The sequence below is a fragment of the Rhamphochromis sp. 'chilingali' genome, assembly GCF_963969265.1.
Source record: "Rhamphochromis sp. 'chilingali' genome assembly, chromosome: 6".
NCBI classification, from domain to species: Eukaryota; Metazoa; Chordata; class Actinopteri; order Cichliformes; family Cichlidae; genus Rhamphochromis; species Rhamphochromis sp. 'chilingali'.
In genome coordinates this window covers 8,923,482-9,363,040 of record NC_137933.1, presented here as the reverse complement: position 1 = coordinate 9,363,040, position 439,559 = coordinate 8,923,482, and the positions used below count along the sequence as shown (strand labels likewise).

The window sequence follows — 439,559 nt, the reverse complement described above, 5'->3', positions numbered from 1 at the left end:
ACCAACGCACCGACACCTGAGGGAGTCCGCCACTGGCAGGGGAAGTGGTGGTGGGTGGAGATAGGCCTCCAAACCTTGGCGGGCCTGAGATGTCCCCAGAGAGGTGGCGTCTGATACCCAACCTGACATATAGACACAGACATACAGGTACACACAGACACAAACATCCATTCCCACCCTCATGCTCTCATATGCACTTACTCCACACTCAACCAACGTGGAGACAGACATAAAGAGACGCTGTACACACGATCACACTCCCCAAGCGTACTCTACGAACCGGGTCTAGGTACCCTTGCCCCTGGAGGGGGGAACTGCACCCAGACCCAGGTGGTGTTACCCTTTTCCCTGCGGTGGGAAGAGGCAGACCGCCCCGACTCCGCAGCAGCAGGGAGGCCCCACACTCCAGACCGCAGTCGGACGGCCAACTCCTCCTCCTAGCCCCCCCGCTCCAGCAGGCCACAGAGAACGGGGGTGAGAGAAGACTCCAAACCTCCCTCCACCCGCTCATTGTAGTGTTGATGCATGTGTGTTCTAAGGTGCAATTAAAACCCAGGAGGGCATGGAGCTACCTGCCAGAGAGCAGCAGGTAAGCGCATAGTCCCTCCTGCTAGCCCTCAATGTCTACGTGTATTCAAAATTGAGAGGTGGGCAACGACGCCAGGGGTGAGGTGTACACCCTGATGGTAATTTGGACTCCGTGTATCGTGCCCACCCCCAAGATCCTATATGTATGTGTAATGAGAGTGTGAGTAATGTGAATGTCAAAGTTGTGGGATAAAATTGAGGCAGAGGCAGCCAGAAGCCTCCTCTGCACCCTGGTGACATACCCCTACTCCAAGGCCCTGCATGTGTGGGTGGTTGTGGTGGAGTGGGAAGAGGGAGGCCGTGGACGGTCTTGACACCATCCTCACCTTTGTAGGTTTTCAAAGGCGGTGCACCTGGTCGCTCTGGCCGGTCTCCCTTCCGCCAAACAGACGGCCGAGCTCCTCTTGGACCATGTCGTCCGGCTTCACGGGTTCCCCAAGGACATAGTCTCCGACAGGGGGCCCCAGTTCACCGCCAGGTTCTGGAAAGCCTTTTGCCGCCTGATTGGAGCGTCTCCCAGCCTCTCATCCGGCTATCACTCTCAGACCAATGGGCAGGTTGAACGGACCAATCAACAGCTGGGGCGCTTCTTGAGGTGCTTCGTCTCCGCCCAACCGTCGCTTTAGCCTCGTTACCTGTTGTGGGCTGAGCTGTCTGATAACCTTCACGTCTCTTCTGCCACCGGTCTCTCGCCCTTTGAAGTCTGTCATGGTTTTCATCCTCCTATCTTCAGCCATCAGGAGGCGGAGGTTGATGTGCCTGCTGCTGAACGGATGGTCCGCCGCTGTCGTCAGGCCTGGATCAAGGCACGGGCTGCCATTTCCCGAGCCAACGCTCTGTATACCAAGCAGCATCGTCGCCGCCACCGCCCGGGTCATCCTTTTCAGCCGGGGGATCGTGTCTGACTCTCCACAAGGCACCTGCGGCTCCGCACCGAGTCCAAAAAGCTCACTCCCAGGTTCGTTGGCCCGTACGAGATCACTGCCCAGGTCAACCCCGTGATTTATCGTCTCCGGCTTCCATCCGCCCCCCTCCCCGGCCCCGCGGATCTTGGACTCCCGTCCCCCGGGGTCGAGGGGTCCAGTATTTGGTGGACTGGGCTGGCTACGGTCCTGAGGAGCGCTCCTGGGTGCTGTCCCGCTTCGTCTTGGATCCTTCCCTCATCTCGGATTTCCGTCGCTGCCGTCCTGGACCGCCGGGTGCCGGTCTTCGGGGGGTGGGGGGTGGGGGTTTAAAAGAGAGATGCCACCCACCTGTTCGCCACTCAGACATCGTTCTCTTCATGTCAGGAGCTCCGAAACTTTGCTGACGTCAGTCTCCGCCTGATTCAGCAACTGTGAGTGTTTTTCCCTTCGATTCTTTTTCTCATCCCGGCTCCGCTCGCTCTCCGTCTGTAACGCCAGTTCCGAAGCCACGCTTCGTGCACTGATCGTTACTAGAATAACTGCGTGTCTGTTCCAACCCACCGCTAGCCTTTGCCGCGTTTGGGTCTAGCAGCACGCCACATGGGCACGCCGAATTACGGTGTGTAATTCGCCCGATCGTGACAATAGACAATTGCCTTCAGATGACCCTAAAGATAAAAGTCTAAGGGGGTCAGATCGGGAGACCTTGGGGGCCATACAACTGGCCCACGACGACCAATCTACTTTCCAGGAAACTGTTCATCTAGGAATGCTCGGACCTGGCACCGATAATGTGGTGGTGCACCATCTTGCTGGAAAAACTCAGGGAACGTGCCAGCTTCAGTGCATAAAGAGGGAAACACATCATCATGTAGCAATTTCAAATATCCAGTGGCCTTGAGGTTTCCATTGATGAAGAATGGACCCACTATTGTTGTACCCCATATACCACACCAAACCATCACTTCTGTTGGTCCAACAGTCTTGGAGGGATCCATCCAATGTGTCAGACCAATAGCGGTGGTTTTGTTTGTTAACTTCGCCATTCACATAAAAATTTGCCTCATCACTGAACAAAATCTTCTGCGTGAACTGAGGGTCCTGTTCCAATTTTTTTTTTTGCCCATTCTGCAAATTCTCTGCGCCAATCTGGGTAATCCTCGTTGAGATGCTGCAGTAGCTGGAGATTGTAAGGGTGCCATTTATGAGTAGCTAATATCCGCTGAAGGGATGTTCGACTAATGCCACTCTCCAGTGACATGCGGCGAGTGCTATGCTGTGGGCTCTTGCTGAATGAAGCTAGGACAGCCACTGATGTTTCTTCATTAGTGACAGTTTTCTTGCGTAGACATTTTGGCAAATGCAACACTGAACCAGTTTCACGAAACTTAGCAAGCAGTTTGCTAACTGTAGCATGGGAGATGGGTGGTCTCGTAGGGTGTCTTGCATTGAAATCTGCTGCAATGATCCGGTTACTGCGTTCACCAGATATCAACACAATTTCGATCCGCTTCTCACGTGTTAACCTCTTCGACATGTCAATGGCTATGAACAAAAAGAAACTTGTAAATAACTCATGAAAGAATAAAGTTATGTTGAAACCAAGCACACCATTGTTTTTCTTGTGACATTACCAATAAGTTTGATGTGTCACATGGCCCTCTTCCTATTGAAATATACTAATGTGCCACAAACAGGACTTTAATATCACCAACCATTCCCGTTTTATTACGGTGTATCCATATAAATGGCCCACCCTGTAGTTGACAAGCTATTTTCAAACATGGAGCCCTGAACTTTTCTATCTGAAGCATATTAGAATGCAAATGTCCGAATCATTGGACATTACCCTGTTTATAACCTGCCAGCTCCGTACAACAAAGTCCATATGGTGTGGGATTGTGCCGATGTGCTAATAGCGAGTCGTTAGCTAGCGAGTGGTCATGTGCTGCCTCCAGGCAGCTACTTCAGCTAAACCACATTAAGTAGTGAAAAACAACCTGGACAAAGACAATTTCCTGGTGTGTGCATGTGAAAAAGAATAATTGTGGAAAATATGCCCACTGGATTTCCTTGAAATTGTAGCCTTGGGGCTATGCTAACCAGTGAGTAGAGGGCAACACGAGGTCACTTTCTTTCTTTTTAAATGTAACATGGGGACACGTAACAAATTTTTATTTTGGAGATGTATTTGAATAATTCGGTGTAGATATAAAATTCTATTTTCTACTACTTTCTTTTTGGTGTGTTCTTTTTAAGGGAAATATAATGCAGAATGTTGTATGTCTACCACATGTTGCGCCTCAACTCAAGTGTATGAAAATGCTCTTTTAAATGTGTGTGTGGGATTTCTGGCAGGTTCTTTCTTCAGTGGTTTCTCCTGCAGAGTGCCTGATAATGCAGCCAAAGGCCAGTAAATGTCAAATACTGTGGTCTCACTCCCTCTTCTCTTTCTTCCCATATCCTTCACTGCTGCACTGGCCTCTCTGAAGTTTTTATACTGACTGAAGTCATGCACTCATCCTGCTACATCCAACCAGTGTTACAGAGTGATAGGGTAAAACAATCTTTAGGTAAACACACGAAACCCAGAGTGGGACAAAATACCGAGCAGCAACAGTGTCTTAGCCCTTCTCGCTTCTGTAGATGGAGATTTCGGCTTACATCTACCCAGGTTTATCGAGACAACATTTCATGGATTTGGTGGTAGGCAGTATTTTTCTTTTCTTTTTTTTTAACAGGGAAATATCGGAGTAAATAAAGGACAGAATACCATCAAATTTGGTTATATGAGAGGATGAATCCTGATGATTATTGATTTTTGTCTGGCACCATCAGTAGATTAAACTGACTCTTGGAAAACAAGTCTTACCCCACTTTTTCTAACTGCGACAGCCATGTATGATATGAGAGTGGACTAGAAGTCAGTCTAAAGAGTGAAGAAAGTTAGTTCCCCGTATGTGAGCCTCTGAGGGATTCTGCCGTGCTCTTTACACTGTCTCCTGCTGGGCAGTAGATTGTCTGTGAACCAGGCCACGGCATTTGCCATGGGCTTGAGGGGGGCATTCACAGGCTGTGATGGGTTTGCACGATTGATGCCAGAAATATCGATGCAGATGGGTTGCTGAACAGTGTGGGGCTGACTGAAAAGATTCAAGTATCGAGTTACATGTCTCATTAGGAATAGAAGACAGCTGGGAAACAGGAAGAATAACATGACACAAAGGTGAGTCCTGCATAGTTTGTGAGAAACAACGCAGGCGTGAGTTTGAGCTGAAGAGTCTCTTTCAAATGGAACAGGTTATTTGTTGAGGGTAAAGCTGTCAGCTGTAAATAGGCTGAAATGCATCATGCATGTGCTATTCTTTTCCTCCTGCTGTATCTACCCGTCCATATCCAGGACACATTTTTAATTTAAAATATTCATGCTTGTTTCATATAATTGAAATTATCTCGGGGAAAATGGATTCCAACCTTTTTATAATGGAAAGCCGACATTATTCCTCAGGCTTCCCTTGCATGAGATCCAAAATTCAAGACCAGTTGATGTCTGGAAGCAAGTGCATTGCAGCCCTCATCTATACAAGGTTAATTGACTCTTAGAATCCATTTTCAGTATTCGAATTTCTCTGTTGCCTGAGCCGTATAAATATCATTTCATTATTCCAGCAAACAAAACAGCCGTTCCAACATAACAAACCGTATAATAATTTTTGAACTCTCGCTGCTTGCAAAAACTTTGTCGAGACTGCATTGAGGTGTCATCGAGTGTACGGCATGTGTTCATTCAGATAAAGTATTGACTTTCATTTGTTTTGCAAGTAACACTTCCATCTTGCAATTCTGATATAATCTAAAGAAAAGGAAAGGAAAGGAAAGACTAGGTTGTTGGAAACAAAAGTCCAAGGACAGTTTCACCAGTCAGCCTTTGCTAAACCACTTGCATCTAGTGCATCTCTGCATAGAGGTAAAGTGATTGCACTGTGGCATATATTCATGAGGGGGTTGTTAATCTTTCAGCAAACAAAAGTCAGATCAGAGGATAATGAAAAGGAAGAGAAATCACTCAGGCCTCTCAGCATTTCTGCCATGGGAGCTTTTATAAGCTACCATAACTTTCTTTCTAGAAGCCGTCCATATTTTGGAGCTCCCACTGTGGTATGCTGGCTCTCCTTTTATGAAAATGTGTCTTTTAATTAAAGTGGCTAGTGGAACAAATTGGAAGCAGGGGTTAATGCTGGCGATGATCAATGTTGGCCAAGAAGTAGAGCTAAGCCACAACGAGGAGTAGCAGAGTGTTATTTTCAGACCTTTTTTCCACTTCCTGAGTCCTTGTTATCTATCATCCTGACTATCAGGTACATCTATCTATCGTTGTGTGTGTGTGTGTGTTTGTTGGGAAGATGATGGTACAGTTGGGTGCAGACAGGGTGGTTCCATTTCTACGGCCCATTGTCCTCCATCAGGCACGACGGGATGTTATCAGCCTCAGCCAGGCTCATGCTCCTACAATGCTTCATTACCTGTGTGTGTGCGAATGCATTTTCATCCTGCAAACAATGCTTCATTACATGTCTCTCTCAGGGCTCCCTGAACATTTCTTCCTGTCTCATTACCCAGTGTGAGCCACGTTATCTGTTCCAGTCATATTTACAGAGCAGACCTTTGCCTTCTAAGAAAGCATTGCACACAAAGCTGTCGTGTTTGTTAGCAACATAATTGTGAAATACTTGTTTAGTTCTGTGTGCAACATGACACAATATAGAAATACAGCACTAAGAAAAGGTTATTCACTAAATTTAAACTGAAGATCTGGACAGAGGTACTGGGCAGCCAACACATTACACCAACAGAAGCTGATCTGCCACAGTAACCCATTTTTGAAGCTCCCCGTGCAGTTTTTCAGCTGATGTTAATGCCAGAGGAGGTTTGGAAAGCTGCAGTTTGTGAGTCAACAGCACATTGGCTCACTTCAGCACTATGCACCTCAGCACTTGGTGATCCTGCTCTTACAGTTACAGTACCATGCTCCTTTGACCATTCTGTCAGAGACAGTAAAGTTTTCAAGGGACTTAGGTACATAGTAATTAGAAAGGGTTAGTACCCAAGTGCTCCTAATCAAATGCACTTGATTTACTGATCATCTATAAATGTAACTGCTTCTATAAAAGCAGATATTCTGGCCAGTATCACATTAGCCAAAATCAAACATAGCATATCAACACAAAACCCCCACACCAACTGCCAAGCACGGTAGTGGTGTGATTATTGGACCTATTTTGCAGCATTGTGAAAGAAAATCATGAAATTCCAAATTTTTTGGATCCACACTTGTTGCATTTTGTGACAAATTTATCATCAACAAACGCATTGTGGAAAAAAAATGGGCATCATGAATGTCAACATCAAACAATTATGAGCTGCTCCTGATGTCTGTAAACAAGAGAACTAGGAAACTAAGAAACTGACATTCTGGGTTCATCCAATTCTGATGAAAAAGCAGCAGCAGGGCGGATTTCATGGTTTGATCCAGGAGTTGAAGCTGTGTCAGGATACATCCTGACACATACATCCTGTATCCTGACACTCTTTGTGGAGTTGGAATCACATCCGAAGGGGTAGCGAAATAATTTCAGAGCTGATTGACCCGAGTCAAAGTTTCCTAGTTACTTTGTTAAGTATTATATCAGCTGCCTGTTGCAGGTAGTGTCAAAACTACATGTGAGTGAAATTCTTGTGTGCGAGCTTCACAAGCAACAGAGTTGTGCAAAATACAATAACGTAAACAAGAAAAATACAAGAATGGCTACATCTGAAACTAATAAATATATGTACAATATATAATAGTATATGCATTTTTGGATGTGTATACTAAATATTTTTCTACGTGTGTGTGTTTGTATACACATATTTTACAAATTAAATAGAGTAAACAATAAAATAAAATATATAAAAATATACAGAGTTGAGACATGTGCAAAACAGTGGCATTACTGTAAAGTATGGAGTGCATAATGTTGAAGTTCCAGTAGTGAAGGTGAGGTGTCTATGACGTGTTCAGCAGTCTGATGGCCTGGTGGAAGAAGCTGTCTCTCAGTCTGCTGGTTCGGGACCGGATGCTGCAGAACCTCCTTCCTGATGGAAGCAGTCTGAACAGTTTATGGCTGGGGTGACTGGAGTCCTTGATGATCCTCCCCGCTTTCCTCAGGCAGCGCTTCCTGTAGATGTCTTGGAGGGAGGGAAGCTCACCTCCAATTATCCGTTCAGAGCACCGCACTACTCGCTGGAGAGCTTTGCAGTTGTAGGCGGTGCTGTTGCCATACCAGGTGGTGATGCATCCAGTGAGGATGCTCTCAATGGCTCAGTGATAGAAGGTCCTGAGGATGCGGGGGCTCATGCCGAATCTTTTCAGTCTCCTGAGAAAGAAGAGGCGCCGCTGCGCCTTCTTCACTGTTTTGTTTATGTGTACTGACCACTAAGATCCTCAGCCAGATGTACACCAAGGAACCGGAAGCTGCTCACTCTCTCCACAGCAGCGCCGTTGATGGTGATGGGGGTGCGTACTTCTCTGCACCTCCGGAAGTCCACTATCAACTCCTTTGTCTTTGCGACGTTGAGGGTGAGATGGTTGTCTTGACACCAGTGGGTCAGGGCGCTGACCTCCTCCCTGTAGGCCGTCTCATCACCGTTGGTGATAAGACCCACCACTGTAGTGTCGTCCGCAAACTTCACAATGATGTTGGAGTTGTTAGTGGCCGTGCAGTCGTAGGTGTAGAGTGAGTACAGGAGAGGGCTCAGTACACACCCCTGTGGAGCACCAGTGTTCAGTGTGATGGGGGATGAGGTGATGCTGCCCAGTCTGACCACCTGGCGTCTGTCAGACAGGAAGCTAAGGATCCAGCTGCAGAGGGAGCTGCTCAGTCCTAGATCCTGCAGTTTCCTGTCCAGCTTCGAGGGAACGATGATATTGAATGCTGAGCTGTAATCTACAAACAGCATCCTCACATACGTGTCTCTCTTCTCCAGGTGTGACAGGGCAGTGTGTAGTGTCAGGGCTATGGCATCATCAGTGGACCTGTTGTGGCGGTATGCAAACTGTAGAGGGTCCAGTGAGTCGGGTAGTGCAGAGCAGATGAAGTCCCTGACCAGCTTCTCGAAGCATTTGCTTACGATGGGGGTCAGGGCTACAGGTCGCCAGTCGTTCAATGAGGAGATGGTGGAGGATTTGGGTACAGGGACGATGGTGGCCATTTTGAAGCAGGCTGGGACTACAGACAGAGAGAGGGAAAGGTTGAAGATGTGTGTGAACACTCCAGCCAGCTGAGCCGCGCATGACTTGAGGACGCGGCCGGGAATCCCGTCCGGACCAGTAGCTTTGCGCGCGTTCACCTATTACATATTACATATTGGTCGCTGATTTGTTTTTGTTTTGTTTTTGAATGTCAGAAATGTATATTTGTGAATGTGGAGATGTTATATTGGTTTCACTGGTAAAAATAAATAATTGAAATGGGTATATATTTGTTTTTCGTTAAGTTGCCTAATAATTATGCACAGTAATAGTCACCTGCACACACAGATATCCCCCTAAAATAGCTAAAACTAAAAACAAACTAAAAACTACTTCCAAAAACATTCAGCTTTGATATTAATGAGTTTTTTGGGTTCATTGAGAACATGGTTGTTGTTCAATAATAAAATTATTCCTCAAAAATACAACTTGCCTAATAATTCTGCACTCCCTGTATCCTTGGGCACCCTTAATTGCTCTCCGATGCATCCATCGGAGTGTGAATGTTACTTAGAAAGCGCTTAGAACAATGTGAATGGGTGAATGCACAAGTTGTGTAAAGCACTTTGAGTCCTCAGAAGAGTAACAAAGCGCTATATAAGAACCAGTCCATTTACCATGTCATGGTAATTTTCTTTTTTTTTTTTCTTTTTTTGTGTCCCGTTTGGATCTATAGCCATCAGAATTGTTGTCTTAAGGCCAAGAAAGATGCCAAGCGGATTTATTTTACCAAGTGGATCATCATGGCCTTGCCATATTGGTCCATTTGATTGACCTTTATTATAATTATGAATTTATTTTATTTTCAGTTGCTACAAAACACCTGGGTCACCTGTATGGAGAAAAAAAACAGAAGAGAAAGCAAACAACAAAGAGCAACATAATAAAAAAAACGGCACCATCACAATAAACTAGCTAGCAGTAGATATCAGTAGATACTAAATAATAAACGATATTGTGCAGCACGCAAGATAGACGGCGCACAATGTGCTTTGAGGCAGCAGCCAAGAAAGCTGTAGTCCGCGTCTGTGAATACCCGTGTGTACACCTGTGTGCATACCTGTGTGGATCAGCATGCTTGCATTCCAAAGGTTTCTCCATGTAACGATCTGCTAGGGAGTGTGGGGAGCCACAGCCCCGTCCTCCAGGGTATGAAGCAGGTATGGAGGAGATCAAAACTCCAGACATCCAGAGGCCCCCAGAACACAAGAGACCAAGGAGGACCAACAGAGGGGCAGCCGTGCCACTGTCCCAGTAAGAGCTGAGGAGAGTCCCAGATGAGGGCTCACTCAGCAGCCGCGGAGCAGAAGCCAGGGGGTGTTGCAGTGACGCGCCCGTGAGCTCCGCCGGCAGCCAGCTGTGCCTGAGTGACCGAGCCCCAGGCCGAGAGGCCGGGGGCACCCCACCTCCGAAGTGGCCCCAGGCTCCAGGCCCCGATAAGCGGCCGCCAAGGAGTGAGCCGGTGTGTACCCGGACGCCCATCCCCAGACACAAAGAACCACCAACGCACCTGAGGGAGTCCACCACTGGCATGGTAATTTTCATGATCTCTATCAAATGTTTTTCTAGATGGAACGGTGTTACAGTATATGTTACCCCCTGGTGTGACAGGTGCCTGGGAGGGGTGCGATCCTAGATCCTGCAGCTGTGTATTGAAATAAAGAGGCACAGATCATGAACTTGTTTACGATTCAACTGCAGGATTTATTCTGCAGATTTGCCTCCCAGGGGGGGTTTACGCTCCTCCTGAGTGCTATGCGCCACCTAGTGTTATTTTTTTTAAATAATGGCATGGAAGATGTAAAGTGTAATTAGAAAATACTGAATCAACACTTAAAGATATAACAAAGACCAAAATATAACTGGGGTGTTCCCTTTTTTCTTGTATGAAGACATAAACTGAACTAACATCCCCATAACTCTTTTTATCTCTTAACTTTTTAACTATTAGTTTAATCCAGATTTATCAGCCACACATTGATTGATTGATTGATTGAATCTTTATTTTGAACATGTTGAAAAAGTACAACAAAATAGAATTAAAAGAAACAAATTAACAAAGCAAAACAAAAGGAAAACGAGCAACCACATTTCAACAAACAAACACATTTCAACTTAAACACATATGTTAACCTTTTACATATACATCTTTTATAGAAAAAACAACAACAACAACAACAACAATTGGGCACAAAAGTGTGAAGAAACAGATATATCCATATCAGCTATATCTGCCTTTAAAGTGATTTAAATACCCCGGCGCAATGGGAAAATGGAATTTTCTCAAGGAAAGCAGGCCATTGTGAGCTGTAAGCGCCTCAAATGACATGTTATCCACCCTCTACATCTAGCTGGTGGTTGAAGTGAGTGGAACTACAAATGCATCTGGTCTCAGTATGACTCGATGCATTTAATAGAAGTTACTCTTACCACTACTGACACATTCAGGAAATGAAGATTTCAGCAGAAAGGTGGTTTAGCCTGGATTCTGTCACAGTCTGCTTTCTTCAAACACAAATATTCAAAGTAAGTCAGAGCGAGCGCAGATGAATATGAAGGCAGGCCTGGAGGCTACATCCCATCATGTCTAATAAGACTCAGTCAGGTTATCATAGAAGGTGTATTGATCATCCATATTTGGCCCAGTTTCTCGCTTCAACCCACATTAAGGAATTCACTGCACACTCGATGGAAGACGAACAAAAACACAGAGAAATGGTGGGATGCAGAGAGTTGGGGGAACGTATAATTAGATGTAAATATTCAGCCTTATGTAATCAGGGTTTTTTTGGGTCATTTCAAGGAGCTGTGTGTCATGCTGGTGTAAAATACGCTTAATGTTTAAACGAGAAACAGCATCAGTTTAGCATCATTATGCAATTATATAATGCTGAATATTTTAACTATTGATTTTCACTCAGATATGAACTTCAGGTCAGTATCCAGAAATGTAAACATTCCTACTTTCTACACAGTAAATATGGTGGATGTGCTGTTACCCACAGTAACTGGTATTGTTTCCACCTTTCGACTCTGTGTGTACGTGTGTGTGTGTCTGAGTGTGTGTGGCTTTATGGTAAAATGTAGTCCTGGAGAAACCTTGTTAGATTTGTATTGTTGATTGTCATTTATGCTTAGAAATATTTACTTATATATGCTTAGAGTTTTGTAATTAGTTGTAGATTGGTAGAGGTTTTGATCCTTGATAGTCTGCAAACTTTGTGTGTATTAGACAGCACTTTGGGAGCATGAGAGGTCATACCGTGTCTTATTATTTTATGGTAGGATTAACGTAGTTGCGTCTGTTCTAGTCTAAGTGCTCTTTGTTTAGATGAACTGCAGGACTTCCTCACCGTGTTATCTAGGATGAACCATCTAGGGTGAGGGGGAGGCTACCCTCTTCCTGACCAAGGATGTTTGACCCTTTGATCAGCACCACACACACACACACACACACACACACACACACACACACACACACACACACACACACACACACACACACACACACACACACACACACACACACACAGGCAAGGTACTCTTTGTGTGTATGTAGACGTCATATGTTAATGAACTTATGCATATTCATGTAACCTCAATAAAAGAACAGTGGTACGGGAGAACGGACGAGAGCTACTGGGGTCAAGCGAAGGAACGGCGTTTGTCTGGTTCTCTCCCGTGCACGAGTACCATGAAGAAGTTTGCCTACTTGCGTCTTGCTTGCAGTGTAATTATATTGTCTTAACGTTCCAGCGAATAGGTTCAAGCTACAAACCTATCAAACCTACTATAGTGGGAAGTATCACATGATTCTGAGTCAGAGGATCACTATGAGTGTTCAAATTACTTCTCTCTTTTTTTTGGGCCTATTTGTAACGTCATGTTAATGTTAAGGTGAATGACAACTTGTCTATTTAAATCAAACTATTTGGCCACTATTTTTCTTATTTACTTTTAAACATTGTGTAAATATTGAACAGTGAAAGATTTCACACTATCTCTCAACTCTGAGGGACTTCTGGTTGGGCAACCAGGGAGGAAGGTCTGATGGTCTTGCACTACCAGAGCAAGACCATGATAGTTCCTTGGGGATGAGGAATTAAAGCCCAGGGGTCTTAATTATTCATTTCCTGTTTTCAGAATAGCTTTCAAGGCTTTTGTTCTCCTCTTCTTCCTCATTGTAATCCAACTCACTGATCAGACTGTAGCTCCTCGGATGATCTGATATCGTCATGTTGGTGTTGTTCCCAGATCATCATGAAAATGTTGTTCCGGGTTCAACCAAGTGATTCTTTTGCGCGCCAAAACATTCATGCATTTATGAAATCCCAATGTTGCAAGGACAATATCAATTCTGCTTACCGTTTATTAAAGGGTTACGGTTAGGGTTAGGGTCAGGGTACGTTGATCGGCGGACAGAGGCGGTTTCTCGCAGCTTAAGTACAGTTTTTGGTTTTATGGCGGTTTTTCCCGAAGTCGCAAAAGTATGACATCACAACATTCTGATTGGTCACTTGCAATGTTCATCCTGGAACAACATTTAGTATGATGATCTGGGAACAACACCAACATGACGATATCAGATCGTGCGTGATCCTCTCCACTCTCGCAGCTAGTCTCAATATTTATGCAGCTTGTCCAGGAATACTCCTGCCCTTGTCGTGTAGTTCACCAGAACACACTTGATCCCAGTCTCTTGCCACCATATTTATTAGTACAGTGGTACTTATCAGAGTGGTCACCAGCCCCTCTGTCCATACTTCCAAGACTGTGCTCCACCACTTTATCCACCGTTAAATACCACTTTTACTCTTCACCACTGTAGGACTCGCCAATCCCTTGAGGTTGTCCTTGGAGCAATATATTTGGCCATTTCCAATTACATCAGTCACCTCATCCCTGTGGTGACCTTAATCCTTCCCTGGACTGACCTGTAGGAGATGATTAAAAAAAATTGCTGCCGTGCCTTTAACACTGTGGTTTGTTAGCTTTACTTTTCAGACCAACTCTGCAGCGATGAATGCACTATCACAGTGAACCAGTCTTTCATTTATTTCCTAACGGGATAGTATACAAAAGATTTCTCCCTTGAAAGGGAAATCTTATTCTCAAGAGACTTCCTGGTTAGAAAGACATCTATACTAGCCCCAGGCCCAGGGCACTATTTTACATTCTTCATCCGGTATTTAGTGGTGAGTCAAACAAAATTCCTTTGAGGATAGAAATTTTGTGACTCTTAAGAACATGACATGTGAAATCAGCGTAAGAGAATGTAACAGTGCATTCACAGGGGGCATGTGCACGCATAATGCCTCAATCATTTATTTACTGGTGTCTTTTTGATATTAAAATGAAGACCAAGTTTGAAGGTGATGTTACTCACGAGCCCCAAGGGGCCATAATTATTATGCTGCAACTGGTATTATATTCACCTTGTCTGTTTTTGTGTTCCTCAAGATGCACGCTGTTGTGGAAAGCACCACTGAGTTGGTTGTTGTGTCCAGTGGTAGGTTTATATGTCTGGAAAGATATGCCAACACAGTATCACAGCCATGCAAAAATCAATCAGCTTTACAGGTGTGTAGTAGATGTTATGAAAGTAAAGGCCAAATTGGAACATACATGTGGTATACAAGTATTCATGTAGGTAATGGATTGGAGCAATGAGGCAACTCTTTCTGTTTGCTTGTGATAAAGTACAACGAGACCGACTGAGGGGGTACTTCTCTCTTGGAATCTGTCTTTTCTCAAAACCTGCCACTGAGCGGTTAATGGAGCGGTTGAACAGCTGATTGTGAATTCGTGTTTTTTTTAATAAGGACCAGCTGCTTGCTTGATATATTATCTGCATTTTCTAAACACAGTGATAAACAAGCACATTAGAGATGAGCACATCTGCTGTCACCTCCTGATATACAAGGTCTTTTCAAGAAATCGTTTATGTTGAGTTTTTTTCTAAACAGACTTGGCACATTTAGACGGCGGTGCTTCTGGGCTCTGTGCCCTCTCCGATTTAAATTTGTTTGCGTAATTGATGAATGTTATCACTTAATAAATTGTGACAGAAAATTAATGTGGCTGGTTGGGGCAGGTGTGTGAAGGTCGTAGTGAAAGCTGACGGTTGATGGTTTAATTGGGTTTTACTCAGCTCTCAAGTTGTTTCTAGTCACACATTGACCCTGCAGACAATTTTTTATGGTTTCAATGGACCAAATTAGTCAACGGACTGATGTGACTTCAGATTTACTTTGTTAAAAGAGAAAGCCTTCCCTGGATGTCCTTGTAGTGTAATACAGGATCAGTAATCTGATGTGTTGGTCACGGTTTTAAAGTGATAGAAAGTGCTGCAATTTCAATATTACACATAATGTCTTTTAGCTAAAGGTAGAGAAGAGCATTGAATTCTTATTTTTGACATGTAGAGGGCACACAGGGAGAGTGAAAGCAATGTTGTGGCAAACATGAGACACATGTAACCACCAGAAGAAAGATTTAGCAGCTGAACAATCAGACACTTGATTTAGTCAGCAGTCAGGGATGAAATGCAAACTATAAAGGGACTGAGGGAAACTCTGAGGAAAAACTTGTCAAGTGAACCTTGAACCTAAATACTAATGCTGCTGTGTAAGGGGCCAAATCTTTGGTGACATGGCCAACAATAACAATTGCATTCTCATATCCTGTTAACCAGTAAGCTTAGTTAAACTTACTTCAAGTGCTCTATTATTATCACAGAAATACTCCATCCATCCATCTTCTTCTTATCCAATTCAGGGTCACGGGGCTGGATCTTATCCCAGCTACCAAAGATCGAGAGGCAGGGAACATCCTGAACAGGTTGCCAGACAAAACTACCATTCACATTCACATTGACCCAAATAACTGAATTACTTCATCTTTTAATAATCATATTGGCATTTGTTGTGAAAAACCTAAATTCTTCAGTATAATCAATTAGTTAAAGCATTTAACTAGAGATCATTTATCTGATTTCAAGTGCAGGACCGCACCTGCATACAGTCTACACCTGATCTCTGCCTATAGAGTATATAACCCCCTGATACTACAAGCTGTTTGTTCTCATTTCCACCCCACCCTCCTTCCCTTTTTTCATTCATTCACTTCTCACTAGTACATGGGGATCTGCCTGGCCTCGGAGCTATCTCCAGATCCCTCTGAGGCCTTCCTCAAACTGCAGCCTTGTGCCGTTAACTGCTAGAAGTGCTGTCAAACCTAAACGAGGATGTGGTCCAAGCTAGTGAAAGGAGCAGTTAAATGTTTAGCTGCACATGCTTCTCTATTTATAATCACCAAATTTTAACAAGTTGAATATAAAAAAAGCTCTAGTAACTTGTTACAATATTTATATTTTGTTTTATTTGCAGAAGAAGCTACGTGTAATAAACAAAACAAAGCACCTCTACTGTAGGTGAGTTGCCAGGTAGCAAGTAAGTGGGAAGGTATGTGAAAACCCCCAGAGACCAGAAACAGAGTGTATCTTAAAAATAAGCAGCAACACACTTAAATAATGTGCATCCATCATGCTAAACATAACCTCTCAAAACACATTGCAATGTAAATGTGTATGCATGTTTCCTTGCAATATCATCATTTCGTGCTTTTACAGTTAAGTCCATAACTTTTTGAGGCAATGACTGATTTTAAATAATTTGTCTCTATACACCGACACCATCGGAGTGGATTTAAATCAGGCAATCATGATGTAGCTGAAGCTCAGACTTTCAGCTTTACCTCAAGAGTTTGAAAAAAGAATTGCATTAATTGCTATGTTTCTATACACAGCCCCCTGTCACTGACATACACACAAACAAGCAGGACTGAATATCCATCTTATACAAGACGGACGAACAAAGAGGTGATGCATGACGCGCTCAAGACGTCCTCACAGCCTCTGCTTTACAATTCTCCGTATCTTTATTAGATCTTTCGCAGCTCCGTCTCATTTTTCCCCCAACTTATTCATCCTTTCAGAAGCACTATGAAAAATTCATACTTGGGGATGGTGAACTGCCCGCTCTTATTTAAAAGAAACGATTCATTTTCACATCTGTTGGTATACTCAGGCTACCTCTTTAGATCAAAATCTGCACTGCATAAAGAGGAGAAAAAGTTCTCTCAGTGAGGGAATAAATGACTCAAGGAGGCATTTCATTTGTATGCCGGTGCAGGTGTCTCCTACAGCGGGCTGTGGACGCTAATACATTTGAAGCTCTTCGTTATGCTAACGAGCCTCTTGCTACAAGTAGAAAAAACTTCTGGTTTCTAAAGATCACTCTGGCTTGGACACAGAAAATTTGTATTTCTAATAATTAATATTGATCCCGTGCTGTGTTGTTGCGCTTTAAAAAAATTTATGCATGGTTTTTGTAAAACTGCAAAACAGACGAGCAGGTAGGGTCAACAGGTCCTATACATAATACATTACATATGCAAACACATATGCGCCGTGATGGTGGTTTAAATAAACACTTAACTCTAGATCCATGCATGGGTCAGTAGTGACAGTGTGGCTCCACTTGTCACTAGCCCAGCTGCACTCTTTAATTATACACACATTGATTGGTCGGGATGTCGATAAGGCATTTAAGCGGCTTAATCCTCGTTGTTGTATTAACATGAGCAACATGCACATAGTTTATGTATTAATTCTCAGCCTGAGGTGGTGTACTTGTATTTTTTCTTCTTCTTTTTTGCCTCTTGCATTACAATTCAGCTGCCCCAGGTTTTCGTGAAATGTCAATAGAAAGAGGAGAAACTCATCGATTTGACTGCCGGTGGCAGGAAGGGGAGGCGGTGGTGGTGTTGTCGTGGCTGCTGAAGTTGCTAAACTGAAGCCAAACTCCGATGTTGTTCTCTCATGCTTAAAACCAACAAATCTATCAGAAAGAGCAACACATTAAAGACTTAGAGTTAGATTAGAGCCTATTGAAAAAGCAATTTTCAGTTCTGCACTGTTAAGTCAGTCCATTCATGGGTAAATACCTGCTCTAGCTATACAGTAGACTGTTGCAGCCCTCATGTACTGTATAGGCCCTCCATCCTCTCTGTGGTTACTTCCAGGTCTAAATCCCATTGGGTGGAGCTGTCCTCTGCCGAGGTGACCCGGGGCTGGGACAGGTAGGCCCACCATTGTTACCACTCACACTCGGCACAACACATAACATAGAAAACAAAGCGCTTACTTTAGTGCTGACAGACAGCAGGCTAATTCGCTGAATCTGCTCTAGTTCCCCACCAAGAGGCAACATTTAATATAAAGATGCTCAGACTGAACAGAGGCAAATGGAAATGTGCAGGGACTAATGATGGGATATTACTTTATTATATTAAGAGTGTCTATGTGATAAGATTCTTTTCATTATCTCAGTGACAAACAACCTGTAGCAGACATGTTTGTCGCTTCTGTCGTATGTTATATATTTTAGGAATAACTTTGTTGGTCTAACGCGCGCTTCTTTATCCACACATACACACACACACACAGTCACAGTCCTGGGTTTGAATCCACCAGCCAGCTGGCTTTTTATGTGCAGTTTGCGTATTCTCCCCGTGTCTGTTTGAGTTCTCTCTGGGTTTCGGCCTCCTCCCACATGCCAAATATGGAAGTGTTCAATATATTTTGCTTCCAAAGAGCCAGAATTTCTTGTAACTTTTTGAACCAGTCCTGAGTAACACTTCTTTAGGCTCTCTGAAAGTCTTTCAAATGTTCTCTTTGGACATTAACTGCTTTTTCACTCATTTTCAGTGCAATCTTTGTACTCAACCATTACTGGGGATACCATTTTTTTTTATTTCTTAAGCCACTTAACACTGACCTATGAACCATCCAAGCATAAAAAAGACACAGGAAAACCCCCCAGCAAAGGACCTGGATGTTAGAGACACAGGATCTGAGAGAAGCATCTGTCTTAATTTCTCAATTGGATAAATGGAAGAAACTGGATGGAAAATACTGTCAGAAATATTTCCTTTGTACACACACAGGAGAATGGAATTTTCAGCCATGCTATAGAAACACATAATCGACACTCTGTTGTAAAGTTGACACAGAAAGAAATGGAATTTTTCAGTGGTGTTCCCATTCATGTAATGGTGTTTTGAAAGTGTACAAGATAGATTGCCCACAAAACATCCTGTTGCTAGAAGTGAATGCACTAGACAGTTACCAGCTCTGTGTCCACAAAGTGAATTTCAGCGACACCTGGACTTTGCAGTTGGGAATTGGCAGGTTACAGAACCAAATCAGACATTAATATTCTCCTAAGCACCTCTGTTGGATGATGTCTAAGTTTAGGGCTCTGTAAAAACAGCATAAGGTGGCAAATCCTCGAATGTTAAGACTGAAGCAAAGGTGGCTTTAAAAGAAGGATAATAATCAGGTTCTTTCTAAAACTGGCAGAGTAACCAAAATCTTGGCAGAAAACCGTATTTTATGTTGAAAGAAATGTGTTTGGGGAATAGTTGCCTTTTAGGGACTTTGTGAATTTTGTACACTTTGTACACCTTGTGCCTGTGTTCTGTATTGATTGTGGTGTTGTAGCAAAAATATAAAACATTAGGTACGTTGTTCAACTTTAAGACTTTTTTTCCCCCACAGCGTTGCTTCAAAAGCATCGCTGTACCGGCTCCTAGTGGCACAGCAGCGCTCCATTAAAGCATCAAAAGGATGTACTTATCTTTACTGCCACGCAGCCTTTCATACCTTTCCTGAAGGAAATAGAAAACAGCAGTGCTGATAAAAGTAGAAACATGAAAGACTTTAACAGGACTGTATCCTGATGCTGGGTTTGCTTTCATTATTGAAAGCTCTGAAATCTTGCTTTCATTTACGGCGCCGGTGAATGACGTGGCAGGTGAGCTGTTTGGCCATCTGTCGCGATTGCCCCAAATATGAAATATATATTTATTTTTTAAAAACTTTGGCTCATCTACCTGAGATTGGAACGATCGGCCGTCATCACACTTTAAAGGCAAATACACAGAAGTAATAATGTAAACAACTAAAATGTTTATTAACCGAACTGAATTTTTTTTCTTTTACAGCAAATTCTTATCACAACACAGTCTTCAAATGACACTTAACCCTTTGAGTACAGTTAGGTTGGCCACTCTGATCTGAAGAGTAAGCAGTGAACAGACCAGGGGATTCCTCTGCCATAGTCCACTATAAAACATGAAGTGGCACATCAGGAGCTCGAAAGTCCTAAACTTGTGTTATTTTTTTAAAAAGTCAGACATAAAAGGATAAAACACAATGCCCCCCCCCCAATTCCTTCCTTCCTTCCTTCTTTCTTTCTTTCCTTCTTTTTTTTTTTTAGCAGAAACTGAAACAAGAACATTTTCAAGATTTTCGATTTTCTTTACATGTGTACATGGTTCTATGTTGTCTGATTTCCATGAAGTCATGTTTCACTTCAGATCATACAAACATGTTGGAGAAAAAAAAAAAGCTCATGAATGCAGTGAGCAGCCTGTCCTGGCGCTTAGAAAAGACGCTTATCTATGCAGGTTCTGATTTCCGAGTCTGATTTCCACCTCTGCCGACTCTTAGTAAGGGACACCGATTAGAGATCAGAATATATACACACAGGCTAATCAAAACTGTGTTATCCTAAAACAGTGAAAAGACATGAATCTATGACGGATACAATACTAAACAGGTTAGAGCAAGAATAGAAAAATAAATAGTAAAAACAATAGAAATGTTGCTTCTCTCATATTCAGCTTGCAACGCTCAGTTCCAAAGAAGCTGTGGTAGTGAAAATTATCCTCATAGTCTTACTTTCTTTACAGTGACCTTCCCCTTTACACAGTATTTACAAGCAAAAACAGAGCCTATCCCACGAGATAAGAAATGTAGTCCACTAAAATGAATACATTTTTCATGAACACAATGGGAATTTTTAAAAAACTGCAGAGTTGTATCACATTGTCAGTATGTAAAAGCACTTACACACAGTTTGCAAACAGTGGTTTTTAGTAGACGTAGTTCATATCAAATCAGTCAACAGAGCAATCTGAAACTTTGTACAATTATCTGCTTTTGTTTCCTTTGATTTTTTTTTGCTTTTGATGGGTACAGAAAACATTTACATCATCTTTTTTTCCCCTTCTGTATGTGTACTTTGTCCACAGTTGACAATTTCGGTATTAGAGTGTTTAGAGTGTAAGGAGAGGTGATACAAGGACATCGTGGCTAAGGAGGACATGCTGTAATAATTGCTCTCAACTCCAAAAAGCGAGGTCATACCTAAAACTGTTTTAAATACCAGTTAAATTACATAAAATGTTTTTTTGATATATATATATTAAAGCCAGTGCAGACTATAACAATTGTAACATGTCCCAATTTTACCATGAGTTGTCCTATTGCTATGCAAATGGGTTGCAGCTTCTGCATTCTTTTTTTAATGGCAAACAAGGGGTGGGTCATCTTGTTGCAACACGCCTGATGGTTGTACAGAAGTCTCTTTGAAAACAGCCTTCAGCTCAGTGAACATTTTATTGATGAGTTCATGGTTTTAATTGCTGGGTTTTGGTACAATACCTTGTCACTGAAAAGATTCCATATGAACTTATTGTATAGTATCTTTCGATTACAGGCAGATCCACTCCTCACTGATAGTTTAAAGAAAGCCAAGATGGCAAAGGTGGAAGAACTCACCAACAAAACTAATGACCTAGACCCTGAACCATCCCTTAGTTATGCTGCAGTAGGTTTAGACTTCTAGGGGTCAGGGCAGATGGCTGCCTCTCCCTGAGCCTGGTTCTTCTCGAGGTTTATTGCTGTTATGGGTGTTTTTCCTTCCCACTGTTGCCAAGTGTTTGCTCATTGGGGGTCACCTGATTGTTGAGGTTCCTCTGCATTATTGTAGGATCTTTATCTTATAGTATAAAGTGCCTTGTTGTGACTTGGAGCAATATAAATAAAACTGAATCCCTCTGGTATTCTTTATAGTCTAGGATTTCTACAGAAAAATACTTTTTTTTTTTTTAAAACTTGCCTAGAGAAGATCCTATGGATTGCAGTGAAGCCTTTTCCAGGATCTCTTGCATTTGCAGCACTTGCAGTCATTTGCTCTTATCCTAAAGTTGTACAAATGAAAATGACAAGGCTGTTTTCTTTGGGTACAAGAGCCAATTTCATTATTATAGACTATGTACCTCTCCAATTTCTTGCCTTGGTGCCCTTTAGCCTCATTGGATTTTGTTCATCTCAGTCTCAGACCTGTTTACAACCTGCTCCTCGATACCATCTTGTTTGCCGCTATGACAGAAATATGGTACAGCAAGCGGATTACTCATGACGATGGATTATTGTCTTGATAAGACAACTGCAGTAAAAGTTATGTATTTTGGACTAGGCTTTTTTGCAGCTCACCAACTGATTTCCATGTCTTCACAATTAAAAAAAATGAAAGTTTCATTTCCACTGTGAAGGATTATCTCAACCTGAAAGCTGTTTTTCATCCTGACACGACGAATGGATTCTTCTGAAGGAGGAAAATGAGTCCTGATATCTGCACTGACTGAGTGCAGAAGATTCAAACACGAAGGAGAAATCGAGAGAGAGAAGGCCCTAACTGTTGAAACTTTGAAAGGAAACCCCAGTTATTATTACAGCTGCCAAAAATTAACTGAGTGGTAAGTTGATGCGCAACAAAGGATTACCTAATAACAATTTTTTTGCTTATTTGATCAGAGGGTGAACATTTCACATCAGATTTCTGCAGTTATATAACAATCATGTTATATAACTGCAGCATAAGTCGTGGCCTTGAAACCTAATTTGCTTTTAGTACTCATTTAAAGAAAAAAGAAAAGAAAATAGTGTTGAAAATTTCCTCGGGGGGGGGGGGGGGGGGGGGGGGGGGGGATACTGACCGACATAGGCTGATGGCAGTGACACTCGAGGGTCAACATTAACACTCTTGAGAAAAGCTTAAGGACAGTGCAGACAAATGTGGATGAGGGCTGAGGGACAGGGTAGGGGAACAGGAGACAAGAGCATCCGCGTAACTATGAACGTGTGAACTGTAGCAGTAAAGACTCTCCTGCCTTAATAATCCTGGCTGTCTGTAAACAGATTCAACACTTGGTGACCTTCTGGCATAATCAAATCCAGGGCTGCGTGACAATGCTTTAATTATCCGCATCCCTCTCCAGCGCTCACTTTTTGTGTCCCTGCCACCCTGGGTGTGCCATATGGTGCAGAGCCGAGGAGCCCGGAGAGACGCCGCAGAAGTCCAACCCTCCACGAGCTCAGATTTAATCAATGACTATGGCTGGCACTCATTCTGGCCTGCAGGAATCCACTGTGCATCGCCACACACCTTTCAGATGCTTTTCATACCCTGACTGCCGTTGTTAAGTGTAGGCATCTGGCAGTCATCCTCATTTGAAGACGAGATGCTGTGGTTGAGGGAGTGTTAGAAAACTGAAGTGGCTCAGAAGGACAGACATGTTGTCTGTCCCAGTTCAGAGCCTCAGGGATGCGGTTTAATATAGATGTGGCATTTATAGGGTTTGATGACTGAAAGCAGGACTGTTTTCCAGCTACATCTACCAGCAGTAATAAATACCTGTTCCAAGCAGCCACGCTCAAAAGCGAGTCAACGTTATTGTGGTACACTGCATGTCATGGCTATTTCTGGAAAATCCTTTAAAATGGGACTGATGGTGTCAGAGAATAATAAATTAATACATAATCTCTGTAAACAGATACCTGCCTATCAGAGTCCGTAGGCAAGGGACAGTTTTTCTGGCTTCAGCTTGTAGTAGGTTGTACTTGCATCTGAGTTAAGAATCAGAATTACTGGCTATCATCTGAAAATTTATTTATTGATTTTTTTGACGTATTTTAAGTATTCATAAATGATGTCTGGCAAATAGGCACAGGAAGTTTTATCTGTTGGGTGTTACGCCCCAAATCTACGTCACCTGATTAGCTGACAGGTTTCTAGATTGTCAAATTATCAGTCTGCTCTAGACTCTCAAATATTGCAGATTTCAGTTTCTGGGTCCAGGGCCAGCTAGATGTTTTGATGAAACATTAACGATGTATGCAAAGCTAATGTGCACCACTGACATGGTTTATACTTCTACCTGTTTTGCCAGAGAACCACTCAAAAAATGTAAAGATGGAAGTTTGTATATTACGATGTGTTCAAGATGTGACTTTTGTAATGTCAAAGAAGAATGTAGTCCACAACTATTTGGGAAATATCAGTGATGGAAATCATGCTGACACCAGGACGTGAGGTCAACATGTTGTAAATTCATTTGGATTTCACACAAATCAGGACATCCAAAAGCTATTGCTAAGTTTTTAGCACAATATGGACAATATCAGTGACAGAAACAAAAAAACGCTACTCACAAAAATTCTGGTACTGAAATGAAAACTGACCCCATTTCATCATAACATTGTAATATGACACTGAACTACCTCCTGATTCAGTAACACAAAACACAGTAAAGTGGATGCATTCCTTTTGGTTACCAAAGTAATGGATGTTTAGTTTCCTGTAGGCGACCAAGCATTAAAGAGCCCGTGTTTGAGCAAATGTAGACAGACGGAGCCCCTCAGCATCCGTCTGGCTGTTTGTCTCTGGTTTCGGGTTTGAGACATTTAAAAAGGTTTCAAGACGTTTCGTGAAAGGATGGAATTGAACACAGAGACACAAACACAACACAGCGACTGTGGTGAGAGCAACTCGGGCCTCTGTCTCCTCCTGAGTCACGCACGCACACTCAGTCGCTGTTTGTCGACAGAGGTACAGCATAAAAGCACAGCCGCGACACCCCAGTCTGTCCAGTGTGTGTTTGCAAATTTTCTTTTTTTGTGCACACACTGGCATGCACATGTGCATGCGAGAGTCTGTCCGTCTGTCTGAGGGGAAGGGTCGTCAGATGGTTGAGAGGATGTGGCAGTCCCATAGTGAAAGGAGAAGAAGAGGACGGCACGTGGAGGAGGAGGAGGGAGGGCTTTAGTTGTTCTGAAGGCAGTCGAGATCCACCGAGCAGCAAACACTTCCATTCTGAACAGAAAGGCATGACAAGATAGGAAAGAAGAGAGAGCATTAAATAAGGTGAAATGTAATATACAGTTCCACACTGTGCATGGTAAAGCTAATAACTCACTTCACAGCCTAAATCACTTTTATCCACCTGACTTACAGAAGGATTTGGGGTGGTTAACCTCATGTCTCTAGTGTCATTACAGTGGTACCTAGTTATACAGTGTCAGCATTATCCCATATACATTTGAGATATCAGACTGATATCATGAGATTTATGCTTTCACTCTAGTGCATAGGGATTATGAATTTGTGGTGGTAAGCAGTGGCACATCTGAGAAACTGAAGCACAATATATCTTTCCCAAAAGAAGTTTCCAGTTCCGCTCGATAGTCAGCAGCTCTCACTGTCATACGGACTGTGATCTGGAGTGAACAGTCGCTATGAAAAGGTTAATATCTCAAAAATATGTATCAAGGGTAACGGGCCCTCTGTATTTATGGCCGTGAAGAACACAAGGTCCTGTCTGGTCAGACGTAAAAACTGTCTCCAACAGTGGCACATTGTCTCAGATTGTGTCCCGGAGCTGCAGAGTGACACTAGGTTGGTGATTCAAGAAAGCACAGGCACGATGTGGCCACGTCCAAAAATCACATCAACGCAAAGACTGCTGCAAATATGTATCTAGTCTACTGATTCAGTTTATGTAACAACTATGGAAAAGTACAATGTAGATTTAGGTCTATGTATTTGATGTGCTCATTTTGCTCTTTTATGTATTCTGACTGCAAAGAAAACAAGCAAAACCAAAAAAGCTAAAGTGAGGGGGCAGCAGCCTATCTTCACCTAATGAGTGGATCTGACACGTTCCTGCCACAGTCATCTGCATGTTCACTTCTTTTAAGGTAAAAATGCTCCTTACATCATCTCTGACAGTCATTTTTCTTTTATGCATTCATCTTAGAACACATATAAATAGACACTGTGTGCCCTCTAGCACACATTAGCTAAATTGATTATGCCACATTTTCAGTCTCAAAGATTTTCTGCTAACAGCCAGTAATGGCTGTCATTACTGATAAAATTGTGATCTTTTGGAACATCTGACATTTTTACATCTAAAACCCACAAGTCTTATCCCATTTGCAGACCCTGGAAGAATATCAAACAGAGGTTTGGGGAAAGTGTTTTCAAGTTAGCGATCTCCTGTATACTTTAGCCTAGCATGTTTGCCATTATGGCGGCTCTGCTACGATCCCACTGGTTTATGTTGTGTCCAGCTGGCATACGTTTGTGCCTTGCAGAGCCGCCCCTAACCCTGCCAATCAGAACAACCCCTCTGGTTAGTTACTTTTTTACTCATTGTAATGGCTTTTTATTACAACACAGAGAGCTGACTGTTGGTCTTGGAGTTGGAAATTGGTTCATTTCTGTGTTTTCTCTCAGTCAGATGTGAAAACAATGATTTATGTCAGATCTTTTCCTAGACAGCAACACCGTGCTTGGGCTTCTTGCCCTGATGTACACTGTTTTTGTGGAACTCTGCCATAGAAAGTTAGCAGTCCCCATCAACCCTCAATAGCCTTAATAATAGCAATGTTGACAGGTTGAAATAAATTAAAATAGTCTCTTTACAAACCGGCAATTTGAAGCTCAAAAATAGTTTAAAAATCTACACAATTAGTTTGTTCATGCTGCATTGACCTACCTTGCACTTGCAAGTGGTGCAGGGTGATTTGGGCATATGCCATGTGTCTCCGCTGAGGCGGGCGATGCCTGCGGGGTCCTTGCATGTCTGCCGAATGTCATACGACAGGTTGTCAGCCAGGCAGGGGTCTGTGACGCAGCGTGGGCAACATTCGCCCTCTGCCACTGCCGTGTACTCGCACATCAACGTGGGGCAAACTAGAGGCCAGCAGTCGACCTCCCCTTCCTGCAGAGACACAGGCAGTGATGAAAAAAAAGCACCAGAATTGCTATAGCGTGTGTGAATTTTCTTTTCTTTTCTTTTTTTAGTGTGTGTTTGTGTGTGAGACAGAGAGAGAATTCAGTTACAGATCTCACGCTGGTCTGTTGCCACATCTCTAATTAGAGAGGTGGTAATTTTCTCAGCCCTCATACACACACAGTTAACCAGCAGATCAGGGAGTGGTATGAATTAAAGCCCTGCTCTGAGCTTCATGTTGGAGAGGAGGGTTTTGTCTTTTTGATGTGATCTGTGTCTTCCAACAAAGCTCTTGCCTGCTTTTATTTAAAATGGACAATAGCTTCTGTGTGAATGTGTGTGTGTGTGTGTGTGTGTGTGTGTGTGTGTGTGTGTGTGTGTGTGTGTGTGTGTGTGTGTGTGTGTGTGTGTGTACAAACCATGCAGCGGCACTGCTGGCAGCCGTACAGCCAAGATGCTCCGCTGCGGTAAAGTGTGCGTCCGCTCTGATCCAGACACTGGCTGCTGGGCCTGTTGTCACATCCAGGACAGCAGAACAGATCCTCTTCTGGGTCTCCACAGTCACAAGGTCTCCGCCTGCAGTACGTCTGCCCATCCTAAACAACAAACGTCACACACATCGGGGTGCAAACTGGCTTAAATAATGTACGTAGCTTATCATCTCTGTATATTCTGGGTAGTAAAATACAATACCCAATACACAATAAAGGTGTCCCTCAGTAAAACAAAGGGCTTCAAACTCACTGTGATTTATATAAAAATGAAATAATGGGTCTATAAACATGAAATATTACTGTGAACAAACACAGTTTGAGCACTTTCCTGAGGCAGATTTTTACTTTTGTGTAAATGATCCGTCATTGTCTTTGACAAATGGGAACACCCTGAAGTCGCCGTACCAAGGCACAGCCTTACAAACAATGCATTTTCTGACTTTCTCCTTTTCATATGTCTCCCACTCTCTCTCATCAATTTGCAAAACAATAACATGAACACCAAGCAGGCTTTTAAAGCACGTTGTTTATTTTTTCTAAATTAAAATTTAATATCTGATTTATATAAATATGTCTGGCCTAAAATTAGTAACTTGTTAAGCACTTTTGACAACAAGTCTTGCTGACAGTCAACCAAACTGGGTGGGGGGCATTCTCTACTGAGAGCAGGTCTGGACCATGGATGATATAAAGCAGGTTTGAAAAGTGAGGATAATGCAAAAGTGCCTTGAACCTGTATTCTCTCTAAAGGACACCGGATGGTAAAGCTGCAGTTGTAAAGACTTCTATGGGAAAGTCTATGGAAAAATTGCTACAGTATCTGTCTTGATCTCTGTAAAGAATTTCCTGCTAGCTTCATGGCTCAGTCACTTGTTTCGGGTTCTATTTAATAAAGAATGACTTCTTTTTTATAGATCATGGTGAAACTCTGTTAAAAAATTAGGACTTGTCAGTCACAAGTCATTAGCTAATGGGTTTCACAGTCAGACAAGCTCCAGTTTGTTGAAACCAGAATGGTGATGGTGAAAATGCTAATCTTGAGGCTTGAGTTCGAGACTTTAGAAATCAGTGGTTGATGTCTTGTTAGATAAGCTCACCTATTATACCGTCCATGGTCTACATCTGCATCTCTTTAACTTATCTTATTACCCATCGCAGCAAAGCCTCGCAAGAGCATGGTGCTTCCACCACCATCATCATCATGTTTGGTTGAAGGGATGCTATTGATTGGATGTTGATCAGTGTCTGGATTGCTCCATTCCAGGTGTTGGGAATTGTCGCCACACTGTCCTTCTTTAACATTCTCCCGCATTCACAAAGGAACTCTGGCTCTCAGTCAAAGTCACCAGTGGGTTCTTGGTTGCCTGGTGGGCCATTTATATGGATACACCGTAATAAAATGGGAATGGTTGGTGATATTAAAGTCCTGTTTGTGGCACATTAGTATATGTGAGGGGGCAAACTCCTCAAGATGGGTGGTGACCATAGTGGCCATTTAGAAGTCGGCCATCTTGGATACAACTTTTGTTTGTTCAATAGGAAGAGGGCCATGTGACACATCAAACTTATTGGTAATGTCACAAGAAAAACAATATACTAATGTGCCACAAACAGGACTTTAATATCACCAACCATTCCCATTTTATTACAGTGTATCCATATAAATGGCCCACCCTGTAGGTGGACAGGTCTAGAAAGTCTGTTGGTGGCTGTCGAAAATATGGCATATGGCTTGGTTCATACTGACTTAAACTGACAAAAACTTTGTAACTTCACTGACAGGGATTTACATTTCCTATTTATGTCCAGTTATTTCAGTTAGACACAGATGTGTTCTAGTCAAGATATAAAAGCATCTCAAGTGTCATTGATAGAAGTGGGACGCACCAGAGCTCAATAGTGTGTGTCATAACAAAGAGCCTGAAGAACAAAGAGCATAACAAAGAGCCTTTTTAACACTTTGATTAATAATTGAAAACATCTATAATAAAAATCCTCTGGTGATGTTTGTCTTTCTTTTTCTTAAACTAAGTTTTTTTAATCTAATATAAGCATCAAGAGAACACTAAATGGCTAAAAGACACTAAAGATGTAGAAACATACCTATGGGTGATTTCATTTTCTTGTAACAAATTTTACATTTTCCCATTTTAAAAAAGCAATTTAATAGCACTCTAAATGAGACTAGAAGGGGTTGGGCGGCAAAGTGAAATGCAGAAGAATCCGACTGATCTGCCTTTCCAGCCGCTGTGTCATTGGCTCCCTGTCTGTACCTGGAGAAAACTTTATGGTCCATTTTACTCAGCACAGCCAGCACTGTCTGGCCCCAGGACGGCAGTGTAATGGAGATGTAAAAATGTTACATAAAAAGGCTGTTAGAAAATGTATGAGGGCCATAAAGTCATTCTGCATACCATTAAAAGGGCAATACAGAGCCAATGTTTTATCGATGCATATTGTCCTGCTACAGTAACTTGTGAGTCCCGGGGTGCCGGTACTGATGGCCTTGGTCTTTACAGTTACAACCCTGGACTTGCTGGGGAAATTACTGCCAATTGTATCGCGCTGGCAGAAAATATGAATGCAGGCTGCTCTTTTTAGTACAAGGAATACGACCACGTCTGAATGCCAATGACATGCATTTGTGCCAATCAAAACAACTTTACTGCTTTTTTCAATAATAACTGTTTGATAAATTTGATGACTGCAGACAGCAGTCTTTCTTTTAAGGGGGTATGATATGTACAACATAGTCGTACAGAATATTGTTTGAATTTTCTCAAATTAATTCACTTAGGGAGCTTGTTGATCTTTGTAGAACTTTTATAGAACTCTAAAATGTTATTTATTTTTTTACTTAGCTTGATTTTCTGTTTCATTTTTTCATTTTGGTTTTTCAATCTGGATGACGCTGAATAAGGAAGATCTTTGTTTTTAAGTCTCACTTTCATTTCACATGGCAGTGTGTTTGCACAAATGTATTCCTCGCTGCCATCTTTGGCTGTCGCTCAGGCGGAAGAGCAGGTCATCTACTGATTAGAAGGTTGGTGGTTCGATTCCTGGCTTCCCCTAGTCTGCATGCCAAATACAGGGAGTGCAGAATTATTAGGCAAGTTGTATTTTTGAGGAATAATTTTATTATTGAACAACAACCATGTGAACCCAAAAAACTCATTAATATCAAAGCTGAATGTTTTTGGAAGTAGCTTTTAGTTTGTTTTTAGTTTTAGCTATTTTAGGGGGATATCTGTGTGTGCAGGTGACTATTACTGTGCATAATTATTAGGCAACTTAACAAAAAACAAATATATACCCATTTCAATTATTTATTTTTACCAGTGAAACCAATATAACATCTCCACATTCACAAATATACATTTCTGACATTCAAAAACAAAACAAAAACAAATCAGCGACCAATATAGCCACCTTTCTTTGCAAGGACACTCAAAAGCCTGCCATCCATGGATTCTGTCAGTGTTTTGATCTGTTCACCATCAACATTGCGTGCAGCAGCAACCACAGCCTCCCAGACACTGTTCAGAGAGGTGTACTGTTTTCCCTCCTTGTAAATCTCACATTTGATGATGGACCACAGGTTCTTAATGGGGTTCAGATCAGGTGAACAAGGTGGCCATGTCATTAGTTTTTCTTCTTTTATACCCTTTCTTGCCAGCCACGCTGTGGAGTACTTGGACGCGTGTGATGGAGCATTGTCCTGCATGAAAATCATGTTTTTCTTGAAGGATGCAGACTTCTTCCTGTACCACTGCTTGAAGGTGTCTTCCAGAAACTGGCAGTAGGACTGGGAGTTGAGCTTGACTCCATCCTCGACCCGAAAAGGCCCCACAAGCTCATCTTTGATGATACCAGCCCAAACCAGTACTCCACCTCCACTTTGCTGGCGTCTGAGTCGGACTGGAGCTCTCTGCCCTTTACCAATCCAGCCACGGGCCCATCCATCTGGCCCATCAAGACTCACTCTCATTTCATCAGTCCATAAAACCTTAGAAAAATCAGTCTTGAGATATTTCTTGGCCCAGTCTTGACGTTTCAGCTTGTGTGTCTTGTTCAGTGGTGGTCGTCTTTCAGCCTTTCTTACCTTGGCCATGTCTCTGAGTATTGCACACCTTGTGCTTTTGGGCACTCCAGTGATGTTGCAGCTCTGAAATATGGCCAAACTGGTGGCAAGTGGCATCTTGGCAGCTGCACGCTTGACTTTTCTCAGTTCATGGGCAGTTATTTTGCGCCTTGGTTTTTCCACACGCTTCTTGCGACCCTGTTGACTATTTTGAATGAAACGCTTGATTGTTCGATGATCACGCTTCAGAAGCTTTGCAATTTTGAGACTGCTGCATCCCTCTGCAAGATATCTCACTATTTTTGACTTTTCTGAGCCTGTCAAGTCCTTCTTTTGACCTATTTTGCCAAAGGAAAGGACGTTGCCTAATAATTATGCACACCTGATATAGGGTGTTGATGTCATTAGACCACACCCCTTCTCATTACAGAGATGCACATCACCTAATATGCTTAATTGGTAGTAGGCTTTCGAGCCTATACAGCTTGGAGTAAGACAACATGCATGAAGAGGATGATGTGGACAAAATACTCATTTGCCTAATAATTCTGCACTCCCTGTATTCTTGGGCAAGATACTAACCTTAAATTGCTCTCCGATGCATCCATCGGAGTATGAATGTGGGTGCGAATGTTAGTTAGAAAGCACTAACAAAATGTGCTTGCGTGAATGCGTGTGAATGCACAAGTTGTGTAAAGCGCTTTGAGTGCGCAGAAGAGTAGAAAAGCACTATAAAAGAACCAGTCCATTTACCATCTTTCTAATTTGTGGCTTTTTCAGTCTGTTATTTCTGATATGTTCATCTTTAATTTCCCTCTCTTTTCCCTCTCTTTTCACCGACTACACTAACTTTGTGGCTCCCCTACAGTCACAGGCGATTCTCATTGCTGGTCCCAAGACACCAGATCACTGCTTGCTTACATTCAGTGAGCATCCCATATCAAACTTCCCTTCAACACCCCTTCAACAGCTGGAATAAAAACCAATGTACCTGTGGCGTTGAATTCTTTCACATTTGCAGCTGCTGATTGCACAATTGCAAGCATTTGGTTTTGGTTTGGTTTTCTGGCTCTGAATGTAAGATTTGTTAATTTGATGGTTTATCACAGTTAATCGCTACCAGACAAAGAGACTTCAAAATGATCACCAGAGTGATTCTATTTCAGAAACATAAACAGGTAAAAACAGAGGCTTCAGTCCTGACAGTTCATCACTGCTTTTGCTACTTGTTCAGGTTCTGGCCGCTGGGCTGGGGTTGGCATGCACTCAACTATAAAATCACTCGGGGTCCTTGGCTAGCTTTCTGTTAGCATGCTGTCTGTGCAGATACTTGCAAAGACCTGCAGTTGTGTTAGCATTAATCAGGTAGTTCTCTTTTAAACATTCGTTAGCTGTCTCGCCATTCCAAGCCAGCTATACCAAGCTTCCCTAACATGGCAGACTGCTGCCCAGCTGCCCAGAATTCCACCCCTGCGGTAGGAAAATCTCAGGTTCAGATACACATGACGCTTGTGTGATGTGCAACACGCCTAAGCGGCTGTTTCCAAACCGGGTTCATGCGAACACTGCACTCGCTTTACCCTGAAAAGCCTTTGTCAAAGGCTAGCCCACCAGGCTAGCCTGTCGAAGAAGAACTCAATGCTGTCTCCAGTCGTTGCACCAATGGAGCACATTGAGTCGGCCACGCAAGGCACCAGGACATTGTCCTCCTGCTGGTGGACAATGCCGAGGTCAGCTGCGAAAGCTATGTTGTCCTTTTCCCCCAAGGCTAACAATGAGCCACACCGTGAATTCTCTGAGGGAGCATCAGAACATCTCATTTCGGACAAGGATGATAACATTTTCTTTGGCCCCTCTGGTTGGAATTCTGCAACACAAGGGGCCGATTGTGAGAACCTTGGCACACAGTCCCGCGGCATGGAGCTAAATAGCTCCATGCCGCGGGACTTTTACAACGTTAAATAACGTTGTAAAACTGGAAGCTGAAAAGCTGGCAATCCCATGGCCCACTCCACCATTTTCTTCCTCCAAACACGAACTGAAATCAGTTGATTGCAACAGAAGGAAAAAAAAACATATTTGCCTGATGTTTAATTTTCTTTCTATCCCCTACGTGTGCACATAACTGAAGAACCCTTGCAATGCAAATTATAATGTGATTACAGTAACGTAATCCCTTGTAATGCATTAATCCCAACACTGGCTGCATTATCTCAAACATTTAACTAATTTCCAACTTGACGCTAGTTTGAAACGTAATGAAACATCATAACTTATAAGTACCAGAGAAAGTTTACCCAAAGTTTTTAACAGGGCAGAAATTTGATATCCTAGTGGCAAACTTTAAAATACATAAGCCGATAAAGCATCGTTGAAACAACTGCTCTTAGCTGGTATTTCAGGCCAAATAACTCTCTGATTTAGATTAATCTCACACTCCGATGCTATCTTCAAAAAGAAACACCTGATCAATATCCCACTTTCCTGCTGCAACAGTGCACCATCTCATTCTGGCTCCCGAGCACATAAAAGAGTCATTAAGATGCCAAAAATATTTGTCACACTGTAATGCAGGCTAATCATAAACAGATGGGAGAAGAGCGTGGGATTTTTTTGTATGAACGATCAGAAATGTTTCATACTTTGTGTTTGTGTCATAACTTGGCATACATTAGCCAAATTAATCTACACACTTACAGTGGGGCAAAAAAGTATTTAGTCAGCCACCGATTGTGCAAGTTCCCCCACTTAAAATGATGACAGAGGTCAGTAATTTGCACCAGAGGTACACTTCAACTGTGAGAGACAGAATGTGAAAAAAAAAAAATCCATGAATCCACATGGTAGGATTTGTAAAGAATTTATTCGTAAATCAGGGTGGAAAATAAGTATTTGGTCACCTCAAACAGGGAAAATCTCTGGCTCTCACAGACCTGTAACGTCTTCTGTAAGAAGCTTTTCTGTCCCCCACTTGTTACCTGTATGAATGGCACCTGTTTGAACTCATCATCTGTATAAAAGACACCTGTCCACAGCCTCAAACAGTCAGACTCCAAACTCCGCCATGGCCAAGACCAAAGAGCTTTCGAAGGACACCAGGAAAAGTATTGTAGACCTGCACCAGACTGGGAAGAGTGAATCTACAATAGGCAAGCAGCTTGGTGTGAAAAAATCAACTGTGGGAGCAATCATCAGAAAATGGAAGACATACAAGACCACTGATAATCTCCCTCGATATGGGGCTCCACGCAAGATCTCATCCCGTGGGGTCAAAATGATCATGAGAACGGTGAGCAAAGATCCCAGAACCACACGGGGGGACCTGGTGAATGACCTGCAGAGAGCTGGGACCAAAGTAACAAAGGTAACCATCAGTAACACACTACAACGGCAGGGAATCAAATCCTGCAGTGCCAGACGTGTTCCGCTGCTGAAGCCAGTGCATGTCCAGGCCCGTCTGAAGTTTGCCAGAGAGCACATGGATGATACAGCAGAGGATTGGGAGAATGTCATGTGGTCAGATGAAACCAAAGTAGAACTTTTTGGTATAAACTCAACTCGTCGTGTTTGGAGGAAGAAGAATACTGAGTTGCATCCCAAGAACACCATACCTACTGTGAAGCATGGGGGTGGAAACATCATGCTATGGGGCTGTTTTCCTGCCAAGGGGACAGGATGACTGATCCGTGTTAAGGACAGAATGAATGGGGCCATGTATCGTGAGATTTTGAGCCAAAACCTCCTTCCATCAGTGAGAACTTTGAAGATGAAACAAGGCTGGGTCTTCCAACATGACAATGATCCAAAACACACCGCCCGGGCAACAAAGGAGTGGCTCCGTAAGAAGCATTTGAAAGTCCTGGAGTGGCCTAGCCAGTCTCCAGACCTCAACCCCATAGAAAATCTGTGGCGGGAGTTGAAAGTCCGTGTTGCTCGGCGACAGCCCCAAAACATCACTGCTCTCGAGAAGATCTGCATGGAGGAATGGGCCAAAATACCAGCTACTGTGTGTGCAAACCTGGTAAAGACCTATAGTAAACGTTTGACCTCTGTTATTGCCAACAAAGGTTATGTTACAAAGTATTGAGTTGTATTTTTGTTATTGACCAAATACTTATTTTCCACCCTGATTTACTAATAAATTCTTTACAAATCCTACCATGTGGATTCATGGATTTTTTTTTTACATTCTGTCTCTCACAGTTGAAGTGTACCTCTGGTGCAAATTACTGACCTCTGTCATCATTTTAGGTGGGGGAACTTGCACAATCGGTGGCTGACTAAATACTTTTTTGCCCCACTGTAATTGCTATGTGTGCTAAATACTACTACTAAAAGGTTTTTTAGATGTGTAGAAGGCACAATGTGTGGATGTTAAAGAGAATTTTTAAGTCTTATTTTTATAGTTTTGCCCATCCTTCTTATCAGTTGTTATAACACTGTAGCCACTAAGTTTATTGCTGATATCTCCACCTTTACAGCTTTGCTAATCTTTGTCGAGATCCTCTAAACAACTCCATTGGAATCATATCAAACTGCCGGTAACAATGTAGCTTTGTTCCCAGATCTCAGCTTTTACTTAAGTATATTGTTGTTTTGTTACAAATAAAGGTTCTTTCAGACAGTGAATGATTACTGCTGGAATCAGCAGGATGCAACTTTGGCACAGGAACTCCTGGCTACTTCCTGTCCTACGAGCCTATAAAACACAGACTGCTGCTGTCAAACTACTGCTCTGCATGCTGTTAAACAGAGCAGGTTATAGTGTGGAATAGAGGAATTAAGCATAGAGACATAATTAATATATGCCTTGCCTACTGTTGTAAAATAATGAACCTTGTTTATAGATCCAGATGAGTAACAGTAACAGACTTGATCCTGATATTGCAAGCCTTTGTTATTGATCTGTCTGGCCTCTGCTGGCAAAGTTTTTATCATTCATTGAACCTCAGATACAGTAAAATTTCTCCAGGAGGTCAGAGACAAGATTATGGATCTCCAGCTGCATTGTTGTAAAGAGTGAGAGAGAGAAGCTGAAAAAGTTTAGCTGTGAGGAGCACAGTTGTGGTAGAAATATCCATAGTAAAAACAATGGAAGCACAGGAAACTGTGCGATAGGATCAGGCCAGCAAAAATTGCAAAACTAATTCACTGAAATTAAGAAAGAGGTTAAACTAATGGAAGAGGAGATTTTTCTGCGTTCCCTACTAACCCAACTCCACTTTCAGCGTTTACTGTTCGAGTTCACTGAACAGACAGTGCACATGTTACTCATGTTGTGACTGTATTTTCAGTATTGTATTGCTTCCAGGTTTATAAAGCCAGCTGCATTTCCAGTGCTCCTGTATTTTCTGGAATATCAAATGTATTTTATAGAATTACAATTTATTAAATTGATGAAATTTCATGGAAAATGACTGTCATGTCAATGATTTGATAAGTATCTGATGATAAGTGTAATTTTGTATTATTCGATTAGTAATTGTGGAATTCCACAATTACTAATTGTGGGACCAATAATATTTACATTATACATGTTTTCCTTAGGCAGTATTACTGAAAGGCACAGCATACATTTTCACTGGCATGCAGATGATACCCAGCTTTATCTATCCATGAATCCAGATGACACACACCAATTAGCTAAACAGAAGGAATGTCTTATATACATAAAAACATAAAAAATTAGAAACATCCTGTCTCAGAGTGATGCTGAAAACTAGTTCATGCATTTATCACATCTAGGCTGAACTGCTGTAATTCATTATTGTTGTTGTTGTTGTTGTCTTTAAAGTGTCCTATAAAGCATTCAGTTCCAAATTGCAGCAGTGAGAGTACTGACACGGACTAGAAAGAGAGCGCATATTTCTCCCATATTAGCCTCTCTTCATCAGCTACCTATTAAATCAAGAATCAAATTTAAAATCAATCTAGTCTGGGAGTCATTTCTCTATTATTATAGGGTTTTTACCTTCCAATATAAAGCTCCTTGAGGTGTAAGGATTTGGCACTGTATAAATAAAAATTGAACTGCATTGAGTTGAATGTCAAACTATTGACTGGTGCTCACATGGTTTTATTTTATTTTTTTACTGTCCTTGGATGACCAAAAAGCTATGATCCACCCATAATACACCTGGTCATAATAAAAACTCATTCATGGGAGGTCAGAGACAAGATTATGGATCACTTTCAGGTCCTGGTTGAAGTTCAAAAAAAAATTCCACTGTTAACAACAGTATTGCTTATTGCAATAAATGTGTATGCACGTGATCATGTTCTATACCTTGCAGGAGCATACAGCACAGCGATCAAAGCTGGGTTTCCAATCTTCTCCATTGCGTCTCATTCCTTCTTCCTGTGGGCAGTCACCACTGCAGCCTGGACCAGATGTGCACACACAGTCATAGCCTCCTGGGAGGTTCACACACACACTGTCATTCCAGCAGGTGTGTGTCTGCAAACTGCACTCGTCAATGTCTGGAAAACAGAGAGTAATCCATAGTAAATAAATGCCGGTCTTTTGTTTAAAGTTAGTTCTGTAAATGTAATTGTGTGACTAACAGTAAGGGTCAATAAAAGATCAATGGAAGAGAAAGAAACTGAGATCATTAAGTCATAAAACCAGTTAGGGATGGGGTGTGTTTGACTGAATTTACCAACTTCAGACGTTTTTGTTCGTGTTTCACTTTGCAAGGATGGACCTCATCACACCACAGATCTAAATATGACAATGTTTGTGAGAAGGCGCAACAGTTTGGATAATGAAACCAGTGAAGTTCCCAATACACAAATGCCACCACCTCATTCATTTATTATATTTATTTCTCTGAAAGTGCAATTAAAGGCAGTTCTCTGTCTGAACTCTCAACGGTAATGATAATGAGGTAAACTTGATCTAAAATCACAGGGATTATCTTGTTGATAAATCTGATTTCAAAGTATGCTAGTATTTACAGGTCTTCCATTCTTATTCAGTGAATATCCAAGTTTTTTCCCCCCCTCACACATTAATCTTTATATTTCTGATTCTCTTTATTTTAGACTATCACACTCCTCTCGTGGGATGGTGTAATATTCCTTTTTCTTTGACTTTTCTAACAGGACTATCTGCATACAAAAACAATATTATTTTGCTCTCTAATTATTTTTAAGATATATGACAAAGGGCATATTTTGCTTCTAATCAAAATGCACTGTGCAAACTCTACTACTTTGCTTGTCTAAATTATAAATTTGCAGCCTTTCTTCGTGCCTGACACCTGTTAGTAGAAGCACGAGTACAAATTAATTATAATGAATGGATTATGTTCAAGATTAACCTTTCCCCCCCCCCCCCCGAAGAACAATCGTGTTCTTTTATCCGGTCCTTGATACCAAATGAAGCACATGTATTACAACACAAAATGCACTATTTTGCACATCTACACATGGGAATGTTTACCGTGTGGGGGATATGGTGTACATGCCACGCTCGATTTTTTCCCCCGCACATTATTGTGGATTCTGGAAAATATCTAATGTGACATTTATGATGTTTACAAATCTTTATTTTAACTCCCAAGTGCAGTCACTCCGTCAAATTACAGCATTTAGTTATTTTAGTGGCAGCAACTGAATTGACAAGTTGCTGGCATCAGGCAGATTATACTTTGCATACATACTGGAATCATAGCTTTAGCCACTTCGTTTATATTCTCTTAGCCGATTTGGCCGAATCATCAAAGGATCTGCTCAGTCAGCTTCTTTCCCACTTTTACCCACTAGAGATCAAACAAACTAATCATAACAGAGAGAGCGGATGGCATTTTTCTCTGCTTTTCTTTATCAGCATGGCACAGGAAGGAAGGTGCCAAATGTCTGTCCATAACTATTACCAAGCCCTATAATTTAACTCACTTTATCCCCACTAAATGTGAAGTAATCGGAGAAAAAAGGAAAAAAACAATTTTCTTTTAACAGCAGTTTGTTTTTTTTCCTCTTCCCTGCTAGCGCCTGCTGCCTGAAGTCATCAATCACATTCATTCGGTACTGGCTGCATGCTAGCAGTGTTACATGAACAAATTGCAAAAGCAGAAAAAAAAACTACATTATAAATAGTTAAATTCCTGATTTACTATATACTGAAGCATTGTACTCCCACTGGGAGGAAAATAGTCAACAGGTCAATTTACATTCGACTCAGGGTGAGTGATGACCGTCAGCACGGTTAAGAAGACTGATTTCCACATCACCATGTTTCCTTGCTGATTCTTACTGTTCACATTTCCATCAGATGATTTTTGGACATGCCAGACTGAGCTCTGCATGATAACACTGCCTCAGCTTTGTTTTTTAATTTGTATACAGTACTGTGAAAAGTACTTGCCCCTTTGCTAATCTTATTTTTTTTTATTGTTTTGTTATCTTTTGTCACCTGTGTAGGTTTCAGATCATTAAACGTATTGTAATATTAGACAAAGATAACACAGCTAAACACAAAAAACAGTTTTTAAATGATTATTTTATTTTTTGAGAGAAAAAAGCTATCCAAACACACCAGGGCCCGTATCCCTAAAGATTCTGAGAATCCTCTCAGAGAGCTCCTAACTTAACCTAAAAATTCCTTGCCAGGAGTTTTAGCTTAGAAGTGATTCCAGAACATTTTCAGTGAACTCTGAGCAAGGAATGGATGGAAAATCCTATCTTAGTGAGGAGGTGTGGTTGACCCCGTTGCTAGGTATGAGTCATCATTTCAAAAGCCGTGATTGGTTGATCCTACAAGTTTGATGGAAATGAGCTTTTGGTGATAATGAGCAAAGGATGTACCCTCAAATCAATAAACATATTATATACTCTAATCTTATGCTGACTGTAATTGTAAATAATATTTCACATTCAAGAAAATATCTGGAAAATGAATAGTAAGCTGTAGGGGTTATAGCCATTAGAATCTAAAATATGTGAAAACTTAAACTCATTACACCCTGTTCAAATAATGATTCGTGTCTTATTTGCTCATATTAATATCCTAGCTGGCATATTTTGTACTTTCACTCCCATATGGACCCCGTTGAAAACAAGATGGCCTATCTCAAGAGGCTGTCCTTAATGAAGTAGAAATCACAACGTTACAAGTCCAGTGTGGTCTTAACGAGGGTAACACGGCTCAGCTTTTAGCAATGTCTGTGATTGCAGACCCAAGTCATCACTGCTGCATTGTTGCATTTTCCCGGTTGCCAAATACCTCGGGGTTGTGATTACTTTCGTCTCCGGTGTAATAGCGTTGTGGCGTCGAGTTGGTGAAGTAATTGCATCTCTAAGGAGATCCACCACAAACATGATTCCTGCACGATCCAATCTGTAGCATCTCAATAATTCCCTGTCATCCAGTGTTTGCAGGACATCTCTCCTGCCTCTTCTGTTGGCCATTTTGTGCAGCTGCTTAGGGGAACTCCTAAGCCACTAAAAGTTCTCTTCCCTGCTCTTAGCAGATCTCGCCTTAGGAGCCCTTTTAAGCGCTAGGAATCTTGAGGAATAGCTTTTATATTAACTGGGATTGTCATGTCACTTTTAGGGGAAATTCTAAGAAAACGTCATGACTCTGAGAATTTTCTTAGAATTTGGCCGCTAGGAGCCACTTTTTGCACAAAGATTCTTTAGGGATACGGGCCCTGGAACCTATCTGAAAAAAAAAAAAGCCACAAGAAAGAGACTGGGCAAAAACGGCACCCCTGGGAGAGTAAAAACCACTGCTGACCAAAAAGAGCACAAAAGCTTGTCTCCTATTTGCTAAAAAAAAAAAAAAAAAAAACAACACACCTTGATTCCCAAATACTAGTTCCAAATAAAGGTTTTTGGAACTTTTTGTAAAGTTTGGCTCCTGTAACATCTGGCATAAACTAACAACTAACACATCTTTAGAGTGGGGTACTCCGGCCTCAAATCCAATTGATGCATCAGTGGTGTTATCATACACAACATCCAACATTTCCCTATGTGACAGCTGTGGCTCAGAAGGTAGAGCAGGTTGTCTACCAATTGGAAGGGCAGCGATTTGAACTTCAGTGTCCTTGAGTGAGATCCCAAACCCCAAATTGTGCCTGAGTGTGATAATCAGAAAATACTTAAAGGCATAGACCAAAGTACTGTATGAATGCGGCTTGTAGTAAAAAAGTGGTTTAAATGCTCAACTACAGTAGAACAAACATTTCTATAAGTACCAGTCCACTTAATGTACAAATTCTTACATCTTACTTGCTTTACTTTAACTATTTTCTGGTCTATAAAACCATTTTTTTTGTTCTGTCTCAATAGTAACCATCTGACTATGACTTTTCCTCACAAAAAGAAAGGTGGTTTCTATTCCATATCCAGAACTGTGTGCTTGAGATGACCATCATAGCAATATTTGCCCCCACTGACATCACAAGAGTAGAAAAAACTGTGTAAAACTAAGCATTTAGAAAATCTCAAGTTTTTCTTTTGCTTCATAGGAATTACATGTACAGAAAATGTAAGAAAGAAAATGTCGCCTGGTGAATATTTCACGTGGCTCACTAGAGCCATGTCTTAATGAGGCCTTTAACTATTCCCATTTCCCCCAAATCAATAACAGACATGGTTCAAAAAAGAAGGCATGTGCACAGTTTTAGACATGTCTTTAATAACAAGAATGGGGAGTTTTTAAAGCATAGATATCAAGAAGCTGACTGCAGTAAAGATCCCTTTATTGAGCTATAGCTTTGTGCATACTCTCAAAAGTACAGTTAGATGGTAAAGTGTCTCTCTCTCTCCTTGCCTACAAATGGTCCTAAGCCAGGTTCTGCCAGAGGTTTCTTCCTGTTAAAAGGGAGTTTTTCCTTCCCACTGTTTGCAAGGGCTTGCTCATAGGGGATTTTCTGATTGTTGGGGTTTTTCTGTATTATTGTAAGGTTTTTACTTTACAGTATAATGCACCTTGAGGCAACTGTTGCTGTAATTTGGCATTGTATAAATAAAATTACATTGAATTGAATTGAAAAGGTGTTTGTAGTGAGTGCCAGAGTGCATCTTAAATAACACAGCTGATCAGGGGCAGCTGTAAAGTTTGTACTGCTTTATGAATTGTGAGTGAAAAACACAGCCAAACAAATGTAAGGCGATTTATTGCTACCTCAATCAGTGCTTACAAGCTAATATTAACTTGCTATAAGAGTGTAATGTTATCAAAGGACACACTAAAGCAACAAAAACACATGACTTGTACCTTTGGAGTGTTACACTGACATTTTTAGCACCTCTGGCACACAAGTTGCTCAGACTGTTAACACCATGCAACATATATTTATGTTACTGCTGGTGGAAAATGATGAGTGGTACCCAGCGGGCAGACCTGCTTTGTGTGGATACATGAATCTTGGCCAGTGCCTGTTGCCAAATCATCCCCAACAATGGTGACACTGCTTAATGTATAGCGCTCTAATTGGTTGCAGTATCAAGTTTGCACGATACAGAGAGATAGAGATCAGGAAGCGGCGCCAGCAACAGACTATTTGCATACGCTAAATGAAATCCCCATCAGCCAGTCAGACACACTGTACCTCTGCTGGTGGAGGATTAATGCTCTTCATGCTACATTCGCCACATTCAGCCACAAGCTGCCGCTCACACATGAAGCCTGCTCTCACATGTGGCCTACGAAAGACGACTAAATACAAAAAGCCCTTTAGAGTAACCATCTGAGCACAGCCAATCACATGTAGAACTTACACTCGCAGTTAAATGTGCTGTTACACATGAAAGCACTAATCCTGTGTATGTACATGATAACACACATTTACAACAAGCGTACAAATTACTAAATCCCACTGACAGATGCTGGTAATTATAGAGCATCTGAAAGCTTGGGTATTTTAGTATTTACACTATTTTTCTTTGGTATGTCTCCAGGCAGTCCATATGGAAAAGGTCACGTACACCACAGAGAGAGGGAAAATGATGCAGAAACCCTGTCTTGCAGGGAGACAGTGCGAGTTTATGCGGTATTATCCTCATCTTTATTCACAATCTGTTTATTAAAGCCACCTGTCTCCCCCTAAAGCATTAGGCGTAATGAACGACTGTCAAAACGCAGCCCATGCAGCTTTCAGTCACAGCCTCACCACAGCAGAGTTGCGTGGCACAATGCAACAGTATACAGTGTTTTGCCTGGGGCATGCGACGTGGTGTAGCCAAGCCAACACACAGAACTAAGAATGCAGTGAAATCTATCGTGAGAAAACACAATATGACACAGAGAGGAAGGCAGACTATGCGGATGTGTTTGAAGCGCCTGTGTGACAGCTGATTAATGGCCCTCTCACGCCCAAACTGAGGCAGAGTGCACTTAGTGGCTTCACAAATAAAACACTCTTGTAGATCCATGTGTCACACAGCAGGATGCCCTCAGAGCAGCTGAGTCATTTGCTCTACGTTCAAAAACAGAAATTAATGCCAACGTTACAACAAAACACTTATTTATAAAAAAAAAAAAAAAGTGACACGTCCTTTTCATACAAGCCATTTTCACAGGGCACACATCCACAAACACTGTATGATTCCCTAATTTCCTTTTTTGCCAAAACACAGAATATTTCCGACTGATTACCACTTGAGTTATTTTTGCCACCACATAACCGTAGAATATCAGAATTAGCACAGGTCCACCGCTGGCGACCTGTGTTTCTCACAGATGAGAGCAGGTTCACCCTGAGCACATGTGACAGACATGAAAGGGTTGCACCATTTTTTCATTTTGATTTTTGGGGTGTCTTTGATTTCCACCCTCTGTTGATCATTTCCATTTCCATCAAACAATGTAGCATCCTTTTGTTCCTATCACATTACTCAATCCATGTCAGTTTAGATATCATGAGTGTTTGTTCCCCCCATTGAGCTCTGAAGTGTTTTCCAAGAGTTCCATTTTTCTGAGTCCTACTCCCACCTCCTTAACCCAATATCAGTAAAAGGACAGGATTTGGCATTTTATGCATAGATCTCAGTGGCTAGTGAAAAGAAAAACAAAAAACAAGTGAATGAGAAGCTATCCACATAAAAGCAGTTCTGTGTACGAAAATATGAGAGCAATCATATCTCATAGATTTTCATTTAAGGAGGGTGCTGGTTCATCAAAAGTCTTTGAAGTTTTCCATCTCCACACTGTTGCTCCCACAAACCTTTATTGTTAATCTGTGGGATATTCTGTAAAAAAATAATGACGAGGAGTAACTTGCACAGGGTGAAACACCCTGTGCGGTGGTGACATGCTCTTGGCAAACACAGAGCCAACGACGTGGTTAACTGACTAGTACTGCTGCTCCCTGCTTCGAGCTAACTTTCTTATTACAAAATGCTACTTTATGTTCGGTTGACTCATGAAGGGCTGTTGGAGGGATATTGTGGAAGGGGGAAAATCCTGTTAAAATGTCATTTGTACTTATTTCCCCTGCCGGCTTCCAGCCTAATACTGTAAATTGGGCGGAGAAAAGGTGGCGGATATACTATCTCTCCAACATGCACTCAAATGCATCCGACATGTACCATCCACATTTATGAAGCCTAGAGAGCAACACAAGTGCTTTCACTAATCACACCACTGCATACACCAAATTCCCAGTCATAAAGCCTCAGAACACAAGAAAGTTAACATCCAGTTAGACTTGCTTGAAGACTCATGACTGAATGTGCACATCAGAGTAACTAAAGACCATTAGATGAAGGTAATCAACCATATTTATGCATCTTATTATCATAAAGACATCTCATTACACAGTGTTTTCTTGTTGTGCCACTAGACACTTGATCAAATAAGTCCTACTTACAAGAAAGTACAAGAAGTACAAGGAAAAATTATGACACCAAAAAAAGCAGTGCACTTAGGGAAGGAGCTTTGTGGAATGTGTTGAAATTAAGAACCAGAGTGGAGAAGTGGATTATATTGCAAGAAGGATTTTCTACTGCAGTTCCTGATGCTTTATTCACAACAACCATCACGACCACAGCAGCTGATGTAAGCTCTCTGCAGCTGCCAATATCCACGTAGAACCAAGCCACCATCATTTCAGAGCTGCAAGATTATATGGGCTGTATTTTTGATACCAAGCAGATAGCTGTAGTCATTTTTTCCTTTAATATTACCACTGAGGGAAATAACACTTTCACTCCACTGTCTAAATACCTGGCAAAAGTATACAAAACTGCAAAAACCTGAAAAACTGGATTTGAGATATTTCTTTTTTTTTTTTTTTTTTTTTTTTCCCACTTACTGAACATGGGACAGACTTGACTGGGGGAAAGAAGGGGAGAAAGAAAGAGGGAAAGAGAAACAGCTGAGAAGAGGGACGGGGGAGAAGGGCAAAAACCAAAAACCAACAGAATGAGCAGAAAAAGAAAAAAAAGAAGAAGAAAAGAAAAAAAAATGCATATATCAATCACCTGGGTCACCTGCTGAGAAAGAAAAAAAGAAAACAAGCAGAAGAGAACAAGAGTAATAGAATAAACAACATCACAATGATATATGGGAATATGACAGTAAATACTAAATATTAAACATTATTGTGCAGCACATAAGATCAACAGAACACAGTGTGCTTTGAGGTAGGAGCCAAAAAGGGTGTAGTTTGTGGGTGTGATCACCCGTGTGTACACCTGTGAGCATGGACGCGCTTGTTTTTTGTTTTTTAAAAGGTTCCTTCATGTAATGATCTGCTAGAGGGTGTGGGGGGGGCCACAGCCCCGTCCTCCAGGGCATGAAGCAGGTATGGAGGAGATCAAAACTCCAGACATCCAGAGGCCCCCAGAACACAAGAGACCAAGGAAGACCAACAGAGGGGCAGCTGCGCCACTGTCCCAGAAAGAGCTGAGGAGAGTCCCAGATGAGGGCTCACTCAGCAGCCGCGGAGCAGAAGCCAGGGGGAGTTGCAGTGACGCGCCCGTGAGCTCCGCCGGCAGCCAGCCGTGCCTGAGTGACCGAGCCCCAGGCCGAGAGGCCGGGGGCACCCCACCTCCGAAGTGGCCCGAGCAAGCCCCAGGCTCCAGGCCCCGATAAGCGGCCGCCAAGGAGTGAGCCGGTGTGTACCCGGACGCCCATCCCCGGACACAAAGAACCACCAACGCACCGACGTCTGAGGGAGTCCGCCACTGGCAGGGGAAGTGGAGGGCCTAAGATGTCCCCAGAGAGGTGGCGCCTGACACCCAACCTGACATATAGACACAGAAATACAGGCACACACATATACAAACATCCATTCCCACCCTCATGCTCTCATATACACTTACTCCACACTCAACCAACGTGGAGACAGACATAAAGAGACGCTGTACACACGATCACACTCCCCAAGCGTACTCTAAGCCCCGGGTCTAGGTACCCTTGCCCCTGGAGGGGGGGGAACTGCACCCAGACCCAGGTGGTGTTACCCTTTTCCCTGCGGTGGGGGGAGGCAGACCGCCCCGACTCCGCAGCAGCAGGGAGGCCCCACACTCCAGACCGCAGTCGGACGGCCAACTCCTCCTCCTAGCCCCCCCGCTCCAGCAGGTCGCAGAGAATGGGGGTGAGAGAAGACTCCAAACCTCCCTCCACCCGCTCATTGTAGTGTTGATGCATGTGTGTTCTAAGGTGCATTTAAAACCCAGGAGGGCATGGAGCTACCTGCCAGAGAGCAGGATTTGAGATATTTCAAGTTTTTATTTGTATTTTGGAGACCAACATAAATGATATTTGTAGTAGGTGGTTGTGCTGACCTGTAAGTCACTGTGCATGAAACGATTTAATCACTAATTGAATGAGCAAATATGACATCATAATGGCAAAACATTTGTAGTGTGGCAATATGAGGTGGGTGTTCAGTCTGTGTGTTAATGTGATGCAAAGCTGTTTTTGGTTAAAGTCTGACATTTCTGGTACATCTCTCTTATCGCTTTCCTTCAGAACTGAGTTGAAGTGAAACTCACTCTCTTGGAAGGGAATCTACTGAAATCGTGCCTCTCTTCTTCAAGTAAATAAATCAAACCAGACTGCTGATGTTGCAATATGATTTAAAGGTTAAATCAAGGCAAAAGCATTTCACTCAGCCAAACGATCCTGTTCGCTACACCTATTACACTCTGCAATGGTGCATGGGCAAAAAAAAAAAAAGCAAAGCAATGGCTTGAATTTCTTGAGAATTTTTTATCTGAGCTTCTGTTCTTGTAAAGGAAGAATGTGGGAAATAAACATAAAATGAGGCACTGATGTCACAGGATCGGGAATCAGCGAGCAGCTACTGTTTACTCAAGTTCTGTTGCTATTAACAAATGTGATCTTAATCAAATTAAACATTAGCTACATTATATTGCCAAAAGTCTTCAGTCAGCCATCCAAATCATTGAATTTATGTGTTCCAGTCCCTTCCATGGGCACAGGTGTATAAAATTAAGCAACTAGGCATGCAGACTGCTTCTAAAAACATGTGTGAAAGAATTGGTCCCTCACAATTCCAGTGTGGTATTGTGATAGGATGCCTCATCTGATAGATGAGGTACTTATCTGACTGCACTGTGTAAAATCTAAAGTTTGGTGATGGGGGGGGGGGGGGTGGGGGGATTGTGGTAGGTTTCTTTTTTAAGTAGTTGTTCTCAGCCCCTCCCAGTGAAAAGAACTCTTAATGCTTCAGCATACCAAGATATTTTTGACAACCTCCCCAAACAGGACAGTTTGGGGATGGCCCTGTCCTGTTCTAACATGTGCACAAAGGAAGCTCCATAAAGACACAGATGACCAAGTTTGGTGTGGAAGAACTTGACTGGCCTGCACAGAGTCCTGTCCTCAACCCAACAGAAAACCTTTGGGATAAATTAAAGCAGAGACTGTGAGCCAGGCCTTCTCGTCCAACATCAGTGACTGACCTCATAAATCTGCTTCTGGAAGAACGGTCAAAAATTCCCATAAAGACACTCCTAAACCTCCTAAACCCTATGGATTAAGAATGGAATGTCAGTCAAGTCATATACATATGAAGGCAGATGAGCAAATACTTTTGGCAATGTAGTGTAAATCTGCTAAACACTAGCTCAAAGCAACCTTCTACATGAAATAGCCTCACAGTAACCTATGTAACCAAAGTGTGAGTCACACCCGACCACTCAAAATTTAGGAAAAATAAACTTTTGTTTTTGTTCAGCCATGGGAAAAGCAAATAGCACAAAAAATGCCAATACTGTTCCTTGTTATTGGCTGGCGAAATTCCCCCAACACAAAAACTATAACAATGGCACAAGGCCGACATGTGTTCCCATGAATAGCTTACACCAAGCGGTCGGATCTCGAGCTCTAAAGGTGACAAGACCTTTAATTAGACTGGTTGTCCCACAGAGGGCATGTTAAATCAAACACAAATGTGCTAAACCAATACACAACATCGCATTCTGTGCTTAGGTTTAGAGATGGAAGCTAGACAGTAACAGTATAATTAGACAGAGAAAAAGAGACGAGTCTACAGCTGCTAGGTGGCGGGCACACAGAAGCTGAGGAGATGATGTTTCCAGTAGTGATAAGTTTCAATTCAGTGTATGCTCACCGATGCAGGAGCTCCCGTCGAGCAGGTAGGATCCATTGTCATGGAAACCACTTCTGCATTCACAGTGGTACCAGCCAGGCAGGTTGACACAGCGGGAGTGGTTGTGGCACTCAATCAGGCCCTCTGAACACTCGTCAATATCTGAGGACACGAACACACGCAGCAACATCACTGTCAGTCAAAACATTTTCCTGGCAACAAGCGCAAACCTGAAACTTCAGCTCATTTTGTGTCATTTGATGTTCTGCCTGTTCTTTGATCTGCAGCGGTTCAGCCAATCAGAACAAAACCACTGCCGCGACAGCAGAGCTGGGTCAGCGGATGCCCACATTAGACAGCCAAACACATCTCCAGCTTGTCTGCCGCAGCAGGGATCAAAGTCTCTTAGAAATCACACCATTTGGCTGCAGAGTTGTTTCCAGTAGCGCACTTTTTTTTCCCCCTTTCTATTTCTTCTCCTTGCTCATTCACACTTTGTCTCTGGTGTGCAGCATGCATACAGAGGCTCACCCCAGAGGTGTTAGGTCTTTGCACCTTCCTGGGAGAGTACATCTCTCTGATCCATTATTTATGGTGTGAGCACTGCACTGTAAAAATTAACAACCTAAATATCTTCCCAAGTCCAGCAGTGATATACAGTTGACTCGAGGAGGTACACACTATGTGACAACTCAAATGATTTACCAGTACATGACGATAATTACAGTTGGCAATATTTCTTGAAAAAAGAGAAACATATCTTTAGAAAAGAACCTGAGGCCCTGCGTGTGGGGGAGCCGGGGACTGAGCAGCAGCTCTACTTCCTTAGCAACCGCTGCGTCACCTACATGTGCAAGTAAACTGAGTGAAAATGCTGGGGATCCAAAACTAAGTTGCCTGTGTAGTGCATGTGTCAGAAAAGTGGCTTGCAATAGAAGTAAGTGGCAAATATACAGTGCTTCATCTTGCAGCTCTTGCTTGACTGTAAACTTGGATTTTGTTTCTTGCATGTCAATGTATCAGTGCAGCTCCATGCATGACTTGTTGGTGTAGGGTAATATGATCAAAATAAGTCAATATCCACACTTTCTGAAATCTGCTGGGCTTTGTCTTGTTCAGCCTGATAGTGTTGCAGATTAAGCCTGTGATTAAGGGGAAGCGCAAAGTGCAAACAGTTTTGCTCCATATAAGAGTGCCAGTGACAGGGCAGGGCAATCCATTGTTCATGTATGTACTAAAACCGAGATACAGCAATTTTGTCATATTTTAAGCTTCTATAGAAATCATATTAACAAAGGTGTGTGAACCTTTTTAACAGGATGGCTTGGATGAAGAAATATCATGAAAAATATTGTGTTCAATTTGTTAGGCCTCCAGATCGTTCCATAATACATTGCACCAATCAGGCATACCATTATGACCACTGACGGGAACTGAATAACTAATTATCTCTTGGCTGCTTTTAGTGGGTGGGATATTTTAGGGATCACGTAAACATTTAGTCCTCAGAGTTGATGTGATAGAACCAGGAAAAATGGGCATGTGTAAGGATTCGAGTGAGTTTGACTAGGGAAAAATTGTAATGTTTAGCCAAATTGTAGATGGCTAAACTACAGCTCTTGTCGGGATGTTGCCATCTGCAGTGGATCTATCTGCCTGACACAGTTACACTGTGAAGTGACATCTATGATGATTTTTGTTATAGCATCGTTGACTTCAGTATGCTGAAATGCCACCAATCCCACCGTGCTTAAGGTTAATAGTTAACATGCTGTAACAAGAAAAACGGTATTAAAAAAAATTGATTTGGTATTTGAACAACGGTCATGTTTGCACTGCTCCAGCCCTGTTGTGAAAGTACACACCTTGCCCAGGACTTTAAACCACACACATATTTACTGGTGTATAAACACAAGGAGAGCTCAACACTGTAGCCTGATGCACTGTAGGTAATAAGACGTGACAGCTGCTGGGAGGGTTGCCCTCTGCCCGCCTCTCAGGTCAAAGATCTGGTCAAAGTTACACCAAAAGATTCCCTCTCTGACATCTCACTTAAACAACCCAATATTAGAAGTGACTGGTGGCTGAGAGAAGCAGACTCCTCCAAAGAAAGAGCAGCACTGTGCAAGTACACGAGGGGGCATATGTTCAACGACTGTGTGTTGTCAAAACTAGGTAACTGCTTCATAATTATGCACATTGTTTTTGGATCCACAGGGGAATTTTTAAAAGAATGTCATATATTTATTTACTGTAGACAGATATAGTTTAAGACCTGGCTTTGGTTAGTCAGAGTATAATCATTTGTCCAGATTTGTATTGTTTCCATAAAAAGCCATAAAAAACAAAGTCCACGCAGAGCCACCCAAGCACTCAAATCATTTGTTTATACACACACACAGCCACACTGATTAAAACAGACAGTTAATTTTCAAATTAAAGGCCCTTGGAAAAAACACTGGAAAGAAAGTGTGAATTAGCATCACAGAAAGATTTGAAATCCATTTATGCTTAATACTCACATATATAGTTTAGAACTCAGTATTCTGTATCATTAATACTGGACCTCATGGAATAGCCTTTTTTGTTTTGCATCAGTAAACATGCTTATCTTCGTAATGGAAAAGGATTTGAAAAGATAATGCCCTCTATGAAAAATCTAGAGTACACAAATAACAGGCAAGAGTGCTGTCTGCTTTCTTAATAACAGTAATCCAGCATTGCTTACCAACATATTGCTCCATAATTGATGACAAAGGACGTATTCCAAAATGTCTTTCCACGCAACAAAAAATACTTCCGGTTACACTGTGAGTCATGTGAAGTCTTTTTTATTCTATCTTTGGCTAGAAATGCTCCCAATTCCCGTAGTTATTGTCTATTTAAATTTAAAAATGCATTTGAATAACAAAAAGCTCATTTTCTTCACAAGGTTACAAAAAAATATGATACCTAACTGTGTTTTTTCATCTTGGTTTGGATCTTAGAAACATGTCAGTCTCAAACAGTATTATGCCACCTAGTTTGAGTTTCTCTGCAGGGTAAGTATTTATACAGATATTGATTGTATGGTTTAAGAATGATGTATTTTAGGACAGCACAGCAACAACACAGACATGGTAACTGGGGGCCAGTCAGTTGAATTTTCATGACATTAGTCATCTTGTCCAGTACAAGCAATAAAGTCCTACATAGACATAGACAGAAAGAAAGTCCATATGGTGCAAGAAAAGTAGTTTGTACATCGTTAGGACATAGTTTGTACTTGAAATTTGGTAATGCAATGAATACTTGTGAGTTACACATCAACAGTGACAGAAACTGCTTTAGTGGATGTTGTGGTTTGCTCTGTTCCCTTGAAGAGCTGCACTTGATTTTATAATAAACACACTGTTTAGGTTATGTAATTATCATGGTTAAAAGAAACACCTTGAATCAGTGAATGCATCGCTGTCCAAAGTTGTTGACCTTCCCATCAACCCTCACCTCCTCCCAACATGGATTTTGTAAAGTATCATCTATGACGTTCACTGGCTATGGCTATAAAGTTTAAATTTAACTCAGTATTTCATTTGGAATCCAAAGTGCTGCAGCACACAGGGAGCACAGTCAGAAGTGACACAGAAGAAAGTGTCACTTCTGACTGTGCTGCATCAGTGAGCTATGCACTGAATAGGTCAGTGATTTTCAATGGGCAGACCACAATCTGGTAGTGGTCGTTGCAGGCTACAGGGCAAAGATGTTATTTGACAAAAGCTGACATCAGTTGCTAGAAGAGGAAGAAAAGTCTGAAAAAGTTTCTTAAATATTCTGCACTGATAGCAATGTTGCTAGGAGAACTGATGGTATGCAAAAGAGTGCAAATAAGCAGATTCTTTAAAGGCTGACTGATTGCTTTGGTACAGTATGCAGTGTAGTTTGGACACTAAAGCAATACTCGTCATCCATCTATTCTATTCACAGATCAGCCACAACAACAAACCACCTGCACTGTATAGTGGAGCGATCCCATTTATGTCATCAAAGCAGCCCAGATACATTAGATTGTCTTGTAGTTTCTAGCACTGGAGCACTGGGAAAGAATCCATCAGGTCATGTGGGTTGACTTGTAATTGCAATGTGTCAGGGTGCAATATCCTGCTTCTTGGTAAGTTGGCAAATATGCATATCAATGTCAAGACCCAAGGTTTTCCAGTAGAATAAAATACAGAAAAAATAAAAGAAGATGACAAAAACCTCACATTGTTACCAGTAGGGACAAATATTTCTAGTTTTAAAAGTCTCTTCAAGAGGTTATCTACACTGGGCTTTCTCTCTGAGAAGAGCAGAGTCAGATTTCGTATTACATGCACAGCGGTGCTGATTTGATCAAGGTCAAATCACCTGCTCTCAACTCCTAATTGAGGTATTGTACAAGAACAAAGGCACTGATCACAATCTGCTTCAGTTACATGACAAAGTCAGAGTCGGGATAAATGGCCATTGCATCAAGCTCGGTGACAATATGATTGGTTTTAATTTAAAAAACCCCCAAACATACTATGAGCTAGGAGGAAGCAGGTTATAACTGAGGTTTCAGGATCATCAGGAATGATCGAGTGTTTAATATGTTTTAAACTTGCGTTTTTTTTGGCTGAGCAATGAAATATAGTGCCCCAACCTCTCTGCTCAGGCCTCACTACACTTGCCGAACACATTTCTTGGTGAGGCTCGTTCCTACAATGACCTTGCTACGATAACAGAGTCACACGGCGTGTAAAACCCACTGCCTGTCACTCACAGCCGATCACGTATTCTGTGAAATAACAAATGTTTGAGACTGAACGTGTCTCCAGATGTCTCACTTGAATATTTTATATGTTGTTTCTCCTTCTCTCTGTAATGTTTCAGTTTTCTCCTGTCACTGTGTCTTTCAGCAGCCCACCTTGAATTCACTGATGTGACTAAGGAACAAGTTTATTTTCAATTAAATGAAGGAATAAGCTTTGTCTTTCATTTCCTGTTATCTACAAAGCTCGGCCTGTATTTTGACGTCTTTAGTGTACGCATCATATCCTGGTAAATTACTATGAGGCTTGTCAAAAAAGAACAAGTACCTCTAATTCAATTCCTGCCACCCAACACACGCAAACTCCTCAAATGTGTAGGGCTTTGGTTTTCACGATATGCACTAAGCTCATTATTTCCATATTTGACATTGTTGTTGTAAACAGACTCTCAACATCAAGGTGTGAAGAATGAGGAGGACACAAGAAGAACAGCAACAATGGGATAAAAGCTTTACTGCCATCATCACCTTTTCAAAAGCATGTGTGTTAGGACACTATTATTGTGTGTGTGTGTTTTTAATTCCAGGAAACAGGAAGAAAGAACAAAATGATCACCAACTGACCACTACCCATCTAGACTGCATATTTTTTCGGTCATCTCTGTTATATATATTGTCATGTGGAATGATTTAATTATTATTAGATTGGGTTACGAAATTATTCCAAATGAAAAAATACGATATCAACACTTTTATGGTAAATACAATTATCAAATTCAGACACTAGAGTACAGGCAAGGTCAATTTGAAATGTACTTTATTTTTTATTTTGTTATCAGATTTGTAATTTCACTGTTTTCAACATCTTCACATTTAAAAATGACTGTAAAAATGATTTTCCCCTTGTTGCAGCATGGGAGAAATGTAAGCCTTATTTTTACATGGCAACGTCACATTTGGGTGTGGACACCCGAGCTTCTGAATACGACAACTCAAAAACAGGATTTTGAAATCGATATCCAAGGTGTAGCTTATAGGTGGGTGAGGGGCAGCATAGGCAGCCTCCAATATTTTTATTATTGTCAGTGACAAATGTACAATTTTGGCTGGATGAGGACAGGCTATACTAATAATCAATAATGAAGAGTCAAGTTTATGGCTATGTTGACCTTTGTAAATTTGTATTTGGTTCTCTTGAGGACAAAATCTCCTTAAGCTGTTCCATCCATTTATCCATCCATCCATCCATCCATCCATCCATCTTCCACTTATCTGGGTCTGGGTTGTGGGGGCAGCAGCCTAAGCAGAGAAGCCTAGACCTCCCCCTCCCCGGCCACCTCCCCAGCTTGTTCGAGGGAACACCAAGGCGTTCCAAGCGTGTCCTGGGTTTGCCCCGGGGCCTTTTGTCCTGCTAAAAATATTTCATCATGTGGCTTTCTTTTTGTTTTCTATGTTGTTGTTCATTTTTGTTTTTAACTTCCCTGTGTTCCCTTTCCCACCTATGTGATTGTTTTTACTCAGTTCACTCATGTCTCATTATCCCCCTCCCTGGTGTGTATATGTAGTCTGTGTTTCTTCATTCCCCTGGCTGCCCTGCCTTTGGTTTTCTCTTACTGTTTTTATTTTGCTAGTTTTTGGATCATTCTTTGTGATCTATTTTACTCCCTAGTTTGTTTATATGGCAAATACAAAAGTTGAAAGTAAAAGAAGACCACTCTAATTTCTCATGTGTTGTCATATTTTGATATATTTGATTACTTTTTATTGGTTATATTATATCGGGTAAAAATCACCCGGCATTAGTGATTGTGTTACTATTTATAGCGATAGTGTTCTAGGGTTAAGAGGTTTACTGGCAATAAATAAATAAATAAACAAAATCCCATAGAAAACAAACATTTGACTTAAGACAAACACACAATCTGTAATAGATAATATTTTACCAAATATCGCCAGCTCATCATATTTGTCTCCATGGCATTCACAGACACATTACCTCTGTGTGAACTGTTGCCCCGGGGAATTGCCCAAATCCTTTGCTATTTCTAGTCAGTGCAGGTTTAGATTTTAGACAGTAAGCAGGGAAGGTAACTTATCCCCTTTAGCAGGTTTTAACAAGAACCTTTTAAACTATGTAATCCTAGCCATAGCTCAGAATTAGCCTGTCCTACAGTTTAGGACCTTTGCTCCATTCCCAAGAAATTTAGACTCTTTTCTCCCTCACAGAAGCAATTGTAAACAAAGAAAAATCAGGTCTCTGTGGTTGTTTTTATGGGAAGCACACATTATTTAACATGCCATCCATCACCTGCCTAACAAGTTTTTTTTATTTAACTATAATAAAACCTGATTTCATTTGCGCACACTCAATATTTCCTGATGCTCAGTACACTAGTTTACAAAGCTATATTGAAGCTCTTGTGTGTCTACAAGTATGCTTTAGTGTGGGAAGCCTTCCATTCTCTTTGTCTGTGGAAGTGAAGTGGACAGATGACCTTGTATGAGTTGCAATATGCTGGAGTACACACACAAATATACCCCATAAATCTTTGTTATAGCTACAAAAAGAAAAAGAGAGCAGACTGCATTTCATGTTTCCTTCTGTTTCCTTCTATTACAATACAAACAAGTTCACTTCTGCCCAGTGTGGATGTTCCCGGTGAGTAATGAGAACTTTATGACAACACAGATTGTGAAGAGCTGTGCACTTTAGCTCAGATAGAAAACTTGGAATTAACCCAAACATACTGTAGTTAAAATAATCCCAAAGCACTTGAGAGAATCCTCTGGCCTCTTGAGCTTTCCATAATTACAGCTATTCCAGCCCTACTAACCTACTAACACAACATCATGGAAAATGTCACATGGCGCATTAACATTAATGTGTCCTTAGACAGAGACGGCAACCAGAGTTTGTGTTCATTGCTGCCTGATGGTCCGTGACCAGTAACGGTGCTTAAAGCTAACAGCATGTTGGATTAAGGGAGCAGTGGACTGACCACACAAGAGCTTAGCCTGTCACTTAAAGAACTGCTGTGTTGTAGTTTATATTCTGCAAGCCCGCGGGTTTGAGTAATATAAATTATGTGAACGTAGTGTGACTGCAAGGCTCAATGTAATCCCCGTTCATGCAGACATCACGCTACAATGGCATCAACTATACATCTGCTCTCCAGGGGAACTCCAGGTGAGGCAGGAAATAGCATAATAACAACAACTACTCATCCTTGGTGCTCACAGCTGTCCATGTGTGCACTTCTAAACAAGTTCATGTTCAGGTTACTTTATTTGTACCCGTTGGTAATTAGTTCTGTAGTCGTGAGTCAGCCAACCTAACATGCATAATACACAACAGATGATAAACAAGCATAGCACAAAATACCGAAAACAAGCACTAATAATAATCATGATTTTGAGCATGATGTCACCCATGAAGACACAAAGTTATAATTTGCTCATCACTTTGCTTGTGACCAGAAACCTTCACCCAAAGGAACTAAAAGTCCCTATGTAAAGGGTGCGAGGCGCTAAGGAAAAATCAAACCTGTCAACCGCTGTAACTGTCTGGTGTACAAGGGTGCAAGGTTCAGCAGTGGTTCAGCAGTCAGCATACTCACCCAATTAAACTGTTAAGTGGTTTAACTTGCTAACTTTACATTGTCCTGTACTGCTACTAATACTGATACTTCTTAACTGTCAGATGTCAGCAATTTGGAAATGGTTGCATTTATTGTAGTTTTTTCTTCTTTTTTCCTGACTTCATTACAGCACACCCAGAAGCCACATTTAAATAAAATCACTGTAGTTATATATTACCTGCATGTATACAGACTTGTCTTACTTAGATGCCAGCATCTTTTAACCCTAAATGTACCAAAGGCAAAATGTGATTGCTCAGCAATGTCTGTCGATCATGAAGCATTCATTGCCAAAGTTGTTTCCTAAATAACATTTAAGTCTGAATCAATAATTTTGTGAAAACACTCCAGAAAAAGTCCTCATCATGTAATCATTACAGTGATTTATTCAAAATGAGGCTTCAGTATGAATGGCGGGGGTTCAGTTCTAGCTAATTTAACCTAATCCTCATGTGTTGTTTTGAAGTTAATGTAACGTTTAGGAGATATTGGACCATAAACCTTGAATAGTGACACTGGCATGGTTGGTTTTCACCCACAGCTGTTTCTGCTGCTTCTCTTATAAAGTCACACTGTTGACAACAGAAGTTGTCAGCTCTGTTCCAGCAGAACATACTCTAGTACATTACATACTCAAACTATGCTATTTTTGACAATGAAGTTGAATATATATGAAGTGGGAGTTCATTCCTAGGCCGGCTGTTATGTTTTTGACTCCTTTGGTGTAAAGACTTTCAGAAAGTAAAATCAGAGTGGTCCAAATGTGGATCACTGGCAGCTATGTAAGCCCAATGGAGAAAGACAGGCAGCCCCGAAGAACACATCAACGTGGGAGAAGATGAAAAGATCAGCAGTAAGATCATCTCTTTTCCCGCTGGCTTTATATTTAGATGTTTTCAACCTCTCATTGAGCTACAGTATACAGACGAGTGTCAGTGGAGCAGCGTTATTGCACAGAAGGGGAGGGCAACAGAGAGCGAGTTAGGAGTGGAGTCAGAAGATAGAGACAGATGTACATGAGAAACAGAGACAGATACTAAGAGAGTTCAACAGATGGGTAGACAGATTGAGAATGAAATGCAGTGACAGAGAATATGTCATGCACAGAGGTAAAACAAGAACCCTCTGCACTCCTCTTACACGTTGCCTATGGCAAGTCTTCTAGGGGAAACTCCAGCAACCCAGACAGCACTGTAAGGACATGAAAGTATTTTATCTCCATCTTTCCTCCCTACATCCACTGTTTCCATCTTTAAAAAAAATCATTTACAATAGCATATACTTTGAGTTTTGAGGCTGTGAAACGGTCGCAGAGGTGAATGGGGATACAGTTAAAGGAACAAACAGAACTGAAATAACAATATAATGTTGGAGATCAGAAAATACTTCACTCATTCTGAACGGCGAGATTGCAGCCGACACTTCTCACTCCTCTTGTCATTTACATTTAAGGTGTCTTCACATGGAAGATTAATTTCACAGCCTTTCAGCACTTAGACTTTAAGAGCTTCTTCAAATGTTTACCGATTCAACTTCAGCCGGAGTTTCAACTCGGAATATTTCTCTTATAAAAAATGGATTCAGAGATAATAATGAGCTTCAGACGCTGCAAACACTGCTTCACAAAAGGAGATTTTGTCAAGTAAGATGTAGTTCTTGAAAGCTGAATACTGGAAAGGCAGACAGCCTTTGCACAAACGTGCTCCAATGTTAATATTAAATGTTTAAAAAAAGTTTTTAAAAAAGTAACTAAGCAACTAAGTAATAAAGTAACTAATTACCTTTTTCAGGTAACTTGGCCAACACTGTCTGTGACATTCTGAAGAAACTAGGCCAAAGGACAGTACTCCAACATGATAACAACCCCAAACACACCTCCAAAAAAACCAGTGCCTTGCTAAATAAACTGAGGGTAAAGGTACTTGACTGGCCAAGCATGTCTCCAGACTTAAACCCTATTGAGCATCTGTGGGGCATCCTCAAATGGAAGGTGGAGGAGTGCAAGGGCTCTAACATCCACCAGCTCCATGATGTCATCATGGAGGAGTGGAAGAGGACTGCAGTGTCACCCTGTAAAGCTCTAGTGAACTCCATGGCCAACAAAGTTAAGGCAGTGTTGGAAAATAATTGTTGCCAAACATTACTGTAGGGTCTACCTTACAATATAAAATACCTTGAGGCAACTGTTGTTGTGATTTGGCGCTATATAAATAAAATTGAATTAAATTGAATAAAAAAAAAAAATTGACACTTTGGGCACAATTTGGACATTTTCACTTAGGGGAGTACTCACTTTTGTTTCCAATGGTTTAGACAGTAATGGCTGTATGTTGAGCTATTTTAAGGTGACAGCAAATTTACACTGATATACAAGCTGTATACTAACTACATTGTATCAAAGTGTCATATCTTCAGTGTTGTCCCATGAAAAGATCAAAATATTTTAAAAAATGTGAGGGGTGTACTCACTTTTGTGAGATACTGTATATTATTGCATATAATATTGCATTCTTGGAGAACACGGCTGTGAAGCTTCACTGCCACGTTAATTAACTGATAGATATTTGATGCTGTTAATAGGGGAGTTAATTAGTTTCTGCCTGATTGCCTTTCAAAACATGCCCTGCATGCTAATGACTGCCGATTACCAGATCAATGATTCAAATCTTCAGAGCCAAGAATTACAGGAAATCATATGATTTTTTTTCCTCCTTAGCTACAAATTTAAGGGGTTGGAAAATAAGTTAATAATTTAAATGAGACAGGTGGTGACTTTGTTTGCCGTTAACTCACTGAAGATGAAAATCTGAAGCTGAAGATTTGGCTGTGAGAGGAGTAAATTATAAGAAAAAATGTGACTAAAAATGCGATAAAATCTGGAATATATCTCCTGATGCAAAAGCAGCAAGGGTTAATTTAATAATTTTAATCAAACGAATTCCAGAAGAAGGAGCAGTGAATCAAAACTACACTGACTTCAGTCTTCGGCTCTATAAAGGAGAGAAATTTGGGCATAGACGAAGGTATTTTATTTCAAAATGCATTTGTAAAAATTTAAGGATGAATGACATGAACACAAAGTCAAAAAATTCAAGTTAAAGATGGACTGACTCTTTAAGCTCAGAGAACACCACAGGCCAGTGCCAGTGATGGAACATGACAAATATGTAGCACAAAGCTAGAGACTCAAAAGGCCGAAACTGGGACGAAGCAAACTTTACACCCACACAGCTGAGGCTGGTGAGAAAAAAAAACAAAACATAAAAAACATTCAAAGGACTGCCAGGTTTTTATAACCTGCTGGTAGAGAACTGTCCTTATTATACAAAGATGAGTCTTTTTTCCCCAAACCTTTTAGATAGAACAAACATTGTTATGCACTCAATTCTAAAGTCACACAATCCAGCAACCACCTTAGTCAATAAAAGCAAGAAGAATTTGTTCCAAATGAGAGCAAAGCTTTTCCCTTTTTTTCTACCGCTTCCTGTTCGGGTACAGTATGTACATGAAATCTAAGATTATTTCATACTGTCTTTATATATTGCACATGGAGTGCAAGGATCTTCAGGGATAGTACTTTCAATGGACTTTGCATTTGTTCATGTTTTCTTAATATGAATACTATACGCAGAATTAACTAAAACTTAAAGGACGACCACTGGCGAGCTGCAAATTACCTGCACTGTTTTCACACAGGCACAAATCAGCACTGTTAGACATCACACAGACTTTGTCCTGGGGAGCTGGCAGGTTAAAGACCGTTAAACACTTTCCCCCTTGGACGCTCATTAGCATTGTTGTCAAATGTCTTTATGGGGAAAAGAGTTAAACAGTCTTTAACCTGCCAGCCCCCCAGTACAACGTCTGTGTGATGTCTAATTGTGTTGATTTGTGCCTATTTCAGAACACTGCAAGTAATTTGCATCGCACGAGCGGCCGTCCTATGTCCTACCTCCTGCATGCTATCCCCCCCAAAAAGAAAAGCCTTCTCACGTGCACCTCCAATAGAACATTTAAATGACTCTACATAGAAAAATTGCATGTTTCAAACAATTCATAATGATATACCTTAACAATCAAACTGTTTTCTTCATACCACTGATGAATGAAACTAAATTAAAAAACACTGATTTGATTAACAATTGAATATAATAGAGTCCATAGAGAAACTGAGTAAAGTTCAATATTATAGAGACAAAATTATTCATGGTCAATACACTAAAATGTAGTGAAAATAAATCATGTTTCGGCATTTCGGACCCGCAAGACCTTTCATCCCATTAACCAGTTGTCCATTTCTGCATATCATCGAATGTGTGCCCAGCTACTTCCATATGCTCTTAAAGCCATTCTGTGCTCTTATAGCAGACGATGGATTAAATGTGGAAATTTATATTTCAGTAATTTTATGTAACATCGAAATCAGAGCTGATAAAAAACATGTTGCAGGCAATATTATTTGAATTTCCGTTTACATTCCTTTTCAGATCTGTGGTTAGGTCATAGAGATGGAAGTTATTCTTTTAGTAGAATCATGATTGTTATGAATTTGAGAGAAAAAAGTGGAGGATCAGTCTGTGTCACGCAGTGATGTCTCTCTTTTGTGTAACTTACCTTCCGGTGTCTTTGCAACCCGAGTATCTGTATCTGCATGTAGAAATTTAAGCCTGCCTTACATGTTTAATGAGGTCCAGACTTTAAGCTGTGGTACAGCGTATAGATGTATGACACAGCACAGTCCCCTTTCTCTCTAAACCTGGAAACACGTCTTGCCTCCTCTTGTTTGAACAAATGATTGGATGCTACACAGGTGTGTACTGAGACATTTGGCTCATAAAGTGTATGTTTTTTGTTTTGTTTTTTTCATTTGATTCACAATCTTCAGGGAGTATCTGAGAATGATGTTTGACCAAACAGTAAGGGTATACTCTGGATCAGAGCATCGCAGGGAGAGACGTGTCCTAAAAGAACATGGGATCGATTTTTAAGCTGGAAACAGCAGACTGGTCGTCACCAGGGGAGACCCAGTGCAGGAAACAAATTAAGCCTTATGAACATTTGAAATCAAACCAATAGTGTCTCTGTCTTTCATGATTTCAAGCATGATACCTTTCTTTCTTGTCTGGTCTTGAAACTTTTATTTTTAATTGATTGGTTATCCTCATGAGTAGCTGACTACAGTTTGGAGCCTTCAGAGTTAGGCTGCTTTCTGAGATCAGACTTGGAATGAGTTAAATTATCATGCCCATAGATTTTTCCCTCCTAATGAAGATGTGCTATACAGCCTAATTAAGTCTGATCAGTTCAATATGCACAGTGTGGATTTAATTTCAAGACACTGGTGCTGGTCTAAAATGTGTGATGAAGATAACACACACACAAAATAAAACAGCAAAGAGAATCTTCCTCTGCATTACACTTACATATTAGGAGGCTGACTGACAGCAGCACAAATGATGTATTCAATATGTAAAAATATGAAGGTTTTGTCTGACCTATCTAAAGAGAAACCATGGCAACATGCTACAAATAGCTGACCCGTGACTCCTGTGCTCCATGTGAGCAGGTTGATCACTTCAGCGAAATTAGACCACAGAGACGGGAGGTTTAATGGCATAGGGGAGGATGGGACAGGAGCGAGAGGAAGACAGAGGTTGTGTAAGTAGAGATAGATGGACAAGAGAGGTAAAGGAGTAAGCTAATAGGAATAAAAAGAACAAGGGGAAAGCAAGAACAGAATCTGGGGAGAAAATGGAAAGGGGGGGGGGGGGGGGGGGTAAAAAGAAAGACAAGGACAAGGGTGGAGGAGGAAAGGAGAAAATGAGCAAGCAGAGGAGAGCCAAGAAGAGGTCAGGGAAGGAGGGCAGAGGATGAAAGGAAGCAAAAGAGGTAAAGAGAAGTAGCTTATAAAACTGGAAAAAGACATAAGGAAGGAGAAACGAGAGAAGTTAGAAGACAAAGGAGGAGAAAATGAAAAGAAAGAAAAGAAAGGAGGAAGGACAACTGGGAGAAATGATGGGGAGAGTGAAAAAGGAGAGGGAGAAAGGAAGAAGGTGGAAGGAAGGAGAAGAGGAAGGTAGGGAACAATTAGCTGACTCTTTCTATGACTCTCTTGGGAGCTTCAATCTCTGCAGTGTCCAATTTAAACAACACTTTAAAGCCAGAGCATGAAAATGTGTGTGTGTGTGTAGGTGTGTGTAGGTGTGTGTGTGTGTGTAGAGTGAAGTAGGAAAAGAAAACATCTAATGACCATCCTGCCGATGTCATTCCTGAAAGTCAATAAAAACAACGTGATGCTCGTGTCAGATTTTAATTGGGACAGACGGCTGAACAAACTGGACAGATGAGAGGTGTGGGGTCAGGTGATGTCCTCAGGTCTTACCTGTCTCACAGCGGTGTCCCGTGAATCCCGAGGGACAGACACACGTGTTGGGAGACACACAGGTCCCGCCGCTTCGGCATCCCTCCTCACAGAAGGCTAGAAAGAGAAACCAAAAATATATTAGTTCAGTTTTTTGTGTTTTCCCCCCTCTGTGACCCGAATAGCACAGCCACAGAAAAGCCTTTGAAATCCTGCGGTTTTTGTGATGTTGTAAAAGCATTACACGCTACAAAAAGCTCCCCTGACTATCTTTACAAGATGCGTTAACAGTTCTGGGAGGGACTACTCACGCTCACCATTCACACGGGCTTAGAAATGGTGGTTTTTATGCTGCAGTGTTTGTTCATTATAAAGAAGACAAAAAAAAGACAGATCAAAACTGTAACCTTGCCTCAGATTTATATCTGAGAGAAAAGTGTGCTTTCAAGTGGTCATGTAAAAGGCAGCTAAAAAACTATCAAATTTCTGGGAGGATGGCTGAACATTGTGTTGCCTTTTAAGGAGAAAGTTGCATTTTTTTGCAATTTGTTACGAGCAACGGATAAATGACTGTCTTTTGCCTTTTAAGCTTTACAGCACATTTACTGTACAGTTCAGAAAATCAGACCAAGTTAGCGACTGAGGAAAGTGAAACACGTTTAAAGAACCAGTAACCAGATGGCACTAAAAATTCTACTGTATCCTTCAGTGGATGCATGCACTTTTACTGACTATTGGACAGCAAAGGTACAAAATGCAGCAAGGAAAATATGTGTTCTTATTATGTGCGACTAGCAAATGGGGCCGATTTCACGTTAGCACATCTATCTATCAACATAACAGCAGGAACACTTTACAGTTTCAACCACTCACACACATGGCAACTGTGCAAGGAGCTGACCTGAACATGTTAAGAGAATTTTTATTTTAGTTAAATCATTAAAGTATAATCAAGTAGAAACAAGTATGCCTTATAATCAAGTGTTTATATATTTTCACACGGTAAAGCTTACTGTTGAAAAGAACACAATGTATTCCTTGCTTAAGTGTGTGAGATGTTTGACAAAGACAGGACATATACATGCATTCTTTACTTCAGTGTCTGCGATGTCAGATAAGCATGAATACTGCTGTGTCGTTGTTTTTCAGTTTGTGTGCAGAAGTTAGATAGCTAAGACAATGCCTGAGCTCTCCCCTCTTCAGTTGAAAGAGGAAGTATTATGTAACCCATTTTGCCTTATAAATAAAGCGAGTAAACGGTGCTCGGTGTGTTAGTCTGCTCAGAGACTCTCACCCGTGCGCACGTCTTTGAAACTCTGAGTCGGTCTGCCAGTGTCTCATTTCTCTCTTACTGTGTTTGAACAAATTGTCAACCCTTGACATTTAATTGGTCCTTCGTAGCCGGAGAACTGACTGTTATTTTAACGTCTAGTTTTCCACAGACGGTCTCCATCGGATCCTGACGTCGTGACGCCTGCGCTGGAAGAAATCTGATCAGTAAAACGAAAAACCCGGGAACGTGAATTCGATCTCCGGTCAGCGTTCGGCCTTCACGGCTCCAGGACCCGATGAGCACCGGATCTTAAAACGCAGCGCCACAGTAGAGGTGAATATGACACGCATTCCACCAAGCGCTAAAATACGTTGATATTGAGATTTTCCTTTAAGTAGTGTGTAAACCTAGGTACGCCGACAGATCTCAGTGTCCATGCGGGACTAAGAAGACGACAGGCAAGAGCGAAATTCTAGAAAAATCGCTATTAAAAGTTCCGGTCGCTCTGGGAGTGGCTGCAACGGAACAGGTTTCCGGTCACTCAAGAAGAGTGGCTGAAGGTGAAGGTGTTACACAAATAAATAGGCCTACGGAAAATCTCAATAAAAATCATAGAAACGCGCTTTGTTTGTGAGGAGTGAGTTGTTTTTACGACCCAATACGCGGTCGAACCACTTCTCAAACTGTTTTCCTGTGTACACTCACGTATTGGTAAAGGTGGAAAAAAAGGGTTGTGCTTCATCACGTAAAATTGATAACCGCTCTCTCAATTAGTGGGAGAGTAGAAGGCTGTTATCGAAAACCCATTCTCACTTTTTCATGCCAAAGAAGGTGTCACAGTTCTGACGTAATTAGTTCAAAATGGGTAACTCTAAAACTAAAGTAAAATTAACAGCAGATGAAGGATGGTTGGAAAAAAACTGTCCAAATGCAGGAAGAGTCAGTGCAAATAGGTGGAGAAATCCACATAAAATTTATTGCCCAGCCTGGCAAGGCAAATGCAATCAAGAATCAATAACTGCTTTAAAGGCTGCTTTACAAAAAGAATTATTTGAGGAAAAGAGCCAAAAGAAAAAAGCAAAACGCTTAGCAGAATGGCACCTTTTCAAGGCGTGGATGGTAGAAAACGATAAACGCATTGTTAAACGTGCCCAAAAGCAGGAAACTAAAGATAAACAGAAAACTGCAGGAGAAGAAAAACCGTACCCCCCTCCTTATGCTCTTCAGCCTGCACAGCCTGCAGCAGCTGCACCTAACCTTACGTCAGCACTTCCTGTAAGCTCTCCTCACAAACCTTTTGTTTCAAATCCCTATATGGAGGCCAGACAACAACTTGATCTTATGACTAAGCATGGTCATTCCAAAAAAACAGAAATTGTAGGTCAGTTTCCAATGGTAGCCTTATCTAACCCCAGGTACGGTCAACCCACTGGTCCCCCAGACGCCCAAGGAGTCATACCAGTAGACGGTGAGCCTTTAATTTATGCATTCCGACCCTGGTCTCATAAAGACAGAGAGAATGTACTAAAAGATGTGCCACCCCTTAAAGAAGGCTTCCGGCCGTGGCGAGATGCAGTGGAATTGATCCGTCAGGGGTGGGGTTTAAATGGTCATGAGATGCATCAAGTTTTTCAAGATTTATTAGGTTTAAGTCTTCCTAGAGCTAGAGGTCAATTTACAGGAAATGATTTAAACGGTGACGTGTTGGGGCCAGACACTCCCCAATTAATACAGGAGCTTAATAACTTGTATGGCAGAATAGAAGTTATTTTAGCCCCAAGGCCAGATTATGGAAAGATAGGAGAGTGCAAACAAAAGGAAGGAGAGACAGCATCAGACTATTTGGATCGCCTACGCCCAGTTTTCAGACAAAACTCAGGGCTAAATTATGATGCCGATCCACTGTCTGCTTTTCAACAACAATTAAAAAATGCCTTCCTAAATGGTCTACTGCCTAAGATAAAAGCACATGTAGACAAACACTGGGTCACTCAAAATACAGGAACCTTGCCTGAAGCCCTACAATATGCTGAGCATGCAGTCAAAATTCAAAAACAAAAAGAAAAAACAGAAGGAGTTTTCATGATTGATCCAGAGACAGGCTTTATAGCCTTCTCAGGACAGCAACACACGGCAGGTTTTAAGCAAAGTAGGGGAAAGCAAAAAGCAGGACAAAGAAGAGATAGAAGAGATATGAGATGTTATAACTGTGGTAAAATCGGGCACTTTGCTCGAAACTGTAGAAATGTAAGCCAAGAACAGGAAGGTGGAGATGACAGGCGCAGACGCCGTGATGAATGACTAGCACAAGAAAAGGGAAGTGAAACAAGTGAAGGGGAAGTTTACAACATTGAACAACTGCTGCTAGGCTCAGAAGCAAAGCCCACCGTTATAGTGCACGTTAACGGGGTCCCAATAAAATTCCTTTGCGACACAGGTGCTTGTAAAACTGTCCTAACAGTAGAAGTTCCAAATTTAACCTCTTCAAAAGATACCTTAATCGTGAAATCAGCCTCAGGACATGTGACAAAACAGCATCTAACCGACCCCCTTTTTATGTCACATAGAGATAGTGGCCGTGCCTGCAAAAATCAGTGCATCTATGATCCATCTTGTCCACTAAATTTGTTAGGAAGAGATGCTTTAACAAAATTAAAAATAGGAGTTTTTCCTGAAGAAAGTGGCATGAAAGCCAGACTCCTACTCTCTGAAAGTCAGAGCCAAACTGAAGATATTTTTGTTTGTGAAGGTTTAGGTGAGCCAAATTATTACTGGGCCTTAGATTTACCAAAACTTGAACCATTAGAGGCCAAAGCTAATATGTACTTACCTGAGCACTCACATAGACAGGACCCAGCAAAATATCACAACACCTTGTGGTATAAATATGTCCCAGGTCCAGACAAAATTTATGATCAACAAGTGCACAGACTAGGACCGCAAAAACTAGTCCTACAACACCTGTATGTGACACAGAGTGGTAATGCAGTATGCTCAGTGTTACAGACAGATGCAGTGCAGCGCTTAAATAAGATATGCAACCCTCATGTATCTGTTGCACGCAACGACCAAACGCCTTGGTCTGAGTTAGGCACAGTGCTGAGAAATGTAGAAATGGACAGATATGACAAAATAGAGTGTGAGGACTGGCAAAAAGGCCGTAGAACTGGGTGCATGAGGCTAACGCTGTGTTGGCCGGTGACAGCCACACCAGCCACACATTTAGCCACAACAGAGCAAGATGAATGACAAGTATTAACAATTGAAGCACATCCAGAACTAGAGAAGCTGCCACAAACATTATGGTCTCAAGGACCCACGGATGTAGGCCTAATAAAAGGAGCAGATCCAGTAGTGGTGAAAACTACAACCTCATATAGGCCTGTAAAACCACAATATCCCTTGAGTGCAGAGGCAAAAGAAGGTATCAGACCAGTCATAGCAGAGATGCAAAAAGCAGGTATTCTCGTGAAAACTAATGAAGCCACGTGTAATACACCAATTTTTCCAGTAAAAAAGGCTAATACAGGAAAATATCGCTTAGTTCATGATCTAAGAGCAATAAATGAGGTAACAGAGCAAATACCTCCAGTGGTTGCAAATCCACACACAATTCTAAATCAAGTAACACCAAAAGAACGGTGGTTCTCTGTAATAGACTTGTCCAATGCCTTCTTCTCTGTACCTCTGCACCCTGACTCACAGAAGTTATTCGGATTCACCTTTGACAATCAAAAGTATACTTATACAAGGTTGCCTCAGGGATTCCAGAATAGCCCAACTCTGTATGCAGAGGCTTTGAGAAAATCAATGTCATCTTGTACGCTCCCTGCCCCAGGGCAGTTCTTGTTGTATGTAGATGATATATTGATCACAGGCCATACAAAAGATGAGTGCAAAGAAAACACATTAACAGTTTTGCAACATCTCGCAGAGCAAGGCCATAAAGTGTCACAGCATAAACTGCAATTGTGGAGCCAGGAAGTAACATACCTTGGCCACAAATTGACAGGACAAGGCAGGCAGCTGTTAGAGAGCAGAAAGATAGCAGTCCAAAATGCCCCAAAACCAGTAACTAAACAACAAATGATGAGTTTTTTAGGACTGTGCAATTTCTGTAGATGCTGGATTCCAGAATACGCATTACTAGCTCAACCACTACAGAACCTCATTTATGGTAAAGATCTAGCATTAAAAGACAAAGTACAATGGACTCCAGAAGCAGAAAAAGCTTTCGTTGATTTGAAAATAGCACTGCAGACATGTACCGTCTTAGCATTACCAGACTATGGAAAACCTTTCGTTCTCCATGTTGATGGTGCAGGAGGGTATATGAAAGCAGTCTTAACTCAAGCTTTTGGAGAAAAACAACGTCCATTAGCTTTCTACTCATGCAAACTTGACTCTGTAGCTGCTGGATTACCTACCTGTGTTCAGGCATGCGCAGCAGCAGCAGAGGCAGTTAAAAAATGTGCAGACATTGTTCTAGGACATAAATTGATCATCAAAGTCCCACATGCAGTGACCTCTATTTTGCTCCAAGCGAACCTCTCTTTCCTCACGCATGCAAGACAACTTTCTTATGTGGGGATTCTACTTACACAATCACACATAAAAATAGAGAAGTGTGGCCAGCTAAACCCAAGTACACTTTTGCCGACTTCTCTGGACGGAGAACAACACTGTTGCATTCAAAAATTAGAGGAAGATACAAAACCTCGCACTGATATATACAGCTCCCCCCAGAGCAGTTTCAGTAATGTTTTTGTGGACGGCTCAGCGTCAAAAGACATTCACGGTAGAAATTGTGTGGGTTATGCGGTCACAACTGTTGATAAAGTGATAGAAGCAAAAGCTCTCAGCTCCTCAAACTCTGCTCAAAGCGCAGAACTAACCGCAGTCATCAGAGCATGTACTTTATATAAGGGTCAAAGTGTTAATGTTTACACAGACAGTCAATATGTCTATTCAGCAGTTCATCATTTCGCTAAAATATGGCATAACAGAGGAATGACAACTTCCTCAGGCAACACAGTTCAACATGCAAACCTTCTAAAAAAGCTATTAGAAGTAATAACGTTGCCAAAAGAATTAGCACTATGCAAATGTGCAGCTCATCAAAAGGATGACACAGAAATTACGAGAGGAAATAACTTTGCTGACAAAGCAGCAAAAGCAGCTGCAGAAAAACAAATTGATGTTTTAACAACAGAAACCATAGATCTAATACCTTTAGAAATACTAGCAGATGCACAGAAAACAGCATCGCTGAGTGAACAAAAATCTTGGGTGAAAGATGGAGCAGAATTAAAAGACAACCTTATGATGTGTAATGGCAAACCAGTGCTTCCAAAATCTTTGCATAGAACTGCTGCTTTAGTGACACATGGGAAAACTCATGTGTCATCAGGAGGGATGATTAATATTCTTAATAAACAATTCTATACAAAAAATTTTGAAAGTTCAGCACAAGAGTTTATCAGAACATGTATGATTTGCCAAAGACACAACGCACAGGGAAATCTACGTCCAAAGCGAGGGCATTTCCCTATACCACCGCATCCATTTCACACTGTCCACATGGATTTCATAGAATTAAATGAATCACAATCCTCCAAATATGCACTTGTGATAATTGATGTATTTTCCAAGTGGCCAGAAATATACCCAGTGAAAAAAGCAGATGCAATATCAGTAGCAAAATGTCTATGTAATCATTTTATTCCAACGTACGGTATTCCATCTCTGATAAGATCAGACAATGGCACACATTTTGTAAATGAAGTAATAAGTAAAGTTTCTGAAGCTTTAGGCTTCAGCATAAAACATCACTGTTCTTATCATCCACAAAGTGCAGGATTAGTCGAGAGAACTAACGGCACAATTAAACAAAGGTTGAGGAAATGTATGGAAGAGACTAAAAAACCTTGGCCTGAATGTCTAAGCTTGGTTAAATTATGGATGAGAATAACTCAAGGAACAGGTGGTCTAACGCCATTTGAAATCGTACATGGCAGACATTTTCCACTCCCCATAATGAGTGAGCCAATTAATAAATCTATTGCAGAAACAACAATGGCAGAATGGATGACAAAACTATTTGAGAATAAAGAAGTGAGATTAAGCAATCAACTGCCGAGTGACTTTTCTTCAGTTTCTTGCAGGTTGAACCCCGGTGATTGGATTCTGATTAAAGTCCTCCAGCGGAAAAACTGGAGTGCTCCAAAGTGGGAAGGTCCCTTCCAGGTGCTACTTACCACACCCACAGCGTGTAAGATAGCCGAACGAGTTTCGTGGATTCATCAATCCCACGTGAAGAAAGTGTTTGCACCACAATAAGACGCCGGTTCCCCTGACTCTTACGTGAACCCCTGCTGGAGGACAGGGCTGAACGGGTTTCCCGCCCTGTGCTTCCTCGGCAGTGCTACTCACGTGGGAGCTCGGGTGTGCCTGGTCGCCCTGAAGATCAGACTGACCTATCCCACCGAAGAGCAGAACCAATAATAACACCAGGGACGCCTGAATAAAATCTCAACAAGATGACTGAGGAAAACAACCTGATAAATCCAGAAGAAGAACCAGCTTCAGAATCAATGCTAGCACCAGTTCCAGCCCCAAAGCTGTTGTGCTTGGGCGCTTGTGACATCAAACGAAAACTACTCATGTGCTACATATTCTGTCTAATGGCTATCCTCCTGATGACGACACTCTTTTGGTTGATGCCCAGTGGAACCCACAAGACAGTACCAATTATTCTCCGACCTAAGAGGTGGACCCACGACAACTCGCACCTGAAGGAGATAGACAAAGAACACAACCACCCGTGGCTGAACAATGCATGGTACCGGTATGTCCATGACAGAGTGCACAGAGAAGACAATGCCGCAAACTGCTATGTCTGCTCACATATGCCCACGACAGCACTCCATGCCACAGTGTATGGAAAACCCCCAACCAAGGCTGAAGCACTCTGCATATATGACAAAGCCATTACCGGGACCTGCTCAACACCAGGAAAACCTGTGATGGTGATAGGTGGATCCATAAAGGACCAAAACAGCAACACATGCCACAACACTACACAATATATAGTCCCACAGAGTGTAAAGTCTTTAATCTACAACATAACAAACTGCACCCACCAGTACCCAAATATAAACTACACCTGCAATGAAGCCTACTGGGTGCATATAAACGTCAGCCATAGAAAACTGAAATCATTCTCAGTTGTTTTGCCACCTGACATACAACACCCAGTGTGCTTTAACTTCACAGGAGCAACCGGACAAACAGGTACGCCCCAGGGTCTGAAGAAATTAGGACAAAACCGAAACTGCTCCATGATCCTGGCGGCACCAGATTGGGATGGCATCGGCTCATCGACAGGTACATACTGGGTACAGGGCGCAGCTTGGGCGTGTGGCCTGAAAGTCTATTTCATGCTGCCACCAAACAGCACCGGACTCTGTGCCCCTGTTCTGGTATCTGACCACACCTTTAAGATGTCAGTGAACATCAACACCAGAGCTAAACGTAGCACAGGCCTCAAGCCCCATGATCCATATCTTGGTTCTGATGTACCAGATGACTTCAAACTCTGGACCAAGAGCCAGAAGGTAATACACGCTTTGTTTCCATGGATAGGAGTAGGGAAACACGCACTACGGATAGAAACCCTGGACTATCGTTTTGGATTATTTTTAAATGCTTCAACCCGCATTAATCAAGGACAGAATGAAGAAATTGATGCAATTCGCATCACTGTCATGCAGCACCGAGTGGCTTTAGACATCATTCTCGCAGAGAAAGGTGGTCTCTGCGTATTGTTTAACACTACATGTTGTACCTACATACCTGATAACATCCATTCATTAAACATGACAAATGCTTTGAATGTTTTGAAACAACTGAGAGACGCTCAGCAGCAGGACTACGTTACCGATACTCAAGGTTGGTGGGACTGGCTGCTGAGCGGCTCTTGGAAATCTCTACTGATTAAAGGCCTGTTGGCCCTTTTCAGTGTGATGTTACTATTTTGCCTTTTCATTGCTTGTATTATCCCATGTCTGAGAAGCATAATGACAAACATGTTCAAGCGTATGTTAGGAAACCATGTCTTGGCTCAGTCAGTTATGGAGGATCCCTATCGTCAGTATGGTATGCTGAGTGTGGGAGAGAGAGAAGAAAATCTCTATGACAATCTTGACAAGCTTGTTGTTTAATTATTTCACTGAATGACGTGCAAGTTGAAAATGTGACTAACAAGTGACTATGCATTGAGTAAAACATGTGAAATATATTAACATCAGGAGGGAATGTTAAGAGAATTTTTATTTTAGTTAAATCATTAAAGTATAATCAAGTAGAAACAAGTATGCCTTATAATCAAGTGTTTATATATTTTCACACGGTAAAGCTTACTGTTGAAAAGAACACAATGTATTCCTTGCTTAAGTGTGTGAGATGTTTGACAAAGACAGGACATATACATGCATTCTTTACTTCAGTGTCTGCGATGTCAGATAAGCATGAATACTGCTGTGTCGTTGTTTTTCAGTTTGTGTGCAGAAGTTAGATAGCTAAGACAATGCCTGAGCTCTCCCCTCTTCAGTTGAAAGAGGAAGTATTATGTAACCCATTTTGCCTTATAAATAAAGCGAGTAAACGGTGCTCGGTGTGTTAGTCTGCTCAGAGACTCTCACCCGTGCGCACGTCTTTGAAACTCTGAGTCGGTCTGCCAGTGTCTCATTTCTCTCTTACTGTGTTTGAACAAATTGTCAACCCTTGACAGAACATCAGGATGAGATCTGTGTCAAGGACAACCTGCAGCACCACCTGAGCTGCTGTTGTTCCTCAATGTGATAAAATCCTAGCACGTACTGAATTTCTGCCTCACTTCTTTTTTTTTGTGCTTGGTCATTATGATAACTTTTCCAACACGGTGCCAAGCAAGAATATAACACAAGTGCTTACATGAAAACTCTGATCATTTTCCAGTGCCCTGCAAAAAGATTGGCACGACTGTTTCAAAAAAGCCCTGCTTGAATACTATACTTTCTTTAGATGTATAAAAGAAAGGTCAACTTGAAAGAAAAGCAGACGTGAAATAGGAAAGTGAAGTCAGAGGCTAAATGTGACATGATATTTGGCAGCAAACTATAATGCTATGTTTATAATCCCCACCCTGGTGGTGGTCAGAGGGCCCGGTGGCGCCAGTGTCCGGCAGCCTCGCCTCTGTCAGTGCGCCCCAGGGTGGCTGTGGCTACAATGTAGCTGCCATCACCAGTGTGTGGATGTGTGTGAATGGGTGGATGACTGGATATGTAAAGCGCTTTGGGGTCCTTAGGGACTAGTAAAGCGCTATATAAATACAGGCCATTTACCATTTATTTACCATATATGAGTATCATAAAACAAAGGCAGTAGGATTTTAAGTATAGTTTTAAAGATAAAAGAGATTTTATGGGAATTTTGACCTCATTTGACCTTGGAGGTCTAAAGTAACGTGACATTTATTATCCCCATAAATCATTCCCTATATGCCTATATGTTATCAAAACCAAAGAAGATTATATATAAGATTATTATTATATTATTGTTGGCCTTAAGATCATGTATTTACCTTGAAGGAAAGGTCAGAGGTCAAATTTGACATCATATTTAAAATCTTTACATTGGTTCTTTCTATATGTTGGCAACACATACAAGTTATAAGGCTTTTTAAGTTGACCCTGAAGACCTTGATGGATGCATGTCAAATTTTAATAGATTTACTAATATGACCCCACTCTACACCCCTACAAAGTTTCATCAGAATTTCCTTTGAAACTTTTTGAGCTATTGCATTTACAGATTACCAGTGACACGCAAAGACTACAAAAACACAACCTCCTTGACAGACGTCATAAGTTGCTGACACTTATTAAAGATATATGCAAACTTTTTACCTTCATTTAAGTTTGCGTCAGTTAAGGCAGCTTGTTCATTGTGAGGTCACAGCACTTTGAATGACTTGATTTTTCAGAGCGAGTCATACTAAATGAATTTGTTAATTATGCCATAAACGCCAGTTGAACTAATTCATTTAGTACTGCTTACTGGCACTCACAATGAACAGGTTGCCTGATTTAGCTATCTGAAGTAAACTGTTGTTAGTTCTTCTAATGCAGTGAGGTTGCATTTGTTTTAGATACTGGTAGCTTATTAGATTTTACAGTTCTTCTACTGATAATATGGCGTTGTTTTCCATGAAAGGTCAGTACTGATGAGATGGCCTACTGTGGTCTGGGGTTATGTGGCGAGGCAATGTGAGAATTCATTGGTGTTCATCTTGTGTAGCTGATTCAGTTCAAATGAATTGAGTTTGGTCCAGGATGCTATTTGCTGGAACGCAATCACAGCTATCATCAGATGTTTTAGCCTTTTATTAGATTTTTTTTTCAAATAATAAACCACCAGCATTTGTAAACAGTGATCAGTGGATTGAAAATTAATTCTTGGCCTAATTAATTCTTGGTATATATCAGGGTAAATTCCTGATTGATATTAGTATAACACTATCACACAGTTTAAAAGAGAATCATTTTTTCACTAACACTAGAGGTCATCGGTCTGCAAACCATGTCCGCAAGGAAGAATCTAAAATAATTAAAGTAACTGCTCCTCATTTAGCAGTGATTTGGAAATCTCTCATGTGAGCGCATGTGTTCCCAACATTCTTACAGCCTTTTCCTAGAAGCAGGCTAGCAGCGGAAATGGCTGTATTTTGTTCAACGAGTGTACACACTGTGAAGCACCAACACAAAGGAGAAGAGGATGTCTGAGGAGCGCTGGCAGAGAAATATCCTCCACAAAACAGATGTAAAGGGTTGGTGCAGGGAGAGAGGACAGTCAGTCAGTGCTTAAAGCGAGGATTAAACCAAAAAAGAGGGCAGACTTAATTGAGCAAGTTCATTAAGTATTTCTAAGCTTAATTAATGACACGATTAAAAAGATGAGCCTTAATGGGCAGAAAAAAAATCTATTTAAAGTCACAGACATAGGGTATGTGAGTGTAATATCTGTGTGTAATCTGTGCAGCAGCTTGTCTCCATTTGGTTTATGAATACACAGAAAGCTCATTTGTCAGCACAAATGATCAACCCAGTGTTGGCCTAAATATACAAACAAATGCAGCAAATAAATAAAAGTAGATTCTACTGCCAGAAGCTATTAGAGCTATTAATCTGGTTGCACTATTTAAGAAGTTCTATCAGGCCCTCATTAGTGGCCTGATCGCCTCTCTACTAATAAACCTCACACTTAAAAATTAATTACACTTATATTGACTCAATCTATCTCCAACTCTAATTATCATTTCACCGCCATCAGCATAATGCCGCCTGCCTGTCGAACTAATGACTTCCAAAGATGAGGGGGCTTCACTGGGAGTGGGCGTGCTGTATGACTGAAGGCAGTAGTTTTCTTTCCAAAAAACAAGCCTCGGTTTCAAGTTGCCTCCAGTATTTTAATTCCTGTCAAGAAATAGCTGGATGAATTAAGCCAACACTAAAACTTTTAATCCAGAACTTTTGCTCATGCTTACTGGTAATAGTGTGTTAATGAGTAAATGTGTGGAATCCAGTCCAACAGCTGAATGAAAATGTGAAAAAAAACTATTGGACTTTTTTTTTTTTTAAAAAAGCCTTTAAGCAGGACTGATAAAGTTAAATATACTGTAATAAACCGATATTATAACAAGAATAAGATTAGTGTAAGACTTTGCTGTCTTGAGTGAAACACAGTACCAGCCCCCAAAAATTAAAGCAATACCTGTCAGTGATTCCCATTTAAAAAAAATGCAGTATAATAAAATGAGAAACCTCTGAGGCTGAAAAATTAAGTTGCTATGCAATTGCTGAAAACTACACTTCATCAAGTGACTACTTGAGGCACTAAATGTGACTCAATTACCATAAAGTACGTGTTAGAACGGCCACTTTTAGAGCACATGTTTATAGCCTATTATTAAAAAAAAACCTGTTACAGTCTCTACAGCTAATTATTTGCCTGTTCATGGCAGCTGTATGGAAAGTGAACATTTACACAATTCACCCCTTTTAATTATATTGAGGCTTAACGTTATGTATAATTAAGAACACAGCAGCTTTTCAGTGACAGGTGGGTGTGGTTTCATCTTCGGTATACTGGAGCGCTAAAAGACAGGACTTGGCTGTATACTTTTCTCTGGAGGTACATCTTGCTCTAGGCCAGTGGTTCCCAAACTTTTTTTGCTGGGCCCCCCTTTGTTTTACAAGAAAAATGTCCCCCCCCCCCGCGCACGCACGCACGCACGCACACGCACTAACACATCCTCCAACCACACACACCAAGGCTGGACTGGGACAAAAAATCGGCCCGGGCATTTTGACTAGAGACCGGCCCACCAGGATAAAGATTGAAAATGTGACGTCATTCAGGGGTAAAACCGCAAAGGATTCTGGGAACTTGTGGCAAGAGGTACTAGCGAACTCAGTTACACAGCGATAAAAAGAAACCCAAAAAATGGCAAGAAGCTGTTGTATTATTAACTGCCGGTTGCATGACAGCCACGGGAAGCCGACGGGTAAAGAGATCGTTTTTTTTAATCGGATTACGTCGTTGAAGAGAAATTTAAGCCATGTTTCCGAAGTAAGAGCCGACGGATGGTCTGGATATACCAAATATAACGTCCCAGAACACTCCAGCTCACAGGTTAGTCTGCTCCAAGCATTCCCACAAAGGTCAGAGTTTTGTAGTAGTTAATACGTCATTTTTCTTAACATAATTGGTGATATAGGTTACAAGCAAGTCTGGCGCTGAACAGAAATTGTCGCGCTATGCTCCTTTGTTTATTGTGCATAAATAGTGAATTGTCCTGACACAATATTGCGTTTCGCTTCTGTTATTATGGTACATTGACAAAAACATATACTTTTATTCACAGGATAAAACAGTTGTTTTGTATCACTAATTCTCCAGTGCGATTACAACATACAATATTATTGTCACTGCTACATTTCTGTAATGAACCAGAAATTATTTCCACTGCTAATTAATTACCGTTGAGCTCAAAGGTTATATTAATAAACTGTTAACGAATGTGTATTTATGACGACGATTTGTGAGACTGGTAAACTTACCTTTGTTCGTACGATGGTCTTTCGTTCTACACGGTGCATTTCAAGGTCCTGCACCCATCCGTCGGTAAACTGTACCTGGGCTTGTTGCAGTGGCCTGAAGTTACTAAACTTCATGAGTGTATGCACTCACTCCAAGAAGCGTATAATTATAAATCTGAGCGTGGTGAAAGTTGGGCAGCACGCTAACGTCTTTTGTCCACTCTGTGTGCTCGTAAGGGTCTGACCCTTTCACTCCTTTGATTTTTTCTCGTATCTTTTCTTTGTCTTTTCGTCGAGTCTGTCTTTGTACGGACCGGCATTGTTCTCCTTTTGTTTTGTACATTCCTTTTTTGTGCGGCAAAGAAAAAACAAGAAGGTATTGGAACCGGAGAATGAACGTTTAGCGGTGCTGCAAATGCTTGCATTTGATGCGGTACTTGGATTGTTTTGCCACTAGTGCCCGGCATGCAATGCGCGAAAATCACGTGATTGCTAAACAAGGGGGAGGGTAAATCCGTCTCCTCGGCTGTAATTGGTCCAGCCCAGAGTCGATCATGACCAATTACCCAATCCAACACCTTTCATTATATATACCCTTCCTAAAAAAAAAATCCATCGGCCCATAAAAACAAAAAAATCGCCAGCGGCCCACCGGGCAAATGCCCGGTATGCCCGATGGCCAGTCCAGCTATGACACACACCCATATTTTGCTCCATTGCGGTTTATTTTACACCTCAAACATTTAATAAACAATTAAGCAAATACAAGTACTCTGCAATAAATTACAGGTAGTAATAAAATAAACTACTAAATCTTTTACAGTACATCCACACCTACACAGGTATTTTTGAAAAAAGCTGTTTCGTCCACACGCAAACGGCATTTCAAATCACCGGAAACTGAGATTTTTAAAACTCCTTTTTTGCGTTTACGTGTGGACGAGGAATACAGAGTTCGTCACACAACGTCAAAGGTATGTGCCCTTTTTCACGTCACGCTGTGCACCACGTTATTGTTTACATGAGATGAATTGCAGAATGGCAGATAGAGACAAAATACTGTTAATCAGCAGGTTTTACACGCAGTTACTGTCCCTCCAATTAGAAAGGCAGAGGCGTCACGGTGTGATTATTTTACGTGTAGTTGTTTTTTCCTGCGTAATAATATTCAACATTGCTATCAATACATTTTTCAAAAAATGCCTCTCTGTGCAAAATGGGTTTAAAAACATAAACAGCTGTGGGATACTGTTTGTCTGTGATTTGAACCGGGGGAACAAATCGTGGCAGGATCAGCCTGATATTATTTGTATCCTGCTGTAACTTTACTGTATAAAGAGCTAACATCTCTAAAATGTCAGGAGTAGTTAGTCATTACAAGAAGTGTTTGTGAACTAAAAATCACGAATGTGGGATACTGTTTGTCCGTGATTTGAAGAGCCCAGCACTGCTCCCAACGAAGGGAAAATCAATTCTGCAGGGGAGACCTACCTTGGCACTTGTGCAGGTGAAACCAAAGGGAAGATATAATTCACCAGATTTTCTAGTCTTTGGCTTAGAATGAAGTTGGTTTGGAAACATATTCAGCTATGCTTCATCTCCTGCTTTACGTTTCTGCGGGCGCCCCGTGCTAGCAGTGTCCAAGCGTTTTGTTTTTTCCTTTTCATACCGCCCCCCCTGCCATGGCTCTGCGCCCCCCTAGGGGGCGGGCCCCACACTTTGGGAAGGTCTGCTCGAGGCCTTTTTTTTTTCATTTGCCCTGATAGATCTTGTGGTGTGGAGGCGTTCTTTGAGATGAGAAGCCAGTTGTTTACAGCTCTTGTTGTTTTTCTACATGCACCATACATATAATGTGTGGTACTGATGGTTTTCCATTTCCGAATAAGATTGAGAAAAGAATAGCAATGTGTCGCTCTTGTTCAACAAACAGCAGGGAACATCCCATTTCAATGGAATGGCACCATATAGAAGACAAAGAAGAGCAGTAGAATTGTATTGTACCCTGTGCCACCTCCTTAGATTGTGGTTGCAGAAAGTGATTCCCCTTTCCTCCCTTCTGACACCAAAACCTTATATTTACTGTTTGAAGGTTCAGTTCTCAAGCCTCTAAAACTCTAGTCTCACTGCTGGCTTATACAAAGTATCTCACCAACACTTCACCTCTTTCCATAATCTCCCCCCCCCCCCCCCCCCTTCCTTTTTTTTTTTAACATTCAATAAATTCTTCTTTTTTTCCCCACTTTTCCACCTCTCCAGCTCTTCCCTTAATTGCCTCCTCTACATGTCATTATGAGAACCCACCACAGCGACAAATAGACTGACCCAGAGCTCCAAGAAAGAAAGTGCCCTCCTTTAATTGTAAGTCTCTTGACCTCCTGCTAAACTATCTCATTGCTTAACTGAGCCTGTTGCTGACTCGTGACTTCTCAAGACATGCTTATACCCACAGATTTGCTATTTGAGTTTCCCATTACAGGCCTAGATTGCTTTCCAGTGGGTGGCAAGAATGAAATCATTCCACTCTGTGCCGTGGCTAACAGTCATATTCACGGTCGTTGGGTGTCCAAGGTTCCATCTCTGAATTAGGAGCAGGAATATTGTTGGGAAAGATGAATGCTCGACAAATTCAAGTAGGTGTGAAAGGGGAAAGGCGAGCTTTGGAATTCTATGACAGAAAAATGAAAACTGATAAGAACATTGTTAGCCTTTTTGATAATGAAGTCATAGTAAGAAATTGTTAAATAATTATCAAATTTGAAATATCTAATTTTCAGTACTTTTAATTTTGCATGCTGCAATGCCGCATGTAAAGGGAAAGAGAAAATAATTATATAATCATGCAACACAGGGCCTATGATCTGTGCCTGTGCCTCTTCAGATCCCTGAAGATGAGTTGGACTGTGCTCCAATCATTCATTGCCCTCCGTCAGAGGGGTGGGCAGGGGTGGGTATACTTGTATCCCCTTAGTTTGCTGCCTATATTTTGGGGTGTTCCCCACTGGATGGGAGGGTTGCTTCCCTAACCTTTAGGTGGGGTAATTGGCTCTGGCTCTTGTTCTGTCATTTACACTTATGTGGAGAATGACAGTTCAGAGAACCCTGCCTTCTTGGATTTACCGAGTAGGGCACTGGAGAGTACTCCACCGGGAGACTTGTGTTGGAGACACACACACACAGGCCATAATATCGAGACCTGGAAGGGCACAATTGAGAAAAACAGCCTGTTTGATGTAGTCTCCAGTGTTGTTTTATTATTGTGCCTTTGTGCCAATCACAGTTTGTCCACAAGGGACACCTGATCAAGCATCAGGGTGTTTGTAAGTGCATTTGAGACCAGGACACCTTAGTGCAGGTCAATCACTAATTTTGCATTTTCCCCCAGAGAACTGCCACTCACTGGATATTCTTCAGATTTGCGGCCACAAGCTTTGGACATTCGGGTGAAGTGAGGAAATGAGCTACCAACTGATCACCTGAGTTGGATATCAACTGAGATGTATCAGTTGGTGGGGGAGGATACTGGACTTAGAGAGGTTGTGCTGGGAGCATCTGGTGCAGGTCCTGGTGAGCACTTCAATTCCCACCTCCAGCAGTAGTTCAATAAAATTTCAAGTGAGGCTGGGACTATTGAGACTCAATGGACAATGTTTTGGATCTCCATATTAACCAAAGGGTGGTTGATGCTTGTTATGGTGATAATCACCAAACCTGATGGTGGGCACCATAGCTGATGGGAGCCATTAGCCTAAGAGAGTCTTATTGGGCTTGGTAAGCATTTGGGACTATGAAAGTGGGTTTAGGATGGAACAAGACTTTCAGCTGGCCACTAATTGATTCTGGCAAATCATCAGGTGACCCAGGAAAGTGGTGCTCTGTTCAAATGGTGTACAGTGGGAGTTGGGTGCTACTGACTTCAGCTGAGGATAAAGTTGGGTGGTAGACAAAATGCTACGAGGATCTCGTTAACCCCATTTACGTACCTTCCTTGGAGGAAGCGTCTTCAGAGACTGTTGTGCATTAAGAACTGTTCTTCTGCACACCTTGATTGTAAGGAGAGGTCATTTGTAGTCTTCCTATCACCTCAAAGGAGCATGGCTTTTCTCCTCTGACTTCTGACATTAACAAATAATTTTCTACCAGATAACATTATTTTTGGCCCATTCTCTGTAAACCCTAGACATTTTCCTGCTTGTGCAGGTAAATCCCTGGAGATCAGTACGTTGTGTAGTACTCACACCAACCTATCTGGCTCCAAGAATCATGCTACCTGCACAGAAGTCACTTAAAATCACCTTAGTTCCTCATTCTGATACTCAGTTTGAGCAGTTTGTCTTGCACTGATCGTCTGCCATGTGATTGCCATATTAGGTGTTTGCACTGTAAAGCAGTTCAGTAGATGTTTCCAATGAAGTGGCCGGTGAGTGTGTTTAAAATGTTGAGTGGTCACTTAGAATAAGAAAACACTATATAAAAGTCATAATGTTCTCATGCTGCCAGAACTGAACTGTTACTGTTTCTTAACAGCTGTGACACAATACATGATGCAACATATCACTCATCAAGTTTAAGGAATAATGACACATACATTATTGATTATTAAACACTATTAATTATATTTTAAGTTTTTAAGGGTAATTAAACTACTAAAGATGCATTAATTATAAATTAACATTTTTTTTCAAGATCGTTACCAAAAAAAGGGCCTTAGAAGTAAAATCTTTCTTTTTACAGTTGGTTCAGTTAGCCACAGCTTCCAATCCACCTTATTCCTAGCATCCTCTTCAAAGATGTTGAACAGCTCTGGTCTGCAGCAATCAATCTATGCCCTGAAAGTTTTAAATGTAAACCTTAGCCTCCACTCTCAGATCCTTTCATATCTTCCAACAGGTGCTGATATCACAGAGGGAAAGAGATTATGCACAATATAAAGGAGCCTTCCTGAAAACAACATCTATTAGTTCTGACAGAGGAACGCAGGGGTATCCAGATAATGGAGGCTCAACATCTTCTACTATATTCTCTCTCTTCAAAATCCTTCATCTCATAGGAAGAAAAATGCCTCCTCCCTCTTTCTCCTGCTGCAGTGTGTGTGTGTGTGTGTGTGTGTGTCTGTCTGTCTTGCTTCCATTTATATGAATGCATAGCAGCAGGCTTAAATGCAGAGTTAGAAGTCCACTGGCAGCCTGCAAGGAAGTGCTGAGCAGGCCAAAAGTGCAGCTAAGAAGGAATTAATGCCAATCCATTTACTCATACAAATGCCTCACTTTACTATGCATCAGAGTAACAGTAGTTCACCCTTGGCTGTACTCTCTGTTGGGCATTTACTGAACATCACAGATAATGACTGCACTTACAAGACAATAAGGACTTGCGCCAGGCAGTCGGCATGGATTAAAGACACATTAAGGGAGATTTTTACTGCCATAATGTATCTGCAGAGGGTTGAAGGGGTGGTTGATCAATACTGCTGACACAACACTTAATTCTGCCAGGTGGTTCAGGAGATTCCACGCTCTGGAACGAGCCTCCTCACATTTCAGAATGCTCAGGGCTGGAGGAGTGTGAAAGATGCAGGTAAGTGACCAGCGATTTTAGGGAAACTTACAAAGCAGTTTTGGGGAAGGCAGGGGGGACCTGCTACTATCTCACTGTGGATGTTGGGACGGTGAAAAGAAAGTCAGATACTTTCATTCACAATCATCATTACAAGCACGGCCTGATCAACCTTTCATTTCAGGCTTTCATTTAAGTGCACCTGTGAACACATGGCTAAAGTGTTTGAGCAAAGACAGTTTGAAAGGTTGCCTGCAGAAGCAGATGGCAGCAGAGGACTGAGCTAACGCAGAGGTGCCATTTGTTTATTCATCAGACAAGCAAAGAAAAAAAACAAAACAAAAAGCAAAAAACCAAACCTCAAGCAAACTGACAAAGTTTTTTTTTTGCCACATTTTCTAGATGTAAAACAGCTGTCAGCGCTTAAATGCTCCCCTGGGATTCTTGGTTTTCACTTTAAAAGCATTCAACTCGCTGTGTTCTCTCTCCAGGCATTACACTTCAGGCGCAGAAATACAACTCCATTTTCTTGTGTACACAGATATCCATTACCGCACGAGTCTGCTTGATGCCACTATAAAATGAGCGGGTCCTTTACCCAAGATGCACGTCCACTTCCAGTCAACCCTAATCCAGAGTCACACTTTTATAATATCCAAAAATAAGAGAGTGCTGTGAAAATATTTGCATTTGCTTTACCTTACACTCAGCTTTATACATGTACCTGATGAGCTGCTGGGTTATGTACTCAGATTGAATAAGTATAAAAATGATATGCTCTTGTAATGGGTTTAAGTATGGATATAACTAATTATAGTACTTCTAAATGGGAAGAGTCAATTGAAATGAGAAAAAAAGCTACAGGATATGAGATCTGAAAGTTAATCCCACAAAAATGCTTATTTGAGACTATAGAACAGACTAAGACGGTTGGGTATAATGCGAATAGTTAGTCAGGCTTGTGCAGACACATCTCCAGATGGATGTTAGCGTCGCTGTGTCTCTGCCGGATTTTTAAATGAGCCAACGTTTGCTAAGAAATTAACAGGTGATGCTGTGTTGGTGTTGTCTTTTTAGCTCATTTCCACTTCTTACGAGTGGCTCAGAAACACACGTTTAAAGAAAGCTTTAAGCTTGTATTTAAAGCTGGGTTTTTAACATCCTTTTGTGTGGGTGAATACATTTATTAGGTACTGGCATAAAATTATGAAACTTATGTGCGATTCTTTAGGATGACAACAAAGCCGGCAATTAGTATCAGTAATATTTTTTTATCTGCTTAGATGCTAGTGTGGGCGTAGTGATGACTGTATATTTACTTTATTTTTAAGTAGAAGCAAAGTCCAATATGAAGTTTGGGGAATACAAATAATAAGCATGGTAAGAGAATTATCTCTGTTGTGTGAGTTTTGTCTGTTATACAGTTTCCTAAGTATTAAAAAAATGCTATTGCTGAATACTGAATAAGTGAATAAGAAGCAAATAAAAATAGAAATATATTCAACTCACTGTCTGTGTTTCAACTGAATCAGTGTGTGGCAAACATTAACTGTCAGTTCACGCCATGTCTGGATGATTTTATCTATTTTCATCTGCTGAAGAGTCATGGGGGGCATGAACCTATCAGCACAGTGAGGGGGAGGGGAGGGGTGAGGAGCAGGGACGCCCTTGGCAGCTGGATGTGAGGAGCTTTCATAACAGAGGGCGGCACGGGATGTGCGACTCCCTGTATCTGAATCCATTACTGACACACACAGGTAGGCAGCTGACACCACTGTCTTCTCCAACCTCTGCTGCTGCCTCTGCCTCGCTGATAACATGACGCTTACTGCTGAGAGGCGAGATGTAGTGGCGGAATTACCCATGACCCATGCTGCTGGAAGCTGGAGGAGGGATGCATATCATATAGTGATGAATTCGATTTCACACGGAGGGTTGTGTTTAAAAAATTTCACTTATTTCAAACATGGCATTTTTTTTCTCTCCTTTTTGTTTACATAACAATACAAACAGACACTTCGCACTATAAGATCATTTCTTTTTTAAGTCCCACTCTTTCACAACACCAGAAACATCAAACACACACAAACTGATCAGTTTGAGATATGAGTCTTCATCCTCACTGAAATCCTGAGGTAGTATCCACAGTAGACTACGATCATTGGTTTTAAAAAGGTATATACATGAGAAAATTATGCTGTCCCTAAGAGAAATGAGATGAAATCCTGTACTTAGAATGCTGTGCAAAACTCTAGAGCCACTCCTTATTTCTTAACATTTTGTAGGAAAATAGGTAATAGCTGCAGTGGTTTATTGAAAAGTGCAAAATGAATGGAAGCGCGTTATATATAAAATTCAGCAGTGGATCAAATAATTCCCTCTTCTTTGGATTATGGGTGCCTTCTTTACTATTCTTTGCCAAGATGAGCACACATGGCTTGAGGTCTGGGTTTTGGGGAAGCCAGTCCGTGACTGCTATTGTTCCATTGCATTCCTTATATCCTGGTATGCTTTTACTGCATTGGCAATGTATTTATGATCACTATCATGCTGAAAAATGAAACTGTTGCCAATCATGGTGGTTTAGATGGATGGTGGATGGTTTTCACATGGTGCTGCATGGTCAGTCTGATGGTACTTTTCCCAACGTGAGTGGCTGAAATGGAACCCCAAACCATGATAGAGCCTCCACTCTGTTTTATGGCTCAAGGCTGCTGTGTGTCGGTCTGGATGCCTTCTGTACATAATGAAAATGATTTGAACCAAAAATTTCCAATTGATTCTATTTTCACACCAACTGGAAACAGTGAGCTATGAGGACTGGACTGAAAGTGAGTAAAAAGCAGTCCAAGGAAAAACTCAGAAAGAGCTTAAGAAAGCCTGGAGAAATACTGCTAAAGACCACTTAACAAAAATGACAGGCAAGTCTGACTGCTTCAAAGGAAGATATTAAGAAAGAAAGTGTTTTGCACAGTAGTAGTGGTAGCAACTAGTTATGAGGATTAAAAAAAAAAAAAAGGAAAAAAAAAAGGTGGGAAAAATAAGACCTCGCAAAAAAATAAATAATCAAATTTCAACCTAGGCGTTTGTACTTCAGGGACAGCTTGTTGCAAAATCTTGACACTATGAAGGTTTGCATGGCATCATTACTTTACAGTTGTTGTACAAAAAAGGTTTTAAAATTGAAATCTGTGAATTGTGAGGGGGCCAGGAGGGACTCTGTCACGGTTTGCGGGGCAAGTCGTGTGTAAATTATTAAAGGACCCAAAGTGCTAGCACAGCTTAAGATGAGAGTGAGCTTTATTGAGGAGGACAGCAATCAACAAAAGGCGAGGGTGGCAAGAACAGAACTGACAAAACCTAAACTGGGAAAACTAGGAATAAACCTAACCTGAAACCTTGAGACACAAACGGAGGTGCAGGGAGCCATCGATAGATGCAGGGGAACCAGAGAGGGCGACAACGCACACCAGAAAACACCAAATAACACAGACGAACCAGCAATGCACATGAGAAAACACAGGGCTTAAATATACACAGGGCAATCAGGGAATGGGAAACAGGAGGGAGACACGGCTGGGAGTAATTGGACATAACGAGACAAGGGGAAGCGAAACCAGAAACACTGATGGGAGACGCAGACCTACAAAATAAAACAGGAACTCACACAGGCAAAGACACAGACTGAGAAACCCGGACTTTACACAGAGGAAAACACAGACAGAAATGACGAAACATTAAACTAAGGAAGAACACAACCAAAAACCAAAATATATCACAACAATACACAAAACAAAACACAAAACGCTTGATCGAAGACCCAGGATCATGACACACGTGCTGATTTTCATTGACTGACCCATATGGAAGTAAAATCAAGGGAAACTTTAGTTATTAAACTGTCAGTTGTAACTTTTTTTTGTAGCACTGCTGAGCCATTTCCAACTCCATCCTACTGTACTCACTCATGAAGTAAAATCAGTTTCAATACGTGTGGGACTTTTCTGTACTTCCCGCATCTTTATCGTCACTCCCCAAAAACTGGTTTGGAAAACTTGAATAAGCTGTAGTTCTGTAGACAGAAAAGTGTATCTGTATCTCTCCACTGACTCACCACGAATACGCTGAAAATGATAACAAGCAAAAAGTCTTACTGAGTAGTAGACCTATCATCCTGACAGCACGTGGAATAGACAGATGATGGATTAGCAATGGGAAACAGATGATAAGACAAGAACGAGGAGAAATAAGATGATTGAAGCGACAGCTTAGAAATCTGCACTGAAACAGACTGTGAATGAGACACTGATTTGGATGTGTGTGTGTGTGTGTGTGTGTGTGTGAGCCCCACAATGGTGAAAGACACATCAGGTAGAAGAGCAGCTGCTATTAAAAGAGAGTGAGGAGAACAGAAACGATCATATCATCCTCTCAGGAGATGGCTGCTGCTTTATTTCTTTCAGTTTGTCAAAAACAATGAGGTCTCAACTACATATCCATACACTCCAGGTTTACCCCGTTTTTAATATGCTATCATAGCAGCATTGTATAGTGGGCCTGCATGTTGTTCGTGACTGAAGTATCTCTTCTCATAATGAATATCGTAGTCCAAAAACTCAAACAAACTTTTACACTTTGGGTTTATAACTCTTTTTTCCTTGTGTCCTGGGGCTTCTGTCTGTAGAAAACACCCAATAATCAGTGTCTAAATCCAAGGCAAATTCTCTTTGAAGCAACCCAGGGTATGCTATTTACCACGTCCAATATCATATGAATAAGAAAAAGACTGCTTTATTCTTGCCAAATTTCCTGTTTGGCAAAAACAATGAATTAATTAGCTGAAGAACCTGGAAAAACACAGATACACAAAAGCATGCACACACACACACACACACACACACACACACACACACACACACACACACACACACACACACACACACACACACACACACACACACACACACCACACCACACCACATGTTGTCATAAATCTATACACGGTGAATCCTGTCATGTGGACTGATGAACTATTGTCTGATTGTATCTTTTACAAGTGCGCTTTTTTTCTCTGAAAGCAGCAATAATTAGAACATACATGTGGTGTATAACATAAACAAATAACTAGTAGAAGGAATATAATTCAGGGCTCCTTTTTCAGTAAATACATTTCCCTTATTGTAGGGACTGAAGCAGCGTTTGGCTTATTGACTTTGTTTTCAGAATGCACCAGTGCACAATTAAAAGTGCACAGAACTAACACTTCTCAACAAGTAATTACAACTGAAGTACCTGTTTAAAGTAAAATCCACAGTAATAGCTGTGAGTAAGAGAAACAGCTACAGTCACACAGTGTTATCCCATTCAAATGCTTCCTCTACTTGTCTATTTGTTATTTGAGTGTGTGTGTGTGTGTGTGTGTGTGTGTGTGTGTGTGTGTGTGTGTGTGTGTGTGTGTGTGTGTACAAGTGAAGCCTGCAGTCTGCCATAAATCAGCCATGGCCTGCAGATTTGAACTAAAGTGTTTTGGAGCCTAGAGCCTCCGAGCTTTGTGCTTTTCAGTCCCAGATGAAATACTCTCTGTTTTAAAACAGCCTCTATTTTATGTACGTATTTATTTATTTAAAATGTCAAAGTCATATACCCAGTAAATTTCTTAAGGCTACTAGAGCAGGTAGTAAAAAGTAACATACATACCTGCTTCCTTGGAGCGAACCTCAGATATGGTTACGTGGTCAGTACACACAAACAAAACAGTGAAGAAGGCGCAGCAGCGCCTCTTCTTTCTCAGGAGACTGAAAAGATTCGGCATGAGCCCCCGCATCCTCAGGACCTTCTATCACTGTGCCATTGAGAGCATCCTCACTGGATGCATCACCACCTGGTATGGCAACAGCACCGCCTACAACTGCAAAGCTCTCCAGCGAGTAGTGCGGTGCTCTGAACGGATAATTGGAGGTGAGCTTCCCTCCCTCCAAGACATCTACAGGAAGCGCTGCCTGAGGAAAGCGGGGAGGATCATCAAGGACTCCAGTCACCCCAGCCATAAACTGTTCAGACTACTTCCAGGAGGTTCTGCAGCATCCGGTCCCGTACCAGCAGACTGAGAGACAGCTTCTTCCACCAGGCCATCAGACTGCTGAACACTTCATAGACACCTCACCTCCACTACTGGAACTTCAACATTATGCACTCCATACTGTACAGTAATGCCACTGTTTTGCACATGTCTCAACTCTGTATATTTTTATATATTTTATTTATTGTTTACTCTATTTAATTTGTAAAATATGTGTACGTACACACACACACACACACACACACACACACACACACACACACACACACACACACACACGTAGAAAAACATTTAGTATACACATCCAGAAATGCATATACTATTATATATTGTACATATATTTATTAGTTTCAGATGTAGCCATTCTTGTATTTTGCTTGTTTACATTATTGTATTTTGCACAACTCTGTTGCTTGTGAAGCTCGCACACAAGAATTTCACTCACATGTGCTGTACCAATGTACCTGCACATGTGATGTGACAATAAAAGTGATTTGATTTGATTTGATATGGTAGTTTGCATCTTAACAATAATGTGGGACAGGGTCTGGCTGAGAGTAAGCAACACAGCAGGTGTAAAGCTACAAAGGTGATCAAAGCTTCCCTATTAAAGACTGACTGACAATAACACAGTCATGCTGTTTTGAAGCAGACCTCAGTGGCTATAAAATGTATATGCATAGTGGATCTCAAGTTATTAATATAATATAATCAATCAAAAAATATATATAAAGAATTAAATTAGTATTTTTCTATTGGGCCAGTAGGTGTGCTTAAGGAATGCTAAGTGATGGTAAATTTTGCAACAGAAACCACAGTTGTCTCTTTCCTTCTCCCAGGTGTATTGGTATGCATTTTCCATATACAAACCTTTTACCTGGTGAAAATACAACTGCAAGCAGAAAATGTACCCAACATAAATTTTTTACTGTCTCTGAGCCACGGGGTTATTCTTTATTATGAACCTTAATTAGTTGAAATCTAAATGGAGACTTCAACAGCTTCAGAGCTACAGCTCACTGCAGTTTACAGAAAAACTAAAACATAATGTCTATAAATTCAATCTGCACTTTGTGAGTAATTCAATTTCTCTCTACATGTTCTGCTGTTGCTTTCCCACGGTTCGATTATTGGTGCTAAATGGCACTTTTAGAAAGACATCCATGTTGATTTGATTCTGATGCTGACGTTGTGCCATTTCGGGTTGTGTCACACAAAGATCAACACTAGAAACAGGAAAAATGTATAATTCTCTTTTCCTAATGTCAGCCCTCTGTTAGGTTTTGTATTGTTGATTGTCATTTATGCTTAGAAATATTTAACCATATATGCTTAGAGGTGTATAATAATTTGTAGATTGAAAGAATGTCTCATCCTAGGAGGTCTGTAACAACTCTGTGTAGCATGAAGAGGGGAGTGCGTTCACTCCTCTACAGAGTGTTCTGGCATAAGATCACACACCTCCTAGGAGAGGTCGTATCTTCTCTTGCTGATATATGGCATAGCAAACACACGTATATCTCTTTAAGTATAAGAGCCTTTTGTTCAGATGGACCCGCTAGACTTCTGGCACCAGCTTTGGGGAGTCTTCACAGGGTCACATCTTGACCTCACACAGATCACACACACACACACACACACACACACACACACACACACACACACACACACACACACACACACACACACACACATCACAAAGCCAAAGTACTCTTTGTGTGTATGTAGACGTCATATGTTAATGAACCTATGCATATTCATGTAACCTCAATAAAAGGGCAGTGTTACTCTGGACGAGCTGCAGAGATCTACAGCTCAGGTGGGGGAATCTGTCCATAGGACAACTATTAGTCGTGCACTGCACAAAGTTGGCCTTTATGGAAGAGTGGCAAGAAGAAAGCCATTGTTAACAGAAAACCATAAGAAGTCCCGTTTGCAGTTTGCCACAAGCCATGTGGGGGACACAGCAAACATGTGGAAGAAGGCGCTCTGGTCAGATGAGACCAAAATGGAACTTTCTGGCCAAAATGCAAAACGCTATGTGTGGTGGAAAACTAACACTGCACATCACTCTGAACACACCATCCCCACTGTCAAATATGGTGGTGGCAGCATCATGCTCTGGGGGTGCTTCTCTTCAGCAGGGACAGGGAAGCTGGTCAGAGTTGATCGGAAGATGGATGGAGCCAAATACAGGGCAATGTTGGAAGAAAACCTCTTGGAGTCTGCAAAAGACTTGAGACTGGGGCGGAGGTTCACCTTCCAGCAGGACAACGACCCTAAACATAAAGCCTGGGCAACAATGGAATGGTTGAAAACAAAACATATCCATGTGTTAGAATGGCCCAGTTAAAGTCCAGATCTAAATCCAATCAAGAATCTGTGGAAAGATCTGAAAACTGCTGTTCACAAACGCTGTCCATCTAATCTGACTGAGCTGGAGCTGTTTTGCAAAGAAGAATGGGCAAGGACTTCAGTCTCTAGATGTGCAAAGCTGGTAGAGACATACCCTAAAAGACTGGCAGCTGTAATTGCAGCAAAAGGTGGTTCTACAAAGTATTGACTCAGGGGGCTGAATAATTACGCACACCCCACTTTGCAGTTATTTCTTTATAAAAAATGTTTGGAATCATGTATGATTTTCGTTCCACTTGTCACGTGTACACCACTTTGTATTGGTCTTTCACGTGGAATTCCAATAAAATTGATTCATGTTTGTGGCTGTAATGTGACAAAATGTGGAAAAGTTCAAGGGGGCCGAAAACAATTTTTAATCTTTGCTGTAAATATTGTTCATTCTGTTGGTTTAACTTTAACATGGGACTTCACAGGCTTTGACTCACTGTTGGAGACGCCCTCTGCAAGCATTTATTAGAAAAACTGCACTTCCACAAGTACTTCATTTGGGTTGCATGCCCCAAAACATACCCAATATCCACTTGCATGGGCTTGACTTGAGCAGATTCCTACCACAGTGAACCTGATACGTTTCCCCTTATAGCTTCGTGTAACAGATGTGTAATGTGGCATCGGTGGGACTCTGACTGGATCCTTGCCTCGGTGATCTCAGGGGAGCTCGACTAGGCCAGGCACATTCACCACAATCACTCAGTCTACCACAGCTGACCTACTTCTGCTCTCTCACTGACTGAGTAGTGATTATACCTCACATCTTGCTTCTATTACAGGAGAGTAATTATGGCTAATATTGTTGCTACAGCAATGCTATGCCCCTTCGGGTGACTGTTAACGACACAATAGATTTGGCTGCTGCTGATATTATGAAAACACACAATAGATGGAGAAGCGCAGCTATTGCTCCTATTTGTAGGTGCTGATTCTGCTCAGTCTTGCTGTATTTACGGTTCAAAAACACAATTTAAGAATGCAGCTCAGGTGTTGATTTTGAAATGATTGTGTTCACTGTGGCTTGAAAGATTTTCTCACCTAAAATGCTACCTGCTACTACACTGGAAAACATTTGTGAAGCATACTTGCTATTTACATGCGAACATTTGTTCTCAACTTTATACCTGATGAGACCTACAGCCTACCTGCAGCCACCCACCTTCCTGCCTAGTGCTACTGGGATGATTGCTGGAAACATACAAAAAGGCCTCCATCCCACAGGCTCTATTTCAGTTCAACCAACTGCACAAACTGACTGTAAGAAAGAAGAAATGAAGGGTTAAGACTCCTTTTACCATTACTTACTTTCGTTCCTCCACCGATTGCTCTGGTATTGCGGCTCTCTTGGGTTGACAAAGGGCTACCATTATGTCATCTCCCTTAGAGTCTAATAAATGGGCCACAATAGTTCAATCGAAGCACGGCAAAAGATTATAGATCAGCATTGTTCCCACTGCCAGCCTAATGATCAGCAGCCTATTGCAGAGCCTTTGTCAGCAGTAGAATGAGTGAGCTAATCTTGTTAATGGTCCGTTTCATTCCCTAGGACTGGTTTGTATAGACAAAGGGGCTTTAAATAGAGAGGATTTGAGTAGTGAGTCTAAACAGTGGCGCAGAGGACAAAAGCACTGACTCGTGCTTTTCTCATTTTGCTATCGGACCTAATCGCAGAGGAACCATGTTGCAAGCAGCTAACAGCGAGCTGTAAACCCATGCTAATGTATTCTGGGAAATAGAGAATGGGGATGAGAGGGGGGATGAGAGGAAAAGAGAAATTGGGAGGGAGGGAGGGGGAAGGAGTGTAATTCAGTCTTCATTTCCTCTATAAGTATGAAGCATTTAATTTTCTGTTTACATAATTATTGCTCCCCTTCATCCTTTTTTGATAGGAACAACACATTTAGCAGTTTCTGCTGTGTAGTTGTGTGCTAGAGGGCACAGTGTTTTACAACATTTAATTGGCTGAAAACCACAGTATCTGAAGCTATGATTAATTGCAAATGTGGAAAAGAAAATTGTAACAAGGAAAAGAAAAAAAACTCGCTACTTGTTTTTGAAGCTTTGTAGCAATTATCATTTGAGGCAATTATTTTTAGTCTGTTCCCCACTGTTAGATGTAGCAGCAAAGAGAGACCCCCCCCCCCCCCCCCCCCCCCCTGTGTTCAGCTCCATCACATCCACTCTTGTAATATAATTTAATGCACCAAGCAAAAATCCAGTATGCTGTCCTCATTCTATCATCTCTGTGATGTTTTTTTTTTTTGTCTTCAATCAGTCTTGTGCCGGTGATACTCAACTATATAAAATCTGTGAAAAGTACTGTATACGCTTTGTTTAACAGATACTCTTGCTGGTAGCGCAGAGTGCTATGCAGTAGAGCACACAGATGTGAACACGGACAAACGATGCTGATGCAGGTCTTTAATGTAAACTCTTTAATCTTTCCATCTCCCTGCTCCGGCAAGTGTAATTTTATTATGTAATATTATTGTGTGAGAATATAATATCTGCTTAGCAGATATTATACACTGAACATACTTTCTCCTCTCAGCTCCCAGGCACAAAGCCCATGTACTGTCTGATTGCACCTATGTTAGAATATAGCAGGTAATTATCCAGTGAATTCACAGTGAGCAAATGGGAAGCATGTATAGTCTCCTGTGGTGTGCTGCAAGGAAGCAAGGGGACAGTCAGGTAATGGGCTAACTTTTCTGACTCATGTGAAAACTCTTGGTATCAAAAACCTACAGTCTTTAATGGGCATCTTGATTTTTGTCTATCTGTTAAGATTTATCCTCTGAAGAGATGTACTCAGATAAACATAGCCAGAAAATATACTCACTGTAGTATAAGACGCAAAAAAAAGTCTCAGTACATTTCCTCTTTTCAATTCAACATAGCAGAAAGCTTGCAATTAGGGTCCTTTAGACAAACAGCCTATTGAATCACTTTCACACTGACTTTAATCTCCTAAGACCCGAACTCATTCACGGCATGTATTTTTTATTTCTCTTTGATATTTGGGCATTTTGGGACCTGATGAATGTAAAAACAAAGAATTACCAGATATTTTTTTTTTTTACCTAATTTTTGTTTCTAAGAAAAATGAGAGCCACATAATGAGGATATTTGTTTAAATTTTTGATAGAACAGTAACAGTATAATGTCCTCATAAGTGGATATCAGGCCCTTGTAGAGCAAAATTTAGTAAATGTGGTGTCCACATATGTGGATGCCAGGTCCTAGGAGGTTAATGCATCACCTGAAATAGCTCTTTTCCACAGAGTTTAATCCTTTAACCCTTTAATGATTCACACCCATTGATATATTATCCTGTAAATATATCAAAAACCTTGTTTCACATATACAAGCTATGCAGTCAAGTCCATAAATATTTGACAACAGCACAATTTTGGTCATTTTGCCTCTTTACATCACCATGGTGCATTTTAAACCAAACAAGCAAGATATGATTGAGGTGCTGGCTTTCAGCTTTAATTCAAGGAGTTTAACAAAAGTACTGAGTTAACTGGAGAATTACAGTCATCTGAATACACAGCCCCCCCATTTTTTCACATGCAAGGCGTGCAATTTTAAATTAAGGAAGCCATTATTAGGCTGAAACCAAAAATATCAAAGGACTATCAAAAGCTTTAGGATTTGCCAAATCAAAAAACTGGTACATTCCCAAATGTACCAGTGGCCAGCTCAGAAACACCAAAAGGCCTAAAAAAGAAAATTAAAAGATTGCAAACACTTCTCATGGGCTTGAATGTTGTGGTAATTTGCCAGGGTGGAATGATTGTGCACCATCTCCAATGACTTCAAAAAGAAAAAAAAGAATTGTTTTCAAGAATGAATTTATTTTGGATTTTCTCCAATCCAATGGAGTTGAAAGTACACATACATGATCAAATATATACAGAAATTCTGGGGGCTCTACAATGTTTTTAACCTGACAAAATCCAAGGCCTATTAACTTGAAGAGAAGTATAGATTTGGATAAGTTGGGATAGTCTCTTGGAACCATTTCTAAACAATCACCCATTCCAAGACCATCAGTTGAAAAAAAACAACCAAAAAACCCAGAAAAAAACAAATACTGAACTGAGAGGGTGTCGACTGAGAGTCAGGCCCCACTCCAAAATGACACTTTCAACATCGACTGCAATTTACAGCTGCCCACACGGACAAGCCAATTACCTTCTAGACGATAGTTTTACGGTCAGATGAGACAAAGACTGAGCTATCTGGCCACAAAGAGATATGTTTGGAGGGGTAAAACTAATGTTTTGTAGCAGCTCTCTGCTTGTTGGCAGTAGAATCATCCTCTGGCACCGTTTGTCTGTCAGTGATACTGGTAGACTGCACATAATGGATGGAATAATGAATGAGGACGACTACTTCCAAATGTTTCAACTTGACAAATTAATATCTAGATGACTGAAACTTGGACAAAATTGTGTGTTCTAACAGGACAATGGAGGCTTACATTTAGCCTCTGGCATCACCTTCCCAAAGCCCTGACCTCAACTCTACTGAACATTTGTGGACTACACTTAAAAGCCGGTTCTGTGGCAATAAACCAACCAATTTAAATGAACTCAACCAATTCTGCAAAGAAGAGTGATCAAATATCCAGCCAGAATTACGCCAGAAGGCTGTTGACAGCTACCAAAAGCATCTGGTCAAGGTGCAGTTTGCTAAGGGACATTTAGCCAACCAGTGTGGATTAGAAAAAATCTGAAATATATTCAAACTTGTGTACCCAATTCTTGCTTTATAAAGTCATTAAAGATGTATGCCGTACAATCATTCCACCCTGGGAAAACAACAGTTCAAAGCAATCATCACAAGCCCAGAATGACCATGATATTCATGAGTGTGCGTAAACATCTGACCACCACTGTATAGAGATTTAATTGGCCGAAAACTAAGGCATTCACAAAAGTCTTGCCAATCTAATAATTAATGAAACATCAGTTCATGACATCAAATGGGGTAAAAGTCTAACAAAATGTGTGAGATTTTCAGTTCGGAAGTCACTGAGCATATAAACCTATACCTATGGCAGGTTTTACCATCCTCCAAGCCCTAACAAATAGTAAACGCCAAATTATACCTTTGCAAAAGAAAATGCTACCTCCTTGACAACAAATCCAAGTGAAGTTGCATTGTATATGTAAAAAGACATTAAATGTTGATGGGTACTTGTTGGCCGTTCCACCCCTCAGTCACCCATACATTTTCTGTCTCTGAAATGCAGTTTTGCACAGTCGGGCATGAGCTAAAGCTAAACTCACCTTTTTCCTTATTAACATTAGCAGGGACAGGCTGAGGAGCTGCAGTCACACTCAGACTAATTCCCCTATTCCTAAGAGGGCAGTAGTGATTTATGAGGGGAATGAGATGGGAGGCACAGGTCGATTGGCCAACACTGTCACCATCACACAGTAATGAGATCTCAGGGGGAGGGGGGAAATAGAGAGAGATTCCTCAAACTCCCCTCTCACATAATATACTAATTGGCCTGCACAATATAGGTAAAATGCAGGAAGTTTTAATTACATTATTAAAACAAATTTCCCTACATGCCTGTGACAAATGTCATTAGTCAGCTGGACTGAGTGTCATGCATGGTCTCAGCATAATGACTGATCATGTATTAGCTACACAATGTGGGGTCTGGGTTAATTTCCTAGACTAGGAATATCTAGGCACTACATGAACTAGGTTTTTGTTCTAGTTTGGTGAAGGAGTATTTGACCAGTTTGTTCAGAATCCTGATTTTAAACCTTTCCAGCAACTTTGGGGCAAATTTTAAAAAAAGAAATCATCCTTTAACAATAATGCCACACCTTCCTGTTGCAGCTAAAGTGGGTTTTTCCTTGCAGGAAATCTTTTGAAAGGATATTAGAGGAGTGCAGAATAAAGTCCACGGATGGAATTACATGTTCAGGAGCTAGATGCACATTTTTCATGTGCCTAAAAGTACCCATTTTTTTTAATAAAGTGCATTTCTAATTCCAACATGAAAAAACAAAACAAAACCCACTATGTTAACTAATGTTTTCATATTTCATCATTTATATTCTAAACATTGTTTGATGTATTCACCTCTCTGTTATATAAATTGCACACTGACCGTGACTCCTGGAGTGACAAATATGTAGGCTGTAGTTTAATTTTTATATTGTCCTCAAGCATTGTGTGCCTCTGTGTGTGTGTGTGTGTGTGTGTGTGTGTGTGTGTGTGTGTGTGTGTGTGTGTGTGTGTGTGTGTGTGTGTGTGTGATGAATCTGGAGACAATCCAGAGGCTGAAACTATGTGGAAGGCACTTTGCAAATTACATTGATCTCTCCCTGGACCTGCCTCCTACCTGCTGCTCATCCTAATGCCTGTTTTACAGATGGCTGGGTGAGTGGGGGTGGGTGACAACGACTTCTTTACTTTTTTTTTTTTATGTCTCCTGTTACTTTCTGGTTCTGTCACTGCATTTCCCTCCTCTTTCACTCTCCTGCATTTGCTGCTTTTTGTTTCATCATTCACTTTCCCTACTTCTTGTCCATCACATACATGCAGATGTCAACCCACAGCACCATATGATACACTTACCCTCCCACTAATCATTTGTATTACTGACATGCTTTCCTCTGTCCTGTCCTAATTACAACATTATTAAGTTTCACGGTGAGGAGCAGCAAGGCCGACGCAAAGTGTGGCTTCACTATGGAACACGGTGGGAAGGTCAAAATAAAGCATGGTATTTAACCCTGAAAAATGATAGAGTAGATAGTAGTCCTGACATTCCCTTTTGATATTCGGCACTTTCAAGGAAATTACAGGAAAGCAAATAAAAGCCCACATCCTCACAGGCGGCATATATCGCCTATTGGGGGGGATGTCAGCTTGTGCAGCAACAAATACATCCAACTGCAGCACATTTGCCGGAATTTTGTTGAGATCATGTTTAGGTAGGTTAGAATATCAAAGCCTAATTAGGCTTAATGACTCTCCCATCTCTTGGACAGCAGCCAAGCATATGCACACAGTCTAAAAAATTACACGAAAGTGCTCCATGCAAGCCCATGGGGTCTCTTTATTTACAAATCAAGCTGTAGACATGAGCAAGGCTGGGAGTTGAGCTGTATTTTAAGACTTGAGTTCAGAAGTACAGTATATTATGAGGCAGCACCAACTCTGAGCAACAAAACACATTTTGAGAAATAAACCTCAAATCCTCAAACGCTTTTTAATATAGAGCTTGTTATCTCCTACACATACACACAAATTTTTTTAAACCTGAGTGTTTTGCTCTTTGCTGATAAAAAAGGGACACATTGAGCAATTAACTCTATTTTACCAAATCGAAAAATACCCATAAAATGTAACAGGCAAAGTGCAACCTTAACACCCAGGCAAGATATACCTGCTATGTCTTTTTTTGTGACTAAAGATCTCTTATCAAACAGATACCGTAAATAAAAAACTTCCTGATTCCTCAGATTCTGAAATGTAATATGTTTTCTTTCTCATTGACTGGTTGGCTAAAGTGAAAATCTGATGTTTCTGCAGCTCTGTTGGTGGATCCTAGCAATGTTTGTGGTATTTTGGTGACCTCAAGCCACAGCACTCCTCTGGACTGTAAAAGCTCTCAACCCTCTAACGAGCCTCTGCTGCTACGATTGCCCTGCATGGCCTAGAAATGGCTGCCCCGTTTCATCAGCCCTGAAAATATGCATTTCAGCAGAATTAATACTGCGCCTCGCGGATTGGACGCATGAACACGTCATCTACCTGTGAATAGGAGATTGATTTGACATAACAAAAAAGCACAAAGTGACTCTATTTGACCCACCACCGACTTCTGTTTTATACAATAAAATACGCAATATTCAAAATGTACACCGACTCTGACAACTTACTAAAATTAAGCACCTTATTAAGGTTAGACTGTTGGCAGGATCCTCCAAACTTAACATGTCTTAATACCTCTTTTTAAGACAAATGAGTCACAGTATATTTATAGTTAAAGAATACAGACCATATTTAACTCATTCACTGCCAGCCATTGGCAGTGAATGAGTTAAACCCATTGACTCATTCACTGCCATTGACGGCTATAGACGTCAATGGCAGTGAATGAGTTAAATATGGAGGTATCAATACTAAAGTGTCCTAACCACAGAACCTTTTTAAGAGCCAACAGGGAGAAACTCCAGCAGCTGGATTGTAATCTCTCATCTAATTTAAGGAATACTTTCCTAATGCGCTTATTATCTTAACTTCTAGTTTCAGTTGCTATGATTGTGCAAGGTCCATTTTCTTTTTAGTAATATCCATGCCTGACCAAGACGTTAAACCCAAGACAGCAAAACAGAACTTCCCACAGTTTTTGTAAAACGTGTTTTGCTTTGCTGACAAACATGTGCTACTGCAGACCAAGTAGTGCTGCAACTTGAGTCTTCGGTCTAATCTCTAGCAGGCAAACAACCATATCTTTAACATGCTTGCTGAAGTGAATGATCAACACTTCTAAGGTCTATGTGTAGATTTAATGGAGTCTATTACAAAGAACTGTAATTTTCATAGCTATAGATATGCAAAGGTTCTGATATTTTTTCAAATGTTAATTTTTTGTGAACCTGAAAACAAAGTGTTTTCCTCTGTATGCTGTTCAATTGCTATTATATGCAGGCAAACCAGGAAACATGCCTGGCAGTGCAACAGGTCAATGGGGAGCAGGGTGAGCAGCGAGGGGAAAGAAGCACATGTGGGCAAAAACTGTCTGAAAATGGTCCAGATTCAATTTTCACCATCTCCATGGCAGCTGCTGCCTGGTTAGAGGATAGGAAGGAGGAGCGAACCACATGAACCGTGTTGTAATGAAGCATGCAACCTATCTTCAGAGGATGTGGCAAGGTTTTTTGTTTCTGTGTCTGTGTGTCAGGTGGGATATTCCAGGGTTAGGAACTTACCTCTGCAGATGGTGCCATTTCCCACATAGCCTGGCTTGCAGGTACACAGATGTCCCCTGATGGTGTTGGTGCAGATGGCGTTCTCATCACACAAATCCTGGCCGCTGGCGCACTCGTCATGCTCTGAGGGAGAAACCGACAGAGAGGAACTTCACATAGAGAATAGAGTGTGTGTGTGTTTCTGACTTTGCAGTGTGTGAAAGATGGAGGGGTCATTTCTTTTTGAGCCGAGAGGCCACCCAATCACTACGCTCTGAGAGGACAGTCAACCGGCTGCTTGGCTCAGAATGAGAAGCCATAGCTGAGTCTTTCTTCTGTCAACAGCCACCTCTCTGAGCAACCATGTTTTCAAACACCAGTTATGCTTGGCATGCTCAAAATGGACTTGAACTGGATTCTTGAAGGTGACTTCAAACAAACACAAAAGCTCGCTTTCGTTCCAAGCCCGCTTTTACTTAAAAACTACCGCCCATGGTGGAGAGGCAACAGCTGACACATGGCAGGTGTACTGACTAATTACTGAGCATCAGAATTAATTAGCCTAATGATGTTGGCTTGGACACTGATGACGTGCTAGACACAATATCGAAAATATACCATCTCTTTACTTTAACATGTAAACACTTTGAGTTTTCCAGAAAGAGAATCCTTGACTCTACTAGTTGAAAACAGTTGCTTAAAGTGTTGCAGCATTTGTACGCCAACATGGGAAAGAGTGATTAGACAGTAGGCTAACAGCATGGGCTGCTTCTGTTTTGTTCTCTTTCCCACTGCCAGAAGAGATTTTTTTTATTATGAAGACAAAGCAGAAAGAAAAAAAGAAAAACAGTTTCCTTTTCCACCCGTAAAAACTCTACCAAAAACCTGCTCACTGCAATCAACGCTCTGCATCCCGGCAATGAGACAAGGTGAATGTCCCTACTGCTGAGTATGTGACAAATTCAGTACAAGAACATTATCACAGATAATGCGGGGAATATAATTAAAGCATGATATGGCCAGAACATATATAAGCCGTCTCGAGCAGGGCTGTCAGACTCATTGTAGTTCAAACAGAGCTCGGTTTGATCTTAAATGGGCTGTCAGATTAAAACCGGGACAAAACAGCATGTTTTAAAAGTGTGCAGGAGCACAAGTACATTCTGAGAATGAACCAATTTAATCACTTTGTCTAAGTCTTGATTTTGATCTTATTTTTACTGCTGTTATTGCTTTATTGTTTTCATATTTATTAGTGGAGTTTGGAGGCCTATAATAATAATAGATTGCATTTATATAGCGCTTTTCGGGGCCCTCAAAGCGCTGTACAATTCCACTATTCATTCACTCACTGGTGGAGGCAAGCTACAGTTGTAGCCACAGCTACCCTGGGGTAGACTGACAGATGCGAGGCTGCCATATCGCGCCATCGGCCCCTCTGGCCATCACCAGTAGGCGGTAGGTGAAGTGTCTTGCCCAAGGACACAACGACTGAGACTGTCAGAGCCAGGGCTTGAACCAGCAACCTTCCGGTTGCAAGACGAACTGCCAACTCTTTGAGCCACCATGTACCCCACCTCTTGTCCTATGACAGCTGGGATAAGCTTCAGCCCGCCCATAACTCTGAATTGGATTAGTGGAAGAAAATTCAATGGATGGCTGGATGTATAGTTGAGTTTAGAGTTACAGCAGCCCTGCTGTGCAGAGAAACCTGAACCCTATGGCTCTCTAGGAGGTTTGGCTTGTGCACCTTTTCCACATTTTGTTTGACATGTTACCCTCCTCTTCACAAAGCCATCCTGTGCATGGGATTAGGCTGTTTAGTGGGCTGTTTATGGCTTGAGGGCCAAATGTTTGACACTTGGATCTAGTACTTACAGTCGGGGTGACAAATCTAGTCCCTGATTGCGTTCAATATATCAGTTTAGAACAATATGAAGATATATTCATGATTGCATTTGTTTTTGTGATGTGCTCTAATTTGTCAAAACTATTTAACAATATGATGACCAAAACAATTGTCAGCTTAAATGTGTAGCTCTGAATGAACGAGTGGAGGTGCACTGATCCAATCACAACACAGAAAGTGGTCTTACAGCAGCTGATGATAATGACAGCAAGCATGACTTCTGTCATGTCAAACCCTTGAAAGAGAAATTATTGCCTTATTCACTCATTCTTTGACTCAAATAAAGTGGCAAACAATATTCTATGACCGCAAACTGAGACAATTTTTTGTAATAGAAAACTTGCAAGGTCAGCATTATGAAAATATGGACAGTTTTGTTAGAATCGTGAAATGCTGACTTACTAATAAAATAGTAAGTGCTGCGAGTAACGTACAATCTCAGGGTCGGTGTTTTATATTCTGCTGGGTACCATGAACTGCTCTCTTGACTTTTATATGTTTGCTCTTAGATAGAGGCCTGGGGGGAAAGGAAAGGGATTTAGTACTGCAGGCAGTGCATGATTAACCACCACTAAGAGACCTTCCACTAAACGGGAATTGCATTTCACTTCTCTGGCAGCGTAGTTCAAATGTAACTGCATAGCTGAAGTTTAACTTTGGACTTTTCACATCTTTGATGGTTTGCTGCATTTGCTAAACTTAAAAAATATTTTTATATGATACAAAGTAACACAGGTAGCTTTTGTGGTAGCTTAGCAAATTATGAATGCACCATATTTTATTGTAAAAAATGCTATTTTTTGGATCTGACTGAGCTACTATGGTAGTGATTTCTGTATTACAATGTAGGCTTTTCTGGTTTGTCATCCTTTTTGACCCGAGTGACTAAAATGTAAGAAAAACAGAGCCCCATGGTATATTAAAGGCATGTGAAACTAGCTATAAACTCAACACCATGAGTTTACTTAGAGGGTAGTTCTCATCGGCCATAAAGACAAAGACTTCACCAATGAACAACAGCAAATTTGATTATGACACTATTAGTGGTTTTAAAATATTTACATTTGTTATTTTATGATCTGATGCACTGATCTTGGCAAGTCAGCCCCCTGGCAGTTTCTGTGCTTACTATGCATTTCCCTCTGGGATCAATACAATCTTCTTATTCTTATTTTTATTATTTTTTTAAGAACAGCTCATCTGTAGTCCTCCAAAAGTAGGCTAACTTAACCACGTGCAGGATATTTTCAAACTTAAGCTGTATGCTAAGGAGAGATGATTTTTCTTTCAATTTGAAACAGAGAATTTCTCCTCCTTTGTAATGTGTTTCATAGTAACCTGTGTGGTTCAGAGACCTTACCTCCATGAAACTTGGAGACTAGAGCTTCTCTCAGATCCTAATAAAAAAAACATAATGAGGGAATACTTCCCAGTTTTCCCCCTGTTCCATTCACAGCAGAGCTGACAACAGACCTGCTGGACTCACCAGTGTGCTGATGTATAACTGCTCATCGTTGCAAGTGGTCTTAGTTGGAAATCACAGCTAAGGCTGTTGTTTACAGCAAATCAAACTGCAACGTTTATTAGGACCTTTCACCCATACCTATTCTCCACAAATTAATAAACCTTGTGCGTAGCACACATACAATATATTATTTAGGTTTATTTAAATTGCTGATGTAACATTTATGCAGACCGATGTGCTCAAAAATTCTAAAACTGAACCTAAAGTCACAGCATAGTTTTTTTTTTCAAAACACTATAGAAGATTTTTGTGTTCAGTTCTAAAGGAGCCAAAGGTGACACTTGTAACATTAAAAAAATGTTCAGGTGTCACAGTTAAGCCATTGCGTTATGATATTGAGGCAGCATAGACAGGTGAAAATGCACTAGAAAGCAGAAGCTTCTTACTTACTATGAAATGTCAAAAGACCTACCGTGAAAAAAGGCATATATTTTTATCTCTGCTACTGAGGTGACAGATACATTTCTGCAACAGGAAAGAAATGTCTGATTGTTGTGTCACACTGTTAAAAGCAAATGAGCAACTGCTTGGCTGAGCTCCTGTTTCTTTAAACTGCACCGGCATGCTGCAGCATTTTAAACGCCACAGAATTAACATGTTACACACATGTTACACTAACGAGACCCACTCTGACAGGCCTGTGTTACGGTTGATCTTGGGGCCTCATAACCCGGTGGTTGCTGTGTAGTTGAAAAGAACTAAATTATAACAACATGAAATGATAATCACAGGTGTCAAGTCAAAAATCACACCAAAGTTCCTAAAACTGGGTGAAAGTAAGAAGCTCAAAGACCATGGTCACTGTCATACCCATGTAGAAGGTTGGGTTGCCCAAATAAAATAACTTCTTCATTTATGATCATGTATCTCTGAGAGTGTTCGCCAGAGAACAGAAATAAAAACACTGATATTGATTTGTACTGGCAGATATATCTGGAGATTACCTGGAACGCAGTGAAGTAGATGTGCTTTTTAAAAGTAATTGCAGAAGGAAGTGTGGTGGCAGATTTCTTTTCTCATGTATTAATCACATATTCAATCATATCACATTAGTTATAGTAATATCACTTTCTCACTGTACTATAGTAAGAGCACTCCTGTCACTAGTTTACATGCATGTGGAATGTTAACACAGTGAGGCCATTGTAATGGGAGACGTTAAACAGATAGTGGGACTCCTTCTGCTTATCAGGGATGTAAATCTTTAGGTGTAAATCTCCTCCCTCACAAGGTCATAATTCTCTCTGTGAGGGAGGAGGTATAGCCCTCCCCCCCCCAACATGTAAGAGTTTGTGGAATGTTCTTTGTCTGTGTCTCTGTATATAAGATGTAAGGGAAAAACCTGGCAGAGGTAGGAAGCAAAAGATTTCAAAGGCTCTGGAAAGGAAAACTAGTGAGAGATGTGTCTAAAGACAATCACTACTGCGAGGTCGCAGACCAAAAAACCTCCACTTCTGCATAAGAGACATCTTTAAGCCAGACTGCAGTATGTTTAACATAAACCGGAGAAAGGTTATCCATACGGGAAGCGGAAACCAGAGCTCTTTGCCCACAAGAAAGCAAAAAGTAGGGTGAGGCATATAAAAGACATATAACCCAAAGATCACGGTCCATACAGTGAAACATGGTGGTGGGATCATTATTATTATTATTATTATTATTATTATGTGGGGATGGTTCAGTGCATCTTTAAATGAGAATCTCGTCAAGCTCTTCTAGCACGACAACAACCCAAAAAGTACATCGATCCAAGGGAAGAACCCTGATTTGATTTTATGACATTACTTTAGATTCTGTGACGTAAAAGTAAAATAATGTAAGCATCTAAAATAAAAGTTGTGTTTAAAATTCCTTGCTCTATTTAAAAGCACTTGGGAGAGAAAGAAGAGGACCCAATATATAACCTAAAGGTACTCCACAACTAACTGGGTACATAGATGCCGAATACTGTCCAAAATGGAAAGAGAAACTCTTAACTGAGAAATATGACTGGAGCCATTTAAGGGCTTTCTCTCTAATGCCTACAACACAATTCAAAATGTGTCAGGAGAACGCCATGATCTACGTCGTCAAAAAGCATGATGGCAACAGAACTACTAGCATCAACAGTTAAAAGTGGGCCATTAAAAAAAATCATAAAAGGGTGGTTTCTGTGCTGCGTTATGAATTGTTGGAATGATGTCTGTCATTTATAAATGTGAGATTAATTAATCTTTGGCAACATGTTATTGATTTATGTCCTACTGCTGAGCTTATCACACTGATTAAGCTTTAGTGAATACATCTTCAATTAGAATCTAACATGATTTAAGATGATTATAAACAATACATTAAAGAGCAGCCTGTGACGGTGCTGTGGTGGGAATTTACAGCCCAGCTGCACTGCGAAAATATCTTTTTATATCAACTGTGTCTTTAAGTGCCAGTCAGTGCCCGGGGCTCACAGCACTCAAAAGATGCACACTCCCTCAAACGCACTCCTCATTAATATGCAAACGCTTTGGTGGGAGTCATGACTAATACATTCCCCTTAATTAATGAGTGGTGCTCATAAAGCCCCGAAGCAAGTCGGCAAAATTATTTTGCTTTTCTCTTCCCAAGGAGTTCCTCCTTAGGTTGAGCTGTAAAGTGGAGGTGAGTGTTAACAGTGCTTGTGGTATGTGTTAGAGTTTATGTGAAGGGATATGAAAAGTAGTCGACATTGATGGCAGGAAGAGTCGCGTGATTAAAAATTCAGGGTTCTAATAGCTGTGAGCTAATGACGGTGAGAGCAACACAATCCACACTGATGGACACAGCTGCTTATTAAAGGTGTTTAATGTCTGCTGGCCAGTTTAAAATTATAAAGTGAAAGCCAACACTGACAGATAATGAGTAAGTGAAGAACTGACAAGCTGTAATAAATCCTAAAACACACTTAAAGGCTCTATTTCTGCAGCATTGGGATGGCGAGTTCGAGAAACCCTTCGACCTTTTGGGGTTATTGTGGTCCTTAAATTTCCCTTTGCCTGTCTGTGCAAACAATGCTACAGGTAGCAAGGGAGGCCAAACAGATGAGAGGTTCATTCAAATGAGGCTGCGGAAAGCTAACTGTTGGTGGAAATCGTGCCAGAAATTGTGCTGAGAAAAGAAGCATGTCCCCTGGCGCGAATTCAATTTGCTGCCAATCTGATGATTGTATCAACAACAGCCAACAATAAATTGTGTATCAAAAGTATTTACATTTACAGCAAGATTTGGACTCATTGTTGCACTTCCCTGCAAATCGAAAAAAGTGATCACAGTTACCTGTTATTGACAGCATTTTTCTTTTAAATTTCTAATTTAATTATTTAACATCTCATCTGTGCTGGTTATGACGACTTTGTATTTATTCAACAATAAAACCCTGCGATCCTTTTCAACTTAACTCCTTCTGTTGCAGTCTGTGTCTAAAACAGCTGCTTCAGAAAGCCTACACAGTCTGTGCTTTGCACTTGTCGTTGCACTTACTTAAATAGAGCCTTTGCTCTTTAGATTTATTGTGCGTTTTTTTCCCCCAAAACCTCGGGGACTTCTTTGTACAAGAGTACAGAGAATAATGTCATATATATTTCTAGTGCCATTACACTGGAAAAATGTGGTTGTGGACCTTTGACTACCTTCTACTGCTATGGACTGGTACTTAAATAGTGATTTTCTAGTCTTCCCACTCAAAGTGCTTTTATACTACATTCACACAGTTTTTCTTTTTTAAAATTCTAGTCACTTCTGTGCTTTAACCCATCGTGCACACTTGTACACAATCATATACATCAGGGGCAATTCTGGGGTTCAGTGTCTCACCCAAGTACACTTTAGCACGCAGACCTGGGGAGACAGGGGCTCAAACCACTGCTGCCCTCTAGCTGGGTGTGTGAACGAGCATAAACAATTTTTGTTGTACATGAAAACAACATTCCCGCATCCCAGATGGTCCAATTCGTTATACAGTTGGCAATGTTTTTGGCTTTTCTGTTTCCAAAATTTCTGGCAAGGTGACCATGCTTATACCATATACAGTTAACAAGAGAACACTTGCAGTGTGTTGCTCATACCTGAGACATTTTACTGTAGTCAGAAGCAGCTCTAGTGTGGAAATAAAACCAGCAGGCAGTGGAAGCTGCTTATTTGCTGGGTCTTTTTGTCAGCAGGGGGATGAGCATGCACTGTTTTGAGGTCACAAGAGGCTATAAACCTGAACGGCTCACTCTGATCTCTGCTTTCCGAGTTATGGAGAAAGGACAGAAATGTGACCCTTTTGTGGGAAAACATTATTGTGCATAGTGTCCCCTTTTTAGAGACTCAGTATAGGGTTTTGATGGCTAATTTTCTGAGTTCATGGAACAAGAGTTCATGAAGAAATAAATGGTGGTTTGTGCAAGGTTTGGGGTCTATTTTTTAACTGGCAAGACTATTTGGGGTTTCAACAATTTTAAAGTGGAAAAATGTAGAAGGGTGCCATTAAAAAAAAATAGACAGCCAAAGGGATTTCAGCTCTCAGGTAACTTTTACCAAAGTCACAGACATTTAATAGGTTTGGACTTGGTGATTACAACTCCTATTAAACACTCCTCAAACCTTCTCTCAACAATCAGCAGCCACTTTATGCTCTGAAATTTTTAATTGTTGATGCCAACAAAGCAAAAGACCATAAAAATGCAAGCACTTGGCAACAACTTCTGACAGAACCAGTCTCATCATCTGCCGCGACCGGCTGGAGGTGAAGGAGGAGCCAGCAAGAGTAACAATAACTGTGCGAAGTTTGAACAAGACTGCTACAACTTTTGCATGGAAAGGCTCATACGTGCCGAGGTGTCAGTACCAGTTGTGTCTTACATTCCTCAAATGTTCTGTATATGCTTTGAATTTTATCATTGCACAGCTAGCCTATGTATCAGTCTTCACAAGCTTCTTCCATGTTTATTTATTTATTTTTTAATTGCAGGTATATCCTGCATGCCTCTTCACAAGTCAAGTCTATTTTCTTGTGACTCATGCATGTAACTACATGAATTGCATACTGAGCTATGAGTGCTGCCAAAAAGTGCTCGAGTGCACAGCAGGCCTCTGGATGAATGTTCTGTGTCAGATGCATGAATGACTTTTAACTGATGCTACTTTTGCTGCTGATGCTGCTTTCACTATGCAGCTGGTGTGGAGGTTTGAACCTTCTGTTTCGGCACTGCTACTTTTTTCTTGTGTCTGCCATCAAAAAGGAAAAAGATAAAGTAGTAGATAAAAGTTTTTGGCAGCAGTTCACGACTTCATAAATACACCTTGCATTGAGTTACTACACAATAGAGTTCTTTAGACGTCACTAACAAATATCACTGATTAGAAAGACGCTAAAATTCTTCACGCACAATGGAGGGATCAAATAACAGAAAAAAAGGATAACTTGAATTACTTTGGTAAAATTGCGTTCCATGTGCTCAATAAATCAACATCAAACAGTAAATGAATAACCGAATCTTGACTATCACACAGCACTCAAAATGGACATCCAAGGAAATACTTTTCATACTGGTTGTAATCAGCCTGGAAGCTCATAGTAAAATGGTAAATGGCCTGCATTTGTATAGCGCTTTTCTAGTCCCTAAGGACCCCAAAGCGCTTTACACAACCTGTCATCCACCCATTCACGCACACATTCACACACTGGTGATGGCAAGCTACATTGTAGCCACAGCCACCCTGGGGCGCACTGACAGAGGCGAGGCTGCCGGACACTGGCGCCACCGGGCCCTCTGACCACCACCAGTAGGCAACGGATGAAGTGTCTTGCCCAAGGACACAACGACCGAGACTGTCCAAGCCGGGGCTCGAACCGGCAACCTTCCGATTACAAGGCGAACTCCCAACTCTTGAGCCACGGTCGCCGCAGGTAGCAGGCTGTTTTCTCCTGGGAAATCGTTTTGTGCATCTACTTCTAAACCCTACCCTTTTGGACAGATTTTTGCATTGCAGAAAAAGAATCCTGACAAAAAGAAAACACAAATGAATCCACAATGTATGAGAGTTCATATGATCTCCAAAGCATTGGCTACTCTGCTACTGACTTAGAAATTTTTAAACTATTTATTAGCGATTAATTTAACTGCATTTTAATATAATTTCCAATGCTCCTATTTTGTTAAGCTAACACTGACTAATATGGGAACTGTATTTTAATGTATTGTGGCAACTCTTATTCACTGATAACCATCAGTGGTCAGTTATAGTATCAGTTACAATATACAGTATCTGTATATAGTATTTGTTATAAAAGAGTTTATTCAGTACAAGAATCTGTTCACTAATAAATGTTTCACTGGAACATCATAACACTGGTGTAGATACTTCAGTGATTCTCCAGGAGACAGCAGCTTAATATGAGCATGCTGCCCATCTATATCAGATGAATCTAATTAGTGATGATTATAGAGTGATGTGGTGTCAGATCTGGACATGCTGAGGTGAAATCCCAAAGCACTGGACTAATGATGCATAATGGCTGATCATCAGAGCCACGGACAGTGGCCGCAGCACTCACGGAGACTTCTGCACTGTCAACAGATGCTAATAGGCAGATCAGAGGCAGAGGTTATTTTCTCATTTTGATAAGAAAATAACATGTTTTTCATCAAAACTAGAGTTATTTGAACAAAAAAGTGAATGAGTCACAATGGCATGAACACTAAACATTTGCATTATTTTAAAAATCCACATGTAGAGTATTTCCTCTTACAAAGAAACAAATCTTCAGGGAGGCCTTTTTGAAAATGGAGACTGCCAAGTTAAAAACTTGGTGCAATAAACCTGAATATATCCATGATCTAAACGTTATCAGGCTCCACATAAAAAAAATAAATATCAGAAATGATTTATAAGATGATTGTGTGACTTTAAAAAGATTGAAAAGACTAAGAGCAACTGAAAATCAGTGGATGCACAGCTACAATGGTGATCAGGTAGAACAAGTTACAGGACTACAAATCACAGTTGCTGTCCGAAGGTGCTCTTTAGCACAAACCGCATGATGAAACTTTAAAAGGCCTGATGAATAAATACTGGGGGCAGATTCTTTAGTCAGTTGAGACCATGACACATTTGCTCAGCTAGGATCCATCCTGCTTACTGTCACTCTGGCCAGCACTCCAGTAAATGCATAGTCCTGACAGTGTAGGTGGGAGTATGATGAAATGGGGCAGCATAAGTACAAAAGGTGCTGGAGCAATGACATTTACAGATGGCATCATGAATGCCTGTTGGATGTACCAAAATGCTGGCTGACAAGTTGAGTCCCAATTTCGCCTTCGCAGAGAAAGAACATTCAAGCATGATAATGATCCAAAGCACACTGTCAAAATCACACAACAGTTTCTGAAAATGAAAAAAGGGAAACTATGACATGGGCAGGTCTCATGACATAAATCCAGCAAAACACCTTTGTGGTATTTTAGACCCCTCTGGCAAAAATGTCTGTGAATAATAGCAGAACATACATCTGAAATGCAGTGTTTATACAGAAGAAGGACTCACATACAGGAGACCTGGACAAGGCCGTAGATTGTTCCCAACCCATCAGCAGGACTGGTATCTGCTCCTTTGTGCAAGGAGAAACCGCTGCCAGAGATACAGAATGACCTCCCACAGGCCACTGGTTTAACCCAACCAATCAAGCATTCAGAAACATGAGATGTCCTTTAGCAGGCTTGTTCTCTGCTCACCATGCCGCCTGATTGGCATTTCCAAAAGAATACCTGAACTGGCAGGACCACCACTGGCTCTCTGTGCTTTTCACAGATGAGAGCAGGTTCACCCTGATTACGTGACAGACATGAAAGGGTTCGGAGAAGCTGTTAAGAACGTTGCACTGCCTATAACATCTTTCAACAGTGGGTCCTAGGTTCATCCTGGGGCATGGCATTGCTTTCAACACCACAAGGTTGCACCTGAGACTGCCTGGGTGCTCAGTGATGGTATGGTTCAGCTCTGATAGGAGATCCCCCAGGACACCATCCATTGTCTCGTTAGGAGCTTTACAAACTACCGATTCACATTTTAAGTTGCAACAATGAAATTTCGGTAACATGACCTAGCCTGCCGAATCATTTTTTCACTTTGATTTTTGGGGTGTCTTTAAACTTGGCTCACTGTAGGTTGATAATTTTCATTTCCATCAGACAATGTGGCATCTTTTCATTCCTAAAAATCATTACCCAGTTCACATCAGGATATATATTCAGCATGATCTTTCCCCCCCTTATTGTGATCTCATTGTGTTTTCTAAGTGTTCCAATACTTTCTTTTTTTCTTAGCAGTTTATATACACGATGAGCCACGTTCTTACTTCAAGACTGAGTGGGCACTGTTCTGCTGCTATGATCTCCAGCATCAAAGACCTTAGACACACTCAGTTGTAATTAGTGTTCACGGTGAAGTGAAAGCCCACAGGCCCTGCTCAAAAAGCTCAACAAATTGACTAAAATTAAGGCTGGCAAACTGTAAGCAAACTAGATCAGGCATAATGTCATTGAGGATATAGTGTGCAGCACAGTTTTACCATATTTTCAAGATTTAAAGATGATTTTGTCACTTTGATAATCAGGTGAGAAGTTTTTCAAATTGTTTTTCTTTTTTGCATTTTATATATTTAGTCTTTATGCTTCAAGCTCGGGTCCTGCGCCAAACCCATGCTTCTGCACAGAGATCTCGGATGTTGTTCCTGGGATCTGCTGGAGACACTCACCTACCTTGGACCACTGTCCTAGTGTCCTATCTAAAAGTGTGCCTTCACCCTCCACATCTTCTCAAGCTCTCAATTCAATTCAATTCAATTCAATTCAATTCAATTTTATTTATACAAATCACAACAGTTCCCTCAAGGTGCTTTATATTGTAAGGTAGACCCTACAACAGGGGTAGGCAACGCCAGGCCTCGAGTGCCGATGTCCTGCAGGTTTTAGATTTCACCCTGTGTCAACACACCTGAATCAAATGATTAGTCCATTACCAGAGGAGGTCATTTAGCCATTTGAATCAGCTGTGTTTGATCAAGGACACATCTAAAACCTGCAGGACACCGGCACTCGAGGCCTGGCGTTGCCTACCCCTGCCCTACAATAATACATACAGAGAAAAACCCAACCCAACCCAATCATATGACCCCCTATGAGCAGGCACTTTGGTGACAGTGGAAAGGCAAAAACTCCCTTTTAACCGGAAGAAACCTCTGGCAGAACCAGGCTCAGGGAGAGGCGGCCATCTGCAGCGACTGGTTGGGGTGAGAGAAGGACAACAGAACAACAGACATGGTGTGGAAGAGAGCCCTTGGTAGTTCTCGATCTTCTCATGTGCCTTCTTCCTGATGTTGCTATCACTTGTAAATCTACATCTGTCATTTTCCTCTGCTTGTACGCCACTACTATGTCCGGTTGGTTAGCCATCACCAGTTTGCTCGTCTATATCTGGAAGTCCGACAGAATCTTAGCTTGGTCATTATCAACCACCTGAGGAGGCGTGTTTAGGATACCAGCCACTTCTTCTCTCCGGCAGACAATGTCAATAGCAGCTGGATGGTGTAGTGGTAACACTACCCTTTGGTGGTGACCAGGGTGTCTGTATCCAGAAAGGGTGCCTAGGCTAGTAAAACTAACACCTCGTGATTCACTTTTACTTTACATAATAAATTTCTAAAACATGTCCTCATCTCTTAAGCTTCAATCGACACCTCGTTCAGTAATGTCACGCTGAACACTTCAGTAATGTGAAATTTAATGACCAGTGACAGGCCCATAAAACAGACCAGAGCATGGCAGAAATTTCAAGGGTTTTTTCATCTTTTTTTTCCTGGCAACACAAAGTCATCAAGCTTACTTTCCGCCTCAGCCTTGCTGCTCACCTTGACAAGATTCGAACTCAGCAGAGATCTGTTCCATGTCACAGGGGGAGAAATATTGACTGCCTGTCATAGCATTTAGCTTTGAAGGACATGGATTCCCTAAAATATGTTGCAGAAAATTCCCCACTTGTCTGTGGTATTCTACCTAGAGTTCAAGAGGCAGTTTACTTTTTAATTACAACTTTTGATACTGCATGCAAGTCATATGTTTTTTTTAAATGATTTCTTGGACTATTACTATTGTTATATTAAATGAAGCAGTTTGTGCACCGTTCCCCTGCTTGGCCTTCAACAGGTTGGGAAATGATGCACAAATAATATTCTTTTTCCATAACTTGTTTTTTTTAATCTTTTTTTCCATTTCCATTATGCATTACATTCCAGTATAAGACCGGTAATGCATTAGTAGTCCCGATCACTTATGTATTGCAGTATATTACAGTAATGGAAGTTGTACAACCTCTATCCCATTTTCTTTTCTGTCTGTCCTTGTTTCTTTCTCTTGTCTCTTTTCTTATTTTCTCTTGAGGCCAGGGGCCCGTTCTTCGTACGTCGCTTACTACATCCAAGATCAAATGAAACATCCAAGATCAAATCATCGCGCTAACCGTGAGCTCGCTAATCCGGTTCCCTGAACACACCTGCTGTTGACGATTACTACAGCTGGATGAAGTAATGCGCGATCACTGGGTGCCGTAAAAGGGGCTATGCATCGATAGCAGAAACAGTGATCGGCAAGCCTCTGATTGGTCGGCGAAAATGTCGAAGGAGCGCGCACAGTACTTCACCGCAGCGGAGCAAGAACTCCTGATTGAGGGATTTCAGGAGTACCAGAGTGAAATTAAAACGCAAGGTAACAGTGCGAAGGCTGCAAAAGCAAGGAGAGAGGGCTGGCAGAAAGTTGCTGACAAATTAAACGCGTAAGTAATGCAACATATTACATGGCACCATACCATATCATATTTTATCATATCAAATCATACCACATGATATCCTCTTACACATTAGAGCCACAACCGGACCCACCAGAACATGGGAACAAGTAAGAGTGAAATACAAGAACATACTACAGAATGGTAATATCCAACACTCATATTGCTGTCAGTCACTTGAAAAGACACCCCTGAAACAATCCCTGTGTTTGTGTATAACAGCAACCAAGAAAAGGGCAGAGCAACAAAAGACAGGTGGTGGTCCTGCACCCCCTCGTCACACCCCAGCAGAGGAGCTGGCCCTAAGGTTGAATGCCACCAGACCCATTGTTGAGGGCATCCCTGGGGGCAGCTCTTCCGGAGACCAGAAGCCGGGGTGCAGTAGCAGCAGCACCTACATAACTGGTGAATGGGCTCATGATTCCATGTGCACAATGTCAAATATGTGGTTGTTGCCTAAATGAAAATGCTATTCGAACTGTGACATTCATTCATTGGCACTGTGGGTTTTCTCTGTGTGTAGTGTTACTTGACACACCATCACTTTTACCTGTTCCCATGGAAGGGGTGACTGGAACATGCACAGTAAGTTGGGAGATATACATATATCTGTCCCCACCCAATTGTACAGACCTATAGGCTGTACCACACCCCTTAGTAACACCATTGTGTTACCATTGCACAGGACAGTGACGCAACCCTGTCAGATGGCTGTGGTGTGGCGGAAGACCCTGTGAGTACATGCATGAATTGGCCTGAAATACCATCTACTTGTGTACTGCCATGTGTGTCTGACTGCAGTATGATTTGCAGGCCAAGAGGCCGGCAGAGAGGCCTGCTGATGCAGAGGTGGGCAGTGTTGTGATCAATTATACTGCCTATATGACATGTATTCCCCGTTAAATGTTGTCACCACAATTGACACAGGGTGACATACGTCTGCTCTACAAGAGAAGTCTCCAGCAAAAAATGGAGTATACTGAGCTGAAGAAACAAAAGCTCCTAGGTGAGATCGAACTACAAGCCCTAATGAGGCATAAACTACAATTGGAAATCGAGGTGCTTCAAAAGGAACTCCAGAGTAAGTAGGAATACATGTTCATACGGAGCACTATTGCTGACCCTGCGTGACGCAGTATACATGCTCTGTTTTCCCAGGCAACTGATGACTGGCCTGTGTGTGGTGGGACAGACAACGATGCTCAAATAAACGTCAATAGAAAATGTGTCATGTCATGTTTTTATTATGCGAAATTGTGTTGCACAATCCTGTCCCGTGCAGCTCTGCCACTAGGTTGGTCCAGGTGCACTGGCTGGAGGTCATCATCAGGCTGCACCTCCACCACGGGGGTCCTCTCTCTTCTGATGGTGGCAATGTTGTGCAGTACGGCACATGCAACAATAATGTCACATGCCCTGTCAGGTGCAACCCTCAGGCGTTTTAGACACTGGAATCGTTCCTTCAGTTGCCCAAAGGTCATTTCAATGCGTGCCCTTGTCCTGGCTAGGGCTGCATTGTAGCGGGTTTGTGGCCCAGGGTTGGGGTCAGGGAACGGTGTCATGAAGTACTGCCTGCATGCATAACCTCTATCTCCGAGGAGGATCCCATCGTAGGCCCCTGTGTAATGAAGAAATGCTGTTATGTTAGGCCCGACATGAGTATGTAGCATCAACATAAGCCTCTTTTACTTACCACGCTCAAATGATGTGCATAACCCTGACTCTCTGAAGATCCGTGAGTCATGCACTGATCCGGGCCATTTTGCTTCCACATTTGTGATATGGCACATCGAGTCACACACCATCTGTGGGATTCCATTATGTGTGACCACACTCCTCCCATCGTATATTGCCATCTGGAGTGTTAGTATTGCTCACCTGCACATTTATACTGTGGCCCCCCTTTCGGTTGACAAAGTCCCCTTCAGTGGGGCCTGGGGGGGCCTTGATCGCAATGTGTGTGCAGTCTATGGTGCCAATCACATTCGGGAAGCCTGCGGACGTTGGAGCTACAGTTACCGACATAGGTCATGATTGCATCACATTCACTATCCAATTTACTGTACCTGCAATGGCGAAAAAGCCCTGTTTGACGACCTGTGGTCTTAAGTGGCTTGGAAAAACCACAAACACACCCAGGAAATGCTTGAGTGCCAGGTACACTTTGCGAATGGCCCGGCAGACGGCACTTTTCCCAACGTTCTCTGCGTCTCCACAAGTGTACAGGAACGTGCCACTCGCAAAGTAGCGCAAGGCAATGCACACAGTTTGTGCAGTTGTTAATGCCCGACTACGGTGGGTGGTACTCTTAACATGGGGATCCAGCAAGTTGGTTAGGTAGATGATACCCTCACGGGAAAATCGGTATCTCTCTATGAGCACACTGTCGCGCTGTGCTAAAGGATCCTGTCTATCCCGCAATATACGTTGGATTCTGAACACTCTCCTTATCACTCTTGCACCTTCCGCAATGGGTGGCTCGCGTAGAAACGGACAGGACATGGCTGCGACAAACTTCCCACTTCCACCTTCGCTTTTATAGCCGTGGTCTGTCATCTTGATTACACGACGTAATTTGCTATTCCTCTACTGTGGAATGTGTGTTGCATCTGGCGTGATCACCTACATGCCATAGCGTGATTACTCGTACATTTCCCTTTTTTTAGGGACTGACCTGTATGTATCTGTGTGGAATCAATAAAAGGATCAAGTGCTGCATTATCTTTAGTTACATTGATGTTATTTATTTGTGGTGAAACGGTGGCGGAATGTCGCTGTTGCTTTCGTATGATGACGCGGACATACCTGCGTGGCCGCGATCTAATCCTGTTTACATAAAGTAAACCTGCTCCCGAGCAGGTTTACGCTTACGGCTCTGTTGCTATGACAGCAAGTCCCGGATGAGCTTCGGGGAACCGACTGATCCAGGATCACGCGAAATCGTCAACAATCTAATCCGGCTAACCTACTTAGCGAGGTACGAAGAACGGGCCCCAGGTCACTGTTCCCATGCTCTCAAACACAATCAGTATCAAAGTCACTAGTCCATTGACCCCCTCTAATAAACAGGCACCCTCCTTAGGGTCTAAGAGCTGTTTTTCCTTTAGAGGAGGCATGCAGTGGATCAGTTCCCCGTGTGTCTGGTCTAAAGTTATTAAAAACTGCACAACTGTTCTAAAAATCTAGAAAGAAATCATAGTGTATATTATAGTATACACTACACTGGAAACAAATGGTACACCTAAAACACGGCTGCGCAGCCATGGAAACACCACCAAGCTCCTGGCACACAGTTTTTGTGCAGATGTTAATTTCAGAGGTCGTTTGGAACTTTTATCCATTATGCAATGGGACTGAAAAGACTGAATTTAAAGATCAAGAGGTCTGTCCCAGTACTCCCACGTCCATATAGTGTGTCTTCCCCCCCAAATAAAATACACCACTGGTACTTCACTATAATTAATGGGGCTTTAATTTTATTTTCACATCATATAATGTGTTATGCACCTAAGTTGCATTTGCGTGCAATTATTGACCTCTTAAAACATAAGTGCTTCACATCATGCTGGATATAGTATGTTTGTGTGCACAATGCACCTGACCGCACAGTTTAAATCCTTTCTGTGCAATAGCAGCAGCTCATAATTGAAATACAACTCCTTTGATACCCAATGAATTACACAGCTAAAGGCAATAAAGACATTCAGGTTGCAATTCACATTAATGAAAGCATGTTCCATTAATGTGCTCTGTCAGTAAACATCCCTCCCATGCATAGTCACAGTCACATATTATTTTACGCAGGTCGGTCTGTATTCAGCCAAGGGAACAGGAAGACAATGCATCAAAGAAGAAGAGACAGTCTTGAGAAAAGGAGCATAACATGATTACAGACATCACTTTGGATGGTTGTACAGTCTGGTGATGAGCAAGAAGAAACGCTCCTTACATTGAACCTTCACAGCGAAGCTAAATATAAACACCAGCTTTCTCAGAGGGAATTACAAATGGATGAAAGTGAGGAGTAAGGGAAACTTTTCTGGCCCCTTCCCTGCTTTCCCAAACTGCGTTTGATGGGCTTATTAAATTGGCTGGTGCCTGGCCAGTTTAACAGCATGACCCCTATTTTTGAACGTTTAATATATACAGGGAGAGTTGCCAAGGTTTTCAGGCTCGTCACACCTGGGCTGCACAATCATTAGATGTATAATTGGAATTCGATTTGATTAAATTTTCATTAAACATGTAATGCATCTTGGGGTGGGGGAGGGAGGGGGGGGATACAGCCTTTTTCATTGCTGGTTTTAGAAGAATATATGTGGCAACTGATGCATGAAATTAATGGCAGCTTCTTTTGGTCAGCCATACAGCAACAACTGCGCAGATTATGAACAGCAGGATTAAAAAAACAAAAAAAAACAAGTATTGATTATTAGAGTGCAGATGAGGACAGAAGAGAAATATACGTCTTCATCAGCATGCTGCTTAGCTGATGAAGCTTTTTTTTTTTTATGTTATTTAAGTTAATAATGTAAAAATAGCACCACTTTTTATAAGATGAAGGAACAATAGGCAGACTAATGATATTGGTGTGATTTTTTAAAAACATACTTATATTAAAAAACTGATAAAAATGTAACAATTTCAAGCTTGAAATCTTTCAAGACTGGAGATTTCTGTAAAGTGGAAATATTATAGTGCTTGCAAGGTCTGCCCTGATTGTTTTAATGTCATTCCAGGCACAGCTTATGCTTCTCAGAGCTGTCATTAGTCGAGATAAATGTTTTCAGATGAGAACAAACAACAAAAATTCATTTAATTTAAACAACAATATAATTTTTAACATAAAAAACATTGTTGCAGCTGAATTTTACTTGTAGTCCTTTTTAAAAAAAACAAAACAAACAAAACCCTTGAGTTATTGGATCTGCCATTATTTACCTCACAGAAGCTAATGTAAATAAATTTATTGCAACTAACACACTAACCAACCAACCTGATAACATCAAGTTCTCTACTGGCATAAGAGCGCACTCTTCTAAAAACTTTAACTTAAATCCAGCTTCACAGAAACTTTTAAATCTTTGTCAGTTTTTGAGAGCAGGGCTCAATGGTGTACATTGGCCTTTATACATGTACTGTTTCATGTCCACTGCGAGCCTTATCAGCACCTACTTAATGCAGAAAGCAAATCATCTAACACCCAGACATTATAAGTGCAAGTATAACATAATTATAAAGTGGTAAATCATAACATCCTTGTACTAGCAAAACATTTGAGCTCTTGTTCACTTGTGAAGTTAGAACAAATTACCTTAACTATACTCGGTTTTGTTGTTGTGTTTGATTCCATTAGTGCAGCTGGGGTAACAAAGGGATTAGCAGTCATCCATGTTACCAGGACAGAAACAAACCATACGGACTATAATAACCAAAGCAGCCAATCTGTAGCCTAGAAGTGTCACTAGGAACATTTTGTTTGACTGCAATTAGCATGTTTGTGCTCACATTAACCAGCATACAAAAGCAAAGAATGAGCGTGCTGAGAGCTCACAATCAGAGGTGCCCTGAAGGAAAAAAAAAAGACACCACACTCACTTTCTAACTACCTATTTGGTGTTCTAATTACAGCAGGAAAGCCCCTGTTAGCTTAGCACTGAAAGAACATGAAAGTTACTAAAAAGCATAACAGAGACTACAAACAAGGCAACACAGGGACATGGTCAAAGGAATGCCTAGGGTCAGTGATGTTTGTTTATTCATTTTTTTGCAAACTTAAAACTTGTATGGTGATATAATACATGGCGGACACAAGTTAAGACTTTGTGTGTATTTGTGTGTGTAAATATATGCTCACTGGCCACAGTTGAACAGGTACACCCGTTTAACTGACTGTTAATGCAAATATCTAAAGAGCCAGTCATAGAAAGTTCAAGGTGAGCATCATAATGGAGAAGGAAGGTCATTAAAGTGATTTTTATTGTGGCATGGTTGTTAGTGCCAGATGGGTTGGACTCACATACTGATCTATTGGAACTTTCTGACATTACCATCTCTGGGGTTTACAGAGAATGGTATGAAAAAAAAATACATCATCCTCTGCGGACCTGCTCTCTCAGTAAAAATGTTTGTTCATGTAAGAGGTCAGGTCAAGCTGGGAATAGGAAGGCACAGGTAACAACCACTCATTATGACTAAAGTATACACAAGAACATCTCTGAATGCACAACACTGGACAACAGGATTGGAAAAAACATAGTCTGGTCTGATGAGAATTTCTGCTGTGTCATTTGGATGCCAGGGGCAGAATTTGACATAACGAGAAAGCACGAATGGTTCAGGCGGCTGATGGTGCAGTGGTGTGGGGAATATTCTCTTGACGCGCTGAGCATACCACAGTCTACCTGAGATCATATCCATCCCATGGCCTTAATGTACCCGTCTTCCGATGACTGCGTTCACGAGTATAACACACCATGTCTTTAAGCTCACATCCTCTCAAACTGGTTTCCTGAACATGGGAATGGGTTCACTGTACTCAAACGACATCCAAAGTCACCAGATATCAATCCAATAGAGCATCTTTAGGAACTGGAAGTTCACAGCATGGATGTGCAGCCAAGAAATCTGAAGCAACTCCATGATGCTATGCCGTGTCAAGTCAATACTGAAAAAAAATCTGTGACGAATGTTTCCAGCACCTTGTTGACAGGAAAAATTAAAGCAGTTTTTTAGGCAAACTTAGTATGTAGGGGCTGGTGAGTGTAAGTACCATGTTACAGCACAGAAACACTGCATACGATCCATGCAAGCAAGTGGGTTAGTGCGGGTACAGCACCTTTTTTAAAACATATGGTTTGACTGACAAGTGATCCCTAAGGTGTGGAGTGTGAACACCAGTGATAATGACAACATTATTTTACAAATCATGCACATATAATCCCTCCTACATCAAATGCCCTTTAAATAGGGACACCAGATGTTATTTTGAACATTCAGGCAGCAGGTAAACATCCCAGACTGCTTTAGGCTGAATACAAACTTCGAGAGGGGAAAGTACAGAAGCCTCACACTTTCTGCCACCTCTCTTTCTCCCTCCATTCTTCCAGTGTTTCTGCAGAGCTGCTTGCTTACTTCTATAGAGGTGAAATCAAGTGGAACCACAATTACCTTGGCCTCCTATTGTTTATATGGTGCTGTTTTCACAAAGGACAATCCCCTCCACCAAGCAGGAGAGAGACAGTTGAGAAAAACGAAAGCAAAAGATTATACATGTTGTGTAAGGGAACTATAGCCAGTGTTCCTCCAAGGAAGGAGCTGCTCATATTGTAATACTAAGGGTGGGGCCTGGAGTAAAGTAAGCTTGTGGTCTGTGGGTGGAAGAAGTTGATTGATGCATCATGTCTGTTGAGACACATGTGATACATCCATGAACTCTGTCCAGAAGCAATGGTAGGAAGAAGCAAACAAACAAACATGCAAGAGTGAAGGACATTTTTCATTTGCAGTCCCTCTCTGCCTCATTTCTGCTTGGAAAGTATATCTGGTAATTCCTTTTAGCATTTGTTTATTTTTTAATTCTTTCACCTTCCTGAGAGCTTGACAGCATCTGTAATTAACAGCTCAGTCACACTAGAGTAAAAACAGCAATGCAATCTCATTGTAACTACAAAAAAAATTCATGGATGCAACAACCGCTGGGCAACCACTTGCAACTGTGAGGTGACTGCATGACCTGCATGACTGGTGACTTGCATGACTCGTGTTTCCAAACTTGGACTGGAATCACTTTCAGACAGATTGGAGAAGAACTACGGTTCCCAAGTAGCTAAACTGCCATCCTGCATCAACTACGCCATTACTTAAGGGCGATTGTGGCTCAAGAGTTGGGAGGTTGCCTTGTAATTGGAAGGTTGCCGGTTCGAGCCCTGGCTCAGACAGTCTCGGTCGTTGTGTCCTTGGGCAAGACACGTCACCCGTTGCCTACTGGTGGTACTCAGAGGGCCCGGTGGCGCCAGTGTCCGGCAGCTTCACCTTTGTCAGTGCGCCCCAGGGTGGCTGTGGCTACAATGTAGCTTGCCATCACCAGTGTGTGGATGACTGGATGTGTAAAGCGCTTAGGGGTCCTTAGGGACTAGTAAAGCGCTATACAAATACAGGCCATTTACCATTTTTACTTGCAGAGGGATTTTCCTGAGCGACTTCCTCGCTAGCCAGACTGCATGGTGGTCCTCAATATAATTCAGCTGCTTCTTAAAAAGGAACACATCCACAAACTCTACCAAGCAACTGGTTAAAGCATTTGGCGATTTATTTATCTGCAAATATTTGAAATAATATTTGAAAAGGAGAAACGTATAAATGGTGAAACACTGCCTCCTGTTAGGTGGCGGGTGCATGCAAACAGGAATAGGACCCAAGATGCAGACTCCAAAGACAAACTTAAACCAAAACAGCTTTAATGCTGAACTCAAACATAATATAACTAGAAAAAGGTCAAAAATAAACTAACACCGGCGGATTGACAAAACACACAGCAAAATAAACGGTAGATCGCGACACGGACACAGAGAAACACAGGGCTTAAATACACAGAAGGAGCAATCAGGGAATGAATAACAGGAGGGAAACACAGCTGGGGCAAATCAGAACTGACGAGACAAAAGGAAGCGTAAACTGAACACACTGAGATAAGACAGAGACCTTCAAAGTAAAACAGGAAACACATAACACAGACTCACATGCAGGCACTACAGAGGGAACAGAGACGTGGGACCAGGGCAGACACAAACACTGACTGAACACGGGGATATAGGAACTAAGGATACACAGAGACGCGAACTAGACAAGGGGATACAGGTGATAGGGGAGACAGAGCAACTAAAGAAGACAGAGACATAAACCATAAGACAGAACTCAAAGAAACCAAAGACTAAAAAGTATAAATAATATAATAAACTCAAATACCCTGGGTCAACGACCCAGGCATCCTAACAGCCTCCATTATATTTAATAATTGAAGTTCCACAACTGCAAAGATTGAAGCTAATTTGCAGTTTACTGAAAAGCTTGGGTTCACTTTCTCCATGCTAATTGCCTGATAGAATAAAAGACAAGAAAAAAACTGGTTTCCAGTTTTGTGTCTCCTCCTCAATGCAGTTGCAGCAATATCATTACCAAAAACCTTTTAAGATCTAGACACAATGCAGAATAACAATACAGATTCCAGCACAAGCAACCAATTACACAAGCTAAAGTGCAATCACATTAACATTGTGAAATATGAGCAGTCACCACCTTAAGCTGTGAACGCTAACTCTGTTTTACATCCATGCACAAGATCTGACACCCCCGGGGAGAAGCTGAAGGAAAAGCAGGAAGGTTGAAAAGGGAGACAGCGAGACGATTTATCTCTCCCAGCAGATGCAGAGAGTGCTCCTTGGGCTCCCAGTCAGCTGCCAGGACAGTTTACAAGCTGCAAAATGGATTGATTGTCCATGGATCCTTGTCCCTGCATTGCTGCCAACTGCGAGCTAATTAAAGAACACTTTCTCTGGAGGAACACTGAGCAGCAACCAAGCACATTCTATTTACTCTTAAGAAAACATGCTGCCCTAAACAAAAGGATCAATCTGTAGCCTGCAAGACACAAGTTACTACAATGATTTCTTTTTTACTTTGAAATCATGAATAAATATACATCTTTAAAACACATAGCAATAGGAAAAACATTCGAGCAAACAGGGATGACACCCATTACCTCGGTATTGTCAGTCTGCCTTTGCAAGTGCATGCAAAATGCACAGGGCAATCTGTAACCTACCTAATGGAAAGAGAGGAACGTTTTAAACAAGCTATGCTAGACCAGTAGTCAGTGCAATGTATACTGTAAAACAGCTTTAAATCTACAGATCTACATTTAAACGGAGCATTTGTGCTGTTAAAAGTGGGCATATATTTTGCTGAAGCTGCTTCCGTACTTTGTCCTGACATATACCTCTGAGAAGGTCGGGGAACAATGCTGTTATATGTTTGTTCATTTTAATCAAAAATATCTAGGGTAGAAAAGCCATTAAATGAATAAATGGCAGCAATCAGCCATTCTTATTCCATCACATGCTGAACTTTAAAGCTTTAAAAAGACAACTGCTGAGGCATTTATCAGTTTGCATTCACTTCTGTGTATGCTTTAATTTCAGATAATGAAGTAAAAGTTTCAGCAGGACAGTTGCAAAGCAGCAGTGCCTGGTGGCTGATGGACACCAACATGCTTTTTTTTTTTAAATGCATGTGAATCATTAGACCAGCAGCACGAGTCAGTGTGAAAGCTGCAGCAAATATTAAGAGCTACTGACACACATGGGAATCATAGTATTATCTGGACCCAATTACGAGAATCACTCATTCATTTTTATTGTGTACTCTCCTCAAGAGCAAAATGTAAACAAGCGCCTTGACTAGGAGAGAGAGAAATCGAGCTGTGTTAATGTCCATGTCCAACTGGTAGATGGACATTGTCCATCCATTTTCCATTTTAGTCCTGCTTGACTTATCTGCAGCCTTCGATACTAATGATCATGCTACTTGTATTAACAAACAAAACTGGGTTGGCATCACTGGTAGTGCTCACAAATGATTTTCTTCTACTTATCAAACAGACACTTCAGAATTCATATTAATCAGCGTATGTCCTCATCTGCACTGCTAGTATGTGGAGTCCCCCAGGGCTCAGTCCTTGGACCAATTCCGTTTTCTTTATATGCACCTATGGAATCTCCTACCTATGCAGATGATAAACATTTATAGTTTGGCAGCCTCTCCTGCCTCAAAGAATGTATTCAAAATGCATTCATCTCAATTCCTGTTAAACTGAGGTTCTAGTGCTTGGCCCAGACAATTTCTCTGAGGTTAGTGATGTAATCATCACTCCCCTGACCAATAACATGAACCTTGGTATCTGTTAAAAACCTTGGCATCATCTTTGACCAACACCTGAATTTTGAAAACCAAAGGTCACACAGTCTTGTTTCCTTCATCTCAGAAATATTGTAAAAATCAAACCTTTACTGTCATTCAATCACCTTGAACTTTTTGTTCACACTTTAATTTTCTCCTTGATTATAATAATTCAATTTTCACGTGTGTCTCTCAGTCCTCCATAGCTCGTCTCCAATTAGCAGCCTTGCTGCTGCATTCTGCACTAACAAAAACTAGCAGGCGGTCACATATTATACCTATCCTTGCAATCCTTCACTGGCTTGCAGTGAAATTTAGGATCCACTTTAAAATTCTGCTATTAACATATAAATCTCTACATGGACAGGCCCCTGCTTATATAACAGAGATTCTAAGACCTTTTCAGTGTAGCCGGCCTTTCCCATCGTCTAAACAGTGTCTCCTAAATGTCATTCGCTTTGATTTTAAAACCAGAGATCATGCTTTTGAGGTTGTTGCGCCCAAACTGCGGAACAGCTTTCCTCAGTGAATCGGTTTGGCTCACTCTGTTATTTCTTTTAAATGACAGCAGAAAACTCATTTTTATAGGTTAGCATTTCCTTAATCTCCCCCCCTTCATTTTTGGCCATAGTTTGCAACAACTTGTTGGAATTCGTGTCTGCCAGCATGGCTGATTATGTGTCTGTTTATGTGCCTGTATGTTTGAACATATACACATATCTTAAATGTGTGGCTTTTATTTGAACTGTGAAGCACTGAACTCTGTTTTGAAAAGTGCTTTACAAATAAAACTATAAAATAAAGTAATACAATTATAGTTATTATCTGTTGTAGATTTATATTTCATGATTTCATGATTTTTCTGTTTATGGTTAGGAAAGAAGCTTTAACCTTTTTACCGTTATGCATAAAATAACATTATATGAATAATCTGGGACATTTTAATTCGTGGATCTCTTTCCGGGAGAACTAAATTCAACAGATGTTACAGAGTCACGAGTACAGTCTGAGTCACCGTCATTTATTTTTGTGTGTTGCTCTTTACTGTATCTTTGCAGCAGACAGACCTGAAAAGGTGGTGAAACAGCAGATCAGACAGCTAGCTGCTTAGTTCAATATCCAGATTGGCAGCATAAACCCCTTGAAATATGGTATGTATTTTAACCATAGTCTATATACTAAATATAGACTGTGACAGCGACCCATTTTTTTTAACTTGACAATGTGAAGCCTCAGCATTAATCTCACCACCACGTTAGTCTTTTGGATCCTGAGGCATGAAATTTAGATGAACAGGTGGATTTCTAAATTATCAGCTAATACTAACAAGCTTGGTTTGTAAGCGGCATTCTGCATGGTTCCAATGACACACTCATATCGGTTATTTAGTGGAAGCTGTGGAAGACCTCCTGTTTGGTACCGGTACCAAAGACCTCCCATCCCAAGGACCTCAGCAGCTACAGGCCGGTAGCCCTGACATCGCATCTGATGAAGACCCTCGAGAGGTTGGTTCTAAACCATCTGCGCCCCGGTGAGGTCTTCATTGGATCCACTGCAGTTTGCTTACCAGCCTGGCATTGGGGTGGAGGACGCCATCATCTACCTCCTTCACCGAGCTCTGACTCATCTGGAGAAGCCTGGAAGCACTGTGAGGATCATGTTCTTTTCTCTAGTGCTTTCAACACCATCCAGCCACAACTTCTGAGAGACAAGCTGGAGCTATCGGGAGTGGACCACCCCATGTCCCAGTGGATACTGGACTACCTCACAGAAAACAGTATATGAGGTCACAGGGCTGTGTCTCTGATACGCTGGTCTGCAGTACGGGGGCCCCACAGGGAACTATGCTGGCACCGTTCCTCTTCACCCTCTACACTGCAGACTTCTCCATCAACTCCCCACGCTGCCACCTACAGAAGTTCTCTGACGACTCTGCCATAGTCGGCCTCATCACAGGTGAGGACGACTCAGAGTACAGACAGTGGACTCTGGACTTTGCTGACTGGTGTCAGCAGAACCACCTGCTGATCAACGCCGGGAAAACAAAGTTGATGGTGGACCTCCGGAGACGCAGACCCACCACACTGACACCGGTGAACATCCATGGAGTGGACATTGAGATAGTGGACTCTTATAGGTACCTGGGTGTTCACCTGAATAATAAGCTAGACTGGAGCCACAACACTGATACTCTGTACAGGAAGGGCCAGAGCAGACTCTACCTACTGAGGCGGCTGAGGTCATTTGGAGTCCAGGGAGCACTTTTAAAGACCTTCCATGACTCTGTGGTGGCCAGTAGCAGTTTTAGATACGGGCGACATGGGCGGTTGCCCGGGGCGGCATCGTGGTGGGGGGTGGCATCACGGGCATCGGCAAAACAAAAAAAAAAATGCTCGTACTTATGCTGCCCCAACGTCAGCCAGCGCATATTAGGAATGGCATAGGCTCCGATCGGTTTTCTATTGCCCATTTGCTGGGAGTAAGGGCGCCCTTCGTTTGCGAGGTGCGCCTGCTGCTTGCGGCGCAGAGAGGAGAGGGCAGGGCGGCGGGGGATTCTCTGATCGGCTGGAGCAGCATCTAATAACCAACTCGCAAAGCAAAGCAAAACAAAATAAAAACAAACCAACAAACACGAAAACACGAGACATTATAATACAGACTTATAATTTGCACCGATGTATTTTTGAAATTCTATACACGAAAAGTGAGCGTGAGAGCCCTCGGCGCGCCTGCTTGCTGCTGAAGTCAAAGTAAACTTTATTGTCATCTCCGCTACAGTCCAGTATATAGAGAGACGAGACGTGCTGCTTCCAAATAGAGCCCTGGACCCATTGCAGGTGGTGGGAGACAGAAGGACTCTGGCCAAAATAACATCTCTGATGGACACAGTCTCCCACCCCATGCATGTAGATGTTGCTGAACTGCAGAGCTCCTTCAGTGACAGACTGCTGCATTCTAGATGCACGAAGGAGCGTTTCCGCAGGTCCTTCTTCCCTGCAGCTGTCAAACTGTACAATCAGAACTGCTCCCAACAAACATAGATGTTTACATCTGCGCTGTAACTGCAATAAGTTAATTAACCGATTCGCACTACAACCTGGTTTGCCTCTTATCTGTAGTTATTTTTATTTAATTTAATAACTGTACAGTACTCTGTATATAGTAACCATTGTCCTTAATGTAAATATGTAACAAAAATTGTGTATGTTTCTGTTCTGTGTCCTGTGTACGCTTTGTTTGTATATGTGTCTTTTTGGCTGCTGTTACAACCAAATTTCCCCTTGTGGGACAATTAAAGGACTAAAGGATTATTCTTAGTCCAGAGTAACATGCTAGTTAAATGCCAGAATTTCCATCACTTTTTGGGATTGGCCAAATTAAACAGCAGGTCATATTATTTGTCATATAATTTAACTTCCCAGAAAGGAACATGCAGCACAGACACAGAATAGATGCAGTTCAGTGAGTCCAATTACCAGAGGTGAGGCCTAGCAGGCAACACTCAGCTGTCTGTGTCGGGACATCTGCCAATCAAAGTGACATCCAACTAGATGGTGAGGAATTTATGGATGAATTAGAAAAACAAAACAAAACAACTAAACATCCCCACTGTTGTTGTTATAAACTGGGAAACTATCCACAGAGGATAGTCTGTACTGGGCTGTAAACATGCTTTTTATAATGGTGCATTTTAGCACAGGAGTGTATGGGACTCTACTCATTAGGTAAACCTAGCATACCACAAGTCAGCCAGTATTACAGCCAGGGGTAGGTACTGGGGTGGGTGAAAATGATTAGCAGTGAGTGTATTAGCATACATACGGATTTGCATTAAATACAATATCTAGTTAAGACTGAAAGTAAGGCGTATCTTGAGAGATATATATTTGCATATATCTGGTCGTAAAGAACTGCACTGAATACTATCAGGATGATCAGTTATCCATAAGTTGCTGACACTGTAAACCAAAATGGCTGCCTGCTTGTGGTGCTAAGAGAAAGTTGCATGATTAGGGGAATTTCCTGGCTCCATCCTCTGGTTACTTAGAATCCCTGTGCAAACCTTTAGGGCAATCTATCCAAATTTTCAATTAACAAAGCCAACAGACCACACAACATTGCCACAGATCCCATTGGCAAGACTGCAATAAATGAAAGAAAGTAGTCATAACCACTTACAACTTGCTATTTGCTACAGGTCAGGTGATTTTTTTTCTTTTATCTCACAAGCCAAAGGAAAACTGTCAGCTAGCTCCACTGCCATCGCACATTACACCCTGGATAACTCTTGTTTGATCCGTGCTCAACAAGTCAATTGCAAAGATGCTTTAATTTCTAAAACAAAAAACTTTCCTTATAACTCAGAAATTATGAAGTCATTAAACACCGGTACACTACTGGTCAGTTTTGATGACAGTCCTTAATGTGAGTCAGTGACATATTTCCATGCATGCAGACGCACCAGTGCAAGAGTACTCGTCCACTCTGGTGAAGCCTGGTAGACAGTCACAGCGATGGCTGCCGGGCAGGTTGACGCACACCGTGTTGGACTGGCAGTAGTGCATCTGCGTCGCGCACTCATCAATATCTGAGGACAAAGAGAGAATATGCAGTGGGTTAATAATTCTTTAGGCTTCTTTAAAGACACACCTACTCCTTTGGAACTAACAAGTAAATTGCTTTTAATCACCTCCCAAAGGAAAGGTGTCTGAGCCCCATCTTGATGCACAAGTTATTAATTAGAGTTTTGCACAACCAAAACTGCACCCACCGAAAAACTTCAGACAAACAAAGACGCTTAAATTTAAGTACTGCTTGTATGGTTTAAATGGAACGGTCATGCCCAGTACAATGGAGAGAGAGAGAGCATGACAACTGACTGTGAATCGAGCACACCAGAAGCAATCTCAACAAGGAGGAGAAAGGAAAGGAAAAGGCTGATGAGATAAGGACATATCAACTGAAGAGGACAGAGGAGAGCAGGGAGTACAGCATCTTTGCTGACATCTATTATGTGGAGCTAATATCATGATATATTACGTCTTCTCTTCACACACACAGGCTCTCTCCTCCTAATGTAGCTTGAAAGACATCGTATGAGCACTAAAACATGGAGCTCGGGGAAGCATTAGCAGAGCTGGATGACTGCTGATGAAATGGGATTGGAAACACACAAGGGAGGCGTTATGCAGAAGGGAGCCCTAAATTTGCGCGCGTGCGTTTGTACAGTGCCGAGTATTTATGCGGATGTGAGCAGAAGAGAACCGGTTTCCCGAGGCTAACAGGCCTTTCCACCACTTAAGGGAAGGAGAGCGTGAGGACAGCATTTCCATATCATCTCCTTGGATAAATACATTCCAGCCTCGAGGTGTTCAGCTCACTCTTTCCCCTTACAATAGAATGAATGCGTATGAAGTATGTAATTGCCTTACATGCAACACCCATAAGGTTTTTTTCTCGGTGAGTTTCATCCTTGGAGAGTGCACAGTAGGAGTGTTAAATTCCACAAAGAGAGGCCGATCATGTATTCAGGCATATAAAGGCTCGCCGGCCTTCGGTGTTAAAAAAAGCATTGATCTCCTGCATCAAAAACATGGAACTTATTTGAGCGACAGCACCCGAATCTAATTTTCATCTTGTCCTGAAGCACTGCTCCGCCTAAAAAGCTTACTCATTTGATTAACCTTTATTGGCAAAAGGTGCCAAACTGTTGTTCAAAGGTTGATGACAGCCGACACGGAGACTCAATAACTCAAAGTCGAGCACTCGCTGCTTTTGTTTCGCTTTCGCTTAAAGCAAGACGACCCTCTGGTGTCAAGCCTGAGGCAAGACTTTTCTGTTGTTTTAAGGCCCTGCATCCCCTGTGTTTGGAAAAGTCTGTGTGTGTATTCGCCCTCTGCTGCCTCCTCTGGGAGCATTGTTGCAGGTGAGGTCTGCTGACAGAACTGAAACTGTCATTTCACAGCGGGGGGATGGAGGAGAAGCGGTTCGTTTTTCTGTTCGTTTTTTGCCAGAGTGTATGTGTGTGTGTGTTTCTCTTTGCCTCTCTTCTCCCTCCCCACACCCCCATCTCTCTGCCCCAGACACCACACCCCACCTCCACCCTTTCCCTTCCCAATATGAGCTCACTTTCTTCATCTCTCTGCTGCTTTATTCATGCTGTGATGTAGGTCAGGGCTGGGTAGGGGAACAGCTAAAAATAAGGCAGGATAGGACTGTGCGCATCCATGAGTGTGCGCGTGCTTGTTTACGTTAGCTCATTTCTTTTTTGTGTACTTATGTGTGTCTGGGAGAGAGATGGGTAAAAATGAGGGTGCTGTGTGCTTGGATGCTGTGAGACAGAAAGAGAGAAGAACCTTGTTCTTTTGCTGTCGTCTGTATATGTGTGCGCACTACTAGATTCATCACCTCTTACTGTAGGGGTCAATGGAAACAGCTTTCTATGTTACAACAATATTGTTTCTTCTTGATGGAAACTCCTTTATTTCCTTTACCCAGATACTCACAGATTGTGTGAATGCATTACTGAAGGTGTCTGTAAATGCAAGCTTATAGGACTCAGCCACTGCAGCTGATCAGTCACTTTTATTTTCTCTGTTTGAAGTCCATGAGATGAAGCTGCTGCTACAGCCTCTGAATGAAACAGAGATGGAAATAAATTTTGAGATAAGTCCCTTTGACTTCAAAAGTGACTGTCAGCAAATGTGAGACTTGCTTGGTGCTTGGTGGAGAAAGTGCCCTTGTGTGTGCCTTCACCAGTGAATGTTTTTTCAGTGTTTTACATCCAGCAAACTTTGAATTGTTACTCAATTTAATTTTCAGGTTTGCACACTGACTATCACTCAGCACTAGGCCTTACATTTTTAAAGAGGGATAGAGTTCAGTTAAATGGGTTGTAAAGGATGAAAGGCCTTCTCAGGTATTGTTCTTTTAATCCAGATCACTGTTTAGCTAAGCAGTAATACAGCTTTTATGGAAAAACTCTTTATATCAAACAATTCACAACCTAAGTTCAACTTATAAATGGGGTATTTGGGTAAAATACACTGTATTAGACAGTGTCATGTGGTTCATCTCACATTTGAACCTTGCCCTATTACAGTCGTGTGAAAAATAATGTTTTCAAAGAAGTCTATAAACCCCTGTGAAAATTGAAGCATACCCCATGATTCATTAACTTGGAGCAATAGAAGGAAGTAATCGTTTTCAGTATGACTATCAGTCTCTCACATCATTGTGATGCAATTTTGGCCCACTCTTTTTCACAACGTTGCTTCCGTTCATTGAAGTTTGGGGGCATTGATTTATGCACAGCTCACTCGAAGGTTCAGTTGTATCATTTCAGTTGGGTTGAGCCTGGACTTTGGGCCATTGCAGCACATCCTTGTCTTTTTCAGCCCTTCTTTTGCAGAGTTGCTTCCATGTTTGTGATCATTATGCTGTCATGTGACCGAGTTTCAACCAAGCATTAGCCGTCGGAAAAAAATCACCTCACATTCAACTCTAGGATCTAAAGGAGCTCATTAAGTCAACTCAACGACTGCAAAGTGTCTAGGTCCCAAATCATCACCCCTCTGCCACCATGATATAAGGTGTATAGAGAGCTTTAACATTTAACATGCTAACTGAGGTCTGTAGAGTCTGAGATGTAGTTTGTGTTTTTTTTTTTTTGCAGTTTATGTGAACATTGCACAGTCTGACCTTGGGGTGAATGTGCACTTCTGATTGTGGCATTATGTAAACACACACCTGAAGCCTCCAAACTGCCAAAATATCTCTTTCTTTAAAAGGTGGCAACGCTGATGATCAGCTAACCAAGTGCATTTGATTATCAGCGCCTGGCTGCTACTTACTCTCTTACTCTTCCTGCAGAAGAAGAAAGGGTGCTCTCAGTTCTCATTCAAAAAGTATGTTTTCAAAGGCAGACACCACTATATGTATATGTTTTGTATTTGAATCTGTACGTTGTTTACACTGTGTCCTTTATGTCATGTAGCTCAGCTCACATATGAACTTTGTGCTATTCCAGTCGTGTGAAAAAGAAGTCTATGTATCATTTCATTTGTATTTCCTACTTTCCTGTCTTTTGATGCGAATGGAGGGTTAACCGTTCCTATTGTGAGCAGTTGTTTTGTGCTTATGCTCTATTTCAGATGGCACTAGCTAGCTAGCGTGAAACAGAATGACAAATGGAACAATGTTGTCATGTTTTGTGTTGAAGATTTGCCAGAGAAAATCTAGAGAATTTTCTCCAACGCTTTTATCCCAGTGTACTTTATACCCAACCAAATAGATTTAAAAAAAAGTAGTGGTGAGGTGGCTAGTGTAGTGAGGAGTGCATGGATCTCTACAGAGGAGAAACCAAACACACTCCACAAAATAGAGCCAATGCAACAGGACAAGACTCAGCTGCACACCTGCACTCTTAAGGATGTCAATGTTCACATTTTGCCCTGAGAAGACTTGAAAGGGTTGAAAGAGGACTAAAAGAGGCCATCTATGTCCACTGCGAACGACAATCTTTGCACAGAAGTGGTGGCTTACATGACCAGCTATCAGACATCTTGAGAACCTTTCTTGGGTATTTCAGCCTCACATTCACACTTTTCGCTCTGTTGATCTTCTGTTGAATAGGCCACATTATAAGCTCTGGGGAGGCCTCACAGTGGCTTCAACCCTTAAGCCTGGGTAATAGTGATGAGCAACGCGTTTTTTCACACCTTGGCTCATTTAATGACTCGCACTATCAGGTCATCGACCAACTCCAAAGGGGACAACCTCCGCTAAGGTCAAACACCTGGGTCTCTCAACCTTTTGTATTCCAAAACTGAAAAAGCCTCTTGAATAAGAGGTTACCCTTTTTCCAGCTCTTACAGCTTTATTCCAGATTTTTTACTGTTGTTTTTGAGGTTTTTTGTCTTAAAAGAAAATCAAAAAATATTGAAGAGTCCAAAAAGAAGAAATTAATAATAAACATTTTACCACAGAAACAGAATTTAAGAGCAAATACAGCAAAAGGAAAAATCATATCAGTAACTCAGTGGTAAATGGTAAATGGCCTGCATTTGTATAGCGCTTTTCTAGTCCATAGGACCCCAAAGCGCTTTACACTACATTCAGTCATTCACCCATTCACACACACATTCACACACTGGCAATAGCAAGCTACATTGTAGCCACAGCTGCCCTGGGGCAATAAGTAAATAATAAAGTGTATAAATGTAACTTAGAAAATTATAATAAAATTATATTATTGTGTTTTGACACATGCCATTTTATCTCAGTTTTGCCAGTTTAGCTCTATAGATCAGCAACAATCATCTCCAGACATGGTTAGCAGTGTAATATCGACATGAATATATCCACAGATCCAAGTTACAGTTCAGATTATTCATGTCACCACTAATTCATGTGATCAACTTAAGAGCAAGAGCTGAGAGCTCTTTTTTAAATAACTTAGAATAGAATAGAATAGAATAGAATTCAACGTTATTGTCATTGCACATGCACAGGTACAGGGCAACGAAATGTAGTTTGCATCCATCCAGAAGTGCTTTAGTGATATAGATATATTACAATATATATTAGCAATAATATAGATATGTAAGTATATTACAGAAATGGGTCTATTATGGTATGTTACAATGTACACGGTATGAAGTATGTCATTCTATAACTATAAGTATGTACAGGCTGTAGTGAGTACAAGCTATGTACAGGATATGAACAGGATATAAATATGAAAAACTATACAGAATATGAAATAAATAACTTTACAGAAATCTGAGATATACAGCTATACAGAAATGGGAACTATGCAAGTTGTAGTAGTTAAAGGGTTGTAGGGTTAAAAATTATCGTATGTACAGAATGATTATTTACACAGAGCCATACAGTAGTGCAGTTAAGATAAGTGAGGGTGTAGATAGTTTCTACAGAGGCTATATAAAGTGCTAGTGGTTGTGAGTGGTGGTTCAGTCCATGTTATTATTGTGTGTTAATAGGAACTGTTTCCTTCCTTCCTTGAAATCATCATCCTTCTAGATAAACTCTCATCACTGTCTCAGCTGGTTGCCTTCTTACACAATAACACACCTACATCTGCATTCCCCCGTTCTTTGACCTTTCTCTCATCCTCAATCTATTCTCTTCCACAACGAACTGAATCTCAGTCTGCAATTACACACCATGATAATTGAGACTTGCACGGGGCTTTGCTTTCCGCACACAGACATGTGCTCAAACGTTAAATGGGATGTTTTGTTTATTTTTTCTATGATGCACTTGGTGTAAACAGCTAAGCATTTTTCTTGTTTATTTTCACAGTGAGAAAATAAGGGTTTCCAATAATAGGCACCTCTACAGAAATTATTACGCTTGTATGCAAGTGTCAGTCACTGCACAGCACGTAGCTGCAATCAATTGAATGCATGAAATGACATCAAATACATCAAAATCACAGCAACAGTTTCCAGCTTAAGCAAATACAAGAGTGCAAACAGTACCGCCTATATTCATATAGCAGCAAGGTGATGACTTTTCTCAGTCATGCATAGCGTAAATCAGGACTAAGATTAAAACTCTCAAGTTATGCCAACAGTTTGGAGGCCAGCTCACTTGCTTGCTCGCTTGTTACTCACAGTTGGATGAGAGGATCATCATCCGTTTTGCCTCGGTGCAGGTCCAGATCAAGATCTGCTTGTTGTGCCATAAGAAAAAAAATTGCCCTCAACTCAGACAATAATTCCACACAAACGCTAGTGTTACCTTAGACAGGTTGAGCACTTGACACGTGTAAAGCAATTTGCCATGTTAAATACTGTTAAGACAGACATGGCTTCATTGTGTTACAATAAATATGAAGTTTTTAATATGAATAGTCCCTGCAGCCCACCAGGAAGTTCCCCATCTCCTGGAGTGTGACCCCTGTTCCCATGACCATTCACTTTCTTTAACACTAATCTTTGTTGCTGTTGCTGGAGCCTGGTAACACATGGCCAGTGACCAGACTCTTTAGTGTCTTACCTTTTTGTGCTTTATAATTATAGAATAATTATCAACCATTCCACCAATCTCAGTTACTCCTGCTTGTAATCTCCTGCATAAATAGCATTCTTGTAGATGTCTCTGGGTTGGTTCATCTACTTACACCCACTCTTCTGTGACTGGAAACCCACCCAACATCAGGATACTTAATAAATACACCACCACAGCAAACTGAGAGACAGGCCTTGGAGTCATTTCTTCAACAGCTGCCAATCTCTTCCTGTGTGCATGCCCATTTGTACTTTAAATAAAAGCCGTTTCATGTTACAGATTAAGTTCTGTCCCTCGTTTAAGCAGAAACATCATTCTGAATCAGACTTTACCACTCAACTGTTGTGTAGCTTACAAATACAAGTTGTTGCACCCACATACAGTATGTGCAGCAGACTGCAGAGCATCAGCAGTTATTGACACAAATTTGCAAATGCAGAGAAACGCGTCTCTCCTGTATTGCAGCACTTTGAATAATGTGCTTCTGAACCTCAAGAAAAGTTTAGTTGAACTCAGAACCTTCATTTTTGCTGCTTTGTTAGTCTATCGCGCAATAAGCTGGGGTCATGTCTACATGGTGCCAACACAGACTCCATTACATTGCTCACAGATTTAGATACGCTCAGCTTGAGTGATGGCATGTCGTTGTTCAGCTTTAGTTGATGCTGTCTGAAATGTAACTTTCTTTTTCTCTACTTTTTCCTGGGGACATTTACTTTTTATTGTGTGTCAAGTGACAGACGGGTAGCAGAGAATAATGTAATGCATTTCGGATATGAAAACTCAGCACAAGAATATAAGGATAAGAAAAAAGCCTTCTCTTTCATTCCCGTGATGGACATTTATCCCTGTGTGAGCAATATTTCACACTGTAAGTATAAATGGCACTAAAATGGCCTCCTCTGAAGAAAAAAACATAATCTCAGCCAGCAATTATGCACTACGATAATTGAGTCTTATGCGCAGTATTGCTTTCCACAACTTCAACTTGTGAAGGAGGAAAGCGAGCCTGAATATCTCCCAATATGCTCCATTTTTCCCTTCTGCAGCAGGAACTTAGACCAGTGGCACAAACTTGAAAAGACCTGCATTGTCATCTTTCACCATGGACTGAAATTATTTTCCTCAAAGGGGGCATGCAGAGACCTCAGGTGGCTGAATTCAATAACTAAAACCTATTATCTCTTTGTGGCGCAAACAAACCAAACACACAAAACAATAATCAACATGCAGCACAGGACTGCACCTTTCTGATGCTGCCCGTCTCCTGTGGGTGTCAAAACTACCGGTGCATTTAATTAGAGCACCTTTAGAGAACAGCAGCCCTTATCACAGAAGCCCTTGTCCTTCTAGAAGACGCACAGAGCAGGAAGCGCTCTGGCTGAGCAGATTAGAGCTTGTCCAGGAACATGCTGTTTGCATTGTCTGGCAGGGAACAGCTCGTGAGAAGGAGAACTGAATGGAAAGGTTCTCTATCAAAAGAAGGAAATGGTGTGAGAAAGGTGCTTTCATCTGTCTGTCATTCTGCAGCACCAACAAGAAGCTGCCACTCATTGAGCTGCACACTGACAAACTTTTAGACAGACACAGTGAAAACTGAAACTGTGACAGAGTCCTTCTCTTCTGTCAGACAGAGCAGAACAGTTTACCTGGATGACAGGTGCTGTGTGTGCGTGTGCAGGATGTTCTCACAGGTACACTTACTGCAAAGCTCAGAAAGGTACACCTGGGTGCCCGCTAACTGATATAAATCCATATCTCCATCAGTAGGAGGCAGCGCAGTGTGTGCCTTCCCTCGCAGTTTAACAGATTACCGCACAGTTGAAGTCTTTTTTATTACAAGTCAAATCAAAAAAGGAACACAGAATTGACTTTGTTGAAGCAGAGTTGTGCTGTATATATCACAGGGGACAAACAATCCACTGTGGTAGCCTTTTGATGTTTTATGATGACAGATTGGGTCCATCCAGCAATCAAACAATGTTCACCCAGTAATTGCATCTGTAACAGGAAAATATTCTTTACTATTAACTATTAGTTTACTGAATATAAAAAAAACATGTATTTTTTTAATCTAGCATTTAATTAAGTAAAACATACAGTTTACAGTCTTTATAATCTGCACAAAACTGCACATCCAGGTCAAAGACTTCCTTCAACTGCTACGATCAAGAAAAAGTCACAATATAAGTTCCCCAACCACTCTAAACATCCTATTTTTTTGGACAAAATAGAGTTTCCTCTCTTGGAACCCCCATCCAGAAGAGATCCAAATTCAATCGCACATGCTGGGGAAAAAAGAAAAGATCCACTGAACTGTCCATGGACTCTATCTCAGTTCCGAGGAGGAAGTCAGTCACATAAAACATAAAACTCACTTTTGGCTTTTTCTCAAACACCTCCCACCAACTGATGCAGATATCATATTGAGCATGTTAGATATTGGATCTTTGTTTACTAATATTACCCAGGAGCAAGGCCTTGAGTCTGTGGGACATTTTCTTGACACTAAACCTACAAAATTACCATCTACCTCTTTCTTTATAACCTGGCTACTTTTGTTATATATATATAACACCCAGCACGCCCCTGCGGGCGGTTTATCCTTCAAGCTCGGGTCCTCTACCAGAGGCCTGGGAGCTTGAGGGTCCTGCGCAGTATCTTAGCTGTTCCCAGGACTGCGCTCTTCTGGACAGAGATCTCCGATGTTATTCCCGGGATCTGCTGGAGCCACTCGCCTAGCTTGGGAGTCACCGCACCTAGTGCTCCGATTACCACGGGGACCACCGTTACCTTCACCCTCCACATCCTCTCGAGCTCTTCTCTGAGCCCTTGGTATTTCTCCAGCTTCTCGTGTTCCTTCTTCCTGATATTGCTGTCATTCGGAACCGCTACATCGATCACTACGGCCGTCTTCTTCTGTTTGTCTACCACCACTATGTCCGGTTGGTTAGCCACCACCATTTCTTGTCTTTATGTCAGTGGCTTCTATCTCCTCCTTTGGCCAGCCTATTACCCCAGCAGGGTACCTGATCACGGGCAGGGCGTATGTGTTGATGGCCCGGATCTTGTTCTTACCATTCAGCTGACTCCTCAGGACTTGCCTGACCCTCTGCAGGTACTTGGTGGTTGCAGCCTTTCTAGCGGCCTCTTCATGGTTCCCATTTGCCTGCGGGATCCCCAGGTACTTGTAACTGTCCTCTATGTCTGCAATGTTGCCTTCTGGTAGTTCAATCCCCTCAGTTCTGACTACCTTCCCTCTCTTTGTTACCATCCGACTACACTTCTCCAGTCCGAACGACATTCCAATGTCATTGCTGTATAGCCTGGTAGTGTGGATCAGTGAATCGATGTCTCGTTCACTCTTGGCATACAGCTTGATGTCATCCATGTACAGGAGGTGGCTGACAACTGCTCCGTTCCGTAGTCGGTATCCGTAGCCAGTCTTGTTAATGATCTCACTGAGGGGGTTCAGGCCTATGCAGAACAGCAGTGGGGACAGAGCATCTCCTTGGTAGATCCCGCACTTGATGGTAACTTGTGCTATGGGCTTGGAGTTGGCCTCTAGTGTTGTACGCCACATCCCCATTGAGTTCCTGATGAAGGCTCTTAGGGTCCCATTGATCTTGTACAATTCTAGGCATTCCAGTATCCAGCTGTGGGGCATTGAGTCATAGGCCTTCTTGTAATCAATCCAGGCAGTGCACAGGTTGGTCAGTCTGGTCTTGCAGTCTCGGCTGATTGTTCTGTCTACCAGTAGCTGGTGTTTTGCACCTCTGGTATTCTTGCCAATTCCTTTCTGTGTCCCGCTCATGTATTGACCCATGTGCCTGTTCATCTTAGCCGATATGATGCCTGACAGGAGCTTCCATGTAGTACTGAGGCAGGTTATTGGTCGGTAGTTGGAGGGGACCGGTCCCTTCTTGGGGTCCTTGGGGATCAGGACCGTCCGGCCTTCAGTTAGCCATTCCGGGTGTCTCTCGTTAACTAGCAGCTGGTTCATTTGTGCTGCCAGACGCTCGTGGAGTGCAGTCAGCTTCTTCAGCCAGTAGGCGTGAACCATGTCGGGCCCTGGTGCTGTCCAACTCTTCATACTGGAGACCCTTTCTTGGATATCTGCCACTGTGATGGTTACTGGACCCTGTTCAGGGAGGTCGCTGTGGTCTGCCCTCAGATCCTCTAGCCACTGAGCATTGCCGTTATGGGTTGCGTCCTTCTCCCATATGCTCTTCCAGTATTGCTCCGTCTCCAGCCTTGGTGGTGCTGTTCTCTTATTGTTCCCTTGCCACTGAGAGTACACCTTTGCTGGTTCTGTGGAGAACAGCTGGTTTATTCTCCTGCCTTCTATCTCTCTGGTGTACCTCCTCAAGCGGCTGGCCAAGGCTGTGAGTCTTTGCTTGGCAGTTTCCAAGGCCTCAGGTATGGACAGCTTGCTGTATTTCTTAGGCACCTTATTTGTCGCACCTTTCTGCAACTCCGTTAGTTGGCTAACCTCCCTCCGTGCTACTTTGATCTTGCCCTCTAGCCTCCTTCTCCATGGAGGGTACTGCCCCTTGTGGCTGTTCAACTTGTAGCCAAGCATCTCACTGATCACTGCTGCCGTATTGTAGATCAGCTTGTTAGTGTCGGTAATCGTGGTTGTAGGTATTGCCCGTAGTGCTGCATTAACATCATCTAGCAGACCTTCTGAGGGTACTTCACGTAATCTTGGTAACCGGCTACGGGGGATCCAGGTTTCAAGCTTGGCCATGATCCTATTTTTCAGGTCAGTTCCTCTCGCACTCAACTATATATATATATATATATATATATATATATATATATATATATATATATATATATATATATATATATATACATATATATATATATTAGGGGTGCAACGATATTCGTATCAATATTGAACCGTTCGATACAGTGCTTTCGGTTCGGTACGCATATGTATCGAACAGTACAACATTTGTAATTTCTTTTATCAACTTTCCTTCTGACGATGCTGTCTGTGTTGAGCGCTCAGTGAATCTGCGTTCGACTACTCCGCCTAGGCTGCACTGTCGAGCGCAGATCCACTGAGCGCTCAACACAGACAGCATAGTCAGAAGGAAGAGCGCAGGGCAAGCTAGCAAGACAGAAGCTAAGCTCTCCTTGCAACATGGACCTCCCCCACCCTCATTCAGATCTGGCGTTTGGAATTATTTTGGTTTTCATGTGACGTATGACCCTGAAGGTAAGCGAGTCATGGACTAAAGTAAAACAGTATGTTGGATGTGCCATGCAATGCTCAATTACATTGGTGTGAACTAGTGTGTTAGCGCAGTTAGCTCGTTAACGTGTTGGCCGTCTAGCCCCATGCACGGGGCGATCGGCGGTAGCTCGTTAACGGAGATTTGCCGTGTTGTGGCGTTAAGGTCATTTCAACAAGATTAACCTGAAAGCACTAGTGGGAACACAACGAATATGACTGCACATTTACATCCTAGTGCAAAGACAAAAACAGCAAGCATGCTACTAACTTTAGCCGAGTCATTTAGACAGCTGTTAGCACATGATTCTCCTTATGCTGCTGAGAATATAGCCCAGAAGAAGCGGATAGTATAGCTTTTATTTTGGAAAGAGACATTTCTCTGTAATAAACTCTCTTTTCCAAAGATGAGTGATTCCTCAATCAGATACAGGGCTTGCAATATCGCTAGCCCGACGTCCCGGTGCTAGAGATTTTTTTCAGTCGGGCTACCAAAATCTATCTCTGCCCTGCCCGTCGGCCTATTGTAGGAAGGAAACATATATGTCAATGCTTTTGCATTCTTTCAGAAATGTAGCTGGGTAATTATGTCATTGGCATCGGTGAGCCACTGTCAATATGTGACATATTGAAATCGCATTTGAATTTGCGCTTGTTTTTTTGCTTTCACTTTGCAAGCGTGCGAACTGTGTATAGAGAGCAACAGCACTGATCTGTGAGTGATGATAATTTGTGCACCAATTCCTCTGACATCGTCTTATTAATCGTTAGCTTACTATGCAAACATGACAAGTGAAATCTCCTGCAGCAAGCTTAAACATGTGAGAGGTTGATCGCGCAGAGAATCGCTGAGCTTATGTGAGTGAGTGTGTAAAAGCAGCAGGATATATATTTTAGTTCTGCTGAGCCAAATAAGACAGGTCAGGGTGAAGAAGTGACAGCCAAAGAAAAGCTTACCACAAAACGGAGAAGTTATGACAAATCAGACTATAGGGCAAAAAGAAAGTGCAGCTTTATGGTTTCATGGACAAAAGAATTTCTGTGGCTGCAATATGACGAGCTAAATAACCAGGGCTGCACATAAGTGGTCTGCAGGTGCGCATTCGCTGTCAAAATAAAAAACACGCAAAAAGGGTTAGGATTAAATTTAAAAACTGTACTTTTGAGTTAAAATATATATTTAGAATTTTAATAAATGACAAATTAAAAAGGCATGAAAATTTTTTTTGTATCGAAAAAATATCGAACCGTGACACCAAAGTATCGAACCGAACCGAACCGTGAATTTTGTGTATCATTGCACCCCTAATATATATATATATATATAAACACCCAGCACGCCCCTGCGGGCGGTTTATCCTTCAAGCTCGGGTCCTCTACCAGAGGCCTGGGAGCTTGAGGGTCCTGCGCAGTATCTTAGCTGTTCCCAGGACTGCGCTCTTCTGGACAGAGATCTCCGATGTTATTCCCGGGATCTGCTGGAGCCACTCGCCTAGCTTGGGAGTCACCGCACCTAGTGCTCCGATTACCACGGGGACCACCGTTACCTTCACCTTCCACATCCTCTCGAGCTCTTCTCTGAGCCCTTGGTATTTCTCCAGCTTCTCGTGTTCCTTAGTATTTAGTATTTATTTATTTATTGTCATTGTCAAGAACAATGAAATTGCATTTGGGGCTTCCATACAACCCAAAAAAAAAGAAGAAAATAATAAATACCCCTTAAAACCCAAGTGTACATATTTAACCCAGTGTGACTCCAATGCAATAAGACAATCCTTAGCAATAATGTTCGTAGAAATTCAGACAAAGACCTGAGAAACATGACAAAATACAACAATGCAACCCATTCAATATTATTGTACTGTGAGATATGATATCAGATATGATAGTTATCTATTTAAGAAAGAGGGGGGGGGGGGGGGCAGGAGGGGGAAGAGAATAAAGATATGATGCACCAATGCAGACCAGTTCATTGCTATTAAGAAGTTGGATATGGTTATTGTCCGTGAGAGGGGGGCAGAGAGTTCAGGAGCCTCACAGCCTGTGGATACAGGCTGTTGGCCAGTCTGGATGTTCTGGCCTGTATAGACCTGTACCTTCTCCCTGAGGGCAGCAGATGGAAAAGGTGGCGCGCAGGGTGATGTTGGTCCCGCAGGATACTGTGCACCCTCCTCAGACAGCGAGTGGGGAAGATATTACTGATCTCTGGCAGACTTGTTCCAATAATTCTGCCAGCTTCTTTCACCACCCGCTGGAGTGCTTGCTGATCGGCCTTGGTGCAGCTGGGGAACCACACTAGAAATCCATACGTCAGAACGCTGCTGATGGCACAGTTGTAGAAGTTCAACATCAGAGATCTGGGAATGTGTGCGCTCCGCAGTCTCCTCAGGTAGTAGAGGCGCTGTTGGGCCTTCCGTGCAACTGAGGTGATATGGTTGCCCCAGGACAGGTCCTCGGTCACAGTTACCCCCAAGAATTTAAAACTGCTCACCCTCTCCACCGCCTCACTGCCAATGAAGAGAGGCAGATGGTTGTTATGACCCCTCTTCCGGAAATCTACAATGATCTCCTTGGTCTTTTTAGTGTTTAAGACCAAGTTATTGTCGTGGCACCATGACTCTAGTTGTTGCACCTCTGTCCTATAGTTTGTCTCATCATTGTTGGATATAAGTCCGAGCACTGTGGTGTCATCTGCAAACTTAACAATGATATTCCTGATATTGCTGTCATTCGGAACCGCTACATCGATCACTACGGCCGTCTTCTTCTGTTTGTCTGCCACCACTATGTCCGGTTGGTTAGCCACCACCATTTTGTCCGTCTGTATCTGGAAGTCCCACAGGATCTTAGCTCGGTCATTCTCCACCACCCTTGGGGGCATCTCCCATTTTGACCTCGGGACTTCCAGATTATACTCGGCACAGATGTTCCTGTACACTATGCCGGCCACTTGGTTATGGCGTTCCATGTATGCCTTGCCTGCTAGCATCTTGCACCCTGCTGTTATGTGCTGGATTGTCTCTGGGGCATCTTTACACAGCCTGCACCTGGGGTCTTGCCTGGTGTGATAGACCCCAGCCTCTATGGATCTTGTGCTCAGAGCTTGTTCTTGTGCTGCCATGATTAGTGCCTCTGTGCTGTCTTTCAGTCCAGCTTTGTCCAGCCACTGGTAGGATTTCTGGATATCAGCCACCTCCTCTATCTGCCGGTGGTACATACCGTGCAGGGGCCTGTCCTTCCATGATGGTTCCTCGTCTCCCTCCTCTTTCTTGGGTTTCTGCTGCCTGAGGTATTCGATGAGCACTCTGTCAGTTGGGGCCATCTTCCCAATGTATTCTTGGATGTTCGTTGTCTCATCCTGGACTGTGGTGCTGACACTCACCAGTCCCCGGCCCCCTTCCTTCCGCTTAGCGTACAGCCTCAGGGTGCTGGACTTGGGGTGAAACCCTCCATGCATGGTAAGGAGCTTTCTTGTCTTTATGTCAGTGGCTTCTATCTCCTCCTTTGGCCAGCCTATTACCCCAGCAGGGTACCTGATCACGGGCAGGGCGTACGTGTTGATGGCCCGGATCTTGTTCTTACCATTCAGCTGACTCCTCAGGACTTGCCTGACCCTCTGCAGGTACTTGGTGGTTGCAGCTTTTCTAGCGGCCTCTTCCTGGTTCCCATTCGCCTGTGGGATCCCCAAGTACTTGTAACTGCCCTCTATGTCTGCAATGTTGCCTTCTGGTAGTTCAATCCCCTCAGTTCTGACTACCTTCCCTCTCTTTGTTACCATCCGACTACACTTCTCCAGTCCGAACGACATTCCAATGTCATTGCTGTATAGCCTGGTAGTGTGGATCAGTGAATCGATGTCTCGTTCACTCTTGGCATACAGCTTGATGTCATCCATGTACAGGAGGTGGCTGCTCCGTTCCGTAGTCGGTATCCGTAGCCAGTCTTGTTAATGATCTCACTGAGGGGGTTCAGGCCTATGCAGAACAGCAGTGGGGACAGAGCATCTCCTTGGTAGATCCCGCACTTGATGGTGACTTGTGCTATGGGCTTGGAGTTGGCCTCTAGTGTTGTACGCCACATCCCCATTGAGTTCCTGATGAAGGCTCTTAGGGTCCCATTGATCTTGTACAATTCTAGGCATTCCAGTATCCAGCTGTGGGGCATTGAGTCATAGGCCTTCTTGTAATCAATCCAGGCAGTGCACAGGTTGGTCAGTCTGGTCTTGCAGTCTCGGCTGATTGTTCTGTCTACCAGTAGCTGGTGTTTTGCGCCTCTGGTATTCTTGCCAATCCCTTTCTGTGTCCCGCTCATGTATTGACCCATGTGCCTGTTCATCTTAGCCGATATGATGCCTGACAGGAGCTTCCATGTAGTACTGAGGCAGGTTATTGGTCGGTAGTTGGAGGGGACCGGTCCCTTCTTGGGGATCAGGACCGTCCGACCTTCGGTTAGCCATTCCGGGTGTCTCTCGTTAACTAGCAGCTGGTTCATTTGTGCTGCCAGACGCTCGTGGAGTGCAGTCAGCTTCTTCAGCCAGTAGGCGTGAACCATGTCGGGCCCTGGTGCTGTCCAACTCTTCATACTGGAGACCCTTTCTTGGATATCTGCCACTGTGATGGTTACTGGACCCTGTTCAGGGAGGTCGCTGTGGTCAGCCCTCAGATCCTCTAGCCACTGAGCATTGCCGTTATGGGTTGTATCCTTCTCCCATATGCTCTTCCAGTATTGCTCCGTCTCCAGCCTTGGTGGTGCTGTTCTCTTATTGTTCCCTTGCCACTGAGAGTACACCTTTGCTGGTTCTGTGGAGAACAGCTGGTTTATTCTCCTGCCTTCTATCTCTCTGGTGTACCTCCTCAAGCGGCTGGCCAAGGCTGTGAGTCTTTGCTTGGCAGTTTCCAAGGCCTCAGGTATGGACAGCTTGATGTATTTCTTAGGCACCTTATTGGTCGCACCTTTCTGCAACTCCGTTAGTTGGCTAACCTCCCTCCGTGCTACTTTGATCTTGCCCTCTAGCCTCCTTCTCCATGGTTGAACTCCAGTTGAACTCCCTTGTGGCTGTTCAACTTGTAGCCAAGCATCTCACTGATCACTGTTGCCGTATTGTAGATCAGCTTGTTAGTGTCGGTAATCGTGGTTGTAGGTATTGCCCGTAGTGCTGCATTAACATCTGAGGGTACTTCACGTAATCTTGGTAACCGGCTACGGGGGATCCAGGTTTCAAGCTTGGCCATGATCTTATTTTTCAGGTCAGTTCCTCTCGCACTCAACGATCCTTCTCCTATCGCACTTGGGGCTATGTACCCAATCTCGGGTGGGGGTGATGATATCTCCCCCCTGACCTGGCGTCCTGACTCCTTGCCGTAGCATTTGTGTTGTACCTCGTCAATCTCTAGCTGTGAGAGCAGTCCCTTCTTTTGAATGTTGGAACACTGAGCTACTAGTTGTTTCGCCGTCATTGTGGATGTTGGGTATCGAAGAATCCATAGGTCCCTCATCCTATTCATGTAGCCCCTTCCACCGGGGTTACTTGCGTAGTAGCATTCCAACAACGCCCTGTTTTCGTCTCTTGCCCACCGATGCCTTCTTGTTCCAGTAGCCCACTTTTCGTCAGGGTGCCCTGGTTCCTCAACACCTGACGCGGACCTTGTTGATCCGGGCGACGTCCGAGCCGGCATGCCTTCATATTTATCTGTCTCGCTCATGTCTGCAGTAGGCTTGCTTAGCATAGGGGGTCTAGCCTTAGGACCCTTACTGGATACAGACGCCCCAGGCAGGAATCGAACTTGCGATCCTCTGTTCCAAAGGCGTGTAGTCTAACCACTACGCTATCCAGCTGCTATATATGACTTATCTGTCCTCTGTACTCCAAACCTGCTGATCGGAATACATTTCTTTGTGCTGGAAGTTTTCATTCTAACCACCTCAAGAAATGTTTACCTGTAAGCCAATTGATTAGACTTAAACGTATCAGTGAAATTCCAGAACAATACAATAAGAGCAAAGAAGAGATGCTGAAAAAATTATAAAGAGGACTGCCTAAGATCTGCAGAAAGGAAGCTATAGTCAAAAAGTAGGAATTTATACTGACCTAATAAACCTAATAAAGCTGTTCCCTAATACTTTCTCTTCACGTTATCAAGTCATCAACTACACACATAACATACCGACAAAAAATGCAATCATAGCCAAGTGAGCATTATACATATATGCTCTAAATAATGCATTCATATAACTACAAATATTTTCTCATAATTATAGGTCTTATATTTTATGTAAGAAAAAAAAACAAAAAAAAAACCCCCCAAAAAACAAAAAGCCTATAACAACATTTAAAAAATAAACAGATATTTGTGGATTTGAAAAAATAGCTGCAAGGCAGGTAAAAAACGCTTGCTTGCACACTCCGGTCTGTAGAAAGTAGTAGAAGTAGAAATATCTATAATATTAACTTTTTGTTATCTTTTTAGGACATATAAACTGAAAAAGCTTGAAAAACGCAGCATTTAAATGATAATTTTTCATATGATAAAGAAACAAAATTCTACATTTGATGATTCCAACCCAAATCTCTGTAAACTTCATATCATCATCACCAACTCGTATAAAACAATTTTTACATGAAAGTATTCTTTTGTTATGCAGGTAAACCCATTTGATTGTGGCTGACCTCTGATGCTGCCGATGCACCAAATCAGTAGCTGGTTAGGATTCGTCAGTTTGGTAAAACAGAAAAGGAAGGACAAACTTCTCATGAGGTTAAGATTAGGAAATCATGTATTTCAGCCAAAATGATGATCTTTTCCAAAAACTAACCAAGTTGCTTGGTTATCTAAACCTAACCAAACACTGAGTTGAAATGAAATGTGAAAGTATCAAAAACAGCATGAAAGTGGAAAAACAAAAATAATGATTTCTTGTTGGCATCACTTGTTGCAATTTTGTGCCATGACTTCCCAAGTCAACCTACTGAGAGGGAATTTGTCAGTCTTTTGAATTGTTAGGTCTTTTGTGTTGAGGGAAATAGATCCTCACAAAAAGAAAAAAAAATACAATCCAGTTTATCGGTGTGTATTGAAAGCTGTTTTGTTGTGCAGGAAATATGTTTCCCTCAAAATATAATGCTCTTGAGAATAAGAATGCACTTTAGTTGTATGGAAACATCATTTTGTTGAGCAGGCACATATCTAAACGGACACACACAAAATGTAGTCCTAGTGATACGATCATTAGTGGGGAGTGGTGCAGATGCTGCTGTGTATGGAGATGGTATTAGAAGGTAAGAGGTAAACACAGAAAATTGTGACAAAAGCTGCGTGTAGTATATGTTCATGGCGTTACATTTATTTATTTGTATTTATTTATTTGGTCCTGTAGACCAATGCAATGCATGTAAAGTTGTCTGGTGTTTTTAAATTGGCCATAGGTACTTGTGTTTCCTCTAACGCCCAATATTTTTATATGTAATAAATGTGCCATAATAAAAACCAGCATACAAGTCAAAACTATGTCTTGCAACCTAAAGCAATAATTTATAGGTTTTTCATCAGCGCTTCCTAAAACAATCGGTTAAAAAAAGCAATGCAATGGTTTTCAGAGCTACCACGTGTGTAAACAATCTGAAAATGTTGCTCCTAAGACAAAGCAAGCACTACTGTCAAGTGATGTCTATTTAATGTGCAAAGATCATCTAAATGAGATCAATGTTCCTGGTTAGATAACCATCTCATTAGCACATATGCATGAGTACAGCATACTGATTTAGCAAGTAAAGTGACTACTAACAACTACTAAGTGGAAAAAATCATGCTTAGGTTTAACCAGAGATATGTATAACCAGTATATGCACACAGAGCATATATACCACACAACAACTTTGATTGCTATGGTTTCATGCTTTAAACAAGGGACAAAGTAAAGCAATGACATATAACACACCTACCATTGTGGGATGCTTTACAGCAGCATTGGCTATAATATTACTATACTATACATTACCTGCAGCCAATTTGGGAATATTGCAAAATGATACACTTTATCCTACTTTTTAAAACTTACAGAACATTGCTAGATAGGCACAAGGAGGCCAAATCGAAATTACCATAGTTAGATCAAACTGGTTTTACACTAACTATGCCTAATACTTGGTGGAGACATGGACAGCATTTTTTCTTATAAGGACAGCATGTTTTTTCATAAGTACACACAGAATGCGTCCCAGCTACAATAAGATAAGGTAAATATTTACAAATTCAGTCAGTACAAAAATGTAACAACTATTGTACCAGGTAAACTGCAAAGTGCATTGTAGTAGACTTGGTTGATCAAAGGAATAATGTGAATTTTTTAAATTGATTTCAGTCAAACAAGATCACCTTTTGCTGCTACAGCCTTTGATTTACTCCCTATTCACCAGTGAAGTTTCAAGATGGCAAGCAAGGACGGTAGTGCTTGCAGTATAATATAAAAATGCATTAGTTAAAACATACTAAAAGGAAAGCACTCTCTCTTTCCTACATTTCAAACTGTTGCCTTCCCATGTTGTGGTTGCAACCTATAATTTCATTTTCATGGACATGTCCATCTCCCCTCTGGCGTTGGATAATCTGACCATATGAGCAAATTGCTCTGTAATATGTATTGTTTATTGATGGATTTGTCTTAGTTGATAACCCTGGCAAGCATGTATGCTATAGAGGAATTATAGTGTAGTGTGAAGATGACTTTAAGAACTCCTTTAGCATGTTAACACGAAAAGTCTTGATGATGGAGAGGAGACATCTATTCCTGCCGTGTCCAGATAATTTAAACAGGCAGGTTGAAGAGGTGCAGACTGGAGGAAGCAAGTGCAGAAAGGTGATAATGTAGATGACGAGGTGAGCATTAAATAATTTCCCCTAGGGATCAATAAAGTATTCTGATTCTGATTCTGCAGCATAAATAAAAGAATGGTCATCGGCTCTGCTTGCCCTTCTATAAAACACTGCTTGCAACTGCTGTTCACCTTATAAGTGATAGAAAAACAAAGCACAAAGGGATCAAGAATCAACAAAAACACTCACAAACAGCTTCTTACCCTTGGCCATTCGGACTGTCAATAAACATTATCACCCCACCCCTGCCCACTCACCTCACTAACCTGGTCTGAGTGACAATAGGTCACTCGCATATGGGCTATTCATATCAAGCCTTTTCTTTGCATTACTTCCAAGCACTTTCCCACTTGTTCTCTAATGTGTGCCTTTGTCTTATTTTTGCATACATTTTTCTTGTTTTTGTATATATCCTTCTTGTTTGTATATATTTCTCCTGTTTGCTACTTATTCCTGCTGTCTACCATTTATATGCTATTCCGGTACAGCTGGTGTGGAGCACTCACTATTTCGTTGTACATGTACAATGACAATAAAGGGATATTCTATACTATTCAGTTGAGAGTTTCTGCATTTCATGAAAAATGACAAAGAAGTTGCAGAGCGACAGAATGACGCATCCAAACAGGAATAAAAGCAGACATTCACACAAGTGCAAGTGAAAATATAGACAAAAACCTGGACAAGAAAAAAATACGTAGATGAAAAAAGATACAGGAAGACACTGTGAGACTGTGAGACACTGAAGATAAAACACTGCACTTGTTGTGCCTTCACCAGTGACAGGCAGTAATCATTTGACAGGCGAGCTGATATCGGGGTATAAATATTTGACAATGCAGTGTGGGAGAGCTTAATTAGCGTCACTGCTATTCTCATCCAGAGGCTGCTGCTATACATGAAGCCACGGCTGATTTAATAACATGGGTGCAAGTATATGCAGACATTAAATTAAGTTTATTTTCATATTATTTTTAATTTCAAGTTCACTTTTAATTTGATGAAAGTGGTGGTAGGTGTTAGAAAATTACTTATGTGATTAGTTGATGTTATTTACAAGTTAGTTTGAACTTGTGTGGGCAATCTGAGCAAGAAGGAAAAGAACTAATTTACTGCAAAAGTGATCACAGACTACATCACAAGTTACCGTGATGAGATATTGATGAATTCCACAGTCCATTTTAGATCAAATGCAATCATGCTGAGCCCCTGTAAATTTTCAACCTAGAATCTCCTCTGACTCCCAGTAACTCACCATGTTTGCAATGGATAATAATAATGGCGTTCATTAGAGCAGTGGTCCCCATAGCTGGACTGGCCCGGTGGGCCGATGGTGATTTTTCGTTTTTATGGGCCGATGGTTTTTCTTTTGTTTTTTTCCCGTAACGGTATAAACACTGAAAGGTGGTGGATTGGCCAGATGCCGGGAGATGTGTAAAAACTAACTCAGTTGTTTGGTCGTGGCTATTGCGGAGCTTCCACAGATTCAGTAACATTAGCAAGTGGTGGAGGCCAGCAGGTCCAACACGCTGGCAGGTGGATGAGGGAAAGGCAGGAGGAGCAGAGACCCAAGGCGGTGAACTGAACTTCAGGGAAGAAGTTATGACTGCAGTCTATCTGGGTCAGATATAAACCAAGTTTAGGTGGAATTTATTTTCGTTATGCTGACTTTTTACAGTCAGTTACAATAACTCGTACTGTGTGCTAGCTAGCATGATGGAGTTTCTATACAGCTGGGCGGGTGCTATGATGTTGAACTTGTTTTATCTTATTTTATTTATAAGGTTAGTTATTAGAGTTTCCAACCGTCCCGTAAAAAACGGAATCGTCTCGTATTCAGAGAAAATATTGCGCGTTTCGTGTTGAGGTAAAAAGGAGCACAGTTTGTCCCGGACTTCAGCTACAATGAAAAAGACACAAAGCTGGAGTCATTCTGTGTCTTTGCTGCACAGCTGCCTCTTCTTCTCTCATTCTCCCCCATTTCCACTTCAATCATGAACCTGATCAATGATCAGCTGATCGGCTTTTCTCTCTTGTTTGTTTATCGCCCACTTTGCACCAGAAAGAGGAAACCGGCGGATGTCACGCTAAACAACAGCAGCACGTTTAAGCTTGATCAGCTGTTGTTAGAATTTATTTAATATTAATTTCTAGTATCAGCTGATTGTTGCTGGAGCCACAGCTGTAAAAGCTGCTGGTCATGATATCGGTTTGTATATCTGGTGAGAGGGAAACATGAAGATGAAACCAGGAGATGTCCTTACTGAATCATCAGAGCTGAACAGGTGAAGGAGAAACAGGTTTACCTTTTAGGTGACATGAATGAGTTGAAGGGAAGTTATGAACTGTTTCTGAGAGACAAATAACACCAGGATCCTTTTTTTTTATGTAGCTGACAGCTGGTGACTGTGCAGGGGTGGATCTAACAAAGTTTTGCCAGGGACCCAGGTAGGGCATTAACAGGGAGAGGAGGGCACAAAGAAATACTTTTTTTTCTTTCTCTCATTTAAAATGTCTCGCTCTTAACAAATAATTATCTGACGGCAAGGTGACTGACGGCACAAAAACTGTTACAACAGGTGAATACAGGAAGTAATTTTCTTTTTATTACACAATATGATAATAGCATAAACAACACACTGGCTCCTCTGCAGGTCAGATCCGATTATTAGATCTGACCTGTAGATGAGTCAGTATGTAAAGCACATGCACAGTGGGGCCATGTGTGTGCTATGTTTGCTGCCTTGTGCCAGGTTCATAATTGAACTAGTCTGCAAGCCCCAGCACACTCTGTGGTCTGCTTCTGAGGTGTATTTGTACCTTTGATCACATTAAGAGGCTGTCCAGTGGGGGAACCTGGGGGTAAGCTGTAGGACGCTTTCGCAGTCTGAAGTTAGAAATGACACTGGTATGTTCTGTGACATTTTTTAATTGGCTTAAATGGCTGTTGAGAAAAAAAACCTAAAAGCGTTTAGGTTTCCCTTCTTTCTAAACTAGTTAAAAGTCAAATACCTATCTAACATTGCACAGTTTATCCAGAGTGGTTAAATAAAGCCACAGTTACAAGTGTGACACCATTAGCTGCAATAGATCAAGGACCAGCATCGCCCATTACCTGCCAACCTTTGTTTGCCTCACAAGATCACATGGCTAAACCTGCTCCATCCACTCTGGAAAGACCTGCTAATATGACTACTTTAGCCACCATGAAGAGTGTTTTCTGCGACAGCAGTGTGATGCAAGTCCATGGCACAGCAGAAAAAATCTGCTACTTGATCACAAATCAGAAGGCAAACAAACTTAAATTTAGCTGCCTTATGATCAACGTTAATTCAATTCAATCTATTTATACACACCAAATCCCAAATAGAGAGATATTAGATCATAGATGGAGAGAAAACCCCAGCAGATGACCCCCTATGAGTAAGCACTTGGTGACAGTGGGAAGGGAAAAAAAACTGCCTTTTAGCAGGAAGAAACCTCCAGAAGAACAAGGCTCAGGGAGGGGCGGCCATCTGCCACATCCAGTTGAGGGAAGGGGGAGGGAGGCAGGACAAACGACACACTGTTGAAGAAAGCCAGAGATCAATAATAATGATGTTGCTGGTTTTTTGTTAGTATGATTTTTTGTAAAATACTTTTTTCTTCTTGCTTGTTATTCACAGTCACACACATCAAACCTTGTTCTTGGTGTATGGAGACCTTTATAGATATAATAATACTTTGGGGTCTTGAGTGTGTTGCTTGCATGCAGGCATCAATAAACCCCTAAATCATGTTATTTCAAGTTGTATGAGTTTGAATACACTGTATTGAATATAGACGTATTAACACTTCATGCTAACTCATCAAAATATTTTTTAAGGTCCCTGGAACTGATTGACAATAATGACAAAGATTAGTCTGATGATTTTGTCTGTCTTATACGTGTCTGTCACAAAACTGCAAACACACCGAGGTAGTGACTAGCTGATGAAGCGTTCTCTCTGTATCTGCCAAATTTGCTTTTACAAGGGATTCCACTAACGAATACCACAGCAGAGCCACAGAACGACTGAATACTGGATGACAATTCATCACAGACACAAATGAAATCTACTGCAACTCTTTGTGTTCTTGATATGTAAATAGGCAACAGTTTACAAGCAAGTTGAGCATATTAATAAGTGGTTAATTACGGCCTGTTTTAATGCCGTTCCATCCATGCTGCTGCTCAACACAAAATAAAAGATTTTTACTTCACGCCTGCAGGATGCCAGCAAAGCCACAAAAAAACCTCGGGGGGATAAACTTGGGAAAGTGAATATTTTTGCTTGAAAGATTAGGCTCTTTCGTTCTTAGCATGAAATTGTACATAATTGAATCAAGATGTGGATGGAATAAGAGTTTATAATAAGTGTGTTTTAATATCTTAATTTATTATTTGGAGAAAGAGTTTTAATTTAAAGAAATACAGATTCAGCCAGTTGACCTCAAATGGGAATGAGAGCATGAACACTGAGTTGCTATATTAAGCAGACAACAATCATGTCATGATAGAACCCCCACCCTCTTCCACCAAGTACAACAAATACATTTTATAAATTGAGGCATTTTTTTCAGAGGATTCTTCACAGACTCCTGCAATTTTAATTGAGTTTGTAAATGTTTTTACTTTCCCCGCTGCCGCTGTGCCCCATTTTCCTCAAAGGTAGATGTGTCAGCATGTGGGCCCCAGCGGGAGAAATATTAAAGTGACGGTAGAGCAGCAGAGGAGGAGGTTGGAAGAAGCAGCTTTCACACACACGCACACTCAGGACTACTTGTCCATGTGCCCAGGACTGTTGGGAGGGCAATGGCAGCAGATGGTTTGCAATAGCTCTCATTGTCTCAGGATGTGGCAACAGGGACTGAGGCATGTCCTGTTCGGTCCTGGCCTTGGAGACGCTATTGCCACGTCCTGCATCAGTGTCACATTCAACCTCTTCCCCATAATTAAGGCCAGCCCCTCTGGTTCCACCTGACAGCAGAGAGCAGCTGGAGGACAGAGGAAGAGGAGGAGAGGTCAAATCCTCCAGATAAACCACTTTACGTTCCAAGCACACACGCATGTCCCTCAGGGCGCATGAATAAGTCTTTGTTTCGCTTCACTCGTCTGAAACTTCACTGCCTATATGTTCAGGACATGACCCACAAATCTGAATCAAGTTCACATCCATAACCTTAAAATGTTCATCTTCACCCTAACCAGCACCAAACATGACTCCAGGCTTGTACAAAAAATGTTTTTAATCTTTCAAAATAACTGTAAAGTGGATGTTTTTGTTATAGCTCACTGGATTTTAGCAGCCAAAATGCTGATCTGTTATATACAGTATTTGATTATCACATGGTTAAATACACTACCTACACCACTTAAACTGGTGCTGACATCAAACAAATTGGTTTATACAGAAAACACAGTGCATACATCTAAACAACTTCAGAATGTTAATGTGTGGTCTCTTATTTCATTATGTTCATGGTGGCTCTAATTCCTGAGAAGCAACGTTGGCCTCTTTCTTCTTCTTAAAGTCATTTAATTGCAACCTCAAGAAACAAATAAAACAAACACTGTTCAAGCATAAAGAATCTTCAACAGAAATAATTAAAACAATATAAGCTGTAATAGAACAGGTTGCATTTATAAATCTTGGTTACACAGGCCACAGATCATTAGCTAATGAAGCTCCATTACATTGACCATAGACATAGCTTCTGGGTTGGAAAAACAACGACAGTGCAAAAGTGCCTTAAACCTGTTCTCCATCTGCTGGCGACCAGATAGCGATCACTATCCTATAGAAGTCTGACCTTCTTTGTAAATGCTGCCTTATTGAGTTTGTTGTCAAAATAGAGGATTGTCTGTGGTATGAAAATGTAAACTAATTGGCTGTCAAACTGTCAATCACAAGTCTTTAGCCAATGAGCATGAAGTTTCGCTGTCAGATTCAACCTTCTTTGTCACATCCGTATTTTTACAACCAAGAGGATGATGGTAGAAATGCTAATCTCAGTGTGACTTTAGTAACCAGTTGGTATCGTCACACTAATTACGTCCATCTTTACCATCTATGTCTTTGACTGAGCACATCAATGGGCGATCGTGGCTCAAGAGTTGGGAGTTCGCCTTGTAATCGGAAGGTTGCCGGTTCGAGCCCCGGCTTGCACAGTCTCGGTTGTTGTGTCCTTGGGCAAGACACTTCACCCGTTGCCTACTGGTGGTGGTCAGAGGGCCCGGTGGCGCCAGTGTCCGGCAGCCTCGCCTCTGTCAGTGCACCCCAGGGTGGCTGTGGCTACAATGTAGCTTGCCATCACCAGTGTGTGAATGTGTGTGTGTGAATGGGTGGATGACTGGATATGTAAAGCGCTTTGGGGTCCTTAGGGACTAGTAAAGCGCTATATAAATACAGGCCATTTACCATCAATGCATACATACAGAGGTGATGGCTCAAGCTTTATGAGTGGTTGTGTAATTACTTTATTTTTGTATTTTCTCAGCAATCTCTCTGTTTTACTGAATGTTTAAACCAGATAACTAATACTTCTCCATAAATGATCATTTTTTTGGCATCTGTTGAAAAAAAGTTAAGAGCTGGTTAAGTTTTGAGAAATTTACCATTTTGAAAAAACATCTTAACTGCAACAGCTGTGACTAGATCACCAACACAAACTAAACTATGTGACAAATAAGAGGCGCTCCTGTCCTCATGACAGCTCAATCTAATGGATATTTTCCTTCTGTACACTGCAGGGCTTCTTTTAAGACAAGATGCTGACAACCAACTCCAGGAACACATCATCCACACAGGAGACACCAAATCTGTTTCTGACAACATCCACGCCTGTCATGCGCTCTACCAGCTGCAGCACGGCCTGCTTTCAAAACTGTACAACAAAAGATGCATCATAAGCAGTCCTGTGCAGTTGGAGCATCGAAACCCACTAGTGACCCATGCATGTGAATAATATGTTGCAGATGCTCACACAACTCTGTGAGCAACTGCAACATATTATAAGAATTACGCTTGATAGGGGGAAAAATAATATTCATACACAATACAGAAGCTAATATATAAACATTAATCTCTTCATAAAAGCTAACTTCTGAAAGCTAATCTTAGCCTAGCAGCAGCATCTGGATTTTTCCTCACTTTATGTTACAGTCACACTAAATAGTGGCCAAGACTGTGATATGATCAAAATTATTGCCATGTGTGCAATGAATTTGTAATTGTTGCCTCTGAAATGGTTGCTTCAAAGACAGGGACCAGGTCTTTGTCCACTCACAGTCAGTTCCCATCTTCGATGCAACTGACTTCATTCAGCTTGCAACCAAATGAAGTCCAGTTAGTAATTACATGCAGTGTCTTTGTGATAATCTGGTGATTCAAGGTGATATGCTGTCCAATGACACAGGCCACTGCCAACCACGCTTTTAGAATTGTTGAATCATTTTCTAAAACTTGAAACGAGGGCCCTATTGAAAAGCACGCAGACAGGTTTCGCACATCGGTGCAGACCGACTCGGATTGATTGCAATGTTTAGGCTATCTGTTTGTGGTTATAAACTAGCTTGCAATTGTCTCCAGTGTATCGGACAGTGATCGCAGGTTTCTGAGCAGGAATGCATTTGCTTGGAAAACGACTGCCACCAGGCGACCTGTGTTTTGCAGTCAAAACTGGTTGCCACAACAACTGGTTGCCGGCTGTGACAAAATTCAGTGCAACATTCCTAGCCGCAAAAAGGTTGCAATCGTATTTGTACTGTATTTGACTGAGTTATTATTGAAACTAATCCAATAATCTCTGCGTGAAGGGCAGGACTGTAATCTAAAATGGTTAGCAGTGATGTCAATTACTACAGAGGTAAATTATGGGCTAAAAATTATGAGGACCAATTTCGTGCTTGATATAGGCTATGTAGAGATGAATAATAAATGTACAACTTATTTCAGTACACAGTAACCACCTCTTCTATTTTCTGCATTATATTTCTCATTAACGCCTCTCCCCACGTCCACAGTATCTGTTCTCGTTTATCTGGAGGTGAGTGCAGTCTGTCTTCGCTCACCCACCTGTGAGCTTGCCCTCCTTCCCAACCCAATCTGCCATGATGCTATCAGCTCCTGATTCACTGTAGCCAACTCAAAACTTATAATTGATACAGAATGCTGATGCCCCGAGCAGCTGACATTCAACACAATCTGAAGGGCAGCTAGGGAAATGAGGAGCGTATAATGGAATATGCCGCCAGCACAGGAGGAGGAAGAGCCACTTGTAATGTGATCTGCTCCAGCGCTTAAATATCAAGTGCAATTAAATGCCAGTGTTGGCGGCAGAGACGCGAGCTGCATGTGTGTGTCTGGAAACAAATTTGCTCTCAATTGGTGGCGACATCCTTTATACAGTCAGCTATCATTTACTGCGTGCAAGTGAAACAGCAGGACTGTTGCCGTCACTGTGGCAGTAGGAAAACATGAGGCCAAACTCAGAAAAAACACAACTATATCCTCTTTTTTTGCCCAGACAGGTGACATTACTCTACCTGTACTGCATCAAGCATTAGGTGCAGCTGAAATCGCCTAACCTTGAAGAGTTTTTAGGTGTAGCGAAGTTGAGGTTTTCATTATAAACTTCATCAGCCTTGCTACAATAAATCTTACATCCTAATCATGAAGTACAAACTTGCCCATACATGTGATTGAATATTCTTTCCATGTTGTATGTGTTTGGAGCATTCCATCAAATCCAAAGATATATGAAAGTGACCAACAGCCTGGCTTTAACACGTTGCTGTGAAACACTCGAGCTATGCACAATGTGGTCACCAATTGCAGTGACTCTCCCTGCAAAAAGAAATTAAAATATAGATATATAAATAAACATACCCAATTTAAATGTGAAGGATCTATCTTTCTCCTTTTCCTGCCCTTGTGCATATCTGGATAGTTCGAATCTGAGCAGTGACATTGAACACAATGCGTCCATTGTGTCATTCTCATAATACTAACTGTGGTGGAAGTGGTCCAGAGATGCACAAGGACACAACCTCAGTGAGAAGATTGCCAACACACTTTGTAAATAAAGACTGTAGTTTTTGCTACTATTAATCAATTAATTTAATTATACAGAGTCAAATTTTTAATATCTGCCTGATTTTAAGAAAAACCCAGAACATTTAATGTAGAACGTAAATAGGCTCTAGGACAGTTCAGGAGATTAAGATGCTATATTCCCGCAATTAAACATTATTTCCAATGTTGTGAAATAGTGAAATATTAAAGTTAGTGCTGCCCTGCTTTTGTCCTGTAGCTTTTATTTTTCTTACTCTCTAGCTGTAAACTCTGTACTTTTACTCGATTCTGTCCTTTCCTGTCCCCTGTCCTCAGCCCCACCAGCGAACTCTTGTCAGCCCCAGCGGGAGAGGTTGTCTCTGGGCAGGGCAGGGTAACACAGGGAGGGTACACTCAGCCGAGCACTAGGTCAGCCATTTCATACTCATCTATTTTTCATGTTCCAGAAGTTGTATGCTATAGGACCTTACCTGTGTGCAAGGGAGGTTTGAGGAAGTGTGTGAAGTGGCGCACGTGTGTCTGTGTGCGCGCGTGGGTGCATGAGAGTGTGTCTTCGCATGCGTGAGATCTTTTGACAAGGGCACAAAGCTCAGGAGGGTCGACAGAGATTAATGATAGGAGGTGACAACTCTTTCAATATTAAAGGGGAGGAAGTTGTGTCAATGTGTGGACAGGAGAGGAGGACATAGAGAGAGCCCTGCAGAAGCAGAATTCACTCTTTACTTTTTTACACGCAATGGTACAGGAAGAGTGCAAACTTCACACCGAAGCGCATCAGAAGTGTAAAACCTCAAATCTTTTTGCTGTGATATGACAGTGTTTATAATTATGACTCCTAAACTATGATCAGTGTTAAAAAACAAAACAGAACTACAATTCCCATGAAATGACATAATTGAACATGCTGCAAGTACAGAAGCGCCTCAGTCATGTGGAAAGTTATGGAAAAGACTTTACAACTTGTGTGAGACTTTTACTGTTTGCTAGCAAATTAATTTGGGGAGTTTGTGTCCCTCTGAAATATCAAGATTCAGCACGCAAGATTCATTTCACCATGCAACACAAGGCTTTCATTTTGCATCTTAGGAAATGGAAAGTAGCAAGCACCCTTCTGGATTCTTTTGGCAAATAATATGGCTGACATCGAAACATTCAAAAACCTAGGTAAACAAAGCTCTTCACTTTCAGTTTGAGCATCAAGTGTGAGTTTGTCAGTGCAAAAAACAACAGCAACAGCTCAAATTTTTATTTACTCTAACACTTTCCACTGATCAATATGTCGTTATCACATTTGGAATGATTTCCTTATACTGCGCAAAAGTCTTGAGTCGGGTCCGTTTATATTTTGCTAAGAACATAGTGCAGTGATTTTTGAAAACATGTGCAAACACTGATGGTACTTTTTTTAAAAATTCATAATTCCATCAGTTTGACAAACTACGAAAGAGCCTCCAGGCACTCACTGATGTATCCTTCCATGAAATTTACTTCATAAGACCTTTTGCCACAGATATTCAGTCCAGTTTTTGTGTAATTTGGCATACCTTAGCCTTTACCTGCATTTTCCTTCATTAAGATCATGCATCAGGTCTTTGCTGGATTTATTTTCTGTTCTTTTAAGCATATTTTTTTTAAGACTAGCCACTTCTTTTGTCCTTCACTGATCCAGTTTCCTCAGATTTTTTAATCTGAGAAAACAGCACACTATGCTAAGATATTTTCAACTGCGAATAATAAATTTTTTCTGGTTGGCTGCTAGTAACAATGTGCCTCAATATAAAATATAAAGTGGCGCTTTGCAAATTGGTCTGTATTGTGTAGACACAACATTGAGTTAGGTTCCTTTTTGTGCTTAATTTGATTCATAGGTTGTGTTCAGTTGCTTAAAAAAAATGAAAATGTCAGGTACATAGACTGGACTGAAAATGAGTGAAAACGCAGCCGAAGTCCAAAGAAAAACTGAAAGTCCATTTTAAAGAATTACAAGAAAGTCCAGCTCCTTGGAGGAAAAATATAAAGAAATAAGAGGCTCAAGCCTTTTACACATTACCGTATGTGCTGCTACAACTTAGAATGTGTTTCAGTAATTTAGATGCAGTTAAAAGAAAAAGTGGAAGAGATGTTACTCCAGACTTTTTTTTTTTAAGTTGCAGTTTGTTCTCACTTTTCCATCATCAATCCACTTACACTCCCCTCTAAAGCCATTTTTCCATCATTTTGGCTCCTCTGTGTACATGAAATCATTTATAATAGTTTACATCCGCATCACTTGACAGAGTTCATGTTTCTTATTTCTGAAACTGAATGATGATGGTCTCAATTCAATTCAGTTTGATCCAAGAACTCTGAGTAATCTTCTCAGAGGAAAGGAGTAACACTATAGGCTGAATATGTTGCTCGTCATGCAGCGCAGCAGGAGAAAAGCATCACTCCGTTGTTAAATATTCATATTAATGATCCCTTTGGGGCAAATAACTTTCAGGTAAAACCCAAGCTGTTAAATGAAAAACTTTCTGCATGACGCAAGCACCTTCTTCCCAAGTTGTGCTCGATTGGATGGGATAGCGTTTTGACATCCATCACCATGAACCTGCCAGATGCTTCTAATCACAGCCAGTATTGCTTGTCAGAAAAGACTTCCAGTGCAAATGACTAAAGTCTCCGGTATCGCCATAAGTAACATGGGTTTTTTTTCACATAATTCACACAGTTTTTCTCTTTTAAGTACTGCTACTTGGATGCATTCAGTGAAAAAGTAAAAACAGCACAAAATTACAAATCTGCATTGAACGCCACAATTTATAGCATACAGAATTGCTAATACTACCGAAAGTGGATCACCAGTGAAGACAATTTGTACTGAAAGAGTTTTCTCTTTGAAATTTTATGTAAATGAGGATTCCAGCTGAACTGCAATTTAGTCCATATGCAGTCAGATCAAGGGCTGTATCAGCACTGGAAATCCAAATCATCACAGGTATTGTTTGCCAGGCTACAGGGGCTAAAATTATGAATATTTAATGCAAAGAATATGTTTTTCCTGGTAGGGTAGTCCATGGGGGCTCTGATGTTTGAGTTATTTGTGGCTCACATGGGAGGCTGTGCTCCCTTCAGTTGTAATCATGTGGAGCAGCCTGGTCGTACATTGTTCTGTCTTTTTCCTGAATGCATTAATCTGGGTGCCAAAATTGTTTCCTGGCAACAGGGGTAAACAGCTGCCTTCACTGACAAAAGGATGCAGTGGCCTCTTCTATTCAACAGTAGTAATAAGGACCTTTTCAAGCTGACTGCGGTGGGGGTAGAGGGGGTCCAGTGGCGTGGATACACAATTAACCTCTGATTTATGCTCTAACAAAACAAAACAAGACTGGAAACTTATCCAGCAAAGAGCTCTAGTCACCGAAATCTAGAATCCAAGTTTTAGATACATAAAACAGAACACTAATGATAATGGCAATATTATTCTAATAACCCTGTTGCTACTGCAGGTGAGTGAATCTCAGTTTGGAGCAACATGGTACCCCCTAATAGAAGCTGCATGCATAGGCAGTCATCTTTTATGACGGCCTGACCAGGACGCATAGACTCAAAAAATATTTCTGCCCAAAATGTTGATTTTAATTAAAATGATTACATGTAATCCAATGAAATTTTACACTGAAATGTTACATTTCCAGGAATCTTGTCAAATGAAATGTGCTTTATTTGTATACATTCAATTCATACCAACCATGTTTTCCTTAATGATCAATTATCTGAATAAATACACTTTGATTTTCTATATGTTAGTTGCTTTACTCAAAGTGATTGGTTCATATTTATTAGGACAAAGAATCCTTTTTTGAGGTTCACAACAGAAAATGAGCCTACACATGTTATCATAGGCAAGACTTTATTTACCTAATGTACACTTACCACGAATTAGCACTGCATTTATTCAAGAACACAGGATGGAAGCTAATCTGAATCAATATGGGTAACCTCCTGGAGACAATAAAAGTAAGGTTTTCATCAGTTTTAATCATTTTAATAATTTTGTTGTAACTTTAGCTATCAGTATCATTTTTTTCAATCAACTGAATAACTTATTGAATTGATCTGCACCATGAGTCCACAGACTGCAAGACTGTGTTTTGAAATTGCTTCTTTTGTCTGATCAGTGGCACAAAGTGGTTCCATTCCCAATGGCATAAAGCAAACAAACAAAAACATAATATAAAATTTAAAAAAGCAAATCAAGCAGGGAGCCAGAATGATTGAGTCATCCCTGATGGTTAAACCAAATTATCAATCCATTTTATTCAAATGGATGATTTTTCTGACAGTTATTCAATTAACTAATGGGTGATATGAGCATTTAAATAAGAGCAGCAAATTTGAGTCTTATGAAGACATGAAGACAGTTAAAAGATTAAACGTCACCACCATCAGAAGGGAATATTATTTATAAAATAAAAATAAGCAAATCTTTGCATTTGAAAAAATACATAATTCGTTTACAGATGACAGATTTGGTGTGATAGTTGTATGGCTCAACGGTGAAAGCAAAACTAAACAAGAAAACAGCGAGTCATCTTCTGAGCTCTATCGGCTGCAGTGGTTTTTTAACAATCTGGTACAATTTTTGTGAGGCAGTATTTATGGCCAGCAGTCATAAAGATAACCTAAGTGTTGTTCATAGTGATCAACCCACTCACAGAAAGGTCTTCTGCCTTTCACACAGAAGGGCAAAATACTTTTATATGGGTACTGTAAATTCACATTAGTGCTCCTGCCATTGCCCTTGCACCTGCCCTTGTCCAAGAAATAATTCCTGGCAGACTTATTTCAATCCTGAGGAGCTCAGAGCCCACTCTTATCCATACTTGGTACAAAGAGTTGTTGCTGAACACTCGACAGAGACATCACCTTCTCCATTTCAAGGTCATCCGAGGGTGGGATTCAGTATCAGGCAGATTTCAGCATTAAACCTCAACCTGCTTTTCCCTGGATGATTTCAGTTCAGCAGTCCATTCACACTCCATGTGTGTGTGTGTGGTCTCCATCACTGTGATGTCATGATGAATGGGTGGCCAACAAAGCGGAGAAGAGATGGGGAGAGGAACAGTGATCTGTCCTCTGTCTTTTTATCGCTCTATTTCATCATGGAAATCACCTCATTTACTTTGAGCACTTCTCCATTCATCTCTTATTGTCACGGGCAAAACCCATTTTGTATGTGCTCCAACGGGGTGTATATGCAGAAGTGTGTGTGTGTGTGTGTGTGTGTGTGTGTGTGTGTGTGTGTGTGTGTGTGTGTGTGTGTGTGTGTGTGTGTGTGTGTGTGTGTGTGTGTGTGTGTCTGAGAGACAGAACAGGGGATAATAACAGCAAGCTTAATACACGTGGCTGGGTTTGTATGTGAGCGGCTGCATTAATGGACTGCACAATCACCTGTTCCCATTAAGAACTTCAAACTTAAGTTTTGCAAGAGTGAATATTCCTTTCAATCCAATGCTGTATAGTGAAAGATCACATGTAGTCCATCTAGGATACTGACAAAAAACCAAGAAAAAAATCAGTTATTAAATAACTAATTAAAAATAAAGCTATTATTTGTGATGAAGTGAGGGCGTTGAAGTCAGTAATCTCCTAATGGAGGAAACTACTTTCAAATCTGGTGATATGGAAGGGGATACATTGCTTTTGAGATGTCATTAGGGAGAAGAGGCTGAGGCCGGGGTTGGTTTTATAATTTGCTGTCCTTTGGGCTTGTAAGACGATACGTCCTAAGTTTCCTTTTCTCAGCTTTCTTTGCCGTGGTGGGGAGATATGATGACCATGACTGGTTCTCCATCAAAATTATTAACAGAAACCTTAAACCTTCTCCACCTTAGGTCAACTTATGTAAACACACACAGTTTTTTCACCAACTTCTTAGTGTTTTTTCGATGTTTAGCAGCAGGTTGACCTAGTTGTTCATTATGAGTGCCCATCATCATAACCCTGCCAGTGACAGCGGAGTCATCTGCAAAACTCACAATAGAGTCTCCTCTGCATATGACAATGCAGTCATTGATGTACAGGGTGAAAAGGAGGGGGCTGAGCACACAACCCTGGGGAACTCAAGTGCTGAGCACTAGAGTGGAGGAGATGTGACTGCCAATCTGAACTGAAAGGGTATGTGTGTGACAAAGCCCAATTTCCAAATGCAGAGTGTAGTACTCAAGCCCAGAGTGCTATGTTTGCCAATCAGTTTCATGGGGGATATTGAACTGAATGATAAGCTGAAATCAGCCAGGTTTTTGGCATGGTATGGCATGCCAAAACTTCAGACTAAATTTGCTCTCTTCCAGTCTCAGTGTGATGGTAATGGCAGTCAAGAACTACATCAAAAAGCGTGTGGATACTTACTATCTAAACAAGTCACTGAAAATATGAAAATGTGTTTACTTTTTACAACTGAAACTAGGACCATAAATGTGAGCTAGAGGTGAAAAAAGTACAAAACCATCTGAAACAAACAGTTGTTTTTAAATGTTCTTCCCTTTCTCTAGCAGTTTTACCACTTTACTGTATATTTTGCCTTAACCACTCATTCAATTTCCAGCCAACAATTTCTTGGAAAATTGCAGGGTTAATTAACCTCCTGCCTCATCTAGTGTTTTTTCCTTAGAGGGTCAGCATCTGCTAATTTTCAACCATCAAAAAATGAAAGTGTATTTCACTGGCAAAGTGTGTAGTAGTTGGTCTCCACAGACCTTTGCAATCTTATTGTAATGTCTGCCTCTACTTCATAAACTGTGGTTCCAGATCAGTTTGACCACAGATGCTAAAGTTTGCACAAAGGCAAGCACCAAATTACTAAAAATGTAAGTGTTAACAGACACTGAAACACAGCAACAATGTAAACTTGGATACTGTTGCAACTCAGGTTGCTATGGATACAGCTATGCAGCATTGTAAGCGGGGATGCTATATAAGGCTGCAGATAAGATGTCTGAAGCTGATCTTTGAGAGGATGAATTAAGACCCTTATGTAAATCTCTGAGCTTGATGAATGGGCCTGCATATATTACATATTCTGAATAATGTTCTTTCAGACAAAAAAAAGGAGAAGGACAAGGGCAGACACAATGACGTTGTGTTAGGCTGTGTTTTGAAAGGTGCCATAAAAATACGGCAGAAGGTTGGAGCTTCGTATGCTGAGAATCTAATCAGTGCCTTGCTGTTTCCATTCCAAGTCAAGCTAGGGGTCCTGTTCTAGGGAAGCTATGTGAGCTGGTTAATGACATGAATACAATTAATAATTCAAAACAAACCCTATGTGGGTCTAAACAGAAATGTTCCAGTGTGCTGGTACCTTCAGTGAATAGTAGGAGAACAGCAGCATAGTTTATAGAGTAATCCAACATGACAGCATTCACCTCAGATGACAGAGAGTGGAAGACAACTATCAAAACGCTTATAAATATCTCATATAGCCACTGAGGAGCACAGGAGCAGTGGAGGAGGCAGGACTGGTGAGAAGGCTTTCAGATGTGCTGCAGCTCCTGCTGCAAAAGCAAATATCACGGTACACCCAAGGAAGACTGCATTTATCAGTGTTTACTGTGTGTGCAATTATGTGTGTATGTAGCATAGCACAGTGAGCGATGTAAGCGGTGGATTCAGGAAAGCAGCTGGTAGAGGAAAAGTGTCTGTGCCTTGACAGCAGCACGGGCTCACAAATAGAAATAAGAAATTTCAACGCCTGGCTTTGTGTTAGTCCGCATATATTAGTGTGTATAAGTGACCACGCTCTACACTGCAGGAGGATATGAGCTGTAGACAATAAGAAAATAATAAAACCTGAAAGTAGCAGTAGAGCTCCACAGCTAAATCTTTTTACCTCCTGGCATGAAAAAGTAACACAGCTAAATTCTTTTTTTCCCTATGAGTTGTAACATGGTCTCCCACAAAGAAAGCCCCAGGTCAGATATTATGAGAATACACAAGACTGCTCGGATATGAACACTTCACCCTCGAGTGTTGTACAACAAAAACCTGGAGCAAAACAACGGTTTCAGCCTCTGGTTGTGGGAGGTGGAAGAAAGGAGGTAATAAGGGTGAAGCATCAGAGGATAAGAGTAAAACTCTTGAGGGACCCACTCCCCCTCCCTTTCCTTTCTTTCTTTTTCTGTTTCTCAGTGTGTTTAGTAAAAGAAAACAAGTGGTTCAGGACAGAGCTACAGCTTTCTTTTCCCTTTTTTGTACTGTAGCTGTGATCACTTGGGTTAGTCAAACAAAACTGGGCAACTGATCATCACAGAAATCATCACAGCCTTATTCCGTAATGGGTTTGAATTAATTTGTCAACTAAAAATCCTATATACAATACCCCATAATTACATAATATATGAGAAATAATATGAATAATGACAAAAAATTAAACATATACACAGCCTTTGCCATGGGAAACAAAATTGAGCTCAGGTGCATCCTGTTTCTACTGATCACCGGTCAGATGGTTCTGCATGTGACTAGAGTCCAGCTATAGTGAATTCAGTTGACTGGGCATGACTTGGAAAGGCAAACATTTGTTTATATATAGCCCTACAGTTGACAGTGCATATCAGTGTACACACCAAGCCATAAAATCCAAGGAACTGTCTGTCCTCCGAGACAAGATTGTATCGAGGCATGGATTTGGGAAGGTCCCAGTGAGCACAGCGGCCTCCATCATCCATAAATGGAAGAACTTAGGAACCAGAAGGACTCTCCCTAGAGCCGACTAAAGCCCTTCTACCCCAAACAATTGGGGTAGAAGGGCCTTAATCAGGCACATGACAAGGAACCACATGGTCACAATGACACCAGTGTTGCTCTGTAAAGAGAGGATAACCTTCCAGAAGAACAACCATTTCTGCAGCACTCCACCAATTGGGTACGGTAGAGTGGCCAGATAGAATCCACTCCTAAGTAAAAAGCATGTGACAGCCAATCCGAAGTTCGTCAAAAGGCACCTGAAGGACTCTCAGACCATGAGAAACAAAATTCTCTGGTCTAATGAAACAAAGAATGAATTCTTTGGCCTGAATGCCAAATATCATTTCAGGAAGAAACCCGGTGCTGCTCATCACCTGGTCAATACCATCCCTATAGTGAAGCATGGTGGTGACAGCATTATGCTGTGGAGAAATTTTTGGGGCGCATGAAATGGCAGACTAGTAAGAGTCCAGGGAAAGATGAATGCAGCAATGCAGACATCCTTCATGTCTATCCTTGATTCAAGCAAAGGTTTGTCTTCCAACAGTGATCTACTCCCACCCTGTTATTTCATTAGTGCATTGCCACTGTTCATACAAACTCAACACTTCCTTTATCTGTTTCAAATGTCAAAGCCCTATAGTGTTTCAGTGTACAGAAACAAGCCAGGGTAAGGAATTTTTTATAAACTGTGTGCAGGAACATGCTGTGGAAAATGCTAAACATTAAGATTATCAGGCTAACAGGCTACAGCATTTACTCTTTGATAACTGCTTAATATTTGCGTGTTAGTCTACCACACCAGAGAGTAAGTGAGGGAGAGAAAAAATATCTAGGGAATAGCAGCAAGATGTGAGAGACAAGCTACCCGCTGATCCAGGCTGTCAGACCGGCAGAGATGGAAAGGATGCTGGAGGGACAGATGAACTTTCCATAAATTCAATCTAAAATTTCACTGTGTGGGCAGTTGTACTTGCCTAATATATGTAAACTTGCCACTGCTGGAAGAGTGGTTACATAACCTTTGTAAAGGCGTTATGAGACAAATGTGTGATCTCAAGCTTGTGTGCATGTGCACATCTTTTGCCCCAGCCGCAAACATCCTGGAAGCCTCAGCAGAATGTACAGAGGAAGTCTAAACTTAATTTAAAACCATCACAGCTCACTCTGTTTGCAGCCAATTGTTATGGCTTTTTTTGGTTTGCCATAGATAAATGTAATATAACTATGACTCCTCCTGAGCACTAATCCTGGTTTCTCTCGTGTCTTTTCCTAAACTGGGTTAGGCCTCTACAATCTAGGCGCGTGTGTTTACCATAATAGAATGGCCTTTCAGACTTTGATGCTACATCTCAGGATCAATCACCGACCAGCAGTGAGGGGATATGGCTCCTTTCTGTATAAATCTCTCGTCTGCCAGATTTAAAGAGAAAGGCATGATGTGTCCGGACCAACCGGGCACATTATTGATCACAGGAGGTTCCCCCGCTCAGGCTAGAGCTTCATTTAAACTAGCTTCATTGTTTCCAGATAACACCCCTCGCAACAGCCTCCCGTTGACTGAATTTAATGCAAGCTGCTACTTTCAAAGCCCATGACTCTTGCTTCTGTCAATCCCTTGCACTTAGAAGCCTTTCTTCGTCTCTCACCAGCCGCCAAAGAAACCTGCAAATCAATCAGGTTCACTCTCCTTCTCCCCTCTGCGAGAGAATTCCCAAACTTAATAGAACTAGATGAAAACCCTGAAAAGAGCGAGCACGCTATTGATGCACTCAAATCTCATCTGTTCAAATCTCAGATGTCATATGCATGCTGACAGAATCAGATTAGGTGAAGGGTTACAGCAGGACAGAGTGCACTCTAAGTATGATTAATGCAAAAAAAAAAGAAGTTAAAACTCATATTCTGTGTAATATAATAAACAGAATGTAATCATTCGTAGACAGGATGGTTCTTAAATATCTACTAAACCAATGTGGACAAAACTGTTTTGGCCATATTTCATTGGAAATAAAACTAAAGAGTAGAATCTTTCCAGCCACAAGATGCAATGTTACCATCGCAATTTTAAGTAGGTTGCTATTTAAAATAATGACATTATCTGTCCCACCACTGCCAAACACTGACTGTTCCCTCCCATCTATATTCTACCCACACGATGATACCACGAGTCTTTACTGGGTCATGAAACTGTCATCTGTCCCCCGTCGACCTCCAAGTGAGTCAGAGCACCGGAACATAACGGGATCAAAGAGGAACGCATTTCAAACACACACCACCGCCTGTATCCACCACCCTGCTTTCTCAAGCCTTCTGCTTGATTAAAAGAATCACAGCTTCCTTTCTGCTGTCAAGTGACAGTGCTTCATATTGTGATTGCCATCTAATCAGAAAGTGTGTCGACATGTCTGAGAAATGAAAACAACAACAGAGGTAACATGGTTGGGAAAAAAACAACAACACAAAAAAATCCTTTATGAGAACGACGGAGCGGTGCGAAGAGCAAGAATCCAAACAAGCATGTGGAAACACAGGAATATGTGATGAATAAATAACAAGGACAGACTACTTACAATTATGTCTTTAAAATGAAGACAAAGGCAGCGAAGGAGAATTACAAATGCATTACCGAAACAGCGACATACAGTAGGAACAGCAGCAAAGCTGTTTGCCATTTTGTCGGATATAAAGGGCCATTTCAGTGTGGCTCACATGCCTGGGGCAATGTGAATTATACACAGTAATGTGCCTCTCACATTACTCTAAATGTACATTTCTACACTGGCTGATTGTTAGGTGCTATAGAGACTGACAAATCCATTTAGCATTGTTGGATAATTAGGGCCGAACGGAGCAATTGCCTCAGATACTCTCCAGGACAGCAGAGTGTGTGCAGCAGTGCACGAACATTACATGCTATTTCCTTCTGTGGCTTGGAGAGGTCAAATCAAAGGGGACCCATCTGTTTCTTCAAACAATGGCACTCGGTTTATGCTCTGAAAAAGGATCGCAGGCTGCAATTTTCATACGATTGCTTTAGCGCTGATTTAATTTGGACTAATCCAATTGAACTATAGCATTATGCATACATTTCTGATTAACTTATAACACAGGCTATATCGTGTGTTCAAGGCAATGAAGACAATGAAGACCACATCTGAAAATGCAAGAAGTACATAGGTGGAATATTAACATGTTGACAAGTGTTGAGGCTGTGATCCCATCTCGTCTATTTTGTCTGTGATCCACACCTGTAGTCATTTGAAGCACGTGTCTCTCTCGCGAATCAGGCAACTTGAACGTATCACATACTTGAATGTGTGTAAAAAGTATTTACAATGATAAACATTTCAGGAAATGTTAAAAAGGTATAAAAGCTTTTCGCTTGAGACATTTACTGATCCTGTCCTGTCCTACCTCTGACAGTGACATGACATTAGTGACATGAGCCGTGTATAGAAATAACCATGTGCAGAACATGTACCCTGTGATAACAGCAGTTAAAGTTGAACTGAAACAGCTTTCTCATTATGTAGTGAATCCACGTCTCATCGCAGCACAAACGGTGGCTGTTTAAAAAAAAAAAATGCAAATACTTTTCCTTTTTTGGTTGCTGTCAAAAAAGCTCAAGATGCATGTCTTGATTTGCAAATGTAAGACTCAGCAAGAGAAGATAAAAATATGAGGCCAAGTGTATATATCACATTTTGATTTTCTCTGTAAGACCAACAGAGCTAGTGCTTTAAAAATAATCCATATAACTCCATAAGCAAAGATTCATTCCAGTGTTTTTGTATCTTTTGGAATATAAACGTCATTGAGGGAGTTTTGAATGGTGTTTTTCTACTTTGCTTGAGCACTGAAAGTATTACTACAAGTGTCATTCATCCAAGCACTTTTTTGTATTTAAAAAAAAAGAAAAGAAAAAAAAGCATTCACACTAAGAGCAATTTAATGTTTAGTGCTCCATTTAAGTTGGTGGTTTGTGGTTTTTATCCGCAAACCAACTTACCAGGCAACTGGCTCTAAGTGTTGAGCCACAGCCACCCTGGTCATGGGTAAAAGTAACTGGTTCAAGATGTCTTAAACTTCTCCAGTTTACAATTTCAATGACGTTTTAAGCCAGTCCGCCTATTCCTCGAGAAGAAAAAGAAGAAAGAATAAAATCCAACAAAGCTGATTTTATAGAATTGAGCAAACAACTTGTGAACCGTCTCACTGGGATAACCATCTCCATACCATGTGTGATTGCTGCATTTTTCCACAATGCACTAATGATGCCCTGGGGCTAAAAATATGGCTGTAAATGGAGCATTCATTGAGCAGTCTTACAGTGAACAAAATCCTTGTTCAATGAACTTTAAGTCATTCCTATAGAAAATGATATTCACAGACAATTAGGCAATAACATCTTGACATGATGCATTCACACATTCACTACATAGAATAAGGAATATGCGCTGAACAGGCAAACATGCAATGTATTGCATAACCACTGGATAAATAACAAGTGCTATAATTTATTCATATTTGTTCATATCTGGCATGAATGAAAAAAACGAAACAACAAAATGGTGCATCTTTTTTCAATATCCAGGCTTTTCTAAAATGCAAACATATGGGACGGCAGCACTTCTGTTAACTAATTCATGTTGACCACACAGACAGTACTCTAAGTACTCTAAAGTGTACCTAACTTTTTTTGTATCTTTTAGCTTTTAAAGGATTAAGATACATCGTGTGATAATTAAACTGTGAACTTGTAAAGAAACAGCTAAATATAAAACAGAGTGTAATTAGAACTGATGTTGTGCTTACATCCAAGGTTTACATTATCAATCCTAATGACCTTCATTTGGTTCTCTTCATAGATATACACTCAACAAAAATATAAACGCAACACCTTTGTTACTGCTCCCATTCCCCATGGGATGGACGTAGAGACCTAAAATTCATTCCAGATACACAATATAACCATCCCTCCCAAACAGTGGTCACAAATCAGTCCAAATGTGTGGTAGTGGGCACATCTGCTATATTGAGATAATCCATCCCACCTCACAGGTGTGCCACATCAGGATGCTGATCTGACATCATGAGTAGTGCACAGGTGTACCTCAGACTGCCCACAACAAAAGGCCACCCTGGAATGTGCAGTTTTGTCTCACAGCAAAATGCCACAGATGCCACAAGCAATGAGGGAGCGTGCAATTGGCATGCTGACAGCAGGAATGTCAACCAGATCTGTCGCCCGTGCATTGAATGTTCATTTCTCAACCATAAGCCGTCTCCACAGGCGTTTCAGAGAATATGGCAGCACATCCAACCAGCCTCACAACCGCAGACCTCGTGTAACCACACCAGCCCAGGACCTCCACATCCAGCAGGTTCACCTCCAAGATCGTCTGAGACCAGCCACCCAGACAGCTGCTGGAACAATTGGTTTGCACAACCAAACAATTTCTGCACAAACTGTCAGAAACCGTCTCAGGGACGCTCAACTGCATGCCTGTCGTCCTCATCGGGGTCTTGACCTGACTCCAGCTCGTCGCCGTAACAGACTTGTGTGGGCAAATGCTCACATTCGATGGCGTCTGGCACGTTGGAGAGGTGTGCGCTTCACGGATGAATCATGGTTCACATTGTTCAGGGCAGATGGCAGCTGAGAATGTCCCAGTTCTTGCATGGCCAGCATACTCACCGGACATGTCACCCATTGAGCATGTTCGGGATGTGCTTGACCGGCGTATACGACAGCGTGTACCAGTTCCCACGAATATCCAACAACCTCGCACAGCCATTGAAGTGGAGTGGACCAACATTCCACAGGCCACAATTGACAATCTGATAGACTCCATGCGACGATGTGTTGCACTGCATGAGGCAAATAGGGGGCAGGGATAGCTCATTAGGTAGAGTGGTGGCCCCATGATCGGAAGGTCGGAGGTTCGACTCCACTGAACGGCTACCCTGAGGTACCCCTGAGCAAGGTACCGTCCCTACACACTGCTCCCCGGGCGCTGCACTGGTGGCTGCCCACTGCTTCACTGGGTGAATGGGTTAAATGCAGAGGAACTATTTCCCTATGGGGACTAACACACACACTTTACACTTTACTTTACACACCTTACATGGTGGTCACACCAGATACTGACCGGTTCTGGGTCCCCAGACCCCCAATAGCGCAAAAAACTGCACATTCCAGGGTGGCCTTTTGTTGTGGGCAGTCTGAGGTACACCTGTGCACTACTCATGATGTCAGATCAGCATCCTGATGTGGCACACCTGTGAGGTGGGATGGATTATCTCAATATGGCAGATGTTCCCACTACCACACATTTGGACTGATTTGTGACCACTGTTTGGGAGGGATGGTTATATTGTGTATCTGGAATGAATTTTAGGTCTCTACGTCCATCCCATGGGGAATGGGAGCAGTAACAAAGGTGTTGCGTTTATATTTTTGTTGAGTGTATGTTTGTTCAAACAGAACAGGCAGGTTTAAGAAGAAAGGGTAAAAGTGCACCACTTCAGAGCTGGTTGTTGCGCACACAGTCAGCTTAAAGCATGAACTGAATTGCCATTTGAGCCTTAGGGTTTCACTCCAAGGGAGAAAACTGATAAGAGAAGTGGCCAGCTTGAACATTTAATGAGGTCCATGGCTGTTACCTTTGGAAGTGCTTTTATCTTCTATCGTGCTTTCTGTCAAACTGCAATGTGACATTTTTCCAAATTGCTCTATTCATGGTGAATCAAATACTGGTTGATCTTGCCAGGGAAGCAGGAGGAAATTCACTACATGCTGATAACAACCCACAGATCAAGTAAGGTCAGAAACTGGATGCCTCTCCACAAAATATTGGTTTAATATGATTTTTCTGATAAAACCCTAAAGACTAAACGTAAATCAGTTTTTGTTTACTTATGACTAAAGGTGAAATGTGATCATCCATCCATCTTTAGTTATTTTAAAAGATAAAATTGTGAGTTCAATTCAATTTTGTTCATTTAGTGCCCAATGGATTCTAAATCACCTCACAGTACTTTATATTATAAGGTAAATTTCCTACAATAATGCAGAGAAAACCCCAACAAGCAGACTAGCCTCTCTGAGCAAATACTTGGAGACAGTGGGAAAGAAAAACTCCCTCCTAACCGGAAGAATTTTCAGGCAGAACCAGGCTCAGGGAGGGGCACCCATTTCTGAAGTACTGTTTTAAAGCACTGAGAATAGCAATTTCCCCATTGCTGTCAAGTGGTGTCTGAAAAACTGCTTGCTTATTGGCTGACAACAACAATCCAACCACAGATAAGCCTCCTTAAGCCCATAAAAACACCAGGAAAGTTTTTACAGAGGTCAAAACAGAAAGCAACTTTCTCATAAACTTTTATTGGAATGGAAACCTTTTTGTATCTAAAGCGATTGCCATTTGGCGGCCTCAAGAAAGAATGCAAGTTCAAGGCACTTCTGCACTGGCTTCATTTTTCTAAGCTGAAAGCTGTCTTTTTCATGTTCATGCCTACATATATTTCATACCATTAGTTCTGGCAGGAAATGACGTGAAGCTCTACAGGGGTGTCAAACACTAGGCAATTTTGGCCCTCTCACACTGGGAGGCTACTTTCCTAACTGAAAACAACACTTCAGAGTACAAACCCTTCATCTGCAAGAAAATTGAGGCTAACTTGTTGAACACAGACTATGGAGCTGGCTGATATAATAGCAAACCCGAGGTGTGCTACACAAGACGAGTGTGATCAGAAAGCGTTGAGAGCGGGATGCACGGAGAGCAAATGAGAAAATAGGGTAGAATAAAATAAAGATTGGTGTATGGATGAGCAGAAGGCTATGCAGCAGTGAGAGCACAAATCCTTGGAAGCCCAGAGTGCAGCAGATGTTGCCGACTTTGTCACAGTAGTCTGAATCATTCATTCTGCTTTAGTTTTTATGGAAATCACAGTAAACATCGGCCTTGTGGTTTGTCAAAGGAGTTGTTTTCTCCCACCACTTGTGAGTGCCGCTAAGAGATGATGGATGGTAAAGAACACTCCTTATCTGTGCTGCTGTGATCCTTCTGGATTTCTTTTAACCCTTTATCTCTTTGTCTTAGGCACGCCACCTCACTGTGGATCATGAAAGTTTTATAGACTTGTCATGAAGGGATCATCATCATGAAACTCAGTCAAGCCTGTGTCTGCCAGCAGCTGAAAACAAGGGAAGGCTTCCAAATTGATGCAATATGCATTGCAGTATGTCCTAAATATACATTTCCTCTGAGGAAACAGCTATCAAGCCTGCACACACGTTACTTTTAGTTGTTCCACACGACTTGACAAAAGTACAAAGACAGCACAATTACTCTGATCCCTTTCTTTTCTTTTACTCCTTTAAAAAGAAAAAAAAGTACCGCAGTCTGGGTTTCTCAAGGTCAACACCACAACACCAGCGATAGTGCAAATGAGCCCCCTTTTTTATCCCCCAGTCTTAATACAATGTAGGCCTTTCTGTGATGACCCAGATGTAATCTACCCTGACAATATAGCTTTCATTTCTTTAAATTTTTATTTATGTGTATCGATATACGATAAATGTATGTTTTTATACACGCATACAGATGAATATCCCTCTTAATTGCTAATAAAATTCAAGGTCACAGGGAGGCTGGAGCCTATCCCAGCTGACATAACGTGAAAGGTGGCGTACACCCTGCACAAGTCACCAGTGTATCACAGGCTAACAGAGAGAGAGAGACAACCGTTCACACTCATATTCACACCTACCCACACATTAACCAAACATGGAGGTCTTTGGACTGTGAGAGGAAGTCAGTGCACCTGGAGAGAACCCAAGCATGCCCAGGGAAAAACACAATATCCAAACAGAAAGGCCCCATTGAACCAGGTTGGAACCAAAACTCCTTTACCCTTTTCCTCCTTCACTCAATTAAACATGGATGGAGGTTGTATCGTCACCTCAAACACCCCCTAAAACTCCCACAGAGGATTTGTGACATGTGTCATCGCCATCATTAACTCCTCCCAGACAGACACACACACCAACACCACCTCCTGTCAGCGGGGCTTAGAGAGCAGCACACAGAAGTGACATCTATAATGTGTATCACTTGGAGGCCCGCATTGTGGCTCCATCCATGTTTTATCCTGCAGCAGAGAGCACTGTTTTACATTTTCAAAAGCATGCAACATTAACACAATAAATGCTGAATCTGGGTCCTGAAGTTGTGCATTCCTCTCTCTCTGTTGGAAAATGACAGAATTTGTTATATACTCCATAATTATCCATCTCTAAGCACTCTACAGCAAACCTGATTGCAGCCTTTGTCATTTTCTCATAATGCTTCCTCCCAGTTGCAGATTTTGCCTGATTAACCATCATCTGCTGGGATTTCTGAGAACAATGTTATAGCATAGCCACAATGTGTAAGAAAAGGTGAAAATCAAATGCACTGCCATGAGAAATTCTAAGAGGATCTGCGTTTGCTAAATGCTTGGTTATTTCAAAACAATTAAGAAACATAGTGTTAGGGCCGTTTTATACATTTCAACCAGTGAAGCACGGTGGCACAATTGTTAGCACTGTTGTCTTGAGCAAGAAGGTCCTGGGTTTGAATCCACCACCAGGGCCTTTCTGTGGGGTGTTTGGATGTTCTCCCCGTGTCTGGGTCGGTTCTCTCTGGGTACCTTGGCTTCTCCCACAGTCCGAAAACATGCATTTAGTAGGTTTAGGTTAATTGCTGATTTTAAATTGGCCATAGTTGTGAATGTTGGTCTGTCTCTTTATGTTAGCCATTCGACAGACTGACAATCTGTCCAGGATGTACTCCATCTCTTGCCCTAATGCAACGGAGATAGAGTCCACCCACCCACGACGTTGAAGCAGAAGTAAATGGATGAATGGATGAATACTTCCATCCAAATTCTATTCAAACTGGTTTAGATTAGTTTATGCTACAGGTGTTTCTGGAAAGAACTGGGCCTCCTGCTAACTCTCTGCATGGTAGAAATTCCACATAGTTGATATAAATAAATAACGATGCACAACTTACAGTATCTTGAGACATGGGGCAATGAAAAACAAATTCACAGAAGGCAGAAATGTGAGTAAAATGGGACCTTTGAACAGAATCTGAACTCACAGCTATGACAGACTGAATAATTCAGGACCTGTTCATGACTCTGGCTGTAAACAGAACGCCCGAGTAGGTTTTACAAGCATTTGCCACTTGCACATTTTTGTGTTTGCCGTGTAATGAGAAACGTGGCAAAACCTTTATCAAACATGAAACTTTCAGGTCATATATTCTACAAACTATGATATTAAAAACTAAAACTGCTCAAAAATACTTTAGTGCTTCTTTTGTTGGAAAAACGTTTGCAAAGGAAGCAGCCAAACCGTTTGACAATGACCTTCTAAACCTCATCACTTGGGCTTCCTCATTCAGTCCTTCAACACTGTCGAGAGAACCTGGATTTTAAGAGTGAGTGGGAGTTTATTCAGTCTCCTCACCGAGGCTAACACCACTGTCTTTGAGTTTTAATGGGGAAGGTGAAGGAAGGTCACTCAGTAGTTGGCTGGTCAGACTCACAGCAAATAACAGAGATGATTATGAGATCCCTGCACTTCCAAACACATTAGTGTAAGCTGCCTTTCCCACGCAGCTGACAAATCTGCTGTCTTAGATAATAGTAAGGCTACTAAACTCACATATTAGATACTTACCCACCATGCTTTGCACTTTGCAAGGTAATAAAAAAAGCAACTACTCACTAGCACGAGAATGGAATACATTCTGATAGATGATGATTGTACCACACAAGATTAAAGCAATGTGGGCTGCTGAATGATGATATTTTCTATGTGTGGCTTATGGTCAACGAATTAATTGAGATCAACAGCATTCCTCACTTAGAATGATAATAACGTTAACAGGAACAATGAGCAGATTTTCATTTCTTCACAACATTGCATTTAGAAGAAAGCCTAATCATGACGAGTGATGAATGAATACAGGAAAGCTACTTAAGCGCACTAGCAGAGACTATAGATGTCTGTGCAAAGCTGATAAACATTCTCATCCTGTGGCTGAAGAGATGAGGGATCCCGGGGATGCTAGATCCACATTTATGCCACAGTGCAACCATGAAGTCACACTGCATTCAATTTGTGATCAGCTTTCATGCCATCAGTGACACTTTTCTTTAGTCAGAGAAAACAACAAAAGATGAGTTTAATCAAACCTTCAGATAGCCAGTACTAAATACGCCTAACACCAACACCTGGGAATATCAGGAAAAGGTCCCATGATTAATCTTAAAATGACAGTGTTAAATAGCTCCATATAGCATTATTATTGAACTTTAGATCAATCTATTGGCTTTGAAGGAGGGATAAGAGGCCAAATGTGACAATATTTTAAATCCACCACATTTGTGAGGATCACAGTTTAAACAATAAATGATTAAGATGACAGCTTCCTCCCACCGTCCAAAGACATGCAGCTTGTGGGGATAGGTTAATTGGATAATCCAAATTGTCACTAGGTGTGAATGTGCGAATGAATGTGATTGCGAATGGTTGTTTGTCCCTGTGTGTTGGCCCTGCGACAGACTGGCGACCTGTCCAGGGTGTACCCCGCCTCTCGCCCTATGACAGCTGGGATAGGCTCCAGCGCCCCCTGCGACCCTGAAAAGGATAAGCGGAAGCGAATGGATGGATGGATGGATGATTAAGATGACCTTCAATGCCTTGGTGTGTATAAGTCAGATTGTTATGGATTGTTAACATGTCCCTGATGTACACCCCCAAAAAGTTTTATCAGAATTAATTCAAAACATTTTGATTTACAGTGGTCTCTCCTTTATAGCGGGAGTTACTTTCAAAAATTGACCCGTGATAGGTGATATTCGCGAAGTAGCCAATTTTATTTTTTACAATTATTATAGATGCTTTAAGGCTGTAAAACCCCTCAATACACGCTTTATACACTCAGGCAGGCATGAACATTTTCACACTTTTCTCTCGTTTAAACACCCTCCACTCACTCCACTTGATTATAACTGATTTATGTTTTTTATAACATTTTATAAAAAAAACAAACAAAAAAAACGAGAAGCACATTAATTCATAAATGTGATCTAACAAAGGTAAAGGGAAAAAATAACCATGTTTGCCGTTCATATGGCTTGTAATCGGGATGAAGTAAACATCTGTTGAGTAATTTAACATAAAATATTTTGATAGTGTTAATTTGGAAAGCCAAAACTCTAGCGGGTCCACCAGACCCATGAACACTGGCTGAGTAACAAAAATATGAACACCACACAAAGGTTAATAAACACTAGCCTACACATATTCAATCAAACAGGAACTGAATACAAGTGTTTGTTCCTGAATTGATCCCACACTTTGCCGCGCTATAAACTGATTATCTTCGTCATAAACCAATTCAAATGATGTCATTTATTTATTTATTTGTTAAACAAAGGGTAAGAGTCGCAGGGACCTGCGGTTCATTAAGTTTATCAACCAATCCCAGCAGCGTGTCATTACACGAGCCAATCGAACTGTGTTTTCTTTTAACTATATGGTAAAAAGTAGGTGGGACATCTTGAGAGAGTGACCCCCGGGTAAAGAACGGGGTGTTTTTTTTTTTTTTTTTTGTGTATGTGTGTCTGCTGAGTTGGGCGTCAGTTGAGTGTAAGGAACCTCTGGGGAAGGTAACAGCGCTCAGACTTTCTTCCAGAGGGAGAATACTCCAAAGCGATGTTTCTTTCAGACTCTGACAATGAATTGGCACCACTCTCCTCAGAGCTGGACTCTGAGAGCGAGTATAGCGACTGCAGTCTCGACGAGGACTACATTCCAAGTGGTCATGCCCGGGGATCAAATAAGTGAGTACCAACACTCCGAGCTGGCTTCAGTCCAAAAAATTGCCCCTGCTTACGCTATATGTGACGCGTCGGGCACACACACTGTAGAGGTCATGGACATCCCAAAGTGATAAGCAGAACAGGTACACCAGTACACTGCAGTGCTGTGCTCGTATGTACAGGCTGCCCTTTTGTCCCTGCTTTAAGCCGACACCGGTTGGCCAATCTGCAGCAATCACGCAGAGGCCATGTAGATATCACCCATTGTGCCTGCACATTGTTCGATATGAAGGTGTCTTTCATGCACCGCTCGCGCCGCACCGCTGCCGTAATAAGCGCGTGCAGCCAAGGCACGGGGCGCGTGCACAACGCCACGCCATACAACTCTAACCACATATAGCTGCCATGAGAACAGATTGTCTTTGTATGACTCCCAGTGAGCAGCCATCTCTGAGGATAAAACCGCAGTTGTTTATCGTTTCGTGCCATATAGCATGGGCGGCCATAGGTTTTACAGTGCACCAGAGAAGGTCGGGGTGGGGTTTTTGCTGCAAATTTACATATATTGGCTATATTTAATCAGTAAAGATGATAAAATGCTTGTAAGATGAAAATACTGACTAGCAAGGCACATGGAAGCGTGTTTCTGCCACTGAAGAAAAAAAAAAATCAAAATTTCAAGTTAGAATCAGATCAGAATCAGAGAGACTTTATTTATCCCCAAGGGGCAATTAAGATACAACACCGCAGCATGACGTTAAAAATAAGGACAGGGCACAAACAGGCAATAAGAATGGGATACAAAATACTTAAAATATACAGTATATACACAGTTTTAAACTTAAAGTGACTGAATAAGTGAATAAATAACTGTAAGTGAATAAAGTGTCGGCAGTATAAAAAGAGTGTAGAGTAGTTTATGCTTATGGGTGTGGGAAATGGTCTTATGGCTGGAGTTAAAAAGCAGAGTGGCTTTGGGGGCAAAGGTGGCTCTCCTCTTCTCCTCCTCTTACAAGTTAAATTGAAATTCTCACGCAATAATAATATGAAATTTTGATAAACTAATAATTCTGACTTATTTCCTCGAAATTTCAATTAATATGTTGAAATTTTGAGTTAGCCCCACCAGTCAGGAAGCTCAGTGAAGGGCATCATTTCCTTGTTAACTGGAAGCAGTTAACAAAATAATGTAGTGACAGCATCAGTCAGCCACCAACATATATCAAACATGAATAAAGTGGTGCCAGGTTTTTCAGCCTTGAATCCCTTTTAGTGAATGATAACAGCACAAAAGGTATAGAATCAGTGTGTTTATGTTGAACTGTTGGACAGCTGATGCCTTCACTTCTGGGTAAGAAGTTTTTGTGTTCGCTGTGTGCCAGCAGTTTTTAACCAGCAGGTGTACTGGGGCCTTAACAGAGCTTCCTGGCCGGCAGATCTAATTTGAAATTTTTACTTATTAACTTGAAATTTTGACATATCTGACTCGAAATTTCAAGTTATGGATGTCTTTTTTTTTTTTTCTCAGCGGCCAAAATGAGCTTCCATACTAAGCCACTAGTAATGTCAGGGCAACAAGTTCTAATGGGATTATTATGATTGCATTGTTACAACTTTTATAATATAAGTATTGAAGTGCTGCCACTTCAATACTTATATTATAAAAGTTGTATTATTATTTTAGTCTGGATAATAACCATTTTATTCACTGTTTGTTTCTCTCTGACTTGCTAGAAGAGTAGGGTTGCAAGTCATAGTTATAGTAGGAGAAAACGCATCACCTCCAATTTTACTAACCCTTATCCATCTGCTTTATGTTTAGGGAAGACGAATCCAGTTCGGATGACGACTTGTATGTAAGGCCAAAGAAGCGAAGGGCGTCAAAGAGGCGATGCTCCTCTGTATCAACAGTATCATCACCGCTGAAATCTGCATCTAACAAATGGGAGCAGAGTCCCCTTCGTAAGAGGCTCCGCTATGCATCTACGCCCAAAAAAGACTCCTCCTCCTCCGGACCCAAGACTCGCAAGACACCTTCCACACCACATAAGAATACTCCAAAAAGAAAGCAGCAAGCAGAAAGTCAGCAAGTGGAAGCAAACAGGGGTGAAGCAGACGATGGAGAAACGTGGCGCAGTGTTGAAGAAGAAGACATTGAGCCTCCTCAGCCACGGTTCAGACCCGGGAGATGCGCTGGGCCGCAGCTGAACAGAACAGCGCATTACACACCACTTGAACTGTTCCAGTTGTTCTTTTCTGCCACCGTCATTGATACCCTGGTGAAAAACACAAACGCCTATGGAAAAATCAAACACCAAACCCAAAAGGAAAAGTGGGTTCCAGTCACAGCAGCAGACATGTACTCCTTCATCTCCCTTGTCCTCTACATGGGTCTTGTACCACTGAAAACTCTGAAGGAGTTCTGGAGAGGATCTGAGCTCTTCCGCCTGCCATTTCCTGCCTCTGTTATGCCTTGCAGACGCTTCCTAGCCATTTCCCGCAGTCTACACATGAATGACCCTGCTGTGGAAGCGGCCAATGACCAGAAGAAGGGGACCCCCGGGTTTGACAAACTGTGCAAGATAAAGCCACTATATGAGCAGATTTTGGAGGCCTGCTGCACATTCTTTCACCCCCACCAGCATATCTCTATAGATGAACGGATGGTGGCGAGCAAAGCGAGGATCGGGTTAAAGCAGTACATCAGAAACAAGCCAACCAAATGGGGCTTTAAGCTTTTTGTGCTGGCAGACTCAGTGTGCGGCTACACCATTAACTTTTTTGTGTATGGTGGAAGAGAGAGTGAACCAACTGGGAAGGGTGCAGGCTATGACGCTGTTATGAGACTTCTGGACATCCCATTTCTTGGTAAAGGTTACAAGCTCTACGTGGATAACTATTACACTAGTCCTACTTTATTCCTTGATCTCCTCAAGAGAAAAATCTGGGCGTGTGGCACAGTTCGTTCAAATGTCAACGGTTTTCCCAAAACCAAGTGGGATAACGTGCCAGAGAAAACACCAAGGGGAACAATTAAATGGATCAGAAAGGGAGAGTTGTTGTTTGTTAGGTGGTTTGACACCCGGGAGGTATCGATGTGTTCCTCTATACATAAAGCGTACAACCACGACGTAGCAAAGCGCAAAGTGAAAAACTCAGATGGACAGTGGACTGTGAAGCACGTGCCTATTCCGGGCTGCATCAAAGATTACAATCGTTACATGGGAGGTGTTGACTTGTCAGATGCGCTGATCGGCTACTACAACGTCCTTCATAAAACCCACAAGTGGTACAAGACTCTGTTTTACCACTTTGTGGACATAGCCACAGTGAATGCTTTCATCCTTCACAAGGAAATGTGCAAGCTGCAGAGCCGGCCTATGCTCACGCAGAAAAGGTTCCGGGAGCAGCTCATTTTGTTACTGGCTGAGATCGGTTCTGGACCAAACCGCGCGCCTCCTCACAATTACATGTTGCCTCCCTCTCCTTTTAAACTGACTGCTATTTCTCCACATAAAGTCTCCCCTGCTTCACCAACACCAGTGCCTCCTGTTTCCCCATCCAAAGTGGGCCAGTGCTCCTCAACCGATGCGCCGTTTACCTCCTGCCCTCCTGCGCCCTGCGTTAATTCATCCCCTGGCTCATCTGCTCCTCTGTCTGCCGACACCCCACCTGCTAAAACCTCGTATTCTCTGGGGTTAGGTCATCTGCCCGCGTACTTTGTTGCGAAAATGAGCAACGTGGCTTCGAGGTATCGAGCCACTATTGGCAGGAGAGTGTGCGTGGTCTGCAAAAAGAAGTCTCCAATCTATTGCAGCACCTGCCACAAAACACTGTGCATCACTTCCTTAAGAAATTGCTATTCCGAGTGGCACCGGAGCAATAACATCTGTGTGTGAGTGACTAGAATTACTGTGAAATACTCTGTCAACTGCATGTGCCTTTAATTGTCAATAGTGAAAGAAATGGCAATTTACATTTAGTTCAGGGGGTCTCGAACTCCGGTCCTTGAGGGCTGGTGTCCTGAAACACACCTGAATACAATTAGTAGGTCATTAGCAAGACTATAGAACTTGACTGCCTGCTGAGGTGGCAAATTCAGCCATTTGAGTCATGTTACAGCAGCTCATCAGTGAATGAACATGGTGCAATAAAAGTACTTTTTAAAGTACATTTTTTCAAACACTTACATTTACTTAAATTTACTTGAGTAGGGTTAGGGTTGCCACTTCAGCATGTAGTCAAGTTCTGTACTCTTGCTAATGACCTACTAATTTTATTCAGGTGTATTTCAACATGGACAGATGGAAAAGTTTCAGGACACCGGCCCTCGAGGACTGGAGTTCGAGACCCCTGATTTAGTTCCTTTGACAAACTACCTAGGTAGTCAGTTTTTTATAATATTAAACAAAGTATTTTACAGTTTTGCTAAAATGGTTTCTGAGTTGCATAAGATCAAATAGAATAGCATGTAGACTGAAAGATAAACTTGAAAGCATGTGGTTCTATCTAGAAGAAGATGTAGATAAAGGTTATCTTGATGGGGAGTATTAACCTCTCAAATGAAGGTATTGTCCTAAGTGCCACCTGCTAACGAGACTTTAGCAGGTGGCACCTTTGCAGTCAACACCCAGATACCTCAATCTGTGGTTTACAGCAGCAGTCCCCAACACCTGGGCCACGGACCGGTACCGAACCATGAGTCGTTTGGTACCAGGCCGCAAGAGTTGAGGCTCGGGTGTGAAATTGATGGTTTTCTGGATTTTTAGCGGTTTTATCGTTAACTCGGTTTCCCTGGGTCTTTTCCCGTGTGTTATGAATAAATCTTCCTTTTTTTGGTACTGGTACTGGTTTTATATGTTGTATTTATCTGCAACACTCTGAAGGCCGCTCCGTGAAAATATTGTCGGACATAAACCGGTCAGTGGTGCAAAAAAAGGTTGGGGACCGCTGGTTTACAGTTTAAAACACCTGTGTTTGCCTCATGCTGGAACTTGTCACAGTACTACTGTGTTAACTTGAATTAGAGCCCATCATCAACTTTACTCCAGCCAAGCAGAGGAGGAGATTTTGAACACTTCCACTTACCAGCTGTAGTAAGTTTTTTGCAGCACAGTGACACTGAGTAAAATTGAACATAGTACTCTTCAGGAGTAGGTGCTGGACAATTTTATTAACAAATCTTATCCCAAAAATCACGTCTATTCACACAAATTACCGTCCACAGAACTTTTTGAACTGAAAAGCGGACTGTCATCTGAACCATTATGAGATGATGTCTCGCACCCAGACTTAGTTGGGAATGAGTAGGTCTCATTTCTGTCTAGCTCTACCTCAAAAATGGATAAGGCTTCTCATTTCATTTTTTAAAAATACAAGATCTTTTCCTAAAAGCCACTTGAAATGACTTTGCTACCATCCCAGATTTCAGGAATGTCCTTTGTGTGATTTACAGCAGAGGAAGCTCTACATCAAAGGAGAAACGGGACTGACACTTGAATATAACATACGATTCAGAAGAGTTTACTTAGTCTGCCAATGAATGTGTTTGAATCAGTTTTGATATTTAGAAGATAACTGAAAGTTCAATTTGTTGTTGTTGTTTGCGTGGTAGATGCTTTTTTTTTACCATTTCAGTTATTTTGGCTGGATTCTGCTTCTTCAGCTTGAGCTCCAGCATAACGTGGACCAACTTGATACACCAGCATAAACTACATGCAGGCAGCTATAAGAAATCCATATTAACAAAGCACTTGTTCTTTCCTTCACTATGTACCAACTTGCATTACTGCAAACTTTGTACATTAACAGCACACTGAAGACAGTGAAAACCTACTTGATCTAGAATTTACAATTGTTTATGCATATGTAAGAAGATCTGTTTGCTGAATTATTGAAGCTTTATGTGTCGCAAGATGAAAAGAAGTGACCTTAGAGTCTCGTTTTAATGTCCTTATTTTTGGAAAAGATATCGCACGCTGTCATCTGTGCCTTATATGAAGTCATTTCCAGTGTTAGTATCTAAACTGGTACAGACTACGTATGTAATTTCCCCGTTGTCTTATTGTTAACTGGACCCGTTTTGTCTTTTAAGAGTGTACTCTATTTGTATGTGGGATGTAGTAGGAATTTAGATGTGTTTTTCTACTTGTCTTTTTTAAAATAAAAGTGACCAATTATTTTAAATATGTGGTTATTGTTTTGGAGTATAATTTGTGTTTGGGTAAGGGCCCATTATGTGATTAGATATTTATAAAGGTCATCTATAGTGCTGATTTTGGCATATTGGATGAATAACAGGATCCCATGCATGGGTCATTTTGGCACTTGGGAACAGATGTTTGAGAGACGAAGTGATCCTCATCCTCTGTTACAAAGCCAGCACTTTTTCATTACCATAAAAGCTTTTTTTGGATAGATTTGGACCTTTTCAAGATATTTGGCATAGCCTTTAGTGGAAAAATTACAACTCAAAGCCAGCATAAATTTCTAGATGTAACATTTTCAGGGTGGAATGATGTAAATACAACCATTATGATACCAATATGATTAATTAATGAATTTCCATATACATACACACATATATATGTGTGTGTGTGTGGATTATTTGTGCCAAAAAAAATCCATACCAATGTCACATACATTTACTTGGTCTGGTGAGTCAAGACTTGCGTGACATTCAGGTGGTAGGGTTAGAATTCATCATGTATAACATGAAAGCTTTTATCCATCATGCCTTGAATGAACTGGTTGCGGTGGTGGTGTAATGCTGTGGAATATTTTTTCTGTGCACACTTTGGGTACCAGCTGAGCATTGTTCAAGCACTACAGTATTACCGAATACTGTTGCTGATCAGTGTTCCTGGCTTTTTGTATAGTATCTTGCTATTTGCCCAAGTTACAAACCCCAAAGTTGATCTCCGATGCATCCATCGTTATGTGGATGTTAGACAGAAAGCACTTAAGCATAGGAAAAAATGCTTATATTGATTGGTGTGAAAGGATGAATGAGGTATGTTGTGTAAAGCGCATTGAGTACTCAGGTAGAATACAAAAGCACTACATAACAGGCATTCCATTTACTATTGCCGCCCCTTTATAATCAAAGTGTATCCTTCTGCTCCAAAGTCACCAGATCTCAGTCCAACTTAGATGTGCAGCTGACAAATCTGCGTATATGATGCTATCATGTCAGTATGGACCAAATATTTGAGAAGTGTTCAAGCACCCTGTTGAATCTATGCCTTGAGGAATTAAGGCAGTTCTGAAGAACAAAATGATTCAAGCCAGTACTAGCAAGGTGTACCCATTGAAGTGTACCCATGTCATTGCTGCTGTTCTAAAATTACAGGTTGGTGGAATCAGTCATCAGCAAAACATCTTGGCAATGACCTTTAAGAAACAAGGTAACCAGCGTCATTGAGTGTGTCCAATATTCCAGCAGGCTTTTGACCTGGAAGTTGGGTGGCAAGGCTTTTCAAAACTTTCCACCATTGCTGTTGTGATTGAAAAAGGCTTAAACCTGACACTGTTTTAAAGTAAAAATCACAAAACCAGTGGATTACTGTAATGAAGACCTCTCAATATTATACCAAACGCCTTTTGAACCTGACTGAGAGGTAGAGGTGTAGAGGTTTGGGGTTGTTCATTTCCAATGAAGATATGAAACACTGAGATTGACCACTGGTAGCAAGAGCTGCATAATTTAAATGGCAGGAAGGTTAATGTACTGTAATAACTACAGATCACACTGCACTGGTGATGCAAATAGTCGTGAGCTTTATAGAAAATCATTGACTCAAAAACCCCAATTACTGTTAAACAACAGAATGGCCTGCGTATGCAAATGTTGCCCCTGACATTTTGCCCACGAATAAGATAAAGTGTGCATGTTCTCTTTAATAATAGCCAGGTGAAAAGAATAGAGAGATAGAAGGGGGGGTGAAAGCTGGGTTAAGCAATACGAGTGAACCTTGAACTGATCCAGCTCTGCTGTTGATGGAAGCCGTTAGTGAACACATGCATTAACAGCCAGGTGGCAGCTACAGCACTGTGATTAATAGCCTGATAGCTACCCTTGCAGAAGGCCTCTGCAGACAGAGCATCCTCTCAGGCGGGGCGGCGCGAGCGTCACTGTGTGATTATATACCCTGCGTCTGCAGATAAGAGCCTGTTTAACCTCCTGCCAATCACAACCCCGGACATTATTTGGTTTTCTCCTGAACGTTAAATTGGGAGCAATTCTGCAGCCGCTGCACTGAACTGCATATCTCAGTCTATAAAGCAGAGACTTCAGGCAGCCAAACTTTTGTTTCCATTTCACAGAAGATTAAAAATGTTCGGCAAGGTAAAGCGAGCCCTGTCTGTGACAAAATTTAATGTCTGCAGACAAAATAGACTCTGAGCATTAATAACGCACACTGCATATTCAATCCTTTTGCTGTAGTTTGGTAATGGCTGTGAATATTTAGCGGTGGCACTGAAGCCGAGTACAGTAGTTATCGGCTATCCGGTTGTTCAGCGATGACGCAACGAATCCTACTTCCGGGTCTAAAGTAGTCTGCATTTAATATGGCTTTTGTGTTGTTAACATGTTTAATGTTATGTATTTTCTTCTATTTGATCTCAAAAAGCTCCTAAAACAGTCACTGATCACTGTTGACCTCCCTCGGCTTTTATTACCGCTAATCATTTATTTAAGCTCAGTTTTTAAAACCTTAGGATGTAACTACAGCCCAGCCCATGCAGCAGTATATGAATGACTAACCTCGTATTGTGGATGGATTATCTCAGTTGTTCTCCTGGCTGAAGTTTGGTCCTTTTACAGCATCCTGCCATGCGATTACATTTGTTCCTGATGAACACTCACGTTAACTTTTATCGAGTGGAAAAAAGTTAGCTTGTTTATATTATGCTAACATAGCTGTGTCGCTAGTGGCCACGTAGCACATCATTATATACCAGCTAGCCCAACTTCAGTAACCCTACAAACGTCACTGCTGTTTAGTTTTCTGTCTTCATTTATGTTGGAAGTGATAACAGAGCTGTACGGTTTAATTTGTTTCCAAAACCCCGCAGTCAGGACATGCTATATTGTATTTAGATAGAAGCTAGCGAGCTAACTCCCTGCTAACTTCTAACTCCATTAAATGTCATAAATTCCGTTTTCATGGATGCCTGGATGTTAAACTCAATTGTTACACCTGGTAGAGCAGAACGCTGATCATTTTATTAAAGATGAAAGACTTTAGACAGTTTTTCAACTCTCAGTAATGCCATAGTGATCGTTTGATATATGGACCTAGACCCAGACACGGCTAGTGACGTCAGACTGAACAATCGGATTGTGCACTCTGGGATGCGCTCCGAATCCAGTAACCGTCTGTTGCGATGACCCCTAAAATTAACGACAGCCTCCACCTTGGGGAGCTTATTTGAGATGCATGCCTGCGTGCAACAAAAACAAGAACAAGAACAGAGGGTCAGTGTGTTGCATTTATTACCGTTTCATTGAATGAGGAAGAACAAAAGTAAACAAAGGAGACTTAAAAAGAAGCGACGCAACATATCTGCAGAAACCTCAGTTCTCGGTTGTTACGCTGACATTATCCAGCGTTGTTTACAGTCAGCCTTAATCAGCCATGCCGGTGTTTGGACCAAGTGGATTCTGGGCAGTGTGTTACAGTAGCCATGGAGGACTTTGGGATATTTGCAGCCATGAAGAACCTATGCCCTTGGAAAGGTGGAGACGGTCAAAAGTGGAAACCTGCACCTTGTCCATTGGATGCTATGATATAGCATTATCCTCACATGACCTTGAAAGACAAAGGCTGTGGCAGAACTTGAATGAATGGAGCTTACTGTAGATGGACACCATACACCTTTACAATATACTCTGCCCTCTCATTATGTTAATGGTGGAAGCCATCAATGTCCTGCTGCTGGATTCTGACGGGAAAAGGCATTATCACATCAATGCATACCATTACTGTTTGTAATGAAGTCAACAACTCCAAGCACAGGACACCCTGTCCACTGTGGGACTCATTAAATAAGCTCAAATGTGACACACCCAGAAATCAATTATCCACTCATTCGACTGCCCTCACACCCGTTCACCTGATCCAAATTTTCTGTTAGAAATTTTCCATTTGGCATTACAGTAATTCATCTCTGCCAGTGTAAGCGAGGCACTCCAGGGGGAAAATAAACAACCCTGTCTCTAAAAACAAAAAGAAAGAAAAAGTTGTTTCTGAACTCCTCGGTTACAAACCTATCATGAATAGATAGGTCACAGCTCTGTCATAAATGGAAAAGGTAAAAAATGATGAGCTGATAATGGGGAAAAAGAGGTTTCCCCTCTGAATGCTGGAGGATGAAGTTTGGTTGCATGGAAATGTAATTTCTCAATTTTTAGAAATGTGGTTCAAATAAATAATATCATGGTTTGTTATACACTGAAAAACATTTCAGTTGAAGACACTCAGTACATAGGCTTTGCCAGACATCCTTATTTGTCCTCATTCATTTCTGTTTATTGCTGCCATTTACTCTTTGGGCAGAATCAGAATATAGATCTCATGCAGTGGCCAGTCACGAAGCTGGATTATCACTGTTGACTCAGACCCAACACACAATAAAAGAAAAATGATTTTGCACTGTCTACATAGCATAATCAAAAAATATATTTTTAAGACTGCAAAATTCGTTACATCCAATTCATATGCTTCATTTTATTAGATTCATCCGCCCAACCAAATTTCATCAGGTCAGCTACCTGATTTAGTATCTCTAACTTTATGTGAAAGGGTCAATATGGGTCGCTAAGTCTGCTACAGTGGACATCTGACAAACGTGTTTACAATGAAAGGATAACACACTGTGTATGTGCATGTGTGTGTCAAAAAAATGCAGTGTAGCGGGACAGGCAACTTCCACTCATGAATGTCTTTCAATGCAGAGTGACGGAGTGGACGCTTGCTCTGAGAAGGATTCCGTACTTTATAATGACCAAACTTGTACAGAAACACTCTACCAATGTGCGTGCATGTCTGTTCAGTAGCTGAGTGTGCATGTCATCCATCAGAGGAGTTACACACTTGTCATCAGGGGACTTCTCTGCTCACACAGGACGTTCGTCAGATGAAGGTCACAGCGAAACTCCACCAGCGGCTCTTTATTTGCTCTGTATCTTTCAGTGCAGTCACATCATGGCTATACAAATTTGAACACTTACCTTGACACCTGGTTTTTCACACACAATTTTTTTGAATAGTGTCACTCCTGTAATTAGCCAGAAGGACTTGTGGGGATTTTTAATACACTCATATGTTCTGTTAGATAATCTGAAACTGCAGATACACGTGATCATGGTCACACAACAGCTTCCAAGAACCGAAGCCCAAAGTTAGATGCATAAAGACCACGAGCAATATTAATTGATTACATTAAATTTAATTAACTAATTAAAGAAAAAAGACACAAATATTTTTACATTGACGTATTAATAGCTTCAGAAATTCAGAGATGAAACTCAGCAATTTTCTAATTAACGGTCACACATTTAAAGTTTAAAGCCAAATATTTTAAAAAATTCCAGTTAATGTGTATCATATTCATTAAAGGATTTTTCTACATATGTGAACAATCTGTTTATAAATGACTCAAAGCAGGGGACCACCAGGCACAGCTTTGGCAACCCAAAGATTAATGTTCAAAACTGATAACAAAGCACTGGAATGTAATCTACCTGTTAAACAAATAAAGGCAGACTGAAACTCAACAGAGAGCAGTACAGTACACACACCCCTACATTACCAGAATCACTATGTAGCTCTAAGATTCAAACCTATAATCTAACATGCGATATTCTGGGCCAACAGCAGTAACTGTGAGCCAACAAAAACTGTCAAATTTGTTTCAACTTGGAAATAGCAAATGATTATCTCTCCTCCCCTACACCTGTTTCTTTCTGGACTCCATTATTTGGCGAAGCTTGTGCTACACAACAGAAGAAAACCAAGATTTGCCTGAATTATAAATGATAACCCTGCCTCAGCTTTGATCATGGAAACATTAAATAAATCGATGAACTCTTTCCTCGTTGTGTCGGCAGCCTGAACTGCTGCACTTCAGCTAAACTACACTCCTCAAAGAAAGCCTGAGTTGACATGCTTTGGGTTTCAGGTGGTGAGAGCTGAGGCCCTTTGTACTTTGAGCATTTGTATTATAGCTCGGAGCGCCTGGCAGATATTTTTGGGGAACCACTAGATGAGGCTCCCTCTGTTGAAAACCTCTTTGAAGCTTGGCACAGTTGAGTGCCACACAGTTTCTTGCGCTTGGCGCTGTTCACACCAAAAATCATTCCAAGCATTTAGAAGTGAACAGATCCAGCACACAATGCTGTGTGCTTATACCATCAACATATCATGTAACATATCAACACAGAGACCGCAACAACAATGTTGCTAAAAAAATGAGAAGAGGCATATGAAACACATAAACAAGCAGGAGAGAAAAGGATTACATGAGAACTTTTATTTCATCCAACAAGTGCTTATGCTAAAAGAATTCCTGCTATTTGTTCCTACAATCTTAAATGACCAATGTATCAATGCATTGCTGAAATGATATAGGAGTGTTACCAGTTCAAACAAACAGGAAGTCAACATTATGAGTCTACACCAGGGGTGTATACCAGTCCACGAGGGCCAGTGTCCCTGCAGGTTTTAGATGTGTCCTTGATCCATCACAGCTGAGTTAAATGGATAAATTACCTCCTCAACATGTCTTGAAGTTCTCCAGAGGCCTGGTAATGAACTAATTATGTGATTCAGGTGTGTTGACCCAGGGTGAGATCTAAAACCTGCAGGAACACCAGCCCTCGTGGACTGGGGCTACGTCCACACATACCTGGGTATTTTTGAAAACTCAGTTTTTTCTATGCGTTTGCACCTTTCGTCCACACGTAAACGGCGTTTTTGGTCACTGAAAATGGAGATTTTTAAAAACTCCGGCCACAGTGGATATTTTTGAAAACTCAGTTTTTGCATTTACGTGTGGACGAGAAGAACGGAGAAAACGCAGCGTCCAAGGTGTGCGCCTTTTTTGACGTCACACTGTGCGCCACGTTATTGTTTCAGTGAAATGAATTTCTACAATACTGTTACTGTTAATTGTACTCTCTACAGTGTTTAAATGCTTACATATACACACACAGTTACTGTCCCTCCACACATACGACTCTGTTCTGCTTCTATGCCCCATCCTTGTTTACTATTTCCCACCGAGGCTTCTAGACTTCTGATTGGCCAACATTTCTATACGGTTAGGAATATATCGCCACCTGTTGCTTTGGTATGTTCCTAGCAGCATTTTCCTTCATTTCTGCATTTACGTGTGGATGGGATTATTTTTTAAAACGGAAAATCTCCGTTTTCAAAAATACCTGTGTACGTTTGGACGTAGCCTGGGATTGGGGACCCCTGGTCTACACCATACTTTATACCAGGATTACAAATTAGATTCTAAGTATGACCATTTATTTGGTTTTGACTCACATAAATTTGATGATCAGTGAAACACTAGAGCATCCAGCTCCAATCCATGACAATTTGTAGGATTTTGTTTAAAACTATGCAAAAAAAATAAATTGGGGTTTAAACAGATACTTTTAAGCCATTGAACGAATGCCTGATCATCTGGACAGAGAATGAAACAAAGAGAAACCAACGTGGACTTTCAAACTGATTAGAAGTCATTCTGCTTTTGCCTGTACATGAATTTCCAGATATGTTTGCACATGTTTCAATAAATCACTGAATCAATTTTCCTGGAAAAAAAAAGGATGAAATGGGTGCCTCAAGACTTTTGTATAGTACTTTATGGGTCTGGGTTCATTGGAATTTCTATGACTAAAGATAGACTAAAAGATAAAGACTAAAGATAAAGATATCATGCAAGTAATTAAAAAAAATCAGACCAATATCAAATCTATTAATCTGTCATTGATATATGTTTGCTTGATTGACAGCTAGCATCGTTAGCCACGCCCCAATTCCGTCAGGCAAGTCCCTAAAAAAAGTAACATTATGATTCTCCAGTTACTGTCGATATTAGACATCAAATGGAAGCTTTTAATAAAAAATCCCCTTTAAAGACTCACAGGTTGATTTTTTCTCGCTGTTTACAACTGTTGTTAACATCAGGAAGAGCTCAATGGCCCACAACCTACTGCACGTCAATGGAACTGCTGTTAAGATGGTCAACAGTGTGAAGTTTCTGGGTGTGCACATTTCAGATGACCTCTCCTGGAACCAGAATACCACCACCATCATGAAGAAAGCACTTTCTTAGGAAACAGAAGAAAGCCAGTCTTCCTCCTCCCATCCTCCCATCATTTTACCAGGAAACCACTGAGAGCGTCCTCTGCTGCTACATCACCATCTGCTACGGGAACTGCATCTTCGAAAAGAAATCTCTGCAGTGGATAGTGAGGACAGCAGAGAGGATTATTGGAGGCCCTCTCCCACCCATCTCCCAACTCTATGACAAACAAACACATCATCCGACGTGCAAACAGCATAGTGAAGGACACTTTCCACCCCTCACATGCACTGTTCTCTGTCCTTCCATCTGGTAGACGGTTTCGCAGCATCAAAATCGCAACGGACAGACACTGCAAGAGCTTTTCCCCCCAAGCAGTCAGAGCTCTCAACTCACTACCACCAAAGGACTAATAAACACAAAATCTTTTACAAACACCTTACAATACTCACCAAAAGACTCAAAAACAACACAACAATATGCTTATTTGCACATCTCAGTCACATGGTTACTGAACACATCTAAATTATACTATATTTGCACATTTTGCATCTTGCACATGTCTTCGTCCTGTCTTGTCCTGACTCATAACTTGACCCTGGTATTCGATACCTACTACACAATCATCTTACTTTACTGTAATTGCACATGACCACTTCATATTGTCTCTGTCCTGTCTTTGTTTATTGTACATAGATATAGTTAGTAATAGTACATTTCTATCTCTTAACTTTACCCAAGTTTAGTGAGTTATTATTTATTTGTAATTTTTCTATATTATAAGCTCAAATATTTTTCTAGTCTCATATCTCTTAGAGATATATCTTTTATATTGTTAAAAATGCACCTCGGGGGGCTTGTGGTGAAAAGGCATTTTGGTATGCTGTATACTGTGTATATTGTTGTACTGACAATAAAGACCTTGAATATTGAATCCTGAATCTTGAACACAACTTCAGAAATCACCTTTTGTGTGATTCCATCGGGTCTGAAGCAACTTTCAGTGTTATCAGCTGCACTTCATCCTTGTGTACGCCTTTGCTCAACAGAAATGATGTGTGTGTGGCATCATCCTCACTTCCATATACTGTCACAGCTCATCTTGGCAGCACTGGAGCATTAAATTAGTGCTGTGACAGTTACAACGAAAGGTTGTTGGCGGGTTTAATTGTCAGCCGTTAAATATGGTGTGAATGTAAGGCACCCTGGCAGAACATTCGGGTCATAAACCACTCTGAGGTGTCGCGCTTTGTGGAGCAGAGCAGAAAATCACTACTCCAAGGGAAAATCCTTGATGCCTAGTGTACTCTGGCAGATAAAATCAATTCGTGAACAAAGCTAAACTTCAGGATGAAATTTAGAGACTTGGCACAAAAACCATCTTATCTTAAGAAAAAAAATAAAATAAGACTGAGCATAAGTATACATCACTCATTCATGACTTGATATGATGTTCTGATTTTCTGGGGTTTTTTTTAATCAAAATTCCAGTATCCAGTGCTGCATTCACAGGATGCAGCACTGAATACTACATTTCATCTTTCAAAAAAGCCCTGTCAGTTAAAGAACTTTGTGCAAGATGGTGATTTAGTTCAATGACATTATGTCATTTGAGTTTTTGTCTTATTCAGTAGTCTCTGTGTGTGTATGTGTGTGTCTGAAAGGCCAAGGACACTGAATGAGCTAATTGGAGATGACTGATATCCTCGGAGTTATAATTGTGTCATTACCACCCTGTGGAACATGATCATTAGTCCCTGCGGCCACTGTTGTAATTAACGGATTGGCGATGGCTAAAGGGAAGACTGAGGAGGAGTGACTGTCCATGTCCAGACTTGACTGAAGCAATGGCGTGTCCAGCGGGGTGGCCTGGGGGGGCACAGGCCACCCCCCCAACCAGACTGGCCACCCCAGGTGCCACCCCAAAGGTAAAACAATAAAATTCAATCAAATATCAAATGTACGATTATGTTTTCACGGTGAAGCTCAGATATCCGAGTGTAAGTGAATGCAGCATCGGCTTCTGCGCTATGCGCATCATGTTAGCAAAGGTAGGAGAGCCAAGCACGAAGGACAACACTGCAGGAAACAATTTTTCGGTGAAAGAAAATGAGGACAGAATAAATGTCCCGGTAAGTAATATTAAGTTTGTTGAGTTTAGTAAACTTCGGTGAAATTAGAATACCAAGGAAAAAAATAACACTTAAAGAATTTTTGCAACCATCGAATATTTCAGACAGTATGCTACTGAGGGCAGCTAACATAAGAGTTATGAGTTATAAGATGCAGGTCGATGTGTAAAAATAACTCAGTGGTTTGGTGGTGGCTATGGCGGGGCTTCCACAGAGGCCAGCAGGTGGATGAGGGAAGGGGAGGCAGGAGGAGAGACCCGAGGCGGCCACCAGTCCGAGTGTCAGGTGAACTGAACTTCAGGTAAGAAGTTATGACCTGCAGTCTATCTGGGTCAGATATAAACCAAGTTTAGGTGGAGTTTATTTTCGTTGTGCTGACTTTTTACAGTCAGTTACAATACCTCATACTGCGTGAGCTAGCATGACGAGTTTATACAGCTGTTCGGTTGCTATGATGTTACTGATAGTGAACTTTATTTTATTCATAAGGTTAGTTAGTAGAGTTGCCAACAGCTCCTTAAAAATGGAATGGTCCCTCATTCATAGAAAATATTACGCGTTTGGTATTGAGCTGAGAAGAGACGCAGTTTGTCCCGGACTTCAGCTAGAATGGAAAAAGACACAAAGCTGGATTTATTCTGTCTTTACGCTGCACAGCTGCCTCTTCTCCTCTCATTCTCTCTCCTCTCTCTCCTGTTGCTACTTCAATCATGAAACTGATCAATGATCAGCTGATCGTCTCTCTTGTTTGTTTATCACCCACTTTGCGCCAGAAAGAGGGAACCAGCAGATGTCGCGCTAAACAGCAGCAGCACGTTTAAGCTTGATCAGCTGTTGTTAGAATTTATTTAGTTAGAATGTTTGCTGGAGCCACAGCTGTAAAGCTGTAAAGCTGCTGGTCATGATGTCGGTTTGGATATGTGGTGAGAGGGAAACATGAAGATGAAACCAGGAGATGTCCTTACTGAATCATCAGAGCTGAACAGGTGATGGAGAAACAGGTTTACCTTTTAGGTGACATGAATGAGTTGAAGTTATGAACTGTTTCTGAGAGATAAATAACACCAGGATCCTTTTTTTATGTAGCTGACAGCTGGTAACTGTGCAGGGGCGGGTCTAGCAAAGTGTTGCCAGGGGGCCAGGTAGGGCATTAACAGGGAGAGGAGGGCATAAAGAAATACTTTTCTTTTTTATTCTCATTTAAAATATCTAGCTTTTATTAAATAATTATCTGAATCTTGCGAAGAAAGTTTTTATCTGACGTAAAATGTATAGAAATCATACATATACCAAAAAGACTGTACATCACTGTCACAACAGGGTTTGTTTTCAGTCAAAGGCTTTATGGCTTTAATACCTGGTGGGCCAATCTGTAGTGAAAATGCCCAATTTTTTGTCCCAGTCCAGCCCTGCAGGTTAATACTGGCAGTGTCACCATGCCAGCTGACTGCATTTCATCATCAGCCAGTGTTGTTCTCAATATTACCAAAGTAAGGCAGCATATAAAGTATTTACTTGCTTTCAGGTTTTATTCAAATGTTAGTCTTTTCAGTTGTTTCTCCACTTTTTTCCTGTTTCAAAATCAAACACCAGTTTGTGAGAAGATTATCTTCTTTTTTTTTTTTTTAACAGGCATTGGTTTTGCATTGGAATTGGCTAATTTGCCAATTGTATGTTAAAAATGTTCGTATTTTAATATTCAAAAATGTTTTTGCCCAAAACATATGTGCACTACATGTCAGTAAAAATACTATGCAAATATTGATGTCCTTGAATGCTGAATAAACACTGACTGATTGTATCTCTTGTACTTAATCAACACAGTATCTAAACACTTTGCACCGTAGTGGTTAAAATCTCATTCTAATAAGGTTACGGTTATTAGGTTTACAGGGTTATTGAATTATGGTTAACGGTTGGTAGAATTGTTTTTAACATTATCTGCCAATTACATCTGCCACCCTTCTCCAAATCTGTGCCCCTACCTGGCCCCCCCAACAAAAATTTTCTAGACACGCCACTGGACTGAAGTCATGTCTTCATCTTCTGGCCAAAATATGTAGGAGATGTCTTTTTGTATTTCTAATTATCTGTATTCATATGACAGCTATGTGCTATTTCAAGAGCTGACCCCAAGCAGCCTGGCTACGTTATCCACTACTCCACTTGACAATAACAGGTTATTGTAACTTGTAAATAATCGTGATTAACTGGGCATACTACCAGTACCGGCCACATCAGACTCAACAGAGTTGATAAAAGTTGCAGATGTTTGCACAGGGTGTCTTTAGGCATGAGTACCTTGATGAGTACCTTGACACACATTCTAAGAGGTTGAAATTCCCATTTGGAGGTTAGAGTGGTGAGTAACTCAGGATTTTGTAAGCCAGGAGTGTGGTAGGTGGATTGCTCTTAGACAGGCAGAAATAAATTAAAAGCAATATTTTTTTGCTGGTTATTCTTGAATGTAGAATATCCAGGAAAAAAACAGGCAGCAAACCCAAGAATCCAAAACTCACAGTACAGGGAATCCAAACTCAGAAAATACACAGCAACGCAGACAACACAACAAAAGACAAAGAAAGATGGAGACACAAGATACACAAGAGGTGAAGAGGGAAGAGGAAACAGGTGGTAACACAGCACAGGATGGTTAAGAGGGCAGAGACAGGAAGTAAAACTATTCAAGAAAAACAGAACCTGTAACATTAAAGACAGGAAGTAACTAAAGGGAACAGACACAGACCAGAACACACACACACAAACTCAAACTAAACAAAAGAAAAGACTGAACATGACACAATGAGACTACATGCTGAAGACAACGGAACACTGCAAGACAAAGATAAGCAGAGATGAGCCATGAGAAACAACAGGGAACAAACTAAATGAACCCTCAAAGTCACCGGTGACTAAATCTAAGAAACAAGGACCCAAGTAAACATAAATATCCCACACAAGGCATCAGATAATAAGACTTGACCACATCTAAAATATATGCATATGCTATAAATATCTAATGCACAGATTTATCTATTATCATTATCCAAAAATATCACTTTTTGCAAAGTTTTTAATGCGCAAAAGTGTTTTTTATAAGTTAGGGTTAGGCTAATACGTTTTTTTTTTTATTTTGTTTTTTTTTACAATTTACAGTTGTAATAATGTAACAAGTTAAGAATGAGAGACACGCCTCACTATTTGCCGTAACTCCGGGCTTCACAATGCTGACAACAAAGGACACATTGTTGAATCTGTTTTTCAATAGATTCGACACCACAGTGTCTGCTCCCACCCCCACAACCTCACCTGCAGTCAGCCTGGAATCCAGAGCCACACCACTGTGCCAGCCTCTCTCTTCACATGTTGCCTCCTGTGAGATTCCTGACACCCCTCCCCCACCCATCACCTTCACTCAATACCAGGTTGAGATGCAAATGAGGAGACTTCACTCAGGCAAGTCTGCTGGACCAGACGGAGTGAGTCCCCTTGTCCTCAAGACCTGTGCCCCCCAGCTGTGTGGAGTCTTTCATAAACTGTTTATGCTGAGTCTGAGTCTGCAGAGGGTCCCGGTGATGTGGAAGACATCATGCCTCGTCCCTGTACCAAAGACGCCTCGTCCCAGTGGCCCCCAGGATTACAGGCCCGTGGCACTGACCTCCCACATCATGAAGACCCTGGAAAGGCTCATCCTGGACCAGCTGCGACCCATAGTAAGACCACATCTGGATCCCCTTCAGTTCGCTTATCAGCCTCGTCTCGGAACAGAGGACGCCATCATCTACCTGCTCAATCGTGTCTACACCCATCTGGACCAGCCGGCGAGCACTGTGAGGGTCATGTTTTTTGACTTTTCCAGTGCTTTCAACACCATCAGGCCGACCCTCCTGGGTGATAAGTTAGCAGCGATGCAGGTGGATGCTTCTCTGGTGTCCTGGATTGTTGATTACCTGACAGGAAGACCACAATATGTACGTCTCCCACAGTGTGTGTCTGACAAGGTGATTAGCAACACAGGGGCACCACAGGGGACTGTCCTCTCCCCCTTCCTCTTCACCCTCTACACCACAGACTTCAGCCACTGCACAGAGACCTGCCATCTTCAGAAGTTTTCTGATGACTCTGCGGTGGTTGGATGCATCAGCAGGGATGATGAGACAGAGTACCGGGCTGTGGTCGACTCCTTTGTCACGTGGTGTGAGCAGAATCATCTGCAGCTCAACGTGGCAAAGACCAAGGAACTGATCGTGGACTTCAGGAAGACCAGGAAACACTTGACCCCTGTTTCAATCCAGGGGGTCAGTGTTGACATTGTGGAGGACTATAAATACCTTGGAGTACACATTGACAATAAACTGGACTGGGCTAAAAACACCACAGCACTTTACAGGAAGGGCCAGAGTCGTCTCTATTTTTTGAGGCGACTGAGGTCCTTCAACATCTGCCAGAAAATGCTGAGGATTTTCTATGAGTCTGTGGTGGCCAGTGCGATCCTCTATGCTGTTGCATGCTGGGGGAGCAGGCTGAGGGTCGCAGATGCCAACAGACTTAATAAACTGATCCGTAAGGCCAGCAATGTTGTGGGGATGGAGCTGGACTCCCTCAAGGTGGTGTCGGAGAGGCGGATGCTGTCCAAGATAAAGACAATGTTGGATAACACCTCCCACCCACTCCATGACATGTTGGTCAGTCACAGGAGCTCGTTCAGTGAGAGACTGAGATTACCGAAAAGCACCACTGAACGACACAGGAAATCATTCCTGCCTGTGGCCATCTCCCTGTACAACGCATCCACTTAACACACTGTTTGCTGCTACAACTACACATGTTTCTTTTCCAAATATTTATTTATAAGTGACTTATGTATGTATGTATGTATATATATGTATATATTGTACTATTCTTAGTTAGCGTATTGTCTGTCTTGTCTTAATGTTGGTTTAAAATGGAGCACTGTAACAAAAAATAATTTCCCCCAGGGATCAATAAAGTATTCTGATTCTGATTCTGATTCTGATTGTACATATCTGTGAGCCTGTGGTTTTGGCAGTATTTAGTGCCCGAGGGAAAGAAAAAAAAATCACTTCTTAAAGAGAATCCTAAAGATACAATGATTCGGGTTTTGGTGAGGCTACATTTTCACTTTTTTATTAGAGGAAGCAGTAGCAGATTTAGACAAAGACAGTGTTGCAAAGCACTGAGAGCTAGTTTGTAGTGAGCATGTTCTGACTACCTCTCTGCATTCATGCCTGCAGCACATTTGGCAACAGGTTCAGCAAAAAGTGACGCCAAAACAAACGCACGCCAGTTTTCTCCACACTCAAGCTGCATCTGCAGTTAGAGTTCACTAATGTTTAGTTCTGCTTTTGCTTTAAGGATGTCCCTACACCAGAAAGCACTGTAACATTTATTTAACCAAAAAAAAAAGTTTGAGTCCTACATCTTGCTGCAGAGCCAATTGCACGGCTCACTATAGTTGAAGTTGATTTTTAAATTGAGTCGGCCCAATCTGCAACTGAGAGATAAGTTAAGATGTAAATGGCCTCAGCTTTAAAAAAAACTTGACACTTAAATTGAGAAATTCTTAGTAGAAGTTTTACAGTATTCCAGTGTAACTCTTGTTGTAATATAGCACAGTATAGATGTGACTTTTGGCTTGAAAAGAAAAGACTGCTCTCAACAGAGGAATAAGAATAGGAGAATACTGAGAGAAATAAAAGTATTGTACCCTCCCTTGTCTGAAGGCTGAGTAATTATGAGGCATTGATGTGACTTTGGCAGATGGCTTATTACACTGAGGGAAATGTGAAAATTCTGATCAATACATAAATAACTTCAAAAGGTAATTTAAGGCAAGTCCCCCAAACAAGGCAGACTTCATGTAAGAGCTAAAAGACAGACACACACACACACATCCACACACATGCTGAGACATGCCAATGAAAAAACAGACCTTTAGGTAATTTGAATTCGCTCCCATTAGAGTGCTTAGAGAAAATAAGTTTTCAGGCTTGCACTGCAGCTTTCAGGCTCAATTCCAGCAGAAATTTGATCACTTTAGTCCACAGACCATACAGAGCAAGCAAGCCAGGAAACCCTTTGGCTCGAGGATTGCCAACAGCCCGATCCCCAGCAGCTCAGAAACGGTCAGAAAATGGAACAGAAATAAGTGAGGGCTGACTACGGTGTTAGGAATGAGGCGACCAAAACTAGCCAAGGAGCCGAGGACGACGCTGGCTTGTGTTGGAACACACGCGGTCGGTGAAGTGCAGATGGCAGAGATGGATGCTACCCAGAAGAGAGTTTGAGAAGTGGGATGGGGAGCGAGAGGAGGGATTCGGGAGCAGCAGTACACTGACTTGCTGTAGACTGTTGTTGAGTGAAATAACTATAATTCATTACAGGTCTTTCACTGACCTTTTAGCAGAGTGCTCACCCACTGTGCCCCCAGCAGAGCTCTGACAGCGCTACATGGTAGCCTGAGTCAATCCGCTCGCTCACACACAGACAAGCACTCCTCACAATCTCAGACTTTAAGTGTTATGGACAGAGCTTGGCAAGCAGTCCTCCTTTCACTTTCCAAGACTGTCCTCTCTTAGTCATTATCTCTGTCTCAGCAGCGAAAAAGAGCTTGAATCTTACCTCTCATTTCCTGTCTGTCTCTTTTACTGTCAGCAACAAGATGCTTTCCTCTAACCTTTATTTTAAAGGCTATCTGCATAATAACACTGTACACACCAAGTTAAGTGCAAAATTGGGCACCGATTGACCATTTGAAGATTTTCGAGGTTGGCCCACCTGTGTGCCTCTCCTTTGGTTTCTAAATACATTTTAGAGATCTGTCTGAAACTCACCACTGCCTCTCTGTTTGAGGGTGTTTTTTTTTTTTGGGGGGGGGGGGGGGGGGGGGGGGTTGGCACAGCTGGACTTCTCAGATCTCTGCAATTAATTTGCCAAACAAAATGTTGTGACGGAAGATTTAAGCGGCAATAAAATTATTCTCTGCAAGCAATAGCAGCGTTCTTTTGTCCAAGAAGTTCACACTGAAACATTTGCATAAAATCATACTTGGAAGCTGCCAGGCGTGTCTGCAGTCTTATTTGTAGGACACTGGCTGACTCGGTGGAGCAGTTGTGAGTCAAGGGCACTTCAGCAGTGACAACGAGGGTGGAACAAGTGCCACTTCCTCTTTTTTTTCCAATTTATCCCATGAGTTAGGGGGGAGAACTAGCCCCATACTGGATAGATTGGCAGACAAATGTCTCTTGACCCCCGGTTCAGCTGGTGAGACAAAAATGGTAGGATGATCAACGGTTGATGTTGTGCTTCTGAAACAGAGTTGAAAGAAAAATGTGAAAACACTGAATGAATGGCAGTTCTTTGCAGGCACAAAGATGTTGTTCTAGATTCATCACTGAAACATTCTGTACAGGACGACAACTACTTATTCTTTTCTGTCCTGGATGGATGACAGCATCCGAAGAAATCTGACATCATCCTGCCTGCTAGCAGAAACGTCTACTATATTTGTTGACCACATGGTTTTCTGGGGAAAGGAAGCACAGCAAAGTTTTACGAAGGCCACGGCTTCCATTAGTCTGCACTGCCGCCTTTTAGCTCATCCATGTCTTTATAAACCCAACCTGCTGTCTGTTTGTCTTTCCGTTTGCATTTTCTCCACTAATTCCACGTCAACTCTCTCTTTATACAACGTGCAAAAACAGAGGACGAGCAGACACAACTGCTCATTCATTCTCTTGTATTACACCCTTGTTTTAACACGGCCGAGGCAGCGTTCCCACAGAAAAACCTGACTGATTCGCTCAAGTACAAACTCAGCCAATTACTCTTTAATGCCGCTGAGTGAGAGCCAATTGAGCCGGCAGCCCTCACCAGTGCCACGAGAGACAAACGCATGCCGCTGCTTCCATCGTCGCAGCCTGAATAAGAACAAGTAAGAATTATCTGAACAGCTTCCAATCGATAAGTCACTTTCTTTTGCATTACGCATGTCAGCACACATCATAGAACAGCATTACACACCAGTGCAGTATAGCTTTAATGTCACCTTACAGTTATACCATTACTTCTAAGTTGAACAGTAATTTATTTGTTCATTTAAGTTTTACAAGATTAAAAATGCAAGGTCCACAGTAAGAACTCAGTACAACACAGGCCAGGATGCCTCCTAATACGGAGACTGGTTTTCTTCTTCAGTACTTTGTAAGGTGACCTTTATAGAACACTGTCTCTTAATAAAGGGGTTCTGATTCCCTTTAAAACTCCAAAGCTAAGATTCAAGTCTGGAGAGTTGACCATTACGTGGTTTCACTTTTTCCATCTTTGGTTCACACTACAATACTCATCTTCTGCAAAGCTTATGGAGATATATCCTGTCAGCTAGTATTTTGGTGAATCCACAGGAATTCCTGGTGCGATCTGTAAAAGTCATATCTCCAACACTTCTTGAACTAATGCATCTCCACTTCATCACACTCCCACTACTGCTGTTAGAGTATTTGCTGATGTAGGCCTAGTCAGCTTGCAGCAAACATGCTGGAACACATCTCAGGTATTTTTACTATTTAGCTCATGATCTCACCTGACTGAAGAATGTGCTCTCGATGTGCATTCATCAGGTTTCTTGTTGTGTTCTTAAAGGGGACATAACATGCCAATTTCCAATGCCACATTCTTCTTCTTCTTATATTATTATTCACTAGCTGGGCCCACGCCCTCATTTTAAGTTTGACAGCGTTTTAGTAGGTAAAAGTGAATGCTTTGATATGAATTGAGCTGCGGTTTGGGGAAGGCCTCAAAGGGACTAGAAGAAAGAAAAGAAGAAAGTGTACTTTATTGGTCCCCGTGGGGACCAATAATAGCGATGGCTCCCAGGCCTGGCATATCCCCATGCACTAAATAGAAATGAAGAAGTTAAAGAATTGAAAACAAGGAGGGAGATAGGGTGGGGCACGTAAACGAGAATGAACAGCTTGCAGAACTGTGGGAACCAATGTAGATGACAACCGGAAGGAGCCTGTTTGGAGGCGTGGTCCTGCTCCTGAAATTCCGATACATAATCTCCAATTCTTGGGCTCTACTGGAGTGGATATGCACAATTTGGCAGTTTACACTATACTGGGCCTTGATGCAGACCCTCATTTCACACTTTTCTGAAACAAGCCACTTTAGCCCCTTTCCCCGCACTTTTAAGCCACTTTAATGGCAAAATATTATCTCATTTTAAACGGGAAAGACTGGAAAAATAAGTGGTATCAAAATCAAACAACCAAAGGAATGTTTTGTAACTAATTACTTTAATTGGAAACAGGTCAGTGACAGGATTGGGTATAAGAAGAGCATCTCAAAGAGGCAGTTTCTCAGAAGTAGAAATTGGCAGAGGTTCATCAGTCTTTTAAAAAAACCCAAAAGGCTACATCGATAATTTGTGGAACAACTTTAAACCAGTGTTCCTTAACATGAAATGAATGTCTCATCAGTTACAGTACATAGTATCATCAAAAGATTTTAGTAATCTTTTGATGATATTATGTCCGATACTGGTAAAAATACTGATAAAAATATCCATAACCATATCCAACTTCTTAATAGCAATGAACTGGTCTGCATTGGTGCATCATATCTTTATTCTCTTCCCCCTCCTGCCCCCCCCCCCCTCTTTCTTAAATAGATAACTATCATATCTAATATCATATCTCACAGTACAATAATATTGAATGGGTTGCATTGTTGTATTTTGTCATGTTTCTCAGGTCTTTGTCTGAATTTCTACGAACATTATTGCTAAGGATTGTCTTATTGCATTGGAGTCACACTGGGTTAAATATGTACACTTGGGTTTTAAGGGGTATTTATTATTTTCTTCTTTTTTTTGGGTTGTATGGAAGCCCCAAACGCAATTTCATTGTTCTTGACAATGACAATAAATAAATAAATACTAAATACTAATACAATACTGGTGGCATTGCATTAAAAACAGTCATGATTCTGTTTTGGAAATCATTGCATGGGCTCACAAACACTTCGAGAAATTGCCACACAGTTCACTGTGTCACCCATAAATGCAGCTTAAAGCACTATCACGCAAACAATAAGTCATAAGTAAACATGATGCAGAAACACTGCCGTCTTCTCTGGGAAGTGAAATTCGAAATTCTTTTTGGCAAAACATGGATGGCACATCCTTCAGACTAAAGAGGGACCATCTGCCTTGCTATCAGCACTCAGTTCAAAAGACTACATTTCTGATGTCATTAGTATATTAGTGACTATGGAATTTGTAGGATGCATATCTGGAAAAACACCATCAATCCTGATGGGTAAATATAGTATGCAGATATGCTCCCATCCAGGGGACTCTTTTTTTTAAAGATCTTGGACATTTAACTAATATAATGCTAAACCACTTACTGCATTGATTACAACATGGCTTCATAATAGAAGAGCTGAAGTGTGGAACTGATCTGCAGTCCAAAACATTTTTATCAACGTAAAACATTTGTCATTGTCAGCAGACAAAGTCTGGGACAACATTCCCCTCCCAGAAGTCCAGAAACTGGTCTTATCAACTCCCAGATATTTGGACTTGTGTGTCAGACATTTGTTGCATTGTGTTTTTAATTTTGGATTTGTGTTTGTAACAAAGTCTTTTGCATGAGTGTTAGGAAATGCTCTACTTTGAAGTAACAGACTTACTGAGAATTTATTTATATTTATAAATCATTTGACATGTAAGAGAAACTGATTTAGGATGCACTTGGATGAAGTTCTCTATACTGTATCAGCTCATCAGTGCTACACTGAGAACAAGAAATGATCTGTAATACAAAATGGGAAAAACCTTTCAGGTAACGCACGTGCATATTGCCATATTTCCTGGGGCTGGGAAGTTGTTATGTGTGGTCATGCTCAGCGGGAAAAAGTAAACAAACTGTCAGGTTTTCAGTGGATAAGCTGTAGCACGGGGCAGGTGCTGCATCGTGTTTTTCTGAGCTTATCTGAAAACCCAGGACAGCTTCACACACCACACACACACAAGCAGACCTGTACTCACACAGTCATGCACACACAAACACCTTTATTCCTACTGTGCAGCTCTGCAGGCAGCTGCTACCCTTCACTGGCTCATTTTCAACTCTGAGGGTATGGTTCCTGCGGGTTTGAACTCCCAGTGATCTTTCTGTAGTGCTGTTTGTAGCTGCAATTTCCCATACTACCATACAGCTCTTCCTCAATCTGACTGTCTGCCCCGTCCAAGCCAAATGCCCATCTCATCCCAGTTTTTCTGCAAAAACACGATAACGGCGGCTCAGCAATGCAGAGAGACAAGATGGGTAAAGTCCAGCACAAATAACTTCCTAAATCCTAATTCATCTGTCCCCCTGGTGTAGCACACAGGTACAACTCGATGGTATGTGAACATCTCAGCAAGTAGGAGTCAAGACACGAGGCCATGCTATGTTCAAACCACATTTCTTTAGACTTCGGCCACTGCATCAAAAACCAGAGGCGAGACGATGAATTGTGGCCCCAACAGCGAGAATGCTAAAAGTCACCATGAACTATTCTCACATGAATTATTGCTACAAAGGAAATGATCTCTAAGGCAGTGATCCACTGCAGGGTCCACAGTGTATTAGTAAGAGTGCAACACTGTGTGTGTGTAAATATGTGATTCTCTTCACATTCTCGATTTATTTCAAGGTTTCACAGGTATCCGGGCAAAAATCTATTCACAGAAAACTCAAAAAGTTGTAGCTGTGAGCGAAAAAGGCAATTATTTCTGGCTATTATTCCATAGTTCAAGCTTTAAAGGGCTAATCTGGATACCTTCTTCTTTCAGAGATTGTGACACAGGGGCAAATAACGCCTACTTTCTGTTTCATTTTGTTAAACTGGAAAAGGTAGATTTAATTTCACGATCTTCAAATCTAAGCAAAAACATTTCACATGGTGGAATTTTCTTAAAAAAGATTAATCTCAGGCAGATCAGCTACATTCACTGGTAGCAGTGATGTTTAGCCTCATTTGAAATGAGTCATCACCTAAGATGACGAATCAATATTATCCCAGCAATACCATTACCATAAGAATGACACAGATTTTCTTTTCATATGTGCAGTGAGGCCTCCCCCCCCCCCCCCCCCCCCCCCGTGCTCTTTATCAAAAGATTGCCTCTTTTTATAATAAAGTTCTTCATGATGCATGAAATGGGTAATACTAACACTTAGGCTGATGTATCGCCTTTTTATACCAGCCAGAATCTGTCAAGAAATATGGCAACGCATCAGCCGAAATGGTTGCAGCAACTCCGGTGGCACTAACTGTGACGCTATTAGCACCAAAGTCACACCATATTATCAGTAAGAGCTAAGAGGTGAGAGATAAAGCAAAGGAAAAGATGAAGAGAGAAATGTGCTGTGGTGTCAGTGGAGATTGACTGGAGATCGGGGACATCATAAAAAATAGCTCCCAGGAGCCTGTTAGCTTAGGGGACACATCAGAGAGCAAGTTGGTGAGCCTGGGGAGTTTGGCTGTTCCAGTGCTAAATGAAAGCGAGCAGAACAAACAGAAATAGCCCTGTTAGGTTTGATGTGTCGGCGCCACGCTAATCTTATTACCCACAGCAGGAAGAAAAAAAAAACTGCACCAAATAAAACACTAAAGAAAAACAAAATAAGCGAGCCAGTGACTGATAGCCTTAAAAAGCCTTAAAAAGCCTTAAAAAGCTCGATCGAGCGCTTGTTAATTACCCTAAGCTGAACTTAGCAACTGAACTCTGACCACAAACGCCCAGCTGATGAGGTGGTGGAACAAATCCACCTTTCTGTGTAAAGCAAGGGGCGAGTCGGTGTTTGAGTTGCACATAAGAGCCAGAGAAGAGTTACAGGGCACAGCAGGAGCTAATGCTGCCATTAATGTGGGCAGAGTGACCCACGAGGGCTCTTGACAGCAGGAGAATTCTCTACAACAACCTCCTGAGACCATTTCTATGGAAATAAGCTCCAGCTCCGCATATGTGAAAATCCTCAACTTCAATCGAGCGTCTTGCTAACTGCTCTGACTTTTCCCTGATGTGCTCACCCATAAACATTTCCAAGGACGCAGTGTGGCGATACCGCCTTTAATTTGAAACATGAAAGGGGAAAGAAGTGCACAGAAAGGGCACTTGAGAGGCTGTAAAAAAAAAAAATGAAAGAAATATATCCACTATCTAGGATGCACTTTGGTTCAGTATTGGACGCATGCTGGGATTTCTTCTACCACACATACAGAGCAGACTCCTGGGGTAACAACAGGCCATTTGGGAGGAGGGTCCCTGCAGCACTCAGCCAGGAGAATGGGGAATCAAATTGTTTGTCCTTCGATGATGCAACTGCATTTCCACATCAGCATGTCTGCTTTATTTAGAGCGGATTCAAGCCAAAGTGTGTCAACAACACAGGAGATTTTTTAGGCTGTGATTAACAAGCTGTCAGCAAAACAACGGCAGCGGCGGCGTTAATATTTGTATCCTCTGGAGCCGAGCAAGGATACAGTAGATCTACTGGGACTGTAAGAATATCACTGACAGCGTAAACAAGAGCTGATGAGGATAATAAGCCTTTGATAAGCCCATTAGCACAAACGTTAAAACACGCAGTGCGCTGAATGGAGGGGCATCATATGGTGTGACACGCCAAGCAGCTAACAAAGCATGTGTAACGCAAAACGTAAGTCGTAGTTAGCATTTCTTATAAATGCAATTAGCATTTAAGCATCAGATTGAATTTATCTGACTATACCCTCGCAAATAACATCTCACTTCTGACTGAATGTATGTGAATGAGACATGCTGTGTAAAGCACTTTCAGTGCTCGGGTAGAAAAGCGTTACATAAAAACCTGTTCGCATATTGCCACATTTGGACCAGCAAATGGAAATTTCAGTCATAATAATGGACTTAGATGCAAAGCTAGGAGATACATATGTTGTTACACAGGAAGAGGGAATCCTCAGTGCTCTTTATTTTCCTATTTTTCATTGGCTTATGTCACACATTTCTGAGTTTTAAGATAAATCAATTAAATTAAGCCACATGTAACAATCATGAAGCCAGTGTCAAACAGCAACAGTGCCTCTAGCCAGCTTACCAGTTTATTTCTTATAAATTTTTTGTGTAACTCCTGTCCTGTCTCATAGCTTTTGCAGTCACATTTATGATATGAATGCATACTTGTGCCAAACACATTTTGCTTTTCCAAGATCAGCTCTATAAATTCTGGTTGTTTTAGGTGGCCACTGGACACTGAGGTGACCTTAAAATTGGCCTTATCAAAAGAGATGTCACTCATCATCATTTCAACATTGTTTCTTTTATTTGTTTTAATTTTAGTCATTTGTTTTGTTGTCAGGTTACTTTGCTGTTTTCCAGCATGGTGTTCCCACTGAATCACACATGATGAATGATGATGAATGAGTTTCATGAATATATATATATCTCCTATATATAGAGTATTCATATTTTTGCACATTTTTACAGTTTTAAATCCTGTTTATTTACACTGGACCTTGGCCTTCGGTGCATCCAGTGTTTGTTACAAGCTGTTTTACCTGCCCTCCACCTGTTAAACAGATGGCTGCAGCAGCAGGTGGGTGGGGCTTCTGTTCTATAACGATCCACTCTTAATGACATGCAGAGCCAAGAAGAGAAAAAACATGTGCTTTTGCCTCTACAGGGATTACTTGTACATATAGTCAAAGAATGTCCTAAAGGCTTTCTGTAAGTCATCTGATTACATGTAAATGTTCCATGTATTTCGCTACATGAGTAAAATGTGAAGCATTAAACTTCATGGAATCTGGTCAAATGAAATATACTTGATTTGCTTAATGATTCATTATTTAAATATAAAAATCTTTGATTTTATATTTTTTCAGTTTACTCCAAATTCTTGCTTCATATTTAAGATGGCAAAGAATCAGTTGTTTGAGTGTATGCTGAACTCATTATCGGAAGGTTTGGTAATGTTTACTATGAGACTCTACTATTTTAACATTATGTATACAACAGAAAATAAAGACGAACACAGTAAATATACTGTAAGGTCAGAAAGCAACAATGCTTTGAGCAATTCTGGTTAAAATACAAACAAAAACTGGAGAACAGCGGTGTCGTGTGTAATGTTGTCATACTGGTCAGAGCTTGATGATGGAGGTAATGAAGGAAAACGTAAAGGGTTTTTAAGATAACAATGAGCAGACCCAGGGCAACATTTTCAAGTAGTCCTGGATCTTTAATGCAGAAAGATATCATTTCGAATGCAGTAATACATTTTAAAATAAACAGCCACACAGGGACAGACCATCATCAGGGTGTGCCCATGTTTGCATTTCTACATATGTTCATAATGTGCCAAGTAGGTGCCTTCCTGTTTTTGCTTAGATTCTCGCTGGGTTTAGAAATCAGGTCTGTGTCACACATGCTTAAGGAGACACACAAAATATGCTCCAACTTCTTTGACTTCTATGCCTGAAAAAAGCATTTTCATTCAAAGAGATCCCCCTTTCTTCTCAGGACAGAACTTAATTTATTCTTTTTTTTTTTTGTGAACTGCCCCTTCTCAGTTCAGATCTAACTTTTTTTTTCTTTCTCAGAAGAAAGCAGCAGCTAACTTGCTGACCTCAAAAAGCAGCTTTAAACCGGATTCTTGCATTGCCCAGAAATGGATGAGAATTGCGTTGAAACTCAAAAACTCATCTTCACAATTAGAGATTCAAACAATAGCCTTTCATTGAATGCTAAGACAAAAAGAGGAGTGCTTTGCCTTTGCCACAGCCAATCAGCAAACATCAGGTTTTGTGATAGTCGGTGACATTACCTATTCTAACCAATCAGTAATGGTCTGGAGCATGTCAAATTTCAGTGTTATTCCTAAATCTGGGAAATTGGGTTTTTCACCCCTTCCTACTCCAACACTTGTGGTCATAACATCAAAACTAACTGGGGTAGGTTGATTAAACCCATACAGCACATAGTTCAAAAGTGTTGTGAAAGCAACACGTTCTGATCCCAAAATGTAACATACCAACGCTACGTGACAAATCGTTGGTATGTTACGCGTTCGGAAAAAAGAGAACCGTTTGGAATGAATCTAGACATGTACATTTATTTTACTTTCTCATCATGAATCGCTTTGGAAAACACTATCTAATATGGTTAAGGTTGTGGTCAAGGTTAGGGATAAGGTTAATGTTAGAGTTAGGATTAAGGTCAGGATTAGGGCTGGAATTACTGCTGGGCACGTCATTCTATTGAATTCCATCCACAATCCGGCGCATGTCATAGGGATACGGAAGGTTACCTTTCGCGTGACTATGAGATGCCTCGGGACATGACAAATTGTCGGTATGATACACGTTGGGAATGAGAACGGTCTGTGTGAAAGGTGGCGATTGTGTTGACTTCTAGACATTTGATCATACGCCCTACTCTCCTAAAGCGCAAGGGATAATAAATTCATTTTTAGGCATGCACCAGATGCACCTACTGAGCCTTGTGTTTAAAGAACCCTATTGTAAATGTAGAGCACTGATAAATAGGGTACTGGATGTTGCCACACCTTTGTATATCAGTGATGCAGTGAGAAATTGATCCCATTTATAGAAATAGTGAAATATGATGTTTTGTTTGTTTTACAACCTAATTAATACTTAATTTGCATCTGCTGGTGTTTATTTTGACTGCAATTCCTAGTGCTAAAATTAATTTAGTAATCCAGTACTTTTAATTTATTTACTTTTGATTGAAATGCATATAAGAAATAAACATGAAGTCTCATCAGTAGTTATTATTCATAGAATGCTATTTTTTGTGTCTTGTTATAAATTTAAATCTTCTATATCACTACATTTATTTTCAGTAGCTCTACATTACACTGTTGTTGACACTGTTATTTTCACTGGATGGTGACTTTTAAATGTATACTGTTTTTAGTTGTTTTTAGACACTTTATGGAAAAGTGTCTAAAAACAACTAAAACCACAGGTGTTGAACTCCAGGCCTCGAGAGCTGGTGTCCTGCAGGTTTTAGATGTGTCCTTGATCCAACACAGCTGATTTAAATGGCTAAATGACCTCCTCAACATGTCTTTAAGTTCTCCAGAGGCCTGGTAATGAACTCATCATCTGATTCAGGTGTGTTCTAAAACCTGCAGTACACCGGCCATCAAAGCCTGGAGTTTCGACACCCCTGCCCTAAACGATCGAGGAACCATGGACGGTCACTTCATTGACCTTTATGTGCACCATAAAAATGAAAACATTTGAAAAAAGTCACACAAGTTAAAAAAAAAAAAAAAAAGTCCTGTAAAAGTCTCCAAAATATTTACTGAGTCAGTCAGAGTTTATCCAAAGTTGTGAGCCAAATATCAACAATTTCAGCTAAAAAAAAAAAAAAGGACACGATAGGCGACTGAATGCAAGCCAGAAGGCTGAAAAGCAGCTCTGCTTAAATCCTCTCATCCTTGCTCAAACAGCCCTCTGTTTGCAAGTAAATAATCTCATCTTCACTTATTCAGTGGCACATTAAATCATTTATGAGGACGTAACGGTCACATTTAATAACAGCTCAGTGCCACAGCTAGACACAATCTCATGTTTATAAAATATAAGTGGAGAAATTAATATGCTCTATAAAACAATCATTAGGATGTGAGGACACACCATCACACTGTTGTGCTTTGATTATAACCCACATATAAAGATTCAATTACTCCAGTCTGCTCGGAAAAGGCGTAAATCTGTGGGGCAGGGATAGCTCAGTAGGTAAAGTGGTCGCCCCATGATCGGAAGGTCGGCGGTTCGAATCCACTTAACGGCTACCCTGAGGTACCCCTGAGCAAGGTACCGTCCCTACACACTGCTCCCCGGGCGCCTGCTTAGTGGGCTGCCCACTGCTTCACTGAGTGTATGGGTCAAATGCAGAGAAAAACAAGTAATTTCCCCATGGGGATCAATAAAGTATCCATTATTATTATTATTATTATTATTAAATCTAAGCCAGTTTAAGTTGGGAGGTGATATTGAAGCCAAATCAAATATTACCGTGATGTACGTCTGGATCCCCGTTAATCCAGCAACAACAGAAATTTGCGATGCCTTCAGGGTATCGCAGGGATAATGCCAAGAGCCACGGCTCCACGATTTACATAGTTGATCTAACAATCAGTGTTTCCCAGCCTTTCCTCATACGGTGTGGGACGGTTTGTGGACTGAGTGGTGCTCTGGGTAAACCTCTTTACCATGCAGATCAAACAAAAGCAGACAGACTGGAGGGCTTGTGGCTACACAGCTCTCAGCACATTTAGTGGATTTAGTCTGTTGTGGCGGCGACCCAATGACAACTTCACCGAGCGCTGAGCAAATCCTTCAATCCACAGATTGACGCTCCCGAGCCTCTCAGTCAAATAAGGCCATTAGTGCCATCGCAAGTAATCTGGGCCTCCAGCACCCACAGATTGAGCCTTTTGCTCCACCGAAAAAACCCATGCGGTGGAAGCGCCCCGATGACCGACTTTTTCCAGACGGGCTGGAAACCCCTGAAAATGAGCGAAGCAATGGCTCCAGACTCGGATGCCGTGATTCACAGGGAAAGCCCAGCATGCAGCGTAAGGCGGAAAAATCCTTCCAACAGCAAGCTAAGTTTACCAAAAAAGTTTGGTTTTAGCAAAAGCTTGAAACTATCCTGAAAGGCTGTGTCAAAACTTCCTGTAAGTACATATTCCACCACTGTTGGCACATGGCTATCTTATTGTGTTTGTTATTGCCACCCTCTAATCATACTGACTGTATCACAATAAGCTCAAAACAGGAGTGCCAGAGCTCTATTGTCAAACTCCTATGAAAGAAGCAAATTGCTTATAAGTTTAAAAAGAAAATCTATTTTAACAACAGCCCCAATAGCATAATCAAAGTCCCGAGCCTGGTTCATAGCTGCTCTTTAACCGAACAATCCTTGTTCTCTTTACAGCCAGTCATCATCATGTCATACCCAGAGCTCATAACAAATCTCAGTCTGCAGCCAACGGCCTTCATAAACACCCTCCTAAAACAGAACAATGAATTTGACGCTTCAACGCGCTGCCACCCATTCTGCTTTTAACATCCTGTGCTAATAGACATTATGAGACAGCCACGCTGGCCCTAGCTCACCTGAGCTGGGGAAAAATATGGTCCTACCTTCACAGTAAGTAGAATCCCCGTGGATGGAGGCATAGCCACTCTTGCATTCACACTCTGCTTTAGTATTCCTGTTTTTACACTCTGAGTTTTCCCCACAAATGAGTCCCTCTGCGCAGAAGTCATAACCTAAAAGAAAAGAGCAAAGGAAACCTTTGAAATCTGCTCACTCAAGGCTATAAAAAGTTGTGTACAGACACACAAACACAAACAAACACACACACATGCATGCCCGTAACACATGCCCGTAACACAAAGATAAAAGCAGATAAATGCACAAAGGAGCAACCTTGTTCCTGTCACCTACAACACTGTGGATAACAGGGTGCCTGAAGTGTACGGTGAGTTTACAACTTTGAATAAATCTGGTGTATTAATGAAAGTTCTCATGTAAAAGTGCACGTGCTAACGAGACAAAACATGCAAATGCAGACACACACACACACACACACACACACACACACACACACACACACACACACACACACACACACACACACACACACACACACTCTGCTGATGTAGGAAGATCTCCAAGTCATCAATTCACTCGGCTGAGTGAGCCACGGTGCTCTTACAGTATTTGAAGACATCCTTTTAATGAAATTTCAATTTCTGAAAAACCACAACTAACGCAACAGGTGGAGCACTGCGTCAGTTATACAGAATGGACAACTTTCAAAATTCAAAACACAACTACACACACATACACAAAACTGCAGTATAACAAGCTTTGCCATGTAATTAAAATACTGTAGAGTGTATTCTGTGTGTGCAGCTAAGATGCTATCTCAAGGCAACATGGAATAATTACAGCCGTGTTTACAGAAGAGTAGCAATGAGTGAAAACTTCCAATTGCTGACTTCCCCAATGACCAGCTGTGTTTCAGTCCTAGAGGAAATTGTGCCCAGTAGTTTAACTCTTCTCCCTCCCTCCCTAACTCTTCTGCCAGGGCTGAAAAATGAAGCCAAACGATGAAGTGCCAGTTCCTCAAATGGCCACTTGAGACTATCTACAAAAGCCAGTTAATCTCCACTGGGTACACATCAAAGTGCCCAACTTGCTAGGAGGAATAAACATGTTTATGCCTAGTACAAAAGAAGAAAAAGGTTCTGGTCATGGTAACAGGTGAATTTCTATGTAAGTCTCCATGACATGTTGGTCAGTCACAGGAGCTCGTTCAGTGAAAGACTGAGATTACCGAAAAGCACCACTGAACGACACAGGAAATCATTCCTGCCTGTGGCCATGTCCCTGTACAACGCATCCACTTAACACACTGTTTGCTGCTACAACTACACATGTTTCTTTTCCAAATATTTATTTATAAGTGACTTATGTATGTATGTATGTATATATATGTATATATTGTACTATTCTTAGTTAGCGTATTGTCTGTCTTGTCTTAATGTTGGTTTAAAATGGAGCACTGTAACAAAAAATAATTTCCCCCAGGGATCAATAAAGTATTCTGATTCTGATTCTGATTCTGAAGTCACCCATTTAAATATTGAAGTCCTGCATGATAAAGGGGCCTCTTGGTTACAAGTAGATGCTGGCACAGGTGGCTGGAGCCACTAGCTGCCTGCTAGACATTATCTCAGCTAACTGGAGTAGCTGAGCTGGACCTCTTGACTGTCCTTTTGTGGTGCTGGTGCTGTTTGGAGTGTTGATGTGATTATCTGACAAATAACAGGGCTTGCTGTGAGGTTAATTGCACTGATGATATTGATGTTTTTTTTTCCCCTTTGGCAATAATTAACAAGTACCTAGTTGTAGCTAGTTAGATGATAACTTCAAACTCTGGTCTCCTGCCTGTGTGTGATCATTTCTGCCTACCTAGATAGAGAACAGCTACATCTATCATTCATCTGTGCTCTGTGATCTGAACCAAGCCAGAGTGAGACTCATGCACATGCACAAAAATGTGACCCGACAGAGAGACAGACAGACAAAAAGACAGACAGACATAGATGATTGTCTCCTGCTCAGTAGGTACGAGTTGATATAGCCCATCATGTCCTGTAATGAGTGACAGACTGGCTGCACATAAAAGCCCTGCGAGGCAGGGAGCCTGGGGAGCTATTACCGAAGAAAGACTTGTGCCTGCATTATTCTCCCTCTCAGTCCTTAAATCATCTGCAGCGAGTCCTCACAGGATCATGTGTACATGCTACAGAGAGACCAACTGTGATAGTGTGTTTATGTAAAAGGGGAGTTGTTGCTGGATTTTGATTTGCACTGCACTGCACACTTGCACGAGCCCCTCACACTGTGCAATTCTTTGTTTTCTTTCCCCGGTGAAATTCTACCTGGTATGAAGACTGTGTGACAATTGTGTAATTACCAATTTAACAAAGCCAGCGTGACTCCGAGGACTTTAACAGCGAGGTACAATTACATCTCAGAGTGGTGGTAAAGGACCAAGTCACGACGCGGCAAAAAGAGGCCTGGAGATGATTTGGAAACAATGATAATGAATAATGACCGACTTGGCTTTTTAGCAAGTGTGTGTGTGTGTGTGTGTGTGTGTGTGTGTGTGTGTGTGTGTGTGTGTGTGTGTGTGTGTGTGTGTGTGTGTGTGTGTGTGTCGGAGAGGTAAGAAAAGGTTTGGAGAGAAGAGGCACTGAGACTTTAATCTTTAATTGCTGCTCCTTACTGTATTAAATCTACTTTTCTGTTCTTCCTTCCTCAGCTATATTTCCCTTTATAATGCATAGCTGTCTTTTCTCTCCTTACTCTTTTCTCTTACTTTCCAACAAAAGGAGTTCAAGTCCTTTCCTTCCTTTACTCTTAAGTTCCTCTCCTGCTTTCTCTTTACTCTTTACCTAACACTCTCAGTATTGTCAGTATATCAGTTTGTAGTCGTCATCTCTTTTCCTTTCTTTTGCTGGCATGTGCGTTTTACCTTATTTACCTCCCATCTGCCCCCTTCCTTCTCTTCATCACAGCAAGTCTAAGACTTCATTTTACCTTCCCTTACCTTTCTGCTTTTTGCTGTCTTATGCTATACTCATTTATCTTTTCGTCTCCCTCTCTTTCCTATTCCCAAACATGTATTTTCCTTTCCATTTCATCCCCGTCCTGTGTGAATACAGTGAGTCTAAGAAATGCTAGCTTACCTAAACAAGAGCGCAATTTCCTTCACTCAGAACCTGCCCCAGGGATTCTTTCATTATGTCTCTATAGATGGCAGCCTCCTGTAGTTTGTTTATTCAATGTATTTACTGAATTACCAGTGGCTATTTACCCCGTAGCATTTCCCTGCCAAAGCAATGGGGTTCAGGTAAATAGGCATAGCAGGTGCTCTATGGCAGAAAGACCAATCTGCTCTGAAAGGTACACGGGCCAAAAAGCATTCACAGTGGATGACAAGGGAGAGAGACTAAATTATTGCAGAGGCACAGCCTGAATCAGCATTGGGAAGACGGCTGTGTTTACTCCTCACAGCGACACAGTACCGGTGTGTGTACATGCAAAAAAAAGAAAGAAGAAGAAGAAAAAAAAAGTAATCCATACAACTGAGAAAAGTGCAGTGGGAAGTGGAAAGAAACATGTACCTCTGCAAACATTGCAGCATCTGCCATCTGGTAAGATCTGTTCACTGAGGGTGCAGTTTAGATCTGGACAGGTCTCTGTGACTTTCACCATCAGGCCATTCTGGAAGGACAGGACACAGGCAAGACATCGTGATTTCAGAGATGGGGTCAGATGTGTGAAGGGCTATGCATTAAGAAAGAATCAGTTTTCCACCAGTTATACAATCTGATCTCTTATAATATTTAAAACTGCAACCTCTCATCCACAGGACTGCTTCTTCAACCAATTTTTTTCTTATCAGTCCCATTTCCTGACTTTAAACACTTAAATCAGCTGTTTTTGAAAGGCCATACTGGGTATTGAGTAAATTATATATATTAATATTTCACGTCTTTCCTCAATGTCGTCCCTTTGTAGGAAGTAGGAACCATTTTAACTGCTTTCTCATGTCATCTGTAAATAGCCCAGTTTCTTGGTGAACCTCTGTCTCTCCATCTGATCGTGCTTTTTTTCTAAAAATGTATTCTGTATTTCAGTTAATTTTTAATTTATTAAAGCTGCACTATTTCTGCACTACTGACTCAAACAGTAGACACATAAAAACATTTGAATGAGGAAAAGCCTAAATGAGCCAAATAGATCATTTGTCTCTGAAGGAGCCAAAGGAACCATGGAAATAAAATGAATATTAGACTTTAAAACTTGAAAATTAATTATAATGTTGCTCTGTGTGTGACCAGGGTGGAAATAAATATATATATGGTAATATTTTAGCTAGCTTCATAAAACGATTACATATCTAACTGTTACAGTGTTGCCATCTGTCAAATAAATGAATATATTCATCACTAATTAATAAAATTACCAGTTTGGCTTAAGCTTAGTCTGTTCGCCCAATCTGCAAAATCTCAGAAAATACCAATAAATGCCGAAAACCTTGAAACCACGTACTTTATTTTTGAAAAGCACTTTTTACTCTATTATTTTTAACATGCAACTATATGTTAATGGTTGTCAAATCAATTCTTTGAATACTGGCATTGTTTGGTGCCATCGACAGCTATGATGAGCTCAGCAACACCAAGCCTGTGCACAGTGCAGTATAATTCATCAGTCAGTATTAGTCTTCACAGTATTTACTCAATACTTTGTTGAAGCACCTTTGGCAGGAATACAGCCTGAAATAATTTTGTGTATGATGCTACAAGCTTTGCACATATATTTTTGGTATTTTCTCAAATTTTTCTTTGCAGAACTTCTCAGCCTCCTTCAGGTTGGATGGAGAATAATTTTAAGCCATTTTCAGATCTCTCCAAAGATGTTCAATCATTTTGAAGTCTGGGTTCTGGCTCGATCACTCAAGGACATTCACAGAGTGGTCCTGAAGAACCTCCTTTATTATGTCGGCTGTGTGTTTGGGGTTGTTGTTTTGTTGGAAGATGAACCTTCGCCCCAGTCCGAGGTCTAGAGTGCTCTGGAGCACCAAGGATGAACATCAAGGATATATCTTTACATTGCTGCATTCATCTTACCCTCGACCCTGACTAGACTCCAAGTTCCTGCATCCCAAAAAACATCTCCACAGCATAATCCTGCCACCAACATGCTTCACTGTATGGGTTTGCCCGCTCTACCATACAGGCCAAGCTGGTGGAGTGCTGCCGAAATAGTTGTCCTTCTGGAAGGTGCTCTTTTCAAAGAGCAAAGCTGGAGCTCTGTCAAAGTGACCATCAGGTTCTTGGTCGCCTCCCTGAGTAAGGCCCTTCTACCCTAATCAATCGGATTAGCTTGACTGCAAGCTCTAGGAAGAGTCCTGGTGGTTCCAAACTTCTTCCATTTAGAGATGACAGAGGCCGCTCTGCTCATTGGGACTTACAATGCTGCAGAAATGTTTCTGTACCGTGCCCCAGATCTGTACCTCAATACAATCCTCAAATCCTCAGTCAACTGAATTCACCATTTGAACCCAAGACCTTCTTGCTGCGAGGTAACAGTGCTAACCCTGTGCCACCGAGCTGTCAATCTAGACTTCAAAAAAATAGGGAAACTATGATTACAAGGCTTTATATAGAATTTTCTGTACGTTTTTGTCCTTTACAGGTTAAACCACAATAAGGCATATACGTAGTGTGTTTAGGGTTATCTTTCTCTTCTAACCCCAGTGATTTTCCTGTGGTTTGAACTCTTGTGTGATCTTGTGAATTTTGTGAATCCAGGCAACTAACCACTCTTACTAGATTGTACTAGTTTGAATTTTGTAAATTTAATAACCACCCAATTTCATTTTTTTGAGTGCAGCTGGACTCCAGTCACGTGCAGAAACATCTAACAGATGATCAGTGGAAACAGGATGCACCTGAGCTCAATTTTGTGTGTACATGTTTTATTATCGCCATTATTTTATTCAGTTGTTTCACCTTGTCATTGTGCGGTATTATGTGTAGAATTTTGAGGTGGAAAAAATAATTTTTAAAAATGTATTTAATACATTTTGGAATAAAATAACAAAAACACAAAATGTAGACTGGGAATACTTTCCAGACACACCGTTTATAAGACTGTAGAGGCTGGAGGAGTGACAGGTTGTGTAGGGCAAGTAACTCGGATCCTGAAAGCTGATGTTTTGGATTTAAATTGTGTAAAAAAAATAAATAAATAAAATAAAGTTGAGGTAAACTAAAATGATCAGTACTGAAATAAGCCAGAAGTAATATAAAGAGATTTAAAAAAAGTTACTTATGTTGAACGTGTGATTTTCAAGTTAAAGGCTTCTGCTGTATGCTGGATCAGTGAATACTAAAGAAATGGAAATTCTCTGTTTTTGTCAGTGACAATTTTATTTAGAGTCCCTAAGAGTTAATCACCCCTAGAGGTGACCTAGCTTTCAGTTGAAAGCAGTGGCTGGCTCAGAGGTCGTTAATCAAAGTAAAAAGTGATGACATGCTTTTGGCAAGTGATCAAACACACAGGATTTGTAGTCAGTGGACTTAAACATGTGAACGCACTAACAGAGTTTTAAATGAACACTAATGGTTTGAAGCTGCCGAGCAGAATGACTAATGCCACGCATCATAATACTTCATAATTTGGCCTAGAGTGGTCCTCTCTTTCCTTCTTTTCTCTTTCTTTTTGTGTTTCTGCCTCATGTTGTATGACACACATACAGATATGTCATTGCTTTTCCCCCATTCTCCCCCTCCCAGGGTGAGAGGCCAGAGCAAAAATCTGAAGAAGGATCAGATCAGATCAATGCTAAATCTGACATGTCACCACAAAAGAAAAAAAAAAATGCACATATTGACTTACACACATTAAAACTATCAGGCTGTCTTTGTGCCAAGAGGGCTAAAAAAACAACACATTTTTAACCCCCCTTTAAATATAATATGCCCAAATTGGACTTTTAGCAGATCTTACGTCCAGGAGTAAATATGATTGTAATTGCTTGAAACAAACATTTGTTGTTTAATGATGTTTCAGGGTCTCTAAGGGCTAATAAAGAGTCCAGGAATCCAGATGTCTGGGTCTTTGTAAGCAATTATATGCATAAAACGCTAATTTTCTCCTTAAAATAGTGCCTTTAAAGATAAATGGCTTCTCAGTGGAGAAAGCCCACCTCTGTTCTATGCTGAACTGGAATAATGAGTTCAATTATAATCTACGCAATGATGAAGCTCTGATTCAAATCAGGCCTTTGTGTTGCCGTGTTCATAAGTTATTCTAATTACCTGGCTATCTCGCCATTAGAGCGGTGGGGGAAAAAAAAGGCAGATTGAACAGATTGCAGGAGGGTGGGAAAACTAATAAGGCCTGCTGGTTAATTGAATAACACACCGAGCAGTCCACTGCACACATGAGCACTGCATGTTCAAGTTCCAAAGAGGCGTTGTCTGGTGGTTGCACGATAAAGACTAAACGCTGGGGAGAGGATGGAAACATAAAAGACGAGTTACCTTGCATTCCCGGCAGCTCCTGGACAAAAACCGCTGTCCCTCAGAAAATGTCTGTTCCATGTAGGTACATTTTGCTGCAGGCAAAAAAAATAAATAAATGAACAACAAGACAAGACAATTTCTATATCACTTTGTTTGGGTAAGCACAAAAACTATGAAATACCAGAAATTGAATAAATTCTTCAGCTAACACTGAGAACTGGAGGTTGCCTACAAAAAAAAAAGTTTCCAGGCTGAAGTTTTGCATAGTTAATTCCATCTGAAACAAAGTTGTTCTTGGCTAGTGTGCACAAGCGGAAAGGAACTGTAACAGCGCATTAAGAATACAACAGAGGAAGTCTCTTCTGCATATTCCTCTGGTGATAAAGCAGAAATAGAAAGTGAAGCATATGATATGAAGTCCTGCTTTTTCTCCTCTCCGGGGTGCAGGACTGTGGAGCACTCAGTCGCAGCTCCGGAGCGCCGCTCCATCATTCGTTTGTGCCAGAGCTCTGATGTTCACAGGGGAGGAAGACGAGGAAGGAGTGAATGGAGGGAGAAGCAGAGGAGGCTGAAATTATTCAAAGGCTGTCTGTACTTTGGGGATTCAGTGTTTTTGCAGTATAGTAAGAAGACAGTTGTCTCTGAGCAGTAAGCAGACCCCTGTGTGCTTTTTACAGTGATTCTATTTCAGCTTCCATAAAAATCAGATGACTGTGATCTTCGCTCTCGGCCCATAGCTTACTCTGATTTCACTGTGTCAGAAGAACATTGCCCAGAAACAACAGCCCAGCCTAACACATTAAAAAAAAACAAAAGTTGCACCTACTGTATCTATCTGGTTAGATCTGGGGTAGGGAACTCCAGGCCTTGAGAGCCGGTGTCCTGCAGGTTTTAGATGTGTCCTTGATCCAACACAGCTGATTTAAATGGCTTAATTACCTGCTCAACATGTCTTGAACTTCTCCAGAGGCCTGGTAATGAACTAATCATTTGATTTATCAGAATCAGAATCAGAATACTTTATTCATCCCGAGGGAAATTAGGGGTTACAGCAGGCAGTACGCTAATGGCGCATGCGCACTCACAAAGGAACCTTCTGACCAACTTTACACAAACATCACATTGGGCAGACATGTCAGAAGGTAGGCTGATAGGAAAAAAACAACGAAAATACACTACATGAGGTAAGAGGAGGAGAAAAAAAACTCCACTCAGACTGAGCTCCTAGTGGGAGAACAGTTTGATAAAAGAAAAAACACCTCAGCACAAAAGCACATGACTATCAATACACCATAGAAACACGAGACAAGCAACAGGGGCGGGTAAAGGGTAAGAGAGAGCCGGCGTAGACAGCGCATCCGGTCCTGCAGCATCTGTGCTGGTCCAGTTGACTGCTATCATCCCCGGTAGGGCACAAGCATCGAAGGCGTTGGAAAGGGAGGGGGATGAGTGAGTGCTTATCAGTGTAAGTGTGTGTGTGTGCGTGTCCATAGTTTAGCTGAGACAGTGTCCTTCGGCCTATCAGGCTAAGTAAACAGTCCTCCAGCCAATCCAGGTGTCCTTCATGGGGCGGGAAGAATAGTCATCACACAGTCGTTATCAGGGAGTTGTTTTGGTGGGCTCCAGCCTTGGGCCTGCAGCTGGGGCCGTGGTGTCCAAATGTTGAATATTGTTGATTTCTCCTTTGTGAGCAGCTCGAATTCTAGCACTCCGAGGCTGGTCTCTCGATCTCCCGTTGAAGAGCTGCGAGCCTCCCCATGATGGTATCAAACTTCTGTTCCGTGGTGTTGTCAGTCTTTTGATTCTGAGACCTCACAACTGCAGTGATCCGTTCCGCGATGTTTTCCAACTGTCGCTCAAGGGTCTCATTTTGAGCAGGCCTCTCTCTGATGTTTCCCCTCATACGCTCAATGGTGTTGTTTTGAGCCTTCACAGCAGCTGTAAGCGTCTCCAAGGTGTTGACCATATTACGTTCGTTGTGAGAGGTCGCACCTCGTCCCGTCGCTTCGAATCCAGCGGGCAGCCTTGTGGGGGTTTGAACAGCCGGTTCCGCTTTCTTATTTCTCTGATAAACCAGGGCTAAGCCAACGCCGATCAGCATGAACCCTGTTATCATGGTTCCGAATAGGTAGATATCTTCAGCGTCCTCGATCGACAGTCCCGCCAGGCACACGGTCCTCCAGTTCTGCCACCCGTCCATCATGTAACCGGCAGGGAAAGTCCCTCCAGGGCACTCAGGCTCTCCCGAGCCCCGACTTCTCGTTGAGAAAAGGGTGTCAATAGCACTCAGAGACCAGTTGATCAAATCCATAATTCTCTTTTAGGTTTAGAGAACGACAGTGAGAGACTGTTCCAGGGAAAGTAAATTCACACAAGACAAGACAAGAACATAGAGGCGAAGCAGGGAAGATAAGGGTGAGATTTAGGTGTGTTGACCCAGAGTGATATCTAAAACCTGCAGGACACCGGCTCTCGAGGCCTGGAGTTCCCTACCCCTGGTTTAGATGTACAAAGTTCCTGCTTTGCTTTAGCTGATTTTGCTAATTTCGAGGTTTGTGTTGTTGGTTGGACCAAGTAAACACTGTGAATACATCATATTTTCAAAGAGACCTGCAGCAATCCTTGCTGCTTTCAATCATGGCTACAAAATTGCTTATTAGAAGCAAGCACCAAAGCTTTTGGTAAAAAAACAAAAAAGCATGAAAAAGCAACTTAACAAAGTCCATAGCTACAAGTGCATCCGCATCACAGCCTGATACTGAAGCGACCAGTAGGCAACAATTGGTTTTCAAATTTAGCCCCTTATTACTGAGTCAGTCTTTAGCTATCCATTACAGTGAATAGTGAGTCAATAAGGGGATTTTTTTAAGACACAACACTAGTTTATCTAACCTAAAAGCTATATTTTGTGGCTGTGCCAATTGCTGTCTCTCTCTAGCAAAGAAAAGGAACAATGTGACATTGTTACACTGCTGCAAAAAGGCAACACCAGAAATCTTCTCTTGCTTTGGCACTTCAAAAGTAATGGTGTAGATGGTGTCGAAAGCATAAGATAGCAAGCTAAGAAGAGCTCATTCCAAAAAGTGACAAATGAACAAAGCAAATCAGGCACTTCTCAGCCACTTATAGCCTAAAAGAGGTGGCAGATACAGGGCATCACGCCAAGTTTTTCCTAATTTTGAACCCAATTAACATGTCTATGTAAAAATGGCTCTTTTTCTCGACCTCTGTAAACACTTTGTTCCTGAGTCGTAGTCACTCATTTTGGGTCATAGTGACTACAAAATGAACAGAAAAATTAACTTCTGTTCACGGGCTTGGTTCTTACTCATTATACTTACGTCTGCATGTCTTGCAGCAATTTCCATCAACATGTACAGGCAACAAGTCTTCTGAGCAGTTTGCCAGAGGACAGAAAATCCTGCGACACTCGACCACACCGTTCTGTAAGAGCAGGCGATATTCTTTTGTTTTAAATGAATAAAAACAAACATTACAAGAAAAAATCCAAAGCTCGGTGTGAACATAAGGGTCTTGCCTATGGCACTGCTGTAAAATTCACTTTGAATGTATGTCTCCTCCCTTCTGTGTCTCAATATAGGATACATTTGCTTAAGTATTTATGTCATTTTAAATCTTTAGCTTGGGGGTTGGGGACTTTTTTTTTTTACCACTAAATCTGTAACACATATAGTGTGATACATGTTTTTATCCACTAAGGTTTGCAGTAGTTGAAAGTTGTTGATTACACCTTATTTGCACCTATAGAGCACCTTTTTAACCTTAGCTAAGGTTTAAAGAGCTCTTCGCGACGTGTTCAAACTACCGGTATTCATAACATTATATTTAGAACTACTCTTAAACTGACAGCTGTGCTATTTAAGAATAATGAACAAACGATGACGCCATGTAATCTGAAAACAGATTATTCACACAGTAGAGACTGAATGAGGGTAGCCTGATGACAGTCGAGGTTCTGAAGGACTGTCTTAATTTTTGAGACTGATACCTCGCTCTCTGCCATCGCCTCTTCATTTCAAGAGTCATCTGAAATGATTCCCTGGGACACCCTGGTTATCAGTTAATGGCATGTCCATGGGAGGAAACCAGACTGACAAAACTTCACCCTGTGCTTGATGTGCAATGATGCAGCAAGTCTAATTCTCCCAGGCCAGCGATGGCCTGATTCACTGCATTTTAAAATCTGGCTCCTATGTATGAGTGCAGGCAGTCAGGCTGATTAGGGGGCACTTATTAGGAGGCGGGCAGGAGGCAGAGAGAGATGATGCTCGGGCTGGGTGAATAGGAGGTCTGATGGGAAGGCAAGTTAAGAGAGCTAAGTGGCAGGTATGGTGGCTGGAAAGACTGCATTAAAGAGAGAAAAAGGACCGTAAGATGCTGCTGCACTATTATGTGTCACCAGTGTGAGATTAAAGTGTTTGATAAGGAGGTTTTTAGGGTGTGATAATTGAAAGTAGATAACCAAAAGCCAAGGTCTCAGTCTTTGAGGATGAGGTTGGCACTCACCTTGCATGCACAGTTCCTGCAGTTCTCAGGTTCTACCCACAGCTCCTTATCCCGGTAGACCAGACCGTTGGCACTGCAGGTCCTCTCGCAATGACATCCTTCCAGCTGGGTCAGCCTAGACTCAGCATAGTTCAGCTGTACACAGAATCGCCAGAGTCACAAAATGAAATCAGAAGTCTAAGTGCGCATGCTGGTTTTACCCCTCATCCCCTCCCCATAATCCCCCTGGCATGCCCTGGATGGTTTTCACCGCGAGGTGCTCCGCCGGGAGCCACTCATTAGTAGGGCACATAGAATAATAAGTCATCATCATTCAGCTCATGCTTGAGACCTTAGGCTATAATCTACTGAGAAATGACAGGACTAACAGCTTCGATCCCACCTCACCCTTCTTATATTCCTACACACTGATCAGCCCCTTCTTCCTCAGCTTATTTCCTGCTTGACACTCCTCACAGCTGTCTCTCAACACAAGTGAAGCATCTTTGACTGACAACTGTGTGGCACACGGGTTGGAGTAGACCAAAATCAGATTTCTTTTCTCTTTGAGATATTTTATTCCACTCAGTTAGCCTAGATTTTTGATTTTTTTGGCTTGGGATTACCTGTACATTAACCCACTATCCTCAAGTTATCATTTGAAAATTTGTTGGGTTTATGTGTATATTACATGTGCCTAAAAAATACAAAATATACACACGCACACACACAAAATCTGAGTTCTGTTTCATAGATGGGAAGCTGGAGAAATCTGAAAACTCCAACTGATCTGAGCACTCAGAAATTATAAGGTCTACTTAGACGGTTTGCAACCCTGCCTTTCCACCACTTCGCTCCTCTGAGAGCTGCCCAGGTCTCAGAGTCAAAAAGACAGGAGTAGCTGGGAAATGATAGACGCTTTTCAGGAAAAAATAAAAAATGCTGGATGTCACAGAGGCCTTTTACTTCATTTAGAGAAGTCTCGGCTGGCTGCTGGAATGCTGTGCGAGTTATGAATAGTAGAGATATGTCCTGTCAAAGCCCAAAAACAAAATGTTTGAAAAGCAATTTCAAAGGCTCGGAGGCTGCCTTGAGGCACCACAGAGGAATACCTTTCCTGTACAGTGTGAGCATCAAATGGCGCCGTGACGATGCATAAAGAAGTCACAGGTTAACAGGCATGGATCTCCTATGGTGGATACAACAGCCTGAGAGAGGTGTGAAGTCCCAGCTAAACACAAAGTCGACACACCAGAAGCCTCACATTATGATATTTACGTCATTCATCACTTGTTGCCGTTCCTGCTTGTCTGACAGATATGTCAAGCACGTAAAAGTTCAATCTTATCATATTCTGGGGACCAGTGAGTCTTGGGCCAATGAACATTTAATTAAATTTTGTTTGTAATCAAGATCTGAATTGTCTGTCGTTAAGCGCTTATCATATTTTAGTTGGAACAATGAAACAAACACACATTGGGATTTGGTTTGAAACTCAATGCATCAGTGCATCTATAATTCAAGTGATGGTAATGCTTTAGCACTTGGGATTACAGTAGTGACAGAAAAAAAAAACAGTTTGCAGAGGTTAATATAGAAGATTTTCACCACATTAAGCTGGTATTTAATTTGCAAAAGGGCTCATCTGCACATTTTAGTGAATTAGGAAGGAATTAATGAATTGTATTTTGGGTTTCCATAGATCATTATTCATATTAATAGTAAAGCCATTCTATTCTGCCAATTAACTCCGTGGATGTCTTTGGACTGTGGGAGGAAGCCGAAGTAAACAGAGAGAACACTGAGAGAACATGTATATATTATAGAAATTTATATTCAAAAATACTTATCCTTTGGATTTAACCTTCTAAAACTGCAGGATCAGACCGCTGGGTTACGCTTACTAATACCAATATTAGTAGTGATATTTATAGCAATAGTTATTATTTAATGGTACTTATACACTAATTAAATTAACTTACAATGTAATTATTTCTTCTTTCCTGTAAAATACATTACATATGCACAACTTAAAGTTACTTAGATAGTACTTACAACAAAGTACCTACTTACAGAATAATCTGTCTCCTTTTCTTTAAAATACCTGATGTTATGCAATACTTAAATTTACTTATGCACTATGTAAAATTACTTACATATACTTCAGTTTACTTACAGTATAATTATTTCAGTAAAAACCTGACTCAATACTCCTTATTCTAGTATGCTTACCTTTAAGTATTTGTAGATATATAAATAAACATATTCAAATAGATTTGTATTATGAAAGTATAACTACATTGTAATTTCAATAAAAATGTACTTAAATTTATTTTAATTACAGGGCAATTGCTCCCTTAGTCACGGCCCATATTATAAAATGTTACCTATTAATATTATTATCATCATTTGGTTTTTGCCTCTGTGAAGCTTTGAAGCTGGCCCTGCGGTAATGCCCAAGCAACTTCAAGCAGTCAACTTTTCACTATTTCTATGTGACCAAATGTTTTAAAGGGAATATTTATCTTAGCTTGAATGGTTCATCCATGATGCTTTATGATAAATAAAATAAAGAACATATATATGCTGCTCCACAAAATAAGAAATATCTTTGAAAACTCAACCCAAAATTCAGAGACGTCTAATATCTGCTGACTTCAAGAACTGAAATGACATACATGGGTGAATACCAAACGTTAGTTTGGATGTATCCGAGTAAACATCATGTTTTTTTTCTTCCTTTTTAGTAACTGGAGCGAATCAAAATTTTAAATATGGGGAAACAAAACTGGATCAATACTGATACTGCATGCTGTGGTATCATGAAACAAAGGTCCTGAGCTTTGTCTAGTATACTTTTTGGCACAAAGACATCCTCGGGCTCCATCTCAGGTGTAATACATGCAAATGCGTTGTCATCTCACCCCACCTTGACACTCCACGTCACATGCTCAGGACCAAGCAATTATTCACCTCATGCTGAATTCCTCTATTTTCCACATCACAGAGGCAGACAGCCATTTAGCCGTGGAGATGACTGCATTCTCCCTGCTGCGGCTTGTACGTGCAGTGAGGTCACGTGGCAATAGGTTAGGCTGCACTCATGTGAAGTAGGAGGTACCGGTGGGGTAATGTTCTTCATCTCATTTACGCCGAAAATGACTCTACAGCTCAACCACCCACCAAGATGTCTTTGTTTCATCCACTCTCACCTTATATCACTCACTCATGCAGTGCGCACGCACTCATGCAGTGCGCACGCACACACAAGCACACGTTCATACGCATTCATTTATGCAGATGTTCAGTCTTAGAAATGGGTCATGCTTTGTAATTTAACTTTGTAATTTCAACATGTTGTCGCCTCTTGGCCAGGACTCCCTTGAAAAAGAGGTTTTTAAATCTCAATGGGACTTTTCCTGGTTAAATAAAGGTTAATAATAATAATAATTTGGCTCTAAGCTTGAATGCATGCTGCCTGGTAACCTCTGATTGTACCAGTGCAGTCATCATTTCATGACACCTTTATGAACCCTGGTTCGCATGTCCGTTATGTGTGTGAAAAACCTAATATCAAACCTAATAGAAAACCTTTATACTGCTTAAACAGTTAGCTACTACTGAAAACAGTAAAGGTGTGGCATAGTGTGAGGCCTTTGTCCAGGGTGTAAAACACCAAGAGAAAGAACAGTACATTGGAAAGCAATAAATAAAGATCATTATCAAAATCATAATCTCATAGCTTCCAATGATTGCTACTGGTCAAAAAACACTGCCAGTGCTGCTGCCCTCAGCCTCCAAGCAGATTCACCTGTGGTATTATTTGATAATACTAGGTGATTTTCAGAAAAGTTGACCTCTGATGATTTTGAGACTGAAACTCGTATGGTATAAATTTGAAAATCCTAGGTGACATCTTTCTCGATTTATCGTGTTCATAAGATTTTCAAAAAACGTGACCAACATTTGAACATGTCAGAGATTTTAGGAGATGCACTAATGGCATCAGTTTGAAAATCCTACAGCACCTTGTTCTCAAGATATTGTATTCATAAACTTGGTGGCATGGTCATGTGGTGCTAAGCATAACAAGAAAGATCTGGGTTAGGTATTTGATGACTTTGCTGGTTTCTCTTTTAAAGGTGCACATTTTATAGACACTTCACTGTCATTTTTTTGACCAAATCTAAATTTTGTTTAGACGCTGAACATTTGATAAGTGGGATTAACTTTGTCCCTATGAGGTTTACCATCAACGTTTTTACTCTATAAACAAGTAATTTGCATGACCAAGGAGCTTTAACAAAGTGGGTGCATTCACATTTATTTCTATTGTTGTGGAGTAATTGTATTCAAAGTGAAAACTGTAAAAACAGAACGACCATTTGGGACAAAGTAACTGTCTGTTTTCTGTTTCCCTTCCCGTGCACGTTATTATCTTTTGTATTTTTCTTTTTAAAAACTACTTTGATTCATGCTCACAATAATAAGAGGCAGAATAATCATATTTTCTAAAGACAGATTATGGTTTCTTTTTTTTTTCCCTAACAATAACTTATTCTTTACTGGGCACCGTGTTGTTGAAATTAAACAAAAACGAGACGCTGACTTCAGAAGAGACAGAACAATGTGCTTCAGTGGAAGCGGCAACAAAATCAAAGGGGCTGGATTTCTCCAGCTGCACTGAAGAAGGAAGTTATTTATTCATTTTCATTTATTTTTTATTTACATGTCAGATTGCAACTTGAAAAAGGTATTAGTTGGTACCTTATTTAAGCCTTTAAGACATGGTTGCCAGCATTTTGCAAATTGGCTGTTTCTTTTATCTGAAAAACCTCCCTTTACTGTGGTGGTACACCATACTGTACATTCTCCTAGGGTTCTAATTCTCTTGTGACTCAGTTATAGCAGTTTTCTGCGTGGGAGGTTATTCTTTGCTCGTACCTTCAAGGTCATCTTAGCCAGTAGTTCCTGAAGGTCCATGATGCCTTGCACCAGGCTCAGAAAATCACTGCAGGTGGGACAGGCTCAAGGGATGAACAGCAAGCACCAAAACAAAGAAGAGACAAAGAAAAGAAAAGCAACAGGAAAGCATTTAAATAGGAGATTAACAGAGGAGAAGACAGAAGTCATTAGAATGACTACATTTATTTGGCCACAGCTCACCCAACAGTAAACAAAAGGGAAGCTTTACATAGCTGTAGACTCTTTGTCTTAGGATTGAGCCTGTTGTTAGTATCAGCAATAAAGCACCCAGGTGTGATTGCCTTATTGATCAAGTGACAGAGACAGTAGTGCAGCGGTGGCCCTGTATCTTAATCTGTTTTTTGACAGTAAACAGATGGAGGAGCCAAAGAGAGAGGCTGCACTGAATCTGATATACAGCACAATAAAGCCACGTTGCCAGAGCAGAGGAAGGAGACAAAAATGGAGAGAGGTTTTACCCGAGGAGACAGAGCCTTTCAAAGCTTTCCATAGAGGTGACCACCAGCTGACAATAGCACACACTAATAAAACTAAAGTTTTTTTTTCTATCATGTTGTTAATACTCAATACTATGCATGAATTTAATCACGGTACTTACTACGGTTAAGGTTTGGACACTGTGTGATGTAGCCGTTGGGAGCAAAAATCAGCTTCACATCCTGAATAATGCCCTGGCAACAGAGAGGGAGGGTGAAGTGAAAAGAGAAAAGGAGACAATATAAATAAAGACATATTCATTTCTATCTCCACAATCACACTCTTGGGCTTGACTAGTGTAGCTTTCACGATTTAGACTTAGAAATAAACTCTAATTATCAGTGGGCCTTAATGCAAACCCCGTCACTGTATGAAACATGCCCCTATAGCCCTCTTCCCCTCCCAGCTATCTTCTGCTTAGCTGCCAGTGTTGTGTCAAAATTAATGTTTCTGTGTGTTTTTTTATGTGAAATATTGGTAAACAGAGTCATTCTACCCTTGTGACAGGAATGTTGATTGTGGCTTAGAATGACTTTTCATCATTCAAGGGAGATGGGTTTGACATATGTTTCACAGATTACAGGCCAACAAGTTATTTACAACAGTTTAAACACAGCCTTTGGCAAATCCCGGTACAGGAGATTTAAACAGCAGGTGGGTGTGGCTTCTTTGCTCATGGCTAGAGCGGCGTGCCTGAGACGACCATATAAGGACACTACTGACACCATACAGACCCAAGAGTTGAAAAAATGGTCTGAAACAGAGCACCTAAAGCAGTAAAACGCTTCAGCTTCTGACTCCTAGATAGCTTGCTCATACACTGACTTCTTCATTTCAGACATCATTCACCATTATGATGACACATGTGCGATAGAAAATGAGGAAGACCATAATGGATCCCATTTGAGCACATTAATGTGCTCACAAAGAAAAAAAGTACTGCTGTTTAGCAGATACATGTTTGATATTCACTATCGTCAATTACTACTAAAAACAAACAAAAAGAAAAAAAAGTAAATTTGGTCAATAAATAAAATAAATCCATTTAAAACTGTCAGTTATTTAGACTTTTCACTCAAAGCTCACACATGCGGCTCATGAACATCAGTTGGCTAGGCAGAGAAATTGAGCTGGAAAGGATATGCACCAGATTAAGGTGATTAAGGACAGAGATGAAGAGATGATGTGTTAATAAGTGAAGAGAGTGTGCTGAGAAGATGGAAGGACTACTTTGAGGACCTGATGAAGGATCAGTAATCAGGACATGAGGGCTATGATCAGGATGAAGATGTCTAGGAAAAGGGCGATGGACTTTTTCACAAGATTGTTTAATATAATTTTGAAAAGTGAGACTATACCTGAGAAATGAGAGATGATCTGCTGCAAACTCACAAATACTCTTTACAGATTCACCAATATTGTGACTCAGAGTCTAATAAATGTTGAACTAGGGCTACGTCCACAATGAGACTGCGTTTTCCCTGAGGAAAAAAGCAGCGTTTTGAAAACGCTCTCACAAACCCATACATTTCAAAACGGAGCTGTCCCATAGCAGTGTGGTCACTCGAAAACGCAGACTTTCTAAAACGATGACGCATGTGATGCAGTCATGTGACCAATTAAACAAAGATAGCGGAGGGCATTATACAGAAGTTGTTTTGATTGCTCTCACTTTTGACAGCCCTAAAAAAGATTAATATCTGTTTGTACATGCTCCAGATAGCTTTTCTTCAAATTCTTAAGTCTCACTCGCTTTTGCACATGTGCAGAACTGGAACGTGAGTGTTTTTGGCCGTTTTGTGGGCACACAACTCTGTGAAAAAGACTGAAAATGCTAGTGTGGATGCGGAGCGTTTTCAGACGAAAACGCCGTTTTCAAATCTATCCGGGCTAGTGTGGACGTAGCCTAGGTTTCACAATGGTTCACCTGAAACCTTGGCTGATTGTGACCTACACCCATTTTCACACCTTTGCTCGTGTGATTAGGCTCAATAGGATCAATAGGGGGTCCATGACCCTCTTGGGGACACTCCCACAGGGCTTAAAATCTGGGACTCTCCACCAATTGCTCTTAGAACTGAAGAAGCTTCTCAGATGAGAGGTGAAACATCTTCAAGAAACCTAGAGAAGTCCAGATGCTTTTCTTTCCAAGCTCTTTAGAATACCAAGGAAGAATTTCTACTTTATAGGAAAGGAAAGATATCTGCTTACTAATAACAAAAGGGTCTGTATTCTCATTCTATTGTTTCCAAGTCTCCACTTGGAAACAATAGATTCATTCCACACCTGAATCAAAGAGGACAGAGAGCTTTCTTGTTTGAAAGTGCAATGTTAGAAACTATGTAGAATCAGCATTCAACTACAGACAGCAATTTAAAAAGAAGTTTGGAACTGACTGCTGAAGAACCAGTGTCTACTATTTCAGAAATGGTCAGAATTCACAAGCGCAGCTGTTTAAAAACTAACTCTTGTACTTTACTTACAGCATCAGTTTTAACTGAACTAGAGTAAAAGCCACACACAGGCAGTAGTATATGGCTTATGACTGAAAGTTCTCTCTTTTAAAAGACTGGCTGTCAATCACTCTGAATGACAGGCTATCTCTAGAGGTGGACGACTGGTAAATAGAGGCTTCATGATGACCACAAGGAACAATCTTGGAAAAAAGGCACCATCTCTAATGGAAAACCGAACTAGTGACACGCAGGTTTGCCCACACATACACGCACCACAGGGGGTAATATACTCTCTCCATTCCTTCGAAGCGGTGCCTGATAACACATGCTGGAAGAACATTAGAATTCTATACCGCAAGCACAATCTGCATCGTCCTCTCTGCTATTTGTGTGTGTCAAATCTATTTACAGTGCATTTGGTCTGGCCTTGTGATGCAAGCAACACCTGCCTTTATTTCACAGAAAGAGAGAGGGAGCCTCTAGGCAAACAGGATTGCAGCACAGACTGAGGATACACACACGTGCGTACACACACACACACACTTTCTCTCACACATACGGGCGGTGTGGGCAGTGGATGGTGAAGAAAAGATTGTCAGTGTCACATCGAATGGAAATGAAGGTGTAGATCACAGATGCCTGTCCCAGTGGTGTAATACAGCAGCTCTGACCGCACATCACTGTCAGTGATCAGTGAGCAATTTGAACAGAGGTCATAAAAACTCCCCTCTCTCTCTAAAACATACACGTATACAGTACATATGTTGCACTGTCAAACTTTGTGTCTGTGAACCACACTCTCAGTCTTGCAGTATGAGAGCATCACACAGCTGTATTTTAAGCTGCATACAGTATAGGACAGTGACACCTTTCTCTGTTTTTTATCTATGCACATTGGATTTGAAATGAATAAGAGGGGCGACTTAGCGGTACAGCGGTTGACCTCTTGTCCGGGCATAATTCCCCGTGTTTGCAGGCGTGCTAGCAATAACTAATGACTGCAACCTGATTCACGCAAGTGAGCGCATGAGTGTTTGTGTCTCAGCCCTTGATGGACTTTTACCCAGTGTCAGCTGGGATGCCCTAGGCTTCTGAATGGCCTGCTGGTCACTGATTACAAATGCAGACATATTGAAAAGAGCTACAGTAATTAAACACTGGTGGTAATTTTTTCCACTTCACTAAATGGCTGAGTTAACAGTTTGTTAGGACTAAATTACCTTCATGATTTATCAGGACAAACGCTATTAATATTTCGATTCAAAACTGAGGTAAAGACGAGTGCACATCAGACTGTGTGCTTTCAGCTTGAAAACATTGTCAAAATCGCATCAACAATGTTAATGAACAAGACGATACCACTGAGATATAGATATTTGCAGTGGAGTTTTCTTTGATACAATGTAACATTGAGAATAAAAGATTTTAATAAACAGAAAATAGAAAAGAAAATACTCTCTCGAAAATTTTTCCAGCCTGTGACCTGCTTTAAATGTGTGAAGACTGGCCTGAGCTGATTCCAGACTGTAGGACTTAATTAGTATTTCAGTCTGGCCCTGAGTACAGACTAGAGTTCCTACGCTGTTCATCTGATGTGAATATTAACATCTTTCGAATAAAGCTGAAAACTGTCAGTTCAGCCGCATTGAAGTCAGTGTGCTTCACTATAGAGAGAAAGCAATTAAAAACTACAGTTAAGTTTGGTAATTTTTCTAAAGTATCACCTGTTCAATTATATTTGGTCCATTGAATTAAAAAAGGGGTAATTTCTCAATTTGGGTATAAAACTGTCCTCTAAAATACTGTTAAACCAAGGCAGGGAGTCCCCAGGTCAAGCTCATACTCGTTCTGTGCCTGTAACTTAAATGCTTTTGCAAATAATTTCAAATGTACAAATGTACTAAAAACATGCACAAACAAAAAAGGCCAGTTTCTAGAAGTATATGGCTCGATCAGCATGCCCAAATAATTAAAGATGGCACACATAGACACTGTGTGTGTGTGTGTGTGTGTGTGTGTGTGTGTGTGTGTGTGTGTGTGTGTGTGTGTGTGTGTGTGTGTGTGTGTGTGTGTGTGTGTGTGTGCGTGCGTGAGTTTTCTGCATTCCTGAGAAACCAGTGGCTTTCCTCAAAGTGATGCAACCTATGGGCACCTTTAAGCTTTGGTTGGCCTTTGGGATTTGGATTCAAGGGAAGGATTGATTTAAAGTTTGGTTCTGACTAAGGATGGGGAAAAGGAATGAATATGGCTGATGAAAGTGGTGCTCATCCAGGTATGGAAGTATTTGTGTCTATGTGTCTATTCAACAATTACTGCTATGAAATTACAGTGGAGAAAATAATTATTTGATCCCCTGCTCAATTTGTAAGTTTGTTCAATTCCAAAGAAATGAACAGTCTCTAATTTTTATAGTAGTTTTATTTTAAACAGAAAGAGCCAGTATATCAACCAAAAACTCCAGAAAAGACACATTACATAAAAGTGATGAACCGATTTGCATGTCATTGAGTGAAATAACTATTTTATATGCAAGAAAAATATGACTTAGTTCTTGGCAAGCACAGCGGTAAGATGGTTTTTGTAGTTGGTCATGAGGTTTGCACACATCTTATGAGGGATTTTTGGCCCACTCCTTTTTACTGAAACTCTCTAAATCCTTTAGGTTTACTGGCTGCTGCTTGTCATTCATGTCATTCATGACCCATCTTCAGTGTTCTGGCTGAGGGAAGGAGGTTGTCTTCAAAGATTTTACAGTACATGGCCGCTGTCCACTTGCTCCTCAATTAGAAGTCATTCTGTAGCAGAAAAACAGCCCCAAAGTACAATATTTCCACCTCCATGCTTGACTGTGTGGTTTGTGTTCTTTGGGTAATACCCAGCATTTATCTTCCTCCAAACATGGCGTTCTTGGGGACTGTGGTCCGAACTGCCTTCAGATCATTAACACGCTCCTCCTGTATAGTTTTGTCCCATAATCTTTCATGGAGCTGTAAACTGAGGGCAATCGGTGGCCATTTCTTTCATCCCTGGATAATCCCTCTGACAGCTGTCACTTTCTCCCCAAGCTTCTTGCTGATGGTCTTACAGCCATTCCAGCCTGGTGTAGCTCTACAATCTTGTCCCTGACTACCTTTCATAGCTCTTTGGTCTTGCCTACAGTAGTGAAGATGTGGAAATGGAAGAAATTGATCCTGTAGACATGTGCTTTATATAGGAGTTGAGATACAGATCTGCAATTGACTGTCATTGATTGAGATTACAATCAGTCAGTCAAACAATCTGTGGGAGCTAAAATTCTAGCTGGGTTATAGAGTATCAAATACTTATTTCACTCAGTGATGCCCTCAAGGCCAGGTTGGCCAAAGCTTTGCCTGCAGGCAGCACTGACAGACGTTTATTATCCTGGAAGAGATTTTATTCAGCAGTACTTTTTCCTCCCTTTGATCATGCACAACATGACATTTCCGTGTTCTAGCGGGGTCTGAAGGTCATCAAATGTTATTAACTGTGTTTGTATCGACCTATCAAAAGGGCATAAAGGAACAGTAAAAACTTTGACCCCCATATGCAGACTTGAGAGACAGCTCATTACACCCTGCTGTAATGCCACACATAGGCAAGTAAACAGTGGATTGTTCTGTTTTTGAGCAAAAAACCCAACAACCCACATACACACACATGAACCTCTTATGCTGTGAGCACACACAATTTCTTCAGCTTCAGTTTCAAACAATGATGTTTGAAAAGTTTACTTAGCTGTAAAAGTCGTCCAATTGCATGGAAAATTATTTTGCACTAGAACCTAATGGGAGCCCTCCTGATAAACACACTCTGTGACATATCAAGGACGTTAACCTGAATTTAAGCACATAGAATCGTGTTTTAAGAGTTGAGAATTTATTTTATGCGCTTATGGTAAGGAAACTTTAGAAATGAATAATGGCAGAGTCTTATTTATCTGTCCAGCAACTAGTATTGAAAAAATACAAATGATTCATACACTGATATAAAAATCTGTAAGCCCTAAACCCTACTCTTAAACTATGAACAAGGGAATGCAGAGCAACTACAAGGAAAATATAGAGGATTTTTTAAAGTTCAGCTCTTCAAAAAATTCAAATTTATTCCAAAATGTGCAAATTTCCCATTCATCCCAAGAGTTTCTTTTCCATTTTCCATTATAAAGTAGGCTGAATTAACCCCAGCCTGTATTGTATTATTACTGTATTACTACTGATACTGGGTTGAAGAGAGCGAACATATCAAAGGATAAAATGGTAATGTTTGAGTGATGCACTGAAAAAGATGAGGTGCGTGAAGAAAAGATAAAGAAAGTAATTTAAACAACCGGGCAACAGAGGACAAAGTGAGACGCAGGTAAGGTAAAGGAGACGTTGACTCCTGAAACTTCACACTGCCTTATGTAATGCATTCAGTCTTTCCATCATTGTCCATACTAGATTCATTATTGTCCTGTAGTGCATGAAACATAGAGCGTTTCACAAAAGCAGCGGTTCCAAACGAGCTTGCGGAGTCCCTGAGGAGTCAGCATCCTTGGCACAATGGATTCTAGATAAAGATAATTTATTACAGTTGCTCCCTCAGATGGAGTGGTTCCCTGGAGGAGGAGTGTTGAGAGGATGAAGAGCATCCCAAGCTACTGCAAGGGCTCAATATGCTTTATTTAAAGGCCTAGTTAGCCCATCTTATCATTATCCCATTCCCGCACACTGAATGCGATAGATTACAGCTGCTGCTTTATTTCACCCCCTATCTCTATCTGCAGTGTTACTTCTATAGCTCTTGGCTATTTTTCTCTTCCCTTCACCTCGCCTCTTTATTTATTTTTTTTCCTCTCCCCTTTCCCAACAAACCCTTCTCAGCTTTAGACATGAGGAGACCTAAGTTTATCCTCTCGTCTTTAGCAGGTTAAAGGAAGGAGCAATAGGGAGTGTGTGAGGAGAATAGCAAACAAGTTGGACAATGCCACATTTTCAAACTTTCTACATTCTCTTTGTGCACAGATTAAACTAATGACTTAGAGGTACCAATGGTGTATTGTTGGAGGCATGCTGTGTCCCTGTGCTTTAAATACAGTTATATAAATATTAACCCTTTAAGACCTACCATAGAACCAAGTCCGCCAGAGCTTATATTATATTTTTACATGCTGTAGTGCCATTTTTGGGAGCATTTCAAGTTGCTATACATCAATACAACCATTATAGCCCAAATCTTTAACAAAATGTTTGCATTAAGTGCATAGTAATTACATAAATTGCAAAAAAAGTGCAATAAACTACACAAAAATTGAAAATCATTTTTGTTTTTTTTAACATATATTTCTAGTTAGAGAAATTTAAGAGGCTTATCCCTCAAAAATGTAAATACAAAAAAGTTGCACAAAATAGTTTCCTACCACAGTATCTTTATTTTGAGTGTCTTCATAGTTTTATTTTTGAAATACACCAATTTTTATATACTGCAGGAAAAACAAAAATAAATATTATAATGCAAATTTGCAAAATAACAGCATATGCATCAAAATAAACTATTTCCAGCAGTCCTAAGCATCCCAGAAACGACACAGAAAGTCATAAAGTCAAACATAACTTTTAAAAAAACCAGTATAGGCTCATGAGGCCCTGATGGTAAAAAAACTAAGTTTCCGCAAAATGACGCCACTTCTGGTTTCGGCCAGGTCATGGCGGACATGTGATAGTTCTCGCTGATGGACGTAGGAAGTGTTACAAACAGCTGATCGGATCGGCAAAGCGTGTTTCTGGAATATTATTTTTTTGTTGCTGCAAGTGCTTTTTATGCAGTTTTTGTAAAGCTATACGTGGAAGGAAACTGTGACCTAGGCATAAGATGTAAGTACAACTCCGGTTTCATATGCAAAAAAAATTATTGCGCTAGCTTACGTGGTTGTAGTGCTACCGGGATTTAAAAATAGTTACGCAAAACGGAGCGTGCCCGCTCCCACCGGCTTTAAAGGGTTAAAGACTGGGGAATAAAAAAAACAACAGCTTACAACTGGTATATTTAACCACATTTTCTTTTCCAACAACACAATCAAAGGAACAATAATTAAAAAGAAAAGGAGAAGTAGACAATGTTTAAATGTAAGTAGGTAACTCGCCTCCTTTAGCAGGACCTTGGATGCTAATTGGAACACAAACCATTGTTACGATTTCAGAGGTTGCTTTATGAGCAACATGTGACCTGTATGCATGCAGGCAGCGAAAAATATACAAGTGCGTCTCACAGACAGGATCCAAATTCTCCTACATTTCTATGTAAGCCTGGAAGTAATCATACAGCTGGACATCTATAAGTAATAACAGTAAAATAAAGAACGCATCTCTTTATTATTTTAAAACCGCAAAACGCATTTGCAGCAATGACCGTGTTAATTCTCTCAGACTAAAGGACACTTTTGAGCTGGATCCCTCACAGGAATTGCCTTCCGTTGACCTGCCCGGCTTGTACAAAACTACATAAACTATTGTTCATCTGCTAAAAATATGGCTGCACCTCAAGTTTCCAGCTAAAACGCTGCATACTAAGTAGCACTGTGATAGTGGGAAAGATAGCAAAAGAATTCAGGGGAAGAGTCATCAGTCGAGAGGGGTTTTCTAAGCGTGAAATTGTGGCTACACTGAAGTGTTCAAAGAGAGCAGCACAGGAAGCTAAGGATTCTTGACTTCATAAGAAGCTCTTTGGAACAACATGAACAAAAAAAAAGTTGTAGCAGTATGAGTTGAATGTGTCAATTCCATGCAATCAAAAAAGAAAACAGGGTTTTGAATTGTTCATCTAATATTATCAGCTGCAATATAAAAAATAACAGCACTACATTTTCAAGAAAAGGTGAATAGCATCTGGAGGTCTCAGACATCTGAACGTCACTTTTCGTGTAACAACTAATGATGTGAACAGGAGGGGAAACATGCAGCTCTAAATAACCTTTATCATGCACAAAGCAGCAGGTCACTGATACAATGAGCTACTGCACTTGTCAGACACGATCTCTCATCTTAACTTTGTGTCAATCTGAAGGGAGAACTTCCTCATTCCCTCAGTCTCTTCACACAAGCTTTCGCTCTTCCACACTCTGTCTTGGCTGCTGACAAACACTTTTTAGTGCTCCCTGCACATGGAAGGCACCGAGCTGACTGCAGGTAGGGAACTGCCTGATGGGGCTCTGTCTTTCAAGACCAGAGTCTTTGACTAAAAGAAGGAGTTCCTTGAAGTGTCGATGCAAGAAGGGATGAAGGAGGTAAACGGAGAAGGAATGGTGCTCATGTGCAGCAGCGATAGTGTCAAAGCATGAAGAGGAGACATAAATCACACCACAAAAGGGCCTATTGGCTAATCAGTGTTACAAAGACAAAAAAGGCCCATTGATTGCATGATGGGTGGGCAGTAGAGGTAGGAATATCAAGGGAATGTGCATGTCCTTGTGATTCCCTGCCATGTCTGCTCCCTGCTGCGAATGCATGCAGAAGCTGGAGAAAACAAGCACAGATTAAAAATCGACATCATTGTGATGGGCTTGGAAACAAGGGAGGAAAAGCTCAAGCTGCGCTTTTTGCAGCTCCTCTGTAAGCCCTCCATACTTTACTCTTGCATCTTACAGCGGGCGTTCTTCCCCCACACAACCTACTGTAAATCTGCCCAATTACACCTGGCAATGTTGAATGTGAAACATGCTAAGGTGCATAAAGTCTGCATATTATCTGTGGAGTCTTACCTTAAACAGACCATGCCTGTGGCTATGCTGGCCAAGCCACACTCCACTGCCTGGGGTGAGCTCCATCTGGGGAGGGTCTATCACCCGCTCATAAATTCTGCAAAAAAACAGGAAAAAAAAGACGAAGAAAAAAGCAATTATGATTTGATAACAACACAGATACAGAAAGGTTTCTCTTTTTGTGCTGGCCTGGAACGAGGTACTGATCCAACGCAACTGAATAGAAAAGTAAATCCGACAGAATATGTGTCCCTGCTCCTTCCCATACACCCCCTTCCTTTCATAGAAAGCAGACAGTGTAAAGCAACGGCTGCTCTCCTCAAGCATGACAGCAAGTCTCGCCCAACGGTTCTCAAACACGGCATTGATATCAGGACCTGGAATGTAGGCTGGATTAACCGCCCGACTCCTGACACAGACACAAACAGGCTTTGGCATTATCAAAGCAAACATCCTCAGTGTCATTCGGCACCATTTATTCCTTCCAGTAAGGTGGGCTTACAGATGCCAGTGGGCTGCAATGGGCCTCTTTGAGGATGTCAGAGAATAATTTGACAGCTTTTCCTTCCTCTTTCTCACAACAGGAGCCAATATGAGTAGAAAGCTGATTTCTTTATTGTGTTCTGTCTCAAATCTCATACTTCCATACTTAGACTTGCAGTTATGACTTCATACTTCAGTTCACATAGACAAGTGTGGGTGGCTACATGTAGCAATGGTTCCAGTTAATTTTTTTAGCGGGCAATGGAGTATCGGTCAAATTTTAAAACAACAAACATCAGCATTGATGGCGACGCTAACGCTAGCTAGCTGCCTAACAGGAAAAACTAGGACTTTAAAATTAGATGTGGACAAAGGCCTGCCTAGTTATAATTGTTCACTACCCTACCGAAAACAGTGGCAGTACACCAGCACTACTTACTAAGTATCCAAACTGACGCACCTTTGAACTTTCCTGGATGTTAGCCCACAGAGTTTACTGAAAGTAGTAACAATTTTGCTTTCTTTTAGGACCATATATTACAAAACAACACTTCTGTTTAGCACAATGCTAGCAAATCGTGGCTACGACAGCTTCTTGTGAAAAAAATAAAATAAAACATAAAATAAAATAAAAACCTAACATAGTGGGTAGATTAGCATTCATTGATTTTGTTAAATATATGTTGTGACATGAACACATATTTTGTTTTTTCCATGCTGGGGTAAAAGTGGTGCAGTATCTCAAGGCTATTTTTACCATAAGTGTTTGATTTCCCACCTGCAGGGCAAGATGTTGCCGCAATACAGAATGTAGAGGTTATGTGATCATACCTTTTTTTCCCCCTCAACCCAGCCTTTTCCCAAAATCCAACCTTGCTGTTTTTGTCTTCCCTCACCTTTTCCTATCAACAGCTCAGCAGCGATCAACACTGGGAGTTTCACACAAGGAACACTGGAGAACAGCAATGCCAATTAGAACAGTGATGTGCTTCCGGGTGTATTAGCAGTCTGGCTGCTGATTGTCACAGGACATATATTAGTTAGCATAGGGTAAAGTGTGATTAATGGTGCACGTCTCTCGCCAGGATTTCATGAAAACGGGTAAAGTTTTGTAGTCAAGCGCACAAAACACTTTATCAGTGAATAATTGCAGTGACTGTGTTTCTATATATTTATATATATTTACCATGGTGCAGGGCTCGCAAAATTTCAAAATCCCTGGTAGCCCTTCGGGCAGGGACTCTTCAGTTTTTGGTAGCCCAAAATAAATTTAAGTAGCCCAAATAAAAAAGAGAGCAATTTTTTGATTGATGTTTTGTTTCCTTTACAATATTATACATTAAAGTATAATATTGTAACAGAAACAAAACATTAATCAAAAAATTGTTGAAACACTAATTACAACATTGTATAAAAATTACAATCATCAACTCAAATACTTGGTTCTAATTGAACAGAAATTTCTATGAACTTGTAAGAACTGTGTAGGACATGAATCAGTCTTTGTCAGATCCTGAATTTGAAATTTCCACTGAAGTCATTGGTAAGAGGCAAGTGGAACCAAGATCGAGGCCATTTGCTTTTTGAAGTTTGCAAAGACTGCTAAATTGTGCCAGTGGTAGTTCACTCTTTGCAACATAGTACGCTGTTCTAAACAGATTTTTCAGGTTTATTTTTAGTATGTTATTTGCAATCGGTGTTTGTTCTGGGAAAGATATTGCAGACTGAGCAATAATGCATTTCTTGCATTTCTCATGGGTTCTAATGGGGGCCTTTCTTAAAATTACTGGTCCCAGTAACAAAGGCGCTTGTCGACTCAGAAATCGAGAGAAAACCAACAACACACCCGGCAGAACATTATGTTATTTACACGGGTGCACAAAAGTGGTCCGCATGTGCGCATTCGCTGTCAAAATAAAAGACGCGCACCAGATAAGAAGTTGCAACGCGCGTTTGCGTCCAGTTAAAAGGCACTGTTTTGTCCACTAGAGTGGGATTTTCACGGCACATTCTGCACCACATCTCTGTGCGTTCATCATTTGTTTGAAGCCAGCTCACCTCCTGCAACCACTTTTCCGAGAATACGCGCTTCTTTTGTGGTTCGGACTCCTTCTGACATTTCTTTGGAGGTGGAGGAACATCACAGTAATTGCTTAAAGGAGCTTCTTCGACATCTTTAAGAGTTCTAAACAAATGTCTGTCCTCCTCCAGAAAATCTTACGTACGCAAACATGCGTTGTAACTTCTTATCTTGTGCCCGTTTTTTGTTTTGACAGCAAATGCGCACCTGCGGACCACTTATGTGCAGCCCTGGTTATTTAGCTCATCATATTGCAGCCACAGAGAATTCTTTTGTCCATGAAACCATAAAGCTGCACTTTCTTTTTGCCTTATAGTCTGATTTGTCATAACTTTTCCGTTTTGTGGTCACTTCTTCACCCTGACCTGTCTTATTTGGCTGAGCAGAACTAAAATATATATCCTGCTGCTTTTACACAGGCACTCACATAACGCTCAGCGATTCTCTGCGCGATCAACCTCTCACATGTTTAAGCTTGCTGCGGGAGATTTCACTTGTCATGTTTGCATAGTAAGCTATCGATTGATGAGACGATGTCAGAGGAATTGGTGCGTAAATGATAGTCACTCACCAATCAGTGCTGTCGCTCTCAATACACAGTTCGCGCGACTGCAAAGTGAAAGCAAAAAACAAGTGCAAATTCTGGCTCACCGATGCCAATGACATAATTACGCAGCTACATTTCCCAAAGAATGCAAAAGCATTGACATATATTTTTCCTTCCTATGATAGCCCGAAGGGCAGGGCAGAGATAGATTTTGGTAGAGAAACCCCCCCCCAGAAAATCAGACAAAGTTTAGCAATAAATGGAAAAGGTCTTACATAGTGCTTTTCTACTTTACTTGAGCACTTTATACAGTTTATACAAAGTGCCTCATTTCCCCATTTACCCTTTCTCTACATCTAAGTCATTTCTATCTAGCATTCACACTCCACTGGATGCACCAGAAAGCAATTTGGGGTTCAATAGCTTGCCCAAGGATACTTGCACACTGGAGCAGTCAGTAAGATTAGCAGATGAGCTGCTATACCTCCTAAGCCACAGCCATAACAGGACCCCCTTCTAATTGTAGTTGCTGCTATGAGTCGTAACAGGTCTCCATTGGAGCCATCTCACCACTTGGAGCCATAACCAGTAAAAATGTAACATAGCTCCAGTTAACCTTTATCATTGTCTGTCTATACATCACCAAGAGTTAAAATAAGAAAGAGTCACATATAGACATAGAAGAAAGAGTCAGGCAGCTGTGGAATCACTCGGTATCATTCATGGTAATGGAGTGGCTGAGGTGAAGAGAAAATTCTGAAATGTGGAAAGTACCACCTTATGGCCTGCTGGAAGTGTGGAAGCACCGTATGGCAGGCTGTATATATGGCTGTATATATCTACGTCGTACCGCAAAGCACATATTTTGTTGACAGTCAATTTCAATAAGCTGCCAGACCGCCTCATTTTCAACAATTTACTGACTGAACTGAATAAAGTACATGTAATCTTGGGCAGTCAGGATTTCAGCAATACTGGTTTACTGCATCCAAAGTTCATATTCAATACTGATAAAAGTAAATATAAAGAAATATTAAGCCTCAAAGGCTAAGAAAAAGCCACGTCTGTCTGCCTTCACAATCTCAATAAAGCAAAAAAAAAAAAAAAGAAAAAAGAAAAAAATCCAAAAAAGATATTTTCTTTCTTCAAAATTTAGACAATCTATTTAGGTCTGACAGCCTTCGTAGCTTTACTTCAAAAGAACAGTCTCAATCACAGCCATCACTTTTGCTTCGCCAATATCTGCCAACCACACTAAACTCCAGACCACTTTCAATTTTCCACTATTTGAGCCTGAGACATTTTCTGTCATGTTTGTGTCTTTCTTCTGGCAGAGAGATGAAGTCCGAAATTGGGAGTTAATGTCCCTTTTGAATCACTTGACTCACCATGGGACATAATTCTCAAAGCTCTCAGTTTATCCCCTGCCAAAAGCACAAGCTGGGAAATGCCAAGTCACTGAAGGCGGGTGGCAGATTACTGGTGACTGTTGCAGGCAACTAAAAAAGAAAAAAGAAAAAAAAAACTGCAAAACGTTCCCAGTGTGTATGCGTAACCTAGATTGGGTTTCAGGGTGCTTATCATATTATAGTCCAGTGAGCTCACGAAACCTGATTTTTCTTTTTAAAACAACCAAGAGAAAACAGCTTTCATAACAAACGTGTTCAGACTGAAAATGTGTTTTCTAGGTGATCATATATCTACATGTTTGTTTTGCACTTCCAATTGTACCCATAAATGAGTCTACTGCTGGTGCGAATAGATTTTCACTTTTGTTGGAATCTCAACCATTTCATGTTGTACTTTTTACCCGATCTTTTTTTTCAAAGAATAGAGCCAGAATCTTTTGATCAAGCTGCATTCCTGATGGTTGTAGATGGTGTTTGTAGCACCAGTCACACCAGGAGAATCTTTATAAATTTAGGCACTGTAAGACTTTGTTGAGTCTTTGTTCATAAAACTGTTTCAGTGGGCATGCTGTGACACCCTTTCACATTCCAACAAACGACTGTTTTGGAATCACAACCAAATATATTCAGTATATACAATATACACAAATGATGACCAACATTACAGTCTACACCCAATCTAAGAAGTCCTTGAGACACTTTCTGTATGCTGCTGCTCAGAACGAATTGTCTATAATGTGCAATGTTCTGTGTAAGCCAAGCCTACACTTTCATCGTGCTATCATGCTAGACTACAGGTGTATTAAACAATCCACATCACAGTCTATGTGGACAGGGAAAAGGGGATGTATTGTGAGCAAAATGTACAAGAATTAACACGAGACAACCCTTTCTTTGTGAATACAAATTATGCCCTACTAACTGTAATGTGCTCATAATAATTGGGATGATTCTCAGTTACAGTCCATTTATTCTGATTGGATATGAATTCCAGCTCATTTACATGTGGATTTCTACTGTTCTGTGCAAGAAGAGTTCTGCGATCAGCACTTTTCTTCATGCCAGTGTACTGTATGTTCCATAGATATGCTTGTACCTGTGTGTAAAATTACAATAACTGTAGCTGAACCCCCTAAAATTTGCATTACAGTTCACATAAGTCATTTCCCTTAGCTATAGGTAGAAAAAACTGTTGTGTTCCTCCTTTATATACAGTGCTTAGGATGCTTCAGAACAGAGAGCCTGGCATCACAAGGGAATGATTATGTGACTTCATCTCTCAGTAGCACCTCTGTGACAGCAGTGATTCTAGGTGCTAAGCTGTATTGACTGTCTCACACAGCATATCATTGTCTCTACTATACATACACATAAAGTGAGAAAGTGGAACATTTGCATGTCTGTCCCTTTGGAGGCATTACTTTGAAAAACCTCTGTAGGAAATTGCTTTTCAAAATTTCAAAATTTTCCAATTTGGGAAACAATACATACACATATACTTGTAAATAATTTTCCTGTAATTTGAAGTAATCTGCCACTCAACTGCCCACTGTCACGCTCACCCACTTCTCCTCTTCTAGAGGTTATGTCTGAAAAAACAGATGCTTGAATCTCATCTGGTTTGTTGTAGCAGAACTGCTGTCAACCAACATAGGAAGCATTAAAAAAGTATGCACACACACCAAAAACATACACACAGGTCATGAAGCTGCTATATTGCCTTCCACACAATGACAAATTCTGGTCATGCTGAGGAATTGCACTGATCTGACAGCACAGCAGCTGTAATTTATTCATGCAGACACATGGACATGTGAGATACTCCTATAAAGACATAAAAATAATGGAAGTAAAATTCTTTCATGCGTGGTGCTTTCATTCATTTACCAACCTGAGTGAAGGTGTTTGGTTGTTTGTTTCGACATAAATACTGTATCCCTACGCTTCTCTGCCTGTGTACTGTCAGTTTGATATTTCTGGCATTTTATTTTTAATTCTGTGTACTTTTTTTTAAAGTGTAAAGATTTTTTTAAACGGTACACCATTACCTGTCCACCTTTCTTTCAGTTTCTCAAACTTTTATGTCCAGAGTACACCCTACTATCTTTTTTTTAATATTTAAAAATATAACAACATATATTTGTTTTTTATGTTTGTGGACTACAGGCTAAATGTCTGGATTAGTTTGACATGTGCAATTTTGGGGGGAAATTTCATTGAATTGGCATCTACACACAGTCAAACATTATTCTGCATTTTTTATTAATATTTTAACCACACCAGGAGTCTAAGTTAAGGTAAATGATCAACTAAATGACCCCAAAATATTCAGGAATATTCAGAAAATATTTTCCTTTAATTTGTAATTTTTTATGGTGCTGTTTTTTCATGTATTTAATAGAGTTTGAGAACCGAACTGACCAATACATTGACTACATGTAATACAGGGTGCTCAGGATGCAAAAATATTTCTTTTAAATGTCATTAATATGAAATTCAAGTGCTACAAAAAGAAAATATAAATACTAGCTCTATCAAAAACAATCATCTGCCTTTAAAAAGGCTATTTAAAAAAACATTGGACATAGAAACTTACAGTAAATTTTAAAATACATGGCTAAAAATCGTTTTTTACACACAAAATGTCCAATGTTCACATGTGACATGTCCATATGATAGTGAAAGTCATCTCATACTTTTGTAAACACATCTGGAGTCACTGCAGCCACTGGTGTTGTTATGCTACCTACCAGCACCCATGAAAGTCACAAATCTGCTCTTTTTAATAGTAGTTTACTGCTACAACTACACATGTTTCTTTTTCAGCTATTTATTAATAATTGACTTTATGTATATGTATATATTGTACTATTCTTAGTTAGCGTATTGTCTGTCTTGTTAATGTATAATATAATGGAGCACTGTAACAAAAAAATAATTTCCCCCAGGGATCAATAAAGTATTTTGATTATGATAATAGACTGTTTTAATCATTACCAGTGGGCAACTGTGGAATTACAGAATTTTGAAATACTTTTCGATACACCCAATATATCATATCCTCTGCATCACTGGTCCGCGGTGGTGTGAGGATGGTGAATCGGGCTGTGAAATAACGTGCTGGTTTTCTTTCTTGTTTCCCAGGGTTTTTTTTTACTTCAGTGAAAGTACTGCTGCAAATTTGGGCAGCTGTCATTGCAGCCTCTACTTCTAAAAGGGCATCTGTAAGCTTCTCTCATGCCTCTTAAGTGGTGAAAATGAACTGAACTTTACCAGCTCAGACTGGAGCTCTGCCACCCACAGTGGTTGAAAGATGCTGCCATTATGCTCTGTGATGGCAGACATGTGATTTGAATCGATATTCCCATTCACTTTTAAATCCAGGCCAAGTAATCACAAAGAGTCAGAAAACCTTAAGGGAAGAAAGTTGATTCTTTTAACAGTGTTTTTGATTTTTGTTTTTATTTAATGTGTACAAAAAAAAAAGAGAAAAAAGGGAGAAGTGGAGAGGGTAAAACTAAATGAAAGGGACTGGAGCATCTTCCCTGAAAAAAGAAACTGCTACCATGAAACTAGAACATATCCTCACAAGATGGCAGATGTATCATGTTTAATGGATAAAACGACCCAAATTCTTTTCTTTTACCTCCCTGTTGGTGTGTGTGTGTGTGTGTGTGTGTGTGTGTGTGTGTGTGTGTGTGTGGGGGGGGGGGGGTATGACTGGTTTTACCTACAAGTATGTATATGAAGATAGAGTCTAATCTAGCATTGTCACCCAGTTCCCGGAGGAAACGCATGCCTGCTACCATGTTGTCAGATATCTATAATTACTTCACCTCAACAATGACCTTATCTGGTGATAGAACCTTGTGTCCTTTTCTGATAAGGCACTACTACTGTACTGTATCTGCAGATATACTTAAAAAAAGAAAGACACTAAGATGGTGAGGATGGTAAGATGTGGATGTATGGCTGTGTGCGTGTCCCCTGGGTCTCATTGGAGTATAAAGCTCCTCTTCTCTTCCTCGTCCTCACCACCAGGGGCCTGAGCCTGACCACCTGCCTGAAGGAGGTGTGTTGGACCCTGCTGAGCTCAACAGAGGAAGGCTGCGGTAATGACACACTCCATCACACTGGACACAAAACAACGGTGAACCTCAAACAAGAAAACTACTGGGAGAACTAACAGCCTCATATCTGTCCCTGAAAACAAAGCCAAATATTTGAGTGACAACACTTTTCATTGCACAGGCCATGATGGCTGCATGTAGATATCCATCATATAAAAGCAGACAAAAATATGGCATCAGCAGCTTCGAATATTAAGCAGGAGTGCAAAGAAATAACGAAACAAGGAGAAAGCTTCCAGTGTCCTGATGATTTCCTTTTAGCATAGTTTACATTGGCTCACACTTTACAAAAAGAAAAGGAGTTAATGATCCGTAGTAGCCCTGTGAGCTGTGTCAGTCCTGTGATAAACTAGCAATCTGTCCAGATTGTACTCTCACCCTATGTCAGCAAGGATAGGCTCTGGCCCGTCCGCGACCCTGAATTGGAAAAGCAGTTAAGAAAATGGATGGCTGGAAAGAGATAATGATGTTCAGAGGATTAAAGTGGCATGTTATCTTGTTCTAGGCAAAAACAAATGATTAATATGAGGGTCAACATGTAAACTCGCAGGGGGTAATACATTAGTGAAGAGTGGGTCATACCAGGGGCCTGATGAAGATACAAAACAGCATTGCTTTACTGCAGGCATTAGCTGTTTGTAATTTTACAGGGTATACAGTATATGTTTTTGCATTGAGCTTCAAATGTATTGTTTTAAACAGGACTCACTTTAAAGTGAAAACAATGTCAACAGAAGCAATATCATGTTCCTACTAATCAATGAACTGTCTTTCTTTGTTGTTAGAGTAGATATCAGATTAGCCTGCACATCACATTGTTACTGTGCACAGTGAACTTGCTACTTTGTTGCCTTTGAAATGGTTGCTTTGGAGATGGGAATCAGGTCTGAGACTACTCGCTGTCAGTTGCTGTTTTAAAACCCACTTTGGTCAAGATGGCAATGAAAGACAGTAAGATGGAGTCAGTCTGCTATCAGTTTGCTAGAATGAGGTCAACTTGAGAACTACAGTGCATGCAATCTGTTGATAATATAGTGATAACTTGACAAAAAAAATCTGTAGGTGTCGACATAGACAGAAATTCACATTAAAAATAAATTCATATGAACTATTGATATCCACGTTCCAGCCCAAACCAATTTGAAACAACATTTCCTCCACAAATACTGTAGTGATGGAATTGCTGCAGGACAGAGATTTAGCTGTAAAATGATGTAGCTGCTCATCAACCTCTATATAAACTCAATACAACCAGCGGAGTGCGCTCATCTGTGCAGACTGACTCAGATTGGTTGCAATTTGTTGTCTTTCGTTTTTAGCTCAAACTTGCTAATTACATCTAGCAGTTAATTTGGGTTGAGGTCTGGTCAAGTTCACACCATAAACATTCATTTGGAACTAGACTGAAACAACCTACTCCAAAGGGTCTTGGAAAAAAAAAACAAGAGTTTGATTTAAACGGACTCAACACAGCAGGTGTGAATGCACCCTAACTATTATCTTTTAATGTCAGTCAGTTTTAAAACTTTCCTCCCAGTTTATTTAACTTATGTAACCCAAATAGAATTCTGGCTTCCACAGATTAGCTGTGTGCCCATGAAAATAAGTCATAAAACACACCTATCCACAGAATCAGGTTCTTCCATTCCAACCTCTCCACCACCAAGGGCAGGACCAAAGAGCTGACAGTGGATGCCAGGGACAAGACTGTAGACCTGACCAAGGTTGGAATGGCCTACAAAACCATTAGCATGAAGCTTCGTGAGAAGGTAACCACTGCTGGAGTGATTATTAGAAAAGAGAATGACCACTGATGTCCCTTGGTCTGGAGCTTCATGTGTGATCTTGCTTCGTGGGGGTGAGGATGATCATGAGAAAGGCAGTTGGGACCAACATTAGTAACAATGGGTTTCCCCTGCTCAAGTGTGCAAACCTGGTTACCAACTACAAAAAAATACCTTACAACTTTTCATCTGGATTTTTCATTGATATTCTGTCTCTCTCATTAAAATAAAATCAGAGACTGTTAATTTCTTTGGAAGCGAGCAAACTTACAAATTCAGCAGGGGATCAAATAATTGTACCAACACCGACACATATGATTAAAGGATTTTTCTGATTAAAAATTTAGATCAGAGGGAAATAGTTTTGATGCAAGCAGCACCACAAAAAAGTTGATCAGCACCAGATGCATTCACATCAGGACTGCTAGTTTACCAGTTCACGCCTTAAATTAATCTCAGGTGATAAGTGCGCCCAGAGGGAAAATAATTCGCTTTTAACAGTTGCGTCATTCGAATGGCTGGATTGCAACACTGATTGTAAATCCCAGTCGGATGTTAGAGATGGCTCTGTGTAGCCTGACTCACATGGAGAGCACACTGCAGAAAATCAAATGAAGAAAAGGCTTTACAACCACCACCACCACTTCATTGACATTTAAAAATTTCCTTCATTAGCTTGCCAAGTGCAGGAGGAGTAATTACTCAGAGGTTTGTACGAGCTGCTGCCCTGGAAGAACAGCCACCCATGATCTAAACGCATTTTATTTTGCTGGAAATACCCTGTTGATTAAAGACCCAAAGGCCACATATAATTTCCTATCTGCTTTCACTGTGTGTCCTATGAAGCTGGGACAATACACCAGCGCAGTCAAACAAAAGAGCTTTCCTGTCAGAGATGTTGTGTCTCCAGCGGAAACCTTGCCAACAACAAGGTCATCAGTGCCAAGGTTACAGGTTACAGACAGCGTCATGTAGCATTATTAACCTGATTTTAACTCATTATTATTCTTGGCAGAGTACCCTCCTCTTAGCTGGGGCGTCAGTGATCAGGTAATAAAGTAATGAATGGTTGCTGCTCTGCTGAGCGGCACTGCCCTTCACAGGAAATTAAAAAGGTATACCTGAATTCCTCATTTGGAGTAACATTTATATTCTTTCTCACTTTTAATATAAGAAGGGCTTGGCTATCATTTAAAACCTGTATAATTTATATAGAAACATCACACTGCAATATTTGGGAAATACAAAAGGAAACAAAACCATATTTTCATAAGAACTTAGCTTCCTTGCACCTCTGTCATTAACCTAATGTCCCATTCCACTCTAACGGATTTTTTTCCCGCCCTTATCCTAATGATAGTTTTGGCTGGGCAGATGAACTGCTTAACAGGTAAGAAAAAAAAACCTTCCAGCTCACTGGCTTCTTTAATGAGCAAAGCAGAGTGTCATTGTCTGGCTGCTGGACAAAAAAAATATCATATTATTATGAGATCTTTAAGGGGGAGAGCTCCAAGTGTCCGTCTTCCTTCATTAGCTAAGTGTGTAGTGAGATGGCCAATATATATTTTATTTTGAAACTGTATAGATGTGAAGTAGATCACGATGGCTTCAGAAAAGCAAAAAAGTATTAAAGGTTTTCCTCCTCTCGATTGTAAGGAACAGTGTACTTCTCAGACCCACTGCACATATTTGAAGCACTGGAGAAGCTGTAACTTCACTACAATGGAAAGATAAATAAGATAAACAAGGAAACAAAAAAGGAGAACATAGTTCCACTCAAAGGAGAAGAAAGAGCACATCACAACACATTTCCAAATCAAATATTTATCCCGATTATTTAAATATAAACCAGGAAGCAAGTCCAAATTCTAAGTTCTTAATTTGTCATCTCTAAATTGCTAAACCAACAGGCAACTTTACAAATTGGATGTTTTCTGTAATGTGACACAAAACAGAGAAAAAGCTTCAATCTGTGGTTCCATTTGGGATGCTACAATCAGAGAATTTTTGGTAATTTGCCTGTAAATTATATGAGCAATTGTTCTGATCAAAATGATATAATGTGTTTACAAACAAATCAATTAGAGAACTAAACATTGCAGCATTTCTTCCATGCAAGCTCTATCTGACCTTCCCATGTGTCAGGCAGGTTAGAAAGTCAGTTTTATATTATTTGCATAATCTTCTATTTTGTACGAATTTTCCGACAGTTAATCAGACTCTGTGTTGCAACTAGCAATCAGCCCTGATATTCAGCTGTTTTGAAAGCATAATTAGAACATCACTCAACACAACCATCACAAGTCAGACAGAGAAAAAGAAGCATGACGCAACTGGCAAAAAATTTTGGGCCAGAAAAAACATTTTTTTAAAGCAACTTTTCACTTAGCCTCTGGTTAATTCAGGCCACATACTGTAAATGCTTTTCCATTGCCATGTTCCCACATGCTGTTCATGCATCTGCTCCTCTAAGTCTGTCTTGACCCACTATCCATTGGCTTCTATGATAATTGTACAGCAGGGAATTTCAAAAAGAAATACGATTGCTCAAAGACACAATCAACCGTGTGCTAATAATCCCAACCACTGTATGTAGGGAGAACCTTGGGAAGCTGATGTAACATGCAGTCTTTATCAGCTCACAGCTGGCCCAGTTAGACATTACAAATTTGTTGCTATTTGGAACAAAGGAGCCAAATTTTCATCTCGTGCTGTGCAGCTGTACTACACTGAATAACAAAGTATACCTTTCAATTCAAAGGTTTTACATATCAGGAGGTAAAATAAATTAATCTGGCCCTTACCATGCTCTAAAATTATTTAAATACCACCTCACATAACATCAACACAAGACACATTATACCACAGGACTATTTAACAAAAACTAAGCCATATTATGACAGTTTATGTGTGTGAAATACACCCCATGTTTCCACAGTTTGTACACAGCAAATTCGAAAGTGTTAAATGTTTTGGTGTTAATAGTCTTCTTGCAAAAGTAGAGTTAATTTTACTCTAAGCAGAGTCACATTCTTTTAATGTAACTCTGAGGTGTAAAATGATAGTAGTTAAAATCGAGTGTTAAAAATGAGTGTTTCTCTGTCAAATCTGGAGGTGTTACAATGGAAACATTAACTCTTGACCTCTTAACTCTGAACTCCTAGAGGGGCTATGACACCAACAGAGTAAATTCACAGACTCCGCCCCCAGCACGGCTCCAATCGAAGCTGAAGTGAAGCCGTTTCAGAACATTTTGCTCTACATATTTGAGTTGTTTGCAATGCTTGGTAAGTCATTTTTTCAAAGATTGTTTCAACTATTTCTATGAGCTTTTACCTTTGTGGCTCTTTGGAGTTGAGACAAAGCTGTGTGAAAGGCATTAGCCATGTTGCTCGCTGATAGCATAACATTCTGTTTTAGCTAGCTGAAAGGTATTATTTGCGGGCAAATACCACAGCCTTGAAAAAAGCTTGCATGTGAATTTTCAGTCAAACTTTTGGTCAAATACACCTAAAACAATGTGTAGAATGTGAAATGTTGGTGTAATGGTGCTACTTGAAGCCTGAAAACGATCGCCCATAAAAAAAAACGAGCAAACAGCAGTAGCAGACGTCCTGACTGGGTTCTACGTTAGCATAGATCCCTCCAGAGTTTTGTGCACACGGTTTAGGTAAAAATGAAAAAGGTTGAGGTTTTACATTTAGTTCAGTATTACCTGTTGCCTGTGTCCTTGTCTTTTGGGAAAATACTTTACACAAGTAATGGCTCAAAGAGGATTCCTTTTTTTTTTTTTACTGTGCTGCAATTGTTTACTGGATTATTTGTGCCATTAATTAGTGTCAACTAATTTTTATTCAATCTCCACACAGGATGCTTGTGAAGATGGAATATGGGGGAGAGCAGAAGTGCGTTGAAGTTCCACAAAGGGATGAATGAAGGACATGCATATTGTATTGAAGAAATAAGTGTTGAGAATGCTGTTATTTGCATTTACCATGTCAGACCTTTTGATAAACAAAATTCTAATGAAAGTGAGAACATGTATACTGTTACATCTTTCAGAAAATGTTTTGAAATTGTGGTGCACAGTTCAGAATAAATGTTTTTCAAAAACCATTCCATCTTTTTAGTAAATGTTTATTTCCAAAAGAAATTTCTAGAAGTTCAGAACAGTAAAATTCCCGCTTTTTAGAATGAATTAGAAGATAACTCTTACGTAGTTAAACTAAAATACTCTTTGAGAGTTAATATATAAACTCTTAACACCAAGTGTTAAATTATCAACTCCAGACAGATTTGGTGTTTAACACTAAATCAGAGTTAACGTACCAACTCTCCAAAAAGAGTTAAATTAACACTCTCTGGTGTGGACCCATATAGACACTTTAATAGTGTTGAAATCAAATCCGACAGTGTTAATTTGGACATGCTGGATTTGCTGTGTAGAGCTACCACAGCAATAAGTTCATGTAATCATTTTCTGCATGACTTTATTGGTCTCTGGCAATGCTGTGGAGGAATTTTAGCCGACTCTTACTTACAGCATTGTTTTAGTTCATTGAGGCTTGTGGTCTCAGGCCTGAATTTTGATTGGGCCGGTCATGACTGTTCTTGTGGTTTTAAAGTAATCCCAAACCAAATAATCTCAAATAACTACCCCACCACTACCATGCTTGACAGTGTTTGTGCAGATATGCTGTATTTGGGTGTCACCAAACGTGGTGCTGTACATTATGGCCCTTTAATAAAGGGCCATAATAAAAAGTGGGGCAGACTGACAGAAGCGAGGCTGCCATATCGCGCCATCGGCCCCTCTGGCCAACATCGGCCCCTCTGGCCAACACCAGTAGGCAAGTAGGGTAAAGTGTCTTGCCCAGGGACACAATGACCAGGACAGAGGGCCCAGGGATCGAACCTGTGACCTTCCGGTCACAGATGCGATCCCCAACCCCCTGAGCCACGGTCGCCACGGTTGGCACTTTAATCTTGTCTGTCCAAAGGAAATTGTTTCAGAAGCTGCTCAGATGCAGTTTTGCAAACCTAAGCCTTGCTTCCATGTTCTTTTTTTAAAGAGAAGAGGCTTTCTTCAGGCAACTCTTCCAAACAAGCCAAATTTGTTCAGTCTTTTTCTAAGGCCTGTAGGGCCTAAGATGTAGCTCTTGGATTTGTTTTTGTTTTTTTGCAATATCTCTGACCACTGCATGCTCTGACGCTGAACATGCACTTGTGGGTAGATTGGGAACCGTTTTAAATTCTTTCATTTTTGTATCCTTCTCACTGTAGAAAAATGGACTTGACACTGTTTGTAAATGGACTTATAACTCGTCCCAATTTGATCAACATCAACAATTGCTTCTCTGTCATTGCTGATGTCTTTCCTTCTTGGCATTGTGTTAACACACACCTGAATGTTCCAGAGCAGCAAACTGCCAAATCACATTGCTGATGAGCAATTAATCTAGTGCATTTGATCCACTGAACGTGGCTGCTATTGACCCTCTTTATTCCTATGGACATAGTAAGGGTGTACAGTATTTTGGTTTTGTTGATGTCTAATCATTGTATTTACCTAACAGTAAGACCTGCTAATGAACAGATTCATGGGGAGAAAGTTAGTGGCACACTAAAGAAAAGTAGGAAGTATCATCAGGGAAAACCTATAGGAAGTCTATAGATAAAACATACATAATTCCCAGGTCTCTGGACTGAGGATAGATACCAGAGCATCCCAAGATCAACCATACAAACACAGGAAAAACATCAGATAGTTGTCATGAAACTTAAACCTCCTGGCTTTAATATTGCTGTAGCACAGCTTCCATATTTATTGCATATGATAAATACATTTAAACACATCAAACAGTTAAAAACAGTTTCCATTTAAGAAGAAAAAACAAAACAGCCTGATGTTAGTGCTAAAGTAAAGGGATCACCAAAAATTGTTGAATCATCTCACAGATCTTTGAATCTACTCTATGCCCTCTACAGTCTCACATCATTGTCTCTGGTGTTGTCATTACAGTATAGTTGAATCCAGAGCAGTTTTTGTAATACTTCACTTAAGATATTTATATTTTATGCAGTATCAGGCAGTTGCCTCATTCCCCAGCTAAATAAAGCTGTGCTCCCTAACAGTCAATGAAATCATTCAACCACTCACTGCAGCTAATGGAGCAGTATCAATAAATCTATGTATTCAAATCCTTGACCTTATATTACAAGGGAATAAATAATCCTGTCAGAATTCATACTACCTGAGTATAGTATAGTATATATATACTCACTCCACAGTGAACTTGAAAAATTCTAAATCAGGTCCAATTGTTATTCAGTTGTTCAGCTTATCCGTAAGTAAAGTTTTTCAGTGATGAGTGTTCAAAGTCTGTTGCTGTGACACCCACACACTCTACAACAAAAACCTCTAGAAGAGAGAGTACAAAAAGTAAGCACACATAATGATGCACCCCTTTACATAACAGTTTAAATGTAAAATGATCTGTAGCCTCAGATACAAAAACACAGAGACAAAAAAACCCAAAGCATTAATTTTTGACTGTAAAATAGCTAAACTACCAAAATGTAACATACAGTTTAGATAGTGAGGCCATATTTCATCTTTGACCATAGTTGTGTCCAAACTTCTGACTTCTATATATCACATTAACTTTAATTATATATTATTTCTGATTTGCACTGGATTATAAGCCACACTGTAAGTGCACTTACTTTCAGTTTTGTAGTAGAGATGTGACTCTGCAATTTTTTAGGAGTGATAAAAGTCATGTACAAAAATAAGAATGTGTCCATCCATCCATCCTCTTCCGCTTATCCAGGGCCAGGTCATGGGGCCAGACCTCCCTCTCCCCGGCCACCTCCTCCAGCTTGTCCATGGGGACACCAAGGCGTTCCCAGGCCAGCCGAGAGATATAATCTCTTTAGGGAGTCCTGGGTCTGCCCTAGGGCCTCTTCCCGGAGGGACATGCCCGGGACACCTCACCCAGGAGGTGAGGTGTTCCAGGCACAGAATATCTTTTTACATTTTTTAATTTTCCTTTGCTGTGTTTCATTTTGTTGTGTGCATCTCTTTAACAGGGATTCACAACTAAAACAGTGTGACAAAACTACATGTACCATCTACACTGTGAACACAACTCAGATCTGACAAAAGTATGCACTGCATATTGATACAAAGTGCAGCCAAAAAAAGAAAGAAAATATTTTCACTCTCATCCGCAAAGAAGAACTCAACTGAGCTGTCTATTTTTTTCCATGTCATTGGTGTCTCAGATCTTTACTTTAGTATGTGTCTTTTTTTCCAATGATGCTGTACCAATACAACAAGAAATAGAAATTAATCTGCATTTGTGTAAATAGCATTGTAAGTTGCATATAGACAACTTATGATGTTGTTCTTGTTCTGACAGAAAGACCATCAAAACTAGACAAATGGACCATTTTAAAAATGCTTTCTTTGGTTCTTTTGTAATACAGGAATTATGTTATAAACACATATATTATACTTTGTGTTTATGAAAGTATCATCTTTGCTGGAGGGGTTTTCCTCTGAGAATATTGCTGTGCACTAATTATGGCAAAAGCATGACCAAATAACAGGAAGCAAGTTTTGCCCAGGCCTGTTTCCATGACAACCAAAGAACAAAACCCACTAATGAAGACTTAAATGCAATTATGAGCTCAGGATAAAGCTACTAACCTTGTATTAAGACAGACCAGCGCATTGCACTGCCCCAGGCCACATCCGGTCAGTTTGCCATCCCTGACCATCCCATGTGAGGTCAACAGGAAATTAAGATTAAAATATAATTAAATACAAATCATGCACTTTATTCCATTTTGGCCATCAAATATCATCATCAGAGAATGGCTTACTGTAGTTTGCAGTTTTTTTGGAAATCAAAATAAACTTTAATGTTTTTATTTTGAAGGTGATCTTTTTTTCTTTTTTTTTTCTTTTTTTACAATTTACATTTTGCAAATGTGTGCAAGCAAATACAGTTTCACCTTAGAACAGCCCTTTGCTTGCTAACATCAAACAAACAGATGTCAGCTTACATTGAAAAAGAAACATTGATGCAATTTAGAGTTTTTAGCAAAACATGAGTTTCTAAGTAGTTAGAGGTAGCTAGAGGTAAAGCCATCTGTTTAGCTTGTGGAGAGAAGATTGCTATGTTTAAGGATTAAAGTATAAAGCGCCACTAGGAGACTAAATACGCAGAGAATTTCAAGAACTCAACTCATTTAGAATAGGAATGGACATCTAAACCTTTGTCAGACTCAGGACATTATGGCAAATCTGGATCTTCAGTCAGTGGACAATTTTGTCTTTTTTTTACCATAGTACTGCACAAGAGCTGTGATGGTTGGATTCTGGAGTCAGACACTCGCTCTACTTTTAAGATTATTATGAAACTTTTCATGTTCCTGTGTATATTAAAGTGTATATTAAAGCTTAATTAGGTGACCCTAAAACATTCCTTGGTTATGCTGCAATAAGATTAGGCTGCTGAAGGGGAAATATGTTGAACCTGGATGTAAAGTCAAGTGATAGAACTGAATCCAGAACTGAAATTGGGTATTTTTACATTGTGTTATTCACTACGAGGTGTTGTGTAAGTCATTGCTAAAAACTAACCATGCTGTTGATGGTGTAAGTAAAATACTTCACTTGATCAGGGCATGAGCACTGAATCACAGATCGTTTGTTGCACTTTTGGAGCAGCAGAATACTGGACATGGTGACAGAGGCTACCACACATCTGTCGGGTGGATCAGCCTCGGCAAAGAATATGAAACCTGAGCGCAGAAATTAAAATAGTTTTCACTGAAAGACAATAATATACTAGAGTGCTCAGAATGAAAGGCATCTGGCTTTTGCTGTTGTTGACATAAGATACTACACCTGAGTGTAATGCACTTGTTCAAGTACAAAACAGATTACAGTTATCTCACTGTACAAAAAACAAAACAAAGTTGAAAAACATCAACAAAGTGATGATGAGTTTATGTTTGCAGTGGTAACTGAGATCAGAAAACAAATGAGGCACTCCTAAACAATCAAATCAACCCCTTTTAACCACTGTGAGGCATACATTTTAATGTTATATGGCTCCACCCTAAAGGCGGCAGTGGAATAGAACCCAGTTAGTTTCCAGGTTGACTTTCATCTCACATCTAAAGATCATACATGCAGCAGAGCCTTGGCTATGAGAGTCAAAGAATAAAAAGAAAAAGAAAACAGATCCAGGAGTAAGAACGAAAATACTGAAAAGAGGAAAAAGAGCCCCTGGGAAGAACAAGCCAGTCTGTGCACGACATGACCTTCTGCAAGTAGGGGACAACCACCTGGTAGTGTAATTGTCATTACTGCAATTAGGTCCAAACACAAAAAGCTTACCAAGTGTGTAGAAAGGGTGTATGTGCTGGATGTCTGCCTATAATTCAATTAGGAGAAATTAGAAATCACAATTACTGCACCTGACCTTGTCTAGACTCTGCAGTGGCACTAATGCAAGTATTACAAATCAAGGTGTGTGAAAAACAAATACCTAAAATAACACACTGATCTCACAAAACACATTTGATAATAAAATGATAGGTGGAAGCAAGGGCAACCAGGCAAAAAAAAATGTGGCTGAAGAAGTTGAGGGGGTTGTCCACCAATCAAAAAGAGCTGCAAGTTTGATGCGCAGCGCTTTCATGTGCATGTCGTGGTGTCCTTGACCAAGAAACCAAACCCCATCAACTGGAGTTCAAGTGTGCATGTGATAGCAAGAGAGAAAGAAATAGTTTAAGGTGCATAATAAAAACTTTATGATTATGTGTGTGAATGGGTGAATGTGGCTTCTAGTAAAAAATGCTTTGAGTGTTGTGTTAGAGTAAAAACCAGTGTATGTAGGCACTAGATAACTGACCAAAATCATTGACTTTGTTTAAGGGAACATATTGCAGCTATCTTTTCCCTCCACACATCTGAGTGCAACATGTTGTTATTTACAAATGTCTGAGCTGTTCACTGAAATGCTCCTAAAATGCTGCAGAAAATTCATTTTTCATCCTGACAGGTAAGCTATACCAAGTTTTGTTCACAAAGCAGCCGACAGACAGAACAGCACATCTTAGACTAAATGTCTGTGACTTTGACTTTTAGTGAGACTATCATTGTAAGTTATGATAATGAACTAAAAGTAGAATGGCAATGACATCATAGTGATTGGAGGATTCAGTTTTGCGTCTAAGTAGTAATGAGGTTTTGTGTGGTGTACAACTCTGATGAATGTTAAAGTAAATGAATGGAAAAAAGGAACAACAAAAGACTCACAACATTACTGTTTTTTTATATTTTTATTTCTTTTTTTGGATATACATCAGAAGTATTGTGGTGGTATTCTGCCAGGCCCAACCCAGATAAATGAAAGAGTTCCTACACGGAAGTTCATATAGTATAAAATCTGAGCCAAATCAAATATGTGGATTAATTTGATGTGATGACCCCAAATGAAAAAAAGTAGCTGCCAAAAGTACCTTTAGGTTAGGTGCAAAAAATACAGGTAAGTTGTCTTTTTCCCCTTTCCAGTATCTCGTTTTTGTCAGTTTTAACAACAACACAAGTCTCACTCTCATGTATCTTTCATATATAACCGTTTCCTTTGGCTCATGATCCTTTCAAGGTTATTCTCTATCTTTTATCTGGTGTTCACAGATGTATCTAAGAATCAAGAGACAAGTGAAATTGTTCAGATTCACTTAATGTTTAAGAGACAATAAGAAGGAGTGTAGCTTTGCCAGACTTGTAAAATAAATCTCCATGCAACAGATTGGGAGCATTTATTAGGTTGTTATTGAAAGAAAAAAGATGTGAACAAACTGTGCTGAGCCAAGCTGATAAGCCTTGAGGCAAGCTACATTAATCAATGCACAGAAGAAGCATAATTACTGACAGAGACTGAGTATTGTCAGATAAGATGAGGATGAGTCCACAGAAAGAGTTCACAGCAGTACACATGTGGAGAAAGAAAAAACACTGAGGTCAAGCACTTCTAACCCTGGATTAATCTGGATTTATTAGTGTAGACACTGTTAGGTCAACACCAAATAATTGTGAGGTGATGATCAGAGCAGAGCAAACATTTAAAGTGACACAGTGTTGGGTCTTTAGAAGACCTCAAGAATTAAGCTTTTTTTTTTTATTATGTCTGATCATAGTCCAGACGAGAGCTTGGACACTAAATTTCAGAGCTAAATTTATATTTCAGTCATTTGAGCCAAAGTGATAAATCTAACAAACTAAATTCAGACAAATATGGGTTCATCTGGGTGTCATTTAGAATAAGCTACATATTTTCTAAAGAACAATCAGCCATAACACACAAATGAAATGATAAGATAGATAAGATAAGATAACTCTTTATTGTCATTGCACAGTCATACATTGTACAGTAGTACAATGAAATTGAAAAAACTGTCCTACGTCGGCACTACATATAACACAACACGACACGATATGACACATCACAACGCAACAAACAACACAACACAGTATATTAACTTAGTATAAAAAAGAAGAATAAGTGTATGTGTATTGCACACTGTTATTATTGCACATTAATTATTATTGCACCTTGTTATAAATATAAATATTATTGTTTTAAACATTGTTACCTCCCCCCTAAAAAAGTCCAGGGAGGTATCCAGTCAGGTCAGCTATTTACATTGATCAGGGCTATTGCCCTGTTGTAAAAGCTGTCCTTGAGTCTATTTGTTCGGGACCTCAGCAGCCTGAACCTCCTGCCAGATGGCAGCAACTTAAACACCCGGTGTCCTGGGTGTGTGCAGTCCCGTAGGATGCTGCGTGCCCTCTTGAGACAGCGAGTGCTGTACAGGTCCTTCAGGGAGGGAAGAGGATGTCCAATGAGTTTTTGGGCCATGTTGATGACCCTCTGGGGTGCCTTTCTGTGTGCTGTGGTGCAGCTGGAGAACCACACACCGATGCAATATGTCAGCACACTTTCAATGGAGCAGCGGTAGAAGACGGTCAGCAGCTCCTTCTTCAGGTCCATTTTTCTGAGGATTCTCAGAAAGTGGAGATGCTGTTGGGCCTTCTTTAAGACCGCAGAGGTGTTAGAGCTCCATTGGAGGTCTGTGTCTATGTGCACACCCAGAAACTTGAAACTGGAGACCCTTTCCACGCACTCCCCGTTGATGCAGCTCGGACTTCCTCCTTCTGAAGTCAACTACCAGTTCTTTTGTTTTGGTGGTATTGAGGTCCAGGTTGTTATCTGCACACCAATCTGACAGCCTCTGAACTTCAGCTCTGTACGCAGTCTCATCTCCCCCTGAGATGAGCCCCACCACGGTGGTATCATCTGCAAACTTGATGACTGTGTTGTCTGGAAACTAACACAGTCAAGTGTGTACAGAGTGTACAGTAGGGGACTCAGTACACAGCCTTGTGGAGAGCCGGTGTTGAGGCTGAGGGCTGAGGAAAGATGAGGCCCCACTCTAACTCTCTGTACACGGTCTGAGAGGAAGTCTCTGATCCAGCGGCAGGTGGTGGAAGGAAGTCCAATTTCCAGCAGTTTAACTATTAGTCTGTCCGGGAGTATCGTATTGAAAGCAGAGCTAAAGTCAACAAAGAGCAGCCTGGCGTAACGGCCCTGCACTTCCAGGTGAGAGATGGTGGTGTGGAGCGTTGTAGCGATGGCATCTTCAGTTGATCTGTTAGCTCTGTATGCAAACTGGAGCGGGTCGAGTGTGGGTGGCAAACAGGACATGATGTGATGTCGGACCAGTTTCTCGAAGCACTTCATTATAACAGGTGTCGGTAGTCGTTGAGGCTGCTAATGTTAGTATGCTTTGGCAGTGGGACAATTGTGGCTGACTTTAGGCACGGCGGCTCTGTAGCCCTTTTGGATGTTGCTGTAGGCTTTATCAAATGTGTTTTTCCCCCTCGTTGCACATTTAATATGCTGTTCAAATCTGGGGAATACTGACCTTAAATCAGCATGGTTGAAGTCCCCAGCTATAATGTGCACTGCGTTTGGATGGGAGTTCTGCTGGTTGCTTATTGTCTTGTGCAGCTCCTCCATGGCCGAGTTAGCATTAGCATCGGGTGGTACATACACGGCCGTTACCATGACAACAGTAAACTCGCGAGGTATGTAGACGGGTCTGCACTTCACAGTCAAATATTCCAAATCTGGGGAACAGTGGCTGTCTACAGTCTTTGTGTTTTTGCACCAGCTGTCATTGGTGTAGATGCATAAACCCCCTCCTTTGATCTTACCGGAGTGGCCATTCCTGTCGTGACGGTGGACCGTGCGGCCTGCTAGCTCAACAGCCGAGTCCGGAATTGATGGCTGCAGCCAAGTCTCTGTGAGTAATATTATGCTGCTGTCCCGTACACACTTATTGACTGCAATTTGTAATCTCAGTTCGTCGATTTTGTTGGTTATGGACCTGACGTTGGAGAGGAAAATACTCGGAAGCGGTGGCTTAAATGGCTGTTTCTTTAGCCGAGCTAATGGGCCCGCCCTGCAGCCACGCTTTTGCCTCCTTTGTTTACGTTTCCTCTTTGTCTTGCCGCTGGGAAGAACCAACCACGGAGACCCTGGAGCTCTTATTATGTCCTCCGGAATGCCGTGAAAGTGGTGATAGTCCGATGTAATGCTCACAGCGTAATCCCAAACTCAGAAGGTCCTGACGACTGTAGGTGGACTCTACTCGATGTATAATGATAAAAAAACACACACATCCACACAGATACACGTAGAAAAAGTAAAAAACAAAACAGCGAACGTGAAGAGCAGTGAGCCGCTGCGTCTGTGCGCGCCGCCATCTTGCTAGGAGGCAAGAATGGATTGATTTTGTTGTTAAAAGGATTGGCTGGACGGTTGTCTGCTGTTACTTAATGGATACGCTGTGTGGCAGAAAGCCTACTTCCAAAATCTCTGCATTGGAGCAACTAAGATATTTTGTGTGTTTGAAGGACAGAATATCATCGCGCTGTCCTGACTGAACAATAACAATGAGGGTGAAAAATCCTTATATTTACCTCCAGCTCCAGTAACCTGACACCTTCATGCATTAGCATTTTTTAATTTAACATTTAGTTATCGTGGTTTATTAACCAAGTGTTATTAATTAGCTATTCAAAGGGCAATTCCCTCTTAGAGCTGTCTGTCAGGAAACATATAAAAGAGGTATATAAAATAGGTAGGACCTACATTAAAACATGGTCTATGTCTATCTGATGTCCCCTACTGAGTAGTACATACGAGTTCAACATCTATACTTTAATATCAATGTTTTCCTTAAAATAACTAATATTAAGTTTCACTATTTTTTTTTATCTTTGTGATTGTCAAATCCGTTTGAAATCTCAACTGTAATTACACTGGAATCATTTCAATTATTATGTCATCAAGGTGTTTTATGGTTAACATTATCATAACCATTAGAATTCATTTAAGTATCATATAAGTATCCCGGACGAGCCCCCACTTATGTTACGACCCGGCTCCATTGCGGTTTATTTCACACCTCAAACATTTAGTAAACAATTAAGCAAATACAAGTACTCTGCAATAAATTACAGGTAGTAAGAAAATAAACTACTAACTCTTTTACGCTACGTCCACACCTACACGAGTATTTTTGAAAACGCAGCTGTTTCGTCCACATGTAAACGGCATTTCGAATCACCGAAAATGGAGATTTTTTTAAAACTCCTTTTTTTGCGTTTACGTGTGGACGAGGAATACTGTCATGGTCCTGAGTCTGAGGACTCAGTGTTTTGTGTTCCTTATGCTTTTGTTCATTCAGAGTGTGTATTCTGTTGTGATTTTGCCATTTGTTAGGTTTCTGTTCTTTGCCTGCCTGCTTCCACTTCTCTGTGTTCCCTCTGTCTGTCCATGGTGTTATTGTGTCTGCTCATGAGTCTGCCTGTCAAGTTCAGTGTCCGGTCTGGTTCTCTGTGTCTGTTAGTTTCCTGTTTTATTCTGAAAGTTCATGTCTCATGTCAGTGTGTTCAGTTTTACCTCTCCCCTGTCTCGTTAGCCTTATTGCTCCCAGCTGTGTCTCCCTCCTGTGGCCCATTCCCTGATTACTCCCCGTGTATTTAAGCCCTGTGTTTTCCTGTGCTCTCTGTCGCGTCGTCTGTTTAACTCCATGTCAGTCTGCATTATTCTGTTACCTGGTATTCATTCTGCGTCTCTCTGCCATCTCTCTTTGTGTGCATTTCGCTCCTCCGTGAGTGTCTGGTTTAAGTTTTGTTCTTTAGTTTTCCCAGTTTAGGTTTGTTTACTCCCCGCTCTGCTCTTCCTGTTTTGTCACTTTATCACCTCTGCAAATATATTTTCACTCGCACCCCAGTCAGTGCCTGCATCTTGGATCCTTTTCTCAATTCACCACACGACTGCTGTGCAGCCGTGACAGTACGACGCGAACACAAGATGGATCCAGCGGTCTTGGCCGGGGAGAGCGACCTCACACGTGCCCTACGCCTGGTGGACTGGGTAACCCACACCTCCAATGCACGAGCGAAAGTTGTGGGGATAAATGCCGTTGAGGCAATCCTGGCCGGAAATCCCTATCTCCACCAGGTCCGGGGATTTACAGACTTAATCGCTGAGCTGCATAAAGCCCAGGAAGCGGTGCAAGCTCGGGAAGTAGCCAATTGTGCCCAGCAACAATGGACTACGACCGCCACAAAGCATCCGTCTCAGATTCACCCACCGGAGGTTTCACGGCCCGACCCCCCAGAGGTTTTTCCCTGCCTGTCGGAGCCGTCAGCGGTGGGGAGGAAACATTCGCGCCACCGACGCTTCACCCCACAGCCGGATTCAGGGACTCCTGTGCGACCAGCTGTGGTGAGTTTTAAGGACGCTGGTGCTTCTGGGACTGTGTTTTCTGGGGCCGTTCATGGGGAGGGTAAAGACAGTACACGGCGTTTACCTACCTTCGTGGTAACTGACCTCTCACAAGTTGGCATTTTCAAAACATCCATAACAGTAGCTGACTGTGTTTCATCCACTCCACCACCAACTCCAGTCTCACTTCAACCAGTACATCAGCCTTTAGCCAGTTCATTAGCCCAGCCTGCATCTATGCCATTAGCCCGATCACCCGTTCCCTCCATACTGGAGGCTGTGTCTGTGCCACCCATTTTGAATCTCGTTCCTAGCACCCATTTTGAGCGGAGAGACAAATGCATTAAAACCACTCTAGTTTCTCAGAAACTGGCTAATTTAGAGACTGTTACTCGCCCCAGGGCCTCCCCAGAGGCTGGGTCTCAGCCCCCAGCAGACTCAGGACCCCTGGCGGTTAAGAAGCCAGCTGAGGACCACACCCGGCCGTCGCTGCCTGAGCAGACCCAATGCTCTGCGCAGCTGCAGTCTGCCATGTGTTTGCCAGAGGCCCGTGCGCCTGCTGGTTCTGTTGCGTCCCTGCCAGAGGCCCGTGCGCCTGCTGGTTCTGTTGCGTCCCTGCCAGAGGCCCGTGTGCCTGCTGGTTCTTTTCTGTCTCTGCCAGAGGTCTCCGCACCTGCTGGTTCTGTCCTGTGTGTGCCAGGGGCTTTAGTGCCCACTGGTTCTGAGACTGTTTTTGCTGGGGGGCCCGAGGAGCCCGTCCAGCCTTCTGCCTCGTCAGCTGGGGGGCCCGAGGAGCCCGTCCAGCCTTCTGCCTCGTCAGCTGAGGGGCCCGAGGAGCCCGTCCAGCCTTCTGCCTCGTCAGCTGGGGGGCCTGAGGAGCCCGTCCAGCCCTCAGCTGCAGTCTCATCACCAGCTGCAGTCTCATCACCAGCTGCAGTCTCATCACCCTCGCCTGGTCCAGCTTCCGCTTCCTCATCAGCATCGCCTGGTCCAGCATCTGCTTCAGCATCGCCTGGTCCAGCATCTGGTCCAGCATCTGCTTCAGCATCGCCTGGTCCAGCATCTGCTTCCTCATCAGCTGCTTCGTCTGGTCCAGCCACTGCTTCATCCTCATCAGCTGCTTCGTCTGGTCCAGCCACTGCTTCATCCTCATCAGCTGCTTCGTCTGGTCCAGCCACTGCTTCATCCTCGTCTGGTCCAGCCTCCGCTTCATCCTCGTCTGGTCCGGCTTCAGCCTCCGCTTCATCCTCGTCTGGTCCGGCTTCAGCCTCCGCTTCATCCTCGTCTGGTCCGGCTCCAGCATCCTCATCAGCATCGCCTGGTCCGGCTCCAGCATCCTCATCAGCATCGCCTGGTCCGGCTCCAGCATACTCATCAGCATCGCCTGGTCCGGCTCCAGCATACTCATCAGCCTCGCCTGGTCCAGCCTCCGCTTCTGCTTCAGCCTCGCCTGGTCCAGCCTCCGCATCCTCATCATCCTCATCAGCTTCGTCTGGTCCAGCCTCCGCCTCGTCTGGTCCAGCCTCCGCTTCGCCTGGGGCTGCAGGGGCTACGCAGCCTTCAGGTCCCCTACTACCACCTCCACATTGTCGGTCATCTGCCAGGCCGCTTGTTGGGCATCTCCGCCACTGTGGACGCCCTCCTGAACGCCCTCCTGAACGCCGCCACTACCTTCCACGTGGCCGGCCTCCGGACTTGTTTCCGCACCGCTGTTGCCGTCCGCACGGTCGGCCCCCAGAGCTGTTTCCACGCCGCTGTTGCCGTCTGCACGGTCGGCCCCCAGGACTGTTTCCACACCACTGCCTACTGCGTGGCCGGCCTCCGGACCTGCCCCACTGCTGCTGCCTTTCACACGGTCGGCCCCCGGAACTGAACTGTTTTGGCCTCCGGGTCGGCCCCCTGACCTTGTCCGTCTGGGCCTTTTTCGGACTATGTAATCAGAACTTTATTATGCAGCACTTTTCCTGGTAAATGTCTTATGTTTATTGACAGGCTTCATCCCACTTTGTATAGTCCACATGTTCTTCAAATAATATTTTCCTCTTTTTCAATCAATCTTACACAAGGACAGCAGAGGAAGAAAGGAAAATTCCATGAATTTTCAGGACTCTGAACCACCATCAGAGTAATTTCAAATCCTAACCCAAGGTAAGAGCCCTCCGTTTGGGCATAGGGACCTGCACAAGGAAGTCAAATAAGATGACATGTAAATGCTGAAGCTGCTACCCTCCACAATACCAGAGGAATTATAAGTATAAGATATGGAAATGAGTTCAGAAACACATAAAAAATATTGTTCACATGGATCTGTCAAACTTCATGAAGGGACAGCAGTATCTAGAGAACAGGGCAGTTATGAACAAGTCTCGTTTCCCAACTTGAACAATGTCCAAAATGTGCGTAGGGGAACATTCGGTTCATTTAAAAAATTATTATGGTGATGAGCGATGTGGGTCAAAGACATTTAAACTGTGTCTGAATACATTACTGCAACTGAAATTATTATTTTAAAGCCATTCATCGGAGCAAAAGCAGGAGAATGAAACGTAACATTGGGGAGGGTGATATTAATTTCCTAGAATGTCCTTTGGTAACCTCCAAAGAGAAGGTACATCAAGTCTTCTGCTTCATATTCAACCGGCAGACATGAAGGTGATATTGATTTTTTTTTGTCTAATGCTTGCCAATAAAGCAAATCAGCGTATTTCCCCCCAAATAAAACGATGTCTTTAATATTTCATTTATAATTTCTTTTATATCATTACTCTTTGTACTGTAATTCTGAGCCTTATTGACTTACTGATTTTGCAGTTAAACATGAGTCTATGAGACCCAACAACATCTTGTGTTTGGCTGTAAAATAGACATCAGTAAAGGAAAAGCCAAAGGAACACTACAAGTTTAAGTCCACCCGAGGATATGACAATAAATTGCTCCATCTCCCATTTACAGACACTTAAAAGCATTTAATGAGCCTTGAAATCAATAGAGTGTGGTTTAGTGCAGAAATTATACTCTTAAAAATTCAAAGCTAATGGGTCTGCTAGTTTGAATAAGTAAATATTCTTAACACGAAGAATATGAAAGGCTCAGTTTGGGTGGATATGAATATGCAATTTTTATTTCGCTTGTTTTGTCAACGCAGATTTACTTCCTGACTATTATTCTTTGTCTAAGTTTGTGTGGCATTGAGTTAATTTGTATTATTATTCTAAACAAACATGAAATATAACTGTACCTTTGTGATGAAAACTATCCTGTATATAAATCAATACAGTGTTTAGATTTATAGACAGCTTTGTCTGATTGGTCATTCATTGATACTAAATTTTTATCAAAAAAACAAACAAACATACAATTTCAAGCTTTATCAATGCACACTTACAGATAAAAATATTGAATAATGTCACAGATAAAAGTCAGTGACATGAAAGTAGATGTACAGTAGATTTTGTGGGTTATCGTTAGTTTTTTTGTTTTTGGTTAGACTGTTTATTGCATAAACCTTTTGGTTTCTTGTATTTACCCAGCACTGGTGATTTAAAATTATCTGCCCCAAAGACGCACAGGCAATTGCACTTGTAGATGAAAGTCAAATTTAGCGTATTGTAGAAAAGGCCGAATTAACAGTTGTTCTGTTTTTGTTGTTTGACACTTTGACAGAGCCACAACTAGGTTTCACCGTATATTCTGAGATTACGGTGGGAGAGGAGCTGATGGTGACACTTGGGGCAGCTGGGAAAAACATCCCCTTGTTAGAGCATCACAACGGACTAAAGTGCGGTGTTGTTGCTCAGATGAAAGACATCATGAGCTGTGATTGCTACTTTAAAGACATTCTGAAAACTGAGTGGCATGTGGCTTTAGCTGGCATTGCTGCAGATGACAGTGAATTCAGATGACCAAACAAAGGTAAGAGCTGAAAGTGTCTGCTGATGAGGTGGTGAACCTGACCCAGACACATGGAGTAAGTGGCTTGGTAAGCATGTTGACATTCACACTCTTTCTTGCCTTGACATTACAGTTCTAAATATAGGCCTTCAAATTCCTTGCATGTCTTGGTAAATGAGAAAAAGGGCATCAGTGCAAAGTTAATGTTTGTATTGCTGAATGACCTGATTAAGTACATACATATATATCAGATTTTCAGAAAACTTGATCTCTGGCCTTGACCTTGAGGTCAGGATCACTGAAATTTTTACTCATTTAAGATGTTTGGCAGATGCACCTGTGCTATGAATTTCAGCATCCTACATAACCTTGTTCTCAAGTTATCACATTCACAAACTTGGGTGTCCACACTGCCCACCCGCCACCCCGGCAGGATGCCCATCAGCCTTTCACAGCTGAGGGGGTAAAAAAGCATTAGTGACTAGACTCTGTAAAAATGAGTAGGATTTAGACACAGTCACAGGCACTTGCTCAGACAGTTACGCTAAGTATCAGGCTTCACTTTTATACCACACGCAGCCACAAGCTAATGACTAATAGCACCAAACCAACCCATTCAATTTCACTGTATTAATTACATCAGCCCTGCTCAAAATAACAGCATAAGCAAAACGTTTTGATTCAAATTATGTTTTGATCTTTTTCTATCCAATAACACTCTGATGCCCTCCTTCATCTTCACCAGACTATCATCAGAGAGACAGCCACTGCAGTGATAATTAATTGACAAACCACCAGCCTGATGGGTATAATAGGCATCTGGGAAAAATCAATATTAGAGCGCAATCCTCGCGTGCATCGTACCGTCTTTCATCCTCAAGTGGTGACAGAGCATTACCTCCACTCAAATTTAGCCTGCTTGTTCTGTCTAGCAACTGTATTTAAAAAAAGGACAAGTGATGCCTTCATGGGTCTCAGGAGAGAATGTGAGGGCTGAGAAAGACTGTCACAACTGAAGTGCGTGTTTACAGATCAGCCTCGAGTATTCTCTTTAGATAAGGGTATTCACTGGCCAATCAATGTGGCGATTATATCATCGGTACCTTCCACTTCATTAAACAACGGTGTGAGCTGAAGACACATCCTATACAGAGACACACAGGATGTTATATCAGTATACAGCCTTTCTCTTCGTTAGTCTGTCCTTGAATGTTTTACTGTCAGCCATGCTAACACCCTGCTCTCCACAAGGAGAATGCACTGAACAAATATTTACCCTGATAAACACAGGCAGCTCATTAGACATGTCACTTCAAAGGAGCATGGGAAAAATTACTCAGCACAGTCTCTTGTGACAGAGATGTGAAGGTGCTCAAGAGCGGTATGTGTGTGTGTTACCTGTTACAGTCAACGTGCAGAAGCAGGTGGGAGGCACTGATGGTAAGGGCGATCTTGTGCCACTGGCCATCAGCGAGGCGGTAGGGGAAGGATTCAGAACGTGGCTTGCCTTTGAAGCGGTAGTGATAGCGGATCTCCTCTCTCACCCCGCTGCTTTCCAGCTCGAAGTAGCTGCATGGGGGAGAAGTCACAGGTCACAGATGCTCAGTTTCCTGAACAAAGGAAGGGGAAACTCAAAGAAAACACATTATGTGTACGAGGTTTTATCCAAAAGCAGGTTGGAAGATTTTTAAACCCCCACGGACTGCCATTTGGCTTTTTCTACCTTTAAAACCCGGAGAGCAGCCAAATGGCTTTTAGCTAGGCTTTAGCGTCAGCCAAGTGGAAGCTAAATTGGCTAGTCATTCATATGTAAATTGGGTCGTTATCTGGGAATTCTGGAGGGAGGGGAGTGGGGGTGTGTGATTGAGGGCGTGGGGGAGCTGCTAAAAGCTGTGCACTTCCTTTTGTGTTTCATCTTGATGCATTCTCAATCGTCCAGGGAAATAAATCTCCAAAAGTCACCAACTTGGAGTGTTTCAGTTTGCCATCTTAGGGAGAAATCAACACACATGGGTGTATGTCCTTTGTTGCTGAGATTTATTGATAAAAACAGTACAAAAAACCAACCATTTGTACACATATTTACAAATAATAATAAAAAGTGAGTGAGTACAATTCAACATTTTCAGCAATCACTCACAATCCTGGCACTGCCATGGTATCTGTAGTCTGCATTTACCACATGTGTATCTTTTGCAGTGAACACATCGCACAGTGGCATGATTGTTCTTGCAGTTGTGTTTGACCTGACACGTGGCTCTTTTTCCAGGGCTAGGTGTGGAGGGTTGTGTCCGAAGCAACTGTTCTTTTCTTGCCTTCTTCCCAGCTACATGAGAGCGAGCCAACTCTGTTGCAAGCGCCACCAGGAAGTCCACCCGTCTTTCCTTCGTCCCAGTGCATGCTTGATACAGCACATGTGCATTCAGTGCTGCCATGTCAATCATGTTATAAAACACGGCGACTGGCCAGCGCCGTGTTCCTTTGCGGACAGTGTACTCCCGAACCATCTGGTCCATCACATCCACGCCACACTTTGTTTTGTTGTAAAGGGAGACAGTGTTTGGCTTCCTTTTGGTGGTGTTATCAGTCTGAACCACGCTGTGCATGCTGCTAAGAACATAGACTGTCTTCTTCCGTTTGGCCGCATACGCCGTCAGCGTGGCAGCAGAGGTTGAAAACACCTAAGAAATAAGATAAATTGTTATTTCCATAGCCCTTTTACACACAATGAAACACATAAACATAGAACCACAAAAGACCTGTAACATACCTGAGTGGTGAATTCATTGCGATCTGTCTGTCTAGTGGATTGAGGAATTTCCCTGCGAATCCTGTTGACTGTGCCGAGGATGGTGGTTTTCCGTCTAAGAAGTTTTTGTGCAAGTGAAAGCGTGGTGAAAAAAAATTGTCCGTGGTAACATTTCTGCCCTTGTCTAGGAATGGTTCCATCAGCCTCATTACTACATTTTCAGAAAGTCTCTCCCCAGTGGGACGATTGGGGTCCTTGCCAAGATATGGGAAGACATTGCAAATGTACTTGGATTTTAGGTCGCAAGCCACCCAAAACTTGATCCCAAACTTGTCAGGTTTACTTGCAATATACTGCAGGAAACAGCACCGAGTCTTTGATGGGAAAAGCTGTTCATCAACGGTGATATGTAGACCAGGGTTGTAGCACGTGATGCAGTTGGTGACAAATGATCCCCACACACTGGAAATTGCAGCAAACTTGTCAGTCTTTGCTCGATCACAGCGGGTGGACTTGTCATCAAAGCGTAGGTGTTGCATGATGTTTTGGAAGCGGTTTCGTGCCATAGTTCCAATTATCTGTGGGTTTCCCAGGTTTGCTGACCAGCAGTCATTTACAGATGGAACCCTGTAAACCCCCCGCAAGATCACAATTGCAATAAGGATGAAAATGATAAGAATGATATTTCCTTTTTGGTTTTGGAGAAAGTGTTACGATAAGACTTGAGAATACATAGCAACAGAAAAGGTAGATGGAGAGTGGCTCCAATGCAAATATGGCTGGATCACTATCTATTCCAGGGAAATGAGTATGCGACCCAAATATGGCTCTGTCATGAATCGCTGTGCGGCAGGCAGGAGTTGGACCCAAAGTGCAGGACTCACAGACTCAGGGAGGTGAACTCAAAACTCAGCTTTATTTGCTGGCAGGGAAAAAAACATACAAACTAATCTAAACTGGGAACTTGGAAAACTCACAGAGAGACACACAGGGAGATCCACACAGCATGAGGGACGACGCGACACTGACTCAGAGAAACACAGGGTTTAAATACACTGGGAAGTAACGAGGGGAATGAGACACAGAAGGAGGGCACAGCTGGGAGAAATCAGGACTGACGAGACAAGCAAAGCAGGACGCATTCACATGAGACACGGACCATCAAAGTAAAACAGGAAGTATCACACAGAGACGCGAACTTGACACAGTGGAGACAGCAACTAAGAAATACAGAGACATAAACCATAAGGCAGAGGTCTAAGAACCAAAATACACAGGGAAATACTCAGCTGGGAACACAAGAGACTAGACTAGAGAGAGTAACAAAAAACCAACCATGAGAACATAATGCACAATGCAGAGTGACAGAAAACAAGAAACTCAAACATGCAAAGACACACAATTACACAGAACAGAGGGGACACAGAGAGACATGAAGGGCAAGGGATCAAAACTAGAAGCCATAGAATAAATCACACACAAGTACAATGATACAAAAATCACAAAGAACTAAAAACGCTGGGTCAGGAGACCCAGGACCGTGACACTATCAGGCACCAGAACACAGGTGTCTGTGTCTTCCTATCTGAAAGTCTCAGAACTTTCTGAACTGTAGAGAAGGAAATTTATCCATCACCCTGCTCAGTACATAGCAACTCACAACTCACAGCAAAAATACCCCCAAGTGAGTAATTGTGCACTGTAAAAGTCTCAGTTTTCTCTTGCCCAGACCATAACACATACCCAGGGTTTAAAACTAAAACTGGGTCAGCAACAAATTCTAAATTTTGGTGTTTCCGAAATGGCAGAGGAGAGTGGACCTTGGGCTGAAATGCGGCTGAAAGATGAACAGATTGCTCAGTGTAACATTAAAGCACAAAGTTCATCTAACAAACAAAGATTGGGGGGGGCTTTCTCTCTCAGTTTTACCTACTACCCTCACTTTACAGTGTGACTGCAGGCGTTTAACTTTAGCTCTTCCCTGCACCATGTGTGCTCTACTCTCCACCCTCATCAGGCACGCTAAATTAAGAGCCAACCAGGCACAAACAGCAGCAGCAGCCCAAGAGCCGCAGGCAACAAGTCGTGACATTTCAGCTTCCCTGCGGCTGAAAGTGACCCCAGCTCTGGAACCTCTGGCCTTAAGCACACATACACATTCACACACAGAAAGTACACCACATCTGGCAAACACAGCTCTCTAATATATAACCAAACATAGCCCAGAATGTCACCTATCCCAATATATTCAGAAGCAAAAAAACCAACCCAAAAAACACAGACTCACACAGGGATCAAGCCAATTCAATACCAAAGCTCGACAGCTCTCATGCATATTTATGAAAAGGGAGAGTGGACCTACTCCACAGAATATCAATCGGAATTATAGGACAGGAAGAGCTCAGAAGAACTTGACAAAAAAAAGAAAAAGTGTGCACACATACTGTAACTATGTAGGTGCAGTGGGTCAAAGTTGAACTGAGAAGTCAATCTATAAACTGAAGAACGCTTAAAAGATTACACTCCTGTATAGCTTTAAGGAAGACTGACGCTGCCACCCACATGCAAAGGAGCTTCATGAATGTGTTTTTCTTTTAATGATGTCATTTTGAATCCAAATGACATGCATTTATTTGGTATTAACCAAGGCTACATTATCATATCATAAACAAAGTTATGAGAGTTTACACAGGGTTTCAGATTGGCTGTTGCGTGAGTATTGTAATTAAGTCATGAATTGTTTGGCATCAAAAACCCTAATCTTTCTCCCAACACCAACCAAAACCTCAGGTTAATGAAAATGGACTGGCTCTTATATAGTGCTTTTCTGCTATACAACCTGTCTCATTCACCAGTGCATTTATTTAAGCACGTTTTTCTATGTCTGAGTGCTACCTAACATTTACACACCTTCACACTCTGTTGAATGCATCGGCAGCAACTTTGGGTTCAGTATCTTGCCAAAGGACAACTCAGACCTGCCAAAGATCAAACCAACAATCTTTTATTAACCTGCTTCACCTCCTGAGCCGAAGCCACCCTATAATGTTAGGTTGTAATAACAAATGCATCTCAATAAATGTACAAATAAATGAACTAAGTCACTGAAACTTAGCAAGCAGGTCTGGCCCAGATCTGGTATCAAGCCGGCACTGCTGGTTGATTTCTGGTATGATAAGACGTATGTCATTCAGATATGGGCCAGGCCTGGGATAGATGGCACTGTCTACGTGATGGCATGCAATATCTGGCTCGATTGTGGTCTGGTTTATGTGGCCCAGGCCCATAGAAAACAGGTCTGGCCCGGATCTGGCATCAAGCTGGCACTTCTGACTGACCGGTATCATGGCAGAGTGTATGTCAACCAGATGTGGGCTAGGTCTGGCAATGATGGCACTATTTGTGTTCCTATTTTTCTATTTTAGTTAGATGACCCAAATGCCATTTGCAATACTATACTGCTATAGTAGCCAACGTTTCAAATGCAGGTTTGACAGGTTTGTGAGTGTACACTTTAACCAAAACCTAGTGACGGTTTACTCCTCTTTGCTGGTGGGCGGCTGTAGCTCAGGCGGTAGAGCAGGTCACCTACTGATCGGAAGGTTGGAGGTTCAATCCCTGGCTTCTCTTGCATGTCAAGAGTGTGAATGTAGTCAGGAAGCACTCAGTTTAGAGAAAGTGTGTGATTGGGAGAATATGGCATGTTGTATAGAGCTCTGAGTAATAAGGGGGAAAGGAAGTGCGCTATAAAATAATCAGTCCATTCACTATCCGAACAGCGTTCTGTCATCTTACTTTTGCACTATTATGTTCCGGCACATGTTGCTATTACATGGCTTGATTAAGGTACACATTAAGCTGACATCTGGGCCAGCACAGGGCCAGCAGTGTGTTTGCAACTGGTCCGTGGCTGCACACAACTTACACATGGCCCACATACCGCAAAGAATGATGCCCTTTTGGTTCAAATTATTTAAATGTCTTATCTTAGAAGTTCCAAACAAATAGAGTACCTTTGTTAAGTTGAATGAAACATTTGAACTGCTGCAACAAAACAAGAAGACAAAGGAAAGGAGATGGTGATGATCAGTACATGCTATCTTAGGGTTCAGCTCAAACCTCTTCCACACTGCTAATGATGGCCCATCAACCCCCCACACAGCAGGCTGAGTTAGTGCTAAAACAATTATCATGCAGTAATTTAACAGGCATCATGAGGAAATGTTTTTCTACAACATTAAATTGCATTTCCACACTTCAAGTAGAGACGGCTTCATTACAAACATGTGTGCATGTTTAAGAGAAAGGGTAGGGTGCGACTGGAAGGTTGACTTTGTACAGCGTGTCACCTTTTGTGGAATTAAATGAATACATCACTCTAGGCCTACGACGGGCACCAGCCTGACAGCCCGACTCCATCATGCTGCAGGACACGGAGCCACTGATACTTGTCAGCTGGAGAAGAATCATTTGCATTGAACGAGGAGCAAAAAGAGAATGAGAGTGCTCCAGCTTCGCCTCTTTCACTGATGGAAGCCTCTTCTGGGCTTCAAGAGGCCTGAAATTTCTGAACGAGCAGAAATCCTGATTTGACTCATGAAATAATCATCAAAGGCATTAACTCCACTTCACAGCGAGCATTTATTTTATGAAGCATTTAGTTGTAGCTATTGTATTCTCGCATTACAGCATATTTAATGAAGGAGAATAATCTATTGGCAGGCAGTCCATTTGTTATGAGCAGCGCAGGCTGACAGCTAATAAAAATGACATATCTGTTTTGGTGCTCTCTGTACAAAATATAAAAAATGAGCCTTATCACCATTTAAATGCTTTCTTTTCATTGCTGATCCTTTAATAACCACCATTGTACAAAGCCACTTTTTTTTTTAACTAATAGAAACTGCTGTGCTCAAACAGACGCCTAATGTGAGTATGCATAGCTTTCAGGGGAAAAAAGTGTTTGCATATCAAACAAAAGTGAAAGCTCGTTGGCAGGAATAGAGGGAGGCTTGTTTTTATTAGAATAAGTTTAGAGTTGATAGTAAAATATTAGACATTACAAATCCTCCATTTTCGGAACCTAAATAAGTTACAGGGAAAAATTAACTTCATGAAACAATTAAAATTTGTTAAGATACTAAAGGGCAAGGCTTAAAACAATCCCAAACTTTGCTTTATAAATAAAAAAAAAACAAGTACATGCCATGATTGAATAGCTAATAGAGGTACTTTTAGCAGTACTAGCTCAAGTCATTGTTTTCTATATTAGTTTATCAGTTTCTCACATCATTCTGGAGGATTTTTTTGTATAGCAATGCTTCTGTTATTTAAATCAGGTTAAACTCTGAATTTTGAGGGCTATCGCAATACCTCGATTATTTTCTTTTTCAGCAGTTGTGTTTTAGATACAGAAGAGTTCCTGGTTGACTCAATGAATTAAACCTGAAACCTCAAATTGTTAGCCCACCACCACTGTGCTTTACAGTTGGTATGAGGTGTTTGTGATGATATGCTGTGGATTATGGCCAAAATCACCACTTAAGTCCTGGCAACCCTTCCAAAGAACTCATGCGTTTTTAGTGTTTATCTAAATGCACTGTCGTGAACCTTTAACATTAGACACACGAGCTGAGGCTCGCAGAGTCTGTCAAGAAGTGTCTTATCTCCCGAGATATTCAGCCCTGGGAAAATTGTGTATTAACACAAGACAAGCTCCAACTTCTGCTTTTATAGTGGTGTTCACACTTGCTAATGATTAGCTAATCGAGTGCATTCGATTAGCAGCATCTGGCTTTTCTGACCCTCTTTATTTCTATAGCAGTAGGAGTGCACTTAATTTTTCACAGGGACAAAGACTTGTACAAACAAAAACGTGTACTTCCAAGCAGCATTGTCCTGTGAAAATGAAAAAAAAAAAGCTCTAGGAAAGACATTTCTAATAATTACACTGTAATTCCATAGAAAAAGCTGGAAATTTACCTATTTACAAATCTGTAGAGACATAGAGCAAAATCAACATATTTACCCTAGTAAATATGAGACCGTACACTGATTGACTGCTGAAGCCAAAAACTACACTGCTGAGAGAAAAAGAGACTCAAACAAAGTATTACATTTGCAGACTACAGAGCTAAGGTGGAACAGCCTAGTGTGTGAGATATTTCTCCCTGGGTTTGCAACAAAAACAAAGAGTCCAGTGATCCATTATTAATTTTGAAAAGAAAAATGCTTTGAACCATACACACTACTGCACAGTGAGAATACTATTTTGTTGGGCTCGCATCTCACTGTCAAGAAAGAGGATCCAGTTATCATTCATATATTCTAATGCCCTGGATGTTGAAGGTAGTGTGAAGAGACACACAGATAACATAAAGAAATTATTCTGCACACTGACACATGGCACAAACATTGATTGAAAGTACTCTGATATATTTTTCTCTAGAAATTTCTCATATGCCTTAAGGACTGTAAGTTCAGTCCTTGTACAAGCTCATGGTCATCGTATCTTAAACCTAACACATGACTTGAAATATATCATATAGAGCATATACTGTAAGGGTTTCCCAGTTCTTGTTTGTGGGATCCTGAATTATAATCAGATTTCTTCAACTTCTAAATGTGCAAATTTTCCTTTGCCATGAGCATCACAAACAAAATTTGATTTGCCTCCACTGTGCTACAAACTCCAATCGATTTGATTTTCATATTTATCTGTTAAATGTTGTACCACTTAAAAGTTTGTGGTCACGTAAAAACGTGCTCACATTTGTTGTTTTATACAATTTAACACACTACGTTGTCAATAATAAAGAATAATTATTCAAATCATTAATCATTTATTATCTACACAAGTGTACAGCGGCTACAGTGTTCTAATGGCAAGTTGTATTATGTTGAAAGGAAACGTTTAGGAAAACATATTTTGTGTGTTGGCAGAGTTAGCACGACTCTGGTTCTGATTAAAGAAATTCAAATTCTGCTTCTCAGTATTTAACATTAACGCCAGAATCTGAGACTGATCTGCTGCGTCAGTCTCTGTGGGCACTGTGCATACTGCCCTTTTCATGTAGTATTACCAACTGCCTCTGACCAGAATCAAAAGAGAAGCTGGAAACATTGGTGGCTAAAAGAGCAAGAAGACAACTACATCAGTTTGAATTATATAGCATCATATATCATATGCCCCACTGCTCATCATCTAGCACCTTTATTATATGGTACTCATAAGCAGAGATGGGCAGTGTAATCCGATTACTTTTTTCAGGTAACGAGTAAAGTAAGGGATTACTATTGCAAAAACGGTACTTGGATTATCTTTACTTTCCCGTAGGAACGCTGCGTTACTGCGCTACTAAAACCGTGATTTTTTTGCGAGAATGTCTCATGACAGGGAAGTAAGCAAGTGCGACGGTTGTGACAACAGCTGTGTGCAGATCAACAGTGGATCATCGAGTACTGGAGAGAGTATGAGCGTGCAGCGTTTAAAAACTGTAGAAGTACTGACCTTACTTTAACCCTTGTGTGGTGTTCGTATTTTTGTTACTCAGCCAGTGTTCATGGGTCTGGTGGACCCGCTAGAGTTTTGGCTTTCCAAATTAACACTATCAAACAATTTTATGTTAAATTACTCAACAGATGTTTACTTCATCCCAATTACAAGCCATATGAACAGCAAACATGGTTAATTTTTTCCCTTTACCTTTATTAGATCACATTTATGAATTAATGTGCTTCTCGTTTTTCTTTTATATAAAATGTTATAAAAAAAAATCAGTTATAATCAAGTGGAGTGAGTGGAAAGACACAACACATTTACACGTGAAGCAATATGTTTCACAACTAAATGGCATCAGTTGCTCATCAATGGTGACATTAGGCCCAGGGTTGTAAAACAGGGGAGGTGGTGCACACACTTATCCCACACTGTCCTGATGGCAGGTAGCTTGTCTCTCTGCCGTCGAGCTGGTCTGTCGTCTCGGTTATCAAAACGGATAATCCTGGAAATTTTGTGGAAGTTTTCCAGAGACATTGATGCACGGAAAGGTTCTTGCCGGTTTCTGCATCCCACAGGCATTCTGTGGATTCCCCTTTGGACCTGAAAACTCCAGCAAGGATAAGAACCCCAAAGTAGGCCTTTGGGGTTCTTAGATGGATTTGGTCCATCTCCTTCCACCTCTCTCCAAAAACACACCTTCCTTCTAGATTACTGCAATCCAGAATAATTTTCTGGATGGAATCTGGGATGAAAAGCTCAAATGAAGACTTGATGTCCTGCACATGAGTAACTGTCAGCCGTGTTGGCCCTGGCTTATCACAGTAGCAGCTCTGCAGGGTGGCTCATTTCTTGGGCAAGAAGACCATTCAATTTCACCAGTTATTGACATCCATATTTCTTCACTTGCTGTCTGGTGGGCTTGTTCTGGTCCTGGAGCTGGCTGCAGATGGGGTACTCGTCTTCGTTTTGTTACTAAATGGTGCTCAACCTCATCCTCTTCTTCAAAGTCACTGTCAGACTCAGAAATGTGAAATATTCTGAAACCTCTTTGTCAACATCATCATCCGAAGCCCCTCTCTCTTCCAAAATCAATTGGATGGCCCTCGCAGCAGATAATCTTTTGTCATCTTGATCAGTTGTGATAAAGAACCACACTGGCAAAGTCTTATTTATAGTATTATGCCCCTAATTTGCAGGTGGGACAGGGTATGAGAAAATAAAATTTGGATCCCTCAAGAAAGAGGGTAAAATGTGTGGGAATGTAAGAGCAGACGTGTTGATAGTTGAATTTTCAACAATGTTGCAACTTTGTGCGCGAGCAGGAGGGGAAGAAAACACCATCAGCAGCACCAGAAAGGAGGAAGACAGAGTGTGGGAACACAGGACCTACACTTTCAACACTTTTACTAGACCTGGGTCCAGTGGACCCGAACACCTTGTATGTAATGTAAATGCGTGGGGGGAGGTACAGTATGAGGTCATTGAAAATTTGTTCAGATTCATGTTCTTCACAGAAAATAAGCCAAAGCCAATGAATTTCAGGTTGAAAAAAATAATTGTTTAATTTTTCTTTTGAAAAAAACTGAAAACGGGTCTCACAGACCCGAACACCATACAAGGGTTAAGTTTGATTCCATAAAAAGTGACAAAAACATTAGCATCCATTAGCATTGTGCGTGGGAAGAAAACATCTTTTTACGGCGAAAAAAACCCTAAACTTCCAAGCAAGCTCCGAGTGTGCTACCACGTAATGGGAAATTCACAGAGAAACTGCCGTATCCTTCCACTGACCGCTGCGGCACACCTGCACCAGGGTAAACCTTCGCCTACCCAACTCCTGCTTTACAGGTGAAAATAGAGCAAAAGGACTGCTAGTCTTTGATTTTATTTATTTTCTGCTGTGTTTTACTTCAATCAATAAATCTTTATTTATAAAGCACTTTTCATACAAAAAATGTAGCACAAAGTGCTTAACATAGTTAAAAGCAGCCCACCCCACCCTCCAACTCACTCCCCACACTCTCATTAACATAAATGATGTGAATACACACATATCTCCCCCCCCCCCCCCCCCCCCCACACACACACACACACACACACACACACACACACGCGCACACTTAAAGAGTAAAAATTGGGCTGGGTTCACATGAGCCAAGTGAGGAAACACTATAACAGGGAGCCGTCTGCACCGAGAGCCGGTCACAGACCGCAGCCTCCAGGCTGGGCACACAGCAGGAGGGAGGCAAAGGAGCCCCCCAGCCAGGCTGAGAGGAACCCCAGAGACCCAGCAGCCACGGTCGATCACAGCCCTGGTGCAGAGAGCCCCCTTCGAGGAAACACTATTGTCACATCACATGTGCAGGTACATTGGTACAGCACATGCGAGTGAAATTCTTGTGTGCGAGCTTCACAAACAACAGAGTTGTGCAAAATACAATAACATAAACAGGCAAAATATACGAATGGCTAAATCTGAAACTAATAAATATATATGTACAATATATAATAGTATATGCAAAAAAAAAAAAATTTCTGGATGTGTATACTAAATGTTTTTCTACGTGTGTGTGTGTGTGTGTGTGTGTGTGTGTGTGTGTGTGTGTGTATACACATATTTTACAAATTAAATAGAGTCAATAAGTAAAATATATAAAAATATACAGAGTTGAGACATGTGCAAAACAGTGGCATTACTGTACAGTATGGAGTGCATAATGTTGAAGTTCCAGTAGTGAAGGTGAGGTGTCTATGACGTGTTCAGCAGTCTGATGGCCTGATGGAAAAAGCTGTCTCTCAGTCTGCTGGTACGGGACCGGATGCTGCAGAACCTCCTTCCTGAGGGAAGTAGTCTGAACAGTTTATGGCTGGGGTGACTGGAGTCCTTGATGATCCTCCCCGCTTTCCTCAGGCACCGCTTCCTATAGATGTCTTGGAGGGAGGGAAGCTCACCTCCAATTATCAGTTCAGAGCACCGCACTACTTTCTGGAGAGCTTTGCGGTTGTAGGCGGTGCTGTTGCCATACCAGGTGGTGATGCATCCAGTGAGGATGCTCTCAATGGCACAGTGATAGAAGGTCCTGAGGATGCGAGGGCTCATGCCAAATCTTTTCAGTCTCCTGAGAAAGAAGAGGCGCCGCTGCGCCTTCTTCACTGTTTTGTTTATGTGTACTGACCACGTAAGATCCTCAGCCAGATGTACACCAAGGAACCGGAAGCTGCTCACTCTCTCCACAGCAGCGCCGTTGATGGTGATGGGGGTGTGTACTTCTCTGCACCTCCGGAAGTCCACTATCAACTCCTTTGTCTTTGCGACGTTGAGGGTGAGATGGTTGTCTTGACACCAGTGGGTCAGGGCGCTGACCTCCTCCCTGTAAGCCGTCTCATCACCGTTGGTGATAAGACCCACCACTGTAGTGTCGTCCGCAAACTTCACAATGATGTTGGAGTTGTTAGTGGCCGTGCAGTCGTAGGTGTAGAGTGAGTACAGGAGAGGGCTCAGTACACACCCCTGTGGAGCACCAGCGTTCAGTGTGATGGGGGATGAGGTGATGCTGCCCAGTCTGACCACTTGGCGTCTGTCAGACAGGAAGCTAAGGATCCAGCTGCAGAGGGAGCTGCTCAGTCCTAGATCCTGCAGTTTCCTGTCCAGCTTCGAGGGAACGATGGTATTGAATGCTGAGCTGTAATCTACAAACAGCATTCTCACGTATGTGAGAATGCTGATACAGAACGGGATACAATATAAATATAAATATAAATAGAGTAAGAAGATTAAAAAATGGATAAGAATAAAATCAATAAATATTAGGTAAAGCCTAAATTAATAATAAAATAACAGGATAGAATAAATAAGCATAAAATAAATAAACGCTAAGTAAAAGCTAAATTAAAAAGGTGGGTCTTGAGCCTGTTCTTAAAAACATGTACGTTCTCTGCGGCCCTGAGCTCCTCCGGCAGGCTGTTCCACAGACGAGGGCCATACCACTGAAAAGCTGCCTCTCCGTGAGTATGTGTCCTGACTTTAGGGACAATCAAAAGGCCAGTACCAGAGGACCTCAGGGTCCGCGAGGGTTCATATGGTAAAAGCAGATCTGAGAGATAAGAAGGCCCAAGACCATTAAGACATTTAAAAACCAATAAAAGAACTTTAAAATCGATCCTGAAACACACGGGGAGCCAATGCAGCGATTCTAAAACCGGTGTAATGTGGGCCCGCCCTCTGGTCTTCGTCAGCACACGAGCTCCCGAGTTTTGCAAAAGTTGTAAAGTTGAAATATTCTTCTTAGGAAGACCAGAGAGCAGGGCATTACAGTAATCAATGCGACTGGTAATAAAAGCATGCATTAGCATCTCCGTGTTGGCCCGAGAGAGAATTGGGCGGACTCTGGCTATATTTTTTAGATGATAAAATCCAATTTTGGTTACATGTTTAATATGTGGGATAAAACCAAGCTCAGAGTCAAAAATAACACCCAGGTTTTTCACTTGTAACGAAGGACATAGTGAAAATGCCTCTAATTTAGACAAGAGTTTCTCTCTCTGAGCCTCAGGACCGACGATTAAAACTTCAGTTTTGTCCTGGTTAAGCTGTAAAAAGTTTTCTGCCATCCAAGATCTTATATCTAAAATACAGTTAAAAAGGGCATCCATTGGTCTGGTGTCATCAGGAGACAGAGATGTACAGCTGCGTGTCATCAGCGTAACTGTGGAAGTTCACTCCATGCCTCCTGATGACACTGCCGAGAGGGAGCATATACAAAATTACAATATTAAAATTAATAAAACTATAAAAGTTTTAAAAATAGACTTTTCCATTTGATTACATTTTGTATGATGGATTATGCAGAAAAAGTAAAATTGGGCTGAAAGATCTATCGCTTTATCACCTATTCAGGTTGTAAATCGTGTTTTTTAAAAGTAACTAAGTAATTAATTACTTTTGAAAATAAGTAATCAGTAAAGTAACAGGATTACTTTTTGGGGGAAGTAATCAGTAATTAGTTACTGATTACTTTTTTCAAGTAACTTGACCAACACTGCTCATAAGAGACAAGAAAGTAAGCAGAGTCAGAATCAGAATACTTTAATAATCCCTAAGGAAATTATGTGGTTACAGTTGCTCCAAGATAAATATATTACAAAGTTTACAAAATATAAAAAAAATAGCTCTATACAAATAGCTCAAGAATATTACAGAGGTGAAATTTATATGACTAGCATTTTATTCTAACTTGTAAAACTTTGTTATTTGTTATTTTTACTGTAGAGCATGTGCAAAAGGATGTAACTATTGCAGTGTGTGCAGTGTACTACATGGAGGAGTTATACAGACAGGAATGATTTCCTGTGTCGTTCAGTGGTGCATTTGGGTAATCTCAGTCTCTCACTGAGCGTGCTCCTGTGACCGGCCAGCATGTCATGGAGTAGGTGGGAGGTGTTATCCAGCACTGTCCTTATCTTGGACAACATCTGCCTGCCCAACACCAACTTAAAGGAGTCTAGCTGCATCCGCACCACATTGCTGCCCTTGCGGATCAGTTTGTGATTGCGACCCTCAACCTTGCTGTCCCAGCATACAACAGCATAGAAGATGGCACTAGCCACAACAGACTCGTAAAAAATCCTGAGCATTGGCCGACAGATGTTTAAAGACAGTCACTAACAGGATTTATTATTAATGCAATCAGAATTAGTTCGATTTTTATTTATTTTTTGAAAACTTACTTTCAAGAATGAGTACTCTCCTAAACATTTGACTAGTATGATTTGGCACAGCCATTTAATAATAATAATATGATTACGCACATTACTACAGCAAAATAATTAGCAAGTTACGTAAATCAAATTTTTTCAAATGCATGAAAAAAAGGTGAAAAAATGTAAATGTCGGTGTGGTTGTTTTCCAGACTATGTTTGGTTGTTAGCAGCTGCCAGACAACCAGCAGAAACTCCAGGATGTCAACGGTTGCAACAATCATAAAGCGTCATATCAGTTTTTGAACTCTTAGCCTAACAAGGCAGCAAATGGACAAATAATTCCTTAAGTGGAAACTGCTGACTTTTGACTGAATAGTCAAAGTGATAAGTGGTGGTATGAGTGTTAATGGGGGATATAACACTTAATACCAGTACAAATTCCTCTAGCATGTTTTTCTATAGTATTATGAGTCTGCTAAGACCAGAGGAGACGGTGGTTCAAACTACTATGTGATAAATAAACAGCCACAGTGGGAGGGTTGCAGGCTGCATCTCCTGAGATGGAGATTGTGGGCTGTAGAAAGTCTCGGAAGTGCTGTGACAGCTGTGGGAGGAAGCTGTTGAGGTGACAAGTGTTCTTTATCAAAATCCAGTGGCATTGTCTGTGGGAGAAAAGTTTTGGAAATGAATGGCTGCCAGAGAGTTCTGGGTTAGCTGTATATCATCCTGCCCTTTTTCTTCACCTCCAGTGTCATGCAGCGATTTCATAGAAGGCAGATGACAGCCAATTATCTGCTATATAGGAAGGTCAGCACTCTGGAGCTTGTCCATAGAACGGGAGGAGAAGGAGGTAAAGCAGATATGACGATGGCAAAGCACTCCGGTGCCTTCTCTACTGACCTGTAAAGTATGACCAGGATTGGTTGCAAGGCGTTGTGCTTCAGTTGTCACAAGAAGGCTATGCTTGATTGGAGATTGTGGATTTAGCAAATGTTGCGATCAGGTCAGAGGGTGGTAGTGGAAAGGTGCACAGCTTGAGGTATATAGATCAATGGGATGTGATGTGAAAGAAGAAATCAATTCTCATTTTCACAGTTTGGAGTGTGTTCAGCATGACATTAATACCAGCCAAGCGCTGTGTGACGCAGGCCACCTCAGGTTTGTTATAATGAGGGTGACGACGATGTCAGGTCTAAACAGTCAACGAATCGTTTGAGTACAGGATGTAGTGGAGTGAATAAAACATAAACAGAGGGGAGCGTCTGCCAAAAATTAAAAATATGCCTCATGAATGGCTGTCCCTGAATTTATTATTAATATTTTGTTTTACTTTGGGCACCAGATTTCTTTGACTCAGCAAATATCGTAGCCCAAGATGTGCCTCTTTCCCTTTCATGGCCCCTGGTGGTACTATGCTATATTGATTCCTCCCACCTCCACCCCCCAGTTTTCTAGTAGTGTTGGAGAAATCAATACAACAAAGTATCAAGATATTTTGCATGGCAATATTTTATCGATATAGGGATATCAAATGTTGTCATCTTATCAAAACTGCTCATACAAATTGAACTTTTTAGTGCTACAATAATATGTACATAAGCTACAGTTATTATAGAAAGAAGGTGGTATTGTAATGCGGCATCTCTGGCGATTCCAATCTTCTTTTGCCACACATAGTCATAGAGACAAACTGCTTCAAACTTCAAACTAATAGCAACCACAGATGTTTCTGGGAAGTTTGAGAGAGACCCCCAATAAGAATGTCTTTTGCTGCTAGAAAGCAGGCAGAGCCACCGCTGTGCTATGTGAGTAATTTGTTTTCCTGAGGGACTCACGCTATCGAGGCTGCTTCCCTGCAGGCTTCTTAGCCAGACAGGGAGCGGCACTGCCCAATGACATGTTTAGTTTTCAAAGGCGGCATCACAGAAATGAGAGCAGCAGCTGAGAAAACCAAATGTTGATCTCAAAACTATCTTGAGAATATAGGAGCTTTGATGTATGACTTAGGTTTGATGCCTTAATGCTCTGCCTGAAAACCACATCATCCAAGTTGAGCATTATTTTCTGGTAAACCTCAGTCACTGCTGTATGAGTGTGCAGTCCTGCCACTATCAGAAACAACACTTCATGTGTGTGCGTGCGTGTCATCATTCTGTCTGTAAACATAATAGCCCGAAATGTTTTTTAATAATTCTGATGAAACTTTGTAGGGGTTCAGAGTGGGGTCATGTTAACAATCCATTAAAATTTGTCTTACGTCCACGAAGGTCTTCAAGGTCAACTTAATGATTTGTTGGTCAAAAATGGACAAAAAGCTTTAGAACTTTGAAACTATGATTATTACAAGTGTGCTCTTTGTTAAAAATACATATTAAATAATTAAAATACCATTTGACCTCTGGCTTTATTTAAGGTCAATAAATTCATCTGAAGGTTAAAGTGATAATAATCACTTTTAACACTTTTTGGCTCTTTTTAAATGTACTTTAAGTACTTAGTCTTTTTTTTCCCCCCTGTTGGCAGATGTGAAATGCAAAGTGAGGTCAGAAGTCAAATGTAACATGTAGTGTGATATTTAGAATCCCCGCATATCATTCCTAATATGCTTTCAAGACCTACAATGGCAATAACAAACAGTTTAAATAGTTTCATACAGCATTATTATCATTTTGACCTACAGCTTAATCTGCTGGCCTTAAAGGAGAGTACAGAGATCAAATGTGTCATTAAGTATCTTTCTACATGTTGACAAAAAACAAACACACTTATGAGAATCATAGTTTTTAAGTTATTAGGCTTATTGTCAATTTTCAACAAATAAAATGACCTTGAAGACCTTGGTGGATGTAAGCCATGATACCATGATCCCACTACAAAATTTATGAGAAAAACTTTTCAAACTATCATGTTTACAAACTTAATGGCATGCACACACAAACAAATATTTATATTTAAATTATATATTTAATATGGCTTTCAACAGAGCAAACAACAAAAGCCTCCAGTTCAGTGGCATCAACGTGTCTTGTAGAGCAGCGGTCTCAAACCCCCGGGCCACGGCCGGTACCAGTCCGTGAGTCGTTTGGTACCAAACCACGAGTGTTGAGGCTCGGGTGTGAAATTTGTGGTTTTCAGGGTTTCATCGTTATTTTTTTTTATTGTTTTTAAAGTTAACTCTGTTTCCCTGGGTCTTTTCCCGTGTGTTATGAATAAAACTTTTTTTTGGTACGGGTACTGGTTTTATTTTGTTGTATTTATCCGCGACACCTTAAAGGCTGGTCCGTGAAAATATTGTCAGACATAAACCGGCCCATGGCGCAAAAAAGGTTGGGGACCGCTGCTGTGGAGAATCACTCACCTTACAATGCTGCCAGGATGAAAGCTTTCAAAGTACGGACAGCTCCATGTATTTTTGATGTATCTCTAGAAGAATTTACTCATCATTAAAGCAAAAGTAACTTCTACATAGCTAGCCTAAACAAAATACCCCATTTAAATGACTCTCTCTGACCTTTACAGTTTACAGCCAGAAGAGTTCTGGTAGTATTATCTTTTATTTTATTTTTTTTCTTTCTTTCGTAATATTATTTTTTTACATTAATGTCATGGCATAACAGTAAAGTTGACCGAGTATTTTTCTGATGTCAGGTAAATCATTCCTACAGTTTAAATGAGTCACTGCTGACAGCCTGTATTGCAGTGGAGAAGAATGGATTGGTGGAATTTGAGATGTAAGGCAGTGTTAAGACAGGTGTGCTCACATGTTGGTGTCACATTTTACACAAAGGAAAATTCAAAAGAAGGCTGGAGGGCAAAGGACCGCAGTACTGTTTATGCCCACCAGGTAGGCGTGTCCCAGTAGCACTGACGTCACGCAAAAACTATGGATTGAACGTGTACAGAACGCCAAATAACTGCCACTTTGAAAATGTTTGTGACAGGAACTTTGTAGCCCTTCGGATGCACTTTAAGGTGTAAAAATAGTATTCCAGTAGGTTCCAGTACTGTTCACATAATAAGCGCACTGTTCCACATTTGATATCAAGATGGGTTGAATACATGTGTAAAATGGAAACAGTAACTGTAGAACAAACTGTAATTCTGGGAAAGTATCTATTAAGTCCAGACAAAGCCAAAGACAGCATTTGTACTGTATTGCACACCTTTAAAGCAAACCCTGCAAGGGAGTGCACTTTCTAGAATAATCTAGGGAGTTCATTGAGGAAACTGGCATCTGTCGGAGGTGAGAGGCCATGGCTCATCCTAGTGCTGCTCCACTGGGGAGATCAGGAGTTCAGGATTGCAGCCAGCAGGTTATTCTTCTTCAACATTCAAACACAAATCCCATTTCATGGCAAAACAAGCTTTTGTGGATCAACCTATAGCACGAAATAAACAGGCTGGAGGAGGACGCAGGAATTTTCTATGGCAACACTTAGTTTTAGGATCATTTTAGGATCATCTGGCAGAGAAAGACGAAACCAAATTGTCAGTGGCAGTTTTACCAAGTAATGATGATTAATCATTTTGTTTTGTCAATATGCCATCAGACCTGCTTTTCAAAGGTATAAGTTATAGAGAATCAGATGCTATGAATTAATTTTCTTAAGCTAAAATTTATTTTAACACAACGTACAAAAACAAAATGAACAACATTAACATTTTTCTTCCAATAATAGAGATTGAAGTCATGAGGTGGATAACAGTCAATGTGGGTATTGGTACAACTGTCTTATAAAAGAAATCTTCCATTGCCTTTGGGTTTAGGCAGGGTTTTTCTATTCTACACATGACCTGTACTTTTACTAAGGCACGGGAGACTGAAATGTTCACCTTTACACCTGTGCAAAGGAACTTTGTAAGCAAGGAATTTTAAAATATCCATAAATATGCTGACTTCTGTTAAAACGTTTGACAGACGTCAGCATCTAAAAATTGTGGAGAGCCAATTTATCGCTCCCGTGTTCAACTAACTGCTGATATCAATAGAATTCAGCAGTGGGCCAGGCATTTTCTGCATCCAGCTTCCCTGCACTCACCAACATTCATAAACTTTTACCAGGAAGCCAAGCTTAACAAGTCCCTCTTCTTCCCCAGCATGTTTCTTCAAAGAGAAGAACCTGTGAGTGCTTATGAAGTGAGGCACTGAGGGAGAGGCAGACCTGTAGAGTGACAAAAGGGCAAGCAGATGAACAGAGCAGCTGGAGGAGAATGGCTGAGCATCTTTGAGTGCACTGGTGGGAAGAGCAGTGGAGAGACCAGGCTTTGAGTTACTTCATCACAGAGCTATTGCCACTTGCTGACAATAAGAGCGTTACTGGTACCCAGAAAACTGCTGTCTAGGCAGAAATGGGATTCTTTTGTTCTATTCAGTCTAGTGGAGCAGCAATAAACCTTTCTCCCCATTCCCCAGTGCTGGGTGCAAGAAAAAAAAAACAACTTTTTCTGCTTTAACACAGGGCACAGAGAAATGCTTGCATTCAGAAGATGTTTTACCTTTGAGGATGAGGACAGCGGAGGAGGAGAGGAGGGGCGAGAGAAAGGATATTATCATATCAGGAAAGCAGAGTTAGCAGAGTCAGTGGGAGGGAGGAAAGACAGGACCGTTTGATTGTGCAGGGAGAAAGATGAAGAAGGAAAGGAAAGACAGAGCGATAGAGAAGGAATGTCTGATTGGATTTGGGTGAGCCGTAGAGCTACAGTGGCTGTGTGTTAGGTGGCTGAATGGGAGACTTGTGTTATAATGGGAAAGAATGGCCATCGGCAGAGGGCTAATAGGGCCTTCAGAGAGGATTCAGAGGTTCAGAACAAATCCTCAGTCACAATGGAGCACAGGTCTGCACCAAGCCAGTCAAGGCTGCGCCCATCTCACCAAATTTAATTACGCTCACAGTGTGGCGGTCTCTCTCCGAAAACAACTTGTCTCAAAATAACTTCATCCTGCTGTGGCTTAGCTGGGTTAGATTTGCATCTAAATCTCTCTCTTGCAATACCTCACAATGCACAATATATGAAGAAAAATGACTGAAAGTCAGTTAAACGGTTTGGTGGTAGTGGTGAAGAAACATTTATAATTATACTATGTCTGAATGTTACATAATGAGTTTCATCCAAAATTACAGGAATGAAAGTCTTGCTAATGTTAGCTGTATGGTAATACTATCTAGCTACATAGGCATGCTTTAAAGGTATAAAGCCCTGGATGGCCTTAAATTTTCTTCTTTTAAATTTGGACAAAACTGGAGTTATTGTACTTTAAGTCCCTAAAAACCTCAGAAACATGGTGTTTAACCAGGCACTTTCTCTGAATGGCATTACCTCGTCTTCCTTGGAGTCATTTTTGACCAGGATATGCCCTTCAACATGCAAATGAAACAAATATGTACGACTGTGTTCTTTCATCTGTGCAAAATTGCCAAAACTACAAAATCTCTCTAGGATGCTGAAAAGTCACTCTACAATCACAGTAAGGTATTCTGAAAAGCCTTCAGTTGACCTACACTGTTACAAAAAACATGTTAAAAAAAAACAAAACGGTAATATTCCGGCAGCTGGGGCGCCAAAACACTACCGTAAAATAACAGAAAATAACTCCCTCATAAAAATACGGTTATTTCCAGTAATGACAATACAGTTTGTTGCGCTAATTTTACATGGGATCTTGCCCTTTCAAGTGATTTTAAACATTAAATTAGGAACATGTTAATGTGATTAAACAATGAAATTACCTATAAATAGGGAAAAAAAACAAATCTTAAAAAAACAGTAATATTCCGGCAGCTTGGGCGCCAAAATACTACCGTAAAATAACAGAAAATAACTTTCTCATGAAAATACAGTCATTTTCAGTAATGACAATAGAGTTTGTTGCGCTAATTTTACATGGGATTCTGCCTTTTCCAAGTGCTTTTAGACATTAAATTAGGAACATTTTAACGTGATCAAACAATGAAATTACCTATAAACAAGGTCAATGAATGTGGCAATATGAATCATAATACGTAAATGTACAGAAATATACAGTTAACAGTTGGTTTAAATAATAATGGATTGCATGCCCTGGGACAGACTGACAGAGGCGAGGCTGCGTATCGCACCATCGGCCCCTCTGGCCATCACCAGTAGGCGAAGAGTCTTAACCACGGACACAATACCGAGAGTGTCCAAGCCGGGGCTCGAACGGCAATCTTCTGATCACAAGGCAAACTGTCAACTCTTGAGCCACGATCGCCCTAAATTGCAATGATAATAATACTTATGTGATGTAAGACAAGCTTATAGGAATCATGTTATATACTTTTCCATAGCATTACATTTGAATTCAACAGTTCGATCTTTTAAATAACGGACAGGTATTTGTGAAATCATGATACATTTGTGAATGTATTTTAACAATCTAAATATGCATATTTAATAATCATGGCAATTATGTTTCATTACATTACAGTGATTTAACGTTAATTTACATTTGAAATGTGAAATCACAGTCTATTTACGTAACTTTAATGATATTCTAGAAGAACAGAACAAAACTGTAAAATGCACAGTAAAATACTTTTATATTAGGATTTTTTCCTACAGTACAGCCATACCCACGACCTTGTGGTTGTTAGTTCACATTCATTGGCCGATGCTTAGCGTCATGTTATTATGTGTCCCAACATCCAATGGCATGTCACATTGTTTTCATGGCCACACCCTCACCCCAGGTGCAGAGGCCTATTTCTGTTCAAGAATGTTGTGAATACTTTGAGATTTATATTAATTGCAATTCCTACCTCTACATTTATTTTTTTAAATATATAATTAGCACAGCGTGGCCATGCAATGTTTTATATGGTTTTTTTAGTTTTTATTACTATTAATTATATTTTCACTTGTTACCTCTGAATTATTGAATCAGACCAAGATGACATGAAATTTTCAGCAAAATTATAATTCAAATACTCCTTTAATTATTGATTATTCTCATTAATTTTCGATCATTTTATATATTTTTCCATAGTATTACATTTGAATTTAACAGATCATTCTCTCACATAACAGACAAATATTCGTGAAATTATGATACATTTCTGAATGTATTTTTACAATCTAAATATGCATATGTACAAAAAAATATATTTAAAAAACAAGTAAATTGTGTTTTACTATATTTACAGTGATGTTATGTTATCTTACCTTTGACATGTAAAATCACAGTCTACTTATGTACATTTAATGATATTCTAGAAAGACAGTACAAAACTGTAAAATATACAGTAAGATACTTTAACATTAGTGTTTTTTGGAACAGTGGAATATGCTGCATTCAGAGTGCTGACAGGGACTAGAAACAGAGCTTAACTCTCCCATATTGGTCTCTCTCTTCATTGGTTCCCTATTTTATCCAGAATCAAATGTAACATCCTTTTTCTAACATACAAGGTCTTAAGTAATCAGGACCCATCTTATTTTACAGACACGATAGTATCATATCATCCTAGTAGAGCTCTTTGTTCTCAGACTTACTTGAGGTTCCTAGGGTACTTAAAAGTAGAATGGGAGGCACCTCTTCTGTGGAACCAGCTCCCAGATTGGATTCAGGAAAAATACACCCTCTCTACTTTTAATATTAGGCTCAAAACCTTCTTTTTTGATAAAGCTTATAGTTAGGGCTGGATCAAGGGACCCCTAAGCATCTCTTAGTTTTACTGTTATATGCTTAGGCTGCTGGGGGCCTTCCCATGATGCATTGAGCACTTCTGTTCCACTCCCATCCTTTCACTCCACGCATGTTTATACACTACTACTGTATGGCATTAAATTTCTCCCATAGTTCATGTTTTGTCCTGTCTCCCTATGGTCTCTTCTCTCATCTGTTTTCCCCTTAACTCCCAACCGGCAGATAGCTGCCGCCTTCCTGGTTCTGCTGGAGCTCTTTCTAACACTGCAGGTACTGTACCTACTGTACCAATATAACACACTTTAAGCAACTACTGTTATGACTTGGCACTAAATAAAACTGAATTGAACTGAAATTTTTAAGAAATCTGTATAATGCCTGCCTGATCTGTTTCTGTCCAGAAGCAGTATCTTCATTACTGCGTAATAAAGTGTGTTCATGGATCTCACTGTGAACAGACAATTCAAAACCCGACAAAGACATAGAGGTAATGGACAATGAAACACATCTGACTTAAAGTAGGTTTTGACTAAATCCAACTAAACCTTAAACACAGCACTAGAAGACATGGAATAGTAAAAAAGTCATGAATAAGTTGAAATGGATGTGGAAGGAACAGTGAAAGCTAGTATTGAAATAGAGGTTTGGGAATACAGACCAACTGGCAACTTTTGATGCCAATAATCAATTATGTACTTTAGTGTTTTGGTTGGAAGACTGTAAACAACACATAAGTGTAAATGCAGTTACAACATTAGTTCTTGGTGGGACAGCCCTATCCTGAACATTTTTAGAGCAATATACACTATAAGTGGCTTAGCAATTAGTATATCTAACTGGGTGTGTTTGAGTGTGGCTGAGGGCCTTTAATGCAACATTTGCTTAGTCCCAGCACTCCTCAGGGCTACATATGTTGCATAGAGCATGTCATTGTGCCTGAAGGAGGAGGGCAGTACAGTCATCTGGCCCCATTTAGCTTTGCTTGCTGTTGTTCGGCCAACCCACTGTGCAGCAATTATGCCTGAAGGTAATGTGAGAAAAAAAGTGAGAAAGAGAGAGAAGAAGAGGGACTAAAAAGGAACTCTAAGGGTCACCTTTAAAGCACAGTAGGGGGCAGCGCATTTCTCTTCAAGTGTGGATCATATACAGTACTACGTGCTTGAAGAAATAAGTACACGGGCACTGACATACACTGCAATATACTTAGGCTGAGTACTCAAAAAAGATGTCCTGAAGAACTCATTCTTTACTTCCATGCATAAAAACTTTAAACCAAAGCTTATCTCATCAGCCAATTTAAGATCATGTTGCCTATATGGAAAGGAATTCATTGAATGGATGCAATATCTTGGGTTAACATGAATGAAACATTTAATGTTGTAACCATTAAAGATAGAACTTAAATGCTTGGACCTCACAATTATTGAAGCAGTGTGGGATACTGGGGGATACTAAGACAGAAAAGAACAAAAGGCAGACAACATCCAAAGAAGAACTTTAAATATCCTTCAAGAAGCCTGGAGAACTATTCCAGACAATTCCTATTTAAGGAAATTAAAGTAAAGCTCAACCAAAGAGAGTGCAGGCAGTGTGAAAGAATAAAGGTGTTAGGACTGTACAACTTCTGTTTTCCCCTGTATACTGTATTTTCATGTATGTTTACGCATATTTTTACAAAAATCACTACATCAATGTGGGACAGCTGTGGATCATCTGGAAGAGTGGGTCGTCTACCAGTTGCAGGATGAATCCCCAGCTCATGTCATAATTTCTCTAGGCAAGATACTGATCCTAAGTTTTTTTTACCAAATATCTTGAGGATCACACATACACTGCTTTTTTGAAAAGATTAGAACTGGGTAAATGAGACTTTCACTAGAGCTTAAAACTAAAAAGAAAGCCACTTTATAAGTACCAGTCAATTTTCCTAGCAAAATATAAAGAAACGGGACACGGCTCAAGACCTTTGCATAGCGCTGTACATCTATTAAAACTTTTCAGCAACTGTATGTCTTGTTTCCCTTGCTTTAGAGGACCAGCTCAACTTCACTCTCCCATTGTGTGCAATTTTGCCCTCGTATTGATCCTCAGCAAGAAATGATAATTTCTACCTCACATGCTCACTTGGACGACATGTTTTACAGAACTTTAAGGCTTTTACCTTTAGAGCACAGGAGGAAAATCATTGTCGCCTGCCCTTTACAAACAACTCATAGCTTCTCTGGGGGCCACAGGGTGATCTCACTGCTGCCACTCACTGATATCTTACATCGGCTTCAGGGACAAACCTTACAATCCACTGCCAGGAATTCATTAACAACTAAGAAGCCATTAGAAATATTCCCACATTTTGTCAAGAAAAACAATCAGCTTTTTCCCATACTGGTAGTTCACAGCAGCTCAATTACAAGGCCATATGTTCCACGTTTGTATATGGTTGTTTATACAGCATTGTGTGAAAGAAGGGGTTTGGTGATTTTTTTGCATTTTTCTATTTCTTTATACCTCACAGTGATCTTATGAACACTGAACACGGAACGTTATCTTTCTGCCCATAGTGTACTGGTTGAAGGGCTCTATTATTCCAGTGACTGGCCTGCCATCATGCTCTGGCTTACACTGGTAATGCTGTAATAGTACACTGCTCTTTAATTTACTCATCAACAGCCTTCTGCAAACAGCTAAGAGTAAGATGATAAATCCAGTCTAGGTTTAATTTAAAACGAGCACGCTCTGTACTCCATGGAAGAAAAGTTATACAGAAAAGCAGCCATGGGCCAAAATGAAGAGGATTACAGCTGGATTACCTGTGTTCTGACTCGTGGATGGAGAATATGACTCCTGACGTGGAGGACTTCTGCTGGATGGAGGCCAAGAAGGTAAACTCACTTTTACTCCTGAACAGCTGTACCACTTTTTCTGTGATGTGTGCTGGGGCGTGAACTGCTCTCCCAACATCTGAAGGAATAAAATGAAATGGAAAGAAATCATGAGCTTGTGTCAACTCTTTTCACATGCGACGTGCCGTCTGCCTCCTCCGTGCACACTTGGCAAAAGCGCAAGCAACATATTAAGTGAGCTAATCACACATGGTGAAACACAAAGTAACACCTTTACACTTTGAAATATCTCTGAAACTGCTTTGGCAGTTCTGTCTGGCAAAAAAAAAAAAAAAAAAAATCTGTTGATGCCAGCAGGCTTCATCCACAGCTTCATACGCATGCTTAGACAGCAAACTTTGCATAGATGTGTGTGTGCGTCTGTGATATAAAAGAACTTTATGTTCCCTTAAAGACAGAAAGATAAAGGAGAACCAGCAAAGATCAAGATTTTCCCTTGGCATATCCACTTGCATTCGGGTAGCGCTCTTCCCTACAAGTTCATAGTTTGAATAAATATAACTATAATAATTTCTAATCTCGGTCTCATAGTAATTGTGATTTAAACTTATTCATGTAAGTTTAAATCATAGTCTATTTTATCCTTAAATAACAGCTGTACCGAAGGGGAGAAAACCTAAGTGAAAAAACATGACCAGTTACAAAAAAGTCAAGAACATGTCAGCACGCCTTAAACTCTTCAATAGACTCTTATTGCTATCGTACATCAAGGATTTCACATATTAGCACTGTTAGCGTGGGGATATAGTCACTGACCTACCAACATTTTAAATGCTGCATTTGCAAAAAGGACTGAACTCTCTGTTTTATCATTAACACATTAACATTGTTGGTAGATTTCAAACACTGAGTTATTTGCAGCTTTATACTGTTTGAAGCAGCAGTACATTTTATTGTATGTAAAATTATTGGAACTCTAAACAACACTGGGTTTAGAGACACTAAGCTACTAGCAGCTATAGCTTATTGTAGAATTAGCAAGTCTGAACCTGTAATAAAAATCAAAAACATCAAAATGGGACACTGCCAGGATCCAAATCATTTTTATTCGGCAGAGTCAGGCACACTGCTCTTCACACTTTAGACACTGAATTCCACCTGGAAAAGCAAACAGTGTCAAATTTGAAGAAAGCTGTTGTGTGTTCACATCTTAGTGTGCAGCATCTGGCTTTGTCCTTGCTTGTAGTTTTTGTATTTGTTGTTTATAGAAATAAACCTAAATGTATATGTCTAATGAGGTTCACTATAGTCAAAAGAAGATTCATATTCTGTCTGCAGTCATTCACCTTTAATAATAATAATAATAATAATGGATTGCATTTATATAGCGCTTTTTCGGGACCCCTCAAAGCGCTTTACAATTCCACTATTCATTCACTCTCACATTCATACACTGGTGAAGGCAGCTACAGTTGTAGCCACAGCTGCCCTGCCTTTAGTGGCACAGCTTTGTGCCACCAAAGATAAATGACAGACCCCCTTTCTTTTTAGAACAAAACATGAAGCAGCAGCAACACAGTAACAACAGCAAGAAGGGGTGGGTTGCAAAGCAGCTTGTAGAAATACAATATCTGAGGCACACTAAAACAGCTTCAACACCTAGTCCTATCTGCTATCGGGATGTGTAGAAGGGTTGGTTCTGAGAATTTCTTAAATTTCTGGTCTCCCTGAACTAATACTAGGCATATTCTCAATGTGCCTGCTGATATGTTCACATTTCAGTCACATGCTTTTCATTGTTATCTCCCTTAAAAGTCAGCTTGAAACTCTCCTGGTGTGGCATTAGGATGCACTTCCTTAAAGTTAATTACTAGCTATGTAAATCTATCTTGGTGGTCAAATAGTTAAGCTATGTTGTTTAAAAACGGAGCATTAAAATTGTGAATTAAGTATCACATATTATATTCCTCTGCTCCAATGTTCCAGGTTCAATATTCTGTTAGTAAAAAATGTATCCTTTCATCATTTCAAGGCCAACATTGCAAGTCAAAACAATAGCTAAATCCCTTAGTGGCCAGCTTCACTGACCTCTCAAGCTAAAACAAGCCCATATATTACCTTAACTTAAAGGACTTCTCAAAGGACTCCCTGACTGGTCTTTGGTGCGGCTTCAGAGCGTAGTGGAATGGTGATGTCATGACTCGTGAATGAAGGAGCAGCCGAAAGCAGCTTTACTTTACTTTGGCATCAGATATCTGTGTTTTGATGCTTTTTACGGACATAACACCGAGGACCAACACCACATTAGGCAGGGCTGGCTGTAATATTTTGCTTAGTATATCTGAATACAGGTAAGAAACCCAAAAAGAAGATAATCACAGTGATAAATCTGAATGTGAGATTGCCATGGTTCCACATTCCCAGTTGTAGTCAGCTGACAGACAGCCCAGTGGGGAGGAGCGCATGGTTGTCTCAGCACATGGCTTTTAAACCTCCCCAGGGTGACAGTGGCCTCCCTGAACTCGCACTTAGCCTCCTCACCATCACAGCCCTGTTAAGAGAGAGCTACCCGCACCCCTCCGGTTCGATATGCAGGCTCCCTGAACAGATTCAGTCATTAGATCACCACTTCAAATCTATGCAGATACAGCACTGTTTTTAAGATGTGAAGATACCGTTAGATTTCATGTTTTTCTTTCCTTCACATGACAGACAAGTAAAATCCTAACTCATAAAGAAAGCAGCTGTAGTAAGTCACGTTCGCGCTCCTCATAGCTATGATCAATACCAGCAAATTGTCGTAATGAGTGCCACTCAATACAAACAGCAAACAAACCAAAGCAGACACTTTTTCTTGTGCAAATGAGTTTGACTGCAAATGAGAATGAGAGTTAACAGTAGTTTATCTTCAGTGATGAACACTTTCTCCAAAGCAGTAACAGTGGACATGCTTCAGCTTGCATGTTAAGCAGCAGGCACAGTTTTAGCTTTAATATAGCAGGCATGGAACACATATTCGGTAGCTACAGCTACAATAATCATGAAATGTAAGTTGTTATGACATTTTGCTTCAACTCTTTTAGTTTGTTCTCTTAATCTCCAGTCTTCATTACTTACTTTCTTACCTGACAGTCTTTTGACTTTCTTCTGTCAGGTTGGAGGCCTGGTCTCTTTCTTCCCTTTAGCTTTTTAGCTAAACTTTTCCCTAAAAGTTAGGATGCTACGTAATCAAATATTACTGTATTTTGACATGTCAAGAAAGATCGTCACAGACTTTTTACACACAAGTTACTTTTCACAAAAACATAACCTAAGCTGTGGTTTTCTCAAATTTAAAAAGATTTTTCACAACATAAAATTTCTATGCACTTTAAAAATATGTTAATAAAATAATTTATGAGACAGTATACTTAGCGTGCTCCTTCCACTGTAGCAGGAAAACTGCTCTGAATATAAACACTATTAATTATTAAGTATTTAGCATTTTTTCACCTTAGCTAGTTTGTAGCTAAAGATCAGTTTGATTCTTGAAATTTTCTCAAATTAAATGAGGGGATTCGAGTGTGACAACCATTCAACATCTTTTTTGTTTTGTGTTTTTTGTAGACTGAATTTATTTTTAAGGGAAAAGGCCAGCTACATTAGAAAACAAGTTTAATGATCTAATGCAAATGTTGACTGATAGCAGTAGAGAAGATTTTGTCATTCAGGAAGAAAAGATATTCTGACTTCTATTTTGTGACGCTTTGCTCATATGAGTAGGCCTGCTTTGCAAATTGCCATCTCAGTCATCACATTATCATACCAAGTCTTCACTCATGCATTTCCACTGAGCACACAGTTGACAGCAGTTAAAAACTGCCATCACCACATTTGCTTTCAAATCCTGGTTTACAGTTTCAATAGATTTTCATGACACACTGACGCTTTAAAGGCTGAGAAGGTATAATTTGCATTCAGCATTTCTGCAATACAATGCTTTTAACATTTAAATGAATTAAATATAGTTTATGCTTGCAAATATTCAACATTTAAATGCATATTAAACATTGAATTATAACAATTTTATAATTTGCTTTAAATCCCAGCTGCTTACATGTAGAGACGCCTGTGTAAAGACTGAACCACAAAATGCTAACTTTCACATTTACAGGTTTGACGTACCCTTCCCACACACACAGTCCAAAGATTTTAGCAAACGTCTCTCACTTAAAATGACAGTGAAAACCACAATTACAAAGAGTATCCAAACAATAAAAGCTGTCAGTGTTATAACGACTCGACAGTCGACTAATTATGATGGATCAATAGTATGCAAGGAGCAGAACTGAAGCGAGGAATTCTAGCAGTCTACCATATAGCAGTCTTGACAATGTAGACATAAACAAACCCATTTACAGTGACAGGGGGAGCAGGTAGGCCAGGAAGGTTCGTCTCCCAGCAGACAAGATGAAGCTCAGTGTAGCAGGCAGGAGCCAGCTGTCAACCCCCCTTCCCTTTCAATTTTACAGCTCATCGCTTTAATCAGGAGCCTGGCGGGTCCTCCCCCAGCTTGGCTAAATCTTACAGATGGCCTCTTTAAGTGTCAGTGAGGAACAGGAGTTAAGGTGCAGCCCAGAGAGACTGTACACACCAAAGACACAGCCAGTCATGTCCATGTAGATTCCTGGCTGGCCAGATATGGAAAACCCATGTCACAGCCAGATAAGCACGTTACTGTACTATGTTCAACTCTTTGCCAAAGGCACAAAGTAGATCAGAGCAGAGTCCAAGAGGCCAGCAACAAGCAAGAAAGTCACACTTTGCTGTTCAGTGGGAGAAACATGAATATGCATCTGCATGTCAGCATGCTAGCGCTGCCTCCTAAACATTGCGTTCTCATACAAATACATTATCAGTTACATCTAGAGGGAAAAATACCTTAAATTTAAAAGACAATTAACTTCTATCCAAGTGGCTAGCGCTGACTCCAATCAGGGACCATTTTTAAAATCCGTTGGATCCAAGTATACTTGACGGGGATAAGTATCACAAAAATATGCAGGCAGAAATAGAAAGTTCTGGAGGTCAATTATTAACAATGTGTTCATTAATAAACAAAGACACAGCTAAATCATGAAGGCAAGGCAATTTTATTTGTATAGCACACTTTCAGCACAAGGCAATTCAAGGTGCTTTACATGATTAAAATTAAAACACAGAAAAAAGAACATACATCACTTTAAAGGTTAAAATACAAAAAAACATTTACAAGAAAGCATTTACAATAAAACAATAATCAACAAGCAAGTAAAAATCCATAATAAGATCAGTTACTCATAAGCAAGTCTAAATAAGTAAGTTTTAATTTTAGACTTAAAAGACTTCAGTGTCTCTGCAGCTTTGCATTCTCCCGATAGTGTGTTCCAGATGTGAGGAGCATAGAAACTAAAAGCTGCTTCTCCATGTTTAGTTCTGGTTCTAGGGACAGTCAGTAAACTAGAGCTGGAGGACCTGACCAGTAATGACTTTAGAACTGGGGTAATGTGCTCTGTTTTCTTGGTTCTAGTGAGAACACGAGCAGCAGCATTCTGGATCAGCTGCAGTTGTCTGATTGATTTTTTAGGTAAACCTGTGAAGATACTGTTACAGTAATCAAGGCGACTGCAGATAAATACACGGACGAGATTTTCTAGGTCAGTCCTTTAATCCTAGAAATGTTCCTCAGGTGATAAAAGGCTGACCTTGTTATTACTTTTATGTGGCCCTGGAGGTTCAAGTCTGGATCCATTATTACACCTAGATTTCTGGCCCAGTCAGCAGTCTCTAGTTGGACCAGTTTAAGCTGATTACTGATATTTAGTCGATCTTTTTTGGGTCCAAAGATAAGTACTTCAGCTTTGTTTTTGTTCAGTTGAAGAAAATTATGAGACATCCAGTTGTTAATTTGCTCCATGCATTTATTAAGAGTTTGGATAGGTTCAACATCACCTGGTGACATTGAGATATAAAATTGAGTATTATCTGCATAATTGTGGTAGTTAGTATTATTGGTGGTTATAATCTGGCTTAATGGGAGCATGTTAATGCTAAATAAGAGGGGCCCTAGGATGGAGCCCTGGGGGACCCCGCATGTGATTTCTATATTTTGTGATGAGAATTGGCTAATTGACACATAGAAGTTCCTGTTCTTAAGGTAGGATTTGAACCAATCGAGTGCCGTACCAGAGAGTCCGACCCAGTTCTCTCGACGTTCCAGTAATATATCACGATCAACAGTGTCAAACGTCGCACTAAGGTCCAATAGTACCAATACTGTGGATTTACCACGGTCAGTATTTATACGGATGTCATTGAACAATTTGACAAGGGCTGTCTCGGTGCCGTGGTGCCTACAAAAACCAGATTGATAAATATCAAAGCGGTTGTTCATTGTGAGAAAGCTGTTTAACCGCTGGAAAACAGCTTTTTCAATAATTTTACAGATAAATGAGAGATTGGAAATTGGTCTGTAGTTTTGCATTAGCGTACTGTCTAGGTTCTTCTTCTTTAATATTGGTTTGATAACTGCTGTTTTAAGGCTTTGGGAAAAACACCTGATAGGAGGGATGCGTTATTTGGATCAGATCCTCCCTGATGGCTGGGAGGACCCTTTTAAGAAAACCTGTTGGTAAGATATCCAAGCAGCAGGTGGCAGAGCTTAGATTCTCAATAATTTTATCAAGACTTGATTGATTTATTGTTTGGAAATTTTCTCTGCATGGGTGTTGATTGGGCTTAACGTCAATAATGACTAGCATTCTACAACAAAATTAGCAGGTCTAAAAAGGACCAGACCCTAACGAGGGTTCATAAGCACAGGTTGTAGTTCTCTCCAGATACAGGGCAGTGGATAATTAGAGCAAGTAAGAGGAAGTTGATATCGTCTCGATCAAAGAATTTGACAAGGACTGTGTCCTTGTAGGCTGAAACAGTTATTCTCAGAGCACACGATTTATCCAGAGGTTGGATTGCAAACTATGCCACCCTAAAAACCTGAAATCTACATGTAATAGTTTACCTGATGTGTAGAGGGAGATTATTTACAGTGAGGTCCTGACCCATACATGTATTAATTAAGTTGCCATTGCACATACATAAACGTCTGCACTGCCCCCCCAATGCCATGTCAGATTGATGTCTGATCTGATGTCGTCAGCCGTTTCCACGTCCAAACTCCTCTTCAGGTCAAGTCAAACAAACACTGCAGCATTACAGAGAGTTAAAAACTGTCTAAATTCTTTCATCTTGAATAAAATGATCAGTGTGGCTGCTCTATCAGGTGTAACAATACAGTTTAGCATCCAGACATCCATGACAACAGGGTTTATGAAGTTTAACAGAGTTAGAAGTTTGTAGAGGGGTAATTCATCCACAATATGAGGTAGGGCTGCTCGATTATGGCAAAAATGATAATCACGATTATTTGACGATATTTATTTAACCCTTTAAGACCTACTATAGAACCAAGTCCACCAGAGCTTATATTATTTTTTTTTACATGCTGTAGTGCCATTTGTGGGAGCATTTCAAGTTGCTATACATCAATACAACTGTTATAGCCCATATTTTAATAATATGTATGCATTAAGTCCATAGTAATTACATAAATTGCAAAAAAGTGCAATAAACTACAAAAAAAATTGAAAATCGCTTTTGTTTTGTTTACATATATTTCTACTTGGAGAAATTTAAGAGGCTTATCCCTCAAAACTTTAAATACAATAAAGTTGCAAAAAATAGTTTCCCACCACAGGAAATTTATTTTGAGTTTCTTCATAGTTTTATTTTGGAGATACAGCAATTTTTATATACTGCAGGAAAAACAAAAAACAATCCTATGATGCAAATTTGCAAAGAAAACAGCATGTGCATCATTTCACTGTGGGAAGTGTTACGAACAGCTGATAGGAACGGCAAAGCGTGTTTCTGGAATATTATGTTTTTGTTCCTGCAAGCGCTTTTTATGCAATTTTTGCAAAGCTATATGTGGAACGAAACCGTGACCGAGGACAAGCTGATGGCATCAGATGTAAGTACAACTCCTCCGGTTTCATATGCAAAACAAATTATTGCGCTAGCTTACACGGTTCAGGTTCTACAGGGATTTAAAAATAGTTACGCAAAACGGAGCGTGCTGCTCTGACCGGCTTTAAAGGGTTAACAATGACTTTAAAAAATAATATAAAATAGTGTGCAACACCACTGAAGTTTTTTTTTTTAAACTCTCTTTTCAACCAACGGCAGTCACTCTCCAAATAACTTCTGCTTAGCTTTCCGAGCTTCCCTCGGGTCCTCTTAATCAGCGGTCTCCAACCTTTTTTGCGCCACGGACCGGTTTATGCCCGACAATATTTTCACGGACCGGCCTTTAAGGTGTCGCGGATAAATTAGGGAGGGGCTAATAATCGGCTCAGTCATTTTTAATGATCGTTGAAAGCCCAGATCGTAATCGTGATTAAAATTCGATTAATTGAGCAGCCCTAATATGAGGTTAGTTATTAATATACTGTTGCAATGGTTTGGATTAATTGCTATGAAAAATTCCTGATTCTCCACTTCATGTACCCATTCAAATCTTTGTTAGCCTCAGAGTGATTATTTTCTGACCTGATCAAGTATTTGGTGGCTGCCAAAAGCTGAGCCACTTGGATGTAGTTACATCCTAAGGTTTAAAATTGACCTTTAAAACGTGCTGCAGATGAATAGTGGTAATAAAAACCCAGAGAGGCTGACAGTGACTACTGACTATTTTTATGGGCTTGTTCAGATTAAATAGAACAAGATAAAAAGCATTAAAACATGTTGAAAAGAAAACAGCCTTAAAGAACCCAGTGTAGTTTGGACCCAGCCGCAAGGTTCATTCGTCATCACTAAACAACTGGCTAACTGTACAGAAAAAAAAACCCCTCCTACTCCCTATAATGACAAATGCAACACACATCTGACTTGCATCTTGCATTGGGATTCTTGCCTCTTCCTCTGCTGCTTCATGTCCAGTTTGCTCTGTTTTATCAAATTACCAGTAATGCATGTAATTTTGAGATGAAACTAAACAATCTGATGAGACAGTCAGAATTCTAAGAGGGAACATCCTGACAAGAAAGTGATCATTCGAAGAACGTCCAGAATTTTAAGAACCAGGTGAGATTTCTGAGATGAAAATATGAATCTTGACATAACAGGGAGAATTCTGTGTATTATTACTCCAAATATAACATGAGAATTTTCAGACAAAAATTAGTATTCTAATAAGACAATCAGAATTCTAAGAGGCAGCATTCTGAGAAGGAAGTGACAATTCTGAGGAAAAGCCCAGAATAGAATTCTGAGGACAAAGTGAGTAATCTGATATAAAAATCAGAATTTTGAGGTAAAAGTCAGAATTCTATGTGCCAATAATCCAAGGATTCTGAGATCCGGGTAAGAATTCTGAGAAAAAAAGATAATTTTTTGTGTCAATATTCCAAGAATAACATGACAATTCTGAAAAGATAGAATTCTGAGGCAAAAGTTAGTCTTCTGATGAGACAGTTAGAATTCTAAGAGATGTAATTCCAACAAGAAAGTGAAAATGAGGTTTACCTTTACCTGAGGTAAAGTCTAGAACTGGGTGAGAATTCTGAGATAAAAATCTGAATTCTGAGTTAATTTTGTATCAACAAGAATAATGTGAGAATTGCATATGCAATAAGACCAGCCATAAAAATATCTGTGTCCTCATCTTAGAGGTGCAAAACTGAAACTGCATCTCTTCAGTGATTCCCAGCAGTAGCTTTTTAACTCCTAAAGAGAGTTTTGCACTAACACAAACAGCAAGAAAATGTGGCTCTCACTTTTATATTAATTTTTAATTTTCACTCCTGGTTTGGTTCAAGCACAGAAGCACTGCGTGAATAGAGTGGAAAAAGACCAGAATTTGGTCTTTGGCTGACCCTTGTTCTTTGGCTAAACGCATCTTAAGCAAGGACGACAAGCTCTTGAAAGCCTACAAGTGTGAGCAAAAACAATAAAAACTATTGTTGATTTAGCCCCCACAGTTTCACTGATCCCAAGGATATATAGTCGAAAGTCTGTCTTTTTTTTTGGGGGGGGGGGGGGGGGGGGGGGGTAATCACTGAGACATAAGTCCATTGCAATTTTTCATACTAGCCTAAAACTCATCGCAAAGCTTTAGTCCTGGATAATAACTAATGTTTATCTGGACAAAGTGAATGATAAATCTATTTATGCAGATATACAAACAGACCATCTGTACTCAAGCATCAGATCAAAGAGCATCTTTGGCTGTCTTAGGCTTGCAATCCTAACAACATATTTGCCATTACTGACAGCTGCTCAGAGCTCTGTTACAGTAAGAAACAACATTAAAAGTGCAAGAGAGATAATAAGAGAAGAACAACACATCAAAGTTTCCTGGCATGAGTTAAAGCCAATTAACTGAACCCACGAAGGATAGAGTGATGTTTGTAAGTAACATTAAAAAAAGCAAAAGTGAAAAATATTTTTCACTGACCATCAAAGCACTATCAGTCATTCTTAAGGCAAAATGCAGTTTTGTGTCCCAAATTTGTGTCAGTTATCCAGCAAAGTACTCTCCAACTCAGCAGTTTGGATCATGTTAATCCTAATAACATTGCAAATATTGCAAGACCCACAACATTTGACAGCTATGGATTACACTGAAAATGTATGAAAAACAGAATTAACAAATGGGAGGTTCCCTAGCATGGGCAATCGAAACAAATGAAAAAAAAAAAAAAACAGTATAAAAAGATTACCTAGAAAGAAATAACTACATTCGACAAAAATGAACTAATGGCGTCTTTTGTGTCAAACGACCTGAATCTTTAAAGGCTATATGATAAAAAAAAAAAAAAAAAAAAAAAAAAAAAAAAAGAGTATAAAGCTATGACAGATTCAGAAGTCTATGAAGGCCCAGAAGGCGAGGAAGCATGACATCTGTCCACCCCTGCACTGCAATCCCATAATTTTCCAAATTTTCTTTTAAATTCATTCTTAAATTTCTTTCAAAAGCATTGCATGTTGTTCCTTCAGTATAGTATCTATTCACATTTTTTAGCATGTATGTTAGAAGCTGCTGGAACAGTATGCTGCTGGACCTATGAACAGCTCGAAACGCTGAAATCTTTAAAACATTAATTCCACACCTATTCTACCCGACTGATAAACTATGGTTAAATGACAAAATTTACTTTATTTTTCATTTAATTGTTTTATTTTTCTTATATTCTTTCCTTAATTTTTAAATTCTGTGTCATTCTCATTCTTGTCTTGTCTTGAACTCTTTGACTCACTGCCAGATGATTTTATCGTAAAACTCCTGATTTCAATTCTTAATACAAGCTATTAAGTATTAGTTATGATGTAATGGCACATTTGGCTGCGTTTTGGCACTGGAGAACCAAATGTGAGATGATTTTGGCTTAGAGATGCCTGCCAGATTTGGCCAGGTTTTCAAATCTGTGGTCTTGGGCCAATAGTGACATCCAATTAGCAGAACTCAGGGCAGCGGTGGGCCAATAGAATGGATCTTTGTAGGCTGTGAGTTCACTCACTCATCCTCATAATTGACTGGCTAGCCACCTGTTTTAGTGTCTTTACAGCAAATAAATTATACAGAGTGCTGAAATAAAAAGCCCCAAACCAAAGCTCATGGAGTATCAAGATTAATTATACACTGAATAATTAAACACATCTGCTTTGCATATTAGTATTCAAAGCCTATATGCATGCATATCATTTATCTCAAGTCAAACTAGTATCAGTCCTGTCAGAAGACTTATCGTGTGCACGCCATTTATCTTTCTTGCTCTGTTGTTGGCGTTTTTTACCCTGACACATTTTAAAGTTGTACATCTGCTTCTGCTGCTTCAGACTTTTATCTTTCAAGCAGTTTGACTGGCTAACAGCAGTAACACGAAATTGTGAGATTTGTAACTGAGTTGACTTAAATTTGTTTTGTAAGGTGGTCACTTTTACGTTAAAGTTTTTACATGGATTAATGTTTTTCACAGCTGAGTGTCAACTAATGTTCTTCCCGCAACTGAGAGACAGTGGGATGTGGGAATGACTTACTAACACATTATTATATATTACATTTGACAGTACATCCCATGGCATACTTTGCATGTTATCACTTAGTGGCTAGTGACTAATAGTTGCATTTGTAATTGGAGAAACTACGTCCTATATTCCCTAATCATCGCCTAACTTATAGGCAAATGTCAGTGACATGGTGACCAAAGAGAATGCAGTGTTGGTGCCGTTCAGCGACTTCAAGTGAGAAAGATTAAAATAGCAACTGGCAGCATAAAGTATTCTCAGCATCGATGCAAGCAAGGTTTGGGTAGGATCAGGTGACCCTCCCATGATGCACCAAGCATTTTTTCTTCACTCACCTCTTTTCACTCTCCTTGTCTTCATACACCACTTTGCATTTATTCATTAATTGTTACTCTCTGGCTCTCTTCCACAGTGTGTCTGTGGAAGGCTGCTCCTCCCTGAGGCTGGTTCTCCTGGAGGTTTCTTCCTGTTAAAAATTATTTTTTCTTTCCCACTGTCGCCAAGTGCTTGCTCATAATGGGCCATCTCATTGTTGGGGTTTTCAGTCTATTATTGTACGGTCTTTACCTCACAATATAAATCACTTTGAGGAAACTATTGTTGTTATTTTGTGCTATATAGATAAAGTTACATTGAATTTGTCCACTGGAAATCAACCATAAACAACAAAATGATGCACAACGCGTGAAAGGCTTTCAATGCGGATGCCCCTTAATTCATAAGCTCCCAGTTCTGTATGACAGCTCACCTTCCTGAAGTGAACTACACCATGTCATTGTTTGTTAGCTTCTGATCTCCATGTCAGGGATAATTTATATAACTAATTAATTACGTTATGGTGTTGTGCAACTGTGCACTCAACTTGCTCGCTTTGATGGATGAATTCTGCTGCTGTCTGATCCTGCAGGTATGTAATAAATTCAGGGGGAAACCCGAGTCATGCTATAAAGCTGCAACTTCCTAAAATGGCTGGAAGCAACCAACCAATTTCAGATCCTGTACTAGCGAATCTCGTTAATCTGACCTGTCACACCTCCAATGTGGTAAAGACATAACTCTGAAGTTGTAGTTTGCAGATATTCTAATCTTAAATAGACATAAATTCATGGAGCAATGTGAATGAAGGAAACCAGCACACATGAAAAAAGTTAAAAGCGGTTTATTTGCACCCCTGGCAACTGAAGACTGCATGCTTTGCACCCTTTATGGATGACTCTTAGTGCTGAAATGTGGAGAAAAAAAAAACTGATGGCTTCCTCAAAGCACCAGACTGCAAGACCGAAAGCAGCCAAAAGCATGAGATTTGGGAACCCTGTTTTTTTTTCTGTTATACTGCTGTGTCATTTAGCTAGCTGAGCAACTCACAAGAGGCAAGACAGACATTCACATTGTAATCTAGTGCGTGCATATCTGTCAGTGTGATGCACACATTCCAACTTGTGCTAAACTGACAGTAATTTGCATATGTTGAGGATGCTATGTTGGCATTTATTGAAAAGTGCAGTCTGACATGTTCAGATGCCATCAGATTAACAGAAAGGGGAGGTTTAAAGGGGGTTAAGTTAACTACCAAATTACTTAAAAAATGTTGGAAAAAAATAAATAGTAATAAAAAAAAAGCTGACATACACAACAAGTCTGCCATTTACATGCTCTCAACTGTGAAGCTTTACATATGTGAGCAAAAATGTGTGTGTCACTTGTAAACTTTCACAGGGGGTTATTCCCACTCTCTCTGATCCTGAAAGAATGTATCTTTATTTCCTCACTTGAAGCTCTCCAGTCTGTACTTCCACACATGAAGCTAGCCAGCCAGTCATCCATCCAGTACACAGCAGACCGTCCCTGAGGAGCTAGCCTGTTTTCAGCTGCTCAAGGCAGGTCTGCAGTAGAGAGTAAAAAGCAGAGAGAAACCCGATTGCAGAAGAAGAGCTGGGCTCGAAGTCAAGATAAAGGACTGAGGCATGACTAGAAATGGAAATAAAAGAAACACACACTCATGCACACACACACACACACACACACACACACACACACACACACACACACACACACACACACACAAAGCTGTCAAAGACTCAAGTTTAAAACAAAAAACTGTACATCAACAGCAAGCACCGATGGCACTTTGCTTTGCTTACAGTTGAAGCAAAGCTGCACCAAATTCAGTGCATAGTTTCTCATCTGAAGCAGAATGCCGAAAGAAATGAAAAAAAAAAAGACACATTGAGACACTACAAAGGTCAAATGAATAACTCGACAAGTGGCTAAGTTACTATAAATGTAAGGAATGTTCAGTTATAGTACAAACTGGCATGCTGTTTGCAGAATAAAACAAAAACAAAGGAAAAGTACACTTTGATGCACGTGACAGAGACTGTGAGTGCATGTCAAACAGCCTACAAGCACAGCAGAGCTCTCAGCAAGCTTCTCCTAAGTCAACTTGGCTTGCATTTCAAGAACTCCCCAGCTGCTGAAAAATTCATACACACGAATCGATAAAACATTGATGATTCAGTTCAAGCTTTCCTTCCCTTTGCAAGAAAATAACCTGACTGTAAACATGCAAGTTCTAACTGGTAGGTTATTGGTGCGATACCCTGTGTCACATATCCAACAAGACAGCCCACTGAAAAGATCCACCCCATGTGGCCTCTGCTCTGACCAAGCTGACAGTTCTTTATCACGAGCCACAAGATTGAGGGCAGCTTGATTACCATAAATAAGGATGAAACTCAGATAAATAAAGGCCATTCATGTGAGGGCGAGTCACCGACCTGTCACTTAAAGAAAAATAATGCTAAACACTGGCGCATAATCCAGCAAGGGGGATATTAGATAGTAGTTAGAATAATGAACTTCCACTTTGATTTCCTCCAGGGGCAACAACATTTGCACGTTGTATCTCAAACGTGTGTGCTGTAAGCCGGCGAACCCGGTGATGAACTGTTTGTAGTGTTAAAATATGTGTGCAGATGCATGTGTCAAGAACTGAGATTATTGCCAGAGGAGATGGCTCTTGAACAGAATGAATTTAAATTCATCATGCTCACATTAAGTTCCCGAGTAAAACAAAAGAATTTTATGAAATAACGTGAAATGACTCATGAATACGAAAATGTCTTTAAAGTTAGTTTAGTGATCACATTCAACATTCAGTTTCCTGAACCAATAATGTACATTTTTAGATGTTAGTAATAGATTTCAGTCACCACTGTGCCTAATTGCAAAATTAAAGACTTTTCTTTGTATTTAAGCAGTGTTCGCCATATATTTAAAGTTTATTGAGATTTTTTTTTAATCCTTTGTAGGATTTGCTTACAAAGGACCAAAAGCAGGGGCAGGTGAGTAAGTGACAGGCAGGTGAGTAAGTGACGGACAAGGTAAGCGACTCATGTTGTAACTGACGTCAGACGCCGGAGATTTTGGCGGAAAATTAAAGCAAATGGTAGTTTAGATTTGAACAAATTCATTTAAGCTTCAGCATTACCAAATACACTTATCAATTGTCTTATAACTCACACTATTTGTCTAAATAATCTCCAACACCCTGGAGAACAACGAGGAGAGTTTAGAGACTCTCCAAGATTACATCGATCAGTGCTTTCAGGATCTCGTGATGAAGAAGACCCCGTGTGCAGCTTCCCCGGCCAAAGCTGAGACGCCGTCGTCGAAAAGACAACGCCCGGCAGATTCCCCCGGCTCAACATCGCCAGCCGGCAAAGATATTGCCGACATATTGGAGTCAATCGACAAGCGATTGTCCAGTTTCGACGCAAGGCTGTCCTTGGTGGAGATTCTTCACCGAGAATTTAAATGCTTGCGAGAATCCCTGGAGTACAGCCAGCAGCAGGTGGAAACGCTTGCTGCTGAAAATGCCACGCTAAGGGAGTCGGTGAAATGTCTCACAGATAATGTTACCCAGCTCAATAGAGAAAATAAAAAAATAAAAGAAACAGTTATCGATCTACAAGCTCGTAGCATGCGTGATAATCTGGTATTTTCTGGTATTCCAGAAGCCGCTGGAGAGGACGCGGAGACCACGGTAAAAAGCTTCATCAAAACCCACCTGAAGCTGCCGGAGGACACTGTGAAGAACATCGTCTTCGATCGGGTACATCGCCTCGGCCCCATTCGGGCTACGGCCGGGAGACCACGTCCTATCGTGGCCAAATTCGGCCACTTCAAACAAAAGCAACATGTGAAAAGCCGCGGCAGGGAATTAAAAGGAACGGACTTCAGCGTGAACGACCAGTTCCCCAAAGAGATCTTGGAACGACGCAGGGTCCTCTTCCCAATCCGACGCGGCTTCATCCAGAAGGGCTCCCGCGCTGTCATCGCTGTGGACCGGCTGTACGTGGACGGACAGCTCCACCGCGACCCCAACATCACTCCGTGGCTGTATTAACCTCACACCAGATAAGAATCAGCTACACCATTTCCCTATCCACTCACACTAACTTGCATTAACATCTGTTTAACTTACCAGTATCAAATCGCATCTTAAAGTGTGATTTCATAGCAGAATTAACACCGTCACTCTCCGTCAGTGATTTAATTGGAATGTTTACGTTTTGTTTCTGTTTTTTTTTTCTTCTCGTTTTTTTTTTTTTTTTTTTTCCTCCTCTCTTTTCCCCCTCTTGGTTTTATGCTGCTCACCCCTGTCCTTGGTTTCTTTCTTTATTCCTTTCACTGCCTCGATCACCTGCTTCGACACTCATCCACAAACATCCTTTATTTCGACACATACGCACCATGCGCTCAACGGCAGCACATTTACATCAGTCAGACAGCGCACACAGTCATATAAGATACACACACACTTAAGCCAAGCCTACTCATATTAGTAACTATGCATACACAAAGTCAGACTCAGGGAGCATCTCGCCACACATTTTTTCTCTCTCTCCTTCTCTTTATTTATGAACAAGTGACGTATTCTCTCCACCTGTCTAAGCAACGCACACAGCATACATCCCTAGTTATACACAAACATCTATGGGTACACTGAGGTTCATTACATGGAATATAAATGGAGCTGGCTCCAGAGAAAAGAGGTTAAAAATATTTAACCAACTCAAAAAACTACAGGCAGATGTTGTCCTATTACAAGAGACCCACAGACCTCTTAGAGGTTCGAATGAACTTAAAACACCTGAGTTTCCTAATGTGTTCTCAGCTTGTTATAATTCTAGACAAAGGGGAGCAGCAATTTTAATACATAAAAATATTAATTTCACAGTACTCGATACAGTTATAGATCCAGAGGGCAGATTCTTAATCATTAAACTATCTATACGTGATAAAAAGCTATGTATTGCAAGTGTATATGGTCCAAATGTTGATGATCCCTCATTCTTTCACGGTTTTTTCAGTGCACTCTCTGAACACTTAGATGGCACACTTGTTCTTGGAGGTGACCTCAACCTTGGACTAAATGAAGACATGGATAGGCTCAATACAGCGGGAACTCAGCGTAATTGGCAGTCCACAAATATAATCAAACAGTATATGAGCGACTTTGGTCTTTGCGATGCATGGCGCTCCCTTCACCCCACCAGTAAGGAATATACTTTTTTCTCACATGTCCATCACTCCTACTCTCGTCTGGATTATTTTTTGGTCAGCAGCTCACTGCTGAACGACATTTCAGACACTGAGATTCACCCTATAGCTGTCAGCGATCATGGTCCTGTATCTTTAACACTAATGCACAAGAATAATACTACGCCAAGAAAAAACTGGAGATTTAATATATCACTACTTAAAGATGAAGACTTTATTAAATATTTTAAAAAAGAGTGGACTTCATATTTGGACTATAATGACACTCCCGAAACATCAGCTTCTGTTCTATGGGAAGCAGGGAAAGCTGTGATGAGAGGTAAAATAATTTCTTTCTCATCACATAAAAAGAAAAAAGAAAACAAAAATATTCAGGAATTAGAAAAAAAACATCAAATCACTAGAAGAAGCCTACGTGTCCCACCAAGATCAGGAAACATTGAACAAAATACGCAAAACAAAACTAGAATTAAATGAGATAATTGATAAAAAAAACAAAATTCTTAGTACAAAGACTACGCCTACAAAATTATGAACATGGTAATAAATCCGGTCAATTTCTAGCAAACCAGCTAAAAATAAATAAAGAAAAAACAACTATATGTGCTGTTCAAGATTCATCTGGGAACACATTATATGAACCGATACAAATAAACAACATTTTCAGGGATTTCTATAAAACGTTGTATTCACCACAAATAAACCCATCTAAAAAAGAAATTGATCAGTTTTTGGACAACATAACTCTTCCAAAATTATTGGACACTCAAGCAATGGCACTGGATTCACCACTGACACCAGGTGAACTCCAGGAAGCTCTGATAAGTATGCACAATAATAAGGCTCCAGGTCCAGATGGCTTTCCTGCAGAATTCTACAAAGAATTCTGGTCGATTCTACCACCAGTTTTCTACAGAACGTTGTTGGAAATTAAAGAAAAGGGCAGACTTCCATCAAATATGAATTCTGCAAACATTAATCTCCTGCTAAAACCAGGCAAAGACCCTGTATATCCCTCAAGCTATCGTCCAATATCCCTTATAAATGTAGACCTTAAAATAATCTGCAAAGCTCTCTCAAAGAGACTGGAGAAAATAACCCCCCTCTTAATTCATCCTGACCAAACTGGTTTCATAAAAGGTAGGCACTCATCAACAAATACACGTAGATTACTTAATTTGATAGACTACTCATACAGTAAAAACCTAGAAACTACAATATTCTCTTTAGACGCAGAAAAAGCATTTGACAGAGTTAACTGGAAATTTCTATTTGCAACTTTACACAAATTTGGTTTTGGATCCTCTTTCATAAACTGGTTAAAAATATTATATAATTCCCCAACAGCTTGTGTTAGAACAAATGACCAGACATCCTCCAGCTTCTGTCTCTTGAGGGGCACCAGGCAGGGATGCCCACTCTCCCCTTCACTATTTGCAATTTTTATTGAACCACTAGCAGCAGCAATTAGACAGAATTCAGTAATTAAGGGCATAAAATGCAAGAACGTGGAACATAAAATCAGCCTTTATGCGGATGATGTGTTACTCTTTCTCCAAAATTCACAAACCAATAATGTTTAACATTTAGTATTTACTGTCATATTCCCATATATCATTGTGATGTTGTTTATTCTATTACTCTTGTTCTCTTCTGCTTGCTTTCTTTTTTCTTTCTCAGCAGGTGATCCAGGTGATTGATATATGCATTTTTTTTCTCTGCCCGTTCTGTTGGTTTTTGTCTTTTGCCCTTCTCCCCCGTCCCTCTTCTCAGCTGTTTCTCTTTCCCTCTTTCTTCCTCCCCTTCTTTCCCCCAGTCAAGTCTGTCCCGTATTCAGTAAGTGAAAATAAAATAAACAATAAAAGGTGAATCAAATGGACCATTACGGCAAGGCTGGGATGGTCAATTTGGTAAAGTAAATCCGTTGGGCATCTTTCTTTGCCTTTAGACAACAATTCTGATGGCAAAAGAGCCAAACGGGACAGGCCAAAAAGAAAAAAAAGAAAAAAAAGAAAAAAAAAAAAAAAAAAGAAAAAAAGAAATGGAAATAAAAGAAACACACACTCATGCACACACACACACACACACACACACACACACACACACACACACACACACACAAAGCTGTCAAAGACTCAAGTTTAAAACAAAAAACTGTACATCAACAGCAAGCACCGATGGCACTTTGCTTTGCTTACAGTTGAAGCAAAGCTGCACCAAATTCAGTGCATAGTTTCTCATCTGAAGCAGAATGCCGAAAGAAATGAAAAAAAAAAGACACATTGAGACACTACAAAGGTCAAATGAATAACTCGACAAGTGGCTAAGTTACTATAAATGTAAGGAATATTCAGTTATAGTACAAACTGGCATGCTGTTTGCAGAATAAAACAAAAACAAAGGAAAAGTACACTTTGATGCACGTGACAGAGACTGTGAGTGCATGTCAAACAGCCTACAAGCACAGCAGAGCTCTCAGCAAGCTTCTCCTAAGTCAACTTGGCTTGCATTTCAAGAACTCCCCAGCTGCTGAAAAATTCATACACACGAATCGATAAAACATTGATGATTCAGTTCAAGCTTTCCTTCCCTTTGCAAGAAAATAACCTGACTGTAAACATGCAAGTTCTAACTGGTAGGTTATTGGTGCGATACCCTGTGTCACATATCCAACAAGACAGCCCACTGAAAAGATCCACCCCGTGTGGCCTCTGCTCTGACCAAGCTGACAGTTCTTTATCACGAGCCACAAGATTGAGGGCAGCTTGATTACCATAAATAAGGATGAAACTCAGATAAATAAAGGCCATTCATGTGAGGGCGAGTCACCGACCTGTCACTTAAAGAAAAATAATGCTAAACACTGGCGCATAATCCAGCAGGGGGATATTAGATAGTGGTTAGAATAATGAACTTCCACTTTGATTTCCTCCAGGGGCAACAACATTTGCACGTTGTATCTCAAACGTGTGTGCTGTAAGCCGGCGAACCCGGTGATGAACTGTTTGTAGTGTTAAAATATGTGTGCAGATGCATGTGTCAAGAACTGAGATTATTGCCAGAGGAGATGGCTCTTGAACAGAATGAATTTAAATTCATCATGCTCACATTAAGTTCCCGAGTAAAACAAAAGAGTTTTATGAAATAACGTGAAAGGACTCATGAATACGAAATTGTAGTCACTTAAATGTAAAAATACTGTAGTTTTTTAAAAACTCAAGATATTCGCATTTATGCTGCTCGAGTACAGCCCCACTGGGGACTAATCTCTCTCTATATTGTAAGCATTTGTGTGTCTGTGTGTATGTGCACATGTGTTTTGTTAACAACTCTCTAGGCTTAGATCCTATCCATAATCAGCTCCACCCCCCCTACAGCTTTACACAATCCTCCTCTGCTGTGGGCAGGTTTTAACACCAGAGCTGGCACTCCAGGCTTTAAACTGCTCACACTGTACACATCCAGCATCGAGACACACACACATATACACATAAAGAACAAATTCACACAGGGGAAATAGGTGGAATTGAGATGTGAGCTAATTTAGCGGACCATAGAGAGTGTTGAGGTGCTGTATCAGTATCTGCCAGGCCTCCAGTAGATCCACTGCTGGGAGTGTTGCTAACTCTAAGGGTATGCACAGCTGTATAGCCAGGGGCCCTGCGGAGATTCAGGGGAGCTTGAACAGCAAGTTCCACACATTCACAACACAGCCAAGCTTAATTACCTCTTCATACTGCTCCACATGACAAACAGCCATCCACTGGATCCGAGAGCGGGGCAACACCAGCCAGCAGGCTTGCCAACCAGACAGCCTCCATCCTATCATCAGCACTGCTTGCACAGCTATTTGTCTCAATTAGCCATGCTCTGCATACTTGAAAAATATGATGTCAGGATATGGCTTGACTAACAGCGTCCATAAGTACTGTACCCTTATATTCATGATAAATCATTCTCTAAGAGCTCTCAGCCACTGTGTCGTTAAATGTCGAATAACGCAACAAATCGGCAAATAACCTCATCATCACACAATCATGTGTATGGCAGGTTCCTTAATCATTTGTTCATATGGACAAGCTGACAGCGACAGCCAGATTGTTTACCTCTGCATGAATCCTCCTGCATTCCTTTATCCTTTAATATGAGAAAAGGTGAATGACCAAAAAAAAGAAAGAAAAAACCAACAAAACAACGGGGGTAGTGCAAACAAGTCGTGCAGCGTGGACAGCAAGCAGAGCAGAGGTGGGAGATAGAATCAGATCAGGACATACATGAAGGTGACACACGTGCAGATAATACAGCCAAAGGCCGCCCAAGGGCACCTGGCTACTTTCCCAGGAACCATCTCTTAAGAGCCCAGCAGCACTACAGCAAACACCTGCAGCAACCCACATATATCATAATTTACACGTGTCAAATCTGACATTAAACACTGGTCTGTGATATGAGAACGGCCAGTTTTCCTTTTTTTTTTTTAATCCTGTTCTATATTGTGAGCAATGGCATTTCTTTTAATGTTTCAGTCATCCAGCTGCTTCCCAGTTTGGCAAATAAGAACTCTTATGTGAAAACATGACAGGGCACATTGCTTGAAAGCTTTCATTTTATAACAGCTGCCATCACAGAATGTAGCCGCTCTGAATACAATGTGGTGCTGGGCATTAAATGATTAAGCAACTTTTTGTTATCAAGCCAGAGTAGGTTGCTGTTTCCATAATCCATGCCAACTTAAAAACAAGTTTCATCTTAAACATATGAAAAATAAAAGAAACATTTTTAAAAATACGTCTACAAGAAGGCAAACTACGGCCTATTCTTAAGTCACCAACCACTTGGCAACTACAGGTCGTTAGGGAAAAATGTGCATTCCCTGACATGCCGGTCCACTATGTCCATTGCCTCTGCAAAAGCATGAAATGGACACGCAAACAGAGTTAGTTTGGTTATCATTAAACTAAATCGTAAATGTTTATATTTTTAATTAAAATTATCAGAGAATACATCAGCTTGTCTAGTTTTGTGCTTACATTTGACTCATGTTGTGTCACTGGATATAATTGTTTGTTACTACTCTTGAAGCAATAGATTCACACCTTGAATTAGATAGACTGTCATCAACGACAGTAGCACATTGGAAGAGAAGGATGAAAAATGGCCTTCATATTGTTCTCATTTATAAATGCTGCAGCCTGTATGCTGCAATCACTGATAGAACATTGTTCAGTACTTTTTTCTATGTTGTCAAAAATATCATTATCATAAATTTCCTTGAACTACCTTGATCTAATTTTAGGCTATATTACCCAGCCCTATTCAACTTTGATACAATGACCGAGCAAAAGACATACTGTTTTCAAAGGTTTAGGCAAGCATAAGCATGGCGACTAAAGAAACCACATACAAAACTCTTCAGCAGCTATGGCAGTATCTGAAAACATTACAACCCTGCCAGAGAGCACACAGACTAATACTTCTCTAAAAAAAAGAAAGATGCAGCAAGACAAACAACACAAACCGTTCCCCCTCTCTTATCTGAGCAAATGGAGCATCAATTCACACACAGGCAAAAAAAAAAAAAAAAAAAGGGAAGGAAGGCGCTAGCTCATCAAATACAGATGACTGGAAATGTAAACTAGTTGATGCGTGTGGAGCAATATCTGTATGTGTACTCTCAACATGTATCAGCAGCAGATTATTCACATGGGACTCCATTTGGAGAGGAAGCTAGCAGGTTTAGTGACTCCCAACTGTGTCGGGGTTGATTATGAAGTCAGAAACAGTGAATTATTAAAACAAATGGCACTCCAGATTTTTCCTCTGTCTTCATGACAAACGCTATCTCCTCTCAAGCGTGGAGAAGTGAGCCATGTATAACACGAGCCTGAAAAATCTCCACGGCCTTCCTCCCCTTGTGTGTGTGTGTGAGAGCAAGTGTGAGGCGATGCTTGGTGCGCCTTCCCTTCTCTAGAGGTAATGACATTGTGATACATTACCAGGCCTCAGTCATTTAGTAGCGTAAAGTTGAACCTTTAGTTTTCATAAACATCTGGTATAAGGCTGGCAGGTAGTACGCATCCTGCTTATGGTAAAGTTGCTGTAATATTCTGACTTTCACTCAGCGAGGAGTAATAAAAAGAAGAGGTGGTGAGCTAACTAACACTTGTTCTAGTAATGACAGGTTGACTGATCAGTTAGCTGATTAGGGGCAATAAAATAGTCACGAATACTAACAAATACAGGTATCCACTTCCATGACTCAAATATTTATGTAAATGGAAGGGAAGAGCAGTATTCTTATAAATGCTTTCTACCTTATTATTTTGTTTCTTTTATTTTTTATGTGTTACCTTACATAACTGCAAGCAACTGCAAACAAATAAACGTCACCATTATATATTTTTTCAATCTCCTGACAGCCAAAAAAATTTGTTAACAGACAAATGTGATCAAGAGATATAAAGAACAAAGAATGCAACATCTGCAACTAATCAGTAACTGAGTGGGTAGATCACTATTATGGGAGAATGTAGAATTATGCTTGCAAATGAGTACTGATATAAGTTTCATGTCCAAGATGGGGTTTTTTTTTTTTAATTTGGACTGTAGAACCTTTCTGGATAGTTGTCTTTGTATTATGAGCATAGCTAAATAGCAAATGCATTCATCTAGAGCTTATTTTTAACCATTTCTATGGTGCATAAATGTGTCCAGCTACATAAAACACTATCATTTTTTTTTAGAAATTACATAATTTATAGTGTAAATGAATTTAACATGACTGATTTAATATGATTGTTAACTGTCCAATTTTTGGGCAGTTAACAAACTGCCCAAAAATTGTTGGTTTTTACAGTAAGGGGACTATTGCCCAAGAAATGGAGGATTAAACCTCAGTTAGGACAGCTTATAAATGTGTGTTCTTCAAATTAGCCAAACCTCTGTGTCATCCATTGTAAAAGTACACATATGTAGAGCTGTGTAACTGTGTAACTGCCAACAAATGCACTGAAACCCATTGCAATAGAAAAAATAAAATAAAATACAATACAAATGTAGATGAAGAAAAAAATCCTTTCATCTGTGGTCAGTAAAACTGTTAAAACCACATGCAATATTAAGATGAGCCTTAAAATAAGCCCTGTATGAATCTGAGTTTGTAGTCCACAAAGGGCACTTCGTTGTGTGGTGAAAATTCTCTTCTAAATGCAGTGCTTTCAAAACTGAATTGTAGAGAAGTTTTCTATGAGTTTAGATTGTAGATGGAGCTCAGGAATCTCCACAAGCCAACTTATCTGTTAGTTAACTGAAATACGCCAAACTGTAAAACCAGGCCCATGTTACCAGTGTTTTTCCAAAAAGTAATTGTCTGCCAGAAAGTGATTTCTGGTAATTGTCAACATCATCCCCCACGTTTAAACTGTTGTAAATATTGACCTATAATCTTTCAAACATGTGTCAATAATATCAATGAATGATATAAGAAAAGAAAAAAAAACCTAAAAAACAAAGCTCTAATCATTCTTTGGCAAATCTCACTGATATTAAAAATGTTGCTTTCAAGAGGGCTCTACCCAACAGGGCAGCAGAAATTACAACAATTATCACAGTTCTATCAGGATATTTTAAGTGGCAAAAAGGACTGGAATGATTACAGTGCAGGTACAATAACAGAGTCGTAGTCATAAGCAGATCATTTCTTTAACTTGTCTACAGTCTATTTAGCAGTATAAGTGAAGGTGTTATACACAGGAAACACAGAAACAGAAATCACTTTTTGGCACAACACTGGCCGTGCTGACCAGTCCAGCGGATCAGCCTCAGGAATACTTGATCCTCTGGTGATCAATTATGGTCAGATAGTTTGTTATCCAGAAAATTAACTATTTCCATGTCAATGTAATGCATACCACAATTGGTAACAACATGTAAATGTCTAAATTAGTATAAAAACACTGTGCAAATATATTTATTCTGCATCCTTATAAGACTAATGCACTAACGCAGTAGCATTAGTAGCATTAGCATAGTAAAGGCAATGCCACCAAAGGACTTCAGACATATCCTCTTGAGGACCAGCCTATTCATTTATGTCCTCTATAATGGACTTTTGTTTTTGGTCTATAGCTTTTGACTTATTTGAGCTACTGTACTAAGTCCTGATGTACTAAACAGAGGATATCCTGGGCTTTCTATTGATATCTCATGTGTTTGGGTGGCCACTATTAGCTCCAAAGAGGCAGGAAATCACAAAAAGAAGTTGAATGGGAAGATTATTTTTTCCTCGGGAGGATATAAAGCATGTTAAACACACGCAATTAGTTTCAGCTGGATTTTATTTTTACCATAAGCTCTGTTCAGCAGTCTGCATTTTGATATTTATCAGTGTTAGATTGGCACAAGGTTGAGGTGAGAAACTCAGTTTCACTATTGGTATAAAACCCAGGGGTCGGCAACCTGCGGCTGTGTGGTTTGGGAAAATAAATTAGAAGTATTTAGCTGAAGTGTGATTTATTTATGTTAGTTCTTTTTTAACTTGTAGTTCTAAATTGGAAGATTATTGTGATTATTTATTATAATTAGATTATTATTATTGAAATTTAAAATACAATTATATTCTATTATTTTTTCATCGCTCAAAATTATTGGTATAACCCAGTACATTATGGCACTGCAGGCTGAGAGAACACAGTACAACCTACTTCCTGTTTAATGCTAGATATTCAAGTTAAAATTGTCTGTTGAGATGCAGCATGCAGTGCACAGCGAAAAATTATAAATTCAGAAGCTATGGAATAAAAAAGCTGAAGTCACATGGTACACGATAAATCATGTTTTCTTTTGCTTACAAATTGTCTTAAAAATACATACTTATCCCTCAGTTTCATATTCATGTTGCGATGCCTGCTGAAGAAGCAAATAACAAGCTCATTTTATTGAGCCGCTGAATACGCCTCTTCAGCCTCCATCAAAGCAACTTGCCTCAGAGACACAACTGTACGACATGAAAAGCTTGCAGTCAAGAAGAGCAGCAGCATTACTAACTGCATTTTGGTTTCCTTGTTCCCCTTTTAACCCGACAAAACAAAATGACAGGTTGCACTCACATGTTTTTTTTTTTTAATTCCAGCGTACTTTGATCATTTACTGGAGAAGTTTGTGTTCAGCCCTTCCTCGTGCTCAAGCTATAAATCACTGCGAAAGGTATAGTACATGTCTTTGCTATATAAAAATATCAATAAATAAATAGCACTGCTACTACTAACCAAAGATACCTCAGATCTTTTTAAGAATTTTGTTTATTTTTTGCCTTTTTTTCTATTAAAGCAGGAGATGACTTAAAAGAAAAAGGTAAGGGAGGAGAGTGAGAGTGGCGGGAGGTGGCAGTCTGTGGCAGCACAGACTTTAAGCCTTTGTGCTCGTGCTCTGCCATGTGAGGTACTGGTGCCCTCCTTCAGTAATGAAAGAGTGCCTGATAACAAATTAGGACCCACAAATGTTGTTTTTCTCAGTCTGACCAGTGGGGGAAGACCTTTCTATTATATTCTACAGCCTATATTTTGTAATAAAACTACAGTTACTGTGCCAAAATGTACCACTCATCCAACTTCCATTAAAGTTTCACCAATCATGTCACAGATTTTTTTGCAATACAAAGTTGCAATGTGTCCCTTTTCTGTTTCTATAGCTGCAATTAAAGCCACAGTATCTTTCACATTCTGAAATATAAAGAGAGACTCTCAATGATGTTTAACTACCAACTACCAATTTCCTTCTTGAAAATCAAATATACTTCTAGTGCATTAATTTATCTGTGACAAGAAAATTTGCAGATGTTTCCACGATATACAGATGTTTATACAGATGTATACCCATATTTATGTTTAGCCACATGAATGATCATAACCAACCCTGGTTCATCCAATCTGTTGGACAGACTGGATGAACCATGTTCTCATTTGTTCAGCATTTGACATTTCTTGATATTTACATTACCTTAGAGGAGAATAGGAATGGACACAAGACACAAGACTATCAGAATACCTCAAGTTAAATGACTAACAACAGCTCCGCAACATAGGAAAACTTTCTGAATCAATGCTTTCAGTGGCTGGAAATGCATATGATTGCAAATGCATGAAAGTAAAGAGAAAAAAAATTAATATATAACCGAAACAAATTTAATTTAAAAAACGAGTGATATCAACAGAAATATTGGAACATTTCATTTTATGATGCATTGACACATGTCTGGTAAATCTAGGGAGATACAGAATAAAAACGTTCCCAATTATAACTTATTGTGATCCAACAGAAGAGTAAGATTTGGGTATAAACATTGGCTCCGAAGCTTTGTGCATAACAAATGAAAGAGGAACAGTGTTATCTATGTGTATTTTGAGCACTATTTGTAACAGTCTTGGAAGAGGCTGCAAGATTATTTGAATTTTTTCTATGAATAAATTTTCTCTTTTTACTCTCCTGTGAAAAACGATCACAGTTTGAATCCATTGTTAACCGCCATTAACTCAAGCTGACCACAGCCTCCTAATTACCCTGTGAAGAGCTGAATACAAAAAACCTCCTGAAATAAGGATGCAAATTTCATAAAAACACACAACTTCTCTGAAAACAGTACGAGTCATGCTGCACTTCAGAGGAAATATTAAACTCAATGAAGTTATTAGGGGACACTTATGATTGTTCCTTGCTGCGTTGTGTTCTGCCTCGTCATCTTGCTCCAGTTGGGAAAATTACACCCTAGCGTTTTTTATTTTAAGGGACGTGTAATGCCACCTTTTGGGTGTGTTTTTGCTTGCTTTGCCCATCTAGGATGTAACTTTCTTCCATCGCCTTATCAGGTTGCTTCACACAGTCCCACTGTGGTCTCTCTCAGAGATGTTTGGTTTCCAAGTACAGTAGTACCTTGACTTTTGAGTGGCCCAACTAACGAAATTTTCGAGATACTTGGCCGATTCTTTGCTTTGAGTTGAGAGCTAAAATTTGGGTTGCGAGCCAGCTTCACACACCCCTCTGCTAATTGGTGCAGCGAACTCTGCAGCATCTACCAAGCATATTATGCCTCACTCACTTTAACCGGTTAGCTAGCAGTGGAAGCATCAATGCTGTGCTTGCATTTGTGCTTGCAGTTACTTTGCAAAACGTAATTTTTCCAACCATGGGTGTGCATTGAGTTAAAGAAATAACTTATCAAAAAACATAACCAAGGTGTGTTTGTAGTCACCTGTGTGAAACAGTACGAGTGTAGCACATCTACATGTACAAAAATGCTGTGTTTTAAGAGGGTCCGGAACAGATTAATAACATTTCAATTAATTTTAATTGGAAAAATTGATTTTGCATACGAGTAATTTGATTTACCAGCTCCGTCACGGAACAATTTAAACTTGTAAGTCAAGGCACCACTGTCCATTTTCAGCTACTTGGAACCACGGTAGCCTCAACCAACTTATGCTGAGACATGATTCACTGAGGCTGAAGCCAGCTGACATCCCTGATTCAGCTGAAGTCATAACTGAGGTATCTTTGGCTATAAATTTTAACTCTTTTTTTTGTTGTTGTTGTTGCTTCCCCATCCTGTGTCCATCTTCCAAATGTTATTATCCTTTTTCCAATCAGCCTTTGATAAAACTGGGGGAATGAACTTCCCTTTGACTAGAAAATTAAAAGCCAATAATGTGATCAACAAAAATTAAATTGATAGCAATACAAATGGTTAAAACAGAACCATATAGCACATCTAGACTTAACTGAAGGCAATCAATTTGGGAACCACTGCTCTAGAGGAGGGATTTGTTCCTCGTGTATTCCGCTTCAAGCTTTCGTCATCTCAGTTTCAATGCAATCTAAACCTGTGTGGACATGAATCAATATTGCTGCCCTATTGCACCAGCCTTCTGAGCTTTTTTTAAATGTTGCATTACATCTCGCTACAGTAGCAGCTGAATTTACAAGCTGCCCCTAAATATCGGCCCTGGCATTCTCAGAATGTCAAACTGGGTTACAATATCAAAGATTAAGTAATCACTTGTAAATCAGAGGAGCGCCACAGATGTCATCAACAATCAGCAGAACTGCGACACTTAACCAACAGAATTTATGTTGGTTCATCAAAGTGATCGCATACACACACACACACACACACACGCACACGCACACACACACACACACACAACAGCATAAAAACATTTAATATACTAGACTGTTGTAACATTCACTACACTGACTAGTAAACTGACAATCAACCATCATTACAGCACTATTAAAAGCCAAACATGTAATAACATTACAGTTTATTCAGTCCAGGTTAAATACATAACAGCAATCAAATTCAATCATAACTAATGTGTATGTTACTCACGTATATAGATTTATGCATACAATATCAATGTCTCAGTTTTCATATAAGCATATTGAAAAGGTTTGGCAGTCACCTGTCAAACTATGTCTTCCACATCCATACTCCATAGCTTCAATGTTATAGAGATGAAAAGAGGCGAGAGTTGTAAGCATCCTATCTGAAAAGAATTTATAAGATAGAGCAGTGATGAAGAAGTTGTCTAAAGGCATTGAGAAACTTCTTCATCTTCAGTGAGGAAAATCATCCAGACTGTGCTGGCAAGGTGTTCACATGGCAACAGCGATAGGATCAGCATTCGCTCTGGCAAGTTAGGGGCCTCAGCTTGAGTTTAAAGGCTGTCAGTAACACTTTTTGCCTTGAAGCTGCCATGGTTGCATCTTGCAGTACGGTAAATTACCAGCAATGTGAAGCTGTAATGGTGTCAGTGTTGTCTTGGTAACCACCACATTGGTGTTGACAGCTAATCCATGACCAAATCATGGCAGATGAGCCCAGTGGATGCCATCTCCCAATATACTTTACTTCAGTACCATCACTAAAGATCACTTTCTTTATGTTTTGGTTGGATTTGGGAAACAGGTGCAGCAATGTATTAAAACATGTGCAAACATACATGGAAAAAAACTTGCATATAAGAAAAATTACATTAGCTTGTACAATTCTAACAAGCCAAAAATGAAGTATTTGGTGTTCCCTTAGTTTCTCACAGTCCAAATTTGTAATTTCTTCTCCAGGCTTCTTGAAAGACAGTCCAAATCTTTTCTTTAGATGTTGGCTGCCTTTTGTTCCAGTCTCTATGACGATGATCCTACACCTCTCAATAATATTTTTATTATTTTACTGCATTATTAGCGTGTTGTTACTTTTTTCAAATTTGGATTGATTATACTCCCAAAGGCATATTGTCATGTTTATTTCTTGTGTAAACTGGCATATCTGTCTCTTTTCTTCTTGTTTACCTAATTCCTAACGGCCATACTTTCTGCAACAATTCCTGGTGACACTTCAGCAAAAAGTAGATGGATCAACTTCAGTAACACTGGCAGCATTACAGCATCACTTAGTTTTGGTGTCACAAACAAACAAACAAACGAACAAAACTCACAACAACATCAACAACAAAAATCTATTTCTTAAGGACATCTCTTTCAAATACTGTTCATCTGCTGTAGATATTTTTTAGGCCTGCCACTTCTTTTGTCCTGTAACTTGTCCAGTTCCCTGAGTTTTTTTAGGGGACAAACCGTCCATTCCAACAGAAACACATCAAAGTATCACTGATAATTCAACAATAAAATAGCCTTAATAGCTTTGTGGCCATCACAGAGTGTTTTCCAAACCGATTCAGGATCTGAAAGTGAACAGATTTAACGCACACAATGCTTTGTTACGTTTATTATTTTCATTTCACACATAAAACACATTTATAGATTCATTCCGACCTGCTCTCATTCCCAACATGTAAAATACCAACGACTTGTGACAATTGTTGGTATTTTACACGGTGGGATGAGAACATGTTGATACCAAGATATGCGAAATAATGAAAGTTAAATAACGTAATTTTTTCCATTGACATTATTATTAAAATAATGGGGTGCCTATAGCTCAGGAGGTGGAGCAGGTCATCTACCAATCAGGTTTGATCCCTGGCTGCTCCAGTCACATGCCAAAATATCGTTTGGCAAGATACTGAACCATGAGTTCATCTCTGATCCATCCTGATTCATCGGAGTGTTAATATGTGTGAATGTTTGAGGGAAAACAAGCATAGAAAAAAGTTATTGTGTAAATATATGTGAATGGGTGAATGAGACTTGTAGTATAAAGCGCATTTATTCTATATGCTACAAGCCTCTATAGGCTCAAGTAGAGTAGAAAAGCACTATTTTTTTTTTTTTTTTTTAAATATTTAAAAAAAATTTCTATTCTTTAAATTTTAATGAACGTGTAACGGAAACAATTTTATTTGTTTCCAATAATTCCTCTGGTACCCCAGATGTTGACTTCACTGCTCTAACCCGCACCTGAAGAGTTTGGTTACTAATCTTGGGGTAAAAATCAACCTTGCACTTTGTTCTGATGACCATTTAAATGGGGTCTTGAAATCTTCATTCTATCACCTCAGATGTCTTTCAAAGGTTAAGCCTTATCTTGGGCTTGGAAACTGTCATCCATGCTTTTATTACCTCATGCTTGGATTACTGCAACTCCCTTTTAATAGGAGTTGGCCAGGGCACTCTGTCACACCTGCAACTGGTGCAAAATTCTGCGGCACGTTTATTAACTGGTAAAAGAACATTTGAGCATATTACTTCGGTTCTAGCCTCCTTACACTGGCTTCCAATTAAATTTAGGATCTATTTTAAAATCCTTTTACTGGTTTTTAAATCCTGTAATGGTCTGACGCCTGTATATTTGTCCAATCTGCTGAAGCCTGATGTCCCCCCTCGTTCACTCCGGTCAGCTGAGCAGTTGTTGCTCTCAGTTCCTAAATAGCGGCTGAAACTTAGAGAAGACCGAGCATTCTCAATTGTGACCCCAAAACTTTGGAATGTTCTTCTTCTTCACATTAGGCAATCTACTTCAGCGGTGGTCTTTAAATCCAGGTTAAAAACTCTTTATGATTCGCTTTCTTTTGACTGACACTGTTATTTTATTGTTATTTATTTACTGTATTTATTGTATTTATAGTTTTTATTGTACTTTTATATTTCAGCTGTATGGCACTTTAAAAACAACACATGGTCGACCAAAGTGCCATAAAAATAAATTATGGTATGGTATTAGTATTATTATATCCTTCTTCTTTGCTGCTTTTTGGGTTTGTGTGTGTTTAGGCGCTACCAAAAGGTCATTAGCTGTAATTAGCCATAGCACAACAAATTCTAGATCCAATCTGTGATGGGTTACAAAGCCACCAGAGTGAAAGTGAATGCAATTACAATGTGAGTGTGATACTATCAAAAGAAAGACAATGGCCCCAGGCACAACAAAGCAGGGCTAATTATATCAGGATTCTGATAGAGATTGGAAGGTGCTGAAGGCTCATTCTTACACCTTCCATGAACAGTTTGAGACAGCGATAAATAGACAGGGTTTAATTGCTCCATGCTGAGGTTACTCTGCTACTTTCCAGTCATGCAGCTGTGGAATTAAGCATGAGCGTGTTGTATCGTAGATGACATTTCCCTGTGTGTGATAATTAACCAGACTTTTAAGACCTTTTAAGGTATAAGATATGATAATGCAACATCAACAGTCAGTTTCATACTTGCATTGTTCATAAAAGAAAAATCTAAGGGCTCCATATAGACAAAGAAACACTGTTGACTACTGTCTGAATCATAAAAATAGACTACATGATTCGTTAAAGGAGAAAACAATCCAGCCTCCTTCTGTGCAGTGAACTCTGTAGGGATGCTGCAGTGCGTGGTGGCATTACTAAAGAAGTAACTATCTACCATGTATGTGCATATATGTGTTAGTGTATACGGTGCACAAGAATAAGCTAGATGAGCCAGGCTGACAATTTCTGTGATTACATCCTGCAGAGATTAGAACCAACTTTTGAGCGAAGACAATCTTTAAAAATGTTGATTTAAAAATCAACATTTCTGGAACATTACATATGCAAGCAGCATGTATAGAGGATACAGTTATTCCAAAACTAACAGGGGCAGTATACTTATACAAGTGTTCTAGCCTATTGTTACATGGTAAAGAAGGACAAAAATGGTACCCTCAAGCACAGCAAAAACTGCACATGGAAGAGTGTGACTTGTAGAGTTATGGTGATCGTTCTGTCCACACTTACTGGTAAGAAAACCACTAAGATTTGGATAACAGCTGATTCACAAAATACAATATAAATTCAGTGTGGTCATGGTTTTTAGCCCAAGAGAGGAAATGTGTTCCTTTTAGTGAAGTACCTAAAAGACCACTGAGATATGTTCAATGAATTTAAGGTGAGATTCAATTCAACAACATCCACAGTATTATCGTTTTCATGTTATCATGAAAGACCTTGAAATTCGACCTTGAGACAGCTGGTATGTAAAATCTCCTGTTCCGTAGACTTAATTGTTTGCAATAGCTAATGTTAAATAAATGCTTAAGCTTATGTAATGTAATTAACATTACATAAGCTTAAAACTCATAGTAACATTAGTAAGCTACTCAGCAATGCTTCTAACATTTCAGTGATTTCATAAAAACATAACACTGACCCACACCCGTTTTCACACCTTGGCTCATGTGATTAGGTAGAGGATCATCAGAGGGTCCTTTTGTCCCTCTTTGGGGGGGATACTTCCACTGGGTTTAAATCTGGGACTCTCCACCAAACTCTACAGAACAGCATTACTATTAAGCTTCAATACCACAAAGTGACTTCAGAGTAATTTCTGATTATTGATCCTGATCCTAGAAGACAATGATGCTGTGGATTTCATGTGTGCCAGATAAGATCACGTTTCTCACATTAAATGAAAATGGCACATTTAAAGTAAATGGCACTTGTACCTAAAAATAGATCGACCTATACTGGTTTTAATTTTTTTTTATTTTTTTTTTTTTGGGGGGGGGGGGGGGGGGGGTCTGTCCCTTTAAAAGATATCGCACTCATGTACAATGAATTATTCAGATGGAATAATTCCATAGAGGTTCCTCTGAGGTGGCACCAGTGTCTCGCCTCCTCTAGCAGTAGGACAGCCAGGAAACTCATACATAAAAGATGAAAGGTTTGATAGCCTCCATTGGATTCAGCGGCTGGGATTGTGCACTGTAGACTTTAGAGTTGTAGCCTGCCTTAGCTGCTCGTAGCCTGTGAACTGCCCACAGCCTCTCGGGCCTGGCAGCACGGGGCTCCCTCTGTAATATGTATGCCATATGCAGCCCAGCTCTGCTCTGCAGTTAGAAGAGGGGGGGGAGGTATAAATAGCAACACCATGGATGCAGAAGAGAATGAGACCTCACTGAAATCTCCCAGTTTCTAGCCATCATGCTATAAACCTGCAGAATTAGTACAGAAAACAACCTGTGACAAAAATAGAACAGCATATTGTGCCTCTGGTGTGTTTGTATTTATCAAGATTTGTAAAATGTTTCATCACCTATTTCTCCTCCTTATACCACCTACTGTCTAATTTCAGTACAGGATCTGTAATTATGAGCGAAATCTGGCTCTTTAATTTGCCATTTTTCCTTTTCTGTTTTGTTATATACAGCTTAGTCTTCTATCCGCCATGAGAGAACAGACAGATCCGTTCGAGTGGAGCCAAGCCTTCTGCCTGCCCAATTGCCTGACACAAGCATGATAACATTTCACCAGAGCACATCAAAGATTGGCATATTTTCACTTTCTAAAACAGGAGTAACATGCACAGTGCTGATATGCTCAGAAGAAAGGAAACCTGCAGGGTGGGATGTGAATGTCTTGTTAACCTTCCACCCTCTACAGTTACCTGAGGGTAAACCTGCAATAGTTTATAAAAAAAAAAAAAAAAAAAAAAAAAAATGTAAAGAACAAACATCTTAGGTTCAAGGCATTTCTGTTTTTGTTGTGGTTCAACAAGCTATCTGTAAAGAGACAGATAAAACTGGCCATCAGTTCAATCACGAACTCTGTTACTTACGCAGAGTTGATGGATTTAGTCACTGTTGATACTAAATGAGCCATCGGGTGATCACATTAAATTATTTACAGACACCCATCACCAGAAGTTATGACAGCAGTTGAAGCACTGCTTAATATATTAAAAGACAATTGGTAGTTAAATGAGGCTCTGCAGGAGAATTAGTAGCACAGAAAATGCAAAGAATTAGCAGAAACTATGCACAAAGGCAGCCTCTGTGCTTATTATTTGGCTCTCTTGAAGGTCAACCCCAATCATTTTTAGGGACTAAAATTAATTCTACTCTGGGTTGTTTAAGAAAAACAAAAGATACTCTGATACTAAATCGATACTAAAATTATTATGGGATTAGCTACTCATTTGCAACAGTATCGAGACCAACAGCTTTGTCTTCGCCTCCTCACTGCATAAGTGATGGAGTGCACGGCCCCACGATGCCTCATAAATGCAGGCAGACCAGCGCAATCCCTCCTTCTCTAGCAGCTAAAGTAGCTGATGTTCACAACACTGGACAACATTTTATTAGGAATTTCAAGAGGTCAGTAGTTCTTCAATAATATCGACATATTAAACACTTCTAAATTTTAATCTGGCTAGTACACACATTAACATTAGCTGTATAATTGTTAGCAAATACTTGATAGGCCAGTTAGCCGTCTGGTATCATTAGCTAGCGGCTATGATAAAACGATAGGCTAGGTAGCAAATGTTATCAGTCCAGCACCTCTGTAACATTAGACAGTAGTAACCTAAGATGATACAAATTCTTTGTGTCTAATATATGTGTTAAGTTTCTTGAGAAGTCCCAGATTGAAGCTGACAAATATTATGCAAGTTACAAGAGACAATGGCAGCCTAGCCAAATAACTCTGTTTGGTTACCAATAAAATAAGTTATGTTAAAAATAAAGCTAAAATATATTATTCGGGGGGTTTAAGCTTGCTAAGTACCGAATATAATCTTAAAATATGTATCCCCTACAGTTACTAGATGTTTTAAAAGTTATTATATACAAAAAGGTTCTTATTTTTTTGTCATTCCCCTTTCATGTTGAAATTTTAGTATCATGACAATCCTACTCTACTCAAACACTTTGTATTCTATGATCAAGCAGAAGTCACCTACACATCATTAAATGGCACCAGTTAGTTTTTGTTTATTCTTATAAGTGATACCAGTGTACTCCCAGGCTCTGAAAACTTTCTTTTTGTTTGACGCTTGAAATTTCATCCCGACTTAACTGCAGTGAGTCTGGAGAGGAGCTGTTCACTCTACTATGGTGCTGATTACCATTTTACACATAGCTGCTCATTTTCTTTGACTTCCATGGCTGAAGCACAATACGCAGTGCCAACCGAGGATTATGTCTGTGACACTAGTTCTTAAAGCATGATGGAAACATTGCTATGTTTAATGTTAACGAAAGACTGTAGTTATGCAAAATAAACTATCCTAAGATGTGGTTACTCTTGCCTCTAGTTCTTCCTTCTTTCCTCTATGGGTGAACGTCTACCTCTCTCTCGCTTTCAATTTTCTTCACCAGTTCTAGTTTAACAAGATGAGAAATGATACACATTCACGTTTCAGACCTCACTATATAGAACCAATTATATGACTGCCCGGTCAGTCCCTTGATGCTCTTTAAATATACCTGAAATTCTGTCATTTTGTCTTCTGTTACACAATCTACCAACCCCCCATCACCATGATCTCCAGGGTGTCTAAGGATGTTCGAATTTTCATGAACCACCTGCTGACTTTACTCGGGGGATCCTGGCTTCCTATCTTCACGTGGATATATGAGGAAAGAATATACATGAAGAAAAAGCATGTAGCTCTAGTAACTCTGGCTAACCTTAAATATTTTCATGTAATTCCAGTTGGTGTCTTCTTTTTATTGAACTACATTCACTGCAGATTCATAAATATGTTTTAGCATAGCAAAAACAAAATCTGTTTTTGTTAATCTTTTTTCTTAAATCAAAAACTCAACTAGTGCTTAATTGAAAGGACTGAAATACAGACACAAGTTGAGTAACAACATCTTGCTTCCCAATGTTATTAGCAACCTCAGCTGTATGAATTTTCATACAGCTTACCAGTTTGTAGTAAAGGTAGCAACTGTTTTCTGTCTTTCTAGATAGTTTAAATAGTTTAACATTTAGTCAGTCAGACCTATACCAAATCCAAACAAGGAATACATGAGCAGTTTTACACACAGCATCTGATGGGGTGTCAGATCAGAGTTGTAACTTTCTTCTTTCTAATTATTGTGAGATGCCATTAAAGAAAGCGTACACTACTAGAGATGATTAGGAAGCCTTCTAATCCACGGGTTCGGAGAAACTATCATTGTATTCCACAGGAATTGTTATGCCCTGCCTTAAGGCAGGCATAAAAACTACAGGGAATCACTTTCCCAACTGCACTCAGAGAGCATTATTATTAAAATTCTGACCACTGTAATCTAGAGTGAAGCACATAAGTCTATGTTTTTCTTTTAGCAAAGCTAGACGGAGTCATACCCGAACCAGAGTTGTCAGAGGCAGTGTTAATTTTGAACGCAGCTTTAGAGTTGACTGAGTTTTAGTCATCAGACATGAAGTGTTAAAAGTGTTCATGTGTCTGCTCTTCTTTTCCTCCCAAAATGTTTTTGTCACGTTTTCATGAGAAGCAGGGAGCATGGTAGCTCTGCTATCCCCCTTTATTTAACCCTTGTATGGTGTTCAGGTCCGTGAGACCCGTTTTCAGTTTTTTTCAAAAGAAAAATTAAACAATTAATTATTTTTTCAACCTGAAATTCATTGGCTTTGGCTTATTTTCTGTGAAGAACATAAATCCGAACTAATTTTCAATGGTACCTCCCCCCACGCATTTACATTACATACAAGGTGTTCGGGTCCACTGGACCCAGGTCTAATAAAAGTGTTGAAAGTGCAGGTCCTGTGTTCCTACACTCTGTCTTCCTCCTTTCTGGTGCTGCTGATAGTGTTTTCTTCCCCTCCTGCTCTCGCACAAAGTTGCAACATTGTTGAAAATTCAACTATCAACACCGTCTGCTCTGACATTCCCACACATTTTACCCTCTTTCTTGAGGGATCCAAATTTTATTTTCTCATACCCTGTCCCACCTGCCAATTAGGGGCATAATACTATAAATAAGACTTTGCCGGTGTGGTTCTTTATCACAACTGATCAAGATGACAAAAGATTATCTGCTGCGAGGGCCATCCAATTGATTTTGGAAGAGAGAGGGGCTTCGGATGATGATGTTGACAAAGAGGTTTCAGAATATTTCGCATTTCTGAAAATTCAGAGTCTGACAGTGACTTTGAAGAAGAGGATGAGGTTGAGCACCATTTAGTAACAAAACAAAGACGAGTACCCCATCTGCAGCCAGCTCCAGGACCAGAACAAGCCCACCAGACAGCAAGTGAAGAAATATGGATGTCAATAACTGGTGAAATTGGATGGTCTTCTTGCCCAAGAAATGAGCCACCCTGCAGAGCTGCTACTGTGATAAGCCAGGGCCAACACGGCTGACAGTTACTCATGTGCAGGACATCAAGTCTTCATTTGAGCTTTTCATCCCAGATTCCATCCAGAAAATTATTCTGGATTGCAGTAATCTAGAAGGAAGGTGTGTTTTTGGAGAGATGTGGAAGGAGACCAAATTCATCTAAGAACCCCAAAGGCCTACTTTGGGGTTCTTATCCTTGCAGGAGTTTTCAGGTCCAAAGGGGAATCCACAGAATCCCTGTGGGATGCAGAAACCGGCAAGAACCTTTCCGTGCATCAATGTCTCTGGAAAATTTCCACAAAATTTCCAGGATTATCTGTTTTGATAACGGAGACGACAGACCAGCTCAACGGCAGAGAGACAAGCTAGCTGCCATCAGGACAGTGTGGGATAAGTGTGTGCACCACCTCCCCCTGTTTTACAACCCTGGGCCTAATGTCACCATTAGGGCTGGGTATCGTCACTGATTTCTAGAATTGATTCAATTCCGATTCACAAGGTCCCAAATCGATTCGATCCACGATTCGATTTAATTCGATTCGATTCGATTCGATTTAAATCTGGGAAATTTTGACAGTCAGAAGTATAATTCAGATCAGAACATTTACATATTTTTGTATCTATAAAAAGGAAGCTGACACTCGCAAGACTTTATCCAAGGTGTGAGCATCACAGCAGATGCCTTTGTGTCAAAGTAGCTGAAGATAAAACACAGAAAAACGTGAAGGTGATTTTCCTGGCCTGGGATTTTATAAAAATATTCTGCAGTACATCAAAAACGAAAGAAAACCATTAATTAATGAACGTTACCTCTGACGTTACAGCGGTTTTATTAGACACACGGCTAAGCATTTTGCATTTTGAATAATATTAAAAAGTTTAAATTTGTTCAGTATTGAACAGCAGAAATGAGGTTTTCTTTTCGGAAGAATGTAAAAGGGAAAAAAACAGCGGCCGACAGCGCTGTAAACAACAGTAGACTTGTGCGTAACAAGCAAGCGAATAATGAAGAAAGCGAAACTGTTCGAGAGAGGGGGGGGGGGGGGGGAGGGAGAGAGGGAGAGAGAGAGAGAGAGCTGCGCATCGCAATGGAAGCAAAACAGTAAAAGAGTGAATTCATGACGATGTTTATGTGAAGCGTTTGGATCTTCTTTTGCTGCTGGTTCGGTCAATATTGTTTGGAGAGAGATCAAACTAACAGCTTTAGAATCAGCGCATAAAGGACGTGAACACAAAGCGCGGACCCGGATCAGCGAGCTGTCGGCTTTCAGCCCCGACTGTGAGAAAGGCGACATCTAACTGATTCTGATCCGCGGGTCGCGCTGTGTGTTTAAGTCTATGTGCAGAATCCCTGTACCTGCTCTCATTTACTGTTTGGTGGTTCTTGAAATTTTGTGAGATGTCACCAGAGATTCTGGCATTTCGGACAAAATAAATTTATATTAAAAAATCGATTCAGGATTTTAATGAATCGATTTTACGTTATCCAAGCCAGAATCGATTTTAATCGATGAATCGATTATAAAAACCCACCCCTAGTCACCATTGATGAGCAGCTGATCCCATTTAGTTGTGAAACATATTGCTTCACGTGTAAATGTGTTGTGTCTTTCCACTCACTCCACTTGATTATAACTGATTAATTTTTTTATAACATTTTATGAAAAAAACAAAAAAAAAAAAAAAACGAGAAGCACATTAATTCATAAATGTGATCTAACAAAGGTAAAGGGAAAAAATTAACCATGTTTGCTGTTCATATGGCTTGTAATTGAGATGAAATAAACATCTGTTGAGTAATTTAACATAAAATTGTTTGATAGTGTTAATTTGGAAAGCCAAAACTCTAGCGGGTCCACCAGACCCATGAACACTGGCTGAGTAACAAAAATATGAACACCACACAAGGGTTAATTTCCTTTTCCAGCAGGTATTAGCACCTGTCCACTGCGTCAAAACTAATACCAAATGATTTAATGATAATGTTATTAATGTGCAGGACTGGCAGGCCAACTCGTCTGACCTGAACTCCACAGAGACTCTAAGGTTTCAGGCCAGGTGACCTATGCCTTCTGTGCCTTTGTATTTCTAGATTTTCTTGTTTTGACTTAATTTTTTGTCTGTTTTTTTTTCCCCTTTCTTTTTTCCTTTTTTTGCTTGTCTATTTTTCAAATTTACTCTCACATCATTTGCAATAAATTTTGCATGTACAGAAGCCAAAGAAGCTTTGAACTAATTTGTAAAATTAGAGCCCTTGGAGAGATGGTTACATGGTTTTAGGCTTCAGCTGTCTTTACTAAGACAAAAAAGAAAAAACATTCATATTCGCTAACCTTAAAGTATAAGCAAATAGGTTAAATCATGTCTATTGTAAACCCAGTCTCATTCAAGATATAAAGCAGTCAGCAGTTTGAGGATTTATGGCGATATGTATGTAATATTCTTAAAAAACTCCACTTCATTTGATGGTCCTGCAGTTTGACCTCCCTTTATTTGGTCTCCTTGTAACTACATTAGTTGAACAAAATATATGAATTAAATGAGAAGTTGTGATTAATAGAATTAGCTGAGGCTGATTCACATTAACCTTGATACCTTTCTGTGCTGGTATTGAAATTCAAACCTGTCCCACCGTGCCCTCCCGGTTGTTTGAGAGGGCACAGTGGAGACACAGAAGTTTGTTACTATTGGTGCTCTTAATAAAATACTGTTACTTACATATTTATACACCTATCTTGGATTCATAAAGTTTTCCTTCCAAAAAGCAGTGTTCCAGAACAGTGCAACAGAAGCAGCAGGTGCAGCTTCTTGCAAAGTGATCTAGTAAAGAAGCTGGACGTTTAACTTTTTTTTTTCACTTCACAATTTCGTATTCGTTGAATCAGTGCAAAAACTGATAAGTGACAAATAAGTCTTGATGAAACAGCAACTTGTGATTTATAAACTTTATTTGTTGTACAGATCAAACACAAGAGGTGGAGGACATTAATGGGAGCAGATGAGTCAATGAGAGTCCATATGAGCGATGTGACAATAAACCAACTAAATGCATTTGTTGACTTATTTTTCCCACAACCTGCTCATCATGATCCTCTGCATTACTAAAAGGCTTCTTATATTTTCTGGGGTAGAAAAAAAAAGCAATTTTCTATGATTTGTTTGCAAACGACACCAGGCTCAGACTAGAGGAGTTTTGGCCCAACTTCTTCTCAATTGTCCCACCTCCACTCTGCACCAAAACTCTGACTGAATGAAAGCTCAAGAAAGCAGACTGAAGGGTGGAGCTGCAGCTGATGTTTTTAACTGCAGAATTTTTCCTGCAACTAAAATTCAATGTAGCATGTTTTACCAGTTATTTACAGAGATAAAAACAAGCAGTAATTCAAATAATAAAATGGTAATCCAAGTGAAATAAGCATAAGCCACAGATTTTTAAAGAAAGTATCGAACAGTGCCGAGGTGCTGCAGTGTCAATTTCTATTATAGAAAAGACTGTGGGGAAAAAATGTTTTGAATCGACAGAAAGGTCGATTAAACGTTAATTACAAGCCGTCTATGGTCCCAACTATTGGACTGTAGATTTGCTATAAGTTAAAGATAATTGGCTTAAAGGGTTGAAAAAAGGCGTGTCGATAGATCTCAGGTATATTGGAATCAAAGCTTAATTCGTTGTTACCATTTAACTATTTAACATTAATGATTCTAAGCAGAGCAGTCAACGAAGAAACACGGGTTTAAAATGACAAGAGCTATTCAGTCAATGCCAAGTTCACCGCAAGATATAAAGCAGAATGTTAAACGTGTAACCAGGAGATATTGTAATATTGCACGAAAGTGTATTTCTCTTTAACTTAGCTCCCTAAGACCCAAACTCTTTCATAGCATGCATTTTTAATTTCTCTTTGCTATTTGGGCTGATTGGGACCTGATGAATGTAATGATTTTGGTTTCAAAAATGGGATCCACATATGAGGACATTCGTTTTAAATTTTGATAGAACAGTGGCAATATAATGTTCCCGTAAGTGGATATCAGGCCCTTGTAGAACAAAATTTAGTATTTTGGTCTAGACAATCCAAAATGTGATGTCCACATATGTGGACGCTAGGTCCTAGGAGGTTAAACAATTAAATAAGGATTTTCTCGTTCTAAGAATACTGCATAAAAAAACCCAAAAAAAAACAAAAAACAATTCAACTGAATGCAAAATATAAAAGACAATAGGTTCTAATTTCTAATTACTTGAAAGTGTATAAAATACAAATTTGGTTCTGATTCATGCAATTAAATAAGCACACGCTCAACCAAAATTAAAATTATGCATGGCAAATTCCCTCCATCGTGTGACTAAAAGACATGTTTCTGGCCCTGTGAAGATACCAAAGAAAACGGCTGGGTGGATAAAAAAATTTAAATAATATTTGCTTCAGAGCCTTGTTATTACAAGGTAAAAAAATAAATGCTTTGGATAACAGTGATGATGTATCCGCTTGTATTTAGGGGTTTGATTTAACTTTAACTTAAACGATATGGTTTCCATAACTCCTTAGCCACACTGACCTAGTGACTAGCTGCCAGTCTTGATAGACCAAAATATCCATTCCCTGAACAACTGGTGAGTGGTTGCTAGAAGCTGGGCAAAACAGGTCGCAACTGCGCCAAAAACCTCCTGCTAATTGCTTTGTTCCTATCAGACTGCATCCAGACAATCAGGCACCGACTGGTCTCTAGGCCTGGGCAATATAGGCTTAGCAACTGATATCACAGCAATTGCCACCACCACTCAACAACTAACCCTCATGTTTTCCTCACAACCGGTGGTTCCCAGGCAGTTACAAACCAGTCTCTAGGCCTGTATAACTGGGACTTAAAAAGATAACTTACCCCAATAGTGACCAAAAGACACGCTGTCCAGAGAGCATAAACAACTACTGCATCCAGTCCAGTTCAGCCCAAAAAGAGATCAACACTGCACCAGCCTGATGTGGCACCAATTAATGAGCAATCACATTTGATAGTACTATAAGAATATAAATGCCTTTTCCCTTACAATTCACAGCTCACAAAAAACTCTTCTTCATCTAGCAGTAATGATGCACTCATGATCAAAGCTGCCTATAAAGTATGGTTGGCTCCACATGAAATATTGAAAAATCAACAGCAATACACCTCGAACCGACCTATTTAGGCCAGACATTATTTGGATATGGCCTAATTTGAGTCTAGAGACAGACTCATGAAGACTAGGCTTTAGTTTTGAACAGCTATACTTATGCAGGTTTAAACTAAATGCTTTGAGCTGAGCTTCAGAAAAATATCAGGGTCTGTTCACTGGGAAGTAAGAATGTCTTGTAACGTACTCAACTGTCACTCAGGTGTTTTACAGAACATTCATACTGTATTTTCAAGCTCTGAGTGCACTTCTATCAGACTCACAGGGATGGTCTTATGCGATGAGATATTTCAGTCTAGACAAAAGTGACAAACCAACAGAGGCAAACTATACCCACGGGGAATACAAGAATACAAACTAATAATCACCATTACTTTAAATGTAAACCAACACTGGGACAGAGGGGGGTCTGAGTAATGAGGCTGACAATCTGGGTTCCAATGTAGGATGAGAAACTAGGTCAACACTTGTCTGGGCAAACTAACTTTTTTCAATACATCACAGACGTTCCAGCAATGTTAACAGTCCTGTTCATAAAAGGTGCAAAATTTTACAAAGAAAATGCAGAGATCTTAGAAATTAGTTGAGTTTTGTTCCCTGCTCTCAGCGCACAGTGGAGAGCATTATTAGCATCTGTGTTTCTTTTCATCACAGCATCAAGTCTCAAATTCAACTAAGAACCTTTTAGCAGTGGCTGCACCTGCTTGCCTCTCAGAAACTGGATTTCAGTGTGTGGTGGTATGTTAATATTATAATAACAGAGAAGTGATATTGAAACCTATTTTCTCATGAAAACCATCTGTTTTGTTTTTTGATTTTAAATCAACTGCCAACTGAAAGATGCTGAGACTGGTACCAGCCAAAGACACTCCCCTCAGCATTATCCACATTAACTGGAACGCCGCTTTGCCCCAATTTTCCAGCCATTTACCCAACATTTCAATTTCACGTTAGTCTACAACTTATGCAATCTAACAAATGAAATAGATTCAGACCAGAGCACAATATGATTGCTCAAAATGTAAATAGGTCATTTCGAATAATCTCTGACCCAATCAGCTACAGTGGCTCAAGAATCAACTTTTTTTTTTACATTTTTATTTCACAAGAGACCCAGTAATTGCTACATCTTTGGCTGAAGCCATCTGGGTTACAGGGCCATGAAAGTAGTGGGAGTTTAGGCAAAGTGTTAAATAGGTCTCAACACAAGCATCCTCTCCAGCAGTCACAGGTCCAGTTTTCCCCATTGGATTGACCTCCTATTTTCCTATCTGGCTTCTGCACCTCGACCCTGGAAGCCTAGAAACTGTGGGGAGAACAGCTTGGAGTAGGATTGTGGTGTAGGCCTGTGTGGGTCGTGTAAAAAGTAAGGTTCCCATATGCCCGCCAGCCCTGAATCTTGGATAGCTTCAACTTGAAAGACTTGGCCAAGCTGCTCTGCACTCATTCATACAGGGCCAGTTGCTCATCCAGCCAAACCCTCTAGAAAATAAAACTACTTGCACACACACAGATACACACAAAACACTGCCACTCTGCTTTATATGAGTATCAACACCCAGAGCTACCAAATTTGAATTCAAGCTGCTGGTGTTTGTGCCCATATCTTTAAATTTGAATAGTAATGCAAGAAAAAAAAACCTTACTAGTTTACTTCCAACAACACACACACACACACACACACAAGACTTGAAGCCTTTTTGAATATCGGGAAAGTAAAACATGAACAAAGACTGAATTCCACTCTATAGCTGTTAACTTTTCTTGCAGAAGAGGGAATCAAAGCACACAAACACATATAGAGCAACTCATCACCTAAAAAAAAACCCCTCCTGTAACTTTCTTAGTAATCTTGACTCTCTTTCTCTCTTCTATCAGTGCTGTGCATCCAACACGGGTGCATCACACTCTCTCCTCTGTCCCACAACTCTAACAATTCCGCCTCTGCAAAGCTGACGGCGCTACAGGAAGACGGTACAAGTTGTGCCAAACAGTCTTTATTTTTTTGTAGTGCAGAGAAGCAAGCCAGCAAAGCATAGGAAAGCAATTTGGTGACACCGGTAAGCCCTCTCAAACCACAACAAAGCTCAAATTTAATTTAAACTGGTTGATCATTTTTAAACTACTGCCAATTGAGTTTGACATTTTTCTCCTTTTAGGCTTTAAACGCTGTAGTCATGCTGTGCGTCCTTCAGGATCCTCACAGTGAAAGCAGCCTGGTTTCCATTAACCACCAGTTGTTGGCATTAGGCAGTAGATATCACTGGGAGCATTCAAAGTGCTGGAGATGTCTAACAGACTAAGCGCATCAGCGTGCCTGAAAGAGTCTGAGCATCTGCTGCATGGGACAAAATGAGAGTGGAGTAATTATGAGAGAGGCTCCCCGGAGCGTTCTCTCTCAGCATCCCCGCTAATCCGGTGACACCAAAAGGTGTGGCGCCGTGTGGCTTTCCTCACACTTACTAATAAACAAAGAGCGTGCGCGAGTGAGTGCGCGTAATCATAAAGAGAGAAGACAAAGCCATTTCTTGAACTTGAGCAGCGCGACTGATGGAGAAAACGTCAGAGTGCGTGCATTACCTCGGAAAAGGAAGGCTTTGCTGCTGTTGTGAAGACCCGCCACTTGGGTAATTCCATAGGTGGCATTTGCCAGGTCAAGTTCATTGATGATATCAAGCTGGTAGTCTTGATCTGAACCGAAAGCCAAAGCTGTGGAAGAGAATTTGGAGGTGAGAGGACAATCTGCTGACAGAAGTGAAGCTGACAGTGTTTTAACAACAATGTTGATTCACTTTAAACACAGACCCGGTCACTGTTTTCTGCATTTATCCACTTAAAATGGCTGGTTGTAGAAAAAGTCACGCAGTTTTTATTTTTCACGAAAGATGCTGCTAAGGCTGCCCACTAAAAGAAAGGGGGAGAGTGCTGTATGTGTCCACGACCATCACCTGTCTTCTAACTCTGCAAACTGTAGGTGATTGAAAATAAAAATAACTGAAATAATACTGAAAAATTAAAGGCACTGCCACAATTCTGGAATCCTTGCACTCAATGTGCAAACTGGGAAGCGTAAAGAAAAAGAAATTATATATATTTAAAGAAAAAAAAAGCTTCTGCTACAATAAGATGCTACAAGAGTGAACACGGGCTTTGTGCTTACCTGGTGTGGTAAAAAAGAAAAGGGATAACAGAGCCACGTAAATATCCATTTGTGTTGGAGTTGCGATGTACAGAGTCCGTGAGTGTGACGCGCCTCCGTGTACCCACACTAACCCGCTCCGGTCCGTCTGGTGCTCTGCGCCGCTCTCACCTCGCCTGGATGTGGAGGAACGGAGGAATGGTCCACAATCCGTGAGCAGGGGTTCTCTAATTACAACACCGGGAGAGTTAATGGGCTTTAAACGTATCCAGTCAGTTGGTGGACGGCATTAAAAGTGACCCACATCCGCGTTCATGTGTGACTCCTATTAAACTGAGCAGCCGATATGAAATTCGAGGATATTCTCATCACTCGAACTGCGAAGTTCCCCTCCGCTCAGACAACAGAAACTTCCAGTTTTTTGGAGGTGAGAAAGAGGTTTTCAAACGGAACTTTGTGAGTGGAGGACATCGGTAATGTCTGTAGAAGGCTGCTGTTATTTGTCACAACAGAGAAAATATTTTTTACAGCCTCAAGCGGCAATTTGACACAGCAGTTCACAAAGTGGAGCCCATTATATTAGCCACATGAACATACCGTAGCTCAGGGAGTCTTCTCTAAATGAGAAGTTTGTATAACAAGAATTTGCGTCACAACTCTCCGAACTCATCCCTGCTGCTCCAGTGCTCTTTCCTCTGGGGCCTGTCCTTATTAAGGTCCATTCCCCTGCCTGCCTTCACTTTGTCTACATTGTCAGGTTGTCTGGGTTACCTGCGTCAACTCAAACTAGGGAGGGCAAGAACAGAGGTATCTGCTCAGAGACTGCAGCAGCATGCATCGCCTGCTCCAACAGTGCTTGCCTTTTCCACACCGGGGACGGTGCTTTGGGATGCAGGTCACTCCTCCACCTATTCAAATTAGACTGTAAACAACACTGCCTATCCACTGATCCAGAACCCGAAAAAATTGAAGGGTAAAACAACATGTAATTTGAAATTACAGGTTGCAGAGCAGCCAGCAGAAAGGGGAGGGAAAGAGAATTTAAATTGTTTTTAGACAGGCGGTGGTGTTTACAGGCTACAAAATTCCTGCCTCTCAGAATATTAAGTGTAGGGAAAAGAAAGCCAATTAAAATGCACAGTGTTGTCCACTTTATTTATTTATCCGTCTGTTGTTTCTTTATAAATATCAGGATCATGTGTGGAATTATCTACTGAAGCACAGCAAATTTATGCAGGGGTTCCTATTCCCACCCACAGGCAACCGAGGACAATCTAGAAAAAGAATGTGTCTGTGTGAGATTACAGATTTTTGTTAATTCACTTACATTTCTTTTTCACGTGAAATGCCTCTGTTGATTGCCAATAGTTAACCACATAGTGAGCTCAGAGGTGCTAGTAGGCAGATTGTATTACCTGTGGACAAAGTCAGGTCGGTTGATTCTCCCTGTACGCAGTTACTCTTTGTATCTACTGTAGCTTGATAGTTACACTGGCAGTCTGTTTATCTAAATATAGAAGTCTATGCTCCCTATAGGTTATGACATATAGTTCTATTTTAACAATTAAACTCTCATGTGAAATAAGGTTAAGGATAAGCTTTATCTGTCAGTTGCAGTTGCCTGCAGCTGAAATGACAGACCTAGTCGACCATACAGGCAATACATACAGTATACAAACTTACATTGGGGAGACAGGCAGCAAAAACAGGGATAGATAGTGAAATATGTAACATATAGGGGCAAAGTCAGGAGAAGAAAAAGGGTTTCTGCCCATGATGACTTCCAACAAGTGATTCATCATGAGGAGAAAACACAAAAAACTCCATACCACATAAAGAAGCACAGATATCATCACACTATATGCCATGAAACACACAAGCAACGTAAGGGCGAGGGTACGCCGATGTACACAGTGGTCACCGTATACATACACCTGTGTCACGAAATTGGGCAGAATTACTCAAATGAGCATACTAAGTTATGTTTAATGTTGGAAAATAATCACTTTTAACCCAAATCACAAATGTTTCCTAATTGCAACTAATTACCAAATTAAAAAAAAAAAAAAAAAAAAAAAGTGCCAGATAATCTTAGACTCAATTCAGTTTGATTTATATAGCACCGAAGCACACCAAAAGTCACCTCAAGACACTGTCACGGGGCCGAGTGGCCTGTACTGAACAGGACTCAGGTGCAGAAACCCAGAGCAGAGACAGCAGATGATGTAACAATTTATTAGGTTTAAGTGCAAAAAAGCAAAGACACAAAAAAAAAAAACAAAAAAAAAACAATAAGACGTGGAGTTTGACGAGGCGTGGCCTGGGGAACGTGGCTAGGGCGAGGGAATGAGGCCTGAGATGCGGAGTGGAGCTAAGCAGGGAACAGTCACACTGAAGAGAGAAGATAGAGGAGTTAGGGAGGTAGTGGAGGCAGCTCTGAAGTGGCCAGTTGTAAGAATTGCTACTCTTACTTGCAGTAGGGGACATAGAGTGTTGAGAGGGGGGTGATGAGAATCCAGGGGAGGCTGAGTGGTGTGGAAAGGCTGGCCTGAGATCCGGGGCTTCAGATGGAGTGTGATGGCAGGAGGGCAGGCAGGTGAGGCACAGAGAGATTTTCAGAATGATTGCTTGGTATCCTGAGTCCAGAGGTGGAGCGTGAGCCAAGGTGAATACAGCAACTGCAGCACAAGTTAACAAGATAGATCACAGCAAGAACTTGAAGTATAAGGGCTGTTACCAACATGTGTTGATGACGAACTGGCAGTGAGTGAACATCAACGTGTGGTTTAAATCCCTCTGGCTTGATTGCCTGCAATAGGCTCCAGGTGTGCAGGAGCTGGAGTTGGCCCTGCCCAGGGGCGGATCCCAGGTCAGTTCAGGAGCCTTATGGAAATTCCAGCCACCCACCGCAGACCATGACAGACACTCCATATTGTAAGGTAAAGATCGTCATAAATGCCAACAATCAGACACCCTCTATAAGCAAACACTTGGTGACAGTGGAAAGGGTAAAGGAAGAAACCTCTGGCAGAACCAGGCTCAGGGCGGCCATCTCCCATGACTGATTGGGTGTGAGGGGAGAGAGATGCAACAAAAAAAAGTCAAACACAATCTCTTGCTCATTATGTGTCTTTGCCTCAGACTTTCTTCTTTAATATATTTAAAATGCAAATACTACGTGATCTGCTTTTAGGAATGCTTAGATTATTTTTTTAATGGTAAATAACTAAATGACTATTTCATTTTCTCAACCAAAAGAGCTTTTAGATGAAAATAACATGCTTGTTTAAGTTTAAATCTACGGGGCATCAAAAAGAGGTTTGCAAGCAGGTGGGTAGACAAATTAACCTAAAGGGTTACAGTGAGATTGTGGGAAAATGGTAAAAAAAAAAAAGGTTTTCGGACAAAAAAACCACCCTGGAGCTAGAAGAGTGCTTCAGTTAATGTGACAGTGTTAGAAATCATGGTGTAGTTCTTTCAAATATAAGTGGAGGAATTACTCAGAATGTGCAGTGTTCTCAGAGTGTTTACAGTAGCAACAGGCAGATGATCCTGTAACATCTGTGAAGACTATTCACTCTGTTCCTTTTTCACACATTTGCAGCACATTAAATGTTCTGAGATATATTACAGAACTGTTAGCTTCTTCTCATATATAAAGTGTTATGATCAGTGTTATGGATATTTTTTGTACTGTGTTTTTTGTCTGCCACACCAGAGGGGGGCATAGTTTGTGTCCTGTGTTATTGCTGCTATGTGAGTTCCAGGTGGAGGCTGACCATTGGTGGAGGACTGGGAGAGGCCGGCTATAAATGAGGACCCTTCTCAACTGGCATGCCCCTGCCTACTTCCTGTTCCCAACGAACTGTGCATGTGGCTGCGTGTGAATTTGTAATCTGGAAGCTTTTGCCGTGTTGTAAATAGTTTGTTGTAAATAGATGTAAATAGTTGTCAATATTATTTCATTTCTAGAGGGTTTTTTTGTTGTTTTGGCCATGCTTCGTCTTCCTTGAGAGAAGGGAGTGTGGGGGCATTTTCCTTTTTTTTTTTTTTTTTTTTTCCTTACGTTGCACACCGGTTTTCCCTGGGCTGGGGTGTAACAAAAGTAATGTCCATTAGTTATTGGACAATGACATAATTTTTGTAATTTTCCATCTGTGTACCACGGGGGATTTTTCAATAAGAGAATCAAGATGCAATTCAAATGCAAACTTTCAGCTTCAATTCACGGTGATATACAAAAATAATAATGATTATAATAAATGTAATAACAGCTATTTTTATACACAGCCCTCCCATTTTCAGGGGCTCAAGTTAACTGGACAAAAATAGTGCAAGTTTACATCTAATAATTGTATTTTAATGCTTGGATGAAAATCATTCGAGCAAACTTTCTAAATCTTAGAACATGGATATCATCTGTGTTACCTTGACATACAGCACTCTGCTAGGCCTTTACTGCAGCCCTTCCATTGCTGTCTGTATTCAGGTCTTTGCCTTTAATAACTGAAAAGTATATATTTTGCAGAATGCTCTGGGTCATTATCCTTTTGCACTGTGAAGTACTATCCGGTTTTGAAGCATTTGGCTGAATCTAAGGGGGGGTAGAGCCCTCTACACTTAACCATTCATCCTCCTGCTTCTATCAAAAGTCACATCATCAATAAACACTGGCAACCCAGTTCCAGTAGTGTTTACTGCCACTTTCTACTGAACATGTTCATGTCATCGCATCGTCTTCACCATGTTTGACAGATAATGTGATATGCATCAGCTCAAGCTGTTCCTTTCCTTTTCCACACCTTTCTTTTTCCATCATTCTGGTTCAAGTTCATCTTGTTTTCAACTGCCCAAAGTTTTCTCTTTTTTTGTTTCAAAAACGGTGCAGATCCTTTTAGATATTTGCAGGAGAAGTTATTTTTTTTAGTGGAACCAGCAGTTTGTACCCTGCTGTATAGCCTGCAATATAAAATTTAGTTAAGTCAATTCTGCAACCATTTCCAATAAATTTCATGCATATCAGCTTGGAGAGATTTTAAACAATTCCAGGTCTTAGCAGGCAACTCACAACTCTCCAACATTGGTGGGTATTCTCAAAATGAACTGCTAGAGTCTGGCCGGTCCACATTATGGGTGGTAACGCAGGTGTTCCAAAGCATTAACTTTACTCTTTTTTAACTACTGACTGGTGTGACAACTTGTGGTCTAGTGGAAAACACATTTGCTTGGCAAGCGAAAGGTTGCTGGTTTGTTTCCAGCTGGAGATGCAAGTCCCCTTTGGGGAAGTGTCAGGAAGGGCATCCAGTGTAAAACCATGCTAAATTAAACACGTAGAGCTATGTGTTGAAAGTGGAAAGCAGCTTTTTTTTTATGTTTTTTTTTTTTTTTTTGGTATAACAACTTGTGGCTGGGGATTTTTGTTTTGTATTAGATTTGTTTTTGTATTTCTGAATGAAAAATGAACGATCATGACTGAAAACCCTAAAATGTTTCTGCTGGCACACAGCAGGTGATATAAACATCTGTTCAAGAAAATGACACAAGCACAAGGAGTCCTCATTTGCACTGACACCAGAAGCTAAATCCAAGTTTTATTCTAGTTAGTCAGTTTGTGCTGTTAAATCCACAGACAGCTTTTATGTCTCATGTTTTGACTGTCTTTTTCAGCAGATTAAATCTTCTTGTATGTGATAACCCTGGCAGACATGAAAAGAAATATAGTGTATATTGTGTAACGAAGAACTAAGCTCCTGATGAGCCACGTTTGTTGAACGACTGCCTGAATATTACAGCCCAGGGAAAAAAGCCATGCAGCAGTGTCCCGCTGTGCCTGCTGAAAGCCCATCATTACCCATTAATCACAGAGTTAAAGTACTCCCTATGCAATGCCCAAATCTGTAGCTCTATACCAGACTGGCGGATGTGCCTTCATGAGTGCCACTGCTCTGCATGCCGGGCTTGGCACCCTGATTTCTTTCCCATGCTTGACAGCCTTCATCTAGGACTCAATCAGTCAGGGGCAACCTTGGCTATTTAAAAATACTTGTGTTTTGTACTTGTGCTGTAATTTGGAAGAGGAAACAAATATATACACCAGTGGCAAAACTTCACTACAAGAACTATAAAAGGCCAGAGGTGACTTCGAATTAGCTAAAATGAGAGAGGTGCTTAGTTTTCTTTTTGTCCTTTCCTATTTTCTCTTGCTGTGCTAGCGTTAACACAAAAGAGAGCACATCAACTCAAACACGATTTCAGATATCCTTGGTCCAATTAGAAACCCGTCTAATGACTTGGGCAACACCCAAAGTTTCAGTGTGTTATATGTAGCCAGAAGACAATGGATAACTCTAATCAAGGCCAAGAATTCCTGTTCCATTCATTTAGAGTCACACCATGAGCTGATTAGCTAACAAAAAGCTAAGTTGTTGTAGACCAGCGGTCCCCAACCCCCGGGCCTCGGACCGGTACCGGTCAGTGAGTCGTTTGGTACCGGGCCGCGAGAGTTGAGGCTCAGGTGTGAAATGTATAGTTTTCAGGGTTTTTATCTGTTTTCAGCGTTATTTTGTTATCGTTTTTATCGTTTACTCGGTTTTCCTGGGTCTTTTCATGTGTGTTATGAATAAATTTTCTTTTTTTCGGTACCGGTACTAGTTTTATTTTGTTGTATTTATCCGCGACACCTTAAAGGCCGGTCCATGAAAATATTGTCGGGCATAAACCGGTCCGTGGCGCAAAAAAGGTTGGGGACCTCTGTTGTAGACAATAGCTTGCGCTTTTGAAATGATATTTCACCAAGAGGTTTTGCTCTCTACATTGACTACCTTGTATAACAGTCAGCTGAAATTGCCTGGACTACAGATGGACCACATGCAAAAAAAGAATGCTTTCAAGTGTCTCTTTACTACATATATATGCTTGCATAGTTTACCCTTGGTGGGCCATTGTTATGCTTGCACTGGTTATTGCACAAACTATAATGTAAACAGTCCCATAAGTTTTTATTGTTCATACTTTTATACGTGAGATGTGCATTATACACTTAAATAATTGATGTTGCTGCTGAAAGGAAAACATATATATTTCTTTTCAACTACAACAGCAGAGGTTACAGAGGTGAAGTAGTCAAACAGACAAGTTTTGCAGAAAATCTCTTGCTTTCCAGTTGTTGCATCAATCTCCCTCCACGAGTCTGGGCCTTCTGGGAAACTCTCCCATATTTAGAGATGCATGCAGACGCTGACCTGCTCAAAGACTTGCACCTCGAGCTCATTCATTTTGCATATGAGCCAAAGCTGGGAGTTAAGAAACTGGTCAAAATAACACCAAAGTGTAACATGCTGGCATAAACTAATCACAGTGTTAACTTCTACTGTGGCCTTCTATCTATCTTAAAAGACTCAGTTATTAATGAGGGAGAACACATGGTAAAGGTTTCAGGGTGATCCAGATTAGTGTAGACCTGACCTCTGCTTTATCACAGTTCAGGTCTTATTTTCTGCCCTGTGAAAGGAAAGGGATTGACAGTTCATGACCTGGTTTCTACAGTATTTGTACCTTTTCAGGTGGTAGAGTTTTGTCTCTTATGTGGCTTTAACAGGCCTTGTTAACGGCAGACAGGTTAGAAACAGTGAGAAGGTTATGAGTTGGCGATATCAGGTGATATTTTAAACCCATGTCAGCTCCAGAGGGACACCTTAATGGCACTCAGGGGAATCAATGCTTTAACGTCATTTTTGTTGGCCAGAGTGAGAGACTAGTAGACTGTCACTTCTCCAAGAACGTGATTTGTTTCTCACAGGTCTTTAAAAAAGAAAGACAAATTTAGCTTCTAAACCGCTAAGTTGTATATTCTATTTAATATGACAGCAAATGAGCTGCAGTTGTTAAAAAAAATAATTCTTTTTTATGGCACACAAGTACTTCTTTAGCACCACAGTTTTAAAAACATGTGTCTTCATTCAATAACAGAGCAGGAAATGTTGGAAATTGCTATTTTTCCCTCCACGCTAACCTGCTTAAGGAACAAATTGCTAACACTGGCTTCTGTATTGTTCACAAAATCTGTGGCTGGAAGGCAATTATGGGGTCACACAGAAACTGTCAGTAGTGGACGTGATGGACAATTGTCCCTGCAAGTTTTTGTGGTTTGATTTCTTTGACAAATATAGCAACACTTATCCCAAGCATGACCCACTTTTGCACTCAACTTTCTTCAGAAAGCGGTAAACACATTGCTACAATGAAACATACACACAAACAAACACACACAGTGCCTCTCTTGCAGAGGGCAACAACAACGTGATTGGAATGATAACTTACTGCTGTGTCATTGAGATCAGATCTCTCAAAAATGTAACAGAAGTCAGACAAACTGCAGACAAACATCCTCTAATAGCAGTGAAAAGGTATGCTCAAAGACGTGACAAACACTCTTCTAAACACTATTCTTTTTCATTGTGCAAACAAATACTAACAATATGTTACTCCTACCTGCAAATATTTCCATTAAACTGTATGGCTTTTCTTTTTCCCAAGGTCTGGCACCATTCATCATTTTGACTTCATACTCACTAGAAGTGCTGTCACTATGCTGAAAGTGGCCATCAGTGGAGATGTCTTACAGTATGATCTAGGATCATTTCTTTCACCGTATTCAAAATGTACTGCGTGACAATCACTTAATAATCTTGGACAAATGTAAATTAAGATGATTCTTCAGCTAAATATTATTGTTTCCGTTCAGTTCCTATAGCCATTATGATGTGTCATCAGGCAGCCGTGATTTTTTTGGTACAAAGTTTGGTGCATGGTCACCAAGGAGATTGACCCTGAGCTTTGATGCTGTGGAGAAGGACAGAGACTGACCGATGTTGTTAGGATTCTTCATCTGAACCAAGGTTATTGTAGTTAACTAAAACTAAATTAAAAACAAAAATTATATGAAAAAAACATTGTAGTTAAATAAAATAAAAATATAAAGTAGACTTTTGAAAAAAATCAAACTAACAATTTTACATGTTTCCAAATGTAATGTTTCCATAAATGTAACCATTTTTAAAGATTAAAAGCCAAAATGAAACAAGAAAACACAAACTGGAAACTAATTGAAACTAAACCAAATTAAATAATAATCATTTTATATCTGTGTCCTGATTGAGGGCGTTGGGCTAAAGGTCAGTAAAAGTCAAATTAAACTAAGACAGATTAACCCTCTGACGGTTTTAGTGCTTTTGATGGAATTTGTTGACAGCAAGAAAGCTGTCAAATAATTTTGACATTATTTGCTTTTTCAATTTTTATCATGACATAAAATGTTGATTTGTTTGGTTTGGTTTGGTTTTTTCAAATGTATGATATGTAGTAGAAGAATTCTGGATGTGATTTTTCCCATTTCACCTTGTTCATGTTGCCCACAGACACATACACTGAAATTCATCTCCCAAAAACTCAGTAGCACTGAAATGTTTCCTTTTTGTCCTTTTCAGTAACTTGAAGAAACTCTATTTCAGTGTCAGGGCACTAATTTTATTCTTTTTTAACTTTTCACTGTGATGAATAATACAGTCCAAGCAAGTGGAGATTCTGATGAGACATCGGCTTTATTGCTTGATCCCTGAACTGTTATTTAGATTGCTGCCTCCTGGCTGGTATGCATTTACTTAGTTTGCCAGATACTCTCAGGAAAATGCGGCACTATTGTATGGATCCTCTGAAAGATGTGTCTGTTTTAAGGCAGTGAATGAGTTGAAAGCTTTTGATTTTCTCTTGAAACACGACAGCTCACTTTTTGCTTTGTCGCTTGCTACGTCCTGTAAATGTCATTAAAGCCTGTCGTCATAATGAAACTATAATCTGCACAAATTAGTTTGAAAATAGAAAAAAAAAGGATGTGCTTTCATCTGGCATAATTACAGTTTCAGCTCGTACGGGGTATGAAATGAGATTGAACATTTAGGTAAATACCCTTTTTACTGCCTCTCACGATACGACTTGTACATCTCTGGTGTCTTTACAGACTCACAAACTCCTGCAGAAATCATCCAAAGTTGCCTCTGCCAGATATCATCTAAACTTTTTAAGACTCTGGAAGCCATCTGTTCCATAGATTCCTGCAGCGTTAGCGTTCACATCAGAGTTATATCCTCCACATTAACATTTAAAGCCAATCTTGTGCATTGTCTGTTCAACAACACGTATAATGGAAACAGAGGAAACAAGGAATTGAAGTTGCTGTTTGAAATACTACAAGGACTGAAAACCTTTTAAATGTTAAATACTTCAATAGCCAAAGCACAGTGCATTAATAAACCATTAACTGGATAATGCTGTTCTGATGCATTAACTTGCTTCCTAAATTTGCACAGTTAATCAGCTGCTGCAAATCATGAATTCTGGAATGCAAGGACTCATCTTCACACATTATAGCTAGCTAACACCAGTGTGGAAGATGGCAGCATGTTCAGTGTGTGATATTTGTCATCTCTGGCACCATGGCCCACTGAACCAACTCATTAAACACCCCCCACCCCACTGAATTTAATGCCGTTTGAAACATTTAATTCCAACTTGATATTCTTTCTTTCAAAATTTGAAATACTTTTATAACTTCATAACATGCAATCTACAGAAATGGAGCTTTGATTATTAGCTGTTGAGAGCAGAGCTATTAAAGCTGATTGACCCTTGAATGTGTTTCTCTGGTTGCAGTTATTATTACGGTACAAATGGAGGAGTGTCTTACAGTAAATACAGAGTGTGGACATTTCATTTCCATACACCCAAATTAGCTACTTAGAGGCAGCGGGGTGCTGTATGCTAAAATAGCGCTCAGCAGATCTGCTGAGGAGCATTAAGGGCCATATGGACCATGCAATTTAGAGACTTCACACCCTGCACAGGCTGCTGAGGTGTGGAAAGGACCATATCGCATACAGATAGCAAACCTTATAGACAGCAGTGTTGGGGGAGTCTGGCTTTATAACCTTCAAATATTGTCACTAATGATGTTAAATAATTACAAGCTTGATCAGGAAGAGGATGGGTGTCAATTCAAGAGCTCTGTATTAATTTTTCATAGTATCCAAAAGGTTGATTATGATGTTTTGTTTGAGCCGGCCCAGTAAATTAAACTATGAAACGTCTCGATGCATGCGCAAACAGGTTCACTCTGTTCATCTGGGCACGCTGAAAACGTTATGTCCAGATCAACAGAATCAAACTTTTTGGATTTACTTACCTGGAAGATTGCGCATGCATCAAGACGTTTCATAGTTCAATTTACTGGGTCAGCTCATACAAGACATCAGCGCAGACTGTTTATTCAGAGCACAAATAAATTGTTTTCTAAGTTTTGTTTTCCAACCACAGTTCAAGTCTGAGATTTCAGAATTTGTTGTTTACAACACAGAGACCAAAAGAATGACTCTTGCTGAGTTTTCTTTACAGAGTGTTATACCATCATGTGATCTGTAGTACTGATTGCTGCAATATGAAGGATGAAGAGTTAAAATCAATGCAGATAGACAATCTAGAGTTTGTCAAGCTCCTCAAGCTTCTAGTGATGACCTGCCTGTTGCTTTTCCTGTTTTCTCCACTCCCTTTGTCTCTTGTCTCTGTGAGGATTTGTCTGTGAGGATTCCTGGGCATGTCTGTCCTCCACCTGGATCCTCAGCTGGCACACCTGATCTGCGTCAACCTCTCTGCTGGATTGTTCTGTCACCAGTCGTGGCAGCGTGGCAAGCTCCTCACGTTTGCTTGTCCTTATGTTAACCAAGCCTCATTTACTGTGCTGCAGATCCTCCTGGTGTGCCAAACAGTTTTGTGTAAAATCCTGGCAAGTCAGTCTCTCTCTGTTCTGACAATGACCCACAACTGCCAGACCAGCCTTTCCAGCTAAACTGGGCAGCAGCTTTGCTCATGCCATCTCATCATCCATGCAGCATCTCATTGACATAAACAATGGAAAGAGTGAGGAATCCAAGATATATCAGCTGTGAGTGGGCACAAAGAAGACCTGCCATGCATTAGTTTAGTTAAGAGCAGAGTCAAATGTACACAGCAAATTCAAAAGTGTTAAATTTTTTGGTGTTAATAGTCTCCTTGCAAAAGTAGAGTTAATTTTACTCTAAGCAGAGTCACATTCTTTTAATGTAACTCTGAGGTGTAAAATGATAGTAGTTAAAATCGAGTGTTAAAAATGAGTGTTTCTCTGTCAAATCTGGAGGTGTTACAATGGAAACATTAACTCTTGACCTCTTAACTCTGAACTCCTACAGGGGCTATGACACCAACAGAGTAAATTCACAGACTCCGCCCCCAGCACGGCTCCAATCGAAGCTGAAGCGAAGCCGTTTCAGAACATTTTGCTCTACATATTTGAGTTGTTTGCCATGCTTGGTAAGTCATTTTTTCAAAGATTGTTTCAATTATTATTATGAGCTTTTACTTCTGTGGCTCTTTGGAGTTGAGACGAAGCTGTGTGAAAGGCATTAGCCATGTTGCTCGGTGATAGCATAATATTCTGTTTTAGCTAGCTGAAAGGTATTGTTTGCAGGCAAATACCACAGCCTTGAAAAACAGCTTGCATGTGAATTTTCAGTCAAACGTTTGGTCAAATACACCTAAAACAATGTCTAGAATGTGAAATGTTGGTATAATGGTGCTACTTGAAGCCTGAAAACGATCGCCCATAAAAAAAAAAACAAAAAACGAGCAAACAGCAGTAGCTGACATCCTGACTGGATTCTACGTTAGCATAGATCCCTCCAGAGTTTTGTGCACACGGTTTAGGTAAAAATTAAAAAGGTTGAGGTTTTATATTTAGTTCAGTATTACCTGTTGCCTGTGTCTTTGTCTTTTGGGAAAATACTTTACACAAATAATGGCTCAAAGAGGATTCCTTTTTTTTTTTACTGTGCTGCAATTGTTTACTGGATTATTTGTGCCATTAATTAGTGTCAACTAATTTTTATTCAATCTCTGCACAGGATATGCTTGTGAAGATGGAATATGGGGGAGAGCAGAAGTGCGTTGAAGTTCCACAAAGTGATGAATGAAGGACATGCATATTGTATTGAAGAAATAAGTGATGAGAATGCTGTTATTTGCATTTACCATGTCAGACCTTTTGATAAACAAAATTCTAATGAAAGTGAGAACATGTATACTGTTACATCTTTCAGAAAATGTTTTGAAATTGTGGTGCACAGTTCAGAATAAATGTTTTTCAAAAACCATTGCATCTTTTTAGCAAATGTTTATTTCCAAAAGAAATTTCTAGAAGTTCAGAACAGTAAAATTCCCGCTTTTTAGAATGAATTAGAAGATAACTCTTACGTAGTTAAACTAAAATACTCTTTGAGAGTTAATATATAAACTCTTAACACCGAGTGTTAAATTATCAACTCCAGACAGATTTGGTGTTTAACACTAAATCAGAGTTAACGTACCAACTCTCCAAAAAGAGTTAAATTAACACTCTCTGGTGTGGACCCATATAGACACTTTAATAGTGTTGAAATCAAATCTGACAGTGTTAATTTGGACATGCTGGATTTGCTGTGTAGGATACGGAGGCAAACAAATAAGTAAATAACAAAAATTAGCTTGTGCTGGACACTGCAAAAATAAAAAGTTTAAAAGAGTAAATCTAAACAGTAATTCAACATCAAAGTGCAAACTGGCAAAGCTGAGAACAGGAATGCATGTACATATATACACAGGGGTGACAGGTGGAAGGGAAACAGGTGAAGATAATCCAACATGGCTGTCGGTGAAAAGCTAAAGGCAGACACTCAGAAAGGAGGGAAAGCAACAAAAGCAGGAAGCAAAAAGTGGGCAGGCTACAAGAGAGAATCTTCAAAATTAAAACAGGATATAATGAAAAGGATGTAATTAACAGGACAATTATAATGGCCACAAAAACAGTAAAAACACAGGACTGTAGTGTTTCCCACATGTGGACATGGTCAAAGACTAAAAACTTTTCAAATGCAGATCTTCATTGAACTGTTCTTTTAGTTGGAGACTGAACTTAATCCCTGTCTAGGAAATTGGCTGAAAATATCTTAGTAAGGTATTGGGCAACTGCCAGAAAGGCTTCAACGTGCATTGATTTTCCATATTTCTTAACTCTGCTGAATGATGGTGGTGTAGAGTGGTGTCTAAAGTGTTGGTGAAAAATCTCCTGATGGTTTTCAGCTGGTATCTGGTGAAAACAGAAAAGCTCAGTTATCCAATTTAGGGGAAAGAGAGCACTTTAGCGTTCTAATAGTGCGATTGCATCGTAAATGGTAAATGGACTGATTCTTATATAACGCTTTTGTACTCTCCTGGAGCACTCAAAGCACTTTATACAACATGCTTCATTCACTTTGTATCTACCAGTTACACAAATTCCTACTCCGATGGATCCATCGGAGAGTATTTGGCATGCAGACTGGAGCAGCCAGGGATCTACCAACCTTCTGATGAGTAGATACTTCTTGAACTACAGCCACCCCACCTCATAGAATATGACTACAGCTATCATTAAATCATTCAACCAATTCAGTTTTATTTATAAAGCGCCAAATCACAACAACAATCATTGCTGGAAAAGGAGCTACATATTGAAAGGTAAAGACGACACAGTAATACAGAGAAACCCCAAAAATCACGCTACCACCTATGAGTAAGTACTTTGTGAAAGTGGGAAGGAAAAACTCCCTTTTAACAGGAAGTAGCCTCCAACAAAACCAGGCTTAGAGAGGGAGAGCCATCTGCTTCAAACATTAACGGGTGAGGGGGAAAAAAATCAGTGATTACCTGTACTATTTGTAGTCACTATTATTTTAAGAGAGACTATATAAGAGAGACTCCTCCCATATCACGATAGAAGTATTTCAGCACTGGATAAAGATGAATTACTCAGAAACACACTATAGTGACCTGCAATAACTCTTCTTCCCTCTCTAGGTGCTAAAGGGACAGTTTATTGATTTATTTTAGTAGAATTTGGGAGACTTAAAAAAAGTCAGTCTCTGTCCAGAGTATTTTCAAAGCAAGGCATTCATATCTGAACCATCTGAATAGAATTGAATGCAGCAGCCACTGTACAGAGCCAGGCTGACAGGAATGCTTTTTTGATATTCTGAGGGGTACCACCAATTCAGTGTTGACACATCTTTTTTTCTCCCAGTGTAGCTTCTGGCAGTGTGAGTGGTCTTGACTACCAATGTGCACATAAATGACACGGACGGGACTTCCTGAATAATTGTGCCTCAGATCAACTTCTCTCCTCAGTGAAGTTCCGTTGTGAGGCAATGAATATGCTATAAGCCCTGTTCTATTGAATTCAAACCTTTGTAAACGTTACACTTCTTATTTTAAGTGACCATTACTTAAGTCTTTCAGTAACGAAAACAAATTACAACCTAAGTGACACTGAATGCACGGATAATACAGCAATCCTAGGATAAGCAGTAAGTGCTTTTTTCCCCGGTAGAATGACATGCTTTTATATTATTCGGACAAAAGGGCCTTGCATAAAGCAGCAAGTGGCAGAGACCTCTGTTAGAGTGGAAGATTAATGGATGATTCAGGTAGATAGTCCCTGGGGCTAGAGGGCCACTCTGAAACTAAATGACCTCAGATGGCACAATGAAGCCAGACTGCTTTTTCATATAAGCAGCCATACTGAGATAAATTGCTTTCCCCCTCTTCATCTAATTATAAGTTCTTCTGGAATTAGTGCAAGTTCCTGGGTTTGAAAAATATCCAGAGGAAAAGAAGGAAAAAATATCAAACTCTATTTCCCTAGGACTTTGTATAATAATACATATTATTTCAAGAAATTTGACGTAATCTCTATCTTTGAAATAGGCAGGTTAGATTTCCAGTAATCTCCTAACTTAAATGGCTTTTCTTTGCTGACCTGTGTTTTCTTTTTTTTTTAAAGTTCCCTCAACACAGCAATTTTTTTGACAATAGATGAAGGGATGTGGCTCACAAAGGACTGACAGGAACATTTCTGGCACAGAGACACACGCACACCTATTCCCTTTGAAACACTTAGTTTGTCCCACATTTTGCCAACACTTCCAGTTGACAGTTTTGTTATTAAAAATTAGGAAGCTATAGGAAATAAATGATGTGATTCACCCAGCTCTACATGTAGGAGAAATTTAGCGACACTGCAACTATGCACTGACTTTAAAAAAAAAAACAAAAAACAAACAAAAAAAAAACAAAAGAATACATGTTCATAAAAATACAGAGCCTTATCACACGTGCCTCGAGTAAGAAAATACATGTTTGGAAATGTTGTTTAATGTAACTGAGAAAAGAACTCCATCAGCTTATAATGCTTTTAGCTGATGGAGGTTTGATTATGTGCAAAGTCAATTATTCTGTACTGGCAATGTTAATTATAAAAGAAAGTGTTCACTGCAGTTTCACTCCACTTGCTATTATCGTAGTAATTGCATTGATTGTATTTCTGACTAAATATAGACGGGCTCAGTGCTTTGCTAGCAGAAAAAAGATCTTCCTAATATCTGTTGCTCATTTTGTTTTTCCTCATTTAATAAAACTGGAAATAATGAACCTTTTTGGCAATCTGCACTTATCCATGTAGTATACCAACAAAGATCTTTCTTAACACTTTGCTACCCCTCTTCCAGCTTTATGAGAGGTACTTCATTACACATACACTCAGCTGCTTTGCATCATCCATCCAGACATTGTGTATATAATCAAATCAAACTGTTTATTGTCTTGTAATTTATTCTAGCAAACTATAGTCTGGTTGAAAATAGGAAGTTTGTGAGAAACTACACTCAAAAGAATGATTCTTCACCCAAAACAAACATTATGCAATGATTTTGAGTAAAAATCAAAAGTTGTTTTATTCAAATACTTAATCTTTAAGGAAAATGTGCATGGCATGAACTGAATGTGTATCAATAAACAAAACAAACAAAACATCTTACATGTAACAAATTCTAAGAAAAAGTTAAAGGTAATAAGATTTGTTAAAGTCAGCATTTTGGGTAGAAACTTTTTTGTATGTAAGTGTAAGCTACCAAAGTTCACCTGTCATAACACATATGTTTGCTTTTCATGTCTGATCTGCAAATATCCATTAAGGTTTTTTTTTTTGTTTGTTTTGTTTTTAGCATTTTACTACTTAGAACTTGTGAAACTACTGAGGTTTTTTGTATCTTCAAGTTTAAGCTTGCAAGCTTTGGCTTACTTCTTGGACATCAGTATATACGTTGACTTCATGCAATGTCCTTTTCACCGCATCACTAGCTTTTTAATATCTGTTTGTACAATAACATAAAAAACAATCAGTGAAGGGAGATCAACCCCACACAATTTGGTAATCGTTCCGCCTGTCTGCCTGTTTGTCTGTTAGCAGTCTAGTGTTCGCAGTTTTCAAGATATCATTTTCAAACTTTGTGTCTGTAGATACCAATAACAGCTCGAGCTGACTTCATTTTGAAAAAAATTGGTTCTTGGTCAAGGTCACACAAATGTGAAAATCATTCTAGGCAGTGGAGGACATGAGTACCTAAGTTGGCTAAGCATTTGTCCTTGACTTTCCTTATTAGCATCCAAGGTCAAAGCTGACCTTAAAAAAACGTTTTCAAGAGTAATATATTATATGAAATGACAACACAATTTTCATTACTCTGTTTTTACCGTACAATGTCACTAAGATGTCATAATGTTTTGCAAAAATCACACATTGCATGAATATATGTCACGTTTTTCCAGCTTATAGAAGCCAAAGATTTCATCTAATTCTTCTCAAAGGTCAGGGTCGACTGAATTATAAAAAATTATTTAAAAAAATTGGTTTCCAGTGGCTTATCTCCATACTTTAAAGCAAATGTTACTCAATGGGAGACATTTGCACTTTTGTTGCTTGAGTTCTTTAAAACCTTTTCTCAATACAACATTATAAGAATTCACAATGACACAAAAAGATTACTATGCTAGATCATTTCAGTATTAACAATGCAGACATCAGCATAACACATCAATGTTTTAGTATACTCCTTGCCCTTCGGGAGCAGTTGTGCTCTCTGAGTGTTTTTGCCTTTTGTTTTTTTGAGGATGGCGACCACCTCCTGATGCGACTCTTTCATTCCTAAAATATGTATAGATTACCTATAAAAAAAAATCGAAATCATATTAAGTTGAGCAACAAGAATGACTGCTTTCAGATGCTTTTTCATACACACACACACACACACACACACACACACACACACACACACACACACACACACACACACACACACATATATATATATATGTATGTATACACATATATACATATGAATATACATATACATATATGAATATACATATATATATTGCTACTGATGAATTTTAAATTAAACTCAGATTGGTAATCTTCTTTTATCTTAGAGTTTATACTTTGCTTATTAATGCATAGAGCTGCCCGACTATAGTGACCTAGGTTAATTAGGGAGAGATAACTGCAAAAATGATGTTGCTTTACTTAAGTAATTGCTGAGTCAGTTCTGAAAAAAATGCCTGAAAAAATAAAATGCTTTTGGTGATGATAATAATGTATTACTGTGTAACATCAAGAAGAACAGAGCAGCAAGACCTCTTACCTTTAGCTAATTATAACCTAGATACACTTCCATTTCCTCATCAGGAAAACAGATTAAAATAATCATGACACTTTGGCATAAAAAAGGGTTAAAAACAAGATGTACAATGCTTTATAATATTCATTTAACCTATTTTATTATGTTAAATCAATCAGTGGCTGGCATTACTGGTCACAGTAACTGAGTGTGATGTTTACATCCTCTCCTCATTGCCTGTGTTGGTTTTCTATGGGAGCTCTGGTTTCCCCTGCTATCGTCAAACATTTATATATAAAAACAGTTTTAGGGACCGTTGGGAGCTGAAGCTTCTCATAGTGTGGGAAGCAAGGTGCATCCTGGACAGAGAGACAGACGACCATTCTCACTTGCATTCACATCTGGCACTTTTAACAAAACTGATCCAGTGATCTAGGGCTGCACCCAAATTTAATGGTTACTTTCCATTTTATCCACTGAGTTTCATGAATTTTGCACAGAGAGGCGTTATTCTGAAAAAAAAACATGACAAAAAGACACAGAAAACTTTCCTAACTTTAAATAAATAAAAGGTTTCCATGCCTGAGAATTCTTGTTGCTTGCACTGTTAGGGTCAGACTCAGCTAATTCTACCTTAACTTATAGTTTAAATGTACCAAATTATATGTCCGCCCATTCTGTCTGTTTAATGGTTAAACTATTAAACAGACAGAATCACTGTCAGTGATTGTCAGTAACAGTGTTGGGGAGTAACAGAATACATGTACTGCCGTTACGTATTTAAAATACAAAATATGAGTAACTGTATTCCGTTACAGTTACCGTTTAAAAAGGTGGTATTCACACCACTTCCCCTGCCGGTGGCGGACTCCCTCAGGTGTCGGTGCGTTGGTGGTTCTTTGTGTCTGGGGGTGGGCGCCCAAGTACACACCGGCTCACTCCTTGGCGGCCGCTTATCGGGGCCTGGAGCCTGGGGCTCGCTCGGGCCCCTTCGGGGGTGGGGTGCCCCCGGCCTCTCGGCCTGGGGCTCAGTCACTCAGGCACAGCTGGCGGCCGGCGGAGCTCACGGGCGCGTCACTGCAACTCCCCCTGGCTTCTGCTCCGCAGCTGCTGAGTGAACCCTCATCTGGGACTCTCCTCAGCTCTTACTGGAACAGTGGCGCGGCTGCCCCTCTGTTGGTCTTCCATGGTTTCTTGTGTTCTGGGGGCCTCTGGATGTCTGGAGTTTTGATCTCCTCCATACCTGCCTCACACCCTGGAGGACGGGGCTGTGGCCCCCCCACACTCCCTAGCAGATCGTTACATGGAAAAACCTTTGGAATACAAGCGCGCTGATCCACACAGGTATGCACACGGGTGTTCACTGCTCGTAGACCCAAATTACACCTTTCTTGGCTGCTACTTCGAAGCACATCTGTCCTGCGTGCTGCACAACAACATTGAATATTTAGTATTTACTGCTGTTTACACTTAGCTAGATTAATGCGATGGTGTTGTGTTTAGTATGTTGCTTTGTTTCTTTTTTTTTTGTCTTTTTTTGCTTGTTTTCTATTCTTCTCTCAACAGGTGATCCAGGAGATTTTTTTTTCTCCCCCCCTTTCTCACTGTCCCTCTCCCCTTCTGTTTTTCCTTTCCTTCCTCTTTCTTTCTCCCTTTCCTATCTCTCACTCATGTCTGTCCCGTCTGTAACATCTGAAAATATAATAAATAATAAAAACAAAGATCGACCAAATGGACCAATACGGCAATGCCACGATGATCCATTTGGCAAAGTAAATCCATTGGGTATCCTTGTTGGTCTTCAGACAACAATTCTGATGGCTAAAGAACCAAATGGGACAGGCGGGAAAAAAAAAAAAAAAAAAGGTGGTATTCAGAATACAGTTACTTTGTTGAAATAAATGGATTACATGGCGGTATTTTCCTGTTTCATATTGTCGCGGGTCAGGACTGTTTGGGTTTTGTTTGACATCTATGTGCTGTTGTTCCAGGCGGCAGCTTACGGTTGCCATGGGCTCTCTCTGCGACTGTGTGTTTCCTGGGTGAGAGAGCGCCTTTTTGTTGTTGTTGTGCTAAGCTAATAGGCAGAATGCTACAGGCTAGTGATGTGTCGGTCACGAACGAATTGGCTCTTAGAGCCGAATCTTTGACATGAACAACGCGAACCGGCTCCTTATCGTGAGCTGTGGGGTTTTTTTTCTTTCTCTCACCCTCTCTCTCACCCTTTTTTTCTGCTTCACTCCGCATGCCAGCCTTGTGCTTTGCTGGGAAGAGGGGGGAGGGGCGGTAGTTACACTCGCAGTAGCACAGAAACAGAGCGGGAGGGGGAGAGAGAGAAAGAAAGCCAGTGACAACAATGTCACATTAGAAAGGAATAGTAATCATATGCATATGCATGCATGCATAATATGCATGTTCTTTTTGTTTTCATATTTAAATTTATATTTAATTGTGTTGTGGTTTGCAGTGTTTTGTGTTGTTACACTTTAAATATGTTTAAAAGGAAAAAGCTGAAAATTTAAATAGTTAAAAGTTGAACTGTGAATAGTTGTTTTTTGTATTATATGATTTATTTATTACATTTCATGTGGAGTGAATAAATAAAAGTATATTTACGGTGGCCCCTAGAGACAAAGCACGTACAAACTTCAAAACGTACAAACCCCGAAGCTCATACAAACTCCAAAACACGTAAAAACTCAGAAGCACGTAAAAACTCCAAACACGTACAAAGCACAACAGAAGTGCTCCAGAATGCTAGGCGCAGTGTTTAGTTTTTGTTAGTTAGCTGCTACACAAGCCAGCAATTACCAACGACTGGATTTGGTGTGTGGTAGTAACAGGTAAATGAACATTTTTTTTAAATTATTTGAATATATATGAGTGCTTGTGTGTGAATACACAAACCATACACATATGCTTTCAATTGTGTAATTTAAGTGATCTAGGTAGCTCTGTTTTGGAAGTTCAGTTTTAGTGAGTCGAGCCGAAAGAGCCGGTTCTCTAAAAAGGCCCGGAAATCCCATCACTACTACAGACATAGCCCTAAAGAATGTAGCCTCATGGGCAGTGCAGTCCGTGCTGCAGGGAGAATGGATTTATTGATATTTTATTTTTCAACATTATGTTAGTGCAGTGATTATCCTGATCCAGTGTACACACAGCCTACTGACAAGTATGGACACAATCATTTATATGTTGTAGCCATTTACTGTCACCAGGGGGAGTGTCACAAACAACTGATCTATGGGCTACTCTTGCTTGTGCTATTGATGATTGTAGACTGAAATAATAACACGCAGCAAGCTAAAGTGAAGCCGAATGTTAAACAAATTTTTAAAAAGTGTCCACAGCCACCATCTGAGCTCCTCATGCTGAACTTTTGATCTTTGATATTTTTCCATGTTTCTCCCATTTGTAGTGAAAGCTGCTGTCGCTCCCTGCCCTGTCCGACCAATCATCTTTCAGTGTGCTTTTCTGTAGTCTCTGCAGAGTCAAATACATATGCGAACAGACACAAACACTGTACTATGAATTTAGCATTAGTCATTAGCTGCAGAACAGCACATCCATCATAACTGCTGAGCCCCCATGTTTAAATAACTTACATGAATACTGCAAAATTCATGTGGTAGGCTTGACTGCAACAGAGTTATAAGAGTTTATGAACTTGGAAAAACTGGTCAGGTAAATATTTTACTGGGACAGCAGGAGTAGAAGAGAAGTGTAGCATGATGAAGGCAACAAAACATTATACACTTGGGTTCTTCTCCTGTCAAGGGGCAACCTGAGGTGATAGACTGATTAAAATCTGTGACCAAAAGGCAAAGCAGCAACTAAATGACCAGTTGTTCCCAGCAGTATTGTGTTGCTGTAATATTGCACAGACTCAAAAAACAACTATTTAAATGAACATAAAAAAAAAAATCATGGAAATAATTTCCGTGTGATTAAATTGCTTTATTTTAGCATTATGCAATTCTGTTATTCCAAGTTAATGTACTCAAGTTGGACTAACTTGATTAATGAATCAAGTTATTTACTGCATTTGAAGCCAATATAATTTACAGTTTTTCTCAAATGCTAAAACACATGTCACAAACGTTACCACCAGGTCCCCCAATGTCCAAACACAACACCCTTCTCTAAAGCTACATAAACACAACCACACCTTCCCACTGCAAAACTCAAACTCCCACACCAAGAGAGCAGCTCGAAGCTGTCAAAACTGTAAACACTATACACAGCATTACACACTACAGCAAAACAATTGAAAACACAATGCTCAATTTGTGAGAAGGTTCTTTGGTTCATAACTGCCAATGCATATTTTTATAAACTGTACAGTAACGGATCGTCATAGAACCCTGCAGAGGATTAGGCATTTAGATTTGTGAGTTTCACATGAAGACTATAAATCTATAAAAACATCCTGCATGTACGTACACTACTGTAACACAACTCAATGCAAAAACAGAATCTATCGCACACAACAGTACTCTCGGAAACATGATCAGGGTGTGAAGTCTTTTTTATTGTCTACACGGTCTTTTTACAGTATTACACACAGTCACTGTGCGGCATCATGTCGCCGAGCTGCATTGGGCCACATCACCTCATCCACATCACAGGCTATATTGTCCCTTGCTAGGCACCGCGGGAAAAACGCCCTGGAATGGCGAATCCATCCCTGGAAGGCCTCCACTGGGATGTCAGCACAGGCCAGCTCCATTGCCCGTACGAGGTTCTCTCTTGTGTATGGCTATCTGTCATACACCTTCCATCTCCATGATGAGAAGAACTCCTCTATAGGGTTCAGGAAAGGGGAGTAGGGTGGCAGACAGACGTTTAAAAAGTGGTCACTGTTGGTGGTGAACCACTCTCTGATTTGGTGTGTTTTGTGGAAGCGGACGTTGTCCCAAATGATCACATACATGTGATGTGCTAGCCTAGGATGGTGTTGTTGATGGTCCAGGAGGATGTCTTTTAGCTCCTCTAGGAAGGTGAGGAGACGTTGGGTGTTGTAAGACCCAAGGACAGCATGCCGGTGGACAAGCCCCTCCATACCCATAGCTGCACAAAGAGTAATATTACCCCCCCGTTGGCCAGGAACCTCAGTGATGGCTCTTTGGCCAATGATGTTACGGCCTCTTCGCCTTTGTTTCTGGAGGTTGAAGCCAGCCTCATCCAGGAAGAGGTACTCATGGGGTCTGGCCATCGCGTCCAACTGCATTATCCTCTGTGAACATGGAAAAGCGTACAGGTGTTCAGAACGGTCAATCAGGTAGCACAGTATTGTCCAGAAGTAATGTAGGCCACTAAGCAACACAGTATGTCCACTAACTGTGGACATGGATGTATACGTACTTGCACATACTCGTAACATTGTTCTGTGTCGCGCAGAGTTGCGCTCAAAGGGAACCCTGTAGACCTGTTTCATCCTCACCTGTTGGCGCCGGAGAACTCGGTCTATTGTGGACACGCTGACAGCATCAATGTTCTCAAAGTTTACATTATCTGCAATGACTTTGTCTCTGATCTCTCGGAGTCTAATGCAGTTGTTCTCACGGACCATATCTGCAATGAGGGTTTCTTGTGCCGCTGTGAATATGGCAACCCTCCCACCTCTATGTGGCATTCTTTCAGCTCTAAAGAAAGAAACATGTGTTGTCAATTGACTGATTTATATGTAAAACTACATGTAAAGTAACAGACCACTTTCACAGGCCTGTAAAACTGTAGTGTGACAAAGAAAGCAATAGCGTACTATACCTGTTGTGTTGTCTAAATGCCTTGATAATGGTGGCCACGGTGAACCTACTCAGGTTTGGATGTACTCTTCGTCCCACTTCAGCCATGCCATGGACAATGACATGATCAATTACTGTTGCTCGCATATCATCTGTTATGATGGTGCGAGGTTGTCTTCTTCTCCCACCTGGACCTTCTCCTCTCTCTTGTTGGCCTCCTTCTCTTCCTCCTCTACTCCGAACTCCTCTTCTTCTTAGGCCTTCACCTCTTCCTCCTCTGATCTCAACCCCTCTTCCTCTTTGGCCTGCAGCTCTTCTCCTTCCGCACGCTCGAATGCCTTCATCCATTGTGATTGTTTGGCATCTTCACCAAACTATGCTTTTATAGGTGGGGTCACATCATTAGCAACAGGTGTCTTCAATTTTGAGTCGTTGTGTGTAGTGACTGACGCCAGGTGTGTTCCCTGTGTTCAAAGATTCGTGACTGTGGCAAGCATTTTGCATCACATGGGCTTTCATTGAGAATATGAGCAGAGTTGTTTTGCAACATGTGTTTTAGCAAGGAAAAATGTGTTTAGATTTATGAGTACAGAGGGTTGTGTTTTGTGAATTGTGTCTTCATGTGACATGTGTTTATGGTACTGGAATATGGTGGCTACATTTAGTAAATGTGTTTAGACTACTGGTCATTTGGGTTACAGGATTGGCTTTTGTGTTTTAACATTTTAGAAAAACTGTAATAGTGTTGATCCACCTTAAAGGTTTTTGTTGTTTTCTCCAACTAATTTACTAAATTTGGTTCCAACCTAAGTTAATTGAGTTGAACCAATTCATACAAATTACGTTAGTCCAACACAAGTGTTTAATGCTAATAGAAAGCCAATTAATAATGTGGAAGTTCTTCCCATGATTATTTTAAGTTCATTTAAAGAGTATTTTTTTGGAATGCTTAGCAGACTCTAGAGTCTGGTTAGCATGGATACACTATTGCTAAGTCTAAAACTTAAAAATGTGTCATACAGATCCTTTTTTTCCTCCAATTTATTGGATTGATAACAAATTTCACATAAGGTGTGAAGCACACATAAAATGCAAGTGCAAGTTACATCATAGAAAAATAGTAGTGGACATAGTGGTACCCTAACCTGTTAAAACCATTTGTTAACCATAATGAATGGCTGAATCAGGTGATTTTCTGATTATTAATACAACTGCTTTGAAGGTCAAACAGATGCACATTCAAAAAACAAAGAGCACCATTTTTTTTTCTGAAAATGTATTTAAAAATGCATGGTATCATCTTGCTGCAGTTGTTTCAGGTTCATGGTCCAGATACATGTTGTAGCTGTTGTAATGACATTTCTCAACGGGAAAGTTGTCACGGCTGTGGTAGCAATCGTGTGTTCTTTGGAAAAGAAGAACCCAAGGAAATGAAACACAGCTGGACCCAATGACAGAATACAAAATCAGAATAAACTAGAAAATGATAACAATAAACTCAAAACGCTGCAGGATCAGCGACCCATGACCATGACAAAAGTAGGTGAAGGATGGGCTTTTTGTCACTTCTCAAGCTTCCACTGATTCAAGACGAGTAGCTAATTGGACTGTAGCTTATAGGAAAGACAAAACGAAAGAACAAATGAGCAAAGAAAGAGGAGAAGACAGGTCCCCAGACGAGCTCCTGCTCTGTAGGACGTAACAAAGCACTTTACCATATACAGATGAAATACACATTTATATAACCAAGCATGAGTGACAGCAAAGTGACATATGAAAACACTACTTAAGGAGAAAACATAATCAAAAATGCGAAAATTAAATAATAATGTAAAGAAAAAAAATTACACGTGTTTTAGCAATTTAAATCCACTACTTAAAAATGATGTTTTTATTATGTTTTTAAATTAAAGATTATTTAATTTAATAATTATTTTTTGGACAGATCTAGCTAATTAAAATTAAATTGAAATGAATATCATTTGTATGAGACACTGTCAGGGTGCTGTTATATAACTCAGGTATTTTATGAGGCCTGACTTGTGGCATTGATGCCCATTGCTTTACTGTCCTGTTGGATGTGTATATAGGCTATCCCTTGTATCTGAGATTTGATTAGGGATCACTGTGTTGCTATGGCACGATCCTGGTAGTTATTGTTATTAAAACAATAACAAATTCAAAGAATGCAGGATTGGAAGTGAGTGAGCTTTTATTTACACAGGTGGTACAAACAGAAACACGGCAAGCAAAGCAAAACCTAAAGGTGACCTAAACTGGGAATGACTAATCAAACGAACCTGAAGGGAAGACTCTGAGAGAGAACGCAGGGAAGAAACATAGACGGACTAGCAACTAACATGAGTGAACACGCACTATAAATACAAAGAAGGGAACGAGGAAACTACACACAGGAGGGAGGCACAGCTGATTGCGATTGACAAGACGGGACAGGGAAAACGCAACCTGAACACACTGGCATAAGACACAAACTTTCACAATAAAGCAGGAAACTCAAAACACGCGAAGATACAGACTCGGAGACGTGGGCTTTACACAGAGACCTGACTACACAAGAGGGGGTACACAAGTAGGGATGACACAGAACAGAAGAACCACAGAATTAACACTGGGAGGTCAAATAACAAAACCTAAAAATCAGAACTCAGGATGTACCACGAAACTGGGGAGCTAGAAACACTAGGACAGAAAACACAAACAGTCACAAACCATTATGAAATCAAAAGTAAAAGTACAAAAACCAAAAACACTGGGTCACCGACCCATGGCCATAACATTGATTGCCAGCTGTTACTGTTTTTATCTTCATTTCTTTCATATTTATCCACCTAAACAATGCTTTAATGATACAGTTTGACTGGATATGCATTGTTGAAATTGTTTTGAAAATGTATGACAACTGTCCTGTAATGTTACACAGAGAAACCAAATTCTGCGTGGATCTTTGCCTTGACAGATGCCTAAAATGGCTCGTGCTGTGGTAAATTACCCTTCACTGTGTCTGTTTCTAAACATTAAATCATATAAATTCTTAAAGAAAAATACAACAACAATAATAATATGTAACGTTTTTAGGAAAATCAACATCTTAAGATGTTTGACTCAGAAACCAACTAACATGTCAGCACTGACAGGTATGTTGCTATTCAATTTAAAAAAAAAATAAGGACATTAAAACATCTGTTTGCATCATATGTTGCAAAAATAATCAGCTGCTGATTTTTCTCGTTTTGTGTGCAGCAAGTACTTCTTCCAAGATGTGGGGATCTTACTGCCACCACCAATGGAATACTATTGTGTGCCCTTTGTTTGCGAGGTTTTTTTGGAACCAGAGAGCAAAACGACAAATGACCTGAATGATCCTCTGCAACACAAGATCCCTTTGGCTCAAAGTCTGCGTCGTCCACAGACAAAGGAGAAGCACCAAATGAAGTCCTTTGTGCGCTGGACAATGAAGTTCCCTCCTTCATGTTTAGACCTATCAGCGTACCTGCATGTGAGGTCCCAGGTCCTCCACCTACTGATGCCTGGTTTCATTCAAATGACACTCATAAGGTCATGCATCCAGATTTTAATTTGGGAACCACTGATGTAGAGGAACATTTGATGCCTAAACACATTAGGCTGATGACTTGTGATGTTCCACTGAAATCCCATACATGATGGAGATACCTCCATTTAACTACTGTTTCCTTGCCTTGATAAATATGTGTTTATAGTAATAAATAAATTTTTGAGCAAATACATGTTCAATTCAATTCAATTTTATTTATATAGCGCCAAATCACGACAAAGGTCGCCTCAAGGCGCTTCATAGATACAGAGAAAAACCCAACAATCATATGACCCCCTATGAGCAAGCACTTTGGCGACAGTGGGAAGGAAAAACTCCCTTTTAACAAGAAGAAACCTCTGACAGAACCAGGCTCAGGGAGGGGCGGCCATCTGCTGCGACCGGTTGGGGTGAGAGAAGGAAGACAGGATAAAAGACATGCTGTGGAAGAGAGACAGAGGTTAATAACAGATATGATTCAATGCAGAGAGGTCTATTAATACATAGTGAGTGAGAAAGGTGACTGGAAAGGAAAAACTCAATGCATCATGGGAATCCCCTGGCAGCCTACGTCTATTGCAGCATAACTAAGGGAGGATTCAGGGTCACCTGGTCCAGCCCTAACTATATGCTTTAGCAAAAAGGAAAGTTTTAAGCCTAATCTTAAAAGTAGAGATAGTGTCTGTCTCCCGAATCCAAACTGGAAGCTCGTTCCAAAGAAGAGGGGCCTGAAAACTGACGGCTCTCCCTCCCATTCTACTTTTAAATACTCTAGGAACAACAAGTAGGCCTGCAGAGCGAGAGCGAAGTGATCTAATAGGGTGATATGGTACTACAAGGTCATTAAGATAAGATGGGGCCTGATTATTTAAGACCTTGTATGTGAGGAGCAGGATTTTGAATTCAATTCTGGATTTAACAAGAAGCCAATGAAGGGAAGCCAAAACAGGAGAAATATGCTCTCTCTTTCTAGTCCCTGTCAGTACTCTTGCTGTAGCATTTCGGATTAACTGAAGGCTTTTCAGCAAGTTTTTTGGACTTCCTGATAATAATGAATTACAGTAGTCCAGCCTGGAAGTAATAAATGCATGAACTAGTTTTTCAGCATCACTCTGAGACAGGATATTTCTAATTTTAGAGATGTTGCGCAAATGGAAGAACGCAGTCTTACATATTTGTTTAATATGTGCGTTGAAGGACATATCCTGGTCAAAAATGACTCCAAGGTTCCTCACAGCGTTACTGGAGGGCAAGGTAATGCCATCCAGAGTAAGAATCTGGTTAGATACCATATGTCTAAGCTTTTCAGGGCCAAGTACAATAACCTCAGTTTTATCTGAATTAAGAAGCAGAAAGTTAGCAGCCATCCAGGTCTTTATGTCTTTAAGACATTCCTGCAGTTTAACTAATTGGTGTGTGTTATCTGGCTTCATGGACAGATAGAGCTGGGTGTCATCTGCATAGCAGTGAAAATGTATGCTATGTCTTCTAATGATGCTGCCTAAGGGAAGCATGTATAATGTAAACAGAATTGGTCCTAGCACTGAACCCTGTGGAACTCCATAATTAACCTCAGTGTGTGAAGAGGACTCTCCATTTACATGCACAAATTGGAGTCTATCAGATAGATATGATACAAACCACTGCAGCACAGTACCTGTAATACGTACAGCATGTTCTAATCGCTCTAATAGGATATTATGGTCAACAGTATCGAATGCTGCACTACGGTCTAGCAGGACAAGCACAGAGATGAGTCCACTGTCAGAGGCCATAAGAAGATCATTTGTAACCTTCACTAAAGCTGTTTCTGTGCTGTGATGAGCTCTGAAACCTGACTGAAACTCTTCAAATAAGCCATTCCTCTGCAGATGATCTGTTAGCTGTTTGACTCTTTCAAGGATTTTTGATATGAAAGGAAGGTTGGAGATTGTCCTATAATTAGCTAAGACTGCTGGGTCTAGAGATGGCTTTTTGAGTAAAGGTTTAACTACAGCCAGCTTGAAGGCCTGTGGTACATAGCCAATTATTAGAGATAGGTTGATCATATTTAAGATTGAAGCATTAATTAATGGCAGGACTTCTTTGAACAGTTTTGTAGGAATGGGGTCTAAAAGACACGTTGATGGTTTGGAGGAAGTAATTATTGAAGTTAACTCAGAAAGATCAATTGGAGAAAAAGAGTCTAACTTAACATCAATGGTACTAAGAGTAGCTGTAGATAATATTGCATCTGTGGGAAGATTATTGGTAATTTTTTCTATAATGATAAAAATTTTATTTGTAAAGAAGTTCATGAAGTCATTACTAGTTAACGTTAAAGGGATGGTTGGCTCAGTAGAGCTCTGACTTTTTGTCAGCCTGGCTACAGTGCTGAAGAGAAACCTGGGGTTGTTCTTATTTTCTTCAATCAGTGATGAATAGTAAGATGTTCTGGCTTTGCGGAGGGCTTTGTTATAAAGCAACAAACTATTTCTCCAGGCTAAATGATGATCCTCTAAATTTGTGACATGCCATTTCCTCTCCAGATTACGAGTCATCTGCTTTAGGCTACGTGTTTGAGAATTATACCACGGAGTCAGGTACTTCTGATTAGAGACCTTAGTTTTCACAGGAGCTACAGCATCCAGAGTCGTACGTAGTGAGGAGGTGAAATTATTAACAAGTTAATCGACCTCTGTTGGAGTAGCGTTCAGATAGCTGCTCTGCTCTATGTTGGTACAGGGCATTGAAGATGATAACAGTGGGTGGATTATATTCCTAAACTTAGTTACAGCGATTTCAGAAAGACATCTACTTTGATAAAGTCTACTCTCCACTGCTGTGTAATCAATTATTGTAAATGTAAATGTTATCAGGAAATGATCAGACAGGAGAGGGTTTTCAGGAAACACTGTTAAATGTTCAGTTTCTATGCCATATGTTAAAACAAGATCTAGAGTGTGATTAAAGTGGTGGGTGGGTTCTTTTACATTTTGAGAGAAACCAATTGAGTCTAATAACAGATCAAATGCCATGTTGAGGCTGTCATTTTTAGCATCTACATGGATGTTAAAATCACCCACAATAATTATTTTATCTGAGCTCAGAACTAAATTAGATATAAAGTCTGAGAAATCAGACAGAAACTCTGTGTAAGGCCCAGGTGGACAATAGATGATAACAAGTAAGACTGGTTTCTGAGTTTCACAGCTGGGGTGGACAATGTTAAGCATCAGGCTTTCAAATGAATTAAAAGTCTATCTTGGTCTCTCATTAATTAATAGGCTGGTGTGAAAAATTGCTGCCACACCGCCCCCTCGGCTTGTGCTTCGAGATTTCTGGTAGTTAGAATGACTCGGGGGTGTTGATTCATTTAAACTAACATAATCATCCTGCTCCAACCAGGTTTCTGTAAGGCAGAGTAAATCAATTTGTTGATCAATACATGTTGAGATGATTTGGTTGCTTATGATGGTTACAATTATTCAAACAGCATTATTGCTAGTAAGATCTTTACTTATTTTCTCCATGAACTATTTTGATGTCTATTTTGAAGATCCACTCACATTATTACAATATGCTTATTCTCAGTAGAGTGTATAGCCACATCTGAACAAAGAATAAATTAAATTCTACCAGACACTCATTAACAAGTTACCACATAAACCAGAGCTGAATTCAAGATGTTTCACAGATGTTTCACAGATATCTTGGTTGTCTTTCCATTTCCTACACTAACAGTATACTGAGAATTGTCTTTGACTAGCCCATATACAGCCGATATAAAGGTGAAATTTGGTGACTTAATCTAAGCAACATCAGCTTAAATGCAAATTAATCCACTATACTTGAGGTAACCTAACACTGACCATGAACGCCACAATCACTGTGCACCAGTCCAACACACTGCTTTACTGTGAACTCACCACAGTACTGCAAACTAAAGTGTTTATCTTCCAATCCACCCAATCCATCTTTATTTATAAAGATCTTTAAAATACCCAGGACAAGACCAACATGCTGTACAGTAAACGAGTTAGGAACAATAGAATAAAACAAAACAATAAAAAAAATAAAACACATAATACATAAGAATTAAAACAGACCTAAATTTAAAAACAAGATAAAACAGCATAGAATCAACAAAAAACTAAAACTAAAAACCAACATCTTACAAGGAGTCAAAGGCCAGGGTGAAGAGATGAGTTTTCAGCAGTGATTTAAAACAGGCAGAGAAGAGGCAGCTCGTTCCACAGTTTTGGAGATGCTGCATCAAAAGCACGATCTCCTCTAAGTTTATGCTCAGTCATGGGTACATTCAGGAACAGCTGATCAGCTGACCTGAAAGAGCGGGTGGGTATATAAGGCTGTAGCAGCCTTATTGGTGAATTTCATGCAGATCGTATATGATTTAAATCACTTTTTTGAGTGTAGTAGGTTTGTGTTTTGATTTCCCTGAACAATTTTCTGTGGTACTTTTGCTCTGTGCAGTGTTTTTTTCTGTTACTTTAACTGCTACACACTGAAAATCTAAACATGCACATTTTCAGACAATAGAAGAAACTACAAAGACAAAAGTTTACCATAAAACATTTTGGTGACAATGACCATCTTGGGAAATGTGTCTTCACCAAGGAGAACTTGTATGTTTGTACACTGAAAAAAAGGGATTGGCCAACTCCTGGATTTACGTAAGCATCTTGCGTGTATTTAACATAAGTGCCTCATGCTTTAAAGTTAAGGGTAACTATATAGTGTAGAAACTACATGATATGCAGAGAGGCTAGATTAAATTGTTCATATCATGTTCGAGTGAAGTAAGTCAATAACTTTCAGTCTCGTATGCTTTGGATCGTGGTTTCAGGAAGGCATCCATCTCAGTCAAATTGAGTAGCCGCCACTACTTTTTTTGGTATACTGAAAAAAGTAAATTGGGTGTTTGTTACATTAAAAACAAAATTACATGTTTAAATTAACTTGTAATTTAAACACGATAATTTCATGCTTCTATGAACATAATTAAATCATGAAGGATCTGTACGAAATTCAACAACTTAATTTGTCCTTGTTGAGACCTTTACCCTTTACCTTTACCGTTACCCTTTTTAATTTTTCATATTTATTTCCTATCTTATTCATAGCCTTTTCCTTTTTTGTTTTCTTTAGGTCACGAGCAGTTGTCCAAGCATTTCACTACATATCGTACTGTGTATGACTGTGTATGTGACAAATAAAATTTGAATTTGAATTGAATTTGAATTTGAATGACATGATACAATCTAGTAAGAGTGGTTAGTTACTGAACTCATGAAATTCACAAGATCGCACGAGATGTCAAACTGTAGGAAAATCACTGGCGTTATAAGAGGCAGACAACTACAACACACCATGTGCATGCTATTGCTATTTACTGTGGATTAACCTGTCAAGGACAAAAACGTACAAAAAAATTCTGCATCAAGCATTAAAATCATAGCTTTCCTACTTTTGTTAAGTCTGGATTGGTGGCATGGTGGTTAGTGCTGTTGCTTCACAGTAAGAAGATCCTGGGTTCAAATCCACAATCTGGTTTCTCTCTGGGTATTCTGGTTTCTTCCCACAGTTAAAAGTCGTGCAGTTGTTAGAGTTAGCTTAATTGATGATTCTAAATTACCTGTCAATGTAAGTGCAAATGGTTGTTTGTGACAGGCTTGTGAGTTGTCTAGGGTGTACCCTGCCTAACAATTCAGGGTTATTTCCCTGCCCCCCTGCAACCAGGATAAAGATAGGATGTTAGTTGTTGTAGATCCATTAAATTTTTATATTAACCAGACTCTAGACTTTGTTGAACATTATGTAATATGAAGACAACATGTAGCATTTAAATGAGCAAGCAGTATTGGGGTAAATGTTATTTAATAGTGCTGAAATACAATGACAAAATTGTGAAGGATTAAAATATTCCAAGAGTTCAACTTACTTCATCTAAACATGTTTCAATCGTGTTTTATGAACACAAAATGCACATGTTTATTGAATATGAAAAAGTTGTGTTGATTGAACACAATTGTTTAAGTTTCTGCCAAAGCAAAACATTTGTGTGCAACCAATGTCCACTATTGAATCAAGTAAATCCTACATGGCCTTTTTTTCAGTGTATAGAAATGTGCCAAAGCAATTGAGGACTCTTCAATTTAGGATTCACTGAGTGCCATATCTGTCTCATATAGTGTCTCTGATTTAATGAAATCCACTGTATCGCTTCAAGCCAAGTAATGCTAATTCATTCTACACCAGAACCTGAAAATACAGGCATCTAACTTGCTCACATTACCCACGAGACAAGAAGGATTAAAAATTCATTATGTTTAGTATTCATTTGTTTCCACAAAGCCTCAGATATGAATAAGTCTTACACCATTTCACACACTGTAGCTCTGACACAAGAGTTGTTCTCTCCAATCAACACTTTTTAAATCAGAAGATGATACGTCCAGCTCTTAGTTAGTGAACAACAAACACACTGTATAAACTGTTTCCACTTATAAAATAATGTTCTTTTCTGGAGTCCGCATTACTTGAAGCTCGACACATTGTGGGTCATTGACTCTGTCACGAGCTACTTTTTTCATTCACACGTCTGAGGCTTTGAAAGGGCCAGCTGAGATCAGTATATTTTCTCAGCCTCAACAGCACAACCGAGGCACTCGGGACTATGTTTTGCTCTTTGACTCAAATGGGGTTTTTTTCTCAGAGCAGTCACAGTCTGCTGATGGTCTGCTAATAATCAGTTAAATGACCCAAAGCAAAATCTGCACTGCAAAGTGAGCATTATCTAATGAGAACTTAACAGCCACCAGGTTCATACTGTAAAAATATCGCATTAGCAACCAGAGCTCTTTGAGTTCCATTGATGTGATCTCATTTGCACCCAGAGGGCTGATAAGACCAAGATTGCATTGCAAATTAAGTAATTTATATATATTTTTTCTTAGCCATGTGCTTCCATCACCTGACACTTTTTGCTTCAGCATTAGAAATTTTGGACAACTATATGGACACCATAATATTTTTCTACAAATATTCATGATCCCCAGTCCTGAAACCTGTAGCAGTGTTTCCATGTTTCATGTTACCACATCAGCAGTTCAACATTTTCTCTGTCTGAGTTAAGTCTATAGTCAAGTTTTTGTTTTTTTTGTTTTTTTTTTTTGGGGGGGGGACATTTACTATCATGCTAATGCTTTGTTTCATTGCTCACTTAAAATATAATTGTAGAAAATGTATTGCCTCCTGAGGCTTAAGGCAACACAACCATGCAATTTTCTTAGCTGTCTCCCCTGCAAAGATGTATGGTGATTAAAATCTATAAAAACCTGTGTAAGAAATAAACTCGACCAAAACCTCTTAAAGTACTGAATCACCTGAAATGTCCTCTTCTCTGTGCAGTATATTTGCTTTAGTGCACACATAAGGTGTTCTCTGCCTATCTGTGGGCCATACCAGCAAAATGGAGGATGGCCTACATTTTACAGCTAATCCTAATGACATTCTCATAGCTGCCAGTCATGCGCCTCTTTCTTTGCCCTTCAGCCAACGTAGTCAGAGTTACACATCAGTAGGAATAAGATTCTGCTCAGTTACAAAGCCCAAGATCTTTACACCACATTTTCTCTAGCCTTGAAAGTATGGAATTGGGGGGAAATAAGGCAGCCTTGTTTTATTTTTTATTTTTGTTAATAATGGATGTGTTAGAATTCTGGGCTTTGTATTAAGATCTGGTATCTGGTATAGACTGAAGTATCTCAACAACTGAATGGATCTCCATTAGTGTTTTTACATAAAGTTGTGAAAAAGAAAGGTTTAAAAATCATTATGCGGGTCTGTCGTGCATGTCAGTACACTCCACGATTCAATAGCTTGTAGAAACACCTGCAGCAACAATAATTTGACATAATTGTTTTCTGTGTGACTTTATCAGTTTGAAGATAAATTTAGGCCCACTCTTCTTACCAATTGCAATTCCAGTGACCTGGGATGTCCATTCCTGGAAAGGCTTTGTGCTAATACAGAAGATTACACTAGACTTGGTTAATATTAGACATTTAACGATTAACAATTACCCAATTTCCACATTAGCTATCATCAGCTAGTAACTATAGCTAAAACTATGAAATTATTATGTCAGTGTTGTAGCAGTGCGTCATTATTAGTCCTACCCAGCTGTACTGTTATTAAACAGTGTTAATTTAACAGGAGAACACAAGTCTATAAAGTGTGATTCTACAAGCAACCAGACAGAAACAGTGGCACACGTTACCTTAATAACTCTACAACGAAAATATGCTGCCTAGTTGCCAAAAGCACAAAAAATAAACAGGGCTGTAGCTGAATACATTAACGTGAATTAGCATCGTTCCAGGCTTCCCTTTTCACATTTGTAGCATTTTTCCACTGCTGAAGCAATAAAGCATAGGCACATATAAATTAATAATTTTAAAAGTGATGCTTTTTACAGTGAGCACCAGAATAACTTGTTGCTGTTGTTTTTTTTAGATGATTATTGTTATTCTTAATTACTGCATGACACAGACTTACAGTGGGGACTATGATGTCTAAGAGCACTACAGTATAACTAGCAATACAGTAAGTGGTGCTCATGCTGCTGGTGCAAGCACTGCTGACATTTGCCACATACACTATTATGCATATAGCAAAGTGGCACATGTCGACATTTAAAACTGTGTTGACATGTCTGATGTCAGATTTCATGATAATACAATTAGAAAAAGAGTGAAATAACATGGCTTTTTGGGAAGCATTGGAGGAGAAAGCTTGGTCAAAACTAGGTCATGCAACAGGACATCAATTCCAAGCACACCAACTGTGTCAAATGGCCCCTTAAAACACACAGTATTGGATCTTTTGTGTTCAATTGTGTTTAGTTGTTGACTATTTTCTGAGGGTTTTATTACTTTTCAACTGGTTAGACTGTTTCCTCCCACTACTGACAACTGGAGCCAGGGACATCCCCGCTGTAAAGAGTGATCTAATCCAGTTTTGGAAGTGAGAAGTATGGCAATGACTTTCAACTGGTGACCTAGGTTGTACATAGTTTACTTATCATCCTTTGTTACTGTTGGGAGGTTACTTTCTATCTGCAACAAGCTCGCCCTCCATTTTCTTGGCAAATAGGGGGATGGGATGAGAGTGATGATGTCATCACATCCGTGTAAACAGAATTCATCTTTAAGTCCTTTAAAAAATGATCACTGTTGTGTTTTTTGTGTGTTTGAACCAGAATCAAAATGACTGTTAGTACACGATTAACTTTCCTTTGTGTTTGCTCCATCCCTGACCACAAATCAAACTTTAAGCAACAATGTTTGTTTGGGGGTTTTTTTTCAACAGAAAGAATTGCTTTTAGATGGCACTCTTGCAGTCTTATCGACCACTCAAAGCACTTTAACCACAGCTTATATTCACCTCTTTACACACACACACACACACACACACACACACACACACACACACACACACACACACACACACACACAGGGCAGCTTCGTTTCAGGACCAGTACCTGGCGGGGAAAACTCTCGCAAAAGATTAAAGAGATTCAAATTAGAACATATGTCTGATGTCTCATGTACCATCGCTAACGCAGATGTAAGAAATCTTTATGTCTTGGTGTGCAGTTAATTTTCAGCTGAAATGTAGAACATGAAATATAATTATTTGAAACCATATAACTGTGTTAAAACATTTTCTGGATCCTGAGGTTCCTAAACAGCAGTGAGAACAGTGTCAGTCTACTGACTTTGAATTAAACTTTTAGGACAGTCAGTGGCCTCTCTTTCTGTTAAATGTTGGCAGTGAGCTGTAGGATGCTGTTCGTGTGCTACAGAGTTTTCCCGTGAACAGTTCTGGTAGTCTTTCTTCACAAGGTGAAAAAACTCAGCACTCCATCTCTGACAAACAACCCATTTTGCTGTTTCTCACTCAGAATCTTAATCTTACCAAGTACTATCACTTGCAGCTATTACTGTTGCAGAGGGTCGGGCTAAGAATAGGGCTCAGAGCACCATCTACATGATTTTTTGGTGGAGGTGGTAGTGGTTATTTATTGTTTTTTCTGCGTGAGAGGATAAAATCAATCTTTCTACCCTCAAACTGAAAGTTTCAGTGTGACCTCTGTTCACTCAGCATCCAAAAAGTTTTCTGTTAAGTAAAAATATCCCAACAAAAAAAAAAATGTTGCTACAGACACTTGATGGTTTCTCATTTATATACACTATTCTAGTGTCTATGCATTAAATTAACAGTCTCTAGATAGTACTTCTAAAATACACACCAGCGCTTCAATTCAAAATATAATTATTACTACATAAACTGTATTATGGATAAAGTCATTTTAATCAGCCAGCTGAAAACATTGGGATCAATTATATGGCTTTAAAGCTGTTGGCATCTTACTATGTGCATATTACCCAAGTACACACTCATCTGATTTCAGTTGCTGCAGAGATGAACACCTGTACTTTGCACTGTGTCCTGTTACATTAGAATAAAAGTTGGATGTCCAAAAAAAGATTCTTTAGCTATACAACTTAAAAGCAAAGGCGATTATAACTACCCTTTGTGCCATATCCATCGATATGTTTTTTTTAAGTCCCTTGGTTGCCAGGTGATAAAAGCAGTGCAGTCTTGCTTTGTCAAACTGAGCTGATTCGAAAATGCTGCTTACAGGTTTTTACCACCGTTACCAATCCTTGCTGTTGTTAACTAACTTCCTGTGAGGTTTAGAATTGACTTTACAGCTTTGCTGCATGTTTTAAAAGCTTTAAATGCTCTGACTCCTGGTTATGTGCAACCTTTTTAACTTTCAATGAACCTGAGCGCTACTGCTCAGCCCGAGGCAGTGCGTTGCTAATTATTCTCAAGTCTGTTTTTATTTCAGTTTTGCAAAACAGTTTTATTTGTTTTTCAGTTTTCCAGTGTACTGCAGCATATCTTTGATTTTTACTTTTAGGGAATTGGTTTATATCCTACTTTGCTTTTTAAACTTCACGATATAAACTGAAAGGAAACTTTTTAAATTTAAATTAATGAAAGATTGATATAAATGCATAGAAAAATGGTGGCATATGAACAGATATGAACATCTGCTATCTTGTTGAATGATGGTAAACTGTGTTTCTGTTGCAGAAGCCCACTGGGTCTCTGTTAATTCTCACTGGGAGATGAAATGCTGCAGGTAAAAAAAATGAAGGTAGGTTTTTTGACTGCAGTACTTAAACTCCTAAGAAAGCTATATAGCAGCAGCTGTCAGAGCCTCTTCAGTGGCCACAGGCCAAAACCAAGAGTCGTTCTTCTTCAGAAGTCCACCTCAAATCTAGGAGGAGATCATCACACAAGCATGTGATTTAAGGCTGGTGAGTTCAGGGAGTAGGAAAGCAGCTCTCTTCAGTCTCACTCTGATACAGCTACAGGCATTTTGCACTTGCCTGCAAGTATGTCTTTAAGTGTAAAGCTTAACCATAAAATAGTACTATCAAATAGTACAATCACAAGGTTGGACACACTCCTCCATTCATATAAATTTAAAATGCTGATGCTTCACTTCAACTAACACAGATTCCTTGTATTGGAGCAACTGTAAACACATAATGTCTTTGGGGATTAATCAAGTATTCTGATTTAAGAATGTACATTTCAGTTATTTAAATGAGTTATATTCTGATATTCTTCTGTGTGTTCACTGTAGATCTGATTGTAGATCATATAACATGTGCAAAAACCGTGAGAAGTTTTTACAAAATAAATAATTAAAAAATAAATTAGCATCTGAACTTGAATGTGACAGTTTTGTCATAATGGAAGCAATAAACAGAAAATTACTCACAAACTGTAAAGTGTATTCCTGAATGCTTTCAGAAGTGACAGTGACACAGTGATGGTGAGAAATGGAAAATAAATTAATTTTTTTTAACCAGGTGCTGGAGGTAGGCTTGTGGATGTGTTTATATGCCTTTCACTGATCGTTGTTCATTGTATGAGTGAGCTAAAGTAGGCCAGCTGAGGAAGAGTCATTGATTTGCCGAGTACATCAGACTTATTTTAGAGTCCTTCTGTAGCTTCTGTCCCTGGAGAACTATAAGGCAAAGATCCAGCTACAGACTTTGAAAAGGGAGGCCCAAATGGCTTCTGTCCTTGACCTGAAAATATCTCATAGTTCAGTATGTCTATCAGATTTGGGACTTGGCTGTTTTTGTCCATTTTTGGCACTAAAAGATGGACAAAAACCGAATTTGTAGCACTGTTTAAAATGAGAAAAACAAGCCACTTAAAACTAGAGATCGTGTGATTATAATGGACATAAGCATTGCGGCATCATCTATTGGGATTGGAATACACACTTTGAAGTGTCAAAATTAGCATTTTGACTGCGGCCATGTTGTATTTATAGAAACTGAAGATGCTCTTTATAGAATGTCCTGAATAGTGCTAATTTCACATCACATCATAATGTTAATGAGAAAGTTCAGAGGTCCAGTTGAGTCAGCAGAAGTGAGGCCTTGTGAATCAGCTCTCTCTGGTTGCCTGTGCCTATCAAAAGAGCCACACAATTGCACCAAACTGGACACGCTACCTCCAATGTCAAGGTAGAAAAATTCACCATCTAGAGTTGTTATGAATGGAAATACCATTTTTGGCATTTGCATTGGCTTAATTTTCCAGCTATGGGGGATGCCACTTTCTTTAAACTAATCCAAAAACATTCTTAAAGCATTTCCACGAATGGATCCACATTTATGAATTGTTTTAGGTCTACGAGATATTCAAACTAGTGAACTCCTATTGCTATCATGTCAGGGACCACATCCTACCTGTGTTGAGGTTTGGTTGCAGAGGAACTTTGAAACTGTAACCAAATGCTGTCAGTGCCAATAATCCTACAGCCACTATAGAAAACTGCTCTACAACACAATGAATATAATACTGATTAATATCGACATGTTTGTGACATTCCAAATACATTAATTAGAAGCAATTCTGTCATTTATATGTATATATGTATATATATGTATATATATATATATATATATATATATAGCAAATGAATTAGCTTCACAACATTTTTGGTGTTATAATTTACGTGTACAGAAACATATTTTCTGTCATGGTTGTTAGCGGGCAGACTGCAATCCCTCCAGCAGAAACATTTCATTTATGTATATAAAAAAAGCATAAACCTAATCTGACAGTGAGTCTGTTTTGTCTTTCGTGTGAAATGTTTTTCTCTCCCATTGTACAAGCAAAATAGGGATGAGGGAAATAGACCTAAGAGTGACAACTACATTAATTTAAAGTCAGACAAGCAAAATCAATGGATGCTTGCGCTACGAGATAACAACATCACAGAGCTATCCAAAAGGATTTAGCCTCATGCCAAGTGTGAGGCTGAGGTTTAGACTCACCACCAGCGAAATAACATTTTCCAAGAAAATAATGATCATTAATGTAACATAAGGAAGTGCCTAAATGTAAATTAACCTTTAATTACCAGTGAACCTGAAGGCATTTCTCAATTAAGAGTCAAAAAATAGAATTGGATGAGGATGATGCTCCAAAAATGGTTGTGGATAATTCCTCGTGCCCTACAGCTGAGGAGACAAAGTAAGATATAAAAAAGATTTACTGTTGAGTGCAGAGCAGAGTGGAGCAATAATTTAAAGCTGGAAGTAGAAAAGACGGCAAAAGCGATAGTATCAAAAGTGCTGTAGCAGAATATATTGATGGCCACCCTGTTTGCCTTGAACAAGTATTATTAGGAATTGTATAGAGCAGGCAGGTAGGCAGGAGATGCAGGATGCACGGCTTAATTTGCTTTCTGTTAGCTCATGTCACTGGCGGTGAGGCCATGGAGTTTTGCCACGTTAAGTTGAGTCATGACTTTTATCCTTCGCTATGTATCTTCCAGTCTTCCTGCTGGAAATAATCCAGCGCTGAAATTGTGTGGAAGGCACTTTGCAAATTGCATTGATCTTTCCCTGGACCTGCCTCCCAACTGCCGCCCATCTTAATGCCTTGCTCATTTTCTACCGGCATTGCATGGAGAAAGGCAATGACAGCTCGAGATAGCACATACACCAAAAAAAAAAAACTCGATCTAAATTGCTCATGAATGCAAAACTATTGTACAAGCTTTGCAGAAGTGCACAGTGTGCCCTGCATCTGATGATCAATAATGTCTTTTTTTTTTTTGTATTTGTGTTACAAGTCATAATTGTAGTGTGCTGAAAGACATTACCCAGTATATTATAATTAAAATGGCTTCACTGCTAAAACTTTCTGTGTTAGAAAATCAAATCAAATCAAATCAAATCACTTTTATTGTCACATCACATGTGCAGGCACACTGGCACAGCACATGCGAGTGAAATTCTTGTGTGCGAGCCCCACAAGCAACAGAGATGTGCAAACACAACAACACAAACGAGCAAAATACAAGAATGGCCAACCTGAAACTAATAAATATATGTACAATATATAATAGTGTATGCATTTCTGGATGTGTATACTAAATATTTTCCTACGTGTGTGTGTGTGTGTGTGTGTGTGTGTGTGTGTGTGTGTGTGTGTGTGTGTGTGTGTGTGTGTGTGTGTGTGTGTACACATATTTTACAAATTAAATAGAGTAAACAATAAATAAAATATCTAAAATAAAATATACAGAGTGAGACATGTGCAAAACAGTGGCGTTACTGTACAGTATGGAGTGCATAATGTTAAAGTTCCAGTAGTGAAGCTGAGGTGTCTATGAAGTGTTCAGCAGTCTGATGGCCTGATGGAAAAAGCTGTCTCTCAGTCTGCTGGTACGGGACCGGATGCTGCAGAACCTCCTTCCTGATGGAAGCAGTCTGAACAGTTTATGGCTGGGGTGACTGGAGTCCTTGATGATCCTCCCCGCTTTCCTCAGGCACCGCTTCCTGTAGATGTCTTGGAGGGAGGGAAGCTCACCTCCAATTATCCGTTCAGAGCACCGCACTACTCGCTGGAGAGCTTTGCAGTTGTAGGCGGTGCTGTTGCCATACCAGGTGGTGATGCATCCAGTGAGGATGCTCTCAACGGCACAGTGATAGAAGGTCCTGAGGATGCGGGGGCTCATGCCGAATCTTTTCAGTCTCCTGAGAAAGAAGAGGCGCCGCTGCGCCTTCTTCACTGTTTTGTTTGTGTGTACTGACCACGTAAGATCCTCAGCCAGATGTACACCAAGGAACCGGAAGCTGCTCACTCTCTCCACAGCAGCGCCGTTGATGGTGATGGGGGTGTGTACTTCTCTGCACCTCCGGAAGTCCACTATCAACTCCTTTGTCTTTGCGACGTTGAGGGTGAGATGGTTGTCTTGACACCAGTGGGTCAGGGCGCTGACCTCCTCCCTGTAAGCTGTCTCATCACTGTTGGTGATAAGACCCACCACTGTAGTGTCGTCCGCAAACTTCACAATGATGTTGGAGTTGTTAGTGGCCGTGCAGTCGTAGGTGTAGAGTGAGTACAGGAGAGGGCTCAGTACACACCCCTGTGGAGCACCAGTGTTCAGTGTGACGGGGGATGAGGTGATGCTGCCCAGTCTGACCACTTGGTGTCTGTCAGACAGGAAGCTAAGGATCCAGCTGCAGAGGGAGCTGCTCAGTCCTAGATCCTGCAGTTTCCTGTCCAGCTTCGAGGGAACGATGGTATTGAATGCTGAGCTGTAATCTACAAACAGCATTCTCACATACGTGTCTCTCTTCTCCAGGTGTGACAGGGCAGTATGTAGTGTCAGGGCTATGGCATCATCAGTGGACCTGTTGTGGCGGTATGCAAACTGTAGAGGGTCCAGTAAGTCAGGTAGTGCACAGCAGATGAAGTCCCTGACCAGTTTCTCGAAGCATTTGCTTACGATGGGGGTCAGGGCTACAGGTCGCCAGTCGTTCAATGAGGAGATGGTGGAGGATTTGGGTACAGGGACGATGGTGGCCATTTTGAAGCAGGCTGGGACTACAGACAGAGAGAGGGAAAGGTTGAAGATGTGCGTGAACACTCCAGCCAGCTGAGCCGCGCATGACCTGAGGACGCGGCCGGGAATCCCGTCCGGACCAGTAGCTTTGCGTGCGTTCACCTTCCTGAAGCACTTCCGCACATCCTCCTCAGACACAGTGTGCGAAAAACTACAGTTACAAGAATTGATGTCCAGGATCATGCTGCCTTTTTGAATTTGGCAACCTCACCTTAATGACACATAGTGCATTATCTTTGCAATGCCTAAAATTGCTCTCTTGTGAACTTTAATAAAATTGTGTAACATAATCATATCTCCTATTGATCTGGTGTGTATTTATTCTTCAAGCTAAGTGCATTCACTAGAAACTCTTTCTGGCATATACAAAGGTATGTAGTCCATAGCCATGCTTGTACATGCATGAATACTGTGGCAGCTATTATTATCATATATTTATTAATTTCAAGTTTAATTCAATAAAAGTGGTGTGCACTACTTCAAATTTTAGTACTGGTCTGATACCAAGTCAATACTGAGCCAGTATTACCAATATCGATAACCTACAAAGGCAGCTTCTGTAGGGGAGGAGCAGTGTGTCATGGTTTATAAGATAAATTATCAGCTATTACTGAACATATTTTAATGACCACTAAATAAGTGTGATATTTACTTCCCACACTAATTAGTCAATATATATATATATATATATGTATATATATATATATATATATATATATATATATATATATATATATATATATATATATATATATATATATATATATATACATATATATATATATATATATATATATATATATATATATATATATACATATATATATATATATATATATATATATATATATATATACATAAGTCACTCATTAATAAATAGCTGGAAAAGAAACGTGTGTAGTTGTAGCAGTAACCAGTGTGTTAAGTGGATGCGTTGTACAGGGAGATGGCCACAGGCAGGAAAGATTTCCTGTGTCGTTCAGTGGTGCTTTTCGGTAATCTCAGTCTCTCACTGAACGTGCTCCTGTGACTGACCAGCATGTCATGGAGTGGGTGGGAGGTGTAATCCAACATTGTCTTTATCTTGGACAGCATCCGCCTCTCCGACACCACCTTGAGGGAGTCCAGCTCCATCCCCACAACATTACTGGCCTTACAGATTCCTTTATTGAGTGAGTCTGTTGGCATCTGCTACCCTCAGCCTGCTCCCCCAGCATGCAACAGCATAGAGGATCGCACTGGCCACAACAAACTCGTAGAAAATCCTGAGCATTTTCTGGCAGATGTTGAAGGACCTCAGTCGCCTCAAAAAATAGAGACGACTCTGGCCCTTCCTGTAAAGTGCTGTGGTGTTTTTAGCCCAGTCCAGTTTATTGTCAATGTGTACTCCAAGGTATTTATAGTCCTACACAATGTCAACACTGACCCCCTGGATTGGAACAGGGGTCAAGTGTTTCCTGGTATTCCTGAAGTCCACGATCAGTTCCTTGGTCTTTGCCACGTTGAGCTGCAGATGATTCTGCTCACACCACGTGACAAAGGAGTCGACCACAGCCCGGTACTCTGTTTCATCATCCCTGCTGATGCATCCAACCACCGCAGAGTCATCAGAAAACTTCTGAAGATGGCAGGTCTCTGTGCAGTGGCTGAAGTCTGTGGTGTAGAGGGTGAAGAGGAAGGGGGAGAGGACAGTCCCCTGTGGTGCCCCTGTGTTGCTGATTACCTTGTCAGACACACACTGTGGGAGACGTACATATTGTGGTCTTCCTGTCAGGTAATCAACAATCTAGGACACCAGAGAAGCATCCACCTGCATCGCTGTTAACTTATCACACAGGAGGGTCGGCCTGATGGTATTGAAAGCACTAGAAAAGTCAAAAAACATGACCCTCACAGTGCTCGCCGGCTGGTCCAGATGGGTGTAGACACGATTGAGCAGGTAGATGATGGCGTCCTCAGTTCCGAGACGAGGCTGATAAGCGAACTGAAGGGGATCCAGTTGTGGTCTTACTATGGGTCGCAGCTGGTCCAGGATGAGCCTTTCCAGGGTCTTCATGATGTGGGAGGTCAGTGCCACGGGCCTGTAATCCTGGGGGCCACTGGGACGTGGCGTCTTTGGTACAGGGACGAGGCATGATGTCTTCAACATCACTGGTACCCTCTGCAGACTCAGACTCAGCATAAACAGTTTATGAAAGACTCCACACAGCTGGGGGGCACAGGTCTTGAGGACGAGGGGACTCACTCTGGTCCAGCAGACTTGCCTGAGTGAAGTCTCCTCATTTGCATCTCAACCTGGTATTGAGTGAAGGTGATGGGTGGGGGAGGGGTCAGGAATCTCACAGGAGGCAACATGTGAAGAGAGAGGCAGGCACAGTGGTGTGGCTCTGGATTCCAGGCTGACTACAGGTGAGGTTGTGGGGGTGTGAGCAGACACTGGATTGCCAACTGCCAGTAAAACAGAATAAAGCAAAAAAGGTATATTGGGGACAAACCGAGCCAATTCCGCTATACCTGGTCCACAGAGAAAAATTATCAATATACTTTTTGTGACATTTTTGTTTGATGGTGTGCCGTGTGATTTTTCTAATGTGAAATATGTGCCATGGCTCCAAAAGGTTGGGAAACACTGCTATAGGCTATTAATAAAATAGATGTGATAGTCAGCACAACACGTTTCAGGCATTTTTGTAGCGCATTTTTAGGTATATTTTTTCATTTCCAAAAGCAACATTTATTTAACACAATGGGCTTAGAGAACTTAGAGAATAGAATCAAAATATCAGTTCTACTGTTCTATTATAGATCTGATACCAGTACCAGCATTGGTATTGATACTATCAATGTCTACTTAAAAGCCTTTTTTCTTTCAGTGTGCAGAGCAACAGAGTGGAAGACACGGGGCAGACTGCTTGCCTGTAAAACGTTGTTTTCAGCAAAATTCTGTATGTTGCCGTGTTTAGCTTTACCTACCACATAATAATGGTTGTTGGTAACTCAGACAAGCACAGACTCTTTTACTGGGCTTTTACAAAGTCCCAATAAAGTGGAGTAAGGTATTTGAAGTTAATTGGCAGGGGAACCACACTACCCCTCAGTGTACCTGGCTCCTAATGAGTCTCCTCAGGCTGCACGAGGCCCCTAACATGAAGATCCCGTGGCACTCATTGAGGGTTATTGACCACCTTGCTTTCTTCAGCTCGAATCACCAATGGCAGTCCCACTGCAGCAGCAGCAGCACTCAGCACTGTCACTTGCCTCTCCCCACCACCCTCCCTTCAGATATACAGAGCCTCGAGCCTGAATGCACAATGACAAAGTGCGCACTGATGCCTTACACACTACAGCACATGCAACAGAATTAATGCTGCTCTCAGTGTATTTTCTCTACAGCCTTTCATTTAGAATAACGTATCTCCTTGACACTTGCAGAAAAAAAATGTTGCATGCGCCAAAAGCCTCTAGAATGGCACAAGGATGGTGAGCAGAGGCAGAGGAGTTTGGAAGAAAACACAGGGGGTGGTGAAGTGATGAAGGGTAAAAGAGGCCTAAATAAAATCAATTACCATCTTTGCCATGTGCCAGGAAGTGATAAATAAGCAGGGCATGGTGTGGACAGCCGCCAGGGTGGATCTGATGGTGTGACTACAGATGGCATTCTCGCACCAGCCCTTCCCACTGGCGTACCGCAGATTGAGTGTGTGTGGCTCAGATACAAGGGAGAAAGCACACAGATGGACTGAACAGCTGAGGTGGATGCTAACATGGTTTCTGGTGCTCCATGCAGGCTGACAGTGCATTGTCCCTTTGTTCCAAATAGAAAGAATGATTGTGCAGGTTTTCCAGGAGAAGAGGACGAAGAAATCGTCACCCTCCACTCTCATCAGTATTCAGGCTTCATATTAATCTGCACTAATGCATTTCCCTCCTAATGAGATGAGTTTATTGAGTCCTAAAGCAATCTTTGCACTAATAAGCTGTTTACAAGCAGATCAATTATGAAAGAAAAGGACATGCATAGTCAATATGCAAAAGACACTATCAAATCATAGGAGATGACTGTGAACATTTGAATAATCATCTGACTCTGCAGTGATTTTTTTCAAGGGTGTATTTGTTGCAATAATTAACTCAGTCAAGCTCAATGAGCAAAAGGTTAGAGGTTTTATAAGATAAATTAAAAGTTCAAATCCTTATTTAAATGCTGAATATTTTTTTCTGCGGTCCCTGCATGGAGAAAAGGGCACTGAATGGTGGATGAAACAATTAACACCATGCTTTTAAAGCGGCTCCAGAAGAAGGCGATTCTACTCTGCTGCTCACATTGAATGCATTCTCAATGACAGGGCAATTAATGCAATGAAGTTTGGCAATTCTTTCGATAAACTTCTTCCTCCTGTGGCACTTATAGACGAAACAATCGAAAAATGCTTGCAGAGTTTGTTCTGCTCTCTCACTGCTGCAGACCTCCCAGTGTCAGGCTCATTATATTAAACTCGGATGCAGATACAGGCTCGCTCATCAATTGTGATCAGCTCTGCAGAAATCTACCTGTGCCATATGGAAAAACTGGCGCTGACTGCTATTGACCGAATGTCACTGCACTTAGGTCGGGGATAATAGATTCACATCAGATCCATATATTCCTTCTCCCTGCAAAATAATCCATCCAGAGTTCACGAAGCAGGTTTTTGGTAGCTCCAAGGTTCATTGATTTCATTCAATCAATGAACATTCAATCATTCATTGAGTTCATTTAGGGTGTGCCTGTGTGTTTCATGCTATAATATAGAGAAAAGAAAAGGATTAGGGAGAGGATGAGATGAGATGAGATGCTGCTTTTATTCATGCATGCAAAGACAAAATTAATCTTGTGATTCAAATTAAGGAAAAGTAGTTCAACAAAACTGGAGGGGGTTTGGGGAGCTGACGGGTTCATTATGTAAGTGTTGTTTTGGAAAGAAAAATACTATAGATTCTAATATTACTGCATGACGAACAAGACATTCAAGGTTTTAAAGGAGCTAATGTGAAGTTATAATTCAGTTCATGAGATAATTGGGTTTGAGCTGTTTTCTCTACGAGGATTTAATCAAAAATATCTACAATAGGTTTAATGTGGCTAATTCATAAAGGTTTAGTGCTATGTTTTAAAATTACGGAGAGGAGATTTTTATTGTTAAACACAAGTGCTAATCAGGAAGGACTAGATAAAATGGAAAAAATTAACAGTTCATGGCAATCTGCCAGAGGTGGCAAAAGTACAGACAGTCTGTACTTAAGCAGAAGTACAGTAACTAGCGTTACTCCAGTAAAAGCTGTAGTACTGATTCAACTTCTTTACTCACATAAAAGTAAAAAAGTACCAGCTCTAAAATGTACTCAAAGTAAGAAAATAATAATGAACTCTCCGGAGGCTGTTTCTACCAGATATTTTTGTGCAAAGCTACCTGAACCTTGTGTTATATTAATATAAAAATAAAATAACATAGGAATACGTATTTCAGTCTAAACTTTTAAACTCTACTCAGATAAATAGAACATGAGCAGAGAAAAAGAAGGAATATAAGAAATTGCTGAAAATGTTTTCTGCTCCCTCCACTGTAGAGGAAAACTAGAAGGGAAGAGGCCAAAATGGGATTCAGCAGGTGGGAGAAAAGTTAAATCCATCACAGTACAGCAAACCAACCAGTTTATCCTGCACTAAACCACTGATTATTCTCATGCAACCTTTAAATAACACAGTTAGTCTACCTCAGTATGTTTTGCAACATAATGTTACATGCACAGACCCAATAGCTGATTTAAAAACATGGGGACTAACATGTGAGCTTTACGTTTATAGTTTATCAAATTCCACTGAGCAGTCCTTACCGTTAAATCTAACCTCTCTTCTTCCTCCTGTCTATCTTATCTTTCTCCATCTCTGAGTGAAGTTAGCTTTTTCTTTCCTCTCCCTTTGAAATACAGCAGCTGGACCTTTAGCTAGCAACACACTGTGTGACAAACTGCACACAAAGAGTTTGTGTGTTTGCTGATATTTGTTGAGCTGATAGAAACGTATTTTAAATTAGCTGCCACTCTTTTGTATCACTAGCTCGATGCTGAAGTACTGCAACTACAACTTATGGACAACTGCAGTTGTTAAATATTGAAAAATAAAAACACCAGCCCACTTTAACCCCTGACTTTGGTACATGGTTTTGCCTCTTTCATCTCTTTTTACCTGGTGATTAGTACACAAACAGGACTGCTTTCATGTCTTACTGTACTCAGATTGGTTTGATGTTTGAAGGCCCGCAGTGACGTGAAATAATAACTCCCCTCAAATGCTTTAAACCAAAAGTAACAAGTCTGTTTTGAAATGTAAGATGTAGAAAATACAGATATTTGTTTAAAAATGTAGGGAATGAAAGTGAAAAGTTGTCAGAAAAAAACTACTCAAGTAAAGTACAAATACCTGAAAATCCTACTTAAGGACAATACTTCGTTACTTCCCACCTCTGCAACCTGCCCACTCAGTTTGAATATCTTTCTAATTCCAAGTCTGAAATCTTCTCAATCGCTTGCGGCAGATGGCCGCCCCTCCCTGAGCCTGGTTTTACTGGAGGTTTCTTCCTGTTAAAAGGAAGTTTTTCCTTCCCACTGTCACCAAGTGCTTTATGATAATGCTCATATGGGTTCCAATTTGTTATTTTACAGTAATAGCAAAACTTGATATGTGACACAGTAGTTAGGGAAAATCACCAATTTATAATAAATAGTAACACAGGCATACATACAGATTAGAGTTTAAATGCTTTTGGCAAGCTGTGTTCTTGTCACCAGCAGTCAGATAACTACACCAAAGCTCTGACCAGTGGACACATGGGTCAAAGTTTTGGTAATGGACACATTACCCATGCGAGTGTCTCCATGGCTCCATAGTGTAATGGTTAGCACATATGTGCTGCATGTAAAAGATCCTGCGTTTGAAGCTGGGAGGAACACAAATCCAGCTTCAGGAGGTAATGAGCTAGTTTACTCTAGTGCTGGTCCCAAGCCTGGACAAATGGGAGGACTGTGTCAGGAAGGGCATCTGGTGTAAAATCTGTGCCAAATCAAACGTGTGGATCTATCCACTATGGGGACCCCGTGGGACATAAGGGAGCAGCTGAAAGTGTCAGGGCGGGTGTCCTGTGGTACTGGCAGTAGCTCATTTGGGTCCTATGGGGTTCTCTGTGGCTTTTTCTAACTTAATCACAAGGATCCTAATGATGCTCCATAATACTGGGATCTATTTTTTAAGGCAACATTTTGGCCTCTCTGACATGTTCCCAGTACATTTGTAAGTTGTGTTTGTGGCTTGGTAGGGTGCGAACTGCTCTTGGGCAATTGTAGCTGAGACAGGCTAGGCCAAAGTCATCTTTTACTCGGATATGGCATTTTTTAAGTAGGCCAAATAGTTGGTTTTATTGTGGAAATAAACTTGCCAACCTCCAGCTAATTAAAAATATGGATCATTTTCTTACATTCTTGTGTTATGAAGGTTGATGTAAATAAAAAGCTTGTGTCTAATCAGTTTTTGTTGAAGGCTGCTTAATTTATTTTTATTATTTTTGCCTGTCCCGTTTGGTTCTTTTGCCATCAGAATTGTTGTCTAAAGGCAAAGAAAGATGTCCAACGGATTTACTTTACCAAATGGACCATCCCAGCCTTGCCGTATTGGTCTATTTGATTCACCTTTGCTTTTATTGTTTATTTTATTTTCATTTGCTGAACACGGGACAGACTTGACTGGGGAAAAGAAAAGAGAGAAAGAAAGAGGGAAAGGAAAAGAGCAGGGAAGAGGGACGGTGATAAGGGGCAAAAACCAAAAACCAACAAAACAAACAGACAAAAAATACATATATCAATCACCTGGATCACCTGTTGAGAAAGAAAAAAGAGAAAACAAGCAAAGAAAAAGAGAGCAATATAATAAACAACATCATCGCGATGATCTATGTGAATATAACAGTAAATACTAAATATTAAATATTGATTGATTGATTGATTGATTGATTGATTGATAATACTTTATTCATCCCGAGGGAAATTAGGTTAAGGCTGTCAGCCGTGCCAGCGCCATCTTACCCTTCTGACCATACATACATTACACAAAACATCACATGGGGAAGACAGGTCAGAGAGGTATAACAATGGAAAATGCACCACATGAGGAAAGATAAGGAGAAAAAAATAACTCCCCCCAGACTGAGCTCCAACAAGGAGATCAGTTTGAGAACAGAAAAAAAAAACACCTCTGCACATAGCACATGAAAAAACTCTTAATACACCAAAGAAACACATGACAAGCAACAGGGGTGGGTAAAGGGTGCAGCATCGGACGGGAATAATCATCGAAGTCGTTTGGAAAGGGAGAGGGGATGAGTGTGTGCATATCAGTGTATATGTATGTGTGTGCGTGTCCAGAGTTCAGCTGAGACAGTGTCCTTCGCCCTGCTAGGCTAAGTAAACAGTCTTCCAGCCAACCCAGGTTGCCTTGCATGGAATGGGAAGGAACAGACTAAACACAGTCGTTATCAGGGTGTTGTTGTTCAGCTCCAGCCTTGAGACCGCAGCTGGCGCCAAAGGAGGTATCTGCATGAAGTGATGGTGGTTTTTACTTTAGTGCGAACAGCTCATATGAATTTCAAAGAAGTTCTACAGTCCAACACTGGTCTCTCAATCTCCCGTTGGAGAGCCGCCAGCTTCGCCATACTTGCGCTCTGTGATGTTGTCATTTCTTGTGCTCAAGGAGCCGATTTCTGAGAACTCACGGCAGTGTGCCTCCCCGAGATGTCATCCAATTTGCACCCAGAGATGTTATTCCGAGCTAGCCCTTCCGAAATGTATCCAGTCTGCAGTCAGAGATCTTATTCTGAGTATTCACAGCAGCCGTAGCCTCTCCAAGATCTTATCCGTGCTGACTCAATGAGCCCATTTTGAGAAACTCACGCCTCTTCCCATTGTTTCAATCCCAGCGGGCAGCCTTGTGGGGGTTTGAACAGCCGGTTCCGCTTTCTTAATTCTTCGATAAGTCAGAGCCAAGCCAGCTCCGATCAGCCAGAACCCTGTTACCATGGTTCCGAATAGGTAGATATCTTCAGCACTCAGGCTCACCCAAGCCCAAACTTCTCATTGAAAAAGGGGTGTCAATTGCATTTAGGGACCAGTTGATCCAATCCATAATTCCTGTTTTAGGTTTTAGAGAACAGACTGTGAGAGAATGTTCCAGGGAAAAGTAATAAAAAAAACACGAGACTAGACAAGGACATAAGAGGCTAAGCAGGGAAGCTAAGGGAGAGGAGGAGAAGGAGAGAAGAAAAGTGTGACCGCCTTCGTCAAGAGCAAGAGCAGAATGTAAATGTAAATATTATTGTGCAGCACGTAAGATCGACAGCGCACAGTGTGCTTTGAGGTAGCAGCCAAACTTTGTGTGTGTGTGAGCACCCGTGTGTACACCTGTGAGCATGAGCACGCTTGTATTTAAAAGGTTCCTTCATGTAATGATCTGCTAGAGGATGTGGGGAGCCATAGCCCCGTCCTCCTGGGCATGAAGCGGGCATGGAGGAGATCAAGGCTCCAGACATCCAGAGGCCCCAAGAGCAAAAGAGACCAAGGAAGACCAATGGAGGGGCAACCGTGCCACTATCCTGAAAAGAGCTGAGGAGAGCACCAGATGAAGGGTCGCTCAGCAGCCGCGGAGCAGAAGCCAGTGACGTGCCCGTGAGCTCCGCCGGTAGCCAGCTGTGCCAGAGTGACCGAGCCCCAGACCCAGAGGCCGAGGGCACCCCACCCCCGAAGGAGCCCGAGTGAGCCCCAGGCTCCATGCCCCGACAAGAAGCCACGAGGAGTGAGCCAGAGGGTACCTGGACGCCCATCCCTGGACACAAAGAACCACCAATGTACCGATGTCTGAGGGCGTCTGCCACTGGCAGGGGAGTGGTGGTGGAGATAGGCCTCCATACCCTGGAGGACCTGAGATGTCCCTAGAGAGGTGGCGTCTGATACCCAACCTGACACAGAGACACAAACCAACAGGCACACACAGATACAAACATCCATTCCCACCCTCATGGTCTCATATGCAATTACTCAATACTCACCCAACGTGGAAACAGACATAAAGAGACACTGCACACACAATCACACTCCCCAAGCGTACTCTATACCCCAGGTCTAGGTACCCTTGCCCCTGAAGGGGGAACTGCACCCAGACCCAGGTGGTGTTACCCTTTTCCCTGCGGTGGGGGGAGGCAGACCGCCCCGACTCCGCAGCAGCAGGGAGGCCCCACACTCCAGACCGCAGTCGGATGGCCAACTCCTCCTCCCAGCCCCAACAGGCAACAGAGAACGGGGGTGTGTGAAGACTCCAAACCTCCCTCCGCCCGCTCATATGTAGTGTTGATGCATGTGTGTTCTAAGGTGCATTTAAAACCCAGGGAGGCATGGAGCTACCTGCCAGAGAGCAGCAGGTAAGCGCATAGCCCCTCCTGATAGCCCTCAATGTCTACATGTATTTAAAATTGAGAGGTGGGCAACGACGCCAGGGGTGAGGTTGTACACACTGATGGTCTTCTGGATGATGTGCAGCATGCCCACCCCCAAGGTCCCATATGTATGTGTTATGAGAGTGTGAGTAATGTGAATGTCTAAGTTGTGGGATAAAATTGAGGCACAGGCAGCCAGAAGGGGACAGAGGGGGGGATGCCTCCCCTGCACCCTGGGGACACACCTGCACCCCAAGGCCCTGCATGTCTGGGTGATTGAGTTCTTCCTCCACCTCTCCTATATCTCTCCCCACCTGCAGAGTCACTTCCTGGAGAGAGGAGACCTCCTGCAAGATGTAACAGCCTCCCCCACCAGTTGAGGAGCCCCCCAGGTGGCTCGATTCACCGGCAGCACCCTGCGCCAGGGCTGAGCCCCCATCCACCCACCCGCCCACAACCCCAGCGACACACCAACCAGGACCCAAGCCCGGACAGCCAGGCTCCCAGGTCAGTAACCCACGTCCGTCAGCACAGAGAGGCTGCTTAATTTTCACAAAATCATAAGCAGTTTGTGGTCAAATATGTTATCTCTGTTTTTTGACTTTATTTCATTACACATCAGTTATTGAATATAAAACAAGACTTTTGAAGTGGATTTCCTTAAGTAGCTATCCATGCAGCCAGACAGCCCTGAAATAGTATTACTACTTTAGGGTGCTGGGTACACCCTGGTCAGGTTGCCAGGCTATCCCATTGAAATATATTGAAATGTAACAATTAAACAAAAAGAAATTAAGTCAATAAATATGATGTGAGGGTGGATTTAGAGCTTCTATCACTTAGAAGCTCTGATAATGGAGCATTTTTGACGATAACACTGGGGCCTGTGATCACTGAGGGATATCTGCAAGTTTAGACATACTGTAGGTGAAGAGAGGCCCTGGCATCAGAGGACTTATGTGTGGGAGACTTGTAAAATAGCTTCAGGATGTGGGACACAGAGTTGAAGCAGAGTGATCCTAGGAATAGTTTAGAAGACTCTGCACCATTCCTGTCCTCTGCATCTGCTCTGTGCAAGATGATGAATTGATTGAAATTGGGTTTTTTTGGGTTGTTCTGTGTGTGTGTGTGTGTGTGTGTGTTTGTGTTTGTTTGTTTGTTTGTTTGTTTGTTTGTTTGTTTGTTTGTTTGTTTGTTTGTTTGTTTGTTTGTTTGTTTGTTTGTTTAAGTAATATGGCCACTGCTGGGAGGAATGTTTGATGGAGTTAAAATCACTGGCCACGTCTGTGCCGGAATGTGATGCAGCTGCAGCTAGTGTATTCCCTTGGTGAAGGACACTGAATGATCTAGAGACCAAGGCAGCCAATAGTGATTGTTCCACAAGTCCACCTAAAGAAACCTTTTGGGTTTTACTTCCTTTAGATAGATCCTTTTTCAATTCGCTCTTTTAGCCATTCTGTCTGCAGTTAAACTAACCTGGCATTGCAATGGGGTGTGTAGGGAGGGACAAAAGCACACTGCAGTAAAAGAAAGAAGCATGAGGAAAAAAATGACTGTAGAAGAGTAATTTTGTTTTCATAATTGTTGGAAGGCAAATTCGTAACTGAAATTAAAATTGGACTCATTGCCCAGCCTTGCCTTATGTTAGCTTTTCTTCATGGTAGTCCACCAAGGAGTAGTTCATCCAAACCAATACGTTTCACAGAATGTACCAACATTAAAGTACGAGTAATCACGCCTACATTTTAAACTAACCATAAATTATGATACTACCATTAAAGTAGCAATGTTGTTAGTATACCATCATTGATTTTGGATTGTTTTGCATTCAAATGCCCAATGCATTAGGTGCTGTCTTTCTTAGCTATCAATATCCTGTCGTGTCTAAAGATGTTCAAGTAGATTTAGCAGAAATAATAATAATAATAATAATAATAATAATAATAATAATAATAATAATAATAATAATAATAAATTTTATTTATGAGCGCCTTTCAAGTCACCCAAGGACACTTTACAATAGGATAAAACACTTAGTAAAACAATGGCAGAATAAGAACAATAAAATAAAGCACAAGATAAAATGAACAAACAGTGGATTCACAGTGAATATGCAGATTTGAACAGATCAGTTTTGAGTTGGGATTTAAACTGGGGGAGAGAACCAATATTTCTTATTTCAGGGGGCAGAGAATTCCACAACCTGGGAGCAGAGCAGCTGAAAGCTCTGCTTCCCATGGTGGTGAGGCGGAAGGAAGGTACAGTAAGCTGGACAGAAGAAGAAGAACGAAGTGAACGGGCAGAACAAGTGGTGGTTAACAGGTCAGAAAGGTAAGAAGGAGCGAGGTTATGAAGGGCCTTGAAGGTGAGCAGAAGAAGTTTGAAAATTATCCGGAATTTCACAGGGAGCCAGTGAAGTTCCTGAAGAACAGGGGTGATGTGCTGGTAGGAGGGGGTTCTGGTGATAATGCGAGCAGCAGAGTTCTGAACCAGTTGAAGCTTATGGAGGGATTTTTAGGGGAGACCATGCAGAAGAGAATTGCAGTAGTCAATACGGGAGGTAACAAGACTATGTACAAGAATGGACGTAGACTGGGTGGAAAGAGAAGGAAGCAATCTGTTAATGTTACGTAGATGGAAGTAGGCAGAACGGGTGAGGTTATTGATGTGTGATTTATAAGAAAGTGAACTGTCTAGGATGACACCAAGGCTCTTAACCTGAGGAGAAGGGAGAACTGTGGAGTTATCGATGGTGAGTGAGAAATGGTTTGCCTTCAAAAGGTTGGATTTGGTGCCAATAAGGAGGATCTCAGTTTTATCCTCATTGAGCTTTAGAAAATTAGAGGTAAACCAGGATTTTAACTCGGATAGACATTCTGTAAGGGAAGAAGGTGGGAGGGAGGAATCAGGTTTGCAAGAGAGATATAACTGGGTGTCATCAGCAAAACAGTGAAACTGAAGATCAAATTTGCGGAAGATGGTACCTAGAGGGAGGATGTATATTATAAAGAGAAGAGGGCCTAAAACTGAGCCTTGGGGTACACCAGAGGTGACGGGGAATAGACGAGAGCGGAATGATCTTAGTTGAATAAACTGGGAACGGTCGAGGAGATATGATTGAAACCAGGCGAGGGGTGTGTCAGAGATGCCGAGAGAGGAAAGTCTGCTTAGAAGGACAGAGTGAGAATGGTGTCAAAGGCTGAGCTCAGATCTAAAAGGACGAGAATGGTGAGAAGACCAGAGTCAGCTCCGATTAAGAGATCGTTAGTGACTTTAAGTAGAGCAGTTTTGGTACTGTGACATGAGCGAAAACCAGATTGAAATCTCTCATAGATGTTATTATTAACCAGGTGTAAATGAAGTTGAGCTGCAACCACTTTTTCGAGTATCTTAGAAATGAAGGGTAGATTGGAAATCGGACGGAGGTTGTTAAAGTTGTTAGGATCTAAAGAAGGTTTTTTCAGTATAGGAGTGACTAGAGCAGTCTTCAATAAGGAGGGAACGATACCGGTGGTGAGAGAAGAGTGAATGATAGCACAGATGAGTGGGAGTAAAGAAGAGAGGCAGAATTTCACAAGCCCCGTGGGCATGGGGTCAAGATGACATGTGGCAGGTTTTGATTTACATATTAACTCGGAAATATCAGATAAATCAGGAAGATGAAAAGTGGAAAACGGCTCAAAAAGGAGAAAAGGTTCTGGAGAGGGCGTAGACACAACATTTGATCTGAGTTGCTGGTGGATGTTATCGATTTTCGTAGTCCAGAACAGCATCAAGGAGTTGCATGTTTCAGAGGAATAGAAGTGCGGTGGTAAAGCGTTGGGGGGTTGAATTAGTTTGTTGAAAACTGAAAACAGAGTCCTAGCATTACCCTCATAAGAACTGATAATACCAGAGTAGAAGCTTTGTTTGGCCTTGTTAATGGAGTCTTTATACTGAAGTACATGGTATTTATAGATTTCTGAATCAACAGTTAAACCAGATTTCTTATATTTACGCTCTAGCTGCCGAGCTTTGGCCTTCAGAGCTCGGAGGTCAGAGGTAAACCAGGGAGCAGAGCGAGTGAAGGAAACAGAGTGGGTTTTTACAGGAGCCAGAGAATCAAGGACAGTGCGTAGACAATTATTATAATATAACAACAAATCATCAGGAGTAGAATAGAAGTCCGGAATCTGAAGATTGTCCAAACTGGTAGTGAGAATGTCCATATCAATGTTCTTGATGTTGCGGAACGAGATGAGACGGGTTGGCTTGGTAGAAGAGCAGCAGAGAGTAAGGTTAAATGAAAGGAGGAAGTGGTCAGTTATGGGGATTTTAGTAGCAGAAAGATTCGAGGGAGTAAGACCAGAACAGCAGACCAAGTCCAGGGTGTGTCCTTTAGAGTGAGTGGGGAAATCGATAAATTGTTTAAATTCAGAGCCTTCGAGACAGGAGGAAAAGTCTCTGGTGAGCAGAAGGTCATTATTGTCCATGTGAATGTTGAAATCTCCCACCAAGATCACATTTGGGGAGAGAGATGAAAGATGGGTTAGTAGATTAGCAAAGTCACTGAGAAAGACAGGGTTAGGTTTGGGGGGGCGGTATACAGTAGCTATGATAGTGGGAATGGGTCCAGTCAGCTCACATGCAAGGACCTCTAGAGAACTAAAGGTATCAACATTAACCGGCAGGACTTTCAAGTGCTGGCGAAAAAGGATCGCGAGACCACCCCCACGACCTGAGCAGCGGGGTTTAGAAAAGTAAACAAACCCCAGAGGAGCAGATTCGTTTAGCTGAGAAAAGTCATCAGGTTGTTGCCAGGTTTCAGTTAAGCAGAAAAAGTCAAACTTACGGTCAGATAGGAGGTCTTGGATGAGAGGTCCCTTACTTGTCAATGAACGAATGTTTAGAAGACCGAAGTTGAGTGGAGTATCTTCTTTTTTGCTAATCGCGGTGGGCGCCCTGGGCAGGTGGGCTAGAGATCGATGGTTGACAGCCCGATCAGGGTTCCTGCGAGGGCGGCGAGTAGCAGACCAGAACGATTTAGTTCCATTGGAGTTATGGAAAATCCTGCGGGACCCGCGATGGATGTATCTCTGGCGAGGCTGGAAAGTGATGCCCGGGTGGTAGTGAAGCTCCGCCGGCGACGGGAGCGATAGCTGCCCGCGAAGGCGCAGGAGCTCAGCGGCTGTATAGCAGAGCAGTCCAGCCGTAGGATGGTAGACGAGCGTCAGGAGAATCCAAAATAGTGCCGACCAGCTCAGGAACATCTTGGTCCGCATCTTCGATTGTGTGGAGGAAAAGGAGCTGAGCCGGGCGGAGCAACGAACAGGTAGGCTAAAATAGCTCAAACAGTTAAGCTAGTGCCGCTCACTGAGAAGAAGACGTGAGAACACATTCAGCTGAAATAACAGAAGTTGAGGACAAGCGTTGCAATTCAATCCCAGGCAGAGATCGATCTGGTCCTGAGTGTGGATGTCCCTGTTCATTCAAATCTGAATCCAAATAATCCAATTAATCCAAATAAATCCAAAAATGAACCGGTGAGTAGCGGCAGCCAGACGCGCCAGCGTTCACTCAAGCCGGAAATGTGGCTCATTTCAGCTCCCTTTTCTCCATTTCATTGCTGGCCCATGCAGTTTTGTGTGCGTCACCACCATGCGTTATTGAGAGTGAAAATGTGGAGATTAGTTGAAGGCATCTTTTCCTCTTTTTGCTAGTTCCCAAAAAATATTCTGTTCCACAATCTCCAAGATCCAATGGAGCTCCCATTGAAGAATGTTACTAAACGAGATAATAAATGCATTTTAATCATCTTCACCTACAGAATATAACTTTGTTCTTTGCATTCTGACTTTGATTGATTCCTTCATGTTTGGTTTTGCTTGAAAACAATTAACTTTTGAAGTATATTCATAAAATGTTTGACTAGCTTTCTTGGCAAATATAAAAATTAAAAACAAAACCCTGCTACATATAACTTTGTGTTCAGTGAGTTCTGTATTCAGACAGAACACAAGCTGATACCAATCTGTGATTCATAAAGGGGCACATTGATCAAAGAGCTGAGAAGTCTGTGTTTTCCTGCACAAAGGAATATAAAGTGAATACAAAGTAGTCACGCAGGGAATTGGTTTTACACAACATAATAAATTAGTGTAACAGAAAGAAGATTAAATCTATAGAAGGAAGTGCAGACCTACAGCCTTTAGAGGCCACTAAGGTGATGTTGTGACTGTAGTCTGAGGTGTAATTGTAAAAGGGAGGATGGGGCAAGATTGTCCTCATCTGTTCCCAGAAGCAGTTAATGTTGCTTGATGGTTTGGTGAGAACCACTGGGAAAATTTAGAAGAGGAAAAATGGATCTTTTGTCCAAAGGCTGGACAGTCCACAACCCAATTTTACTGCCAGCTATGACCTAATTAAACAGTTCTTCTTCAGATCAACAAAAAACAGGCCAATTCTTCCTTACGTCCATTCCATTTCTGGATATGCTGCATAGCTCCAAAGACAGAAACCATGGTGGGCACACCAGAGGGGTTTTCAGTGATGGCTAATTGTCTGCTTCCCCTCAGTGATTCCCAAGCCCAGCATTGATATTTCCTTGGCTGAGCTGAGGGGTCGAGCATTGCAATTACCTCCTGCCTTGTAAACAAATTGTCCTCCAAGACTGTCTCCTGCCAGGAGCCATAGAGCAGAGAAGAATTAACTGCTCTATGCTCATTATATTAAAATAAAAAAAAGAAAGAAAGAAAAGAAAAAGCCCTGCCTTTAGAGCCAGAGAAATCAGCACCACTTTAGAATAGAAATGGAAAGATGCACATTTAACTTGATTTCAAGCTAAAACTGCTTCTTGTCAAGAAATATACCACTAAAGCACACTTTTACACTGATTGTCCTCACTAATAGACCGTTCCAGTGAGACTTTAGTACCACAGTTTAGAGATCATAATTTATCTAAGCGTTTTTTGATGAAAACCAATAGTGGAAGAAACAGACATGTGCACATCCAGCGTGTCAGTGAGTGTTTCCAACTGCACTAAAGTTGTTTGTTCAAGGCTTAGTAAAAGGGATGCACAAAATAAGCAGACAGCAAGATAGGAAAATGTTTCCAAACAATTATAGCATTAGCAGTGACACATGTTCTCAATGTAAATGGTTCTGTCATGATGGAAAAGTAGCATTATACCCTTTAAGTCACCGAAAGTTGTCATTTAATTACAGAATAGAGGTCTGCTGCAGCTTTGTATCAAAGGAGTAACACTTACTGCAGCATTAACCAACAATAAAAAAAAAATTAAAAAAATTGTGGAAAAATCCAGAGAACTCCTGTTTTGAAGCTTTGCTATCCCAGAAACGTTGTGGGCTTCATAGATAATTGGCAAACCTTCTGGAGGAAACCTGGTCTTGTTAGGAGAGACGGCATCCATCCCACTTTGGATGGAGCAGCTCTCATTTCTAGAAATATGGGAAAATTTATTAAATAATAATGGATTGATATAGCGCTTTTCAAGGCACCCAAAGCGCTTTACAATGCCACTATTCATTCACTCTCGCATTCACACACTGGTGGAGGCAACTACAGTTGTAGCCACAGCTGCCCTGGGGCAGACTGACAGAAGCGAGGATGCCATATCGCGCCATCGGCCCCTCTGGCCAACACCAATAGGCAAGTAGGGTAAAGTGTCTTGCCCAAGGACACAACGACCAGGACAGAGAGCCCAAGGATCGAACCGGCGACCTTCCGGTTACAGATGCGATTCTCAACCCCTTGAGCCACGGTCGCCCCAAAATATGACTATCCAGAGTTGGGACCAAGAAGCAGAGTTACAGTCTTACACACCTCTCTGCAGCTTCTCTCCTCCTGCTAACTCCCCAAAAACCCATCTCCATAGAGACTGTGTCAGCTCCCAAAAAGACAAAAAACAAACTAAAAACCACCAATAAACAATTTAAACATAAAAAATCAAAAAGAAAGAACAATACAGTATCCACATCTGAACCAAAGAACAAAACAGTGAAATGTGGATTATTAAATATTAGGTCTCTCTCCTCCAAGTCTCTGTTAGTACATGACTTAATAATTGATCAACAAATCGATTTACTCTGCCTTACAAATACCTGGTTGCAGCAGGATGATTATGTTAGTTTAAATGAATCAACACCCCCGAGTCATTCTAACTACCAGAAACCTCGAAGCACAGGCCGAGGGGGCGGTGTGGTAGCAATTTTTCACACCAGCCTATTAATTAATGAAAGACCAAGACAGACTTTTACTTCATTTGAAAGCCTGATGCTTAACATTGTCCACCCCAGCTGTAAAACTCATCTATCATCTATCGTCCACCTGGGCCTTACACAGAGTTTCTCTCTGATTTCTCAGACTTTTTATCTGATTTAGTGCTATGCTCAGATAAAATAATTATTGTGGGTGGTTTTAACATCCATGTACAGGGAGTGCAGAATTATTAGGCAAATGAGTATTTTGTCCACATCATCCTCTTCATGCATGTCGTCTTACTCCAAGCTGTATAGGCTCGAAAGCCTACTACCAATTAAGCATATTAGGTGATGTGCATCTCTGTAATGAGAAGGGGTGTGGTCTAATGACATCAACACCCTATATCAGGTGTGCATAATTATTAGGCAACGTCCTTTCCTTTGGCAAAATGGGTCAAAAGAAGGACTTGACAGGCTCAGAAAAGTCAAAAATAGTGAGATATCTTGCAGAGGGATGCAGCAGTCTCAAAATTGCAAAGCTTCTGAAGCGTGATCATCAAACAATCAAGCGTTTCATTCAAAATAGTCAACAGGGTCGCAAGAAGCGTGTGGAAAAACCAAGGCGCAAAATAACTGCCCATGAACTGAGAAAAGTCAAGCGTGCAGCTGCCAAGATGCCACTTGCCACCAGTTTGGCCATATTTCAGAGCTGCAACATCACTGGAGTGCCCAAAAGCACAAGGTGTGCAATACTCAGAGACATGGCCAAGGTAAGAAAGGCTGAAAGACGACCACCACTGAACAAGACACACAAGCTGAAACATCAATACTGGGCCAAGAAATATCTCAAGACTGATTTTTCTAAGACTGATGAAATGAGAGTGAGTCTTGATGGGCCAGATGGATGGGCCCGTGGCTGGATTGGTAAAGGGCAGAGAGCTCCAGTCCGACTCAGACGCCAGCAAGGTGGAGGTGGAGTACTGGTTTGGGCTGGTATCATCAAAGATGAGCTTGTGGGGCCTTTTCGGGTTGAGGATGGAGTCAAGCTCAACTCCCAGTCCTACTGCCAGTTTCTGGAAGACACCTTCTTCAAGCAGTGGTACAGGAAGAAGTCTGCATCCTTCAAGAAAAACATGATTTTCATGCAGGACAATGCTCCATCACACGCGTCCAAGTACTCCACAGTGTGGCTGGCAAGAAAGGGTATAAAAGAAGAAAAACTAATGACATGGCCACCTTGTTCACCTGATCTGAACCTCATTGAGAACCTGTGGTCCATCATCAAATGTGAGATTTACAAGGAGGGAAAACAGTACACCTCTCTGAACAGTGTCTGGGAGGCTGTGGTTGCTGCTGCACGCAATGTTGATGGTGAACAGATCAAAACACTGACAGAATCCATGGATGGCAGGCTTTTGAGTGTCCTTGCAAAGAAAGGTGGCTATATTGGTTGCTGATTGGTTTTTGTTTTGTTTTTGAATGTCAGAAATGTATATTTGTGAATGTGGAGATGTTATATTGGTGTCACTGGTGAAAATAAATTATTGAAATGGTATATATTTGTTTTTTGTTAAGTTGCCTAATAATTATGCACAGTAATAGTCACCTGCACACACAGATATCCCCCTAAAATAGCTAAAACTAAAAACAAACTAAAAACTACTTCCAAAAACATTCAGCTTTGATATTAATGAGTTTTTTGGGTTCATTGAGAACATGGTTGTTGTTCAATAATAAAATTATTCCTCAAAAATACAACTTGCCTAATAATTCTGCACTCCCTGTAGATGCTAAGAATGACAGCCTCAACATGGCATTTACCGGTAATCTGTTATTAGACTCAATTGGCTTCTCTCAAAATGTAAAAGAACCCACCCACCACTTTAATCACACTCTAGATCTTGTTTTAACATATGGCATAGAAACTGAACATTTAACAGTGTTTCCTGAAAACCCTCTCCTGTCTGATCATTTCCTGATAACATTTACATTTACAATAATTGATTACACAGCAGTGGAGAGTAGACTTTATCAAAGTAGATGTCTTTCTGAAAGCGCTGTAACTAAGTTTAAGAATATAATCCACCCACTGTTATCATCTTCAATGACCTGTACCAACATAGAAGGCTACTCCAACAGAGGTCGATTATCTTGTTAATAATTTTACCTCCTCACTACGTACGACTCTGGATACTGTAGCTCCAGTCTCTAATCAGAAGTACCTGACTCCGTGGTATAATTCTCAAACACGTAGCCTAAAGCAGATGACTCGTAATCTGGAGAGGAAATGGCGTGTCACAAATTTAGAGGATCATCATTTAGCCTGGAGAAATAGTTTGTTGCTTTATAAGAAAGCCCTCCGCAAAGCCAGAACATCTTACTATTCATCACTGATTGAAGAAAATAAGAACAACCCCAGGTTTCTCTTCAGCACTGTAGCCAGGCTGACAAAAAGTCAGAGCTCTTTTGAGCCAACCATCCCTTTAACGTTAACTAGTAATGACTTCATGAACTTCTTCACAATTAAAATTTTTATCATTAGAGAAAAAATTACCAATAATCATCCCACAGATGCAATATTATCTACAGCTACTTTCAGTACCATTGATGTTAAGTTAGACTCTTTTTCTCCAATTGATCTTTCTGAGTTAACTTCAATAATTACTTCCTCCAAACCATCAACGTGTCTTTTAGACCCCATTTCTACAAAACTGCTCAAAGAAGTTCTGCCATTAATTAATTCTTCAATCCTAAATATGATCAACCTATCTCTAATAATCGGCTATGTACCACAGGCCTTCAAGCTGGCTGTAGTTAAACCTTTACTCAAAAAGCCATCTCTAGACCCAGCAGTCTTAGCTAATTATAGGCCAATCTCCAACCTTCCTTTCATATCAAAAATCCTTGAAAGAGTAGTTGTCAAACAGCTAACAGATCATCTGCAGAGGAAGGGCTTATTTGAAGAGTTTCAGTCAGGTTTCAGAGCTCATCACAGCACAGAAACAGCTTTAGTGGGCGATCGTGGCTCAAGAGTTGGGAGTTCGCCTTGTAATTGGAAGGTTGCCAGTTCAAGCCCCAGCTTGGACAGTCTCGGTCGTTGTGTCCTTGGGCAAGACACTTCACCCGTTGCCTACTGGTGGTGGCCAGAGGGCCCGGTGGCGCCAGTGTCCGGCAGCCTCGCCTCTGTCAGTGTGCCCCAGGGTGGCTGTGGCTACAATGTAGCTTGCCAAGCACTTTGGGGTCCTTAGGGACCAGTGAAGCGCTATATAAATACAGGCCATTTACCATTTAGTGAAGGTTACAAATGATCTTCTTATGGCCTCTGACAGTGGACTCATCTCTGTGCTTGTCCTGCTAGACCATAGTGCAGCATTCGATACTGTCGACCATAATATCCTATTAGAGCGATTAGAACATGCTGTACGTATTACAGGTACTGCACTGCAGTGGTTTGTATCATATCTATCTGATAGACTCCAATATATACATGTAAATGGAGAGTCCTCTTCACACACTAAGGTCAATTGTGGAGTTCCACAGGGTTCAGTGCTAGGACCAATTCTGTTTACATTATACATGCTTCCCTTAGGCAGTATCATTAGAAGACATAGCATACATTTTCACTGCTATGCAGGTGACACCCAGCTCTATCTATCTATGAAGCCAGATAACACACACCAATTAGTTAAACTGCAGGAATGTCTTAAAGACATAGACCTGGATGGCTGCTAACTTTCTGCTTCTTAATTCAGATAAAACTGAGGTTATTGTACTCGGCCCTGAAAATCTTAGACATATGGTATCTATGCAGATTCTTACTCTGGATGGCATTACCTTGGCCTCCAGTAATGCTGTGAGGAACCTTGGAGTCATTTTTGACCAGGATATGTCCTTCAATGCACATATTAAACAAATATGTAAGACTGCTTTCTTCCATTTGCGCAATATCTCTAAAATTAGAAATATCCTGTCTCAGAGTGATGCTGAAAAACTAGTTCATGCATTCATTACTTCCAGGCTGGACGACTGTAATTCATTATTATCAGGATGTCCAAAAAACTCACTGAAAAGCCTTCAGCTAATCCAAAATGCTGCAGCAAGAGTCCTGACAGGGACTAGAAAGAGAGAGCATATTTCTCCTGCTTTGGCTTCCCTTCATTGACTTCCTGTTAAATCCAGAATTGAATTCAAAATCCTGCTCTTCACATACAAGGTCTTAAATAATCAGGCCCCATCTTATCTTAATGACCTTGTAGTACCATATCACCCTATTAGAGCACTTCGCTCTCGCTCTGCAGGCCTACTTGTTGTTCCTAGAGTATTTAAAAGTAGAATGGGAGGGAGAGCCTTCAGTTTTCAGGCCCCTCTTCTGTGGAACCAGCTTCCAGTTTGGATTCGGGAGACAGACACTATCTCTACTTTTAAGATTAGGCTTAAAACTTTCCTTTTTGCTAAAGCATATAGTTAGGGCTGGACCAGGTGACCCTGAATCCTCCCTTAGTTATGCTGCAATAGACGTAGGCTGCCAGGGATTCCCATGATGCATTGAGTTTTTCCTTTCCAGTCACCTTTCTCACTCACTATGTGTTGATAGACCTCTCTGCATCGAATCAGATCTGTTATTAACCTCTGTCTCTCTTCCACGGCATGTCTTTATCCTGTTTTCCTTCTCTCACAGATGGCCCCGCCCCTCCCTGAGCCTGGTTCTGCCGGAGGTTTCTTCCTGTTAAAAGGGAGTTTTTCCTTCCCACTGTCGCCAAAGTGCTTTCTCATAGGGGGGTCATATGATTGTTGGGTTTTTCTCTGTATCTATTATTGTACGATCTACTGTACAATATAAAGCGCCTTGAGGCGACTTTTGTTGTGATTTGGCGCTATATAAATAAAATTGAATTACACAGTATCAAAAAGGTGAAAAAAGAAGAAAGAAAATGAGTTATAACAATGTAGTATTACAATGTGAGCCAAACTCAAACACCAAGAAGGACTTTATCATCTTTCACTCTATATATTAACTCAACTGACTCCTAAAATTTTCCCAATCCTATGGATTGTGAAGTCTATTCATTACTGGTTTTCCTGGTTGTAAGAATCATGGTTTCTAAGTTACGTAAGGCTTTATGTGCATTTTTGAGCAATAAATCATTAAGTTGATCTTGAAAAGCTTTTGTGGATGCAAGCCAAATTTGAGTGGATTGTGTTAAGGTTCAAAATTGAGGAAGGAGAGTACAAACCACCCATGGTCCAGAAGGTCTTGGTCAAACAATGATTTTAATGACTACACACGTGTGGGAAGAACACTCTGTACGCCGACAGCAAGTGATCTCCGACTTCCTCAAAGCATACACAGATTTTATACCGTCAGGGCTTGTTTACTGACGCCCCTTCATGCGTCACAGATACATTTTATACATAGATCAGATCAACACCACAATGACTTTTAACCCAGAAGATCATCTTCTATTTTCATGGCTGGTACTTTCCGTTCTTGTCTTAAAGTGAATTGTTCCTCTTTCTTGCCGAGACATGACTAATCTCTCCTCTAAATAAATCTAACTCATGTGTGTGTGTGTGTTGACCCCACATGCTCTTTGTGTCACCTCTTCACCTACTAACTGTCTGTGTCTCGTCCTCAAATGCTCTTTCTCAATTCACCTGTTGCACTTCTGACCTTTTACCAGACCAGAGGCTCACTGAGACTATATGTATGTCTTCTACTAAATAAATGTTTTAACCAAGAACCTCTACTTAAACCTTAATATGAAATGACCTGATATATAAGTGTTTTGTAAGCATGTATTGCAATTCCTTCTATGGCTCCAAGTCACTTGCACAATAGATTGTCCGGACATCGCGCCGAACAAAGCTTCCAACCCCCAATTAATTGACCGAGCTCCAACTCTTTAATAAGCACAGATATGCATTGTGTATAAAATAGTCATAACTGCACCTGAAATACAAAATTAACATCATCATAAACATCTTAAGGCCATCTTAAAGCTATCTGTTACATTGTTAAAGCCTCGTCTTAGCCTGCTGCTCAAAATAACTTCCTGCTTCTGCAAACTCTCTGCAAGCCTGTTTCCTGTCAGCCTGTGACTTTTAGCCTTTCTGAAAGACACACTGTTCAACCCCTGAATGCAATATAAACTCCAGATTATATTATTAATGCAATGGTAATGATGACAATTATTTAACAATAGCAGTAAAATAATTTCCCTGCTCCACAATTGCTAACATGACTCCAGTCTACACCGCCACAAAATGTTATCAGAATTCATTGAAAACCTTTTGAGCTATCATGCTTACAGACAGAATGAGATGCACGCAAATGCCACCAAAACATAACCCCTTGGCAGACCTAATGAATAGCACAGATGATCACCTAAATTGGAACAGTGAGGCTTTCTAATCGTCCGAGCAATCAGGACTAGTACTCACATGCTGGAAAGCTACGGAGCCAAGTGCACCATCTAGGTGACATTATTCTCTCATATAAACATAAGTGATTTTTATTTTCTTATATTTGACATACCCTCTGTCAGGCGTTGTGTGGAGGCGAGGAGGAAGGAACCCAAACGCAGGACTCGCAGGTAGGTGAAGACTGGTGAAGGTTTATTATAAGGAGTGGATGAACAGAACAGAGGTAGAAAACGGCTGGCTGTCTGGACGACTGAATGAATGAATGAATGAATGGCTGGCTGGCTGGCTGGACGACTGACTGAACTGAACTGAACGACATCATCACATGTACATCAATGACACGACAGTGAATGGGTAGAAACAGAGGGCTTAAATACACAGACTGGTGATAATGATAATGAGAGACCGGTGAGTACACAGCTGAACATAATGAACTAATGGGAAGAGGACTGAACATAACGCACACAGACCAAGGCTAACACAATAAAACAGGAAGTGGAACAGGCAGTAGATAAACAGTGAACAAGAACTGAAAATACTGGGTCACCGACCCAGGAACCCTGACAGTACCCCCCCCGACAAAGGCCGGCACCCGACGGCCAAAAGAAAAAAAAAAAAAAAAAAAAGAAAAAAAAAACAGAACAGGGCGGGCGGAGGGGGCCCAGGACGGAGGGACGGAGTCCAAACAGAGACAGTCCAGGCGGGCGGCCACGTGGCCCGCGGCCGAGACGAGACAGTTCGGGAGGCCGACCGTGCGGACGGCAACGGCGGCGACGTGGACACAGTTCGGGAGGCCGGCCGTGCGGAAGGCAACGGCGGCCACTCAGGCGAAGGCGGTCGGGGGGCCGGCCGTGCGGAAGGCAACGGCGGCCACTCAGGCGAAGGCGGTCTGGTGGTCGACCACGCCGGCGACGAGGAGAAGGCGGCCGAGGAGCAGCTGCAGGAGGCGGCACGGGAGGCGGCACGGGAGGCGGCACGGGAGCCGGCGGAGACTGAGGAGCAGCTGTAGGACCAGGCGAAGCAGAGGCCGAGTCTGAGGCCGGACCAGGCGAAGCAGAGGCCGAGTCTGAGGCCGGACCAGGCGAAGCAGAGGCCGAGTCTGAGGCCGGACCAGGCAAAGCAGAGCTGGGTGACAGCGAGGCAGCCGCAGGTGGTGGCTGGACGGGCTCCTCGGGCCCTCCAGCTGACGAGGAAGGTTGCCAGACGGGCTCCTCGGGCCCTCCGGCGAAAACGGTCTCAGAACCAGTGGGCACTGGAGCCCCTGGCACACACAGGACAGGGCCAGCGGGTGCGGAAACCCCTGACTGAGGAGCTGGGTAGCTCACAGCAGGCTCTGGGTACTGAACAGGTTGGTGGACGGGCGACTGGACTACTGGTGACTGGACAGGAGGAGACTGGGCTACTGGTGACTGGACAGGAGGAGACTGGGCTACTGGTGACTGGACAGGAGGAGACTGAGCTACGGGTGACTGGACAGGAGGCGACTGGACTACTGGTGACTGGACAGGAGGAGACTGGAGAGCAGGTGAGTGAACTGACGGGGCTGGAAGCTGAACAGCAGGCGAGGGAACCGACTGGAGTGGAAGCTGAACAGCAGGCGAGGGAACCGACTGGAGTGGAAGCTGAACAGCAGGCGAGGGAACCGACTGGAGTGGAAGCTGAACAGCAGGTGAGGGAACTGACAGGAGTGGAAGCTGAACAGCAGGTGAGGCTGACGACGGAGCTGAGGTTGGTGTGGCTAATGGCTGGGCTACAGACTGAGCTAATGAGGGAGATAAAGCTACAGCCTGAGCTAGTAAGGCCGGTGCCTGAGCAGGGGACACTTCAGCCAGCCTAACCAGGGATAAAGCTAGTGCGTGAAAGGCTGGGTCAGGAGGTGGATGAAGTGGTGGACTGATTAGCTCTTCCGTGCCTCCAGAGCGTGAGGGCACTGGCTGGAGAGCCTCAGCTGAGTCTCTAGGGGGGTCAGGCTGGATCCTGGCCGTCCTCAGCCTAGGCGCTGGGATAGGCACGGGAGGTGGCTGGACACCAGTCACCCCCACTCGAGAAACCGAAGCGGGTGTGGCGGTAGACTGGGTCGCAGCTGCCCTCCTCCTGGGAGCTGGCACTGGTGTGGGGGTAGACTGACTGACGGGAGTGGAGATAATGACTGGGTGTGTGATGTTAGCAGGTTTATTGGGGATTGTTCTGGTTTTCCTGCCACCACTATTTACAGTCTTTGGGAGAGCAGAGCAGAACAAATCTTCCCAGTCCACAGAATCCTCCAGGAGGGAAACATCCCACGAATCAGAGATGGGATTATTGTGCGTTTTGAGTGAATAATCAGATGGTGAGTGCGAAAAACAGTCACTGGAGCTCACCATCGGGAGTGGCTGAAAGTAGTCCGTCTTATGGCGGCGTGTGCGCAGATTTCTCCGGGAGGAGGAAGCGGGCGGGGTACACGTCCGAGCCTCTGGCACGGGAGCCTCTGTTGAGCCGAGGTGGAAGACGGAGCCGCTGTGCCGTGGCGAGGTTGAAGGTCCGGTGAATGAGGCAGGTGATGTGTGAGCGTGGAGCGGAGTAGCGAGAGAGGGAGCGGCCGAAGCGCGGCGTGAAACGTCCACTCTCCGCGGCAGATGCTCCGGTGCAGGTGAGGCAGCAGGTGGGGGAACGCGGCGTCTCCGAGGCCCGCCCAGAGCCAAGCGAGTGCCCTCGAAGACGTGCTCTCGCTCCGCGAAGAGCCGCTGTCTCTCCTTGAGTTTTTCCGCCCACAAGGAGAGCGCTGCCTCCTGCCGCTCATAGAGGTCCGAGTCCGCTGGGTTCCTAACGTGTCTTCGTGGCACGGGTCGTGTTATTCTGTCAGGCGTTGTGTGGAGGCGAGGAGGAAGGAACCCAAACGCAGGACTCGCAGGTAGGTGAAGACTGGTGAAGGTTTATTATAAGGAGTGGATGAACAGAACAGAGGTAGAAAACGGCTGGCTGGCTGGCTGGACGACTGAATGAATGGCTGGCTGGCTGGACGACTGAATGAATGGCTGGCTGGCTGGACGACTGACTGGACTGGACTGAACTGAACGACATCATCACATGTACATCAATGACACGACAGTGAATGGGTAGAAACAGAGGGCTTAAATACACAGACTGGTGATAATGATAATGAGAGACCGGTGAGTACACAGCTGAATATAATGAACTAATGGGAAGAGGACTGAACAAAACGCACACAGACCAAGGCTAACACAATAAAACAGGAAGTGGAACAGGCAGTAGATAAACAGTGAACAAGAACTGAAAATACTGGGTCACCGACCCAGGAACCCTGACACCCACAGCATTGTCAGAATGAGACATGGGCAATATGACATGTGCAGAAGATTTGAAAGTAATTGATAAAATAATATAATCTTATTCATATTCTCATATTTCTTTTACCTTCATAGCTGTGTTGTGATTCTTATGTCCTATATGCAGTTTGGGAACACAGCCCATGCACAGTTTAGCAAACGAAAGGGACAGTTAAATTAAAGTGTAAACTTGCCATCCTACATGACAACACAGCTGTCAGAAGTGAGGGGAAATCATCTGATTTGCTGGTAGCAATGATTGTGTTTGATTGTCAGGTTAATGAGTTAACACTGGTGTGCCACGTGCATTCACTCATGGTCCAAAGTTTTGGCAGCAGCACACGTTTTGTGTTTCATATACTTTAACACTTAGATTTTTATGATATAGTGAAAAGTAATCACAAGAATTACACAAGTTTCAAAGACTCTGGAAAAGAAATCAAATTTGAATAAAAAGTCAGTATTTACAGCACTGATCACAGTCTGCTACGCTATCTCCTTTTTAAGGATTGACACACTACATAAAGATACTAACCCCGTGTTTGCCTACTGGTGGTGGTCAGAGGGCCCGGTGGCGCCAGTGTCCGGCAGCCTCGCCTCTGTCAGTGCGCCCCAGGGCAGCTGTGGCTACAATGTAGCTTGCCATTGCCAGTGTGTGAATGTGTGTGTGAATGGGTGAATGACTGAATGTAGTGTGAAGCGCTTTGGGGTCCTTAGGGACTAGAAAAGCGCTATACAAATGCAGGCCATTTACCATAAAGCATATCCTCAAATGCCAACTTTTGGCAGTGATCCAGGAGTGATTATATCCATTTTACAGCATGATGAAACAGTATATTACAAGGCAAAAGGGATAGTTAAGTGGTCCAGAGATCCTCAAAGGAACATTTTGAATCCAAAGTCACAAGACCAGGAGGTCTTTGCTTTGAAACCGGTAGGCCTTTCTAGGGCTGCTCGATTATGGCAAAAATGATAATCACGATTATTTTCACTGAAATTGAGATCACGATTATTTGACGATATTTATTTCGTCCGCCAGAGCTTATATTATTTTTTTACATGCTGTAGTGCCATTTGTGGGAGCATTTCAAGTTGCTATACATCAATACAACTGTTATAGCCCATATTTTAAAAATGTGTATGCATTAAGTCCATAGTAACTACATTAATTGCAAAAAAGTGCAATAAACTACAAAAAAAATTGAAAATCGTTTTTGTTTTTACATATATTTCTACTTGGAGAAATTTAAGAGGTTTATCCCTCAAAACTTTAAATACAAAAAAGTTGCAAGAAATCCTATGATGCAAATCCTATGATGCAAATTTGCAAAGAATATGCATGTGCATCAAAATAAACTATTTCCAGCAGTGCAATTCGAGTTCTAAGGCCTACAAGTAAAAAACTACATTTTCCGCAAAAATGACGTCACTTGCGATAGTTCACGTTGGTCTTTTTCAATGTGGGAAGTGTTAAGAACAGCTGATCGGATCGGCAAAGCGTGTTTCTGGAATATTATGTTTTTGTTCCTGCAAGCGCTTTTTATGCAATTTTTGCAAAGCTATATGTGGAAGGAAACCGTGACCGAGGACAAGCTGATGGCATAAGATGTAAGTACAACTCCTCCGGTTTCATATGGAAAAAAATTTATTGTGCTAGCTTAGCGTTCAGGTTCTACAGGGATTTAAAAATAGTTACACAAAACGAGCATGCTGCTCTGACCGGCTTTAAAGGTTTAACAATAACAATGTATTGAATAATGACTTTAAAAAATAATATAAAATAGTGTGCAAATACTGATAACAGTGCAAATGTTTGCAATATAAGAAATAAATGAAAAATGTAAACTTTGCAGTGTTGCTCTGTGGTGCAGCTACGACACCATAGCAAAGTTTACACACTGTGTCTACTTGATCCACGTCTGACTCCGCGAAGCCATAATGTTTCCACACCACTTAAGTTTTTTTTTTTTTTTACCTCTCTTTTCAACCAACGGCAGTCCACTCCTCTCCAAATAACTTCTGCTTAGCTTTCCGAGCTTCCCTCGGGTCCTCTTAATTGTTGTGACGCGTGTTCGAAATGCAGAGCAGTGCGCTTGATTTGCCACATGGAGCAGCGCGAGAGTAAAGCATGAGGGAGGGGCTAATAATCGGCTCAGTCATTTTTAATGATCGTTGAAAGCCCAGATCGTAATCGTGATTAAAATTCGATTAATTGAGCAGCCCTAGGCCTTTCTATGTGAAGTTTGCACATTATCCCGATGTCTGTGTTGGTATTCCCACTCCCTTCCACAGTCCAATAATATGCACAGAGTTAGTCACATTTTTGATTCTAAATAGACCATAGGTGTGAATGTGAGTGGATGTCTGCCTGTATCTGTTGGCCCTGTGACAGATTGGTGACCTGTCCAGGGCGTACCCCGCATATGATAGCTAGGATAGGCTCCAGCTAATCTCCCGCAACCCTGAATTGAATAAGCGGGAAAAAATGGATGGATGCATCCATGGGCAGGAAACTCCTCAGATCTTAATCTGATTGAGAGTCTAAGGTCAATCCTTAAAAGTGGGTGGACAAGCAGAAGCCCATAAACTGTTTAACTTGGAGCACTGTTAAAGCTCCAAGAATGGATAGCACTCCGTCAGGAGTGGAACAGATATCCAGCATGCCACAGACACATGGAGACATTTTATAGAAGAATCAACAATGTAAATTTTGACTCTTTGCATTGGTTTGATTTTTTGCTGATACAAATCTTTGAAACTCATGAAAAGCTAATGATTGTCTTTCACTATATCATTCGTATGAACTGCAAAATCTGTCCCACTGCCAAAAGTTTCGGCCACGACTATAAAGGGATGCAGCTGACTGGACTTTGCTCATGGATACTGACGGATACAGTTTGATGCTGCAGGTATATGAAACTAAAGAGAAAGGCTCCTAGTAACAACTGGGAGCTAACTTACAAAATTTTCCTGTTTATGTTGCTTTTGGGCCTTCCCATGTGTGATTGGGGCTTGAACTCAAATCTGGACTTAAATGCATAATTTAACAAAAGAGAGATGCTATTACTGAGCTGAATGCAAAATGCAGCTAGAGAACACAAGAGAAATCCAGAAATAAACACAGGTAGTACCCAGGGACATGCACTTTGATAAATGAAAGATAGCTTTCTATTATCTGGCTTCACTTATTCTAACATCTATGATTGGATTTCCCAGGTTTTTCTAATCCAGCTATGAGCACGTCCACATGAAAGGGGTGCTGTATGTAGCGTATGACAGGCATAAACATTGATACTGGCAGCAGAGTGGCTGACTTTACAAAAACAGAGAACACTAACCACATGGGGAAGATACACAAAAAAGAAAAATTAAACACATAACCGAGACTGAGACCAACACAGCTGCACAGCAAACAAAGCAGCAGAGCTGACTGTGTATATGAGGAAAAGCACTGTACAGTAGTATAGTATTGAAGGCTCTATGAAAATGTACTTTGGTCAGGAAGACTGGACCAAGCCTGGAACAAGTTTAGCTTGTCTGGAATTAAAGCTGGCAAAAATGCAGACTGTAAGTTAAGTGTTATTTTATCAAATTAATATTTAAATGTGTGAAAGGCAGTTTTAGTTTTTATTATTTTATTTTCAACTGTGGTCTCAATGATGAGAGCATGGAAATGAAATAAAAACAGAAACCAAACACAAGCTTAGCAAGCGTGAAAACTGGATATATGGTCAGAAATTACAAACAAGAGTTCCAATATAGCCACTGGGTTGAGCAGGTGGCCCATATGCCAGCCCATCTGCTGTACGACTATTGAAACCTGAGGTTCAACTCTTCTCTTTACTGACAACAATAAAGGCCAAAAGCCTTAAAATATTGATTTAAGAGATAAATTACAAATAGGTGACCTGTTTTAGGATCACACATAAATGCTCATACAATGATTAAATTATGGTGTAAATCTGGGGAGAGGGGAATTAAGGACTAAAGTTGCACCTTATGCATGTATGAATATGTCACAACTGATAGTAGGGACTCAAGAGCAGAGCAGGTTGACATCTCCAAACACAGTTTATTTACAACACCAGTGCACAATATATACAGTGAGGGGAAGCTCTCTCACACTCGCTCTCATCTTCACGCTCACACTGCAGGAAGGTCACAGGTCCGGGAAGGAAAACTGTGGCACAGGAAAAAGAAGTCACTCACGAATCACAAAAACACTAAAGTACAGATTCACGGGAGCTGGGAGAATCACTAACGTCTGTAGTACAATCATCCAGCAACGAGAAGGTCTGTGTCCCAGCCTCAAATAGTGGACAGGTAATGACAGCTGATCACGCCCGCAGTGAGCTCCGCCCAGGCAGAGAGAAGGGAGAGAGAGAGAGAGAGAGAAGGGAGAGAGAGAGAGAGAGGGAACAAAACAAACACATGTAGCCTTGCTGGGCCGGCTGGGCAGGCACGGAGAACTGCCCAGCCGGCCCAGGATTGTTCAGGAAAGGACAAAGACTTGCTCATCTCTAAACTTGACCATTGGTCTGCAGCATAAGACACTACATTGATGTAAGGTGAAAAGAAGCTAACTGGCAACTGCAAACCCAGAGTTAACGCTAAAGTTTCCTGGATAATTCTGCTTCATAGTACAGGCCTCTGAGAAAACAAGGGGAAACCAGAGGAGCAATAATAGACTTTTTGTCAGAGGGGTGATGAGTCTATGAATAGACTGAGGACAAAGTGAGAATGACCAAGAGTAGGGAAATATATTATCTTTAACTATAAGTAGTTAAAGAATAATGATTTTACAGCTATTTCTTTTTCAATTAATATAAATATCATAGACCACGGTCAGTCTATAAACCCAATATGGTACATTAGCATATTGGGTTCACTATTTCATGCGCAGTGTGCAGAAAATTTCTGGGAGCTTGTCATGAACTGGCAACATTTTACATTTGCTTGTGACATTTACCTAGCTAGAAAGGGCACACATGCACTAGTACATGACAGTTAGTAGGAGTGCATGCTATATAAGCTGTGAGGCGCATGCCTGGGTGGACATGTAAAATTCTAGTCATTTTAATAAAAACTGTTGTCTTTCCAAAAATAAACCTAGATTTGACCATCTTTTTACTCCTATTCAGAAAAAATAGGCCCATGTGTGTGAGAGAGATTTGGTGGTAGGTTGGTAATAGAGCTCCAGCTCACAAGGCAAATTCATTTCACTAGATCACCCTCCCTCTATCCACCTTCCCTCCCTTTCTGCTTATCTGTCTCTGTTATTGTCTGCCCTCTGCTGCTTTCTACCTCTCCCTTCTAACTATTTTTGTCATTACTTCCAACTCTCTAATATTTCTTTACCCTCATTCTTACCTTGTCTCTTACCCCTTTCTAGTAAAGATATAAGGTCACCTGAATGATACTAAAGGTGATCACAGTGTATGTAGTTTTATTGCAGCCTGTGTAAAGATCAGCAAAGGATTTCATCTTATTGATAGGGGCACACTACAGGCAGATACCACATTTATATTTCTGGTCTTGAGGACAGCGGTTATCTTAGGATGAACCAGGGATTTATATTAGAAAAGCAGAACACACACATTCATGGCCACACACAACCACAGCTAGTGATTCCAAAGTCTTCTTTGAATTGCATAAGCTGCACATGTGATTCTGGTCGTCGCCTATTAGCAGATCAAAGTCTTTCAGCTGCAGGAGCACGTTAGCAGATTTGGAGTATGAACCCAACCCAGACTGGCAGGCAGACATAGTGACAGTCAGAACACCAAAATTAAATGGGTGAGTGTTTGGGAAAGGGGCAGGTCACACACTGCTCTATCTGCGTTGCCATGGCACCCACAGGCAGAAGAGCAAAGCCCCTCATGTCATGCTCTGCGATGAAGGCATTCATCACTACACTGACATCTGTCAAGGCACTGATTTACCACCACCCAAATTCACACATCTGTAGATGCTGTTATTTCAGGATGAAATAAAAATACAACCAACAACAAACCCTAAGAAATGTGACTATTTCTATTCCCAGTTTAAACAACAGAAATTTTGGAGTGTCAAGGATTCAAATCAGACCCCCTTTTTTTCTTGCTAAAGAATCTAAAGACTGAGATAGAGCTTTCCGAAAGGCTGTGCATAATTCATTCAGCACTATCTTCTTGCTACAAGGCAAGGGCTTGGCCAAGACTAACTTTGAGCAAAGTGACTGAGCAGATCCTTCTGAATAAAAACAGCTCTCTGTTTCACATGTTGAGCATACAGTGATTGGGGAAAACCTCTGACAGCATGAAATACAACCTACATGACAGCACTGGAATGAATTCATCCCCCAGTTGATTGATTTGTTTGTTTGCCTCCTTGCTCATTTAAATTTGAGTATGTCAGTGTTGCTCCTATATGCATTTTATAGTGAGAGCAATGGTGTCATCACGACCAGTCAGTCTTAAAACTTTGTGCTGTATTTTTCTCCTACCTAAAGTGAAGATTCAGCTGCATCTGTGCTGTGATAAACAGTGATGCTATGTTTCTCCAACTCCAGAAACTCACCTCAATAATTCAGTCCGACTGAGTGTTTGAAAAGTAATGACACCACAGGTCAAGTGAAACTGATGCTAACAAAATCTGGTCTTGTCCACTCTCATCTAAAGTCAAGATGATGAATAATGTGAAGGTTGAGGTGTAGAAAATACTTGCTTTGAGCCCACTGAAAGAATTTATTTCATTGATTTTTGGAATGATAACACCAGTGTTTGGGCTCAGTCTCTAGCCAAAAGGTCCTTGCGAATGAATTAAAAACCTCAGAAAGCTGTCCACGTAGTCTTTGAATGTTACATTTTCAAATAAGTGAATACTGTTTTTGTAAAAACCCATAGATGTTAAGGGGATGATAACTGTACTTTAGAAATAACTAATATAACATTTGTAAATTGGGCTCAGTCATGTGTATATCAGTATGATAATAGCATAATAATTTTTATAAAGGTTAATTGTTGAGATCTGTTTATGTGGAAAACAACTCAAAGCTCCATGGCCACAGATACAGTGTCGTCTGAAGTCACCCCACATTTCTTAATATTTTGTACATAAATGACCTTTTTTTGTTTGTCTGTTTAGTCATTTAACACTGACCAATGAGTCACTCAAACATAAAAAGCGTCATGCCACCCCATGTGACCTAGGCCATATGTTCTTTCTGTGCCCAAGACTCCATGGCTTCTGGAGTCAGTATTCAGTTATTCTTTCCAAGGCTCTTGGGACCCAAATCTGCATGGACCCTTTTCTAGCTGTTTTTGGGCTTCCAGTCAACACTGGTCTAACCGACCCTACACACTTCAAAATATTAGCCTTTACATCACTTTTGGCTAGACGTTGCATCTTACTCCTTTGGAAGTCTTCAAAGCCACCTTCAGTTTCTTTTTGGTTTAGAGACGTGATGTCATTTCTTAAATTGCAAAAGATAGGCCTTGTGGCGAAGGGCAAATACAGAGAATTTTATCGTATCTGGGGCCCCTTCGTAGACTATTGCAAGTCATTAAACGCTCTACCAGCTGATTAATATCATATCTCCCCCCCCCCCCCTTTTTTTTGTGTGTTTTGGGGTTTGTTGTTTGTGTTTGTTTTGGGTTTCTTATTAGGTTTTGTTTTGTTTGTTTATTTAAGCGTGTGTGTGGGTGTGCCTGTGCCTGTGTGTTATCGTATCTGTTCATGTAACAAAAACTAAAAATATGTGAGGGGAACAGATTGTATTGTCATTGTAAACTACTGTACACTTGTCTCTCAATAAAAATATGAAAAAAAAAAACAAAAAAAAACATAAAAAGCACCTAATCAAGGCATGAACCAGAGAAGAACCAGTTTTAAATTGTGTCTTCAGCCATTTTATACCTGCAGCCTGCCACAAAAACACACCATTGTGTTCCTGTATCATTAACTGAATCTTGAATTACACAAAATATCTTGCATAAAATAGTATTTTTGCACCAATGAGGTTAGTTTCCAAAAGCCGACGACTTGGTGTATCTCAGCACTGAGTGCAGTGTGCCCTCAAAGAAATTTGAAGAAACTGAACAAGTGGAGGATGAAAGAAGTAATGGTAGACCTAAATATTCTCCAGTAGATAAACTGTGTTGAAGTCACATCTTAAATGGTAAATGGTAAATGGCCTGTATTTATATAGCGCTTTACTAGTCCCTAAGGACCCCAAAGCGCTTTACACATCCAGTCATCCACCCATTCACGCACACATTCACACACTGGTGATGGCAAGCTACATTGTAGCCACAGCCACCCTGGGGCGCACTGACAGAGGCGAGGCTGCCGGACACTGGCGCCACCGGGCCCTCTGACCACCACCAGTAGGCAACGGGTGAAGTGTCTTGCCCAAGGACACAACGACCGAGACTGTCCAAGCCGGGGCTCGAACTGGCAACCTTCCGATTACAAGGCGAACTCCCAACTCTTGAGCCACGATCGCCCCTTAAAAACGGTTAAAAAAAAAAGTCCAGCAGAGACCTGACACAGTACCCGAGGGACACATCTGGCCCTTCAGTTGATCCATGTACTGTTTACTGAAGACCATCAAAAATGGTCTCAGTGCAAATTTAAAGTTTGTTAGAATTGTACAGAGATGGGCAGTAACGCATTACTTATAACGCGTTACTTATAACGCGTTACTGTAATCCGATTACTTTTTTCGAGTAACGAGTAAAGTAAGGGATTACTATCGCAAAAACGGTAATTAGATTACCATTACTTTCCCGTAGGAACGCTGCGTTACTGCGTTACTAAAACCGTGATTTTTTTGCGAGAATATCTCATGACAGTGACGTAAGCAAGTGCAACGTTGTGACAACAGCTGTGTGCAGATCAACAGTGGAAAATTCAAATTCAAATTCAAATTTTATTTGTCACGTACACAGTCATACACAGTACGATATGCAGTGAAATGCTTGGACAACTGCTCGTGACCTAAAGAAAACAAAAAAGGAAAAGGCTATGAATAAGATAGGAAATAAATATGAAAAATTAAAAAGGGAAATAAATATGAAAAATTAAAAAGGGTAAATTTTACTAGGAAGGAATAAAATATAAATTAAGGTTAAAAAGGAAATAACTGTACAACACAAATTAGAATGAAGGGTAAATTTAACTGGGAAAGAATAAGATAAAATATATAAATTAAAGTTGAAAATAAAATAACTGTACAACAAAATACACAATATAGAACTATATAAGAATGTATGAAGAAATATAAATAAATATATACACAATAACAGCAGCGTGATTTAAGTAATGAAGTGAAAACAATGTCCAGAATGTCCAGTGTGTGTAAGAACTGTATGTGTGGGTCAGGACTGTGTGGTGGTGTGATTGAGAGACCGTATCGCCTGCGGGAAGAAGATCCTCCTCAGTCTCTCTGTGTTGGTCTTCAGGGAGCGGAATCGCTTTCCTGACCTCAACAGAGAGAACAGTCTGTTGTTGGGATGGCTGAGGTCCTTCACGATCTTCCTGGCCTTGGTCCAGCACCGCCTGCTGTAGATTGAGTGCAGGTCAGGGAGCTCGGAGCGGATGGTGCGCTCAGCTGACCGCACAACCCTCTGTAGAGCTCGTCTGTCCTGCATGGTGCTGTTTCCGAACCAGGTTAAGATGTTTCCCGCCAGGATGCTCTCTATGGTGCACGAGTAAAAGTTCCTGAGCACCTTGGAGGGCAGTTGGAAGTCTCTCAAGCGTCTGAGGTGGTAGAGACGCTGACGGGCCTTTTTCACCACGGTGTTGATGTGACAGGACCATGACAGGTCCTGCGTGATGTGAACTCCGAGGTATTTGAAGCTGTCCACTCTCTCCACTGGGCACTCGTTGATGACGGGGGTCTGGTAGTTCCTCTCCTGCTTAGTGCTGAAGTCCACTATCAGCTCCTTTGTCTTACTGACGTTTAGAAGGAGGTTGTTCCTCTGGCACCAGTTCTCCAGATTCCTAATCTCCTTCAGGTAGGCCGTCTCGTTGTTTTCAGAGATCAGGCCCACCACGACGGTGTCGTCAGCAAACTTGATGATGGTGGTGGAGCTGGTAGTGGCCACACAGTCATATGTGTACAAAGAGTACAGCAGGGGGCTCAGAACACACCCCTGGGGGGCTCCAGTGCTGAGAGTGGTGGAGGCTGAGACATGTCCGCCCATCCTTACTGCCTGTGTTCTGCCAGTTAGGAAGTTGGAGATCCACTGACACATAGATGAGCTGAGTCCCAGATGCTCCAGCTTGGTGGTGAGTGTGGAGGGAATTATGGTGTTAAATGCAGAGCTGTAGTCTATGAAGAGCATTTTAACATAATTCCCCCTTCTAGTGTCCAAGTGAGTGAGTGTTGTGTGGAGGAGATGAGAGATGGCATCGTCTGTGGAACGATTTGGACGGTAAGCGAACTGTAGTGGGTCCAGTGTGTCTGGTAGTGAAGAAATGAGGAAGTCTCTGACCAGGCGTTCAAAGCACTTCATCACTACTGAGGTGAGGGCTACAGGGCGATAGTCATTGAGAGAAGCAGGGTGGGGTTTCTTCGGGACAGGAACAATGATGGACTCTTTGAAGCATGTGGGGATCACCGACTGAGATAAAGAGATGTTGAATATCTCAGTGAACACAGGAGCTAGCTGGTATGCGCAGTCTCTGAGGATACGACCTGGGATGCCGTCTGGTCCTGCTGCTTTCCTGGTGTTCACTCTTTTGAAGGCTCTCCTTACTTCATGCTCGGAGATGACGAGCACGTTTCCGGTGCTGGCAGTATCTTCCTGTCTGCAGACGTTAGCGCCGCTAGCACTAGCATCGTTGGAGTCCTTAGCTGCAGCCTCGAAGCGAGCATAGAAAGTGTTCAGCTCGTCTGCCAGAGTCACGGCCACGTTCGTCATACCGGTTGTTGGTGCTTTATAGTCCGTTATTGTCCTTAGTCCCCGCCACAGGCTCCTAGAGTCATTCTGTTGGAGTTGTGACTCTAGTTTCCTCCCGTAGCGCTGCTTCGCCTCTTTCACCGCTCTCCGCACGTTATATGATGCGGCTTTGTACAGGTCCATGTCCCCCGTCGTGAGTCCCGTGTTGTAGGCAGCGGTGCGGGATCTCAGAGCGTCGCGGATGGTTTTATCCACCCACGGCTTCTGGTTGGGAAACGTTGTAATAGTCTTTGTCTCCACGGTATCATCCGCTAGTTTCCCGATGAATTCCACAACCTCATAAAGTGTCATGGCACTGAGTTATGTCATGTCCCTACCATTAAACACTCAATGATGCCTCTCTCTCGTTCCCGCAAATGTGCCTACACCTCGTTCAAAGATAAATTTGCCTTTCCGCTTTTATGTACACTCACTCTTTCCCTATCGTTCTACCTAAAAATGTATGGTGGGGTCCCTCTCTCCATCCTCAGACTGTGATAAAGAGGATGACAGTGGCAGGGTTCATACGCCTTTTTCAGGGTCAAATTCAAGCACTTTTTAAACACTTTCAAGGTCCCTTTTCAAGCTTCTCAAGCTTTTCCAGCACCCCCCCCCCCCCCCCCCGGCCAAAAAAAAGAATACATGTTTCAATTCGTATCACCTCAGTAGGACCATGTGAAAAGACACCTTTGCTCCCCTTTTGTTAAGACATAGAAAAACGCACCACACAAAACACTGCAAAAGGAAACTTGCCTTTTATACATAGTTTATAAACTCAAAATGCACATTTCACTTAAAAATTAAGATGTGAAAATGTGAACAAATCAACTTGTTAGAGATATTCTTCTCCTGTTGAAAAAAAAAAACCCAAAAAGAAATAAATAAGTCTTCTCATCAGATATTGATGCTTCTTTCCTGGGTAACAAAAAATAGGAGACAGATGTTTGTTTGTTGTTTGTTTGTTTTTTAAGTTAATTCCCAATAAAACTGTTTTATTGCTAACTACATTGCTGTCTGTATTATTGCTGAAGTCCTAAATGATCACCTTTAAAGTGTTTGTGCTAATAACATCATGTCAGACAGGCATAGAGAACAGCACTGACTGTTTAAGTAGTTTAATGTGCAGGTGCTGACGATAAACACATTTTGAATGAAAGCCGGGGAACTTTGGTAGCACAGAAACAAGTGGCTATTCTTTGTGACCATATGGCTCGGTCCCTCATATTACCATTATTTCACCCAAAGGCACCAAGTTAATACTTAAAAAAGCTGCAGCAATACACATAAATATAAACAGTACTTGGTGACAACTTTGCTTATAGCCTTTAACCCTCTGGGGTCCAGGGTGTAATTGGACGTTTTTGACTACTTTTGATTTGGCCTCTATATTTCACCTTTAAAAACTGTTTATCTTGCCAATCTGTTATTTACTCATTTTGACAAACTGTATCAGCACATTTTATCTAAATTCAGACAAAATTTAAAATACGAGTAGAAAGTGATATTTTTGACTGTAAATACCACAAGCATGTTTAAGGAATCATTTTCATAACTTGAAATACAAATAGAAATTGTACATTTTTTAAAAATATGCACAAGTTTTGCAAACAACAAAGTTATATGGTACTATTTACCTAAAAATGCAGCCAAGGCTCAGACGTTTTTTATATAACCATTTAAAACTATTTACAGAACAATCAGGTGCTCTGCCTCAAATAAGAAGGCACACAAATTATTTAAGCAACTCCAAAAAATAGTTTGTGTCCACTATAACACAGATGAGAACAGCACAGGGATAAACCTGCAGGTCTGACAGCAGGTGTGTCACTCAGCGTTTACACTGCAATCTGCCTTTGGTGGCTTTTTTGCAGCAACTGTAACATTCACTAGTAGAACTGACATACAAAACAAAACAACAACTACACACTAACTACACAAGACAACACACTAACTTGAGACTCCAAACACGGTAAACGTCACAAATCTCTCACGTATCAAAACTCTCTCTCTCTCTCTCTCTCTCTCTCCCTCTCTTTCACCAGTCACTCCTAAAACGTCCCCCTCTTCCCAAACAACCAAATGGCACGTGTTGCCATATAATTTTTTGATTGGTCGACATGGTACATTTTTCCACAAATAGGGAAGGAGTGTTTTTTTCTTTTTCCTTTTTCACTCACAAGCAAAGCGTTTGCTAGCGCTCTCCTTAGAAAACACAGTTTTTACCGTTTCTTCCCGGAGTAAACACCACTGTCTTATTCAGAAAAAAAACAAAACAAAAGAAACATCGGTTTTACGTGGCCTATCAACACAATTTTAAAAGTGTTATATAGTTTGAAGTCCGCACGTTCGACCCAAGTTGAAATGGAGACTCTGGGTCCATCGACCCCAGAGGGTTAATCAGAAAGCCTTAAGTTAGCTAGTTATGTATCAGGCTAGTGTTTAAAGCTTTCACTTGAGTAAATTAGCTAACATTACTTAGCAGTGATATGAGTTAAGTTCACAGCATATTCCATAAGAGCGCTGCCATACTGCATCACTCTCAGTGCATTTCAATCATTTCTCCAGCGAATTTGATAGCAAAATAATAATCATAATTTTAAAAAATAGCAGTGTAACGTACGGGTACTGGAAAATTATTTACTAGGACTCACCTATCATGCGACTGGAGCGCAAACTCTGCCATTGCCGTTTTCCATCAACACTCATTAAAACAGCAACCTACAGGTATGTTAGCGCACTCATCCCCGACTGTCCGAGGGAGGGGTGGGGTCACACGTTGAAACAGACAGAGGCGCAAGGTGCTTTTACATTTTGCGACTCATTTTATTTCTCTATCTGATAAAAAAAAAAACTATTCAATCAGATAGTTATTTATTGTGAATGAAATACAGTTACATTTTCAAGAACTTTTAAGCACCACGTCTGAAATTCAAGCACTTTTCAAACCTTGAAAAGACAACATTAAAATTCAAGCATTTTCAAGGTATTTCTTTTTTTTTTTTGCCTGTCCCGTTTGGATCTTTAGCCATCAGAATTGTTGTCTGAAGGCCAAGAAAGATGCCAAGTGGATTTACTTTACCAAGTGGATCATCAAGGCCTTGCCATATTGGTCCATTTGATTGACCTTTATTATAATTATGTATTTATTTTATTTTCGTTTTTTAAAGACGGGACAGACATGACTGGGGGATGGGACAGGGAGAAAGAATGAAAGAAAGAGAGGGAGAGAAAGAAAGAAAAATAGAGGGGAGAAGAGATGGTGAGAAAGGGGGGGAAGAAAAAAAAAGAAAAACAAACAAAACACCTGGATCACCTGTATGGAGATAAAAAAAACAGTAGAGAAAAAAAACCCAAGGATTTTCAAGGATTTCAAGCACCCATACGAACCCTGCAGTGGGGAGATTTAAAAAGAAACACCCATCACAAGTGAGGTCTGACAAACACATTTGGTTGCCCAGTGTGACAGTGTGATGTGATTGGTTACATTTTCCCTGGATTATTTGTAATTAAAGGAGCACTGCTTCTTATTGTGAATGGCAGCATCCTGATAAGACCCTGCCATCCCACAGATCACACCAGGCAATCAACTGTCATTCATGGCTGGCATGCCCTGCCTTGTTATCTGAAATGACTTCTTTATTTGATTCAGATTGATTGAGGTTTTTTTCCGCAGAAGCAAAAACTGTTGCATCACTATTACTTCTAACATGCATATTTGGAGAGCTATGGTAAAGAAAACCCAAAATACATTATTCTGCCTATACTGAGTCTTGTACTGGCTTTTTTTTTTTTTTCCCAGAGGAGGAACAGAGAATTACTCATTCACGGTTTGAAAAGCTACTGTCAGACGCATCTCTCTTCTCTTGGGAATCCCAGGTGAACAGACGTTTTACCTTGGGTAGATTAAAAAGCCAGAGCTGCTGTGATTAACAGCTCATTATCTGTTAGATTCATTTTCAGCTGCTGAATATTTCAAAATGCTAGCGTGAGAGGACCTATAGCAGAATTCAAATTCATCCTCATTATCGCCCTCCTTGGACAATGTGTGAAAACTGTCCAGAAGATGGTGAGAATAGAATGTCTACACATCAAGCTCAGCAGTTTCTGCCAAAGAATTGAACTAATTAAATGCAAAAATGCTCTACAAGGAAATGTAAAAGCTGCATTTACTTTGCCAGCAACATTTATCTGAACCTTGTCTGCATTTTAACTGCAGGTACTCCAAAGCTTTGCTTTCCTGGGCAAAAGGATCTGATGCCCACAACATTACTTCTCCAGAAGTAATAGCTTCTCAAGTCAGAATAACAGGATGTGCAACAGTATATAGCTGTATACACACAGTCACAAAGGTTAACATTTGCTTACGTTCAAGTTTTATTATGCAAACATTTGTGTCATTGCGTTCTGCCAATAACTTGGGGATAGAATTTGTTTATTTCAACTTCTCATTTCTTGAATACTTTCACAAACACCTGCTGGAGCATGTCAACTGCCCTTGGATCCATTTGCAAGTAGTGGAAGTTTCAGTTTATATGGTCAAAATATTACAAAGTATTACAAGGTCATTACAAATTGTCAAGGACATCGCAATTTGGCCAAATTTAATCCTGGTAGGATTGATTTGTTGTGTCTTTTTTCAACAGTTTCAACCTACAGGACTGTCTATTTACCATAAATTTGCATCTCATTTTGTTATTTTACCTCCTAGGACCTGGCGTCCATATTTGGGGACATCACAATACTAAATTGTTTTCTTTCAAATGGCTGGCTTTCAAATGAGCCATATTGCTCAAAGGGGCAAAACTGTTGTTTCTCATTTTGTTTTTGTACTCAGGAAAAATGCCGCTGTGTTCAGACACCAAATAAAGAGTTTTGCACATCATTACTCAATTGTGACTTTATAGCCAAATAGCAAAGAGAAATTAAAAATGCATACCATGAAGGAGTTCAGGTCTTAGGAGGTTAAGATTAAGTGTTCAGAATGGAAACCATAACTGGGACAATGATCAACTAAGTGTGAATAAAATAAGTTCAGGGTTAGGCCTTGAAAGGTTTTTCAACATTGGCTTCAAGTAATCTAATTTTATTCAAAAGAACTTGAAAAGAAATCCCCACTGCTTCCAACTGGGCAGCTTGTGGCTCAGGTGGTAAAACAGGTTGTCTACCATTTGGAAGGTCAGTGGATCAATCCCTAGCTCTTTCAGTCCAAGTTTTAAAGCATCCTTGGGCAAGATACTGAAACCTGAGACCCCAGATCCTCTCTGTGTGCATGTTAGATAATATGTGCCTAAGTTCTATGTGATTGAGTGGTGAGACATGTAGTAAAGAGTGCTCAAATTGTGTGTGATAATACTACATTCATATAAGAGTGAAGTGTGGCATTTTTCCCCCCATCCATTCTCTTCCACTTATCCAATTCAGGGTCACAGCAGGGTGGAGCCTAGGTTGAGGTGGTTGAGGTGCCAGTCTGTTGCAGAGCTAACACATAGAGACAGACAACCAGTCACACTCACATTCACACATTCATGGGG

The 439,559-nt window shown here is 40.9% G+C and overlaps 6 protein-coding genes and 2 long non-coding RNA genes across 9 annotated transcripts; 5 read left to right on the top strand and 3 right to left on the bottom strand.

The window, feature by feature from the left end:
* Positions 1–22,687: 22,687 nt before the first annotated feature.
* LOC308398574 (protein kinase C-binding protein NELL1-like) lies at positions 22,688–350,820 on the bottom strand. Its single transcript, XM_080885307.1, has 20 exons — positions 350,707–350,820; positions 350,127–350,255; positions 303,133–303,283; positions 277,109–277,279; positions 245,500–245,596; positions 235,409–235,481; positions 234,769–234,851; positions 229,846–229,980; positions 228,660–228,762; positions 225,337–225,410; positions 221,404–221,503; positions 217,843–217,971; positions 130,747–130,872; positions 101,080–101,202; positions 63,670–63,765; positions 48,903–49,043; positions 37,634–37,827; positions 27,192–27,368; positions 26,536–26,760; positions 22,688–24,848 (listed from the first exon to the last, which is right to left on the bottom strand). Exons 1-20 carry the CDS (start codon positions 350,753–350,755, stop codon positions 24,798–24,800), a joined length of 2,427 nt encoding a protein of 808 aa, XP_080741433.1. The 5' UTR covers positions 350,756–350,820; the 3' UTR covers positions 22,688–24,797.
* On the top strand, positions 64,559–73,649 carry LOC308397946. Its single transcript, XR_013971870.1, has 2 exons — positions 64,559–65,860; positions 66,723–73,649. It is a non-coding gene; the product is annotated as an uncharacterized lncRNA (long non-coding RNA).
* Positions 115,866–116,614, top strand: LOC308398516 (uncharacterized protein; the record flags this gene model as incomplete). Of its 2 annotated transcripts, none has more annotated exons than XM_080885184.1 (5): positions 115,866–115,913; positions 116,014–116,061; positions 116,142–116,177; positions 116,256–116,409; positions 116,487–116,614. In XM_080885184.1, exons 1-5 carry the CDS (start codon positions 115,887–115,889, stop codon positions 116,492–116,494), a joined length of 273 nt encoding a protein of 90 aa, XP_080741310.1. In that variant the 5' UTR covers positions 115,866–115,886. The 2 variants fall into 2 exon arrangements, with proteins under 2 accessions (XP_080741310.1, XP_080741309.1); XM_080885183.1 differs by having other exon boundaries at positions 116,465–116,538.
* LOC308398515 (putative nuclease HARBI1) lies at positions 116,573–117,884 on the bottom strand (the record flags this gene model as incomplete). The annotated part of the gene is made up of 4 exons (XM_080885182.1): positions 116,573–116,946; positions 117,022–117,133; positions 117,207–117,322; positions 117,395–117,884. The coding sequence occupies 4 exons, from the start codon at positions 117,882–117,884 to the stop codon at positions 116,573–116,575; spliced, it is 1,092 nt and encodes a 363-aa protein (XP_080741308.1).
* LOC308398575 (piggyBac transposable element-derived protein 5-like) lies at positions 181,950–188,318 on the top strand. The gene is made up of 2 exons (XM_080885308.1): positions 181,950–182,167; positions 183,969–188,318. Exons 1-2 carry the CDS (start codon positions 182,040–182,042, stop codon positions 186,043–186,045), a joined length of 2,205 nt encoding a protein of 734 aa, XP_080741434.1. The 5' UTR covers positions 181,950–182,039; the 3' UTR covers positions 186,046–188,318.
* Positions 277,843–291,594, bottom strand: LOC308398065 (uncharacterized protein; the record flags this gene model as incomplete). Its single annotated transcript, XM_080884459.1, has 3 exons — positions 277,843–278,391; positions 278,481–278,574; positions 291,452–291,594. 3 exons carry the CDS (start codon positions 291,592–291,594, stop codon positions 277,843–277,845), a joined length of 786 nt encoding a protein of 261 aa, XP_080740585.1.
* On the top strand, positions 311,016–321,689 carry LOC308398374 (uncharacterized protein). The gene is made up of 2 exons (XM_080884952.1): positions 311,016–311,215; positions 318,582–321,689. Exon 2 carries the CDS (start codon positions 318,890–318,892, stop codon positions 319,676–319,678), a length of 789 nt encoding a protein of 262 aa, XP_080741078.1. The 5' UTR covers positions 311,016–311,215; positions 318,582–318,889; the 3' UTR covers positions 319,679–321,689.
* An 11,944-nt stretch (positions 350,821–362,764) lies between the features above and the next one.
* Positions 362,765–363,920, top strand: LOC308398777. Its single transcript, XR_013972019.1, has 2 exons — positions 362,765–363,081; positions 363,672–363,920. It is a non-coding gene; the product is annotated as an uncharacterized lncRNA (long non-coding RNA).
* Positions 363,921–439,559: the final 75,639 nt, after the last annotated feature.

What these genes read in the sequence shown, in the direction of transcription:
- LOC308398575 (XM_080885308.1), top strand. Translation starts at nt 182,040, where the DNA reads ATGTTTCTTTCAGACTCTGACAATGAATTGGCACCACTCTCCTCAGAG. An exon ending in CATGCCCGGGGATCAAATAA is followed by an intron (nt 182,168 to 183,968) that starts GTGAGTACCAAC and finishes CTTTATGTTTAG; the next exon opens with GGAAGACGAATCCAGTTCGG.
- LOC308398374 (XM_080884952.1), top strand. Translation starts at nt 318,890, where the DNA reads ATGAAGAAGACCCCGTGTGCAGCTTCCCCGGCCAAAGCTGAGACGCCG.
- LOC308398574 (XM_080885307.1), bottom strand. Translation starts at nt 350,755, where the DNA reads ATGGATATTTACGTGGCTCTGTTATCCCTTTTCTTTTTTACCACACCA. An exon ending in GTGTCCAAACCTTAACCGTA is followed by an intron (nt 234,852 to 235,408) that starts GTAAGTACCGTG and finishes TCATCCCTTGAG; the next exon opens with CCTGTCCCACCTGCAGTGAT. An exon ending in GCCAGCAGTGCCGCTGCATG is followed by an intron (nt 26,761 to 27,191) that starts GTTTGTACACAC and finishes GTGTCTCTGCAG; the next exon opens with GAAGGGGAGGTCGACTGCTG.